Source organism: Anabrus simplex, chromosome 14 (assembly GCF_040414725.1).
Source record: "Anabrus simplex isolate iqAnaSimp1 chromosome 14, ASM4041472v1, whole genome shotgun sequence".
Classification (NCBI taxonomy): Eukaryota; Metazoa; Arthropoda; class Insecta; order Orthoptera; family Tettigoniidae; genus Anabrus; species Anabrus simplex.
This window is the reverse complement of record NC_090278.1, coordinates 24,198,663-24,711,318: the sequence shown is the minus strand read 5'-3', so window position 1 is coordinate 24,711,318 and position 512,656 is coordinate 24,198,663. Positions and strand designations below refer to the sequence as shown.

The 512,656-nt window shown below is 41.1% G+C and overlaps 1 protein-coding gene across 5 annotated transcripts; it reads right to left on the bottom strand.

Moving 5' to 3' along the window:
- Positions 1–62,272: 62,272 nt before the first annotated feature.
- On the bottom strand, positions 62,273–491,019 carry NaPi-III (Na[+]-dependent inorganic phosphate cotransporter type III). Of its 5 annotated transcripts, none has more exons than XM_067158237.2 (16): positions 490,917–491,019; positions 424,194–424,229; positions 200,838–201,145; positions 169,352–170,567; positions 166,678–166,776; positions 166,452–166,595; positions 131,361–131,543; positions 128,481–128,600; positions 107,472–107,603; positions 89,148–89,416; positions 80,028–80,157; positions 79,101–79,162; positions 73,199–73,335; positions 69,915–70,100; positions 67,038–67,190; positions 62,273–62,869 (listed from the first exon to the last, which is right to left on the bottom strand). In XM_067158237.2, the coding sequence occupies exons 4-16, from the start codon at positions 169,542–169,544 to the stop codon at positions 62,779–62,781; spliced, it is 1,899 nt and encodes a 632-aa protein (XP_067014338.2). In that variant the 5' UTR covers positions 169,545–170,567; positions 200,838–201,145; positions 424,194–424,229; positions 490,917–491,019; the 3' UTR covers positions 62,273–62,778. The 5 variants fall into 5 exon arrangements, with proteins under 5 accessions (XP_067014338.2, XP_067014341.2, XP_067014339.2 ...); XM_067158240.2 differs by having other exon boundaries at positions 107,472–107,528; XM_067158238.2 differs by lacking the exon at positions 490,917–491,019 and adding an exon at positions 446,062–446,143.
- Between the last annotated feature and the right edge of the window lie 21,637 nt (positions 491,020–512,656).

The window sequence follows — 512,656 nt, the reverse complement described above, 5'->3', positions numbered from 1 at the left end:
CGCTAATCCACATAAAACAATAAAACTGAAGTTGCCTCAGACTTAGGGATTGCTTATGCCATGCTATGTACAGTCATTAGTAAAAGAATATTTTGGACTGGGTTCAAAATCAACAAAGCACAGCCGTCAGCGAGAAGGAAGGTACGTAGATTTGGAGAAAGCACTTTTCACATGGTTCCGGCAAAAGCGGGCTGCAGCTCTACCAATTAGTGGTTAATAGAGCAAACGCCGGACAAGCCATCCATCTAATTTTTTATATGCTCTATTGGTGGAAAAGAATCTAATTCCCTCCATGGGAACTTGGAATTTCCATTTGGAATTGCTAGGCGGGCATTAATTCCATTGTGGAGTTTTATCTCCCGTATGCAGTTATCAGACTGTGCTTCATAAATAAGCTTCTGATAAGTTCACCTGCATACATATACGTCACTTCCACAGGGCTTCGGTGACAACTCTCCACGCCATTTTTTTCGGCTGGGTGGCGCTCGTCTCTGCTCAGTCGGCCCAAGAACAATCAAACGGGCAGACGCCTCGTTGGCTGTCGCCTCCCCACCATGTACTCTTGCCTCATCAAGGGCGTGGACTCGTCATTTTCTCCCACTTCCATCCGCGATGAAATTCGCCGCACTGGGAAGCATGTGGACGCCGTTCTTCGCCTCCAGGATGGCCTCTCCGGCCAACCTTCTCCGGATGTCGTCGCCTTCTTCCGCTTTCCAGGACCACCGCTCGGCATCATTGAACATGGCATACGACTCTATGATACCGACTACACTGCGGTCGCTACTCCGGAGCATCTTCTCCAGCAAATGCTCTCCATTCCTGATTTCCCCATCTCTCCTACCATACCTCCCATCGTTACACACTCCACCCCCACCTTCACTCCTACTACCACCACCACCACCACTACCGTCACCACTTCTGTCCATTCTGCTCCGCGTACTTCCACCTGCACAGTTTCGTCCTGTCACCCCTCTTCTATCATGTGTGCCCCCGTTCCCCCCCTCCCTGCCCATTCGCAGCCCCCTCCTGCTTCTTTCACTGATGCCACAATCGCAACTCCGCCTCTCTCCCCCCGCACTGTAGACTCCTCCGACCCCGCTCTAGACCGACCTTCGTCAGCGAGTTGTGTCATCCGTGGCTTGGACCCTGCACTCACCGAGCGTGACATCCTGGTTGATCTGACCTCCGCCGGCGTTCCAGCCCGTCGAGCGCTTCGCATCTACAACTCCAGCGGCCCGACCTTCATGGTTCGTCTCCAAGTCTCCTCACCAGCCGACGTCGACCGCCTCATCACCACCGGCGTCCGATTTCGCGGACGAACGTATCGAGTGGAGCCTTCTCGCTCCCCACCCCGCCCAGCTCGTTCCGCTCCCCTTCCCCCACCTCCTCGCCCACCGTCCGCCCCGCCACCCCAGCCGCCCCCACCAGAGATCCCCTTACCCGCTCCGCAACCTCCCTTCTTCCTCCCCCCCCTCCCGACCCTGGACCTCCTTCGCCTTCTTGCCACCTCCCTTACCAACATTACCAACTCCCTTTCCTACCTTCTCTCTCCATACTACACCCCCCCTTCCGCCCACTTTCTCCCCGCACAGTATCTGTAATTCTCTTATGTATATCTCTGTAATTCACTGTCATTCTCTGTAACGCGCGCCCGAGATACCTCCGTTTTCAATAAAGTCATTCGTCCCCATTTTCCCTGCTGTTCGTAGGGTTTGCCTTCGCGGGGTGCATTGCAGGTTTCGCCCTGGTTTCTCCGCCTTGCTGTGCCGGTGCCCTTGCACCAGTTTCTTTCATTTTTTTCCTCTTCCGGTGTGTACGACACACGCCCACTCGTACCTTGTTTCTCTCTCTTCCTTTTCTCTCTCTACGGCCTGAGAGCTCCTCAGTTGAGCTGATGGCCCGCCCCTCCTCTTTCAACGAGGGGAATGAAATAACTTGTTTAAGTAAGTAAGTTCACCTGCATACACCCCAGCGTCAGTGGGTAGGGTCTGACACGTCCCACTCTGAAGAGTCTAGTGTCAGACCTAAGACGAAACGCTGGTTAATAGAGCAAACGCCGGACAAGCCATCCATCTAATTTTTTATATGCTCTATTGGTGGAAAAGAATCTAATTCCCTCCATGGGAACTTGGAATTTCCATTCTGAAGGCAAAGGCAATAGATTTAGCTAAAATGATGAGTATCACTGCTGATTTCAAGGCTTCATCAGGATGGTTGCAAGGATTTAAAGATCATCATGGAATCACAGGGAGAACAATTTGTGGTGTCGCAAAAGCTGTGGATGACGTCACGGTGCAACACTGGAAAGAAGAGGTTCTGCCAGGTATCGTAAGCGATTATCAGCCACCAAAAATCTACAGTTGTGATGAGACCGGCCTATTCTACAATCTCCTTCCTAATGAAACATTAGCTGAAAAAGGTGACTCATGCCATGGATGGAAGAAAAGTAAAATTCGTGTAACAGTACTTCTCGCCACCAATGCAGATGGATCTGACAAACTTCCTCCACTTGTGAAAGGAAAATCGAATAATCCAAGGTGTTTTAAGGGTGCCAAAACAAAACCTACAAAAAATGAATCCAAGAGAAATTCCTGGATGACTGTGCTTCTAATGGAACAGTGGTTGAAAAAATTGGAAATTAAAATGAAAATGAAACAGAAGATCCTTCTGCTTATGGATGGATGTGCAGCACATCCACTTCAAATAGTTGTGGAGAATGTCTGAGTGGAAGTTTTCCCTCCTAACTGTACCAGTGTTATACAACCGCTTGATTTGGGCATCATTGCAAATTTCAAAGTGCATTATAGGAAAATGCTGGTTCAACATTTAATAACACTGAGTGATGCAAGAAATGAACCTCTCTCCATTATTTGCTACAGGCTATGGACTTTATTTCGGCTGCCTGGAAGCATGTGTCATACTCCACAATCAATAACTGTTTCCGCAAAGCTGGTGTCTTACTAGAAGAGGTTGGCTCTAATGATGATTATAGGGACGAAGTTTTGTCTGGCAATGAGCTAACGCTACTACCAGAGAACTACCAGATGAAGAGATTATTGCTGATGTATGCCAACAACGCGATCGTGATGTACCAGCTACAAGCGATAGTGACTGTGATGGAGATGGAGATAACGACTTGAATCTTGAAACACCTGAACTGAGTGAAGTGTTAAGTGCAATTGATGTGTGTAGGCATTACATCAGTGCAAAATATGTAGTGAAAATGCTTTGAATTCATTACTAAGTTTGCAAAAGGAGGTTTATACTCTTAATGCTAGAATAGTGAAACAAGCCAAACTATCTGATTTCTTTAAGACTGGACCAAGTTCAAAATAATATTTTCTGTCTTAATGTATTTATTATTTGCAACGATTTACACATGTAGGTCTATTCCATTGGTTTTTCAGTAAATATGTGATGTATTGTTTAAATATGATTTCTAAGTAATTCTGAGTTATAAGTAGTTTTTTCTCTTCCCCCTGATATACGTATAAGTCAGGTTCAACTGTATGTATTTTCATGTCCGGCCCCAAGGTGTAGGGGGCAACGCGTCCGCCTGTCACCTAGCAGCCTCGGGTTTGATTCCTGGCCGGGTCAGGGGTTTTTAATTGTAATGATTAATATCCCTGGCCTGGGGCTGCGTGTTTGTGACGTCCTTAATCTTCCTTTCCCCACACACAACATTCCACAATACTGCCATTCCAATTACACACAGGTTCATACAATATGTTGCCAGTAGGGGCAAAAGATGCACATGGATTGTCGCCCTGAACAAATAGCATTTTTTTTAAATGTATTTTCATTGTTCTGTTTATTTTACTATTTATTCACTAAAACTTCCCTCACTTGAAGGTTACCACAAAGGATAAAGCATAATGAGACAATGAAATGTGTAATTTTTGCTTGCAATGATAATTTTGTTGATTACATTATTCTTATGATGTTGTTAAATTACGAGAGTTATAGCATGTAGCAATGATTTTTAAGCAATAAAATTGAACCTCATAAAGCTTTCAAGAATAAGTTAAAATGCTTGCAAAAATTTACAATGAATCAAAGAATAGTCCCTTGAGCTCGAATAATTAATCCTGTCACTTTAATGTCTTTCAGTCCAAATTTACCTTTATAATAAGTTAGGGTTCGTTCATATATCAGCTCCTTCTGGCCGATCTGTGGAGGTTTCAAAATGAACTGTCGGGTCTGTTATATATCCCACCATTTTTGGCAAGTCCGGATACCTCTTTGGCCACACTATAATTCTTCTTTCTGAGGGAATTTGCTATTAACCCAATGAACTCTCATTTAAATACCCCTGCGTGTCACACTGACTCAGATTTAAATCCCAGTGGAGAAGCTACTTGTGCAGCATAATGGAAAATATATTGTTAAAAGATAACTATACAAGATATTAACGTGAAATTTTGTTATAAGGTGAACGAATACATGTATTCACCTAAAATGACATTCTTGTGAGACAGATTAGTTGTGGAGGCCTAGCATCATCACTCTCTGAGTCACTAGTGATATATACATTTCCTGACTCATTAACACTATTTGCACTCAACAGTTCCTCAGACAAATTATCATCTTCTAAAATCTGAAGATCTTCACTTAAACTATCATTGGAATCACTATCTAAAACACTGTTAATTAAATTCACTAATTTTTCGTGTTCAGAAAGCACGTGCTGCTAGTTGCCATATTGACTACTGGCTTGAAAGGAATTTGAAATATTTCCGAGTCACCCTATACTCGTGGTGTGAAGGTCAAACAAGGTGAAACTTCGACATACCCTCGCGTCAACCTTCTAGTATATGAAAATCTTAACGCAAGAGCCATCTGTTACAAACTGAGTGGACTATAGAAATATATCTGAGCATTGGCAATGCGCGGACCCAACTCCTCATCCGAGTTCATTGGGTTAAGGACCGAAACTTGTTATGCTTGGCATTCTGCAGTATCTCTTATGACGGCAACATCCCAAAACATGAGATAATAATAATGTTATTGGTTTGAGGTCCTACTAACTACTTTTTTGGTTTTCGGAGACACCAAGGTGGTGGAATTTAGTCCCACAGGAGTTCTTTTATGTGCCAGTAAATCTAATGATGTGAGGCTGACATATTTGAGCACCTTCAAATACCACCAGACTGAGCCAGGATGGAACTGCCAGGTGGGGATCAGAAGGCCAGCGCCTCAACCGTCTGAGCCACTCAGCCTGGTCCAAAATATGAAGAAGGGTTTCTGTCTCTCTTTGGCAGTGTCAACAGAGATTTCCATTCAGGGATCTGGCAGGAATAAATCGAACACTGCACACATTAGCAGTCAGTTTTATTCCCTTACGCCATTCACTGACTGACAATCCAGTATGATTTTGAACCCAGAACTTTATGTGTATTATTTTACTTATGTTCTCTTTGAATTTTGAGAAGAGTTAATTCTGTAATATTAAACACTAGGCCTCTGGGAAGGGCAGTTGGCAGTAAAACTGCACTTCATCCAAACAGGAAAGGACAGTCAACTGTGAAACTAGGTCTCTGGGAAGGTCAGCCGGCCATAAAACTGGATTTCATCCTCCTTAGAGCTGTAGCATGTTTACCAGGAGGAGAGGGTAGGGAGGGGCCCAGGTGGGACGGCGCTGTGCCACCATCTTGTGGCCTAGAATCCGCGCTGGCCTAGTCCCCAGATAGATTACCTACTACTTTTATATGCCACTGCCTACCCTCCCCCATCCCGAGGTGTGCTAGGGGTGGCTTACCTCCACACTGTTTGTCTCCAGGTAGAAAGTTAAAAGGGTACCAAGTTTGGTTAAATTTGCTCCAGTGGTTTAGGAGAAGAAGTTGAAAATATATGCATAGCATACATAATTATATTTTTAAATTATACTACTATATATAGACTCACCTTTGCTGGTTGGGAGCCTCCAGTTGCTCTTTGTTAGACCCTATGGGTGGGGGGCGCAGACGAACAATACACCCAAGGTATCCCCTGCCTGTCGAAAGAGGTGACTAAAAGGGACGACCAAGGATGAAACTATTTGTGATTAGTACCACCACTTGGGGATCACCATGGGTCGCTTTTACTTGCGCGTAGTACCTCTCTGTTACGTACAAAATAGGTTTGTGATTAGTAGCAACAGAGTGCATTGCCAGCTTCTACAGTACCTGTGATTAGTACCACTTTAGGAGCGACACCATGGTTCTTCTTGCCTATAATTAGTACCCACTATATGAGGAACACCATGGGATAGTGTGGGTCCCTGTGGTTAGTACACTATGTGATGAACACCATAGGTTTGCATTGCCTGTAAATGGCACCACAGTGTGTGAAACACCACAGATCTGTATTCCATGTGCGAATTTCATTACCTGTGAGTAGTACCATACTGTGTGGAATGCCACGAGTCTACGCTACTCTTGATTAGTACCACAACATGGCAAATACCATGGTTCTACTTTCCTAGCAATAAGTACCATTATGAGGGGCCGATGACTTGGATTTTGGACCCTTTTAGACTAAAAGCATTATCGATTCAGTATTATGCTATAGACGCAGTCCCTTGGTCAGTAATACTATTGTTTCATGTCAGTTTCTGTGAATGTGAGACGCTGCGGGTCGGATCCACTGATTGTTTTAAATTCATATCCATCCATTCATTCTTCATCCTCACGTTTTGAATTCTGGTCAATGGAGGATTTTCGACTTTTAATTTGTCATTCCATTTTGTCTCATTTCGTACCATTAGGGGCCGATGACCTAGATGTTAGGCTCCTTTAAACAACAAGCAATGGAATGGGTGATAACTTGTGTCATTTCACTGTTGATATTTTACATTTTTCACATCTAATACACAGATACATTCTTCAAACTTGGAAGACCTATCAAAGATGGTCCTATGACGACAGTACATCTCGATCACGGCATGTTGGATTGCTGTGTCCAAATAACAGACACAGTCATGAACCTCCTAGCAAGAAAAGTACTTTGTAAAACATGGCTAGTATTCCCATCCTTCTATATACAGCATTTCTTACCAGACTATCATGATACAGCGTAAGTTGCTGTCGCCTAGCGACAACCTGTCTGTCAAGTCGATCGAGTGTTGGGGCGGCTTTGCAACTAAATTCATTACATTAAATTACTCATCATTAAAAGAAACTACCCATCGGATTGTGTTCAAACCCCTTCCTAAACCGCGTCAGTGGTAATAAAACAAATTGTAAAATTTTCAGTGAAATTGGTCCATTAATTTTGCAGTCCATGCGAGACAAACACACACAGTTTCACTTTTATATATATATATATATATATATATATATATAGATTGTCCATGAAAAGTTGAAGGCATTTAAACAAAACCAGTTGATATTAACAACAGAATTTTCAAACTTGTACTTTTGTTTTCCTGAAAATCAGGGAAAAAGAGGTACAATGTTTACCTTAGGGAAGATATGAGCCCAAGATTCAGGGTGAACACACAACACATTACCAAGAGGTTATGAGTTCTGTTAAAACACTCTTACTGTTTCTTTTCAATTTGAGAAATAAATTTCCTTAAAGCTAAAAGGTTACACTCATTTTGAAAAGGGATATTTGTTGACAGCCTCAGAAAGTCTACAGACCAGTACAGAGGTGTATGTAACATTACAAAATCCATGTATCATCAAGTACTAATAATAAATTAAAACATTTTATTGTAATTAGTATAAGAATAATGGAACAATCAAATTATATATGAAGATGGAATGGCCTTTGTTACACTTGGTATTATACCAAGATGACCAGAATTTCAGACACAGGATTCATTCCTGAAAGTGGTCAAGTGAAATGCAGACTTAAGTTTTCCATTGTTTTTAACATTATGTATCATAATACCTAAACTTCATTCATAATATTAACACAAGGCATATTTACAAATACAGTACATAACAAAAGAAAGATGGAGTGTAAATTACCGTATTCATCTTCATAAGTTAGAAGTAACAGACATGAAATTGCTGGTACAAACAGGTAGGAACAATGGCAGTAGAGTACTTGGAATGAGAAGATAAAGGCTAAGTCAGGAGAGAACTCAACAGATGAAGCTGTATGCATAAACCAGCTTTAATCTACTGTCCACCGGTTCACGTCCTGTACTGAAACGGTATTTGTTTATTTGTTGTTTTTTTTCCTACTAGCTGGAAAGTGAAAATAAATCCATATCCAGGGAATTACAAACTCTAAGTCAAGAAAAGCCGGCCCTGTTGTGTAGGGGTAGCATGCCTGCCTCTTACCCAGAGGCCCTGAGTTTGATTCCTGGCCAGTTGAGGGATTTTTACCTGGATCTGACGGCTGGTTCGAGGTCCACTCAGAATTGAGGGGCTATCTGACGGTGAGATACATCCAGATTCATATTGAACCATATCACTTTCAGAGGCTGTGGAAATGTTTCCCCTAACAATGTACAGAGGGACAGGCAAGGTAAGACTTCTTCTTTCTGTGTGAGCAACTCTAACATCATGAGCTAACATTAAAAATACAACACATTAAAGTAATTATGTCAAAAGAATACATTTATCTCTGTTTCAAACAAATAAAAAATATGACTAGGTAAAATACAAACGTCCAGTAATTGAGTGCTAAAGACATTGTAAGTCTATTACTCTAACTGGGGAACCACATTATAAGTTCACCTGCAGATATGGATGCCACAAGGAATCTTACATCACTGCAGGATTCATGAACATTTAAAACCTTTCCTTCCTTTTTTTTTAAAAAGTTTATTATAACGATATATTTGATATAAACCAAAACTACCAAGGAAATGGACTAGCTTCTAATGACACAGAGTACAAGGAAATGGAATCAGATTAATGAGCACAATCAGGAAGAAACAAATCTCATTCTTTGGACATCTATTCAGGACACTAGAAAAGAGGATCATCAGGATAATTATGGAAAAAATTATAGAACTAAGAGCAACATTAAACGGATTTCAGAAATCAAGGAAGATATGAAGCAATTACAATAGGAGATTAAAAAACCTAACTGGCAAAACCAACAAACTCAGACAAATAAACCAAATGAACAGAGTAATAATAGGACAGGTGATTTCAGACAAAGAAAGAAAGAAATTCAAGATCCGAGGTAATGAAGAAGTATTGGGGTGATGGAAAACTGAAGAAGCCTTTCTATAAAATTGACTAAAGTGGTCCAATGAAGGCCATGAAATAATAATAATAATAATAATAATAATAATAATAATAAAAAGCACTTTCTATTAGGACTAAACTATGACACTATCAGACAGTAACCCAACCAGAATGCCTACGATTAACAACCAGAAAAGACACTGAAGAAATCAAAAAGAAGGAAAAAAAGATTCTCGGACCAAAATGATGTACCGACACATACCGATTAAACAGTAACAAAGAAGGATTGTAGATACAGTATGCAAAGGAAAAGTTAAATTCTTTGGACATATTTCAAGAATGACAGACTTGCTAAGAAATTTTTTAACCATTTCAACAAGCCCAATAGAAAAGGAAACTCTTATGATAAATGGTTTGTTAACACCTAGAAAGATCTGCGAGAAACGAACATCATGGATCAAGACATCCACAACGGAACGACTTTCGTGATCAAGATACCCACATGTGAGAGGTTTGTAGAACCAGAAACAGTGACTAAGAAGAAACAACATTGGACGACTGAAAAGAAATAAGCTGTAAGCGAGAGAACGAAGGAATACTGGCGCCAAAGAAAACTGAAATCATGAATAGTTATTTAAAGATAAAAATTTAATTGTTCTGTATTGAAAAGTATCACAGTTAAAATTGAAATAATAAATAAAGAGGTTCAACCTATTCAATACCAAAGAATAAGAAATGCAGTGATTACATTCTTATTTAATAATAAGTAGAAGTGGTACCGGTTTTGACCCTAGTCCAGGTCATCATCAACATGAAAAACAATGTTTTAATCGGCTGATGATGACCTGGACTAGGGTCGAAACCGGTACCACTTCTACTTATTATTAAATAAGAATGTAATCACTGCATTTCTTATTCTTTGGTATTGAATAGGTTGAACCTCTTTATTTATTATTTCAATTTTAACTATGAATAGTTATTTACATGGTCCATAGTTGGCCAAACTCAATAACGATGAATAATTATGAAGGTAATCCCAAAAATAAGGTCTCCTATTTTTTTTTATAAATACATAGACCAGGTATTTCTACAATGGTTTACATTATTTTACAGCTTGGACCTTTAACTATTTTTCTACACAATTACAATTTTGGTCGATGCATTTTTGTAGATGCTGTGACGGTTTTTGTATGCCCATGTCAAACCAGCTCGCTGCTATAAAGTCGCCGAACAATACCCAGTTTTGATCCCAAAACACAGACGGGAAACACCCTTCACAGTATTGTGACCAACAGCCACAGGAACAGAGTTCTGTATTTATAAAAAAATAGAAGACCTTATTTTTGGGATTACCCTCGTATATATTTAGCATTATGTTCAGACATTTGTAATGTAGTTTATCACACTTCTCTCCATACGGTATTTAGTGTGCTTCAACCATTTGGGCGTATCTGGATCTTAACGTTTTCAAATGATCTTGCCCAAGATAGTGCAACATACAATTGGCCATGACTGAATACTGGTTTGGGTAAGTAGACACCCATTCTGCCACCTGGTGAGTATATTTAGAAGCTGGGGAAGGTCAGAGAATCAAAAGTATCTAGCAAAGACCAATATTGTTCCATGACCAGAGGAAGTGTATACTCTCTGGCTTGACAGGTAGTAATCAAACATGGCTGCATGCAATGCCAAAGCTGTTTTTAAATATATAGATGTCTGACAGCTCAGGTCCAATTTTAATATTTTAATTTTACATGTACATAGGTTACTTATTAGGACCATTCATTTTATATTAATACCAATGACAATGGCACTCATGACAAAATTCGGCTAGAGGACTTTAGATTCACTGGGTAATTATAGTATTATAAACTGGGAGATTTTTGCCTCTTTTGTAAAATAATTTGTAATATGTGTATAATATTTTAAAAGTGTTAATTTTAATGTATTTGCACTATATATTGTCAATTTTAGTCCATAGCTGAAGATGACCCATAATGGTGTTGAAACCAGTCCCAGTGTATAACCTTTTTTGTCACTTAGTCCTCAATTTATTGAGGACATCATACTAAATGATATTAAATAGGTATTATTTTAATTTGTTATTAATGTAGACTTTTGCAGCCATAGCTGATGCTGTTTTCTATGGAGGTTCGGGCTGTTGTCCCGTGTCCTGGGTTGGTGAGTAGCCGATGTTCCACCATCCTTACAGTAGGCTTTGTCAATGTTATCAGGGATCAAAACAATTGAGCTGATTGTAGATCATATTAAAGAGTATGTAGTCTTTTGCCATAATTACTACTCTAACTACATTCCATTGAAACAAATTATTTACATTCATTGTGTGTGATTTAACAGCAAACCATCGATAACAAAGACAGTTCTCTATGGAAGTTGTCAGTTTATATTCAACAACTATTAACAAGTTCTTTTAAATGTCAACTTTACGTTACAATAAAATTTAAAATTTAAAAGACAAAAGTGTTATAACAGCTGTGTGAAGTTATAAAAATAATCTTAAGCTAAACAGAAGTCAACAGTGTTAAATTTAAGTCCATAGGTCATTCAAGTTTCATGGTTGTCATACTCGAGAACATCTGAGAAGTCGTATATAAACCAGAAAATTTCAACAATTTTCAAAACAATTTTTGGCTCATCCTAAATATTTCTGGAATTGCTGAAGGTATTCTGACTCATTGTCAGGAGTTTAAGGCCAGATGTCCTTTTTCTGAACCCATACAATTTTTTCAGGTGAAAATTCTAACTTGGGAGTCATTGCAAGGGGCCTGCCATCTCACCCATGTTGGATTGGCCTCACAATGGTATAAAATCATGGACAGTTCAGCTGTAACTGAGAACATCATACTAAATGGTATTAAAGAGGTATCATTTTGATTTGTTATTAATGTAAACTTTTGCAGTCGGAGCTGATGCTGTTGTCTATGGAGGTTCAGGCTGTTGTGCCGTGTCCTGTGCCAATTTTGCTGCCTATATTAATGAGTCTAGATGGACATTGGTATAATATGATAGAAAACTCTGATATAAATAATGATTATTCTAAGTGATTTTAGCTGTCCTTAAAAATGTTTGTGGGTTTTGATACAGAAAGCACAATCGATATGCATTGGTACAGTTGGGAATTGAGCAGATAACACTGTCAGGATCATCATACACATCACATTCAACTGGAAATATAGCTTTCTTCCAGATATGCTTAATCATGTTATTGAATATGGCGGCACTGAGCTGGTTATGAAAAAGGGCATGAAGGTTAATGATAGCGTTATGGCTCTGGAGGTCAGTATCAATGTTCCACTTCTTACATTGACAAAAAATGTGGACAGTGTTGGATTACGGACAGATGCTGTTGATGGAGTGAAAATGAATGGCTCAGTACGGGCAGCTAAAACTTGTGCTAATCCCATCTAGTGGACCATTTATGCCTATTTACAAAAGACAAGGCACTTTGCAAATGTTCCTTGTCGGAGAAGATCCAGACTAACAAAGTGTCTGTGCTCTTCTACGTTCTTTCTTCATTACTTTCCTATCTTAATTTTAATTCTCCTACTGTCTGCCCAACCTCTTTGCCTTGGTTAGTTCTCCATGTGGATGAGGACGGTACAGCATGTCCTCCGATTATTAGTAGGGAATGCATTTTCTCAATATTACGTTCAGGAAAATGGAGTACCTCAGGGATCGGTACTGAGTGTCGCTCTGTTCGCAATTGTTATCAACGGCATAGTTGCCGCTGCTGGGCCCGCAGTCGTTCCATCGCTGTATGTAGATGATTTAGCTCTACATTACAGCTCTGGAAGGGTGGCATTTGCTGAGAGACAGCTACAGCAAGTTATTAACCGAGTTGACAGATGGACCCTGCAACATGGTTTTAGATTTTCAGCGGCAAAAACCTTATTTGTACACTTCTGTCGACATCGGCTTGTGCATCATGAACCAGAGCTCCATCTGCGAAACAGTGCCTTACCAGTGGTAGACACCTGCAGGTTCCTGGGTCTCCATTTTGATAAGAGACTAACATGGCAGCCCCACATCCGTCAGTTGAAGGTTGCCTGTATGAAGAGACTTAACATGCTTAAGTTTCTCAGCGGCACTTCGTGGGGTGCTGCTAAATTTTTACACAGCAAAGGTTCTCTCCTGAATTGACTATGGAAGTGCGGCTTATGGCTCAGCATCAAAATCCATGCTGAGCCTTTTAGACAGTATTCACCATAGTGGAGTTAGGCTGGCAACGGGAGCTTCCCGTACTAGGCTCATTCCCAGCCTGCTCGCTGAAGCGGGAGTTTCATCTTTACGGATAAGGATGCAGCAGTTACTCCTCACGTTCACTGCCAAAATTCATGGAATGCCACTACATCCAAGCTATCAATGCATCTTTAGTACCCAATACCACCAGAGGTACCAGGACCGGCCGAATGCCACACGGCTGGTCGGGTTTCGAATTGATAGCTTGTGTCATGATTTAAATATAGATATCAGTGGTTGTCTTGAACAAACTCTTAGCAAAGTACCTCCGTGGTTAGTTCCGCAATCAGAAATATGTCTAGATGTACTCTGTGGACCCAAGGTGAACACGGATTCCTCCGTTTATCGGAGGTATTTCCAGGACTTTGTTCGCCAATATCCGACCACGGGACATATCTTCACGGATAGTTCTAAAATCAGAGAAAATGTTGGTTGCTCTTTCATCACCGATGAAATGAGCATGAAGATCTCGCTTCCTAGTGTTTGTAGCATGTATACTGCGGAGCTTTATGCCATCTTAGAAGCTCTGCAGCTTGTACTGGGTGATGAAAAAAGCCACTTCCTTATGTGTACCGACTCGTTAAGCTCTCTGCAGTCTATTTAAACCTGTTTCTCGCAACACCCACTGGTGCAGCAGATTCATGACCTTCTAGCCAGATTAAGTGTTGCTGGCACCGGAATCACTTTCGCATGGCTTTCAAGCCATGTTGGGATTGCGGGAAACGAACTTGCGGGTGTAACTGCAAAGGAAGCGGTAATTTTACCTGCAAGACCTGTAAATGTACCTGCTAAAGATACTTGTTCTCAGCTACGTCGAACCATGTTGGCGTCCTGGGAATTGGACTGGCTAGCCATCTGAACAATTCCCAACAAGCTGAGAGCAATTAAGAAGACAACTACCGTGTGGCGGTCCTCTTTCTGGCCTTCACGGAAAGAGGCCGTAGCATTGTGTAGGCTGAGGATAGGTCATGGAAGATCTACGCACTCTTGTCTCCTAAAGAGGAAAGGACCCCCCCCCCAGTGTTTTCTTGTGGTGCCGATTTCACCGTGGCCCACATCCTCACAGAGTGCGCCGATCTCTCTGGCCTAATGCGGAGCCTCGGCCTGCAGGAAACACTTGAATGCAACTAGCCGATGACGCGACTACTACTGATCTTGTCATCCGCTTTATGAGCAACAATGGATTAATCAAGGGTATGTAAATCACAAATGTACTGTTACTCAGGGAATGCAGTTCCCTTTTGATTCTTTAGGAATTTTTTGGCCTAATTCAATAATTTTTTTTGTTTTATTTTGTACTGCATTTCCAAATTCCTTGGTTAAATAAATTATTTTATTTTATTTTAAATGTTTTCACTAATTTATTCATAGAGGATGATAACCTAGTTGTACTTCCTCTTAAAACAAAAATCACCACCACCTCCTCTGACTATTGTACGAGATGACTAACGGGCAATACTCCTTCAAGGCTTTCACTTGGGAGCATGGGCCGGTGACCATAAAACCCGTAGCTGAGTCTGGCGTTGCTTCCACTTTTATGTGCGAGCATCTTGGCTTTCGTGTTTCCTATCCATCCTTCGCTGGTCAATTCTTGTTTTCTTTTGATCCAGATGATATTACGAGAGCCACCCAGAAAGTAGTACCCGTTAGCGCCGCATGAAGCGCTGACGACTCGGGTAGCTGCTTGGCAAGGTCAGACTGCGTCAGTGGCTTGTCTGCCTGCTCTGTACGAGGTTGCATGACGCTAGCGTTGCCTGTGTTGTGTCTGTGATCGTTTAAAATGTTTAAACAAATTGAGAACCCTGCCAGTTGTGAAGTGAGGGCCATGATTAAATTTCTTAATCCATGAAACGTTCGACCTTTGGGTATTCATCGCCAATTAATGGAGGTGTATGGAGACAATGTGATGGACGAGTCATCTGTTTGGCGCTGGTGTCGCAACTTCAACCTGGGGAGGGGGAATACACATGACGAGGAGCGTTCAGGGAGACCATCTGTCTTTACAGACCAACTGCTGAGCGCAGTAGACGAAAGCGTGAGGAATGATCGGCGCGTCACAATTGATAAACTCTGTGAACAATTTCCTAATGTGTCTCGAACAATTGTTCATGAAATTGTCAAAGACCATCTGCATTATTCAAAAATCTGTGCAAGGTGGGTCCCTCGCATGCTTACAGAGGAGCACAAAACCAAGCGTATGGCTGCAGCACGGACGTTTCTGGGACGTTATTCCGATGAAGGAGACTCTTTCCTGACTCGCATCATTACGGGGGACGAAACATGGGTTTGTTATGCATCACCTGAGAGTAAACGACAGTCAATGGAGTGGCATCATGCTCATTCACCAGCCAAACCAAAAAAATTCAAGACAGTTCTGTCCACCAGAAAACTCATGGCAACCGTTTTCTGGGATCGCCGAGGTGTACTGCTCATTGATTTTATGGCCCTTGGAGACAAAATTAATGCTAATGCGTAATGTGAAACATTAAAGAAATTACGGCGGGCAATACAAAATCTATGGCAATGTTTATTGTCTACAAGCGTCATTCTCCTTCATGACAATGCCAGGCCTCATGCAGCTGCGATAACACAACAACTTTTGCAGCAATTCAAGTGGGAAACCTTCGACCATCCCCCGTATAGCCCGGACTTGGCTCCTTCAGATTTTCATCTCTTTACGAAGCTTAAAGACTTTCTGGCGGGAAAAAGAGTTGACAGCGATAAAGAACTTAAACGAGCCGTGACTATGTATCTCAATATGCTGGCGGCGGAGGACTACGATAATGGAATACAAAAACTCGTCCCACGTTATGACAAATGCCTAAATTTGCTTGGAGATTATGTGGAGAAGTAGTATAAAGTATGCTCTTTCCAATAAAAATGTGTATATTTGTTAATATTTGCTCCTGTCTCTTTATTGCGCAAACGGGTACCACTTTCTGGATGGTTTTCGTATGTTTGCAAGACTTATGAAGGCTTTCAATATCATGCCCTTCATTTCTTTTGGAAATAGCCTCAAATCTCCGCTCTGATTGTTTCTCTTACAACAATCGCCACCATGACAGTCCAAGCCACTGTGCTCATCATACTCCGCAAGCTAGAAATTTCTGTATCTTACAGTATTACACAGAACACAGAAAACTGTATGAAACCCTCCAGATGTGACCCATCCATGTGTCTGATATTGCTTCCGCTTTCTTGTATCCTGCCTATCCAACCTCCTCGGGTATTGTCTGTTTCTGATAAGATAAGCATCGAGTCCATTGACCTTCTCTTTCTTCAACAGGCTGGAACTCAAGAGGATGCAATAATATCACAGTCCTCTCCTTTAACAGCCACCACTATCTCAGTACCCAGTAGAGGGGGAGGGGAACAAGATGGTAACCGTCATCAGCTTTTGACAATTCACTCGCCTCAAGTCTCCGTAATAGTGATAACAATTTTGTGTAGCTGAAAACAGCCGGGTGCAATCCTCGTGAATTACCATCCGATGTATTTTTGAGTGGAGAATGGTAGAGGCGAGTGTGAAGTGTGAGTTCCAGAAATGTTAGAGGCAGCACAAACCCCCAGTCCCTGAGCCAAGGGAATTAAAATCGTATATTACAATCCAGTACACACACATACAGACAAGGAGTTGGTGACACAGGAAGACAATGAAAATTGTTGTTAAAGAGTGAAATTTGTACACATTTACATGTCTATGTTGAGTCCTCAGCATCACAGATAAGCTAGGCATCGCTCAAGAGTAGTTGGAGGGAAATTAGGAGTGGGGTAGTGTCCCGTTCCTTTCCTCACTACCTGCTGTGAGTGGGGGCAGTAACATCCATGGTATCCATTCCCTATGATAAGAGGCAGCTAAAAGGGGAACCACATGCTCTCAACTTGAAAGCATGGGCTGGCGACAACAGTTCACCTAGCCAAGTGTGGCACCGCTTCCACTTACCGTACTAGTGTAAAGCTACTTGCTCCTATCTGTTCTCCTTTCATCAACTCTTGTTCTTTTCTGATGCCTATGGTATTAAATTTGTGAGGTCTAGAAGCCTTTCATTTCCCTCTTTCTTTTGCTGACAATTTCATTCTTCAAAGCGTTGGACCTCTTCCAGTTTCCTTCTAGTTAGTGTTAATAGAGGATGGTTGCTCAGCTGTACTTCTTCTTCAAACAATAATCAGTACTGCCACCTTTCTCATTGAAATGCATAACACAAGCAACTCTTTTGTACCGTTCGTAATAGGGAGTGGATCCATAATGAGTGGCGGTACAATGCTATACGATTTTTCAGGTGGAAATTCCATCCTGGGACATTGGGATTCAAACCTCAGCCACTGCTAAATCACTATGTTAATCATACCACTACCACCCACCTGAAATTTATACATACTGTATGTCTTCTTCTTCTTCATCGGTCATTTTTCCCACTCCCTACTGGGGTTGTGTGTACTGGCCCTGTTTTACGGCTCAATGTCCTTCCTGACAGATGCATTCACTACTAAATGTTTCTGTCATGGTAGGTAGTATGGTGTGAGGAATATGTATCGGGACGAACACAAATACTCAGTCCTAGGATGAGGGAATTAACCCAGCGAGAAATCGAACCCAGAACTGAACATTCAGTCAAGGAATTGGACTAAAATTTATAATATCTATGTAATGGCATTAAATAAATTTTTAACTTGTACATGAATACACAGAAAGAAGGAGAATAGATGCTTTTGAAATGTGGTGTTACAGAAGGATGCTGTAGGTTAGATGGATAGATCAAATCACGAATGAAGATATACTGAATCAAATTGGTGAGAGGAGATCGATTTGGTTAAATTTGATGAGAAGAAGAGATAGAATGATAGGACATATCTTAAGACACCCAGGACTTGTTCAGTTGGTTTTTGAAGGAAGTGTAGATGGTAAGAACGGTAGGGGTAGACCAAGGTATGAATATGACAAGCAGATTAGAGAAGATGTAGGATGCAATAATTATGTAGAAATGAAAAGGTTAGCACAGGATAGGGCGGCATGGAGGGCTGCATCAAACCAGTCTATGGACTGATGACTCAAACAATATGAATACACATCCCTTGCCATAAAAATTTCACCCGGCTGAGTGACTCAGACAATTGAAGTGCTGGCCTTCTGACCCCAACTTAGAAGGTTCGATCCTTGCTCAGTTCGGTGGTATTTGAAGGTGCTCAAATACGTCAGCATTGTGTCGGTAGATTTACTGGCACGTAAAAGAACTCCTGCGGGAAAAATTCGGGCAACTCCATGTCTCCGTAAACCATAAAAAGTAGTTAGTGGGATGTAAAAACAATAACATTATTATAAACGTTTCAGAAATGATCACATAAAAAATAAAATGTTCAATTCTCTTCAAAGCAAAACCTTCCATGATCAGTACACTGCTATTTATTTATTTATTTACGGTATTTTTATTTAGCATATGGCATTACACATGAAATAAAATTAAATAAAATGTTGAAAGTACATGGTAATTAAAACAAACTATTAGAATTTAAACATGGATTGCTCAATCCACTGAAGTGTGGATGGAGCAGCCAACAAAAAGTCATTTATATCTCCATGGTGCAAATGTTGAGGGCATACAGTCACTAGGAAAATTCACAGCCTGTTTCCAGTCATTCGACCGGGTCAGGAATGGAATGAATGAAGCCCCATCTAGCAGCAAGGATAGGAACTGTGCTGGCTGCTGAAGTCTGTCGCGCTTCTCTGGGGCAATGGTTAACGACTGGCAGGTGATTCGAGAGTGTTGCTGGAATTAAAAATGACAGGGAACTCCAGAGTACCTGGAGGAAAGCCTGTCCCGCCTCTGCTTTGTCCAGCACAAATCGGAGTGACCGGGATTTGAACAGCGGAACCCAGGGGTGAGAGACCGGCGTGCTGCCACCTGAGCCACGGAGGCTCTGTTCAGCCACTATGTGCTGGATAATCTGTCAAGGTACAACACAATCACATGCTGGTGATTGCACTCTGCCCCAATTGTGTGTAGGTAGCCACGTCCTCACTTTCTTTAGAGTTATCCAATTTTTTCGAGGAAGCTCAAGTCCAGGAAGTCATGAAGAGCAGGGGTTGTTTCCTCTTTCCATTTGGAAGCCACTTTGTTGTGATGTGAAAGTTCTCTTATTCCAGCTGTTGGGCTGTTGTTGTAGTACACAGCTAGAAATGTTTCAGAAGTTTCTGGAAGCAGACTGACTATTTCTGGTATGCTTTTCAACTCATCCATCACAGCCTCATCTTTCTTTCAATGTTCATTTTAGCCATGGAAACAGGAGGAAATGGCATAAGGTGGCTGCAACAGTTAAGCTGAAAGACATACCAGAGGCAGTAAAATTTTGGGAATAGAACCAGCTTTTGGGTGGTTAGGCCGTGTGTGTTTGCAGAGTTTCGCCCAGCCATTTTTGGAATTATATCTCCATGGGGATTTCATATTTTTGGAAATGGAGAATTCACTTCTCCTCTAGCAGGTTAGCAATGCCTATTTACTAACACGGCGGGACAATGCAACTGGTCTGCAACTGCTAAGAAGAGTCTTGGAGAGGCATGCCAAACCAACTGATAAGCCCAAATAGCACGTCTGGGTGAAACTCTGCAAACGCACTTGACCTAACCACCCAAAAGCTGGTTTCATTCCTGACATTTTAAGATCTGCGGTCGTGAAAGCCATTTTTGGAATACCAGAGGCAGCGTTCTTGAGATTATTCCAGAATTTCCTACATTGGATGTAGTGTATCCATTGTGGAAGGGAGTACCTTGAAGAAAGAGTTAGTGAACTCAAACACTATGTTACATCAAGTGAACAAGATGAATTAAATTGAGCTGAAGAAAATACCTATGTACATAAATTTAACACTGAACACACAAAACAGTGGCACTGAAATACCGTATTCAACCTCTTCAATACTTTGCATAACAGATGGACGAACATTCTTACAAACGTATTTCTGGTTCTTTGTTCCTCTTAACAACATATCCAAGGTTTCCCAAGCACATACTTTACCCAACAGTGCAATGGGACTAATAGCTGCACTGTTAGGCCCCGGGACCAACAACCTAGATCAGACGTGGTCAAGCTGAGCAATAATCTAGTGGAGGTGGGGGCAGGAAGCACGTTACTTACAGTCATACCTGTTGTCTCGCAGCAGCTAATCAACTGGTGGCCTTATCGTGGATATGGCGGAGAAGAGACAAGTACTGAGGAAAATAGACTAACTTAAGAATCACAATGGGAAGAGCAATGGCTTGTTGATCAAACTGGGAAGCACATTTTTGGATTAAGAATTTTCACATCAAAATACCCATCACAAATGACAGATATATATCATCATTGCTCCACATATTTCCTTTTTTACTGTAAACCATGGAAAATGACCATAAAAGGGTACTTAAAAGTAAAATTAAACTATGTATATATTTTTTTCCCTAGTGGCTTTACGTCGCACCGACACAGATAGGTCTTATGGCGACGATGGGATAGGAAAGGCCTAGGAGTTGGAAGGAAGCGACCATGGCCTTAATTAAGGTACAGTCCCAGCATTTGCCTGGTGTGAAAATGGGAAACCATGGAAAACCATCTTCAGGGCTGCTGACAGTGGGATTAGAACCCAAACTCTCCCGGGATTTGAACACGGCCAACTCGCCTGGTATGTATATTTTGGGTATATAACATGGATAGTAGAGATGAACAACGAATCAGCACTCAGACCGAATGTCTTGATCCAGCAGTGAAACCGCTAGCAAGTAGGCAGGCATGAATTACATTCTGACATCATGCACACTAGACCCATAGTTGCATAAACTCCAACTGCTACGTATATGAAGAAAACTCACTTCAATTTTGAAGTTCACACATTAGCCACCAGTGAAGAAAATACGGGAGTGCTGGATGATAAAAATGAGAAAAATCCAATAGGAAACTAGGCAAGAGATATGGTTTCTTTTTACAGTATCTACTTTATCTCAGAGCAATTATTGTCTTTGGTGAGAATGATGTAATTGCCTAAGAAATATTGACATATACCTTGCTTCCTATTAAATGCTGTTTTCTCTTTAGTGAAATAAGCATTTGACATTATTTGTTTTGAAACTTTAGGAACAATATCATTTATCTTAACATAAATTCTTCTTGAACTATTTTCTACCCTTCTACACAAAATCATACTGCACAGTAGTGGCAATTGGTGGTAGGGGCACAAAAGTTTATAGACAACAAGAAATCTCCAGGTCCATGGGATATCATGAAAGGGGGTGGAATAGACATCAAAACTGAAATAAATTGGAATAAAATGGTAAGTTTTTGGTGCTCTCTGAGCAAATTTCAATAGAGAATTGACAGTCTACCAACTTAAGTGTGGTAATAAAAGTTCTATAAAATAAAATTTTCACCAAAGGAACAATAATTACACTTTTTTTTTTTTTTTTGCTAGTGGCTTTACATCGCACCGACACAGATAGGTCTTATGGTGACGATGGGATAGGGAAAGGCCTAGGAGTTGGAAGGAAGCGGCCGTGGACTTAATTAAGGTACAGCCCCACAATTTGCCTGGTGTGAAAATGGAAAAACCACGGAAAACCATCTTCAGAGCTGCCGAACTCACTATCTCCCGGATGCAAGCTCTATTACAAATAAACAGAAGTACAGCATGAATATACAATTTAAAAGTCATTCAGTATTTGACTAGACAGTAACACACATTGACTGAGTGAGACTGTCAGACTGACAAACGCGTGCAACAAGTAGAGCATGCTCCACGGGTCTTCACTACTTGCTATGGCAATTAGCCACGACCAACGACATTTTGTGCTTAAAGAAATCAAAGGAAATAATTAGCTGAAAAGAGAACAGGGTTTGCTTTATTAAAAAAATTCCCAGTGTCAGGTGGCTAAAATAGAATAAAAATATAATTGTTTCTCCACAAAGTGCGGGAGCAACTGTCCCCCCCACACCACCGCTAATTCGCTGCTACTGCATTTACCCATTTAAATTCTGTATGTTAGTGGGACTTGCTTGTGCCATACAATACCCCCGGTACAAGGTCACTGTAATCACCGGCTAGGCAGGGTTTGCTCATCTCCTGTAAATGCATTGCAAATAATGAAAAGAAACTTGAAATATTATCTATTAAAATATTGCTGTCTGCTCTCAAACATTTGACTTCTCCACAATAATCCTTACACAATATGCATAACTCCAATGATATTACATGTTTTTACTTTGGATTGGGAGAGAAGAGGATGGAATTGGGAATCTGTCATGGACAACAAAAAATCTTTTTGAATAGGCAACTTTGAAAGATGCTCATTTTCAAATACCCTACCCGGCTCGCTGGAAGGGCAAACCGATGATGATGATGATGATGATGATGATGATGATTGGGATTCAAATTCTGCACAACCTCTCTGGTTGCACTATTCCCATTGCCTGCCCAGAAATGCCCATTTGACCCCCCTCCCAAACCTATGTCTTTATCACTGATCCAGTTTACTCCAGTTTACTTTAGACAAATGGAGGAGGACACTATCTCAACAGTGTTTCTTTCTTGACACAGTATTGATGCCTAATGCTAATGAATTAAACTTGATGGTTGTGGACGTGGTGATTGTGCTAGTTATAACTGGTTACAGAAATTTGTTTAGGTGCATGTGGTATAAATATCTTAACAAGTACACTAGTAAATTCTTCAAAAGAACCTTTAAATTTTCTCAGTACTTGGGAAACCTTGACTGTTTCAATCATATCCAAGACATTGTTACACCATTCATTTATTTTTTAAAAGATAAATCATTTCTCAACCATGTTAAAAAAAAAAAAAAGTACATATCCTTTTCAAGTTCTTGCAACAGGATAAATGTCTTTTGGTCCCACTAACAGTTCCTGTCTCAACAATCTCTGTGATCATAACAGTTGAAAGCTATTAATTTGTTCATATAAAATATCCTGTTGCAAAGTAACTAGAAGCTTCCATTCAAGAGTGAATGAGAGAGGAGAAATTAGGCAAGTACTTTCTTAGTTGTTTTCTTAGTAAAATGCAGAACTAGAATGGGATTGGCGTTTAAGAGAGCGAGATGCTCGGTGCTGCCACGTCGTATTACGCAACGAAGGCCTCTTCGCGGCAAAGTCAATAACCCACGTTAAAGATGTATCTGAAAGAATTCAAGTAGATATTCAAAGTAAAATATAAAAATAAACATATGTCATGGGTTATTAATATTAGTACATATTTGCAGCAAGAACAAATATTTATCAATGTTAATAAATATAATTCCCGTATAACAGTGGCTTGTTTACAATAATCATATTTGTCTTTTCCTATTTTAATTAAAGTGTTTTTGCTTATTCTAACCACAGCTGCAGTTCTATCTAACAGTTTATTTACAGAAATGAGAGCACTGTGATTATCTTTCTCCTGTTCAAAGTACTCTTATACATAACAAATAACGTCCGGAGTTTGTCCCTTTATAGGAATGCCTTTGCCAAAACATTTCCTCTCTTCATTTTCTGCCATTAGATTAAAATTAAAACATGCTATGCATATAATATACACAAACAATATTTATATTATTATATTTATTATAGCATTTGCTTTAAGTTGCACCAGCACAGATAGGTCTTATGGCGACGATGGAATAGGAAAGGGTGGGGAGTGGGAAGGAGGCAGCCGTGGCCTCAATTAAGGTACAGCCCCAGCAATTGCCTGGTGTAAAAATGGGAAACAACAGAAAAAAATCTTCAGGGCTGCAACAGTGGGGCGGGCTCAAACCCATTATCTCGCAGATGCAAGCTCACAGCTGTGTGCCACTAAACATACGGCCAACTTGCCTGGTCAAATTATATTTAAAAACTGAACTGTACAACTATGCTATTATTATACACGCGCACACGTTTTTAGAGAAATTGTTCCTGAATAACAGTACAAATGTACACGTGGACATACATACAAACACAAATACACCTTCACTGTTAAGGAACTGGTAGCATAGTGTACACTGTTGAGGAAAGCTCTCTCTCATCGCACGCGTTATGAAAATGGCAACATTGTCTTAACTTTTCCCTACCTTCAATTTGCTGGCCAGCACTCTTTTGTGGTTAGTCGCATGTGACTGGTCAAATTCCGGGTTGTCAAGACAACGTGCTAACACTTTTATCCCACTCCCTCCCCATCACAGGTGGAGAACACGTGTTGAAGCAGCTGTCAATCCCATTCTAGGTCCGTGCGGACACTATTTATCTTCATTCAAATTATACTCTAAAATGGGTGTTGCATCAACTGAAGGATTTGACGCAAGAGAGGAGTGCCTCTAAAATTCTCAAAAATGTATTTATTCTGTGCAGACAACAAGGAAAACTTTGTGCCATTTTTGGTGCAGGAAAGGATTACAGTAACAGATGGCAAAAAAATGACCGAGATGAAAAACTGGCTGTATGCTAGATCCAACTGTGAGGTTTGAACCGAGTTCAGACGAGCCACAGGAGGCTGACAAGGGGAAGAACCCACAGTGCCCTACAATAACTACAATATATTGGGTGCTCATGCAATAATACCAAGCCTTCTTGTAAAGACCTGCAAAATGCTATGCATTCTAAATAATACCATCAAAGTAGTGCAATCTCAGCAGTTAAGGCATTTGTTGCAATTTTACAAAATCACTTACATGCTATGTAACAAAATCTTATTGTTCTTAATTTCTTCCATTATTTTTCTACATGGAGTATAATTTAAGACTTCCCACTTCTGCTCACATGCTGCAGGAATCCCCAGGAGAGCAACATATGACTTGTGTCAAGTTTGGCATGATAAGAAGTCTTGATAGCTGATGCAGCAGTTTGCTACTAACTGTTAGAATTTTAAGGTGTGTTGTGAGGTAATTTTTGCAATAAATAAATACACTACAGCGCAGAGAATATTTTTGGTCGAGTGTTATTTGCAAAAGAAGAAGAAGCCAGTTAAAAGGTGCCTTCAAAAATTCTACAGACAGTTTCCCAGTTCTACAGTACCATCAAAACATTACATGTAACAACTCAATCAAAAGTGGCGTAGTACTGGTTCCATAACTAATTTTAAAAAACAGCGAAGGAGAACAGCTCTTACACAGGTGAGGTTAGAAGAGATACAGGCGAGAATGCAACAAGTCCACATAAGTTCCTAGCTTAGGAAACTGGTATTTCACATTCGTCAGCATGTAATGCAACTAAAATAAATTATATTTACGATCTTATCGAACTCACTCAGTGATGAGATCAATTCTACTTGTTTGCTTTATTTGTTAATTAATTCATGTATTTATTTGTTTGTTTATATGTCCTGAGCATCAATCAAGTCAGAGAGTGAGTTCAGTTTTGTTTAGCTTCTATAGGCGTAATGATGCCCCTTCTTTCATACGACTATATCCACTTGCCATTGCGGGCACTGCTATCAAAGCTTCTCTGCACTCCTATGCCTCGGTACTCCACTAGGAAGTCTTAGATTTTACAGATTTTACTCTCTGTATCTTTTATCTGCAAGTGTCATACCATTTTATTTGTCTTTGTTATGCTTTGTCCTTGTCGTAGCCTTGATATTTTCAGAAATATCTTTGTATCATGGTGGAGGCTTCACTAGTCTAGTCTCTCTCTCAACACGAATACTTCACCATTTGACACTCATGGTGTATGACACCTCCATAATCACGCGACCTGTTGTGCTTTCTCCACACCATTGACTGTCACAGTAAATGTTTTCCCCAGTTTGAAGCAGAAGTGAATCTCAACAATTGCGACACATCCTTCTTCTTCTTCTTCTTGTGTTACGGCCTCTGTAGGACCACGGACAGCTCCTTCATGGATTGCATTTTCTTCTTCTCCTCCCAGAACCTCCTCATCCTTTCTCTTCTTCTCTCCCGCTCTTTTTCCGAGATATTCAGTATCCTCTTCTCTTGTCTACTCCACTGGTGACTCTCAATCCTTTTCCTGTATCCATCCCTATCATTGATCTCTGGCATATTAGTCGGTATGTACTTGCTTCTCCAATTTTCCTTTTCTTCCACCTTGATCCCCAATTCCGACCAATCTTTCCGGAGTTCAACTACCCACTTGGTACCTGTCTTTCCTCGTGTCCTCGCTGTTGTTTCCCATACTCTTTTCATCATTCTATCCATATTCATCCTGATTACATGTCTCGCAAACCTTGCTCTTTTCAGTCTGATTTCTTCTGAGATTGTCCTCATGTTCCGGTATAGTTCTTCCCTAGGTCTCCTCATCCATATTGCGACACATCCTCTATACACTCACAAACTAACAGCTGTTGAATGACTGAACAATAAGTAATCGTTGCAGAAATATGCGGCAAATGTCTACTTATGAAGCATAAGCTGCTAAGACTTTCATTTGTACAGCAGTTTCACACTTGCTTATTTTTTGAACAGGTCTCGTACATCCAACTAGATCTTGCGTCTTGAGCAATACAGTCCCGGTGATGACGCAGGGAGTAAATCTTCGTAAAAATGTGTTCATCAATTTCTCGAAGTCGACAGAAGAGATTTCAAATTCCAATGTTGTGAAAAAGGACAACGAGGAAGATAATAATGGAGTATGGTCTTCGGAGAGGCCTGGTGTAGGTCTTTCGAATTGACGCCATATACAGTAGGTGACCTGCGCTTCTGTGAGGATGGGGCCCTACCTAGAATGATTTCTAATGATAAAGACGGCACAAACAGCCGGCCCCCGAGCTATGGGAATTAACCAATAAAAGTGAAAATCTCCGACCCTGCCGGGAATCGAACCCGGGACCCCTTGGACCAAAGACCAGCATGCTAACCATTAAGCCATTAAGCCAAGAAAGATGAAACCTGTGAATATTGAACAGTTAGTGGAAAAGTTGTAGTGAGCAGGAAACCTGCTAAATACTGCAATTATAAGCAAAAATCCTTGTCCATACTTACAGATTAGGAGAAATTCAATTTGATGCAATTTTGCGAAACATCACGTCAGGAAATAATTTGAAATCTTAAAATATCTTTTTTAATGATTTGGTGCAAGAAAAAGGTAACTCCATTTTATATTTGTTGTTAATATCAATAATGGTAATTAGGATAAAATTCTTAATTATACCACGAGAAGGCTGATTAAAAGTAACAAATTCCAAAATATACATTTAAAAACTTCAAGTCTTATAAAACAAAACAAAGCCAATCAGCTTTTTTTCCTCTCCTGAAAAGTATAGTAAGATTGAGTTACCCCTTGAGCTGTTCCAATGTTAGTTATTTTAGATCAGCAATTCACAAAGTTTATGAACTCATGAACCGCTTGCTTACCAATAACCATAACCATCTGAAAAAATTTAAGGTTAATTTTTAGTAAATGTATTTTGCTTGTTAATGTCATTGGAAAGATTGTAATATCTTTAAAATACAATACTTTAGAATACACTAAAAGAAATAATTCAAGAATATTTAAAACACTGACATTACATTTTCTAGTGATTACATTTTTATTAAGAAATACCACAAAAATGAAATCAACAGAATAATACATTACTAAGAGTACCGTAAAACGGGGTAACTTCGGACACTTTTTCGTATATTTTTAAAAATAAAATGTGAAATATTCCCTCTAATTTTCTGAAAAATATAATATAAATTCTGCCATGTTTGTTCTTCATTTTTATATATGAACATAATTCTCATCGTAATTCAGTAATGAATAATGATTATTAAAGAGTGGCCGGAGTTACCCCGTGTTTTGGGGTAACTTCGGCCGCCATAAAAATAGCTCAAGAAACAAAGTTTTCTTCGATGTAGTGTTACTTCGGCCACCGTGAATGTTTTTTTTAAAACCTGCAAAACGCCCCGTATCAACAATCACAAACAAATTAAAACGATTTATGCTGAAAAAGATGTCTAGTGATCAAATTCACTTTTTCCCAAAATAAGAAACTATTTTATTTAGCCTAAGCATACAAGCATTGTATGATATTACAAATTACATGTTGCATTGCGTAAATATTTGTAATGGCACAAAACATAATAAATAAAAGGTACAGAAATCATAAAGCCCAATTGTAGGGAGAGAAAGGGCGGTCGGAAAAGAAGCAATCTTGAAGACTGTTCTCATAATACACTGTCTTCTAAATTAGAAAATATCTGGGCCGTCATCAAGTTCTTAAATGTGTATCGTCCATGTCAACTGATATCCATCTATCATTGAAAATGGAAACTGTCTTTCCCCTCCTTGTCGGGATAAACTTCGCCGTTTATTGTTATTGTGCCTTTATTAATCTCTTCTAAAGTGTTCTCGAAGTAAACAGGATGGTAATTACAATATCCGCAGCCGCGTAATGTTTTCCTGTACATTCTTGGCATGGCCGAAGTTACCCCGGAAGAGGACAACTTTTATCACAAAACTATTCCCTGAAAAACCTATTTGATTAAAATGTATAAAATTGTGTTGATCAGTTACCAGACAAACTTACATTTTGACCCCATAAACCACTGAAATGGAGAATTGAACGGTGGGGCTAGAGAACAGTTTGTTTTCTGCTGTTACCAGACAAGACAATAGTCGGGGCTGAGAAAAAAATCGATTGACTCAACAATGAGCCCGCCAATGTTATTTCGACTACCGAGTGTCGATAGAGCATTCTATTGTGTGTGCATTTTAGTTGTTGCAATTGGTTCATCTTTTCCAGTATAGAAGGCAGGAGAAAATAAGTGTTGCTATTCGTCAGTGGCCGAAGTTTCCCTGTATGGCTGAAGTTACCCCACTTTACGGTATACTGTTTGATTTAATGTAATAACATAACTTGTTTCTTTTAACATAAACCTGTATTGAAAATTATTGCTTTGCACTCCGTTCTAGACAACCTCCAATGAGGACAGCTGTCACACACCGACTTCTGTATCAATCTGGTGTGGTAGCAGCTGCATAGTTTCCTCAGAGGCAATATTAAACCTGACTCGCAGAATGTCATCGACATTGAAATGGATCGGAACAAAATCATGTTAGATGTACAATCCTCTTCTACAAGTGGGGGGGAAAATCCTGCGTCTGGCATACAAATGTAAATTTACCAGACAAACCATCAAACATGTTGTGGAGGAATGTCCCTTGCGTTTCTACTCAAGACATTTTCTGGATTATTCCGGAGGCTCTCAAATTTATAAATAATTTGTAACTTTCTTCTTTTCATTTTCTTTTCTGTAAGTTGTATGTTAGTAATGTATGTAATGCTATACACTAGGGAAATAAAAACCAAGGCACTTTCTGTAATCGTGAAATCTGAAGCACGTTTATATTACTGTGTAGTTCCAAATTTTGAATGTCTATCTTGGATTTAACTATTTACAATTACTCACCTCATAACGTCATGAGCTGAAAAGATGGGAGATGGTAGGTTCAACACTCACCATCAGCAGGCCTGAAGATAGATTTCCATGGTTTCTTATACAAGCTGGCGTTGTACCTTAACTAAGGCCGTGGCCACTAGCTAGTTCAAGCCCTTTCTTATCCCATAGTCACTGAAAACCATAAAGTTAAACTACACAAGAGGTAGTCAGTCATCTATCCGAGGCTTCAAAAGGTGTTCAGGTTTACTACCATATCAGGAATCTTCTCTGAGACAACCAAATTCCTGTCAGAGCCAAGTCTGTTGCTCACCAATAAGACACACATATATCATTATTTATTCAGGAAACTCACCCTCAGCGGGTTTGCCATAAGTCACAGTATTGTACAATTTTGATGTTTTTGAATATAAATGGTTCCTTAAAAGAAGCATGGAGCCACGCACAGCCACCTCGGCAATCATGGCAAACGTCCTCCACAACACGACCATCATCCCCGGTATGGTACTTCTTGCACCCACCAACAACCCATAGGCGGTCACGGAGTTCACATGATATTTCTCCATGATTGGAAACTGGAACACGGATTGCCTACTTCTCAAAGTGTACATCGTGCAGCTGTCTTCCGCCTGATTCTAAACGTATTGTTGGGTCCAATATTATACAACGATCCCTCTATTTATCGATGGCTGGAATATCTATTCTCATGCTATCGTTTTTAGCTAAGCAGTTAACTTTCTCACATACTTCCCACCCATTATCGCGAAACGCTTTTGTAATAAGGTGAGTATTCCTAAGCAATGAACCGAATGGACATAAGCAGAGAACATGTCCCAAAGTTTCAGTCTCACCACAGGCACGCCTGCAGTGGTTGTTCTCCTGGCTTCTACCATACAAGCTTCTTACTGGAGGCACGTCTGCCATCATGTTGATGCTTTTAGTCCACCCTGATGTTGAAAGGCCTACATTTTCTGCAAACCACTTATTTCCTTGAGGGTGCTGTGTGAAGAGGGCAATTCCTTCACCTTTTGTTTTAGGAAGGAAGCACCATTTTTTGAACTCCTCACTTCTATAATAAGAATGTTGTTTGCTTTACATCCCCCTAACAACTTTATGGAGACTCCAAGATGCCAGATTTAGTCCCGCAGGAGTTCTTTGACGTGCCAATAAATCTACCAACACGAAGCTAACGTATTTGAGCACCTTCATGTATCACCGGCCTGAGCCAGGATCGAACCTGCCAAGCTGGGGTCAGGAGGCAGCACTTCAACTGTCTGAGCATCTCAGCCCAGCACTCCTCATTTCTTAGCTTTCCCCTGATAGCTTTGCTATTTGTTTTTGTTGTTGTTTTTTTCTGCAGCAACGTTCAAATTACGAAAGCAGTCAGCTTTTTCTTTCTCAGTATTTCTGTCATTGTGAGCATATACATTGTTAGATTTCTCCAGAATGTTTATCACGTATAGCCTTGAAACCTGCACCACTAACAGTAGAGAAGCTGCAGACCCTGATGTCAGGAAGGGCATCCGGTTATAAAATCCCTCCATGAGAGGTTCATCTCACCTCATACCCTCATGCTCCAAGAAAAGAGAAGATCCAAGATAAAAACATTGATAAGAAATACAAACGAAACAGCCTCTCTGTGAGACCATTACTTCATTAAGGTTTGTAAAACAATGGACCAAAACACAGTAGCAAGAGACTGGCTTGAGAAAGATTTGGGGGCAAGAGACTTAAGAGGCCAACCAACAAAAGATGGATCGCTCGAATAAAATAGGATCGATATAAATGGAGAGTGATCTTACACAACACCTGGTCAACTTGAGATGATTAAATGATAATGATGGATAACAATCTAGAAATCTGGCATTACAAAAACATTTTGATGAATTTCTTGGAAAATTTTGTGACCGTAGTTTGGGAAGCAGTGCTCAAGACTTTTAATTTGTGCTATTTTGTCTTGTTTTAATTTGCACAATGAATGTTTGAGTCTGCCTCTGTAATGCAGTGGTTAGTGTGATTAGCTGTCATTCCCAGAAGCCCAGGTTCAATTCCCAGCTCTGCCATGAAATTTGAAAAGTGGTATGAGGGAGGTGAACTGAGTAGAGGAGGGAGAGTGTTAGATTCCCTCCTTAGCCATCCTCGAAATGGTTTTCCATGGCTTCCCACTTCTTCACCAGGGAAATGCCCGTATGATACTTAACTTAAGACCACGACTGTTTTGTTCTCTCTTCCTTCCGATCTTCATCCCCCACAAGGGCTCTGTTCAGTATACTGGGTGAGGTAGTGGTCCTCCTATCCAATTGTATCCCCCTGACCTAAATTCTCACGCTCCAGAACACTGCCCTTGAGGTGCTAGAAATGGGATCCCTCACCGAGTCTGAGGGAAAAACCAACCCTGTATGGTATAAACGAATTAAGAAAGAAAAGAATACTTGTAAATATTAACATCTGGAAAAAGAAAAAAATTGATATCCAGGCTTAAAATGGAAATTGTGTTTTGCTTGGTCTACGTATGTGGCACTGCAGTTTGGTACTCTACATTTGAGTTCATAAACTTGCGATTTGGAGAAAAGGTCTTTCTTGTTTACGTTGCATTTGCTAATGTGTCTTTGTAGAATTTGTTTGTTTTGAAGGTTATTTCTAAACCACACTTTATGAAAATGTTGGCTGTCTTTTACATGTTCTTGTACACAGAATTGAGGACTATATATCTGTTGTTTCTGGGTGTAGTTTCTCCTTTGTTTTTTCATTGTTCCCTTAAAAAATCAGGTGAGTGGTTCTTTTCTTCCACAGTTTATTTTATTGGTCTGTATTCATTGTTGGTATCATTGTATTCAGTCCTGATAATTTGTGTGTTTGCATGGTTGGATTCGTTGTCTATATTGTGTGTAGTCAGAGTGGGTTTCCTATATATTTCATATGACAGGTTATTATTATAATTATTATATTATTATTATTATTATTCTTTCGAATGGGCCACCAGAGGACCACGTGCCAATTTCAATTCCTTCTTCTTTGTTCTTTCCTTTTCTTCCAGTACACTTTCATCTGTTCACTATGTTTCTTCTTTCTGTCTTCAGACCAATTTGAACCAGTCGTTTTTACTTTCCTACCTTGGAATCCTTCTATTTTCAATACTTTTTCCCAAAAGCCTTCTCTATTATTTATTTCTTCTGTTGTTATATTGTTTTTTTCTAAATCCTTTCTTACTTCATTGACCCAGCTTGTCGTTGATTTCTTACCCCACAAATATCTGAAAATCTTACTGGTTAATCTACTATCTTGCATTCGATATAAATGTCCAAAAAACATAAGTCTCATTTTCCTCATTACAACTGATATATTTTCTATTTTTTTATATATTTCAGCATTACTTCGTAATTTCCAACCTTCTGCTGTGTTTTGTGGGCCTAATATTTTCCTCATGATTCGCCTTTCTAGTATTTCTAGTTTATCTAAATTATAGTTTAATGCCAGACATTCGCTTGCATATAGGCATTCTGGCTTCACTACTGTGTTGTAATGCCTTATTTTTGCATTTTTGGATAGGCATCTTTTATTGTAGATATCTTTGGTGACACCATAAGCTCTCTCCATTTTATGTACCCTCTCCTCTACTGCAGATTTTTCTAAACCATTTTCTTGGATTATTTCCCCTAGATATTTGAAGTTTTTTACCCTCTCTATTTGGCCAATATCTGTTTTCAGAAATTTTGGTGCATCCCAAATATTTGTTAAAAATTTTGTTTTTTCTGCAGAAATTCTTAAGCCAGTTCTGCTGGCGATTCTTTCCAAGACATTTACTTGGGTTATAGCAGATGTCACATTTTCAGAAAGTATTGCAAAGTCATCTGCAAATGCAAGACAATTTATTTCGATCCTTTTGTTTCCTCTTCCTAACCTTATCAGTGAAATGTTGAGTTCAATAAGTTTTTCGTTCCAAATTCTCACTATTTTCTCTAGGACACAATTAAAAAGAATTGGGGATAGTCCGTCTTCTTGTCGTACACCAGTTTTTATTTTGAAAGGCTGTGATATCTCTCCCAGAAATTTCACTTTATTATTATTATTATTATTATTATTATTATTATTATACTCAAGTCGAAAACACACAAATTTACAGTTAATATACAAGTCAGGTTGAAGTAAAGAAAGAGATCATATGACACATGTCCAATGCACTCGGAGTGGCTTGTAGGAGATCATCCTCTGTTCAAGATGTTGGGCACTGAAGCATGTGCCTTGTGATTTGTTTTTGTCCACGTTCACATCTTGTATCACTAGTGCTGAACCCGTAGATCTTCCCACTCCTGATGGTAGCTTGTTCAGTGACTTCTACACCAGCCAGCTTTCACTGTGTCCAGCTGGTAATTGCTCAGCTGTTGGCATCCACCCAAGAAGGTGAAGAGTCCTCTTCTTCCACAGCTCCAGCCTTGCCTTCTCTGGTGAGACGGTAAGCTCCTCAGATGTCCTCAGGAAGACGCTGCTGTGGAAGACTATATTCATGCTGTTCTGTTCCGCTTTAAGCCTCGCCCTGTTGGCAACTACTTCTATACGTACACAGGGTGGCGCTATTCCAGCCAGGTAATAGACCTTACCTGTCGGAGTAGGCTTTAAGCAACCTGTTATCTATTGATTGTGATCTTGTTAATTTCTGGTTCCATTGTGAATTTTATTGACCTGTGCAATGAATTAATAACTGTTATGTTCTGCTGAATACCATAAACAAATTGATAAACTGTCTGAATATGGAAATAATATTATATATGAAAAAGGAACAACTTGTAGTTAAAAGAGAATGACATGTTTCGTTCTTGAAAGAACGTCATCAGATTCTCTCAAATCACACTCAAAGTATTTAGAAATATATAAACATTATGAACTTGAAATTTGGAAATCATCTTAAGGAGGTCCTCATTTCTCTCCACTCTAGCATAGAACGCAAGTTGTTGCAATACTAGTATTCTGTCGTTGGCTAGTCAGTTTGTTAACCTTCCGCCATGCTGCACCCCTGCACTGGCTAGGTCAATAACATGCTGTACTTTACTTTTACATGTTTTATTTTTAGTGCTCCCCTTATTATTGTTATTATTATCATTACCACAATTATCAACATCATTATTAAAATTGTATTAAAATTGTTTTGTAAACTGTGCAGGGGCTCTTAATGAGCATTTAATGGTCTGCCTATCATACCAACAATTTTGCAATTAAGTCATTTTCTGCTTATCTCAACTCTTTTGGAACTCTTGCAGTATTATTATTATGATAAATTTAGTTTTATTATTGATTTTTTAAATGTCTAAATGGTCTGACACCGTGGTAAGGTGGTTCAAGTCCCATTGGCCACCATCAGAATGTTGGCTGTCGGGGTAAGGGAGGTGGTGGTATACACTTTCTGATCATTAGATTGCTTGCCAAAAACCTGAATAAATTCCAAATCTCTCTGCAGTGTTTATATGGAGTGAGGGCATATGACCCTGTTGATGGTGACTCGTCCAGACCTCTTGGTGCTATTCGACAGGAGTAGGCTATGCGCTGGGGCTGGGTTTCACCCTCTCCCTCCCTACTATTTATTTATTTATTTATTTATCATGCCTTTATAGGTGGCGAAGTTAGGGCTCTTGGCCCTCTCTTACACTTAACCACTGTACACATCATTGAGAGCAGAGTTTGAGTACATATTATATAATAAATGATAACCTACACAAAAATACCTTACACTTTTCTAACTCACATTCATACGATCATTCATTCTTTCCAGTCATACAAGTTAGTCAGCTGCATTCAGCAGGTAGTCTCGGCAAGCAGTCTTAAATTTAAGTAATGAAGTGGAATTTCTGACACTGACAGGCAGGGAATTCCAAAGTCTAGAACCCGCCACAACAAAGGAGTTGTTGTACATGGAGGAGCGGTGAACAGGAATAGAAAGGGAGGAACCAGAGCGGGTATTACTGCAGTGAAAGGAGGACAAATCACATATCACGTCATTTATTTCTTCTCATTAACTCCTCTGATGAGGTTGATGTCAGGAAGGGCATCCGATTATAAAAGCTCTCCACGAGAGATTATTCATCTCACGTCATACCTGACCCCGTACAGAAACAGGACAAGGGTTGAACAAACATTGAGTTTTAAAAGAATCTAGTGTGGATATTTAATTTTTGCTTGGCTTATATATGTGGCATTGCAGTTTGTTACTTCAAGAATCAAGACATTTGACATTTGAGTTAATTTAAATTATGCTACCATTTTATTCTTATTTCAGTTTAAATTGTTCTTGAAAACTATTTATGGGTTGTCTAATTAGCTTTTAATGAGCTGGTTAGTTTTCCTTTAATTTTCCGTTATGTCATTTTTGTCTAAGCAAACACTTTTCGTGGAATTACATTCGTAGTTTCGGCAGACTTAATAACCTAACAGTAATAAATTGATGATGATGCTTGTTGTTTTAAGGGGCCTAGCATCGAAGGTCATCGGCCCCAGTAATAAATTAACTGAGTCAAAACTCTAATAACTGCTGCATGTTATTAATGTGTTCTTTTACAAGTATGTTATTGTGTTATAAGAGTTGTATTTCATACTTCAACAGATTGAAAAACTTAAAAGTTATACTAACTAAGTCAACACTAAGAAATGGTTTCCTTCTTATGGAATTGTGACTATGATTCAAAAAGCAGATATAAGTACTTGTATATCATCTGGTGTACATAAATTGCAAGAAAGAACTGACAAGAGCAGAACTAAGGTGCTTTGTACACCTGATGCAAACACAAAATGAGAGGATTCTGAAGAGAAAACGATCACTGGAAAGAGAGCTAGAGGTCAGCCCCAAACAAGGAGGGACTCTGCTGGTTTGATAGGCAGCCCACACAACACAGTAAATGGTGGAGGGACAAGGACATACGAGTATATTGCAACGGATGGCTGCCCTGTTTGGTACAATTCATCTCATGCCAGACAGGTAGACATAGCACTTAATGAGACCTGCAGACTTGTTGAGATCAGGAGTGGGAAGGTCCAAAGTTAATTTGGCAAGATGGGGCTTCATCAATGGCGACAACACCAAGTGTGACTGCGGAGAAGATCAAACCATCCAGCATATGCTTCAGTGTCCGCGGTGTCCATCTCTGTGCACGCAAGATGTCCTGCATCGAGCTACGAAGAGAGGACTCGAAGTAGCGTTGTATAGGTCCAAGATTATTTGAATGTTACTTGAAATGATTGTAACTGTTTTCTTTTTGATGTATCTGACACGAGAATAATAATAATAATTGCGATGGCTGGCTGTAAATCAGTATAAACCATTAATATTCAAAGAATTGGGGGGGTCACAGCAAAATAAAAGGAGTATACTGTCAATACATTCAACAGTTTCATGTTTGTTTTATTTCTTCATTCTTATTAAGTATGTTCATTACCATGTCCGCTAAGGAGGAACCAGATGCCTACCGTAGAATTTCCCTCGAATGTGCACCTTTTAAAATACTCACTAATATTATGCTCACCTGCATTATACCACAAGTCATGCTATCCATGCCCGCAGAACAGTATGGGTTCATAGCTGGAAGGTCCACAATTCAGGCAAACGAAAGGGTACTCACCGTTATATAGGACACAATAAACACAGCAGGAGGACATTTATATGTTGCCAAACCATTCGACTGAGCCAACAGAACCATATTGATGAGTAAACTCTCTGATGTCTTAGGACATGAAAATCCCCTTCTACAGCTAATAGGGAATATACTGAGCTTCAACATGTTAACTGTCAGCAACGGAGTGGAACAACATGAACTTATTACGCAAACTAATGGCGTTCTTCAGGGAGATTCCCCAAGAATAATGCTGTTTAACCTCCTCACTCATGACGTTATCCACAAGGTTGCCTCGGAAGAGATCACAATGTGGATATGATCCTATTGTCAAAAAGCAAACTGGATTTACAAGGAGTATTGGACAGTTTGTATACATGGTCACAAAAGAATAGATTAGAAATTAACACAAGCAAAACAAAGATTATGAAATTTTGGCGTGGAGGGAACATATAAAAAAACAGATATTCTCTACTGCAGCAATGATCGCCTGGAACGGGTAAACTCCTATAAGTACTTGGGACTTACCTTACAGTAACAGGGAAAGCATTCAGCAAGCATATAGAAGAAAGATGCACAGCTGCGGTTAAAGCAATCTTCGATACAAAGAAAACTGAGAAACTCTCACTAGGAACAGCTTTGCACCAATCGTCTGCTATGCAGTGAGTAAGATGTGGCCCTACCTTACACCAGCAAACTTGTAGAGAATGGAGGCAGTTAAAGCAACATACTTGAAATGGCCTCTTGATCTCTCGAGAACAACGTTGACTCCAGTAGTGTATCGAATGGCTGCCACCAACTTCTTTATCAGGGAGCTAGTACAGATCAACGGCCGCATCTCACATCAGAGACAGGGACAAGATCAGCACTTCTACTTAACACCTGCCCTTAAGTCGAGCAAATGGAAGAAGCCTAACTTTGCAATGCAGCACGTCATAACCAGGACTACGAATCACAACTTCCACTACAGGATCTGTGGCCAAAGAGGATTTCACAAGTTATCGTCTTGGTGCATCGGCACTTCCTGTGGACAGCAGTGTGAACAGTATCACATACTGTAGCAAGAACTAATTCACTAGCGTACTATGCAGATAACAGGAACTTCATGCAATTACATTATTTGCACACAGTGTGTTTTAAACCCATATATTACCATGTCCGCTGCTAACCATTGCAGCACCAAGGAGCTGACATTATTAATATGTAAAGATATCCATATTCAAGAACACTTGCAAGCATTAGTAGCAAGGGCTTACAGAATACACTGTCGCTTATAAGCATCACCAACAGTGCATGTGTTAATCTAGATGTACCTTCATTTCCCATTACCTAACTCTGAATAACAGTAAAATCTTGTTTATTTGTGATTAGTGAAGGCTGTTTGTATTAATTTCTTATAAAGAGTAACATTACAAAATGTTACATATTTTCTTGCAAATGCACATTCAATAAAATATTTATGTTACAGACATATGGTTAATATGATTTCATTGATTAATAGTGTTATTGGCTTAACGGCCCACTAACTACTTTCATGGTTTTCAGAGGTGCTGGAATTTAGTCCTGCAGGAGTTCCTTTATGTGCCAGTAAATCTATTGACATGAGACTGACGTACTTGAGCACCTTCAAATATCATCAGACTGAGCCACGATCAAACCTGCCAGGTTGGGGTCAAAGGCCAACACCTCAACCGTCTGATCCACGCCTTTGGTCACAGGGGTCCCGGGTTTGACTCCCAGCAGGGTCAGGAAATTTAACCATCATTGGTTAATTCTGCTGGCACAGGGACTGGGTGTATGCATCGTTTGCATCTTCACTTCATCCTCATCACGAGGTGCAGGTCACCTACAGGCGTCAAATCAAAAAACCTGCACCTGGCGAGCCAAACATGTCCTTGGACACCCCTGGCACTAAAAGCCACACGCCATTTCATTTCCCCTCTGCATCTCTCATTCCACAAGAATGTGAAAATAATTTATTATTTACACACATTAATAATTATCTTGAGGGGGAAATCATTCATGCTTATTATCACAGTTTCTTCATAATCTCATTATGTGAAATATTTTTAAATGTGAACAAACATGTTTCTAATGTTACATACAATAAGAATTGAATGTCAGAATGTTCGTTTCTTATCCCAAGAGTATAGCATACAGAACACTGATGTAGAAGCAGCCATACTTGCTGCGACTTTCTCATAGTGGCCAGCGTTCTTGACAGGGTTGTGGTACAGCCATATGATGAACGTGGAATATTCACCGATCAAGGTCCGAAGAATTGCAGGCTGTCAGTCAAATATCTTTGTAGGCAAAAAGAACAAATGGTGACATCAGGAAGACCAGTCTAAAATCAGAGAGATTCTGAGATAACACAGATTGGGATAGTATGGCCATATGATTTGATCATTTTTACAGGACTGATCAAAGAGGACACAGCTGAATGGAAAAGGCAATAACAATAAAATGATGATTCTAGTATACCCAGTTGCAGAAAATTACAGCCCTGTATGGATAAACAGCGCACACACAGGAAAAGTCGATGTCCAGATGAATGATACCATGAGGACAGTGTCTGGCAAACTCAAATCCACACCACTTAAATGGCTGCCAGTATTAACTAACATCCATCCTCCTCACCTTCGAAGGCTAACTGCTCTGAAGAAGGAATGGTTAAAGTGTACTGCAAATACCCTTTTGCCGATTCATCAGGACTGCAACCCTCAGAAGCATGGAAGATTAAAATCTCGACATCCATCATGGCAACTAGGAAAGAGGCTGGTTGAATCACAGTACAACATGAATAATGCCTGGAGGAAAGAGTGGGCTGCTTCAAATCCTGACCAGCTAGGAAACTTGCTGGGTGCAACTTCCAGTCTTGGAAGATGCACAGGTCCAGCAAGTGGAGAGGCAGTGAATTGGCTAAATTCTCTGGACATTAAATTACAAGTTAATTACCATCCATTGATGCTTTGTCCAATTGTTGTTTATATCTACTTTAAGTGTATATAGTTTTAAGTGTGTATATATATATCGTTTCTTTGTACCCTCTATACGCCATACAAAATAAATAAATAAATAAATAAATAAATGATTCTCTTCATAGTCAGTGGTCTCCATGGTTAAAATTCCTTGTAAATCCTTAGTTCCCATGGCTACAATCACAATATAAACAGTCAGAATGAACTACAACATTTTAAGCTAATTTTCACATTGTGTGCTGTACATTCTTAACATGAAATGAATTTCATTTTTGATCAGAATGACAATTATGTTATATAAATTCAAAAACTAGTATATTGGTTCCACCTAGTAATACCTATAAATTTACTTACAAATCAAAGTTGTAAAAACTTCATGTCAGAACAACAGGTCATGTTTTGGCTGCGTTAAGCCATCTTCAGCTGTCTAGAAATAACTTAAAATTGATATATTAACAGTTACAAAACATGTGTAAAATTCATATCATATACTTATAAATTAAAATAAGTACAGGCTGAAACATCATCAGATGAAAACGTCGCTTGATGTAGTATGATGAAGTCAGAATAAGTTTGACATTCAACGATTCTACGTAATGAATGACAATGATGTAATTAAAATTTTGTAATTTTAAGGAACAGAAGAAATTTTTACAAAGAACCCTGGATATGAAGAAATAAGAAAGGTTGCTGCAATGATGTGTGTGCAGATGTAGTGATTTGTGTTTTCTTTCTCTCCTCACATTGACCTCTTATTGTGTTGTCCATGTTCGTGTTCTTTTGTTGTTCTAAAACATGAATGTATTACAAAAGTTTCCTTGAAAAGCTGGGAAGTGAATCTTCTTTTACTGGCTTGTGTTCATCATCAGAACGTGTGAGAGAATGTTTCAGATTCACAATGTCTGCACACACACCATTGCAACAACCTTCTTAAGTCTTCATAACCAGGGTTATTTGTAAGTATGGTATCCACCTTCATTTTTACTACATCTACAACTTCACCTCCACTAGGACTCAGTTGTTCCATAGTACTATTCACAATTACAAAAAATTCACAAAGAGAAACAGGTCTATTTGTGTAATACAGTATACTCTCAATTATCTAGGCTAATGACCAGGGTGAATGGCACGGATAATCAGATAGCACAGATAATCCAAAAGCAGGTGTTTATTGCAAGAAAAATGCCTTCTATAATTTTTTTTTTTAGAATACAGTACCATATAAAGTAGACTATAATACATTTACAAAGATAACTCACCCACATTATTGTGATCTGAAGAAGTCTGTAATGATGCTCTGCTTTTGACCGTTCATCTGCTTACTTACCCCGAGACGTATTTTGTGTGCGGCAATAATGTCACCATATTAAACCCCCTTTGTCCCATATAATTCAACAGGGTATCCCTACACTGTAGAGCCACACAATGAGAAACACTTTCATCACCTCCTTCTTTTTCAGCCTCAATTAAACTGTCAGCATCACAACCATTTCTAGCACAGACATTAGCAATGTCTTTACCACTTAACTGTTGAAAGCAATAGAGTAAAATAATAATATATTATTTTACTCTATTGTAATCACAGTTCAATACGGATCTATCATTATGAAACTTATTTCTTTTAATAACTGTTGAAAGCCTTATTCACACAAGTCTCTCAAAAACGATTCAGCCTTCTTCGCGGATATCCTGTTCTATTTGTGGTAGAATTTACCTCCATTATCACAATAAGGTGCACGGTTTTACTTTTCCCCACACTGCTGTTGCAACTGCATGTAGCATCCAACAAAGAAAACAGTTTCCAGAAATTTGATAGGTTAACAACACTTTTTTTCCATAAAATTTTTCAGACTTTTAACCCTGTTTATCAACATACCATGGTCCGGCTCCATGGCTAAATGGTTAGCGTGCTGGCCTTTGGTCACAGGAGTCCCGGGTTCGATTCCCGGCAGGGTCGGGAATTTAACCTTAATTGGTTAATTTCGCTGGCACGGGGGCTGGGTGTATGTGTTGTCTGCATCATCCTTTCATCCTCATCACGACGCGCAGGTCACCTACGGGTGTCAACTCAAAAGACCTGCATCTGGCGAGCCGAACATGTCCTCGGACACTCCCGGCACTAAAAGCCATACGCCATTTCATTTAACATACCATGGCCTGCTCTCCATCTCACAACATTTTCGAGGTCACGTTGCAGTTGCTCACAATCTTGTAACTTATTTATCACTCTTAGTACTACTTGTTTCCATTATATTTTCTGGGGATAATAGATCTTCTGTTCTCTCTTGTATGTAAGAGGCCAATAGGAGTTTATTGGTTTACTTTTGAAAGAGTGCTTCAGTTATAATGTTGTACATATGTTGTTGTCAGTGAATAAAAGACAGATGGATTTACAGATGGAAAGCTCCCTCACCTTGGTCCACCTAGCTTCCTCTCTGGGCATGTTCCTATTTTCCTCGGCCCTAATGCTAGCACCTTCTCAAGACACAATGTAAAAGAATAAGTTCAGATACTGTTCACTTAAAAAACCAATGATTATGTTATCAACTAATCTTCCTTCTTTGTCTGTAGTCTCATAGAAACCAAAACAGGACTGTCTAATTTCTTCCCATACATTCCATACAGATTCATGGTATATGGCTACAGAATAGATTTTTCAGACACTTAACTCATTTGGGATGGTCTGTTGAGTATAGGGCACTTTATGGGGAATTTCCTGCAGCACTCAATTCTTCAGACTGTAGCCAGGAATGTCAGCAGAAACAAGAGCACGGCAGAGATCTGTGTTGAACTAGAGCTTCCACTTGAAGTTATTGGTTCTGTCAAAAACAATTGTCTCTTTCTGGAGTTTTGTTGTTTGTTTGTCTAATGTTTACTGGTTAAAATATGGTGTTGCAGCAGGAACCAATGAGCAGATGACAATGTACACTGCCAAAAATTCCAAAATAATATTTTATTATCAGTTCATGAATAATCATCTTCAAATTCTGATACACAGCCTTTTAATTTTTAACTGGCTGACTGTGCTACTTACAGCATAATGTAAGTTATCATCTTTGCCAAATGATTAACAAAATTCCAATTGAATATAAGTTTTTGCATGTAATTGTTAAAAAACCTGAACATTTAAATATGATTTGCTTCACTATTGAGAGGAAGTAATTTTAAAGGCATTACTGTAATTGTTTAAAACTCTTTAGTTGGGAAAAAAGTTTAATTTAATGGAATTTCTGGGACTGCCTGGCCAAGGCAGGGTCGGTTCATGCGGAAGGACGTGGGTTCGATTCCCCGTCAGAAAGTCCAAAAACTTAAGAAACAAGATTTCCACTTCCTGAGGTGCATATAGTCCTGAGGTTCACTCAGCCTACACCAAAAATGAGTACCAGGTTAATTCCTGGGAGCAAAGGCGGCCGGGCGTACAGCAAACCACTCTACCGCATGAAGTGCCGAAGTTACAGATTGTGGAAGCCTTTACCTTCCACCCCTCCAAGGGCCTTCATGGCCTGTACGGAGATGACTTTGCTTTTGATTGACTGATGGAATTTCATAATATTATGAATTATATTTAGTTTAATGCTTTAGATGGAAAATATATTGATAATATTTGCAGCATGTGCAAAACTCTAAAATATGGAAAATAAAAATAGCATTTTTCAACACTACTGTATATAGTGGTACAGAAAAAGAGTGCTAAATATGGTAGAGCTTCCGTACCCTTCCCGTTAAAGATAGGTTAAGAGATTTAACACTGTGTGGCTCGGATGAAGTCACAATACAGTACACAAGACTTTCCGTTGTTGATGATGAAGTGCATTCTTTGCTTGAAATTCGACAAAACTGGTAGGTCAGGTAAGTGAGAAGATTATTGCAAACGTGATAGTTTTCTATGTTTGCTTTTTTTTCTTTTTCTTTTTTTTCCACCGAATGTGGCATCCCTAGGGGCAGACATGATGTGAGTTCTATCAGAGACAATATAAACCTTCCTTCATCACAGCTGGTCAAAAAAGAAAAGTAACATTTTACAAATTTATAATTGTCTCACTTTTTATAAGTAAGAAAGCAGCCCCATGGTGTTGGGATAGAGAGCCTGCCTCTTACCCAGAGGTCCCAGGTTCAGTTCTCAGCCAGGTCAGTAATCTTCACCTGAATCTGACAGCGACTGTTGCATGGGGATTTTAAGCCTTGAGCTGGACCCCTTGGTGCTATGCAATAGGAGTAGCCTTTGTGCCAGCAATAGGTTTCACCCTCCCTCTTCTTACTTCCATATATTACCTCATTTGTTTCATGTCGAACTCCTCTGATGTGGATGATATCAGGAAGGGCATCCAGTCATAAAAACCTGCTATGAAGATTCATCTCACTTCATACCCGACCACGTGGAGGAAAGATAGTCATCATCGTATGGCCACAGCTACCATGTTGAGGTATTTTGATATATCACCAGTCAGGCTGCCTGCTTGCCAATTTTAACAGTCTGTTTTACTCTTCGAGACTCCAGAGAAACGTGAACTCTATTATTCAGCGATCAACTGCCGAGTTAATGCTTCACAACAGAGGAAAGCTCACTGCTGCTCTCTAAGCTTTGTCAACTAAGACCAAACCCTGTTAAGATGCAAGTGTATGGTCCGGTTTATTCAACCTCAGGTAACATTTAACGGCCTGTTAAAATTATTTAACAGTGAACTTAACCAAATTAGCATTTAATCCACATTGGTTAACACCAACAATCTGTTAAACTCTCAGTTATCTTTAACTGCCCAAGTTCAAGCAGTTAAATTCTCTGTTAGCTCAAAATATGGCAGGTGTATCAGATGCAGAAATTCTTGTATGTTGGTAAACGTCAGTATGCACATTGAATTCACTACAAATTTTCTGCCAAGCATCAATCTTAGCTTTGAGCATGGATCCATCTGTGCTTACTTTCTATAGTAGGTATACTTTGAAATAATTTCCAAAAGAAGAAAAATTTGAACCACGCATTCTCTTCGTGGCTTTTCTTTTGTATTGGTCTACAGAGCAACAGAAAATTCATGGCCAAGACAAAAAATTCTAATAAATGTTGACTTCACAAGCCTTGGTTAACAGCTGTATTCACACAAAAGCGTATCAAAGCGTGCTCATAAACTACATGGTTCTGCCACTGCCTTCTAGAATCCCAAAGATCGTGACTTTTGTGAGAGTTAATGCTGTGTTAGCTATCAGATCCCAGAAAATGTTTGGATAAATGCAAGAATATTAACATGCTGCTAAATTTTTAATGCTATGTTAAACAGTGTGTCAGTGTTCTTTAAACTGAGACTGAATAAACGGGGCCTATGTCTTTCATCCAAGGAACAAAGAAGCCTATAATGTGGTCCAAGCTGCCAAAGTGACACACTAGGTGTCACACTCGTCAAATCTCTCACACGGTGTGAACTGCAGGTTGAAAGTTCTCATCACAAATAATCTACTGAGAAAATTTGGTTGGATCACAGTGGGGTAGTCAACCACGAACTGTTCAAACTTCAGGACTGGCACTCTGTTACTTTGCCGCAGAGAATGCCTGTCAAAGAGTCTCTGCGGCTCAAGCAGCAGTGCATCGGGCCTCTTACTGCTGGATACCGTGGTCCGGTCACTCCATGTAAGATTTATACTGGACAAAGCAGAGGCAGGACAGATTTTTCTCCGGGTACTCCGGTTTTCCCTGTCATCTTTCATTCCAGCAACACTCTCCATTAGCATTTCATCTCATCTGTCAGTAATTTATCATTGCTCCAGAGGAGTGCGACAGGCTTCGGCAGCTGGCACATTTCCTATCCTTGCCGCTAGATGGGGACTTCATTAATTCTATTCCTACCGGGCGAGTTGGCCGTGCGCGTAGAGGCGCGCGGTTGTGAGCTTGCATCCGGGAGATAGTAGGTTCGAGTCCCACTATCGGCAGCCCTGAAGATGGTTTTCCGTGGTTTCCCATTTTCACACCAGGCAAATGCTGGGGCTGTACCTTAATTCAGGCCACGGCCGCATCCTTCCAACTCCTAGGCCTTTCATATCCCATCGTCGCCGTAAGACCTATCTGTGTCGGTGCGACGTAAAAAGCCCCTAGCAAAAAAAAAATTCTATTCCTGACCCAGTCGAATGACTGGAAACAGGCTGTGGATTTTCATTTCATTCATATCTCTGTCAAGTCTGGTACAATTCAACTCTTGCCAAATAGGTGGAAATAGCTCTCAATGACACCTAAACAGATTGCAGGAATAGTACCACCCTGTGTTCGAAGAGAAGTGTCTGTGAACCACAAGAAGTCCAAAATCAAGCATGAAAGTATTCATCTGCTTCATGTGCAGAGACTTAATTCTAGATGAACATTTAATGAACTTTAAGCAAGGGTTAGGCTATAGATGTGAAAGATGCCCCGCCAATTCTCAGAGTGGAAGATAGAAGGCGAAAAATTTACCACCTGCTGATGATTAAGAGTTAGATGGTTTGGAAATCTCTCAACAGGCCGATGGTAAGTTTAAGAGGTGGCCGACATAAGATCAAACCGTCATGCACATGTTTCCATGTTCACTGTAATCAATCAATCATTTAGCCAGCCCAGATACACTGGATTTGGCCAAGTTCTGGTCAAAATATCATTGTGACACAATAATAATTGATATTGAGTAAACAGCAAATGTGAAACGAAATATCCTCTACATGCAGACATCATAAAGCATGGAGTATCCAATATAGTTTCTTTCTGCCCTTCGAACATCTGACAACTTCTGCAATCTTGGTATCTGGGGGCTGTAATTTCGTGTGGCTATTTCTAGCCGAGTGCAGCCCTTGTAAGGCAGACCCTCCGATGAGGGTGGGCGGCATCTGCCATTTGTAGGTAACTGCGTGTTATTGTGGTGGAGGATAGTGTTATGTGTGGTGTGTGAGTTGCAGGGATGTTGGGGACAGCACAAACACCCAGCCTCCGGGCCATTGGAATTAACCAATTAAGGTTAAAATCCCCGACCCGGCCGGGAATCGAACCCGGGACCCTCTGAACCGAAGGCCAGTACGCTGACCATTCAGCCAATGAATCAGACATCTGGGGGCTGAACTCCACTATACAAGGAGCAAGTGACTAGTCTTTCTTCGAGCCTAAAGCTGCATTTACATTAAGCGCAATTTCCTCGCGAAATCATTTTGCGAGGGAATTGCACTTAATGTAGACGCTCCCTCACCCGTGAGTAATTGCGGAGTGAGGGCCCTCGCTGCGAGCCGGAGGTCAGCCAGTTTTTGTCCGCGCATCAAATTTCTCTCAGTGTAAACGTGGTCCCTGTAGTTGCGCGAGGGATGAATCAAGAACAGTGCTTGCAGCTCATCGAGCTCTACAAAGAGATTTTATGTGGAATCCGAAAAACAAAAACTATTTCAATCGCAATAAAAGAGAAGATGCGTGGAAGGAAATTAGTTCTCAACTAAACTTTCCTATCTCTACAGTGAAAGCAAAAATGAAAGCGCTACTAGGATCATATCGAAGTGAAAGATCGAAATAAGACCAGAGTCACGGGATCACGTTTATAATGCAAAATTGTCATTTCATTACTTTTTTGAACCTACCGGTACCTATTTTGAAGCATTCTTGGGTCATTGTGAAGAACTTCTACTAGTGGGCAGACAACACCACATTCAGAAGGCACAAGTCGTGAACATTTGGATTCGTCATATTTAGATGGGCTGTTGCGCTTGTGACTAATTTCACTTGGTTTGTGATTTATTTTTTCTCCCATTATTTTATCTTTATTTTAAATTTTCATCCATTTTTTTTGTATTGATCCACAACAATTAAATATATCAAACGCTATTTTATAAATGGGTGTGGTTTGGATACGAAATGTATTTTTAAATTGAATTAATATTGTGTGATTTTTAATTGTTAGCATTCCTTGTTCATTTGACTTTTTTTAAATACATATATAATAGCAAGTCGATTTACTGTTTTAAATGTGATTAATTATTAACCTTACCTTCACATAATCCTGAAGCGTTTCAATCAACGCATCACAAACTTCTGGGACGATTTTTGATATTGTGCATTTCAATATTTGAAATAAATACTGCAAACTTGTGTACGAATCACCAGTTACTAAGAAACGCAGTGTGACAGCCAACCTTTCTCTCACTGTTACTGCTTCTCTGAATGTTGTGTCTTGTTTTTTAACTTTTTGACTGATCAGTGAAACGAATTGTTCAAAATCTTGGGTATTCATGTGGACAAATTTCTTAATTGTATCATCAATGGGTTCCTGTACCATTTCTCTCATAAGGCTGTTTCCATATTGGCTTCTTCCAAGGAATAATTGTTTGCTCCACCATCGTCGAGGGCACCAATTTTTCTTCTTCCCTTTCTTGATCAAAAAATTACATTAATATGATGGAAAACGTGGCTGCAGCGGCTGGAGGGACAAAACAAGTTTCCATGTTGGCTGCAAAAACAAGAACAGAAGCGTTCAGGCTTGTCGAAGGCGGCTTGCCCCACTCGCGCTATTTTTCGCTCTAAATTGCGCTCCGTTTTGGGTAGTGCGAAATTTCACTCGAAGCGAGTAAGTTTCACCCGAGCGACTTTCGCGAGGGAGTTTCGCTAGTGTAAACGCAGCTTAAGAACCAAGAAGCCATTCCAGTCCCAGAGTGTTGTCGCTGGGCAGCCCTGGGTAAATTTAATTCTGAAGGTTCATTATGTTTCTGGATCAACACATTACTGTTTAGCCATAAACATAAGTAACAGATTAATCAATTCACTTGTCTTTCCTTCTGAGTCATTCTGTGTGGTGTGAAATGTGGACAGTGAAGGCTCAAGACAAAAACCGCACCACTGCCTTTCAGATTTGGCATTAACAGCAGATGTTGCAAATACTACAGACAGCCAGGACAACAAAACTTCCATTTTTTTTTGTATAATTTCCTGTCTCACTCCTGAGCACTTCAGTTCTAAGATTGTGAAGTTGCTGAACATACAAACTCGTCCAGGATGTGAAGGTGGAAAACAGTCTCTATAACCTTGTGGGAGAGAAAATACTATTCTTTGGTCACATTATGAGAAGGGAAGACAACATCCTGGAAAAATGGGAAAGTTAACGGTAAACAGTTACTTTTGGAAAACAGAAAATTGTCAGTAATGACACCAACTCATCGATGCTTCAAGAAAACCACAATACTCAGATGCAAATTAAAAGTCCAGAGTTTAAGATAAATTCTGTCCATCTGCATAGGCTACATCAACATATATTGTACCACGAGATTGTGAGCCTGGTCTGGCATTGACTTTACTCGCTTCTATTTTCTTGTACAATCCCGTGCAAAATTAATCTGAACTTGGCAATGAAGTACACATTTTTTAATTTTTTACACAATACGTTTATGGACAATTTGTTTATGGACGATCTGCCGTCTGAACTCGATGAAACAGCGAATACCCTACTCTTTGCTGACGACTGCAAGATATTTAGGGAGATCAGGAATCCAGCAGATGCAGCTCTGCTACAGTCCTCACTTAACGCCCTCTCGAACTGGTGCCGTACTTGGAAACTTATCCCCAATCCACAAAAATGCAGCCACATGACCATAACACTACGTAAATCTCCTCTACCGACATCATATTACCTACTCGACAAGCCCATCACCGTGGTTACGCAACAGCATGACCTAGGTGTAATATTTGATACAAAATTACAATTTAAGACCCATATAGAAACATATACAACCAAGGCTATGAAATTACTAGGCATTCTCTATCGCTTCACAGAAATTTCTGACCCCATTGCTCTTCGTCACTTCTTCCTCATGATCATTCAACCTCTCTTAAACTACTGCTCTCCGATTTGGACAACAGCCTCCCCCTCCAATACTAAGCAGTTAGACAGAGCAGTGTCCTTCTTTGCTGCAATTGTAAGGAACAGAAACCCCAAGCTCAGAAATCTGTCTACGCAGCAGGTATTAATGGCAATTAATATGTCACCGCTGCACATCAGGCGAAAGGGTAGCTGACCTGAGATTCCTTCACGGGATCTTAAATGGACATTACCGCTCGGAACATCTCGTCTCACTCTTCTCTCTCCGTGTTCCTTCCTGCTCCACCAGAACCAAAGACCTCCTCCACATTCCCCACACTCAGCACTCAATACTTCAACGATCTTTCCTAATCCGCCTCCCAACACTCTTTAACAATATTAATAAGAGACAAGAGCTTGATCTAGCATCAAATAAAAGTGTATTCGAGAGGTGTGTAAATAATATCTTAAAGATAAGTTGATGCGAAGGGATTATACCGCCATCTCGACCCACGACGACTCGGCTATGAACATGGACATTCTCACGGTTTTCGATTTGGACAGTTGTTATTAGTAGGCTGTGTACCTGATCTTGTTATATTTTGTTATGTTTCTTATGTTTTATTATGAAATTTTACGTTTGTTAAATAGTCTGTTGACAGTGCAAGTGAAATTTGCTCAGTGTAGCTGTATCTTGTGCTTCGTGAATAAATAAATAAATAAATAAATAAATAAATAAATAAATAAATAAATAAATAAATAAATAAATAAATAAATAAATAAATAAATACGTACCTTGAATACCTTCTAATAGCTATTATGTCCTCCTTTTATGTTTTTTAAGTTCTTTCACATGATTTGGCATTGATTCCACAAGCTTTGAGCACAATGTTTCAGTTCATCAACATGAAACCACAGTTTAATTAGCGACTATCATTTGTAGTTTTTGGAACAATCAAGTTTTGCCAGTCTCCTTTTGCAAATAGCCCATAAGTTTTCTATTATGTCAGGAGAATTCCCAGGCCAATCTAGAACACAAATATTGTTCTCACTGAAAAATGTTTTCCACTTTCTTTGAGGTATGTTACGGAGCCAGATCTTGTTGAAAAATTCCATTGTCTGGAAACCTCTTCTGCAGCCCAGAAACAACTCTTCTTTGCAGTGTTTGGATGTACTGGTCATCCCTTCAACTGGTAATAAGGGTCCCAATCCTTCAAGTATGAAGCACCCCCAAAACATCTTTGTGGAGTGTTTTACAGTCTGTTGTGTACCGGTTATGACCTGTACATAAGTATTTTTTGAGCATAAGTTACGTTTATTTACCATGCGTAATGTTCCGAGCGCGCCTGGTTTGTTTACCAGCAGCGAGGACCAGCTAGCGAGTGTATGACGACTGTGAGCTGTGACGTAGCCACAGGGGCTAACTAGACCGCCCGCTCGTCACAACACGTGTTACCAGCCTTGACTGGTATTTTCTGGATTCCACGTCACTTGTTCTAGAGAGTTCGATGGAGAAAATTTTGAAATTTCTATAATAATGATGCTAGCGAATCGAGCGATATGTCATCTTGTTTGGGATCACCTAAACGTCCCAATGTTCGAGTTTCAAGCAAATCCATCGAGGGATTCGGGAGATATTCAATCAAACCGTATTATGACGTAGACATCCCGGACTGAATAAAAGGACCTACTGTAGCCTATTCACACAGTCTCAGCTGAGTAGTCAGCGGGGACACTCTTGCTGCTACTATCATCGTGGAACTCTGTCATTATACAAGTGTGGGAAGACGATTCTTCCAAGTACTATAAGTGGACTCGTAAGACTTCGAGTGTTGTAGAAAATTTTCTAAGTCTTCATAAATGAACTTAGAATATTTACAAGTGTTAATTAAATGGACTTGTATTATTTACGTGCCTTCGAGACTGAAACTTTTCTAAGTGTTCACTAAATGGACTTGTGGGGCCGATGACCTTCGATGTTAGGCCCCTTAAAACAACAAGCATCATCATCATCTAAATGGACTTTTATTATTTACGCGTCTTCGAAGATGGAATTTTTCTAAGTGTTCACTGAATGGACTTGTATTATTTTCATGTGTTCGAGACCAGAACTTTTCTACGTGATCATTAAATGGACTTGTATTATTTACGAGTATTCGAGATTGGAATTTTTCTAAGTGTTCGTGAAATGGACTTTTATTATTTACGTGGAATATTTGCGACTGTTGAGGATCTCATCCTTCTAATAGACAGCGATTGATTAACATTGCTAGTGATGAACTATAACTTTCCAACGGCTCTAAACAAAATTAGGATTTCACTTGCATTTACTCAAAGACTTGTACATTTGCCAGTGTTGGTTTAAAAGACTTATAAATTTCGTCAGTGAATTTATTTATGTGGAAGGACTTGTGTTTCCGTCAGTGGTCACTCAAAGACTTTATGAATTTCACCAGTGATTAACTTTAGATATATTCAAACTTCCAAGTGAATGGACTTGTGTTTTCATTCGAGTTTAGGCAAAGACTTGCACCTTTGCCAGTAATGAACTTTGAGAAGGGACTTGTATTTTTCGTTGCCAAAAGTTATTCAGGGAAGGGGATTTTCCTAGTGATGAACTCTAAAATTATTAATATTACTCATATCGTTTTAGGAGTGTTGGAAGTCTTGATGTACAATTATCAAGAACTCTGCTTATAAGTTGATCATCCAAGGTTTTCATGGACTCAGTGCTACTAGTGACCTTGGGAACATCAATCCTCTCAGTTTCATTGCCTCATCGCCTGGATCACCGGGGTTCGACCTGGGCCTCAGAGTTCGAGACATCTCTACTTGCCGCCAATCCAGACAGTCCAGCTGCCTCTGTCTGGAGTATCTGGAGTCCCTGGAATCCCTGGAGTCTTCTGGAACGTGCTTCAACCAGCTTGGTTTGGTGAGCTGGAGAACCCGAGCCATACTATTGAAATACGAGGAAGACAATCCATTTCTACTTAGAGGTGATGTGCCAATTCGTGACTTATTTGAATAAACTCTTGTGCAATCAGAGTCAAAGTTTTTCTGTAGATAGGACCTACCTCCTGTACCGAGCCCTAGCTACAATTAATCCAGTTTTTTGCCCTGAGAACTATAGTCATGCTACTTTAACATTTAATCTGAGAGACGGGCTCTTTTACCGGTACAGTTGCAAATTATGTAAGTTGTTGCCTCATTATTTGCTCGGTTGCACATATTTACCTCTCTGCCCCTACACTTGAAAATAACTCCTCAGAGAAAAGAACTGTCCTCGAGTGTTCCATTGTACAGTCCCAATGACTAGGTGCCAACAACAACAACAACAACAACAAAAAATATATATCTTGCGCATTTCTTCTGTTAGAAGATGTTTCTTTACAGGTGTATAGGATTTCCTTCCAGCTAACAGAAATCTGTGGCAAACATTACAAATGAAATAAATGAAATGTCGTATGGCTTTTAGTGCCGGGATATCCCAGGACGGGTTCGGCTCGCCAGTCGCAGGTATTTCTAGTTGACGCCTGTAGGCGACCTGCACGTCGTGATGAGGATGAAATAATGATGAAGACAACACATACACCCAACCCCCAGGCCACTGGAATTAACCAATTAAGGTAAAAATCCCCAACCCAGCTGGGAATTGAACCCAGGACCCTCTGAACCGAAGGCCAGTACGCTGACCATTCAGCCAACGAGTCGGACATTACAAATGATTATTCTCATTTTGTTCCGTATTGAAGATGACATATCACAAATATTACAATATTTATTGAACCACCTATTCAATACATTCCACTATTTTGTGTAGTTATAATTTTACTTAATACTAAAAAGTCTTAAGGTACAGGTTTCACCCTTTTTAACCACATAAAATAGCGGAATGTATTGAATAGGTGGTTCAATAAATATTGTTGTAATATTTGTGATAAACATTAGAAATGTGCAGATTCACTCCCCTTTCCCCCAATTCATGTGCAAAGTCTACAGCAGTTAGCTTAGGGTTTAATTTACTTCTCCTGAGGAGAAAATGAGTCATCAGTTGGCATCATTCTTTTTCCTGCCACAGTTCCCCGTTTTCTTTGGTGAAACTGATCCAGTTTGTACCGCTGATTAATTCTATTTATAGTGCCTACACCGACACCAAATTTAGCAGCTAACTCTCTTTGTGTCACAGAAGTGTTTTGAGATAATGTTATAATCGCACTACACTTCTTGAAAGTCATATCCACTCAAGAAATAGGTATTATTACCACCTCAAAAATCCTATAAAATGTGACTCACTTTGAAATAAATGCAACTTTTATCCATAACAATCACCACACAAATTAAACAAAACTGAATAACAGTGCAAATATGTCGAGAGCACAGGAACTAAGAATAAGTCCTGTGTAACACACTGTCGCTAACCACTTGGAAAATGAAAAAAACTTCCATTGCTCCGATTAATTTGCATGAGACTATAACGTATGTATTTCCTGATCACTTCTAAGACTAGAATATCTTTTCTCTTGTTCAATTTGCCATGGAAAATTTCTCTTCCAGTCTTTTTATTAATGTTCACCACATCTGCTACAATCCTGATACTCGGTCACCGATCTTCATGCAAGAAACTTGCTGTAAAGAACATTGTAAGGGAAGAAAAAGAGAAGAAATGGAATGAGTTTGCAGACAAACTGGAAGAGGACAGTAGAGGAAATATGAAATTGCTATACAGAGTAGTGAAAAACAAGCGAAGGGATCAAGAGACCATAAAAGCAATAGAACGTGATGATGGAACTCTGGCACAAGAAGAGGGAGAAATTAAACAAGAACTCAAGATCTATTTCGAAAAGCTGCTGAATGGAGATACAGAAAACATAACAATGGATAGAGGAGAGCCAAGCCGAGGAACCACAACTGAACCACCAATTACATTGGCTTGAGGTTGAAAATGCGCTCAAGAGCATGAAGAAAGGAAAGGCAGTGGGCATAGACGAACTAAGTGCAGATATGCTCAAAGCAGCAGGAATTTCAGGAATCCAGTGGCTCTACAGACTGCTTAACAAGATATGGGAGGAAAATACTATTCCTGAGGACTGGAAGATGGGCATCATTGTACCTATGTTCAAGAAAGGAAGCCGACGAAAATGTACTAATTACCGTGGTATCACACTACTGTCTCATGTCCTGAAAATATTGGAAAAAATAAGAGAGACCAGAATCAGAGATATTGTTGAACCAATTTTGGAAGAAGAGCAGTATGGTTTCAGACCAGGAAGGTCAACTACAGACCTTATATTTGCAATTAGGATGCTAATGGAAAAATACTGGGAGAAGAACAAGCCTTTATTTTTAATATTTTTGGACATTGAGAAAGCATATGATAGTGTACCAAGGGAAAGAATTTGGCAATGCATGAAAGAACTTCAAGTGCGAGACAGCCTTATAGACAAAGTGAAAATGTTGTATAGTGGAAACAGAAGCTGTATTCAAGTAGGATGTGGTTTGTCGGACTGGTTTGAAACAAAGAGAGGAGTGCAGCAGGGCAGCTCATTGTCACCACTTCTATTTATTATTGTAATGGATGTAGTAATGAAATCTATTAAAAGGAAAGAACATGGAGATATCAAAGCCTTCACATTTGCAGATGATGTTGCGATCTGGAGTGACTCAGAAGAGGAATTAGGAGAGAGAATACAAAGCTGGAATGAGGAGTTTACGAAATATGGTTTAAACATCAGCAAGACCAAGACGGTGGTGATGAAAGTGTATGGGGAGGGAGCAGAACCAATAGTCATGTTAAATGAAGCTCAACTGGACAGCGTTCCAGTTTTCAAATACTTGGGTAGCGTTATATCAAATGACAACCTAGCAAAACATGAGGTGAACAATCGAATCAATAAGGCAACACAATTTTACCACCAGGTAAGACATCTGCTGTGGGATGAGCAAATACCCATGAAAACAAAAATGACATTGTACAAGTCCTATTATACACCAATTCTTACATACAGTCTCAAAACCACAACACTGACCAATAGAGATAATTCCAAACTTCAGGCAGCTGAAATGAAATTCCTACGTACTATGATCCAAAAAACCAGGAAAGACAAGATTAGGAATGAGAAAATTAGAGAAGTAGGAATAGATGATTCTCTCCTCAATAAGATTCAGATATCAAGACTGAAGTGGTTTGGTCACATGAAGAGGATGCCAGTAAACAGAACTGCAAGGAAGGAATTTGACAGAAAGGTAGAAGGAAGACGACCTGTGGGAAGGCCACGATGGAAATGGATAGATTTAGTTAAGAGCGATGTACTGCTGAGAGGTGATGATTGGGACAAGTTGGTGGAGGAAGAATGGTACAAGGACAGGATGAGATGGAGGAAGCTCATATACCACACCCGGGAAACTGGAGATGGTTTAGGATGATGATGATGATGACTCTTCCATAATTTTTCCTACTGATTTCATTTTCTGGTGACCGTATTAGATGCCCTAAGAATGATATTCATTTCTTTTTCATTCTTCTAGTCGCAGGTTCTATTTCTTTATAAACTGTTTCATTGGAAGCTAGTCTCCAGACTCAGTTTACTTGATAATTTTTATTTAAACAGGTTCTCATTATTCTCCTTTCTAACTTGCATACTCTATCTATTGCAAATGTGTTTGTTGTTTTGAGTAATGTTTCACAGAGACACTTATTATACGGAATCTTGGTAACATGTTGTGCTGTAACCAGTTTATCTATTCTATTTTGCCATGCTGGTTTCTTGTTCAGGTTATATGTGATTATTTCACCTAAATATTGAAATTTTTCTACAAGTTTTATTTCTTGGTCTCCCAGCTTAAATTTGTTTGCAAGTGGAAGTTGAGTTAGCATAATTTCTGTTTTTTTCAAAAGAAATTTTCAAACCAATTTTGAGCTATTTCCTGTTTCATTTCCTGATTATCACTGGACAAAAGAGCTAGATCATCAGCAAATCCTAGACAGTTCAAATATATGTTATCCTTCTGGGTTACAATTTTTATATTTTTCGAATTGTTCTTGTACCATTCCCTCAGAACGTACTCTAGTGCACAGTTAAAAAGAAGAGGTGACAATCCGTCCCCCTGTCTTAAACCTGTTGTTACCCAGAATGGTTCAGAAAATTCCTCTCTGAACTTAATTTTTAGAAATTGCACTAGAGCAAGTTCAATCAATTTCATTAGCTTTGGGTGAAGTCCGAAATGTCTTAAAATTTTTAATAATGATTGTCTGTGGATGGAGTCTTAAGCTTTCTTGAAATCTGTAAACGTTATTGAAAGGTGCTCGTTTCATTTTCTGTAATATGCCACAACTAGCTTCAAAGTTATTATTTGTTCAGAGCAGCTTCTCCAAGGTCTGAAGCCTCCCTGGTATTCACCTAACTCTTGATCAAGTTATTCTTTAATCAGATTATATAGCATTTTAGAGAAAATCTTATATGTGCCTGCAGTATCTGCTAGATGGATTGAGTAAGCTCAGTAGTTGCTGTTGCCGGTACCAAGGCCGGAAAAAAAAGAGAAGGGCTGGCTTAAAGCAGTAAAATTACAGCCAGAAAATAAACATCTTGAGGCAATAAAGGGCACGACGGTTCCACATGTTAGTGGCGGTACCCCAACAGAGTGTTTTGATGAACAGAGGCTTTGGACGTCAAAATATTGAAGTTACACAGCAAGTTTTACTATAATAATTTCTGCTGCATTTTATTTCAAATTTTAAATTTCTGGTATGCTTTATGCCATCTGTGTTTCATCGCACAAGTTAAACAGCTGATGTTAGTTATTGATTGATCAGACTCGTTGACATTGTTGATGTTCCTGGTTTGCTACACAGCTGTTCATGCTACGAATTACTTCACATCTATATATAATGATAAAAGTAAATGTGTGTGTGTGTGTGCGCGCGCGCGCGCGCGCGTGCACCCAATGCCCAGCCAAATCTATGGCTTGCAGAGATCTGAAATTTTTAACATACGTAGATGGAAAGGGGTCCGAATGCACCTCGAAGCCGGATTTTTAATTTTTGCTTTCGTTGGCGAGTTAAGAGCGAAAAAAACAGTGGAAAACGTGTGCTGCGATATGACTATCCTGCGTGTTGTCACCATGGTTAAATGCATAGATTCACTGTCGCTAGGCAACGTACATAAGATAGTAGATAATGCAAGTCAAGTTTATGGCATAGGAAGCCATTTTCGTTCAGTCTGTGAAATCTATGATATGCAAAAGTCTGAACGTTTTGTCGTAGATGGGCACAGCATTTCACCGAAACACATCGCTGTGTCAAAAAGGAGCTCCAAGAAATGAAGCTGTCAGCGTCGTCAACCAGCAACATTTACAAGAATTACCCAGTTTTCTTCAAATTCAACAGTATGTACACGACATGTCATACAGAGGCTGTCAACTACTACACGACAAACCTTTTGAGGAACTTTGAGTCACCTGGAGTACCCTAGAACATCTTGGAGCAGACCTTTGTGGCACCGATTATCCTTCTCAGGAATATAAATCCTTCCCTTTGCAATTAACATGACTCAAACTAATGCCGAATATTAATGAAGCCACCATCATGGCTGGGTACGCCACGGGCGAAGTAGTATTCCTCGTATTGTAAGTCCACGGAGTCTAGAGCCAGTTTTGGTCCCCGACACGAGAAGCCATCGGCCCGCAAGGTTCGGAAGTGTGTGTGTATGTGAGCGATGTCCAGTCAAACTCCCAGGAGATTTGAAATTCTTAACATAGGTATATTCTTAGATGAATATTTATGCAGGTATAGAACTGCTTTCATTAATCATTTATATTACTTTTAATCATTTAAATTATTTGGTTATTTCATTTTTACCGATATTCATCTCATTCACTTCAAATGTTCGGCTGTAGGAGGATTTCACTAGAACATCAATAAAACTTAAAATGTATTTTCTTTCAACTAACCCAATCTCATATTTTATTATTATATTTAGAGGAAACATATAGTAACACAAGATAGATAATAATAAACACTCACAGATCTGAAATTTGTAACATTCGTGGACACAGACATTTCACCATGGCTGTGTCAAAGAGCAGTTCTTGCTCCAAGAAGTGAAGCTGTCAACGTCGTCAACAAGCAACTTTTACAAGAATTACCCTGTGTTATACAAATTTACAAGCCTATCGACAGGATATGTAATACAGATGAGGCTGTCAACTACACGGCAGAGCTTTTTAACAACTTTGAGTCACTTCGAGCACAGATTATTCTCAGGAATATAAATTTTCCTTCCCTCTGCAACGGAACACGACTCTCAGTCAAGAAACCGATGCCAGATATTATTGAAGCCACTGCATGACTGAACATGCCGCGAACAAAGTTGTATTCATTCCTCTGATTCAAATCATTCCTTCGGATATACCGTTTCAGTTTAGATGTCTGCAGTTCCTCATTTGTTTGAGCTTTTTTATGCATCACAAGGCACAAGGACAATCGCTTAAAGTTGTAGGACACCATCTTCAGAAACTGTGCTTCTTCCGGGGTCACCTGTACGTGGGCTGTACAACAGGCGGAAAGGCAAACACAATACATCTTAGCTTCAAATGAAAGGACACTAGTACAGTTTATGCGTAAGATCTATAAGGAAAAATTTAGATTTTTTATTATATAACATGGTATTTTACATTGTTTTCATATTATTTGAAAGCAATATAATCAAAATAAGATGATGTATTTCATGCAATTTACATCAAAACTGCTTTGAAATAAATGGTTTAGAAACATCTAACTGTTGAATTAATAAACTCGGGCAAGGCCACACACACATGCTAGTCCTAAATATGATGGTGTGTGCTTTAATGTGTGTAATCTTTTCATTAATGATTATTCCTTGTGTAAAAGACGCTCCCTAGACTTTTGTTATAAAAATTGGAGAGAAAAAGTCTACTACGCAGATAATTGAGCATTCATACTGCTTACTTCAAACAAAGCATCACACACATCTCAACTTCTGATAAATTATAATTGATTCTGTGTGTATATAGATACAAAGAAAGGGACCCCACATAGATTGTTATGTACCCCGAGCAATGTTCGCACCCCCCGTCTTGCCTATTGCCACTCTCTTAACCAAATGGCAGCAGCATCTACTTGTTGACGATGAACACTGCCATTCTTATTATATCCTCCACTTCTGAAAGCTGCACACAGACCCTCTGGACCCAGATCTTTCTTTTCTGTGTATTCTATTCATGCCCATGACAAAGAAGCGAGAGTGCTTTCACCAACAGAAGCTCTGCTTCATTTTGAACATCAAGCGGAAGGACCGTATCACCAATCTCACAGTTTTAAATAAAGTAAGCATATACAGTAGACTCGATCTAGTTTGGCTTTGGTTAGTTCGGCCGGCACCTGTCCTCGAGTCACACTTCCCTCACGAAGAAATTGTGCAAGCTGTTATTCGGCAGGACAAAGAAGCAGAAGAAGTCAATGATGAAGAAGAAAATGAAGAGGGGAAAAATGAGTCGCGTATATCAAGCAGCAGACAGAAGCAACAGCATTTGATGTAAAGTTTATAAAGAGGCGTGATTTTGCTTCTAAAAAGCAACAGACACAAAAAATAGTAAAAGATGCATTTCTTTTAATTTTTTAATTCTGCAGAGTTTATGACAGTACTATCCTGTAATGAGGGTTCCTTTTGTTTACGACAATCTGAGATGTTTATACAAAGTGTTAGTGTATCTTTATAAATTAAATTCTGAGTTTTCATAATGTTTTTCAGCAATTAATTTTCCACCACGAGTGTTTACCTCTTATCGGCAGTGAAACTTCAGTAGTGTATGGAGACATCACAAAGACAACAACTCATTTCGGGTGAGTACACTTCGTAAGGACACACATTAATACTACTTGTCTTATAATTGATTCTTTATGTATGTACTAAATATTGGAATTTATAGCATATTTTTTGTTAGTCCAGCTCAGGGTCCGGTCCCAAGATGGTCGAACTAGAGGGAGTCTGCTGTTTTTTTTTTTTTTTTTTTTTTTTTACAATGTGCTTTTCGTTGCACTGACACAGATAGGTTTTATGGCAAAGATGGGATACGAAAGGGCTAGGAGTGGGAAGGAAGCGATCATGGCCTCAATTAAGGTACAGCCCCAGCATTTGCCTGGTGTGAAAATGGGAAAACACGGAAAATCAGGACTGCTTACAGTGGGGTTTGAATCCACTATCTCCTGAATGCAAGCAGATGGCTATGTGACCCAAAACCCGCTGCCACTAGCTCGATATTGTGGAAACTTCTATCATTGGTCTTCGACTCGCATGGATAGGTCATGTCTCATGTATGAGAGTAGGTTCCCCCACCAAACTTTGCTCTAGCACAATACCCCTAGGTGCCCCTTTGAGATACTAGACCAGCTCAAGCAATCATGAAGGAGATCAGAGCTAGGAAACACTTGCTGAGGATCGCTTACTTTGATGGTGATTCATCCCTGCTGCTGCTGAACTACTCTAACAAGAACATCGCGGAGACATGAAGAGTCCGAACGGCAAGCACGGCCAGCTATAACCTGTGATTTGTGTTGACCCATGTTCTATGCAAGAAATGGTTTGTTTACTAATAATTACAAGTTCACATACAAGGTGCACCAAGTATGAAATGAATTGTTGAGCAGGAAAATTGTGTACTCAAAAGACGAATAACAGCCAACAATAACAACTTTATCCACAGTAAGGAGGGACACAACGAGCCCAGATGCGAAGCCTTGGCCACAATATCTATAGGTAACCATTAATCCAGTAGGAACACTTGTTTGGCAAACCACATCTCCTTAAATCTTTAATTTCTCAGCTCAACTGTATGTTGAAAGAATAACAGTTGATTATAGTTTAATCCTCACTATTTCTACTTCAAACTCTTTGCCAGTTTCCTAAATGGCAGCTATTCTGTTTAATACACTGATTTTCTCTTGATCATATACAACAACTAACAATAACTCTGAAATATGCTAATTTGCTTGGAAAGAAATCCCTTGAACTGAAGAATGATTAGGGGATAAATTAAACTAAGTAACTGTGGGAAAAGAACATTTTAAAACAATAATTCACTAGTGAACTGCTTTTAGAACTGACCTGACATCATGCAGGAAAATGAGGAGAGGGTAAAGCTTGGAAACAAAAAATGGAATAAATAAAAAATAACTGTACGACAATTCTGAATTCTATTGTACTCTTTTACTAATTATTTCTTTCTCTCTCTCTCTCCAACACTCTTTCTTTCCACATCACTTTCACACACACATGAAATACCTCACTTCAGAACCAAACTTAACATCATCATCACAACTTGTAGCCAGGCTCTTTACACAATAATAAAAAAACACCATTCTTTCCTTCATATATAAAAAATACCATAGCACCACAAAGGAAACATTCTATTGCTTTTAACCAACTTTTCTTATTTTATGAAAAAAATTACGAGGAACTGCAAGTTAGAGAAACATAAAAAATGGTGGCAGCTTACTAGAAAAGGAAATACTGACACTTAGCATAAAACAAGTAACAATATCTATACAACAAGGTTTGATTCTTCTTCATTATTGTTGGAATTATTCATCTGTTTTCACATAAAACATCATCATGCAGTTCTTTTGTGTTAAAAGGAAGTCCTCTTCAATACGGAAGTGAAGATGAGTCACTAATACTTTCTGTTCACTGCCTACAAAACAGACTGCTGAAGAATGTACATGATGAGTGCACTGAGACCCGCAGCGACGGGCAGGGTGAACACCCACGCAAAGATGATGTTCCTGAAACCCAACAAATATCATAATAAAACTCTGAACAGAAGAGATAAGCAAGCAGAAAGGGTGTGGCATTGGATAACAAAAACTCCCATACTTTCTGTTTGTTAGTCATACATGTAGAATAGAACACACATGCTCAGGTAAGAAAGCTAAGGGCGATTCAAAACAACACAGACAATGCTTAGTTTGTTGTGCAGGATGACAAATTGACTGTCTTTCAAGTGAGAACAAAGTTTAATGTGAGGAAGAGTGTGCGTTCCAGGTTTTGTGAAGAAACCTCCACCAACCCCGCAAGAGCATTATATCGTACATTAAATTACAAAAAGAGGTTTGAATTTTTGAGCTATATATCTAACAATGAGCCACCATTGTAGGTTCTGTAATCAAGTAGGAGCTTAACAACTAAACCCCTTTTGTACTGTTGGGTTCGTGAAGGTTTTTTGACAAAATATGGAACCCATGTCCATCCTCATATCTGAGGCATTACCAAACTCCGATGCCCCACAGTGCCCAAACCATTCATTTCCGGACATAAAAATAATTGGTTTGTCGACCTGCACAACGTACTAAACATGGCTGTTTTCATTCACCCTGTATATGTGTTACAGGGAAAGTAGATTCTTAGTAAGAGTTGACTCTCCCTAGGCAGATTAATCTCTTACTGCTCTGAAAATGTAACCGCGCGCGCCAAACCTTTGTTATGATAATTAAAACATTCCTATTGTTTGGACTCTTACTTCTATTATTGGAACTTTTCTTTGATTTGATTACCCCAGCACGCAACAGGCAGTCGCCAGTCATTACTCGGCTCTTTATTGTTGTGCAATAGTGACAAAAGATTCATTTTCATTTAAATAATTAGTTTAAGTGTGTAATAATTACGTCAGACCGCACAGCAGAACTGTTTCGTGAAAAAGTGAAGCAAGAACGCTGGACTTCCACGGTAAATTTACTGACATTGATCAAATATGACAGCTACATTCAAAAGGGGGAAAAAAATCTAAAAACTGCAACTAAAAAGGAAGTAACGATATCAGATTTATATTAAGACGATGTCATTGTTGAAGTAAATGGTATTACAAAAAAATACACCCTGTCACAGACCAAGACAGCATAAGGTATTACGTTTTTGATGAGTTCGAGTTCTTAATGAAGCGCACATATCCACTGGACATGGAAGAGATCGTATGATTCAGCAATTGAAAGGAAAATTTCAAAATGTTACCGGTATTACAAAAAACATTTTACTATTTTTAAGCTTGTGCGAACGTTGTGTTAAAAAGTGAAACATGAAAAGACTGGTTGTAAAGCCTTTGTTATTCAAGGAAATGAATTTATGACGTCAAGTGGATTTCAATTACTTTCAGTCGCAATCTGATGACTTCAAATTTATAATGGTGTACCAGGTACGTTTGACAAAGTTTGTTGTGCTAAAACCACTGAAATTAAGACTGCAGACAAAGTGTGTAATAATATCATTGATATTTTTACTTTCTTTGGCACTCCTTGTATTTTACTGTCAGACAATGGCAGAGAATTTGTTAATAAAATTATTGACAGTCTGGTTAATACATGGCCTAACTTCAAAATGGTGCATGGCAAACCGCGACATAGTCAAAGTGAAGATAGCGTCGAAAGAGCCAACCAGGACAGAATATAATAACCACCTGGATGCAAGAACATAAAACATCAAAATGGAGTGAAGGCTTATATGAAAAACAGTGCATTGCATAGTGGGATAAAGGATCCCCATATGAGGCAATGTTTGGTTGCCCCCTGAGACACAGCTTATCTAGTTCAAAATTACCAACTGAGGTACAGGCAAATTTAGAAACAAGATTATCTTCAACGCGCAACTGATCAAATTCAGCAACAAGAAAACAAAATTGAAAGTAACGAGAAAGGAAATCCCGATGAAAATGAAACAAACCAAAATTTATCAAGTGGTGAAAAGCTCGTAGATAATAGTATTTAGGAGGTATTTCCTTTTCAACTATCCGAATGTTTTATGATATAATGCAATTGTAAATTACAAGGTATTTTAGAAGGTTTATGTTTGTACATATATTATAAATATTCTAATGTAACTAGCTGAATGTCCTTGTTACCACATCCTAGGCTGATGATGGCATATACAATGCTAAAACCGGTACCTAAAAATGACAAAATGTGACTTTTTAATTATTTCAAATTTTTTATAGTATTGAACAGGTGGAAAATCCTACCCTTATCTTTGACTGTAAATTCTGGTTTGTCATTGTCCAGCTATTCAACTCTTGACACTTCTTTCCCTCTGCTCCACGGACGTAAGTAGTAGTAATAATAATAATAATAATAATAATAATAATAATAATAATAATAATAGTAGACCTTGAGAAATTACACAATGAACAAATTACATCACTAAAGTGCTACTTCAAGCATAAATCAGAAACCTCAGCCCTACATAGTGCAATGGTTGTGGCAGATAACAGTTTTACACCCCTCAATATGAACACCCCGGCTTCACTTACAATGCCATTCTCCACAAATGAGGAAAAGATCGTTCTATGGAAAAAGAAACCTCTTCATGGGCGGTATCCAAATGAGTTAAATCAGCCATATATCGACAAACAAGCGTCGCATGAGTGGCTGACACATTCGGATATATACCCAGAAACAGAGGGCTTCATATTCGCCATACAAGATCAAGTCATTGCCACAAGGAACTACAGAAAGCATATACTGCATGATCCGTCTGTCAATTCAGATCTGTGCCGACGACGTAATACATCTCCAGAAACCATCCAGCACATAACCTCAGGTTGTCAATTAATGGCAAACACAGACTACAAGTACAGGCACGACCAAATTGCAAAAATCATTCACCAGAAATTAGCCCGACAAAGTAACCTAATCCATTGTACCACGGCATATTGGAAGTACAAACCCCAATCAGTCTTGGAAAGTGAACATTACAAAATTTACTGGAATAGAAGTATTATCACTGATAAAACTATTACCTGCAATAGACCAGACATAACTTTTATAGATAAAAACAAGAAAATCTGCTTCATAATTGACATAGCATGCCCTAATACTCACAACCTTCAATCAACACATACAGAGAAGATTTCCAAATACACCAATCTGGCCACAGAGATAAAAACCATGTGGAAACTCAACAATGCTATCATAATTCCAGTAGTGATTGGATGTAATGGTATTATACCAAAGACACTACACAGGAGCACTGAAGCCCTTAATCTCCACCCTCTCACTTACAGAGAATTACAAAAAGCAGCAATACTGGCCACTTGCCATATAGTAAGAAAGTTTATTGGCATGAACCATCCACCATACACAGAGGACTAATGAAAATCGTCCACTAATAATTATGGCCGTTTTTATATAGTAAATATCTCAAATATCTGTCAAGTCTATTTGTCAACAATGTTAAGTATATACCGATATGTATGAAGCATACGTGCGTATGTACCAAATAGTACTTCTTCCATGTACATTGTACTGAAGAAGCTCATAAACCCAATTGTAAAGTTGTGAATTATATATAATAATAATAATAATAATAATAATAATAATAATAATAACAACAATAACAACAACAACAACAATTTAATATATATATATATATATATATATATATATATATATATATATATATATATATAATGCACTCCACGTCTAGTCACCGAATTGGGCACCACTCTGACAACAGGTTTTTTTCTGTCCATTTCCATTTTCACACTTACAATGTGTACAGAAAAATATTAAAATACTGGTATACTTATTTAATGACTTTTGTATCTGCTGCAGAAGTACTAAATGCAGAAACTTACTGCTATCCACTGAAAGCGTGAAAAGAGGTGGACAGAATCACCCCACGAGATTATACTTTATTAAGAAGGCACATTTCTTCTATGCAGGGATTCCCACGCATTGTGCCTCTGCACTGAGAATATGTATATTTAATTTTCATGGATAACAAAACATTTTATAGCATTTCCTCTTTGCTTCAATCTCACCCTGCTGAAATATACATACAGATCTTTGAATAAACAATTGATAAATGTACAGTTTACATTACCAAGCAGTCATCTTTCCTGCAATCAGAAATTTCTACTTAAATCTCATACAACCTAAGAATACTAGTCTCTTAATGAAGGCATACCTGAACAACTTCCAGTCGACACCACCCTTGGAACTGCTCGTCATTCCAACAAACACAACGGACCCCACCTTACAATGTGTTGTGCTGATCGGAAGACCAATCTTCGAGGCCAGCAGTACCGTGAAAGCTGCTCCAATCTCAATTGTGAAGCCCCTACGTACAGAACATTCAGGTCACTTACAGCAGACATAGCAGGAATAAAGACTGAATCCTGCAAATAATTACACATATGCAACTTACATCATTACTTATCTGAGGTCGTTTAAGGATTAATGACTCACGAAGCACAATGAACAGGGTCAGAAGCAACCAGCTCAGGATATAAAGGGTAAGTTACATAATTAACTCGAACACTTTCTACACATTTCATACACCTTCTCTAACACTACGTATTTTCTTTTCCAGTCTAGATATCCCATATTACACAATCAAATATCAACAGCTGCAATTAGTTAATTGATACCAACTTATTTAAGGGAGGTTCTCTCCTACCACAAATGCAATATTCATAAGAAGACAACACATCGATAGACGGCAACAACTTCCATACCAGTGTACATCGGTTTTTAAGGTGGAACAATTTCTGCCCCGTTTTACTGAATGTGACAGCATCACTGATTTGAATCCATGTTTTATCACAGGCTCCGTTCAAACCTTTGACCATTTTGTGTACATCTGACTGACATAGCAGATCCTGTACAGTTTTCTCACCAAATTGTGACAAGTGCTATTGTGATTATTAACATTTAGACACAGACCTGTGCATGTGAATTTTGAATCAACAATGCTCTGTGTAAACCGATACAATTTGTATGTGGAGGTGTGGACGTGACGTTAACATGTGTTATTATCACCATAATTTAGAACTGTACATATCTTAAATAGTGTAATATTTTAAATTTAATGTATTCTTATCTTTATATACTTAGGTTCATGATACACTAGTGTCCAAAAGTTCAGCACAAGTTACGAGTAAGCAGAGAAATAGGAAATAGACCGCAAATCGCACGACACATCCACCTACCAACCTTGCGTGTTCGCTCTGTATAGGAAAAGACTGTACCCTGCTTTAACTAAGGTAAACACAGCCAGTGCCTGCGCCCCACATTTCCTCAGTCGTGTTTGCCCTGTTATAGTGTGCAGTGTAGCCTCGTGGTGAATGTGACAACATAATGGCACAACATCACCATTTGAACCCCGTTTTGCAGGGTAGAATACTCGGCCACCTGGAAGCAGGCCAGACACAGAACGAAGTCGCTGTATCCTTGAATGTGCCACAAAGTATTATTTCCAGGCTTTGGAGACAATTTCGAGACACAGGAGATGTAGATGTTAGTCGTAGGCCAGTACCAGGTCAACTAAGGGTAACCACCCCACAGCAGGACTGATATCTGGCCTTAACCGCACGACAAAATCGGAGTGCACCTGTAAGACAAATGTTGGCGGAGCTTGCAGCCGTCTCAGGGGTTTCCCGGCAAACTGTGTACCGGAGGCTCAGAACAGCAGGGCTGTTTGCCCGACGTCCAGCAGTGTGCGTCCCGCTCACTCCAGCACAAAGACGTGCCTGTTTACTGTAGAGCCGTCAACATCGAAACCAGACCACGAATTAATGGAAGCATGTGCTCTTCACAAATGAATCCCGCTTCAGTTTGCAGACCGATTCCTGTCGCACATTAATCTGGAGAGAACTGGGTAGCCAATACAACCACAGGAATATCGTAGAACGAGACCAGTATGGTGGTGGTGGCGGCGTCACTGTGTGGGGCAGCATCATGTTGACTGGCCGTACGGACCTGCACATCTTCATGGGTGGTCCGAGGAACACTTAACGCTCTGAGATACAGGGATGAGGTACTGAGACCGCATGCAAGACTCTTCAGAGGTGCGGTTGGTCCAGACCACCTCTTAATGGACGATAATGCCCGACTGCACCACGCTGCTCTGGTGGATGAATTTCTGGCTGGGGAAGACATTCATCGCACGGACTGGCCAGAGGGGTCTGCGGATCTGAATCCTATAGAACATGTCTGGGATGCATTGGGGAGGCGAAGTGCATCCCGTCAGCCTCCGCCAAGGATCCCCCAAGACCTTTGCATTGCCCTTTCGGAGGAATGGGATCGACTGCCACAAGAGCTCTTGGACCATCAGGTAGAGAGCATGCCACGTCGCTGCGAAGCATATGTGGCCGTTACAGGTAACCATACACCCTATTAACAGGGTATTTTGTTGTGGAAGACATTGCCAAGTGGTATGGCGTCCCTGGTCGAGCCAGGAATAATGGCCAAGAGGATTTGTCACACTGGCCATGCGTCACCTCGTAATCTTCGGACTGAGGACGGTCGCTTGATAGGCGGAAGGCCCGTTGGGGCTGTAGTCTGGTTTGATTTAGAGGCGTTTGTAAGATTATAAGTATACATATTTCATTTTTGTGATGTTTAGCCAAATTGTTGATGGTTCATTTGTTCCCGGATTCTCCGATTTCCTGCGTTGTATGTTTTTTTTTCTGTGGTCCCTCCAAAAACAGAGAATCAAGGTTCCACTGTATTAACAGTCAGGTAAAACTACAAGCTTGCTTGCTTGCTTAATAATATGTGTGCTCTTTCCTATCTCATGCCCAAAATCTACTACAGCACTGCAAGTGTCAACATACATCCGTAATCAACAAAATTTAGGCAAAATACAAATTGAATGACAAATGAATCCTTACCCCTTCCGAAAAAAGATTCTGAATACGTGCCCGATTGCAATGTATTAGTTTTTAAAAACAACAAGAAACAATACTGATTTAAACTACGTCCTTCTCAAATCCAACCAAAAATTATTCCACATCTTAGGGCAGAGTAATAAAAATAAAATTTAAAAAAAGGTGTAACTTACGTGGATGGTGTGATCTTGGTGAGATCTTCTCCAATAGTTTGGATGACACGCCGCCCCCAAATCCACAACCCAATGGAGATGCCAACACCACCGTAGAAGAGGATCAGCAACGGAGATTCAGATTTTTGAGCCACAGTTCCATCTTTGTAGATCAACCAGAGGGCTATCAGCGGTCCGATGGCATTACTGCATCATATACAAAACAGACTGCTCACTTCGTATAATAATGGAACTTTGGGTTACAGCTGTGTCTCCTATTGCTCACTGTAATCTCAGAATGGTTTGTTCATTAGCCAAACTGCACTTCATTCTTGATACTTAAAAAAAAAAAAAAATTAACATAAAACAAATCCTGTACAGCAATGAGGAAGGTTACAGAATTAGTCAATACATCAACACCACTACTTTTAAGTTTTTTCTCTCTCCTATTTGCTTTACATCGCACCGGCACAGATAGGTCTTATGGCAACGATGGGACAGGAAAGACCTAGGAATGGGAAGTGGCCATGGCCTTAAGGTACAGCCCCAGCATTTGCCTGGTGTGAAAATGGGAAACCATGGAATACCATCTTCAGGGCTGCCGATAGTGGGGTTCGAACCCACTATATCCCGGATGTGAACTCACAGCTGTGCGCCCCTAACCGCATAGCCAATTCGCCTGGTAATTGTAAAATTTATTCGGATAATCTTTTTAACACACCTGCCGGTTGGTCATAAAATTAATGAGCAAGTGAAATACCTATGATGTATCCACACTTCTTCAGCCTTTAAAACGTGCAATAATTAAGAACGAATTTACAGAAAAAGGAAGAAGACAGAGATAGTGCTGAGCCCCTGTATACTGAAATTTGTGTTGCTTTAAAAAGAAGCTGAAGCTTTCGACTGTTGTAGATATTCTCCAAGCATGCATTAATACTCTTTAATAAAAACCTGGATTACATTATGCCATAATGAACTTTTAGCCCATTTGAATATTTCATCACAAAAGGATTCAGCCATAATGAGCAAGTGCATGTAACAGTCATATGTACAGCATCCTACTCATAAACTAACTCTTGTAAAACCTTCAATTACCCTTTATTAAATGCTAAGTATGACTATACCGTGTAAATATGCATTTTACATTTGTATAACCTCAAATAAGTCTAACCTCAAAATCTGTGTAGTCAAAAACTGTAGAAAACCCTGTAATATTCATATATTGAGTATAATCCACTATCATTCTGATACATGTGGAGGTTTCTGGAAACTTACAGTAATGATTTATTTTCCAGATCCATGTAGAAACATTAGGAATGTTATAGACTTGTCCATGTGGTTTGTATGTATGTACGGTAATAGAATGTTCGAGTTTGATATAGGCTACTCCAATCGAGAGGCCGGTGGATTGTCACTTGTGTATTCGGATGTGTTCCATTTAGTGATGCAGGAACATTTCCAGAAGTCAATATTTCTAGACTGTTTGTCGAAAAGTTATACATATATATACACATATATATCGAGCTGACAGGACGAGACAGAGAGTCAGTGTTGGACTCCATTGTGGAGTCAGTAAGTCAGTCAAGTCAGTGAGACATTGACAGAGACAGAGACAGAGAATGTAGAATGCAGGTTAGAGCGAGCTGATATATGTACTTTTCATAATTCACTTGAGTGAGAGTGTAGTCAGTCTTGCCTTGTGATGGCGAAGTGAATAATCAATGTGTGGACTGTTGATATCTGTACTGACAGAATGGATAGTAAATTGCTCAGTGTGTTTCCTTTAACGGTGTAGTGTTGTGTACAACTGTGTGTTGTTAAGGAATAAACGTAGCGGTAATAAAGTACGTTTAAGCAAGGAAGTTACCGTATCTCTTGTGATATTTATTCACACCAAAATAAAATCGCATTGACAGCAATAACATCTTACTTAGTAAATTAATTATTCTTCACTGACTCCTCTAATATCTCCATATATATATATACGAGTTAGAAACAGGAAAATGAACAGTTATGAAATACACTTTTCTTCAAAAATAATTTTAAATTTCAATTCTGTTTTTCTATATATATTTTTTTTTTAAAACACCAGTGTGACGCTTAGTTCAATATCGCTTTACACCAACCAAGCATATGGCTTTTAGTGCCAGAAGTGTCCGAGGATATGTTCAACTTGTCTGGTGCAGACACCTGTGGGCGACATGCGTGTCTGGGTGTCAGATCACGATGATGATAAAGAGATAGGGACAGGGTGAAACCCGGTATCGGCACATAGCCACCTCCTGTTGAATAACACTAAGGGGTCTGATCAAGGTTTAACGTCTCCAACCGATGGATGAATTACCATCAACTGCGCCACATGCCCTCACTTCATGTGAATACTGCGGAGAGCTTTGTAAATGAATCAAGACTTTCGACAAGCAATCTAATATGGATAGAGAAGCTGAATTATTTGTCCCGAATAAGTAAATTTTTTCAATTTGCATTGCGTTGCATCGACACAGATAGGTCTTATGGCAACGATGGGACAGGAATGGGCTAGAAGTGGGAAGGAAGCGGCGGTGGCTTGATTAAGGTACAGCCCCAGCATCCGCCTGGTGTGAAAAATGGGAAACCACAGAAAACCATCTTCAGGGCTGCCGACAGTGGGGTTCGAACCCACTATCTCCCGGATGCAATCTCACAGCCCTAAACGCACGGCCAACTCGCCCGGTCCAAATGAGTAAATTTATAATACCAATATAATGGGTCCATTATTGGGCATTATAAATTTTCACGCTAACTCATTCCTGTTGCCAATGTTCAATAACGGACCCATTATATTGGTATTATAAATTTGCTCATTCGAGACAAATAATTCACGTTCCCTAATTGGCACTGCTGGTAGCTTCAAACAGCTTACACAGTGGCCTCCACGGTATGTACTAGCCATGCGTCTTGGTAGGTGTGCTACGTACCAAATGACAAGCCCAAATTAGCACAATGGAGTCAAACGCTGGCAAGAGGAATGAGCGTTAGCCTGAAAATTTACCATGTCCACTAATAGACCCATTAAATTGGTATGCAATTTGATAGTGATGCAATCTAATGATCAGAAATTGTATACCACCAACTCTCTACTCTACCAGGAGACATTCTGATGGTGAAATGGGACACAAACTGGCTAAGCATGGTGTCAGACCTTAAGATCATGGCCACCAGACAGGCTTACTGACCAACTGAGGAGGAGACTACTAATGCTTAGAACACAGCAGCTTTCTTTAATTGCCATTTCCTCAGTTGGGCTATGTCAACATGCAACATACCTGACATCATTCCCTCCATGAGCAAAGGAACCAAACGTGGCTGTGAGCACTTGCAGGAAAGAGAACAGTCGGCTCACTTCGGGAGGATCATCCTTTGAACCTTCTTCCAGCTCAAGAACTCCAACCTCAGGATCTTTCTGCAATAACAGCAATAGTAGACAACTTGATCAGTGTTCCAAGCAAAGTGTGTATAGATGGATATCTTAAGGAAGGAGTTTGGGTTGCTAAACCAACGTTTTTAAACACGTACCTTAGGGAAATAAGCTGGGCCAGACACAGAATGGTACAGAAAAATATGACCACAAATCAAATCCACAAACATTAGAGGAACTGCAGAACAACATAAGAGAAAAAAATACTTAACATACCAGAAGTAGAGTAATTCAAATTTGTTTGCAGATGGTGCAACACCTGCCTTAAAGCAAACGGTAGTGAACACTTTCAGGATCCTCTTTCAAAGGTAAACAATGTGTAGGCCTAATTTATTCTCAACAGTTGCAACAAGCTCAGTGTAAGCCTGGATTTATGACTATCTCACAACTTTGAGCTCCATTTCCAGAAACCAAAATATCAAAGCAAGCTCAATGATCTTAATAATGTCTCTAATGGCTAAACATCTGTACCTTTACAGGCTTTTCAGATATAATACAAATAAATATTAATATTAAATTAAGAGTTGAAGTATTTTATTACCATGTTTAATGTTCGGCTCCATGGCTAAATCGTTAGCATGCTGGCCTTTGGTCCAGGGGTTCGATTCTTGGCCAGGTTAATTCCGATAGCTCGAGGGGGCTGTGTGTGTGTGTGTGTGTGTGTGTGTGTGTGTGCGTGCGCGTGCGCACGCGCCGTCTTCATAATTATAAATCCTAATAGACGTGCAGGTCGCCTATACAGTGTAAACTGAAAAGATATGCACCAGGGGCCTGTTCCTCGAATGAACTTTGCAACTTTTCACTTTGCACTTTTCAGTTCAGACTTTGTTCCACCATCACGTTTCAGATTCAGCTTGCAAAGTGAAAAGTTAGGAATCTTTTCACTTTTCAAGCCTGTTATGTTTCTCCATTGGTACAGAAATGCAAAGTGCAAAGAAATGAAGTAAAATGTTTTCATAAATCTTGCAAAGAGATCCTCATCTGTTAATTAACAAGTATGTACTCTACTTTCTCTGCGTAGAATTTGGTTTAGAGATATAAATATGCTACGATGAGAACTTTTGTTATCATCACGAGGAATTCAACAAGAGAACGTACAAAGACAGGATTAATTTTCATAACCTCACTTCGACACAGAGTTTTTGTATTATTCCAACACAAGCCGACTATATTCTTGAAATGATCGATCATTTATTGTAGCATGCAACAAAAAGAACTCTATCCCTTTCCAAGAAAGAAAAAAAACAACCACTAATTCTTATGTTTACATTGGTTAGTAAATGGTGCCCAGCTGCATGGTGTAGCGCAATGCATGGGACATCAAAATCAATTATCTGCAGAACTGTTATCGAAGTCGTAGATGTTATAGTAAATGTAATATTTTCTAACATAGTACGTTGGCCTGATAATTCACATAATATAGCTATGCAATTTCTAATGAAGGGTGAATTTCCTTCTCTGTGTGGATGTTGATGGTTATGAATTTCATGTTTTTGGTCCGTATTGAACAATATATAAGTAATAATAATAATAACTTAAATGTTTCCACCTTTTCAATACAATATATTCACAAGATTACAAAATTATACGGTACTAGTTTCGACCCATCTAGGGGTCATCATCAGCCGTATTGGAGCAAAGATCATTTGTGGCGAAATCCTAAGACAATATTATTTTAAAGAATAACAAGTGAAATGAGATGTTATGGTAATAGTTAATAATACAAGGAATATACATAATAAGAGGTTTTTAACAAAGAATAAAGTATAAATGGGGTGTTGTAAAAATTATAATCATGGAAATCAGTAAGTTCTTGTATTGAAATGAAATATGGCTTAGGAAGAGGGCTTAAGGTGGGGCTGAAGGGTGCGGGAGAAAGTGTAATTGTCTTGGAAAAGTACCTTTGATTAAATTTAGGATTGAGTTTAGGTTGGCTGCATTATTGTTTCTGAGGAAAGTGATAAATAGATCGAAGAGTATGTTGGGTTTCTCTGAGATTTCATTGAGATTGTGACTGGCATTAAAGTATTGGTCTAGGTGCATGTAGTAATTTTCCATTATGTTCAGTAAAGGGCCCTTGTTTGCTAATACGAGGATGTCCATGTCTTGTTCAATATTGGTGAAATTATGGTTATAATCTTGCATGTGTTGGCCGATGGCTGAAAACTTGTTGTATTTTATTGCGTTAGTGTGCTCGTGGTATCTGATAATGAAGTTTCTCCCGGTTTGCCCGATGTAGGTTTTTTTTACAGGTGGTACATTTGATCCTATAAACTCCTGATTTTAAAAAACTGCTGGTCTTGTTGATGTGTGAAGTATTGTATAAAACATTCATGTTCTTATTGTTGGTTTTGAAGGCTATTTTAACGCCTTGTTTCTTAAAGATGTTGGTTAACTTGTAGATATCATTGTTGAACGTGAAGGTGGAAAATGTTAGAGGTTTGGTTATTTCTTTTTTGAGGGTAGTTTTTGGGCGATGTTTGTGTTTATTGATTATCCTTTCTATAAAATGATTGCTGAAGCCGTTGAATTTTGCGATTCCGCGGATTGTGTTGAGTTCGTTTTTTAGATCTTTATTGGACATAGGTATGCTGAAGGCTCGGTGAACTAGGCTGTTGTATGTGGCTCGTTTGTGGGACTGGGGGTGCACTGAATCTTGGCGAATGGTGGAGGCTGTTTGAGTGGGTTTTCTGAAAATTTTATAACTGAAAGAATCTGAGTTTCTAGTGATGGTTAAATCTAGAAAGTTGATTTTTTGATTTGATTCGGATTCTAGTGTGAATTTGATATGAGGATCAATATTGTTGAGTCTTAAGAGGGTGGTGGGTGCGTTAATTGATTTCTCATTCATGATTACAAAGACATCGTCGACATATCTGGCCCAAAAGAGAATGTTTTCGAATTCGTTGTCAATTTTGGTGTATTCGAGGAAGTCCAGGTATATTTCTGCTAAGATACCTGAGGCCGGTGAACCCATTGCCAAACCATTTTGTTGATATATGACATTGTCAAAAGTGAAGAAGTTATTGTCGATGATAAGTTTTAATATTGTGATAAAGTCTTGTATCTCTAGTTTGCTTAAGTGGCTGTTTTTGTTTAAATTGTTTATAATTATCGGAATTAATTTTGATACTTGTATGCTTGGGTACATGTTTACAATATCAAAAGAGTGGATGGAGTGATCCGGTTGCAAATTGAACTTGTTTAGTTTTTCTACTAGCTCAGATGTGTTTTTAATAGACTTTTTGGATAAGAATTGATAATTTTTTCTTAAGAAACATTGGATGAATTGTGATATTCTGTATAAGGGGCTCGGTCTATAGTTGATAATTGGCCGGATGGGAATTCCGGTTTTGTGAATTTTGGGAAGAGCTTTAGCAGTGGGGAGTCCTGGGTTCATATGTATGAGTTTGGATTTTTCCTGTTCGGTAAATAAAAATGAAGTGTTTTTAAGAGTTTGTTTAAGTAGTTTTTGAATTTTTTGGATGTGTCGACGGTACTCTCGTTAATATCGATGCTCGTCATCATTTGAGGATATTTTTAAAGTTGCCAAAACGGATGTCCCATTTCTCCTTGACATCATCTAGCACAGCTGGCTTCTAGTAATCATATTTCTTTCCCAAGATCAAAACTTTTAAAACGACCGGTACCACAATTATACCGTCAAGTTTGCCGCGAAAAATAAAGCATTAAAATCATGGAATACTATACAGTTTGCCCATGGAATAAAAATGATCAGATCACTCATTCGCAAAGACTTTTCACTCTGCGAAGAAATTGAAAAGTAAAACCTAGATCATGGTGGCACTTTGCAAGAACTGAAAAGTGAAAAGTTGCAAAGTTCATCCGTGGAACAGGCCCCAATCCTTTTCGGAGGCCACACGCCCTAATTATTATTATTATTATTATTATCATCATTATTAATATTTAATATGAACCTATACCTATTTCAGTGTTACCAATATTATAAGATAAAATCTGCAGTTTGTACTTTTTAGGGCCAGTTTCACCAACTTATGCTGTTTAACTCATTGGCTTAATAATCTTTTCACAAACCAACCCCCCCCCCTCACACACACACACACACACACACACACACAATCTCTGGTTTATCCGGATCAAAAATTAAAACATTTTCTTTTTACTTGTACAGTATTTCTTTTACGGGGTCGATTCTTCTTTAATATCTTTTCCGCCAAGGATAGTTAAGGACAGGAACTGGAAATAAGTCAGCCGCGGTCTATCAAAGGTACCGTCCCAGCATTCGCCTGAAATTGAGAACGGGAAACCGTGGACTCTTCTGAGTTCCTTAACACATTTGTATGCATTCCCGGATGCTCGGGCGTAGATGTGAACGACGTAAATGACTGGTTGGTAAATGACTGTAATTCAGGCTATGGCATAATGACAGATGAATACATCATTGCCTGTTGTTCCTCGGCAGGTAATGACGAGAGTGATGTTGAATTTGAAAATGAGACTGGTGCTTCATCAGAAGGAAACGATGACTCATGAAGATGCAACAATACAGCTGGACAAACTGATGGCCTATTTATAATACCAGACTGAAACCACACCGGCAGAACTGGTTAGTAAAACGTCTTTGTGATCGTGCTGTGCGCAAACGCTGTATAAATTTAAAAGTTAAAAGGCTCGCACATTATTTTAGTGCATAAAACACAGTCGTAAATGTAAGAAAAGTGCTCTTATATTTTTTTGTACAATTGAAAAAAGGTATTACTCTACAACTTATGTTAATATATTATATAACATATACTGTATTTGTTTTTGTTTTCCAGATTATTCGGATTTTCGATAATCCGGATCAGTTCCAGTCCCACTTAATCCGGATAAACGAGGTTCTTGTGTGTGTGTGTGTATATATATATATATATATATATATATATATATATATATATATATATATATATATATATATATATATATATATATATATTTTACTATTTCCATGAAAGGTCTGATTAATACCTATTTTACAAATGTAACATGCTTAACACTGTAAAAAATTTGCTGCAACAACCTTGAGTCAATAAGTAGAGAGACAAAATTGTCACTCAATATTTCACAAAATGCGGTCACTTCCTTCAGTTTTACATGCAGAATATTGAGCTACTTCACTCACACCACACTAACCAACAAATGAAATGTTCTAAACCGCATAGGTCGGACTCATTCAGTGCCATGCGTAGGCCTAATTTTATTCTCAATTGCTGCAGTAAGCTCAATGCAAGTCTGGATTTATGACTATTTTGCGACTTCAACTTCCAGGAACAAAGATATCAAAGAAAGCTCAATGATCTCATTACCAAAGTTTCTAATGGCTAGAAATCTGTGTAACATTACAAACTTTTCTAATAGCATAAATACATTGACAATAGGGCTACTTGCAACTTCTGTTCTACTTGTGGTGCAATCTTCACTATTACTACTCCTGCTTTCATGGATACCAACATATATTTTGATCATCGCCCAGTCTCAGTACAAATAACCAAGAGACAGTTTTCAATTTAGATTAGATCACTCAGGAAATTAGCACAAATACACAAAAGGCAATCTTTTGTTTGCTTTAGATCCCTCGGAAAATTGAAACTAATACCCACTGTGCTCACAAGAAGGCTCTGCTGCCTGTCATTCAATACAGGGTGCCAATAGGCAAGCAGCATGAAAGCAGTAAAATCACATCACCTGTTTATACATTATACGTACAACCTTTAAGATGAGATACTTACATTAATTGGTTCTGGGGTACGTTCCTTAATCAGCGGTACAGCACTGCTGTTTGGAGACAAACCTGCAGCAAGGAACAAGCGAGAATCAGGAAAACCTTGGGGAATATTTCCACTCAAGCTGCCTCTCAAACAACAACACTGTCAAAACTAAACAAATGGAGAGAGCCAACCAGACACTTTCAGTAACTTCAGTTCTTAGAAGTCCTGTAACACTTGCCATAAAAAGTCTAAATGATAAAGAAAAAATTAAAATCAAATAAAATTAACTGAAGCACTAGGAAGAAATCGTTCCAGCACTGATGTAGACACACAAATTGTTAAGCTTGCACACTGGAGGAAAAGCAGATTAAGAATTACTTACCTATCCTCTACGGACTTAAAAAACTGCTTTTCATACGACTTGCGAAGTCTGGATCCCCCATGGCACTTGTTGGCAGGCTAAATTCAGTGACTCCCTCTCAGCTCTGGTTGTGGTGCGACTTATTCGCAAACACCTCTGAGGATCTATCGCACATCCAGGGCTTCAGACAAACTTCAATATCACTAATGCTGGTGGAAGCACATGAAATACACTCGAAAAAGCAGTAAATCAGTCATAAAATAAACTAATCTATATTAAGTACTGCAACATGATATTACATGCCAAAACTGAATTCTGTACAGAAACTGTCAATATGTGCATTCCTTTTTCAGAAAGCAAACATGTCCACCAACCAGCACTGAGATTTCTTCCTATTTTATGAATAACTATTTAAAAACACTGCATGTTACTGGAAGTGTCTGGCAGTTAGGTAGCGGGAGAGGAAAAGCCAGAGGATATTAATAAAGAAATGAAATTCCAACACCAAACAACACTAGCATGTGTCGTGATGTGTCAGGAGAGGGAAGGGACGGATAAGTTGCTGTTGTTTAACTCCTGGTACATACCAAACGCTGGCGTGACCTGGCCACTAGCCGGCGGTATCACAGCCTCGGGTTGGAGGTGGCGTTGCTGTGCCGCCACGGCACTGCCATTGGCAGGGAGGGAGGCAACTACACATTGGGGCGATTTGCCGTCCTGCGGGCAAAACATAACAACCCGTGTTGCTTCCTCACGTTTCGAACCTAACCGCCCACCACTTCACTACAACAGTCCGTCAAGAAGCAACCCCCGCCAACGTTTCTTTGCCAGCGAAGATTTTCATTCTTGGAGACTTTCTTTTTTAACAACAATTCCATCATAATCTTTCTATGACTAACACCACAGCAAGCACACACATATACAATTAACTTATTAGCCAAATCAAATCACTGTTAATGACTTGTAAAGAACTGGACACACACTTGGTGAAAGAAAATAGAAACAAGAAGAGAGAATTACTATGAAAAGAATATGGCACAATGAAGAGCAGACATTACGACACTTAACAGTAGATCCTGTCTCCACCAGTGAGAAATCCAAGGTCCTGTCCAGCAGAAAGAACTCTTAAATTCCTTCACTTGTTCACCTCAAAATGTACACTGAAGAGCAACTGGGTTAGAGATACCTGCGGTGTGGACTTCACAAGACACTGGAATTGTTTGTTAACCGACTACTGCACACCTTACTATAATGAAGAGAGATTGGTTGGAGCAGGGTCCAGGGTGTGCACATATCTCTCGACAGTATCCTAGTTATGCTATATACGACCGAGCTCAGGTAACCTTGGGGGCCAGGCAAGCATCCTTCTGTCAGTGGAGTATTAATTGCAGACATGGGTCTCCTATAGGGAGCTGGAGGCGAACAAATGGGACACACACAAACACGATCTGGTATCATGTTCCTGTTTCGTTCACCTGTAAGGGATGTTGGCAGATAAGTGCCCACTGGCCTTAAGAAAGAGCCGCTGCTTCAAACACTGATGCCCTGCCATCAGCCTGTAACTCCACTCATCTGTCTAGGCAGAACTTTCCCATGCTTTGAGACTCCAATGGCGGTGTTCTTTTCTCCATACAGTCCTTTCATTCTACACAATTTCCTCAGCATTTTGTTTGTTAGTGTATATATATAATGTCAAGCTTTCTACTGAAGATGGCTATTAGATAAGCCTAAACATGTCTAAAAAATATATATATATATATAATTAAAAAAAATTGGATAAAGATTTTTCCTATTGCGAAGTGACTTTTGTATCCGACTGAGGAGACTGTACTGAATTATTCTGCTCATGCTTGTCCAGCATTAAATTCTGACTGATCTGCTGCACTTCACTTCGTCTATCAGCTGTTACCACTCCAGCAAGCCGATGGCAACCAGTCATCGACAGATTCTACACCATGGCAGTTGACCTTGGTGGTGGTAGTTTTGCCCAATTCCATGTACTCATGGTACACTAGACACAGCTGCTCGTGGATGACCACACGACTGTGAAGATAGAACGGCCCATATCATCTGGCCGCAATCAAATGTGCCGAGATCTAATATCTTACTCATCCTGTGCTCATCTGCTACCCATAAGGCCAGAACACAATTTTACGCCATGCTATGGTATTACATTCACCAGGTCAACCAGAGCACCCTTTCACTCCAATAACAACTATCTCTAAATCAACTGCCCATCAGTTTACATTCTTATATTTCACTACCCAGGCTAAGAGACACTTTATCTTCTGGTTTTTGTTGTGTGAAGGAGACAAATTGCAGGAAAACTTCATTTCGTAAAGACTTTTTGCCTTGTCTCAAAAGTTAACTCTGATCGTAACCGTCGTTCGTAACCAGGTGGCTCAGTACGTGCAACAATCATTTTCCGAGTAGTATTCGTGTTGCCATTATTGCTCCAATTCTGATGTTATCTAGGCTGTCAGTTAGGACAAAAACAATGCCGTCAAACCAATAAAAGAAGAAGTAACACTGATGTACATAAAAATCAAGATAGATTAAGAAGACAAAGCAATGTCACAAAAATTGAACTGAGTATAACATAGACACGAGAAAAAAACAAGTAAAATGATATAAGTATTTGAATTTCTAGCATATATCAATGCACACTGACAACCATCCGAGAACAAACGGGGATAAAATGGAGACCGAAGGACGGGAAAGAACTACCTACCAAATCTGACGAGGCAGAGCAAAGTCTTTACAAAACGGAAAGTGTTCCTGAAATGTATCTCTTTCATACGGCAAAAACCCAGGAGATATAGAGTCTACAAATGTTCTAAACTTATAATATGTAAAGTAAAAGGTAAAACCAATATGAACGTTCAACAAAGCATGAAGCTAGGTGTGGGCAACGAGAGCAACACAGAGAGACCAAAATATCGCCACATACATGGGCTGCTCCTCCCTAAATTAATTTTTTAATATTCATTTATAGGACGAGGAGTAAGGGATTGGAATAAATTTACAAGGGAAATGTTTGATAAATTTCCAAGTTCGTTGAAAATATTTAAGAAAAGGCTAGGTGAACAATTGTAAATAAATGTAAATATGAGGCAAACAATTGATCTGTCATATAGGTGACCGCCTTAAATGCAGATCATTAATGATTGATTGATTGACTGACAGTTTGTCCTTATCTCTCCGTTCTGCTGTTTCCAATGCCCACACTACCTTACACCGATATAAGTAATGGAAAGGAAGACATTCAGTAAAAGGATAAATACAACACTTCAGCAGGGGGTGAGGGAGCAGTAGAAAGAGGAGACAAGGACAAACATGGACAAGACAATCTACCGACGTCTTCATATGGATGGGCTCTCTCCTCGTCAATCCCAATGTAACGTGATCCCTGCTTCCCAGTTCATCAGGAGGGCAGCCATCAACACTCACCGTATTCATCTTTATCCGTTTGTCTCTTCCTTTCCCCTGCCTTTATCTGGCTTTCTTCTTTCCCTGCACTTCCCACATCAAATATGAAGATCAGGACATCAAGATGGCACTCCTCCCCTGATGAAGCAAGAAACAAGCTTAAGAAGAAATGAATGGAGGAGGAGGCAGCCAATCTATGTGAAGGCAGCAGTGTATGAACATTTGTCCTTTTGTATTTTCTTGTTCGCCTTAATCTCCTCTTTCTGTTTCCTATTCTCACACTGGGTTTATTCTGTTACAGCACCCAGGTCCCTTTGCCTCCCAGTACTCATCTAATCATGAGGAATGTTTCATACAGGGTTAGGAACTTGCAACGAAATTCTCATTAATTTACTTGTAGTATTCTTTTCCAAACTTCCCCATCTTTACCTGAAGCTGCTGTTCCTCGTCAAGGCTCTCCACGACATTAGTTCAGGTATTTGTTACCGGACATAACCCATTATATGAGGTCCTCCCTACCTCCAGCATTGTCTGACTACATTCCTATTCTATCTTCTATGATATTTCAATCTCTCATCTTCTCACAAGCTAGGTGGTAGTTTTACAGGATTATCAACATCATGTTCGTATGTCTTATCCTTCGCCTGTTGCATTTCTTGATGGATGCAGTACTCCTGCTTCCACTGAAGTCCCAGTCTCATGTATAGCTGTGACAGTGTGGATGGCGTTGAGTAACGACATCCAGAGCATGACTAGTGCATAAGGTGCTACTCATCGAGTCAGCTGAGTTAGGTTCAGAGAAGAAAGCAATGGCAAACTCCTCTAGCATCATTATGTCAGTTTTTGCAGTTTCCTTATAACAGCCTTTGGTGGTGCTATTTGAGTACCCAGTTTGATGAGTTCTGACTTGCCTTCTCATTCCACATCTAATCTCTTTTCATCTTCCCCATCATCTCTGCCATCCCCAATTTCTTCTTGTGAGCTATCTTCATAGGTTAGGTTTCAACACCATGTATCATACCTGTCACACCACTGATCTATAAGATTTTCATTTTGTTCTATCTATTCTTTTGAAGCCCTCCACCAATTTACCCAACCCATCTAAATTGTATGGTTCACCTCTCTTTCCAGCCTTAGTCTACTTAAACCATCAAACCCAATTTAAACAATTATATCTTATCAGTCTTCCCCTACAGATATGAGAAGTTTGAGGATCTACTACGATTAATTACAGCACTTAAAACTCACAACTTACTGAAGAAAGCACTGAGATGCATAACTAACCAATTTCTAATTTTGGTATAACATAGCACCATTCTGAAATTCAAGCTCATGAAGTCAGCTTGTTAACCAAAGAAATAAAATAATATGAAGACTTGTATTAACTGGTGTACATTCTTATTTCATAAATTATGTTCCAAAAAACTGGTTGGCTCTAAACTCCTGGCTGTTTCCCACCTCTCTTCCCAGGTTTCTTTGAATTCTTAATTGGAAGGCTATTTTAGGTGTAGGGAGCGGTAAATGTGACAGGGAATAGGACGCATGAAGTACAACCTGCATCATGTGACTTTAACCACACCGCAATGGGAGAAAAACAGGAAAAGGGCTGAAGTATGAGGCAATGCGCAGAAAATATTGAGCTGGGAGTACACCTCATTTCTTCGAGTGAGAGTTAACAATGGATGTTCATAATAAATTAACATCTACAAGCAGAATGTATAATCACGATTCACAGTGCGAATCAAAATTGATAATTTTCATGTTACGTATTGATGACAATATAATTATAGTAGATAAATGAGGTAATCCCACCTAATCAATACAATATAAAATTAGTACTTCAATTTATTTTAATTATGGTACTAGTTTCAGCTTATTGATATTAGGCCATCATCAGCCATAAGGTCTTAAAACACTTAAAAAACTAATTGGCCATACATATAACAAAAATAGATAGCATAATACTTGAAAATAGTTCTGATCTAATATTCAATATACAAGTCACTGTCTTGACTTCCTCAATGTTTTAAGATCTTATGGCTGATGATGGCCTAATATCAATAGGCCAAAACTAGTACCATGATTAAAATAAATTGAAGTAGTAATTTTATGTTGTATTGACTAGACGGATTATCTCATTTGTCTACAATAATCACAGTGTGAATGTTGTGAAGTGCTGTAGGAAGAAACAAGAAAATGTCTACTGAGATCTTTTAAAGAATCTTGTTTCATAGTTCAGCAAATTACACTGGCTGGATTCTGATTTCAATTTTGAAAATTCATTTTAACAATTGAATGTTTTTATTTGAGCCCATTCCTCACTTCTAGAGCAAAAAATATCATGATTTTTTTTTGTCGTATGACTAAAAGCTGCATTGTATCTGTGCAAAGCTCAGGGAGATCCGCATTTAAACGTGATTTATTTCAGTGTTCCAAGTTTCTGATCAGCAAACATCACATTTGTTTGCCATTATGAAGAAAATAAATGACTATCCAAAGCTTTTTACATAACTCTCTGAAGAGAATGTTTTCAGACAGGTGACAGCAAATAGGAACTGAACCAAATGTCAGCACTACGATGTGTATGCGGTTCAAGTTACATGACGCAGGCAGCAAAATGAAACATTCAAAGGTTGGTCTTGTAATGTCTAGCTCTTCAGTACAAATGTTTCTCATATCTTTACCTCAGCAACTAGCTCTTCTTTGATTCAATTTCTTTTTTCTTCACACCTGATCGAGTTCTTTATCCTTTGCTTCAACTAAATGACTATCAACGCAATTCCATAATCAAGCGTATTATAAAAAGAAAAAGTAAGATTTCAATTTCTTCCTAGTAACAACATTTCAATACCAAATTAAAAATGAGAAAAAATATCTAGTAATGCAATTTCCTGCTCCACATAAAGCATTCAGTAACAAGTGATTTAATCTGCAGACATAAGTTATCTGTAAACAGCTATTTGTTTATAAAGCCAATTAAAACAAAAATAAATTGTGAGCCACAATACAGACACTATGTGATGGTCATACATACCATACAGTATGGCGATTGTTTCTTTAAATGCCAATCGCAGGAGAAATGGGAAGAGTATCAGCCTTTCAAAGAATGAAGGCAGCGTTTCTCAACTGCTGGACCAGGCCCTGGCATCAATTATATTGGGCACAACAGTAAGTCATTCTACTTCAGTAGGCATTTTTCACAAATACTTTATAGTAGAAATAATAAGAGAATAATTTTTATACTTTCAACATTTGGAAAAGGGAACACTGCCGTTTATGACCGGCAATAAAAAAAATTGCCCACAAGCGGAGAACAACAATGGGCCATAAATTCTCTGTTCTGAATACTAACTAAATAACAACTGTTTTGCGGGTCTCAGCGACCAATTAGCTGGAAAGTATGAACATTTACATTTTTTTATTCACCTGCATTGAATATTAAGGCAATCCGTATCTGGTTCTTCATACCGAATAGCATAGTGAATGTTGTATCTTTTCAAGTGTTTGTTTCATAACACGAAGGTCACACAATTTTCATAGTGTACTAACACTCTTTAAAATTATGATATACTTGATTACACGTCATATATATAGAAGCAGAATTGATGCGACACTTATTAATACCTTACGCTAGGTTTGTCTTTCACAGACTCACCTGTAGCACTGAGATGCAGATATCATTGTGCTTAAGCAAGACTTAGTACCGTTACTGTATATTAAGCTTATTTAACGTCCCTACCATGAATGTAAATTATTCATATAGTTTTGAGTATAGTAGGTGTATTTATGTAACGAAGTATCACTTGCTTGCTAATGAACGCTATGCTTTTCTAATTACAGTAGAACCTCGATAATTCAAAATCGGTTAGTTCAAAATCTCGCCTAATTCGAAGCAGCTCTCGTTCCCAGAAATGAGAGGTACAGTTTTGCATGTTATTTAAATTGTTTAATTTGAAATACGGATAATTCATAATTCGAAGAACAATGTTGGTTCCATTACTGAAATTCAGTCTTAATTCAAAACAGCCTTGACATTTTGAAAAAAAAAAAAAACGTATATTACAGAGTAATTTAAATTCAAAATTTCTCTGCATCACGAAAGAACGCATCTTGCAGAACGTGCACGGGTAGCCTTCCGCACTTTCACTCACTTTGGTGTGTGTACAGTGTGCTTCATATTTGCTAAGTTCGAGTGAAATCATTATTTTGTATTCGGCGTTTTAAGGAACGCCACAATATCACGTAGCAGGCAGTGTGTGGAGAAGCAGATGCCGACAGATGGCGAAAAAGCATGGCTCGTATAATCTATCCATACGCAACGAACAATATTGTCAGTGCCGACAAAACCATTTTTTTAAGTGCCGAACCCAAAGGGACTTACGGTTTTAAAGGAGAGAAGTGCTAGCTGGGAAATCGTACAAGGGAGGGTTCGCTGTACTGTGTTACAATGCACCCGGAAGCAAGAGACTTCCTTCCCTCGTCTAGGAAAGTTCAACTAGTCACGATATTTTAAAGGCATCAAGCACTTTCCATGCAAGTACAGGACATCTAAAATGCATACAGTGCAGTAATCCAATGAATAAAGCACTTGCACAGGGGAGCCAGTATAGATTTCTCCTCATCCCTGAATCATGTTTTCTTGTTTTCTTTCATTGCGTGAGGTTATGTTTGCTGGTGAGTTATCCAAGTATATTATTTGAATACTGTAAATGCACCTGTTGGATACATTTTGGAAATACATTTTCCATGGCATTTGAAAGGTTTAAACTGTGAATCAAGGTTAACTGCATGCAGTAACAGGCCTTAGAATATTTTGCGACGTTTTTCTGAATTACGAGTTGTCAGTTAATTCAAAATCACGTAATTCAAAGACCAATTTTTGCGTCCCAAGGACTTTGAATTAACGAGGTTTTACTGTATTGGATTTGTATCCATCAGAAAGAAAAATAAATAAATAAATAAATAAATAAATAAATAAATAAATAAAGTTTACGAACTTAAAATTCAATTTAAATGGCATCATATTTACAAGTAAATCTGTTGGGACTGGGCCCTCAACTTACAGAATTTACCAAGCCATGGTCTTTCAAGGTTGAAAATTGCTGACCTAAGGAAAGGGATGAAATGAAAGGGAATGGAACCAAGACTCCCTGGCATCCAGAAACATTAATATAATTTGTTTGCGAGATCAAGGCGACCTATGGTTGAATTTTAATCAATTGTCAGATTAACACCAGAGACTTCGCATAACACTGACATTCTTCAGCTCTTCCAAAATCAGACTACCACAGTCGAATTTGAGCCTGTTATCTTGAGATCCAGCGGCTGACACATTCATAGAGGGTGAGGCTAACCTACTGCTTTAAGAAATGAAGACCACACAGAGAAGTCCAAGGTGTCATCTGGTGGCTGAATGTGAGCAATTTTAGGTGACGCTAACAGGTCACATGATACAGGAATGTGAAATATTACTGTACCAGGAATAACTTGATAGGTGAAAAAAGTTGATAGGTATCCAACAAGTTCATGGATTTACAGGACCTGAAAGAATTTCGTAGCCCAGAGATAAAAACCTATTTTGAGGAACTGCTACACGAAAGGACTAGAATTTTAACTGTCATCTAGTGTGAAATTTCTCTTGTTTAATTTACCCTATGATCTTCTGTGAAATTATTCTTGTTTCAAAAATTACATGATGCTTTACACAGTCCTTTATGCCACTTTGTTGTTTGAAGAGTATACCAACATCTTGTTGCACAAATTAAAAATAATGAATGATGAGGAGACTTGGCTAATACCCCACCGTACTGTACAAAAGTACTGAAGAACAGTAGTTCACAATGATTATGAGTGAAGAAAAAATGTGACACTACTGTTACTGTTCTCATAGCTGATGTCCCATTTCACCAAATTACAAAATTTTAATGATAAGAGTTTCTTTGAGAACGTTTCATCTTTAAAATTGCTCTCCTGTGGAAAAATTTATGTCTTTCCTCTGTGATCTTCAAATGAATAAATTATATCTTTGTGTTTATCACATAAAGCAGGAGGAAAATAAAACAAAATTGATTCATTAGTTACCACCGAAGACTAGATTTTTGTAATGTACGCAGTATGAAAGCCTCAACTGCATTCTAGAAGATGTTTAACCTACGATTTTCAGTAAGTAAAAACAAATAGCTGCTTTCAGTACACCACGCATTAACTCCACACACAAACAAAATCCTGTTCTGCTGAATGCAGATACAGACAATGGGAAACAGGCTTGTGGTACTTGCCTTCACTACGGAGTTTGTCAGAGCAGTCTCGGCTAGAAGAAATCCGTTGGACTTGGTATTCGTCGTGTTGGTCTGCGGTGCGACAGGGTTGGTCAGGCCGTTGGCAGCCGAACCATTGAGAGAAACGATGACCTCCGCGTCACCACCCGCTATCATTTGGTTAGACTTTTCCAGCTCGGATGATGCCTCGGTGATCATCGGGAGTACCTTCTTGAGGTCCTCGGTTGACATGGCCCGGGATGGTTTGGGAGTAGGATCACGGGAAGATTCTGTCGATATATCATGACAAACCATACCTTGTAGCTACTTGTACAATACAGAGATATTTCCCAAATCAGACACAAAATCAAGTGAAGAATAAAATTCAGTTACGATCCCAAATCCAGATCAGAGAGGCTACCGTTCCTTTGAGCCATAAGCTCATATCAACGACAACCCTTATTAACCAAAATAATTCCCTTTAATTAGTTACTGCCCAGCAAGTTGGCTGCTCATGGAGCAGTAAGCTTACCTTCTGGATAGGGATGGATTTCTATTATTTCTCATTGCCAGAGTGGCAAAAGTATGAATTAATAGTAATGGCAGAGAAGGGGGCAATACGAGGGGGTACCCAAAAATAACCGGAATAACACTGCCGTGGGCAAAGCTTGTGTAGTATGTATTGCTGCCGCTAGGCGTGTATTGCGCAACTCATTGCCAGTTCAGTGACGCCTGTGTTGTCGATCTGGCTTGTTCTGCTCATCTGCAGCGATTGCTTTTGCTAGCGCCGTTTTGTTCTTGTTTCGTTTTTTATGATGGCAAGTTTAAGTGAACAACGTGCAAACCTTTTATTGGGAGTTATTTTAATTTTGTCCCATGTTTGTCAAAAAAAAAAAAAAGAGAGACCAGATTTGTGGCTGAAAGGAAACTGGTTCGTCCACCACGACAACGCACCTGCACACACAGCCATCTGTGTTAGTTTTTGGCTAAAAATGGCATGGTTCCGCTGCTCCACGCCTGACCTGGTTGCATGCGACTGTATTTCCACCCATCAAAAGGGGCATGAAAGGACACCGATTTGACAACATTGAAGAGGTAAAAAAAAAAAGAAAAAAAAAGCGAGGGAGGAGCTGTCAGCCATTACTAAAGATGACTACAAAAAATGTTTTGAACAGTGGAAGCACCAGTGGGACAAATGTATGAGTTGTAATGGAGAGTATTTTGAAGAGGATAACGTTGTTTTGTAAAAAATTTGAAAATATATAACTTTTTAAAAATAATTCTGGCTTTTTTGTGTACCCCCTCATATAGAACAGAAACATTGATAATCAACAAGGCCCAGGAATGCAAAATGAAGTTCCTGGAAAGTATGTCTGTAAAAACAAGAAGGCATCACAAAGAATGCATATGTAAGAGGGAGGTTCAGAATAAACAGTCTCTGTGAAACAACAGAACAGACACATTTGAGAGGGTTTGGACACCTGCAGAGAATGCCCACGACAAGTATTGGTGACAAATGAAATGAAAGTAAGAGGTAAAATATCTAGGGAGAGACCCAGAAGCAGAGTTGGAGGAGGAGACTTCTCCAACTGGTAAAATTGTTTTCTAGATTCTATTACCAGGGTCAGCCGTGAGAAAGAGTGTTCAGTATAATGAACAATATACTGATCAAGTTAGGGAAGACAATACAATACATATGCTATCATTTCTGATGTTTATATCAATAAAAAGGACCAGCAAAACGGTTTGCAACTGACTGGATGATAAAGAAGGGCCATCACTCTGCTACAGACATACCTCTTATACGGGGAACTCTTGTGCAACCAATTTCTCTAGGGAAATGCACCTTCTTTGTTGTAACTTTCTGATTCATTTTTCAAAACTTCAGAAATGAGTATCTTAGCCTGATAAAGTCACTTAGTTTCGCAAGGTCTTTATGAAATCGAGAGAACATTTAGTTCTGAAATACCAGTTGATCAAGACTAGATATTGGCTAGATGTCCCCTGGTTACCTCACACTGTCATAGGGGCTGTATCTTCATTAAGGCCATGGCTACTTCCCAGTCCTAACCCTTTCTTAATCCAGCACCACTGGAAGGCTGTCTCATAGCAGCTACAGTGTTACACTAACAAAAACCGAGCAAGTTGGCTGTACAGTTGTGGTCGCGTAGCCATGAGCTTGCATTCAGAAGATGGTGGGTTCATATCGCACTGTCGGCAGCCCGGAAGATGGTTTTCCATGCTTTCCCATTTTCACATCAGGCAAATGTTGGGGCTGTAACTTAATTATGGCTACGGTTGCTAGTTCAATCTTATAACCTTTCCCTGTTCGCCTTCAAAGTGTTAGTGCAACATAAAACCACCAGCAAAAAAAAAAAAAAATACGTAAATTAGGTACCTGAAAAATATTCCCGCTAGATTCTTACTAACCAGATTATTTATTTCCGTAGACTGATAGTAAACAGCAGTCTGTATGAGTTATTTTAATTTTGTTTAATTTCTTTGCAAAGCATGTTTGAATATTTATACAGTCATTACAAAAATACGCCATGCAATGGGCAATTATTTTGTCGATAAATTTTAAAGACAATTTTGCAATTTATTGCCATTCAGTTTATTCAGATTCATCGTCCAACTCATTGGCTAAATGGTCAGCGTTGAGGCCTTTGGTTCAGAGGGTCCCGGGTTTGATTCCCGGCCGGGTCAGGGATTTTAATCATGTCTGATTAATTCTCCTGACCCTGGGACTGGGTGTTTGTGTTTGACCCAACACTTTCCTCTTCATATTCAGACAATATACCACACTCCCAACCACACCACAGAAACACGCAATAGTGATTACATCCCTCCATATGGGGCTGGCGTCAGGAAGGGCATCCGGCCGTGAAACAAGGCCAAATTCACTTGTGACACAGTTTGCACCCGTGACCCCACAGATGTGGGGAAAAGTGGTAGAAAAAGAAGAAGAGTTTCAATTTACACTCTCAGTAATTTATAGACCATACTTCATCACGATGCCCAATTACAATATAATTTCACTTTATTTCTCTGGCAGAAAGTTTACAATCTATCACCAAATTCCTCTGAGCTTTGGTGAGTTAAGTGAGCTGAACTACAAAAACAGCAAGACTAACTCTGGAAACATGAATTTCCACCATTTCTGATCCAATAACATTTGTTCTTCTCACCCTAATTCCCTTCCCTTCAGGAAGATACTGAAGTGAAACATACTTGAGCATTTTCAGGCAATTAACTTTTAACGACAGGTTACTTTCGGGAAGAAACAACATAAGACATAAGAAATTGTTGTCCTACAGCGTCTTCACTTAAAAGACTATGGTCATCTTGAAGTTTCGTGAAAGTATTTGTTCGAAGATTCTTCCTTACAAAAGGAAACTTCATACTTTAGAAGACTGTAAAATCTAATAAACTGCACAAAACATTAACAAGGTCATCCAAGTAAAAGGACATTTTAACCATTACTGTTAATGGTGCTATATTTGCAAGAATGATCAGGGTGGAGGAGACTACTACCTAATAACTACTGGATTTTAGTTGAAGATCAACTCCTAAAATTAACCCAAGAAAATGTCCAACAGAACTACCAGAAATGCAGTTGACAGAGCTGTATTTAATAATAATAATAATAATAATAATAATAATAATAATAATAATAATAATAATAATATTGCTTCTACGTCCTACCACCTACTTTTATGGTTTTCGGAGACACCGAGGTACCAAACTTTAAACGTGAGGAACTTCATCTTTTGTACCACAGGAGTTCTTTAACGTGCCAGTAAATCTACCGACACGAGGCCGATGTATTAATTGAGCACCTTCAAATACCATCGGACTGAGCCAGGATTGAACTTGCCAAGCTGGGGTCAGAAGGCCAGCACTACTCAGCCTGGCAGAGCAGTATTTAAATGATTGCACCACGCAACTACTTCTGAAGATTAGCGAGAGACTTGCTGTATAAGAGGTTGACCAGGGCTAAAAGAACTGATAAAGGATTCAAAGACCGATATTTGGGAGATATACTGCGTCAAGTAATGCAAAATAATGAAGTGTTGCTACCCATTCTGACCTAAGGAGTTGAAACTGTAGGGACAAGAGCAAGAGGGACAAATCAGTCCTCCTCCAACTAGGGCTGTGCTTCATATTCTAGAAATAGTTTCGCCACATTATGAGAATGGAATCAATAAGAATACCCAAGGCCTACTATCGAAAGAAAGATTACTGCTTAAAGACTGAGGCAGACCTAAACATGGCTGGGTGAAGACCTGGCCAGTGGAAACCCAAAATGGAAGACAATGCTGGAAGATACACTTGTTCATTCCTACACCTGTCCTGGTGGAGTGGAGAATTGATGATTATAATGATGACTAGTAATGGTGTTAAATATGACAAACTAGTAACAAAAACCTGGTTAGGCACTTAACAGAAAGAGGAAAGTCAGCTTTTAAGAAGGCTGGAAGTAATGAAACTTCAAATCTCAACAAAAGATGCAGTGCTGAGAACTAATACTTCCATAATATTTACAAATCAATTTTCAACAATCTCAAATTGAAAAGTACATATACTGAAAAGTGAAGAGGTTATGTCCAATTATTTTTCTTTCTGAACAGAAATATGTGAAAGATAGTTTGTAGTGGTAGTAGTAGTAGTAGTAGTAGTAGTAGTTTTTTGAGTCATCAGTCCTCAGACTGGTTTGATGCACCTCTCCATGCCACCCTATCCTGTGCTAACCTTTTCATTCCTATGCAACTGCTGCATCCTACATCTGCTCCAATCTGTTCATCGTATTCATACTGCCTACAGTTCCCTCACAAACCAAAGTTTAAAACCAAAGTTTGTAGTATGAGATCAATCTTCCATCAAAAACCACAATTACTGGCATAAGGAAGATGTAATTCAATGTGCTAGTACTGTACATGGGAAATCCCCAAGGAAGTAAATCGAAGGAATGAGATTTAATACGTGAAAGGAAGTGCCTAAACCAGTTTATTCCAACAAAGATACTGTAATACTACTAGTGCTTTCCTTCTCCAGCTGAAAATCCTTCCTACTTCTCTAACAACATTTCCTTACACCAAGACAAAGAGCATCTGCAGCCAGGCTGAGTGGTGAGCTACATTCTGGCACCTCGGTGCCTCCGAAAACCATAAAAAGTAGTTAATGGGATGTAAAGCAAATATTATTAAGAGCATTTACAGATCTTTTCCCTTAGAACATGCTTCTGGAATGATTGGAAAAATTCTTTACTAAGGGATCATTTCACTATTCTCAACAGAATCTTGCATTTTTATTTAGATACATTGATAACTGATATTGAAGGCAGCCAAATTGCACAGGATCAGTCATCATATACAGGCAGGTCTGTAGATCTATGACATGACAATAGTAGTAATCCACTGCTGAATATTAATATAATAAATAAAATTGAAGTAAAAAATTGCTTGCTGTCCATTGATTAACCCACCTTTAAAATGGTGTAACTTACATACAGTATTCAGGAGATTAAAACTGAAATTTTACAATCATTTTATAAGATGCCCAGTATTTATGACATTTGCAAAATTTCAAACCAGAAAAATATTAGCAAAGAAAATGTTGTAACATGCAAAACTTATCCCTTGCAGTTTACTTACATGACCATTGTTATGACAGACCAAAATGCAAGGGTGGAACATACTGTTTGAAAATGGACAGTTTTCTATAATATAGAAGTGTTTACATATTACCGCATCATACAGTTGCACACTCGTGAAGAAAGCACTGACACATGGCCAGGCTTGGAAACTATGCTTCCTTCAACCTCAAGCAAGCGAGGAAGAAAAAAAGCCCAGATTATGAGGGGATCCGCAGTCAAGCAACCAATTCTCTCTGTTGTTATTCTTGGCTTTCTAGACCAACGCCTCAAACCAGGCCTCCAATCCAGGTTTAAAAAAACCACCTGACCTGGCCACTACCAAGTGCAGGGCCTCCAGGTAAGAGGCAGCTCATTACTGAGCTCAAAGCAAGCGAGGGAGTGAAATTCCAGAATTTATTATTCATCATTTACAGTTCCAGTTTCCCGGTTATTGTTGGTGAGTCGCTTCCATTCTGTCTTATTGACATACGTTCTGTTGTTAATGACGTCCTCCAGTGTCCTTCCCTGATCTGCAATGTCCATCTTTACGATTTCCAGCCAGCGAGTTCTTGGTCTTCCCACAATCCGTTTCCCTGCCACATGTCGCTCCAAGTAAACATATGCTGTCCTTGTTGGCTCCATCCTCATTACATGCCCCAACTACCTCAGTCGGACATACTGATCCGATCTAACAATGATTTAAAAATTCCAGCTTCCTTCCCAACTACATCATTCCTCAACTTGTCTAGTTTGGTTTTTTGAATTGTGGATGCCTACAACCTTGACGAGTCTTTCTTAGTGAGGGTGCAGGTTTCAATACCATAGGATAAGATTGGTATGAAGTATTGATTGAACATCACCAGCTTTGATTTTGTTGGTACTTTGGGATCTCAGGAGTGTTCGTACTTGCTGGTAAAAGTGAGAACTCTTATGCACTATTTGCCACCTCCTTTGTGGCTAGTGTATCTCGAGATATTACGCTGCCGAGGTATGTAAAGCTTTCCACAATTTCTAGTGGATGGTTTCCTAGCATGATTTTCAATGGTCGTCCCTCTCTGTTTATTGCCATCACTACGGTTTTGAATTTGCTTATCTTGAGATTGAACTCCTGGTATTTAACCTTCCATTCATTGAGTCTCGACTGTACTTCCTCAGTTTCTCCCCAGATCATAACATCAGCAAAGGCCATTGCAGTTAGTTCACCAGAGGTTTTCTTGATGTTTTTCATTATGTCATTCGTGATGGTGATAAACAATAATGGGGGTAGTGCACTGCCTTGCTGGACTCCACTTCCAGTCTTGAACCAGGATGAATGTCCTCTCACCCAATCGCACACAGCTGGTACAGTTCTTGTACAGCATCTGAACTTTCCTCACCAGTCCCTCTGGCACATTCGTTTTTCTCAGGCATTCCCATATCGTCTTTCTTGCAATGCTGCTATATGCCTTCTCAATGTCAAGGAAAACCATAAACAGATCTTTGCCTTTGTTCCTCTTCAAACTGTGGCTCTAAGATGACTCGCAATCTGCTAAGATTTTCTCAAGAATCTTAAGGCTATGAGAAAGGAGTGTTATTCCCCCGTAGTTGTAGCATAATGAGCATAAAAATAAATAAATAAATAAATAAATAATAAAATATTACATGTTATAATTCTCATGTTAGGTCCGTATTGAAATGTACATAAATACGAAGTATGTTACAAGTGTTATTTTTAATATCCACCTATTCAATATGACTCTGCTAGACCAGAGTGCAAAGATGGTTCCCCTACAACTTTCATTAGTAGTCAAAGGAGGAAACTGACACTAGGAAAATAAAATATTTGTCCTTCCCCCTTTGCTAACATGAGCACACACCCTCACTTTGCCATGATCAGTTTTACCTCACTTTTGTTCACTGGCCATTTCGAAGTCAAAATAAATATATTAGACAGTACACAATGTTACTCTAAATATAATCTACAGTGACAGATTCCAACTATTTAACACAGTTTAGGGCAAAACAAAAGTAGCCACAGTACATTAAATGATTCCTCCTCGGGGACCAAAATTTGACTCAATTTGTTGATAGTATAATTTCACCCCACAATAGCAATCATATTAGGGTAAGGATAAAACACATGGAGACGTCCATTTTTGAGCACGGCTGTCCATTCGCCCACAAAAAGCTCCCATAAATTTTCGCCTGTTGTGCTTTGAGACATGAGGCTAATGGTGCAACCTGGCTGAATCTCTCTCTCTCTCCTTTCACAGTGAACATCAACATCCATAATTATCCTCCTCCTGCACCACACTGTCAAGCACAGAACCTATTACAGAAAACTTCAGGTACGACACCCGCCGAGGTCAAAATGTACAAAGAATATCTTGACCCATCTACCAGCGGTCATATTCAGTTGATTAAATACCGTAATGTTGATGCGAAGGGGGTTGAAACTTTGTTCACAACTGCCACGACACTTTCCCAAGGGGCTTCATGGTAGTTGCTGGGAAGATGCCATAATGTAAGGTGGAAAAAAATGTGAAGGTAAATGCTGCTTGCTTTCAAGCATTCATTACGGTCCCCATCTGCTTGACAGACATTGCTCATCTGTAGAGAACACCCAACAAGTGCAGAATCACATGGGTATCCCTTAATTATCAGGAGATGGAGCAGGAAACAGATCCATCTTATCCCATTTCACAGCATTCCAGTGAAACATCCTGATGCCAATCCAATGGATTTCTGTGCATATGATAACAGTGAATACATCCCCCTTCACACGCCCTCACTGGTCTTTGTAAAGCCTACAGGAGGAATGGACAGACAACACAACTGGTGTTGGGAGCACGAGATAAGAACAGTTTTAAAACTCGGCAAACTCCAGACAAACCAATACAAAAAGGTAAAACATTAACATTATGCTGAGATAGATCAATAAAACCTGAAAGAAAAACACACTGATTAAGAGAGTACAGAATGCTGTTTCAAGATGCACACTCATGCTCACCATGCTCGGCTCGTGCAAGCATGCACACAAACATTTACATGCACAGAGTTGCTGTATGTCTTCAGTTACCAAATAAATACGCAGTTATAAAGAAAGAAATCACTTAGTTCCAACAGGAAAAAAAAAAAAAAAAATTTCATTAACAAGTAAGAAATTTTCATCAGTAATGGCATAGAGAACTTGTGATAGATAATTTACCTCCTCTCAAGAGACTTTCCAAGGTAAAACTATGATAATATAGATGTTGATTCCCATAGGGAACTTTAAATATTTGTCCCGAATGAGTAAATACATAATACTAATACGGTTGGTCCATTATTGGACTTTATAAATTTTCCATTCCCGGTTACCAGCGTTTCACTCCAGTGTGCTAATTTGGGCTCACCAGTTGGCCAGGCAGGCATCAATTTTTTAAAATGAGAAAATCTCTCATAGTGCACTGACACTGCCGGTGGCTATAAACAGCCTATGCAGTGGCCTCCACGGTATGCACTAGCCATGCGTTTTGGTAGGTGTGCTATTTACCAACTGGCGAGCCCAAATTAGCACACTGCGGCAAAACGCTGGCAACCAGGAATGAGTTACCTGGAAAACTTATGTCCAATAACGGGCCAACTATAAAGGTAAAACTATAAGAGGATTTGATAATACCACCATTTGCATATTGCCCATGAATAGGACTGGGGTAGATCCCCAAATGACGTGTTTTGTAATTTCCTTAATGTAGAAATGAGACCCATATAGACGGAAGTAAAGATTAGCCCTATGAAAAGCAAGATTAGTTTGGACATCTTTGATGTTTCACTTTTAAGTTGTTTCTTTTAATACTCTATACCCTGAAGTTAAAAAAAATACTAGTTAAATATTAAGAAAACAGTATGTGGAGTGCAGACCACAGCCAAATGGAAGCATTCATATAGATGGGAGAGATGTCCACAAAGTAAACCAATTCAAGCATCTCGATTGTTTAGCAAGTGTTGATAGAGACACACTTCTAGATTACCACGCTCAACTTAATGCAGCCTGCATGAATTGCTGGACAGATTCCTGCTTTTCAAGAAAATCTTGCATTTTAGGTAATTCGATACCCGACTGTAGCAATGGTGATATTTTAAAAGCGCAGCATACAGTCCGGTGTCAAGAGCATTGTTGTCAGTATATTACTATCGATTCTCAATTGATAGTAAGCTACCGTAAGTACAATCCCAACTTCATTTACTCTGATAGATTCTTATACAGTCTAAAATTCATTACAAAAGCGTATTTATCTTACACCTCTCTATGCCATACTTTAAAGAAAAATCACTTTCAAAGTCAAAGGTCATACGAAGTTTCTAAAATACGAACTCTACTTCCCAGTACAATCTTCCAGCCTTCTTCACCTTAACATAGAATGCACGCCGAGATCAAGATACTAGTAGAAAAAATCAATACCGACTCTCAACATACTCCATGCCGAGAACAAAATCATACCAGAGATGTTACATGGTAAAACAAGTATGGAAAATATGACATGTATGTATGTATGTATGTATGTATGTATGTATGAACTCTTCCATACTAAGCTCAATGACCAACTTATCCCATGAACATCTCTCGTACATCTAAGAGAAGGAAGAATGCAAGAGATGAACCAGTCAGGGTATGACATACCCAAGTTATAGTCCCCCGACACGACGTATACACCTAGAAGGAGACACACACAATCAAGATAAGCTGCACACGATCTGAGCAGCAAATAAAGTAGTCAAACAATTTCGCTGTACATTACTGCTTTGATAAACAGGCTTACTGTGTGTACCATCAGAACACAACATGTGCACTAACCTGTACGTTTCACATCCATTTACACCAACTGTTATGGAAATCAAAATTCTGTCATTCATCCTCCAAAAATAATACGGGGACAGAGCATAAACCAAAAATATATATTCTTTTAGTAAGTGTAATCTGTATTTCTACTCAGGTGAAGCTATCTATACTTATCCAGGTATCAGACCATTTTATACACAACTCGCTCATAGCCAAATGTAATCCTGGATTTAGATTTCTTCGCCCCAGGAAGAAATAACCAAACCTCTGAAAACAAGACGGCCACCGTGGAGCACAGCAGAGTCATTTAGCATCAGCAAAGCATGGAAAGATTACTGGGAGCATTCTTCAGTATTCACTAGACACATAATAGAACACCCTTCCATGTGCGTATGTGATTTTGATCTCTTCAAATGCCAATGGAAGATCATGTATTGGATCCGAGTGGGAGAAAGTAGATGTAGATATCTAGTGCACAAATGGGGCGGAGCTGCTCGGCAGTATCAGTTCACCCTATTGCTGCCGACTGCTTAGCGTGAGCAACTGTTCAATAACTACTATCCACCACGCATTTCCTGAAACTGGCAAATGGATTTAAGGACTGGATATGGAGACCTAATCGTGCAAACTTGTGATCTCGATAATTCCTATATGTATACAGGTATATTTTGTAAATAATGTTTTCTTTTTGTTAATTTTAGCCAATCATATCCTCTATATTTTGTAATGAATTTGTGACATCATGAGGCTCATTTTCTCCAAAAATTATGGACCATATTTTCTTCCCATGAAAAAGAAGATTCCAGTGTCAATTTTCTGTCACAAATCATTCCACATCTTTTGCTGACAGAGCATCTTTGCCCCGACACATTTTTTGATTTTGGCTTCCTCATGATGTTCACCGTGCACGATCACTGCCGTTCATATATACACAGCTTCCAGATTGCTTTTCTACGTTCATACTTCATCCAAGAGAAAGAATACAAGATGAAAATAAATAAAATACAAAAAATAATGGAATGCAGCCGAACAAAGTAAAGTGGCACAGGAAATATTAGATCAAAAAATTAAGTTTTAAAGGAGGTAAATGAATACTGTCACTTGAGTAGCAGAACAACTACAGATGACAGAAGAATGGACATAAAATGGGTAGTGCAAGCAAGGAAATCTTTTCCTAACCCGCGAGTGGTAGCTAGCCAAAATGTAACATGATTGGTCGCACGCGAGACTTTCTCTCACATTAAAATAACTATGACATTTTTCACAGTTTTGTGGGGCGTAAGGCTGAAATTTACTACTGAAATGAAACTCAAGTTCTACCATATATATTTCAGATAAAAATGAAATGATTAGCTGTTTATTAGAGACACAAATTACTACTTAATGTAACATATGCAATGTACATACTCTCACACAGCGCGCACGGACACATAGGAACCTTTGTTCTGACTAGGGGAGGGGGTACTTACCCTTCAAATGTGAATCGCTCTACTCAAGACAGTTCTAAACTCAGCCTCCCTTTCATCACTGTGAAGTAATATCACAATAAAAAATCATGTGGGAGAATCTCATATAGCGACCACTCGCGGGTTAAGAAAATAACGTTGCTCACTTCAAATATAGATGTGCAAAATTTTAGAAAGATGTTTTTGGGGACTTCTGTGTGGAATGTGGCATTGCCAGCAGCAGTGGTAACAAGGAATGGATAAAATTAGAAAAGAATGAACTTAACGATACACACAGAGAAACGGGTTTGCAATAATGTTCATTTTTGTTTATCCTTCCCATGTCAGATCTAACTGAAAATGTCCCTTTCAGAAACATGGTACTTGGAAAATTTCTACTTTAGCAACAATAATACCCAATTCAATTTTTATTTCTGGACAAATGGTGTGTTAGTTACTGAAGACTTCAATGTATTTTCTACTTTTCCTTTTCTTCTCCTTTTTCTTTTTTCTTTCTCCCCATTACATTTAAATAGCTCTGTTGTAAAATTATTTTTCAATCACTGTGATATAATACTGAAAACTATCACAGAGTACAAGAAGAGAAATATGAGAATCAAACAGTGCACAAGCTACAGATTATATCACATATACGATATTACAGAAGCCATAATGCACAATCGTGCACATGCTGTGATAAAATTTACTCCATCATTAAACCAGTGGAAAATACAACTTTATATAACCCTAGTAGTTCCGTATCCCAACAATTTTTGCAATTAAAGTTCCTCATAGAAAATAAAAACCACTAATCGGGGAAAATCTTATTTAAATTTTAATTTTGCATTTGTTTGCTACACTATTTACAAACATGGGACATTCTTCATATGTCCTAATTATGTTTATTGTAAAGTAGTTTTTATGATAATATGTTGGGACTGAAAACTCACTTTCTTATTAAATGATCACTTCTTGATTGTGTGTGAAAAGCTGCATAGACAATGCAACAATTATGTACCATAATCACTTTTATGAATGAAAAAAAAACTTAATTTAACACCCAAATTAAATTCTATTGCATAAACAGTGACTGAATTCAAGGCCTATTAAGTAAAGCCTTTCTTACTTCTGAACAATTCAACCATCGTAAAATAATGGCTAAAGGGTTTGTACAATATTATTATTATTATTATTATTATTATTATTATTATTATTATTATTATTATTATTATTATTATTAAGGTCAAGTTAACCCTGTAGTCTTTGCAGATAATATTGTGGCTCTGTCAAGAGTCAATACAGGCAGCATGGAGCCAGACTGCCCAGCTCGAGAAACAAACGGTTAAGGCAGGCCTACAGATCTCCTTTGAGAAAAAGCACTACACGACCAATATCGAAAGAGCACCCAGAAGGATTCAAGTAAAGGGAGAAGGGATTCAGAGGGTGGAGAAATTCAAATATCTGGGAGAGTGGATGAACAACAACCTATCAGAAAAAAGAGGCACTGATATGGAGAATCAACAAGATGAACTTGGCATACAAACTAAGAACATCTACAATAGAATTGGTCAAGAAGTTGTAATTGGTAGAGAGAAACATTCTGAGGAAGATCAGAGGATGGAACATGAAAATCCACAGCCTGTTTCCAGTCATTCAACTGGGTCAGGAATGCAATGAATGAAGCCCCATCTAGTGGCAAAAATAGGAAATGTGCTGGCTGCTGAAGCCTGTTTCACCCCTCTAGTGCAATGATAAAGGACTGACAGATGAAATGTTAATGAAGAGTGTTGTTGGAATGAAAGATGACGAGGAAAACCGGAGTGCACGGAGAAAAATCTGCACCGCCTCCGCTTTGTCTAGCACAAATTCACAGTGAGTGACCGGGATATGAACCACGCTATCCAGCAGCGAGAGGCTAGCGTGCTGCCGCCTGAGCCACCGAGACTGTAGGATAGATTATACAGAAAGAAAATAAAGAATTATACCTCAGGATGGAAAAGAACTGACACTACCCGGTAGAGCCCTGTTTTTCAGACATCCACAGAACAGACGACGATGGTTCTTGTTTAAAGGGGCCTAACAGCTAGGTCATTGGCCCCTACCACAGAACAGACATGGAAAGACTGACCAACCATATAGCAAGATCTTTTGAGACCAAGAAAACAAAAATGCACTGATGGTGAAGAAGGATCTGAAAGAAATGGGAGTCCACAACAGCGAAGGTTAAGTCCAGAGTCAAGAACACTAAGAGTTCCCAAGAAGAAATCCTCTATTTTCCAAACATTCCCGGCACCAACAAATGAAATTAAACAGCAATCTTCTAATTTCCCTTTATTTATTTATTTCTTTCTTGGAAGATGATTGTCTTCAGTGCCTCTCAAATGTGTGGACTTGTTCTGTATTCTTTATCTTGAAATGTTTATCTTTAAATGAACCCCCGAGATATGGACGCCCAATGTCACTCAGAACAACTTCTGTAAGCACTCTGCAATGTCTCCTTTGCTTCTTATTTTGAACATTCTTCATTTCTCAAAATTGATGAATTGCAATACGGCTTGGAGCCTGATAAGGCAATTTCTCAAAAATGTCTCCAGACCATGAGCCGATTCTGTACACAAAAATGAATCGTAAATAAACACTACAATACATAGGTCTATTATTAGCCATAGCTTTGTTTAGCAACCACTGTACACATGCTGCTGCTCTCATGAAGCTTTGGATTTCCGGCTTGTAAGCCGTGGCTTTGGACATTGCACCTGGACAACTTTCATTCTCCTCAAGTGGTACATTAAACCGTGTACCAGAGTGAACTGGGACAGTTTGCAGCACAAAATATTTATGAAGCAATTGAACAAACAGATTGAGAAACAATCAACATAGTAGTATTTTAATACTGCTTGTTGTTAGGTTAGAGGAAACCTAATAAATAGTACAAGGATTTTTGGTGCCAGCACCTTTCCAAAAATATAGCTATTTTCGTACAGATAGGTACATGAAGACATGAAATGAAGCAAAATAAACACATTTTGTTGCACCTTTTTTGTGAAATTACTACATGTTGCCACCTTTTCCCTTCTATTTCATGCTTCAGCACTTTTACCCACCCACTTTTATCTGTGTCTAAAAGATTAGACAATCTTTTTTTCTCTGCTTCAACAGATTTTCTTGGGTGAAAATTGTGAAAAAATCAAATGCTTCACATGTGCCCTAGACTCAACTGATACAGAAGCCATCAAGCAGGCCACACAATTAATCAACAACAAAGACCTAGATTTGGAACTTGATGCAATGATCCCAGATGTGTTTCAGAGTTTGGAAAAAGTTTATGAATGTTACGAGAGCCTTGATGAATTTGCTAACGACACATTCAAATTAAATTTGAAGAACAATCCAGATGTGTAAACCTTTGCAACTTTGACTGAACTCCCTTTACAAGTGCTGGCAAGATATCCTTCATTGGTTTCTGTATATGGCGAGCAGAGTTTCTCTCTATATGTAAGAATCTACTGAGCTTGAAGCACCAGCAACTTACTGTCAAAAACACTGAAATGTTGTGTGCAATCCAACATAACAAGTTCATTCATTATTAGAACGCAGTAAAAGGGATAGGGGAAGTTCATGTAACTGGTTTAAACCTTAATAACGTGATTTCACCAACACCTTTTTTGCACCATTTTGTATGTATGTATTTCCAGAACCTTTTATTCCCCTTTCCTGATCATACTTTCCACCTTAAAATCCTTTCCCTATTAATAGGATACATTTTAGTATCATTAGTTGCAGGCTTGAAGAGTATAGAAAAGTAACTATATTTCAATACCACTAAATACAACAGATGTTTTTGTGATATATGGGTTGTGTTATTTGTTGCATACCATGTTATTCTTAACAACGACAATACTATGCAATTCATTCTATGTACAATAAAGAATCATTTATATATAAACAAAACACTTCTTAAATGCCCACAGTTTACTTCATGCTTTTACCACTGTTATTTCAACTCATATTAGAATAACCATTCATTCACTAATTATCAATTCTAAAGCTCTCCAATACAGTCACAATAGGATTACACAGGAAAGAGTTTATGAAGAGAAACTAGTCATTACAGAAACATCTAGGATTAGAAGTGCAAAATTATACTTATATTTTAAGAGAAATTAAAATTAGATATGCACTTTACAGTACACGCATTCTTGGTTAATATAATGATTTGTATGGACCAACAAAAACATTATGTTTTAAAAGTAGAGATTATCAAACCAAATTAATGTTAACATTTAGTACTTCAGAGTTATGCATTTAGATACATAAGGGTTTTGTCCAAGTAGGGATGATTTTAAAGAGAAAATATAATGAAAACTGAAACCAAATAACCTTCAAGTTCACCATAAATAAACCAAAACAATCTTAACTTAAAACTTCCAAATAATTTAATATGACAGTCATTTGGATAGCACCGTAATGACAGATTTTGTATCCCCAATTCTTTAACTTTAAACCACAAATTATGAAAATGAGATTAATTTTTTTATATATTCAAGTTTATTACATGATGGTTACTATTCCCCATTCTAAACCTAACAAGCTGATAACATGTTTACTTCAGATTGTGCTTCATATGAACTATCTTGCTCTACGATTCATTCTTTGGTCTTCACCACAATCTGATCATCCACTGCTACTTTCTGCGAAAGATTCTGATCAATATTTCTTATGATGGTAAGCTATTTACCTTCCCTTAGATGAAGACATTAATGCAAGGTTGCTATATGGTCCAGGACATGTAAATGTCCCAAATTTGAACAAAAAACAACTGCTTGTTAAAAAAATTACCATGTATTTAGGCACATGTCCAGTTTACTTCATTTCATCGGAACAACGAAGGATTCAGAAGCATTTCATAAAGGAGTTCATTCTTGAGCCATCATATTACAGGATTTAAAAACCGACTGGTTCACTGTTCAACTGTAATTCGATCAAACTCTATTGTGGTTAAGTGTTAACATGTTGTGGCAAGTGACTTTTGTAATGGCTCCCACTGACGTATGCGTGGTACTCCGTACTACTCCCAGGGTCAGTCGTGCTGAAATAGCACTTTCTAACCCAGTGGCAAAATACCTTGCTGCTCATCTTGCTCCCTATGCTTCATTTTGGTGTCACTATCATGTGATTTCCCTACAACCTTAAATGGCTCCTAAACAAAAGTACAAGTTTGATGATAAACTGAAATGCATTTCCGTACTTAAAAGAGAGAGAAGCACGTGATATAGATGATTCCCATGGGGAACTTGAAATACTTGTCCCGAGTGAGTAAATTTATAATACCAATACATTTGTCCGTTATTGGACATTATAAACATTCCAGCTAACTCATTCGTGGCTGCCAATATTTTGCCCCAGTGTGCCAATTTGGTCTCATTAAGTGGCAAATAGCACACCCAACAATGTCCAACAACGGACCAACTATATTGGTATTATAAATTTACTCATTCACGACAAATCTTTCAGGTTCCCTATGGAAATCATCATCTATATCATCTGATAGGCAGGCATCAATTTTTGAAAGTGAGTCAAGGTCTCTCATAGTGCACTGGCAATGCTGGTGGCTCCCAAGTGGCCTCCTTGGTGGGTGTGCTTATTTCCAACTGATGAGCCCAAACTGGCACATTGGAGCGAAACGCTGGCAACCACAAATGAGCTGGCTGGAAGGTTTATAATGTCCAATAATAGTCCAACTGTATAAGTATTATGTATAACCACAACGACAATAAAACCGTTATGATTTTAAAGTGTAATTCAATGCTTTGCATGGCTAATGATGAACAGTCCGCTACTGCAGATCATTTGAAATCTTGAACTTCTGAAAAAACGTACGACATTTTTCATACCCGTTAAATCTGGCAGAGAATTATAGGATTTAGCTACGGCTGAGATTACATTTTCTTTCCACATTGACAAGCACACTCAGTTTTAATTCAGTGACTAGGAAGATGGAAATACTTTGAAATTTTCACCAAAAAGAAATTCCAGAGATTGAAATTATCTGTAGAATACAGGATACTAATCAGTTTCATTTACACACATTTTTCATATTGTTTTGCTTTAAAATATTTTATTCCATGTCCTGGATTTTGACCACTTAAATGCAGCAACCCTGTATTAATGACAAAATGTACTTCTTACATTAGTGACAAACTTCTTGTATGGGATGGCTCTCACTCTTGAACCTATGAAAAAATATTTAACAAGACATTTCTTAACACTCTTCAAAGAACAATGCTATCTGTTACCTCAATGAAGTTGTTTCAGACGTTAGAATTAAGTACACAAATTAACATAAGGTTAGTTTAGCTGACATGTTAATACATCCCTTCTGGACAGTAATCCCCAAGGCAGAACATAAGCAGCATTCAGAGATTAAAATTAGAGAAAAAACAAACCCACAATCATTCATTTACCTGTCGAGTCACCAAATGAAAAACTGACTCCTGTTCCCTTGTTCCTACGTAACTGTTCTGTAACACACAAGCCATACACATCAGCCCCGGGCACGGCGAGGGCAGGCTGGAGAGCATCGTACCATCTGCCACCTGTTTAGGCAAGTTTGTGGTTAAGTCACTACGAGTGGAGAAGGAAATTAGCCTACCGTTAAGAGGGCAGCCTGCACGTACAGTCACAGCTACATCAGCTCCAAGGAATATGCAACACATACGTGGAACAGTAGATATAACTACCAGATCTTCTGTATTTGAATTCTTTTGAGAAATGAACAAACTTCCCATTGGCAACTTTTACATACTTCAGTGCACTTGAAATGGTGTTCTGCTATTAAAAAAAAAACAATTCTTTTTCAGGGCTTTACAACATTTGTCTCTTACAAAATTATTTCAATTCACTCTATCAAATCAGAAAGTGGATACAAGAAGAGTATCCTAGCCCTTGGTTTACATCGATGTCAACAAGCTTGCCTGTATTAATTTTCTGGCTCTTTCGGAGTTTCTCTGCTCCACTCTTTAGTCTTTCTTGCCCGACAATACTTCATCAGCTCTTTCAATTCTCATAACCAATGAAAGCTTTCATGGCTCTTCCCTATATTAAGCTGCTACATTCTTCAAGGGGTTGAGTTCTTTCCCTTTTGATCATGCAATATTGCCAACTATGTGATTAAAAATTTAAATCAGCTCTATTTTCTCACCAATAATCACCGATTTCAGACAAGCGGCTTCAAGAAAAACCTGAATATTTCTCTCTACTTCTCAGGAATCCCCTATGATGCTAAAGTAAATTTGCTTAACTGACAACAGCCCTCAGGGAGGGGCCACAATACATTCACAGTATTTTCTGCCGATCATAAGAGGCAACTACCAGGGGGTGACTCTTAGGCGTTCTCAATTTGTGAGCATGGAACCAAAGTGAGTCTGGCATCGTTTACACTTACACAACCTCCCTCCTGAATCCAAGAAGACTAGATTTGAGAGGTTCACATCTTTCTTTTGTCAAAACTTTCATTTTTACTGAATCTCCCTCTTCTGATTAAAGTCTATTATCTCGCAGTATTTCAGTACCGCCCCAAGTTGTGTTTGAACATGACAGAAGATGAATAAGTAAAATTACAGAGAAACAGAATCACAATATTAGCTGCTACACGGAAGTAGCAGGTCGTAGTGACTGAACGTGCTGCCTGCCCCCTTCCTCGAGATAAGCTGTTCACTTCGTACTCGTAATGAGGATTAGCACTTGTCCTGATCATGGCGATTGCCAGCGTCCTGTTCCAAGCTATGGTCTAACAACAGCAGGAGTGGAAGGGAAGTTCCCTGCAACAGCAGGATATTCAGAATAGGTCCTTAAATCACTCAGTGGTTCTTACAATGTACGTAAAATCAAAGTAGGTATCTTCTCCCTTTTTCTTTCAGTGAACCAAAGGGAAAGTAACAGACTCAAAAATAGCTAAAATACAATAAAAATCTTTTAGCTAGTGTTGGGGCTTATGAGACCTTTAATGCTACCTGTATTACCCCATTTTTATATCTCAATAACTACGTTTACAGTTTTCAGAGTCACCGATGTGCCAGAATGTTGTCCTGCAAGAGTTCTTTTACGTGCCGGTAAATTTACTAACACGAGGCTGGCGTATCCGAGTACCTTAGAACATCACTGAACTGAGCCGGGATCAAACCCGTAAACATGCTCAGAAAGCCAGCGTACTACTGTCTGAGCTTTTGCACCCAGCATTAATGTTAGAACAGGTGAGGTTCATCCAAGATAGATATGCTTTAAATGTCGCCATAATGCAAATTCAGAGGAATCTGCAATCCAAATTATGACGAAGTCATCAGTCTTTCAAAAAAATTCACAACAGTGGAACTGAAACACTAATTCATTAAGCTGAATTTTCAAAAAGATTTGTTTTGTATTTATGAAAAAACTATTATAGTTACACGAAAAGCTCAACAAAAAGTTACTTATCATTACTACCATCATCAACATTATTATTATTATTATTATTATTATTATTGTAAATAATAGTCCATCTGGTGGCCATGATTGTTAAGGTGTTTAAGTCTAAACGGTCTGTCTGACAATGTGGTTAGCCGGCCCGAGTCCCGTTGGTCAAAAAAATTTCACCATCAGAATGTTGGCCGGCAGGGTAGGAGAGGTGGTGGTATACATTTTCTAATCACTAGATTATGTGCCAAAACCCTGGATTAAATTCCAAACCTCTCTGCAGTGCTCACGTGGAGTGAGGGCATATGACGCTGGTGATGGTGATTTGTCCGTCGGATGGAGACGTTGAGCCTTGAGCAGACCCCTTGGTGCTATTCGACAGGAGTAGGCTATGTGCCGGCACCAGGTTTCACCCCTGTCTCTTACTATCATATATCATGTCATTCACTTAAACCCATTAACTCCTCAGGTGAGGTAGACACCACGAAGGACATCTGGTCATAAAAACCCGCCATGACAGATTCATGTCACCTCATACCCAACACCGTAGAGAAACGGGACAAGAGTTGAACAAATAATAATACGGCCCCGGCTAGCGCATGCAGGGATTTTGATTTCACAGCATGTTGCCTTGAACTATGCTGGGCAACCTATGGCTGATATTTTACTTGATACTGTCACAAGATATCGTTTACATGCCGACATCGTACAACGTGAAGTACTGTATGAACTTTTTCTGCCTTCAACAATCTGACTACCTCAGTCGAATTCAAGAGGCCAACACTCTTACCTAGATTCACTGGAATTTATAAGAAATGATGCTCCAACTTTGAACTATTTAGTCTAGTGCACGATTTGCAAGTTGAAACCGAGAACCACTTGGCTATATTTCAAGTGGTGAAGCAGTTCCTTAGCTGCTTCCTTACATGGTTTGTTGAATCAGCTCAAAGGTTTCTAGTGCTATATGACTGGACTGGTAATAATAATCATATGGCCTCAGCTACCGTGTGCAGACATTTCAATTTGACGCAATCTGGCTGTCTGCTCGTCAATTTCGACGTTCCGTTTTACTCTAGGCCCCCACTAGAAGGCAGACCGAGTAAACCGAAACTCTCTTGGGCGTCTATGGCTGAGATTTAATTAATTTTGTCGGGTAAACACCAAATGTGTCACCAGAGATCTTTTACATGCCGAGATCGTACGACATGGAGTGTCGAATGGACTTTTTTTCCGCCCTTCAAAAATCCGACTACCTCTGCCGGGTTTGAACCCGCTATCTTGGGATCCGGAGGCCGACACTCTACCGCTGATCCACAGAGGCAGCTCACTGGACTGGTAAACCTATAATGCTACTGGTTTTATAACCAACTAACTAAAGCGCTTCTATGGATCCTCGAGATGCCATGGTTCTGGAACTTTGCCCCTAAACGATTACCGTTTTAAATGCTGGCAAATCTACCGACACTAAGCTGGAGTATTTGAACACCCTTAAATAGAATCAAACTAGACCAACTGAACTTGCCAACTGAACAGAGAAATCCAGCAGTCTACCATCTGAGCCAATCAGCCTGACAAAACAGTTAATAAATGTTGGGTGGGGCCTGTAACTGGGGGTCTAGATTATAATAGAACACTGAGGTCTAATCCTACAATGACACCTTATACTGGCTGATGCAAATTTAAATGGCTAGTGTTCATAAGCCAAGTCAACTACTGTTCTATTCATTTATTTTTATTTAGCACATTGCTTTTAGTGCCAGGAGTGTCCGAGAACACTCGCCTGTTGCAGGTCGTCCTATTTGACACCCACGGGCAACCTACACGCCTCGGTGTGAGGAGATGATGTAGTGAGAGGCTAAAACCCAGTGTTGGCACAAAGCCTACTCCTCTCGAACAACACCAAGGCTGAATGTCCCCATCAGACAGACAAATCACCCTCTACAGTCATGTAACTGTGCTCCATATGAACACAGCAGAGAGATTCTGAACTGAATCCAGGCCTTTAGCATGCAATCTAGTGATTAGAAATTCTATACCATCTCCTGTCCTAGCCTGCCGGCCAAAGTCCTGATGGTGAATTTCTCCCCCCCACCACCAATACCACCACTAACAGTACTCGAACCAGCTAACTACTTGATGCTTTAATGAATATGACCATGAGGAGTGCTACTGTTCTATTACATTAATTCATTATTTTTATTTTATTTACTTAGGTTAGCTATCATGGATCCAAATCCAACCCCTTCAGTAACCTTGGGAGTTCATAAATAGCTGGAATGAATTCTTTCTACTCTGCATAAACAAGCTTGGCTGTTCCTGCGCTCTTCTCAGGACTATCGCACATCACCATGATCGGGACACATTCTCTTTCCTCTATTAGCTTCAAATGAGAAATGAAGAATCAACCATTCAGCGACAGAAGCTAAACTCTCGTAGTCTTCGGTAGATTACCTCACTTCACACTTGCACCAGGCAGAAAAGAGAACAACGACAAGATGCAAAAGGAGAACTTAAAAGATAAAAAATTACCTACCGTACTCATCAAAAAAGGCAGAAATTTTAATAAAGCACATACATTAAAATAATGACACACAAAAAAATCTGAAAACAAAGGCACATTTTTTTCTTAACATTTAATACAAGTATTTCACTAGTTCGTTCTGTACAAATACTTGGCCAGTGAATCTTGGGTGATTCATAAAACACCAAAGACATTGAGGAAAGACTATCAAATGGATGGACAATGCCTGTGCCCAATTCTTTCTAAATATTCTTGGTAAGTCCACGGTCCTATGTCGTTTCCCTTCTTCAGTCTCCTACAAATAAACAGAAGTCTGCCCTTCTGGTTCAGCTCAATACTACAACCCCTCTTGCTTGCCCCCATTCTTTGTACTGGCAAACACAATAAGCACTTGCATCTACGACATTCTCAGAATTCAACCCTGTGACACCGAGCAGAAGTATTTCAACAAGTACTCTTAATAAAGAAAGTATGAGACACGGCCTCCTATTAACAGAAAAATTCATATTAGTTCCAATGCAATTATCAATAAGAATTGTAACTGGTAGAGATTTAGAATTGTATTTTGATATTAACAACATATCTAACATCTAACTCCTTAGTGCTGTTTCCTGATACAGGGTTGCAAATGAGGCAAGATTAAATTGTATGGCATGATTTTACAGCCAATGCCAAACTCAACCGAGGAGCTAATTAACACTAAATGAAATTAAGGAAGGCTGTGGCCTATTAGTAGGAACTGTCCCGGATTTGCCTGAAAGTAAAAATGGGAAACTCACAGAAAATTGTTCTCAGAACAGCCAACAGTGCAATTTCAACCCATTCATCTTGTGAATGCAGAGATTAGCTCCACAGCTGTAGCACCTAACACACATCACCACTCTGCTCTGTATTTTTATAATAATATTTATAATAATGTACAATATGTATGATTGTTTACTGCTGTAATGTGGTTTGGCACAATAGCAGGCTTCATAGCCCGAGTTTTATCATGTAAGAAATTATAATTTTAAGAAATTTTAATTTTAATCACATGACCCCAGATACAATGTGCGGTATTTTGATTTGTCGTCGTCCAGGCTGTCTGCCTATAAAATTTGACAATTGCCTAGTATTAATTTTGTTGAATAAAGACAAAATGGGTCACGAGAAATCTTTTAAATGCCGACACTGTGGAGGATTTGGAGTACGGAATTGTTCCTGCCCAGCAAATATCCTGGTCACCTTAGCCAGGTACGGATCTTTTTGATCTTTGTGAGACTTGCACTCTCCCAGCGATATGAAGAAGAAGAAGAAGAAGCAGAAGAAGAAGAAGAAACAGAAGAAGAAGAAGAAGAAGAATCGCCAAAGCAGCAATCCACCTTCTGCTGGAGGCCAAATCAGGAACAACGCCCAAGCAAGTGGCTGTGCGATTTGGGTCACGTAGCTATCAGTTTGCACTCAGGAGATAGTGGGTTCAAACCCGACTGTCGGCTGCCCTCAAGATTGTTTCCTGTGGTTTCCCATTTTCACACCAAGCAAATACTGTGACCGTAGCTGACTTAAGGCCATGGCCGCTTCCTTCCTACTCCTATCCCATCGTTGCCGTACGACCTATCTGTGTTGGTACGCGGTAAAACAAATTGAGGAAGAAAAAAAAAAGCAACCACTTTACAAAACACTGTATTAAGATGAGATGTCGACCTTTTTGTGTATTTTGTGCTTGTCCTCATCTCCTTCATGTTCTGCTACCTTTTCTCACACTGACTTGCCTTGTGTTTACGACTTGATCAAACCTCACAAAGTCAACTTTTACAGTACTAGCTTATATGCTCAGGGTTATTGGTTTCGAGGTCCAAGGTGTCTTGGTTTTATCTTTGTCCTTACTTTTACTTGCCTCAGAATTTATTATTTAAGGCCTACTACTTCATAATTACCCATATACAATAATATACACGGATGGTTTTCTTGCAATCAAATTTTCCATGTGTGTCATAATGTAACCCTTAACAAAAATCAAAAAGAAGAATTGCTCCACATGCCATAATTGGCATTTATCACCAAAACAACATCTTAAATGCATTATAACATTTAAATTTAAAAATACACAAATATAAAGCAATAACCTTGTGAAGAAGGGAGAACTTAAGCTTTTCAGTTACATCTAACAAATTATTACAACTAGCACTGCTCCGAGAGCCTACAGGCGAGCTAAATCACTAAACAAGGCAGCACAGTGCTTGGCTACCTAAACCAGTTTTCTTTATTACAACTTACACTCCAGACTCAGTTGTACAACAGCTAACGTTTCCTTCACAGCAGTTCTTTAAATATATAAAACTCAACGTCCATCTGTCAGCATGCATCTGTGTTCAATTATAACTCAAGAACCACTGGACAGATTTTTATGTGGTTTCTGGTTTTATGGTTTTCTCCACACAACAACAAAAGAAAGTTCATGAATTAAATATTAAATTGTGATGAAAGGAAGCAGAGCAGCAACATGAGATTTGATTGCTAAACCATCTACTACAGTCCCGTGGATACAGGGTAAGCATGGCTGCCGCCATGTGCCTATTTGAAGACTCAAGACCTGACAATACACATCTGTTCTGTCCCTGATGACTCTTACAAATTCAGGTGGTGTCATGAAGTTCCAAACTGGCAGTGCAACCGTGTTTTTCTTACACATTTACTATACTTAATAAGTACTGTACGATGAATATTTTAACAAGACTACCAAAAATGGGTACTGAAACATCTTTTCAACTACTGCTGGAAAAGTAAAACTGAGAATAATTGGTTCAAAGATGTTCAAGATGATTTAGATGAGTTAGGCTTGACAATGCAGCAAACTGGAGACAGAAGAGATTCCTGAGAAACAGAGACTTGAGACAAACTAAAAACTTTCACATGCAAACAGTACACCATAACTGATGAAGAAAGGGCAGCCAGGCCAGAAAGAATGAAGTTCCAGAGCAGAAGAAACAAACCAAATTTGTAGCTAATACTCTTAAGACTTAAATGTACATGGAATTATTAAAGTGCTCGGGTGGTTTTTTTTTTTTTTTTTTTTAAGGAATATGGAGGAGCTCGCCTTGTCTGTCACAACTAATGTTTGTAACTAAGAGTATAGACTTCTCAACAGGCGCAGACAGTAGAGTCCTATTTCGATGAATTTTATTTTATTTACATATAGTCATTTCAGACTCTATAATAAAGTAAACGTTGCATTTTGAAGACAAATATCTTGCATACTGATGTAATTTTTTGTTTTTCCACAATAACTCACAGTTGTTCCTCAGTCAAATATGCTACAGCAGACAGCGATTCCTACTTAAGTTTTTTAAAATCATTTCCCTCACACTATCCCATTGGCTATCTGCCTTACAGTCCCTTACACGTAAAGGTTCCACTATTCATAACCCTACTAGTAAGTGGGATTATAGCTCCTATCTCACAAAGACCAAACGTCTACATGCTGCCAACTGGCTATGATCAACTAAGCTGCGATAATTTCAAATCCTGAAGGAGACTTAGATTAAAAACTAATTTGCTTTCCAGAATCCACTGTACACAAATGAGCAATGGTAAAATCCTGCTTAAATTAAAACTGCAAGGAGCCAAATACACTGAGAAGGACTTGTTAAGTAATTCAGCTCTAGGAGAATGAGGATATGCAATACCTGAAGCACATCTAATATTATTTCAGGACCAAAGCAGGAATACATATGGTAACAGTACATAAACCAACACGTCGATTATATGTTAAATTAGTTGGCTTTAATGAAGGCACTGGAGTCGTTAACAAGCTACACTTCAATGAACAGTTGTATGATGCAACTAGGGGGCGATCTGCTGACCAAGGAGAAGAACACGATTTATCCTCTCGGCTGACCACAACATACTCAAATCTAAGTTTGAGCTATATTTCAAGCTCTTTCAAATTATCTAGCTATCCTTTAAAATTTAGTCCTGTTTTGACAGACAGGGATAGAACAAAACAACAGTATTCAATTTGCCCAGAAGATCACTTCAAAGAAATCTATTCAGTATTAGCAGCTGGTTCTGTTACACTCACATGAACAGACCATCGTAAATAAAAAATTACATCGTTATTTACGAAAGAACTTTTGGGAGATGCTGAGGTTTGGTATTTTGTTTCAAAGGAGTTACTTACCTTGCAAGATGTCAACGGTACATAGGAACGTCATTTGTATAATTAATTTAGCAATGTGATTTATTATCCACAGTTATCACAAGGAACTGACAGGGAGTATAAAATCCTCCAAGATAAAACTGCAAACTTCGATGCTTGTGATAAAAATGTAACAATTAGTATGAAATAGGATGCGTTTCATTTAAATGTTACAGAAAATTTAAGAGATTAAATATTAACACTGTAAATGATACTAATACAAATAAGTGGGTTTGAATTTGGCAACCTTGGAATCAGGACACAGACACTACTACTGATAATAAAAATGATGAAAAATGGCCCTTCACAGAACAGATGCATGATGGTTACTGAAATATACCGGGATTAGTTTTTGTTAATTGACAATAGGAAACTGCATACTGCTGTAATTTTTTTGTTTTTCCACAATAACTCACAGTTGTTCCTCAGTCAAATATGCTACAGCAGACTGTGATCCCTACTTTAATTTTTTTATCACTTCCCTCACACTATCCCATTGGCTATCTGCCTTACAGTCCCTTACAGGATAAGGCCAATTCCAGTCAGGGCGCCACGTAAAGGTTCCACTATTCATAACGCTACTACTAAGTGGGATTATGCAAGCTCCTGTCTCACAAAGACCAAAAGCCTACATGCTGCCAACTGGCTATGGTCAACTAAGCTGCAATAATTTGAAGTCCTGGAGGAGACTTACGATTAAAAACTAATTTGCTTTCCAGAATCCACTGGGCGTGTAAATGAGTACTGTGAAGAGAAAAGTTCCAGGACACTTTCCTCTAAGGAGTGAAGAGGAATCTTCATATTTAGTTCAACAACTTAGCAAGGACAAGTAAACCAATCAAAGTTTAGTACCGTATCTCAAACTGATGGACAATTTTTAGAAATGGAATAAATGGACTCTTATAATAAGTACAAGATCGAGAAGAGAACAGCACACTTTTATATTCTGCTGATCCACTTCAACTAATCTTACTCCTTGTTTTGCAGTTAAGGATCAGTTTCTTCAACATGTTAGCTCTCCATAAATCACTCTTTAAAGCACTATCAAATTATACTGAAACATTCTCACACTTAGCCAGATCTTTTAGATGCAAAGTTGAGTTTAGCATAGCACAGGCAAATAAGGACGGCAGCTGCAGTCTTCACTTTGAGAAGAGCCAATAAATCTCAAATTCTTCCACTCTCAGCATGCTATCTTTGGAGGCATGTAGCAAGTACTGAACAAATGGTAATGGGTGGTGTTATACCAACTGTAATCACAGTGTCTAGTTCTCAGACCATTTGATGGAATACCACCTATAGATGTAGTTCAGAATACCATCGATAGATGTAGTTCAGATCCCATTAGCCTATCGCCCACAGCTCCTAAAGGGGAGGATGGCCCAGCTCTTCGCTTTCACCAGCCGATCGAAGCAATTAGTATCTGAGAGGAAAGTTATATCTAAAAGTTCCTCATCAAACCATCCTATATATGTGGATGCTACACTGGACAGATTGTTAACAAATTAAAATAGGAGTCTGAATCAACAGTCCGAGTAAGCTCGCTGCCACTACTTTGAGTGTGGAAGCAAGTATATGACCTAGCGTACCTACTCTATAGCTTAACACTGCGTAACAACTTTGCTTAACGCTCCCTGCTATTATTGTTCGCCACCTCTGTACTGCCGCTTAAGGGACAGATCACGCCACATGGTCCAGAAAGGCAACTCTAGACTGGCATCCTGCCAAGCAGCAACATACTACATCTCCAGTATTCCTCTCCAATAGAATGAGGCACACAACAGTAGGCCACGCACCACTTGCTGTAACAAAAGGTTAACATCGTGGACACCGTATAAATTGTGAGTATTATTTCTCTACCAGCTGTAACCTAAAAATGTGCCAGCTATTTAGACATTTTCGTGTGCCGTCCTTGACTCAACCATTTGACAACTTCCAATAGAGGAACCTTTTAGTGTTTTCAAGGCAATTACTCAAGAAAGTAATGGGATGCATTAATGAAACATTATTTTTTAACAAGATGCAATGCATCCAAAGATTTTAGTTCTCACTTAACAGCCCTATTTTAATTCCATATTTAAGTGTTCTGTACAATGTTCATTTCAGTATCTCTAGATGCCTTTAATACCTTTTAACGTCATTTGTATGTCTGTACACTTGTTTTAGTTATTAGATGTGTTTGTACAGATTTGTATTATGGCTGATGATGGCCAGCCAAGGCCAAAACTAGTTCCTTGACTAAACAAATAAGTAATATACAGTAGTATTAAAAAGGTGGACCATTTGACATCATTTTTGTTATTGTGATCACAATTCAATAGGATCAAAACATGAAGTTTATATCAGTATGGACCAGCCTACATACAGTACAAATGAACCGTGGGCGCTGTGCTGCCTCGGCAGTTACATGGGGCGTGAAGCAATCCAATGCCTGTGATGTGGATAAGCAGACTATCCACCACACCGTCTTTCAATGCCAAATCAGATCTTATCCAAAAAATAGACAAGACTTTATCCTCAAGTACAGTAAAAAACCTTGACTGTCAACTGTAAGGACAGCTGGGCCAGGTATCTAGTAATGCTTATTTCCAAAGTTTATGTTGCCTTGTATTGTCATTGCCGTACACTAAATCACAATAAGGCTCTAGGTAAAAAATAATGGTCCTCGTGTTTCAAAACAAACAAAAATATGATATGAAGCAGTGCCCCCAATGCCAACTAATTTCCCATATAATCACATTTAGTTACACCCCAATACATGCATACTATAAGATGTATCAGTCCTCAAGAACATGTGCTAGTGGTTGGGAGATGCCACTACTCCTAAGGCAGGAACACATTAAAGTTAAATGAAAATACACAGATTTAGGTAAAATTTTGGGTAAAATGGGACATTTCTTAACAGGAAATACAAATCATATGCAATACAGACCTGTGTTATACAAATGTAGAGCTAAAAAAAACTTAAGATGCAGTATGAGGGAGAGTCTCATAACTACCACATTCTAGTGAGCAATGAAATAATATAATTTAAGAATAGAATATTGTCAGGCTAAGAGAGGAAATTAAAATACCCAGGAGAAGTAAACAAGCTCCACATCACAACCAATATTACAGTACTAATCTAAAAAAGACTACAATCTATCTTCTTGCAACAAATTCACAGCCATATTGCAAGTCTCAAGAATAGCTACACAGCACAATTGGTCAGTTCACAAGTTTGTGGTAAAATACCGTACACACGCAAAGATTCCGCTCCTATTTCTTGCAAAAGTTGGCACCGAAAGAAGCAAGTGCACGCTTTATTTGGGATTATACCGGGATTACAAATACTCTCAACATGACAACAAGACAAGGAAGGAAACTTAAAGTGTGTTTACAGTTCATCTTTCTTCATCACCGAAATGGAGTTCTTAACCCTTAAATGCGCGATTTATTAGTTCTTTCAAATAATATGGTTTTTCATTCCGAAAGTAATACATTGTTATCAGAAAACTATTTTTAAAATATTTATGTCAAAGTAAATATTTTTAAATTTATTTGGATCAGTAAAATGTTGAGTTTTGAATGTTTTATGTACCGGTATATGCAAAACTGTACGATTACTGTAGCTATTGCCACACTTCAGAAGTAATTGCACACCTGTAAAATCGTAAAGAAGATATAAGAAGCAAGTAAAGTTTCCTTTACACATATGCAATACTGTGCATTTAAGGGTTAACCTCCTCAATCCCTCCAGCCCTACAGGGGACATAAAACATATGAGGTCTCAAAAATTCTAGCAGAATTATTTGGATTGGACACAATAACTAATGCTGACTGATAGTTTTAATGCCTGGCAGACATGTCTACAATTCCAAATACAGTAGTACTCTTTCCACTATTAGATAATATTTTTGTAACAAAAATAAAACGATAGTTCAAAATTTTAGAGTAAGAAATATTTTTAAGCAACGCTCATAACCTTCTTTAACTAAACACTTGATTGGATCACTTATAAAGAAATGTAAAACTATACTCTATAAAGCCCTCACTCCTTGCCAGAGAAAAACGTACACAAAGTTGCAGCTAATTCCACCAACGAATATAATTTATTACTAAATGCCGCTGTTCCATGCCGATTCATTCAAATAAGTTATGTGGCAGTAGAACTTAACGTAACGGGAAGGAAAAGCCTGACATCGACAAACATTTAAGTGTAGAATCGTTAAATCAACCCAAAGTAAAACCATTTAATGACGTGTTTCACAGCTAAATAAAAGCTTTTCATTGCTGAAGGTGCATATAACACTTAAAAATCTCACAGTGAAAAGAATGTACATCATACATTAACAAAAACTGTATTTGCAACAAAAAAACACTTGACTACAAAAAAAAAAGTGTGTGTGTGTGTGTTTTTTGTGAGCGAGTAATCGCCAGATGCTTAGTGGCCAAAAAGTGAAGCAACTGGACATCGAAAATACTGTACAAATGAAGAGGCAACATGGATATACAGTTACACATGAAATGCACCAGCTAAAAACTTTAGCCATAGTTGGGGAACGAAGCATCATGGGCTTCAAAGCTAGCCAGGGCTGAAGACTTCTTAGTCTCAATGGATTAGGCTTCCAGAGGGAAACTAGTATCCCTCAATGGTGAATAATTTTGTGTAGGGAGTATTCATACAAACTTTCACAAACTGACAATGCAGATCAATCTATGTTGAAATGCCTCTTGATGATACTGTAAAGAGGAAGGGAGAATCTGAAGGATATTATTAGAGCGAAAGTTATGGGGACTTGTTTAAAAACACATTGAATTAATCTCTCATAAATTAAGACATTTTGTTACGATTCTCCTAACATCAGGGTGCGCAGATTACTCGCATACATAGTCTTTTATCCAGTTACCTCATATTTTTACTAATTCACCTCGCTCTATGGCACTACAACCGTAATGGGCCTTGCCCTACCAAGGGACTGCTGTTCAGCTGGAAGGCCTGCAGATTACGAAGTAATGCGAGGTCAATGTTATGAATCCTTCGGCAGTTATTCTTGATTTTCTAAAATGGGGCCCGCTATCTCACCATCGGGTAGCTTCTCAAATTGTTTTCATGTAGGCTGCGTGGACCTTGATTCAGATAAAAGTCCCTGTCCTGGTCAAGAATCGAACCAATTCAACCAATTCAAAAAAAAATTCTAATGAATTAGAATGTTTGCCAACCTACAAGCAATTTGGACACATTTGCACACCTTCACTTTATCCCCTGCCTCAATATTCTGGTTAAGAACACTCCCTGACAAACGTACTGCTTTGAGATCTGTTATTCACTGAAGTTTCTTCCTATTCTACCTAGTCGGGACATAAATACTGTCACTATTTTAAATTGTCAAATTCTGCCGTTTTTCCCGAGACATCATCTGCTAGCATAAACGAGAATCTCTTCTGTCAACAGTCTACATTAACCTCCAAAAAGATTCCATTGCATCCAGTGTCTAGTAATTGTGGAATAGAGTAATTATGAAAACAGTGTTGTGGTAATAGTGCTGAAAAAGATAGAAAGACAGCCTTCAGACATCTTTGATATCCTTAAGAAGTCTAGTATCAAACAACTGTCCATCAAACAATCTAATGCTTCGATGAGACCAGAGTATGTCTGTATCTGTTAAATCCTCTTAGGTCTGACCACCCTTGTTCAGGCCGTCTGATACGTGCTAGGACACAACAGCTCATTGTAACTGAAGTAAAGAATTTGCCAAAAATCTCTGTGAAAACAAAAGGTAATGGCAAGAGAAATGTTTTGAAACCATTGAGGTTCATGTACATCATGCATGACACAATCTATGCGTAGCCAAGAAGATAAAATGCCTGTATTTGGGAACAAATAACTATATAGCTAAGGGAAGTTCAACAAGTTGTAACTAGAGCTGTGCACAGATGCGGATATCTGCTAAGTTAGTGTCTTGGCGGATACAAACTGTATGGCAGTGCAGATAATTTTCATAAATAATCACGTTTATTGATTTTCACTCAGGTATACTCTTATCTTTGCTTGTGGTTACGCGAACCTTGACAGTGGTATGTGAGAATGGATATTTAAGAGCCTTGAGAACATAAAGCCATAAATCTGACTTAAGCCTAACTGGCTTCTGCCCGCAATTAATGGAAGTAGGCAACAAAGGTCAATACATCGGTAGTTGTTGCAAGAGAAAGTCTCTCATGAACCTGTGACTGTAGGGGTTCTGGTGGCAGCTGTCAGGCCTATTGTATTATGTTAACAGATCTGTTTGAATACCTTGGGTGTAATATACTCTAGTTAAATATTTGCTTGCTTGCTTGTTTAGAGGGGCCTAATATCTAGGGCATCGGCCCGGGTTAAATATTAACTATATCTACGGATAACCATTTGGGGATGTGGGTGCAGAGAACATTTTGTATATCCGCGCAGGGCTCTAGTTGTAAGCACATTTAAATGATCTTACATCAAGTTAAATGATTTTACAAAACATAATTGCTAAGTCAATATTTGCATTCCAATGGCTATATGGCAACAACTGTCAAGAAATTTGAGATTGTTTTCTAGCAGAAGGAATAATAATGGGAACGTCACAGGATATCTAAAACCTTTGAGATGGTTTTATACTGCTAGGGGATATAAAAAGGCTAAGATTTATATCTAAGAGATACCTATAGGTCACAAGCTTACTGCACTTTCTTTTGACAAACAATTGATGTAATTTTCTATTGTATGAATAGGGGGAAGAAACAAAATATTTAAAAAAGCAATCCCAAGAGTTGAATCTTTCAAGATCAGCTAAACTAACTTGTGCCCTTTGTCCTTATTGAACCCTTTCATTCTTCTATGTATAGGTTGTGAACATTTCAAATACATTTCAGTATTTTTTACCGTGGTGATTGGATCGAGTAAGGTTATCATATTCTGAAATCTGAAAATGATGACAAGTTTCCCTCATCAATGAACTCCACACCTAATTTTCTTTAAACACATTTCTTGTTGCTATATAAACAATCTCTTACACAACCACACCCGGCTTGCTGGAGCGAAGAAATGACGACGATATAAACAGTCAAAACATGTTAGAATGTAAATTTTCCGAAATTGTATTTCGCTAAACCAAGTCCTTTCAAAGAATCACTGGCAAGTCTATTTCTTTTCTTTGGCCACTGCACTTGTATTTGAGAAAACAGGCCACTCAAGACCGGCACCGGGGCCTGGTATTCCAAAAAGGAACCGAGCTAACTTCACAATTTCTGCATACAGTTCTCCACTCTTTTAAAGATCAATATAGTCACAAAATTTATCTGGGTTTAACTCAGTGAAATTACCATATAATCTCGAATACCACCAGCACCGTTTTTTTTTCTTCTCGAAAATATCACTTCCAAAATTGGGAGCGGGTCTTATTTAAAATTTTCGGAAATTTTTATTTCCGAATGCGCGTAAATCGGGCATCACCGCCAGCTCAGCTTGGCAACAATGCTCTCGCCGCTCTCAGTATACGCTACTTCCGTGCTTGGCGCCAGTCTCGCACGTTCTCGGAGTATCAACATGAATTCCATAAAGCGTTTGTGATCTTTTACTGTGAGTGAGAAACTGAAAGTAGTTTGGGAAGCCAAAACTATTGAAAATCGTGCCGCCGGTAGGAAATACGATATTGACGAGTTGTGTATTTGTGATTGGAAAAAGAAGAAAAATGTGCTATTAACATGTTGTGGTGATCATAGAGCTTTCTGTGGACTGAGTGTACAGTTTCCAGAAATTGAATGGGTGGCAGCTGATAATCACACACCGACGTCAACTGGTCGCATTCAGCACCTGGAAGTTCAACTGCTGTGTTCGTGGATTTTGACGGCATGGAATCGTATCCCTAGAAACCTCATACGAAAGAGCTAATGCTATGGATGACAGCGATGACATTTTGTGGGAAGGTGATGGTGATGAAAGTTCCGAAGTTGGTACTGATGATGATGAATGAACTCTCATATCGTTCTGGAAATGTTTGTTTACTTTTATTTGTATTTTCTAATCATTTGATGTGTGTTAGTAAAGATTGTAAATCATTTTGACTACACATTTTTTTAAAATTTTGTTCTTTCAAAATAAGGGTGTGGGTCTTATTCGGTGGCGGATGGTATTCGAGATTATACGGTGTGTCACATCTCAAAACTAAGAACATCAAACTATTAAAATTAAAATTTGATGTCAACTCCAATGGCCTTCAGCCAATGCCCGATACAGGAAGAATGTTGAATGCCACCCGTCCTCTGTACAAAACAAAAATGAAGTCTAATACGAACATGAAAAATTTAGACAAATTAGAAGATATCCGAACATGTATGCAGATGGCTATTTTTGCGACCAAAAAGCGGACATGTTCACAAAGCTGATATGCGGTAACCCTAGATACATCAGTCGCCATAATAAAGAATACTAAAACATAATTGAAACACAACCTGTAAATAAGGTGCATAAAACAGGGACACTGCCCTTGTGTATTTACAACATTTTCTCTTACACATTTTATAAACCGTTACTAAAACAATTTGTTTGTAAATTATTAAATAATAATATTAATATGGCCTCAGCTACCATGTGTAATTACTTTAATTTGGTGCTATCTAAACTGCCAGCATGTCGGTTTTGATGTTCTCTTTTATTCAACCAGATCGCAGAGACGCAGATCACCATGGCTGAGTTTAAGATCTTTTACATGCGCCAGGTACTTGGGATCTGGAGACCGGCACTATCGCTGGTCCATGGAGGAAGCTTGTAAATGACTAATAACTATTAATGTATTTTAATTTGTCTTATCAAAAATGGAAAACACTGATTTTGGTGAGAAGCTGGAATTTCCACAACAGATATATTGCATAAAGCAGAAGAGCCAGAAAAGTTTAAAAGTTTGCAACTTGATCTACTATGCCATTATAGAATGTTATTCCTTGAATGATTGTAGTATTTTTTATTCCCTCAGGGGTATTTCTAAGTGTTGCTTTAGCCATGCAAAAAAAAAAAAAACAGTATATTTTATTTTTTACAGGAAAGTAGTTCTTGGTATTCAGATTATTTGCAGCATTATGTTCACTTTTAACATCCGTGAAATACCACAATACTCTCATTTTGTTGTCTTCTATCCCTACTTCTCTACTTAAATTTATACCATTCTTAATGCAAGCCCTAAGAGGATGTGATGTGTCACCTTGAATTAACAATAAAGAAGATTCTAACATTCAAGAAAACTATACAGGGTGTATCTGTGATGATGTTGCAAATTTTCAGCGATAATGGAGGACAGCAACTGGATCAGTTTGAGATAAGGAACCATAGTCCAAAAATGTACCGAGTCAAACGTTATTAATAATCCAAGTTGTTCAACGTCCGTTCTTAACAGTTTGAACAACACCGGGGATATTCAAACGGGTAACACAGAACTTTGCATTGACGCAGGGGGGGGCACCATTTGGAATATTTGTTGTAAAGGGAGCAGCTTGTGAAACTTGTGCAGGTAAACGGACATAAACGATCAGAATTTTGCTTAACTTTTGATTCAATAGTTTCCAGAATTTGATTCCTTATCCAAAATTGATCCATTTGCTGTCCTCCAACATCCGTGAAAGTTTGCAACATCACAGATACACCCTGTATGGCATCATATAAGGAAACCCACCACCTACTAGGAAAAACTATGGACTAGTCTAAACACAGAATGTTTCATTAGTTACATTTACATCTAGAACTAAAGAACTAATTTACTGTCCTAATAAAGTCAATATTTAATTGTTGACATATCTAAAAGAGATAATTACCTTATTTACAAACGTGAAAAATAAACGTAAGATAACAACAAGCAGGACTGTTTTAGTCTCTCCAGAAGAGTTACTAGTCTAAGGAACATGGCCAATCAACTTACCATCAATATTTATTTCAGACAACAAGAAATTCAATAAATATTCTCTATGAAGTCCAGGGTAGCTCAGCTGCTTTGTAAGAATCCTTCAATACAGTACTAAATTCCTATTTCTAAAAAGCTGTTATACAACCTAAATCAAAATCACCACAATAGCACTTCAAGTACAATAATTAAATCATGGATATATGATAACTGTAAATATCTCTAAGACAAGAGAGAATGTACAGTCTAGCTCAATTACAAGACAGAGTCATATACAAAACAACAAAGAAGAGATTATACATGACCACGAAGGAAAAAACAGGACATAACTGTATAAACACAATTATGAAGCACAAACATGGCTTGGGATCAAAAGTATACACCACAACCAAATATTAAAACACATTTGTGATTGGTACAGACTTATAAATGCTTGACTATCTATTATTTCCCATTCCACATAAAAACCTTTAATATACAACTCATTTCAGCACTTCAACAGCTTGGGAAAACCTGGAGAGCAGTGACAAACTTGGCAAGACTATCCTTATGAAATACCTACAAGAAAACATCCCAGAGATCCAGAATTTTTACTCAGTAGTCAAATAAATAATAATAATAATAATAATAATAATAATAATAATAATAATAATAATAATAATAATAATAATAATAATAATAATAATAATAGTATGGCCTCAGCTACCATGTGCAGACATTTCAATTTGACACCATCTGGCTGTCTGCTCGTCAATTGACGTTCTGTTTTACTCTAGGCCCACCAGATGGCAGACCAAGTAAACCGAAACTCTTTTGGGTGTCTATGGCTGAGATTTAATGAATTTTGTCGGTTAAACACTAAATGTGTCACCAGAGATCTTTTTCATAGCGACATCGTACGACAAGGAGTGTGGAATGGACTTTTTTTCCACCTTTCAAAAATCCGGCTACCTCTGCCGGGTTTGAATACGCTATCTTGGGATCCGGAGGCCGACACGACCAATGATCCACAGAGGCAGCTAGTAGACAGCTGAATATGTACAGGGTTATTCAAAAGTTTGGTACACAACTAATGTTGATTAATTCTTTATTGAACTGATTCACACTATCTGCAATCGTATGCAATGATAGCTTGGTGTTTGTATGTTCTGTGTAGTTTACGTACTTGCCGCCAGAGGTGCCTATGATGATGATGTTTAAGTTCAGTATAAAATGGCGACCTCGCAGCATTCTGTTATGACAGGATTTGCAAGAACAGGGGCTGTTGTAACAGTGCAGACACACTTTCGAAAACAATTTAACAAATGCCCACCACATAGGAACTGCCTATGATGTTTGGTGCAACAGTTCCAATCCACTGAATGCTTGTGCCTCGGAAACACTACCCTACCAGGACGCTGGATCATCTGAGCCAGAAATCACTTTTCGCCAATGCTATAGACACATCTGTGATCACCTGACTTTGGGGATATGTGAAGGTTGTTGTGTATGATCTGCCGTTACCACAACTGGATGATTTGAAGAACAGCATCTTTGGTGCACAGGAGAGGATAACTGAGGGGACACGTCTGGGAAGAAATCGACATCTAGACATCAGTCTTGTCCCACACGGTGCTCATATCCAACACTTGTAATGTCCATATGAAAAACAACAGCTATTCATTTGGCTACAGTGTTGTAATACAGTAAGCTGCAGAATCTTCCCCTGATGAATGTTTAAACAAAAAATTCTGGATTTGTGGAACATTTCCTATTTCATCAGTATCCCATATGGCAAGTCTCAGTTCCACATCTGTTAGCCCTAAACAGTTATAAGTTTTCTAATGTGAACATTTACAAGTCTGAAATACATTCCTAATTAAGCATCCACACACTACTGTGCACAAAAATTCTATTATAATAAATATGATTTTCTAAAGAGAGTTAGTTATCATTTTCCATTCGTGTACCCCTTCCTTGCAGGAGAGGATCATTTGCTCTGAAGGATCAAATTGCAAATAAACAAGCAGTTGGATACAGAAAGGTAGGAATTTGTACTGATTTGTGTCAATGCCAACTTGGAATGGAAACAAATGAAAATGAAATTAAATAAGTTTCTTATTCTTTAAACAATATTATGAAAATTAATGGCAATTATGTATATAATTCAATGAAACATTTAATGCAAAATGATAACATTCCATGGACAAGTATATCCATAACATTTGTCCATGGAATTCCAAAAATTTATGAAATTTAACTTTACAATCGTAAATTTCTAAATAAAATTACTATTCAGCCCTTTAAAGTAAGTAATAACTCAACCTTATCTAAATGCTAAACAGTTTACTACCACTATATCCATACTAATAGCACTATATTCACATATACAACTACTATATCATAATATCATGCACATTTCTCTCTAAGGTAATTTCTCTTGCAGACTTACCAACAATCTTCTTCCTCTGGTAAGGTACCAGGAAGAACTGAACCACTAGCATGACGATGACACCAATGCTCAAACTGATTATGATTGCTCCCCACCATGGAATGTAATGGAAGTACAACACTGAAACAAAAGGGAATACTCTAGAAGAGAACAAAGAAAAACCTTCTATTTTCTGCAGTCAGAGGTTGTCAAACAAAATACCGAGCGAGTTAGGGGCGCACAGCTGTAAGCACGCATTCGAGAGATAGTGGATTAGATCTCCATAGTAGGAAGCCCTGAAGATGGTTTTCCGTGGTTTCCCATTTTCACACCAGACAAATGCTGTGGCTGTACCTTCATTAAGACCACAGACGCTTCCTTTCCAATCTTAGTCCTGCCCTATATCATCATCGCCAGATCTGTGTTGGTGCGATGTAAAGCAACTTTTAAAATAAACTAAGTTTTCTTTATCTCAGATTTCTGTTCTTGTTCTATCTACACTGCCCTGTCATTGGGATCATTGCTTTGTATGGTCATATTCTCCTTTCTGCTTCTTATACCTGATTATTGTATTCCCAAACTTGTTTATACCCTTCCCGTTACATTAGCCTTTGAATTGCTGCGCTTGCAACACTGCGAATTTGGAGAAGAGAATGACTGCTATTCCACCGTGCCTGTATATTATAAGCTTGACATACATACTATTGAAACTATGCAATACTCATGATGCTGACATACAGCATTCAAGCTTCATGGCTGTGTACAACAGTCTTTCTCCAACAGATTGAAGGTTATGTTACAGTTCTCTTTGGATTCACTCAAGTTATGTGAAACATATGATACTGTGCTTTATTAGCTGTGGAGTCTATGGAGAAATAATTTTTTTTTTTGCTTTATGTAGCACCGACACAGGTAGGTCTTATGGCGACGATGGGACAGGAAAGGACTAGGAATGGGAAGGAAGCGGCCATGGCCTTAATTAAGGTACAGCCCCAGCATTTGCCTGGTGTGAAAATGGGAAACCACGGAAAACCATCTTCAGGGCTGCTGAAAGTGGGATTCGAACCCACTATCTCCCCCGGATGTAAGCTCACAGCTGCGCGCCCCTATCTGCACGGCCAATTTGCCCAGATAATAATAATAATAATAATAATAATAATAATAATAATAATAATAATAAGGAAGCTATGGTATATTTCTCTCTCTCTCTCTCTCTCCCCCCCTCAACCTGATGGTTGGTGGGTAGCATGACTGTCCTCGTCCAACAACCTATCTTGAGCCAGCTGCTTGATTAGTTGATATGGATGTCGCCCTTTGATGCCATCAAAGAACCCTGCTCTTAGTCGTCCTTTTCTACTCTTTCCTTCCAGTTTCCCTTCAAGCAGTGTGGTGCACCATGATTTATGATTAAATGATTATATACTTCAGACAAAATTTTACTGTTCTTTCTTGCAACTTATAAGATAATCTAGAGCCCACATTTTTAGGCATAATTGATCAATTTAATAAAGATATGTGCCAGAAGAAAATACCTGGACTGGGACAAAATTACAGAAGGAGAATGGTGGAAGGAGAGAGGAAGATGGAGAAATGCCATAAATATCTCAACCCAGTACGAGCTGGATAAGGAGAAAGGAGGAGTATGATAATGAATAGGTTAGAATGCAAGCTTACTAAAGTGATTAACAAGTATACTCTAGCCTGCACAATGGTTATGCTATGAGAGTTGCATAAACATTAGGTGTACCACTCATCAAAACCCCTAGAATTTATGTTAATCTCTCTCATTACGGAATAGCAGGCTTGATCACACTTCCTAATAACCAAATTAGTTTGTATTCTAGCCTATTACTGCCTAAAAGTCGGCCTCCATGGCTAAATGGTTAGCGTGCTGGCCTTTGATCACAGGGGTCCCGGGTTCGATTCCCGGCAGGGTCGGGAATTTTAACCTTAATTGGTTAATTTCGCTGGCACGGGGGCTGGGTGTATGTGTAGTCTTCATCATCATTTCATCCTCATCATGACACGCAGGTCACCTACGGGTGTCAAATCAAAAGACCTGCATCTGGCGAGCCGAACATGTCCTCGGACACTCCCGGCACTAAATGCCATACGCCATTACATTTCACTGCCTAAAAATCTTGGGCCTAGTGATAACCCATTGAAAATACAGTCCTAAGTTTATTTTTGATATAAGAAAGTTTACAAGGAATGCAACTTCAGATTGAGCTGCATTCGCTGTATTGTGAATATACTGGAGAATTAACTGATTAAGCTAGCTTTGACACCTCAACATTTTATCACTAGCAACGTCTCCTACAAAAAGTCCTATCTCCTTTCTGCGACTTTCTGATAAATCGACCGTATATATTTTAACACACTTGATACGTTCACACTTCTATTTTAAATATTTGACATTGATTTTACTATCTTGACCTCATGTTATGGGTGCTGAATAAATATTCCCCTTGGGTGATTGTGCTTTCACACTCAAGGCCGTCATAGTCCTAAATTGTGTATAAGAAGAGGATCCATTTTCGTTTTAAACACTCAAATATTCAAGATTAACCACGTTATCTTCAAAACTGTTAATTTACAGTATTTTTAACATACTTTCTGTGCATTGTCATCATTTTAGAAGTTACAGTATAACATTTTATGAGGTCATTGTTCAACATTTTATTCTATAGTTTATAAGATTAGAAAGATCCCACATCCAATAATTTTAAGATTGATATAAGCTGATGATGCCCATAAAAAGGGTGAAACATGTACCTATGACTTAAATATTATGTATAAATTTTAACCACATGAAATAGTGGATTGTATTGAACAGGTGGATCTATAAATATTATTATAATATTTATAATAAAGTTTAGTATCACAAATCTTTGAACTTACTGGAAGGTCCCTCGTGGACCACAGAGAAAACGTTGATAAGCACAGTGATGCCATAGAAGAAAGGCAGTGATCGTAGACCAGGTTTGAGTGGCTCCTCTGCACGCAGGATGAAGCGCCGGATCAGCATGTACAACACGACAGACATCACGCCAGACAACACAGGAGAGATGAACCAAGATGCCACTGTAAAAACAAACACCACACTTGTAACAACCACCAGTATATAAACTAGAAGAGAGAACTGAAGGTTCTCTACTGGCTCCATCACTAGGTAATTCACGTGACACTTTCTATAATTCTATTTCTACAACTTCAGATTGAACTGCATTCGCTGTATTGTGAATATACTGGAGAATTAACTGATTAATCCACTATTTATCAACAAAGTGCTTTTTACATAATTAAACCAAGTACTTTTAACACCTCTTAATTGATAAATAAATGCAGCAGACCCTGGTGTTGCCAGGTCTCCCAAAATTTCAGGAGATCTCCCGATTTTTTCAACACACCAGAAAACCTGAATAGACAAACATCTCCCAAAATTTCTTCTAATCCAAATTTAAGGAAAATGAATAATGATGATTAATAGAATATATTTGTGATGAAAAACTATCCTCATCTCACTGCATGACGTTTTAAGATAACACCACTCATTAGGAACTTCCCCTCATTCATTTTAGGATGAAATTACGAATCTCTCCCCTCTTATTGAACTCAAAACGCAGACTTGACTGCATCATTCGAAGGGGAATCCCCGACCCGCATATAGAATACAAAATCTGCATCCTGCTACAACTTCAAAATTGGTACACAATTTCTATATCTGATGAGTAACTAAATCTGCAGGAAAAGAGGGAGAAAGAAATGAAGAAAAATAGAGTGGCCAGACAGTACGGGTAACTGAATTTGTATATTTTTCTCATAATAACTTCACACGACTATTGCATTCTTTAATTTAGTTATATTATGACACTTCAGTGCTCGAGAAACTCCAAAAATTTTTACGTAAAATCTACAGATAATTTATTTGTATACCTGGCAACACTGGGTGCCAGTAATGAAAAGGAAAAAGATAAATACATGTTACAGAGTGTAGCCAATTTTGTTACTTTGTTTTGTTAAAAATACATCCAACTTAAAAGCTTTCCAGTGTGTGAAACACCCAAGTTCAAAATAGAATATGTAACACTATAAGATATCTGTAAAAAATACACACTGTTAAACAAAGATTGACATGTTTCATTCTACAAGAACCTCCTGAGATTCTATCAAATAACTTTATAGCTTGTGCATATATGTATAATACTGTTTACGTTGCATAAACTAGTCAATGATTATGAATTGGTGATGCTATCAACGAATGTATTAGTCCTTTAGTAAATTAAAGAAATGTTTCTGAACTTTTACAAGTTCTTTGTTTAACAGTGTGTACTTTTTATGGATATGTTATAGTGTTACATATTATATTCTGAACTTGAGTGTGTTCAACAGACTGAATACTTTAAGTTACGTTAACCAAGGCGACACTTGAAGGTATGGCTTCATTCTTAACAAAAATACCGCTGGGCTGTGACTCAAGCAGTTGAGGTGCTGGCTGTTGTAAACAAGGTTGGGTTTACAAAAACACAACTTCTTTATTTACTTCACATGTAAAATTACAATATTTATACTAACAAAACTGAAAGTTATCTCGAAGCAAATTGAACTATGAATTTGGAAAAAGAGTGTCTTTGTACACTATATACACGTTGGAGTATTCACGTTCACTACTATTTCGGAAAGATAGTCCTTGTGACATGAAAAGTTCTTGATAGTCGAAAACTATCAGAAGCACTGACGTAAATATCTCAGAGAGTCCTTCCTTGTTGAAGTGTCTTGAGTTCATTAACGTAAGTTCAATGACTGAAGAGTTCCTACTTAGCAAAACTAAGTTGATAATGGGAGCTTGCATTAGCTAGGGAATGATAGTGGCATATAATGGTAAGACTGGGCATGGACAGCGGAATAGGCAAGAGGAGCGGTGACCCGAGGTGAGACCTCTTACTGCCAGAAATTCAGTCCACCTGGCCGAAGCACATTTTCAAGAGGAGTAGCCTCCGTGCTCGACGTAGGGTGTATTCTGGAGCTGGACACCGGGGTCAATGGGTGTCTGGACAGACTAGGAGCTTCTTTTTATAGCACACACGACGTTCCAGGCACGCGCACTGAGAGCTGCGTGTCGAGGCTCGAAGAATAACACACTGGCACGCGTGTAGCTGGCTGGCGGATCGAGAAGGGAGCGACGGACATACAACACTGGCCTTCTCACCCCAACTTGGCTGGTTCCATCCTAACTCTGTTCGCTGGTATTTGAAGGTGGTCAAATATGTCAACTTCGTGCCTGTAGATTTACTGGCACATAAAAGAACTCCCCTTATCCCATTTACCTACGCGGTCAGGTATGAAGTGAGATTGATCTCCGAGAGTTTTTACGACTGGATGCCCTTCGTGACATGGACCTCAGAGGAGTTAATGAGCTTAAATGAGTGATTTGATACACTATAAATGGAAGGGAGAGGGTGAGAACATTAACAATGAACAATAAATAAATAAATAAATAAATAAATAAATAAATAAATAAATAATATGGCCTTAACTAACATCTGCAGACATTTTAATTTGACGCCATTTTTGCACCAGGATGCATCAGACAAACCCCAAATTATATTTGTTTACATTTTTAGTAGCAGCTGGAAGTTAAAGATTACATATTCTAAAACTTCTTGACATGAGTAAGAGCAGTTTAAATTAACTCTTAATGGTAAATGAGCTTTCATCAGATATACATTCCAATGGTTCCTATCATCAGTACTTTCCTCCATATTTAGGAGAACTTTAGTATCTATGCATTTTGTGTGACTTCAAGTCAAGAAATAACGTCAACAAAAGCTGCATGTAAGCAAAATCAACTTGCAAACAAAATCAATTCACAAACAAAGCAGGGAAACATAAGGATGCCAAGTGGCAAAGAGGATAAGCCAACTGGTGCATTAAGTAGAAGCGGTAGTGTCGCCGTAGCTCATATTGGTACATATCGAAGTCATGTTATCAATATTACATAGCAATATCAATGATACAATAATTTTAGTTGTTCCTTGTAAATCTACACAAGTTCACTCTAAATACATTTTAATATAGTAATAGGCTTGAACGAATTATGAAAGATACGAGAAACCAGAATTCAAGTGGACAAATTGGGACAAATATTAGTTGACATTAAGAGGAATTAGAGATTGGAATCATTTACCAACGGAGATATTCGATAAATTTCCCACTTCTTTGAAATCGCCTAAGAAAAGATTAAGGTACACAAATAGGGAATGTCACCTGGACGACAGACCTAAATGTAGACCAGTGGAGATTGATTATTTCTTCAAATATTTCTGAACCTCTAAGCCACACATTTTTTTAAACTGTTCTGAAGTGTCAAGTGTTCATTATGATCAAAGATGCATTCCTGTTGCATTAACTAAATAAATAAATAAATAAATAAATAAATAAATAAATAAATAAATAAATAAATAAAATGGCCTTAACTAACATCTGCAGACATTTTAATTTGACGCCATTTGGCTGTCTGCTCTCAATTTCGAGATTCCGTTTTACTCCAGGTGTACTATAGACGACAAGAGTAAACCGAATCTCTCTTGGGCGTCTATGACAGAGTTGTAACTAATTTTGTCGGGTAAACACCAAATGTGACTCCAGAAATCTTTTACATGCCAACATCTAACGACACGGAGTGTCGAATAGACTTTCTGCCGCCCTTCAAAAATCCTATTACCGATTACAACACACAAATACGATCTTGCCAATATAGTGAGGGGCGCAAAAAGTAGGCTTTACCGAGTAAATGCATTGGAACACGCGTCACCTCTTATTAAGAGCTCGTTGATAAGGCGATCACTATCGTTTATTTGGCATAAGACTTATTTTAGGCACGACAAACAGAAATGAATTACAACTCTCACTGAATCACACGTGAACAGGCAGGTCGTGTATGCTTTCCATCGCCTGCAACGCTGCTGTCGACACAAAAGGCAAGGAGAGCGTTCTGTCGTTTGTAGGGATGCTGGGGACAGTTCAACATCCGGTGTCCGAGCCAGTGGAATTAACCATTTAAGGCTAAAATCTCCGACCCGATCGGGAATCGAACTCTGCGACCTCGGAAGAGAAGACCACACGCTGACCATTCAGCCAAGGAACCGGACAGGCTGCACATGAACGTGTTATCTGGAGGTGTTCCCCATATGCTAGCTCTCATCAATGATAAGGTTTTTTATTATTATTACTATTATTATTGATGATGATGATGCTTGTAGTTTAAAGAGGCCAACATCTAGGCAATCGGCCCCGAATGGTACGAAATGAGAAGAAAGGTAACGACAAATTAAAAGTCGAAAACCCTCCACTGACCAGAATACAAAACGTGAGGGCGAAGAATGAATGGATGGATGGATATGAATTTAAAACAATCAGTGGATCCGACCCGCTGTGCATTACATTCACAGAAACTCACGTAAAACAATAGAATTACTGACCAAGGCACTGGTTCTAAAGCACAATACTGAATCGATGACGCTTGCAGTCTAAAGGGGTCCAAAATCCAAGTCGGCCCCTCATAACAGCACTTATCGCTAGGAAAGTAGAACCATGGTATTTGTCATGGTGCGGTACTAATCAAAAGTAGCATAGACTCGCGGTATTCCACACATTTTGGTACTACTCACAGGTAAGGAAATTCGCACATGTATTACAGACATATTTTAATATAGTAATATATTACAGGCAACGCAAACTTATGGTGTTCATCACATAAGTGGACTAACCACAGGGCCTTGTATTATCCCGTGGTATTCCTCATATAGTGGGTACTAATCATAGGCAAGCCAGAACCATGGTGTCACTCACCCACGGTATCCGCTCATATAGTGGTACTAATCCCAGGTACTAAAAGCCGACAGTGCACTCTTAAGTGAGGGGACTGGCCGCACGGTGTTCCTGCGTGCTACTAATCACAAACCTAGTTGGTACCTAACATAATGGTACTACGCGCAAGTAAAAGCGACCCATGGTGTTCCCCGCGTGGTGGTACTAATCACAAGTAGTTTCGTGGTTCTCATACAATCATCCCTTGGTCGCCCCTTTTAGTCGCCTCTTTACGGCAGGCAGGGGATACCGTGGGCGTATTCTTCGTCTGCGTCCCCCACTCACAGGGGGTGTTGTGTTTGGTCCGCGAGAGGTATTTTATTTCCCTCAAGTCCGCCGGTAAGTTGGTTAGTACCTCCCTATCCGCCACCTGGGTCGCGCCATGTAGGAGGTCACCTCTCCCCCTGCTCCGCCAGCGTAGTAGGTTCGTATTATTATTATTATTATTATTATTATTATTATTATTATACCGTACTTGAGCTAGTTACAAAAAAGGAAGGAAAATCTCATTTTGAACATCTCTCCAGAACTTTACAAGCTATCAGTGATAACGCTATCCATATTTCTTACACATTCTTTTCAATGGTAAAGGTCCAACGCGCAGTCAAGAAAAAACTGCTAAGGAAAACATTTCAAGCTCTCATGAAACGCGCTGCTAACAAATGGATGGATCTCCCGCTAAAGCACGAAGCGTTAAGTTTAAAATAGTGCTGGTTTACTTAGGCTTACACACACAGTTCGTGACGTAACCATAAACTAACTTGGAATCAACAGCTTATAAACAGCATCATTCAACAACTCGAAACAATATTTTATATTCATAACTAGCAGGCGGCAAGAGCGAAGGCCGTCAGATAAGTGATTTGCAACGCGTACGAAAGTTTGCGAACAGTGACATTTGGTAACATTTTTTTAGGAGTTACCAAAGGGCATATCGATCATCTAGTCGCAAAAAAGCTTCTTCTGAGTTATGAGATACAAAGTTTACGTGTGCCTATAAAGATAAGACATTCTTGGTAGCTTCTTACCCTTATCCTTCTCGGTCACGCGGGCGTTACAAAATAATTTCTATTAACCGTGTCAAGTTAAATTCCTAATTTTTATGGTTTTTCGTGACGTTTTATACTCATCACTGAATCTTTCGACTTATCGCAGTAAAGAATTGCACACATCTCTATTAGCTTTTATTTATCATTTCATCAGTTTTGCCTAATAGTTATCCCGCAAGAATCGACTCCAATGAAAATGGCATCCTCCTGAACAGTGACGGCGATTAAGGGGAGGGGGCGAGGGAGAGCAATCACTCCCCTCACTTTGTGGAGAGAAAATTACATTTTTATGCTATTTTAGCCACCTGAAACTAGGAATTATTAAAAACTCGAAGTGTTCAAACTCTTGTCTTATCAGCTAATCCCTTCCTTTAATGTCTTTAATATTATTGAAAATACTTCGTGGAAATGTGCACAAAATGTCATTCATTGCGGCTAACAGATTCGTACAGCGCCACAGCAAGTAGTGGAGACTTGCGCAGCAACGTGTAACTTGTGTTGTGGGGAAGGGTAGCAGGGGAATATTTTTGCCAGGGTCTAGGACACTAAGGTATGATTCTCCCTCTCGCCCGCGCATTCGTCAGTCTGACAGTGTCACTCACTCAATGTAACTGTGCAGTTCTATCTATAAGATCATTCCAACCGAGCTCGATAGCTGCAGTCGCTTAAGTGCGGCCAGTATCCAGTATTCGGGAGATAGTGGGTTCGAACCCCACTGTCGGCAGCCCTGAAGATGGTTTTCCGTAGTTTCCCCATTTTCACACCAGGCAAATACTGGGGCTGCCACGGCCGCTTCCTTCCCACTCCTAGCCCTTCCCTATCCCATCGTCGCCATAAGACATACCTGTGCCGATGCGACGTAAAGCAGCTAGCAAAACAAGATCATTCTATCTTAAACGAACAGCATTGCTTTTATGGACCTACAGGGAGTGAACACACCCCCTCTTAAACATCCATAATTCCTCGTAATTAAGGAATGTTATAATAAAAATTTACTGTATATACTGTATTATTAAAGAAAGAAAAAGAACGATGCTTTTTTTGGTCCATGAAAGATTAAAGTAACTACTTAATATTTTCTATTTTGTAAACACATTCACAGGGAGGAACCGCAATGGCGGGAACAGCCATCGCTTTGTTGTCTTCCTTCATCTACCTTTCGAGTAGCTCCGCTACGCGGTAAATCGCAGGCAGCTTAACACTGTTGAAGAGAAGTCATTTATGCGCGTGTATTCTAATGTTCTAATATTTCTTTCTCCTTTTTGTCTTGAAGTCAAATGTCGAGTTTCACAAATGTGTTTACCGCCATTTTCCCGTTATGCTGTGAAAACCATGAGCCCCCATTAAAACCCCAGTCCCCTTGAGTTCCTACAAATAACTGGCAGCTTATTTTATTCCTCCTTCTATTTTGAACTTAAGTACTGAGTTCCGTGAGAATCAAACTGAGCTCCGTCTAAAACCCCCGTCCCCTCGAGTTCCTAAAAAATAATGTTGAGCTTTGTCCCCACCGCCCATTTCAGTTTGAAATTAAATGCTTAGTATCGCCAATAAATGTGCCGCAGTTTTCCCATGATGCGTAGGACACAGCTGTTCGATATGACAAGCTTGTTGCCATAAGAGCAATACTCTTTCCTTAACATAGAATGACCTAGTATGCACAGTAGCAGCACTAACACCCCCCCCCCCCGCAATAATTAAAAAAGCCCCTCATTTCCTGATACGGAAAGTAACAAGTTTATTTCGTAGTAGAGCTACAAGGTTGTATCTTATTACAATGAACAACAACGACGATAATAAGAGAAAGAAGTTAATTTAATTTTCAAATCCGAAGGAATTAAACTTATATGGTGCACACACACACACACACACACACACACACACACACACACACACACAAGAAATGCATATTCCAATTATAGTAACCAAAAACACGCTGACCTTTACAATATTAAGAAATAATCTCGTTCCTAGGACCAAATAATTTACTATTTACAAATCAACCGTCAATCGTAGGCCTACTTATCTACACTGACTGCCGAGAGTTATAAACAGGAGTTAGTTAAGGAGGGCCCGGCTGAGTGGCTCAGACAGTTTAGGCGCTAGTCTTCTGACCCCAATTTGGCAGGTTCGATCCTGGCTCAGTCGTGGTATTTGAAGGTGCTCAAATACGTCAGCCTCGTGTCGGTAGATTTACTAACACGTAAAAGAACGCCTGCGGGACTAAATTCCGGCACCTCGGCGTCTCCGAAAACCGAAAAAGCCGTTAGTGGGACGTAAAGACATTATTATTATTATTATTATTATTATTATTATTATTATTATTATTATTATTATTATTATTAGGAGGAGGATATCTTTGTTATAGCATCTTCACTGTCTACTGTGTTCTCAGCACTGGCTAATTACTTCAAAAGTCTTGCTGATTGTTGTGAGCGGCAGCAAGGAATGGTTATTATTGGAACAGGTTTGGAAACCCACATTCTTTCAGAACCATTTTGTAATTTTTTTCAATTTTTATGTAAAAAAACCCTCCCCCACCGCTATACCCATCAAACCAGGGGACTTTTTGCTGTCTGTATATTTTTGTGCCCCTGCTCCTGACGAGAAGTACTGCATTCTGAGGAGAATGTACATTATATCCACATCTACAAGGATGTGTAGATTATGAATAATATTACTTATCTTTTTGTAGCTTAACACGCTTCATTTTTCAGATACCGATGAATATCCCCTGAGGGTGAGGACGGTTAACAACCACAGTATCACCAGCCTGTCGTAGGAGACGGCTAAAAGGAGCCCCAGGGGCTCTTAACTTAGGAGCATGTGTTTGCGACAAAGGGGCCCTTAGCTCAGTCTTGGCATTGCTTCCACTTGTGCCAAGGCTTCTCACTTTCATCCGTTCTATCCGACCTCCCTAGGTCAACTTGCTCTTTTCCGACCCCGACGGTCGGAAGTCTCATTTTAACGCCCTCCGTGGGCCTTATCTTTCTTTGGCCGATATCTTCATTTTTCGAAGTGTCAGACCCCTTCCATTTTTTCCTCTGATTAGTATTAATAGAGGATGGTTGTCGAGTTGTACTTAAAACAGTACTCATCACAATCACCCCTTACCGAAGCTGGTGACTTATTGTTTCACAGCCCTGGAATGCTACATGGCACCTTAATGCCAGGGGAAACAGATCCAACTCATCGAAGAACGAGGGTACCGTGAAAGGCCTTGCACATTTAACGCTACTGAGAAGAAGATAACAGTGCAATGCCTGCTTGGCGCCATATTTCACACCACTCCCAGCTAAAGTGATAAGAACTACTATATCACACAAAAGTACAGAGTACTTTCTGAACGCGAAACAAAGGCAAGTTTTCTTTGGCAGTGTTGCTACCCTTTGCCTTTGATGTAATACTACAGGATTTCCTGACAAGGCGTAATGGCTGGCGCAGATCCCAGACGCTTAAAAAAACTTGGCTTCCTTTAACTTCACACGTGATTCCTGCGTGGCAAAAAGTTCGCTTTAACAAATCCGCTCCACGATGACACGCGTCTCACGTGCGGTGAAACCAACATGCACTCGATTTTGTTTTTTGTACAAAACATGTTTGCGTTGCTTGATTGAATTTGAACTCTCAAATACTTTATTTTCTAACGAGCTGTAAAAATAAATTTAAAATGAAAGCAGTATCTTGAAAAAATAAATAAGAAGATTCGGACGATAATCTCACGCCTGATGTGAAGTCGTGCGGGCTCATCTCGGGAACCACTGCACGGCTTAGAGCAGAGGTGATCAAAGTGTGATACACGTACCACTAGCGGCACGCGCGGTCGTCTAAAGGTGTACGCAAATTTATCGTAGTTTGCTATTAGTGAGCAGTTCAGAAAAGAGTTCAGACTGCTCATTTTCAACGAAATATTGTTTGATTGTGTTTGTGTACCACACAGACTATTCATTCTAAAACACGTGTCAATATGGACCTCCCATTGGCTAGGTACCGGTATGTAAAAATACTTATGTTGCACTGCTAATTTTTAAATTTTTGTTTTGTTCCGAAATTCGCTCATTCACTTCATTTTTTCAGCAGAAGTGCATATACTGTAGTACAATTGTAATAGTTGCATTAATAATTATACTCCTATCTCAAAAATTAAATTCGCTGGAGAAATCTCTGATCCATTCCAAATACAGACAGGAGTCAGGCAAGGAGATGGATCATCACCCATTCTGTTTAACATTGTATTGAAGAAAGTCATAAGAACCTGGGAAATCTCTCTGAAAGTAGAAGGCATACAGGGAATTCATCTTGGGCGCAAGAGACAAAACTTGGAAATTAATGTCTGGCTTTTGCTGATGATCTTGCTCTCTAAGCTCAAAACAGACAGGATGCTCAAAGGATGCTGGAGCTTCTTCAAAACACTGCGAAGAAACAGGTCTCAAAGTCTCCTACGAAAAGACGAAGTACATGGAGTACCGACATCAGGGAGAGAAAAGCATGGAAGTGAGGTGCGGAAAGATTAGAAAAGTTTAAGTATTTGGGAGAACTGATCCAACCCTATGGACTAGACAAGGAGGCAAACAAGAAAAGAGCTAGAAAATTGGAACTGGCCTACTGACTGACACAGAACAGGTACAATAAACGGGCAATATCCTGCAAAGCCAAAATTAAACACTACAACGTTGTTGTAAAACCAGAGGGGCTGTACGGTTCAGAATGCCTTATCTTAAATTTAAAAAAGAGGAACTGAAAGAAATGAAGGAAAGGAAAATTGTGAGGAAAATTCTTGGACCTCAGAAAACGACGGATGGGGGACATGGAGGAAAAGGAGAAATGAGGATCTCTACAAGTATTCCGAAGATCATGGACACAATGCGAAAACGAAGACTGAAATTTTACGGATATCTCGTCAGAATGAATGGCAACCGCTTGACTAAAAGATCATTTAAATATATAATTGGATTGAGGAGGACAACGAAATGGGTGGAGGAGGTTAAGAAGGACGCAGAAGAAATTATCACCAGAATTGATCCTCAACAGAAAGAAGTTATGAACTCTAGTAGATGACCACAAATTCCATGAACAGCAGCGAAATAACAGGCCCAAATCTGTAATATCTGAGGAGCAGAGAAAAATAGGGAGTGAACGAATGAAGTTCTGGAAGGAGAAAAAAATGAAGACTGGTCAGAAAGCAATGAGTTTCATGCGGTCCACAGTTGGCCAAATTCAGAAGCAAAGAGAAGAATTATACTCCCGTATGTTGCTAGGCAATGAAAAACCTCGTAATTCCACTCAAGAGAAACCCATGTTTCTCCATTTGTCCTGATAAGGATTGCTGCGTTGCCTGAGAAGGGAACAGAAGACTGCAATAGTCGAATAATTGGGCTATCGTTAAGCAATGAAAAAGCCAGGAACAGTTCTCCGGCCATTGCCGAGTGCTCAGTTTTGGACTGCTTCTGTCAACTTTACTCCGAAGAAGTTAAGGCTTTTCTTTGTCCAGCGACGATATATGCGTAGAGTACATACACAATTGTTGTTATTGGGGTACAGGGTGGTGTAGCGGCTTAGCTGCTTGTCTGTCATCCTGGCGAACGTGGTTTGATTCCTGGTGTTGCTGGGGGTGGGATTTTCGGTTAAAACTCCCGTGGTGTCAGGAAGGGCATGCGACCTGAAATCCCCGACCACAACTGTCATTGCATGCAGGGACCATGAGAAAACGGAGTAAGCTGCGGAAGACTGTATTACAATCGAACCTCGATATCTCGAACCTCCATTACTCGATTTTTTAGTATATCTAACTTAATAACAGTTTAAAAAATCAACCATAAAATAATCTTATACCATTTAAAAATCACGTATTCATCCTCAAAATAAAGTTTAACAGTCTCAATCTTGTATACAATATAGGTGGTTCAGAGTCCGACTCGTTGGCTGAATGGTCAGCGTACTGTCCTTCGGTTCAGAGGGTCCCGGGTTCTATTCCAGGCAGGATCGGGGATTTTAACCTTAATTGGTTAATTCCATTGGCTCGGGGGCTGGGTGTGTGTGGCGTATTCATCATTAGAAATCATCCTAGGTAGGGTCCTCATCTTCAGACATACAGGTCGCCTAATAGGCCATATACTAGAAAAAGACCTGCACCAGGCCTCTTCGGAGGCCATACGCCATTATTATTTATTAGTGGTTCAGAAAGCCAAAGTACGGGAATGGTTTAATGTAGAAACTAGAGTTAACGAGGCCTTGGAAAAACGCCACACACGAGAAAAACGGTCGTCTTATAAGGACTATCACGATCGGGTCGGGTCGCTAGTTGTAGGTGTTCAGATTAAAAAACTAGGCTTGACCAACATAAAAGAGCAACAGTCACATCGAGATAACGTGACGTGCTGCCAAAAACTGCACCATGGTAGGTCAGACCACACCCAACATCCTGGACAGAGAAATGCGGGTCTCCAGGGGTGTGCACATGTGCTCACAGCATGCGGATACACACAGACACAGCCCTAGACGCAAGGGCCAAACGTTGCCTAGCTTCACGGCGGAGTCTGGTGCAGTTTACTATCCTCACTTGCATGAGTCCATAAACAGCATCGGATTTGTATGCCAATTCATATTTTGTTTGCTGGTATGTAGACCTCCAAAGCCGAAAAGGAAGTGCGTTTGAAGGGAAAATTGGATTAATTATTAAGTTTAGTAGATGCATATTTGAATATATTGAGAGTAGTACAAGCATTTGAAATGTCGAATTTATTGTGCATGTTTTCGACTTATTGTAAATATTTTAATGTGTTTTCCAATTAGTATTCAAGAAAATGTAAAGTAATTAATTCCGTGAACTCTTTCGGCACTGAAACGGTTCAAAGGGAACTGGCACTTATAAAGACACACGTTCCAAATCATATCAGAATCCATCAAAAAGTTAGCAACACGTAGATTAAGTCTTGGTGATCCACTGGACATTATGGACAAACTGGGGGAGTCCGATGCCTTAGTGTCTTTCCGAAAGCCTAGCTCGAAGTACCTCTCCGACACGCCACAGAGAGCATTATGGACAACCTGAAGTGTGAAATGGGAGGTATACCAAGAAACCTCGGACTCCGTCTGCAAACAAAACATCGTGATGTCCTTTCACGAAATCCGGGTTACGACATCTTGATAGCCATAAAAAAACATTTGGCTCATAATGTGGATCCAGCAGAATGTTTAACACCCGCACTCGCTCCCGAATTCAAGTAGTGCCCTGACACATCCGAAGATGTAGAGATCATTCTGCTCACTGAAGCTAGTTTTCACAAACCCCACATATTTAAACCAGAAAACTTGGAGAAGACTTATAGGGTATGCAATGTAAAATGAAACAAGAATGTGCATTTAAGCGTTTTCCTTCTCGTTTATGGGCGTTTTTTTACACGGTTTTCTTTGATTTATCATGTGTAGTAACAGACTGTACTGTGCCTTATCTATAGGAGAAGTGTGCATATTGCTTTAACAGGGAACACTGATAGACTGTAAGTAGAGTGCGATTTTTGTTTTTCATTCAGTTCATTCCCCGAAGGGGAGAGGCGGTCCACCTAGAAGGTAACGCCTTCTCTCTGGCCAGGTGTGGGTGAATCGCGAATGTCTAGGAAAGGTATGTTACGTGTTTTATAGCATAAAAATAAGTGCATACTTAAATGCATAATTCACCACGTTTTGCAGCATACTTCTTGCACGCTTATATTGGTAATTTATACAGCATATAAATCCGACGTCTAGTGATGACTCATGGCCAGTATGGGGTGTCTACTCGGGGAGGAAGGTGAAAGGGCTTTCGGTACGAATCTGTCGCTACGTCCAGGTTTCACGGCTTTTCACGGCTCGTACTTGTAGACTTGATATGGGCTTTTGGGATTATGCCGTGTCAAGAAAACAAGGTGAAACCCTTTACGATTCGCAGAGAACTGCAGGTCCAGGTAGCTCTTGTTACTTGTTGAAAGATCGCGCTGGAGGTCGCTGGTAGACATCACAGACGTGGAGATAGTTATAAATAAGCTCCACAGATAGCACGCACAAAATAAGATATTTATGTAATGAGGGACTGTTTGATAGTAGGTTATGAGTTTTCAAGTCGAGCCTCAATCTACGGGCCATTCTGATAATTAATTAGGCATATAACGTCCCGTTTTTATTGCAACCGACTTGGATAAATCCATGAAGTGCTGGGCTGACAGGAAACTGAAAAACTCTTGTTTATAAAATTGACTAAAGTGGTCCAATGACGACCATAAAATGTGAAGAAATATTTATTTATTTATTTATTTATTTATTTAGCCTATGACTTTCAGTGTCGCGAGTGTCCGAGGACATGCTTGGCTTGCCTGGTATAAGCGTAAGTTTTTCTATTAGAATCCCATGGGCGACTTGCGCGTGAGATGTTGGTAAAGCCCACTCACACCAATGGGTCTCCTCAGGGCTTAACGTCCTCATCCAACAGACGAATCTCCAACAGGTTCATATGCCCTCAGGTGGTGGTGATTATTGTCCTCGCTATAAATGGACACTATGGAGATGTTTGGAATTGAATCCAAACTTTTACCATGCAAACTACTGATTAGAAATTGTACTCCACCACCTCTAACCTGCCAGCCAATATTCTGACAGTGCCCTTGACGCCGAGCGATAATGACCACCAGACAGGCTATAACAGTGTCATCAAGTGTGTGTTCACCCAGAGCTTGTTAGCGGTACAGAAATGACATTTAAATGAGCGGCAATTTTATTAACTACGGAATGATTTATCAAAACGCTGAGCGAATTGAACACGTTTATCTTTGCAGAGGGAAACAAGCAGCAGCATGTAAGCACACGAGCACAACGAGGATGAACGAGTAACGTAAAGTGATTTGATGTTCTTGTCATTCCTTCTTTAATAGTGTGAATCTTTACAGGTACAGTATGTTAGCGTTTCAACGGACTGAAAAGTTTTAATGTAACTACTCCAGCTCTGAAATACTGCAATTTACTCCTATATCATTAGTCTATATTACAAAATAAGGTTGTAGGTGGGGGGGGGGGGGATTTAGTGCCCGCACCTAATTTCGTCCCCCTAGCGATTTCCGGTTTGCGCGGTTTGAACCTAATGTTCAGCCGCGCGCACACGCGCAGCCCCATCCCGTTGTCTTCTTGTGAGAGTTGTGTGCACCACGTTTAGTTTCTCTGTGCAAGAAGGATTCATTTTTCGTACCGAGCTGAGTTAGTGCAGCATTAAAACTAAAATTCTGCTACTCCTAGAGCGAGCACTGATATGTGTATGAAATACATGACTGCATTTCAGTCTTGTGGTGTAGTTCCTGGCGTGTAATCGCTAAAGTGCGTTACTGCAGCGGCCATTATAATAAATCGGGGATGTTCGTAATTTCGCCCCCCTTTATTTTTTGTTATATATGAAGTGTATTATTATTTTCAGATGGGAAAACGCAAGCAGTGCGATACGGAGACTATAAAGAAGGCTATTAAGGTAGTGAGGGACAAGATAATGGATTACAAACGTGCAAGTACAGAGTTTAACATCCCATGAGCAACGCTGAAAAACTATGTTAAAAGGAATACCAAGAAAACTTTTCATCAATGACCTTCAATTAATTCATTATAGAGTGGTTGGTAAGATGATTATGCTTGTTTAAAGGGGCCTAACATCTAAGTCATCGGCCCCTAATGGTATGAAATGAGACAAAATGGTATGACAATTTAAAAATCCATAATCCTCCACTGACCAGAATTCGAAAACGCGAGGACAAAGAATGAATGGATGAAGTTAAAACAATCAGTGGATCCGACCCGCAATGCCCCACATTCCCAGAAACTAGCGTTAAACTGTAGTATTACTGACCAAGAGACAGCTTCTAAAGCACAATACTGACTCGATGATGTTTGTAGTCAAAACTGGTCCAAAATCCAGGTCACCGGCCCCTCATAATGATACATCGCTAGGAAAATAGAACCATGCTATTTTTCATGTAGCGGTACTAATCAAAAGTACCGTAGACTAGTGGTATTCCACACAGTATGGTACTATGCACAGGTAATTAAATTCGTACATGTAACACAGGCCTGTGGCGCACTGCGGCGCTACTTACAGGCAACGCAAGCCTACGGCGTTCCTCAAATAAGTGGACTAGACACAGGGACCCGCACTATCCCGTGGTGTTCCTCACAGAGTGGGTACTAAGCATAGTACAAATCACAGGTACTGTAAAAGCCGCCAACGCACTCTATTGCTACTAATCACAAACCTATTGTGTACCTTAACATAGTGGTACTACGCGCAAGTATAACCGACCCATGGTGTCCCCCGCGAGGTGGTACTAATTACAAGTAGTATCATGGCTCTAATTTTATCATCCCTTGGTCGCCCCTTTTTTAGTCGCCTCTTACGATAGGTAGGGGATACCGTGGGTGTATTCTTCGTCTGCGTCCCCCACCCATAGGGGGTGGTGTGTTTAGTCCGCGAGAGGTATTTTATTTCCCTCAAGTCCGCCGGCAAGCCGGTTAGGACCCCGTTATCCGCCACGAGTGAGTACCATCTCTCCCCCTGCTACGCCAGCGTAGTAGGTTCGTGGTGTCGTTGGTGAAGATAGAAAGGAAAATATATATTAAAATTAACTCAAATTTGGTGGGGGACGAAATTACGAACAAGTGTTTGGAAGTTTATGTTTTTTGTACTGTTTATGTCAAATATTGACTGCCTCACGTTATAAGTTTGATTGTAACTTGCCCGTAAGTGGAGAATATATTCAACAACATACATACCAATTTCTAGCCTTGTCTATAATATTCCTGAATTTCTGCAAGTCCAAATCAGCTAAGGGGACGAAATATGGGCCCCCTACCTTACCTAATGATTGTTAGTTACTCTTGATCATCATCATCATCATCCTTTTACTCACACAAACGCGCGCGTACACGCGGTAGGGTAATGCACTAATCACTACCTCGATCACTGTGCTACTGTCTGCACCTGTTGCCCCGATGCTTTCCACTATGCAGTCCCTCCACCTCTCTTTCGAGTGTTCAAGTTTCTTCGAAGACTTCTTTCGGAATTATTTCGTTTTGTATTGGCATTCTGAGTCCAAACCGCCGTAGTTCTTTCTTCCAGTTAACGTACACCTACTCAATGTTCTTCCCAGAAATTTTCGTCAGCCGGGTGGCAGGAATGAGTAACCGGGCGGAGAACACTACGTAGAAAATGAATACGATAGCACTTCATTGTGTTAACTTAAAATTGATCTTTTCGTTATTATTTTCAGGAAGAAGACAAGTGTATTTTGAACTTTTAGCGTTCTACTGCTCCTTTATAATCACGTAACATCGGGACTTACTACTCGGTTGCTGTTGAGTGTCATACGGGTTTGTGACGTCATGCGGAATCGAGCCCGCATGCGATTCCACGCTATCCCGACATCGCTCCCGCACATTACGTGATAGTCAAGCTAAACATTTAAACTTCAATGTAATTGATGCAATTATGCCGACAATAATTAAGATTTATCATTTACATAATGTTACAGTATTTACGTTTTAATTTGGAGCACCCAATGACTCAATTATGTATTAATATTATGTAACTAGCACAAATCTAGGTTATGTTAGCCGAGAGGTCTGTAAAAACAGCAGGACGGAGCGCCATTAAAAAGGTCACATTTTTACAAGTTGCTTTACGTCGGACCGACATAGATCGGTCTTATGGCGACGATGGGACAGGAAAGGGCTAGGATTGGGAAGGAAGCACCCGTGGCCTTAAGGTACACCCCCAACATTCGCCTGGTGTGTGAAAATGGGAAACCACGGAAAACCATCGTCAGGGCTGCCAACAGTGGGGTTCGAACCCACTATATCCCGAATACTGGATACTGGTCGTACTTAAGCGATTGCAGCTATCGAGCTCAGTTCTTCTCGTCTCTGCTTGTGGCCTTGCTTCATGGATATGTTCTACTTTTCTCTTCCTATTCATTTAATTTTCAGGAGCTTCATTATATTTCTAGTATTTGATACCTACTCTTGTTTCTCTCAGTCAAGATCCAGGCTGTCATTATTTGCGTCAATGTAAATGACAATACGGAAGTTAAAAGTCAATATATTGCTATTGAAAGTAGAATATTATAATGTATCAACAGCCGGATAACAACGTATAAGCCTTCATTCCTCGCCTGAAGTGCCGTAGGTGGGATTTAGAGGTTTTTGACGTTGTTCCTGCCATGCTTCGATTCACTGCACATTAAACCATATGGTAGCCTACCGCGAAATACAGATGTTTTTCCAGTGAAATTGTAATTAAATAAAACAACGTTCGGGCTGATAAAGATATAAGGAAATGCATACATATCAAAATACCAATACATGAAAAACAATTGGACCAGAAATCCAACTCCCAGACAATCCACATTTCCAGAACAAACAGTGTAGCTTCGGCTAACAGCTCTGCATTCGGGAAGCGGGGGTTTTCCAAAGAATGGTTTATGAGGTTTTCCATTCTCCTCACTAAGGCGAATGCCGGGAGAGTTCCTTTCAAAAGGCCACGCTCGCTCCCCTCTCACCTTTTTCACACCGCAATCATCTCAACACATCTGGCCTGAGGGAGGCCCGCCCTACCCCATCAAGGTGCGGAATGAAGTAAGAGAACATTTCCAGAGATATTAAAGCAGCTAGCGTCTTCTGCTGCATGCTTTACGATGATTCTCACATGAGTCCTGTTACTTAAAATAACAAAATATTTCCATCCTGTGACCCATCTCATTAAGATCCAAAAAATGTGGCTGGATAGCATCTCACTTAACACGCGGTTAACAGACAGCTTTAAAGAAAATACAGCAAGTCCCAAAAATATTGCGTCTAGGACCCATGAAAGTGAATACGCTGCCTGAAGTATTGGAGCCCACCAGGTTTACTTAGGTTATTGCTTTTTACAATTTGCTTCACGTCGCACCGGCACAGATAAGTCAGGCGACGATGATGGGATAGGATAAAGAGCTAGAAGTTGGAAGGAAGTGGCCGTGGCCTGGTCTGAAAATAAAAATAGCATTTTCTACAAAATAATTCAGCAGTTTTCTAAGAATGATTTATTGGATAAATATTAAAATAACAGGTAAAGTGTTAGTCATATCAAAAAGGAGAGTGCATGGAGGACTTGAAATTAAATTTCCGATAAAAATGTCCATATGGGTCTTCTTCATAACAGTTTACCAGATAACGCGTACAAGGAGCATTTCGAACACGCGTAAGAATAGTTATGTCTCCATTAGAAGTAAAACTGGGCGCAAGATGGCAACTGTGTAGTTAGGACCCTCCAAAATGGCGTCTGTATGAAGCGAAGAGCATCTGTCCGTAAAACTGGGCCCAAGATGGCGACGGTGTAGTTAGGCCCCTCCAAAATGTCGTCTGTAAGGAGAGGGCATCTGATCGTAAAACAGCCCAAGATGGCTACTGTGTAGTTAGACCCCTCCAAAATGGCGACGGGAAGTGCATCTGTCCACAAAAAACTGGGCTCTGTGTAGTTAGGCCCCTCCAAAATGGCGACGAGAAGAGCACCTGACCGTAAAATTAGGCCAAGATGGCGTCGGTTTAGTTAGGCCCCTCTAAAATCGTGACGGGAAGGGCATCTGACCGAAAAACTGGGCCCTGTGTGCTTAGGCCCCTCCAAGATAACGTCGGGAAGGCCATATGGCCATAAAACTAGGTTAGGCCATTTGTGCACCTTCTGGTGGGAGAATCAAATGGCGACGGGAATGGCATCTGACCGTAAAAGTGAGGTTAGGCCCCTACAAGATGGCGACTGTGAGGTTAGGCTTGCTCACTTATGCAAAATCCGGCGGGGGCAGTATGTATGCTAGGGGTCAATGACCTCGTGGGAAAAATGCTGATTCAGCGCCCATTGTTTCTGAATCCCCTTGCTACACTACTCCGCTAACTGATGATGAGAATGAGGAGAGAGACGATCAGATCTGTTTGCTATTGTGCTCAACTCAGGCTAAGCAGGGGGTACTGCTAGTTAATTAATGAAAGAAAAATCAGGTCTAAAAATAACGCCGGATTAGATGAAATACTTTAATTCAACAACCTTGTCGGAATCAATGGGCATTGGCCTCCATTGTTATGACTGAGTTATGAATTAACTGCTTGTTTATGAAACAGTGATTCAATGGCTTAGCCATTAACACGAGTAGTTCTTATTACACCAGTTTTGTTCGAGATAGAGTACGTGGCCGAATTCAAGGATTTTGTGCGAGTGTTTGGCAGTCGCTCATTACGTCGCTCTTTCAATTTCGTTTCACTTAAGCGCACCCCCCCCCCTCCTCCCATTTAGTCCGATGTTTGAAATACTGTAGTCACCTATTCTCGATGTCGTGATGCTCCTGAAGTACAGTATATGCTATTGATACTGCTTGAAAAAAAATGTCCTTATGATTCTGTCCTCTCCTCCTTTCTACTTCCTGCTAGCAAACGCGCTGGAAAATGCAAACCCCTGTGGGCGGGGGCAGTAGAATACATTCTCGGGATCCCCTGCCTATAGTAAGATGCAATCGAATGTGGGAGCAGGGTCTCTCAAGAGCGTGGCTTTGCTTGCGCCAGGCTCATCTCTTTCATCTTTCATATCCGACCTCCATTGGTCAACTCTGTTTTCTTCGACCCTGACCCGTATTAGGTTTCCGAGGTCTAGGGAGTCTCATTTTCACGCAATTCGTAACGCTTGTCTTACTTTTGCTGATACTTTCATCTTTCGAAGTATTAGACATCTTTCCTTTTTCTCCCCCTCTGATTAGTGTTAATGGAGGATGGTTGTCCAGCTGTACTTGTTAAAATAATCACTACCACCACCACCACCTGAAAAATCCAATCTGAAAAATTATTTTCTTTGATGTTGGCCCTAATCAAGTTTTGCATATAAAATACCTGTTACTTTTCTTTTCAGTGATCCTTCCTTCCTCTCTCTCTCTCTCTCTCTCTCTCTCTCTCTCCACATTACGAAGGGGGAGCATTATTTTTATGGGAATGATGTGCTGCTCTATCGGCGTTTACACTGTTTTCCTTGTCAGGGTCTGTTTTTAAACCAGCACAGCAAACTCACACAATCGGTTCTTTTTTTGGTTGCCGCATTTTTCTATGTATTGTCATTGACCGCTACCATGTCTTCTGTTAGTCTTTATTATTTCGAAGTCCATGACTCATCAAAGTACACAAACGAACATACCAACACTTAATGTATTCGCTGCAGTACCTACAACACTAATTCGCAGGATGACCGCTTATCAATTAATCACCACTGGTCTGCATTTAGGGCAGTCGCCCAGGTGGCAGATTCCCTATCTGTCGTTTTCCTAACATTTTCTTAAATGACTGCAAAGAAATTGCAAATTTATTCAACATCTCCCTCGGTAAGTTATTCCAATCCCTAATTCCCCTTCGATAAACGAATATTTGCCCCACTTTGTCCTCTTGAATTCCAACTTTTATCTTCATATTGTGATCTTTCCTACTTTCGAAGACACCACTCGAACGTATTCTTACGTGCTGTAGCATAGTAGTAATTCTATCTTACAGAACAAAGCGTTATTCACTTCGTTGTATGCGCCAGTTTAACAGAGAAACTGCCGGAAGTCTCTGTGCCTTCATGTCAAAAGGAAGTACTGGTAGCTGCATTACCGCGTGCTGAAACCGAGCCACAGGTGTTCGTTCTGCTCTGAGGACGCTCCCGCAGCGCACACGACGCAGCGAGTCAAATCAATAGAAACACAAAGAGTAATATCACAATACATCCCAGAGAAGAATTATGCTTGCGTTTGTCGTATTTATTTTAACATGGATATGCTTTTGGGCTTGGGTCTATTTAGAATTAGCATGGGCAGTTTTACGTCGACACCTTTCGTTCACCACTGTAATCGTGGCAACTAGTGTACGTCATCTATGTATACTGTACTAGGTCACGAAAAAAATAAATTTCCATACTTCTATGCTTCCCCGTGTAGCGGAGTACTTGGTCAATTTCACTGTAGGGTCTTTTTCTTCTTCTTCTTTTCTAGCCTATTTCAATCCACTGCTGGATATAGGCCTCTTCCATGTGCTTCCATCGTCTTCGGTCTTGAGCCACTTGGAACCAGCGTGTTCCAGCCAACAGCTTTATGTCGTCGAGCCATCTCTTCAGGGGTCTTCCAATGCCTCTATCATCCGACTTCGAATAAGAGTATTGGCCTAGTTTATTTGTGATTGCTGGAAACAACGTATGTATTATTATTATTAATAATAATAATAATAATAATAATAATAATAATAATAATAATATAAATCTGTGCCCTATGCATTTGGTGCGAAAAGATGAACGGCGGCAGCCTTTTGTTTACTCTCGCCTCCGGCGAATGCTAAGAATTAGTTTATAATATACATAGCATTGTTTGCGTTTAAATGTCTAACATGCTTCCTTAGTAATATTGGAACAAAGCCTAGCAATGCAGCGGGTAGACTATCCAATTGGGCCAGGCGACTAAAGTACAGTAACTAAGAATATCGACGCACGACAAAGACCTTCCTATACGTATATAAATAAACATACGCGCAGTAACCCTGGCCTGCAAATGAACTAGAGCGTCAATTTTCTCCTCCACTTATACCGCTCACAATCGTATAGTATTATTTAGCGTACGGCGATTAAGTTGCATGTATCTAACATTGTACATATGTACATTAATCTTGAGTCATCGTATCAATGTTGAATGTCCAGATCCTTGATCCACTGTTGAACTTCAGATATTGGTCTGCCGTGGGGCGCCACAGTCACATTCTGGCGTTGAAGTATAATTCCACATGTAAAGGGAGTCTTTGCATCTTCCAGGTTTGGTCCTCAATCGATTCAGAGTGGTCCAGATCTTAGGCGTAGGTTTAACCTTAAAGTATCCTACACGCGACCCCCGGGTGGTGCTAATAAAGCAACAACTCTGGCTGCTCGACCTATCTTTTGAAAGATCTCTTTGCAATGGCATCTCTTCTCAGAGCTGTACTACAAGAAACAATGTACTTTCCATACGTATCTTCCAGCTTAACATAGGAAGCATCAGCAGAGCGACATCTAACAACACCAACCCGCACACGCACGAGCAATGAGCAATCCGCTATAAAGAATATCAGGAACTTCAACCTATCAACTGGAGATGGGGAGATTCTGAACGAGTGATTCAAAATGAACGAATCATTGCACTGAACGATTGAATCATGATTCAGTGAACGAAATGAATCGACTCGTTTGTGAATCTAAATCTGAATCGAGAGATGGCAGCCGAACGCGGCAACTCGTTCCTTGGTTCCTCGTTCGTTCTGATTCATATCGCCAAATCGGGTATTCACCATTTTTGAATCAATGACTACTTGTGCAGAACGACTTATTTTTTATTTAACCTGAACTAAGTCGGTCCACAAGTCAAATACTCCTAACCTAACCTTACAGGAAAAAATATTTTTTTAAATAAGAAAATATCACGTAGTTTCAAGTCACACACTGCTCGGAACTTTAATATACACTCCAACTTCCAGCTCGTTGCGAAATGTTAGGTTAAGTTTACTTCAAGGTTCCCGTTCACGTTCTTGTTCTCGTGAACTAACGCGTGAAACATGGCCACAAAAATGTTCATATCTACTATAAATTTAAAATTCGATTCTCGTATAGTTTCGAATGGTAGCTAGTTAAGTTTGAAAAGGATTAGTCAGACAGTTGTGTAGCATTTTTCAACTGTAACCTCTAAAAAGGATATTACTCTTGTTAAAATGCTTTCAGTTGTTATTATTATTATTACTATTATTATTATTATTATTATTATTATTATTATTATTATTATTATTATCATCATACCTTGAACATTTCACTTCTTGTAACCTGTAAACACGTAAAGCAGTAGCAGTTATAAAGAACATAACGGAATGGTTCATCTGAGTCCATGGTTTCGCTTTCGGCTCTCCATCACGTGGTATTGGAATGAACGAATTAAATGAACGAATCAAATGAACGAATCATTTTAGTGAATCGGTTCAAGTGAATCGGTTCTTCTAAAAGAATCAGAATCCCCATCTCTACTATCAACAGCTGTCTACCACCACTAGGTTATCGTTTTCCCGTTATCACTTCCATTTTATCGCACTTACGTGTACCTGCTTCATATACAGTGGAACTTCGACATCTCGAATCACCTCGGGAGTTACATTTTATTTCGAGTTATCGAAATTTCGAGATAGAGAATACGGTTTTTGAGCACGTATAGCAAAAAATTGAATCATTTATGTACAGTATCTACGGGCTGATGTACCCGTGCTTCGATACGGGATTCACAGAAAGACTGACTTGGTGGTTTTCGTAACTGAATTCAACATAGGTCAATACAAAAACGTCAGTAGGAAAGTAGCGATTAAAAGCAATGCTATCATATAAAATACTCGATCAAATTAAAAACCGCACACTTTCAACAGTCCAAAGTTCCAGAGCTGGAATAACCAGGTCGCAGACTGCCGTGAACACTCCTCTGTCATTATTCGGTTAAATATGCACACTACTCACTCCAATCAGTGCCTCAGAGTAGGGATTGAATAGCTCGAATGCTATGATGAACCAGTGTGTTACGTACCAGTAATATCAGAAAATGTATGAACCAGAGGAATGGCATGCTAAAGAAGAAAGTTATCTAACTCCCCAGCTACTTCCCGCAAATATACAGGCAGGCTGTTACACTAGGTACGACCAGGCGAGTTGGCCGTGTGGTTAGGGGCGCGCAGCTGTGAGCTTGCATCCGGGAGATAGTGGATTCGAACTCAACTGCCGGCATCCCTGAAGATGCTATTCCGTGGTTTCCCATTTTCACACAGTCACACCAGGCTGTACCTTAAAGCCAAGGCCGCTTCCTTCACACCCCTATTCCTTTCCTATCCCATCGTCGCCATAAGACCTACCTGTGTCGGTACGACGTAAAGCAAATTAAAAAACCTCGGTACGCTGCAGTAATCCTATCTATCGGGGATGAGTGGAAACAGAAGACAAAAAGCAAATCACAACAAACAATGGACAATGTAATGTTATTGTTGATAAAGTTTATGAGCTTTTAATATTGCAGGCCTTCACATTAGCTTTCTTTCGACTCTGTGATATTAGGGCGTCTTACAAAATTATTTATATCGTAGACTGTAGTTCCTTATTCTCACACTTTACATACCGATTTTCACTAAATTCTGTTCACCCATTTTCTCGTGACTCGGCGCTGATATGGACTTAGTAACAAAAATCCAAATTCATGAATATATCTGATTATATGCGGTACGGTAACAATGTATAAGACATAAGTGATCGGAAATGTAATAACTTCTTACGTAACTACTACTAACTTACGACATAACTAAAGTTATGTTAGTTATGTAGTATTTATCGATATGATCACTAATAACATAAATAACTTACTTGAGAATTCAATTTCAGGCCTTCCCCTAAACTATCGTTTCACTCAGCGTGAATAAAATAATTTATAGCCTAGATTGTAGTGGTTCACCACCCGACTTTACATACCGATTTCATTAAATTCTCTTCAGCCGTTTTCTCGTGATGTGTGTACAGACAGACAGACAGACAGACAGACAGACAGGACATTACGGTAAAGTAAAAATGTATTTCCTTGTTACTGTGGACATGACGGATACAGAAATACCATTCTTTTCAAATTCTGAGCAATGTACAGACAAAACTCTTATTTTATATAGATATATAAGGAGATATTATTTTTTAAAGTATTTTAAAATATAAAAAGTATATTTTACGGCATCACTTTAATTATAACCCTTATCATAATAACTTTTCAGAAGACAGGATACAGTACATACAGCTGTGAAACAAGAAACCTACCTCTGTTAACACCTTTGGAAAAAATCCGTTAGTCTCTTCCGTTTGTTACAGTTTACCTTCCCTCCCTTCACGCAATACCACGCAGCCGAGATTCGTAAATGTAGCTTGTCAACCGCGACTTCGGGGGGTTGCTTTCGTACAAGACCAGTAATACACACCCGAGAAACAGCGAGGTTTCGCCGATTTTCCGAGCACTAGAAGTTTTAATTTTCAGTTCCCAGCATCACTGTAACCCTTTCTTGTTAACTGTTCCTCACAAACCACACACGCCATATTGCACAGTTGATGTTGCACAAAATTCCAGTTTCGGAGTACTTTTTTGCTTCAAGGGAGGAAATGTTTGTTTCGAGAAATCAAGAAATTCGTGTAACCGAATTTCGAGTATAAATAGAGTAATAAATACACGTGAAGAAACGGACAAACGGCCGGGAAATTAAAGTTACTTGGAGATACTGGAAATTCGAGTATTGCAGGTTGGTGATATCGAGGTTCGACTGGAAGTTCATCACCACAGGCCGCACGAACAACCGATACATTGAGAGACTGTGGCCCAAGGAATACAAAAATAAAACACTATACTTCCGTGCTCAAAGTGTTGTTTTCTGCATAGGTTGTGCATTCCTATATATTTGATTGTTTCATTTTATACTTACGCACTTTGTTTACTAGAGCTCGGTAGTTGAGGAAAAGTCTTCTTTCTCGAGTGTCCCAAGACGAGGCCCAACATACAGTAATACAGTATACTGTATGTTCACTCTGGGTCATTGTGGAGTTTATTTTTGTGTGTGTGTGTGTGTGTGTGTGTTTTTTTTTTTACTGGCTTATAGGTCCTTTTACCCATTTTATAAGTCTTAACAGCTTTTTTTTTTTTTTTGGCAACTTCACATTCTTTTGATTACATTTGTGCAGCTCATTCTCAATTCAAATCATCATTAGTTAATTCATCACCCTGTTAAACATCTTTTCTGTAGTAAGAGTGAAAATGAAATGAAAAAATGGAACTACTACTTGAAAAAAAAAAACAGGTGTATCAAATTATGTGTAAGATAAGTGAAATATTGAAACGAGAATATTTTGTTGCGAGTGTTTTTTAAAGAGAGATCTCACTTGATTCAAGTATGAACCCTTAAAACATCTGTTGATGTTGAGAAGTTTGATGTTTCGCAACGTGCACTCGGAAAACAGACTAAGGTTTACACTTTGGAACCTGGAGATGACTACTGTGATATACTGTAAAGCCAACTGAGGTACAGTTTCTGAATTCCTATTTTTGTAACCCTCGTGTGGTTAAACCAAATGTTTTCAGTTACCTGTGTACTAATTTCAATTTCTTTCTCCACGATATCCATTGCGGATTAGCTGAATTCATTTTAGGTGGAAAAGGCATTTCATTCTAAATTCTCCAAGTACTTTTTTTTAACACTGAATCCCTTTTTTAAAATTATGTTAATCTAAAAATATGTGTTTGAAAGAACTATTTCGCTCATATTTTTGAAATGTATGTTGCATATCAGCAGAACATAGCATTTTAAAGCATTATATTCCTTCATTAAATATATAATTAAAACAAATAAAATAATAATTATTAAAACAAATTAATCAATTTGAATTGCATTTTTGCTTTCTTTTTGACATTTTAAGGTCCTTTTTGGATATTTTAGGTCTTTTTGCAGAGCTTCGTTAGGCAATTTATAGGTCTTGAACTTCTGATCCCAAAATTCATTACATTTAATTTTGTACTTATTTGCTAAATAAGCAAAATAAACTCAACTCGAGCTCCCGATTCTCTGTAGATAAATTCTGTACATTACACGAGGGTTGGAGCAAAACTCATAGCAACTATTTTGTTCTTCAGATTTGCTGGGTGCTACCATACAATAGCCACGTGTCCGGGAAGGCATGCCACTAGTAATACAAGGACAGAGCACGAGATGGTGGTGAATTGGACAGATACCACGCACAGGGTGATGGGACTGCATTAGACATTCTGATAAGGCAAGAACCAGCGTGCATACATCATACTGGCCATCTGCTGGGGTTGCAATGCCAAAACATGTCACAGATCTTGTTGAAGCTCATGTGTCAAGTGCAGTTAGTCACCCAGTGCATGGACACTACTTGAGTTACAAGAGGAAACAGGCATCCTTCTCCATGACACTGCCAGACCACAAGCAGCAGAGGCTGGAAAGTACTGGAACACCCGCCATGCTCACCGGACTTGTCTCCGTGCAATTTTGACTTTGTTCCCAAAGTGAAAGGACCATTGCATGGGAAAGAGTTTGGAACAAGACTTGAGAGTGCCAACACTTTGAAACATGAGATAGCAATAGTCACACGTGGTGAGGTGACTGGCATCCGACTACTCCTGCACCGTTGGCAATGTATTGTCGACAATCTAGGAGACTACATTTAGGATTTGCAGTAAATATTACTGTACTCTCTGATGAAGCACATGGATTTCCTGGCTGACAGTTCCTTCACTTTATACCCTACATCAGGTAAACCAACTCGGCATTATTCTTACATTTCATTGCACCTTACGCTCCCCACTCTCATCTGTATATTTCCATTTGTCTAGTAGATCCCGCACTGTGCAAAAAAAGAATACTTTCCATGACTTATGCCCTGTCGTAAATTGATGATAATTTCCTAGTATCCGCATACTAAGATATAGTTTATCATGTTCTATTGTACAGGGTCTTTCACTCAAATTGGGGCTGGCCGGCGCACCATAGCGGGTAGATGGGCAGTATGAATCCCATGTGAATACCAAGCACACATAACAACGCATAATCAAAGTAAAATCATTTCTCACCTTGTCATAGATGATGTTGAAAACGTCCACCTGCATCTACACATTTCTGGCTTCATCTAAGGAAAAATTTCCATTCATACGCATACGTTTATCTACCAAGATAGCCTCAATTTCTCTCATGATATTTTGTTTGATTTCATCTAGAATGTGAGGGTTTGTTGCATAAACCTTATTTTTCCATTTTCCCATAAATAAAAATCTGGGGATCTTGCAGGCCACAATGGTTTTTTTAATTAACCTGTTGTCAAAAATTTCCTACATAAAACTTAATTACACGTTAGCCGTATGCTCGGTTGCCGAGTCTTGCTGGAAATATACAGATTGGCATTCATTGTCCGTCAATTGTTTGAAAATGGTACGAGAATGTCATTCCTGTATCTCTGCCCAGTGATTGTGGTTTCAAAAGCTATAGGCCCTATTATCCTGTCTGCAATTATTGCCGCCAACATTCCCATTTTCACACCCTAGATGAACTCAAAATATCACGAGAGAAATAGAAGCTATCTCGGTAATGAATTAATGCATGTGAATGAAAATTTCATGGCCCGGACGATGTGAAGATACAATACACATTTCCACAAGCCTTTCCTATGCCAATGCATTTAATAATAATAATAATAATAATAATAATAATAATAATAATAATAATAATAATAATAATAATAATAAACAATTCAAGAAAATTGTTTGAAAAAATCCGATGTAGCAGAAAGGATACACAAGATGGAAAGAGCATACGGTGTAAATAGCAGTATCTACAACAAGAAGTGCTTATCTGAAAAACTCCAAATATAACACTACAACACAGTAGTCAAACCGGAATACCTGTACGCAGGTGAATGTCTAGTAATGAATCACAAGCCGAATAAATTAGAAGTACTGGAGAGAAAAATTATACGGGAAATACTCTGTCCACTAAGAACTACATAACTCAAGATATCAAGAAGTGATGATATACAGTATACCAGAACATAAAAAACATAACAGATACAATGTAGAAGAGGCGATTGATATTTTTGGACATTTATACAGATAGCCCCAGAAGAGTGCGACAGGCTTCAGCAGCCGGCACAATTCCTATCCTCGCCGCTAGATGGGGCTTCATTAATTCCATTGCTGACCCGGTCGAATGACTGGAAACAGGCTGTGGATTTTCATATACAGAATGCATGAAAAGTTAAACAAACAGCTTCAAATATCTCTGGAACAAAAAGTCAACAATAACCTGGATTCATGAAGTAAAAAGATTTGGAAAGAAACAACATAAGGGAAGAAGTAAGAGAGAAAGATTTCTAGAAAGAAAATGTTAAAAATGGAAGAATTCCAAGGTCGGAGGGAAAGAAAACAGGTTCAAAATGGTCCGAAGAGAGGAAAAGGAAGCATAGCGATCAGATGGAGTTTTGGAGGAAGAAGGAACAACAAAGGAGGAAGCATTGAAATTGTCACGTGATTCCTGGAAGATCCTGACGGAGAAATAATAATAATAATAATAATAATAATAATAATAATAATAATAATAGGTGTTGGTGATTATTGTTTTAACAGAAAGTACAACTAGGCAAAAATCCTCTATATAACACTAATCAGAGGGGGGAAATGGAAGGGATCTGACATTTCGAAAAATGAAGGTATCGGCCAAAGAAAGACATGGGCCACGAAGGGCATGAAACTGAAAGACTCCTTATGGGTCGCAACCTAATACCGTCAAGGTCGGAAAAGAAGAAAAGTTGACCAAGGGAGGTCTGATAGGATCGATGAAAGCTAGGAGCCTGGCACAAGTAGTAAGTGGAAGCAATACCGGGACTCGGCTAAGGGCCCCGCGGTCGCCTAACCACGCTCCCAAGTTCAGAGCCCCTGGGCCCCCGTTTAGGTCAGGCAGAGGATACTGTGGGTGTTATTCTACCACACCCAGCCACAGGGGATGATAATAATAATAATAATAATAATAATAATAATAATAATAATAATAATAATAATAATAATAATTGTGTGGGGCCGGGCTGAGTGGCTCAGACGGTTAAGGCGCTGGCCTTCTAACCGCAACTTGGCAGGTTCGATCCTGGCTCAGTCCGGTGGTATTTGAAGGTGCTCAAATACGACAGCCCCGTGTCGGTAGATTTACTGGCACGTTAAAGAACTCCTGCGGGACTAAATTCCGGCATAGTGGGACGTAAAACAAATAACATTATTATTATTAATAATAATTGTACCGGGCGGTACACCTCCACGCCGCTAATTCAAACTTTGCGCCAGTTGAAACTCCTCTGGTGGAGGAAGTCTGAACTTTATCTAATGTATTAATTTTCAAGTTTCTCAGAAGATGTCACTACTTGGAAATTTTGAAGTTTCTGAACTGGGTCGTTTTTGATGTATTTTTGTTTTACCTGTAGTAAGAAGTGTGAACTTTCTCTTCTAGAGGACACTACTGAAGAACTACAACAGTGCACCCTAGTGCGTAGTGAAAGAACTGTTTTTTGGAGAAATTTTTATTTCAAAAGTTTGTTTCTTGTTAAATTTCCTTCTGTTATTGTTTAAGTTGGCTGTATAACCCTTTCTTTCCCCTTGTTTTGAATTTAGCCAATCCCGAATTTCTTTAATTAATTTCTGACCAATCAGATGTATCTTCTCCAACTTGAATATCTTGCTTAACCCTAGCCAATGAAGTTTTTGTGGGCGGGTGTTCTCATTTCCGAAACGCCTCGAACTTTCCACGAGAGTATTTAAACTGCTGATTTTCGGGTCTCTGCGCCACTTCAATACCAACTTTCAAAGTGTAAAGTACGTAGCAGGGGGCGGGAAGCGCCTCTTTCTTCGGGCAGCAGTTCAACAACAAGGTAATGGCCGTTTAATAACTTCTTTTCTTGCTAGCTCGGCAGTTTAACTCTCGGGGCGGGTCCGAAGCGTTTCCACCATGTAACTTTCCCTAAAATGTAAAGACTCTTAGCATCTATTCTCTTTTAAAGCTACATATTGGGATAGAGAGTGCTTAACACTCTCGAGCTCCCACTCATATTGTTTTGAGGTGAACTTATTTTTCTCAACCGATTCTTCTTTAACGTAACGTAAATTGTTTCTTTCTAAAGTCACCTCTTTAGTATGGGATTAGCCCTTGCATTATCGGCCTAGAGCCAGATTAGGTTTTAAACAAATGTATTATGAGTGCAGATCGCCTCCTCTCAAATTGGTATTTTAGAGGCCATGTAATTACCCTTTTCTCTCTTAATAGGCCTCAGTAGGTTGGGTATTTTACCCCTTATTTCGTGTCCGTGGAGGACAACTTGAAAGTGAAGTTTGGTGTGGCCTTTGATAGGCTTAAGGTTTGAGAGCGAGTGGCTCTTTCTTGAAAATTGAGTGTTGTATGCCTCGAGGAGGCTTTACTGTGTAATTTTGGAGCAAGTGCTCCTGGGCATGAATGGGGTTTTCTGCCCCTCTGTTAAAACTTGTTTTGGGGTAAAGTTGGGCTAATTGCCCAAGAATTGTGAGTTCGGGGCTCGAAGCCCAAATCCTGTAAATACTGTAATTGTAATTTGTTACCTTGCTACTCTGTACCTGCCATTATTGTTATTTCTTGATTTTGCTAAGAAAATATAACCTTGTTAAATTTTATCTTAACTTTAATTTCGTATTTCGAGGCCCGTTCACCCCCGCACCTTCTTTCACCTCTGCTAATCCACCAAACCACGGTAACAACAATAATAATAATAATAATAATAATAATAATAATAATAATAATAATAATAATAATAATAATAATAATGAGCACTGAAATGAATATAAAGTTTTAGTTAATTTCATACTTAGCTGTATTCATCAGTCAGTGTTTTCTGTCTGTTTTTATTTTAGGAGGTGATAACACCACATCATTACACAGTGTACAAACACAGTCCTCTGTTGAGTTGTGAATTTATCTTTGCACATATTTCGCTGTGTACGACATGCATCACATTTAAGCGATTAGGAAAGCTGCAAACGCAATGTGACTGATCAAGCTCGCCATTCCCCAACAACGAAGTATATTAAATAGTAAACAGAAGATCAAAATACTGGAAATCCTATCGATCGATTGTAGTCGCTACTGCTTGCTATACGTTATCTATGTAGCTATTGATGCCATTGGTTACTTCAAATTCAAGATTGTGCTTCATTTCTTATGTTTATTAACTTTTCTATACACATTTTTCCTGGAATAAAAGACACCCTCGATTAATGTTATAAAAACTGAAAAAGAAAAAAAACTTCCATTACGCGGATATATACAGTATGTCCATTTTATCTGGCAGAAGAACAAATTTTCAGACTTTTCCTGAATTCCTTGACATTTCGTGGTTTTCCCGTGATTTACCAAATTCCCTGATATTTCCCAGTTTTCCATATGGGTGGACACCCTGTTAAACTTCTGAAGCCACTCCCCTAATTTTTTCATTATATTTGAGTAGGGAACTGTTGGTTAGGAAGAACAGCACACTTATAGCCCCGAAGAGTCTTCCTCCAGTCAGTACCTGTGAGCAAGCAACTTTTAGTTGTAGTATCAAATGGGTGTTGTCGGAAAGACATACAAAATAAATATCCTCTTGTCGGAATTTTTGAATGACCGAGACGTTTAGGTGTGTGGACAAGTTCTCAGCTCTAACAACTTTCTTCCCTTCTGGTTTTCTAAGTCAGAGTAACAATGTTTTCTTATGCCAATCATTGGAACAGAACGCATCAAAATCTCCCCGAAGTAGAGTGATATCTAAAATCTTTTAGGGCCTCACTCTGTCAACTTTCAGACTGGTACACAGTAGCCCTGCTTTATGGCCCTACTACTGTGATTAATGTGATCAGGTGGGTGATAAAACTAGTCTTCTGTCCGTTAAAACACAGCTATCAAATCGTAAGACTAAGAAGACAGCAGCTCTCCTTCAAGAAACCTCTCCTACAGAGTATAAAAATGGCAACAAGGAGTTCTAAGTCAGTTCTGACAGACTGATGCCCTATTCGACTTTCCTCAATAAACTTCTCTTTTCAAACTTAGGAACACCTACCAAGTAATTTTTATCCAAAAGCAGACCTATGTAACGACAACTCTGACAGAGCTGACTTAATTTTGTTGGGTAACACTGAATGCACCACCAGAGAGATCTTTAACGACGACACCAAGTAACAAGACTCAGCCAGATCAAGCTTGAGATTATGAGTCTGATAAAACTGTACTTTTTTAAGGTTACAAGTAATCATGCTCATGGTCCTTATTGACCAATAATTTGAGAATATATATAGTTAAACCACTTAAAAGTGCATTTAATTCGTGAGCTTAATCTTATTAATGTGTCTGCACTGGTGATGACTCCAAAAGTAGAAACATGTTTACATTTATTCCACTAATAATTTTTTTTAGATTGTAATGTGTATTAATTTGGTGTTTTAAGTGTATATATATATATATATATATATATATATTTCTTGGTGGGGGAGAGATTCATTTTGGCCTACTAGGGACAAAGGGGCTTATCTTTTCTCTCAGCTAAGGTCTTTGATTTTTCTTGGCCCAGTACACTTTCATTATCTGGCTGTGTGCCTGCTTCCTTCCATCCGTACACTTATGTCTGGTGGTCCCTGTACTCTTAGTGCTGTGAGACAGTGGGAAGACTCCCTGTAGGATGGCCTGTCGGTACTGAGATCGATTCTCTATGGTCTCTAATGGGATCTGTAGTTCCTCTAGGTCTGATTTTACCGAGGTGATCCACTTGGTCTTGTCACTGTGAGGATTCTGTTGTTGAGCTGGCAGGGTTCAGGCAGGGCACGTGCCCGTAGAAGGTCAGTCGCCTTTTCCTCATACAAGTGATTACGTCTTCCTGATGTTCGTGGAGCTAGTTTTGCCTGATTCTGTAGCTGCCATTCTCTCTTATGGGTCGTAGTATCCTCCTCAAGATCTTCCTTCTTTAAGTTCTAGTTTCCTGAGTGGGCTCCTTCGATTCATCAAGAGGCACTCAGAGGCTTAGAGTACAAAGGGTCTTACTATTGAGTTGTAGTGCTTCAGTTTTAGGTTCTTGGAGAGGTACTTGGAGGTGTAGATGCTTTTACACGAATGATAGGCCCTCTCTAACTCTGTGCACGTGGCGTCTATGGCTAAAGTTTCGCTATCGCTTACTGAGAACCATTCTGCTAAGTACCTGACAGCAGGAACTTTACTGATCCACCGAGGCAACTATTGAGAGACTGGGATGGATGTTAGCTGCAATAGTTATGCACGAATGAACTAGGATCATACTTTGAATTGATGGGCAAAAGAGGGAACTAATCCATTCCGTACTCTTTCAATTGGGCAAGTTAAAATAACTGCCTGAAATATCACTGCAGAAAACAAAAACAAAAAAAGAGAGAGAGGAACTCACCGATAGTTCCCAGGGTTGTCCAGTGAAGGCCTGCTGTGCCACGAGCCACCAGAGAAAAGCCGATGGTGGCTCCAACGATACTATGCGTGCCAGAGATGGGAAGCTTGAAGAAAGTGGCCACAATCAACCACACAGCACTACCAGCTGCAAAGAAATACAATAGCTTATCACATTGAACATAGGGGGGTACAGTGACGACACTGCTACTGAAGAGAGAGAGACTTACCCAGGGAGGAGAGGCAGCCCAGCATGAGTTCTTCCTCCCCACCAACGTACATCTCAACATCCAAAATGCCTTTCCTCATAGTATCAGACACTTTTGAGCCTGCAACAAAGAGACACACATATATAGCAGTATTGACGGGCCAAGACCAAGCCTGCGATTTTACCACTAATGCCATTTTTACACCAAATGTTACCAACAAATGTTTTTGTTATCAAGATGTCTTAGCAACAGATGTTTGACAGAACTCCAGTGTGACTTGTTTTTATGTCAGTCACTTCCTCCGCTTCCCTTCCTGTCCACCATCATCAGTCATGTGGTCGCTGCGAATGATAACTAGCCAACCAGTGTGCTGTGTGTTGTTAACATTGTGTAAAAGCAGCTTAACATGTACTGGTTACAAATGTTGCCAACATTCCTTGATCTGTACCCACTTCTTGTGAATAAGAAAATTCTTGATTCTCGAAACACCAGTGTTAATGTGGCTTAACACAAGCAAAATGACTGGCAAAGCAGCTGAAGTTTCCAGTGATACCAATGCTATGTATTAATGATGCAAAACTGCCACATAATCCCATACAACAGAGAGGTTCATGTACTTGAAGCGTGTTGTAAGTGACCATGAAGTATCGGAAACATGAACAGCAGAGAAATAAAGCAGTTCTGTGTTAGCAATTTTATTTATGAGTTTAAAATAATGTAGGTACTAAGAGTTTGGGAAGAGCTTCCAAAATATGGACTTCAGTTATGTATTTATTTATTTATTCCCTTCTCCAAATAATGAGACTTGTTAAATATCAAATTACTCATAAATTAACTGCAAACATTAAACCAAACTGTTAAATCTATGTAAATATCCCTAAGTTAGAAACAAAGCAAAATGTTTATCTTTTTCCAGATTATCAATATTGTAATGAGGCATTCCTTGTTCTTCTGTGAACATTAGTAATCTGTAAAACTGCAGAGTTGTTTCATATACGTCATCTGTTCCTACTTCGCTGCTTCTCTTTGAATACTATTCCATAAACTTTGAATCTGGCGCTTTACAAATTTGATAGCCTCTGCACAAGTGCTTTCGCAGAACTGTACAAACAATTCATAAGTAACACCATCTGCATTTCTATTCAGAAATTTCACCAACATGGAAATATTTCATGTAATTTTATAAATTAAATCCAAAAACTTGTTTGGCAAAATCAGAGTGTCCAGTTTGATAGCACATTATGACACCAGACACAAGATTCCTAACGTCTGAGAACATACAAGTCAAAGCCTCTTATAGGAGAGTATGCTTAGAGCGGGACATAGGCTGTCTACCAATCAACAGTATTACTGTGTCATCCTAAGCCTGCTGACAATACTGCTAGCGTATCATCAGCTAATTGGTATTATACATACAAACTTGATTGAGCACTAACTCCATATTATACGCCACTTAACTCTATTTTCTTCGAATATACTATGAAAGAATGGAGATTAAAAACAAAGGCATGAAGTGATATTCTAAGGACAATGTTCCAGAACCAAATGAAACATCAAAAATGACAGCTACTGAATGGATGGGGTGAGAAAACTACTAGAAAATGCAGGAATGGGGTGCTATTGGAAAGGAAATTCATCAAGGGATGACAAAAAGTTGCATACGAAGATGATCCACGAAGACAAACAATGAGCGCAGAAAGTAACAGCAAAAGACTTGATAGCAGAATTCTATACAGTAATTACAAATACAACAATACAAACAGAAATGTTAACTAAAAAGGGAAATGAGAGAGATATTCTTCTGGGTTTTGTTTGCACAGTCTACCTAGGAAGCCTTACTCGCTCACTGAGCTATGTTACAGCTGTAATGGCAGCGGCCAAGCACAAAGCTAGCCGATCAGTGTTAACGCTAAAAAACAGCCCTCAACATCATCCCGAGCCAAAACTGTTTCAATTTCTGAGAGGCACCCCACCACAGCCAGCTACCCCAGCAATTCAAATTAAATCCCAGTTTCAATGAGTTGAGAGTTCCTAGCAAGTTACTTCATATTCAAATGTCTAAAAACAAGAGAACATGTTCTGAGCCATTAGACAATAGCATTTGCCTGCAGCTCTGCACACACAGAAACTAATTTTGTGGCCATATGTTGAACTGATGAATACTGGAAGCTGTACCAAAATACATTCTTTATAGCTGTTTTTAGTCATGTTAAACATTTTGGCTTTGGTTGATTTGTTCATATGGTTGAAAAAAGACCCATAGAAAACTGCCTAGAGGGGGCATATAACACCACGATCAGCAAGAAACGCACACACTGGCGCTTCCAAGTGGTGCACCACTATAAAAGAGATGTGTGGTGCTTTGGATGGCTTTGAATTCCACACGACAAGCAGAAGGCAAGAAAACCAACCGTGAACCTGCTTGTATTGGTGACCAGCTTCTCTCTGCCCAAGAGGCCTCTCCTGAACAGTTTGTGATATAACCAAGTGCAGGGAAATTCTGGATGTCTCTACTTCAATATGGGCAAGTTTCAGGAAAAATGCCCACCTGTCTGTTTATCTAAACCAAATGACACAGGCAAAAGTAACAAAAGTGACTTGTCCTCTCAAAGTTAGGACAAAAAAGCAAAAAGCAAATAGATACTAAATTCTTATTTTATTAGTAAGATACAAAAACAAAAGAACATCAGCTTACCTATGAGGATTGCTCCAGCTATCTCAAAGATGGTGGCCAGCACACAAGCTTGTCGAACTGAGAGCACTTTGGAGCCGACAGAGGTGCCGAACGAATTGGCCACATCATTGGCACCAATACCAAATGCCAAGACGAAGGCCATAATAAAACCAACGATGATTATCCATAATACTTCTGCTGCATAGGGATCCATCTTCTAAAGAACTTTCCTCTTCCTTAATTGCAAAATTCTAATCCCGACTTTCTCAACGAATTAACCTGCTAATATACTGCTGCTTCGGTATTTCCTTTCCTTCCTTGAGATTCTTACTTGCTTTCCTTTCACACCAAATCCTTCTCTCATCCACTAACAGTCACACAAGTCTCCACAAATCCAAAACTACACACCATCATAAATCCCATACTTGCACTCCTTCAAAACACACCCACAAAATTTTCAATCTTTTCCTCTTAAATACTTCTTTATGTGTACTTCTTTTTTTCCTTTCTTAAATATTCTTTTGATTTCTAGTATTAAAAATAAAGAATAATATCACAGAAAAATGCTTTCTTCCTTTGTAGACTTCTGCGTACCTGAGCTTTTTATATTTAATTTTAAAAATCCAAATGCCTTTATTTCTTTTTATGAAGTAATAAATATATATGAACTCTCCTCTTTGTTCGGTATTAAACAGCACGTGATTTGTTAACAACAATACTATTATACATACTGCTTATGTCAAGAGATTTCTTTAAGTACTTCCTAGTAAAAATGAAGATCAATTTGCATTCCTTATTCCAACAAGCAATCTTTTTATTAACTGGGGCTTTGTTTCAAAAATGTTCCCCTTTGTAAAATACTTAGGCCTATTTAAGTATGTATTCCTTTAAGCTCTTTGTTCAAATTAAGTAACGATTCTTATTTGCCTTTCTTTCTGGAGACCTTCAAACTTCTTTGTACAAAAAAATTACAAAAAGAAATAAATAGGGTATGGTAATTTGCTCTCTTGTGTGTGAAACTGCACTAATTCTATCTCTTCCCTCTCTATCCCTTTTTTGTTCTAAAAAATAGAAAAAACAAAAAAGGGAATCGAGATTTTGGCTCTTGTGTCCAAGGTGTTCGGAAAATTGACACTGAATTTAAAAACACATCCTTGCGCTTCTTGAATCGTGAGATATGGGAAAGAGGTGACAACTTCTGATTATATGCACGTCTTGCTTAGAGAAAATAGGAGTTCTGAAAAGAGAAGAAAAATAGAGATGTAACACACATGCATGAAGAATTATACATCAAAACTTGACAAAAGCAAACAATTTTAGCAGGTCTGACAAAAATTATGTAAAAATGCATATACATAAAAAATTATATATAAAATCTTACATAACAAAATGAAACAATTTTAGCATGTCTGTCAAAAATTATGAATTAAAATGCTCTAAACAAAAAAAACAACTTTTAAATGATACTGCTGAGTATAGCAAAGCATACAGGATTATTCACGACTGCTGACTGCTTAAGACATTTTGAGCAAAATACATTATATAGACCTGTGCCCTATTCTCAGAATGTGGGTAGTTAAAAAGATGTGATTTAAGTTGTTTGTAAAACGTATTTATCTTTATTTCCTTTGCTTTCTTCCTTTGTAGACTTCTGTGTACCTGAGCTTTTTATATTTAATTTTAAAAATTCAAATGCCTTTATTTCTTTTTATGAAGGGTAAAATCAAATCAAATAACTTCACAGATAATCCTTTATTTACTTGTTCGTGTTCTGAAGCTCGACGTGTGCCCTGAATTCTGTAATTGCTTCATACGGAAATTTTCGAATTTTTCACCAACGGATGTACGGTACCGTATGTTTTTACGAAATAATAATTATTGCAAACAGTACAAATTCTAGCCACTCGATGCATCATTAATGCACAATAGTATTATACAGTTTAGTTAACATTCTCAAAAACTGCCAGCATCCACTCACGTGTAGCTCTATATAGCTACACACGGCTGTCTTAGATTTCCGTAACGGCGTGCATGAAGTGCTCAATTAGGCCGTCACGTATTTGTGCTTTCATTTTATTTCACTCTTCAAACAACAGGAACTTAAGACAAATAGATCTTCCAAATTATTGAAACTACTGTAAATTACACAGGGTTAAGTAAAGTAAACTCGTGTCGTCACCCCGAGGTGATGCAGCTATTTTCAGGCATATCGCCAGTGAAGCGAGCTGCATGTACCATTCCAACCACATTCCAGTCCTCCTGCCATTCTTAAATTTCTGGAAGTACCGAGAATCGAACTCGAACCCGCTAGGACGGTAGCTAAAACACTAACCGTTAAGTTACAGAGGCGGACAGTTACACAAGGTCAAACGACACTTTGCTCAAAATGTCTTCAAAAATAAGCTCCGTAAATGGCGATAACTCCTCGAGAATTATCCTGTATTATACTCATAATTCTGTAAATATGTTTCTACTACAAAATAATCTAAGTTTTTACGTGAGGTTTTTTGACAAACACAAAGGACCAGCATGGACAATGTCATATCTAATCAACGCACGTTAATAAGAACAAGGAAAATTACATCGACGAACAAAGCGATAAATCGCTGCTGTTCTATCTCAAAAACACCCATGGCGGGCAAAAAAGTGGTACACCCCTCGTTTTCAATATAGATTTAAAATAAATACTCCTGAATATGTGTTCTGTGGATATAAAAGTAGTTTCAAGAAACGGGACTACGGGGTACACAGACAAAAAAGTGTGGGTTCATGAACGACCGCATAGTGCACAAATGCACAAATTTTGACAAACTTTCAGTTGCGGAAAGCGCCACCATCCAAGAGAAAATTATTGGCCAAGGAACGGAAGACTTTTTACCGACGGGATCCGTAACGGATGTACCTTGGAGTGGGAGACCGTCGACGCGTTTGGAAACGGTGTCGTATGAGTTGCGCCGAGTATAACTTGCGCCGTGCTCAATCATTCTAGGAACTAGAGGTCTTGTTTGGGAATTCCACAGGGAAGTTAAAGATCTCATTTTGTGTCTCAAATCCGAAGCAGAAAGCTCGAATTTTAAGATTGCCAGGAATGAACTTCATCTTGAGGGCAAAAGAAAAAAAGTTACGTGCAATTAGACCAAAGGATCTTGAGAGCAACGGAGGTCTATTTGGAAAGCGGTAATGTAAAGAAATTCATCAGAAACATGTCATATCCTCCAACTGGATTAGACATTTAGTACTGAACCGTTCATTCAACGGTGCTTACTTTGCAAATATACAATGTAAATATTAGGTTTAAGACACTGACAAGGTTATAGGCCTACCGAAAATTTAAATCATGTATATAGGCATTAGTTTTCATAAGGATGACAAGGCCGAATGGCCGCTTTCTGTATTGGTAGACTTGGCTTGTTAAATAATGTCAAATCATTCAAGTAATACTTAAGCGGCTGTTTTAAGTTCAACGGAGATCGTCTCAATAAGACATAATGAAACAACCCTGATAGAATGAACATTTGCGACGGAAAACTGTAAATTTCAGTTATTGTTAAGATTAAAAAAGCTTCTTCATGACGCTGATGTAACGTAGGCTTCCAATCACTGCTCCGGGGGTTAAATCTACGATAACTTTAGATAGCGTTTATGCTGGACAAAGCTGGCGTTCAAAATATTATTTCTGATTTCTTCATATTTATATCAGCATCACTGTTTGAAACAATTTCATTTGTCATTTATTAATCTTTCATACCCAAGGGAATGCGATAGGCCTCGCCAGGGCACACAATTTCCTTTCTTTGTTAGTAGCTATGGTTCATTCTTGAGCCCTATCACTTCATAAGGGGTGCATGTCGGGGAAACGTAGGGTGAGACAGATTTTTCTGTTTTCACTGGTCATTCTTTATTCAACAAATTCGCTACATTCCATTTGCCATCCATTAATCTTTGTCCGCAAAAGCACGTCAGATCTCGCATTCGGCAGTATTTTCTTCCTTTAGCGGTATTTCATCCTTCATCCATTCTATTCCTGACCCTATCAGTTAGCTACAAACAGGCTGTGGATATTCTTCATAAGACTGAAAGACTTTTTTTTTTTTTTTTTTTTTTTGCTATTGGCTTTACGTCGCACCGACACAGATATGTCTTATGGCGACGATGGGACAGGAAAGGGCTAGGACTGGGAAGGAAGCGGCCGTGGCCTTAAGGTACAGCCCCAGCATTTGCCTGGTGTGAAAATGGGAAACCACGGAAAAGCATCTTCAGGGCTGCCGACAGTGGGGTTCGAACCTACTATCTCCCGAATACTGGATACTGGCCGCACTTAAGCGACTGCAACTTTCGAGCTCGGTGACTGAAAGACTGATTACAAACTACGTAGTTATACACATTTCACCCACTGATATAAATACGATGCAGGTTTTCTAAATATGCAAGAAACCAACATTGATAGAGTGATTACTGAGCTCGATAGCTGCAGTCGCTTAAGTGCGGCCAGTATCCAGTATACAGGAGATAGTAGGTTCGAACCCCACTGTCGGCAGCCCTGAAAATGGTTTTCCATGGTTTCCCATCTTCACACCAGGCAAATGCTGGGGCTGTACCTTAAGGCCACGGCCGCTTCCTTCCCACTCCTAGCCCTTTCCTGTCCCATCGTCACCGTAAGACCTATCTGTGTCGGTGCGACGTAAAACAACTAGCAACAGAAAAGATAGAGTTAATGATATTTTTTATATATTAATTTCAAAATCTCAGTACTACAGATATTCACAGACATTCCTTGAACTTGGAAATAACCCCCTGCGGTGCAGCGCAGGTAGCAGATGCTTAAGACAGCTGTCAAACCACTTCTACTCCCGGCGGGGAATCTCCACGGCGCAAATTATACTCGGCGCAACTCATACAGAACCTTGGAAACTTGTGCCGCTGTTGAAGAATCAATAAGGCGATCTCCATTTAAGTGAACCTGTAAGCGTTCATCTGAACTGAACATTCGGCCTTCGAACATGAGACCGCATGAGTAGTATAATTGGATGGTTCTGCGGCCTCCTCCTCCGCCCGCGGCGCGGGAAATTTGAATTTTGGCGGAAATTTGAATTTTGGCGGAAATTTGAATTTGTAAACAAAGCCACGTGCTTTTTGACAGCTGTCATCGACAACAACGCATCGCTAACCTCACTGCTGCCATCTTGACGGGCCTAAACCTCAGTGGTACCAACTTAACCTAACTAGCATGAGGTAAACAAAGCCACGTGTTTTTTGACAGCCACGTGCTTTTTGACAGACAACGCATCGCTAACCTCAGTACTGCCATCTTGACGGGCCTAAACCTCAGTAGTGCCAACTTAACCTAACTAGCGCGTGGTAAACAAAGCCACGTGCTTTTTGACAGCCACGTGCTTTTTTGACAGCTGTCATCCGCCATCTTTAATCCATAGAGCACGGTGCTGCCCTCTTTAGCTACTTACCTTTGAAATGTGGTGGCGGATAATTTGAAAAATGCTTTTTGACAGCAGCCATCTTGCATCGCAAACCTCAGTGCTGCCCTCTTTAGCTAGATACCTGTGGTGGCAGACAATTCCACGTGACAGCAGCCATCTTTAATCAAGAGAGCACCGTGCTGCCCTCTATGTGGTGGCGGCGAATTGAAAAATTCCACGTGCTCTTGTTTGGAAACAAACTCACGTGCTTTTTTGACAGCTGTCATCTGCCATCTTTAATCTATAGAGCACAGTGCTGCCCTCTTTAGTTTGAAATGTGGTGGCGGCAAATTCCACGTGCTCTTGTTTGGAAACAAAGCCATGTGCGGCTGTCATCCGCCATCTTTAATCAACAGAGCACCGTGCTGCTATCATGCGGGCAATTTCATCACCTGTCATCCGCCATCTTTAATCCACAGAACACCGTGCTGCCCTCTTTATGGCTACTACCTTAAGCACGTAGTAGCGGGCAATTTGAAAAGTTCTGCTAGCTATCATCCACCATCTTTAATCAAGAGAGCACCGTGCTGCCATCTTTAGCTAGATACCTTTGAAATGTGGTGGCGGCAAATTGAAAAATTCCACGTGCTCTTGTTTGGAAACAAACTCACGTGCTTTTTTGACAGCTACCATCCGCCATCTTTAATCAACAGAGCATAGTGCTGCCCTCTTTAGTTTGAAATGTGGTGGCGGCAAATTCTACGTGCTCTTGTTTGGTAAACATAGCCACGTGCTTTTTTGACAGCTGTCTTCTTGACGAACCCTAACCTCACTTTGAAGGACAATAGAGCGTCGCTAACCTCACTGCTGCCATCTTTACGGCAGTAAACCTCAAGGCTGCCACCTTATGCATGTTATAGCGCGGAATTTAAAATCCAACAGCAGAACGTCGCTAACCTCACTCTTGCCATCTTGATGGGCTTAAACCTTACTGTTGCTACCTTGGTTATACGCTTTTGTGTTAGTTTACTGTTAATCGCTAAGCTGTTCGCATCATCGAAGTTGAGAGTAACAAATGTCGAGTAGATTTAAAGAATAATCTGTTAGCAGAAGATAAAAGTCCGTCATGGAAAAACCTATTTCTAGGTATATTTGCGAAGAGTGTGGAAAAGCATTTTCCCGAAGCTATCACAGGAGACGTCATGAGATATCATGTAGGACGATTTTTCAATGCAAACATTGTAGAAGAGAGTTCAAGAACGCATACAACGCTCAACGTCATGAAGCCGCGTGTAATGTAGCTTCATCGGGAACAAAATACAAAGAGCTCGACCATATTCCAGCGAACACTGATTTATGTTTAAAAAGTACACCTCTGCGAGAGATTTTTAATTCTCCCTTGTTGTCTAGGCCTGCTGCAAGTTCTGTTACTGAGCACAAACTTCAAGATAAAGAGAGGCAAGATCATGATTATGATAATAAGGATAATGATGTTGATCAAAACAGTAGTAAAGGGAAAGTAGAAGAAGAAGAAAATTCATTGCCATTACAGCTTGATGATTTTACTTCATTTCCTAAGCCTACTACACGTTCTGTCGAAGTGCAAACATCTCAAGAAGAGATGCAAGGTAAAGAAGAAGGAAATTTCAACGCTTCATCGCTATCGAAACAAGTTATGTTTGTACCTAGAAACGCTACTGCTGAAGCACGTATTATATCAAAACAAGTCCCTGCACATCAACTGTCTGCATATAGACTCAAAGTTCACAACAAGCCTCTGTTACCCTATGTAGATATAAGCTACTGTAAAGACCCCAACGTACTGGTAAAACGTTTACAACTGCTAAGAGCCTATCATGATGCTGGTTACACACAGTACAAAGAAGATATTTTTGAAATAGAGCATGAATTACGTCGTGTTGGTATTATTAAGTAAGCGCTTACCCTCACCTAAGTCATCCATCTGTAGTATATAGTCGATCGAGTAGCTATATTCGTATAGATTATTTCCCAACATTCTTCCTTCCTTAGGGTGTTAACTCCGCCTCTAGTTGTAGAGCCGGTCTCAAGCCCGGATAAAGAGAGGAGAGGCACCCTAGCCCTTTAGCCCATTAGCCCTTTTGCCTATTAGCCCTACATGGAATGTGCGGTAATCTAATCTTCTTAGAACAAAGGTATCCCCTGACATGTTGTATCGAGTACAGTGTTCTGTTCTACTTATTTAGTGTTCTAAACACTTCAATCAATGTTCCGATCACATGATAAAGTTAACAGCATAGAGTGCAGTGTTCGATTCTAGTCTTGTTATGTTTCTTTAGTGATTTGTAAGTCTAAACATGCATAATGACGTCATCATTGCAGCACGTGCTTACTCTAGCTATCCCGATGCAGATTTATGCCTTGACATAAGAGGAGGCCTTAACAGCTTATGTATAGCCGCTATTGTTTAAAGATAGCTGCTGTTAAGAAAAAGCACGTAGAATTTTTCAAATTACATTTCAAAGGTATGAGGTTTAGTGCTGTAAAGATACCTGCACGATGCAAAGCTAGCTTTCTTCATCAGAGCAGCCACCATCTTGTGTGAGCACCTCTAGACCGTATCATAAGGAGCTGTGTATAGTCACCGTCTTGTCGCTGCTACCTTGCGCAAGCACCCCTAGGGCATCTCATAAGAGCAGCAGCCATCTTGTACAAGCGCTCTTAAGCTGCCTCATAAGAAGCTATGTATAGCCCCCATCTTGTAGAATTAGATAGCTGCCAATGACAAAGGGCCTAAGTAGGGATCGAACCGTCGATCTCATCATTAGACTATGTTTTTCTTGTTCCTCGTACTGCGAACCGAGGTACTGGGCAGAAAATTTTTTGTCCGTTTTGCTCTACGATGCATCGCTTTCGAGATATTTAACATTTTGCATTTAAGCCCCAAATTTAATGAATCGAACTAGCACGACGCGTTAGCCTCTAAGCTAAGAGCAGCAGCCATCTTGCGCAAGCACCCTTAAGGCGTCTCATAAGGAGACGTGTATAGCCGCCATCTTGTGTCCGCCATCTTGTGCAAGGACACTTAAGCCGTCCCATAAGAGCAGTCGCTATCTTGAGCAAGCATCCCTACGGCATCTCATAAGGAGCCATGTATAACTGCCATCTTGCGCAAGCATCCCAAGGGCATCTCATAAGAACCTGTGTATAGCAGCCATCTTGCGTAAGCACCCTTAAGGAGTCATGTATAGCCGCCATCTTATGTAATTAGCGTCGAGAGAGGGCTGCTGTAGAATTTCTCTTAAATTATCCACCACCACATTTCAAAGGTATCTAGCTAAAGATGGCAGCACTGCGGATGACAGGTGACGAATTTACATCTACTACGATAAAGATGGCAGCACGGTGCTCTCTTGATTAAAGATGGTGGATGATAGCTAGCAGAACTTTTCAAATTGCCCGCTACTACGTGCTTAAGGTAGTAGCCATAAAGAGGGCAGCACGGTGTTCTGTGAATTAAAGATGGCGGATGACAGGTGATGAAATTGCCCGCATGATAGCAGCACGGTGCTCTGTTGATTAAAGATGGCGGATGACAGCTGCACATGGCTTTGTTTCCAAACAAGAGCACGTGGAATTTGCCGCCACCACATTTCAAACTAAAGAGGGCAGCACTGTGCTCTATAGATTAAAGATGGCAGATGACAGCTGTCAAAAAAGCACGTGAGTTTGTTTCCAAACAAGAGCACGTGGAATTTTTCAATTTGCCGCCACCACATAGAGGGCAGCACGGTGCTCTCTTGATTAAAGATGGCTGCTGTCACGTGGAATTGTCTGCCACCACAGGTATCTAGCTAAAGAGGGCAGCACTGAGGTTTGCGATGCAAGATGGCTGCTGTCAAAAAGCATTTTTCAAATTATCCGCCACCACATTTCAAAGGTAAATAGCTAAAGAGGGCAGCACTGTGCTCTATGGATTAAAGATGGCGGATGACAGCTGTCAAAAAACACGTGGCTTTGTTTACCTCGCGCTAGTTAGGTTAAGTTGGCACTACTGAGGTTTAGGCCCGTCAAGATGGCAGTACTGAGGTTAGCGATGCGTTGTTGTCTGTCAAAAAGCACGTGGCTGTCAAAAAACACGTGGCTTTGTTTACCTCATGCTAGTTAGGTTAAGTTGGCACTAGTGAGGTTTAGGTCCGTCAAGATGGCAGCAGTGAGGTTAGCGATGCGTTGTTGTCGATGACAGCTGTCAAAAAGCACGTGGCTTTGTTTACAAATTCAAATCTCCCGCCAAAATTCAAATTTCCCGCCAAAATTCAATTTCTCGCGCCGCGGGCGGAGGAGGAGGCCGCAGAACCATCCAATTATACTACTCGTATGCGAAAGGATTTGAACTCAAACCAATGAATGAGCTATCAAATGTGGATTTAACACGGCATCAAGACGTATGTCAGATGCTCCTTCACCAGTTACAAACAAGAGAAGAGGAAAGGAAGGCCCTTTTTATGATGAATGTGCTTGTTATCGAAGTTCTAAAGATACGAACGCTTATTTTTGGACCAAGGAGAATCCACATTTATTTCCGGAAACTGAACATAATCCACTCACATTATGACTGGAGAGGAAGGTAACAGATCATCATCATCATCATGAAGATTATTCATCGATGGCCTGGCGAAAGAGATTAATCTGCATATGATTAATGAATGAATTCCAGAGAATAAACAAATCCGACACCGTGCGGCTTCAACAAGACCGCGCACTGCCTCAGTTTGCGACTGCGACTTAACGTGCTTTTGCTAACAGGTGAATTCGTCAGGGATCCGAGAACCTACCTTCATCTTCGTCATGGTCACCACGAAGCCCTGATCTCACCACGCCAGACTACGTTACAAAACATGAGGTGAGGCATGCTGTACGTAATGCCTTCACGACTGTGACGCTACAAATGCCGCAGAAAATGACCAAACGGACCTAGAGACGCATCCGTCCATGCAGAGATCATAAAAGAATGCATATGGATGTTTTGGATCCATCATAAAACAGGTGAATTTATTTTAAATCCATTAAATACAAGGGTACCTGGACTAATGCCTGCACGTTATTTCTTTTTATATCGAACCGACACACATGGGCCTTGTGAGGATGATGGGTTAGGAAAGGGCTAATAGAGGGGAGAAAGAGACCGCGACTTTAAGGTACAGCCTCTCACACAAATGCATTGCGCTACTCACAACTGCCCGTAAATCCTCCCTTACTCTCAAATTAAATACTTTCACCTTCTTCCACTGCCCCTGCCGATAGGGCACGACTAACATGGCTGCATGTCAGCCAGCAGCGAGACTACATAGGCTACCGGTAGTACAGTAGGAGGAATCAAATTGAAATATGAACCGAGTCTTAATTCCGGAGTAATGAAAGGCAGCCGACTCTCTGAAATGTACGAAGAGTGCTAGATAAATCTGTATCAATGTTACATGCTCGATACTTCCGATTTATAATGTTGAGAATATTTAAATTACGAACTAATACGGCCATTATTTCTCTGCACTATTCTCTCTCTCTCTCTCTCTCTCTCTCTCTCTCTCTCTGTATATATATGTGTGTGTGTGTGTGTGTGTCATCAGTCCTTGTAGCTAGCCATTACATCTAACCTTACCTTAGCCCACGCCACCGTTCCTATAATCTAGAACGTAACCTCTCCCGGTCCCCATGTGAGTGGGGGCAGTAGAATTCTCCCACGGTATCCTCTATCTGTTGTAAAAAGGCGACTAAAAGGGGGACTTACAGCAAACGTTGGTAACCACGTTTGGCATTTCTTCCACTTGTGTCAGGATCCTCTCTTTCATTTTTTCCTATCTGACCTTCCTTGTTTTCTTTAAGCACCGACGGTACCAGGTTTGCGATGCCTAGGGAGCCTTTCATTTTCGCGCCCTTAGAACCTTTCTTTCGCCGATACCTTCAAAGTGTCCGACATCTTACTTTTCCCCCCCGACTGATTAGTGTTAACCGAGTAGATGGTTGCTCAGTTCTACCTTCCATCAGAACAAACACCACCACCTAGTCACGGCGTGAACGAGGCCAGCTCTCCGTATTCATGTCACCTCGCTACGACGTAGGTAAACACCCTGGCCTTCTGAGGAGACTGGTTTGATGTAGGCAGACCACCATATCCTGGGCCATTTTCTCTACAACTGCATAACTATCACATCAGACATCTATCACAATCTATTTGTCGTACTGATTTCCTGGCCTCCCTCGGCTATTCTTATCTCATACGGCTCCCCCTAAAGCAAGATGAACAAGTCCGGTATGTCTCAGCCAAACCTGTCAAGCCAAATACCGCTAAATCGTTCTCTTCACTCCAACTCGCTTCAATATCCATATCCCCTTAACCATTCTTATATAACACCGTTATGCTCTTATCGACCATGTTTCACTCCCATATAAACAAATACTTTCAGAAATAACAGTATATGAATACTTATGTTCGTGGTCAGTATACTTTTACCTTTCATGAAGGCTTTCCTCGCCAATGCTAAACTACATTGATTTATTTTCCTCTACTTCCTCAATGATTTCATATCCTACTCTAATATTACGTGCTTCACCTGACCTTACTGTGCTACATTCCATCACTTTTTTTTTTTTTAATGTGCTATTATGTGTCAGATTCCTAACTGTTGGAGAAAGCAACCGGACATATAACATTCACTCCCGAAAACAGGTCGACCCTGTGTTAGCACGGATGTTCGCTATCAGCAGCAGACAACAAACGTAGCGTTTTCGAGGTTTAATTATCATAAGTAAATTTATACTGGCTTGGAAGTATGGCATTTGAGATAACATTCGAAAGCAGCTCACAAAAACCACAAAGCTGAAATTACGAGTATAATATGGCGAGTTAGTATTTCGAGAGAGATACGTAAAATAATGTTCGCTAACAAAGCCTTTCGCAATGGACAAGAGCAGCTTTTATTTATTTCAGAACATACTCAGCGATGCTAATGTAAGTCAGTGTTATTTGTAACGGCAGAAAGCTCGTTTGTGATAAGTATTCTAAATTCTACATATGATTCCTTTCCTTGACTAACTAGGAATATTTCTAATTTCAAAAAATAAAATGAGCCAACGGACCTATGCAGAGATGAAGGAATTCATGCGGATGTTCTGGATCCATCAAAACAGGTGAATTTACGTCAAATCTATACTAAGGACAAGGGTTTACGGACTTTTCGCCCATCCTGTACACCTCGAACAAAATTAAAGACATTAAATTATGTCTGCACGGAGTTTGATATCAATGGAGTATTACAAATGTACTGACAGTTGGAAAAGAGATTATGTAAACACTAATAGAAGACCGCCAATGTCAGGCTCAGCTAGAGACCCCGTCGTCGCCAACCCGCTCTCCTTCATTTGAAGACACGCGCGGAATATTGTGAATGTATCCAGCACCAGGGGGAAGAAACTGGGGCTTTGTCGGGGTCACGGCCGCATACGTACAGTGAGCGCGCACTTCCCGTTTCCCTGCGGGGTCGGGTATGAGGCGAGATGAATCTGTCGTGGCGGGTTATGACCGGATGCCCTTCCTGACGTCAACCTGATCAGATGAGTTAAACGACTTGAAATGAATGATATGACGATATATTATAGTATGAAGGGAAAGGCTGAAACACGGTGGCGGCACATAGCCTATTCCCGTCGAATAATACCAAGGGGTCTGTTCCAAGGCTTAAGGTCGCCTTCTATCGGACGAATCACCAATGCCTTCATTCTATATGAACATTGCAGAGAGGTTTGGAACTGGCACGCGATCTATCCTGCAGGCCAACACACTGATGATGAAAATATTTTCGAACGAACAGGACTCGAACCGGCTAACCACGGTGTCAGGCCATACAGCGGGCATGAGGTATCTAGTCTCTATGGCTGGTCCCTTCACGGCGCTGGGCCACCTCAATAAACCACTGTATCCTCTCAAAGGGGTTTTCCATCATTTTGAAGCCATTTATGTCACATTTTCCGCACTTTTTCGCTTCCCAGTCTTCTCCAATACGCAGTTTTCGCTATATACTTGAAGTCACGGAGACGAAGGAAGCAACACCTCACATGGCGTGCTAGCACGCCGCAGTCCAGAGCCGCGCGACACGGGAATTTTAGTACCCCAAGATGGCAACAACACTTCATCACCTGACGACGCCATAGTGCAATGATCCTTCCCCCTTAAGAACGAGATAGAGCATGTCACACGTGCTGTCTAGTATTATTTCCATTTTAAAGCTTTCACGTTTTTGTAACGGTCTCTGGCCCAGGTATTGTGTGGCTAACTCCCTTGTCAGACACAGGATGCCAGCAGGTAGTACGGCACCCTGTAACCCTGAACCAAATGACAAGACGGCGCTAAGCAACGCAGGTGTCTGACCCGCAGCAGTTTTGTCTGGGTGGTAAGAGAGCAGCGAGTGACCAACAGTCCTAGGACACTCCGGTACTAAAAGTCAATAAGTAAACCAGTGTGAAGTTAAGAATGAGCACAAGTTCAGTGAATGGCAGGACAATACTGGTCCCACACGACTGTCGAATTTGAGTCTGGAGACGTCCTGGCCAGCGCAGTGACCCACGCTTCACTGCAGAGCGACATACCTCACCAACGAGAGGTGTCGTCGTATGCTACAATATCTTGACGTTTTCCTTCATATTACCATATCCTGTAACCCTCCGATGGGTTCTTGAAAGTGCGCATATTTTTAAAGTGGATATATACTAAAAGGCATTACTGTACGTCCCACAAACTACCTGTTTAGGGTTTCCTGGAACACTTGTCCCGCACAAGTTCTTATGTGTCTACGTTAATCTACTGAAACGAGGTTGGAGCATTTGAGCACCTTCAAACAGCACCGGGCAGAACTCGCTTACTATCTAACCAACTCAACCCGGGACCTACACATGTCTCCCCAGTCAGTGAGTTCTCTGGCTTCCTAACCGATCCTTTTTGCTTGCATTTTCTCTTCGATGATAAAGTGTATTAGTTGATATCTTTCGACTCTCAATACGAGTCCCGAATAGTGTGTCTTCCTTTCGTCTATAATACGCAGTATCTTCCTCTTGCTTCTTCGTATGAATCAGGATCCCTTCGTATTCAAGGTAGAGGTAACGTTCGACAATATAAAGCACATCTCAGAAGTATCAAATCTTTTCTCAGTTTTCACATCTTAGGTACAATTCTCATACCCGTATAGAGCAACAGGATCCATTTATATCACCCAATTATGCTGTGTTTAAGACATAAGTTCAGACCATTCATTCCTAAAAACTATCTTCTAACTGTTCAAATACAAAGTCTCATCAGTCGCACAAGTGATCATACAAACTAGTATTCAGATATCTGGAAAGAGACGACCGGTTACTGACTCAGGGCTATCAAACTTCAACAGTGGTTCTTCGTAGTAACACCGTCTGCTGCTGATAAGGGAAGGATATGTTCAACCGAAAACATCTGTGAAGTGACATTCAGCCTGTATAACATTAGTGCCATTGCATTCTGTAGTAAAAAAAGAGCGTATCTTGCACAGTCCTTTCATGCATCCATATTCATGTTTGTATATGTCTTTGGCTGGAGTCACTTAAAAATCTGCGTAACGGAAGTGTAACACAAGCAACCGTGCAGGCTCTGATGTAGGGTATGGATGGATGGTCAGACAATGTTACCTATCAACCGTGCAGGCTGTGATGTAAAGTATGGATGGATGGTCAGACAATGTTACCTATCAATTGTGCAGGCTGTGATGTAAAGTATGTATGAATGGTCAGACAATGTTACCGAACAACCGTGCAGTACTGTATATGCCTTATGGCTGGTAGTTATCTGATTTTTTTTTTTTTTTTTGCTAAGGGCTTTACGTCGCACCGACACAGATAGGTCTTATGGCGACAATGGGATAGGAAGGGCCTAGGAGTTGGAAGGAAGCGGCCGTGGCCTTAATTAAGGTACAGCCCCAGCATTTGCCTGGTGTGCAAATGGGAAACCACGGAAAACCATTTTCAGGGCTGCCGATAGTGGGATTCGAACCTACTATCTCCCGGATGCAAGCTCACAGCCGCGCGCCTCTACACGCACGGCCAACTCGCCCGGTATCTGAAATTAGCAGCCGTTGATGGATGGCCATGACCGAGACACATATCTATATATTAAGAGTTTACTGCAACTAACACTTTCATTAATATTCTGATTATGTGATTTTCATCCTCAGTAATGTCACTGCATGCAGCCTTGTTTGATTACTTCCTGTCAAGCCAGAGATTATACACTTCTCCTGATCACGGAAGAATAATATTTCCTGCTAGATACTCTGATTGTCTAACCTTTCCCAGCTTCCAAGTATATTCAACAGATGGAAGAGCGTTCCTAATAGCTTACATGCTGCTAAGAGAAAAATGTCTACGTAGAAACAGACCCATCATGATATACGCCTTGGACATTACCTGGGAACGCTTACCGAAGGATAACTACACTAGAAAGAGTGAAAGCCATGTATCTTAAAAATGTTCTCTGCCTACCGAAAGAAGATGATGATGATGATGATGATGATGCTTGTTGTTTTAAGGGGCCTAACATCGAAGGTCATCGGCCCCTAATGGTACGAAATAAAAGAACAAAAATTGCAAAGGCATCCACTGACCAAAATAAAAATAAAATATGGCATGAAGAATGAATGGATGGACAGGAACTCAACAAAACACAAAACAAACAAAAACCAGTGGATCGGACTCAATACAGATCGAAAATAACATTATTACCGACCAAGGAACCACTTATAAAGCACAATGATGCTTGGTGTCTAAAGGGGTGCAAAATCCACGTCTAAGGCCCCACAGAATGGTACATGTCGCGAGGAAAATAGAACCATGGTATGTGTCATGTTGGGGTATTAATCAGAAGTAGCGAAGACTCACGGTGTTCCACAAAAGATGGTACTACTCACAAGTATTGCAATACGTACAAGTAACGCAGACCTATGGTGTGTCTCACACAATGGCCCAACTCAGAGTCAACGCAAACCGAGAAGGTTCCCCACCTAGGTGTACTAAACACGGGCGCCGGTATTCCCGTGGTGTTCCTCACATAGTGGGTACTAATCACAGGCAACGCAGACCCACGGTGCTGCTCATGTAGTGGTACAACTCACAGGCTACGCCCAGACCCGCGGTGTTGCACACATGGGTACGACGCACGGGTACTGGAATCCACCCGGCCAGGCTTTAACTGCTACTAATCACAAACCTATTTCGTACCGAATTTAGTGGTACTACTCGCAAGTACAGGCAACCTATGGTGTTCCCCGCGTGATGGTACGATTCAAAATTAGTTTCATGGTTCTAATTCAGTCAGCCCTTGGTCGCCCCTTTTAGTCACCTCCTACGACAGGCAGGGGACACCGCGGGTGCATTCTACATGTGCGTCCCCCACCCGCAGGGGGTGCCTACCGAAAGAACGCTCTTTCGAGACTAACGTATGAGCTCACACGACAAACGTTCTATATAGAAGAAGTGCGATTAAAAATACCATTGCTTTGCATCAAAAAAGAAGGGTAATACGTGGATAGATTTTCACCAAACAGACGGCAAGATGACGTCAGAATGGATGAATTCTGACTACGAGCTGCGGCAAACCATAAAGCCCTTATTTAAATGTTCATAAAACCATTGAAAAGGGCAGCCAAAGCAATATCAGTACGACAGGCATATCATGACGAGTTATCTGACCAATTTATAACTAATACTGCGGAGCAGCGCGGGTTCTCTAGTTTACGATTGATTTTTCGCGAAGGTAAAGTGGTGTGTTTAATTCATTAATTTTATTTTACGCCAGTCATCGTATCCTCCATAAACATCACTCTTGCATGTTTCACAAAACACGGGATTCGATTAAATGTTCGTTTGTTCTTGACATGAAAACGCTTCTGTACATTGCTTTCGGCAATGGTGGTTTGCTGCCGATTATTTTCGTCCACAGTCACACACCTCTCCATTGCTTTACGTTGACATCATCTTGTCATTCTATTTAATTTCGCTATTCATTTCTCCGAAACAGATGCTTACACTACACATCACTTCGCAACAACGCAGGCAACGGAAGTAAAAATCAGTGCAGACAATTCAAGTCAGAGGTAACAACAAAAATTGCTATGGACTTTACGTCGCACCGACATAGATAGGCCTTATGGCGACGATGGGATAGGAAAGGCCTAGGAGTTGGAAGGAAGCAGCCGTGGCCTTAAGGTACAGCCCCAGCATTTGCCTGGTGTGAAAATGGGAAACCACGGAAAACCATTTTCAGAACAAAAAAATGATCAGATACGCTAGGAATTTGGATTCAGCAAAGAATATTACGCTCACGGTCAAAGAATGCAGACAAAGGTCACTATTTTGTAATTTTTTCACGAAATATTTTCCAACAGCAAATTTCCAACGCATGAAACTAATTTTTTTTCATGTTCGGCGGAGAAATGGAGGATGTATTGAGTATTTCGAATTCGTAAAATCCATCAGTACCGCCATAGTATAAATTAATACGTGTATTTGTGTAAATCTAGCAAGTACAGAAAATCCGTACAATGCGCCATCTTCCAAAGTTGCACGTATAATGTGAATATTAATCACAGTGATGACTGTGTTATTGATTTTACGCCCTTTTCAGAGTCCCACACGAGTTATTTAAGCACCTTCAAATACCACCGGGCAGCACTCTACCGTCTGAGCCACTCAGCCTGGCAACATGATTTTCCTAAACACAATATGTCTCAGTCTATTCTCAGCGACAATTACTGGTTTCCTAAATATCGAGGCGTACGTAACCTTGGATCGCAATTTACCATTCAAGCAAACTCTATTGAACTTCTCTAAGAAACTGAAAACTCGAAACAATATTCTTCAGAAACCGTGCAGGGCAACTTTGGGATCTATTGCAAGCACTCTGCGACATTCTGCCCTTGGTCTGGTTTATTCCAGTGCAGAGCATTTTTCTCCCATATACCGATATGTTGATACACAGCTGAACACCACCAAGCGCCTCATTTCGGGCACGATCAGTTCCGCGCAATCCGCTCCTCACGGGAATAATGCCACCTGCCCGACTCGTTGGCTGCATGGTCATGGTCAGCGTACTGGCCGTCGATTACCGACCGGGTCGGGGATTTTAACCTTCATTGGTTAATTCCAATGGCTCGGGGGCTGGGTATTGGCAGATTGCTGCCCACCCTCATCGGAGGGTCTACCTTACAAGGGCTGCACTCTGCTAGAAATAGCCACGCGAAATTATATAATTATTTTATGCCATCTGATCTGCGCAGATCAAACGCCCTCCTAAGAGAGTTCCGTAAAATCTGCTAAAAACAACTACCGGTACAAGAAAACATCCCAGCGCTCAATCTTCAAACGTTGAAGTCATGCCATCCACCTCAGCGTGATGCTGCTGTCATGACCAGGCAACAACTTTAACGCTGTGAAAGTTTGGAAAGACCGCTGAAAATCAACAGAGTTGTCCCTTCACAACGTGTTTTCTGGTGCACAAATTATCTATATATTAAAAAAATTGATGAATAAGTCAGTCAGTGCGGTCATTCTATCCGTCCGATTTCCTTCATTCTTTTTTGAACTGAAAGGTATTCATGCACAGATTTGTCATCAGGTACTAAAAATCACTTAACTTCCGCCTTCCTCAAATTATTTGATTTTTTCAATTTGTTGTCTCTTTGAAGCAATCATATCTTTTGCTCTAATTGAGGTACGGAGTTCGTTGCGGCCTAAGAACACTCAGTGGATCAAGCGCTTTCATTTCAGCTCTTAACTATTCAAATCGGTTTATTCTGAGGAAACTTATGAGTGCACATTCAATTTGACGTCTCATTTCAACATTTTTTCTCATTGAAGCAATCATATCATTCGTTCTGAGATACGCTGTTCGTTTTGGTCTAAAACACTCAGTGGATCAAGCGCTTTCTTTTGAGGTAATAGTTACTTAAATTGGTAGATTCTGGGAAAAGTTATTAGTACATATGTCTCCTTGACGAAGATCTTTGAAGGACTTCTTAACAGTTCGGCGCGTAGTGTTGTTCCAAGGAACGTTTAATTCAATTTCTTTGTGTGATGTATTTTCAAGTGTTTTGTTGACATAATGTTACATTCTAATACCACAGCAGATCATGTGCTTTATTTCATTAACTCGAAACTTTGCAAATACGTCCGTGAGGATAGTTACGAACACCACCATACTTTGTACATTGCGAGCGGAGCCAGCGGGAAACTGCTAGTATTAGTGAATTCCATCTACCGGGCAGGCGTAGGTCACTCTTAACCGAGTTCGAACAGGCCATGGAAGATGCTGGGACTCACTCTACAAATGGAACTGCATAACTTAACCGGAATGCGACTGTGGTAACCCACGGTAAACCATCGCTCACATCGTTGGCAGCTGCAAGCTACGTGCTTACTCGACTGATTTCTTTATGCCATCAGAGGCTGTGCTTAACATCCTTATATGAAATATTGTTCTCTTGTTATTGTAAGTGGATATCATTCAATTGTATATATGCAGATTTTATGCCGTACAATAAATAATAACTGGAACAACCGTGCGCTCTCCCCACAACTCACGAAATACGTCCTAAAATGTGAATAAGTTGGTCTAATTCAAATGTAAGCGAGAACTACCGTGACCTGCTCAAGAAAGTGCACATATGAGGCACTCTTTCATGTGTAATTAAACCGATCGAGTTGGAGTTAGCGGTGTGGTTCATTGTGTATGTATGCCTGCACGGAGTTAGCAAACAACCACAAACATTTGCTATGCACTACGTCACGCACTCATTCGAGTACAGCAAACTTCAGCTACGTGTCATTTGTTCAAGCATTAGGCTGTCGTAAAAAATAACTGAATAACAAAGCTTTCAACTTCAATGACGTGTCGAGTACAAAAACGCCCACGTCTGAATCCGAGTTTGATTTAAAGATTAGCCATCTCAATACATATGTTTTTGATGAAAATTGGTAGGAGTAAAAATACTTCAGAACTTTGGAGAACGTATTGAAGACTCCATAGGATTAGGAGACAGCTGTATTATATATTGCTAATAAAGTCCCTAGTATATTATTTTATTCTTCTGCAATTTTCACCGCCATTTACCAAGGAAGGTCTAAGTGTTTGAAACTATATAAAGTTTTGTCTGTACATTGCTCAGAATTTGAAAAGAATAGCATTTCTGTATCGGTCATGTCCACAGTAACAAAGAAATGCACTTTTTTACTTTTCCGTAATGTCTGTGTCTGTCTGTCTGATTGCATGTACACGCATCACGAGAAAACGGCTATGGTATGTCAATTCGGGGAATGAGCCACTACAATCTAGGGTATAATCATTTCATTCACGCTGAGTGAAATGGTAGTGTAGGGGAAGGCCTAACATTTAATTCTCGAATATTTATATTATTAGTGGTCCTATCGATAAAGACTACATAACTAAAGTTATATAGAATTAAATTTCTGATCATTTATGTCATACACTTTTACCGTACAGGCTATGATGTATGTATGTATGTATGTATGTATGTATGTATGTATGTATGTATGTATGTATGTATGTATGTATGTATGTTGGGAAATCAGCCCAAAGACTGGTTTGATCCTCTCCAGCTCCGCCAACAGCTGTCATAAATAGCCTAGGCGTCACTGAAGAGGCGTACTAGGGAAATGAGAAGCGAGGTAGTTTCCCGTTGCTTTCCTCACCGAGCCAGCCGTTGCTATTACACATCAGTCCGCCAAGCCCACTGAAATGTATGCACCAACCGACCCTATGAGCGATATTTTCACACAATTCATAACAGGGACTGGCTGCATAAGCAATGGTATTATTAGCATCACTCATACCTCAGTCACTTTCATGTTGTCAAAGCCAAGGATGAGACAGACAAGTCAATGAAAGTAACAAATTTGATATAGCCCATAGCAGAAGACATAGTGCACTGTAAACACTACATCTCGCCAGCAAAGGCATCAGGCTATGACAACATATTTATGAATTTGTATTTTTGTTGCTAAGTCCATATCAACGCCGAGCTACGAGAAAATGGGTTAACAGAATTTAATTAAAATCGGTATATAGAGTCGGGGAATAAGAAACTACAGTCTAAGCTACAATTTTGTTCACCCTGGACGAAATAGTAGTTTAGGGGAAGGCACCTAAAATTTAATTTTTAAATACCTATGGTATTGGTGCTATCGAAAAGTACTATATAACAAAAGTTATAGAGAAGACCATTTCTGATCATTTCTGTTTTATTCAGTTACCGTACCGACTATGATAAGAGTGGTATTTCAGAGTCTGAAGAAAACTAAATGTGAAGGCCTACATATCGAAAGCGCATAACATTGATCAACAATAACATTACACTGACCATTGTTTGTTGTTCAAATGTTCTTTGCACCGCCGTCTCAAATTGTCTCTTATGCTGCCACTCAACTCCGATAGATTGGGTTACTGCTGCGTACCAAGTATAACAGCCTGACTGAATATTGGCGGGAAACAGCTGGGGAGTTCGAAAACTTACTTCTTTAGCATGTCATTCCTCTGGTTCATACATTTTCTGATACTGCTGGTAGGCTACGTAATAAACTGGTTCACCATAGTATTCCAGCTATTCGATCCCTACTCTGACGCGCTGTTTTGAATGAGCAGTGTGCACACTTAAGACAAAAGCTCACGTAGTAGTAGTAGTAGTAGTAGTAGTAGTAGTAGTAGTAGTAGTAGTAGTATGACCTGGTCTAGAATTACAATTTAGATATATTTCAAATTATAGCACCACAATTCACTAAATAACTCAAAATTCACCCCTGAAAAGAGCCGTTTCTTAAGAAAAGCTTCTTCCTCTTTACTTTTATTAAATTCTACATTCATGTAATTCCAAATCAGTGAAGAGGGGTTTCTCCTTTGGCCTGGAGGAAAAATTTGCTTCCAAATCACAGATTTTCCGCCGCCAGTGTAGTGAATTGAGATTTTCCGACTCATCGGTTACTCCCAGGAAACAGATTAGTAAAAGGTCCTAGTTTTTGTCCTGGGACTCTTGACTATTCGACCACCCCCCCCCCCCCCCCGCCCGACGAAAAAAGACAGAGTGTTCACGGATTGCGGCTGTCTGCGGCTTGGTCATTCCAGCTCTGGAACATTGGACGATTAGATCGGCAGCGTAGTACTGTTCATTAAAAGTGAGTATTTTATAATATGAAAGCATTGCTTTTAATTGCGCCATTCCTACTGACGTCACTGTAATGAGCTATGTTCATTTCAGTTGGGAAAACCGCCAAGATAGTCTTTCTGAGGATGTAAAAATGCAGGCGGAGAGTAAGTGCCTGCCATTATAATGAAAACTCCCCAACCTGATTGTAATGGCAGGCCCGCTTGCCTACCATTACAATGAAAATTCCCTAACCCAGTCTTCATATGAGAAAAGACGTTTGGTAACTTCCCTGTCGCGTTTCTGGTGTAACGTTAAGAGCTATGCAATTTAATACAATCTTGATGACGTGTACACTACCTAACCTAGAATTCTGTGTACAATGTAGAATTCCGTAGCGAAGCACGGATACATCAGCTAGTCTATGATAAAAGGGAGCCGACCCGTAGCGCCTGTAGCGAGATGAGGCTCTACTTAAGAATGCACGTCCGTATATATCTATCTGTAAAAACGTAGCTCTCAATAACGGTTTTCATGAAGTAAAATAATCGACCTTAAAATGAGAAACCAAATTCAGAGATCAATCACAATCATTTTCAGGTCGTTTATTCACCTCGATAATCTGAGAAATACCGTTGTAGAACAGGTATATAAATGTCATGATTTAAGATTTACCGTCGGATTATTATTATTATTATTATCATTATTATTATTATTTCGTGTGGCTATTTCTAGACCGGTGCAACCCTGGTAAGGCAGACCCTCCGACAGGGCTGGGCCGCATCTGCTGTGTACAGAAAACTGCGTGTTACTGTAGTAGAGGTCGTACATGTGTGGTGTGTGAGCTGCAGGGATGCTGGGCGCTATATACAAACACCCATTTCCCAGACCCAGTGGAATTAACCATTTAAGGTTAAAATCTCCAACTCGGCCGGGAATCGAACCCGGGGCCCTCTGAACCGAAGAGCACTATGCTGACAATTCAGCCAAGAAGCCGGGAATAATAATAATAATAATAATAATAATAATAATAAATCGTATGGCCTCAGCTGCTGTGGTGAAGTGGTGCCACCTGGTCGTCTTGTCCACCAATTTCGCCATTCCGATTGTGATGTCCTAGAATCGAAAGCAGAATTCTACTGGAACGGACAGTCCGGCTGAATTTAATTTCGTCGGGTGACACCAGAGATCCTACAGCAATACCGTCCTTCAAAAATCGACTGCCTCGGCCGAGATCGAACCCGCGAGTGGGACAGTGTACCACTAGGAGAGCGCAGGAATGGGGAGGAAGGAGCGAGCTGACGTGCGATGCCGCAGCGGACCGCTAGTTAAATAATAACATACCATTTTCGGTAGTCCCCTGATTAGCTTGTAGCTCCTTTGCATTAGTCATATCAGTAATAATAAAGCACTGATATAAATTAAATACAAGTTTCTGTAAGGAATACAGAAACTAAACGTCCATTCTTCTAATGAACACTGTCAATGAAAATATAATAATTAAAATACAAAATCAAAACCAAAACCAATATTGCACACAATTATTCGGACACTTTTGTTTTTATTTATGATCCTAATGATTCAGGGTCTGTGGGCTTTCCTTTCATTTTAATTACTTTCCTGAGTCGACTTGACATGGTCTCCACTAATTTCCGGGTGTAATCGGGAGATATCTTCTGCCACTCTTCTTGAAGTCTGTTCTTCAGCTGTTCTCTAGATGTGATTGTTGTTTTTCTTATTTCTTTATCAAGTTTGTCCCAAAGATTGTCAATCACATTCAAGTCTGGTGCTTAAGGGGGAGGATGAAGCACCCTTGGGCTATTAAACAATAACCACAACCTTACATTCCAGGCCACATGTTTTGGGTCATCTTGATAAAATTTAAAATGTTTACCAACCCCCATATTTTCGGCACCTTTTTCATGTTGTCCCTCAGTATTCTAAGGTATTGAAAGTAGTCCATTTTACCCTCAATGAAAACCAATTAACCCCTCCATTCGTCGACAAGCACCCCCACACTATCACATGTCCACCGCCATCCTTCACAGCTGCTTTCAGATTTTTATCTTGAAGCTCAGTATTATGACGCCGCCAAACTGTTATCCTCTCATCAGACTGAAATATGTTGAATTTACTCTCATCAGCAAATATAACGTCATTCCACCACTCATTATCTAACATGCTCTTTGGCAAAGAACATTCTCTTTCTTGGATTTATTTGATTTATGAAGGGCCGTGTTGAATCTGTCAAACTGGGTTCTGTCAGGAAATAGTTTGTGTGTACAATATTTTCTTTGAAACATAGGGCCAGTGTGTAGCAAAGGCTAAAATTAACGTGTCCGAATAATTATGTATGTCACTGTATATATGTAAATTTCTCCGCTACACGGAAAAGCACAGAATCATGGATATGTTTTTGGACTTACAAGACGCGAGAGCTAATGCAGATTCTTTCGTTGTTCAATGCTTACTAGCCACATACGACATGCACATTCACCCACAAGAGGAGTTCGGATGAATCGAAACAGCACAACATGGGTTTGATAAATATGTAATCGAGACACAGGGCAAGGTTAATGGTATCCAGACTAAAGTTCCGTTCGGGGTTGAATGTATCGAAGATGGAAATTTTACCGTATTTCACCGAGCAAAATGAAGTTATTAGTGATACTGTGGCTGGAATTATAAAATACAATTTGATCCATCTTTCTGAAATACTGACGACTGGGTAGCAAATCTGTTAAAGGCAGTTCAGATGATTGAACTTCCACTCAAACTAAAATAGGATTTTATTGCAATATCTGTTGAGAGTTCACTGAAATCATCCTTTTGGACTTCAGCTCGCAAATAATTCAAAGAACTGAGTGGCATTGCTTTTCCAAACTTCTTTCATTTTATCTGTGTGAACAAAGCTTCAGTGCTGTCAACTATAAAAAAACAAACGCAGGAATCGCTTCCTGAACTAGGCCTCATACTTACAGTCTCCAACATCAGTACACCCACACAGAACTTCTAGCTTTAAAAAAACAAGCCCATTCATGGCATTGATTAGGTAGGTATATAAAAATGCTCACTTTAGCTGCACTGCTCTTTTCAATCTTTTTTCGAAACCCACTCATTCATTTCAATTTTTTTCAGTAGTATTTTAGATACTGCAATAGCAATTGTTGAATTAATAATATATAACGTTGCTAGGCAATGAAAACCTCGTAATTCCACTCATGAGAAAACCACGTTTCTCCATCTACCTTCTGATGGCTTGCCTCGCTGCTCCAATCGTCGAATAATTGGGCTATTATTACGCACTAAAAATGGCAGGAACAATTCTTCGGCCACTGCTCATCTCTCAGTTTCGAGCTGCTTCTGTAAAATTTACTCCGAAGGAGTTACGAGGTTTCACTTGCCCACCGACGATATTTGCAATACACTGCTGTTATTATTGGGGACCAGGATGGTGAATCTGCTTAGCTGCTTGCCTGTCATCCCGGCTACCGAACTTTCATTCCCCGTGTTCAGTTCAAAAACCCGTGGTGTCAGGAAGGGCCACAATTCTTTCATGCCTCAGTGGGTGGGTGTGTGTGTGTGTGTGTGTGTGTGTGTGTGTGTGCGCGCGCGTGCAGGGACTCTGCGCAAGGTGTGGAAGAAGAAGATCGTTAATATTATTTGGCATCCAGCAACACTTATTTCTGGTATAATCGCAATATAGACCTACTTGCACTTTGGCGGGTATGAAGGTAAAATAGCTGGATTTTGGGGGTACGCCTAACAAAGAGTCAGACAGTGGAAACTAGTTTAAAACACGGCGCCATTTGTACGCATTGTATATATCGGGCAGAGTTCTGGCACGCGGTAATAATGCGAGGAAGATGACGAAGACTGGTTGCCTGGTTACCGCGGTGCTAGTTTTCTGTCCATGCAAAACTGATTATGCAAATTCCAGATAGACCTCCAAGCCCAAAAGCATATCCACGTCAAGATTAGCAAAATTCATTTTCAAAGTTCACTTACCGAACAAATCGACATATTTTCTTTTCTGTGTTGTGTGCAAGTTCTTCCACGTATGTGGTAAAAGAGATAATTTTTAATTAGAATATTTTTAGAAGATCATGGATTTTTTTGCGAATACAACCTCTGGTTGCCATAAAGTGGTGATAAGTCTTAACTAACATACTACCATAGAGATACAATGTGCCACAGTGAAGGCAGAAAAAAACTGGGATGCAGGGGAATGAACAGTACCTCTCTAAAGAAAGATCCCCTATAAAATTATATAGCATTTACTGGTAAGTACTACATTAAATTAGTAAAACAGTGATTTAATGTAAATTAATCACCAGGATTTTGTAGTTTATATTTCATCAGAACAGTGAAATTTGCCACTTTGTTCTAGGCCATACTATCGTAATTATGAAATGAGTGGATTAGTGCTACTTTACAATACACATGTGTGATTTAGTTACATAGTCAAGGAAGTAGGGAATTTTAACTATACCATGGAGTATTTCAATAACCTTTGTCTGCAAAACACAAACAGTGTGGTTGGGCTTGTAATCTTTTGGATGTGATTGGTAATGGACCTATAGCAGGACATGGGTATGCGAGAATGGGAAGAATAGATGAGGCATTTATGAGTTAATATTTTTTTCTGCGATGGGGGAAGTTTTAGATCTACTACTACTACTACTACTACTACTACTACTACTACTACTAATAATAATAATAATAATAATAATAATAATAATAATAATGGCTTTACGTCCCACTAACTACTTTTTGTTACGGTTTTCGGAGACGCCGAGGTGCCGGAATTTAGTCCCGCAGGAGTACGTTTACACGGCAGCAAATCCACCGACACAAGGCTGACTTATCTAAACACCTTCAAATACCACCAAAAAGAGTCAAGATCGAACCTGCCAAGTTAATGTCAGAAGGCCAACGCCTCAACCATATGAGCCACTCAGTCCGGCCGTTTCTTAGCTGTGTGAGGGGATATAACAATGGTTTCTGGCTTAACGCATTCTTTAAACTATTAGTAAAATGACGTTACTATCACGTGTGATACCACCGGGCTGAGAGACCGCGCGTGTTAACACGCTACGGCTAAGCAGCAAACTTCTGCATACCGGAAACGCGTGGGTTCGAACCCCACCGTCGGCTGTCCTGAGAATGATTTCTGTGGTTTGCCATTTTCATTTCCAAACAAATGCCGGGACAGTTCATATTTATTCATTTCATTTATCACCATTCATATCATCATTAGCTCCTCAACTGAGGTTGGAGACAGGAAGGGCATCCGGCCGTAAACACAAGCCATATAATCTCACCTCAACTCATCTCCCAACCTGCATTAGGAGACGGGACATACACCATCACGTGCGACAGTCAAATATTTGTGATGAGGGGTCCAATTTAAAATTTAATTATAGAGTTTAATATTTACATACATACATCATGATAGACCGTTATGCCTTTGAGTGTTCACTCTGCAAGCCTCTGTGAATTTACTAAATGTCGCCACAATCCTCTATTTGCAACTAGTGTTGTGGCCTCATTTAGTTCTATACCTCTTATCTTTAAAATCGTTAGAAACCGACTCTAACCATCGTCGTCTTGGTCTCCCTCTATTTCTCTTATCCTCCATAACATCTTATCCTCCATAAGAGTCCATTATTCTCCAAGGTAAGCTATCCTGCTCCATTCACCTCACATGACCCCACCACCGAAGCTGGTTTATGTATAGAGCTTCATCCATCGAGTTCATTCCTAACTTAGCCTTTATCTCCTCATTCCAACTACCCTCCTGCCATTGTTCTCACCGTTTGTACCATCGATCATTCAGACTTTCATGTGTGTTACTTCTAACATACGAGATATCCTGAGTCCATCCAGTTTTCGTTCCCGTAAAGCAAAGTTGGTCTTAAAACAGAGTGATGTAAAGATAGTTTCATCCGGGAGCTGACTTCCCTCATACAGAATACTGTTGATCGCAACTGCTAGCTCACTGCATTAGCCTCACTGCACCTTGATTCAATCTCACTATATTACCATCTTGGGAGAACACACAACCTAAATACTTTATATTATCTACCTGTTCCAGGTTCACCAATCTGACATTCAATTCTGTTGAATTTTCTTACCTACTGACATCTTCGAGAAGATAATTTTCATACCATACTCATTACACCTATGTTCAAGTTGCAAAATATTAGACTGCAGGCTTTTGGCACAATTTGCTATTAAGACCAAGTCGTCAGCATAGACCAGACTGCTTACTACATTTCCACATAACTGAATCCCTCCCTGCCACTTTATACCTTTCAGCAGATAATCCATGTAAACTACGAACAACAAAAGTGAAAAATTACAGCCTTGTCTAACCCCTGTAAGTACCCTGAACCAAGAAATCATTCTACCATCAATTCTCACTGCAGCCCAATTGTCAACATAAATGCCTTTGATTGATTTTAATAATCTATGATCCCACAGCCCCCCAGTACGGTAAACATCTTGTTCCTCGGTACCCTGTCATATGCTTTCCCTAAATCTACCAATCGCGCACAACTGCATATTCCTCTCGTAGCGTTTTTCACTCACCTGGTGCATACCGAAAATCTGATCCTGACAGCCCCTCTGTGGACTGAAAGCCCACTGACTTTCACCCAACTTTCTCTCAACCATTGATCGCACCCTCCCTTTTAAGATTCCAATGAATACTTTTCCTGGTATAATCAATGAAATACCTATATAGTTGTTGCAATCCTTCCTGTTCCCTTGCTTACAGACAGGTGTAATTGCAATTACAGCATTTGTCCAATCTGAAGGTACATTACCAACACTCCATGCTAATCTTACTACTCTATGAAGCCATTTCATCCCTGCCTTCCCACTATTTACCATCCTTTCCACTTCCTGAAGCGTAATTTCATCGTCATTTCCCTCCTTCCCATGAGCTCCGTTCACGACACCACCATGAAGATTTCCTTTAACGTTTAGAAGATGTTAAAAATATTCCCTCCACCCGTCCAGTGATTCCCTGGGATCTATATGAGTTCACCTAATTACAAAAAACGCTGTTAATTTCCTTTTTCCCTCCCTTCCTAAGATAATATATTACCGTCCAGAAAGGTTTCCCCTGCTGCTTGACCTAGCCTTTCCACGCTATTACAGAAATCTTCCCACAACTTCTTTTTGGATTCAACAACTATTTGTTTTGCTCTGTTCCTTTCATCTGCATCAGCCCTTGTTTGGAGCCATTACTGATAAGCCTTTTTACATTTACAGGCTGTTCTCACTTCATTCCACCAAGATGTTAGCTTTTTCCCATTTTTACACACATGCTGTTTCTACTACAGCATCCCTGTATGCCTCCCATTCTTTTTCTATATCCTGAACCTGCTTACTGTCTACTGTTCGGAACTTCTCACTAATCATATCCATGTACTTCTGTCTAATTTCCTCATCCTGGAGATTTTCTACCCTTATTCGTTGCAGACAAATTTCACTTTCTCTACCCTAGGCCTGGAGATACTTAGTTCACTACAGATCAGATAGGGGTCCGTTTCATCGAAAAAAATCCCCGAAAAACGCGTTCATTCCTAACAGATTTCCTGAATTCGAAGTCGGTTAAGATACTATAGTCTATTATGGATCTGGTACCCCTAGCCTCCCATGTGTAGCGGTGAATAGCCTTATGCTTGAAGAATGTATTCGTAACAGCTAAACCCATACCAGCACAGAAGTCCAGCAAACTCTTCCCATTTCTATCAGCTTCCATATCTTCTCCACATTTACCAATCACCTTGTTGTATCCTTCAGTTCTATTTCCAACTCTTGTATTGAAATCGCCCATTAGCACTATCCTATCCTTGCTGTTGACCCTGACTATGATGTCACTCAATGCTTGATAAAACTTGTCAACTTCATCCCCCATCTGCACCCTCACGTGGTGAATACACTGAGACAATTCTTGACATAATTCCTCCTACTGCCAAATCTACCCGTATCATTCGCTCATTTACGTGCCTAACAGAAACGTTGCATGCAATAGTATTTCTGATGAACAGCCCTACCCCAGACTCTGCCCTTCCCTATTTAACACCCGTCAAGTACACTTTATAATCTCCCTCTTCCTCGTTATCTACCCTTACCCGAATATCACTTACTCCTAGCACATCCAGATGCATCTTCTTTGCTGACTCAGCCAACTCTACTTTCTTCCATAAGCCCCATTAATATTGATAGTTCCCCATCGAATTCCATTTCATTCGCCAAGTTGTTTCCAAGGAGTCCCTCGCCTGTTAAATGGGAGTGGGATTCTGTTACTCCCATAGGTCCGAGGCTTCCTTAAGATGTTCTGAGCTCTGTAAATTCACGAAGCAGAATGCTGCTCTACTTGCACATAGTCCAAGTGAGGATCTCTCCTAACCGGTTAGGGATCACGGTGTATTGTATAGTCCTAGCTGCCTGAGCACAAAGAGGGTCATGACTCAGAATATGTTCGCGATGCCCACTCCCATTCCATAGCAACTGGTATCCCGACTTTCAGGACCACTTACTAGGCCACTCAGCCGTTGCACATGATTCACGAACTAATACGTGACTACAGTGACTCACACCATGAACCAGGAGTAGGAGTAATATTTACCTGTGGGATTTTCTCGATAATTTAGTGGGGGAAATATCGACCCTTAGCAGCCTTTTTAGGACAGGAACAGGGATCACTGCGACATACAGGCTCAAGTTTGCGTATGCAAGGAAGTGTTCGGATACTTTTGATCAAATAGCGACTGTTATCATGCAACGTTAGCATCATCCTGGTCAGGACACATTTCGACAAATGGTATACTAAGTAAAACAGCAGTATAAAAACCATTTTCAAATCTCACTTACCGAACAAATTCCACTTGATGGCTAGAGAGAGAGAGGGCAGGGTATTAGAGGCAGGACAGGGAAAAATGAACGAGAGAAAGAAATAATTTGTAAAACAAACTACTCCGCAGCCCAGGTGCCGTAATAAGGGATGTTGAGAAAGGAGAGAGGTTAAGTGTTGCTGCTGTTAGAAGAACGGCAGCTTACGATCCCTGGTGTTGAAGGAGGTGACTACTGGCAGGTCACACTAACGGGGGCCGTTGCTAAGAGATGGACCACACGGCCATGACTGCATAACACCTCAACAGATTGGCGAGCATAGAATTCATCTGGAACAGAAAAAAAAAAAACAATTATAGCGTACAAAGCTGAATTTGAAATTATTCTAGCACAAAAAAATGCTGAGGTTGGTATGATCCAGTTAATAATAATTCTGTCTGTTCACTTATGCCTGATTTTTTGTTTGTATTTCGAATTAGGTACACAGGTAGCACAGATCATAACAGAAAACCTTCAGTGTCACACTGAAATAAAAACACGAATAGAAATAGCAAAGCAAGCCTTTAGAGATAAAGAGTCCCCTCTGTGTCAGAAAACAATGTCCCTCATTTTACATAAATAGTAATGAAATCTTATGTTCGGTCTGTTGCTGAGACAAACTGATTAGGATGTTCAGAATCACTTTAGGAGAAGTAAGGGCAAAGGTGATGGTGGATGGAAGAAGTGGAAACGAGTTTGCTCTTAATACCGGAGTCGGACAAGGTGATGCACTCGCAGCTACTTTGTTTAATCGGGCAATTAACCAAGTCCTTGAAAAAATTATGAATACCAGAAATATTGTATATAAATCTAAACAAATTTGTGCGTATGCAGATGTAGTTTTAATGGCCAGGAATGGTAGATATTTGAAGGAAATGTTTCTCGAAATGGAGGAAGCAGGAAAACGGATGGAATTGGAGGTGAATGACAGTAAATCCAAGTATATGCATGTGACTTATAGAGGGCAGAAGAAGTCAAGATAATATGACAATAAATGGGCATAGTTTTGTGAATGTATGAAGTTTTGAGTATTTGGGAACCATGTTAACAAACAATGATAGAATAAGTGAGGAGATACATAATAGAAAGCTGGAAACAGGGCCTATTATGCAAATCTCACACTGTTTAAATCTAGTCTACTGTCTAAACCTACAAAATTCAAAATATATAAGACCCTTATTAGACCTGTAGTGACATATGGCTCAGAAGCCTGGAACCTTTTAGTTGATGACGCAAATAAATTAAGAATATTTGAAAGAAAGAACATTAGACGAACATACGGCGCAATTCAAGACCAGAATGGTTGTAGGACAAGGACAAATGCTGGAATACAGAACATATTAGACCAGGAGGATATAGTTAGATTTATTAAGGCACAGAGACTGTGATGGCTTGGCCATGTGGAAATAATGAAGACCGAATGCCAAGAAAAGTAGTTAAATCCCGAATAAATAAAAGACGGCGACAAGAAAGGGCCCGTAATAGATGGAGCGATGAAGGTGAAGCCGACCTGAGGGCAATGAACATCCGCCCATGGAGACCAGCCGCTCAGGATCGAAGTAGAAGAGGCCAAGGCTCACACAGGGCTGTAGCGCCGGATAAGTAAGTAAAAAGTAAAGTAAGTGGACGTTAACCAAGAGTGTTACGAGGCTAGAAGACAGATGTGGTGTTACTACCACGTACTCCCTAGTATCTCGAGCACCACGTTACGATGTCGCTACTCCCATGGCGTCAGCTGCAATGGATAAATTGGGTGGAGAAGATAAACACTGAAGTACTGAACAGTGTCCAAGAAAAGAGACAGCCGTTGAGTAAGATTATGAAGAGACTGGATGGGACATTGGCTTCGACACAAGAATGTGTTTGACATTTCGGAAGGTAAAATACGAGGGAAAACGCCCTCGTGGAGGACGAAGAACGATATTCATGATATGCACACAAGATCGACCCTGTTGGAGAAGACTAACGCAATCTAGTGATTAGAAATGGTAGACCACCACCTGAGTTCCCTGCCCGCCAACATTCTGACGGCGTCTTTTTCCACCAAGGGGACTCGAACCGGCTAATCACGGTGTCACACCTTAAATTCTTCAGGCCTTAACGATCATGCCCATCAAGCGAGCTAGTTGTATGGCCGATAGGCCAAAAGCTAATTCATAAAAATAAATAACAAACTAACATAGCATACGGCTGATGAGTTATATATCCTACCTCGAGCATCTGTTTCGATATATCTGGTAAATGGAGTACGTAATTATGATAAATCGTGGATAGGAATTTGCATTCAGAAGCAGATATGACGCAGATTAAGAATAGGGCATCCCCTGTGGTACAATCATCTAGAGCGGAACCGACAGTTACATCCTCATTTTTTAAATCTTTGCTTCAAATTTTCAATGTCCAAAGTCTATTATTCACAAGCTATGACGGGACGAGAATTGTTCGCCACGACCCCTAATACGAGAGTGGTGGTAGCGCTCCCCTGTCTGTCGTGCAAGGGGACTGATCAAGTTAACCCAGCGGGTTCCAAACTTGGAAGCACGAGGTCCCTCGCTGGGCCAGGCTCCTCCCCGACCCCGACGGAATAAGGTCTGGAAGGCCTAAGTGGTCTTGTTCTTTCCCTCCTTTCATTTCATTTCGAGTTTACGCCGTAAGGCGACCTGCGCGTCGTAAGGACGAGGCCCTACCTGAAATGAATTCTAATGCTGAAGATAACACAAACACCCAGTCCCTGAGCGAGAGGAATTAACTAATGAGAGTTCAGATGCCCGATCCAACCGGAAATCGAACCCGGGGCCCCTTCAACCAAAGGCCAGCATGCTAACCATTTATCCATGGAGTCGGACAATCCCGTGTCCTCATCATGAGGTGGTGCAGCTCTTTTCAGGCATGTACCATTTGGACCACACAGTCCTCCTGCCATTCCGACAATCGAACTGAGAGCCAAGGACCGTTACGTTACGAAGGCGGACAATAGCACCAATAAGATTTAGCCTCACTGGGCACTGGCTGCGTGGGCGGCCTAATGTCACAGGAGCTCCGGCAATTAGTAGCGGAATTTTAAAAAACAGCAGCAGTACGAATTATAATTATGATTACACATCGTTTAACTATTCTGTTATGCTATTTCGCTTACTGGACACGCAACAGTTTGCTGAAGTATCAGCTGATTGCAGCTCAGCTGTTTTAATGCCATCTTCCACCTCACGACCGGGCTAAGATTAGTTCCATCTCAAGAACACTGACCTTCAGCGACGGATACGATAGCTACTACAGAAAGACTGTTCACGCGCCAATAATTCGTAATATTGCCTTACGACATCAAGAACTGTATGAATGAACGTAGAAAAAGAAAGTAGATCAGGTTATGTAAATCTCTAAGCAGGACAACTCTGCAGCTTGCTCCTTAGAGAGATCTAAATCTTCGCAACGTGACAGTAATAAATGGTTTGAAAGAGCAGACTTCTAGTAAGGAAGAGATCTATGTCAAGGCCGAACTGGAACCAAGACTAGACGTTCAAAGGACAGCCGAACAATTACCAACCAACACTCGTCCTGCATCCATTAACGATCACCACGGTGGAAGTGCACGCCAAGAAAAATAAAATGAAATGTCTACAAGTGAATGAAAAACTTGAACTGCGAACTGTTAACACAACTCATTCTCGTTTCAGACTTCCGTAGTAGCACAACCGATTTTAACAATGGTCCTTGTTCTAATTCTTGCACTCTTAATTCTAAAGAAGAAAGTAAAAAATGAACCAAGAGGCCAACAGTCGGTTTAACCAAGGATCATATAAGGGGCGTGAAGCTTTCATGTGCGTGACTCCGACAGAGAGAGATTAGATTTAGTTTCGATGCCTAGAAAACAGATGGCAAATGAATTGAAGCGAATTAATACAAACATAAGGAATTAACTGGGGGCCAGAATCCATGTCAAACTGATGTGTGATGCCTCAATTTCCAGGACTAATCTTATAATAGTACAACCAACAAGTAATTTATAACTTCAGCCGTTCTGTAATATTCCTACGCCCGCCTCCTTCGCTGAATGGCCAGTGAGGAGGCAAAAGCCCCAGGTTCGATTCACGGCCAAGTCGGGCATTTCAATCCTAAATGGTTAATTCCTTCGGCTCGAAGACTGGTCGTTGTGCTGTCCTCAACACCAAACAACACCAAAATTATTTTATTAGCGATGTAACAGATTTTTTACAACGGTGATGTAAAACGTCCATCTTCCTAATGAATCTGGCTGTCTTCTTCCAAATTCCGCAGATGTTGGGTTTACAATCTCCGAGTAAAGGCGCAATTTCATGTTGAATGATATGGAAGATTCCATCCAGATTGGCTGCAGTCGATGGAACACAGCTGCAGCGTTTCCAATTCAAGCTCGGACATGTCGTCATGAGTGACTATTATGCGTAAGTAGGCGAATTTGTAGACTGTTTCTAGCCGAGTGATTCGGATGTTGACATTTGCTTGATGCCTCACATGCAGATCTTGGTGAGCTTCCACTGCTCTGTCACACTGCGTTCACGGTTTAGATATGTGGCAATTAATAATTTTACGTTACCTTTTTACCTTTCCGATTTTCCGAGACGCCGAGGTACTGGGAAGTTTCATCAGCCGAAGTCCATATAAGGCTGCCTTCACACGAACCACTTTGTAACTAAAAAACTGTGGTTCTTGAGTGGTTTAACTGTGGTTACAATCAACCACTCTTAACCACAATTACGTGGTCCTTTGTGGTTATTTGAAGTTTGTATCAACCACAAACTTTCCAACCACTTTACATCTGTAAGTATACGGTATTGAAATGGATTTCGAAGAGGAAGCATTGCTGTGGTTTTTGTTACGTCGACGAAGACTGCGTCATCGAAATACAGCTTACTGGATTCATTCTATTATAGAAAACAGGAGCTTTTGCCGGTCGTATTCGGTTGTTCTAAGGAGCAGTTTTATAACCCCACAGGTACCTTTCAGTAAACAATTCTGTACCGAAGGTATCACTGTCGTTCGCAATTTTGCAGCAGCACTAGAGCGGAAATACGTATCACCGGCTGGAAACGAAGGGAACGCCTGAAATGAGCAAGTGTGCGCGAGGTTCGCAGCACTATCACTGGCGTGTCGCCCGTGTGAATTGTTTTCGACCACCGCCAGTGAGCTTTTGTGAACGATATCGCCCACAGATTGCGACACTGGTTGAACCTGACTGCAGATGTGGCACGTGTGAATACAATACTGAATTTCCATGAGAGCTTGAGACCACTGTTGCGCTAAGTGCCAGCAGGTGTAAAGAACCGAAGCTGGTGTATTAGAGCTCCCTGAAATGCCATCACATTGAGTCACCAACTTGGGCTGAGAAGGTCAGCGCACTACCGTCTGAGCGCTACACAGCCCGTCGTGCAGATCCGTTCAAACTCACAAGAAATGCGTCTCGCTCATTACTTCGAAATCTTAAGTAAGACTCGTTCAAATCTTCCTGTTTGAGAATTCTCGCCAATGGCTGTTGGAAAAAAAATAAGTTCAACTTTAGCGAACAAGCGAGTGGTGCTGGTGATTGTTTTAAGAGGAAGTACAACTAGGCAACCATCCCGTCTATAACCCTAATCAGATAGGGATCCGACATTTCGAAAAATGAAGGTATCGGCCAAACAACGGCAAGGGCCACGAAGGACGTGAAGATGAAATACTCCTTAGGCTACGAGTGCTCTAATATCGTCGGGGTCGGAAAAGAACAAGAGTTGACCAATGCACGTCGGATAGGACAGATGAAAGTGAGGAGCCTAACACAAGTGGAAGCAATGCCAGGACTCAGCTGATGGCCTCGTGGTCATCAATCCACATTTCCAAAGCCCCTGGAGCTCCTTTTAGTCGCCTCTTACAACAGGCAGGGGATACCATGGGTGTTATTGTACCGCCCCGCACCCACAGGGAAATGTATGCCGTTCGATCTGAATGAACATCCGAATGAGTAATTGTAACGTCCGGCCGCACCGTGTAGGCGGCAAAGTGTCCGCCTGTCATCCGGCGGCCCCGGGCTCGATTCCCGGCCGGGTCAGGGGTTTTTAATTGTAAATAATTAATATCCCTGGCCGGTATATATGTAGTCCTTAACGTTCCTTTCCTCACATTCAACACTACACTTCCGCAATTCCACTCACACGCAGGTTCCTATCTATGGTGAAAGTAGTGGCAAAAGATCAACAGAGGTCGATGCCACGAACAAATATGATTTTAAAACATTTTAACAACTACATCTCAAATTAATAGTAGATTACAGACCGTGGAAGCTTTAACTCTACATACCATAAATTGTGTCAATAAGAAATACACAGAATTACAAACTATTTGCATTGTATCATTCCATCCTTCAGAAACCACGCAAAACAAAAAAAAAACAAAAAAAAACAAAAAAAAGAACCTCCCTTGGTATCCGAAACAAATAACTTAACACATTTCAAGTCCTGAACAGAAAAAAAAAAAAAAACCAGTCCAAAATCTGTATTTTTCGAGAGTTATACTGTATAAAGCTTCTGTGATCTAGAGCGCCGAATACTGCCATGCCTTCGTTGTAAAAATTAGACAAATTCTTCATGAAGGAAACGAACCACGATGAAAAGTCGCGAGTTCAAAACAGTCATTTTAATGTCGAGCAGAAAGGGTTAAAAACCGCCATCCTTAATTAAAAACGTAAGAGTATTACCTCAAGTGTTAATTCCACTCAAAGAAGCCCTGATAGCACAACGATGAATGGGAACAATTCTGAGGGGCTTTAGAAGTCAATGTCCTGGAAGACCCATCAATAGAAGGGTCAAGAAAGCAGACCACGAAACTCTCTATCGATCATTTTCCTGGACCGGCGGAGCAGCTCTTTACAATCTGAAACGCAATATGAACAAGAACAGCTGTTGTTGACATGGAACACAGTCCATGTAACATAAATAACAAAATTAATCCAGTTAGTCCGGGGATATTGATTACTGTACGAATTCAAAGGTGGAAAGTACACTTTGGCTAGTTGTAATTGAGTAAAATACACGTATCTATACCTCGCTAAAACACAAAAGCTAAAAAGAAAAGCAATCTCCATACAGACCATGAAGGGTCTTGGAGAAAGGCTTCTATCCGTAACCTCGGCGCTACATGGGACATTTCCTCCCAGAAAGACACTTCGTACTTATTTTTCGAGCAGGCTGAGAGAACCTCAGGACCATCTGCCGCTCCACAAGTGGAAATCTCGTTTCGTTAACTTTTAGACTTGGTGGCGGAGAATCTAACTCAAGTTCTTCCATCTGAACTAGGCAGCCCCTAAATTGTCCGGCTCCGTGACTAAATGGTTAGCATGCTGGCCTTTGGCCACAGGGACCCCGGGTTCGATTCCCGGCAGGGACGGGAATTTTAACCATAATTGGTTCCGCCGGCACGAGGGCTGGGTGTATGTGTCGTCCATCATTTCATCATCACCACCACCACCACCATCATGACGCGCAGGTCGCCTACGGGAGTCAATTCAAAAGACCACACCTGGCAAACCGAACTTGTCCTCGGACACTCCCGGTACTAAAAGCCGTACGCCATTTCATTTCAGCTCCTAAATTCAAACGCGACTTAAACGGAAATGTCAATGATTAACATACATTCTTTAAAATTCATAAATCACTTCATCCCTACGTGAGGGGTTCGCTGCTTTAAAAATCGTAAATAATATTCATAACCTTTTAAATTTTAAAAATTAAATTTTCTATAAAACCTGCATATTATTCTTTACCGCTAAATGGAATTTTAACTACAAATACTACAATTCATTCAATATCTACAGGATGTTTAAAATTAAACGATTCGAAGACATATCAACATACTCCCGAATCTCTTATGAAAATATCCTTTCGTATCAATTCTCATTTTTTCACTACAGTTTTTAAAAGTTTAATTACTTCCTCTATCGCAGAAAAGACTAATGGAATAATGGACTCTCACATAAGAGGGTAAGAAAAGCCGGGGGAGACCAAAGCGACGATGTTTTAAGACTCGGCGGAACGGAACAAGGACACAGAGCTACAGTAGATGTGGAAGTGGACAGTTAATTCACACAGGCTTGCAGACTGAACACTGAAAGGCACAACCTATAGTGAACATGTGCGTATGATAAAAATGCATAAACACAGAAGAGTAGCCTACGTTAAATACAAATCTGCTCCATAAAGGTGATGCATGGTACCAGCGTTACAATTCTCGATGAAGGAACGAGTTACGATTAATCTTATCACGGTTTTTATAACATCACTGTGCGGCAAATCTCAGAGGCCTAAGGACGTCACTACGTCGCATATCAACCGCACATACCAATAGCACGCTGGTTCCACAATTTACGACTCAACATCTATGGAATTCTATATACACGTCCGCTTCGATCACGTTTGCTCCCTACGTAACAGTTATCGGATAACCACGTGTGGTAATACTCAGCGAGATGTCTTCAGCATTTCTAATTCAAAGAGAACATATATACATGTACTTCACTTTCAGAATTGTCTTCTGCACTACTGGATGTCCGCGATTACATGTATGAATTTCATACGGCCAGAGGCTGCATGAAGTTCACCGGCTTTTCCCATTGATGCCTAATGCTTGCATGTTTCTGAGCCAAAATATATTTCTCTTCTTCCTGCAATTCTGCCAATTAACTTTCCTTGAAGAATTAGTTGGAAGCATTTCATATTTGGAATTACACATTATGTGTTCTAAACTACACGTCTTTCTGAAGTTAATTGTCTAGACGAATTCTCTCAGTTTCCTCATTCTATTAATAGGTGGCTGTATATCCGCACCTCGAAAGCTTTTTTTTTTTTTTTTTACTGAAGCTCTCAGCGTCCAGGTCTGCGTAGCATACAGTAACCTATGCCTGATACAGCATCGCATAAGGCACACTTCATTTTAAATTAATTTGACACTAATTTAAAATCAGTTTATATTTGCAGAAATAATTTTCAGCTATTTCAACTCTAATGATCTAATTTAAGCTCTCGATATTAGAATATATTAACACGAAACTAACGATTGAGTATATTTGACACTCCGTTTTCTTGGGGATATTACAAAACCCTAACTCGTTCCCGTAATAAACTCGGGGGGGGGGGGGGAGGGGGAAGCCGCACATATGATCAATGATGGAGCTGCCCACACGAAATTTTCCATTTAGAGTTCATGCCGGCCGGATCAATCTGGTCTCGTTTAATGAATCTCGGACGTCATGAGTGTATGATCACAACATCAGCAGGGATAATTGTCCTCCTTCATTGGGGTCAATGCATACCGTAACACTTCACAGCCTGCTCCAGACAACCGCCACCTTGGTCCTAGTATTCTTGTCCGGCCTACTTGGCACCACTTCCACCATTCCCGTCTCCACGCTGGGACACAGTTCCAGCATTATCAGTCCCTACAATAATTCGAACATCGAGAACAAACCCACACACACAAAATATTTCGAGTCTGCAGTGCTCTATTACAGACATCTCCACCAATGTCCAGCCGAGGCAATTAAGTCGCGCTCAGTTTAGCCGAAACGACATTTCTACTTGTGAAGAGGCGCATGACCCTGAGTTTTACTCAGCCTCCAACATATGTGGGTAAATGTGGTCGGGGCCCACTTTGTACCGACCTTACGGATAGTGGAATCCTGTAAGGTGTAGTCTTTACTTTTACCAAGAGTTCTTCAAGCAAGCTCTCCCTGTAGGTGGGGGCAGTAAACTAATGCCCACGACACACATCTGTCTGTCGTAAACGGCGACTAAAAAGGGTACCCAAGGGCTTAAGAGCGTGGGTTAGCGGCCACTTAGCTGAGCCTGGCATTGCTTCAACTTTTGTCAGGCTCCTCCCTTTCATCTATTCTATCAGACTCCCTTGTTCTTTTCCGGCGGACGGCATTAGTTTATTTTTTGTTTGTTTTTGTTTTTTACAAGTTGCTTTACGTCGCACCGACACAGATAGGTCTTATGGCGACGATGGGGCAGGAAGAGGCTAGGAGTGGGAAGGAAGCGGCCGTGACCTTGATTAAGGTACAGCCCCAGCAATTGCCTGGTGTGAAAATGGGAAACCACGGAAAACCATTTTCAGGGCTACCGACAGTGGGGTTCGAACCCACTATCTCCCGAATACTGGATACTGGCCGCACATAAGCGACTGCAGCTATCGAGCTCGGTGCAATAGATTTTCGCAGCCTAGGGAGTCTTCCCGTGACCTGTATTTCTTTGGCCGATACCTTCAATTTTCGAACTGTCGGATCCCTTCCATTTTCGCGGTCTGATTAGCGTTTCTTTTCATGCGGGTCCAAAATTAAACATTATAAAACAGTGATTAAATCAGAAGCACTATAACGCAGCAGAAACGCTAAACGTGAATTTCAAAGGCAAGATGGAGAAAGTCGAGCTAAAAGAAAGGAAAATTTTAAGAAAGATCATAGAACCAAAATTTCAGGACAATAACATACATCAAGAATGAAACATTCTACAAGAAAATTGAAAAACACTCAGATACTATGTGAGAAAGGATGTTTTACGGTCATCTCAGAATGAAGTCAACAGATTAACCGAACAAATCTGACTTCTTCCGTAACCGCAAAATAAAACCTAACTGGTTAAAAAACTGAAAAAGACCTAGTAGAATTGAAAATTACAGAAAATTCACAATTCGATGGAGCAGCTAAAGTAATAACCAAAGACGAAAATATAAGGTTCCAAGACAGATGTACTGTCCGCACACTTTATCTTGATGCATTTGCGTACGGGGTGAGGAGTAAGGAGGGAGCTGTCCCGGTATCGATAGTGCTGCCTGGTGCTGCCAACTGAATGAAAATGAAATCTGAATTGAATCGAGAAGACGATCGATCGATCGATATGAAATTTCTAAACCGTTATCATCTTAAGCCAACAACTATGTCACATACACATTATATAACATTATAAAACATATCTCTCGATGCGAATCTTGTTCCTAGCATGAATTCTATACTTTGACTTTGATGTGTAAACAACAACAGTACCAGTACGTGAAGTTTACGCCAGATGTCGCACAACGATGCTTAAGCGATTCATAGTATGTGTTTCAGAGGTTGCCAGTATGAATCTCGAAGATCGCCGAGGTCGACCGATTCAGCACTAGGATGTAAATGCACCAAGATAAAGTGTGCGGATAGTACATACCTATTATCTCGGAAGACAAGAGGAAACGAAGATCAGAATGAAGAAATACTGGGCACTAAAAAAAAAAAGATTGATCCAACGTACCCCAAAGAGGGTAAAACGAAAGAAGAGAGTTGCCCGGTTGTACTTCCTCTTAAAATCACCACCACAACCACCACAAGAAAATTATTTACAAAATCTATATGAAGTACTAAACTGAGAAAATATACAAATGAAAATAGACGTGAATTAATGATACACTTCTACGTACCAAGGAACTTTAAACTAGGTACCAGAGAGTGTGATACCTCCATATTTCTAACCAAGAATGCGACTGTTTCGTTCGAGCAGAAATTCGTCTTCCTTAAATAGGAAACTGGCTTGAAAAGAGGAAAGTTCAAAGCTTTCCAGGTCAGAGCAGCGTCAGGCCCACCATTTGGCGGTCAAAACAGAACTCTAAACGTGCGGTAAAATTAGTGTTAAGTCGGTACCGCGAGATGTCGTTCGTTTCGTCTACAATATTTGCGAGAAAACTTGTTTTACAGATTGATCTTAAGACGAATAAAGGAAATTTTACTATTATTTTATTTCCTGTGCCTTAAAATTGTTAATCTTGAACTTACCAAGGAATCTTTAGTGACAACAAAAGAAGGAACATTAGTACATTCTGGCTTCGTCTGTCCCAAAGCGTGGCGGGCGATTTGGCGGAGGTATTCTGATAACTTATGGTACTTGGACCCACTGGTCCAGAATGCAGCCAGGGATCATTGCTTTTCTCCATCACATGGACAGGTTAGTAACACCGAGCACAGAATAACAGAGTAGGCAATGTGCCGTCTGAGTTAAAGTCAGAGGACACAAGCGACCGCCATGTTGCTTGTACCATAACATTGGAGACAAGTTAGTGTAAGTGAGCAGTGCACCACGTGTGAAGTAAATAAAGGAAGTATGTGTTGTGATTTTAAAATGCCGACTTGTGTAGCGTATGGATGTGCAAACAGAGCTTCAAAGAAAATACCAGGAATAACATTTCACAGGTAAGCAATGTTTTTGCGAATATTCAGTGCCGAATTGTTTTCCCCTTGCACATGCAGTATACAGTAGGTTAAGAAGTCCCTTTATCATTTACAGTTTTCCTAAATATAATGAACGACGGAAGAAATGGATAGGAGCTATACGAAGGGAAAATTGGTCCCCCACACCTTTCAGCACCATATGTTCAGCTCACTTTACTGAACGTGATTTTGATCGCACTTCATTGTGTGGGCTTGTCTTCCACACCCTAGAACATTATCTCGATGGTATGAAAGTGTAGATGCTAATCCTGGGTTCTGTGCTGAAGCTTTCAGGTACTTCAATCATACACAGGCACTAAGATCATGCACTTTTATTTGATTCCATGGCTATAAGGAAACATCTGGAATGGGATGGCAAATGTCATGGGTTTGTAAATGTTGGGATTAATAATGCAGATGACTCACCACCATTAGTTTCAGAACCCTTCACTAGATGCGTTAACCAATGGAATATTGTTACAGAAATCTTTTAAAATTATAGATAGGAATTAACGTGACTCGGATAGGAATTAATTAGCACTGCTGGTAATGCCAACATGGCGATGCGCGCTAAACTCTGATTCAGCGAACCAATTCACTGCAGTAGGCATTGTTATCTCTATGTTATTCTGTGCACAATGGTTAGCAACAAGCTTAATGAAAGCCCGGATTTAACAGTAACACACGGCTTTTAACCTTGATTTCAATAAACTAAGTTCATCAAAGCATATTCAATGATCTCGTGACTAGTGACCTGTGTAACAATTATTTCGGACTTTCCAGGTAACACAAATACATATTACTATTAAACTATCTGATAAATCATCAACATTTATTATGAAGCTGAACTTATTTATGTATTATGAACATTGATCAATTAAATCTATGGTTTATAATGTTGGTGTTTTAATTTTCCTTTTCCAACTCAATGTCTCATTTCTGCTACTTTATATGAAGACAGACACTGAACCAACAAACTACAATAACAAAGAGGCGGAAGCGCTGCCTGGCTGAAGCTAATTGAACGAAAGTCCGCCATGCTTCCAGTGGCCACATAAGCAAGGGGGCGTGGCTGTCGAATGACGAAAAATGTTAAAAATACACATTATAGAATCACTGGTGCAAAATTAAAGATCGTTATCCGAAAGCATTACTAATCAGAGTGCGAATAGCCCGGCTTCATCCATGTTGCGGCGCGGGGCAAACCTCACTGTCAGTTGACTGTAGGATAGTTTTTCAAAGTATATAAGGACATACGAACATCGGAACAAGAGCGTTACCCTGCTTGGCTGTTGCGGTTAAGCGTAAATTACAATAAAAACCGTGGACATTAAGTATTTATGACGTGCTTAAATCAAATTTATAAACGTATTGCATATCCATTGCAAACTTTAATCGTTTAATATCTTTATGTATTTTTGCTAATTATCTAACGTCGTACTAACACATCGAAGCTTTTCGGCGACGGAAGGATGGGAACCGGCCGTGGCCTTAAGGTGCGAAAATGGGAAACCACGGAAAACCACCTTCAGGGCTGCCGAGGGTGGGATTCGAACCACTATTTCGTGAATGCAAGCTCACAAATACGCGACCCTAAACCGTACGGCCAACTCGATAAAAGTGTTTTTTTGTTTTTTTTTTGTTTTTTGCTAGTTGCTTTACGTCGCACCGACACAGATAGGTCTTATGGCGACGATGACGATGGGACAAGGAAGGGCTAGGAGTGGGAGGAAGCGGTCGTGGCCTTGATTAAGGTACAGCCCCAGCATTTGCCTGGTGTGAAAATGGGAAACCACGGAAAACCATTTTCAGAGCTGCCGACAGTGGGGTTCGAACCTACTATCTCCCGAATACTGGATACTGGCCGCACTTAAGCGACTGCAGCTATCGAGCTCGGTGTATATAAAAGTATTTATTATAATGAAAGGGTCATATATAAATTCCTTTTTACCGTATCATACTGGGATTGCCAGCTGAAAAGCAACGTTGAAAGTTCTCCATTATGAAGTGTAGCCTAATTTTAAATATTCATGCGACTGACTTCTGCAATAAATGCTTCATAAATTTCACAAACACTAGTATAATACTGTATTCACCATGCTTAGTGTGCGTTCGACTGAAATAGGCCTACATCAAACCACTGCCCAAACAAGACAGAGTGACATAGCATTCAGGGTCATTCTGGAGAGAGAGAGAAAAAAGGAACCTGAATATCAAACTTCAATGAATCATACACGACCAACACCCGATGGCAAAAAAAAAAAAAAAAAAGGGAAAAAAAAGAAAAAAAAAAGCGAACTCTCTTACGGGCAAAGATAAACAGGTTCCAAAAAATCATCACTTATAATAAGTCGAAAAAAGGAAACATTACCAACAAGCTTACTCCGACTACTGCAGCCGTACACTGAGCATACGGCTGGCATTCTTGAAGGCGAGAATATACTTTTTACTTCTTAAAACTAACGATGTTCAATCGCCACGCACGATCTTGTCACATCATATGTTTTCGCGCCAACAAACTGTTCTGACAACTCGAAACATGGCTGCCCTCTTTGAATTTCCCTCCGTAAGCAGCGCTGATGTCAGGCATACAGCACCTCCATGGTGTTCTAGCTCGTTGCAATGAACAAAATCATCATTTTAAAAAGCTGCTATTTAAAAAACAGGCGACATATTTTATAGAAAGCAGTTTGAAAGGGGTACTCGAGTGTGAACACATTGAGGAACAATGTACTAGACGCTATAAATTTTGTGTTTTAAACAAGAGAAACCAGAATTACACCGTAGCACTCCGTAATTTTACCAGACGAGACAGTTCCTCGTGTGATCAGTGATAAGAGTGTCTGCCTCCGAATCGCAAGGTAGCGACTTCAAACAAGGCGGAGGTAGTCGGATGTTTGAAGGGCGAGATAAAAGTCCATTCGACACTCCACGTCGTAAGATGTCGGCATGTAAAAGATCTCTGGTAACACACACTGTGTTTATTCGACAAAATTAATTAAAACTCAGCCATAGGCGCCCAAAAGAGAATCAGTTGACTTTGCAATCTAGTAGGCCTAGAGTGAAATGGAACGTCGAAATTATGAGCAAGCAGCCAGATAGCGTCAAAATGCTTGCACACGGCAAATGAGGCCATACGATATTACCACCACCACCACCACCACCACCACCACCACCACAAGAACTACTACCGTGTAGGCTGCAGTTACTCGCTTGCTTGGACCTGTCCTCGTGCAGCAGGGGAACGTGATGACAGGGGGTCGGAAGTTCAGGATTTTTCTTTTTCTTTCCTGGAGTGTCCGAAGACGAGGTCCAACATAACGCATGTTCATATTTGTCCTTTTTAGCCCGTTTTAGGTCTTAACGGATATGTTTTGCAACTTCATCTTTCGATTACATGTTGCTCATTCTCAATTCGAATCATCATTAGTTCATCCATCACGTCTTAAGCATGTTTTCTCTTGTAAACACATGCATTTGAACCTTATCTGAAACGGGAGAAAATGAAATGAAAAAATGAAACTAGAGCTTGAAGAAACAGAGTTATCAAATTATGTGCGAGATAAGTGAAATAATGAAAGGAGAAAATTTTGATGCGAGTGTGTTTGCTTCAAGTATGAACCCTTAACATCCGTTGATGTGGATATAAGCTTCTCGATGTTTCGCAACGTGCTGTCTGAAAACCGACGATCCTTTACACCCAAGAACCTGGAGACTACTGTTGTGATGTACTGCAAAGCCAACTCATATAAGGTTTTCGAATTCTAATTTCTGTAACCCAACTGTGGTTAAGCCATATATGATTCCAGTTACACTAATTTCAATTTCTCCAGGATGCCCACTGCGGATTCGCTGAATTAGTTTTCGCTGGAAAAAATATGTCATTCTAAATTTTGCAAGTATTTGTTTTAACAAACACTGAATTCCTTTTATAAATTATGTTAATTTAAAAATATATACTGCCTGAAAGAAGTATTTCACTCATATTTTTGCAGTGTATGTTGCATTCCACTAGAATTTTGCATTTTTAAAGATTATATTCCTTTGTTAAATATGTCCTACTTATTGGCTGAATGGTCAGCGTTGAAGCCTTCGGTGCAGAGGGTCCCGGGTCCTATTCCCGGCCGGGTCGGTGATTTTAATCGCGTCTGGTTAATTCTTCTGGCCCGGGGACTGGGTGTTTGTCCCAATACTTTCCTCTTTATACTCAGATAACACAGTACACTACCAAGCACCACAGAAACAAGCAATAGTGATTACATCCCTCCATATAAGTTTGGCGTCAGGAAGAGCATCCAGTTGTAAAACAGGGTCAAATTCACGTGTGCGACACAATTCGCACCCGCGACCCCACAGATGTGGGAAAAGCGGTGGAAGAAGAAAATTCCTTTGTTAAATATATAATTAAAACAAATTATGAATGAATTTGGATCGAATTTTTACGTCCTTTTCGTCAGTTTTAGGTTTTTAGGTCTTTTTTGGGCAATTTATAGGCTTTCAACTTCCGAGCCCTAGTGATGACTGTGGCAGCGACCACTGATTTGGTATTGGCATGGTAATAGATATAAAGCAAAAAGAAAAACAATTTTTTTTTCATGTTTGGACAAATCATATTTTTCTTATTAAAATGATTCAGAATGAAATATCAGCTCTTATTGTAAAGTAATGGTGAAAATGAAAACCCCGTCATTTTCTTTGGCATATTTTACACACTCTTCTCAAGTATGTTTGCGTCACACTGAATACATGTCTAATAATAAATTATCAATGACGTATTTTGCAACTGCAACTAGCACTACAAAGTAATACCCATTCTTCTTAGTAGGTCTATCTTTTACCAATAGCGAACTAAATTAGTGAATTAAAATCCAAATAAAATTTACAAAATAATGCGATGCAAATTAGTTATAATAACAAGTCAAGCTAATGCTTTGCTTTACTTACTGTACTGTGCACTACAGAGAATTACTTGTCTCCACTCGCCACTCACCTGTCGCGTGCTGTACAGAAAACTGCTGTGTTATTTCATGCTCGTTTTAACATCTTACCTCACAAATCCCATGGGACCACCGTACTATCACTAGCTTGCTGAACAGATGTGCGACTTCCTCCTTCCTTTCAAGTTCTACATAGGATATATGGCTAGGCATGCAAAGTCGAGCTATAAAGGTGGCCATTACCCATTAAGTATCACCTGCTATTTAATGAGAACGCAGATTGAACGCTTGTTCACAATTAAACAACCCACACACACACATCCGCTACTACAGTCATCACATCAAAAAACAATTCTCAAATTAACGTACTCAATGTGCCGATAATCGCCAATCTTGCTTTTTTATAAGTCATTACTTTATTTCCAGAGAGGCCTGGTGCTGGTCTTTCGAGTTATAAAATTTATTTATGACTTTCCGCCGGGGGATTGCCATACAACCAACTCAAATACATTTTCCAAACCACAATAAAATACACTGAAAATGAACATAAATGCATAAAATGTACACATTAAGTTCTTTTTGTAGACGAGGTAATGTGAGAAACGTTCATGGATTGTGTTATAAACAGAAGCCAGTATTCTTCAAAATGTTCTGTATAGCGGAGTAGACAGCGGCGCAATTTGTAGTGAACAAAATTGACATTCTGGTTGCTAGCGGTCGTGTAATTCTACTATTGTTTTAGAAATGTTTGTGGCTGGGAAATAAAACTGTTGCACTGAAAAAATATATGTTCTGGATTCTCCGAATGGCTTTCTGGCACATGTACAATATAGGGTGCCGACAACAGGACTGTGGAAGCTACCGTAATTGAATCTAATTCTGATTATGGTTGCGATGTATCGCCTGTTCGAATTCCATTTACAGAAGCATGGCTTCGACGATGGGATGAGGCCGCATCTGGGGATAATTGTTGTTTGGATATATTCCACATGTCATATGCTCGTCGTTTAGCCCTAGAAATGAGGTCTAGTGGATGTAAGGTACATCTCAAAAGGTTGGCCTGACTCTGCCGCTTGTTTAGAGAGGTTGTTCACACATTCGTTATGAGTGATTTTCTTTAGTATGTTGATATAAACACTGGGTTTTTGACACAAAATTGGAGTTGATAGAAGTTAATACACTAAGTAAATCACAGAAGATGATGAATTCTGATGGCGGGAAGATTTCAATATACGTAAGGGCTTCCAAGATAGCTATTGCCTCCGCGGAGAATATAGAAGTATCTTTTCTATTTTTACAACTTGGTTTACGTCGTACCGACACAGATACGTCTTATAGCGACGATGGGACAGGAAAGGGCTAGAAGTGGGAAGGAAGTGGCCGTGGCCTTAAGGTGGAGCCCCAGCATTTGCCTGGTGTGAAGATGGAAAACCACGCGAATCCCACTATCTCCCGAATACTGGATAATAGCCGCACTTAAGCGACTGCAGCTGTCGAGCTCGGTTATGGAAGTATCAAGCAGAAGTGGGGGTCTTTAGAGTTGAACCGTATAGGCGACCTGCACGTGTCAAGACTGGGCCTACTAACGTTTGAGATGGTACAAACATCCAGCCCTGAGCCACAGGAAATAACTAATAAGAGTTGTACCGGGCGGTACACCTCCACGTCGCTAATTTAAAATGTGCGCCAATTGAAACTCCTCTGCTGGAGGAAGTCTGAACTTTATTGACGGTATTAATTTTCAAGTTTCTCAGAAGATGTCACTACGTGGAAAATTTGGAGTTTCTGAACTGTGTCATTTTCGACGTATTTTTGTTTTGCTTGTAGTAAGAAGTGTGAACTTTCTCTTCTGAAGAACTGAAGATCAACAATAGTGTACCCTAGTGCGGAGTGAAAGAACTGTTTTTTTGGAGAAATTTTTATTTCAAAAGTTTGTTTCTTGTTAAATTTCTTTCTGTTATTGTTTAAGTTGGCTGTATACCCCTCTCTTTCCCCTTGTTTTGTATTTAGCCAATCCCGAATTTCTTTTATTAATTTCTGACCAATCCGATGTATCTTCCCCCAACTGGGATATGTTGCTGTACCCTACCCAATAAAGTGATTGTGGGCGGGTGTTTTCTTCCCCTAAACGCCTCGAACTTTCCGCGAGAGGATATAAACTGCTGATTTTTGGGTCTCTGTGCCACTTCTGTTCCATCTTTCAGTGTGTAAAGTACATAGCAGGGGGCGGGAAGCGCCTCTTTCTCCGGCAGCGGTCAACAACCAGGTAATGGCCGATTAATTACTTCTTTTCTTGCTTGCTCAGCAGTTTAACTCTCGGGGCGGGTCCGAAGTTTTTCCATTATGTAACCTTCCTTAAAATGTAAAGAAACTGGTATCTATTCTATCTTTTAAACTACATATTGGGATAGAGAGTGCTTAACCTTCTCGAGCTCCCACTCATATTGTTTTGAGGTGAACTTATTTTCTCAACCTATTCTTCCTTAACATTATGTAAATTTGTTTCTCTTCTAAAGTCACCTCCGTAGTATGGGATTAGCCCTTGCATCAGTGGCCTAGAGCCAAATTAGGTTTTGAAACAAATACATTAGGAGTGCAGATCGCCTCCTCTCAAATTGTTATTTTAGAGGTCATGTAATTGCCCTTTTTCATTTAATAGACCTCAGTAGGTTGGGTATGTTACCCCTGTGTCTATGTCCAGAGAGGACAACTTGAAGGTGGAGTTTGGTGTGGCCTTTGAGAGGCTTAAAGTTGAGAGCGAGTGGCTCTTTTTCGAAAATTGAGTGTTGTATGCCTCGAGGAGGCTTTTCGGTGTAAATTGGAGCAAGTGCTCCTGAGCATGAATGGGGTTTTCTGCCCCTCTGTTAATTCTTATTTTGAAGTAAGGTTGGGCTGATTGCCCAAGCATTGTGAAGTCGGGGCGCGAAGCCCAAATCCTGTAAATATTGTAACTACCTTTTGACTTGCTACTCTGTACCTGCCATGCTTGTTATTTCTTTTGAAAAGAAAATATAACCTTGTTAAATTTTAAATTAATTTTACTTTCGTAGCTTGAGACCTGTTCACCAACCCGCACCTTCTTTCACGCATAACTACCGCAAAAACACGGTAACAAGAGTTATAATCCCCGACCCGGCCAGGAATCGAACCCGGAATCTCTTGGACCAAAGATCAGCATGCAAACCATTTAGCCATGGAGCCGGACATTGCTTTATTCATAACTGGGGTTAGCAATTAATTCACAGGCGTGTTGTACAGGAAGAGGCAGCGAAAAGTTAGTGTCATGTTCTCGAGTAGCGGGGATAGTGCGTGCGGTTTGGCATGATTAGCGGTAAGCGTACGGAATTAGTTTATGAGTAGAGTTGGTCTTAATGTTACATTCTTACAGTTGTTGAATGTTATTTCGGTTAGCTATCACTATGGAAATGTGTGGTATTGGACAGGAAAGGGTTAGGAGTGGGAAGAAAGCGGCTGTGGCCTTAAGGTACAGCCGCAGCATTTGCATGGTGTGAAAATGGGAAACCACGGAAAACCATATTCAGGGCTGCCGACAGTGGGATTCGAATCCACTATCTCCCGAATGCAAGCTCACAGCTGGGCGCTCCTAACCGCACGGCTAACTCGCTCAGTCTAAGATTAGTGTCTTCGCTGAATATGTCATAACAGAGTCTCTAACACATACCAAGTGCAAAGAAGATATTCAGGCCAAGCTATAGCCGCACTGAGTCAAGAATGCTGCTACTTCTAAATGCAAATCAAAATCAGTAAAACGAAAGTAATGTGTTCAAGAACCCACGCCCATTGCGCATGCAAGTACATTGTGAGGCAGTATAGTAGGTAGCTCAATTAAAATACCTTGGCCAGATTATCACAGAAAATGTGGAATGCTAACTCGAACAGCTCTGGCTAAGCCAGCATTGTATGATGAACTGCAAAACCTCAAGCCTACGTAAGCGAATAACGAAGGCATATGCTTGGTCTGTTGAGTCGAGACCTGGGCGCTCAATTAGAGGATGGAAGCTTCCAATGTATGGTGTTTGTGTCGAATGCAGAAACAAGAAGAGGCAGCTGATGTGAACTGGCCATGGACTTCAGCACGACAGTAGAATGACAAATGGAACTAGCAGGCAAGCGTCCCCGGGGAAGACCTTTGTGAAGACAATCCCTGGTAATGCCGCACTGCGAAGCTTATGAAAAGACGAAACTTGTTGCTAAAGACAGAGCCAAATGCAGAAATCTTATCACAACGGCAAACCATTACCTAACGATGACGACGATCATCATCCTTAACAGCCGACGAAGAAATGACTGGCGACACCACCTTCCGAAAGTATGACTGTTTAACGACATCCTGTATAATTTAAACTGATTTAGTGCCTTGCTTCACGTTCACCAGTTTTCTTTTTAACATCTGCCTTATGTCAAGAATATCTTCAACACAGGACGAAATGTTCACATCGCCATAACCCACTCATCCAGACTTAAGCTCTCGGGACGCAAGGAGAAAAGCGGTAGACAGAAATGCTCTCTAAGACGCCACACTTATTGCATTTAGAGCGGAGACGGATGTAATTAGCACCGTAATTCAATTGTTTGCCAACAAATGGCTGAGCTTCCGAGAAACAAATCTGCCTTATCAGTCCCGTACAGATAATCCAGCGAGAGGAACGAGAAATTAATAAGGAAACAATAGCTGGAGAAAAGATACAAAACATTCACACCGCTAGTTGTGAATTTAATGTCATCTGAAATGGAGAAAGCATTACAAAGAAACTCCCATATCATTCCAACACTCAAATAGACGTTAAGTGCCTGGAGTGACTTCATGTAATATTCTTCGTCACCGGCGGGGTATGAAACATCCTTTGGATACCATAATTAATAAATAAAATCCATTATGAGGATGGGCATGTTGACAAGGAAGATATGGAATGCAACATACGTAAAGGGAAGCAACTATCCAGAATAGGAAGGATAGGAAGACAACTATCAGCCATATGGCTGGTTTGTCCCTCTGATGACAGTTCTCTTATATAATTCTCCAGATGTGCGAATTACAACCTTTCGCTTCAACTGGTCTATGAACAATGCCGGGGCCTTGTTTACTGTTTCTTGTCCCTCCAGTCTGCTTTCCATTATGACGCTTAGTAAGCCTCCGTGTCGCAACGTGTAATGTGCAGAACCCAGGCGAATCGTCTTCCGCAGAGGTGTCCTAGAAGTACTCTGTCTTCACCAGTTCGACTGAGTACTGTACATTCGCGTTTGTGACTATATGTCAAGGAAATCTCGAGAAGCTGCCTACAACACCAAATTTCAAACTCCTGAATACAGTAAGACTTGTTAGGTTTCAGTTTAGAGCCCAGGTTTCTTCACAGTATAACCCCAGCGACCAAATAGCTAGACAAATACATTCCTGAGCTCTAGGCTCAGGGTGCATAATGGAAAAAATTCCCTGGCGACCGAACGGGAGAAGTCCGGCTACAGACTCGTGGAAGCTCACAACTGGACCGCTACTAGGATCAAGATTCAGATCAGGAAGTAGAGGGAAACGGGTAAAGCGAAAGAATGAAGTATTGGGAAGAGCGAACGCACGCTTATCTTAAGGGTTAGGTAGGTCCTTGCTAGGGATCTGGCTGTGTGTGGGGGAGGGGCTAATTTCGAGAACCACAGAAGAAATTTCGATGTAATTTACACCACTGCGTACAGTACTTGTCGAGGAAGGTTTAGGAAAATTGAATCTAGAACATGTATTATGAAAGACTTGGTCATTCCGCCAGAAAGTCTGTCCGCACTAGCACCTCCCCTCTCAGCCACTAAACGCTAGCATTCGGCCTGCTTGAAGCAGCTACAAGTCTGGCTCACCAGGTTTGCTATTTGTTTTACGTCGCACCGACACAGATACGCATATGTCTTATGACGACGATGGGACAGGAAAGGCCTAGGAATGGGAAGGAAGCGGCCGTGGCCTTAATTAAGGCCCGGTGTGAAAATGGGAAACCACGGAAAACCATCTTCAGGGATGCCGACATTGGGGTTCGAACCCACTATCTCCCGGATGCGAACTCACAGCTGCGCGCTCCCAACCGCACGGTAAGCTAATGTTTAGCCATATATATACAAACTAGCTGATGTACCCGTGCTTCGCTATGGATTTTCAGAACGACTTGTCTTCATGGTTTTCCTAACTGAAGTCAACTTAGGCCATTACAAAAACTTCTGTAGGAATGTAGGGAATAAAAGCAATGTTATCATAAAATACTCGCTCAAATGAAAAACCGCACATTTTTTTAACGAACAGTACTACGATGCCGATCTAACAATCCAAAGTTCCAGTGCTGGAATGACCAGGCCGCAGACAGCCGTGAACATTCCTCTGCCATTGTTCCGTTAAATAAACACACTGCTCACTCCAATCAGTGCCTCAGGGTAGGGATTGAATAGCTCGAATGCTATGATGAACCGGTTTGTTACGTACCAGTAGTATCAGAAAATTGAACCAGAGGAATTGCATGCTTAAGAAGAAAGTTATCTAACTCCCCAGCTACTTCCCGCCAATATACAGGCAGGCTGTTACACTCGGTACGACCAGGCGAGTTGGCCGTGTGGTTAGAGGCGCGCAGCTGTGAGCTTGCATCCGGGAGATAGTGGATTCGAACCCCACTGCCGGCATCCCTGAAGATGGTATTCCGTGGTTTCCCATTTTCACACCAGGCTATACCTTAATTAAAGCCTAGGCCGCTTCCTTCACACCCCTGTTCGTTTCCTATCCCATCGTCGCCATAAGACCTACCTGTGTCGTTGCGACGTAAAGCAAATTTTAAAAAACCTCGGTATACAGCAGTAGTCCCATCTATCGGACATGACTGGCAACAGAAGACAAAGCACATCACAACAAACAATGGTCAACGTAATGTTATTGTTCAATGTTACGAGCTTTCCGTATTGTAGGCCTTCACATTTAATTTTCTTTAGACTGTGATATTAGGGCATCTTACGAAATTATTTATAGCGTAGACTGCAGTTTCTTATTCCCAACTTTACAACAATATTCATTAAATTCTGTTTACCCATTTCCTCGTGACTTGGCGCTGATATGGACTTAATCCAAATTCATGAATATCTCTTATCATAGCCGGTACGGTAAAAATGTATGATCGGAAATGTAATACTATATAAGTTTAGTGATGTATTTGTCGATAGGACCACTAATAACACAAATAATTGAGAATTAAATTTTAGGTCTTCCCCTAAACTACCGTTCCACTCAGCGTGAATAAAATTATAGCCTAGATTGTAGCGAATCATTTCCCGAATTTGCATACCGATTTTTATGAAGATAGGACCACTAAGTTTATAACAAATATTAGAGGATTACATTTTAGGCCTTCCCCTAAAATACTCAGCGTGAATAATTTTATTTATGGCCTAGATTGTAGAGACTTATTCCCGAACACTACATACCGATTTTAATTAAATTCTGTTCAGCCATTTTCTCGTGATGCGTGTGCATACATACCGTACAGACAGAAAAATTAAAAAGTGCATTTCCTTGCTACTATGGACACGTCCGACACAGAAATACCATCCTTTTTAAATTCTGAGCAATGTACAGACAAAACTCTTAAGTTTATATAGATATAACGCCAGTCACAATGCGCCTAATTAGATACAAAAACTCATTGAAATATTAGCTGCCTGTTTTGTACAGAAACACACTGCAACATCAAATCTAAAATTATTATATTGCTGAAAGAGAATCGTATGTTACGCTTGTTACATTTCATCCAAACTAGTAGTTTCCCGCTGGCTCCACCTGCAATGGACAAAGTACGGTGTTCGTTGCTATCCTCACGGATGTATTTGCAAAGTTTCGAGTTAATGAAATAAAGCACATGATCTGCTGTGGTAATATAATGTAATATTATGTCAACAAAACACTTGAAAATACATCACACAAAGAAATTGAATTAAATGTTCCTTGGAACAACACTATGCGCTGAACTATTAAAAAGTCCTTTAAAGATCTTCGTCACAGAGACAAATGCACTCTTAACTTTTCTCAGAATCTACCAATTTAAGTAGTTATTGCCTCAAAAGAAAGCGCTTGATCCACTGAGTGTTTTAGACAAAAAAGAACTGCGTACCTCAATTGGAAAGAAAGTTATGATTGCTTCAATGGGAAAAAATGTTGAAGAAATGAGGCGCCAAATTGAATGTGCACTCATAACTTTCCTCAGAATCAACCAATTTGAATACTTACGAGCTAAAACGAAAGCTTGATCCACTGAGTGTTCTTAGGTCAAAACGAACTCTACCTTAATTAGAACCAAAGATATGATGGCTTCAAAGAAACAAAAAATCGAAATAATTTGAGAAAGGCGGAAGTTAAGTGATTTATGGTACCTGATGACGAATCTGTGCATGAATACCTTTCAGTTAAAAAAGAAATGAAGGAAATCGACCGGATAGAATGGCCGGACTGACTGACTTTAGTTTTCATATTTTTTTTTAAATATATAGATTATGTAAGTCGAGCAATGTTAATTTTTGTGCAGATGTTCATATAGGGAATGCAAACGAAATCTCGCACACATTGCATAGTCCGGCTCTCGAAACATCGCGAAACATGCTGTACATCACGTGGTACGTGGCCGCGATACAGCTGCGCCACCACCACCAGTTATCCCGAACGGCGGTCTTTATTTCTACTTCATTGCAGATTACCTCTCGTTTTTGCTATTTAGGAGAAGCTTTTAAATTTCCGGCAGTGAAAAGGGTTTTTTATACCTCTTCCTGTGCCATTCCTTGGTTACTGGTCAAATATACAACAGTGCAATGTGAATATTGCGGGGAATTCCCTCCAGAAGACCAGAGCAGAATGCTAGTAGAGATGTGATGCTCGCCGTATCCGTTACTGTATTTCTCCTCCACCAGACGTGGGAGCTTTAATATATTGAAGCAACCCCTGGTCATTAGGTTTAACGTCCTGCTCCATGCCTGAATGGTAAGCGTGCTGGCCTTCGGTCCACTGGGTCCCGGGTTCCATTACCGGCCTGGTCGGGGATTTTAACCTTCATTGGTTAATTCCGATGGCTCGAGGACTGGGTGTGTGTGTGTCGTCCTCATAATTAGAAATAATGATGATGACACTTGTTTAAAGGGGTCTAACATCGAGGCCATCAGTCCCTAAGGGTACGAAATGAGACGAAATGGAATGACAAATTAAAACTCCAAAATTCTCCACTGACCAGAATACAAAACGTGAGGGCGAAGAATGAATGGATGGATGGATATGAATTTAAAACAATCAGTGGATCCGACCCGCAATGAATCACATTCGCAGAAACTGGCGTGAAACAATAGTATTACTGACCAAGGGACTGCTTCTAAAGCACAATACTGAGTCGATGATGCTTGTAGCCTAAAGCCATAATGGTACTGATCGCTAGGAAAGTAGAACCATGGTGGTTGTCCTGTTGCGGTACTAATCAAAAGTGCGACTCACGGTTATCCACACATTGTGGTAGCCTACTACACAAAGGTAACGAAATTTGCACGTGTAATACAGACCTATGGTGTTTCGCACATTGCGGCGCCATTTACAGACAACGCGAACCTATGGTGTTCATCACATACGTGCACTAACCACAGGGACTCACTATCCTGTGGTGTTCCTCATATAGTGGGCACTAATCATAAGCAAGCCAGAACCACGGTGTCGCTCCTAAAGTGGTACTAATCACAGGTACTGTAAAAGCCGGCAACGCACTCTGTTGCTACTAATCACAAACCTATTTGGTACCTAACACAGTGGTACTGCGCGCAAATAAAAGAGACCTACTGGGTTCCCCGCGTGGTGGTACTAATCACAAGCAGTTTCATGGTTCTAATATAATCATACCTTGGTCGTCCCTTTTAGACGCCTCTTACGACAGGCAGGGGATACCATGGGTATATTCTTCGTCTGCGTCCCCCACCCACAGGGGTTGTGTTTGGTCCACGAGAGGTATTTAATTTTTATTTCCCTCAAGAAGTCCGCCGACAAGCCGGTTAAGACCACCCCTATCCGCCACCTGGGATGCGCCACGTGGTAGTATCACCTCCCCGTGCTACGCAGCGAGTAGACACGCAGATCGCTTGCACCAGGCCTCCTCGGATGCCACACGCCATTAATTATTATTATTATTATTATTATTATTAGGTTTAATCCAGTTTAGCTCCATAAGAAGGTCCAAAGAGAATAATGACGAGCCGTACCCGTCTTGGGATATCCCGGCACTAAAAGCCATACGACCAAAGGAGTGCTGTTGCAGCAATGCAAGTCATTCATAAAATCCTTTCCACTATAATTAGTTTATGTCTGAATTAAATGTTCAAAGCGGTATGGGCATTAATGTGATAATGCCATTCATTCATCCTAAACGCAAGCTAGTGATAGAACCCTGGAGTGTGATTTTACAGTGAAAAATAAAATTAATCCCTGTGTTGAAGTACTCAAAAGTCACGGCTCAGATATAATTGTAACCTTGAAATCTGCCAATTTATCCGTCAGAGCTACAAATCTGATCAGAACGATTAAGGATTGACTGTGAGAGGCTGCCAGATCTTGTTCACGACCGAAAATACAGATATTCTCACTCTTGCTCTTCTGAAGAAGATAAACAGAGACGGTTATGTGTACTCTACCGAAATCAGTTGAATCGCGGCGATGAATTCTGCAACTTAGGTTCCAATTCTTTGCGTTCTTCATCGTTCCAAACCATTGTACAGTATATACTTAAAAATCTTTTCGAGGTCCATCTGAGCAGGAACCCTAAAATGTATTGTAGCCAAGCAAAGGAAACGGGGTAACGTGAAGAGCTTTTGTGTTCCTGTTCTAATCAAGTTTCTGAAACCATAACTTACGACTTATTTTCGAAAATACGGAAATTAGCCCTAAGGAATAAGCCGTTCTCACGGAAAGTTCACAAGCTCAGCCAGCTTCACAAATGAAAGGAACTGATCGGAATATAACCTGCTCTTTCTCATTAGTGGTGTGTGTGTTGAATGGCAATATTCATAAAGAAAGGAAAGTAACGAATTATTCAAAGTATATGAAGAGCCTCCGTGGCTCAGGCGGCAGCGCGCCGACCTCTCACCGCTGGATACCGTGGTTCATATCCCGGTCACTCCATGTGATATTTGTGCTGGACAAAGTGGAGGCAGGACATGTTTTTCTGCGGGTACTCCGCTTTTCCCCTGTCATCTTTCAAACACTGCCCATTAACATTTCATTTGTTAGTCATTTATCATTGCCCCAGAGGAGTGCGACAGGCTTCGGCAGCCGGCACATTTCCTATCCTCGCCGCTAGTTGGGGGTCTTCATTCCATTCCTGACCCGGTCAAATGACTGGAAACAGGCTGTGAATTTTCATTCAAAGTATATGTTAATGAAATATTAAGACAGGGAGTATATTTGTACAGGTAGTGACATTTTTCTGCACTCGTGCTGTTCATCTTGGCTTGCATTCATCGAGTTTTACCTTTAACAAAACACTGTTTATTTCGCACACGTTAATTTGGTTTCTTTATTTAATACATACTGCAGTATGAACGAAGGGGAAGATATGCGGCTTCTTCCTTCGCTTCAACAGTACATAACCGTGACATATGGCCGAACCACACAATATATCAATTTCATGTTTCCGTATTGACAGCTAAGCTAATATTCTTTAAATCACTGTGACAATATTTACTGTTGAAGAGTATCCTCCTTATTCAATACATTATGGTTAATGTGAATTTAAAAGACTTAAACTTCACCTTTGTCACATCTATGCTCAACAATAAATCATTATAATACAATTAAAAATCACGTTTTCAGATAAATCACGCAATCTTTAACAAAATGAACGATTTATTCACATCAACCTTATAGTGGTGGCCCCGCGGTCTATGGGTAGCGAATCCCGGGTTCGATTCCCGACGAGGTCTGAGATTTTTACCCGGATCTGAGAGCTGGTTCGAGATTTACTCAGCTAAGAAAACAATAATGAACTGATGGTGAGATATTGTTGGCTTTCCAAACCGGAGCCGCTAACGGCCGAGATAATTCGTCGCGCTGACCACGCGTCACCTCAATCTGCAGGCCTTCAGACTGAGCAGCGGTCGTTTGGCAGACCACGGCCCATCAAGGTTTGTAACGCCGTGGGGAGGGATTTAATAATCGTCTTAAGATAAAAATCTCCTTTCAATACATAATTGCGAGAGTAGTCCAGAAGTTATCGTAGATTTAGTGAAAGCGCAGGAATGCTTGAAATGTCGCGTGGGTTAACTGACCAGCGGCCGAGGGGGGCTTGGCGTACACAAAAGGGAGTAATGCCATCTACAAGGCCTGTCATAAATTCAAACCTGATTCCCTGCGATTTCGGGACAGGTCAATAATGCATAAATAAATAGATTACCTTGAGAATGATGAAGTGCTGAAAGGGGAACATACATGAACCAGGCCATCCAACTTGTGTTCTGGTAGGTAGCGTGTTTTTTTTTTTTTTTTTTCTCACCGACACCGATATCTCCTATGGCGGTCATAGGATTGGAAAGGCCTAGGAGTGGGAAGAAGGCTACCGGGATCTTAAGGTACAGCCGCAGCGTTTGCCTGCTGTGGAAACGGGGAAACCATGGAAAACCATCTTCAGGGCTGCCGACAGTGGGGTTCGAACTCCATCTACCGAAAGCATGTTGATAGCTACGTGAGCCAAACCGCGCTGCCAGTTGTTCGGTTGTAATTGTTTTAAGGGGAAGAACCATCAGGCAACCACCCCTATTTAACACTAATTAGGTAAGGGTTTATTTTGCCCGAAGGCAGGTCTGAACCACCGCAGAGGTGTGCCTGAGCCGGAGTTTACGTACGGTAGGGTGGCCAATTCCTTTCCGCTCCTCCGTTCCCTCACCCCCACCAACAGCGCGTGGCAACCCATCCACTTCTTGACCACGCCCAACGTTGCTTAACTTCGGAGATCTCACGGGATCCGGATAACACTAATTATAGGAAGGAAATTGAAAAGATCTGCCGCTTCGAAAAATGAAGATAATAAAATAAAGGAATAGTTCGGAAAGGGCGTGAAAATGAACGACTCCAAGGGCCTCGAAAAGCTTATATCGTCGGGGAGCCTGACAGACGTACGTGGAATAATGTCGTTCACAGTGAATACACAAGACCCACTGCATTACAACACAGTTCAATAAATTCAAGAGATTCTATTTATTTTGGCACTGTAGTCTAAATTTGAAGTTGTTTATTATTACTTGTCCGGCTCCATGGCAAAATGGTCAGCGTGCTGGCCTTTGGTCACAAGGATCCCGGGTTCGATTCCCGCCAGGGTCGGGAAATTTAACCATAATTGGTTAATTTCACTGGCACGGGGACTGGGTGTATGTGCCGTCTTCATCATCATTTCATCCTCGTCACGAGGCGCAGGTCACCTACGGAGTCAAATCAAAAGACCTGCACTAGGCCTCTAGGGAGGTCACACGGCATAAATAAAAACCTCAGATGGTTAATTTCACTCTGAACAAGAATGAGCTGAAACGCCGGGCGTTTTGGGTATTAAAATCCAAATCCTTTTGCAATTTTATCCAAACAAGAGTTGAGAAAGCAAGGCTCTTATGCAAAGGCTGGTCAGTGGCATTTAATGGAAGTCTAATTCTCATCCACCTTTCCATCACCTTCTTTCTCTTGTTTATTCCTTATTTACCTACATGTATCCGAAGTCTTCTATTTTCCCCCGATTATGTGGGTTAAGTCCCGCCCAACCTGGAGGGATGTATTCGCTATTACACGTTTCTGTAGTGTGACGTGCGTATTATTATTATTATTATTATTATTATTATTATTATTATTATTATTATTATAATACAATCTTCCTCTAACAGCTGCAGGTTGTCGAAGGACAAAGAGTACATGAACAATAATAATAGATACACGAGATAGTATGAAGAGTTTTTTTTTTTAATTTCGTGCGGCAATTCTTAGCCGGGTGCAACCCTTGTAAGGCAGACCCTTCGTTGAGGGTGGGCGGCATCTGCCGTTTGTAGGTAACTGCGTGTTATTGTGGTGGAGGATAGTGTTGTGTGAGTTGCAGGGATGTTGGGGACAGCACAAACACCCAGGCCCCGGGCCACTGGAATTAACCAATTAAGGTTAAAATCCGCGACCCGGCCGGGAATCGAACCCGGGACCCTCGGAACCGAAGGCCAGTAGGCTGACCATTCAGCCAACGAGTCGGACAGTATGAAGAGTGACGGACGTCAAACATTTATCTCAGGTCCATAAGCATGGTTTTTTAAGATCATGGACTTCTTGAGAGTAGTAACGGCGATGTTGTAGATGAAATCTCTATTCACCTCAAACTTATTACAAAAGTTTACTAAAAATGTAGGAATGATTCCTCAAGCACCTAACATCAAGCCGATTAAAGAGATGGATGAGAGCTCATGCTAATGGAAGTCCACCGTTTCTTCATACATTCCTTTTTTTTTCCCGCATCAACCTCTTCTGGGTAGTTTTCGTTGGTCTCAAGTCTAATTGTTGGATCAATGATGAAACCTACTAAAATAATGAGGGAAAATTGTCATATTAACTACACTGGGAAGCGAGTCCCAAATGTAAACTACACTAAGGATGTGTAAATGAAGATAAACACCAATCCTTGACCTGAAAGAGTTAACCAAACGCGGCTAAAATCCCCGGCCTGACCGGGAATCGAACTCAGGGCTCTCGGAACTGAAGGCCAAGGAGCCCGGCCATACGTAGTCTTCGATATTTTATATTTTTCATTTGTTAATTCACCCAACGCCGCGTAGTAGAGTCTGATTGTTGCGCAACACTTCATAACGTTACCTCACGTTCATCGTAGTGTGGAATACACTGGCGTCCAGACTGTGTGGAGAACTCGGCACTTAATACGCCGTTGACGTCATGGTTTTTGCAAACAGCAATTAAAAATACATTTGTAACAAGGTACACTTGTTTTTATTATCTTTTAATATCCCATCTAATTAAACGTACCGCTCTAGTTTGATTAATTTTATTAGGCATACATAAGCAATAATCTAGTATTACTCTATGAAACACACTGGCCAAAGGGTTGACGACCCGGTAGGAATTCAAATCCCTCGCTGCTTTGGGCAGTAGTAAAATGGGAAATTGAACAAAAAATAATTAGGGGAAATTACCATATTAACTACACTGGGAAGCGAAGAGCCCCAAATGTAAACTACATTAAGGAATGTTCTTTTATTTTTTCGACTGTACTTCCGCATTACACCATCAAAACAAAGAACGTTCATTTCAATTCAATCTTAAAAAATTTCACAATACGGTGCTATCGTAGATGATAAATGTGACGGAGAAATAAGACACTGACCGCCAGGGTTCTGGACGCTATGAAACGGACATCAATCCTTTGCACAATTCAGAACCGATATCCCGGATGGTGATGTCACACAAGGCGCCACTCTGTCGCTGTAAGACTTAATTGTAGAAAAACAACCACGGAGAAGACCTAGAAATACCTTCCTCTAAATGACATCCACGCATAGAATTATGTATCGATGAAGGAAGCCGCAAACAACACGATAATCCGGCTTAGGACACCAAACCAATAATTACCGAAATCGTAAATATTTAAAATCACCCATACTTAATAAGTACGTAGAACAGGTTGAAAAAAAATATCACGCTTGCCTTTGTCTTTACGTTCTTCCCTTTCCTTTATAAGAATAAGAACTGAAAGAAAAGGTAAGACCGTAGTGCTAAGAGAAGTCTCATCAGATAAATAGGAAAAAGGAGAGTGAAATTGCTTGGAAACGGTTTCATTTCCAACGCTGGAACGAGAGGAAGACTAAGACAAACCTGTGATGCTAAAGAAGTGCAGGTCCTGTAAGAAGATGAAGTTTGGTTGCAGCGCATCATGTGATGATTTGGTTCATAACCATGCTAAGGACGTCCATCAGGTGCAACGCACATTAATTAGTTTTACTACGAAACGGGCGATACTACATGCCCTAGCGAAGTGTTTCAATCCGTTGAGTAAGGATTGCTTCAGCACTGCACTTTCGGAACGTACACCACTACCATCATAAAATATAAAATGGTCTATAATAATCTGTGTCCGGGTCACGCACAGTGCTGTACCATGCTGGTATTTTAGATACTGTACTTACAAAATGAACACAGTCCTAGTGGAACGAAACCACTTATATAGCAGATTGTCAGATTTAGCATTCGCTATGTAGTATCCTGTGCCGTCCGCATGATGCAGGGGTAGCGTGCCTCCCTCTTATCCGGAGGCCCCGGCCCCGGTTTCGATTTCCGGCCAGATCAGGTATTTTTACCTGGATCTGAGGACTGGCTGTGCAAATGCATCCTGGGTTGTGGGATAACAGCGACTCCGAATACGCTGACAAATTAAAGAAGGAATGATGATTACAACGCCGTATGGAAACGAGATGGTAAGTACAACAAAAAATCAGATGAAATGATTTCTCGCATGTAAATATTTTTCTTTTGGAGGCGAACAGTATATCGACATCAGGAAATAATTGAAGAATTTCCTTGAATCATCGCAGAATTCTTTTTACCTTATCACGTCGATTACTAATACGATCTACCAACATTTCTGTTCTTCACTTTTCCTTTTCTTGCCAGGTACAACAAGGCTAATACTTTTAATTCATCCATTTTACGAAGAACACGTTTCAAAGAAGACAATGTGAGCTAGGAATCTCTGTCTGCAGGAAGACAAGGTGGGGAACATTGTGTACATCTCACACGCGGCGAATACGTGTATCTCATACCGATCTTCGATGTGTGAACACAGCATACCCGGCGGAGACATGTCAGATACACTCTGCCGTGCGTCACTGAAGGCTTTGACCCACCGTACCACGGTTCTGTACGGACACGCCTCACGAAGACCTTCACAAGAGACAGGCGTGCTGTAGGGCCGCGGGCATTCAATTTTAATCTAAGTGCGCTGTACCTGTTCCGAGAGCATCTTTGAGAGCTCGTCCGGGCTCACAGACAACAGTATTCTCTGCAGCACAGCGGAGCCATGCCCATGTACTGTGAGGTGGGTTGGGTTGGACAGTACCCTAACGTGTGAATATGCGAGAAACACTGGCTCCGTTTCCTGGCGTACATACAACAGTGTTGCCACTAATAAAACAGCCCTCGTATATTTATCCTGCATTCACAAGAAAATGTCTGACATTTCGTAATGCTTCACTTAATAATAAATGGCGTTCAACGATCACACAAGATTGTACCACCACTGAGTCAGATATATAACGTATGGCTTTTAGTGCCGGGAGTGTCCGAGGGCATGTTCAGCTCGCCTGGTACAGGTTATCCACTTGTCGTGATATCCTCTTGATGTTTCATTAGTTAAGCCTGCTAATTGAATCAGGCGGTATCTGATTAATAAGATATTGATTGATAACAGTGACGACCTTATAACAGCATGAACCTGCATCGCTGGCTGTGGGATGAGGTAGAGAGCGGGTGAAACCAGGTGTCGGTACATAGCTTGCGCTCAACACCAATGGTTCTGTTCAAGGCTTAACGTCTCCATCCGACGGACCGTCATATGCCCTCGCTCCATATGAACACTGCGGAGGGGTTTGGAACTGGACCCTGGCTTCTGGCACTAAATTTAAATAAACACACAGATACGGCTTAATTTAACTGGCAAAGTCTTACACTTAACCAGTTAATACACACATAACATAAAATTTAAAAAATTTAAAAATAGACCAAACAAATCACCATGCTTACTACACAATATAAAATAAATGAACATTTTGCTTCCTAAGTACAGAAGTATAATACCTACGAATAAATTAAAATACAATATATTACAACAACAACAACAACTACGCTATTACCTACAACTTAATGTTCAATACCATAAATTTCTCACACTCACTAACGTTTCAGTTCTCATGTTATGACTGTAGGCCAAAAGCATTACAAAAGCTAAACCCGTGGTGTTCCTCACATAGCGACACTAATCAGAGGCAACGTAGACCCGTGATGTTCATATAGTGGTACTACTCACAGGTAACGCAGGTCCATTCTGAACACAGGAAGACAGACACATTCCAGCGCACAGTACGGCACCTTTTCTCGCATGGGCATTAGTCCGCGCAGCCGAGTAACCCCACTCCCCCCGCCTTGGTGGGACACACACTATGGTACTAACCACAGGCAACGCCCAGACCCGTGGCGTTTCTCACGTAATAGTACTAATCACAAGTAGGCTCATGGTTCTAATTTCATCATCCCTTGGTCACCCCTTTAATCGCCTCTTACGACAGGCAAGTGATACCGTGGGTGCATTCTTCGTCTGCGTCCCCCCACTCACAGGGGGTGAGGATTATGCTTAGAAATAGCGAATTATGTGTTCAGCGTTCTGGTATTTTACTCATGGTGTTCAGAAAGGCTGTGCACTTATCCATATAGGTATGTTGGAGATTGTAAGTGAAGGATTCGGTGCGGTGAAGTCAATATATGCAGCACGCGTCTGTCCTCGAGGCTTTTTACGCTCTTGCAAATGGGCAAAACTTGGTTTTGAAATCGTACGTCAGGGATGGATATTCGGTGATTAAAAACTGTATACAACAACCACTTCCCCTATCCTGTCGACTAGCATTCTGATGGCGATTTTGTTTATCAACAACGGGCATACCTGCCAACTTTCAAGAAGAGAAATCCGGAAGATCCTAAAGCGGAAAACTTAACACGCGCATGCGTCGCAAAATCTTCAGATATAATGAAAAAGGACGTCAAGGGGGCAGATTATAAACAATACTAATACAAGTCAAATATATGTTATGATCACCCCTGAAATTAAATACTTACACAAAGTTACATCTCGATGCGTGCTCATCTGGGATCCACTCACAGGGAACACTTCCCGTGATCGTATAAAAAAAGGAAATTAAGTAGAAAATGCCTCCCTAATAATATCGTTTCTTAGTTGAAATCATTACGAACACCACTAAAATACTAAATCGCCAATAAATAAATTCGTTACACAATCCCGCGAGTTTCTTAGTTGAAATCATTACGAACACCTCTAAAAATACTAAATCGCCAATATATTCGTCACACAATCCCACGAGTTTCAGAACTACCGCCAATGTTACTCACACCCACACAAAAAGAAAGCCTTTCAGAGCTGTTAGGAAGTACGACGCAGTCACTAAAATTGTTATATATAAATTCACAGCCTGCTACTTTTCACGGATTTCTTTAATTCAAAATCAGAGCCTGCTATTTGTTTAGGAACATTTCAGTGAATGAAGTAGCAGTTGAGGTCGAACAGGTGACAAAAGCACGGTGATAATCGATAATGTGAGTATCGATACATTTACCGGTCGAATTTCAAACACTGCATCTCGTATTACCAGCTATTATCGAAAGTCAAACAAATCCGATTTGACCGCAGAAAGCGAAACCAAGCGCGGATATTCAAAATCCGTACAATAACGTTGTTAATCCGTAAAACACACTCAAAATCCGTACATTTTACGGAAGACTTGGCAAGTATGAAAAGGACTCGAACTTGCTAAACACGGTGTTAGACTTGACGCCTTTAACCATCACTGCCACCAAGCGAGTTAATCTATTAATAGATGGATACTAAAGATTAATGAATAAAACATGAAACTAACTTATTCTGTATTGTGATTTTACTTATTGTGTTTAGACTGTTTTGTCTCCATAATTATTTGAATATCTGGTTTTATATTGATTGAAACGCAACCATCACATATGCGACCTTGTCCCACCTTTCACTGCGTACTGCGAGCCGCCTGTGGCTAGTGCTACCTAGCTCCAGGTAACACTTCATCACACCAAATGCAGGTGGATTTTTGTATAAGGTAAAATCCATTCAGTCCACTTTGACATGTGCACCTGGTTCGCAATACCAACTTATATTCAGACTTAATAACAATAATAATAATAAGTGTCAAATTTACACTGATATGAAACAGCTTTCCGGAAGCTTTTCAAAAGAAAACAATGCTTATATAACATGAGAAACCACAAATAACTATGTAATGAACAAATAAACGGAAGTTCTGTAAAACAAAAACAAAAAACAGCAAAGAAAAAAATACAGAAGAGAAAGAGAATGTGTGCCAGACAAAAGAGACATTTCTACATCATCCTAATTTTCAATGGAACAGATTTTCTAGCTATTGAGAATTGTTTTTATTTTTTAAATTATATTGCTGAAGTTGGATGTACCCTCTTAAGTGATTAACGTTGAATGACATTGAAAATCTTACGAATACTATGACTGAAATGTTGACATATCTTGTAAGTCTTAACTAAATGTAAATTTTAGTTGTTCACAGTTGCAATTGCTATATTAAAAATTCAAAAAATAAATTACTGAAGTTGCCTTTCAGTACAATCTTAAAAAATGTTTTAAAAACAGAAGTTCTGTTTTGGACCTTCATAATTATGGTCATCGTGCATAAAGGGCATCCTTGACATAACTTTATAGAAATAAACCAGTTAACAACAATATCAATAACACAGTGCAAGCATGATAAAATCAATTAAGCTATGCAAAGAATCAAACAACATTAAAAAACAGAATACTTAGGCCTACACCATGAGAAATCACAAATAAGAATGTAATGAACAAATTCAAAACTGCAAAGAAAGAAAAAAGTACAGGAGAAAAAGACCGGGCGAGTTGGCCGTGCATTTAGGAGCGTACAGCTGTGCGCTTGCGTCCGGGAGACAGTGGGTTCGAATCCCACTGTCGGCAGCCCTGAAGATGGTTTTCCGTGGTATCCCATTTTCACACCACTTAAAGCCACTGCCGCTTCCTTGCAACTCCTAGTCTTTTCCTATCCCATAGTCGCCATAAGACCTATCTGTGTCAGTGCGACGTAAAAAAAAAAGTGTGCCACGCAAAATCCTTCAAGTAATAATATCTTAAAGGGCAAATTTGTACCAGAAAAGCAGATGTTTACGTATTTTAACAGGTGGAATATAAGCTCACCGGACAAAAAAATTATTCACCCTAGTGCGCACGCACAGATGGATGGATGGTTAATGACGCAGTGAACGAGTCCCGTGCTCAACCGCTCGCGCATGCCTCTACGTGAGCATAAGGCGGTAGCGATCAGTGAGACATTGATGTTTCATGCGGACAGTGTACATTAACATGGGTAGATTGTAAAGATGCGACAGAGTGCAAAAGGGGAGAATCGTGTTTGGTCATGCCCATACGAAGTTACTGGATTTGTTGGTGTTTCGCAGCGGACTGTTCAAAGTGTCTACAAGCAGCGGTGCACTACACGTGGCTACGAAACACGATGCCAAAATGGTGGTCGGAAGAAGATCCTGACTGAGAGGGACCGGAGAAGCGTTTCACGACTTGTGAATTAAAATCGCTTCCAAACTCAACAGGAATTGCTGCAGTCAGTGTATGAAGGTCCATCTCAACCTGTTACCGACGGGAACTGCATGCAATGAACGTTTGGAGTCGTCACCACGCAAGAGGCCATTGCTCACAAAGGCACATAAAGCTGCACGTCTTCAATGGGCTAGAAATCATCGATCGTGGACAGTAGCTGATTGGAGGAATGTAATTTGGTCTGGCGAATCACGTTTTTGCCTGTATGCCAATAACGCTCGTCCTCGAGTGCACCGAAAGCCAAATGAAGCATTTCATCCTGGATGTGTGCAAGGTCAGGTTCAAGCCGGAGGTGGGTCTGGGATGTTTTGGGGGTGCCTCTTGTATCATGGATTGGGCCCGATCACCGAGGTGACCACTAACATGAACCAGCATGTTTGTTTAAACATTCTGGATGATCAGTCAACATGTGCATGATTAAGTTACGCTATTGATACCCCGATTTTTCAAGATGACAACAGCAAAGTTCATCGGGCTGGACGCGTATGTCATTGGTTTTATGAACACTCCCCCAGCCTATTAAATCTCGATTGGCCTGCTAAATCACCTGACTTGAACCCCATTGAAAAATCTGTGGGCAAGTTGGAACAGCAGGTAAAACTCCATTAGCATTCCCGCAATATGATGGAATTGCGCGATCAAATCCTCAGCAAGTGGCTTAACCTGGATGCGACGTACCTGCATAACCTTAAGGAATCTCTTCCTAACCGAACTCATGCGGTTATCAAGTCCAGAGGCGGAGCTACACGGTATTAAGTGATGCTTGTAATGATTTCTCCAGGGGTGACTAATTTTTTGTCCGATGAGCTCAGAATGGTATCAATTCAAGCGCATGAGATGAATGAACCATATTATGAAAATTTTCCTCACAAATATTAAGGAATGAGTGCCTACTGCACTTTAAGTGATGGAATGTTCAGAATAGTTTTTCAGATTTGTGTTGGAAAAGTAAGAACAGGGAAGTTTGTGCGTTCCATACGATAATATATATTTGTTTTACGTCCCATAATCTGCTTTTACAGTTTCCTAAATTGTTTGTGCCAAATACCAGCGGACTGGGCTTGGGTCGCAGCCGCCAACTTGGGTAACTCAGCCCAGCCAGTATGATTCAGGGGTATCTGCTCTTTCTTATCTAGGACATTTACTGACGACATTTGCAGGAAGTGATGACCGGACTCCACACTATTCCCGATTACCTTTACACGCTGACTCACTTTTTTCTCTAAAGCAAGAAAGATAGGGGCTTCCAAGTAATAGACAACCATCAAAAACAGCTTTCTGGAAAGTAACAACCTTGTATTCGATGTTGAGTAAAATGCATTCGTCTTCAAACCCCAGTATCACTTGTATTCCTTACTACCTGTTGTGTATCCGTCGTTCACGTCTGTGCTTTTATAACTGCGGTAGTAATGAATGTCATGAGTGGGAGCAGGAGACACAACACACTCAGTGTTGCCAACTAACACGGGCAGAGTTGTTTGACGCATTGCGCTAGTAAGTAGGAAAGGATACCAGAGTCCAGTTCAAATTAGAGGGATATTTTGGTCAAATATAAAGACAAGAGAGCCTTTGTGGCTCAGGCGGCAGCAGGCCGGCCTCTCACCGCTGGGTTCCCTGGTTCAAATCCTGGTCACCATGCGAGATTTTTGGTGGATAAAGCGGAGGCGGGACAGGTTTTTCTCCCAGTAGTCCGATTTTCCCTGCCATCTTTCATCCCAGCAACACACGCCAATATAATTTTATTTGTCTGTCAGTAATCATTGCCCCAGAGGAGTGCGACAGGCTTCGGCAGCCGGCACAATTCCTATCCTCGCCGCTAGATGGGGACTTCATTCGTTCCATTCCATTCCTGACCCGGTCGAATGACTGGAAACAGGCTGTGGATTATCATTTTCATAACGGGGGGAAAACTCTTCTCACTGTAGAAGACAAACTATCTACTGTGTTGTTTATACTGTATTAGTAGACATGATGTGCAAGGTAAATCCCCTCATTTTTTCTTCACGCTTAGTACTTCACGTCACGTAATCAAGCTGTATTATTACGTGGTGAAATAATCTGTTCATAGTTTCCAGTCTGCTTTTTTTATAAATATTGGTACGGTAGCGGTTATTAGTTTCTTTTCGTGGTTTAAACGTCATAAAGAAAAAGGGAATTACGGCGGAAACTTTAAAAATCTCAGCCTAAAGTAAACTTTAGGAAAGCAAGGCAAGGAGAAGAAAAGAATTACTGGGTGATAAATCAAGTTTCTTTAATGCATAGCTTCCATAAAGGTAAAAAGAGCTTAGTCAAGTGTTTTATATCCATGTCTATCAGATGCTTTTCCAATAATATTCTTATTCAGCATTCTTATGTCTGATTATTTACGTACAATTTTCTCTGGTGTAGGGAACGCAAGGGCATTTTGAGTGGTCTGTAAGGAAGAGTTGGCAACACTGAACACAGCGGTCAGTAATGTTTCAGTTGATCAGTTTTATGGGCTCAGGACATTTTAGGCCATCACACGTTCGCGATTCCCTTCTCTCTGCGAGTGATCGGTCCTTCACATCTCGTTATCAATACCGCTGATGACAGAGTGGCTTAAAAACCATCGCCTTCTAACCCGTTAACGATTCAATAACATTCTCAACTCGGCGTTAAAAGTATTAATTCCAGCATATCTCTTATCTTAGCCTGTGTGTTCCTACAACATTTACAGCATACTTGGAAGTTCGTGAGACATGAAATAATCGCGAATATCTCCGTTATTCCTCGTACGTATGAAACATACGAGATCGCAAATTATTCTTTTGACTACGTTTATTATCAACAGTTTTTCGAAACCGCTAATATTAATGGGTAAATTTGGCATCTCCTGTTTTGATCCCGTTAATGTTGCTACGCCACTGTAGACTAACGCACAACCCGGCACTCGATAGAATTAGCATCAAGACAGACTTTTTTTTTTAGCAAGGTCAAAAGGTTCGGCAGTCCATATCAATATCTAGCACTGATGGCATTTCTTTCTATGAATATGCTGAGAAAATGGAAATAATTGATAATAAATCAGTTAAATAAGCAAATAGCACAGAAATATACTCAGAATACTGAGTGAGCCAAAAAAGTCATAAAAGGTAGGCAACCCGTTACTACAATTCCCTGTAAGGTGAATGGCCGCGCATTAACGATGGAGAGAATAGGAAGTGTGTTAAAAAAAAAAAATCGCCATCTAATCACATTTTCCCTAACGTTCACTCATAACTAAGAACACCCGACATTCGTGATGAAGTAATTGTCAAATCGATAGAATTTAAGAATTTAAGTTAACTTTGGTTACCAGTCCTGCCTTCTTCAATTTGTATACATTTCAGTGCAGTCTAACCGCATGTGCGAAACTCTTCCAGGTGTAAGAATCACTGGTCATTGCTCGAATTATGTGCATCATTACTCCCACATTAAATTAAATTCATAAGTTACGGCACATTTATAAGTTTACGAACAAACTTACTAGCCTAATTATTCTTCCACTGTGTTTTCCACACACTAGTGGGGGGGGGGGGGGTCAGCGGTGTGAACTGCGTCACACATGAGGACAGCCTCGTGTTACGGCCAGATGCCAACCCCAAGTGGACGGATGTATTTAAGTGGTTGGTAGTGTGCCGTGTGTATGAAGAGGAGAGTGTTCTCAACACAAACACCCAGTCCCGACGCTGACCATTCAGCCAACGAGCAGTTTAACAAACAAACCAAATTCCTGTATAACAGCGCTGAAGTTTATTATTTTTTAAATAAAAAATAATTTATTATTTTTTAAATAAAAAATAATTTATTATTTTTTAAATAAAAAATAATTTATTATTTTTAAAAAGGATACTTCCACAGTGTTCGCGAGTTTCCCCTATGCTGTCAAAACCACCATACAATTTTCCATAAACACGCCACCTACCGTTAGTCTTGTTCATAAATCCCGCCATGTCCTGCGCATTGGCGCGTACCCTTTCGTCCTGTTGCCTCAGCTAACTCTCTCCGAGTCCGATCCATCTCGCCTCTGTGAAATGGGGCTGTTTCAGGACGACCCCATCCCGCAGCGGGACCTGCCTTTCCAATCAGACCTCTACTATTACCTGCGCTGAGAACATTCAGACATTAAAAATCCTGTACCGAGCGAGGTGACCCTGCGGTTAAGGCCGCACACCTGTGCGCTTGCATTCAGGATAGTGGGTTCGAACCCCGCTGTCGGCACCCCTGAAGATGGTTTTCCGTGGTTTTCTATTTTCACATATTCCTAGGTCAGCAAGACAAAGCCCAAAAGCTATCTTAGGACGTACCGATATAAATATTCAAACATAGCGAGTACTTTTAACGTTATTTAATACATTTTGCAACTGGTCCAACTCAATTACAATGTGTAAAATTAACAGCGTCTTTGCAATGTCGATGGTACGTTATTCGCCGTCTAGAAATCGGATACAGTTTTGCAGTATTTAAGAATGCGTAGGTGAGAGACTTAGGTCAGAAATATTACTCATTTAAAAAATGCTGCACACAAGTAGGCCTATAGCTTAACCATTCAGCCACAAGTACAAACTAAAATTAGAATATTCTACCCACAAATAACCCATCTGAATGTGCAATATACGTATAGGGAAAAAAATGTAATCTATTATTATTGTATGCCATCACCTTTAAAATTCCAGATGGCATTATAATCCGAGGTGGTGGGTGAATCCTCTGTGCATCGGTGGTCAAGTGTCGATCTCCAGAGCCAAAGACCGCGTGTTCGAACAGAGGTAGTCAGTTTTGAAGGGCGGAAAATACGACATCCGCATGTAAAAGATCTCTAGCGGCGCATTTGGCGTTTCCCCGACATAATTGAACCCCAGCCGTAGATTGCCCATTTTTCCGCCATTTGGTACAGTAAAACGGAAATGTCTAAACTGATATGCAGGCAGCCTAAAGGAATTATCATCATCATCATCATCATCATCATCATCAATATACAGTATATAATAGTTTTGTCTGTACATTGCTCAGAATTTAAAAACAATATTTTTGTATCGGTCTTATCCACAGTAACAAGGAAATGCACTTTTTTAAATTTTCAGTCATCTCTCTGTCTGTATGTATGTACGTACGTACGCGAATCGCGAGAAAATGGATTTAGAGAATAATTTTAATCGGTATCTAAAGTCGAGGAACCAGGGACTACAATCTAGGCTAGAAATAATTGAATTCAAGCTGAGTGAAATGGAAGTTTAGGGGAAGGCCTAAAATTTAATTCTCGAATATTTATAAATTTCGATTTTTGTTGCTATGTCCATATCAGTGCCGAGCCACGAGAAAATGACAATTTAACGAAACTCGGTTATGTAAAGTCGGAGACTAAAGCAATACAGTCTAGGCCAGGGATGGCAAACCTTTGTCGACTAGCGTGTCAATTAAGGTCTTGGCTACTACTTTTTACTATCCAGTGTGCCACCAGTTATTTTCCTTTAAAATCATCATGAAACCCATCATCTGACTTGATTTGGGTATTATATTGCATTACGAACAAAATCCATTCGACAGAATGTTTCATGATTTTGTGCAAACATCACTTCTTTTGCTACCGCTTTTTCCCACACCTGTGGGGTCGCGGGTGCGAAAAGCATCGCACATGTGGATTTGGTCCTATTTTACGGCCGGATGCCATTCCTGGCCTCAACTATATATGGAGGGATGTAATCACCATTGCGTGTTTGGTTGGTAGTGTAGTGTGTTGTCTGAATATGATTAGAAGGGTGTTTGGACGGACACATACACCCAGTCCCCGAGTCAGAAGAATTAATCAGAAGCGATTAAACCCCCCAATCCGGCCGGGAATCGAACCCGGGACCTTCTGAACCGAAGGCCACTACGCTGGCCATTCAGCCAACGAGTCGGACTTGTGCAAACATCACTGAAAATTACATCTTTTAACCGATAAATTTTAAGAATAAGATATATTTTTATTGCTTTAACCTAATAAAATGTGTACAAAATATGGCCATAAAATTAATTGTGACATACTTCTTTATTAAAGCGTAATGCTATGTTGGTAGATTTTAGACCTATTTATTGCATGTTAAAAACATTAAAACATGTTAGTATGTTGTGTGACGTGCCACTGAAGTCGTGTTCGCGTGTCACCTAGTGGCACGCGTGTCATAGGTTCGCCATCCCTGGTCTAGGCTATACGCTGGATGAAATACAGAACATTTTCTGTATAGTATTCTCGGAAATGAAAATGTTATTTGCTTAACGCCGCTCCAATATTGCTGCAGGGGATGAATATGAAATGAAATGTCGTATGGCTTTTAGTGCCGGGATATCCCAGGACGGGTTCGGCTCGCCAGGTGCAGGTCTTTCTATTTGACTCCAGTAGGCGACCTGCGCGTCGTGATGAGGATGAAATGATAACACATACACCCAGCCCCCGTGCCATTGGAATTAACCAATTAAGGTTAAAATCCCCGACCCGGTCGGGAATCGAACCCGGGACCCTCTGAACCGAAGGCCAGTAAGCTGACCGTTCAGCCAACGAGTCGGGCGCTGCAGGGGATGTCGGGGTGTCAAATCATGTCCCGGATGAGTTCTGATGACAAACAACTGAACATCCTCAAATGCCACAACTTACCGGAACAGGACAACTGCACTACTACGCCACTGACAACATTAAAAAGTAGGAGTGGTAACTAACATTAGCGATTATATCTCTCTGCTTGCTCAGAATCCAGCACCCACCCTTTCAGGGAGGTGGCGAGGAAGGGGGGTGGAGGGTGAAGCGCCTGGCGAGACTCCCACATCGCCTATAGATTTTACATCTTGCGTCAGTGACTCGTACTGCCTTCCTGTCCGATCTCTTCAACTCTCATTCTCATCCCCACTCTGATTTTCAGCCATTGCTTTCGAAAACAGTAACTACATACTACCTCGTGTAGCGGTAATCCATTCGTCTGTATCTATTATTGTTGTTCGGGCACTCTGTCCTTGAGCAGCCTGCAGCTGTCGCGGGAAGATTGTATAATAGTAGTATTGCGATTTTCCCGGTAAAAACAACTTCCTACTCACGCCAGTCGGGATTGTCAAAAATATCGATTTCACAGAAATATTCAATTTGCCTAATAACCCAACTTCACTATTAATTTTTCAAATGTTCACTCAAAATCAAGTCAAAGTAACTGAGCTGATGGCGGCATCAAAACGCTGTTCGAATAGGATATTTCCCCAATCTCGTAGTAACTTCACCTGTCAAGAAGTACGCATTTACAATCGCTGAGAACGTTGAAATACCATACAGGTAGGATATTATTCTTGTCATTTTTTGCCTACTTCTTTTTAAAATGCAAAAGTGACGAATATAATTACTGTTATCTGAACAGGAAAACTGATACAAAACTCGCCTTGTTCTGTTTCTGCACGCGGCCAGTTGCAACAAGTATTTTCAATAGGCGATTGTTTGTCATAAAATCATAATCACAGGGAGTTAATGACATGAAACATTACAGGTAGGTGTTACTTCTTAAATACCAGCAAACGATTCCTACCCTGGGCTCATGACACTTGTTCAGCGAAGGGGGATTAATGACCTTTGAGTAAATGCCGCTAAAATTCAATAACGTCTCCAACAACACTCAAAAGCTATGAAAACTATCGACAACCACCTTGGATGTATTTTCAATAATATCGATATACCCCAGTACAAAAACCACAATAATGCATGATTCTCACTCTGACAACCATGCATTTAACATGCCTCCATCGGCAGGTAGATAACTCCAGAATGTTAATTTAAAAATTAACCATAATGAGTCTATCTCGCTGAAACCTTAATAGGCAGGGCCTATCCCTAAGATGTTTTAAGCGAGTGCCACGTGGAGTGAAATCAGATGTGAACTAAAGGCTGTTTTTTTAAGAAGGGAACCCTAAAAAATCAGAATATTCGCGAAAAATGTAAGTTTCACAGAATAAGAAATATGCATACTGCAGAAGCCTACTTACCTCTAAATTAAACATCGTGGAAGAAACAACGTGAAAACACTACAGATGCAAGAGTCCTGCTCGCAAAATATTTCACACAGAAATATTCACACCAAAGAAGCACAAGTACTACTAACAGCGTCTTCAAGAGTAACCAGAAAGTATCTAAGGCCAGAACACGTGTACCAGCTGGATACAACCAACCACACGCTTCAACTCGCCGACACTGAGCCTTGTTTCCCGCGCTAAAGAAAGAAGCTGCGTGCAGTAAGGACTTGTAGCCAGCGCTACCTACCGGCGAACTGGGATACTATAGTGTGACGTCACAGCAGCCCCATTCCGTTTCTTCTCTCCACCTATTAATAACGCTGACTGTAGACGAGGTGGAGAATAACATAGGGAGGGGGCAATTAAGAAAAAAGGAAATACGACACTACTAAAACGTTTGAGCAAACAGAATGTTATGCAAATGACAGAATACACGAGCAATGACACTTAAATGCGTTCGAAGATATTATTCGTTCACTGTCCGGCTCCATGGCTAAATGGTTAGCGTGCGGGCCACAGAGGGCCCCGGGTTCGACTCCCGGCAGGGTCGGGAATTTTAACCTTAATTGGTTAATTTCGCTGGTACGGGCCCCTACGGGCGTCAAATCAAAAGACCTGCACCTGGCGAGCCGAACTTGTCCTCGGACACTCCCGGCACTAAAAGCCATTCGCCATTTCATTTCATTCGTTCACTAGCAATTCTGAGACAGTCAGCCGTAGGACGTAATATGAACATTTCAAATGTTAACAATAGTAATTAGGTAATTACCATGTTGCAATATAGAATATAACTTTATTCTTAAGTGCAAGATAGTACCCAGTAGCAGCGATTGCAAATTAGAAGTAGGGAAGCAAAAAAAAGGTACAGAAAACAAAAAGTACCTGGGTTTGGGGGATAAAGCGGTTAAGGGGGGGGGGGGGGTAAATTTTTTATGCTCTCTTTTAGCGAGTTTCGACAGTTCACCAACTTAAGTTCAGTAACAATATATTTTTTGAGATTTTGATCCAATACTATACAATAAAACTTTCACCAAAGGTACAATATTACACATGCATTACAATTAAATATAAGTACGGCGTGATTATAAAATTAAAAATAATTTAGTATTTGACTGTATGTATGTATGTATGTTCAGTCTTCAGCCCTAAGGCTGGTTCGATCCTCAACAGCTCTGCCATCAGCTGTCATAGATGGCCTAGGCATCACTGAAGAGGCGTACTAGGGAAATGAGGACTGAGGTAGTTTCCCGTTGCTTTCTTCACCAGGCCAGAAGTTGCTATTACATATCAGTCTGCCAAGCGCACTGAAATGCATGCACCAACCGACCCTATGAGCAACGTTTTCACAGCATTCATAGCAGGGACTGGCTGCACAAGGAATGGCATTACTAGCATCGCTCATACCTCAGTCACTTTCATATTGTCAAAGCCAAGGATAAGATAGAGACACTATCGGCAGCCCTGAAAATGGTTTTCCGTGGTTTCCCATTTTCACACCAGGCAAATGCTGGGGCTGTACCTTAATTAAGGCCACGGCCGCTTCCTTCCAACTCCTAGGCCTTTCCTATCCCATCGTCGCCATAAGACCTATCTGTGTCGGTGCGACGTAAAGCCCCTAGAGAAAAAAAAAAACAGAGACAGATCAACGAAAGTAACAAAATTGCTCTAGCCCATACCAGAAGACATAGTGCACTGTAAACACTAGGTCCTGCCAGCAAAGGCATCCTACATACTAAGAAACTAACAGACACTAAAGAGACTGCCGGACTGACTAGTGTCCATGACCTTGGCAAGAAAAAATATTCCGCTGTTACCCTTCCTCACAGCACATGCAAAGTCTCCACTACTTGCTGTGGCGACCGGGCTGAGTGGCTCAGACGGTTGAGGCGCAGGCCTTCTGACCCCGCCTGGCTCAGTCAGGTGGTATTTGAAGATGCTCAAATATAGTACGTCAGCCTTGTGTCTGTAGATTTACTGGCACGTAAAAGAACTCCTACGGGACAAAATCCCGGCACCCTGCCGTCTCCGAAAATCGTAAAAATGTAGTTAGTGGGACGTAAAGCAAATAACGTTAATACTTGCTGTGGTGCTATACAAATTGATTAGCCGTATGAACGACATTTTGTGCGTATTATCAATAATAATGTTGTTAATAACCAATGAAAATAAAGGAAAGAATTAGCTGATAGACAACAGGGCTTATACAAATTGTTTTTTATAATTCCTATAATTCCTTGTTTCAGCCAGCTAAAATGAAATAAAAATGTTTTATGCCCCCTTCGACCTCCTCCTCCCCCCCCCCCCCCGCTCACCCGATCACCGCTGCTATTAGTACCGAATAAATTTCGGCTCGAATTTCCTAGACCCTAGAGTAACGAGAAGAAATATCCCCTGTGGTAAGTAAACTCGTATCTTGTCCGGCCCCGCGGTGTAGGGGGGAACGCGTCCACCTGTCACCCGGCGGCTCCGGGTTCGATTCCCAGCCGGATCAGGGTTTTTTAATTGTAATGATTAATCCCCCTGGCCTGGGGGCTGGGTGTTTGTGTCGTCTTTAACATTCCTTTCCTCACATTCAACACCTTACTTTTCCGCCATTATATAATACACGCAGTTTCCTCCCATATGGTGCCAGTAGGGGCAAAAGATCTACATAGGTCGACGCCCCGAACAAATAGCATTTCTTAAAATAAAAACTTTTATCTTGGAATATGAATGTATCAATTACTTTTCTGCAGCCTTCTTAGTCGACTTTGTCCGAGCAGTTAACCTTCGGTTCAACGACTTCCGGGTTCGATTACCGTTCGTGATTATCTTAACACACAGCTCTTCAGGTGCACACTACCGACCTCCACAGAAACTCGAAAGAGTGGAATACGCCCCTCCACGTACATCTTGCCTATCTAATCTCTATTGGACAACTCTTGTTCTGGTGCAACCCCTCCAGTATTACGTTTGCACCGAGCGAGTTGGCCGTGTGGTTAATGGCGCGCTCCTGTGACCTCGGATTCCGGAGATAGTGGGTTCGAACTTCAGTGTCGGCAACCTTAAAGATGGTTTTACCGTGGTTTCCACACTTTCACACCAGGCAAACGCCGGGACTGTACTTTAAGGCCACGGCCGCTTCCTTCCCACTCCTAGCTCTTTCCTAAACCATCTTCGCCGTAAGACCTATCTATATCGGTGCAACGTAAAGCAACTTGTAACATAGTATTATGTTCGTGAAACCTAAAGAGTCTCATTTTCATGGCCTTCGTAGCACTTTTCCTTTATTCTGCCGATATCTTCATTTTTCAAAAGATCAGACCTCTTCCCTTTTTCTTTTTGATTAGTTATGGTAGAGGATGGGATGGTTACAACAAGTACATCAGGCTCTCTGTAGATCGATGGCAGAAGTTGAACGTCGAAAACAATCAACCGATCCACGTCGCACCCTTTATGGACATCAAATGCAGCCCATTATATGCAGGTCAAGGAAGATTTTTTTAAGAACTATCATACTTGTTGATACGCCAGAAAAACGAAGGCAACAGCAAGTACGTAATCCATCCCTGACTTTAAAGGAAGAACCTTCTGCAGGTTTTCGTCTTCTGTATCCCGTCTGGAAGACCCTCAATCGACTGCGGACAGATGGTTCATAGTGCAAGTCTAACCTAGTTAATTGGGGCTATGTACAAGGACACATGACCTGTGATTGTCGACTACTATATGATCAAGAACACCCTCTGGTTTGTCAGCATTTACCATCAACGTGCACAAAGGAAGATGTTTTGCAGATCAATGATAAAGCTGTCCTTGTAGCCGAATATTGGAAAAACATTATTTAGCAGTGTATCTGGACACGGAAAATAAATAAATAAATAAATAAATAAATAAATAAATAAATAAATAAATAAATAAATAAATAAATAAATAAATAAATAAATAAATAAATAGGGGCAGCGGGTCGGGTTCCACAGATTGTAACCCGATAGAGGTAGCTGATTTTCTGAAGGACGGTAAAACAATCCATTGGATACTCCATCCAGTACACTGCTGTTATGTAAAAAGATCCTTTATGACTCATGTAATGTTTACCCGACAAGGAAAATCAGCCACAGGTCGCCAAAGAACCGGCTTCTCTGCCATCTTGTAAATAACATGCAGACAAACTAAATGACGTGAAATCCTGCACACGGTAACTGATAATATATATATATATATATTATTATTATTATTATTATTATTATTATTATTATTATTATTATTATTATTATTATTATTATTATTATTATTATTATATTCTATTTGCTTTACGCCGCACCGACACAGATACGTCTTATGGCGACGATGGGACAGGGAAGGGCTAGGAGTGGTAAGGAAGCGGCCGTGGCCTTAATTAAGGTACAGTCCCAGCATTTACCTGGTGTGAAAATGGGAAACCACGGAAAACCATCTTCAGGGCTGCCGACAGTGGGGTTCGAACCTATTATCTCCCGAATACTGGATACTGGCCGCACTTAAGTGACTGCAGCTATCGAGCTCGGTATTATTATTATTATTATTATTATTATTATTATTATTATTATTATTATTATTATTATTATTATTATTATTATTATTATTATTTATATTTACATGGGCCCAACAGCTACGTCATGGTCTCCTTACGGAAGTGTAACCCGAGCAACCGAACAGTGGTGGTGGTGTTGTTTTATTTAGCTACTAGTTTAACATCGCACCAACACATCGCAGGTTTTCGGCGACGGAAGGGGACGGGGAAAGCGCCAAGACTGGGAAGGTAGCGGCCGTGGCCTTATTTAAGGTACAACCCCAGCATTTGCCTGATGTAAAAATGGGAAAACACGGAAAACCATCTTCAGGGTGGAATTCGAACCCACTATCTCCCGAATGCGAGTTCACAACTGCGCGACCCATATCGCACGAGCAAATCGCTCGGTAATTATTGTTTTAAGAGGAAGCACAACTAGGCAATTATCCTCTATTAACACTAATCAGCGGGGGGGACGGAGTGGCAGGGGTCCGACACTTCAAAAAATGAAGATATCGACCAAAGAAAAACAAGGGCCACGAAGGGCGTGAAAATTAAAGACTCCCTAGGCCTCGAATGCTTAATACCGTCAGGGTCGGAAAAGAACAAGAGTGGGCCAAGGGAGGTCGGATAGGATAGATGAAAGTGAGGAGCCTAGCACAAGTGGAAACAATACCAAGATTCAGCTGAGGGTCCCGTGGTCGCCAACCCTGAGAATCTTTTCAGTCACCTCTTACGATAGGCGACATACAGTGGGTGTTAATTTACCGCCCCCACTAACAGGGGAGTAGCAACCGTGCAGGCTGTGATTTTTTTTAAATTTCGTGTGGCTATTTCTAGCCGAATGCAGCCCTTGTAAGGCAGACCCTCCGATAAGGGTGGGCGGCATCTGCCATGTGTAGGTAACTGCGTGTTATTGTGGTGGAGGATAGTGTTCTGTGTGGTGTGTGAGTTGCAGGGATGTTGGGGACAGCACAAACACCCAACCCCCGGGCCATAGGAATTAACCAATGAAGGTTAAAATCCCCGACCCGGCCGGGAATCGAACCCGGGACCCTCTGAACCGAAGGCCAGTACGCTGACCATTCAGCCAACGAGTCGGACGCAGGCTGTGATGTAAGGTATGGATGGATGGATGGATGGATGGATGGATGGATGGATGGATGGATGGATGGATGGATGGATGGATGGATGGACAGACAATGTTACCTAGCAACCGTGCAGGCTGTGATGTAAGGTATGGATGGATGGAAGGCCAGACAATATTACCTAGCAACCATGCAGACTGTGATGTAAGGTATGGATGGATGGAAGGCCAGACAATATTACCTAGCAACCATGCAGACTGTGATGTAAGGTATGGATGGCCATGGCCGAGAGACATATTTATGATCATTTGTTTTTCACAAAGGAGGAAGTGCGTTTTTTCTTTTAGGTTTTTCCACAAATTTATTTTTGTTTACTAAGCTTCTAAATTTTGATGTTAATTTCCTCGGTAATACCAATTTCGTCTACATTTTCGTTTAATTCCACTACTCAATTGCGGTTTCTCAGAGATAGAAGTTTGTCAGCCTGTTGTTATCGATTTTGTGTAGATGTCCGTATAATTTTAATCGCCGTTTTCTAATTGTATGTGTAATTTTTTCCTCTGAGTTGGTAAATTTCCTGTGGTTTATTTTTGCATCTAAATTCCATTTTCGTATTTTGGTTCTAGGAATTTCCTGAGAATTTTCCTCTCTTGTTTTTCGATGTTTTTCATTTGTGACCTGCCGCTAGTTACCAGGGTTTCGGATGCATAAAGTGCCGCTGGTTTGATGACCGTGGTGCAGTGTCGTAACTTTGCACATTTTATATAGATTTATTTTCCAATGTGATTTTGTAAGCTTTTTGAATTTTCAGCATGTCTTTCTTTATTTGCTTCCTGATTTATCCTACAAGCTTGTTGAATAATGTCGCCTAGATACTTGAATTTATTTCCTTGGAAGATGTTCTTCCCAATTTGGAGATTAATGGTTAATTGTTGAATCTTGATTTAGTCCCACATACTGTGTCTTTTCAAATTAAATTTGGAGTTCGGTTTTGGCCGCTATTTACAATATTAAAAAAACACCAGTGGCATTCTGATTTACTATAGTTTTATTCTGGTAGTATCTGTACCGGGCGGTACACCTCCACTCCGCTAATTTAAAATTTGCGCCAGTTGAAACTCCTCTGCTGGAGGAAGTCTGAACTTTATTGATGGTATTAATTTTCTACTTTCACAGAAGATGTCACTACCTGTAAATTTCGGAGTTTTAGAACTGTGTCATTTTTGATGTGGTTTTGTTTTGCTTGAAGTAAGAAGTGTGAACTTTCTCTTTTAGAGGACACCACTGAAAAACTACAATAGTACACCCTAGTGGGAAGAAAAATAACTGTTCTTTGGAGAAAATTTTATTTCAAAAGTTTGTTCTTTGTTAAATTTCTTTCTGTTATTGTTTAAGTTGGCTGTATACCCCTCTCTTTCCCCTTGTTTTGCATTTGACCAATCTCGAATTTCTGTTATTAATTTCTGACCAATCATAGGTATCTTTCCCCAACTTGGTTATGTTTCTGTACCCTAGCCAATAAAAAGTTTGTGGGAGGGTGTTTTCTTTCCCCTAACACCTAGAACCTTCCGCGAGAGGATATAAACTGCTGACTTTTGGGTCTCCGGGGCCACTTCTGTTCCATCTTTCAGTGTATAAAGTACATAGCAGGAGGCGGGAAGCGCCTCTTTCCTCGGCAGCGGTCAGCAATAAGGTAATGGCCGATTAATAAATTCTTTCTTTGCTAGCTCAGCAGTTTAACTCTCGGGGCGGGTGCGAAGCGTTCCACCATGTAACCTTTTCCTAAAATGTAACGATCTTTCTTCTATTCTCTTTTAAGCTACATACTGGGATAGAGAGTGCTAACCCTCTCGAGCTCCCACTCTTATTGTTTTGAGGTGAACTTATTTTTCTTAACCTATTCTTCGTTAATGTAAAACAAATCGTTCTCTTCTTAAGTCACCTCTTTAGTATGGGATCAGCCCTTATATTAACGGCCTAGCGCCAAGTAGGTCTTAATCAAAGTGTATTAGGAGTGCAAGTTCGCCTCCTCTCAAATTGTTATTTTAGAGGTCATTTAATTAACATTCTTTTCGTTTAATAGACCTCAGTAGATTGGGTATTTTACCCCTGTGTTTATGTCCGTTGAGGACAGCTTGAAGGTGGAGTTTGGTGTGGCCTGGGAGAGGCTTAAATTTGAGAGCGAGTGGCTCTTTTGAGTGTGGTATGCCTCAAGGAGGCTTTTCAGTGTAATTTGGAGCAAGGGCTCCTAGGTATGAATGGGGTTTTCTGCCCCTCTGTTAAAACTTGTGTTTGGGGTAAAACTGAGCTGATTGCCCAAACATTGTGAATTCGGGGCGCGAAGCCCAAATCCTGTAAATATTGTAACTACCTTATTTGACTTGCTACTCTGTACCTGCCATGCTTGTTACTTATTTATTTTGAAAGGAAAATATAACCTTATTAAATTTTAAATTTAGTTTACATGCACTATAATTTCGTAGCTTGAGATCCATTCACACCCGCACCTTCTTTCACCTCTACCTACCGCTAAAACACGGTAACAGTATCAATAGGCATTGTTCCGTTTGAAAAAAATGTAAAATCGCACACACATTCTAATCATTATTAAAATCTGTGTATGGGCTACAATTATGAGCCCTTGATTACACTTCAGACGACTCCCGCGGTGTACGGATAGCATGCCTGCCTCTTACACGGAGGCTCCGGGTTCCATTCCCGGACAGCTCAGGGATTTTTAGCTGGATCTGAGGGCTGGTTCGACGTCCACTCTGCCTACGTGATTACAATTGAGGAGCTATCTCACGGTGAGATGACAGCCCCGGTCTAGGAAACTAAGAATATCGGCCGAGAGGATGAGTCGAGCTGACCACATGACACCTCAATCTGCAGGTCTTCGGGCTGAACAGCGGTCGCTTGGTAAGTCATGAACCTTCGGGACTATTGAGCCATGGGATTTACATTGATTACACTTCATTTCTGCGAAAATAGCACATCAATAGCGTCTTCCATTTCAGAAATATTTTGGGTGCAATGTTTCAAGTTTTTTTTAATTTCGTGTGGCTATTTCTATCCGAGTGCAGCCCTTGTAAGGCAGACCCTCCGATGAGGGTGGGCGGCATCTGCCATATGGAGGTAACTGCGTGTTATTGTGGTGGAGGATAGTGTTATGTGTGGTGTGTGAGTTGCAGGGATGTTGGGGACAGCACAAACGCCCAGTCCCCGGGCCATTAGAATTAACCAATGAAGGTTAAAATCCCCGACCCGGCCGGGAATCGAACCCGGGACCCTCTGAACCATTCAGCCAACGAGTCGGACAATGTTTAAGTGATTCACCGTGTATACATTGTAACGGATATGTTAAAAACTTTCCAAGTCCACAAAGTTAACCTCAGTTAAAAGAGACAAACGAAATATTGTAAGAATAGAATCCAGAGAAGAACTTCTTCCGGTGCCATATCAGGTCCCCCTGACGTTCGTGAGGGCGACAGGGCGTTGCGATCTGCTGCCAGCTGGAAGAGCTTTTCAGTGTTAGAAATTCCGAGCTTATCTTTGATGTTTCTTACCCACGATGTTCTAGTTCTAGTTCTTCCAATACCCTTCGACCCTCAGTGTTGCCTTCTAATAGCCGCTATAAGATCCGGTCGCGGTTATTCCTCTGTACGTGGCCAAAGTAAGAGATCTTACTGCATTTGATTGTAGCAATAAGTTCTCCGTTCGCTATTGCCCCGCTCAGCGCCTTCCTCATTTGTTAAACGAGCAACCCACTGGTCCACATTTCGAAGGTTTCTAGACGTTTAACTGTGGTGTTCTTGAGGGCCCAAGTTTCTGCACCATATACTGTAACAGAACAGACCATCCTTTGTCTTAGTTTCAGATTTATGTTATTATTTAAAAAAAAAAAAAAAAAAACCTTTAGTTTTATGAAGGCATTCCTTGTCCACGTGAGGGGCGACTGAGCTCAGCCTGTGAAGACTAAGAGAAACCACAGTAAATCACTACGGCGAAGAGAAAACTAAACAAGTTAATTCTTATCGGCTACACTATATTAAATCCTTTGGCATGACAGAACTGTAATATTCAGATTTTACTTTATTTCTAATTAATTTTAAATGTTTTTGTGTACAATGGGAAGGGAAATATTGTCCTATTGGTCCAAACAGTCTGCTTTTACTAGCCCAAACCAGTTGACTCTTCCTGGTCTAAACGGGTGGTAATTAGCTGAAGTAAGACCCAATGGGATGCGTCCCCGGAAGTTCATACGGAGAGTGAAGCCAATCAGAACTTCCCCTATTTTCTAGGCAAGATAACCAAGTGAGACTAGACCAATGAGGCGAGGGTTGCCAGCAAGAGGTGGAAATCACATAGGAAAATATTCAGGTGCGGAGAAACTTTAATCACAGCAGGTTTTCCTAGAAACTAAACACCGGGAAGGCGTGGACTGGGGAGAGAACACGTATGTGGGAGTACTGGGCAAAAAGTTGAAATGATGGAGTCCTTAGTTTGGTGAAGCGAGAAGTTACTGAGTTGACGTCACGTGGGCGACTTGCATGGTAATTCCGACGTTCTCTTGCTGCCAAAAACGTCGTGCTTTACAAGTAAGCGAACTTCCTAGTAAAAAGCGAAATCACTATGTAGGTGGATTCAAATTCAAGGAGAATTCGTGCCGAATGAGAGTGTGCTCACCGGAGCTCATTTACATACCGACGTGAATGACTTTCCCGTCTTCAGAATGAAAGCTATCTCAGTCGGGACTGCGCCGCCAATTTCACGTGTAAGGAAGCATGCACTCGATATTTTATTACTAGGATTTGTACCCGTTCTTCGCACGGGAATTTGCAGCGGATTACATTTTTCCTTCAGGAATTTATGCGAAGTAACACGGCTCTATTCACACGCTTAATGCGACATTTTAAAATGATATGTTATTTCGAAAGCGCGAGGCAGTAACGTGAAATACGATTATAAACTGAACAAAGTCGGGGGAGAGAATGAGAACGATTTTCGAATTTATTGTACGATACAGTTCCTGGTCCGAAGTAGTGCGAAATTCTCCGTGGTTCTCAGGTGGCATATAGTAGCTCTGACCACTGGCGTAGTGCTCTGACATTGATGATACCTCCCTTAATATCTGCCCCATCGAAGTGACATACACGACATGTCCCACGGGCCTTGGACTAAAAATCCAATTTTTCTTTATCATCTGCGTCATTATTATCCGTCGTACGATAAATACGTACATGGCATAAAGGAACGAAAAACAACAACATATTCCTAAACGTTTGTTATATAGGTCTTTTGAATAACCTAATGTTAACGAAAATATTTTAGAATTATCTTCCTATAAATACCAACTCCATGTGATTACCATGACATCATATGCACCTGGTAACACAATTCTGAGTGAGTAGATTCCAAATACATAGTTTGGTTGAAATAAGTGCAGCAGTTTTCCACATGTAGGATTACTCCAGTAAGCAAACAGACAGACAAAGGAAAATGTCCTACCTCGTTTCCTCGATGTTTAGTTACAACAGGTGGGGCTAATTTTCAAGCGGATCATTCTCTGATTTTCTCCTGTTATGGATCCTTCACATAACTGTACGTCATTGGTTGCAGAGCATGAAGTAATTCTCTCCGTCATTTGAAGACTAAACGAAATTATGTACATAACAGAAGTTATTTAAAATGAAGGGGCGTTTCACATATAGTCCACAGATTTTACATATAGTCAACTGTGTAAGAGAAAATTGAAAAATAAACCTCTTCTGGTCTTCCTATAAACCACCACTCTGTTCAGTGATTTTTAAATGGAATGCGTATCGAAACCTGCTCCTGGATGAATAGACTCTAAGATATGTTTGGTCAAGATATAATCAATACTGTAAGAAAAAACCGAAGAAACTCTTCTGGTCTTCCTATAAACCCCTTGTCTGTTCAGTGATTTTTGAGTGAAATGCATATCAAAACCTTCTCCTGGATGAGCGGACTCTAAATATGAAGTTTAGTCGAGATATAGTCAACAGTGTGATCTTTTTTTTTTTTTTTTTTTTTTTTTTTTTGTAGTTGCTTTACGTCGCACCGACACAGATAGGTCTTATGGCGACGATGGGATAGGAAAGGCCTACGAGTTGGAAGGAAGCGCCCGTAGCCTTAATTAAGGTACAGTCCCAGCATTTGCCTGGTGTAAAATGGGAAACCACGGAAAACCATATTCAGGGCTGCCGACAGTGGGATTCGAACCCACTATCTCCCGGATGCAAGCTCACAGCCGCGTGCTCCTGACCGCACGGCCAACTCACCCGGTAGTGTGAAAGAAAATTGAAAAAAATAGACTATTCTAGTCTTCCTGTAAACCTCCAGTCTATTCAATGATTTTTAAATTATATGCATATCGAAACCTGGTCCTGGATAAGTAGACTCTAAATATAAAGTTTGGTCGAGAGAGTGTAAGAGAAAATTGAAATAAAAACTATTCTGGTCTTCCTATAAACTTCCAAGTCTATTCACTTAATTTTAAATGATACGCACATCGAAACCTGTTCCTTGAGGAGTAAACTCCAAATATGAAGTTTGGTCAAGATCTATTCAGCCGTTTACCCGTGATGGTGGATCAAACAAACAAACAAACAAACAAACAAACACGAGAGCTGAAAACTACTGATACGATCTTCAGTTGATAAAAACGGATAAATATATCAAAATATGGCAAAATAAATGACAATACAGACAGCGGACCCCCTAGAACTTTATTTATAAGATGCTTTGTTAGAAGAAAAGGAAAAACTTGAAGAACAAGGAAAAACATCACTACTAGCAGCCAAAGAAGGAAATAACAATCTAACAGAACTCCACATTCTCGTAACTTGGCTTTAGCTGAACCAGGCACAAAATCGCTTTTCCCAAGGCAATCTTATACCAATTAATGTTATTGGTCTTGCTTCCTGTGCGGTTTTCAGCGACTATGAGGTGTCGGAACTCGGCTAAGAGTTCTATGTGCCAGTAAATCTACCGACAGGACGCAGACAGACTGAGCCTGAATCAAGTCATCTGAATGACTCAGTCCGGCGGGAAAGACTTGCATGGAATCAAACTGATACTCTCGTATGTGGAAGAGTCCAAACTTTCCTCGCCAAGGATTGAATATCTGTCCTGCTCCATGACTAAATGGCTAGCTTGCTGGCCTTTAGTCACAGGGGTCCCGGGTTCGATTCCCGGAAGCGTCCGGAATTTTAACCATAATTGGTTAATTCCGCTGGCACGGGGGCTGGGTGTTCGTGTCGTCTTCATCATCATCATCATCATCATCATCACCACGATGCACAGGTCGTCGACGGGCGTCAAATCAAAAGGCCTGCATCTGGCGAACCGAAATTGTTGTCCTTGACACTCCCGGCACTAAAAGCCATACACCATTTCATTGAATAACTAAAGGGTAATACAAGCTCGCAGATGGGCGAGCCGAACCTGTCCAGGCACTAAAAGCCATAAGGTAACTGTTTTAGAGTAAAAAAGGCGGGCGGGAGAGAGACGGAACGGAAGCACGAGGCTCAACCCATTGTGTTGTAACTAATCGTAAGACTCACAAAGGCAGACATTACTCCACCAAACAACACACACTTCCACGACGCCCTTGGTATTCGGAATGAAATTCTCTAAGACGATTCATCGCATACGTAAAGCAAATGAGGTTCAACAATCAGAATCAACGATGTGATTACGCCGTAGTGAACATGCAATAGACTATGTATGCAAGACGTAAACCATCTCATCTTCAACTGTCCACAGCATTACGCACAGTAAAATAAAGTGATATCTTTTCTACGCGTCTGTCAACAACTAGCGAGCAGCAGCCAATAAAGTATCATCACCGGAGACCAAGGTCAATAATGTAAAAAAAAGTTCATTCTACAGCTAGTGAACAAAATAGAGCTAAACTAAATAAAAACATTTATCTCTTGCTCAACGAACATATATGTAGGAGAAAGTTTTTGAAAATGAAATCCCTAGAGCATAGAAACTAGGGAACGTAACAATAAATAGACGGTGGTGGTCGTGGTGGTCATCATTTTAGAAGTACAATTGGGCAAACATTCTTTCTTTTTTACAATTGGCTGTACGTCGCACCGACACAGATAGGCCTAAGTCTTTTGACAACGATGGGACAGGGAAGGGTTATGAGTGGGAAGGAAGCAGTCGTGGCCTTAAGGTACAGCCCCAGCATTTGTCTGGTGTGAAAATGGGAAACAACAGAAAACCATATTCGGGGCTACCGACAGTGGAGTTCGAACCACTATCTCCCGAATGCAAACTCACAGACCATCCCTTCTTAACGCTAATCTCACACACACACACACACACACACACACACACACACACACACACACACACACACACACACACACACACACACACACACACACACACACACACACACACACACACTTGTATCATCATCAAAGACCTGTAGTGAAGTACACAAATTACATACTGAATCCAGCTTAGCTACACTTTAATTTTGCACCACAATATAATCGTTATACACTAATATGCAAAAACAGCTGCGAGGAGTGTAGGGTGGCCCTGGTGAATTTTGACTGAACTAAAAGCCGAAGATAGCCGAGCCATGCCGAGGGAGAAAGGCGGTAGAAAAAGCAAGGATGTGGTGCAAAATTAAAGTGTAGCTAAGGTGGATTCATTGTGTTGTGTACTTCACTACAGACAGTTATGCCTTTCAACGTTCAGTCTGCAAGCCTCTGTGAATTTACTAAACGTCGCCACAATCCTCTATTTGCAACTAGTGCTGTGGCCTCATTTAGTTCTATACCTCTTTAAATCGTTAGAAACTGAGTCTAACCATCGTCCTCTGGGTCTCCCTCTACTTTTCTTACCCTCCACAACAGTCCATTATTCGCCTAGGTAACCTATCCTCCTCCATTCGCCTCACATGACCCCACCTCCGAAGCCGGTTTATGCGTACAGCGTCATCCAACGAGTTCATTTGTAACATAGCCTTCATCTCCTCAAACCGAGTACCCTCCTGCTATTGTTCCCACCTGGTTGTACCAGCAATCATTCTCGCTACTTTCATGTATGTTACTTCTAAATTATGAACAAGATGTCCTGAGACCACCCAGCTTTCGCTCCCATAAAGCAAAGTTGGTCTGAAAACAAAAATATGTAAAGTCCGGGTGCTGACTTCCTTCTTATAGAATACTGTTGATCGCAACTGCGAGCTCACTGCATTAGCTTTATTGCACCTTGTTTCAATCTCACTATATTGCCATCCTGGGAGAACACACATCCTAAATACTTGAAATTATCTACCTGTTCCAGCTTTGTATCACCAATCTGACATTCAGTTCTGTAGAATTTCTTACCTATTGACATCAATTTAGTCTTCGAAAGGGTAATTTTCATACCATGCTCAATGCACCTACGTGCCCAAAACAGGTTTCACCCTCTCCCTACCTCATTATCAACACCAACATCGCCACACACACACACACACACACACACACACACACACACACACACACACACACACACACACACACACACACACACACAAGACGCGCAAGTTGCTCATGGGAATCTACTTTAAAGATCTGCAGCAGGGTTCTTCGGAGGCCACAAGACAAAACTGCCTACATTATAGTCAAAGAGTTGCAGTGCTAATAATACACAGTTCAAAAAAATTAGGGGAACGTGTTTTTGAACGAACGCCATGCTCCACAAAACAATACCTCACTCCCAGCTATATTACCAACTAAACCGTTATTCTTTACCGTTGAAGTATACAAAAGAACATCGATGGATTCGCGTGCAATTTCAGAACACAAAAGGAAATGTCCAAATAGGGGCGAAAACAAAGCGATATCAGTCCTCCAGGGTGGATTTTTATCACAGTTGGAGAGCTTCAGTACGGTGTATGTCCTCCACGAGCATTTATCACAGCTTGGCACCTACTTGGCAGTCCGACTCGTTGGCTGAATGGTCAGCGTACTGGCCTTCGGTTCAGAGGGTCCCGGGTTCGATTCCCGGCCAGGTCGGGGATTTTCACCTTCATTGGTTGATTCCATTGGCCCGGGGACTGGGTATTTGTGCTGTCCCCAACATCCCTGCAACTCACACACCACACATAACACTATCCTCCACCACAATAACACGCAGTTACCTATACATGGCAGATGCCGCCCACCCTCATCGGAGGGTCTGCCTTACAAGGGCTGCACTCAGCTAGAAATAGCCACACGAAATTATACCTACTTGGCATGCTGCGTTATCAGGTCCCATTCTTCAATGAGAGCCTGTTCGAGGTCTTGGAGAGTCTGTGGTGGAACAGGACGCCGACGAACACTTCTGTCAAGCCTATCCCACACGTGCTCGATGGGAATAAGGTTGGGACTCGTGCTGGCCATTGCATCTCTTGAATGCCCAGTTCTCGCAAGACAGCTCTGGTGATGCGCGCTACATGAGCCCTGGCATTGTCGTGCATTAGTACGAATTCAGGGCGAACACCGTATGCAGCAACCAACACATGCTGTAGCAGTATCTGCTCGATGTACCCCGCAGCGGTAAGATTACCACGGACGACGACAAGATCCGTATGGCCATCAATACTGATGCCTAACCACATCATCACAGAACCTTGTCCGAATCGTTCGCCTTCCTGGACAACATTTAGCATGTACTGCTCACCACGGCGTTTCCATACACGTTGACGACCTTCACGCTGTGTCAGGGGAAATCTGGAGTCGTCTGTGAACAACACAGGTCTCCATTGGCGAACTTGCCAGTTGACGTGGGTACGGGCAAACAGAAGGCGAGCTGCGCGATGTTGCAGCGTTAAACGGGGCGCTCGGACAGGACGTCTGGGTCGTAAGGACACTTCTCTTAACCTGTTCCTTACTGTCTGGTCAGACACCGTGACTCCTGTGACCTTCCTGAGGTCTTGTTGCAGTTCCCTGGCAGTTGCTGAACGACGCCGCAACGCACAGGTGCTCAGATATCGGTCACCCTGTGGGGTGGTCATGCGTCCACGACCTTGTCCAACCCTCCTTGTGATCTGGCCTGTCTCACTATAGCGATTCCACAAGCGTTGAATAACTGACGGAGAGACATTGAGATCCACAGCACCGAGCTCGATAGCTGCAGTCGCTTAAGTGCGGACAGTATCCAGTATTCGGGAGATAGTAGGTTCGAACCCCACTGTCGGCAGCCCTGAAGATGGTTTTCCGTGGTTTCCCATTTTCACACCAGGCAAATGCTGGGGCCGCACCTTAATTAAGGCCACGGCCGCTTCCTTTCCACTCCTAGCCCTTCCCTGTCCCATTGTCGCCATAAGACCTATCTGTGTCGGTGCGACGTAAAGCATCTAGCAAACAAACAAACAAAAAAAAAAGAGATCCACAGCAACGCGATGAAAAGTCCATTCTTCCTGGATCAAAGCGACGGCCCTTGCAACTTGAACCTTGTTAAGATGTCTCATGGGATGTGCTGGTTTAGGCAAACGAAAAACGTGCTCAAATGACCGCAGTAGTCTGTGTACCTCACGACACACGGACGCTCCGCTTTTCACTTTGTTTTGATGGGTCACCTGAGAGTTTAATGCATGGCTACGCCCACAGATGGAGTATAATTTCGATTTATCGTGCCGTGGGTAGCTAAGATCTTAAGGTATGTTGTACGACCCTTGGAACCCCATATACCAAATTAACGTCGGCATAGCAGACGTTACAAAACATGTTCCCCTAATTTTTTTTGAACTGTGAATTTTACGGTTCCGTCCTCAGCTGCGAAGGATAATATTCAATTTCTTTTTGTTTATAAACTCAAATTTAATTTGAAGAAGAGAAATTAAGAATCAATATCTTTGTTTTGTTATTTCATTTCGTGTTTTTGTACGTCTGGATGTCATATTGTAACTTAGGAGAGTTGCAACACATAATTAATACGCCTCTATTTAGCAACAATTTATGATACTAAAATATGTTTGTTTCTTTCTTTTCCTTCGGTTTACATTTTCATACATTTATTTTATATGTTTGTGTACATAACTGGGAAGCATAAAACGCAATTCTGTTGTTTTTTTACATGTAACTTTCTTTTTAATGAAGTTACCATTTTACAGGTGACAGGAAATTATCAGCCGGGTCCACATATTGACAAGTTCCTATTTTATAAAAGGTTACAAGTTTAAAAAATTGTCATGACAATTTTACAAATGTCGGTTTCATAAAACTTTTCGACAGAAAATCTGAAACATGTCAAACCGTAGGTTAAATGTAGTCTTATGAAACATGTATGTCATTGCCTTCTGACATATTTACAGATTTGTAGAATTGTCGTTGCAGAAGTGACAGGTACTCCTTTATATGTAACCTGTGATGTGTATGTAGGCCTAACTTGGGAGTTTATTTTCGTGAATGTTTTGTGATTTAAATTCCCTTGTGAATAATGAACTCCAGTAACAGCAGTAGTGAGAGTAGTGAAGACATTTAAATGAGACCACGCCGGGTTTTTAGGCAAATGGTTAACGTAACGTTCAATTTCAGTGACTATTCATCACATCCAATGATCGATATAGCTTTTTTTTTTTTTTTTTTTTTGCTAGGGTCTTTACGTCGCACCGACACAGATAGGATTTATGGCGACGATGGGATGGGATAGGATAGGCCTAGGAGTTGGAAGGAAACGGCCGTGGCCTTAATTAAGGTACAGCCCCAGCATTTGTCTGGTGTGAAAATGGGAAACCACGGAAAACCATTTAAAGGGCTGCCGACAGTGGGATTCGAACTTACTATCTCCCGGATGCAAGCTCACAGCCGCGCGCCTCTACGAGCACGGCCAACTCGCCCGGTGATATAGCTTTTCAGAGCCATCTAGAGCGTATTACAGTAAACTTACTAGGTCTGACATAAAATTGTCGCGTTTATGAAACAAGTTCTTTAAGATTGACAAGTTACAATATTTTGCCTGTCACATAAAGGAAAGCCCGCCTGGTGGCCATGATCGTTAAGGCGTTGAAGTCTAAACGGCCTGACACCGTCTTAGCCGGTTCGAGTCCCGTTGACCGAAAAAAATTCACCATCATAATGTTGGCCGGCAGGGTAGAGGAGGTGGTGGTATACAATTTCTGATCACTAGATTGCGTGCCAAAAACCCTGGATTAAATCCCAAACCTTTCCGCATTGCTCATATGGAGTGATGGCATATGACGCTGTTGATGGTGATTGGTCCGTCGGATTGAGACGTTAAGCCTTGAGCAGACCCCTTGGTGCTATTCGATAGGAGTAGAATATGTGCTGGAACCGGGTTCACCCTCTCTCTCTCTCTCTCTTATCATATATCACGTCATTCATTTCATCTCATTAACTCCTCTGCTGAGGTTGAAGTCAGAAAGGGTATCCGGTCATAAAATCCCGCCATGACAGTTTCATCTCGCCTCATACCTGACCCTGTAGAGAAACGGGACAAGGGCTGGACAAACATAAGGGAAACTTGTAACATTTATGAAACAGAAAATTGTAATGAAATATTTACAAATTTGTCAGATCTGACAAAATTCTCGAAATTGTCGCACCTGTCGAGGTTTATGAAATAGGGCCCGCTCGTTGCTAGGTCTCCTCAGGTATTGGCAAAATAAAGGAAAGGGTCACGAAGAATATGGAAGTGAAAAATACCGTCCGGATCGAAGGAAAACAAGGGAGGCGATAATGAGGTGCAGCCAGCCTACGTTCCCTAGTTGAGAGTCCTTGGTCCCCCCTTTCAGTCGCCTCTTACCACAGGAAGGTGAAACCGCCCTCACGCACACAGGATTGGAGTTTCCTGCATTGCACTATTACCACTACCACAAAAGCCAACGTGTATAATCAACAAATCATCACATCAATTCGTTAAGACTCCACAAAGGAGTTCCCCAATGGAGTTACACGACAGAGGAACGTCGCTTCCTCTGAGCAGCCAGTGCTGTAACATCATTTCATACTTAAGTTTAAAAGCATGCTTGTCGTTCAACGTGTCTGTCGATATCGCGACGTCCTGTGTTACGTAGATGTGACATTCCACTTTAAAATCCCACAAGCATTGAACCAAGATTCCATGACCCATCGAACCAGCACCTTTCTTCCGCTTGTCTGCATTTCCTTGAAAAGTCTTCCTTCATAACTCACAACATTGTTAACACGCGTCATTTCTGACACCATGCTGAATTCAATGTAACTCTCGTATAATGATTCCATACATGTTGAAATCGTGAAAGTTCATTTTACTCAAAATGTACATAATGCCCTTTTTCCAAAGATATATACTGCTAAAAAAAAGAAATCTGATCACACGCCCCCATCCCTCCATGCAGCTACAGTCCTGATGGACCTTGGCGTACCAAGCGACCGCTGTTCCGCACAGGGGTGATCAGTGCGACGAATTCTCTGGGCCGTTATTCTTAGTTTTCTAGGCCGGTTTTATATGTTCATACCTCCATGTTATGCATACATCTTGAAGTAAAAACTGATACGCAATTAAAACAGAACTACTAATTTGCAACCATTAAGAAGTGAACTGTTAAGTCATACGGACACTCATTACAAGACCTCATTGATCAACGTGTCATAAACCAAGTGCTTCCTGCTCATCCACCAAAATAAGAATTAATAAGAATTACTGCCACCCCTCGCATAGAGAATAGCTTCTCGTGGTTTTCCATTTTCACACCAGGCAAATGCTGGGGCTGTACCATAATCAAGGCCACTGCCGCTTCCTTCCCATTCCTAGACCCTTCCTATCCCATCGTCGCCATAAGACCCATCTGTGTCGGTGCGACGTAAAACAAATAGCAAGAGAACAGCTTCACACGCCGCACGTTCACTTGAGCCACACGTCCCCACTCCTTCAAGGGCTTGCAGTATTTGGGGTGGTGGATTTTTCGCTCGCATACGTTGTTCCAGTTCGTTCCAGGCTTGTTCTATCGGATTCAAGTAGGAACTTCTAAATGGCCACTCTTGCAGGAGTCTCCGAACATGCGTTCTAGCATTTTCATGCATGAATACAGTGTTTTCTCCAAGTTGCCTCACGTACGGGATCACATGTGGAGCTAATATCTCGCCAATGTACCGTCGAGCAGTTATCGATCCATTGCGAATGAACAGTAAATCTTGTCAAGACTGAATGCCTCCACACACCACAACATTTCCACCTCTATAAGCAACGGTAGATTGTACAGCTGTTAGATGAAATTGGTCCCCATGCCTTCTACAGACTGGCATACGGCCATCTGAAAGATATATCGCGAAATATGATTCATTTGAGAACAACACAGGACACCAGTGTCTTAGGTGTCAGTGCAGATGATGTCTAGCAAACTGCATTCTCTTGGCACGATGTTTGTCCAGTGGAGGTACTTGAGTGGGTGGTCGGGATCCTAAACTGGCCTCTCGAAGCCTGTTTCTGACTGTCCCGGCACTAATTCTTACTGAATAAGCCTCCTGTAGAACTCTTGTAATTTGGCGGTTTTGGAGAGCTTGTAGACACACAAAACATCCTGTCCTGGTATTGCTTTCCTTTGGTGGGCCGTGCCAGGGGGTCTGGCAACACTTAAAGTCTCTGGAAACTTGTCTACATGTACCAAATTGTATTCTGAGCAATCTCTGGAAATGTAGCAACATACATCTCCCAGTTGCCTTCTTGAAGCAGTGTAAGTGCTCAGGTGCATTCATTAGACGACAGCTGCTTTCCCGGTTGGGCCGATGACCTAGATGTTAGGCCCCTTTAAAAAACAAGCATCATCAAGCTTTTCCAGTTACCAACCTCGGTCCGCATGATCAGCCATGACTTGTAAACACTACACCCCACACAGCCCAATGTTCGCACACACTTTGAATTGAGGCACTCGTACTTTTCAATTGACGCTGACACACCCAACATCCGGAGGCCTCCGTTATGTGAACAGGGGGTATTAATGTCGCATTAGTGCAATACGTATTCGTACAATGTATTTAGAAACACATAAAAACACATATTGACAATGTACAAAACGTCGACTGCATATTAAAATTAAATTAAATGAAACACCTCCCGTTACGGAGGCAGCGCCTTGGCCACTTCTCTGAAAGCTGCCTTATGACATTCACTTACAAGTCCCATATCTCTGTAGTAGATCTAAAGCTAAAATACAGCAGAAAACATTCAATACAATAGGGATGTACTGAAACACTACCGATAGATGTCTCACGTGTAGTACCCGGTATGCGCTTGTCGATCGTCATTTGTTTGTATGTGTTTTTAATGGAAGTTACCTCGTTAAATGCTGAAGTTAAAGATTAAATATATCGTTACGACAACAAAGACGACAAGAAAATTGTGATGCCTGACTATTGCTGTGTCCCAATACCCCAAAATCAAGGTCGACCGAATTCATACCATCAATTTCCTAAGCAAGATGCTTTCCGTAAAAAGTGGTTGCATGCGATTCGTAGGCAGGACCTACGTAATAAAAATATGACTCCTAATATCAAAGTCTGCTCGAAACATTTTACAGTTGAAGATTATGTCATTACTGAAACTGGTAAGTAAGCCAATTAGTACTAATTAAGAAATAATTTTATAATAAGGTAGTACATTCTGAAAAGTTAATATGACCTATTTCAATACTTTTAGGCGAAAGACGAAGACTTAAAGAGAACGCTGTACCTTCGATATTTGCATGGTGTGGCACAGGTACCTTGGAAATAACTCAGAGAGCAAGAAGATATAGAAGTGGGAAAACAGCCATAACGCCGTGTGCGGTACGGTACCATGAATCACACAGTGACCTATAATTTTACACTGGAGCACCATCAATTTCAGACTTCCTTAACAGGAAATAACTCATTACTTCCAAATTTGAAATTTTTATACCGGTATTTGTCTTATGGTCCGAAACAAGATCCTGAAACTCGTGCGCTACACGGAAATGAAGTTCAGTTGTACTGGATGTAGCCCCAGGCACTGCTGTTATACCAATGTCGTGCCTTATGTACGCCTATAACCGGCAAAGAAAAGAAAAAATACCGTATTAGGAATGTTTTCAAAATGACATTTGTACTTTAAGAATTCAATCTTAACAAAAACGCTAAAAGAAGGAGTTGCTGCATTTATTCCTTACTGGTACCTTTCAATCAACTCTTGCATTTTTCCGGATATTTTTCGCCCCTTTTCTTCAATTCTGCTTCCAAATCCGCAATCGTCATTGCTCCTATACCATTTCCCGTCTTGTTGAAAACATTAGCAGAATATGGTAACTCCATTTTAATGCATTTAAAGCAAAAGTTTCATTTCTATCATCGCACATGTAGGAATACTCCATATAAGTCTCATGTAAAACAATCGAGCAGCGGAAAGCGCACACCGGGAATTATCACTACGCTGCCTAGCGGACAAGTTTTGCGTAATACATCCCTATTGTTAAATTATTGAACAAAGAGCGGTTCGCATGGGGAGCAACGCAAAACGATTTTGTAAGATAAAAAACATGTGACATAGGGAAGACGAAATTTTCAGTCTGTCGAAACGTGAACACTACAACATACCTGCAAAAAATTGGACAAATATAACTTTTTACAGGTATGTTCAATGTTACGTTTCGTGTTTAACAGACAAACGCTTATAGGTTCTATTAACCGTGAAAAAATTGCCTTCCTTCAGAACAAACAGCAAATTAAGGAAGAACATGGAATAAGCACTAATGTAAACAATATAACACGGTTTAACATGTTTGATTGTTAATTAAAGGAACCTAATACACATTTTAACATCATGAACTTTAAAACAATTGATATAAAACATTTATATTGTTTAATGTAGTAATTGGCACAAATAACTGTAGTGAGAATTATTATTATAAAATGCGTGTATAAACGTTCCAACAAACGTAATTATCTGGTGATCCGGAATTAAAGGAAAGGGAGGGGGAGGGGTATTCTCCTCAATGACTGCTAACAACTGATGTTTGAAAACTGGAACTCTAAAGTCTCGATAAATAAAGCTCACTGGAGAGAATTTCGAAGTAGGTATTTAATTAGTACCCACGTACAGCTCGCCCTTGTCAGTGAAAGAGAGTGGTCAGCTGCATGCTCGGACACCCTTGTCCTGAGTTCTGGTACAGAGCTACGCACCTCCCCACAAGTGAAAACCTGCTTTCTAATTATTTTGTCTTCCTGGGAAGGAATCGCACCCAAATCGAACCCGCCTTGGCCAGGCAGCCCATTGCCTAACGCTACCGGAACAGGAAAAGAGTCTAGTACGAATAAGTAGAGTCAACTCTGGCACCGAGGTGATCGTCCACGCTTCACGAACGATGAGCCTCTGCAGTTTGGATTCGAGGGAAAATAAGATCTGCTATCTACAACGCCCCCTAAATATTATCGATTTTAATAATAACACAGTGCAGAAATTTAGGCTCATCAGCTCTTGTGACATCTCCTAATCCATACAGAATCACAGAGTATAAACCGTGATGATGATGATGATGATGATGATGATGATGATGATGACGATGATGTAGGGAGAGGGTGAAACCCGGTGTCGGCACATAAGAGTACTCCTGTCGAATTAACACCAATGGGATTGTTCATGGCTTAACGTCTCCAAACAACGTCATATGCCCTGACACCATATGACCAATGCGGAGAGGTTTGGAATCTAACCCAGGCTTTCGGCATGCGATCTAGTGATTAGAAATTGTATATTACGAAGTCTCCTACCCTGCCCGCCAACATTCTGAGACTCGAACAGGCTAACCACTGTGTCAGACTATAAAGACCTGACACCTTAAGATGATCTTCCGTGGTTTCCCATTTTCACACCAAGCAAATGCTCGGGCTGTACCTTAATTAAGGCCACGGCCGCTTCCTTCCCATCCCATCGTCACCATAAGACCTATCTGTGTCGGTGCGACGTAAAGCAAAAAAAAAAAGCTTATATGGTGTTCAAAAATTAGTAGGAAGGGGGCTTCAGAGGAATGGTAGAGATTTCTGCTTTTAAGAGGAAGTACAAACATCTCCTCTTATCATTCATCAGAGGGAAAATGGAGGTCCGACGCTTCGAAGAATGAAGATATCGGCAAAAGGGTGTGAAAATGAAAAATTTCCCTCGGCCTCACAATCGTAATAACCGTTGGGGTCAGAAAAGAACAAGAACTGATCAAAGTAGGTCGGATTGATTAAAGGAGGAGCCTGGCACGAGTAGGATGAACGAATTCCATGACTCAGGTAAGGGCTCCGTGGCCACCAACTCTTACGACAGGCAGGGGATATCGGTGATATATTCTACCACCCTCCCGTACACAGAGGGAGCTAAGACATAACATTCTACGTATTTTCCTAACAGTTGTTTTTACAGGAAATTACCTCATCACAAAATTTACTTAGAATATTATTTATAAAATTTCCTTGCTGTAAACCTTTTTGCGATGTAGTGAAAAATAAGGGAAATATCGGCGGCGGTCTTGTAAAAGGTCCAAGAGTCGATAAACTGTAAGGCAAAGTTTTAAAGGTTTTTTTTTTTTTTTTTGTTTATTTACAAGTTGATTTACGTCGCACTGATGAGCTGCCTGGCCGAGGCGGTAAAGGCGTGGTCGGTCCACCCCGAAGGACGTAGGTTCGATTCCCCGTCAGGAAGTCGAAAATTTAAGAAATAATATTTCCACTTTCGGAGGTGCACGTGGCCTTGAGGTTCACTCAGCCTATATCAAAAATGAGTACCAGGTTAATTCCTGGGGGCAAACGCGGCCGGGCGTAGAGCTAACCACTCTACCCCTCGAAGGGCCTTCATGGCCTGTACGGAGACAACTTCACTTCACTTCACTTCACTTCACTTCACTTCACTTCACTTCACGTCGCACTGACACAGAACGATCTTATGGCGACGATGGGACAGGAAAGGAAGGAAGCAGCCGTGGCCTTAATTAAGGTACAGACCCAGCATTTGCCTGGTGTGAAAATGGGAAACCACGGAAAATCTCTTCAGGGCTCCCGACAGTCCGGTTCGAACCCACTATCTCCCGAATACGTATACTGTTTAAAGGCTTTGTACAACTCCCTGAACTTATTGAATATTCACTTGGCATTTGGTTTTCATGCCGGAATTCTGTGAACCTTGTGAGGGCAGATATTAGGGCCTGAGTAAAAAGAGAACCAGACACCTACCACACAAAAATGGTTAATTTTCGTCATTACTGACTGGATTTACTCTCTTGACGTTCCAATTATCATAGCAATCACAATTGGAATAATAAAACAATAACTTCAGATTAGCAAGAGAGTTTTCGTACTGTCAAAATGCGTTATACAGCGACCATATTCATGCTGTATCCAACAAGCCTCCTAATAGAAACGAAACCTCGATGTATGAAGACATTAAACTAACGTGCAAATATTCAAATGTTCAATGGTCAACTGAAATGTAATTATAACGAAGACTTACAGAGAGCAGACTGCAATCTACTGGTCAGAATGTTGTAGTACTCACCTGGAAAAAGATAAAAACACAATATTAGTAATCTTAACACAAGTGCGACATTTGTCAAATGGTACATTCCAGTACATCTACAGACACAAGCATTCTCAAATGACAATCGATGTCACCAGGATTTGATCCTGTCACTTCCAGCATGGGAGTTGATCGTTTAAATTGACTACACTTAGCAGCTTGTGAAGAATGGAATCATCATACCTGTTGAACGACAGGACTAGGAAATAAGTGGCTTGCTTATGAAATAAAAAGACAACACATTAATAGCGCCTTGGCATGCATGAGAGCAACAGACTATGGATGATGACTAATGGATAAAGAAATACTTCTCACATTGAAGGGAAGCTAACTACAGTCGTCCCTTCAACATGATTTTAAATCAACTATGGAAACGGTAATCCTAAACCGTCTCCACAAGCATACATTATATTGCATAACATTAAATCATATTTTCAGAAAAGGCTTTTGCCTTTCAGCGTTCAGTTAGGAAGACTTGTGAATTAGCTAGTCATCTCTACAACTTCTGTTTGCAAAATAGTTTTGTTATTTTTAAATAATTAAAAACCGAGATTAACCATCATCGTCTTGGTTTCTCTCTACTTCCCTTACCCTCCATGGTCTGGCCTAGGCGACCTCACATGACCACACCACCGAAGCCTGTTGTAAGCAGAGGTTCATCCATCGAGTTCATTCCTAACTTAGCTTTTATCTCCTCATTCCCAGTATCCTCTTTTCATTGTTCCCACCTGTTTATACCAGTAATTATTCTCGTTACCTTCATATCTGTTACTTATAACTGATGAATAAGTTATCCTGAGTTAAGCCAGCTTTCACTCCCGTACAGCAAAGATGGTCTGAAAACAGACCAATGTGCAGACAGCAAGAAGTCAGCTCTTGGACGAAACTAACAGATTACCGTACATCGTAACTTTCTATTTCCCTTTCTATATTACCATCCTGGAAGAATACGCACCCTAAGTACTTAAAATCCGGTGGCCCCAGGTTCGATTCCGGCTGGGTCAGGGGTTTTTAATTGTAAATCATTAATATCCCTGGCGTGGGGACTGGGTGTTTGTGTCGTCCTTAACGTTCCTTTCCTCACATTCAACACTCTACACGTCCTCCATTCCAATTACACGCAGGTTCATATCACATGGTGCAAGTAGAGGCAAAAGATCTCTATAGGTCGACCCCCGAACCAACAGCATTTTTAAAAAAAGTACTTAAAATGATCCGCCTGCTTCAATCTTGTATTTCCTACCTGGCATTCAATGCTCTTAGGTTTCTTCTCAACTGACATCGCTTTAAGTTTTGGAAGTGCTAATTTTCATATCATACTCGGTGGACGTCTTTTGAAGCTCCAAGATGTCAATTAAGACCACACGTCCTAGGCATACGCCAAACTGCTTTCTTCATTTCCTCCCAGCTGGACCCCTCCCTGTCATTTTATACTTTTCAATAAACAACCCATATAAAGCGAAACATGAGTCAAAAAGATTACAGCGTTGTTTAAACCCTGAAACTACTTGGAGTTTCTCATTCAATGTACAACCCCTTCTGTTTCTACATTTTCCGTTAGCGAATAAAAAGCAGAACTTCTATGACATTCTCTACCGCACATTCGCACACAGTTACACACGCCCGTAACAAACAGGAAGGAAAAAAGAAAGGAACACAATACACCGGTGTGGCTTAACACCGACGCTGTTAAATACCTGCTAATATCAACCATAGAGGCGGAAGTTTAACAGGTGACAGCATAACTGTTCCTCCAGTATACTGAGCTAACGGAGAGAACAGCTGTTCTGACTGGGAGGTCGCACGTTCGTACCTTGCTCTCTCCAAACCCGTTCTGGCTGACATACATGTGGGATGGACTCCTACCTCCCTGTGTGGGTGGAGGCGGTAGAATGCTTTGAGCTTGGGAGCGTCGGTTGGCGACCACCGGTCTCCTAGCTGAGTTCACCACTGTGTCCGTTTAGTTTGTCACGCCTCTCAACTTTCCCATTAGACCACCTTTAGTCAACTCTAGTCAACTTCCGGTATTCGGTTTGCCAGGCGTTTCTCTTGAAATTACTTAAATTTGTCTTCCAGTTTTGTCGTGTACGTAGGAAACCCTGCCTGTCGTGCTGGCGGTTATTGTCTTAAGAGTAGCTACAAGAAGGCAACTACCTTCCTTTCATTAATCAGAGGTCCAATCCTTCGAAGAATGAAATTATCGGCAAGCGAAACGGAGGGTCCACGAACGGCGTAGACCTCGCAAAACTAATACTGTCAGGGATCGGAAGAGAACAAGGCTGGCGTTTCAGGAGAGAGAAAACGCATAGAAAAATGACATGAAACGATACGTAAAATCCTTCCATTATGCGCGGCACGGTCCCATCAACCCGCCCTAAGAAGTTCTCTTACTAATGTAGAAGAATTAAAAGGTAGACTGTGTAAAACAGCGAAATGCGACCATTTTCTGTGTTTCCATAGGCCGGCTGAGGTCAAGGCAAGTTTCTCTGGCCACAGGACTACCACATTCGGTGAAAATCAGAGTTTGAAGCCATGCCGTGCATCGGACGCGACACTTCGTATCCCTTTCTAGCTTTCAGTTACATTTTAGCAGGATTCCAGGGGATGGTGGAGGCCTGTAACCTTTGCTTGCCCTCAAGCCAATGCTCCTGTCACTGTCACTTTGTGTCAGTATGAATGTGCACGAAATTAATTCCATCCCCCCATCCACTGCTCTGCCGTCCCGCGTCTTAATTCCCCGACGTTGTCCGGCTCCATGGCTAAATGGTTAGCGTGCTGGCCTTTGGTCACAGGGGTCCCGGGTTCGATTCCCGGCTGGGTCGGGAATTTTAACCATAATTGGTTAATTTCGCTGGCACGGGGGTTGGGTGTATATATCGTCTTCATCATAATTTCATCCTCATCACGACGCGCAGGTCGCCTACGGGAGTCAAATCAAAAGACCTGCACCTGGCAAGCCGAACGTGTCCTCGGACACTCCCGGCACTAAAAGCCATACGCCACTTCATTTCATTTCCCCGACGTTGGCAAGCCTTGTCTTTTACTTGTGACGTCATACGAGCCACGCCATGTTGGATTTCTGACCTATTTTTTTGCGAATGGTCATTTTAAAGTTTTACCAAAGCAAGAACTGGCCAAGAATGATGAAAGTGAGGAGCCTGGCACAAGCAAGTGCAAGCAACACTGGACTCCGGTAGGGGTCCCATTGTCGTCAATCCACGCTTGCAAGTAGAGAGCCGCTGGGGATTTATCCGTTTCAGTCGCCTCTTACAATAGGCAAGGGATACCATTGACGTATTCTACCTCCCCCACCCAGACAGATTGAATAAAAGAGAGGTAGGAGTGTGAAGGTAACAATCGTGGCCTTAACTGAGGTTCAATCACTGCATTTGCCTTGTGAGGAACTGAAAAACACGGAAAACCACCTCTAAGTGCTGCCGCCGGTGGGGTTTCATCCTCTGTCTGTCAAATACAAGCTTACCTACATGAATATGTCCTTCAGTTCGTGTTTAAGAAAAAGAAGCGCTGATAATTACACTACTTTTTTCTGACAACGTTCAAACGTAGGACAAAGAAAAACCCTCCTCAGTTAACAAGACGTTCCAAAAGCCAGTACGTTCCCATCGCCGCTCTCTCTTGGCTGCTAATTTAATCACGAGCTGAGCTAAGACTGCATACCTCGACTAACGTTAGCACCACCGCTGATTAAATTACAACTCCAATCACGGTTAATAACGTGGATAGCAACCTCGTCTCGTCAAAGAGAGAGGGAGAGAGATCGGCACCTAAGTATATGGAGTTCGTTTCTCTATAAAAATGCACTGTATGTCAGCACAGACGTTAGAATCTATTACAGAAGGATGTTCATCTTAAATAACTCGTAAACCGTCCGAGATTTTTAAAAATTGATGTAAGACTCTATAATGTTACCGAGGGGCTCAAAGTCCGACTTATGGTAGTCATATTAGCTAACCTAGTCCTTTTTTCTAACAGAACTACGGTGATGTGTACACCCAAGCACTAGAGCTATGATCATTACAAGCTGCGATATATGATTATTTTCGAAGTCCAACAGGTACTTCTTGACAAAACGTAATGTCTTCAAACGTGTTTTGTTCGCCAGCGAGAAGTACTTGTCGGATTCTGAATTTGCATCCCCCTGTGGGTGGGGCCGGTAGAATAACAAGCCATGCCTGTCGTAAGAGGCGACTAAAGGGGGCCCAAGGGGCTCTTAATTTGGCAGCGTGGGTTGGCGACCATAGGGCCCTTAGGTGAGTCCTAGCATTCCTTCTACTTAGTTGTGCCAGGCTCCTTACTTTCATCTATCTTATACGACTTCTCTTGGTCAACTCTTGTTGTTCTCCGTCCCCGACGGTATTAGGGCATTCGAGGCCTAGGGAGTCTTTCATTTTCACGCCCCTGTCTCTCTTTGGTTGATACCTTCATTATTCGAAGTGTCCCGATCCCTTCCCTTTCTTCTATCTGATTAGAACTGTATGAAGGACGGTTGCCTAGTTGTACTTCATCTTAAAACAATAATCACCACCACCATCTGAATTTGCAATTCTCACATCCATTGGTAGATGTTGAAAACAGTGCAGTTCCATTTCAAAATACAAAGTTTGTACCGTTATCTGAGAGTACTGTGACTGAGAACATAGGGTTTACGTGTTGTTTGTGGTGACCCACCCTGCGCGCATTGCACTCGAGAGACCCCGCAAAGATAGTCTTCCGTGGTTTCCCATTAAAGCTACGGCCACGACCTTGCCAGTACTAGCCCATTCCTTTACTTTCCCGACGGCGAAAAACTTATTTGAGTTACTGCGACGTTACACCGCTAGCTAACATAAATGGTGTCAAATATTTCTTTCAATAAATGAAACTAAAATCGATATTTATTTTTACCTAACAAATCGTTGTTGAGAGACATCTGTATGGAATTTCCAGTCGACACGTGTAGGATTTAGTGCATCTGAAACTGAATCAAGGCCTATGAAACTACAACGAATGATGTGATGAGGCATCTTTGTATGTCTCAGCCATGGCCATCCATCAATACTTCACTTCACAGCCTGCACGGCTGCTAGGTAACACCGCGTCACACATTTTGTATCTCTAATTTTAGATGAACCCCGGCCATAACCTCATAGCTGCGCGCCCCTAACCGCACGGCCAACTCGCCCGGTGTGTCATCTTTTAATTGGTTCACAACAGACACTGCTAACTTGTACAGAAATCCTTATCATAGTCCCCGCATTATAGAAATGCTGATTTATTAGGCCAATTTTTGTCGTTTTGTATTTTAAGGTCTCTTCTAAAATTATACGTCATTATTTGATCATTTTATGGAATTCATTAGACTATTTTATACTTTGAGTCATTTTCTTACCTGTTTGAAGCAGTTACTCGTGTGGTGTTGGATATTATCGCAACTTTGAGGATGAATACAGGGACTTGAGAATCTTCACAACGCTTTGTCAATCTGGGGACTAAAGACACTTTGTTCACCACTTACTTCTTGGAAATGTCCACATTCTAGGAGAGACACCTCTAATTGGAGAAGTGAAAAGTCCTGATTTTCTTCTGAAGAAGGGGAGCAAAGTTCTCTGCGAACGTAAAGAATTTCACCGTGTTTTCTTGACACGGCAAAAGGCCACAGGGATATTGTTGTTGTTTGAGTCATCAGTCCATAGACTGGTTTGATGCAGCTCTCCATGCCACCCTATCCTGTGCTAACCTTTTCATTTCTACATAACTATTGCATCCTACATCTGCTCTAATCTGCTTGTCATATTCATACCTTGGTCTACCTCTACCGTTCTTACCACCTACACTTCCTTCAAAAACCAACTGAACAAGTCTTGGGTGTCTTAAGATGTGTCCTATCATTCTATCTCTTCTTCTCGTCAAATTTAGCCAAATCGATCTCCACTCGCCAATTCGATTCAGTATCTCTTCATTCGTGATTCGATCTATTCATCTCACCTTCAGCATTCTTCTGTAACACCACATTTCAAAAGCTTCTATTCTCTTTCTTTCTGAGCTAGTTACCGTCCATGTTTCACTTCCATACAATACCACGCTCCACACGAAAGTCTTCAAAAACATCTTTCTAATTCCGATATCAATATTTGAAGTGAGCAAATTTCTTTTCTTAAGAAAGCTCTTCCTTGCTTGTGCTAGTCTGCATTTTATGTCCTCCTTACTTCTGCCATCGTTAGTTATTTTACTACCCAAGTAACAATATTCATCTACTTCCGTTAAGACTTCATTTCCTAATCTAATATTTCCTGCATCACTTGCCTTCGCTCGACTGCAGTCCATTACTCTTGTTTTGGACTTATTTATTTTCATCTTGTACTCCTTACCCAAGACTTCATCCATACCATTCAGCAACTTCTCGAGATCTTCTGCAGTCTCAGATAAAATGACAATATCATCGGGATATTATAATGTCTATAACATAAATATAAGCTATACCAACTGGATTAGTAAATTGACTAATATTTCATTTAACATTTATGCCATTTTTTAAAGTTTACGGATCACTTTGCTGGATTTTTGCCGACAATTTATAGATCTTTTTCAAACATTTTTAGGTCATCAATATCATGGACTTGGTGATTATATTCCTCCATGCAGAGTTGGCGTCAGGAAGGGCATCCGGCCGTAAAACAGGGTTACGCCCGAAGCCGAGAAAGTGAAATGTCTTCGTTAATATTAGCTGCATCGATGAAGCAAAGCAAAGAAATCTCCATACAGGCCATTAAGGCCCTTGGGGCTTCCACTATCGTAACCTCGACACTGAGATGTTAGCTCTATACCCGGCCATCTTTGTCCCAAGGAAATAACCTGGTAATAATGTTCCGTGTAGGCTGAGCTAACCTCAGAGCCATGCGCACCTCCAGACGTGGAAATATCATTTCTTAATCTTTTCGACTTTCGGATGAACCGAGCACGCTTTTATCACTTCGGCTAGGCAGTCGCTGCTCTATCGATAAACTGCAGATAGTAAAAATTGTGTAAAATGTCATTTTCAATCTTTTATATTACATGGGTTTTTACTTCCCGATAAAAAGAATGGAGAGATTACAAGGCCGTATCTCTAAAAGTTGTACACAAAAATTATCCTATATCTAGCATTCTCGGCGTATTCAAAAAGCCGCACAGTACAGCTATATAAAACTAACCACGCTCGGCGGTGAAACTGAGCTTTAAAGAAACAACACTTCTGTTTTCCTTTCCGTGAGGAAAAAAATCCTTTCAGTTTCTTAGCAGCAAAGTGGGTTGTATCCTTAAGATATTTTACAGAAGCATGTTGGTTCAGCCTTATCGCAGACGCTGGTCCATCCTGCGATAGAACAAAGTGCAGGCGACACTTAGGTTCAACAGCAGAGAAATGGACGAGACCGGCAGCTAATGCTTTCCTGGCACGCGACGTTAGCTGACCTCAAACTGCATCTACAGGACACGATATGAGGGATAAAAAGCTTCGTATAAAACTGCTGACCGACGTGAACTGCAAAAACCTACCATTCAAATTAGAACCCGCATTATTCTGAGCTCAGAAAGTTGACAATCCAGATCACGGCGTGCCATTCTAGCTCAAAAAGAAGCAAACTGTTTAGCATGTTCACTACAAACATTACACCAATATTTAGTATTGTATTTATAGGGCTGTGAATAAATACTAATAAGAATACCACGCCTATAGAGAGTGGGAATGTACCTGACAGAATTACAATCCAACAGCACGTACTGCAAGTCGTTGAGCGATTTCCATACCTGATGAGTCTTATCTATGATAAGGGGGCGGTAGAACCGGGAAAGCTTGTGCAGTCTTTCAACAAAGCAACGCATATGGTTGCAATAGTCCGTAAAGCTCCGGTTTTACTCCTCTACCAAGATGGCTATGTGTATGTATGTGAGACTTGGAAAATGCCAGTAAAATCAGCACACTAGCATGAAGCAGCTTCAGTTTTAATATTTTAATTGTACATGTACAGGGTTTACTTATTAGGACTTTTCATCTATATATTAAAAAATTATGAAAACTAAAGTCAGTCAGTCCGGCCATTCTATCCGGTCGATTTCCTTCATTTTTGTTTTAACTTAAAGGTATTCATGCACAAATTTGTCATAAGGTACTATAAATCACTTAACTTCCACCTTCCTCAAATTATTTATTTTTTTAATTTTTTGTATCTCTGAAGCAATCATATCTTTGGTTCTAATTGAGCTACGAAGTTCGTTTTGGCCTAAGAACACTCAGTGGATCAGGTTCTTTCATTTCAGCTCTTAACTATTCAAATTGGTTCATTCTGAGCAAAGTTATGAGTGCACATTAAATTTGACGTCTCATTTCTTGAACATTTTTTCTCATTGAACCAATCATATCTTTCGTTCTAATTGGGGCACGCAGTTCGTTTTGGTCTAAAAACGCTCAGTGGATCATGCGCTTTCTTTTGAGGTAATAACTACTTACATTGGTAGATTATGAGAATAGTTATGAGTACATTTGTCTCCATGACGAAGATCTCTGAAGGCGCGCAGTGTTGTTCCAAGGAACGTTTAATTCAATTTATTTGTGTAATGTATTTTCAAGTGTTTTCTTGACACAATATTACATTCTATTACCGCAGCAGATCATGTGCTTTATTTCATTAAGTCGGAACTTTGCAAATACATCCGTGAGGATAGTAACGAACAACACCATACATTGTACATTGCGGGCGGAGCCAGCGGGAAACTGCTAGTATTAGATTAATACCAATGACAACGTCACATGACAAAGTACACTTTAAATTCCCTAATTATAGTATTATAGACAGACAATTTTTGCCTCTCTTGTAAAATAATTTGTAATATGTACAAACTATTTTTACAGTGTTAATATGATTGTATTTGCACTACATAATTGTCAATTTTAGCCCTTGGCTGAAGATGACCCAGAATCACTGTATTTGACATATTTAATGCGAATGTTTGTCAATACGGATCATGATGAAGTTTCTATCGTACGATCAGCACACTAGCTCACAAAGTTTTTCATCAACGCTGCCTTCGACGGATTCTAAACATAAATGATCGTGATCACATTACGACCGACGAAGTACTGCATACCCTACGTAAATCGTTGCGCAAAGAAGATCAAAACTTATTGGGCATGCTCTACGCATGGTCAAGAGAAAACTCCCCAAAACGGCACTGTTGTGGGTATCGCCGGTTGGACACAGGGGTAGAGGAAGACCACGTACATTTGGAAACGAAGGTTTGCAGAATATTTTCGTAAGTCTCAGTAAGTCCATAGTCGTGTTTATGTACTGTATTCAGATATACGGCCATACAATACGCGAACTCACCTTTTTCAGCAGGACAGTGGAATATGAATGAATAAATGAATAAATTAATGCTTTTTTCTCCCAATCATGGGTGACCAGCAATTGAAGAGAGAGACAGAGTATTAATTTAGTGTACTCATAACTAATAGCCTACAAGCAGTTGTTAATAGACTAATATGAAATACTAAGATATTCCAACCAACATAATTTTACAAAAAATAATTTAAGTACAAGGTAGGTTCAAAAAGTAAGGTAACAAGAGCTCGCAAGGAGAAACTTTATTTCACAGGCAAACACAGTAGTAGGGTATTCATATGCATTACTATTCAACACTGCCCAAGCACTTGTTCCGACCGTACACCAAGACATAGATGCCGAAATGGAAGAAATCTGCATCCAGTCGAGGCCACGACATGCTGAACGGCCTATCGTAGTTGAATCGCTTACCACCAAGAAGCTTCTTCAACGGTCCGAAGAGATAGAGATCACCAGGAGCCAAATAAGGGTTGTAGGGAGAATATTCCAGTACCTCCCACAGGAGGCGCCTTAACAATTCACGCGTGCTGTTGGCTGTACGTGGCCTAGCGTTGTCGTGCAGCTACACGATGCCTGATGAGAGAAGTCCATCTCGTTTTCTGATTACCGCTACCCACAAACGCTCCACTGTATCACAGCATTCACTGTCACTCCCCTGGTGAGGAAATAAACCATCTGGACCATCCTCCCTGCAGCTCAAAAACATTTTGTCTTCATCATTTGCGTCACTATTTCATTGTACCGTCCCCTAGCTGCGTAGAACATGTTCACAACTTTGATGGCTTCGAAAGCACCAGTCACTGTTGGGATAAACACTTCGGAATTTTCTTCTTCCTCTTCTCCATGGTCATAGTTAACCTTATTCTTCACTTCCCTTTACATTACCGCCGGAATATCAGTCTATTTTTCAAATTATCACCACTGCCATCGATGCCGTCTTCAGTTTCAAATGTTCAAGTGACGAATAGAGATCTTGGTTCTTAGAAAATCCTAATAAGGTTTAAAATGACGTAAGATACCAGGAAGAGACACATAAGACGGGCAAAACACACTTCCGTTATGAGAAATATGTTTCTCAAAATATGAGGTGTCGCTATAACAAAATGTTATTGTGTTTGAAACTGCTCCAATATGTCGGTACATTTAACGCTGCGTACAGAAAAGTCCCGTGGCACAAATGTCAAACTCCTCCGTGTCTCCGGGAAACATAAAAAGTAGTTAGTGAAACGTAAAAACAACGGACAGCCGGAGCGGTAACAGTGACAACAGTGAAGGTAGATTATTCAGAGGATTTCAAAGAACACAGTTAAACATGTCATAACATGTTAAACGTTAGTACATTATTTTTTTAAGTTGGCAGGTGAGCTGTCCGGGTTCAGCAGCTCGCTGGATTTCTGGGACCAAGTTAGCGGGTTCGATCACGGCGCAGTCCGGTGGCGTTTGAAGGCGCTCAAACATGTCATCCTCATGTCGGTAGATTCACTGGCACGTTAAAGATCTCTGGTGGGAAAATTTAAAGGCACCTTGACGTTAAGCTGATGGGCCTTTAAATTGCGTCATAATTAGAGACAGGATATTTATAAGATCAAAGGAACTGCAAATAGCATTTTACATACCCTAACGCAGATTCTATACTCCCTTCGAAATGTCAAGTGCATTTCATCTGATAGACTGCACCACTTCAGGTCTGTAACTCTGCAGAAGATATCTATATTATTCGTTGGGGCCATCTAGGACCACGTTAAGTCTTGTTACATTTGTCAGTTTGCTTTTGAGCTCAGAATTCCCTCATTCTCTGTGAGTGGGCCATCCTCTGTCCAGGTGGTACCTTATCTTCTTTTACGTTGCTTACCTCGGTTTAGCGCCTTCGTCAGTGTCTTTTTGCGGAAGAGATCTCTACTGAAGGCGTCTTCGGGTTTTATATGCAGCATTTGGGGGTCCTCTTTGATGTTCATAAACCAGGGCATTGTGGTTTTGGGTTTGGAGTTATAAAGTGAAAGATCTGTTTAGTCAGCCTGTTTCCGTCCATTCATTATGAGACGACCATAATATCGTGCCCGTCTCTTACGGATTGTTTCTGTAATTCATTCCATTAATTTATTTATTTATTCATTCATTCATTCATTCATTCATTCATTCATTCATTCACTCATGCACGAACACGATTCAATCATGAAATAATTTATGCACCAATCCATGCAGTCATTCAGCTCATTCAATTCATTCATGAAACTCATTTCCAAGTTGGTGGTCATCGGTGACTAGGAATGCGGATTTTTAAAAAGTTAAAACATTTCTTAGCAGAAAAAGTTGAATCCTCATTCTACGAAAAACGTAAAATTAAGCAATTCCCTCAATTGTGCCGAATGTTGAAGCGCTAAAGATCCCGGAAAGGTTTCAAATTGTGAGTCTTGGATAGCTCTATCAAACTAAAACACAAATTTAGAAAATCACTTCCGGCTTAAATGCAGTTCCAGAAAAGCAGCCTAAAATAGCTTGTTTATTTACTCTTTTTCTTTTTGAATCAAATCCTAGACAAATTAACTTATTTATATAATTCTTTCAGTAATATGTTCCTTGGTTCAATACCCTCAGGAGTTTTTTGACTTTTTGAAAAATGTCCACACTGAATGTAGTTATAAGGGCTTAAGAGAAACTCTCCATTAACTAACATCAGCGCTCCTGGTGGTAGAAAAGGTAAACTGTTAATCTAATGGACCGGATAACGATGATTAAGGAATGGATTGTAATTTTTAGGAATAAATATATAATATTCTCAAACTGTATTATATTTTATTTACCTACAAGTCGTAGCTGAAGGGCTAGAACTGTGGATTACTTTTTTTTACAAGAACTCAGTCCATTCATTCATCCATTTATTCACGAATACTCTCTTCCTAGTTGGTGGCTATGCGTGACTCGGTGAGAAGAGTTTATTCATGCACGAAGACAGTCATGAAATCATCCATCCACCAATTCATGTAGACATTCATTCAATTAATTTACATGTATGTTGTAATATTGTAGGATTCCGTTAGAGTATGTGTAAAAATACATGCAGGAAATTATATCCTATTGCCGGCCAAAGAACGGAAACGCTTGTAAGACATGCATGTTACCCACCAACCTTAAGATTGAGGAGAAGGAGGAGAAGAATAAGATTATTTAATTGCTGGGGCCATCGAGGACCACGTTAAGTCTTGTTATATTTGGCAGTGAACTTTCCTTCCTTTTGAGCCCAGAATTTCCTCATTCTTTCTCAGTGGGCTCGGTTTAGCCCGTTCGCAACTAACATTTTTCGTAAAAGACCTCTGTCAAAGACCAATTATTATAGAGCAGAAACGTTGAGGAGGATGGCTGACCCAGTCCTTGAAAAAAAGAGGAAGATTCTTTACGAAAAATCTTAGGCCGAAGAAAGTTGACGAGTGACCCAAACACATTCCGGAGCCCTACAAGACTGTAGAAAGAATCACGAGTGTGATGAGGAAAAGGAGACTGACGTTTTATGGACATGAACCCTGAAAGACTGGCAAACGGATACTACTTCTGCAGGAAAAAACTACCGGGATGGCTTATACAGGTGCACAATGACTTGGCAGAAATAGGTATCAAGGAGGAGGATATAAAAGAAAGGACATCATTTAGGAAGAAGGTTGCGGGAATGACATGCGTCTGAAGAGCAACATGCGAAGCCACGGAACATCTCTGTGGAAGAGCGAACAAGAAGTCAAAGACTCAAGAATCTTTGGCGAGAGTGTAAAGAGAAGGGTATCCATCTGCGTGACAGACGGAAGATTGTGTAAACGTGGCCACAGGTGTTCGTATCGATAAATAAATAAATAAATAAATAAATAAATAAATAAATAAATAAATAAATAAATAAATAAATAAATACATTATTATTATTATTATTATTATTATTATTATTATTATTATTATTTATTATCATTGTCTACCCCTTAGTCCCATTTCTCGATATGGAGTTGGGGATAAAGTGAGATGAAATTATATTGCATGTTTTACGGCTGGATGCCCTTCCTGACTTCAGTTGAGGAGCTAATCAAGATCACATGCATGATAATGAATGAAACTGGGTAAAGAGGTGGAAGGCATCGGCTGTGGCCTATGAAAACGAAATGTCCTGGCATTTACCTGGAAGCGAGTGAAAATGGAAAACTCAGAGTAAACCACTCTTAGGACAGCCGATGGCGGGGTTCGAACCCAGTCATGTCCCAAATGCAGAGCTTGGCTCCATAGCCGTAGCGCGGTAACAAGCATCGCCACTCCGCTCCACTATATTACTATTATCTTATTTGCAAATTGACCACATAGGATCGCGCTACAATTTCGCAATTTCTTTATCTGAAGTTCCCTCTTCCTCCATTACTCCCTCATATGGGCGTTCAGGCTCTTTCCGTCTTTGCAGTTCTTTCGACTTAAAACCCTTCCAAATTTTGAATCATGAGCCTCCGTGGCTCACGCGGCAGCGCGCCGGCCTCTCACCGCTGGGTTCCGTGATTCAAATCCCGGTCACTCCCTGTGAGATTTGTGCTGGACAAAGCGGAGGCGGGACAGGTTTTCCTCCGGGTACTCCGGTTCTCCCTGTCAGATTTCATTCCAGCAACACTCTCCAATATCATTTCATTCCATCTGTCAGTCATTAATCATTACCCCAGAGGAGTGCGACAGACTTCGGCAGCCAGCACAATTCCTATCCTCGCCGCTTGATCGGGCTTCACTCATTCCATTCCCGACCCGGTCGAATGACTGGAAAACAGGCTGTCGATTTTCATTCTCATTTCCGAAATGTTTTTATGTTTTACTACAGTGTTCTAATGCCTTATTTTGGCATTCCATGAGATGAATTTCTTGTTGTAGATGTAGTCTATCCATTTTTGAAATACGATAGTCTACAGCAGCTTTCTCTAGTCCGTTCTCTAGTATGATTTCACCGAGGTATTTGTCCGGCTCCATAGCTAAATGGTTAGCGTGCTGGCCTTTGGTCACAGGGGTCGCAGTCCCGGGAATTTTAAGCATCATTGGTTACTTTCGCTGGCACGGGGGATGGATGTATGTGTCGTCTTCATCATCATTTCATCCTCATCACGACGTCAGGTCACCTACGGGCGTCAAATCAAAAGACCTGCACCTGGCGAGCCGAACATGTTCTCGGACACTCCCGGCACTAAAAGCCACACGCCATTACATTTCATACCGAGGTATTTGAACTTTTTAACCCCCTGAATCCGTCCCTTCTCTATTTTAAGGAATTATGGTCAATGTTTGTCATTCATCATGAACTTGGTCTTCTCTTTCGAGATCCTAAGTCCCGTCTTGCTAGCGGTCTTTTCTAGAATGTTAATCTGTATGGCCATTTCCTCTAGATTTTCTGAAGTATCGCAAAATCATCAGCGAAAGCCAAGCAGTTGACTTTGATTCCTCCCGATTTTCTTCCTAAGCAGATCAGGGTTATCCCTTGATTTTCAAATTCGGGATTCCATATTCTCACAATTTTTTGCACGACAATTTAATAGCAATGGTGATAATCCATTATTATTACTATTATTATTATTAATAATAATTTCTATGTCTGTAAATCTATAAAAATTGAAGTATAATCTAGTATGTACATTACACCTTTTTAAAAATCTCATATTACCTATTCAAAAGTCTAAAATTGGTCCGCTTCTCTGACGCACATACCTCAGACTGAAGTCGTGTACCCCTCCACGCCGTGTTTCTGTTTAACTCACTTTGGCTAACTGCGTATTTCCTAGCTTTCATAGACAAAGAAACATGAGATAAAAGATAAAAACAGAGAAGGAAAGAAAAAGACAAAATGTATACTCGCGTCCAAATAATCAACATGTACGTAGGCTGAACCCTCGGAAAAGTATATGTTTATTGTTGTGATAGATCATCGTCCCAAAGTGTGAACAAAAATCGGTGATCCCACAGGTGTGGCTTTTCCTAATAATGTCAAACATATTTAAGGAACGCATCGGTCTCGTTTTGCAGACTACTAGCAAAGCGAGTTCAAATCCACTAATAAATAACCTGGTCGTATGCAGTATATTAATAGGCACAGAAGGGAAGGGAAATTTTGTAATAAATGCTATTTGCGGAATTTGGCAACACGCCGCCTTTTAAAATTACACATTTGACTAATGTCACTCTTATAAAAAGATACATGTTTTCTATCCATCCCTTTCCTTCCACACTATGAAAACATTAATTTACAACAGGAAACAGGCGCAATACATAAATGTTTGTGTTGGAGTTTGATTTGCTCGTCCTCCGTTTGTACAGGCACCACGTTACTTTGCGGCTTCTGGCTAAACTGAAGTTGACATCACTTCTATTGCGACTTGGGACTTGGGAGGAAAATCCGCACCCGAATGTCACCGCAGGAAACTCTGTTTATTGACTATCATCTGCATTATGAATCAACATCCGATCCGTCATACTGAACACTCAACCTGATCATTGCAAAATAAACTGGATTACAAAAGAAATGAGTCGTTCTATTGTCCACCTACGTACCGCAACTGTCGTCATTCGAGGCCTGGGTTCCATTCTCGGTACTGCCAGAGATTTAAGAATGCCAGGAGGTGTGTGCGCCTGAAAAGAGCCGAAGCACCTCGGGACGAGGGCACGAGTTTGTCCGGTTCCTTGGGTGAATGGTCAGCGCAGTGACTTTCGGTTTAGAGATTCCCGGGCTCGATTCCCGACCGGGTTGCGGATTGTAATTTTAAATGGTTAATTCCCCCGCAACTCACAACAATAAAAATAATACTCACTATTATAAAAATGCTCTATTCATTCTCATCCATAAGAATGATCAGCCGCCGTCGTCATGACTTACCAACTGGCTGACCGAGGTTCGAGTTTCGGTTCACTTCCACGTACTATACTAGCAACCAGGGAGATTACACTCAGTTTTGTATTCCCTACTTGACATGCAATCTTCTTAGGTTTTCTCCCCAACAGATATCACTTTAGTCTTGGAAATACTAATTTTTATATCAAACTGGCTGCACCACTTTTCAAGATCCAGTTTATTTGATTACGGGGTACGTGGTCGGTATGGGTCACATTGAGCCCCTCCTTTCAGTAAATCATCCAAGAATATTAAAAGGTGTAAGAATACAACCTCGTGTAACGCCTTATCGTAGGTATCGATCCACCACTCATGCGTAAGTTTCCTCGGTGGCATGTTAGTGTATTTAAGTGCTGACCAACCAGTAGCATTTTCCTCGGATATATGGGTCAAGAAAGTGCTTGCATTTTGCTTCAGAATCTCAGAGTCGATTCATGGGTTTCGTCCTGATCTACATTTGGGTTTGTTAGGTTGAAACCTCTTTTTATTAGTGACAGGTGGTGATCAGAGTCGATGATACCCTGCTTGACTTGCATTTACGATCTCCTTTTGGTTTCTCTTTTTAATAACCACATGATCTATCTGAAATTCTCCAAAATAGATGTTCGGGACCTCGAGGTTGTTTTCTTCTGCGGGTGTGCTAGAAAATGAGTTTACCGTTTCAGATGAAAGATTTCACACAAGGTGATTATTCTTTCTCCATTTTTACCGGTTCTTTTATGGGCACGGTAGAGTCCTACAGTGGCTTTGTACTTCTTTTCTTTGCTTATTTATGAAATATTCCATCAAAATGTTCACATGATGTTTGGGAATTTGGGCTGTTATTTCTTCTAGTAGGTCCCAGAATTGTTCCACATTTTCCTAAGTCGTCGTCTTCTTCTTCTTCTTCTTCTTCCTACACCTGTGAGGTCGCGGGTGCGAACTGCGTCGCACATGTGAATTTGGCCCTGTTTTACGACCGGATGCCCTTCCTGACGCCAACCCTATATGGAGGGATGTAATCACTATTGCGTGTTTCTGTGGGGGTTGGTAGTGTAGTGTGCTGTGTGAATATGAAGAGGAGAGTGTTGGGACGGACACAAACACCCAGTTCCCGAGCCAGAAGAATTAATCAGAAGCGATTAAAATCCCCGACCCGGCGGGGAATCGAACCCGGGACCCTCTGAACCGAAGGCCAGTACGCTGACCATTCAGCCAACGAGTCGCACTCCGCGTTTTTCTGAGTTATTTAGTTATTTAATTATATTTGTAGGTGCATGAGTACTGGTGAGTGAACAGGCTTCGGTCCCTGATTTGAATTCTACCACAGATTCTTTTCAGGAGTTTTAGAACTTGGAATTGAATTTTTTATACTATTCCTTACTGTACATTATTATTATTAATCTTGTTTCCGAATTTGGCCGGCTATGGACCGCACTGAACTTAAGGTTTTCTCTTCTTCTTGTTCTCCTCCCAAAACCTCTTCATCTTTTCACTTCTGATCTTCCTTTCTTTCTCAGATATGGCCAGTTTGGGTCTACATTTTGGTGGTTTCTCCTGGAATGTTTTGATGCTGTCCACTCGGCTTCTAAATTATTTTCTCTTGTCAATTATATCCATTGTAAGTCCACTATCTATTGCATCTTTTTTTTTTACCTCTTCTACCCACTTCGTCGAAGCTTTCAGTCCAGTGATGTACTTGAATATTTTCTTAGTTAGCCGTTTCTCATCCATTCTTTCTAGATGCCCATAGAATATTAGCCTTCGCTTTCGCATGGTGACAGTGATTTTTTTGGTGTATTTGTAAAGAACATCATTTTTTCCTATTCCTGCACTCCCCATCAACATTTTTCTGTGGTCCTAAATTTTTCCTTAAGATTCTCCTCTCCTTTTTTTCGAGATCCTGAAGCCCTTTTTATTCACTGTCAGGCTCTCTGAAGCGTAGAGACTCTCTGGCTTTACCACTGTGCTGTAGTGTCTAAGTTTCGCCTTGTAAGATATTGCTCTTTTGTTATATCTGTTCTGGGTTAACCTGTGAGCCAATTCTAGTTTTCTAATTTTTGCCCTATTCGCCTCTTTATCCAGTCCGTTAGGTTCTATCCATTTCCCTAGATATTTAAATTTCTCAGTTCTTTTTACAGTCCCATGCTTCACTTCTAAGTGTCTCTCCCCTTGATGTCCATATTCCATGTATTCCGTCTTCTCATATGATACTTTGAGACCCGGAGCGATCTCATGTAGAGTATTCAGCATAATTTGGGCATTTTCTCGGTTGTGAGTAAAGAGGGCAAGATCATCCGCGAAAGCCAAACACTTAATTTCTAAGTCCTGTCCTTTCCTCCCTAAATGTATTCCCTTTATTCCTTTCACTTCCAAGGCTTTTTTCCCAGGTTCTAATGACTTTTTCTAGAACAATGTTAAAGAGAACTGGTGGTAGGCAGTCCCCTTGTCTGACTCCCGTTTTTATTTCAAACGGTTTCAGAAATATCACCGATGAATTTGACTTTTGAGAGTGTTTCTGTCAGGGTCTGTTTTATTAACATTCTTGTTTTCCTGTCAACTCCGAATTCCTCTAGGACGTTAAATAGAGTCTGCATGTCAACTGAATCATACGCTTTCTTAAAACCAACAAATATCACCGCGGTGTTCTGGCTTCTCAAAGCTCGTATTCTGAGAATGCTCTTCAGGTTAAATATTTGTTCTGCGCATGATCTTCCTTTTCGAAAACCAGCTTGGTACTCACCAATGAGATGGTCAGCTTGTTCTTCAACTCTTCTCAATAGTACTTTAGAGAGTATCTTATACGTTACTGGGAGTAAAGAGATGCCTCTATAGTTATAGATGTTCGTCCGGAGACCTTTCTTGTGAAGTGCACTTCCAATCACTGGGGATCTTTTCATCTCTCCAGATTTCTCCTATGACGGCGTGGATTCCTTTTGCTGCAGTTTCTCCTCCGAACTTCCACATTTCTGCAATAATTCCATCTTCACCTAGTGCTTTGTTGTTTTTAAGCTCGTTTAGGCCTATTATTTCTTTGATCTCTTTTAGACTCTTGGTTATCCTGAGATAGATTTTTCGTATCCAAGCTTTCTACGAGTTCTGCACAATTCAGCAGCATTTTGAAGTAATCTGCGAGAAATTGACAATTGTCTTTGTTGTTCGTTACTACACTACCACACTCCCGCTTGAAACACAAACTTGATGGCTGTTATCCCTGTAGTTCCTCTCTGAAGGTTTTGTAAAATGCACGAGTGTTGTTCTTTCGAAAATCATCTTCTATCTTATCCATCCTACTTCTCTCATAATTTCTTTTCTCTGATCGTATGATCTTAGCTGTTTTCTTCCTCTCTTCCCTGAAAGTTTCCCATCTCACTTCGGTTTTGTTGGAATGCCACCTCTTCCATGCTTGTAGTCTTCTGTCCAAAGCTTCATCACACTTTTCATTCCGCCACCTGTGTTTTCGTTTCCTCACTGGATCCCCCAAACCTTCAGCTGCTTTAAACATTGACTTTTTGATCTCTTCCCAACTGTTCATATTCAGCTTCGACAATTTTTCACAATATGTCTCTTTGTTTTGTTTTAGAGTATCTGCATCAATTCTAAGCTTCCTCTTGATTCTTTGTTTGGGTTTGTTTGGTTGGAATCTTACTTTAATCTCCGAAAGGTAGTGATCCGAATCTATGTTTAAGCTTTTTCTTACCTTGACGTTCAAGATTCCCTTCGGTTTCTGGTCGTAAAAGCAACATGGTCGATCTGAAACTCCCCCAGAAACGTGTTAGGAGATGCCATTGTTTTTTTCTTGTTCGGGAGTGCCTTGAAGTGTGTAGACATGAGTTTCAAGTTAAAATGTCTGTAGAAACTGAGTAATCTTTCGCCATTTTTGTTCATTCTGTTATGTACTGGGTAGTCCCCCACAATTTTCCTGTACCTTCTTTCTTTACCTATCTGAGCATTGAAATCACCAACCAAAATTTTCACAATTTTGGACGTTGTGTCTTCAAGAATGTCTCAAAAGTCATCTACCTTCTCCGAGTTTTTCTTGTTATCGTCATTTATCGGCGAATGTGCATTTATGATCGTGTATGCTTTATTGCCAGATCTAAAGGACAGAAACGAGATCCTCTCTGTTGGTGAGGTGACATTGATGATGGACTCCAGAATGTTACTTTTAACCATAAAGGCCGTACCTAGGATCGTTACATTTGCGTTGTTTTTTGTTGCCGGTTTTCCTTTGTAAATTCTATAATCCATGTGATTTTCATCAAGGTATCTTGTCTCTTGTAGTGCAAGTATGTAAGTATCTCTTTCTCTCAAAACATCAGTAAGTTGTTTTAATTTTCCAACTTTTAGGAGCGTATTGAAATGGCGTATGGCTTTTAGTGCCGGGAGTGTCCGAAGACAAGTTCGGCTCGCCAGGTGCAGGTCTTTCTATTCGACACCCGTAGGTGACCTGCGCGTCGTGATGAGGATGAAATGATGATGAAGACAGCACATACACCCAGCCCCCGTGCCACTGGAATTAACCAATTAAGGTTAAAATCCCCGACCCGGCCGGGAATCGAACCCGGGACCCTCTGAACCGAAGGTCAGTAAGGAGCGTATTGATGTTCAGTGTTCCGAGCAGATGTTTTTGCTTGGTTCGTATCTTTCTTGAGGAGGTTCTGGGAAGCTCCGACTCTTCCCTGCATGACGTTCCAGGCTCTCCAGAATCCAAAGGCTTGGTTGCACCGCTCACGGCGGTGGGGGATTTCCGTTTCCGGCTGCCCCGTGGAGTAGTCTTTCCTGAAGGTGTTTCTATCATGCCTTACGTTGAAGTTAGTTGGGAGGGTAGGCATTGCCTGCTCCTCCGAATTAAAACTGTGGTTGTAAGCCCCAGAGTTTGGTTCTTCCACCCTCTAAACCATTGGAAATCAATCAATCAACACTGATCTGCATTTAGGGAAGTCGCCCAGGTGGCAGATTCCCTATCTGTCCTTTTCCTAGCCTTTTCTTAAATGACAGCAAAGAAATTGGAAATTTATTGAATATCTCCCTTGGTAAGTTATTCCAATCCCTACCTCCCCTTCCTGTTAATGAATATTTGCCCCAGTTTGTCCTCTTGAATCCCGACTTTATCTTCATATTGTGATCTTTCCTATTAAAGACACTACTCAAACTTATTTGCCTACTAATGTCATTCCACACCATCTGTCCACCAACAGCTTGGAACATACCACTTATAATACCTATATAGTCAGTCCGTTATTGGACATTAAAACTGGGGCGAAAATGGCAACCAGGAAGGAGATAGCTGGAATATTTATAATGTCCAGTAATGGACCAACTATATTGGTATTATAAATTTACTCATTTGCAACAAATATTTCAGGTTCCCCATGGGAATCAACATCTATGTTGACATACCACTTAGTCAAGTAGCTCGTCTCCTTTCTCCCAAGTCTTCCCAGCCCAAACTTTGCAACATTTTTGTAACAATATACTCTTTTGCTGGAAATCACCCAGTATAAGAACACAAGTTTATGACGTACGCCTCCTCCTCTCCACTGTCACACACATCTTGTAAAAAAGAATTAACTGAAAATCTTCATTACCACTGGAGGTGGTGGTGGAGGCGATTTTTGTTTTAAAGAGGAACTACAACTAGACAACCATGCTCTATTAACACTTATCAGAGATAAAAAATTAAGATCAAAATTAGAACTCTACAAGAGCTTTTTTGTACTAGTTACCACATACAGTCTAGAAACCTGCATCCAAACCAACAGAAATATCAGGGGAAGTACAAGCAGTGGAAATGAAGTTCTTAAGAAATATGAAACTGATTCAGAAAATGAGGAGGGAAAAAATAAGAAATGATGAAATATGCTGAAAAATCCCTTAGTAAGATCTGTGTTGAAGCCAGGCTGAAATGATTTGGTCATCTCAAAAGAATGGACCCACAAAGAACAGCTAGAGTGTGGTTTGAGAAGGAAATTGAAGGCAGAAGAGCAAGAGTTCGGCCAAGGAAGAGATTGATCAATCAAATTAGAAATGATCTAACTGAATGAGGTCTGGATTTGCACCAGGTTATGGAAGAAATCCTCTCATGGACGGAAGTAAATAGAGAGTGCTCATTCACCACACCCGGAAAACTGGAGCTGTTCAAGATCAAGATGCTGATGATGATGATGATGATGATGATGATAGAAGATTAATTTAGAAAAAGAAAAGGGAAGAAGAACAGCATGGTTTTAGGAAAGACAAATCAACATTTGACCTTATCTTCACAGTAAGGCATATGACAGGAGAAAAGATGGGAGTTTGGAAAAAATCTGTTGACGTTTATAGACATTGAGAATACCTACAACAGTCTATCAATGCAGCTGGTGTGGGATGCACCGAGTAAAAACCAGCTGAGAAAACAGAAGTGCGAATGATAAAAGTAATGTACAAGAAAATGTGTTATTAATATACCAAGGAACAAAATGGTTAGATGAGGAAACAGGAGAAACTAAATCTTCTGAATGGTAAGTTAAAAGAATATGGACTAAACATCAGTACAAAAAAAAAATAAAAAAAATAAGCTTTTAGGAAGACGAAGGCTACAATGATTTGGACATGTTATGAGGATGAGCAAAATAAGAACAGCAAGGAATTACTTTGACAGGGAAATGAAACGGAAGAGGCCAGTCGGGAGACCAAGGGATCTATGAATAGATACGGTGAAATCGGAGGTCAGCAAGAGGAATGTGAAGTGGGAGGACATAGAGGAACAGAAATTATACTTTGACAGGAAGAAGTGGCGAGTACTTGTACACCAAACCCAGGGAACTGTCTTCCTCTTCTGCTTTAGAGACCGTTAACCCTTTTCTTTTGCCTCAGTTGATCCGCGGGTGTTTATTTGGAGGAACCTTATTCACACCTGTCCTGCATATCTACAGTAACCTCCCCTATAAGCCATAGGGACGCGCCGTGTTGGGGTTGAGGCCCCCCATCCCAATATCTTATGTAAGATCATATCCAACCTCTGCTTAGTTCCTGGAGTACAGACATCTCACATTGCTTGTCTTAAAGATGGCTGACATTATGGGCCGGCTGTTTAGTCTAAACAACGCCAAGAATTGAAAGTAGAATGCACATCTTCTTGTGGTTTCTAAGGTAGCGATGGCAAAGAAACAAAATGGGTGCCAGTTACGACAGTAGTTTAGTCAATTATATCGAGCGACTCTCTACATTGTGTTATCTATGGAATTAATGAAGCAATGAATATTAATAATAAATATGAACCAAAAACACTATGAAACTAGAGTAAATTCACTAGATAACACTACTGTAAACTTGGCACTCAAAATGAAGTCACAAATACTCCTCGGAAACCACAAATGAAGCGTAGATCTTCTATATATGAGGATATTCGACGCAGCACCATAACACATGATCTCATCCGCTGGTCACGGAAATTATTATTATTATTATTATTATTATTATTATTATTATTATTATTATTATTTACCAAACAGACGTAAAACTAAGTTACATTATAAAAAGGGCCTTCGTTCCGGATCATTAATCATACATAAGAAAACTCAATGTTCTGTGACTGACTTTCCTTTTCAGTGAGAATTCATGCGAAGAATTCAAGGCGCAAAACATCAAGGGGACCTGGGACACGAGCAGGGCAAATAAACATGCAGATGCAGGCGCGCTGTAGATCGCACATACAGAATTCGCGGAATCGGAGTGCAAGAAAAAAAAAAGAGAGCACCGAAGAGCGAACTAGTTGGAACCGGCTGAGAACGGCGTCTTGCTGAAACACTTTCAAGCGACACACCTTACGGTTCCCTCGTCTTCTATGAAGAGGCCGGAAACGGGAGAAGTGCATTCACTCGGCAATCACATCATCATGGATGGTTACTTTACTGACATTCACTACATGACAGAGCAGAACACGGTGCGGTAGTTTCCACATGCCGCCCCGGTATGTTCTTGAGAGAGAGAAAGAAAAGAATACTTCCTCTACGCAAAAGAAAAATAATATACTATATTGACTAGCCACAATATGACAAAATCATGGTATACATCAACATAACATTTCTCTAAAAAGTAATTCGAAGAATTCTTCTTCGGGTGCCTGTCCATTTCGGGCGTGGCCGATCAACATAGTAACCCATCCTTTATCTTGTCAGTGATTTGAGCGCTGAACCTTCTGCCTTCTATATCTTGATGGACTTCTTTCAGTCATGAAACTTGTGTCCTGTTGCTTGCCCTTCTTTCTTATTGCATTGTTTTGATGTGCCCATAGAAAGTAATTCTCCGCTTCTTAACTGAGGTTGAGATCTTTTCAAGCAATTCATAGGCCCATAGCTCTCGGTTCGGTCTAATGACCCAGGAACTTCCTCCGAAACTTTCTTTCCGATAGAACATTTCTGACAACTGCCTATTATTATTATTATTATTATTATTATTATTATTATTATTATTATTATTATTATTATTGTTTGAAATGTTTGGCTCTTTGAATGATGAGCGTACTGGGGGCCTCTGGGAATGGTTAATCCTCTGGTTTGAGGACTGGAGGTTTGTTTTTGTCTTTAATGTACTTCTCTTCGTTTGCATATAACACGCCAATGAAACACGCAATAATAAATACATCTCTCCACAGAACTGGCGACAGAAAAGGCATCTGGTCGTAAAACTGGGCCAAATCCACACTAAATATTGACCCCAATAGATAGGGGAAATTTGGGAAGAATAATAAGATAACCTAAAATAATTAATAATGCATTCTTCTTCTACCGCTTCTTCCCACACCTGCGGGATCCCGGGTGCGAATTGTGTAGCACACGTGGATCTGGTGCTGTTTTACGGCCGGATGCCCTTCCTGACGCCAACCCTATGTGGAGGGATGTAATCCGTCGTGTGGTGTGTTGTCTGAATGTGAAGAGGATAAAGTATTGGAACAAACACAAATACCCAGTCCCCGAATTAATCAGACGCGATTAAAATCCCCCACTCGCTCGTGAATCGAACCCGAGACCCTTTGAACCGAAGGCCTCACTGCTGACCATTCAACCACGGAGTCGGACAATTAATAATAATCAATTATAGTATCTTAATTTAATGTTTATTCTTTTATAGCCCTGGACCTCAATGGGGACCTTTTTTGTAAGGCAGGCGCAGATTTCGGTTTAATTAAAAAAAAAAAAAAACTGTTCTCACAGTGTAGTTACCACGAGGCTCATAACCGAACTCGTAGGTCTGCTGAGATAGCGGAACCGCACCTAACATTACAGGGCGGTGATAACGAGTATTTCTCGACATAATAGAATGTCTTCAATAATATCCTTTGTTCGTCAGCCTTTGGTCATGTCTGTGTCTTGGCCCCCTGATTTCATGAGACGACATGTTAACAGTCTATGGCTGATGACACACGGAGCGGTTATTGCCGAGTCGGCGCATGTTTCTATTGTATCAGATGGGATGAAACACAGACACAGCGGTGCTCGCCGACAGGCGGCAGATTTGCCGACTCGGCCTGTCGTTTAGCGGGCGGTGCAGCGAGCGTTTTGAAGACTTTGTGCGCGCTCTAGCGCCATTGATTTAATACATTCCGCTGAATCAGGGCCGACTTGATGCGTCGCTCTAGCGATAGATCCAGTCGGCCGTGGCTGAATTTACGCGGCGATTGCATCATTGGTAGGTATTCCTGTATTAGGTATCATGAAGTATCTTTGAAATTCAATAATATACACGTAAAAGGACATATAGAGTAGGCTAAGTAGACTGTTGGAATAACAATAATTTATTTTTATATAATGTTAGCTAACTTCCTCACCTAACGTCGCGCTCGCTAATGTGTTTTGTCCACTGCCAGCTCGATACGCACCCGATGACTGCTTATAAACAGCCATTTTAGGTGCAGATCGAGCAGGCAGTGGTTTCGTCACAGTCGGCAAAAACCGCTCTGTGTATCAATCACAGGCGACGGCCGACGCGGCTGCCGACTCGGCAAAAACCGCTCCGTGTGTCATCAGCGTAAGTGTAGCTATCTACAATGGTGTTTGTACTCTATGCTACAGCAGCTGCCACATCTTACCTTATAACAGATGCTGGAAGTGTTATCCTTCATAATGAGGGACTTCATAAACACCATTAGGATTTAGCGAGAGTTATGATGACTGTTCACACGACCATTAAGATGAAACCAGGCCTCATCCGAAAAGAACACAAGCTGTAGGTCGAGTAAACGATCATTCAGTAGTGCAAGATACCACTCTTGTGGCTGGATCAGCAGGTTTTAAACAATGGGCCCGTGTAAACCTGTGCGGTTTGATGTGGAACAGCTTTGTAGTTCTGTGTGCAAAAGAAACCGAAACCCCTACTTGAGAGTGATTTATTCGGTGTACGTTCAATGGCATCGAGCTTTTCCTTTGTTAAAACTGTCCGTGTGCGCGCGTATATTTTTTATTGAGCACTAAGCCAGTAGTTTCAAATTTATTTTCAATTCGGACCTACGTGAATCTGTGCTCATGAAGGTGGCATTTCTCCAGGAAATTGCTGAACAAATGCATCGCGTGCCCGTCGAGCTGACTCGTATTCAAAATAACTTTTACATACGAAAATATTGTGTTGCATGATAACTGTCTCACCGTGTTAACAGCTGAGATACTCGTTGGCTGAATGGTCAGCGTACTGGCCTTCCGTTCAGAGAGTCCCGGGTTCGATTCCCGGCCGGGTCGGGGATTTTAACCTTAATTGGTTAATTCCAATGGCCCGGGGGCTGGGTGTTTGTGCTGTCCCCAACATCCCTGCAACTCACACACCACACATAACACTATCCTCCACCACAATAACACGCAGTTACCTACACATGGCAGATGCCGCCCACCCTCATCGGAGGATCTGCCTTACAAGGGCTGCACCTGGCTAGAAATAGCCACACGAAATTATATAACAGCTGAGATTGAGACTGGCTATTGATGCTAGGCCGAACACATGCACGCTCCTTGCTGGGCGGTCTGGGTTTATAGGAGAGGTCCTGTGGATGGGGGCGGTAGAGTAACATCCACGGTATCCCCTGCCAGTCGTAAGAGGCGACTAGAAGGGAGACTAGCGTTGATTGGCGACCGCGATTCCCCTATCTGATCCTCGCTTTCATCGTTCCTAGCCTCCGCTGGTTAACTCTTGTTCTTCTGACCACGAAGGTACCAGGTTTCCGAGGCCTAGGGTGTCTTTCATCCCTTCCCTTTCTTTTGCCCATTTTTCGAAGAAGTGGACTTCTTCACTTTTTTCCTCTCTGACTGGTGTTAACAGACGATGCTTACCCAGCGGTAGGCTACATCATCTTAAAACAGTAATCATCACCACCAAAACTGTAGACATTTAGGCATAGGAAGCTTAAACAGGCACTATCAGCACTGTTATAAACTTGTACTAACAACTTAACTTCCCGTGGCTAACTGGTCAGCATGGTCCACGTCATCCCGGGTTCGATTCTCGGCCGGGTCAAGGAGTTTAACCTTCAATCGGCAACTTCTTTGGCTCGAAGACTGGGTGTGATTTCATCCTAGGTAGAGCTTTATCCTGACAGCCGTCAAGTCGAAAGACCTCTCCGGAAGCCATGGAAAAAAGAAAGCCTACTCAACTATTTAAAACGTAAAATAATCTCCTGCATAAAGTTAAGCAAGGCTTTTGCTGTATTTCGAAGTGGCAGATTGTCATTGATTTCAAATCTGTGACGATAGAATGACACTGTAATGAAACTACTGCAAGTTGTGAAACTGCGATCACCACTGTTTATATAAAAATGCTTTCTTTGACTTCCGTTTGTGTATTCTACGCGAATTTCAGAGAATCGCAGTTATTTCAGATGGAAAATACACTACCAAAATCACACCGTTTTGTATAAAACTCAACCACCTGCCGATAACGCCAAAGAATGCACCGCCACTTCTCTATTCATCGCACGAAGCGTCGACGATCATAAGTGGCCTGTTACTCTGAGGTACACGGAAGCAGCTTATCCCACACTATGCAGAGTCATTGTTTCTGATGGATGAGCCTCCCCATCGCTCTCTGTCCTGGGATACTTCAATATTTAGCTTCTTTTTTCCATCAGGTCTTCTCGCACCAGATCCATCCACCTCTTTCTCTTGCGTCGCAATCTTTACCGTTGATCTTTCACGCTAGATTTTAATCTCACCTCTTGAACCGCCCCGATGTTGCTAGTTTTCAGAGTGCCGCATACTTGGTCATTTCAGTGACACCGCACATCCCTATCTGCTGATAGCATTCTTTCTTAGAGGCACCGGTTCAACGCTCACGGCTGAACTCTATTATTTTGTAAAGTAATACAAGCACCTTCTCATCTCATGACATCTGTCTCCAGTCTCTCCATCCGGTTCGATCCGAAGTAAAGAAACTCGGTAACCTACTTGATGGCATCACCCTGCAATTCCAAGGACTTGCACTTGTCCTTCGTACACCTTACAGCATACGTATTCCGTCTTACTTCGGCTCAATTCATGCCCCTTTCTTCCAGAACCATTCTGCACTGGTCCAGCGTGCCTGCTGCCTCTTTTCTTGATTTAGCGCACAGCATATAACATGGTCCAAGGTTCTCCCTCTCTAACTACTTCGGTCAACGCCGACATTACACAGGAAGGGACCTACAGCTGACTCATAATGCAATCCAACTTTTTACCTCGAGGCTGTGTGACTCCCAAACAGATTCTGGCTCCCTCCCCAATAATCTTAGGGGGCAGAGCGCCATTCCCCTCCCCTCCACCCCCCACCCAAAAAATTCTCCTCCTATATGTTAAGTCATCTTAAAACATGGCGTTTAGTAGTCTTCGGAGTCTACTAAGGCGTTAAATCTGGAGAAGGTGGGAGGTGGTTTTATATCAAGAAATTAGGTCAGAAAGCGGGCATTCCTTGAGAAAACTACATTTTCCAATAGAGACTGTTCAGGCGGTACAAATGATGGTAGAGATTTTCACATTTCATATCATGAAATGCAAAATATACAGTAATAGGGCATTTATTAAGAAGGCCAGCTCCATGGCTAAATGGTTAGCGTGCTGGCCTGTGGTCCAGAAGGTCCCGGGTTCGATTCCTGGCCGGGTTGGGAATTTCAACCTTCATTGGTTAATTCCATTGGCTCGGGGGCTGGGTATTTGTGATGTCCCCAACACCCCTGCTACTCACACGCAACACACAACACTATCCTCCAGCACAATAACACCGAGTTACCTACACATGGCAATCAAGAAGTTAGAAACACGTGGGTTGCGTCTTAGTGATCCGCTGGATATTATGGAGAACGTGAAGCGCGAATTGGACATGTCCTTAAAGGAAATCCGGGCTACGTCACCATGGTAGTTTTTTTTTTAAATTAATTTATTGGCTTTAGGTGCCAGACCAAACAGCCAGCTAGATATACATTAGATAACAAAGCATATACATTAAATATACACTTAGAATACATATACACCTATGAATCTTCCATAGTATTATAATGGTATTACGTTCCGAGCCCGTACAGAATGCGCGCACACACATACGAAGAGAAAAAAAATAGAACAAACTGGGACACTGCAACTGTATTATGTTTACGTAGTTTTTCTGAAGTAGTATCACATCAAACTTTATAATCTTAAATCGGTATCTTTTAAGAATATGGCGATTGCATTATACGCTTCTGGTTGTTGGGATGATAAAATGCACTGGATGTTGAGTGGTAGTTGGAAGTTCAATGAAAGTAAAGTTGTTATAAATTTTTCCTGCTGTACATTATAAAGATGGCACGAGAAGAAGATGTGGTTGAGGTCAGCGATTGCTTGGCGGTCACAGGAACAGTAGGGCGAGTTTAGGACTCCTATCCGATAGAGATGATTTGCAAAACTGCCGTGGTTGAACCTCATGCGAATAAGAGAAGTGATGTATCGGCGACAAGCATTCCATTTGGAGAACCAAGGTGAGTGAGGAGGGTATGGTTGGACTGCAGCGTATTGTTTTCCCCGTTGCCCTTTTGTAATATACCATTCTTCTTCAATTTGCGTCCGGGAACGCTGCTTGATACGTGGCACGTAGTCTCGAATAGACACTGGTGAATCTAGCCGTTCGCCCAAATGCGTTGCTGCTCTAGCGAGCCGGTCAACATACTCGTTGTGTTTGATACCTTTATGACTAGGTATCCAAAGAAAGTGTACAGCAATATTGAGACGAGTAAGTTGTCGAATTCTCTGAATGATCTGAATTTGATGAACCGTTAGTTTGTATGTGGCAGGTGACTGTAAAGTCTTCAAGACACTGAGAGAGTCAGTAATTATAAGAACTGCAGAAGGTTTAACTCTTAAACTGTATGCTAGAGCTTCGGAAATAGCGACAGCTTCTGCTGTAAAAATAGACCAGTCATTTGGTAAAGTGAATAAACGAGATTCTTCAGTTGCGGGACAGTAAAAAGCGCATCCCACTGCAGGTGGTGAGGGTATTTTTGAGCCATCAGTGAAGATTTGAAGAGCATTGGGCCACTGTCTTTGAGTATATTCCACAAAGTAAGACTGAACTGTGGTTAGAGGAAGTAAGTCTGTTGTAAAAAGATGTATTGGAACAGAAAACAATAAGTAGGAGTACGGAATCTCAAAAGCAAGGCAAGACTTGTGGGGTGTTGACGATGGAAGTATGGGGCGTAGAAACTGAAGACTGTTCAGAAGGCATATATTTTTCATCCATTTTCGGTGTCCGTGTTCTCTCATAACTGTTTCTAAATCATCCAGACTGCTGCAGATTGGTGGTTCATTGTTGTACATCCTGGATAATACAAATTTGTCTGCTAAATATTGTCGACGTACAGCAAGAGGAGGTTCGACGCACTCTAGTAACAACGCATTTGTTGGGGTCGAAGCCATTGCTCCAACGCAGGTTCTGACACAGCTATATTGTATTCTGTCCAGCTTGCGCAAAGCGATTTTGCTTCCGTTATGATAAAACATACTCCCATAATCCATTTTGGATCGGATCAAACTGCGATATAGGAGAAGGAGAACACAGGGATCAGCCCCCCACCATGTTCGGGTGAGAGCACGAAGAATATTCATAGATCTTTCCAGTTTTGGTGTAAGCTCAGATATATGTGGCGACCATGTCAGTCGAGTGTCATATGTGAGACCTAAAAACCTTGCCTGAGGTTTGACTCTGATGTTGTATGGACCCAAGTTCAAGGTTAAGGGTAGGACTCTCAGGTATTTTCGCGTAAATATCACTACTTGAGACTTGGAAGGCGATAGGGATAAATTATTTTCAAGAAGCCAATGGTCTAATTGATATACAGCTAAAGCCATGTGGGCTTCTACAGTCTGGAGAGAGCTTGCACTAGTATATACACACACATCGTCAGCATATTGTAATATTTTAATCCTGGGTGAAAATATGGCCTCTAGATCACTGGTGTAAATGGTGTAGAGCAGGGGACTAAGCACAGCACCTTGAGGCAGACCTTGTGAGACTTTCCGTGGGCCAAGTAGTTTGTCATGATAACGCACATATATCCATCTGGTGTGTAGAAGATTGTAAATGCCCTTGATGAGCGGATGAGGAAGGCCGAGGTCCATCAATTTAGATAATAATCTTGAGATATCAACATTGTCGTATGCAGCAGAAATATCCAGAAAAAGGGCAAGCATATAACTGTTCGAAGCAAATGTCTTATATATGTCCGTAGTGAGCAGTGCATGACTATCATAGGTACTTCTTCCTTTTCGAAAACCATTCTGAGTTCGTGGTAGAAGATTGTGAAATTCTAACCACCATTCGAGTCGAAGTTTAATCATACGCTCGAGGGTTTTCAGTATACATGAAGACAAGGCGATAGGACGGTAAGCGTTCGGATCCTCAGGTTCTTTTCCGAATTTGAAGATGGGTATCACAATCTGTGTTAGCCAGGATAATGGAAATTCTCCTTGAGACCATATTTCGTTTATGATCCGAAGCAGCCACTGTAGAGCATGGATTGATAAATGGGCCAGCATCGGGTAACAAATATTATCAAAACCTGGTGCAGTACTGGAGGACTGTTTTATTGCATTTTGCAGCTCAGCCAATGTGAAGGGAGAGCATAAAAAATGAGTACTCGGGTTCGTGTTGAACTGAAGGGGTTGAGAATCAACAAACGGTGGAGCTATTTTGTCAAAGAATCCCTCTATACAGGCTGGTGAGATCGTATGGGATCGTGGACTATGATCTTTGTGGCGGAAGGCTTTGATTTTGTTCCAGACGTCGGAGATGTTGGCATTCCTATCTAATGATGCACAGAATTCCTTCCAGCTGTGTCTTTTCCTTTCTTTCAAAAATCTCCTTACTTGAGCTGTAGTGTGCAGACATTGCTGGTACCTCTCAAAAGTGGGTTGTTCCCGGTATTGCCGAAGCGCTGTCCGTCGTCGTGCAACAGCTCGAGAGCAGTCTGGGGTCCACCAGACAGCTGGTTTTCCCTTGTGTATAGATCCAACTTTCTTCAGGGGAATCGACTCGGATGCAGCTTTCTCCATAGCGGAGATATAGAGGTTGTAGCTGACACCACTAGGATTTTGCAGTGGAAGGCGTAATATCTCTTCATCCATATTGGCTGTAAATACTGGCCAATTTGCTTTAGAGCAGTTCCATTTTCCTGTTGACACTTTCTGCTGATGGGGTGGAGGAGAAGTCTCTATTGTGATCAAAATGGGAAAGTGGTTGGAACCCCCAGAATCAGTAAGGACGGACCAGTTGGTGGACAAGGATAAAGAGGGGTTGGCAATCGTGAGGTCAACTGCCGATTTCTGCCGATTCGGTGAAGGAACCAATGTAGGGGAATGATCATTCAGGATGACTAAATTATAATGTTCGACCATATTGACTATATCATTGCCGTAGCGATCGGTGGTTGGACAACCCCATGCTGTGGAGTGAGCGTTGAAGTCTCCACAGATGATCTGTGGGGGAGGAAGTTGCGACATGATTTCTTGCCAAATATCCAAGGTGACTGCTGTTCTCGGTGGGCAATATCCAGATGCTATCGTAAGAGTTCTAGAAGGTAGTTGTATACTAACTGCAATCAGTTGAAATGGTGATGGTACACTACGTTGGATAGTTAGCTGTCTGTAAGATAATGTCGTGTGTACCAGAATAGCAACGCCACCATATCCATCATCACGGTCTTCCCTTAAAATGGTATAGTTGCGAAAATGTATATATCTTTGAGGTTTGAACCATGTTTCTGACAGGACAACAACGTGAGGGTTTATATTGTGAAGTGTATTATCTAGACTCTCTTTGTTTGAAATAGCCGATCGTGCATTCCATTGAAGAATTTTAAATGCCATTATGAGCTTGGAAAATCTGTCGCAGAATATACTTGATCGCCATGGGTTGTAGAGAGTCAGATGGTTGAGACGAAAATAGTTGGATCAGTAAAGTAAGTAGCCATGTCCCAGATAGTGCGATTATGGATGCATTTTGGCTTTGAATCTCACGCTGTAGAACACCTCTGTTCGAGATCACCGACCGGCCGTTCCACTGTAAGATTTTAAAGGCCATTTTCAGAGGCGAAAATATTGGTAATCATGTCGCGGATTGTTGTTGGATGAATGTTGCTAGATGCTGAAGATTGGAGCTGACCTACGATGAGCATAATAATATTGAATATATGCTCAATGAGTTGTTCGTTGTTTTGAGCAGGATTTGATGTTACGCGATGGGGTTGGGGAGGGTAGGGATTGTGAGTAATCGGAGTAACAGGTAAATGTGGAGGAATATAGGCCAGTTGAGAAATTGGTGGGAAATGGGGTTTGAAAGGTTGTACCGGACGTCTTAACGAGTTTACAGGAACTGAAATTTTACGCTGAGAGGCTAGTGGATGGTCGAGTTGTTGGTTAAATGTTGAATGGGGAGAGATCTGTTGTGTGATATTCCATGGGGTATCTTCCTTCATTGGTGGCTCTGCTGTAACACTTGGTGTCAGGGGCTCATGTTGTTTTGGAAAGTTTCTTGCTGTTGACATGTTAGAGGTTGCAAAAATATTAGGTAGCGGGGGAAATTCCACCTGATTTTGATAATTAACTGGTGGGCGTGCCGCTGAGTCCGCGTACGCTCTGTTGTTATAAATATCAAGCGCAGCCACTTGAGAGATATTGTTAAATGCCATAAGTTCCCGAACAGAAATCCACTTTTTATATTATATGCAGTTTTTATCAGTGGAGAGATGAGCTCCTTTGCAGTGAACACAACAGGGAGTAATTAAATCTGAACACTGACTAATATCGTGAGGCCCTGAGCAACGGCTACAGCGTTGAGCACTTCGGCATTGCAGGCTAGAGTGATTGAATCTGAGGCATCGTTCACATAATCGCACAGACATCACAAATGGTTGCACTGGGCACCTAGTTCCGAGTAAGTGGATATACGCTGGCAGTTGTTGTGCCCGAAAAGTTAACAGACAAACTGGGATAGGCCTTCTCTCCCCGCGAATAACCTTACTGAAGCGCTTTATACGAACAACTGGTAACGGGGTTTGTATCTCCCGTAATATTTCATCTTCACTAAGTGAGGAGTCGACATTTTTAATTAAACCTTGTCTTTGAATAACACTAGACGGAATGTAAGCTTCTAGTTTTTGTGTACGAAAAAATTCTGTTTCCACTAGTTGATTCGCCACTGCTCCTGAAGTGGTTTCAACTCGAAGTCTGTTTCGCCCTATGGGTTTTATGTCCAGGATGTTTTGACGGCTAACGACCTGCTCGTTAAATAAAAGCCTACCAAGCGCCATTGGATGGAGACTACCTACGTCTTTGTTTACACTTTCAACGATAACAACGAAAGGGCCATGATCATTGGGATTGTATCTATTTTCGCTACTATTGCGATATATAACACTTTGATTAGTGTTGGGCTGATTTACAGATGAGGATAAAGTATTTATTTCTCCCACATCTGCACCATTAGAACTATTCGTGGTATGAGTTGAACCGGAACTGTTTGTGACATCAAGGATCATGTCAGACTCCTCAGTAGGACGGGGTTCACTTCCACTAGGACGCATTTTTTTGCACTGGGGATTGAATTCACTTAAAAATTCAGAGTCAGAATTACCTGATTTGTTGGCTGATTGTGCTGATGCAATGGATACTGGTACCTGACCTCTTTGAAGTAATGCGGCAGATGCTCCTTGCATCTCTGTTGAGTAGGTGTTGACAGGTTGTTGAGTCGACAGAAGTTGATGTGGATTCGGAGGAATTTTAGCATTTAAAGTAAAGTCTGGAATCATCGATGGAGAGTTGCTGTAGCATGCTTGTAAGGCAGCGTTAATTACCTGACCCGTGTCAGGAGGATCGTTCATGATGCACTCACATAAACACACACAAAAGGAATTTTCAAGCTGCTGTTATTCTATTTACTGCAGTTGAGATGATAGTAATTCCTCAAATTCGCGTAACTTCTACTTTCCCGTGAAAATGGATTAATATTCTTCAAGCTTTCTATTATTTCGTTTGCAGAAAATGAAACTTCTCTCTTCTACAACTCCAAGGAGTAACATGATGACCATGGTAGTTATACACATATCTGTCTGATACTGATAATTTGGATCTACCAGAATGTTTAACATGTACATTCGCTCCCGAATTCAAGTACAGTACTATCCTGCGACATCCGTAGATGTAGAGAGATCATTCTTCGCATTGAAGCTAGTTTTAACTGATAAAAGCCATAGATTTATACCAGAAAACTTCGGGAGGACTGTTGCAGTGTACTGCAAAGCAAATTATGGACGGGAATCAATCAATCAATCAATCAATCAATCAATCAATCACTACTGATCTGCATTTAGGGCAGTCGCCGAGGTGGCAGATTCCCTATATGTTGTTTTCCTAGCTTTTTCTTAAATAATTGCAAAGAAATTGGAAATTTATTGAACATCTCCCTAGGTAAGTTATTCCAATCCCTAACTCCCCTTCCTACAAACGAATATTTTCCCCAATTTGTCCTCTTGAATTCCAACTTTATTTTCATATTGTGATCTTTTCTACTTTTAAAGACACCACTCAAACTCATTCGTCTCCTGATGTTACTCTACGCCATCTCTCCACTGCCAGCTCGAAACATAGCACTTAGTCGAGCAGCTCGTCTCCTTTCTCCCAAGTCTTCCCAGCCCAAACTTTGCAACATTTTTGTAACGCTACTCTTTCGTCGGAAATCACTCAGAACAAATCAAACTCCAGCGTGTGCCGTGTAAAATGAAACAAGAATGTGTATTAAAGTATTCTTCACGTTTGTGCTTTTTTCCACGGTTTTTTTCTTACAACCTTACTACTTATGATTTATCATGTGTATTAACACACTGTATCGTATCTAGGAGACGTGTGCATGCTATTTTAACAGTGAACACCGATAGATTGATACATCTCACAAACTATGGACGGATTGTTTATACTAGTGGAAGAGCCGCAGCTGTAAATAGTGTGACATTTTTTGTTTTTCTTTCAGTTGTTTATTCATGATCATGATTTTATGTATTGGTATGGGTGAATCGCGTGAGCCTAGCACAGGAATCTAACGTTTGCATTTCATACAAGAGTAAAAAAGCATGAAAATAAGTGCATACTTAAATGCACATTTCAACACTTTTTGCAGCATAGTTGCATGCTTACATTGGTAATTTATACAGCATATATACCTGATGTCTCGTCATCACACAATAACTTCTTCAGTCCGTTAAATGCCGATCTTGCTCATTTTATTCGGCTTCTAATTTCTAGGCCTGTATGTAAATCATCTACATTTATTTTACGTGCCGGTGAAAGGTGCATTTGTTGAGGTTCAACCCACCAGCCCATACTAATAACGCTGTTAACCAGTTCCTGACAGAAAATACTTCATCATCTTAGCGTTTGTCCCACAATGGAGCAGGGTTCGCTATTTTGTAAGCCAATCTCCAAGGGCATCATTTGAAACAAGATGAACATAGCGCATGTCTTCTTGAAGGTGATCAAGTCAGCATTTCTTGGGCCGACCAGGTGGCCTGTACAAGAGATGAACCTTCTCCACGCATTACGTGCCCATACCACCGCAGTCGGGTCTCACGCATCTCGTCTACGATCAGGGCAACTCGCATGATTTTCCGGATTTCTGAATTGGTGACATGATCTAGCCGGGTCAGTCTAAGTGACCAGCGAAGCATGCGCATATCCATGACATGAAGTGCTTGCTCGTGCTTGACTGCTGTTGCCCAGCATTCAGAGCCGTACAGAGCGACTGGCCGAACAACAGTCTTGTAAACCTTGGACTTGAGATGGATTGGTATCCGACGATCGCAGAGAACACCAGTAGTTTGCCACCACTTCTTACTTCTTATGAACCAAAAGAAGCACATCCGACGGACATAACTCGACAGCTAAGAGACTACTACGCAGAAAGCACGTTTAACAGTCGTCGCTTCATTTTGGCGCAGATCGCTTAAAGGCTCTCAATGTCCTTCACAGTAATACAGATCATTAACGCCAGTATTGCAAAACTCAGTGTATAATTACCATAACGAAAAAGCCCTCGTCTTGTCGAATGGAATGTAAGCACGCAAGCGGAATTAAGCCAATGACTTGCATTTTATACTGTGTTTGTCGTGATGACATCAGCACAAATAAATTGTTATCACATTCCTGGCGCAACCGGAACATTTCTATTACCAAACTCATGCTATATGAGGGCAGCTTAGATGCAGAAGTTCAATTCGCAAGCCGGAAATGCGTCTATTACCTTGACACAAGGATTTAAGTTCGATAATAACTAATAACGAAATCAATAGCTATCGTCTGGGAACGGGAAAAATTAGGATTTGTTCTCCTCATCCAAATGAGGACGAAGAGTCTCCTTACTGTAGAGCCAACAAGAAAATTTCAGTAAATAACTTCAAATTAAGCTTAGTAAATAGTAGCATAATATAAAGAAGAGAAACAGACAATACTTACAAGAACAAAATTCCATAATTTGCTTTACGTTGCACCGACACAGATAGGTCTTATGGCAACGATGGGAGAGGAAAGGGCTAGGAGTGGAAAGGAAGCGACCGTGGCCTTAAGTTACAGCCCCGGCATTTGCATGGTATGAAATTGGGAAACTACGGAAAGCCATCTTCAGGGCTGCCGACAGTGGGGTTCGAACCCATTATCTCATGGATGCAAGCTTACAGCTGCGCGCCCCAAACAGCACGGCCAACTCGCTCGGTGAACAAATTCCATACTGCTTCTTGTATCCAAACTTTATTTGCAATGTCTGTATTTCATAGTACTTAAAACTGACATTGGAGTAGACACTGCCAATAAAAGCGTAAATAATCCGTGATTTCCACTGTAAAATAGGTAAAAGAAGCAACATCATTACATTATTTCCTGAACTGGCATTAAGATAACTAACGAAGAACTTAACAGGGGTTCTTCTTTTTCTTCTACTCGAATCGAATGAACACTTGAGGTGTCGTGTGGTGAGCACGACGAATCCTCTCGGCCGTTATTCTTGGCTTTCTAGACCGGGGCCGACATCTCACCGTCAGATAGCTCCTCAATTGTAATCAAGTAGGCTGAGTAGACCTCGAACCAGCCCTCAGATGCAGATAAAAATCCCTGACCAGGCCGGGAATCGAAGCCGGGGCCTCCGGTTAAGAGGCAGGCACGCTACCCTACACCGCGGGGCCGGCTACCAATACAATACAAGAAGAAATAATATACACACTCATGTTAGATTAAAGAAAACGCAAAAATATCATAACTACATAGGAATGATACTCTTTAACAAGTTTTCATTGGAATTAAGGGATATGTCTGTGAAATCCTTTCAAAAGACTAAAAAGCTGGTTGAGGGGAAACAGCATTATTACAGTCGGCCTTTAGGAATTTGAAGAAAAATTGGCCCACCTCAATTTAAATTAGTAAAGATGTGTAAATATATAAATATGTAGATATATTACTTGTTGATAGTTACGATGTTTAATAGTACAGCAGGTTATAGTATATGTATACATACGAGTTTTAAGAGAATATTTTTATGGACTGTTGGAATTTTGTCTATTGACAATATATTCTATAATGGTCACAGTGGAGGATGTTGAGCGAATCTCTGATTATGCCTATTATAATTTTTTGCAACATATTTATGCCTGATCTTAAATTTTTGTAAGAAGAGACTCTCTTTCTCTCTCATCCAACTAAAATGTAATTTCACCTACTAGGTATGTATGGCTAGACCGACCAAAGTTGACCATCTCCTGTAATTTATTTAGAGCAACCTGTTACGGGCAGCCAGCGGGCTACGAGAGAATTCAGGCATATGTTATGTCATCATACCGTGTGGGCTCTGCCTCGTTAAATCAATGGGCTAGAAGTAAAGGTCACTGCATCATCACAACAACATGCTTGCTCGTGAAACATGAGAGGGGAAACTGAATCAATAGTGATGTGATGGTATTGAAAAGAGAGAAATAAGTAAGTAATACTGTAAATAAAGTATATGAGCCTATTTTTAATGAGATAATTATTGAGTGTCTTGCTGGGAGGAGAAATTAGGAGGTTCTGCATCCAGGACTATCTTCTCACGTCCCCCTTCTACGGTCAGTTTTATCCGTCGTAAGATGTGACCGAAATAGGCTGTTATCCTGTGTTTTGCGAGGGCTAAGACCCGGTCGACGGAACACCACCTCGTTGGTGAAGACGTCGTCGACCCATGGATCTTCAACTTTCTGGGATACATCCACATTTTGATAGGTCTCTTCAAGTCGGCTCACTGACGGAACTTGTAGTAGTATTCATCACTCAACACCGTACAATAGCACCGATAACTTCCCAAAATTAACACCAAGGCCAAGGTGATGGCCATTTCCAGAACAGGTAACACGCACATTCTTATGAGGAATAAGTTGAACAAGTACGGAAGTGTAAGTACTATGGCAGCTGGATTACTGAGGACTTAGAGCCGGATTTAGAGATCCGTGTACGAATATGAATGGCTTGTACTAGCTTCCTGAAAATAAGGATTCTACTGTGTGACAGAAGCATCAGCTTGAAGACACGTCACAACTTCGTCAGATGCTATGTATACTCAAGTGCTTCTGTGCGCTGAAACGCGGACTCTGAAATGTAATATCATTAAGATAATAAATGTTTTCGAGATGTGGATGTTCCGAAGGATGTTACGGATCTCGTGGCCTGACCACGTCTCCAATGCTGTTGTACTCGGACGCATGAGGAGGGAAGGAATATTGATGTGTACAATCAAGAAAAGAAAGTCAGCCTACCTTGAGGAATGAAGAGCACAACGTACTTAAATTGATCATGCAGGGTAAAGCTGATGGACGTAGCGGTCGAGGTCGAAGGAAACACTCTTGGCTGAGGAAATTACGAGAAGATTGATGAGGACAGCCCAACATCGTACATACTTCGCTGTGATTGTGGCCAACCTTCAGTAATGAAGAAGAAGAAGAAGATGAAATACGGTAACCGAAAACCCATACTCATCGCGTTCTTACGTTCTACTCGAATTGAAATGGGGCGTGGGCTGGCTGACTTTTCATCCATTTCTATCCCCTTAATTACGTAACCTGAGGTTCAGTTCCTCAGATCGGCCTTAATTTCTTGGCAGAATCAAGAATCAAAGCCGGTACATTCACACAGAACGCTGGACGACTAGTTGAAACGGAGAAGGTGTTGGTGATAGGGAGTGTACAAATACAAATGGGACTGGTACGTGTTAGCACAACTTTCATTATTCGTGCAAACACTTCAACAAAAGATGTGACTCATTCGTTTTCAGAGAAGTACGCCTTCTGTTCAAGGGTACATTTCAGAGAATCAGAACTAGACGGCTCTCACTTTTTAAGGGAAAGTATGACCGAATTAGGCAGTTTTTACAGTTTAAATCGCCGGGTTGAGTGGGTTTCTTAGACCTCACTGATGGGTTCGATCCCAGCTCAGTTTGGCTGTACAAACCTCAGCGGCACGCAAAATTCTTGCACCTCGTCGCCTCCGGAAACTAGAGGGGCGTAAATCCAAAATATTATTGTTTCAATACTACGTTCAAAAATGTTTACTTGACATTCTGGACACTCGCCGCCAAGTGCAATCATGTAAAGCTCTGTCTACAGTAGTTTCGAAGATACTGAAAAAGTTTGTGCTTAACCTAAGCAGATGTACTTCTTTAGCGTTTGGCAGTACATATCGCAAATATTTATAAAACTAGCTTAACCCCGTCAAATCATGGCGGTCAATGGGGTAAATATTTAGTGAAAGATTTCCATATATAATGCATAATATTATTTTGGCAGTGTTGCAACTGTAAGGACATCAAATTTTTGCACTCTTGACATTGCAACATGCGTTATGGCTGAAAATTGGGTCAGGTAAATTGAAACCAGCATTTCCCCTTGATCTTTTATTGATCGTGATACAAAATGCCAAGCGATTTGGAAACTGGTGCCACTAAATGAAAATGAAAATGTTTTATATGAAAGAGTTAAATCATCTTGAGGGATTTGGGTTTATAGTTCTCTGGCTATTGTGAATGTACAGTGCATTGATCGACCGCTGAGAAGCAATATTGTGGCTATTCCTCTCCACGCTACTAATATAACACGAAGCCCTAAACTAAAGCACTTTTGTATTAAACACCAAAACGTGTATCACTGTAATTTAAGAACAAAAACAGTATTTATCTTAACCCTTGCTTTTTCTTCATTACTACAGCATCTTATTATACAATGAAGGTAACGACTTCATACTGATTATCGAAGTTTTATTAAAAGTTTATGCAAAAGTTCTTCAATACTGTCATTTATGAAAGTGTCATTATCTTAAATTAAGATGGCATTACACTGAGTATCGTAAAACTTAAGGTTTTATTGCTAGACGATGCAATAACTTTGAGTGGTAAGCGGGTACGTAAGTTTATTGATGATCTCTGAACACCATATTCATCTCCAAAACTGCAGAACACACATTAGAAACCGCCTTAATATAACGATTAATGTAACTAATGGAACAATTCCCTCTAATAATCGGTATTTAACAAGTACGATTTCGTTTCTACCAAGTGATCCACTTTTAATTTTTTTGTCCGCCAGTGTATGTTTTTCCAGAGAGCACGGGACCATCCATGAAAGATGCATTCCCGACATTTGTGTTGTTTTACTGGGCACGTCAAGAATTTCAGTAATATAATTGAAAGTTGCTCCAGCTTTTCATTTATACGAATGTGATGGGCACTCAATGCACAATATGCCGGATAGTCTGCCTGGAAGCACCGCAACTGCACTCTGGTGAGGGAACTTGTCTCCACGTGTGCAGATCAGTACATCTACCACGGTTTGTACTAATCCTGTTTAGAGTTGACCAAGTTTTCCGGGGCAGATGGAAACCACTTGATACGTAAAAACAGAACGTGCTTGAAGAAAATTCACGATAGAGTAATTTTACACATATGAACTCGAGCTAAAGCAAAATGCAGTTAAAAAAAAAGTGCAATTTGAAATCTTTCTATCTAGAACATTCTCAAGTTCCAAAAACTGCTACCGGGCTGAGTGGCTCAGACGGTTGACGCTCTGGCCTTCTGACCCCAACCTGGCAAGTTCCATCCTGGCTCAGTCTGGTGATATTTGAAAGAGCTCAAATATGTCAGCCTCGTGTCGGTAGATTTACTGTCATGTAAAAGAACTCATGAGGAACAAAATTCCGGCACCTCTGCGTCTCTGAAAACCGTAGAAGTAGTTAGTGGGGACGTAAAGCAATTATTATTATTATTATTATTATTATTATTAACATAAAAAACTACTCACACTAATTTAATCACAAGGAGCATTTTGCATCCAGGAAAATATTTAAAACCTATAATGTGGCATAAACCGTATACTGAACATGTAAATGCCATAGACTTCCATTTTAAAAGGAAACTTAGGGCTTAGAAAACGGAGGATCAGCTAAGGCAGTAGTATTTAGGATTGCTAAAATCAAAGATAAGGATCGGACACTTATTTATTAAATAATAATAATGATAATAACGTTGTTGAAATAAACTTTGAATGTATTAGGTCGTGTTCAGTACTGAAGAGTTGTTAAGTACAGAACATAAATAGCCAACCGGACTCCAGTGGAATCCGAACCCACAACTTTCCGATTTCGGGTCGGATGCTCTTACCAGTTGAGTTGAGTGGCCTAGGTCATATTTGATCTGCTAGAAAGGATCTAAGCTAAAGGTCCGGCACTACCGCACGTTGTGGGCTGATCCCACAGGTGTCTTTGTTCTGTACAACACCTCTTCGGTAATGAACACGACCTAATACACTAAAATGTATATTTCAACTACAATGCGGTCTTGAAAATATAATAATGTTGTTGGTTTTACGCCCCACCAACTAGTTGAATGCTTTTCAGAGACGCGAAGGTGCCGATATTTTGCCCTGCAGGAGTTTTTTACGTGCCTGAACACCTACCGACACGAGACTGACTAATCTGAACACCTTCAGTACCACCGTATAGTCCGGTTCCATGGCTAAATGGTTAGCGTGCTGGCCTTTGGTCACAGGGGTGCCGGGTTAGATTCCCAACAGGGTCGGAAATTTTAACTATCATTGGTTAAATCCACTGGCACGGAGGCTGGGTGTATGTATCGTCTCCATCATCATTTCATCATCACGATGCGCGGGTCGCCTAACGCCGTTAACTCAAAAGACCGAAGCCGAACATGTCCTGGGACACTCCCGGCACTAAAAGCCATACGCCATTTCATTTTCATTACCACCGCACAGCATCCACTCGAAGCTCAGAAAGCCAGCATTCAATCGTATGAGCCATCCATGGCTTGACCTTCACACGTCGCGGCCCCATAATTCGATTCCCAGCTGAGTCGTAAGCTGATGGTTAATTCCTTTTACTCAGGGACCGGGTATTTGTACTGTCTCCAACATCCCGACCCACCACAACTACACGCAATTGCCCATCCACAGCACATGTCAACTACCTACATCGGAGGGTCTGCCTAACAAAGGCTGCGTCCGGCTGTAACAGCCGTAACTGGGCTTTTCAGTCAGAACGAGTTTCGATAAACTTTTACAACTTTAAAAGTCCTTAAACAATTATTGTACAATTATTTCAAAACTAGGTCTGCTTTCGTTTTTAATATTCAGTTACGATCGTTGGCAATGTCAATCAAGGGTCATCTCTGATTTATCCAATCTAGTGATGCCATCTTGTGTTGTTCGAAGTATTCGATTAGAATCGATAGTTGATCTGACTTTACAGTAGTTCATCAAGCGCGCTGGTCCTAACCCTTAACGTACATTTTTTATTCCTGAAAAGCAGTCATCTACTGTCGGCGCAGAAAGTCTGTGCGGTCGAGTTTAAACGCTAATAAAATTTTAACCAGTCTACCAATCTAAAATATAACCACACCATCGTAAGTCTTGTTTATTCTGCGTTCTTTGGTGGTATTGCATATTTTTATTATGTTTCCTGTGAAAGTTATATTAGGCGCAAGTCAAAATATACCTATTTTCTTGCCCTTTTTTGTAAACAACTTTGTAGTACCATTGCATGAAAACGCATTGTCCGATTTTCATGAAATTTAGGTGGATTATGGAATGCTCTATTTCTGAAGTTTAATTACTTTGTACACCTTGGAAAACACGTGACTGTTTTTGTTAAAGGCTGTCCGTTTGATACTGGGTGGTCTTCCGAAATCGAGGTGAGTTCATCAGAAAAGTCTGAAGTTTTTTGTTTCAAATCGTTCTATACCGAAAACGCACAATGCTTTCTGTATTTTATACTGATTTTTATTTGAAATCGAGCGATAGGCACTCCGGTGTGAAATCAGATTGCTTTCGCCAGGGGTAGTACAAGTAAGGCCAGTTAGCGCAAGCCTGAACGGGTGTTACAGACAGTAGTCACAGATGCGGAGAGTATAAATGACACCACCAGTGAGCTGAGCCCAATTTAGAAGCTACTGTGAAAATTAAGGCATGTTTAATGTTAAAAGTGCTTTTTTTTTTTTAAGCACACAGGAGGATCAAAGGTCAGGAATATTTCGATTTTCTGGTGTTATGACACTATGTGATAAGAGTTCCGGTACAAGCCTGCCTAAAGCGGCCACCACTCGTTCTTCCGAAAAAGTGGCCGCTGAATCAAGGTTATGAAATTTTGGAATCGGGGAAGCTGTCTATTTCATCACATGATTAGCTCCAGTAGGCTGTTTAAATGTACTGTAGAATGACCATTTGTTCATTCACTTGATTTACAATAAAAAATTTCAGTGTAGTTCGTTTCGTAGTATTTCGATATCTCTCGGTAGCAGCACTTTTTTTTCTTTTGCTAGTTTTTTTACGTCGCACCGATACAGACAGGTCTTATGGCGACGATGGGACAGGAAAGGGCTAGGAGTGGGAAGGAAGCGGCCGTGGCCTTAATTGAGGTACAGCCCCAGCATTTTCCTGGTGTGAAAATGGGGAAACCACGGAAAACCATTTTCACGGCTGCCGACAGTGGGGCTCGAACCTACTATCTCCCGAATACTGAATACTGGCCGCACTTAAGCGACTGCAGCTATCGAGATCGACACGCTTATTCAAATGCAAGACTGAATTATCACTGTACTGGTTATCTAAATTGTAAGTTGTGCCCTGACACATTTGGAAATCTGAGCAAAACTCCTCGCAGAAATACCTTTCTCACTTTCGAGAATCAATCAATCAATACTGATCTGCATTTAGGGCAGTCGCCCAGGTGGCAGATTCCCTATTTGTTGTTTTCCTAGCCTTTTCCTAAATGATTTCAAAGAAATTGGAAATTTATTCATCTCCCTTGGTAAGTTATTCCAATCCCTAACTCCCCTTCCTATAAAGGAATATTTGCCCCAGTTTGTCCTCTTGAATTCCAACTTTATCATCATATTGTGATCTTTCCTACTTTTATAAACGCCATTCAAACTTATTCGTCTACTAATGTCATTCCACGCCATCTCTCCGCTGACAGCTCCGAACATACCACTTAGTCGAGCAGCTCTTCTCCTTTCTCTCGATTTTTCCCAACCCAAACATTGCAACATTTTTGTAACGCTACTCTTTTGTCGGAAATCACCCAGAACAAATCGAGCTGCTTTTCTTTGGATTTTTTCCAGTTCTTGAATCAGGTAATCCTGGTGAGGGTCCCATACACTGGAACCATACTCTAGTTGGGGTCTTACCAGAGACTTATATGCCCTCTCCTTTACATCCTTACTACAACCCCTAAACACCCCCATAACCATGTGCAGAGATCTGTACCCTTTATTTACAATCCCATTTATGTGATTACCCCAATGAAGATCTTTCCTTATAGTAACACCTAGATACTTACAATGATCCCCAAAAGAAACTTTCACCCCATCACTTTTCGCATACTCCTTTTTAATGTTAAAACAACCCTTGACTTATCTGATACATTCACTGACTGAATACAGTACTAGAGCTGAATTCATGATGTAACTGCCTATAAATGCAAGACTAGCAAACATTATTCCAACGATAAAACGTTTTTAAATCAGTTGGCATATTGTCTACTTGTTCAAACAAGCCGCCCATTCCAGTGTCGCGGGTACATTTCCAACTTCCTTTCTTTGTTAAGCTGGAAGATACACATGGAAGGTCCAATGTTTCTTGTAGGATATCTTTGATGTTCAACAGTGGATCCAGGAACTGGACGATGCTCTAAGATTCATGTTTCTGTACATATGTGTATAATTTTAGATGAATGTGTAACTTATCGCCATACGCTAAGTAATAATACAACTTATTTTAGAACCCTACGGGTGAGATACGGAGAAGATAATAATAATGTTATTTGCTTTACGTCCCACTAACTACTTTTTAAGGGCTTCGGAGACGCCGAGGTGCCGGAATTTAGTCCCGCAGGAGTTCTTTTGCGTGCCAGTAAATCTACCGACACGGGGCTGTCGTATTTGAGCACCTTCAAATATCACCGGACTGAGCCAGGATCGAACCTGCCAGGTTGGGGTTAGAAGGCCAGCGCCTTAACAGTCTGAGCCACTCAGCCCGGCGTATACGGAGAAGAGAGAACGAAATAGGACGGTATTTATTGCACTCCAAAAAAGATACACTAAAGTCCACTTTATTACCGTATCTGTCTTAGGAATTTGGGAACGGTTATGACCCTCTATTACATTCAGATCAGTTTGTGAAATAACCGAGCTCGATAGCTGCAGTCGCTTAAGTGAGGCCAGTATCCAGTATTCGGGAGATAGTAGGTTCGAACCCCACTGTCGGCAGCCCTGATTCCCTCTCCCATCGTCGCCATAAGACCTATCTGTGTCGGTGCGACTTAAAGCAACTAGCAAAAAAAAAAAAAAAAAGTTTGTGAAATGTGTTTGACTGCTTAAAGAGGGAATATTAACACAAGCTTTATGCGAAAATTAATTGGTCCCAGAGAGAAATGGCCGTTTATTGAGGTGGCCGATCTGAAATTTCGCGATCCAGAGAAAATGGGCCAAGAGTTGGTGAAAAACTAGAGGAAACTACTGTTAGGATGTCCGAGAGGGAGCATGAACGAAAATTAAGTTTCTAGGGCAGGTGAGGGAATCGATCCCGAGCTAGAAATGCGAGGTGCTACATCAGGTTGAAGTAACTTGGCGAGGTACGACACTGAGTCACAGACCTGTGAGTTTAAACAAGAGCCGCACAAGCTGATTAACGCTGTGTATTTTTACATTACGTCAAGGCTGTAACGACGGCAACTATGTAACGAGAACTGTGCTGTACAGCCGGTCATAACGCGAGCTGTGAGGGAACTCCTCGAGGAACTACAAACAAGTATCAAAATTCATGAAAAAAATAGCAAAATCAAGCGATTCCCACATTTAAATACGTCGACTAGGAAAACACAGGCCAAGTTTCAAGCACTCCAAAGACTTCAGCCGTATCATTAAGATGGTGGTGGTTATTGTTTTAAGAGGAAGTACACCTAGGCAACCATCATCTATATAACACTAATCAGAGAGGAAGGGACCCGACACTTCGAAAAATGAAGGTATCGGCCAAATAAAGACAATGGCCACGAAGGGCTTGAAAATTAAAGACTTTTTTTTTTGTTGCCTATTGCTTTACGTCGCACCAACACAGATAGGTCTTATGGCGACGATGGGACAGGGAAGGGCTAGGAGTGGGAAGGAAGCGACCGTGGCCTTAATTAAGGTACAGCCCCAGCATTTGCCTGGTGTGAAATGGGAAACTACGGAAAACCATAATGAAAGACTCCGTAAGCCTCGATACCTAATACCGTCGGGGTCGAAAAAGAACAAGAGTTGACCAAGGGAGGTCGGATATAATAGATGAAAGTGAGGAGCCTGACACAAGTGGAAGCTAAGGGCCCCGTGGTTGCCAACCACGCTCCCAAGTTGGGAGCCCTGGGGCCCCTTTTAGTCGCCTCTTACGACAAGCAGGAAATACCATGGGTGTTATTCTACGACCGTCACCCACAGAGGGATATCATTAAGGAACACCCCACTTCCTTATTTCTTTCTTAATCTGTTTATCGTCCAGGGTTGGTTTTTCCCTTGGACTCAGCGAGGGATGTATCCTGGAGTGTACGACTTTAGGTCGGGTACAAAACCGGGAAGGAGGACCAGTACCTCACCCAGGCAGCCTCACCTGTTATGCTGAACAGGGGCCTTGTTGGGGGGGATGGGAAGAATGGAAGGGATAGACAAGGAAGAAGGGAAGGAAGCGGTCGTGGCATTTGACAGGAGGTGAAGTAGAAAACCACAGAAAACCACTTCGAGGATGACTGAGGTGGGAATCGAACCCCTCTCTAGTCAGTTGACCTTACGAGGCTGAGTGGACGCCGTTCCAGTCCTCATGTGGTAGAGCTAGGAATCGAACCCTGGCCTACGGGAGTGGCAGCTAATCACACTAAACCAATACACCACACAAGCGGACACCACCCCCACTTACAATGGTAAAATGAAAGGCAGACACTACACCACCAATCAGCCTATCATCCCCCGGCCAGGCACCGTGTTACAGCAACATGTCTGTCATCGGACGCCATGTAATATCTACAATGAGATCTGGGCAAGGTTGTTACCCAAGTCATTTGCACAGGATTGGAGTTCTTGAATCACCGAACAGTACGGTTGATCAGTGAAGTAGCACATTCAAACCACCTACTACTTATCTGGAGAAAGTATACTCTGCATGAGAAGTTAAACATCTCTCTAACCAGTACAACTTTATTAGCGTACCATGAGAACCACAATCCATTTTCTATCCCTAACCAATGAACATACCCGCTCTGCTCGTCAATTTGAAGATCCCTCACACCGTCCCGACCAATCAGAAGACAGGCACCGTGACGAGAAAACATATATGGTGCTCCACACATGCCACAACATAGGCAAACCAAACCAAAAACCAAACCCCATGGCACTACAGCCCTTGAAGAGCCTTGGCCTACCAAGCGACCGCTGCTCAGCCCGAAGGCCTGCAGATTACGAGGTGTCGTGTGAGGTGTCGAATCCTCTCGGCCGTTATTCTTGGCTTTCTAGACCGGGGCCGCTATCTCACCGTCAGATAGCTCCTCAATTCTAATCACGTAGGCTGAGTGGACCTCGAACCAGCCCACAGGTCCTGGCCGGGAATCGAACCCGGGGCCTCCGGGTAAGAGGCAGGTACGCTACCCCTACACCACGGGGCTGGCTACACCATAGGCAAAGCTGGACCGAAAGACACATTTACGAGGCGTGAACCACGTCTGCCCGCGACAAAAGAAATGAAACTCGATTCACAATGCAACTGGAAAGATAGCAACACAAACTATTTGTATCTTTCACAGTTCCTAGGTTAGGAAAATGACTGACATATAAACAAGGCAAATATTGGAACATAAAATAAACATTTATCAATCTTCTACATCCTCCTTCAGCGTTAGCGTTGTGCCTCAGTATTCATTTATTTATTTATTTAATTTCTTTATCAAATAGCTTTTAGTGCCGAGAGTATCCGAGGATATGTTCGGCTCGCTTCGTGCAGGTCTTTCTATTAGACGTCCATGGACGACCTGCTCGTCTCGATGTGGGAATTGTGATTGCAATGAGGTAGGAGAAGTGAAACCCGGCCGGCACAAAGCCTAGTCCTGTCGAATAATACCGAAGAGTCTGCCCAAACCGTAACGTCTCCATCCGACCGACGAATCTCCATGAACTGCGCCCTCACTCCATTTGAACACTGCGGAGAGGTTTGGAATGAAATCAAAGCTTTTGACAAGCAGTCTAGTGATTGGAAATTGTATGGAGATATCTTCGATGTGTTCGTCTCGCCGAACATATAATTTTATTTCCAAGTGTTGAATTGTCACAGATTCTGTAACCGCGAAAGAAAATGAAGTTCAAAACTGTACTTGTATTCACGTTAATGTTGCTTATATACACTGAGTGGCCAAAAGTTACGGGAAAGGGTGTCCCATTAGAAAATGGCCCATGTATGATCCCTGAGCGTTGCGGCTAGCTGCGGCGTAGCTGAGCAGTCTGTCACAGACACTAGTGTCGTGAAGACGGCAACACGTCGCGAGTTAACCGACTTGAAACGTGGAATGATTTTCGACGCACGGCGGAGATTACACGCGAATTCGGGTTTCCGAGGTCAACATTGTTGGGGGAAGATATTCAATATCGCAGAGAGAATGTTACCGCCCGCATTAACCGCCACACGGGAAGACCAAAGTTGTTTAACGAACGGACATTACGTCGCCTCCGCAGAACCATACTGGGCGCTCGGCGGGCTGCTGTGAGTCAGATCACCGCCCAGTTGAATGTTGGGAGTAAGGAACCCATTTCTACCAGGACTGTAAGGAGGCAAAAGGAGGCAACTGCGCCGCGTAGGCTTCACCAGCCGACGACCAACCTGTGCCCCTCTGCTGACACCTCGATACAGAGCTCAACGACGTGCATGAGCCCGCGAACATCGGCAGTGGACCATGGAACAGTGGCGGCATGTGGTATGGTCCGATGAATGTCGGTTCCGCTTATACCGAGCTGATGGGCGCCTGAGAGTGTGGCGTATGCCCCATGAAGCTATGGATCCTGCGTGGCAACAAGATTGTGTCCAGGCGGGAGGTGGCTCACTTCTGGTCTGGGCGACGTTCTCGTGGTCACAATTAGGCCCATTGTCCGGCTGCAGCGAGCGCTGACAAGTGCACGTTTTGTGGCTATATCCACTCATACATAAAAACAGTTCATTGTCACAAAAAAACGTCAAGCTCATCTACACTACATTTATACGACCAGTCCTCACATATGCATACCCAGCCATAGGCTTCATCTCTATCACAAACATACGGCGACTACAAAGTATACAGAATTGGTTACTACACCTGGTAGTCAAAGATTACTCAGTCCCTGTTACACAACTACACAACATTACTAAAGTACCTTACCTACTAGACTATGTCCATTCCCTAACTACCAAATTCTACTGCACTGCACACCAACACGAGAACCCACTCATTAATACACTAGGCCAATACGACCCCGACAGAACTGAAAAACATTACAGACGGCCTAAATACATACTCGCAGTAAAAGACATTCTCACCAACCCCGACATATAAACTTAACTGAATAACACATAACTGAATTACATACACCAATAACAGTTAACTAACACAAAAATAAGGACCGTTTTTCCTCTATTCCTCTGCTACCTGCGCACTCCCCTACCGTGCTGAAAATACATCCAGAGATCGGAACTTAGGGCGGTGTGCCCACCATAAAGATGCTACTTATACTACCACCGCACACTTACACCAACAATTGAATATTTACGCACTGTGTAAGTCACTGCATTAAGAAGTCGGCTAAATCTCCCAGCAAACTTCTGAACGCAGGGAGGGTGGCTGTTGCAGCTGGATACCCACTGTAGCAGCCACGGCCGTAACAAACCTAAAATCCTGCTGTGCCAGCCAAGAGAATACTACGTGACCCTCTGCTCGCACACTCATATTAAACAGCAAAAAACACTCATACACATGCTACACATACCACACAATGAAATAACATAGCGCAACAGTAAGCTCCACACTGCATAATTACCCACAAACGATTACGCCACTAACACACATACTGTATTACTATTAATATTAAAGATATTAAAACAAACAGCTCATACAAAACCAAAAATACTACTAAACAGCACAACACTCAACAAACATAACAACAATACAGTCCGACAGAGGAGCGCAGAATAGCGCACCGGCATCGGTACCCCACATACCACCTATCTCCTCCGAGATAGGTGCACATACAGATGATCAGGACATTCTTTCAGACCATCTGCATCCCTTTCTGGCGCTAGAGTACCCTGATGGAGATGCCATGTTTAAATAGGACATTGTGCCATGTCACCGCTCTATGGTGGCACGCAGGTGGTTGGAGGAGCACTCCAGTGAAGTCACGACCATGGATGTCCGACTCGTTGGCTGAATGGTCAGCGTACTGGCCTTCGGTTCCGAGGGTCCCGGGTTCGATTCCCGGCCGGATCGGGGATTTTAACCTTAACTGGTTAATTCCAGTGGCCCGGGGGCTGGGTATTTGTGCTGTCCCCAACATTCCTGCAACTCACACACCACACATAACACTATCCTCCACCACAATAAGACGCAGTTACCTACAGATGGGAGATGCCGCCCACCCTCATCGGAGGGTCTCCCTTACAAGGGCTGCACTCGGCTAGAAATAGCCACACGAAATTATTACGACCATGGATTGGCCCTCCAGATCCCACGATCTGTAATCCAATCGAGCATTTATGGCATACTGTCAATGCTAGTGTACGCTCCAACTACATAAGACCAATTGTGGGTAGCAGTCCAAGATGCGTGGGTCCAGATCACTCCAGAACGATTCCAACACCTTGTAGACTCGATCCTCACCGTACTGCTGCCGTTTCGAAGACTCGCGGAGGGGCAACACGTTATTAACATCACATTCAGTGTCTTCCCATGAATTTTGGCCACTCAATGTACGTATGTCTGTCTGTGAAACAAACGAGAATACAATATTTGAAATCGGTCACCGCGTTCACTCACAACGGCGCTCCGAAGTGCGCGTAATGGAGCGCCCAAAGCACGAGCTTGTATCATCGCACTAAATTTATTGTTGAGACATTTAGCTGAGGCACTGAGTTACCTATTGATATATAGAGATACCGGGATATCAAATCTATCACGCACCGTCTGAGAAAAACAGGCTGACTTTTGTGACGGCCTCATTCCATGCATGCAAGCCTGCGGACTGAGACACAGCCACGTCAAAATCTCAATTTCACTTCCTTTCTCAAACGCAAATTTGGGGACTGAACATTCTCGGAGTTGATGTTCTGTAGTCGGTACAAGCTGCGAGATGTGTGCAGCGGCAGAGGGCGAGCACCTCTCCTGGAGCTGATCGATATGACGGGGTTAGTTATGGACACAATTGCTGTCCTCCCATATCGAACGGACAAACACGTTAACAATGTTGTCCATCTTAATAATTGGAACACCACGTCCTATATTATAATTGCAGTAATTAAAAAGGCAACACATCATTCACGTCCTCGTTTCAAATCTATTTAAACGCCCGTGTCATTATCTTCACCGCTTTGCTCCCACTGTCTCGTTTAGAGCAGCCGTTTTCAAAGGTTCCGGAATGACATTAGTAGACGGATAAGTTTGAGTGGAGTCTTTAAAAGTAGGAAAAATCACAATATGTAGATAAAGTTGGAATTCGAGAGGACAAATTGGAGCAAATATTCGTTTATAGGAAGGGAAGTTAGGGATTGGAATAACTTACCAAGGGAGATGTTCAATAAATTTCTAATTTCTTTGAAATCATTTAAGAAAAGGCTAGGAAACAACAGATAGGGAATCTGCCACCTGGGCGACTGCCCTAAATGCAGCACAGTATTGACTGATAGATAGATAGATAGATAGATATATAGATAGATAGATAGATAGATAGATTGATTGATTGATTGATTGATTGATTGATTGATTGATTGATTGATTGATTGATTGATTGATTGATTGATGCATATGAATACATCATATCAGACATTTAGTAATGCCATCTATTGACCTTAGAGAACAACTGAAAAATGGAAAACGTTCTATAAGTTACTGCATTATTGTTGCAACCCAGTGAAAAACGTGGAGTTTAATTTTGCGCAATTGTTCCATACAGGGAAGAATCGCAAACAAACCCGGTATTCGTAATCTAAAGAAATCTCTCTCTGTCTCTCAATGTCGAAAATCCCTCTTAACACAGGTAGAGTACGTTGTTGGAAATTAAAGTAAGCGTTCCAGTGGTTTATAAACTTTTCGCTAGGGTTTGTGATTTATCGGGACAGCTTCCTAGCGTTTGAAATCCTTCTAAAGCAGGCTGGATGTACAGCAATATTCCACAGGGCGAAACAGTGTGGCTCCATCGACAAAGTTTGATAATCCTTGGCTTAAATGTTGAGAAACTGTCACTGCACGGTGCAATGTTCTCCCTAGGACCTTTTAAATGAGCGCACCACCCTGCCCTTTTTACACACCGGCCGGCTAACATAACCTAGATATGGACTAGTTACATAATATTAACACATATTTACGTCACTGGGTGCTCCAAATTGAAGTGTAAATACTGGAAAACTGTTTATTTATATGATAAATCTTCATTATTGTCAGCATAATTGAATCAATTACATCGGAGTTTAAATGTTTAGCTTGACTATCGCATAGTGTCGCGCGCGAGCAGTGTATGGATTAGCGTGGAATCGCATGCGAGTACGCGATTCCGCATGTCGTCACAAACCCAAATAGCACCCACAGCACCCGAGTGGTAAGTGGTAAGCTCCGATGTCACATGATTATGAACGAGCAGTATAACACTAGAAGTTAAAAAATACTCCTATGTCTTGTTCGTAATAACAGCACTAAAATAGTTCAATTTTGCAGTGAATATTTACCTGCCTGATATTACTGTTAACGACCTGAGGGGAATGAATTGAAATTTTATCGAATTTATTTTTTAAGTAGTATTGTCTACCCGGCTAATCATCCTGCCACCCGGCTGAAGAAAATTTCTGGGGGGAGGGGGACACTGAGTGTGTCCAAAGAACTGTAAAACTCGAATTATGAAGTTGAGCTGGCCAACAATGGAAACATCGATGCGAAAATAATGCTGTCCAAGGTATGCGTAACATGCTTCGCCAGCACTACATTTCAATAAATCGATTTTCTTCAGGTCTTTAGCACGAAGAATCAACTTCCCGGCTCCATAGAGGACAAATGAAAATAATATTCTGGATACCACTCATAGATCGATCCTTCCACCAATGAGATAAATTCGTCATTGAATGTTTGACTATAGCTGTTGTCCTCTTAATCTCAAAAGCACAGCTACCTGTGATGAGAGTGATTGAACCAAGGAATAGCATTTCTTTAACATTTCTACGGAGCCTAATTTCTTGGCTCTGTCAACAATCATTATTTTCGTCTTGTTTGTGTTAATTTGCAGCCCCATTAAAGCACTGAGGTTTTTGACAAGAAAAGTGAGCTTAGCCATTTCCATCTCTTCAGTAGTGATGAGTGCAGAATCGTCTGCTGCATAACATAGGTTGAATGTCACCACCACGAGGGAATCTGCCATCCCATTCCTCAAGTGCAACTCTCATGACGCAGTGGCCATAGATACTGAAGAGCACGGGCGACAGTACAAAATTTTGACCGACACCTTTCTGAAACTTGAAATCCCCAAACAGCTGCCCATTTTTTTATCATAGCTGAGTTCACCCAAGTCAGATGTGTAGGAACACTCAATTCAAACAAAGCACATTTTCTTCTACTCACCATACTAACTAAAAAGCAGATGATGAGAGTACACACAACAGGATATGAAGATCCGGCACAAGGGTGGCGAACAGTGGGCGCAAGAGCACGAGAATAGCGCGTAAGTTTACTGTCAGCGTTGCCTAATGTTTGCGCATAAGGGCATTTCTTCTTTGTTACAACTTCTCCCAATTCATTAAGGGCCGGGTTTCCTCGTACTGCGGTGCCACGTTGTTTGTTCTTGTGTTGGGCGATCCTGATTTCCTTTTCTGTGTTTGTCCACCACTTCAAAGTCTACCCATGGGCAGATTTGGTATGCTAAGCACTTCTCTGACGACGTAGGAATCGTCCTTCCTCACCACGGGCGGCACGACTCGGGTTTCTCTGTGATCAGTGTTACTATCTTGTCGAATCGGCTGACTGGTGGTGGTAATTTTTGTTTTAACAGGAAGTACAACTAGGTAATCATCCTTTCTGAACAAATTAAGTGGAAAAGAAATGTAAAATAATACAAAATTATTTAATCAACGAAGGAATTTCGAAACGAAGTACAAAATAAAACAGAAAGGTATTAAATTAAGCCGAAAAATCACTAACGAATCAAAAGGGAACGTGAGTTCCCTGAGTAACAGAACATTTGCAATTTACATACCCTTGATTAATCCGATGTCGCATCGCACATAAAGCGGATGACGAGATCAGCAGTAGTTGTGTCATGGGCTAATATGCGTTCGAGTGTTTCCTCCAGGCCGAGGCTCCGTCTTAGGCCAGAGAGATCGGCGCACTCTGTGAGGATGTGGGCCACGGTGAAGTCGGCACCACAAAAACACACTTGGGGGTCTTCCCTCTTTAGGAGATGAGAGTGCGTAGATCGTCGATGACCTAACTTCAGCCTACACAACACTATGGCCTCTCCGTGCAGGCCGGAAAGAGGATCGCCACACGGTATTTTGTCTTCGTGATTGCTCTCAGCTTGTTGGGAGTTCGGATAGCTAGCCACTCCGATTCCCATGACGCCAAGATGGTTCGACGTAGCTGAGAACAAATAATATCTTTAGCAGGTACATTCATAGGCCCTGGAGATAAAAGTACCGCTTCCTTTGCAGCTTCATCAGCAACTTCATTTCCCCAAATCCCTACGTGGCTTGGAAGCCACGCGAAAGTGATTCTGGTGCCAGCATCACTTAACCTAGCTAGAAGGTCATGAATCTGCTGCACCAGTGACTGTTGAGAGAAACAGGCTTCAATAGACTGCAGAGAACTTAACGAGTCGGCACACATGATAAAATGGTTTCTTTCTTCACCCAGTGCAAATTGTAGAGCTTCTAAGATGGTGTAAAGCTCCGTAGTATACACGCTACATACACTAGGAAGTGAGATCTTCATGCTTATATAATAGGTGACGAAAGAGTAACCAACATTTTCTTCCATCTTAGAACCATCCGCGAAGATACTTCCTGTCTATCTAAGCATTTTCGTTTATATAATTTATAATCATTCTGCGTTGCCCCCCCATACCCTGCTAGCCGATTAGAGTTCTCGAAATCCATCCCATCCTGTCCGACCGCCAGTCCGTGCTCAACGTGTTCACGGTTACCCTCCGAGTGCTGCTCCGAGGACTGCAAAAGGGAAAGGGAATGTCCTTTTAAAAACCATAGTTTGAGGTGTTTCAAATCAAGCTTGGCCTTTACGCCTCCCTGTCTGTAATGTAACAGAAATGTAGGAGAAAACTATAGCAACAGTATACAGTTCTTAGCATTGTCCTCCAAAGAAGAGAATAAAAATAACAGACATGATTTATCTATGCCACGAATGATAGCTGTCTGTCTGTTTGGAACACTGTTACCAACTCCGTTCCCCGCCTTTTAATTTTCACATCCCAAACGGCTCCGGTGTAGTCAACGTCAAGGCGACTGATGCACCGATTCTAAGATATCCAACTGGTGTCAGGAAACAAAGAAAGATGGACGTGTAAGAAGAATAGGGACACTTGGATCGAAAACATAAGAATACCAATATAACACAACCACGCTGTCCTATAGAGTTTAGGTGTAGATACGTCGTATTGTAATTCTATATCGTTTCGCTTCCAGAAATGGTGACTTCCTTAGGTATAATCAGCTAGGAACAGGAGATATGGTTATCTAAGTTGTGCGAATGATAACTTGTTCAGCGTTCCTTAAACTGCAACACTGCTGAGTATTGAAAGGTTCGGCTTCACTGCTCGTGCAGACACACGGGAACTACACCTAGTGCTGCCAACTGTAGCTCCTGTCTTTACTGGAACAATGTGCAGTAGTTCTTTGCCGATTTGCATCGTAATACCTCTGCGCGATTTCTTTACGGTGCAGGAAGTGGCTGTTAATTAGCTGTGACGTAATATCCGGGTCTGTGTTCAGTTACCATCGAGTAGAAATACCGGAAGGTGGCAATAGATGAAGGCCAGTAAATTACTGTTGTTACTGCTGAAACACACCCGCTATTGAGATTGGAATAACAATGCACTTGATTCCACAAACTAGTTTGAAGTCGTTTCAAAGTCAACAGGCATGTACTCATCTCCATATTTTATCCTGACGATAGGTTGCGGACAAGAAATAGAACACAGAGTCCAGCGTTGTCTGTTTATGAGTAGATCAGTGCCGTTGGTAACGTTTTCCTTTCGAAAATTAAGTTCCCAGAAGGGATTTTATTTAGCGTATGGCTTATACAGACATAATCAGTAACATACATATATACATATTTACAGCTGAGAAACAAAGCAACTTGTGCTTCACAATTGAATGTCTAATTCTTCGATCCAGCGTGTAGCATCCGGAGTTAGCAGCAGGAAGTCATCCTCATCACCGTGATAGGCTCAAATCCTACATTCCCTGACGATATGACGAACAGTCTGGTGAGGAGCTCCGCAGTCATAGTCTGGATTAGGTAGCTTTTCCCACTTATGGAGAGCAGCTCTGCACCGACCATGTCCTGTTCTGATTCTATTCAGGGCAGTCCAGGTCTTGCGTGGTAGGTGGGATCCACTTGGAAGTCTGGGACCTGAGAAGAAGGTATGAAGGCGCACATCCGTTGCTGCTTCCCATCTACTTTTCCACTCATCAAGAGATTTACAATCCTTAGCATCCATGTTAGAGGCATCACGCAAGAGTTGGATGGCGTGATTTTAGTCTGTTAAGATTCAGAAGTGGCAGGTCACTATTCACGGGTAGACTAGGATTTCTTGAGATCTTGTGAAATTCCTTCATAAGGGCATTAGATCGGCGTAGATCAGGTGGCATTATACCAGTTAACAGTGGAAGCCAATGAACTGGAGTAGATGTGATTGCGCCAGATATGATGCGCATTGTGGTATTAAGCTGGGCGTCAACAAGCCTTGTATGATGACTGTTCATCCAAACAGGTGTACAATACTCGGCACTTGAATACACCAAACCTAGGGCTGAAGATCGCAAAGTGGTTGCTGAAGATCCCCAGGTAGTTCCACACAGTTTATTGAAGGATGTTATTTCGAGACTTCAACTTTTGTGCTAAGTTCAGGAGGTGTTGTTTGAAGGATAGTGTGCGGTCCAAGATGACACCAAGGTATTTTGGGTTCCAGTTATGGCGAAGAATTCTCCCTCTGAAACTAACATTCAGTTTCACGTTCGCCAAACGATTATTTAAATGAAAGCAAGACACTTCTGTTTTGCTCGCACTGGGTTGGAGTCTCCAGATTTTGAAGTAGTCTTCCAGTAAAGACAGGTCTTTAGTCAGAATCTCTTCAGTCGTCTTCATTACCTGAACTTGTACAGCTAGAGCCAAGTCGTCGGCATAGCAGAATTTTCTGGATGAAGTGTCAGGAAGGTCAGAGAGATATAAGTTGAAAAATAGTGGGAACTATGATTTCACTGATTGTGAAAATTATTGAAGTATTCAAAGCCGCTTTATCAATCGTGAAATTGCGAACGTTTCGATGTAGTTGAGCTTCCAAAAATGGTGACTTCCTTAGGTATAATTAGCTAGGAACAGTCGAGCAGTGGGCTCATATCAGATGGAGTGCCAGACCTCACCAAGACGCTTCCGGCTAGTGCGTCGTCGAGACACCACCGCAAGCAAGCACTAGCAAAGATACATACCTTACGAAAACATATGCTGGTTAAAAGCAGCATGACCTTCAGACGCATTAAGAAACTTATACTAACTTTTGCACGAATATGCTTTTTATTTCATTTTTTACTTACAATTTCCTTCACGTCACACCCACACAGACAGGTCTTATGGCGACGATGGGATAGGAGAGGGCTAGGAGTGGGAAGGAACTCGCCGTGGTCTTCATTAAAGGTACAGCCCCAGCATTTGCCTGGTGTGAAAATTCAACCACAGAAAACCATCTTCAGGATTGCCGAGAGTAGGGTTCGAACCCACTATCTCCCGAATGCAAGCTGATAGCTACGTGACCCAAACCGCGCAGCCACTACCTCGGTGAATAAAATGTAACTTGGATAAAACTTAAGTACTATAGTTGCCGGTTACAGGAATGTTGTGCTTATTTGCTTTACTTCTGCGTCGCCAACCGAAAAGCACACATTTCTTCATCATAATTCAGTAAAAAGGGAAACCTTGTCATTGAAGGTAATAATAATAATTTTATCTCAGTGCCTTCTCGATAGAGCCCAACAGCAACTAGAACCAAAAATTGGAGAATATCAAGCAGGTTTCAGACCAGGCCGTTCATGTCCAGAGCAAATTTTGAACCTAAAGTTAATCCTAAGGCATCAGAGAATTTGTAGCAAAAATGTAGTTTGTACTTTTGTTGATTTCAAAAAGGCCTATGATTCAGTTGATCGTCAATCACTGTTTCAGATATTAAAAGAACAGGGTCTAGACCGGAAAACACTCGCAATTGTAAAAGAGACATTGACAGACACAAAATCTAAGGTTAAATTCATGGGGGAAATCTCAGACCCTTTTCCGATCAAAACAGGAGTAAGACAGGGAGATGGGCTCTCTCCACTACTCTTCAACTGCGTCCTTGAAAAGGTAATACAGGAATGGCGCAAACAGAAGTCTGCCCTCAAGATTGACCAACCAATCACTCTTGGTAGGGGCAAATTAGCAGTAGACTGCCTGGCATTTGCGGACGATCTGGCAATCTTAACTCGTGACGTTTCAACAGCCATAAACCAGATCGAACTCCTGAAAGAAACAGCGGAAAAAGTCGGCCTCCAAATATCGTTTGAAAAAACTGAATACATGACCTGCAGCAAAGAAGCCCCTAAATTCATGGAGACAAAATATGGCAAAATAAAACGGGTCCAGCAATTCAAATATCTCGGTGAAATAATTCAGGAGAATGGAATGGAAACAAAAGCCAATGAAGTTAGATGCCAAAAAATGGAAACTGCGTATAGACTCACCCAAAATATCTATAACAAAAAGTGTCTCTCCAAACATGCAAAACTAAGACACTATAATACAGTAATAAAACCAGAATGCCTCTATGGATCAGAGACACTAATTTTGAACAGGAAAACTGATCTAGAAAATATTCAGAAAAAGGAACGCAAGATCATTAGAAAAATGTTAGGCCCAAAACTTGTAGATGAACAGTGCCGCCTTAGAGGGAAAAAAAAAAATCAAACAATTTTCTAACATTCACAGCGACATCAGAAAACGCAGATTAAGATTCTTTGGACATATAAAAAGGATGAACCCAGATAGACTTACCAAGCAAATAGTTGAATTTTATGAAAACCGATGTAAAGCTAAAACGGACACAATAAAATGGATTGGCGAAATTAAAACAGATCTCAAACTGGCAGGAATTACACCTGAAGACATCCAAAGCCGGGTTATCTTCAGAACCAAAGTTCATAAGTGGCAAGTTGACCAAGAGGAAAAACCAAAGAAGAAGACCGGAACAACATGGTCTCAAGAGAGAAAAGAAGCACACAGCAAACGAATGAAGGAAGTGTGGGCACAAAGAAAGGCAAATGCCTGTCTCTAAGTACTTTGCGTAGTCCTAATGGGCTCATTCGCAATATATATATAATATATAATAATAATAATAATAATAATAATAATAATAATAATAATAATAATAATAATAATAATAATAATAAAAACACAGGGGCCGATGACTTACGTGTTAGGCCCCTTGAAGCAATCACCATCATCATCGTTAATAATAAACAAGAAACCAGATAGTGAAAACACTGATTAATAATAATAATAATAATAATAATAATAATAATAATAATAATAATAATAATAATAATAATTGAATGGAGAGAGTAAAGACGGCCACAGCAAATAGGCCCACAGGAAGGTAAACAAACGTCTCTAAGAATTTAGTGTAGTCCTAAATGGCCTCATTCACATCTGTTAATATACGACTGTAATAAAAACAGAGACTGTGCGGCTCGGAATGTCTTATACCGAATAAGGAAAAGGAAAATCATGAGGAACATTCTACGGACAGAGAAAACTACAGACAGAGCATGGAAGAAAAGAACAAAACGAATACCTCTAATAAATCGAAAAGATTACGGACACACGTGAAAATTAATGTTGAAATTCTACGGCCATTTAATGAGAATGGACAAAACTGATTGACTGGAAAGATCTTCGAATACATCACAGAATTAATGGTAACTTCGACATGGTTGAAGAAGATCAAGAAGGACACAGACGAGAATGCAATGGAGTTAATCCACAACGGTCAGGAATGAAATCGATAGCCCTAAAATATACTGTAAGAATCGCTCAAGAGTAAGCCCAAACTTTTTTTTTTTTTTTTTACAAGTTGCTTTACGTCGCACCGACAAAGATAGGTCTTATGGCGACGATGGGACAGGAAAGGGCTAGGAGTGGTAAGGAACCGGCCGTGGCCTTAAGGTACTGCCCCAGCATTTGCCCGGTGTAAAAATTGGAAACCAGGGAAAACCATCATCAAGGCTGCCGACAGTGGGGTTCGAACCCACTATCTCCCGAATACTGAATAATGACGAAACTAATAACATCCGAGGAGCAGTGAAAGATAAGCGAAAGACTGAGAAGTCCTGCAAAGATACGAAAATACTGACGATGATTGTTGTTTAAAGCGGCCTAACAGCTAGGTCATCAGCCCCTATTTGTATGGGGTGCAACGACATGAAACGATAACTGAAACTTCAAAAATGTATCCACTGACTAAAATCTAAAACGAATTATGATGAACAAATGACCATGAATCCAAAACAATCAGTGGATCCACTTAACAAAGCCTCATGCTTGTTGTCCAAATGGGTCCAAAAGCCAGGTCACCGACCCTCGTAATTATACTAATCACTGGTAAAGCAGGACCATGACTTATTTTAATTTCGTGTAACTGTTTCTAGCCGAGTGCAGCCCTTCTAAGGCAGACCCCCCGATGAGGGTGGGTGGCATCTGCCATGTGTAGGTAACTGCGTGTTATTGTGGTGGAGGATAGTGTTGTGTGTGAGTTACAGGGATGTTGGGGACAGCACAAACACCCAGCCCCCAATGGAATTTACCAATTAAGGTTAAAATCCCCGACCCGGCCGTGAATCGAACCCGGGACCCTCTGAACCGAAGGCCAGTACGCTGACCATTCAGCCAACGAGTCGGAGGACCATGATGTTCCTCCTATAGTGGAACTCATCCCATGTAACATAGACTCATGGTGGTACTAATCACAGGTAATATAGACCCATGGCATGTCACAAATAATGGCACCACTCGCAGGTAACAGAGACCCATGGTGTTCCTCACTAATCACAGGTAATGTACACTCATGGCATGTCACACATACTAGCACTAATCGCAAGTAACAGACCAAGGTGTTCCTCACTAATCACAGGTAATATAAACCCATGGTGTTCCTCACTAATCAAAGGTAATGTAGACCAATGGTGATCCTCACTAAATACAGGTAATGTAGAACAATGGTGTTGCTCACTAATTACAGGTAATGTAGACCCATGGTGTTCCTCACTAATCACAAGTAATGTAGACCCATGGTGTTCCTCACTAATCACAAGTAATGTAGACCCATGGTGTTCCTCACTAATCACAGGTAATGTAGACCCATGGTGTTCCTCACTAATCACAGGTAATATAGACCCATGGTGTTCCTCACTAATCACAGGTAATATAGACCCATGGCATGTAACACATACTGGCACCAATCGCAGGTAAGAGACCAAGGTGTTCCTCACTAATCACAGGTAATATAGAACCATGGTGTTCCTCACTAATCAAAGGTAATGTAGACCAATGGTGTTCCTCACTAAATACAGGTAATATATACCCATGGTGTTCCTCACTAATCACAGGTAATGTAGACCCATGGCATGTCACACATACTGGCACCAATAGCAGGTAACAGAGACCCATGGTGTTCCTCACTAATCACAGGTAATGTAGACCCATGGCATGTCACACATACTGGCACCAATCGCAGGTAACAGACCAAGGTGTTCCTCACTAATCACAGGTAATGTAGACCCAAGGCATGTCACACATACTGCCACCAATAGCAGGTAACAGAGACCCATGGTGTTCCTCACTAATCACAGGTAATGTAGACCCAAGGCATGTCACATATACTGGCACCAATCGCAGGTAACAGACCAAGGTGTTCCTCACTAATCACAGGTAATATAGACCCATGGTGTTCCTCACTAATCACAGGTAATGTAGACCCATGGCATGTCACACATACTGGCACCAATCGCAGGTAACAGACCAAGGTGTTCCTCACTAATCACAGGTAATATATACCCATGGTGTTCCTCACTAATCACAGGTAATGTAGACCCATGGCATGTCACACATACTGGCACCAATCGCAGGTAACAGACCAAGGTGTTCCTCACTAATCACAGGTAATATATACCCATGGTGTTCCTCACTAATCACAGGTAATGTAGACCCATGGCATGTCACACATACTGGCACCAATCGCAGGTAACAGACCAAGGTGTTCCTCACTAATCACAGGTAATATAGACCCATGGTGTTCCTCACTAATCACAAGTAATGTAGACCCAAGGCATGTCACACATACTGGCACCAATCGCAGGTAACAGACCAAGGTGTTCCTTACTAATCACAGGTAATGTAGACCAATGGTGTTCCTCACTAATCACAGGTAATATAGACCCACGGTGTTCCTCACTAATCACAGGTAATGTAGACCCATGGCATGTCACATATAGGCTACTGGCACCAATCGCACGTAACAGACCAAGGTGTTTCTCACTAATCACAGGTAATATAGACCCATGGTGTTCCTCACTAATCAAAGGTAATGTAGACCAATGGTGTTCCTCACTAAATACAGGTAATATAGACCCATGGTGTTCCTCACTAATTACAGGCAATGTGGACCCATGGTGTTCCTTACTAAATACAGGTAATTTAGACGCATGGTGTTCCTCACTAATCACAGGTAATGGAGACCAATGGTGTTCCTCACTAAATACAGGTAATATAGACCCGTGGTGTTCCTCACTAATTACAGGTAATGTAGACCCATTGTGTTCCTTACTAATCACAGGTAATGTAGACTCATGGTGTTCCTTACTAATCACAGGTAATGTAGACCCGTGGTGTTTCTTACTAATCACAGGTAATGTTGACCTATGGTGTTCCTCACTAAATACAGGTAATATAGACCCATGGTGTTCCTCACTCATTACAGGTAATGTAGACCCATGGTGTTCCTCACTGATCACAGATAATGTAGACCCATGGTGTTCCTCACTAAATACAGGTAATATAGACCCATGGTGTTCCTCACTCATTACAGGTAATGTAGACCCATGGTGTTCCTCACTGATCACAGATAATGTAGACTCATGGTGTTACTCACTAATCACAGGTAATGTAGACCCATGGTGTTCCTCACTGATCACAGGTAATATAGACTCATGGTGTTACTCACTAATCACAGGTAATGTAGACCCATGGTTTTCTTTACTAATTACAGGTAATGTAGACCCATGGTGTTCCTCACTAAATACAGGTAATATAGACCCACGGTGTTCCTCACTAATTACAGTTAATGTAGACTCATGGTGTTACTCACTAATCACAGGTAATGTAGACCCATGGTATGTCATATATAATGGCACCAATCGCAGGTAACAGATCCATGGTGCTCCTCATAAGTAATGCAGACCCGTTCTGAATACAGGAGAATCAACGCAATTCAATGCGGTGCACGACAGCTCCTCCCGCACGGACGACAATCCGTGATGCTGCGCCCCCCCCCCCCCCCCGCCTCGCTAGTATGCACACGATGGTACTAATCACAGGCAACGCCCAGATCCATAGTGTTCTTCACATAATGGTACTAATCACAAGAAATCTCATGGTTCCAATTCCATCATCACTTGGTCGTCCCTTTTAGTCGCCTCTTACGACAGGCAGGAGATACCGTGAGTGTATTGTTCCGTCTGCGTCCCCCCCACAGGGGGTACGAAAATACTAGCCAGAAAGCCGTAAGTTTTACGCGTTCCTCAGTTGACCAGAATCAGAAGGAAATAACACGATAACTTACTGTAGTCTTGCTCCTGGGACAGGCCTTTGTCCTTTTCAGGATAACGACTAACCTTCCGGGTTCTACGGGTTAATATTCCAACACACTAACGTCTGTTAAGACCGTGTTATTATAATGGGCATTTAAAATAATAATAATAATAATAATAATAATAATAATAATAATAATAATAATAATAATCATAATCATAATAATCATAATCATAATAATTTCGTGTGGCTATTTTTAGTCGAGTGCAGCCCTTGTAAGCAGACCCTCCGATGAGGGTGGGCGGCATCTGCCAAGTGTAGGTAACTGCGTATTATTGTGGTGGAGGATAGTGTTATGCGTGGTGCGTGAGTTGCACGGATGTTGGGGACAGCACCAACACCCAGTCCCCGAGCCAAGGAAATTAACCATGTAAGGTTAAAATCTCCGACTCGGCCGGGAATCGAACCCGGGACCCCTGTGGTCAAATGCCAGCACGCTAACCATTTGGCCATGGAGCCGGACAATAATAATAATAATTCTATGAATTTTGATACAGACTTTATTCTCTTCCTTTTGCTATATCCACTAAGGTTACAGGACAGCAGCCTGCCCTAGTGAACGCGTATTTCATTGGCAGAAACTCTGCAGATCTTTTGCATCAATGCTGTCTGCCAGTTTGCTTCAAAGATTTTATTTATACGATTGATGTAAACGTACTTTCGTACTTTTTACTTCGCCTGGAGGGCAAGATTGATTAGGAATTCGTTTGGAATTGTGCTTGACAAGGCTGAGTCAGCGCTTGAGTGAAGTCTTTTAGCAAGGTCATCTAAGAGAAACAGACTTTACCAATTTAGACAGTTCAGCAATAAATCTGAATTACGCACACACACCAGTTCCTAACCACAATCTATCTTTCTGTTGAAGCTCGGAGTTTTTTTTTTTTTTTTTTTTTTTTTTTTAAGTGATTGGCGACCATGAGCATCAATGTAAAGATGACTTGTCAGGTCATGGTCAACGGACTGGTGAGGTACCATCAGAGGTTCTTTGACTGGGCCCCGGGCTGGTAATTCCTATAGCTCGGGGGCTGGGCATTTGTGTTCGCTTCATGCAGACAACACAGCACACCACAGAAACACGCAATAGTGAACACGTCCCTCCACACATGTTTGGCGTCAAGATGAGCATCCGGCCGTGAAACTGAGCTAATTTCATATAACGTGCTAACCTCAGGTAACTGGAAAAAGGCTGGGAAGAAGAAGAACTCTATTAGGTTTAACAATCGTATTGCATATTGTCAAGGTTCGGTGACGCATGTGACACATCGTGATATTGCGATGTAATGTCCCTATTATCCACCTTATGCATTACGTGGATGATAGAACCCTGCACGGAAGTTAGTGTTTTGGCAGATGCAAACTCTATGGCAGTACGGATAATTGTGCTGATAATTTCTAAATGTCTTGGCAGATGCAAACTCTATGGCAGTACGGATAATTGTGCTGATAATTTCTAAATGTCTTGGCAGATGCAAACTCCATGGCAGTACGGATAATTGTGCTGATAATTTCTAAATGTCTTGGCAGGTGCAAACTCTATTGCAGTACGGATAATTGTGCTGATAATTTCTAAATGTCTTGGCAGATGCAAACTCTATGGCAGTACGGATAATTGTGCTGATAATTTCTAAATGTCTTGGCAGATGCAAACTCTATGGCAGTACGGATAATTGTGCTGATAATTTCTAAATGTCTTGGCAGATACAAACTCTATGGCAGTACGGATAATTGTGCTGATAATTTCTAAATGTCTTGGCAGGTGCAAACTCTATGGCAGTACGGATAATTGTGCTGATAATTCCTAAATGTCTTGGCAGGTGCAAACTCTATTGCAGTACGGATAATTGTGCTGATAATTCCTAAATGTCTTGGCAGATGCAAACTCTATGGCAGTACGGATAATTGTGCTGATAATTTCTAAATGTCTTGGCAGATGCAAACTCTATGGCAGTACGGATAATTGTGCTGATAATTTCTAAATGTCTTGGCAGGTGCAAACTCTATGGCAGTACGGATAATTGTGCTGATAATTTCTAAATGTCTTGGCAGGTGCAAACTTTATGGTAGTACGGATAATTGTGCTGATAATTTCTAAATGTCTTGGCAGGTGCAAACTCTATGGTAGTACGGATAATTGTGCTGATAATTTCTAAATGTCTTGGCAGGTGCAAACTCTATTGCAGTACGGATAATTGTGCTGATAATTTCTAAATGTCTTGGCAGATGCAAACTCTATGGCAGTACGGATAATTGTGCTGATAATTTCTAAATGTCTTGGCAGGTGCAAACTCTATTGCAGTACGGATAATTTTGCTGATTAATTTCTAAATAATGAAGTTAACTGATTTTCACTCAGGTATACTCTTGTTTTTGCTTGTGGTTAGGCAATTCTTGACGTTGGTAGAATGGTGATATATAAAGAGTACTGACACCATAAACCTAACTGGCTCCCGCCCGCAATTAATGGAAGGAACAAAGGTTCCAAAAGGGAACCACTCAATATGTCGATAGCTGTCACAAGAGGAAATCCCTCGTAAACCTGTGACTGTAGGGGGTTTGGCCTGTTGTATTACGGTATGTTAACAGATCTATCCGTTTCAATACCTTGGGTGCAATATACGTCAATATCCGCGGATAACCATTCGCAGATGCCGATGCCGGTGCGGATGAAGAAGTGAGAATGCGGATAATATTTTGTATATCCGCACAGGGCTCTAATGACAGCATCCAACGTGCACGATGTTTACTTTGTTAGAATATTCTGCGAGTTACTTTCATAAAAAAATATTCACGGGTGTTGAAGCCGATTGTTACAAGAGTCTCGTTTTATGGCGCTGGTGAGATCGCTGGATCGTGGAATTATACATTAAGGTTCAAACAAACCTTTTCTACAATACCTCACAAAACGCAGTTTTCCTCTCTGCTCATCAACGAATTGAAATAGTTCATCCACGTTCGTAAGTGCTGCCTGTGGTATTTGGGACGGCGTTAGCAGATCCCTCCTCCTGTAAGTTGAGAGATGAAATTTCTACAGATCAGACATGCTATTCCCGCAATGATGCTTGATTTGGTATTTTCCTTTTACAGAAGCTCACAAATTACAGGATGAGTGTACTGTTCTAGTGGCCCCAAGAGAGACTGGCATGGCTTCCCTTCTTCACTGCCAGACTTCTTCATTTATCTTCCCTGTATGACTACAATGGGCCATACATTGTTCTATTTCTACAGTCACACTTAGCTGCCTCTGTGGATCAGCGGTAGAGTGTCGGCCTCCCGATCCCAAGATAACGGGTTCAAACCCGGCAGAGGTAGTCGGATTTTTGAAGGGCGGAAAAAAGTCCATTCGACACTCCATGTCGTACGATGTCGGCATGTAAAAGATCTCTGGTGACACATTTGGTGTTTACCCGACAAAATTCATTAAATCTCAGCCATAGACGCCCAAGAGAGTTTCGGTTTACTCTGCCTGCCATCTAGTGGGAGCCTAGAGTAAAACGGAACGTCGAAATTGACGAGCAGACAGCCAGATGGCGTCAAATTGAAATGTCTGCACACGGTAGCTGAGGCCATACGATTATTATTATTATTATTATTATTATTATTATTATTATTATTATTATTATTATTATTATTATTATTATTATTAGTCACACTTACATGTGGGTGTGTCTCATTTTTGGCTTGTGCTTTTCTTGGCCTTTCGTCTTGTGTCCCGTAACAAGCTCTTACTGTCGACCATTCCTTTCAATTTATTGAGACTGGCGTCTGTTATTCATGCGTCAGAGACGGTATTGGTAGTTCAGAACTGGGTGCTTTGGTCTGAAACTTTCTTGTTCCTCCAGCTATCGCTGAACAACCTCTGCAGGGAGGCAGAGCTTTGTTACTTGTTGGACGGATCCCTTTCTCCGCAAAGCACTGCTTCCTTGAAAGCAATCTACCTGGCATAGGAGAACGTTTAGTTAAGTAGTTTACGTCAAATTCTCATCTGCATTAACTGACCGAGATCCACTGTTTTCCAGAACATCAACAAAATTACCGTACTTCCTCCCGTATGTCCCTCGGGAAAAGCTAAACTAATACATGGTGCAGAAGTAAACATAAATCTGCTCTCTAATCCATCTATTAGTGGAATGATGGAGAGATTCACGTCAGTCTAAATCATTTTTCAATTGTAATGTGTGTGTCTGTGTGGTGTCCACTGAGACTAGCTTGCTGATGTGAGGTAGGTTTTCTACGGATTGTTCAAATGAAACACCGTTATGTGTTTAGAAACGAACGCTTAAACTACTCAGGAACCCCTCGAGGATGGTGAAACGCTTACTCTTCAGGGCTTTCTTCAGCAGATCGAAGGGTACGAAGATAAAGAAAGCAGGTTGCCTCCTTCCAGGCAGCCGGCGCTGATCGGCCAATGTTGCCTTAACTTTTTCCTCTACTTTTCAGACAATAAGGATGTAAAGGAGAGGACATATGTCACTGGTAAGACCGCAATTGGGGTATGGATTACTTAGCTCCAGAACTGGAAAAGATCCAAAGGAGAGTAGCACGATTTATTCTGGGTTATTTCCGACAAGGGTAGTGTTTGGAAAATGTTGCAAACTTTGGACTGGGAAAGCTTGGGAATAAGGAGACGAGCTGCTCGACTAAGCGGTATGTTCCGAGCTGTCAATGAAGAAAAGGTGTGGAATAACATCAGTAGCCAAATAAACTCGAGCGTAGGTTTTAAACGCAGGAAATTTAATCTCCGCTAATATCACTAAGATGGGACAAACTGATGACATGGAGTTGATTGGAATGATAGAAGGCTAATAAAGAATTTGTATTTAAACCAGAGAGCAAGAGTGAGAATAGATGAAGAATTGAGTGAAGAAATTGAATTAGGAAGAGGTGTAAGACAGGGCTGCTCTTTATCACCGACACTGTTCAACATCTATCTCGAAGAAATAATCAATGAAAGTTTTAATAGAAAAATGGAGAATTAATAATTGGAGGAGGAAAAGGTAGACGTTGTAGTATTAGTATAGACGGAGAAAAAATAGATAAAATCAGTAATTTTAAGTATTTGGGAAGTATGATCAGATATGATATGTATTGCACGACATAAATTAAGAAAAGAATTGCCATAGCAACAGAAGGCTTTAAGAAAAAATCAAAATTACTTTGTGGACCACTAAACAAAGATTTGAGGAAAAGACTTGCTAAGTGTTACATTTGGAGCATAGCGCTATATGGCGCAGAGACTTGGAGATTGAGAAAGAAAGATGAGAGAAGATTGGAGGCACTAGAGATGTGGGTATGGAAGAGAATAGAACAAGTGAAATGGGAAGACCGGGGTAAGGAATGGGGAGGTATTACGAAGAGTTGGAGAAGAACGAAGTATGTTGCAAATCATTAGAAGGAGAAAAATGAACTGGATCGGACATTGTTTGAGGAGGGACTGTTTACTGAAAGAAGGAATAGAAGGAATGGTGAAAGGCAAACGAGGAAAAGGAAGGAAAAAAATATCAAATGTTGGATAATATCAAAGGAAATAAATATTCGGACATGAAAAACTTGGCGCAGGACACGCAACAGTGGAAGAGGTTTATCTCACGACAAGACCTGCTATAAGGCAGACTACCTAGATGCTGATGATGAATATCACTAATATATAAAGAAAAGACTTTGAGTTAGTATGTGAGGCGCAATCTGAAAAAACTACTGGACCGATTTTGAAATTTCTTTCACCATCTCAAAGATATCACTCCGTATCGTACCGGAATTAGAAAGGGCTCCTACAAGAACCGTAATTGAAGAAAAAATGCCAGCAATAATAAATCGGCATGTTTGCCTGTCTGTCCTTTTTCACATAAAAACGACTTGGCTGATGGAGTTGAAATTCGATAAGCTTAGGCTATACCTTGTTCCTTCGGTTAATATTCAAGCTAAAGCCTCCGTGGCTCAGGCGGCCTCTCACCGCTGGGTTCCGTGGTTCAAATCCCAGTAACTCAATGTGAGATTTGTGCTGGACAAAGCGGAGGCGGGACAAGTTTTTCTCCGGGTATTCCGGTTTTCCCTGTCATCTTTCATTCCAGCAACACTCTTCAATATCATTTCATTTCATCTGCCAGTCATTAATTGGCCCAGAGGAGTGCTACAGGCTCAACTCATATCTCGGCACAAGATGGGGTTTCATTCATTCCATACCTGAACCGGTCATTGACTGGAAAACAGGTTGTACGTTTTCATTCGCTATCAAGCTATCTTTAACCTAAACGGTTAGCGCCATTAAACATTGGAGCGCAGCAAGTGTACTACTTAATGTTAGACTTGCCAGAAAAAAGTCAGTTACGAAGAAAATTCATATAAACAGTTTTCGAGAAAAGAAACATTATCTGTGTTTCAGCTTTTGAGGGTTGGAGTGTGATGTCCTAACTTTCAACCAATAAAAAGAAAAAACACAAAATGGCGGAAGCTGCACCATTTACCTCGAGAACAGCTCAATGTGCAACATACATTCATGTATAATCACAGCGCCCACTCACAGTCTCCTTTTCTTTATTTTTTCCAGTAACAAAGTACAAACCATACACAACTGATTCCGCTTCAATTTGAGGACGCCGCGTATGAGCCTATCTTATTTTATATACGTTTGATTGGCAAAGAACATGAATAGGCTACACAAAGGCAATACACACTCGGTCAGCTATCACGGCATGGAGGTTATATTATCTTTTACTTCTCGCTCAGTCATAACCTAGTTACGTGTTTAAAAATACTGTTTTCTTGCGTTAATCCTGGTGCCATGTTGGTAGATCCTTTAAGACTTTGGAGAAACTACAGATACAGTGGTCTGAGGATATAAAATGGCGGGTAGAGAATGAGTGCCGTCATAAAGATGACTTCCCAACTCAACTGTGACCGGCAGTAGGCAAGGAGACGTCCTGTCATTACAATGAAAACTCCCTAATCCAGACTTCACTTAAAAATTGACGTATGGCGACCTCCCAATTGGGGTCTCGGATAACGCTAAGAGCTAAGCAATTTAATAACATCCTACTCAGAACGTGTAGACTACTTCACTACTTCTGTATAAAATTTAGAATTCACCGGGCGAGTTGGCCGTGCGCGTAGAGGCGTGCGGCTGTGAGCTTGCATCCGGGAGATAGTAGGTTCGAATCCCACTATCGGCAGCCCTGAAAATGGTTTCCCGTGGTTTCCCATTTTCACACCAGGCAAATGCTAGGGCTGTACCTTAATTAAGGCCACGGCCGCTTCCTTCCAACTCCTAAGCCTTTCCTATCCCATCGTCGCCATAAGACCTATCTGTGTCGGTGCGACGTAAAGCCCCTAGCAAAAAATATATATTTAGAATTCCGTAGCGAAGCATGGGTACACCCGCTAGTATGAAGATAAAGTGGAAATTGAACAGGATAAATCGGGGCGAATAGTCGTTTATAGGAAGACGAATTAGGGAATGCAATAATTTACCAAGTACTGTTCGATACATTTCGGAATTGTATAAATGTAATTTAATGAATAATTTAATAACTGTGTTTTTAGTTATTATGTTCTAAGACTTGTGTCAATGTAATTTAATAAGTACTTTAAATATTTTTAGGTTTACTGTAATTGGGGTTTACTGCCCTGCTGTAAACTACCAAATAAATAAATAAATAAATAAATAAATAAATAAATAAATAAATAAATAAATAAATAAATAAATAAATAAATAAATAAATAAATAAATAAATAAATAAATAAATAAATAAATAAATAAATAAATGAATAAATAAATAAATAAATAAATAAATAAATAAATTTCTCTGAAATCATTTACGAAAAGACTAAGTAAACAACTCACAGAGAATCTGCACCCTGAGCGACAGCCCTAAATGGAGATCATTGATGATGTACTGACCACGTTTTGAGCTGTTACTGCAAACACCTCTTGGCTGTCCCTTCAGTTGCTGATATGAGCATTTTCAGTTTCATTTGAACAGCCTGTATAATAATGTGTGAGATTCACATGGCTACTGAAATGGTTGGGCCAGAGTAGCTAGGGGTAGTGACCATCGTCGTTCTCTTACTAAATATATTCGGCCGATTGCAGAATCGATAACTAGTTTTAAGTCTTAAACAACGTCTACCTAAAACATCTAAATCGAGCACGATCTTCCATTGCATTAACAATGTTCAGTCGATGTTTAACTAGACATCGTTTAAAGGTTCAATATTGGTTTGAAAACGGAGATAGAAGTCTCTTTCATGCAACTCTTTGCTTGTCGCAACCAATGAAATTCGTTGGTGCGCGCGCCGAACGCCAGTCAGCTGTTTGTCTTGCTACACATCACTCAAATATGGCTAAGCATGAGCATGACTTGCCCACAGGTAAGAGTATCGCTTTCGGTGGAAACTAAATCTCATAATATTATCGACACTAAAGCGACACGCCACCGTACGGGGAAGCGTAGCATTCTTCGTGTAATCTACTCGTAAATACGGTAGCTTCGACGAAGGGAAGACGAAACAATAGTAATGTGTAACCGAATGTGTTGTACGGGCCATACAGATGTAGCTTGCATTCTGGAGATCATAGGTTCGAAACGCATCATCGGCAGCCTTGAAGATCGTTTTCCGTAGTTTCCCTATTTTTACACCAGGCAAATACTAGGGCTGTTATCATGGCCACGACTCTTCTTCCCCAGTCCTCCTCTTTAAACAATAATCACCACCATCACCACCACTTGCCCTTTCCTATCTCATAGTTGCCGAAAACCTATACGATTATATATATATCACATACAACCTACTTTTTAGTTTTCACTATTATGTGTGTTCACTTGGCAGTAAATACTGTATAAGTGAATCCTCCCGGTTGATGTATGTGACAGCTCTCTGACGATTGGGACAAGTAATTCTGACATGTATGTAGTCGAAGTGACCTATAATTCCATGGAGATTACCCCATGTATAATAGAATATATCGGCTACCAAGAATTGTATTCAAGTTAACAGTTACCGGACTGTCCCTTTGTCAGTCTCAAGAAACAAGTCTCTTGAAAAGCGAAATCTTATTTTAAGCTCTATCTCCCCGTACACCTCAAATGAATTGCTGCGATTTAGTAGCGGACGACCAACAGAGAGCCCGTCGGACTAAGCTTGCTTCCCGAAATCGTCTCAACATGATAACACAATATAGACATGATGCTGTACAGACTTTTGGGCTTACGCCGCGTCAAGAAAGTAAGGTGAAATTCTTAACTTTTCGCAGAAAACTGTGCTCTGCGTTCTCAGAAGAAATCTCGACTGACCACGAGAAAGGATTCTTAAACAATGATCCTTTGAAATTTTGAACGTTATACTAGAAGTGGAAATGGTACGTTCTTTCACCACCAGATGCCCCCCCACCAGGACGTGGCACAACGCTAGCGTTCGAAGCGGAAGCTGACCGAATGGCAATGATACCACAAATTACATGTTTCATGCTACACAACCTCTGATTGTGATTCACTCCTCTCATTTGAGGTTAAACAGTGTTCTCGGCAGTGTTTAAACATGACCGGCTGAACATCGATTTTAGACAGTGTCTAAGTGATAAATAACGTCTCTGCAATGCGGCAGCCATACTTAGGCATTGTTTAACCGTAGACAGCGTCTAAACACCGTTTCTGCAATCGGCCCATTGTTGACGTACTGGTTCGGGGATTTCCCTTAATTTATTTTATATCGTCGACCTCAATATGGCGCAGTCGATTATTCGTTGATATTCTTTTCCCAAGATAGCTGGATCGATCTGTAATGAAGTTGGTGGGCGGCATATGGATGTGTTAAAATGGAACACACGGTGCCATTGGCTGAAGTTAAAGAAGTCCAGCAGGACAATATTTCTACCCCTTCAGTCTATTTAAATTCTTTATCGCGTGAAAAGAAGAGAGCTACAGTGAAGGGCAAGAAACCTTTGAGGACTGAATGTCAGGCAGGATATACACAACTGGAACGGGTAGGTCATTTCAAGTAATAATAATAATAATAATAATAATAATAATAATAATAATAATCGTATGGCCTCAGCTACCGTGTACAGACATTTCAATATGACGCCATCTGGCTGTCTGCTCGTCAATTTTGACGTTCCGTTTTACTCTAGGCCTACTAGATGGCAGACCGAGTAAACAGAAACTCTCTTGGGCGTCTATGGCTGAGATTTAATGAATTTTGTGTGGTAAACACCAAGAGTGTCACCAGAGATCTTTTTCATGTCGACATCGTACGACATGGAGTGTCGAATGGACTTTTTTTCCGTCCTTCAAATATCCGACTACCTCTGCCGGGTTTGAACCCGCTATCTTGGGATCCGGAGGCCGACACTGTACCACTGATCCACAGAGGCATGTAGGTATTTAAGATAATTATGTGTTTTTCCAGGACGGTAGTAAACTAAGTGAAATAGAATGAAGGCGCAGCCAAGTTAATGCAGTATTTTATAAGAAAAAGTGAGTTCTCGGACGGAACTCTTTCTACAACCCAGATCAACTTTGCTCTACAGGAGTGAAATCAAAATACATTACTGTATTCACAAGTTAGAAGTAACAGACATGAAAGCTGCGAGAATGATTGTTCGCACAAACAGGTGGGAACAATGGCAGGAGGGTACTCCGAATGAAGAGATAAAGGCTAAGTTAGAAATAAATTCAATGGATGAAACTGTTCTCGTAAAGAGGTCGGGTCATGTGAAGCGAACGGAGAAGAATGGACTCGGGTATGGAGGATAACAGTAGAGAGAGACCGAGGCGACAATGCTTAGACTCAATTTGAATAATTTAATAATAAGAGACCTGGAACTAAATGAAGCTACAGAACTAGTTGGAATGAAGTATTGTGAAGGCGTTTATTCAATTCACAGAGGCTTGCAGACTGAACACTGAAAGACATAACAGTGTATAATGAAGATAAACTACTACTTTCTGAACTTTTCCCAAAGATTAACGCCAATGTTATGGCCAGATGTCTAAATAATGTGTAATAAGATGAACCACACTTTCCGAGTTGGACGCGGCTAAGTCCTCAGGATCGAACCTAGGATCTTGTGTACCGAAGGTCCCTACTCTGACTACTCATTGTTCGAAGATCCTCGTCAGAAGTCGTGGAAGATAAGGACGAGACAGTATATGCGCGTCACTGTCCATACAACGTAAATCGCCTGCCTGCCTGCTATTGAGACCTTGTGAGTCGGGCGTTATAAAGGCGTGATTAAAATTCCAGACATACAGTACACGTTGTGAGCTGTGATGTATGAGCCGAGTGCGCTGTTGTGCTCCTGCCAAGGGAGGTAATCGTCGTTCATCCCCCCTTCAGAATAGATCTCTCCTAGCCTTCAGCTTCCTTCAAGATTGGACCGACTTGAGTTCCTTCCATTTGCTTAAACACGATGCTATATTTCAGATTTGATTAAATTCGTCTAATTTTTCTTTGGCCTTGTTGAGAAAAGAAAATTCATGGTAATCAGCCAACATAAATCACCAACATACAGAAACTAAGATTGAAAGAGTATTTAAAGTACAGAACAATGGGATTCGGATGTTGAAATCGGAACTAGAACCGGCACTGCAAGAACAACTGTGGGCTACGTGTTTCCGGTGCCCCATTAATGTTCCGTCAGTGACCGGACTATAGGCCTGTGAAATGTGGATGCATGTTGAAGATCCCAGCCTATTATTTTTATTAATACAACTTCCCCATAAGGAGGCTGCCACAAGGACACACTACTGTACGCGCACTTTTTAGTGATAGATTTTTGTACTCGGTGAGGAGTAAGAAGGAAGCACTGCCGGTTCCGGTAAATACTGCCAACTGAATGGAAATGAAATCTGAATTGAATCGATAATATGATCGATCGATATGAATTTTCTAAACCTTGATTATCTTAACGCCAACAACTGTGTCACACACACAACATATAATACTACGGTATATAATATTTCCCGATGCGAATCTTGTCCCTAGCATGAATTCTATAGTTTGGCTTTGCTGTGTAAACAACAACAGTACGAGTACTTAAAGTGTACGCCAGATGTCGCACAGCGATGATAAGCGATTCTTAGTTTGTGTTTCAAAAGTTGCCAATACGAATCTCAAAGATAACCGAAGTCGATCGATTCAGCACTAGGGTGTAAATCTATCGCTAAAAAGTGCGCAGATAGTACACAATGTTATGTTTTCCAAGTCATTGGTGAGTTTGCTAGTGTGCCAATCACAAGGCTCAGGAATAAATTTGGCATGATGTACAGCTCGTCAAATGATTGAATAGAATAGAATAGAATAGAATAGAATAGAATACAATAGAATACTCCCATCCCCTTTGGACTAATAAGAGACAACATATGTAGGAAATGCAATGAAGCAGAGGAATCAGCTGAACACATACTTTTCGAATGTGAGGCGGTGGGTAGAATCAGACTCTCCACTCTAGGACTATGTGAAGAGAGAGAAAAAATCCAAGAAAACCCAATAAGAACAACCTACAGCTTTGTGAAGGGTGCAGGTAGCAAAAGATCTTAGAGGTCGACGCTAATTACGAACTAATATTTAGAGGCCCCAAGAAGAAGAAGAGGAAGAAGAAGAAGACTTCCATCCCCTCGTTCCGGTTCGCCTGAAACTAGGAATAGAGCCCTCTTTTACTGCAGTTCATTAAAGTTTGATACATGCATTACATTTTCCTCTTATAATTATTTGACTATTACTACACTAAGTATAATTTATTTTGTCCTAGACGTTAACAAAGCTATATAGTCTGTATCTTCCCCTTCCTTAGCTTATGTAATTCTTACTTTTGTGTCACAAGTCTTTTGGAGTATTCTACCATTAACAACATCCCTTACTTAACGGCTGAATTATGAATATAAAGACACGCACGACAATACAGCCATTTATATATTACTACATTTGACATTAATGTTTAACCTACTAGTAATTATATTCATTATACTCTGATACGCAGGCCTCTTATCCAGCTTATGCTTCATTCCTTTCGTTTGTATTTGTTTTGGCGTTTTTAATTTCCTTTTTCCACATACTTCTTAAAATACAAAAAAAAAAAATCTATTCTTCCCGGTGTGATCTAATCCTTATTTAATATTTTAGCAACTGTATAAAATTTTCTCTCTCTTTCTATTTTTGTTTTATATCCACTTCCCAGATATTTTACTTCCAGTCCTTGGGTTGCCCTACAAACTCTTAATATATGCGCTTCTTCCATTTCTTCTCCACAGAGTATACATTGATTTTCGTTATTTCTCTCTCTGACCCTTATTTTTATAAATTCCCGTAAGCCACCACACGATTCTTCTCACTTCTGTGTTAGGAAGCCTTTCTCTCCTTATTGCCATATTGCGAATGATTTTACATAATTGCAGCAATGATATAAATGATTGTCGAGTATGGTTACTGAACCTCGTATTGCGGCGATAGCGATGACGTGAAGTCGTGTCCGGTTGAGACCGAGAGAGTCCCATAGCTGTACGAGAAATGTAGGCATTGTGCCTCGAGCTCCGATCATGAGTCCATGGACGGAGATGTTGTCTAGGTGGTATTTGCCTACGGTTGGCTGGTAAATAGATTTCTTCTCTCCGTACACTTCTTCGGTCTGGCCAATGGGCGACTCGAAGCCTATTGTGCGGTCTACGATCAGTCCTTGCTTGCTAGCTGGTTGAAAGACTATCATGTCAATATACACCTGATCATATACTGTAAGACAGACAGAAAACGTGAAGGTGGGTGGAGAAGATTATTCTGGGTATAGAACCTCCGACAGTGGTTCATCCGCGATACATGGCATGGGAAACACAAAATAAGAAAGAAAAAACTCCATGAATCTCTTCTTTGTTTCGTAGCTAGTGACACAACTTCTTTGTCCCCTAGCTTAAAAAAAGGTAATAATGTCTTATCGATAATACTCGTCCGCAGACTCTACAACCTGATTTAGAGACTATAAGAATAGTGTTCCTGGAAAGCGGGCACATTCAATCACGTGTCTCCTCGCCAACGTGTACGGAGACTGACGAGCTGACCTTGTCCGGGATGTTTCGAGAAAAGATGGACCAGAGCGAATTGTTCCCCCGAGCTGTGATGTAAAGTGGCTCCGCTCCGTTCACGTGAACGGCTGGCTGTTAAAACCAGTAACCAGGTCATGAAACCATTAGCCCTGCACCTGGCAGGCTCGTGAACAGTCCTGACGTGTTGAGACGCTGCCAGCATTTCGGCAACCCGGCGCTAGAGGTGGCCGATATATCTCAATGAGCAGTATTGTTGCGCGGAACGAGATTTTACAAAAGAAAAATAACTGATTATAGCCAAACCGGGCACGTAATCACAACCAGTAAGCATGCAGTTGTTATATAAGCATCCTGGAGCCACGGAAAATGAAATCATTTGAAAACTAGATTTTACTAAATTCGGAAAAACACTTCGGTCATAATAACAATTGGTCCGCACAGTATAAATACAATGCATTACAGTAATATTAAATTACTTCAATTATTACGGAACTTTATGGATTAAAACTGTGTAAAATGACAGTTTTTCATACTTAATGCGGAGATCTTGCTCAACTGTGCTCAATCTGTCCAGTCTTGTAAGCTTAATTTATAGAATAACCAACATAAGAATGCAACGAATTTCCATTGTATCCAACGTAAGAAAATATGTCGGTGCACATAACACGGTTTGCTCCGGTCATATCAGTGCACAAAATTCGATTTGAAACGACAGGCACTTTTCAAGACTTATTAACACCAAGAATTTTCGGTTTGACCCAGCGTAACACAGCACACGTAAAAACTACAAGAAACAGCATCCAACTGAGTTCTGTTCATGGGTGGATATAATGCGGTTTGCAACCATATTTCTCATATGTTCTCGCAGATACACCGCTGTCGTTTTATGATCAGTGACTCTGTCCCTTCTAAGGTTTATTTCATCGCTCAGCAAAATATCAGATTACTGATCACAGAATGACTACTACTGAAGAGGGAGGCGGGCCTCTTAGATGGTAACGGCGTCTCTCAGGCCTGGAGATGTGCTGCGGTGAAGGAGATGCTCTGAGAAGGTGAGAGGGTTGGCGGCCGTGGCCTATACTAGGAACTGTCCCGACATTCGCTTTAGTGCAGGAGAATGGACAACCACGGAAAACCATTCTCAGGACAGCCGACGGTTGGGGCCAGTCATGAGGTCCAGACCTTTCCCGTCTCCCGAATACAGGGGCGTACAGCCACGGTAGAGTCGTGGCCACCCCTCCTCTGCTTCGTTGGCCGGACAGAGTGCAGAGCTGTTGGACCACGGGCCACTTGTGGGTCGAGACCCACTCTGCATCCACCGACCTCACAGAATGAACACACCGGGCGAGTTGGCCGTGCGCGTAGAGGCGTGCGGCTGTGAGCTTGCATCCGGGAGATAGTAGGTTCGAATCCCACTATCGGCAGCCCTGAAGATGGTTTTCCGTGGTTTCCCATTTTCACACCATGCAAATGCTGGGGCTGTACCTTAATTAAGGCCACGGCCTCTTCCTTCCAACTCCTAGGCCTTTCCTATCCCATCGTCCCCATAAGACCTATCTGTGTCGGTACGACGTAAAGCCCCTAGCAAAAAAAAACCAGAATGAACAGAAACAGAATACACAGAAGAATGTTGTTAGGAGGTCAGGACCCTAGTGGTGCCGTTCCAGTTCGAGTGCGATTCATATAATATTATTGGACTCGTTGGCTGAACGGTCAGCGTACTGGCCTTCGGTTCAGAGGGTCCCGGGTTCGATTCTCGGCCGGGTCGGGGATTTTAACCTAAATTCATTAATTCCTACGGCACGAGGCTGGGTGTATGTGTTGTCTTCATCATCATTTCATCCTCATCACGACGCGCAGGTCGCCTACGGGAGTCAAATAGAAAGATCTGCACCTGGCGAGCCGAACCCGTCCTGGGATATCCCGGCACTAAAAGCCATACGACATTTCATTTCATTGGTTAAAATAAATAGAATTGTTCTTAATTTTCTTTCTCCATCGATAAGAGGACATTAATGACGAGTTTCTAAAGATTATTTAAATTTACCGTATGTTTACGTATATATGTTGGGTTTTCAGCCCGAAGGCTGGTTTGATACCCCACAGCTTCGCCAACAGCTGTCATAAATAGCCTAGGAGTCACTGAAGAGGCGTACTAGGGAAATGAGGAGTGAGGTAGTTTCCCGTTGCTTTCCTCACCGAGCCAGAAGTTGCCATTACATATCAGTCTGCCAAGCCCACTGAAATGCATGCACCAACCGACCCTATGAGCGATATTTTCACATCATTCATAACAGGGACTGGCTGCACAACCAATGGTATTATTAGCATCGCTCATACCTCAGTCACTTTCATATTGTCAAAGACAAGCATGAGACTGACACAGGTCAATGAAAGCAACAAATTTCTTCTACGCCATACCAGAAGACATAGTGCACTGTAAAGGAAAATCCTCAGCCTGCTTCCAGTTTCAAGAGGTTCTGGAATGAAATGAATGAAGCCTCCACCTAGCGGCGAGGGTGGGAACTGTGCCGGCTGCCGAGGCCTGTCACACTCCTCTGGGGTAATGAATGATTAATTGATGAATTGAAACGATATTAGAGAATGTTGATAGAATGAAAGATGATAGGGAAAACCGCAGCACGCGGAGAAAAATCTGTCCCGCGTCTGCTTTTCCCTGGATTGATCGGCAGTCGGATTCGGGACTTCTTCACCACAGGGCTGGCCAGACTTCTTGTACAATTAAGAGACAGATGATATTGATGATTATTGTTGTTTCATGAACCAAGCGGTCATCTCCGGAGAGAGACAGACAGTGTTCTCGGGCATTGCCTCCAGTGTTACATTGACAGCTTTAGTGCACGTAACTCTCTTCTCGGAACACGACCGTGTCTATTAGCAACATGGTTATCAGTTGGCGGAAGTGTCGTAGCCCACCTACTGATAGCAGACCACTTAGGAACAACAGGGCTACCGCGGATCGTTCCGGCGCGACGCCGTATTTCTTGCACAAGCCCAGTGTAAGATACAGAGCGATTCTCTCAATACTCTGGCAAGTGTATTGGATATTTTTTTTTTTTTTTTTTTTTTTTTGCTAGTTGCTTTACGTCGCACCGACACAGATAGGTCTTATGGCGACAATGGGACAGGGAAGGGCTAGGAGTGGGAAGGAAGCGGCCGTGGCCTTAATTAAGGCCTACAGCCCCAGCATTTGCCTGGTGTGAAAATGGGAAACCACGGAAAACCATTTTAGGGCTGCCGACAGTGGGGTTCGAACCTACTATCTCCCGAATACTGGATACTGGCCGCACTTAAGCGACTGCAGCTATCGAGCTCGGTTGTATTGGATTTAGTATAATACTCTTGCCATATTGTCTGCTTTGTTGGTGATAGCCTGCCACCGAATGCCATCTGACATTGCTTAACTCTTAACTACTGACGTGACCATGCCCAAGTGTCGGATTATAAAACAGGGATATTTCAAAATTTAGAATAAAATGGGTTATATTTCGTTTTCCACAGTAGTTCTTCTTATTCTTTATGTGCCGTGTCTAGTGCTCCAGACGTTGCCGGTCTTGTGTCAGGTGGAAAAGCTGCTGGGCATTGTGGATGTTAGTCCATTCCATTCCTCGGTGTCATTTAGCCATTATTTCCTTCTGCGTCCAACTCCACGACGACCCTCTATTTTCCCTTGTGATGTAACTTGTAAAAGATGGTATTTGTTTCTCCGCATGATCAAAATATCATCATCTGTTTACCCTCCAGGGTCGGCTTTTCCCTCGGACACAGTGAGGGATCCCACCTCTACCGCCTCAAGGGCAGTGTCCTGGAGCTTCAGACTCTTGGTCGGGGATACAACTGGGGAGAATGACCAGTACCTCGCCCAGGCGGCCTCACCTGCTATGCTTAACAGGGGCCTTGTGGGGGGATGGGAAGATTGGAAGGGATAGGCAAGGAAGAGGGAAGGAAGCGGCCGTGGCCTTATGTTAGGTACCATCCCGGCATTCGCCTGGAGAAGTGGGAAACCACGGAAAACCACTTTCAGGATGGCTGAGGTGGGAATCGAACCCACCTCTACTCAGTTGACCTCCCGAGGCTGAGTGGACCCCGTTCCAGCCCTCATACCACTTTTCAAATTTCGTGGCAGAGCCGGGAATCGAACCCGGGCCTCCGGGGGTGGCAGCTAATCACGCTAACCACTACACCACAGAGGGGGACATGATCAAAATATACTATTTTAAAATGATGAAACAAACATCTCATGGATACGGATTGTACTACATACAAACCTTATTTCACAGAAGTAATTACATTAAAAATGAACTGCTAGTTCATGTACTGCACTAACTAAATAATACAAGCAGAGCATCACAAAGAAATCTCAAAACACCTACTGTGGATCTTGTCTCTCCCGAAGTCAATTACAGTGGAACCTCCATATGTCGAATCACCTCGGGAGCTAAATTTTATTTCGAGCTATCGAAATTTCGAGATATCGAGAATACAATTGATTGAGCATGTGTAGCACATAATTGAATCATATGCATCTACGGGCTTATACTGAATACATTATTTTTAATAGTATTTAAAAATATACAAACGAACTCTATTATACGGCATCACTTTAATTATGTCCCACTCGTTGGCTGAACGGTCAGCGTACTAGCCTTCGGTTCAGAGGGTCCCGGGTTCGATTCCCGGCCGGGTCGGGGATTTTAACCTTAATTGGTTAATTCCAATGGCACGGGGGCTGGGTGTATGTGTTGTCTTCATCATCATTTCATCCCCATCATGACGCGCAGGTCGCCTACGGGTGTCAGACAGAAAGACCTGCACCTGGCGAGCCGAACCCGTCCTGGGATATCCCGGCAGTAAAAGCCATGCGACATTTCATTTCACTTTAATTATAACCCTCATTATAGTAACTTTTTAGAGGACAGGATACGGTACAAACAAGAAACCTACCTCGGTTAACACCTTTGGAAAAATTCCGTTAGTCTCTTCTGTTTGTTACTGTTAACTTTTCCTCCCTTCACGTGGAAACTTCTCGTCAATACCACGCAGCCGAGATTTGTAAATGGAGCTTGTCATCCGTGACCTCGCTGGTACGTGACTGATACTTAGTTCACACCCGCCGATCATTAGAGGTTTTTGTTCTTCGGTTCCCGTCATATTATCTCCCAGCATCACTGTAAACATTTCTTTAGTTATTCCTCACAAAGCACAAATGCCGTATTGCACCAAATTCGAGTTACAGAGTATTTTTTGCTTCAAGGGAGGAAATGTTTGCTTCGAGAAATTCGGTTAAGTTGCCGTGTGTGGCTTTTTATTTTCAATTTGCATTACGTCCACAGACACGAAGATGGGATTGCCTGGAGTGAAAATGGGAAACCACGGAAAAGCTCGGTGGTTAAGATCTCCCAACTGTCATCAGTACATTCTTAACTAACAAAAGATCGTTAAGATGCATTTTAAATAATTTTAAAACACGACACGTCATTGCTCTATTTCATCTGGCTAACTGTTGATCAGTTTATAGAACACATCAATTTGAGTCTGTTATTATGACCTATATTTCGACGCCTGAAATGAAAACCTCGTGTCGCATTTTTCTGAAAATGAGATATTTAGGCCAATGTTGAAAATATCATTTGACGAAAATCAGAATCATTCCGCCCTCATCATCATCATCGGTGTTCTGCCATACGGCAGGTCTTCATATGGCAGCTCTCCACGCAATCCTGTCTCTTGCCACCCTCTTTGTTTCCTCATACTTGTATTCTATCCTGATACTGTCCAGCATCTGATATCTTCTCCATCCTCTTTGTCTTTTTCCATTTACCGTTCCTTCTATAGCATCTATAAGCAAGCAATCTCTCCTCATCCAATGACCAATCCAATTGTGCTTTCTCTTCTTGATTACTTTTAATATATTTCTCTCTTCCCCAACTCTTCTCAAGACTTCTTCATTCTTTACCTTTTCTGTCCATTGTATACTTTCCATTTTCCTCCAAATCCACATCTCAAATGCTTCCACTCTTCTTTCGTCTTCTTTTCTCAATGTCCAAGTCTCAGCTCCATACAGTGCCACGCTCCATACAAAGCACTTCACGAATCGCTTCCACAAGTCTCTATCCATGCCTCCACAAAAAAGTCTGCTCTTCTTAGTAAATGCTTCCTTTGCAATCGCAATACGTGTTTTCACCTCTCGACTGCACATCATGTGGTCTGTTATTACACTTCCCAAGTATTTGAAAGCATCCACCTGTTCTATTATTTCCTGCCCTAACTTTATAGTTATCACCATACATTTTGTCTTTTTCTTATTAATTCTCATTCCAAATTCTTCACAGACAGCATTTAGATCTGTTAGCATCGATATCATAGTTCGTTCACTTTCTGCCATTATGACCATGTCATCAGCAAATCTAATACATTCTATTCCCCTACCACCAACTTTCACTCCTCTTTTTCCATTCATGCATTTCTGGATAATCTCTTCCAAATAGATGTTAAAAAGTATGGGCGAGAGACAGCAGCCTTGTCTTACTCCCCTTCTAATTGTAGTTTCCAATTAGTAAACCACGTATATCCAAGTAGACAGAATTCAGTGTGAAATACTCGCTGATAATGAAAAAATATTTTAGATTTAGTTGTCTATAATAATGCTTATTTGATAAAATAACTAATGAAGGATCAAGCTGTCAAATTAGCCGTTGCAGACACCTAAATTAACTAATATTTTCAACAGGCGCATAGTGTCTATCCATGGATATGTTGGAAATTTTAAATACTTCATGAATTTATTGATTTAGAATTTGTGTGCGATATTATAATTTCGTTTAACTTTCCTTAGTAAATCCGCATGCTGGCTGGCGCACACACTCTCAACCCCCATTGCAAGGTCGGCCGTCGGAACTTCCGAGCCCCATGGATGCGCAAGATGACGAAGTCGTACGAACGCATAGTTATCTTCCGTATTGCTCTTTAGTTTTCCATTAGGTGCATTCTCAAAGTCGTATATTTAATTAACGTATGGTGTTATGTATATAGGTGAAGTGAATTTTACTTGAGCTAGAGATGAATTAAGTTTTATGTTTGAGTCTTTCAGTACGCTGCGAACTAGCGTAGATTATTTTTCTTCTTCCTGATCGTTACTGGACTCCGCCTAGACAGCCTCCATCCAGCCAATAACTAGTGTTTGTGACGTCCTTAATCTTCATTTCCTCACACACAACATTCCACACTACCGCCATTCCAATTACACGCAGGTTCATACAATATGGTGCCAGTAGGGGCAAAAGATCCACAGGATCGACGCCCCGAACAAATAGCATTTTTAACACACACCAAAAAAAAAAAAAAAAAAAAACCGCACTGCGGTACACGGATTACAGAAATTAGTTGGAAGTGTTCAATTGCAAAATACTTAAGGCTCCTTCCTTTCTTTCTTTTTGTTACATTTGATGAGAAATTAGATATTGTTGAAAATGATTCGCCGAAGCTAACTCTTTGTTTGAAAACAAAGACATTTACTCAGCATTTCAACGGATTTATGACTCTATACTGTGGCTATGTGACTAAACGATTAAATGTAGAATGTATTGTCGGCCCTGCCTTTTATTTTCCGAAAGAAAGGAACATACGGAACACAAATCGGTACGACGATTTGAATAACATTTATACAGCAGATAAAAGGCATACTTCTGAAAATAAAATTTAAAAAAGCGCGAATTAGGTTTTGTTTAAGAGAGCAGCATATAAGAGCAATGGAAAAGCGCAAAGAAACTATTAAACAGAACAGAAAAATTATATGTATTTTAACAACTACTACCGAGCTCGATAGCTGCAGTCGCTTAAGTGCGGCCAGTATCCAGTATTCGGGAGATAGTAGGTTCGAACCCCAATGTCGGCAGCCCTGAAAATGGTTTTCCGTGGTTTCCTACTTTCACACCAGGCAAATGCTGGGGCTGTACCTTAATTAAGGCCACGGCCACTTCCTTCCCATTCCTAGCCCTTTCTTGTCCCATCATCGCCGTAAGACCTATCTGTGTCGGTGCGACGTAAAACAACTAGCAAAAAAAAAAACAAAAAAAAACCTACTGTTTACTTTTTGGCTCTCAGGGACTTAATTTTAGGGGGTCAAAAATAAAGTAGTGTATCTTTGAACCTAGACATCTATGGTGCAGATTTTGAACATCCTGGCACGTTACGACAATCAACTTTGAACCTACTTGGACACTTCAGTAGTTTTTCGTGGTACTTCGACATTCAGAATTATTTAATTCTTTCTCTCTCTTTCTCTCTCTCTCTCTCTCTCTGAGGGGTTGACTATAACAAGCGCGTATTGTTTCCTTAATTCTTACCTTGAAGATGGTTCGAGTCCCACTGTCCGCAGCCTTGAAGATGGTTTTCCGTGATTTCCCATTTTCACACCAGGCAAATGCCGGGGCTGTACCATAATTAAGGCCACGGCCGCTTGCTTCCAACTCCTAGGCCTTTCCTATCCCCTCGTCGCCATAAGACCTAGCTGTGTCAGTGCGACGTAAAGCAAATAGCAAAAAAATTCTTACCTTACTTATCCACGAAAAACCGCAGAGTTGATCTAGTTTACAAGAAGTAAGATAAGCAATATTTTACTTAAATGCTTTCAAAACCATTCAGTAACTGTTAAAAAGCTAAACAACTACTGTGTTAGTTTTAACGATAATCGCAAATGAATTCAATAACATGTTTTAGTTGACAGCTTCCTCGAAGTAGAAAACCACGCTAGTCCCTGAAAATGTCTCTACTTATAATGAAAACCTCTTAACCGTGCAAGTTTGAAAAACTCTTGTTTTTAAGTTTCTAAGGCGTTATGGAATATCATTATCAATAAAGCACTTATCAAGGTGTACAATAATATGTACAACAATTCTTCTCTTCCTGAACATCTTGATCTCCCTGTTATTAACAGGAAGATACTTCGCTCTCGTCACCCTCCATTGAATACTCCAAGGAAGCTTGCTGAAAGTAATTTCAACATGACTGACAGCTGGAAGCAATTATGGAAGACCTCTGCAACACCAGGACAGCAAGCTATGCCATGCATCACATCTAAGCCACCAGGTTTTGAGCTCGCCAGAAAAATTTGGTGTACTCTAAACCTAATCAGAACTAATTGTGGTAGATGTGCAGACTCCCTTTATAAATGGAAGAAAATTCCATCTCCCGAGTGTAGTTGTGGTGCTGAAAGACAAACTGTTCAGCATATTATCCAAGAATGCCCTCTATCAGCCTTCTCAGGAGATTCAGCCGAGTTCCTGATGGCTACTCAAAACGGTGTTTATTATATTAGAGATACCAATCTGACATTTTGACTTAATGTGTTCAGATGTGAAAACAATTTTAAAATACTTTTATTGAGATGTGATTGTAAACCATACCATAAATAAATAAATTATCAATAAACCTATTGAGAGAGACTTCGAAATCTAAAGGCAAATTATTTTTCGCTTCTCCTGAAGTATCAAAATTGGACAAACGAGGCTTTCATTCTTAGGCCTCGATTTACTTATACGCACGAAAGAAAAAATGATGTTAATTTAGAAGAACAGTTTAAAAAATGTCGGCATGATAATAAACATCAGAAGTAGCTTCGACTTGATTTAGCTTGCATTGGTTTAGTCACGAAATGAGACAACCTAAACGGCACATAACGCCGCTAGTCCTGACTACATCCACAAAAATTGGGAAATGTGGAAGACATATTTTTCTTTTTACACTTTGTTTTATGGCGACGATGGGATGGGAAAGGCCTAGGAGTGGGAAGAAAGGGGCCCCGCAATTTGCCAGGTGTGAAAATGTAAAACCACGTAAAACCATCTTCAGCGTTGCCGACAGTGGGGCGCGAACCCACTATCTCACGGATGCAAGCTCACAGCTGCGCGCCCTTAACCGCACAGCCAACTCGCCCGGTACCTCTAAATTCACAGAAGACTAGCCAATAAGGACTTAGTCAGGACTGTAAAATACGGAGAGAGCCGACAGCCAAATGAAATAGGGGAAAGCTGGACACAGAGACTATAGAAAAGCAGGTACTTGCTCGAGGGAGCGTGCCTATAGTGTCCATGTTCTAGATTGATCGGTTCATAGGTCGCATTTCACACGCGATGGCCGTTCCTTTGTCTTGAACATATTAAAAATACACACGTAGGCGTCAACACGATATGACTGTCTCAGAATAGCGTCTGTGACTGGCCAAAGGGCACGCGTCAACCCAGTCTTGACGAACTGCACTAGTACCGGTACTCTGGCGTTTTGATTCCAACGAGGAAGGCAAGGATGTGCGCGCAGAGGCGCGCGGCTGTGAGCTTGCATCCGGGAGATAGTAGGTTCGAATCCCACTATCGGCAGCCCTGAAGATGGTTTTCTGTGGTTTCCCATTTTCACACCAGGCAAAAAAATGCTGGGGCTGTACCTTAATGAAGGCCACGGCCGCTTCCTTCCAACTCCTAGGCCTTTCCTATCCCATCGTCGCCATAAGACCTATCTGTGTCCGTGCGACGTAAAGCCCCTAGCAACAACATCGGCTTCTGAACCTCATGTATGCTAAGTTCGTACTGGATAAGTAGTAACAAGACTGGTTATCGATAAACCGTCACACTGCACACTCAATTTAAAGGGGCCCATAGACGTGCAATATTATTGTGCAATATAATTGATAGTTTGTACTTCGTATTGAAGGGTTGTGCAATATATTGTACGAAATCAAAGAAGTTTGAAATATATTGCACAAACCACAAAATACTGTGCCGTGTGTGGGCAATATTGTGCAATATCCCGTCCTCCCGCCAGTTGTTATCAACAGGTGGGGGAGAACGTATCGCGATGGCAGACAAACAGGAGGAGAAAAAGTTTCTTTTGGAATTTGTCGAAGTGTACCATGACCTTCCGGCTCTATGGGGCGTTAAGAGCAAAGATTACAGTAATCGCGTTAAAAAAAAAAAAGTGAACAGTACGAGGTGCTTATTGATAAATATCGCGAAAAATACCCGAACGCCGATAAACAAGAAGTTATTAAAAAAATCAATTCTCTGTGTAATAGTATTCTTTTTCTCAATTTGAGGCGTAACCAAAGCGGGAAGTTCATCAATCAATTCACCATTCATGCGCAGAAAGTTTCGAAAATCATTTGGCTCGCAGTTTTTCAGTTCAGTGAGTAAATTGTCATGAGTGTACCTTTGTCTGTCCAGAAACCACTGTTTGGCCCATGTCCTCCTTTTCTGCTTCTTTTTGGCACTTACGCCCACGGCGAGCAAAACGCAGCAAAGATCAGTGTCACTCAACATGTTCACCAAACAAAATAACGGCATGGATGACTATATATTGCAACGCATATTGTACGTCTGTGACCGCTTTGCACAATATATTGTACAACCCTTCAATATTAAGTACACACTATCAGTTATATTGCACAAACCCCGATATTGTGCAATAATATTGCACGTCTATGGGCCCCTTAAACTTCATCCAAGTAAGACAAAACAGATAAGTGACGTAAGAAATGAACGACTTTCATTAAAGACGGGAAATAAATTATGGTAGAGATCCCAAATGACATTGCGGCGGGGTTAGTGGAATGTCGACAGAGGCGCCGAGTTAAAAATACCGTCCTTCGGCCATGTGCTCACGTCGAGTCTAGTCTCTTTGACACACAGGCATGCTTACATTACCAACCCTCAAAGTAACATTACCAATAATAACAGTCATATCTAGACTAGGACTAGAACACTGTAACATCACCATCCTGTACATGTAAACACAGTCATGTCTAAATCAGCACTATGGAACTGAAAAATTATCCTCAACAATATTAAGCGGATCTTTCTTGCACTAGAGAACCCTTGTGCTAATAATAACAACAACAATAGGCCAAAGGCAGACATTTACACAAGTGGGGGCACATGCTTCCCCTAGTGCACCGTCACTTCATTGTCCTTGCAGTGGTGTCTCAACGGCGCACTAGCTGAGCCTACTGCTACACTGGAGCGAAACGCTGGTAATTTCCCGATCGAAAAACCATAATGAGCTTAAATGTTTTTAACAACAACAATGTTACGAATAAAACACTGTCTGTTTTTTTCGCTCTAATTTATTTCAGGATGACCCAATAAATGCACGGTGACTGAATGGGTTGCTATATTTCTAGAAAACAGATCTCAGAGAATGAGAGTAGGCGAAGCTTTATCTGATCCTGTAATAATTAAGAGGGGAATTCCTCAAGGCAGTATTATTGGACCTTTGTTTTCTTTATATAAATGATATGAGTAAAGGAGTGGAATCAGAGATAAGGCTTTTTGTAGATGATGTTATTCTGTATAGACTAATAAATAAGATGCAAGATTGTGAGCAACTGCAACGTGACCTCGATAATGTTGTGAGATGAACAGCAAGCTATGGTATGTATAAACGGGGTTAAAAGTCAGGTTGTGCAGTTTCACAAATAGGAAAAATCCCCTGTGTTTTAATTACTGTGTTGATGGGGTGAAAGTTCCTTTTGGGGATCATTGTAAGCACCTAGGCGTAAATATAAGGAAAAAACTTCACAATCACACAAATATGATTGTAAATAAAGGGGACAGATCTCTGCGCATGGTTATGAGGGTGTTTAGGGGTTGTAGTAAGGATGTAAAGGAGAGGGCATATAAGTCTTTGCTCGACTAAGTGGCATGTTCCGAGCTGTCAGCGGAGAGATGGCGTGGAATGACATTAGTAGACGAATAAGTTTGAGTGGTGTCTTTAAAAGTAGAAAAGATCACAATATGAAAATAAAGTTGGAATTCAAGAGGACAGATTGGAGCAAATATTCGTTTATAGGAAAGGGAGTTAGGGATTGGAATAACTCACCAAAGGAGATTCAGTAAATTTCCAATTTCTTTGATATCATTTACGAAAAGGCTAGGAAAACAACAGATAGAGAATCTGCCACCTGGGCGACTGCCCTAAATGCAGATCAGTATTGACTGATTGACTGCACACACTCACACACACATTTATATTATATCCAACCACGAATGGCCACTCTTACTAATTGCTGGTTATTTACTAGTCTCCGTTCTTCACACACAGCAGGCGGTCCGCCTCGTTTAAATTATCTTAGAGGGCTATACCTATTCACAGGCCCGCCTTACTTTCATACATCCAAGTCCAATCACTCCACACAACAACTGCGTGCAGACAGCTAGGTTACTGGCCACACAACACACGATGGCTGTTCCTTGGTTTCAGAGGCGGATCCAGGATTCCCTAAAGGGAGGGGCTAACTTAAAGAAAATACCATACCGCAAAGCAAAAAAAAAGTAGTTAAGAAATTTTACTTTCGTAGTGGTTAAATTTCCCAAGTTTATTTGAAGGAAATTGTCACAGTATAGTAAACGCTAGTTAAGGTAATTTATTAACATTTATTTCGCTACAAAATTCCATTAAATAATGTTTAACGTATGTCAACTTTACTATGTATTAGAAGTTCACATCAACCAACATTTGACCAGTTAGAAATATCCAGCCTTCATGGTTTTGAATTATTTATTTATTTATTTATTTATTTATTTATTTATTTATTTATTTATTTCCTCTTAATTCAGCACTTGTCGCTGTGCAATCTGCTTCATAGATCTCTGCTGCTTGAATAATTTCGTCTACTGAAAACTTAGAAACACTACTGGGAATAACCCCTTCTAAAGGCGTCACTTTGTTAACATTATCATAAAGGCTTATTAAGGGGTTGGAAAAAAAAGACAAGAATAGCCATCTACCTGCATGAAGTATTCCTCACGATCCTTACATGACACATTCATTCTTTGAGTTTGCCTGGTTTTACATTTTTCATCGATAATTTTTCTCCATCTATTCATCTCACTTCACACCCGACCCCGTAGAGAAACGGGACAAGGGCTGGACATACACATTCAGACTTCGTATTACGGTGCCAATGTAAGACAATGCAGATGATAAATAGTGTTTATGATCTTGCAAGAACTTGCTTAATTTCACAGTGTGGGCCAAAGAGTGAACAGCTGTTTCCAAACCAATTACAAACTCACTTCTTCTCAGAGACACGCCTAAGGCAACAGCTTTAGTTGAAGTCTCACAATATGGATTTTCTTTTTTTTTCAAGAAGCCTTACAACATGTAGGCCTAACATTAGTTCCTGAAATACAATGAAGCTATCATATCTCTCTACCCAATGAGTAAGATAAAATGTTTTTAACTTGTTTTTTTAAACTCACTGATATCAGGTTCATTAATAACACTCTTTGACGAGTAGATATTCTTTTCGCAGAAGCAGAGACAGATGCCGTCACTGATGAGATAATCCCTAACATATTCTTAATTCGTCTGATTTCACAGCATTTTGTAATGCAAGAGATCAGTTGATAGCTGAAGCAGTGTACGTAAAATGCCAGAAGTTGCGTGGGTTCCAACATATTCGATCCGACATAAAACCTCCTAGCCAGAAAATCTCGAAAGTTTAATAAGACTTAAATGTATAGGCAGGGGGTGGGGCTCTATAGCCCTCCTAAGTCCCTCCCTGGATCCGCCTCTGCTTGGTTCGACTCCAGAGACAGTCCAGTAATTCATACAGTCAAACACAGAGAACAACTAAACAGTAACAGTTCAACAAAGTTAAGCAGCAGAGTAATACTCCTCACAACAACGACCACCGCTGTTCCAGTTACACTCACGATAGCTGCTCCAATCGTTGAGTCTACGACGGTCTTCATTCCACGGAGGCACACAAAGAGTACACAGTCTTCCGTTCCGTACATTACAATACTCAGACTCTGATGGGACAATGGCCTTCAGTCCAGCTACTCACTCGACACTCCGAAGCAACAACTCCTCGTTCAGGCTCCGGTGAGACACTCGCGACAGCCCACACCACTGTCGACCTCTGCCCGGTCCCAAAAACACTGAGTCCACCACTGACTCACTGTTCGCGGCTAGTCTCCTTTTTTATAGCTCGGGTGATGTGTACCGGAATATTCGCGATGTGGCTAGAGACAGAACATTCTTACTGCACCTCGCAGTCTCACGGGGAAATCAGACGAAGAGAACAATACACGGCAAGGCCAGTCATGCCCTCCCGGCCGGCTGGGAGTTCCCCGGTCGTCTGACTCACTAGCGGCTACCAGATCGTGCAGGCATTTCGATTTGACGCTATTTGGGCTGTCAACTTCAGGCTTACTCGACCGGAAGGCAAAGAAATGGATCTCTTTTGGGCGATCTATGGTGATTGTCGGGTAAAGCAGAAATCTGTTTTTGTACAGACATCGCAGTATATGGACTTCTTTCTGCCCTTCGGACATCCGCCGATTACGTGTGCTCAGTAGACCGACACTGTACCAAGAGATCCAAAGACGGTGCCATAACCTTTGAGCGGGAAGTTTGCCTCACCCCTGACCTATGCGGCCTATCCGCTCGACTGAAGACCTTCCATACACCAGACTACTGCTTTTTTGAATAATGCACAGCGGGAAAGAGAAGAGAAAATGTGTATTTACCATTCCACAAACACTGCATCGGTCTGTATGTGTGTTGTAAACCGATGTCATCATTGGCTGGAATAATCGATCACTATGGGCCAGCGACAGTGGTGGCAGGACGAGCACATAAATGAACAGGAAAATAACCATGGACTCTATTTTTGAGAAAATGGAAACAGAAGAGATTATGACAAAAAACAGAAATCAAACCATGTCTCCTCGTCGAATTCAGCGGTTTGGAAAACAACATTATTAATGTTAAAAAGGTGTACATGAGGAATTCGAGTGCAAACCTCTCACTTTATTATTATTATTATTATTATTATTATTATTATTATTATTATTATTATCATCATCAATAACAATAAAATTTTTATATTTACTCGCTCCCAAGATCGCGGGATGAAATCAAGCAGAGGTATTCAGATTTAAGATAAGTCCAGTCCATGACTTACAACCTCGTCTCTCTGGAGACTGGAGCCATTGATGGCGCAACAGAGATCTAATTCTCTGCCATCTAGTACAGTAGAGTAGTACTAGTTTTAGTATTTATTCACTCACAGCATTGTTTACATATTTATTGCATAGCTCTTTTAATACTAACAATTAATACATTAAAAATGTCCGACTCGTTGGCCGAACGGTCAGCGTACTGGCCTTCGGTTCAGAGGGTCCCGGGTTCGATTCCCGGCCGGGTCGGGGATTTTAACCTTAATTGGTTAATTCCAATGGCACGGGGGCTGGGTGTATGTGTTGTCTTCATCACCATTTCATCCTCATCACGACGCGCAGGTCGCCTACGGAGTCAAATCAAAAGACCTGCACCTGGCGAGCCGAACCCGTCTTGGGATATCCCGGCACTAAAAGCCATACGACATTTCATTTTCAATACTTAAAAATGACTTCTACCTCTTACATAATAGATTACATGTTACCAAAACCAAACCCCATGGCGCAACAGCCCCGAGTGGCAGTGGTAGTGATTATTGTTTTAATAGGAGTACAGCTAGGCAACCACGAAGACCGGCAGGTTATGAGATGTCATGTGGTCAGCACGGCAAATCCTCTCGGTCGTTATTCTTCGCTTTCTAGACCGGGAGTGCCATCTCACCGTCAGACAGCTCTTCAAATCACGCAGGCTGAGTGGACGTCGAACCAGCCCTCAGATCCAGGTAAAAATCCCTGATCTGGCTGGGAATCGAACCCGGGGCCTCCAAGTAAGAGGCAGTCACGCTACCCCTAAACCACGGGACCGGCACATGTTACCTAGCATTATTACTATATTAATACTTAAAACTCGTAAATATCTCTTACGCCCATTATTATTATTATTATTATTATTATTATTATTATTATTATTATTATTATTATTATACCTAACAAAATCATACCAACCTCAACAGTCGAGTCAGGATATCAGTAATACTATGTGAGGTAAAACCTTGTATATGGTAAAACCAAACGTCTAAATTGACACGCAGGCTAAAAGACTTCAAAATACCAGAACACGGTAGCTGAGGTCACACAATTATTATACAGGGTGTATGGGAGATAAGTACAAATGTTATTTTTGCTGGTTATACACATGACGTCCAAATAATGTTCTATCTCAAAACTAACAAAATAAAGATGGAAATTGGATCTTTGTAGCTCAGGTAATAATTAATAATGAACCACTCAGGGCTTTGCTGACACATGACAACATTTTCTAGTCTGAAAATGTTCGCTTCTTATGCGTGCATACTATCTGCAACTGTAATGCAGTGATGAACTTAGAACTGCTTCTTACACATGATGCACATGCGCTGTCTGAAGCATGGTACGGCGGGTGGTGTAAGCCGAGGGGCAAACGAAGTTACTACCTATCACACAAACATCACATTCTACTTCAAGCACCATAAACCATTCGCTAAGTTAAAATAAAAACATACTTCCCTAACTGCGGACATCCATCCCTACCTTCCGTAAGGTTATTTATACGTATACTGTATATACATAGCGGAAGCACGGTTAATTCCATAGTAACTGAAATACGACTTTACTGCAGCTTTACCCCAGGGTGAAGAAAAGGTCTGAATGGCTTAGTGAAAATGAAAATCCACAGCCTGTTTCCAGTCATTTGACCGGGTCAGGAATGGAATGAAGCCCCCATCCAGCAGCGAGAATAGGAATGTGCCGGCTGCCGAAGCCTGTCAAACTCCCCTGGGGCAATGATTAATGACGGGCAGATGAAATGATGTTGGAGAGTGTTGCTGGAATGAAATATGACAGGGAAAACAGAGAAAAACCTGACCTACCTCCGCTTTGTCCAGCACAAATCTCACACCGAGTGACCGGGATTTGAACCACGGAACCCAACGGAGAGAGGCCGGCGTGCTGCTGCCTCAGCCAAGGAGGCATAGTAAGTTCTCTCAACATCTTATTAAAGTCAGGACCGTATTAACACATGGGCCATGCCACAGGCCGGCAACTTTCGAGAAGGACGGGGGAATTTTTGTTTCAAATCAGGATTTTTTTATTACATCATAAGCGAGACATCTACACGTTTAGCATTTGCGCTCATTGTTCAGTTAATTGCAAGTATTGATGTTTGATATCACTTCCTTCAGGCTAGCAACCCGTCGGAAAGACATTTGATTGCTTTCAAGTCTTGCAAAAAGTAAAATGCAAGACCGTAACGGGTCACATGGCCCAATACGTGGAAGGAAGATGATGATGATGATGTTTGATATCAGACTAGCTGTACTGTCGCATCACGCTTGAACTTCATTATTTTTACGGCACAGGGATGTGTTGTGTGTATACGAAGAGATATGTATTAATACGAACACAAGCACCCAGTCCCCGAACCATACGCAATTCAAATCTCTGACCCGAACGGGAATCGAACCCGTATACCTAGAGAACCGAAAGCCACTACGCTGACCATTCAGCGAAGAAATAGGACTCACGACGCCCGTTAACCGAAATACTGGAGGGGGGGGGGAGGGAGTTACACGGTTTTGGACAAAAAAAAATGATTTTTTGTATCGAACGGTAGAAAATTACTCGTACAGCATTTTACCTTGAAATAATTGATTTTTAATTTATGTTTTTGCAACTGGCTTTACGTCAACAACACCGACACAGACAGGTCTTAGAGCGACAATGGGCTAGGAGTGGGAAGGAAGCAGCTGTGGACTTAATTAAGGTACAGCCCCAGCATTTGCCTGGCGTGGAAATGGCAAACCACGGAAATCCATCTTTAGGGCTGCCAACAGTGGGGTTCGAACCCACTATCTCCCGGATACTGGATACTGGCCGCACTTAAGCGACTACAGCTATCAAGCTCGGTAGTATGCCTTTAATAGTAGTAACAATGTTGGGGAACTTAATGCAGAATATCAAATATACTGCCCATCTGTGGCAAACCTACTCTTAGCGAGGTAAGTGTAAATGACAACGAATAAGGACATCCAGAAGGTTCTTAAATATATATATATTAAAGTACCGGTACATGCTTTGTCAGCCTGCGTGGCTCAGACGGCAGCGCGTCGGCCTCTCACCGCTGGGTTCCGTGGTTCAAATCCCCGTCACTATCTGAGATTTGTGGTGGACAAAGCGGAAGCAGGACAGGTTTTTCTCCGGGTACTCCGGTTTTTCCTGTCATCTTTAATTCCAGCAACACTCTCCACTATCATTTCATTTCATCTGTCAGTCATTAATCATTGCCCCAGAGTAGTGCGACAGGCTTCGGCAGCCGGCAAAATTCCTATCCTTGCCGCAAGATGAGGGCTTCATTCATTCCATCCCTGACCCGGTCATTGACGGAAAAACAGGTTGCAGGTTTTCATTCATTTTCTTACTTTGTCGATATTGTGTTACATTCTTTAAGCAACATTATGTTACATATTGAAAGCAAGCTTTGTCAATATTCCGGGCAAAGTACGTAATGCCCCCCAAGTACTAAAAATGTCGATAACGTACAGGATACCTCGTGGGTATATCGTGTGTCTGACGTGACGCCGTCATGAATCAGCAAGAGCGCGATAAAGGACAGTGTTTACTGCTGTCGAGTGGAGCATTTTTATCAACTCTGTGGTGAAATGAAATGTCGTATGGCTTTTAGTGCCGGGATATCCCAGGACGGGTTCGGCTCGCCAGGTGCAGGTCTTTCTATTTGACTCCCGTAGGCAACCTGCGCGTCATGATGGGGATGAAATGATGATGAAGACAACACAGACAGCCCCCGTGCCATTGGAATTAACCAGTTAAGGTTAAAATCCCCGACCCGGCCGGGAATCGAACCCGGGACCCTCTGAACCGAAGGCCAGTACGCTGACCGTTCAGGCAACGAGTCGGACCGAGTAAACTCATAGAACAGCGTTGTTCTTGACAGTGAACAACGCTCCTAACCGCCGTCCATCAGGAGGGGGATAGATAGATAGACTGCAGTCCATACAGGTTGTGTGAGGATGGTTGTCCATTTCTTCTGCTATCATAACAAGCTGTGAAAGCTCGCAAGATGACGCACAACACTATCAGGCAAAACATGTCACTACTGAATTCCTTGCACAGGTTGGTGAACGTGTGCGATCAGCCACGGGATGCTAGGATACACCAAAGTGCGCTGACAATGGGTATAGAACGGATGCACAAAGATCTGCGAATGGACACTACACTGCAGTAATTAGTGTGATATCGAATTGTCCTGTGTTTTCTCTCAACGATAGTAACAACTGAAGAATGTATCATCACTTCGAACACAAACTGATACAGCAAGCAATGTAAGACGCTGTACCAAAGGTAGAGGATATGTTCTTCAGTGAACAAGGTTTCGTCATATTGGATAAGAGTTTCTTGAGCTCATAGTAATGTGCGTGCTGCGATCAAACGCAGGTCAGGGATGCGCAGCTGTGGCGTAGCGGTGTCGCTCGATAATGCACGGCCGGTCTGCTGCGCCAGTTTCGTTGGGAAGTGTTGAAACATTAATTTCAAGACACACACATACATTTCGGATCGGATTTGCCAGCATGTCATACACCAGCAGGTATTTCAAACTAGTACGACTAAATGGCCATCGTTACACTTCCCAATCGTAGTACACAAAGTTTCAACCTTTCTGCTCATCTAGAAGTCGGAGAAAATCTTCAAGTCCAATTTTGTAAGAATATTTCATTTCATTTTTCATTCAATATTGTCAGAACGTTGCAAGGCGCATTTTTGACGGAAGACTTCAATTTGATCAGTGGTTCTCAAGTTCTTTTCCTTTTGTGTGCATTTCAGTGTTTTTCAATCTTGTTATTTCTGTTATTATGTCATTGTATATGACTGTGGATTGCTGGCTGCATGGTTCCTTGGAGCTCAAAGCCAAAAATAAAAAAATAAAAATTCTGGTCGGACACACAAACCGACGAAACGATACGATGTATACAGTACATGATAGGTGAATCTCACAATACATTTGCAAAAGCTTAACAGGAATAGCTACCGAAGGAAAGAAAATCAGCCCCAACAATAGCAGAAGTACATTATACTTTTTTTAAAAAAGCAACAACCACCTATACTCTATAACTAGCAGGCTTACATCGGGCCTACATGTTGCTGTATAAGGTAATATGCATAATTAAGAGCAGTAATGGAACTCATTACACACTTGACAGGGTATTATTTTACTGGCAGAGTATGACCAGAAATAGAACCAGGGTCCTCTTCCTTGCCAGGGAATTGGTTCCATTCCAGGTCGTGCCGCACCATTTTAGCTCTATACTAAATATATCTATGATTTATGCAATGTACGCCACACGTTCTAAGAATAGAATACATCCATATGAAGTTAATGAGATCATTTTTTTATAATCTGCTTTACGTCGCACCAACACAGATAGGTCTTATGGCGATGATGGGATAGGAAGCGGCTAGGAGTGGGAAGGAAGCGGCCGTGGCCTTAATTAACGTACAGCTCCACATTTTCCTGGTGTGAAAATGGGAAACCACGGGAAACCATCTTCAGAGCTGCCGACAGAAGGGTTCGACGCTAACCACACGGCCAACACGCTTGGTAATGAGGCCATGAAAACAGCCTTCAAAGGGTGTAACGATATCTACGACTGTTAGCAGGAGAGCCGACTCTATGGAAAGACAACGTGTCAAGCAGATCAAACAATAACTACTTTTACGGTTTTGGGAAATGCCGTGGTGCCAGAATTTCATCCCGCAGGAGATCATTTAGGTGGCAGTAAAACTTTCGACAAGAAGAGGCAGGCGTATTGCAGCACCTTCAAATTCCACCGGATTGAGTCGGAATCGAACCCGCTTACTTCGGCTCAGAAGGCCAGTGCTCTACCGTCTGAGTCATTCAGCCGGGAAATGGAATCACGCGGAATGCTTAGTTGACAGAGGAGCAGTGTTTGGTTCCCTCTGTGGATCAGTGGTAGAGTGTCGACCTTCAGACGCCAACACTGTGGGTTCAAACCTGGCAGAGCTAGGCAGATTTCTGGAGGGCGGAAGGCAGTACCTTCGACACTTCATGTTGTCAAGATATCGGAATGTAAAAGATCTCTGCTGACACATTCAGTGTTTACCCAACATACACCGTCCAACAGATTCGTTCTTCTCCCACCTGGTAGGCGGCACGTTGAAACTGACACGCAGATATCCTAAACAGCGTCAAACAGAAATGCCTTCATACAGAAGCAGAGGCCATATTATTATTATTATTATTATTATTATTATTATTATTATTATTATTATTATTATTATTATTATTCGAAATGAACCTCTATGGACTTGGGGTTAACAACCACTCTCATTTTCAGTGTCAGTGTCTTGTTCGTCTGCCGACTTTGACATCCTGTCAGTATCTCTTGAGCCCGTCGATCAGCGCTTTCTTCCATTCTTCTAGTAAAGGGTCTTCTTCTTCTGCAAAGAGACCGGTGAAACAAGTTAGTTAGCTTTATGACTTTCGCCTTGTAATCCTTCCAAAATCTATTCATGAATTCTCTGTGTTTCGACAACCCTCACTGCTCAGAAGAGCCTGGAGAAATGGCCGACGTGAACCACATCATACTGTCATGTAAGAAGTACTCCCAACAGAAGAACCATCTGCACTCTTCTTTGGTGAAGTTACAGTACATACCCCACTGCCCACTTCAGTTGCCATCATGTTATCAAACCTAACTCCAGAATTATGCACTGTAATTTGCCAATATTTATCAGACTATAATATTAATGTATAAGATCTGACTTTTTCTCTTCAACCACGAAATGTATGTACCATAAATGTTTCCTCACGCTGTAAATGCTGGCCGCATGGTCTTCCGAGGCCTAACGCCATTAGTTAAAAAAAAAAATAAAAAAAAAGTTCTTCGTGTTGTTTCTTGCGTTCTTCTGACCAATTCTTGCCAGTTTTCTTTGTTATTAATTTTTCTAAAACTCCCCAATTTCTTACGTCCCGCCGACCTGAATCAGCATAACGGCGACTCATAGTTGGATGTCAGCCTCCCTATTACGCTCAACAATGACGACCACCACAACGACTTCCGTCCTCGCCTTTTCCTCCCACCCTATGATGACTATTACGTCATCCCATCCTACACCACTTATGTCCTCATCTTTCTCCGTGCCACAAACTTTTCCTCAGATCAATGTACCACCTGCTCGCTTTCTGCGCCGCAGTTCACCACCTGTCTCTTTGTCTGCACAGCCACCATCTACGACACCGTCAACTCCAGCCGCATCACCGCCATCAACATCAGATACCAACACAGTCTTCAGTTGCATCGTTCCCGGCGTCGACCCACTCATCTCCGTAACATAAGTCCAACGCCAGCTACGCCTTCACGCCATACCAGTCCGGAGGGCGTTTCGGATCTTCAACTCCACCGTCCCAACATACTTAGTGCGCATACAGCTACAAACTGCAACAGCCGTCGACCATCTCATCGCCACCGGTGCCCCCATCTACGGTCGTCTCCATAACGTCGAACCCTCTCCTTCCCCTCCACAATCAAGACATCCCCTCACCACACCACATCGCCGCACCCGGCCTGATCATCCTCCTTTTCAATCACCCCACAACGTCCGTCCACCATCTCCCCCATTTAATATTTCCTTCCCACCGCCGCCAACCCTCGAACATCTCCGACAACTCACAACTATACTGTATCATATCGCCTCCACACTTTACCACCTCACCCTTCCCCGCAACTTCCCTTTAAGCACTGCCGTATAAACGTCCATTTCTTCCCATCTCCATAATCAAGATAACCCATCTTCTCTTCCCATTAAATATTCACATCGCTTTACCCATCCTCTTCATTCAGCCACACCGCACTGCTCTCTTCGCATCTCCCGGCCCGAGCGACAGCGTCACTCTCTAAGGGGCCCGCCCCACTCCTTCAGGGCAGGGAATGAAAACGTGCAAACGTAACGTACTGCACGTCCTTGCTGTGTCCTGTGTGAAGCGATTTGAAGAAACTGCGTAAGGTTTTTGTCAAGGGCATAATTAGAACCTCGCGCGGATATACAAAATATTTTCCGCATCCACAAATGGTTATCCGCATCCGCGAATATTTATCAGCGTATATTGTAAATAGTTAACTGCAGTATATTACACCCAAGGTCTTGAAACGCATAGATCTGTTAACATAATACAAGAGGTCTGATACCTGGCACCAGACACCCACAGAGAGGGGTTTTCTCTTGCGAAAACTACCGACATATTGACGTTTGTTTCTTCCTTCCATTAATTGTGGGCACAGCCAGTTAGGCTTAAGTCGGCTTTATGGTCTAAATGCTCTTTATATATCACCATTCTCCCATACCAATGTCAAGGGTCACTTAACCACAAGCAAAAATAAGAATATACCTGAGTGAAAAGTAATACATTTAATTATTTAGGAATTATCCGCACTGCCACACAGTTCGCATCCACCAAGACACTAACTTCGCGGATATCCGCATCCGTGCAGGGCTCATAATCGGCAAAAGAGATAACATTTCTCTCCGGAACACGTATTGAAAACTATTTGTTGTCATGTAAAACAAAAAGTGCAATAAATTAGTATCGCTTTCATCGCTTGCGTGAAAATCAATTGAGTGTGTGCGTCTATAGTGTGATAGCTGCTGAGAGTCATAAATATGCAAATGATTTTCAATCTAAATTAACTGCCTATATAAACGTACACGTAAACAAGAGCGTTAATTGAAAAACTTGAAACTGGCCAATTTGAGAGAGGAGCGCATGGCTGGCCTTCTTCCGCACATTCACGTCGCTGAATCTTCAGTCAACTGGACACGGGCTGTCTTCATTGGCGTTACTGTTGTTACCATAGCATTAACACATCAGTTTAATTTGGGGGTGACGCTTGCTTCTCTTCTCCACTACCTTTCTCTCGCTAAAAGTCTATCTGTGTCCAGAGAACGTTAATTTACTTGTTTCCTTCATTCTTTTTTGTTACGTAGAAACCAATATTTTTCTAAAAACCTAAATTGAGAGTCGCATTTACTTATTGATTTGTTATATAAAAATGCATGTATATTTTAGGTAAAGAAGCATATTACGAAATATGTGACATGTTAGGGAGTAGTAAGTCGCGGGCTGCTATAGTAGTAATTTTTTATACCGATTGGTAGCATGCGACGTAAAAGAAACCCCAAAGGAGAAGTAAATCAGTCACCTTCTTGACGTGAACGAAATCCCAAAAGAAAAGTAGCCTATATCATGGGCATCCTCTTGTGGCGTTTTTCTGGGCATGCTAAGAACCAAGGAAGACTTTCCACTGTTTTTACAGGGTTGGCCAAGACTTAAACAAATGTTTGTTTATTAAATCAAAGTGTTATTTTCTAATCATGCAAACTCGTAATGAAATGCAAATTATGTAATTTCTTAATTGATGGCCGCCGTTGCATTAGCAGCAGATGTGGAAAGAGATTTTTCCTCGTTGTGGTGGAGTGCATTCACATCTCAAAAATAAATTAGGGACGGAGGAAGCTTTCAGACAGGCAGTCTGATGGGGTTTGAACGACTATAATATATATTTCTTTTAATAATTGTTTAAAAATGGTGTAAGAATCTAATTCTGAATTCATATTCTGTGTTATAACCAAAATACACCCTACTACTTCTGATAATACCATCGACTGATACAAATAAAATCATTGGACTGTCGTGCACTTTCAATTTTCAAATACAAATATACTAAAGAAGCATATTAAGCAAAATTATCCGTTTATTCAAGTCACGTTTAAAAAATACAAGCCCGACCCAACGCACAGGTTGAATTGAAATTGATGATCGAATTATCAGTAAATACTTTAAGTTAAAACATATTTGACATTTTCAAAAAATCATTAGATTTGCTCATCCCTCCATTTTTCTTTTTTGCAAAAGAAAACCAAAGTCAACACAAAAAAGAAAACGCTCGCCAATAAAATAATACAGACAAATTTTACACATCCTCATGAATCATTTCAAATATGTTAAAATGGAATTCCAACTAGTAGATGTACACAATGGAGCAGTCTGCTTGATGAAGACTTGAAATACGCATACCTGGCGCTGTTGTCATGGCGACAGGACCCTCCTCAACAGCGCGCCCCTCTAACCCAGTCTCGCCATGACCTCGCCAGCCAGCTCTCCCGGAAATCCAGCCCCCGGCCTGCCAAAACATTTGCTCAATGAACCCGCTTACCAGCTTCTCACATCCAGACGATATATCGAGGGCGAATGCACAATCGATTAAATACTTCACTCAGATCGATCAATATGGGGCTCGTGGCTCATACCGCTGTCTGTGGACTGGGAATATATTTGAGTCTCTCATACCTCTACAGCAGTGGTTTTCAAAGTGTGGTGCGCGTACCACTAGGGGTCGTCTCGAGCGGTACGCAAGTCTATAGTGGCTTCTTACTGTTTTCAGTGAACAGTTCAAAAAAGAGTTCAGCCTGCTCATTTTCAATAAAATCTTGTTTTGATTTAGTGTTTTTGTCTACCACTTCACAGAGTCCTCTTTCTGAACTATTCATTCTGAAATATACAACCTGTGACATGATCAATGTACATTTTTGTTTTAAGCTTGGCAAGACACTGAAAGAAACGCATGCGATGCTGGTACGTGTTTACGAAAAAATTTCAGAGCCCAAAAGTCACGCATCAAAACGATGCTCATCACCTTTTTCGATAGTCAAGGCATTATCCACAAGGAATTTCTACCTGAGAGAACGACGTTGAATGCTGCACGGCACATTGAAATTTTGACCCGTTTCAATGAACGTCTACGCAGGGTACGACCCCAGTACGCACAACAAGGTTCATGGTTTTTGTCCATGACAACGCTCGCTCACACACAGCCAATATCATCAAACAGTTCATGGCAAAAAACGGGGTGGTGCAACTTGAACATCCCCCATACTCGCCAGATCTCAATCCTCCTGGCTTCTTCCTATTCCCACGACTCAAACTCGCTCTAAAAGAAAAGAGATTTGACGATATTCCTGACATCCAATGAAACGTGACGAGGCTTTTGAACACCACCCCAAAGGAAGCCTTCTTGCAAAGTTTTCAGGAGATATATCGCCGATCTAAGCAGTGCATAGTTATGCGAGAGGACTTACTTATGCTGCATTGTACTTTTGTTAATGTCATCTTTCGAAATTCACTCATTCACTTCAGGATTTTTTCTAGTAGCAGTGTAGGCCTATATACCGGTAGTACAATAGTAATTGTTGCATTATTAAATATACTCGTGTGTGTGTGTGTGCGTGTGCGTGTGTGTGCGTATGTGTATAATTGTATCGTTCCTAGACAATGAAAACCTCGTAATTCCACTCACGAGAAAACCACGTTTCTCCATCTGTCTTTTGAAGGCTTGCTGCGTTGCCTGAGAAGGGAACACCAGACTCCAATGGTCGAATATTTTGGCCTATCGTTTGGCAATGAAAATGCCAGGAACAGTTTTACGTCCATTGTTGACCGCTCAGTTTTGGGGTGTAGGAAAGTACGCGCCATCATTGCTGTCGACTTCACATTTTGGCCGCTGGGACGCCTGTGGACATAATTAAGGTAGAGTCTGATGTGAAAATGGGAATCCACGTGGGAAAAAAACATCTTCCGGGCTGCCGACAGTGGGGTTCGAACCGACTATCTTCCGCTAACAGCTACACGCCACGAATCCCGTAGCGAACTCGCTCAGATTACGATTAAAGCCTTTCCGACCGATAAATGTTGATTTCTGAAAGTGAAAATGGTTACAGGTTAAAGGGAGCACTCAGCTGCACCGTGTTATTATTATTATTATTATTATTATTATTATTATTATTATTATTATTATTATTATTATTCCTCCCGACAGAAGGTTGCCAACTACCACGCAGTAGTAATTTCTGAATTACGATAGTTGCCGCATCATAAAGTCGAACCGCTGTCGCGAGCTTCCACACTCACATCAGCATTTCCCTTCTCTCTTGCCTCCTACGATCAGTTGCATCGGAATGTACTGCATGTGTAATTTTGGAAGAAAGGATTTCCTGCGTTTTGTTCAGTTTAAGACTTTGCATGATTTGTCAACACGACAGGTAGAGCCGTGCAAAGCGACATGTAGACTCGTTCAAACTCATTTATAAGACATGAGTATCGCTCAGTATCTCCAAGTCTAGTTCCCTGCTGAGCACTCTGGTCTATGAGTGAGAACGCCCAAATTTACTGAACAAGTGAGTCTACTGAACAGTCCATGCTGTATAAACACAATGAGCAGTTCGGAAACTGGGAAGTTCAAGTCCGCACTCGTCGGTACACCGTTACTACATGCACTGGTCCTCAGCATATAATTTTTGTACAGCTATCATGTTTATGGTGTCACTACATATAACGTCCGGCTCCATGGCTAAATGGTTAGCGTGCTGGCCTTTGATCACAGGATCCCGGGTTCGATTCCCGGCAGGGTCGGGAATTTTAACTATAATTGGTTAATTCTCCTGGCACGGGGACTGGATGTATGTGTCGTCTTCATCGTAATTTCATCCTCATCACGACGCGCAGGTCACCTACGGGTGTCAAATCAAAAGACCTGCACCTGGCGAGCCGAAGTCCTCGGACACATTCCGGCACTAAAAAGCCATACGCCATTTCATTTTTTTAACTGCATATAACACACGTGAATCAGGAGCAAGGCAATAACTCACAGGCTGATCCCTACTGAGTGACCGAACAACTGAGAAGACTGGGTCGAGTTTCGAAACTACGTCGACATAACACACAACTCGCTGGTTGAATGTCACCCACTTAACTGAGCAGACTCGTACTTTATGTCTTCCAGGCTCGCTCTCTGATCGAAGCGGAGAGGGATCTTCAACATTCTGAGACAGATCTATATTGCAAAAGCCTGTAGTCGGCTCCTTGACGAAGCCGTCGACACTGTAAAGCAGCAACAATAACACGAGACCTGTCAACAAGTTTCGAATGGGAAGTCAAGATTGGACACAAAAGTGTATTAAACTCTTGTAATGCCAATTCTAGTGTTTAGGCGACAGCACCAGGTTGCCCAATCGTGATGCGGTTTCTGTGCTAATTTTCAGATAAAGTGGACCGACATACATGCTGCCTAAATGGTATCAAATCAAAATACTAGCACCCTACCGCTCAGGCCATATGGTTATTATATTCACTCTAACAGGTACGCGGGTGCAGAGTGATTTAACAGTTTGCAGCCAATCTAAATTGTTGATATCCCGGTACTTTTTGCTCCTCTTTCTCGCGTCACGGTCAGGGTAAATCGCTTCTTAAGTTCCTTGGAAGGAACGTGTATGATATTCCCTTGAAGGCGTAGCCATGTTGTTAATGTAGCGACACGTGATACTATTTACGCCAGAACACACTTTTTTCTTGTTAATTCTTCGTAAAGTGTCCAAAGATTATTCCTTCTGTACTTGTATGATTCTAAAAGCTAGCATCGGCAAGAAAATAGAACTAAAGCTGTCTATAAGAGTTACGGAATGAAAGTGACGGTTTTACTGTAGGGAGAAAGAGGATTTACCATTCCTTTAACCCTGACTTTTTGACCTTCACTGACCACAGCCGTGACAACTATCGCACCCTTCACTCAACCTGAATTCCGCTTTCCTATTTATTTTTAGCCCATTATGCTACGCTCATCAAGGCAGAAGAGGAAGAACTACCTGTTATGCTAGAAAAAGATGAGGATGAAAGTTTTTTTTTAAAAAAAAAGACAGAAATTATTACTTTCTGGAAGATGTATTCCAAGGAGTCTTGAAACTGTGCCCGAATTCATATACCTCGCCTCAAGTATCATCAACAATGGAGACTGCAGCAAGAAAATCAAGTGCAGAATCACAAAGGCCAAGAGGACAATGTCACAACTTAATCCCATTGACTTTTGAAGTCAGTGGAAGGTGCGACTAGTTCAGAGACTCATCTTCTCTACCTCCACGGTGCGCAGACATGACCTGTTAGCGTATGAGACAGGGAAAAAAAAAAGATGCTTTTGAGATGTGGTGTTGGAGAAGAATGCTCCATATTTCTTGGACAGAACATTAAAGCAGAAGTTGTCCACTCTCTGTCTCCAACAGTTCTTTGGCTAAACTTACACTGCACGGAGAAGCAGCTAGTCGTGATAGGGTGGTCCCCATGCCTGGTGCCAACTAACGCGTATAACAGTGATGGAGGATGTAAAATTGAGGTATTTCAGACCCTCTGGAGTGCAAGTGTGGAACTGCTAAACAAACTGTGAACCACATCACTAGTGTCTTCTTACGAGTTCCACCGGAGACTGGGAAGAAATACCGTAGGTCACCTCTACGGCAGTTAAGTAGTTATACCATTTCACTGTAAATCTCTAATCTTCTTGAGTATGTACTTGTAAAAAATACGTTGTATATCGATACTTTTAATCACCTTCCCCGTAAACATGTAGTCTTCATCGGGTTGTCTTTTTAATGTATTATTTTGTACTGTAATTCTTTGAATTATCTTTTAGTGCTTCGTAATGGGTATTTCTAATTCTTTTTCTACTTCACTGTTAGTTACTTCACAATCACTTGTAAGAATACACGTATTAAGACTAATGAGGCAATGCGGAAGAACAATTTCCGACACAGTATATAAGACGCCCAAGAGGAAATACAAAAACTCGAAGTCCAGCATTGATGTTCCAGTCACTGAGAAAGGGGAGCCGGATGATGACAGCCAGTACGAGGAATGTCAAAACGACTTTTGTTGCATTTAAATGAAGAAACCTACAACCTATTTTCCAGTCAGAGACCGGGTCAGGGATGTAATGAATGAAGCCCCCATCTTGCGACGAGGATAGAAATTGTGCCGGCTGCCGAAGCCTGTCGCACTCCTCTGGGGCAATGATCAATGCCTGACAGATGGAATGAAATGGTAGTGGAGAGTGTTACTGGAATGAAAGATGACAGGGAAAACCGGAGTACCCGGAGAAAATACCTGTCCCGCCTCCGCTTTTGTCCAGCACAAAACTCACATGGAGTGACCGGCATTTGAACCACGGAACCCAGCTGTGAGAGGCCGACGCGCTGCCACCTGAGCCACGGAGGCTCTACTGTAGCATTTAAATATTAATATTTATTAAACTGATTCTAACAAAGATTTAAAAATGCAATACATTGTGTTTCATATGGTTCATTTTACATGGAGGATAATACCATTCGGTCCTGCCAGGCAACTTTTCCGTGGGCACTAAAATAACTCACATAATTCAATCTGCTCTGCTTTTTAACTAATGTCTATATTTCACATCGGGCATTCGTAGACTATTTTTCAAGTATTTTTCACTTGTGTCTTTGAGCATGTTTAAAAGATGAACATGTGAGCACTCCTCTCTTTCTCGTAATCAGTCGTTACACCACGAGCTCTGAAACAACCCAACTCGTCAAGCACAATAACAACAGCCGCAACGCTCATTTCCACGACAAGTGTGAGACGAAGTTCTTCGTGCTGGGTGAAGGTGTGTGTAGAGAAACAGAAGCGAACTTGGTTCGCGAACCAACTTCAAAACCAAGTTCACCGAGCCATGTTCCTATGTGTATAGGGCGCTTTAGGGCCGGTATTATAATAGAGGTTTAAACTGTTTGTTCAGTTTAAACTTCGGTTTATCTGTTAGTCGCGTATTATAAAACTTAATCTTAAGTTTAACTACAGATTAATTTTACTGCCACTCATCTACCGTTTAAACTGAAGTTTAAGAATACATAACCTTACAACATGGCAGAACGAATGGATCTCGAAGATATTTTTGAGGTGTTTGAAGAAATACTAAGCGATGATGAAGAAGTGATTCAAATTATTGAACGACCACGGGCACCACAAGTTTTTCGAGCAAGGGCACGTCACTTTCTTATATAGAATGAAACAGAGTTTTTAAACAGATTTAGGCTTACAAAATAGTTTGCCATAACCCTATTTCAGCAAACTGGTGCTAGAATAAAACATGCAACGAAAAGGCAAGAATGTAAAAATGACTTTTTGAACTGTTTGAATGTCAAAAGAGTAAATTTTAGAAAATAAAGTAACTTCCTTCTATTTCAGAAATCATGGTGTAGAACCCCTCAGTCAGCTACTAAATAGCATTGCGGTTTTATGCCTCCGGTAGTATGTTTATTACAAGGGGAGATTTCGGAGGAATTCTTAAGGCCATTGTTTCACGGACTATATAAATATTTCTGTACAAGCAATTCTATTTTCTTACAAGTAAAATGAGGAAAACGTTTATTGTTTTTATCCGCCATTTTACCTACAAGAAGTAAACAAAACATTATCGATAGTCATCTTTTCTTGCAAGTCACTGCAAAACATAATCGACAGTGAATATTGAATTTTCACGACCGCATTGTAATCGAAACAGACTTTCAACGTATTAGGTCGTGTTACGTACATGTAGTACGTGTTGAAGAGATGTTAAGTACAGAACAAAAATGGCCAACCAGACACCAGTGGGATCCGAACCCATAACCTCCCGATTTCGCGTCGGTTGCTCTACCAATTGAGCTATGGTAGCCTAGGCCATCTTTCTTCTGTTTGAAAGGATCTGAGCTACAGGTCTGGCACTGCTGCTAGCACACTGTAGAGTGCGTTTAAGTTGTTCAAACAGAACAAAGATTGCCTAGGCCACCATAGCTCAATTGGTAGAGCAACCGACGCGAAATCGGGAGGTTGTGGGTTCGGATCCCACTGGTGTCCGGCTGGCCATTTTTTTTTCTGTACTTAACATCTCTTCAACACGTACTACATTAACACGACCTAATACGTTGAAAGTCTGTTTCGATTATCGACAGTCATATTTTCTCGCAAGTCACTGCTTCGAAGATCGTTTATTTCCTTCTTTACCTCGGTTTGACTTAGGCCGGCCATTATAAGACTCAACATCGGTTTAAACTCAAGTTACACTTTAAGTCAATCTTCAGTTTAAATCTTCATTATAATACGGCCCTTAGCTGGAGAACCTAAGATGGTGGTTCGGTATTCCTCGTAGCTACCAGCAGAACTAAGATGGCCAAAATGATCACGAACGTCTGATGACGGTTATGGCACTTGAAGAAGAAGAAGGAGAAGAAGTAGTAGTAGTAGTAGTAGAAGAAGAAGAAGAAGAAGAAGAAGAAGAAGAAGAAAATGGCAATGAAACGACAATAGCGAAGTCTTGGATGAACAAAGTTTCCATATAAGATCTTGAGAGACAACTAAGCCGAACCAAAATTTATCAGGAAGTTCAGAAAATGAGGAACTATTTCCAGAGACAATTTTAGATAAATTCTCCAACAAACATTCTGGGAACTGCGAAGACATTTAAATTAAAAAGCAGTATTTCTTTTTTTTTTCAGGTTGCTTTACGTTGCACCGATACAGATAGGTCTTATGGCGACGATGGGACATGAAAGGGATAGGAGTGGAAAGGAAGCGGCCCTGGCCTAAATTAAGGTACAGCTCCAGCATTGGCCTGGTGTGAAAACGGTAAATCAGGGGAAAATATCTTCAGGGCTGCCGACAGTGGGGTTCGAACCCGCTATCTCTCGAATACAAGCTCACAGCTGCGCGAGAGCTCGGTAGCAGTATTTCTAAACATTACATTGAATTCTTCGAAAAATACATGCGAGTGATATGAGTTTATTGGACACCGGTCTGACGATTTCATTCCGCGAATGGGATGTACTGACCCTTCGACACGAGACGAGCAACAGGAGTAGGATATAGGTCAGGTTACCACATGACACAACAGCCCGCAATGTGAACATTCCAATACCCTCACCACATCATCTTCAGAACGTAATGTGTCTTTCTAATTAGGAAATTCAATCGAGTGGCGAGCAATCGATAAGTCACCGAGTGTTGTGATTTCCCTCTCGTGTTCCTATCAAGGTGGGCTACCCCGCACTACTATTGATCGCTCGTGGCACACATGCGCGCTCTGAAAGCCTGTCCTAGCAGCAGCAGGAACGTAACAGCCGGGCCGTAGAATGAATCATACGCACACTCCGCAGGTTTATCAACATGTTACTACAACATTTCAAATAATTGGGGCATTATTAATTGTCCTTAAAGAGTAAAATAGAACTAGATTTTTTTTTAAATCCCATATCATCATCGTCATCATCAACTAAAAGGCAATGCCTTGTCGCTGTAGCCACATCTGACGATCTTCTGCTGGCCTCTTCATGTTGCTATATGAACCACGTGCCAGTTCACCGACGGAGTTCCTGATGTTTGATATTCTTGGTCGTCCTCTGGGTCTCTTTCCCAGTACTTTACCTTAATGATGGTTTGGAGAAGAGGGTCATGTGTTAGTACGTGTCTAAGGAACTTTGTTTTCCTCTTCTTTGTCGTATTTAATAAACATAGGTCCTCCTTTACGTTCTTTAAAACAAAGTCATTTGTTTTTAATCCATCCAACAAGTTTCTGTAGTTCTTCTCCAAAACCACATTTCTTCAGCCTCAAGTTTTGTTTCTTCCCGTTTCCCTAATGTCCACGTTTCACATCCATACAGTAGCACACTCCAAACAAAGGCCTTGAGATATTATTTTCCAGTCTCCAAACTGAGATAGTTGTTTAGCAATAAGTTTTTCTTATTTCGGAAGGCTTGTTCTGATACCACTATTATTTTCTTGATTTCCGAAAGGGACCTGTTACCAGAGGTAATTAATTACACTACCCAAATAGGAGAATTCTGTGACTTGTTCTATGGGTGTATTATTTAATTTTAAGTTTTTTTTTCTACCTGTAGGCTTCTTTTTGTCTACTATCATGAATTTTGTTTTCTTTATATTTAGTTTACATTATTCTAAGGATTTGTTGAATGTTATTAGCATCAGAATGAGCTAAGATAGCAATATCATCGGAAATAAATTCCGATCAGGCAAATTTACGTAGCCTCGTCTCAAATGAGGGGTCCAGTGAGAAAGATGCCACAAGAGGAATTTGAGTAAGTTTCAGTCGTGTAAAAAGAAGACATGGAATAAAAAGGGAAACTGCACACAATCTATTAAACATTGGCTCAAATATAATCACATACTACGTATTTATTTTCCATCTTAGTGAACAGCGCAATTACTATGTGGTATATGTCCGTTACGTATACAATGCTTCGTTTGGGAATGGATTCGCGACAGCATAATCATTCTAAACGAGATAAAAGGTAATGAAGTAGTTCAACTTTCATCGACAAATTTGATAAGAACCACTGTTTGGCTCCTTGGCTGAATGGTCAGCGTTCTGGCCGTCGGTTCACAATGCCCCCAGATTCGATTCCCGGTCGGGTCAATAATTTTAACTGCGTACGGTTAATTCCTCTGGTTCGGAAACAAGGTTCTTGTGGTCGTATTAATACACACAACACAGTGACCCATTCCTCCACAAAGAACTGACGTAGGAGGGGGTCCGGCGTAAAACTGTGCCAAATTCACAAGTGCCAACCCCAATTAATTGGGAAGTAGGCCAGAAATAAGAAGAGAATTACAAGAACCAGTGATCAATGACAGACCACTACAATGTATCCAGATCCTCATGAATTGTTTTCTTTTTTTTCTTCTTCTTCAAGTGCCAAAACTGTCATTGGACGTTGGTGATTATTTTGACCATCTTAGTTCTGTTGGTAGCAGCGCGGAATACCGATCCTGCGTCTCAGATTCTCCAGCCACGACATGCAAGGTCTCCCAGACCCCTCTTTCCCTCTATCTCCCCCTGTATTATTATTTGCAGGAGGGTGTAAGTTTGCGGGTGCCTCATGAAACGGCCAAAGTAGGCGAGCTTCTTGATCTTAAGAGCCCTGCACCGTTCTTTCTGTTAACACGTCCTGATCAATACCTTGTCATTGCATATTCTGTCTACCCAGCCGATACGAAGCATGCGACGGTAAACCCACATTCCAAATGCCTCTAATCTTCTCATGGTGCTTTTGTCACAGTCCGGGACTCTACTCCGTACACCACGATGGAGAACAACATAGCTCTGTGCTATCCTAACCCGAAGCTGTAATGGTAGTTCTCCACTCGACGGAGGCTTGCAAATGCTGCCCTGGCCTTCACAAGTGCGGTGCCGTATTTCTTGGGAATGGTCCAAAGACAGATCTACGAAAGTGCCCTTGCTCACAATCATGTATTTAGTATTCTTTAAGATCAAGTTTAGACCAAGGTTTTCGCAGGTCTCTAACACCTTCGACAAAATCTGCTGCAGGTTCTCAGTGAACATTACAAGGCATCTTACCAAGTTTATTCATAGGGACTGGGTGTGGGGGGTCTCAAACCTCGACAAAGGTTCGGGTTTAATGCTGGGCGTGTGTTCCTCCACTAAGCCAACTGTTTGCATTCAATTACAAAAGGAGTTGGAATTGTCCGGAACCTACATTGGCAGTGCAGAGATTGGCGCTCATAGTCAAAGACATCTTTGTTTGGAGAGATACTCCTGCGTCATCAGAGGAGGAGCTTGTCGCACGAATTCGCGCAGGAACTGAAATATCCAACACACAGTCATACGTCTGATACTTGGTTCGATCACTGTAATCTGCATATCAAGACAAACTTATTTTGGATAGGAATGTATGTCTACTGAAGTAACCTGTTGACGCTAGGGGAAGTTTACAGAGTTTTTGAAGGGAGAGGTGTAGAAAACTAGGAACAGGTGCTCGAAGGTGCTACCACCAGCATATATGCATGCATAACAACGTCTGGGCAATGCCTGTTATACACTTTCGATAACTCGCAGCATGACTTGAGCCGTTCCAGTGACGACAGAAGTTCGTAGATGGAACCTTGTCCACATTCAATGAGCTGCTTGACATGTCCTCAGACGAAGACATGAGATCATCCTATCTTGATAGCCTATCTATCGCTTCACCCTTCACAGCATTGATGTTCACTGTAAAGTGGTTTCTGTATGAATGCAGACGAGGAGAGGAACCTATCGATACCAGTCATTCACTTCACCACTCAAGTTAATAGTAACCAACTCAAACAGGTCTCCATGGCTAAATGGTTAGCGTGCTGGCATTTGTCACAGGGGTCCCGGGTTCGATTCCCGGCAGGGTCGAAAATTTTAACCTTAATTGGTTAATTTCGCTGGCACGGGGGCTGGGTGTACAGTATGTGTCGTCTTGATCATCATTTCATCCTCATCACGACGCGCAGGTTGCTTACGGCCGTCAAATCAAAAAAGACGAGCATTTGGAGAGCCTAACCTGTCCTCGGACACTCCCGGCACTAAATGCCATACGCCATTTCATTTCAACTCAAACAGGCCCAAAAGAACGACTTTGTATACATATACGCATGCTAACTGCCGACATTGGCGGACATACATTCATACATAAAATACGGTCTTTGTGTTCTCTGTCTTTGTATTAACTGTAGAGAGCTTTACAACGCCCTCTATTTTTAGATACAAAAAGATGTATGTTTCCCTTCCTGCAAATATTCATATAACTCTTCACCTTATTCAAATACACTATATTTGAGTATGACTACTCTGAGATCTCGTCTTTGTGAGAATCCCACGAGGATTGCAGATCGCTTCTCTACCTGCCATAGCAGTCCCCGAGGGAAGGAATGAGATGGCGAGTTTTACGATCGTCTGGCCAGGACCGCCTTTCTTTATAACATACACGTTCTTTAATTTAAGATCACGGAACGTGACACATTCTCCCAGAGCTAACTGGGTACTTACACATCTCCGGCTTAGTTTTATTAACCAGCCATACGGTAGGAGAGAGCTCACTACAGCCAGCAGAACGGATAGGAGGAGAATTAGCAGCAGTCAATAAAATAGACTATCAAGGAATTGTATTAACATCTAACGGCAAGGAGCCGCTCTATCAGATGAAACGACTACAGCAGGGTTTGCTAAACTTTTTGTCCCTGAGGACCCCCTGAGCATATGGCGTGCATGTCCAAGGACCCGTTAGCCACAGAACAAACAAAACAGAATTTTGTAATGATTCCATGCTTGCTTTTATTCGTATAATTTAGGAATTTGAAAGTTTCATTTGAATTCACTTATATAAAGATACTTTATACAAGCGCAGAAATTACAAAACAGTATGGCACTTGGCTAATAATTACAACAGTCTGCATCTGGAAACCTACTTGAAAAAATTCACCTTTTGCGGTTGCTGGATCAATGGGACAGATAGTGTTGTCTTCCAAAGACCAAGCGTTTTAAAAGCGCAATCACTCTGACCGAAGATCAGCCTCTACATTAGCTCTGTTTCTGTACTTCGTTTTAATTTGTGGGAAAGCAGAAAAGGTACACACACACACACAGGTATGTTGTAGGCAGTCTTTTCTTCCTGGAAACTGTAGGGTATAGGGGATGTCGTGGTTACAAAAGTCAATCAGAGACGTGGAGTTTTGATACACATTCATGCAACTTCCTGGAGCTAAACATACCGCTCCATATCATATTTCAATTTATTTTCTACTTTCTCTCTACCAAGACACTTCGGCTAGTTGATCTTCCTCAAGGGAGGTCATTTTATGTTCAGTTTCCAAGAAGGGATTCCTAATCCACGAGATTTTCCTAACCAAAGGCGGAAAATATGGTTTGAGTGTGGATACTAGCAATTCCAAGTGTCTCACAATTACATCACACTGCCTTGCAGTATTTCTTCCTTTTCCGTTGCTAACTTGTACTATCTATAGGCCAAGTTATGAGTTACATATACTCTATGTATGTTATACAACAGTGAAAACATAGTTACTAAATTTTATATAATTGTATATATGAACTGTGTGTGTACAATAACACTCCGTTATTTTAAGTATTTACAACTTATATTACTGCGGAACCCTTGGATTATTGCCTTTGCTGGCAGGACCTAGTATTTACAGTGCTCTATGTCTTCTGGTAGAGGCTATAGCAATTTTGTTACTTTCATAGATCTGTCTCTGTCTTATCCTTGGCTTTGACAATATGAAAGTGACTGAGGTATGAGCGATGCTAGTAATGCCAATCCTTATGGAGACAGTCCCTGCTATGAATGGTGTGAAAATGTTGCTCATAGGGTCGGTTGATGCATTTCAGTGGGCTTGGCAGACTGATATGTAATAGCAACTTTGGCTCGGTGAGGAAAGCAACGGGAAACTACCTCATTCCTCATTTCCCTAGTACGCCTCTTCAGTGATGCCTAGGCCATCTATGACAGCTGATGGCAGAGCTGTTGAGGATCCCACCAGCGGCATCGCTGACGGACTGAACATACATACATACATACCAGTTTGAGAATGGCTGATCTACAGGATTATGGCTGGGTAAATAAGGTGAAAAGGATGCTAGACAACGGGAGACTGCTGGGATAAGAAGATTCAGAATGAAGAGAAGATGCTGAGTAAGATGATAAGAGTACGAGCAAGGTATACTGGGAAACAGATTACCTCGTCAGAATGTAAGAGAGAGAGAGAGAGAGACCGAGCGGCTTTCATTGCGAAGGTAGTGGGTTCAAACCCCTCAATGTCGACAGCCCTGAAGATGGTTATCTGTGGTTTATCGTTTTCACACCAGGCTGTACGATGGGACATGAAAGGGATAGGAGTGGAAAGGAAGCGGCCGTGGCCTAAATTAAGGTACAGCTCCAGCATTGGCCTGGTGTGAAAATGGGAAACCACGGAAAACCATCTTCAGGGCAGCCGGCAGTGGGGTTCGAACCCACTATCTCCCGGATACTGGACATTGGCCGCACTTAAGCGGCTGCAGCTATCGAGCTCGGTGGGAAGATTTCGATAATAACTGGGAAAGGCTTCATCAAGTGGCAGGGAAATCTTTCTGAACTGATAGGGAAGTGGAGGGGAAAGGAGACGAATAGTGCTTTGGGTAAATCAGGCGAACTCACTGTAGATCCCAAAGAAGCACTAGACAAATGGATTAGTTATCAAAATATTTTCAACTTTAACGGAAATATTTCTGTTGTATGCCAGACTGAGTGGCTCAGGCGGTTAAGGCGCTGGCTTTCTGAGCCCAATTTGGCAGGTTCGATCCTGGCTTAGTCCGGTTGGTATTTGAAGGTGGTCGAACACATCAGCCCCGTGTCGGTAGATTTAGTAGCACGCAAAAGAACTCCTGCGGGACAAAATTCCGGCACCTCTGTGTCTCCAAAAACCGTAAAAGTAATAAATTAGTGGGACGTTAAAACAGTAACATTATTTTCTGTTTTAGTACAAAACAACCGAGTTCATGGGGAAGAGAATGATGGAAGAGAGATATGCGATACAGTGGAAAGGATGGTGTAATATAATGGGAAGGCAGGAATGAAGAGCTTCAGAGAGTAACAGGATTAAAATGGAATGTGATTAAGGTACCTCCTGATTGGACGAAAGCAGCAATTGCACCTATGTAATAGGCCTTAGCAAGGGAACAGGAAGAATTGCAACAACTATCGAGGTATTTCATTGATCGGCGTAGCAGGCAATGTAATCATAGACAGTTTCGAAAGCATGGTACGATCAAGGATTGGGAGTGAGTTGGATAAAAATCAGTGCAGTTTCAAACCACACAGCAGCTGTCAGGATCACATTTTCAGCATGCGTCAAGTAAAAGTGCTATGAGAGAATTAAACAGTTGTGTTTATGTTTTGCAGATCTTGAAAAGACATACGAGTTCGTATAAACCGGCTTTGACAGTGGGGTCATGTGAGGCGAATGGAGGAGAATAAGGGACGCGATTATGGAGGGTAAGATGACGACTGTTAGACTCAGTTTCTAACTATTTAGTATGGAACTGAACAGAGTCCGCCTGGTGGCCGTGATCGTTAAGGTCTGACACCGTGGTTAGCCAGTTCGAGTCCCGTTGGTCGAAAACATTTTCGCCGTCAGATTGTTGCCCGGCAGGGTACGAGAGATTGCGTGCTTGGATGAAATTCCAAAGCTCTTTGCAGCGTTCATATAGAGTGACGCTGTTGATGGCGATTCGTCCGTCGGAGGGCGACGTTAAGCCTTGATTAGACCCCTTGGTGCTATTCCACAAGAGTAGGCTATGTGCCGTACCGGGTTTCACCATCTCCTTTCCTACCATCATATCTCACGTCATTCATTTCATATCATTAATGCCTCTGGTGATGATGATAATTCTTGTTGATTCAAGGGGCCTAACATCTAGGAGTGGGAAGAAAGAGGCCGTGGCCTTAATTAAGGTACAGCACCAGCATTTGCCTGGTGTGTAAATGGGAAACCACGGGAAACCATCTTCAGGGCTGCCGACAGTGGGATTCGAACCCACTATCCCCCGGATGCAAGGTCACAGCCGCGTGCCCCTGACCGCACGGACAACCCGCCCAGTAATAATGAATTTAAAGTAATCAGTGGATCGAATTCGCAATGCCTCATTTTCTGATAAAATGAGAGAAAATATGGATTAAGGAAGAATAAGACACTGCAATGAAGTGCAGTCATATAAATTATTCAAATTAATATTTTTTAAAACACAGTCAAATATACAAAGAAAAACTGAAACAGTCAACACAATAAAACGTAGTAAACAACAAAATAAAAACTAACAGAAAATACTACGTTTAAACACAATAAAACAGGCCAGTATCCCTCATAAAATCGATGCCGAGGTGTGCTGATGAGGATGAGGGAGGTGGTTTTAGACTACGGCGCAGATCAGCCAGGTCCACGCACTCGGCAAGGATGTGTACCACGGTAAGATTACCGCTGCAGGTACATGCGGAAGGGGGGGGGGGGGCAGGGAAGTTTCACCCTTCAGTAAGTAGGAGTCCGTTACATTCATCTGATGAGGTTGACGTCAGGAAGGGTATCCGGTCGTAACACCTCGCTAACAATGATTCATATCGCTTCATAGCTGTAGGGAAACGGGATAAGGGTTGAACTAAACAAGACCACAGACTTAGCTGCTGTTGAGGCGCTGAGGCTCGCAGAAAGGTATAACAGTCTATAATGAAGAAAGATGTATGCTGTCTAACCTATTCTCTCTCCAGGTTTGTTAACGACGCCACTTTATAGCCATCTTTCCTGCGGCTTTATTAATCACCAGGCAAAACTAAACTAGCAAAAGTTTGTATTCATTCCTCACAATCCGTGGCGTATAGCATGTCCCTACCCGCTGACGCTTTATTTCGCTTTACCTTTCTCCCTTTTTTCATTTTTTTCCTATTCTCTCTCCCTCTGAGCCCGCTACTCTAGTTTCGGACAAGAATTAATTACTCTCCCGAAGTTGAGGCAGTTTCAAAGTCGCTAGCTGGACGACCTGCCATTTCCATAGCCTTTCTTTCTAAAGAAACAAATGAGTCTGCATTTAAGAACAAATTACTGTTGCTATTGCTAAACTTTTACTCAAACTTACAATATCGTACAGTAGATTACCAGATTTTTTAAAAAGTTTCATATTCATTCTACACATTATTGGATTGTTTTAAAGCCCTACATTTTTAAAACTCATATATTATAGTATCCTCCCTTTCATTATTTGCAATAGTGCTCACTTTATGTTCTGGTATTTTTCTTTGTCGGCCCGAGTGGCTCAGACGGTTGAGGCGTGGCCTTCTGACCCCAACTTGGCAGGTTCGGTCCTGGCTCAGTCTCATGCTCAGATACGTCAGCCTTGTGTCAATAGATTTACTGGCACCTAAAATAACTCCTGCAGGACAAAATTCCGGCACCTCGGCGTCTCCGGAAACCGTAAAAAGTAGTTAGTGGGACGTAAAGCAAATAACATTATTATTATTATTATTATTATTATTATTATTATTATTATTATTATTATTATTATTATTATTATCTTCGTTTGCTGTCGCAACAGAACTACTCAGAGCCGTACGAACACCAGAGGAGTCAAACAAAATGTTTCGCCAGGGCAAGGACTTCAGCGCCGCCATGAATATCAACGATGAACCACCAAGTCCTCCGAGATTCGGCTGAAAGCTCGAGCAGATGGAGTAGCTACTTCTCCAAGATCAGCAACGAGGAGTTCCCCCATCTACCAATTCAGAGAGCTAGCAGCGTCTATCGACCAGTTCCGCCAAGCTCAAACGCAAGATGGAGAATGGGAAGGCAACCGGCCCCGACGACTTCACCGCTGAGACTTGGCCACCCCTGTTCAACAAGAATTTGGAGAAAGACACTGTGCCACAAGCCTGAACCACCAGACATTACGGTGCCCATTTGGAAGAGCAAAGAGTGCGCCAACTATCGACCCATTCGACTGCTCTGTCTTGCAATGAAGATCTTCGAGGGCATCCTCGACAGCCGCCTCCGCAGCTTCATCAAATCACGCCTAAACACTGTGGCTCCGTGAAGGACAGTGGAAAGACAGATGTCATCGACCGAATGCCTCATGATCTGATCTAGCAGGCACTTTGGTCTCATGGTGTTCCCGAAGAGCATTTCCGTTGGACGCAGCTCTTGTACTGTAACACCAGTAGTATTGTCCGATGTCCTGCTGGATTTCATAGTATTTCCCGATCCGAGTTGACGTCCATCAGGGACCGACTCCCCTGCTATTCGTCCTTTGCATGGGCATAATGACGGCGGATATCCAAGCAGCGCACCCTAGAACACTCCTATATGCTGACGAAGTTCTTGGCTCCCGAGGAGCGCCGGGATCTTCAGGAACAAACGCAAGCGTGAGAAGCCAGACTTCCAAAACACGGACTGCAATTAATCATCAAGAAAACAGAGAGATGGAACTATCTAAATTGGTGGACAGGGTCTAAACAAAGCAGACCAGTTTAAATACCTCAGCCTCCTCGCCTGTGCAGAAGGCGGCACCCTTCCCAATGCTCGTGCTCGTGTCAATGCGGCCTGGAAAAGTGGGGGCAGGTAACTGGAATAATCACCAATCTGAAGACCAAGTTTTACAACAGCATCGTGCGCCCAGCAGTCGCCTTTTATGGATCTGAATGCTGGCCGGTCGCTCTGCAATGTCATGGAAATGCGCATCCTCCGATGGATGCTGGCCTCACGAAACTATTAGACCATATCACGAACGAAGATGTCCGGGCTGTTGGCTATGTTATACGTAGTAACGAATAGTCTGTGGCCACAAGGGCTTTCAGAAGGACGCCGACCCCTTGGTCGACCCAAGAAACGCTGACTTGATCGGCTGACGACATGAAACTCCTCAGTGCCACGTCCTCGACCGGCAGAAGTGGTGGTTGGCTCTTAAAAAACCGCCTCCTGCATTCAGGCGGGACAAACAAAAGGAAGGCGATTTTCCTTTGCTCTAATTTTTAATACAAAGTAATTTTGTTATCTTTCCCGATGAGCTCCACTCTTTGTTTAATACTTCGACGATTGTCAGCGATTCTTTCTTTATCTTTTAACCGTAGATTCACTATCAATATATCAGTTAATGGTCTATTTAGGTCTCCAGATTTAGCTTCCTTATTCCCCCTCCATGTCCCATCCCGTAGTACCAGAATGAAGACCCTATTCCATATTCCTTACTCCCGGCTTTCTCTCACTCAAAGGTCCCTTTCTATACGTATTCCAGCAATGTTTAATACATTATCTATCAACATGAACCTAGACATCTTCGTAACGTTTCCTTCCTTCTGTCATGATATTTCTAATATAACTTAATTTTCCTTCTTGTTCTTTCCCGTTCTGCTCCTGTATTTACTGTAAATGTATTTTTCTTTGTTAATATCGTTGTTTATGTAAATATGTATTATATATGATTGTACAGTTTTTATTGTGTATATTTGTGTAAATATTTATATATCTTTCATTTCAGATTCATATCTGTTGTACATAGCTCGGATCTTTGTAATTCGGCATTATGCTGTTGCTGATCCTGAATAAATAAATAAATAAAAATAAATATTGTACGTAATTCTGTCGCCCTTCAGACTTACAGATGTTCCTCTTCCATTGTTTCACCACACATCAAATAGTGATTCTCTTCGTCTATCTCTTTTTGACCTTTATTCTGCTACATGCCCATTAACCATCAGCCCATACCTATTTACTTCTCTATTCGCAAGTCTTTCTTTCTTTAGTTATTTTTCCTTTTGCTAACCTGCTCTGAGGTGTCGAAGAACCAACTGAAGGGCTTTGAAATGTGGATGTATCGTAGAATGTTCAAGATCTAACGCGTTCCCCAATATGTCGCAAAACACAGGACAGCAGCCCACTTGAATGCAGCCAGACATAACTGATCGTAGACAGTAAGGAGACGACGGCAAGGATGGAGCGGATTATACCGAGATCCACGATACAACTCCATGATGTTCTTCAACGTTCTTTCAGGGCATATCAGAAGACGAAGAAACATAACATTTATCTAACCCCGAAAACGAACGTAGCAAACTAGATGAATGATTAGTGCCGTGGCCCACGCTCCTCTTTCCGCTATACCTTCTACACTCAAACATCCCTCAGCGAATCAGTGGTTGAATGTCGCCCTGCGGATCCCACTCCCAGCAAAGGTAGTCAGATCTCTGGACACTCCATGTCGTACGATGTTGGCCCGTCAGGGATCGGTGGCAACACATTTGGTGTTTAACGGACACAACTAATTAAAACTCAGCAGCAGATTGTCCAACAAGAGTAACTGACGCGCAGGTAGCCCTAAAGGCACCACGATATTCGAGGCCAAACTACTACTACTACTTGGAAGAATATTTACCACATTTCACGACTCAATTATGTAATTTCTCTTATTAATTTATAGATACTGAAATACTGCATGTATATGAGCTTTAGAACACATGACTTCATTGTAACTGCCTTAGCCCTCTTCATAAATTTCTGAACGAGATTTATGGCCAAAGCACTGGCCTTACTGAACAGGTTTTAAGGTTTTGTTTTCTTCAGAATTTTTTTCGGAAAGCTTTGATCTGAACTGGGTTTTTGTCCTTGAAAATATGCTAAAAAGTCTCACAGTTGGCATTGCTATGTAAGTTAAGTACGCTAAGTAAATAATTTAACAGAAATGTAATTTTAAAAATACAACAGATAATTTTTAACTTATATAGTAGTACTAATAACAAATATGGAGACAGTAATAATAGACGTAAATTATAGAATGTACATGACAATATAAACAAAGATGATAACTATAAAACTAACAATAGTAACAATAAAAGACCAAAGACGTTTGCAACAAAAAGTCCATATCCTTGAACGCAAAACTCAGACATTACTGTACTGTCATAAGACCACAGGCTTTGTATGCAGCGGAATCCCTTGCTATGAACAAGAAAGGCCTGATAGAAAAATTGGAAATTAAAGAAAGAAAGAAAGAAAGAAAGAAAGAAAGAAAGAAAGAAAGAAAGATCTTAAGGAAAATTCTTGGCCCAATTAGAGAAGAAGATGAATCTAGACGTCAGCATAACTAAGGGCTGTATACTCACGTCCAGAAGATCCCTGTTGTCATGCGGAGAAGGATTGCTAAGACTGAAACCCACACAATTATCGAACCAGATCTTTGCCAATTTTAAATATAAGAAGACCCAGCCAACTTGGTTCAAGGAGGCGGAAAGAGACCTAGAGGAGATGGGGATCACTTGTGAAGAAATACAAGAACGCAACCCACTCAGGAGGAAACTAAAAGGCCACTAGGGTTTTCAAGAAAGGCCAAAGTTGAAGACGGGAAAGACGTGGAGGGAGGAACACTGGCAACGAATGAAGGAACACTGGACAGAGATCAAAGCCCAGAGAAGATGTCCTTAGTAGGCCGATACGAAAAAAGAAAGAAGGAAATACAATAAAAACATACAACTAGCACATTTCTAATTTTTATGAAAATATGCTCATTCACACTTCACTCATCTTACAAGTCAGAAGTATTCAGAGTTTTCGTGTGGCTATTTCTAGCAGCCCTTGTAAGGCAGACCCTCCGACGAGGGTGGTAGGCATCTGCCATGTGCAGGTAACTGCGTGTTATTGTGGTGGAGGCTAGTGTTATGTGTGGTGTGTGAGTTGCAGGGATGTTGGGGACAACACAAACACCCAGCCCCCGGGCCAATGAAATTAACCAATGAAGGTTAAAAGCCCCGACCCGGCCGGGAATCGAACCCGGGACCCTCTTAACCGAAGGTCAGTACGCTGACCATTCAGCCAACGAGTCGGACATTCAGTAAGTGATTTAGGCCCATCTTAAATCTCCTACGAGAACGCAAATCTCTAATGTTAGCAGGGAGGGCATTCCAGTGACTACAAAGGAGCAGTTGTAAGCCCTGGACTGACTGGCAGATACAGTTAAAGAGGAGCCAGATCGTGTAACGTGGTCATGATAGGAGAGGTAATTAAAGTTTGATAAAAGATAATTTGGCACAACTGAATTGAGAACTCATGCAGAAGGGGTAATATGACGTTCGTGCACACGAAGCCATGACAACTCCGTATAATAGGGTGAAATGAGAGAATGTAAATCTGATACGTACAAGTGTTTTAACTCCGTTCGAGCATCTTATTACCGTCTTGAGATATGTCCGTAAGTACAGTGTCAAAGTAGTCCAGAACAGGTAAGATTAAGGACTGTACCAGTTGTATTTTAAAATGTTTTGGAAATATAATAGAGAAGCGTTTGAGAGGAAAAAGGGTTTTCTGAACTTTACGGCATGTATTTCTCACTTGTTCGTCCAATTTAGCGTCTAACTCATTATAACACCTACGTTTCTTACTGGCGTACAATAGGGCACGACAGTATTATTTAATATAATTGGGGTACATGTCTACTTTTTAACAAGTTAACGTTTCTTTGGGTACCAAATATTATAGTTTTGAGTTATGTTAGGATTTATTAACAAGCTGTTACGTTTGGCATAGTCATTAAGTCGTCGTAAGTCAAACTTTACTCTGTCCATGGCTACATATATGTCTTGTGGATATGAATGATAATACATCGGAAGATCATCTGCATAGATAGGGGACGCATTGAGATATAGCAAATACCACATGTCGTTCACACTAACAGTAAATAAAAGTGGGGCCAAAACCGACCCCTGCGGGACACTTATGATTTATTATGCCATCCTGAGTACATTGTTACACTGATACTCGTTGCCGGCGGTCAGTGAGGTAGGAGTTAAAAAAGTTAAGATGTCCCATTAAAGTTGAGACTACGGAATTTGAGCAGTAGTAACCTAGGGCTGTGTCAAAAGCATTACGTTAGAGATTCTGTCATATTTCAGTGGCTTGGTTCTAAAATGGCCAACGTCAAAAAACCTATTTTTGAGCTATGAGGACTTGAAGTTTTGCTTATAGTTTTCCAATTATTTTTTTCAACAACTAACTTTAAACAACTTTATACTTTCTTTGTGGAAATCACCTCATTAAACGCTAATTTTTTCTATCGTATTCTTTAAAAATTGCCAGGTCTCTAGTCTTTATTGGTAATCTAACATTATCGCGGCAAGGGCTTATTTAATTAAACGTTAACTGTTCGTTTAGTACTTAACAGAGACATTGGCCCTTTTAACATGTTGCAAGCCAAGATAAAACGCGTTTGTATCATTTAATATCTCAATTTCGATTTTAAAAAATGACATTGGCCCTTTTAGAACCAAGCCACAGATTTAAGAACACCACTGTGTTGCCACTGTCCAATCAACATCAATTCTCTCCAGCTAATTAAAGAACGAGGATAAACCTGGGATTTTCAAAAAATACAGAAATACTACTGTAAATCTGTTCTCAAAATCAGGAGATAAGTGTCTGCGAACAGGAGAGGGTAGAAGGACCAAAAATAGGGAGTCTCCCGCTTAAATAGGGGAAGTTAACACGTCTGTACATTATTATTATTATTATTATTATTATTATTATTATTATTATTATTATTATTATTATTACAAACTGAAAATATCCTCAGCCATGTTCGTCACAACAATTTTTGACATCTCTTTCTTAAGATAAAAAAAAAAAACACAGCCCTGACCGGCCTTGGTCTACCCAGTGACCGATATTCAGCCCGTAAGCAGAAGATTGCGTGGTCAGCACGACGATTCTTTCCGACCGTTACTGTTGACTTTCTAGACCGAGACCACTATCTCACCGTCAGGTAGCTCCTCCGTTGTTCTCAAGCAGGCTGAGTGGACCTCACACCAGTCTTCAGGTCCAGGCCGGGAAGGAGGCAGGCACGCAACCCTTAGCTACGAAGCCGGCTACCAAAAGGCAAGCATCACACAAATCGAGGTTTTCGAAATCGTACTGCGGCGTCAACTGGCGACTATCTCAATCTTCGGCAGCCCCAGCACCAAAAGGACTCTGCTGTTGGGTGCCTTGTCTAGTACTTAATCTGTGATCGGTGCCCCGCAGAGCCGGTTCAAAGTATCGATTCCTCGCAGATGCGAGCAGGAACGAGGGTAACCTTGATCATCTTGGGCGCGAGCAAGGTCACTAGGTCAGAATTTAACTCGGCGACGGTCTAGCCAATCGAACGACTCTGGCTAATATTTAAAAACATTACTAGAGAAGCCATATCAAAAAGAAAAACTCTCGGCTCAGAAAGTATAACCAAACGCAGGCATGATGTACTCAGGGATTAGTCTCGGTTCGTATTGCGGTATGGTACATGGTGCGCGGAGCGTCCGGAACACAAATGCGAAGATCAACGGACTAAAAGGTTATTCTCGGCCATACTGAAGAGGATTTTCCCTTGTTTTATTGACGTCACCGCTAATGTACGCGTAGCTGTAGCCAGCTATAGTGTAGTTCTGCCCAGGAAGAGCCAAGCATTATGATGTTAAAAATAAAATATTTCTTATGACCTATAACCAAGTTTTCTTTACCTTCGCCTCTTCCAATAAAGGTGGATGACGACGCCTTATAATCCCTGCCCTGTGAACCTTAGTCACGTTTGTAATCTACCGGTGAGCCGTGTTCCAATTATCTGAGGCGAGACGAAACGTGACGTTCACTAAATAGTGACACGTACTTCAATGAAACAATTCGTCACGTTATTGAATTCTTGGCGATACATCACTTACGTCCGTGCTGATCTGCAACATACCAAGATCCGGAAAATGAGATCACGTCACGCTAATACTCACATCAAATGTGTATCACCAAGAAGGATAATGATGATCTGGGCTTTCAATGCCAGCAGCCATAATCTGAATATAACAGACGCGGGAAACAACTGAGCTGTACTTGGAAATCCAACTGGCTGATTTAAGAAGAGCATCAGTGGTGGTTGTGGTGGTTATTGTTTTACGAGGAAGTACAACTAGACAACCATCCTCTATATGACACTAACCAGAGAGAAAAATAGAAGGGATCCACAGTTTGAAAAATAAAGGTATCGGACAAAGAAAGACAAGGGCCACGAAGGGCTAGAAAATGAAAGACTCCCTAGCCCTCGAGTGTTCTAATACCGCTGGAGTCGGAAAAGAACAAGAGCTGACCAAGGGGGGTCAGATAGGATAGATGAAATAAGGTGCCTGATAAAAGTGGAAGCAATGCTAGGACTCAGCTAATGGCCCCATGGTCGCCAACCCCCGCTCCAAAGTTCAGAGCCCCTGGAGCCCCTTTTAGTCGCCTCTTACGTCAGGCCGGGGATACCACCCCCACCCACAGGAGGATAAGGCTAATGTTAAATTTGACAGATTTACATTCCGGTTTCTCTTGAACGGCCCAAGGTAAAACGAAATGTTGACAGAATGTAGAATCATGTCTAATACATTTACTGATCTACTTTCTTGCTTATAACTTTATTAGAAATGAAGATAAGGATTTTAATTTTTTTTTTGCTAGGGGCTTTACGTCGCACCGACACAGATAGGTCTTATGGCGACGATGGGATAGGAAAGGCCTAGGAGTTGGAAGGAAGCGGCCGTGGCCTTAATTAAGGTACAGCCCCAGCATTTGTCTGGTGTGAAAATGGGAAACCACGGAAAACCATCTTCAGGGCTGCCGATAGTGGGATTCGAACCTACTATCTCCCGGATGCAAGCTTTTTAATTCTTACATTTAAATGTATTTACTTTAAAAAATACGTATGATGTGTGGTACTTCTACCATTGTAGATCCATATACAAAAAATAATGCTGTTAATGAGAGGTAAAAATTCCAGAGCTCTATCTTAAGTAGTTTCTGAGAAAATGGGAAACATTCGCGAAAGAAACAGGTAGTTTCTCAGATATCACATTAATGTCACTTACAAGGCGTGGATGCTAACATGCTTCTTACAAATAAACACCGAGCTCGATAGCTGCAGTGTCGCTTAAGTGCGGCCAGTATCCAGTACTCGGGAGATAGTGGGTTCGAACCCCACTGTCGGCAGCCCTGAAGATGGTTTTCCGTGGTTTCCCATTTCACACCAGGCAAATGTTAGGGCTGTACCTTAATTAAGGCCACGGCCGCTTCCTTTCCACTCCTATCCCTTTCATGTCCCATCGTCGCCATAAGACATATCTGTGTCGGTGCAATGTAAAACAAAGAGCAAAAAACAAAAAAACAAATAAACATCAGATATGAAGTAATACCAATGTAGCCAACTTATGAAGCAGGATGTTTATAATAAATCAATATAAATTACCGCCTTCTTGTCCGGCTCCATGGCTAAATGGTTAGCGTGCTGGCCTTTGGCCACAGGGGTCCCGGGTTCGATTCCCGGCAGGGTCGGGAATTTTAACCTTAATTGGTTAATTTCCCTGGCACGGGGATTGGGTGTATGTGTCGTCTTCTTCATCATTTCATCCTCATCACGACGCGCAGGTCACATCAAAAGACCTGCATCTGGCGAGCCGAACTTGTCCTCGGACACTCCCGGCACTAAAAGCCATACGCCATTTCATTTTTACCGCCTTCTAGAGCAAATAGTTCCCGAGATATTGTCTTAGCTGAACAAGTGCTCACGAAGTCTGGAGAGATGGGTTGCGCAGTACCACACTGTTTTTTAAATTTATAAATACTTGCAGTCATCCCAAATCAATGAAACATAGATCAAACTGAAGAAGAAACCCAAAATAATAACTTCCTATAAAAACTAACTACTACTACTACTACAATAACTAAAACGTTTAAATTCCTCCCCTGAAGGGGGAGGCGGGCCTCTAAGACGGTAACGCCGCCTCTCAGGCCGGGACATTTGTTACGGTGAAGGAGATGTGCGGAGAAGGTGAGGGGGTTGGCGGCCCTGGCCTATACTAGGTACTGTCCCGGCATTCGCCTTAGTGCAGGAGAATGGAAAACCACGGAAAACCATTCTCAAGACCAGCCGTGAGGTCCAGCCGTTTCCCGTCTTCCGAATACAGACGCGTGGAACCACGGCCACCCCTCCTCTGCTCGGTTGGTCAGTCGGAATGCAGAGCTGTTGGACCACGGACCAACAGTGGCCACTCTGAGCTGAGACCCACTCTGCATCCACCGGTCAAAGAAAAAATTAAAAATCGACATTTCTTACTAATGCCACCTTTTGTACTCCCCTTAAGGGTTTTTAGTTTAATTCACTAGTCAAGAAATCTACCTATACATATTACTGTATAAAATATAAAAGTATTGCACCATACGAATATAGAGCCAGAAATTCTTACTACCATTAAGAGAAGGAAGCCAGAATACTTTGGTGATATGGTGTGGAACAGTAAATACCACCTTCTACAAGTAATGAACACTCTAAGGGAAAATTCATGGAAAACGTGGTCCGGGACGAAGTAGAACATCGTCGTTTGAGGTCATATAGCTTCCTCTATTCAGAACAGCTATGAACAAAGAGGAGATCATGCTACTCTACCAATCGCCAACGTTCTGCGAGGACATGGTACATGAAGAAGCAGTATAAAATGAAGTCAGTGTTAACGCCGTCTAATTTCCAGAACCACCTTTCAGACTTTTATGCGTCTTTCACCACTGTATAGAGCAAAGGTTTAGGTGTATGAAACATTCAACACATCTAGGATAAAGCGAAGCTGATTTCAATGAAGAAAGTCGAAGGAAAAACGGTCATCCGAGCGCTTTCGTCGCCTTACGCTGCCTTAACCGTCAGCGACAGACTCCAAAGTACATGTAGAAGAATAAATTTAAGAGCATAAAAGGCTCTACAAAAGAGTCCGCGGAAGTATACACCCACCTGTAAAAGGTCATCCTCAGTTTTTATGTTATAGTTCTGCAGTAAAAAAAAAAAACATATTTTGAGATTAATCACGTAATCCTTTTCACAACAAACTGCTTACTCACCTCATTAAACATATTAAGATAAACACGTTTTGTCGATATAATTTTCAAGAACGGTTTAAATACCGTTTGGGAGAAAGGGGCGAGTTAGCAGACAGGTGGAACTGAGCTACGTACAACTCACGTCATTTACAAGGAAATCTTATAAAGCCTCCTTACCTGGAGCTGGCAATCATATAAATTAATCTCTGTTTTATGGCACCGACCCTGCGTGAAAGGATTATTTACGCCTGTGTGTTTCAGTAGGGGTTTGAAATGAAGATAGCCAATCCTCACATGGCCGGGTACCCAGGTACCTCTGAACCGAAGAACTGGAAAAAAATACTCCAGGATGCAGGCTTGCAAAGGAACTGATAAAAGGACCAAACAAGAAGCATACTAAAGAACTGTTGAAACTCAGCAGAGAAAATATAAGATGGATAGTAGGACTGTTGACAGGACAATGCCTACATAGAATTGGAGTAATAAGAGACAATACATGTAGGAAATGCAATGAAGCAGAGGAATCAGTTGAACACATACTTTTCGAATGTGAGGCGCTGGGTAGAATCAAGACTCTCCACTCTAGGACTATGTGAAGAGAGAGAAAAACTCCAAGAAGACCCAATAAGAACAACCTGCAGCTTTGTGAAGGGAGCAGGTAGCCAAAGATCTTAGAGGTCGACGCTAATTAGGAACTAATATTTAGAGGCTCCATGAGGGAAAGAATAAGAAGACCTCTGTACCGAAGGCCACCTCGCGATGCCAGGGCTGGCCGCTAGAGATAGGATATATAAAACAAGTTTCATCAGTAAGTGGCCTCAATCCTCCATAGCGTGACCAACATCCACCGCTCGTCTCTTATCTACGCCCAGTTGCTGCTAAATTTACTGCACCCTCACACCAACAGGTAATCAAAATAACTGAGGGTCAAGGCAATTACCATTCTAACAAGTTTTCCCAGGCAATGCACCGTCTCCTCGCATAAGGTAGCGAACATCCCGTGTATCAGAGTATCCACTGTCGGAGGTACTTCTACGTCCAGAAGTACAACGCAGCTTCAAAAAAATAAAGTAACAAGAGCTTGCACGCACAAACTTTATTTTATGGGCAGATACAAGTATACATAATAGCAGGGCGCTGATACGCATTACTATTCAACACTGCCCAAGCACTTGTTCCAATGGTACACCAAGACATCGATGCCGAAATGGAATTCCAGTCCAGGCCAAGACAAGTTGAACGGCCGTATCAACGTTGAATCAGGTGCTTCTTCAACGGTCCGAAGAGATGGAAATCCTGAGTGTCAGATCAGAGTTGTAGGAAGAATGGTCTAGTACCTCCCAAAGGAGGCACCTTAACAATTCACGCGTGCTCTTGACTGTGTGTGGCCTGGCGTTGTCGTGCAGTAACACAACACCTGTTGAGAAAAATCCTTGTCGTTTTCTATGAAATGCTACCCGCAACGCTCCAGTGTGTCATAGTATTTGCTGCCGCTCCCCTGGTGAGGAAATAAACCATCTGGATCTTCAATGAATATTGAATTTTCACGACCGCATTGTAATCGAAACAGACTTTCAACGTATTAGGTCGTGTTACGTACATGTAGTACGTGTTGAAGAGATGTTAAGTACAGAACAAAAATGGCCAGCAGAGCAACCGACGCGAAATCGGGAGGTTGTGGGTTCGGATCCCACTGGTGTCCGGTTGGCCATTTTTGTTCTGTACTTAACATCTCTTCAACACGTACTACATGTACGTAACACGACCTAATATGTTGAAAGTCTGTTTCCATCTGGATCTTCCTCCATACAGGAACCGGTGTTCTTTTTTTTTTCAATTTTGCAGTGACCTTTGCAATTAATTCAGCCAAAGCTTCTATACGACATAAAAAATGTTAAAACTGGCCCGGTAGAACTCTAAAAATAAGCGTCGAGGTACGAAGCCTTAACCAGGTGAATCCCCGCGAAGACATGCGTGAATTAGGGCCTGCCTAGCCGAGACGGTAAAGGCGTGGTTAGCCGGAGGGACGTGCGCTCGATTTCCCGTCAGGAAGTTGAAACATTTAAACAACGAGTTGTTCCACTTCTGAAGCGGCACATACCCCTGATGTTTACACAGCGAGTACCAGGTTAATTACTGGGAGCACAGAGCTAACCACTTCATCCCACTCAGTGCCGAAAAGGACCTTCATTGCCTGTACACAGATGACTTTGACACCAGGATGTAACTTCCTCCGCATTGCTTGTGTTGTTGTAATGTTATATCTCATAAGCAGCAAGGTAGATGGTGAATGCAGTCTTGTTAACATAATTAAAACTTCTTTTCAATATCGTGTTTCTGTAAAAAAAAAAAAAAAAGGAAAAGTAATTAGTAGGACGCAAAACCAATAACACCCAGTCCCCGACCCAGAAGAATTAATCAAGCACGATTAAAATCACCGACCCAGCCGGGAATCGAACCGGGGACCCTCTGAACCGAAGGCCTCAACGCTGACCATTCAGCCAATGAGTCGGACAAAACCAATTATTGTGTGAAACTTTCTTAATAAATTCAAAACACGATTTATGCATTGTAAATCTCGTGCATGGCTTTATCTAAAAATTCGTGTTTTTTCACTAAAAATTCGTTCTTCCTTGATGTAATTCGTTGCGTACCACTGAAAGTATTGGTCTGATTCTTTTTTGGCACTTCTAGAAAGTTGAATTTATGTAGATGATGACTGAATAAGTTCGCATTCAAATCTGAATGGAATGACTCGCTCGCAGCGAGGGTAATAAAACATGTTCACATGACAACGAGGCGCTGAGAAAAGAGGGGTACAATGCCACAGGGAGGGTAGTTTTGTGGCAGTTTATCTTACGGCTATCTCTGCTAGTTGCTTTACGTCGCACCTACACAGATAGGTCTTATGGCGACGATGGGACAGGGAAGGGCTAGAAGCGCGAGGGAAGCGGCCGTGGCCTTAATTAAGGTACAGCCCCAGCATTTGCCTGGTGTGAAAATGGGAAACCACGGAAAACCATTTTCAGGGCTGCCGACAGTGGGATTCGAACCTACTATCTCCCGAATACTGGATACCGGCCGCACTTAAGCGACTGCAGCTATCGAGCTCGGTACGGCTGCCTCTGCTGAGAGGCAGTAGAGTAATATATCAAATCGAACATTCTATTCATACGCCATGCACATTTAGCACCTTTCACTGATGTTTGCTTTGCGTCCCACGAACTACTTTTACGGTTTTTTCGGAGACTCCGAGGTGTGGTAGATCTACCGACACGAGGCTGACGTATCTGAGCACCTTCAACGAGCCAGGATCGAACCTGCCAAGTTGGGGTCAGAAGGCCAGCGCCTCAACCGTTTGAGGATGTCTCTCTGGCGTACTGAACTCCACTGTAGGTCGTGAAGTCACGGCCGTTCCTGCCTCGTCCAGTGCAACCCTGTAGAGCGTACCAGGCCTCAGTCGTATGTCAGACATGCTGTAAATGCCGACAGTTCCAGTAATTTCCACTCTGAACAGCTTCCAAGAGCACACGCCCCCGGAACATCGTTCACCGTTATAAATATCCGTCTCAAACTTACAGTTCGCGACCCGGTTATAAACCTAGGAGTAAGAGGAAGAGCAGGATTTAGACTAAGAAATCTACGCGAGTAACGTTTGGATTGATAGATGGTACTAGGCTCAGGGTTGGCCAACCTGATACCTATCAAGAGCCAAATTTAATTTAAGAAATCCATCAGCGACCTGAGAATGCAGTACTTCCTCTTAAAACAATAATGACCACAAACAAAATTAGAATAAAACTAGGCGACCCGTGGGAGAAAGCTCGCATGTTCATAAACTATGTGGTGGAGTAGCCTCCTGGTGAACAAAGGAATACACAAATCAGTACAATATTAGACAGTCTTACTTACCACTTAATATAATCCTTGATTTTTTAACATTTATGGAAGCAAATGCAAGTGCATTATTATAACGACGAATGCATTATTATAATGACGAAAGTTCCGGAAGTATTTTTTTTTTTGTTTTACTATCATTCTTTTCTTAACTGATAATTACAGCATATTATAATGACATAAGGGAGCCTCCTCCATGGCTCAGACGGCAGCGCGTCGGCCTCTCACCGCTGGATACCGTGGTTCAAATCCCAGTCACTCCATGTGAGATTTGTGCTGGACAAAGCGGAGGCAGGACAGGGTTTTCTCCTGGTGCTCCAGTTTTCCCTGTCATCTTTCATTCCAGCAACACTCTCCATTATCATTTCATAGCACCTATCAGTCATTAATAAATCACTTTGGGAGTGGCGTCCCCATCGTACTAATAGCCTATATATATATGATCCATTCATTTCATCCCTGACCCGGTCATAGACTGGAAAACAGGTTGTAGGTTTTCATTCTTAATGACATAAAACAAGCGTCTCAGGGGTCAAAACGTGAAGTGGAGAGCAATGATGGCGCGTATTTTCCTACAGCAACAGTATTTGCAAACCGCACACTTCGTACTGTTTTAAAACTCATTTTTTGAAAGAAATTATCGATATTTATGACATGAAAGTGCAATTCGTCATTGCTAATGTCTATTCTATTTCTTTTGAATGCTCATTTGTCACGACCGGTTACTTGTGAGCGCCGCAAAAGGGATCTATGCTACTGAAATATGTGTGATGATCTTTCTGCAGAATGAGCATAAAAATCTTGTTAACATAGTTTTATAGTCGTTAAATAATTGCTTGACATCCTTCTGCACATGCTGTTTAATGAGAATACTGAATATAGAAAAAGACATGTTTTAAAACCCACGTCTAATTGTGAGGTTGCTGATGACACGGAGTCTGAAAGCCTGTTTCTGCTGGTGAAGAAAAATGGGTAGATGCTTGCAAAGTGATCATGTATACAGCGCAGTATACACTGTGAAGCGTTCCAATAAAAGCTACATACTATGTGGATTGTGTTGAAAAGTGAACGTCAGGCTTCTCCGGGGGCCGTAATTTGGCACCTCGCAGGCCGCCACTGTTGTAGCTGCTGTATCATTCAGGCTTGGATGGCCTCAAACCACAGGCGTTCTTTAACCTGATGCTCGTGAGCACGAACACACCTGACGTATTTTCTTCAATTCAAACTTCATTATAACAGTGTTATCCAGCCATTATGATATTGGGGGAATGTAAACTCACCGCTCCAAATCCTGTACTATAGTTAATTCTTAGACCCCGCCACCCAGAATGACTAAGTTCCGAAAACCACTCTCACACGGGAGAAAGGAAAATTGATTAGCTGGTGTCAAAAGACATTGGAAACGAAAGAGAACATCCAAAAAGAACTAGTCATTAGCGCTCCATAGTGCACTTAAATAATAATAATAATAATAATAATAATAATAATAATAATAATAATAATAATAATAATAATAATAATAATAATAATAATAATAATAATGTACGTTACTAGGAAGTCCAACTCGCTGGCTGAATGGTCAGCATTCAGGCCCTAGGTTCAGAGGGTCTCGGGTTCGATTCCCGGCAAGGTCGGGGATTTTAATCGCCTCCGATTAATTCTTCTGGCTCGGGGACTGGGTGTTTGTGTCTGTCCCAACACTTTCATCTTCATATTCAGACAACGCATTACACTACCAACCACCACAGAAACACGCAATGGTGATTACATCCCTCCATATAGGGTTGGCGTCAGGAAGGGCATCCGAATGTAAAACAAGGCCAAATCCACATGTGCGACACACTTCGCACCCGCGACGCCACAGATGTGGGGAAAAGCGGTAGAAGAAGAAGAATACGTTACTAGGAAGGGGATAATTATTCCACGAAAGCGAAAGACCGATTGAGCGAATGAAGAAAAGTAAACTCAAATTTTATATTTTTCGATAAATAGTTCAGGGAGATAAGAAAAATCTTGAGCAGTCTGGATTAAACCGGGAAGACATCGTAAACCGAACAAAGTATAGATCAGTGATCGACAGCTTCAGAGGCTTCCATGACGAACAGAAACTAAATAGGCGATGGACAGAGGATACAAGTCCGGCTCCATGGCTAAATGGTTAGCCTGCTGGCCTTTCGTCACAGGGGTCCCGGGTTCGATTCCCAACAGAGTCGCGAATTTTAACCATCACTGGTTAATTCCGCCGTCACGGGGGCTAGGTGTATGTGTCACCATCATCATTCCATCCTCATCACGACGCGCAGGTCGCCTACGGGAGTCAAATCAAAAGACCTGCACCTGGCGAGCCGAACATGTCCTCGGACACTCCCGGCACTAAAATCCACAAGCCACATCATTTCAGAGGAGAGAAGACAGGCTGCGAGAAAAAGAAGGCAAAGATTTTGGGCTGCAAAGAAGGCTTCCAGTTGTTCGGCCCCGCGGTGTAGGGGGTAACGCGTCCGCCTGTCACCCGACGGCCCCGGATTCGATTCCAGGTTGGGACAGGGGTTTTTAATTGTAAATGATTAATATCCCTGGCCTTGGGACTGGGTGCTTGTGTCGTCCTTAACGTTCCTTTCCTCACATTCAACACGTTACACTTCCGCTATTTACAAAATACACGCAGGTTCCTCACATATGGTGCAAGTAGGGGCAAAAGATCTTTCTAGGTCGAAGCCCCGAACAAATAGCATTTTTTTTAAAAAGGCTTCCAGTTATGTGTGATAGTTGCTTAACGTGGTCTCAAATGGCCGTAAACCAATAATTATTATCCCAGGAAATATCAATTTTATTTAAAAGTATAAGTAACAAAATACAACTTCCAATTTTATACATGCTATATATCAACGGCTGACGTGGAAATACTGTTCAGTCGTCATGGTAACGATGGTGATGGTGATTGCTGTCATAAGGTACAAAAGCACTAAACATTGGCCCCAAACGATAATGAACTATCTTTTTTATTTGATTTACGTCACACTGACAGGAGTCTTATGGCAACGATAAAATAAGAAAGAAGCGGCCATGACCTCAAGTGTAAATATGGAAAACCACGAAAAATCATCTTCAGGTCTGCCAATAGTGGAGTTCAAACCCACTATAACCCGAACGCAAGCTAAGTGGCTCGACCCACCTAGCCAACTCGCTCGGTATGATAATGAACATCGAAATGAGGAGAAAAAAGATGACTGGAACAATGAAGTAAAAACAAAGGAATTATAGAACGGGGTCATAAGAGTTCAAAGCCGAGGTCTTGAATGCCTTAATATCACCCAAGTAGGGAGAAAGAATGTACTGACTGACGGCTGCCATTACTGTGGTACGCGAACTATCAGCGTGGTAATGAGCAACCTTCGAGGGAAATGTTGAAGAAATACGAAGGAAGTTCAACATCCTCATATCGCTGACACTGTCATCAAGTTCACGATCCGCTTCACCATAACTGGTCGATGCAAGAGCGCGTTTTCATCCATGGTATACCTAAACTTTAGTACGGTACCCGCAGTAAAGGAAATGTCGAGCCAGACCTCGCTTGACAATTTTACCTGGACTGCCAGACATCAGACAACTGTGTCGCATCATGCAAGCACACCCATCCCATTGAAAATTGGATGATTTAAAATTTCTGACTAACAGAATTAACAGTAAACACTATTTATTCATAGTCATATTGCTATTGAGCCTAACGTCCAGCGCGTCGTTAAAAGTGCTGTGTTTTTTTATTATTAGAGATAAATATTGCAGGCACTAACAGGTTAGAATGCAAACGAATATGAACAAGGCGCAAGTTACATCTAGCCGTTCTACACTCCTGTTGGTGAGCTGCATACATTTTAGGGGTTCTGATAGTTCACATCGCTAATAGTTATACAAATCTCACAGCAGAACTGTTGAACGGGTAGAAAACATTTGCGTCTTGTTCAATACGTTTGTATTCTAACTTGGTTGTGTCCCATTTGCGATCACAGCAAAAGTTGTCCCATTTGCGATCACTCCCATTACTGTGGAAAGCAAGAATGTGAAGAAAGATCTGTTCGTTGCCCATTTGCGACCACTGCAAAATTATCAGCAGCCTATCGGGGTTTTCCAACGTCCATGCAGCAGGGGGACTGCTAATTAGGGCGTACTCCACACAACCTCTCTCTTGAAGGTTTTTGGAGATAATATTACTCTATAGTTTTTAACATACTGTAATTATTCCATCGCTGATGTAGCTTTTGTTGTTATGTTGTTATCTGCGTACTTACTTACGACATGCAGGTCAATGAGACGAATAAAGGCAAGCCTTGTGCTTTATATAATGGATACTCTTACAGAAATTTACGGAAAAGTCAGGGATGTTTGGTGACATTGGTTTTTCATCGCCGGCTTTACATCGCACGTACAAAGGTCTTATGGCGACAATGGGATAGGAAAGGGCTAGGAGTGGAAACATAGCGGCCGTGGCCTTAAAGTACAGCCCCACATTTTTTTTGCTTGTTGTGAAAATAGGAAACCACGGAAAACCATCTTCAGGGCTACCGACAATGGGATTCGAACCCACTATTTCCCGAATGCAATCCCACCTTTTCGCGCTAACTTATCATTATAGAATTATCATTTCTTCAAATCAATGTAATCTAAGTATTTTCTTGACATTAAGTTCTAGAATCTTGTACATTTAATCCCAGCAGACAGACAAAAATTATCATTTTATTTATACAGGTGAAAGTAGGCTGAGTTGCCGCGCTTTTTAACGTGCTACGGCTATGGAGCCAAGGTCTGCTTTCGGGAAATATGTGGGTTCGAACCCCACCGTCGGCTGTTCTCAGAGTGGTTTAATATTTTCACTTCCAGGCAAATGCCGGTACAGTTCCTATTCATAGGCCAGAGCTGAGTCCTCCCACCCTTACCCAATTTCACTCACCATAACACATTTCATCTTCATTAGCTCCTCAACAGAGGTTGGTGCCAGGAAGGGCATCCGGCCGTAGAAACATTCCATATAGCAAAATCTCATATCATCCCGACCCGGTATCAAGAAACGAGAGTAAGGGGTAGACATACATACAGATAGATGAAAGTAGGCTAATTATATTTTGAGCAGCTGCTTACTTAACGTGTCAATATGAATGTTTGAACAGTTTGAGCATTATTTAAGCAGTAATTTAATTGTGTCCCCTATTGTATAAGAAAGTGTAGGTTAACTGTTACAACTGCTTCAGAAAAGGTAGCACTATCGAAGAAGCAAAGAGTTACAGCAAAATCCTTTGTTTTGAAATCGGTTTTAATACGCCCATCTTTTGTCCTACTTCTTAAAGCTCATTTAACCGCCTTTACACCCATAACCATCTTGTAACTCTAAATAAAAGGTTCGTTTGAGTCCTGTTTATTCTGTCAGTCCCAATATTAACTCATCAGTCTCAAACGGTAAATATAAGTAATTTAACGAGTTTCAACATACGATTCGTTTTTTTTAATTTTTTTGTTTTATTTTTGCTATTTGGTTTACGTCGCACCGACACAGATATGTCTTATGGCGACGATGGGAGAAGAAAGGCCTAGGAATTGGAAGGAAGCGGCCGTGGCCTTAATTAAGGTACAGCCCCGGCATTTGCCTGGTGTGATAATAGGAAACCACGGAAAACCATCTTCAGGGCTACCGACAGTGGGGCTCGAACCCACTATCTCCCGATTACTGGATACTGGCCGCACTTAAGCGACTGCAGCTATCGATCTCGGTCATACGATTCGTAAGAATCCTAGTATGTACTGTAGTTTCGCCAGTTGCTTGAGAGATGTCTTCCTGTACCAGTCCTTCAGTAGGGAATTCCCTCACAGCAACCTGACTGTCACAGATAAGAGTGATCGCAAATGGGACAGTGCTTAACCCGTCAAAAATAATTAAGTCTTGTATTCTATCTTATCGCAAATTGGACGACACCTCTAACTTATGCATGCCTTAAATTCTCACCTCTATTTATTATCATTGCATAATTCTTTATACAAGCCCCCTGGTGGCCATGATCGTTAAGGCGTGAAGTATATGTGTTCTGACACCGTGGTTAGCTGGTTTGAGTCCCGTCACCATCAGAATGTTGGAGCCAGGGTAGTGGAGGTGGTGGTACACAATTTATAATCACTTGATAGCGAGACAAAAACTGCATTAAATTCCAAACCTGTCCATAGTGTTCATTATGGAATAAGGACATATGACGCTGTTGATGGTGATTCGACCGTCGGATAGATAGGTAAAGCCTTGAGCAGACCCCTTGATGCTTTTCGACAGGAGTAGGTTATGTGCCAGCACTGGGATTCACCCTCTTCTCTATTACTATCATATATCACGTCATTCATTCATCTCATGAACGAAGTTGACGTCAGGAAGGGCATCCGGTCGTAAAAGGTCGCTACGATGATCCATCTCACTTCATACTCAACATTGTATGTAAATTTTATTTCATTTGTCGATCTTGTCCTATTTACAGCACGTATTTTAAGTACTGCACATCATTTATGGAGGTTTGTATTATAGAGGGTACATTGAACGTTTAGTGACGAGGTTTGAGAACCTCTGAACAGCTGCCGCCCTCTCTCCCGATTTCGCTCCCTAATTCGGCTATTATTTCGGGTCACGTGACTACTGTGGGGTACACGAAGACGAGAAGGTCGCGCACAGGCAGCTAATAACCAATACTCATAATATCAGCAATAAGAGAGGCCAAACAGATAAACAAGAACAGATTGGAAGTTATTGATTGCGCGAGACTTCGTGACACATCGAAACTATTCGGCTCTTTCCGGCCCGAGTACGTCATAAATAAAAAAGAACAATTGAATCACTTGTGGAAAGGACAAGCGCTCATACTTGATGTATAACCGCTTTGTAGTATGTACAGTACATTCGCTCAGAGGAAAAAAAGTATGAGCATGCGAGATGACCGTGCGGTTAGGGTCACGCAGCTGTGAATTTCCATTCAGGAGATAAGTGGTTCGAACCCCGCCGTCAGCATCCCTGAAGATGTTTTTCTGTGATTTCCCATTTTCACACCAGGTAAATGCTGGGACTGTACCTTAATTAAAGCTACGTCCGCTTCCTTCCCACTCCTAACTCTTTCCTATCCCATCGTCGACGTAGGACCTATCTGCGTATAGGAACACGTACTTCGCAGGTACACTTTTCTCAGAAACAACTGAACCTATAATTATGTGTAATGTTTGCTGCGGGTGTCTAAATGGGAGATGAGTTATATTTTTATAATAATTAAAATTAAGTGGAAATAAACTGTCGGCGTATTATGGCATGTTCAGTAGGGTACAAGATGGCCAACCGGATACCAGTGTGATCCGAGCTTGACAGCTTTACGATTCCTACTGTACTGTATGTAACCGAACACGGCCTATTTCGAGTAAAATGCTCTGGTGAAAGGTATATATCATCCCATTCAAATTAAGGCTGATAAAATACCCGTTGTGTTTTACTCTAAGGTGTCAATTCCTTCTATCTAGTTCTGTATTTGGCTTGCGCACACACGAACACTGCCTTCTGTATCGTACACAAGAAACGGGCTTTCAACAACAAAAATAACATCATATCACCATTCTTTATCTTTTTCGCAGTAATCTTTCCTCGGTTAGTTTTATTTACGTAAGGTTTTTTTTTCTTTCTGACTGTCCTTCCATTGTAACAACATCAACACTCCTGACTGTTTTTGGGGTGCTCATCTTCACTTGTTGACGGACGCAGTTCGGTCGCCAATTTTCGAGGACTAATTACCTTCCTCATAAGCATTTTCTTCTCTCGCTCACTCAGTTTCTGTGGACGTACTGTTTGTGGCAAAGATTCAATTCTGTCCTCCACTATGTATCTTCGGATTATGTCTCCAACCGTGCTCCGTGGTATATTCATCCTAAGCAATATTTATATGTGTATGTTGTATGTCCGGCGCTCCCTTCTCGCTCCGCCAGCCAGCTACACGCGCGCCAAGTGTCATTCTTCTAGCCTCGACGCGCAGCCCTCAGTGCGCGTGCCTGAACAGTCGTGTGTGTACTATAAAGAGGAACTCCCAGCCTGTCCAGATGCCCACTTGCCCCGGTGTCCAGCTCCAGAATACACCCTACGTCGAGCACGGAGGCTACTCCTCTTGAAAATGTGCTTCGACCAGGTGGACTGAATTTCTGGCAGTACGAGGTCTTACCTCTGGTCACCGCTCCTCTTCCGCTGCCCATATCCAGTCATACTATTACATACCGTCATATTTCCTTAATTGATGCAAGCTCCCTTGGTTTCGCCAAGTAAGAATTCTTCCAACATTGAACTTGCTTTTATGAACTCAGCAAGGAAGGACTTTCCAAAACATTTATGTCAGTACTTCGGATAGTTTTCGACTATCGACTTTTCTTATCACAAGGACTATCTTTTCTAGATAGAAGTGGATGTAAATACTGTAAACTTGTATATAGTGTACAAAAGATAGACTCTTTCTCAAGATTCCTAATTCATTTGCTTCAAGTTAAATTTCATTTTTATTTGTGTAAATAGTGTATTTTGCATTTGAAGCGAATAATAAAGTTGTGTTTTGTAAATCTCAACCTTGGTTACAACAGTGTAAGATATTTAGCATGACGAAATATCACAAGTTGTCGCTTTTCAAATGTGCTCGTTCCTCTGCGTCCCATCTGACTTTTCCGTACACCACGACAGCATAGCAGCACAGGTTTGTCACTGATAGTAATAGGATGCGATCTTCTCTCTTTTTAATACTCATTTCAGCGGATGAATACTAGCATACCTACGACTGACGGAATATTTAAGTGGCGCAAGAATATTATGCTTTGAAATCAAACGGTACGTACGATCTATATACATTTCTTTTATATATGTATTATCTGTAGATTAATTATGTCAAGTGTAAGAGAGGGTCACGGGCCTAACTTCGCCACTGCTAAAGTCAATAAATAAATAAATAAATAAATAAATAAATAAATAAATGATTGCTGCAAAAATCTAAAATTACGGGATTTATTTAATATTCTACTTACGCTTTACAATGAAGATAAAAATTGTTTAAAATCAATTTGTAATTTTAAATATCTCAGCATCATGACGTAAAGTCTTCTGTGACCGAATATTTATGTGAGTACCTGTACTGTACCTGGCATCAAAGCTAGCGGAATGGTACCGAAGCGCGGTCTTACACACCGTCTAAGCGGGTTTCCCAGAAACATCGACTCCAATGTATCCTAGTATTGAAAGCAATGTATTAGTTCTCTTTTACGTCCGCCTCCGTAGCGTAACGGTTAGTGTTATTAGCTGCCACCCTCACGGGCCCGGGTTCGATTCCAGAGCTAGAAATTTAAGAATGGCAGGAGGGCTGCTATGTGGTTGCAATGGTACATGCAGCTCATCTCCATTGGGGGTGTGCCTAAAAAGAGCTTCACCACCTCGGGATGAGGACACAAGTTTACTTACTTAGCTCTTCTACATAGTATGCTGTTGACTGCTCAGGAAATGCAATGATGCACAGCTTATTGATTTGTTAAAAATGTAACCATAAAGCAAAAACTAAAATTAAGTTTAAATTTGTTACAGTTTTTAACTGCAAATCTATTCATATTTGGTCTCACGTTTCCTGTACATGATGACTTACGATTTTGATAGAATCTATACATTTCAACATTTTATCACGTCATTCAATTTAGCTTTTTATTGTCTTTTTATTATCAACAACATGCTGCTAGAAGCCTACTGTAAACACACGCCTTTAATTGCTTTTAAGGGTCTTTTACAGGACAGAAACACGAGTTCCGCTGCAAATCAAAGACTGCCGATTATAGGAGCGTGTCGTTATCACACCAGTAATAATAATAATTAAAGCCCGGATTATCATGCGGTAATAGGTTAGACTGCAAACTAATTTGGTTAGTATGAAATGTTGGCCACCCGCTCTTCCATAATGTAGGAAGAGTAACATAATTTATAGGGGTTGTGATGGGCCGTACCCCTAATGTTTATGGAATCCTCATAGCATAGTAGTTGTGAAGGTAGACTATACTTGCTTCTCGCTTCAGTAAGTTTGCATTCTAACCTATTAACGCATAAAATTCCGGGCTCTAATAATAATGGTGTATGGCCTCCGGAGAGGCCTGGTGCGGGTCTTTTTCTCTTACATAGGATGATTTCTAATGGTGAATACGCCGCACATACCCAGCCCCCGAGCTATTGGAATGAACCAATTAACGTTAAAATCCCCGACCCAGCCGGGAATCGATCCGGGAGCCTGTGGACCAAAGGCCAGCACGCTAACCATATAGCCATGGAACCGGACATCACACCAATGACACTGCGTCGGGGGGAAAATTAATATGAGACCCTAAGGATCCTCTTGAGTACTCTATTAAGGTTATAGCAAACAACACTCGACTGATAATCACCTGTCACCGCGTCAGATCGCATCCAGGACGTTGGAGAGCTCTACGGTTACACTCAATTGTGTTTTTAATTCCTCGAACATTTTATGAGCGGTAAATGTAGGTTCATGTCGACTTTTTGAAAAACAATTTACTTTCCGTCGCACCGACAAAATAGGTCTTATGGCGACTAGAGGACAGGAAAGGGCTAGGAGTGAGAAGAGTGCGGCCGTGGCTTCAATTAAGGTACAACTCCAGCATTTGCCTGGTGTGAAAATGGCGAACTACGGAAAACCATCTTCAGCAGAGCTGCCGACAGTGGGGTTTGAACCCAATATCTCCCGAATACACATACTTAAAATACCTGATGAACAAAGAACCAAAATCCACTAACATTCTGAAGGACATCAAAGTGTATACTTCCTATGAATTAATCTTCAAATAATACACAATTATTACTAAAAGAGCAAGAATGTCGTTCTATCGCACTTTGGATCAGTGTCGGCCTCCGGGTCAAACCTGGCAGAGGCAGAAAGAAGTCCGTTCGACACTCCCATGTCGTACGACGTCGGCGCTGGCAACACCCGACAAAATCTATTAAAACTCAGGCCCAACTCTACCATTCAGTAGAGTAAAAAGCGTCGAAATTGACGCACAAGAAAGCTAGATGGCGTCATATTAAGACTGAGGCCAAAGGATTATTATAATTACTGTGTATCTGCAAACAGACTGCCTCTGTGGTGTAATAGTTACTGTACTATGATTAGCTGCCACCCCCGAAGGCCCGGGTTCGATTCCCGGCTTTGCCACGAAATTTGAAAAGTGGTACGAGGACTGGAACGGGATCCACTCACCCTCGGGAGGTCAACTGAGTAGAGGGGGGTTCGATTCCCATCTCAGCCATCCTCGAAATGGTTTTCCGTGGTTTCCCACTTCTCCTCCAGGCAAATACCGCGATGGTACCTAACTTAAGGCCCGGTCGCTTCCTTTCCTCTTCGTTGTCTATCCCTTCCCCTTCCAATATTTCCATCCCCCCCAACGAGGCCCCTGTTCAGCATAGCAGGCGAGGCTGCCTGGACGAGGTGCTGGTCCTCCTTCGCAGTTGTATTCCCAACTCACTCTCCAGGACACCGCCCTTGAGGCGGTAGAGGTGGGATCCCTCGCTGAATCCGAGGGAAAAACCAACCCAGGAGGGTAAATAGATTAAGAAAGGAAGAAAAATCTGCAAACAACTGGGAGGAAAGCTAAGTTTATAACGCAGGTTTCTGTATTGCTATTGAACCCTCAGACATACAAACTATCACTGAAAGTACCGAGAGAATAAAAACGATCTAATGAACCATACTGTAATGTCACGAATTGAGAAAAGAAACTGTGTTTGTAAATAAAAGAGAACTTGAATTAAGCACATTTTAATTTGCTCGATGTTTTGCGATCGACAAATATAGGTGATATAAAAGAACCAAAGCCATCAATATTCCGAAGGACATCTAACACTGTAGTGACTTTTGAAGTTTTGAAATCAGATCTTCAGCAACCACGGCGTTTATACATGTGTAATTTAGGATTTTGAAGAAAAACAGAATTTGAGTTAATTCTGATTAGTAGGTAATGGCTTTTCATAACATTAACGTGAAATTAAAATCTCACTGCATATAGCTAATAGTAAAATAGAATGCAACAAGTTCAATAAAACTACATAGTAAATTTATAAAGGCTAAAGAAATACGTACAAATTTACATTTGCAAAATCAGAATAATGAAAAGAAAATATACAAAATGAATTTATGTTCATGAATCTGTGAGTCTGATGAAGAACATACTTGAACATTTTGTTCCATCATCCGTGTTCTTCTATCACTTACGGATATATCTCACATCTTGCTAGATTCCAAATACACTGCAGAGCTGCTTGGATACACTCTTAACGACCAACAGCAGTTGTAGGCAGTCCAAGAGGGCATAAAGTCCTTGGTTAAGGTTTCCAGAAGAAAAATAGAAAACATAAATAAAGTTTTATTTGAAAAGATGGAATGTTTGGTAAACATTTCGCATTTTTAATGGTTTTTAAACTAGATAAAAGTAGTTTAGAGGCAATGAAAAATGAAAATACAAAAGTAGCCTACAGTCCTTTATAAACATGTCACGCAATAGGTCCTATCGTCACGAAAAGTCAACCTCCCCTAACAATATCTTATCGGCTCATTTTGAAAGTATTCAATCGTGAAATAACAAGTGTTTCGTCTCATCAGGTGGACTGCCACACTTAAAACTTTTTCTCACAGAGTGAAAACGTAGAGCGATGGTTCGAGTTGCGCCACTAAGGGAGTCAGACTTAATTTGAATACTTAAAAATCTAGTAATAAATAAATAAAACCACGTAAGTTCTGTACTCACATTGAAATGATGAAGTGGTACCAAAAACGATGGAACCTGCAACAAAGATAAAGTAACTTTTAATATTATGATAAGAACCAGAAAAAATATCCTCCATAAGTTATGTGGCACTACATGGGGTTTCTGCGCATCACTGCACCTGGATTGATCTATTCAGTGGCAGAATATTGTTCTCCAGCGCTCTCACAAGAAAAGGTGACACTCAGCTAGACAGAACAATGCGAACTATCAGTGCAACTGTAAGAACAACGCTCACCTTCTGGTTACCAATCTTGAGTCATACAGGCCTACCTCCTGCAGACCTTCGGCGGAACAACGCTCTTCTTCGGGAGTACAAGAACATTTTAGACAACCCTCAGCTTCTGATACATAATGATATAGAAAGTTACAAAGACTCAGGCTAGTATCTTTTTTCTTTAAATTGGCTTTACGTCGTACCGACATAGATAGGTCTTATGGCGACGATGGGATAAGAAAAGAGTGGGAAGGAAGTGGCCGTGGGCTTATTAAGGTGCAGCCCCAGCATTTGTCATCCATTTTGTATTTAAAAAAAAACCACTCGGCTCTTCCGCATTGTTTCTGTTTTCTATGTTCCGCTATATTTCATCATTACTTCTTGATTTCCAGAGTTCTTAGCGGACCGAGTATTTTCCGTATATTTTTTCTTTCCAGTACTTCTGATTTATTCAGCTTGTACTAGACATTTATTATTATTATTATTATTATTATTATTATTATTATTATTATTATTATTATTATTATTATTATTATTATTATTATTATCTTAACGAGACCTGCAGACTTGTTACAGGTTGTCTAAAGTCTACTCCAACTGAAAAGCTCTATCGTCTTGCAGGGATAGCACCACCCGGTGTGCGAAGAGAAGTAGCTGCAAATAAGGAAAGGACAAAGGTTAAGCACGAAAGTACTCATCTACTGCATGGACATGAGCTTCCAGTAGAGAGACTGAAATCTAGGAAGAGCTTCCTACGAACATCTCAGGGAACTTATAGTACCAGCTGAGAAGGCAAGGATACAGCTATGGAAGACGAAGATCCCCCAAGGCTCTGAGCAGATGGCGGTTGAGGAACGTTTGCCACCCGGTTGCAATGAGAGCTGGACAATCTGGAAATCTCTCAATAGGTTGAGATCAGGAGTGGAAAGGTCCAAAGTTAACTTGGCAAGATGGGGCTTCATCAATGGCGACAACACTAAGTGTGAGTGCGGAGAAGATCAAACCATCCAGCATATGCTTCAGTGTCCGCTGTGTCCATCCTTGTGCACGCAAGATGACCTGCATCGAGCTACGAAGAGAGGACTCGAAGTAGCGTTGTATTGGTCCAAGATTATTTAAATGTTACTTGAAATTATTGTAACTGTTTTCTTTTTGATGTATCTGACACGAGAATAATAATAATAATAATAATAATAATAATAATAATAATAATAATAATCTGGGCAATCATGAAGGCACTTCAAAATGCCATGATAAACTCAAGGTATATAAAGCTTCTGGAAAACATTTATGATCAAGCAACAATGGTAGTCAGAGTGGACGAAGACCTCATCACCAATAAAATCCCAGTTGGCAAAGGAGTTCGACAAGGTGACACAATCTCTCCAAAGCTGTTTACCCTTGCCTTGGAAGATGTATTCAAAACCCTTCATTGGGATAATACAGGAATAAAAATCAACGGGTTATATTTGAACCACCTGCGTTTTGCCGATGACATTGTGCTCATAAGTGAAAATCTAGATGAGCTAGAAAGCATGATCCAAGAATTAAAAACTGCTTCTGCTAAGATTGGTTTGGAAATGGACATTGATAAAACGAAAATTCTAAGCCCAGAGAGTCGACCACTTAAAATGGGAAACCAATATATAGAAGCTGTCGATGAGTACATCTATCTTGGACACAAGATAAAACTTGGAAAAGACAACCAACGTGCAGAAATTCCTCGCAGAATAGGTATGAGTTGGACTGCATTCCGAAAACTAAGATTCATCCTCACCAACAAGGATGTTCCAATTAACCTGAAGACCAAGGTTTATAATACGTGCGTGCTGCCAGTTACAACTTACGGTCTGAAAACGATGACTCTGAAGGAAGGAAAGTGCTCGTAAGCTTCAGCGAACACAACGAGCCATGGAGCGACAGATGCTAGGCATCAGCCTTAGGGATAAGATCCGTTCAGAGGACATCAGGAGAAGAACTAATGTAACAGACATCCTAGAGATAGTAGCAAGACTAAAATGGCAATGGGTAGGACACGTAGCTCGACAAGACTACAACAGGTGGGCCTCTAGTATTGTTCACTGGAGACCATGAGGACATAAGAGAGGCATTGGAAGACCCCTGAAGAGATGGCTCGACGACATAAAGCTGTTGGCTGGAACACGCTGGTTCCAAGTGGCTCAAGACCGAAGACGATGGAAGCACATGGAAGAGGCCTATATCCAGCAGTGGATTGAAATAGGCTAGAAAAGAAGAAGAAGAAGACGATTATTATTATTATTATTATTATTATTATTATTATTATCATCATCATCATTCATAATCTACTAGACCTAGAAGCAATCTTCTAGGACATCAAGACAGACTTGCTTGCTCCAGAAATTGCAGAGAATAACCGTCATTAATGGAAAAATATCAACTTAATTTGTTTTCCTTAGCAAACATTCATATTATGTAGAATAGCACGTGGACTAGAAAATCGTCAGGTCAGTGAAAAAAAAAATCACGATCTTGTTTAAGCACAATACGAGCCATTACCTCCCCACAGCTTTCCGCTGAACAATATGTACTTGATTGAACACGTGCACGCCAACATCACAATTGAATCTCTCACTGTCTGGAGCAACTCAATTTATTTAAATAACTCGGCGACTTGATCTGTCGCATCATGTACAGTTGATTGAATGAGTGTGAGCAGTGCAGTTTTAACTCGCAGCGGCGATAAAATGGGTACCCAGTCGATCTATTAAACTGTACTGCAGATAGCTCTGTGCAGGTCTCCTTTTCTTTTACTGTACATGAAACAGGACACCTCTAAAAATCCCTAAAAGTAAAAAATAACACCCAAGGCGAATCTCACCCATCTTCGCAATCTCCTGAACGTTTTACGATCTTACTGAATTTTTGCCATCATCTATGGAACCAACTCGTCCGACTTTTTAGCTGAATGGTCAGCGTAACGGCCCGGTTCAGAGGGTCCTGAGTTTGATTCCCAATCGGGTAGGGAAATTTAGCCGCGTCTTACTGATTATCTGGCTCGGGGACAGGATCTTTGTGTTCGTCTTCATGTTCACACTATCAACCACCAGAGAGACAGGCAATAGTGGATACCTTTCACATGGGGAAGGGCATCCGGCCATAAAAATGTACCGGCCCCAAATACCTGAGAAAAGGCCAGGAAGAAGTAACTCCTACTGTCAGCCGATTTCCAGAAGCTCAATCTATGTCTCTCCAACGTTTTATCTCATAGAACCTGAGAAACACTGTATGGTGCTACCGAATCTCGACTAAAGTCCTGCTTCTCGGCGTCGAGGTCTTCGGATCGATTCCCCGCCGGGTCGGGGATTTTAACAGTATCCGGTTAATTCCCCTGACTTGGAGACTGGATGTTTGTGTTCCTCCCAATGAGTTAAATGATTCACATAATCCCTGACTGTGACCTATTTCTAGGGATGTACAATTATCACTTTTTGTTGTTTTCTATTATGTATGATTTCTTTCATTATGTTACATCTTTCTTTTGGGTTCTTGTTACGAATTCTAATTGTTCAAGTAATATTTATTCTTTAAGTACATTTTTTTTGCTAGTTGCTTTACGTCGCACCGACACAGATAGGTCTTATGGCGACGATGGGATAGGGAAGAGCTAGGAGTGGGAAGGAAGCGGCCGTGGCCTTAATTAAGGTGTGAAAATGGGAAACAACGGAAAACCATTTTCAGGGCTGCCGACAGTGGGGTTCGAACCTACTATCTCCCGAATACTGGATACTGGCCGCAATTAAGCGACTGCAGCTATCGAGCTCGGTCAGTTCATTTTTAAACTTGTTACATTGTGTCTACACTTGCGTTATTCCTCACTGACACAGATGTTATTCTTTTGGGTAGGATTTTTAAGTTTTGAATGTAAAACGTCACGTCGCTTAATAAGGGTGAGAAGTTCCAAAGCTTAAAACACACACACAAAATTGTGAATAGGGCTGGTGTCAGGTAGGGTGTTCCGCCATAAAACAGGACCAATTCTACAGAGTTGGCACCAGCGAACAACCAGAGTGCTTATCTCGTACCAAACTCGTGACCTCGCCTAATCTCCTACGTGACCTCATCTAATTCGTACGAAAGTCGTGACCTCACCTAATCTCGTACGTGACCTCACCTAATCTCGTACCAAACTCGTGACCTCACCTAATCTCGTAAGAAATTCGTGATCTCACCTAATCTCGTAAGAAATTCGTGACCTCACCTAATCTCGTAAGAAATTCGTGACCTCACCTAATCTCGTACGTGACCTCACCTAATCTCGTGACCTCACCTAATCTCGTACCAAACTCGTGACCTCACCTAATCTCGTAAGAAATTCGTGATCTCACCTAATCTCGTAAGAAATTCGTGATCTCACCTAATCTCGTACGTGACCTCACCTAATCTCGTGATCTCACCTAATCTCGTAAGAAATTCGTGATCTCACCTAATCTCGTACCAAACTCGTGATCTCACCTAATCTCAACGGACCTGACCGGCTTCTCACCATGGCGTCGTGTTCAAATTCCAGTCAACATAAAGTAAAATAATAATGTTACGTTCCAGTAACTACCATTTACGTTTTTAAGAGACGCCGAGTTGGCGCGATTTTGACCCAGAGGAGTTATTTTATATGCCAGTTCATTTAGCGACACGAGACTGGGGTATATACAACCGGAATCGAACCTGCCATTGATCTACCGGCTGACCTACTCAGTCCGACATGTCCCCATGGTTCGGATACCGCAACTACAACGCCGTAGACAGTGGAGCTGACAACATGACCTCATCACTTACAGAATTCCTAGTAACCTTACGAATCTCAAGACATTGTCTAGAAAACCCCTTTTGACTATTTAAAACCCAGTATAAATCACACTAAACATCAGCGAATCGGGAGATAGTGGGTTCGAACCCACTGTCGGCAGCCCTGAAGATGGTTTTCCGTGGTTTCCCATTTTCACACCAGGCAAATGCCGGGGCTGTACCTTAATTAAGGCCACGGCCGCTTCCTTCCACTTCCTAGGCCTTTCCTATCCCATCGTCGCCAAAGACCTATCTGTGTCGGTGCGACGTAAAACAAATAGCAAAAAACAAAAAAAAAAAACAAAAAAAAAACCATCAGCGACCTTACGAATCGCCAACACACACTCCGGAACAGACTTCTTCCAACAGACGTAAACACACTCCGACGAATTCAAACGGGCATCCAATCTGTCTGATTCCTACAAGAATTAGTAACTCCTACCTACTTTGGCGAATACCCAATAACTTTTCAACATGCTATGACAACCGAATTACATCAAGACCTGCCATAAAACACATAGGGACTCTACCTGAAATCTAAACGAGTAATAATAATAATTGTTACCGTGTTTTAGCGGTAGGTAGAGGTGAAAGAAGGTGCGGGCTTGAACGGGTCTCAAACTACGGAATCAAAGTTAATGTAAAATTTAACAAGGTTATATTTTCTTTTCAAAATTAAAAAAATAAAACAAGTACGGCAGGTACAGAGTAGCAAGGCAACAAAAGGAGCAATTACAGTATTTACAGTATTTGGGCTTCGAGCCCTGAATTCACACTTCTAGGGCAATTAGCCCAATTTTACTCCAAAAATAAGTTTTACCAGAGGGGCAGAAAACCCCATTCATGTCCAGGAGCACTTGCTCCAAATTACACAGAAAAGCCTCCTCGAGGCATACAACACTCAATTTTCAAGAAAGAGCCACACGCTCTCAACCTTTAGGCCTCTCAAAGGCCACACCAAACTCCAGCTTCAAGTTGTCCTCTCAGGACATAGACACAGGGGTAACATACCCAACCTACTGAGGTCTATTAAATGAAAAAGGTTAATTACATGACCTCTAAAATAACAATTTGAGAGGAGGCGATCTGCACTCCTAATGTATTTGTTTCAAAACCTAATTTGGCTCTAGGCCACTAATGCAAGGGCTAATCCCATACTACTGAGGTGACTTTAGAAAAGGACAATTTACTTTACAATTAAGGAAGAATCGGTTGTGAGAAATAAGTTCACCTCAAAACAAAATGAGTGGGAGCTCGAGAGGGTTAAGCACTCTCTATCCCAATATGTAGCTTTAAAAGATAACAGTTGCTAAGAGTAGTTACATTTTAGGAAAAGGTTACATGATAGAAACGCTTCGGACCCGCCCCGAGAGTTAAACTGCTGAGCTAGCAAGAAAAGAAGTTATTAAAAGGCCATTACCTTGGTGTAGAACTGCTCCCCGAAGAAAGAGGCGCTTCCCGCCCCCCGCTATGTACTTTACACACTAAAAGATGGAACAGAAGTGGCACCGAGACCCTAAAATCAGCAGTTTATATACTCTCGCGGAAAGTTCGAGGCGTTTCAGGGAAGAAAACGCCCGCCCACAATCACTTTATTGGTTAGGGATAAGCAGCATATTCAAGTTGGGGGAAGATACATCAGATTGGTCAGAAATTAATTAAAGAAATTCGGGATTGGCTAAATACAAAACAAGGGGAAAGAGAGGGGTATACAGCCAACTTAAACAATAACAGAAAGAAATTTAACAAGAAACAAACTTTTGAAATACAAATTTCTCCAAAAAGCAGTTCTTTCACATCGCACTAGGGTGCACCATAGTAATTTTTCAGTAGTGTCCTCTAGAAGAGAAAGTTCACACTTCTTACTACCGGTAAAACAAAAATACATCAAAAGTGGCACAGTTCAAAAACTCCAAACTTTCCAAGTAGTGACATCTTCTGAGAAACTTGAAAATTAATACCGTCAATAAAGTCCAGACTTCCTCCAGCAGAGGAGTTTCAACTGGCGCAAATTTTAAATTAGCGGCGTGGAGGTGTACCGCCCGGTACAATAATAATAATAATAATAATAATAATAATAATAATAATAATAATAACCGTGTCCAAAAACTCAGAAGAGCTTATGGGAGAACAAGAGAAATCTACAACAGAAATGTATGTCTCTCCACGTTAAGATTAAACATTACAATACAGTAATCAAACCTGAGGCTTTATATGCAGAGGAAACTCTAACGCTTCATAGAAAGGGAGAGCTGGAAAATATCCTAAAAGAAGAGCGAAAAATCATGAGGAAAATTTTAGGAGCAAGACACACGGGAGAAGGGTACCGCCTCCAAACCCGGAAACCCACAGAAAAATTATCTAATATTGCGGCAGACCTCAGGAAAAGAAGGCTGAAATTTGATGGACATGTTAAGAGGCTTCCAGAAAATAGATTAACCCACCAAGTTCTTGAAAGAGTTGATAAACTGAAGAATTTCCCTTGGATACAACAAACAAAAGTGGACATGAAGAACGCACAAATTCAACCTTAAGACATTTTGAATCGAAATATATATAGAAAGAAAATTGACAAGTGGGAAGTTACTCCAGAGAATGAAGTACCACAAAGAGCAGGTACCAAGTGGACGGAAGAACGGAAAAGGATCTTTAGTCAACAGATGAAAGCATCCTGGATCCTCCGCAAACGAAATCATAAATAAAGCTTCATGTGTTCCAAAAGGGACCATTCACGTATAATAATAATAATAATAATAATAATAATAATAATAATAATAATAATAATAATAATAATACGTTCCCTAGCTGGTGACTTCGTGCTTCTCGAGGGGGTTTTCTTTCGTTCTGTAGCAGTGGCTCGGGCTTGTGGTATCTTGAGCCTTAGGTTTTTGAGGCAGTGATCAATCTGTTTAGCTCGGGTCTTCTTGAATGTTGTCTTTTGGATCCTGCACTGTGCTGGTTGCAGCTGACGCCAAAGAAGTATGGATGGTAGGTATCCTGTTCTCGTCTGGATCGCTTCTTAGTTGCTGGCTGTCACCACACTAGTTAAAGACGGTTTCACTGCCTGTGTGGATCAGTGCTCGAGTGTCGGCCTCCGGACACCAACATCACGCATTCAAACCTGACAGAAATAGTCTGATTTTTGGCGGGGGGAGAGGGGTTTGAGGAGAAAAGTCTATTTTACACCCCATGTCGTACGATGTCGGCATGTAAAAGAACTCTGGTGGTAAATCTGATGTTCACCCCAGAAAATCAATTTAAAATCTCAGCCATAGATTGTCCGGCAGAGACTGAAGCGGAGGCAGCCTAAGTGGCGTCCACTTAACAGCTGAGACCATATTATTATTATTATTATTATTATTATTATTATTATTAAATCGTTATGTCCATCTGTGGAGCGCGATAGATTTAGGTGATGATTTTTTCACTCCAAAAATCTCTTCCTGCGTTCTTCGATCCATGATTTATTGGTCTTGGTATTCATTTTCTCGTCTGCCTCTGTGGTGTAGTGGTTAGTATGACTAGCTGCCTACCCCCGGAGGCCCTGGTTCGATTCCCGGCTCTGCCACGAAATTTGAAAAGTGGTACCAGGGTGGAACAGGGTCCACATAGCCTCGGGAGGTCAACTGAGTAGAGGGGGGTTCGATTCTCATTTCAGCCATCCTCGAAGTGGTTTTCCGTGCTTTCCCACTTCTCCTCCAGGCAAATGCCGGGATGGTACCTTACTTAAGGCCGCGGCCGCTTGCTTCCCTCTTCCTCGTCTATCCCTTCCGATCTTCCCATCCCCTCCGCAAGGTCCCTGTTCAGAATAGCAGGTGAGGCCGCCTGGGCGAAGTACTGGTCATCCTCCCCAACCCAGAGTCTGAAGCTCCAGGACACTGCCCTTGAGGCGGTAGAGGTGGGATCCCTCGCTGAGTCCGAGGGGAAAACCTACCCTGGATGGTAAACAGATAAAGAAGAATAAGAAGTATTCATTTTCTCAACAAAATGATAGTTGTTGATTGCCTTTTTTCAATTGGAGTCGATCTTTAATAATTTCCTGTGGGACGCCAATTTCCTGATGGTCTTTTTTCTATTTCACTAAGCCAGTTGTTCTTTACTTTCATTGAGAGAGCAAGGTTGAGATCCTTTTGGTCAGTCTGTCATTGTTCATTCTGACAACGTGGCCATAGAACTTTAATTGTCTTTTCCTGATGGAGTCGGTGATCTTTTCAGAATGCTGATTAAGTTCCCGAGACTTCCGTTTCATCCAGATTCTCTGTGAGTTGGCTGGACCAAAGATTTTCCTCAATATTTCCCTCTATATTTTTAATAAGTGATCTGCCTCTAGTGATCAAGGTTTCCGAGGCGTACAGTGCTTCAGATTTGACAACGGAGTTGTTATGTCTTAATTTTGCGCTCCTGGATATTGATTTTTTTTTGTTATATCTGTTCCGGTTGAGTCTATAGGCCTTCTGTAATTTTGAAATCCTCCCCCTATTTGCTTCACGATTCAAGCCTGATGGCTGAATTACTTCTCCTAAGTACCTGAACTTATAATTATTGCGTGCGTGGTCATGGAGAGCAGCACCGGCAACTGAAGAAGGCGTCTCATACACTTTTCGTTTCAGAACGATCCCCGTCCCGGAACTTTACAACAGACGCGCACGAAAGAGGCAGATCTTGGAATATATCCTCGAATACAGGACACCGCAAGGACCGGCCGTCAGTTCGTTCAGACTTCAACGTAGCTGACAGAGAATCAATATGGCTGATGCATAACGAACTTTGAAATAATGAACTCTTTACTGTTGCCGTCTGCAAGTTTTTAATCGATTCCTCAGAAGAGAGGTAGAGAGAGACACAGATGCAGCTAAGCTTTCACAAAGTTGCCCAAAACGTCTCATGACACTTGTTAACATGTCGCACTCGGCAAGTTCTGACTAGTATTTTGTCAATACCGCAGTCAGAAGTTTTGCAAAGTCTCACTGCTGCACTCAGCAGATAAGGCAGTAGAAGCAAAGCTTGAGAGGTGGTGCATTCAAACATCACCTCCAGACAACGTAGAAAAGTATTTCGATATCCATTATGACGCACTCCAGTCACCTACAGAATAATTTCTTCAAGATATTGAATGCCCGAATACATCAGTGAGCAGCCCCCTGGATTCCATCTAACCAGGCACCACTGGAGCACAACCGGCCAAGGAAGACGTGGAGCAACACAGCACAAACCGGGATGGAAGATCTCTTCTTGCTATGACGAAGAGCAGCTTCAGAGAGCCCCATAGCCTTTAAAAAACCCATCGGAGCTTAGTAGTCGCCCCCCCCCCCTCCCCATAGCTAGAGCCCTGGGCGGATATAGACCTATCAAATATTATCCGCATCCGCGAATGGTTATCCGCGAATATTGTAAATATTTAACAATTGTTTATTACTCTAAGCCGGCCCCGTGGTGGAGGGGTAGCGTGCCTGCCTCTTACCCGGAGGCCCCGGGTTCGATTCCCGGCCAGGTCAGGAATGTTTACCTGGATCTGAGGGTTGGTTCGAGGTCCACTCAGCCTCCGTGATTAGAATTGAGGAGCTATCTGACGGTGACATAGCGGTTCCGGCCTAGAAAGCCAAGAATAATGGCCGAGAGGATTAGTCGTGCTGACCACATGACACCTCGTAATTTGCAAGCCTTGGGGATGAGCAGCGGTCGCTTGGTAGGCCAAGGCGCTTCAGGGCTGTAGTGCTATGGGGTTAGGTTTTTATATTACACTAAGGTATTGAAAATTATAGATCTGTTAAGACAGCAAAATGAGCCTGAAACCTGGCACCAGAACCCCTACAGTCAGAGGTTTACGAGGGATGTGCTCTTGCGACAACTAGCGACGTACTGACCTCTGTTCCTTCCTTCCATTAATTGCGGGCAGGAACCAGTTTGGCTTACAGTAGAACAGATTTACGGCTTTAAGGTCTCAAGGCTCTTTATGAGTATCACCATTCTTCTATACCACTGTCAAGGGTCACCTAGCCACAAGCAAAAATAAGAGTATACCTGAGTGAATATCAGTACATTTCATTATCTAGAAATTATCAGCAAAATTATCCGCACAGTTTGCATCTGCCAAGACACTAACTTCGCGGATATCCGCATCCGTGCTGGCGGCTCCAAAGAGAGGTCCAGTAAAGGACCAGCTTCAAAACACACGAGCCGGCCAGCACTCTTCTGAATGAATAAAACTTCGCCCTATAACGGGGATATGTCGAAGCTCCCGCATACAGCACTGAAAATGTGTCCGTAGCGGGAAATAAAACCTCGGTGACTAAATAGCATATCCCAACTGCGTGAATTGCATTTTAGGAAGAGAGGTTTTATAGTTTCAGCGAACGTGCAGTGGGAAAACAAAGACAATAAAAAGCTAAATTGAGCGATGTGATAAAAATGATCAAAATCGTAAGTCATCATGTACAGGAAACGTGAGACCAAATATGAATAGATTTGCAGTTAAAAACTGTAACAAACGTAGACTTTAGTTTTTGCTTTGTGGTTACATTTTTAACAAATCAATAAGCTGTGCATCATTGCATTTCCTGAATGGAACATCATTATCATCTGAAGCAACCACAGGCTGGGTCTCCTCTGAACATAAGCCTCTCCATCATTTTCTGTCCACCCACCACTTTTCTTCTGTCACTCTTGTCCAGTTCACTCCCTTTGACTCGATGCTCTTCTTGACACCATTCAGACATCTGTGCCTCTGTCTTCCTCTAGATCTCCTTCCCTTCAACTTCATTTCTAACGTCTTTCTTGGCATCCTCTCTTCTCCCATTCTCGTAACATGTCCATACCACTGCAGCCTTCTTTTCCTGTAGGAGAACCTCATTTACAACTTACCGAGCTCGATAGCTGCAGCCAGTATCCAGTATTCGGGAGATAGTAGGTTCGAACCCCACTGTCGGCAGCCCTGAAAATGGTTTTCCGTGGTTTCCCATTTTCACACCAGGCAAATGCTGGGGCTGTACCTTAATTAAGGCCACGGCCGCTTCCTTCCCACACCTAGCCCTTCCCTGTTCCATCGTCGCCATAAGACCTGTCTGTGTCCGTGCGACGTAAAGCAACTAGCATTTACAATTTCCCGAACTCGCTCATTTCTTACTCTGTCCATTCTTGTTAATCCTACTCGACACCTTTGAAACTTCATTTCCACTGCTTGTATTCTACTTTTATCCCCCTCCTTCATCGCCCACGTTTCTGACCCATATGTCAAAACTGGCACAAAATAAGTCTTGTAGATAATTCCTTTACATCTCTGTGGCACATCCCTGTTCCATATCAAATCTCCCACACTCTTAAAAAATCCATTTGCATGCCTTATTTTATTTTACTTTCTTCTTAATGAAGTTTTTTTTCGACCTGTCTGTGATAATGTTTATAAAAATATTGTTCATGATGGTACTGATGTTGCCAAAGTGTGAAAATATGGAAATGAACTAGTAAACTTGGTATGCTATCCCATTCTGTTCACTTCCATGTATTCTTTCTAACTAAACAGCACAAAAACAGGCAAGGGAGCAAGAATTTACAAGTAAACTTTTAAATAACATATTTTACAAACTGAACAAAATATGAAGTCTAAAAATTAAAAGTTATTTGGGCTAAGAAAAGAAACATAAGCTGTCATTTTACTGAAAATTAACGTTGATTGTGTTCTGCCCTTATTATTCTGAGCGCCTCGATTGTGTTCAGAGCAGTGAAGCTTGTCTGTGATTGTGAAAAGCAAAGCGCTTTCCTAGTCGGATAAATGAGAAATTTTGCGAAAACAGTTATCTTAACTAGAAACATTTGTCTTATGTGAAAATGGGAAACCATGGAAAACCGTCTTCAGTCTTGCCCACAGCGGGGTTCGAACCCAGTCGCTAACAGCTACGTGATCCGAACAACGCAGACAGTCGCTCGGTAAGAAATACATTATAGAGTCCAAACTAACGGATGCGATGACGTCCGCGCAAAAGCGGAATACGTGGAAAAATGTTTCCTCAGATTTCAATTCTAGTAATATACAGTAAATCGGCCTAATCGGTCTTGGCAAACATAAAATTTGTGCTTTCCAGAATTTATTTTATTTAGCTTATGGTAAAAGTTAGCCGCGCACAAACAGAGTAACATTGTAAAAATATATATAAAAAGCGAAGATAAAACAAAGTAGAAATCGAGAGAAATATTACAACACAGAAAAAATAGAAAGAAAAAACAAAACACAGAAATGATGTAAAATATATGCAAATACATAAATGTCCGGCCCTGAGGTGTAGGGAGCAACGCGTTCGCCTGTCACCTGGTAGCCCCGGGTTCGATTCCCGGCCGGGTCAGGGGGTTTTTAATTGTAAATGATGGCCTGGGTACTGGGTGTTTATGTCGCCCTTAACGTTCCTTTCCTCACATTAAACACTTTACACTTCCGTAATTTCCAAATACACGCAGGTTCCTAACATATGGTGCAAAAGATCTTTCTAGGTCGACGCCCCAAACAAATAGCTTTTAAATTTTAAAAAATACAAAATTAACAAATGAAAAATGAAAACTAAACTAGGATGTCCAGTTGTTGCAGCCATTGAATAGCCGTTGTTGAAGCTGTCAGGAGGTCGTCGATAGTTCCGCGGAAGGCTCTATGTGGGCGTCTGAAGGTGATGTGTCGCATTGTCTGGAATTCTTCATCACAGTCGTAGCTTGGAGAAGGTCCCAGGCCCCAAGAATGCATCGCAGCGGCGCTTCTTCCATGCCCAGTGCACACTCTGTTTAGTGGGACCCTTACACTCCGCGGGAGGTGAAATTCGTCGGGGCCTTAGCAGTCCATTCTTCATTCCAAGTTCGCATTAGTCCACAGTAGTTTTCTTTGATCAGTTTTTGAACCAGCAACAGGGAAGGGTGTCTGGATTTCAGTCGGGTTGAAGCGATTCTTTGGATGCCTTGGTGAACTGGAAGTGATTTGTTGGCCAGTATTTTTCTTGCTTCTCGGACGAGATTGTTCATGCGGCGTAAAATTTGTAAAGAACGAAGAAAATATTTGCCCATGAAAAGGTAAGTTATAAAACATACGGAAATGTTACATTGTTGTTAAAAACAACGCAAACATTCACATAATGCTATTTTTAACATTCAACTGAAGAAGACTGGAGATACCTCGAAGAAATCACACATGATTTTTCTCACGTCAATTTGTTCGGAAGATATTTTGATGAACTCGTGTTTCAGTGCACTGAATGTCGTACAGTACATGCAACAAATCACCAACTAACTGAAAAATTCCCGTGACAAAGAATCTCTAAGTTAGTAGCAGCATGTGCACTGGTTGGTGACCTTAGTTCTAGCTGTTCCACGGTCTCTTTTCCCAAGCGATACTTCAGTTTAAACTTCTTATTATTGCTAGTTTCTCTCACTGGATGTCATCGTTCATAAAACACACGGGGAGCCAAACGAAATTAATAATTTTTATCAGAAGATATAGTGGTGGTGATTATTGTTTTAAGAGGAAGTACAACTAGGCAACCATCCTCTGTTAATACTAATCAGAGGGAAAAAATGGAGGATCCTGTCACAAGTAAGTGGAAACAATGCCAGGATTTAGGTACGGGCCCCGTGGTCGCCAGCCTACGTTCCCAAGTTAAGAGCCCCTGGGGACCCTTTTAGACCCTTCTTACGACAGGCAAGGGATACCGTGGGTATTGTTCTACCACCCCACCCACAGGGAGATTAAAATATATATCCGAGTAATAAGACATCTGTAAACTACGAACGAAATAATATAATGACTTAAGCAATAGATAGAGGTTATGTTGTAGAATTATGTTACACTGCTTTATAAGAAGCGTGATGTTGCCTACCAGCTGGTGTACCGTGCTTTGCTTCGGAATTCTGCATTGTATACAGAATTCTAGATGAAGTCATATACACGTTGTGAATACTATTTTATTTAACCGCATAATGACATAGGTATATACACTGACTGAGCAAATGTCATGGGATAGCGGAGCACTGATGCGCAGGTGTGTTGTATGCGCACCACACGCCCCCTGTGCCAGAGGCAGTTGTATAGGAGACCTTGTAAGCAGTGGCTGTGCATGTGACAGGTGTAACATGGAACGTCGTCGTGAGCTGACACCGTTCAAACGGGGTATGGTGGTCGGTGCCCGACGGATGGGAAGTGCGATTTCGGAAGTGGTGAGGGAATTCGGCCTCACACGATCAACCGTGTCCAGGGTGTATCGTGAATGGTTGAATGCGGGTGTCACCGTCCACAACAGACGAACGACCGGCCGTCCAGCCACCCTCGATTACCGTGACCGGCGACATCTGAGACGGATTGTCAATAGTGACAGACGGGCAACCGTGCAACAAACCACGGCTCAATTTAACACAGGCCGTGCTAGACACGTCTCCCAGTGGATAATCCGTAGGAACATAGGTTCTATGGTGTATGGGAGCCGGCGCCGCACACGGGTGCCACTGTTAACCCAACGTCATCGGGCACAACGACGCGCATTTGTCGCCAGTCACCAGGATGGACACTGGAATAATGGCGTAAAGTGATATGGTCAGACGAATCACGATTTCGATGGTCGGACGAATCACGATTTCAACTGCACCATGCCGATGGGAGGCACTGTGTATGGCGCAGACCACATGAAGCGATGGATCCCGCCTGCCTCGAAGGTGTGGTCCAGGGCGCTGATGTCTCTGTAATAGTCTGGGGCGCATTTTCCTGGTATGGGATGGGCCTCCTAGTTGTTCTGGAAGACTTTGAATGGTACGCGGTATGTTGAGCTGCTCGGAGACCATCTCCACCCATTTTTGGCCTTCCAGTGCCCAGACGGTTCTGAGGTATTTCAAGATGATAACGCGCCGCCACATCGCTCCCACGTCGCCCCGGGAATGGTTCCAGGAACATGCAGCGGAGGTCCAACGACTGCCATGGCCACCCAGGAGCCTTGATATGAACCCTATCGAGCATATTTGGGATGTCCTGGAACGCAGACTCCGTGCCATGGATCCTGCACCCACGAACAGACCAGCATTGGCGGCCGCTCTGCAAACGATTTGGTGTCAGCTGCATCCAGAGGACTACCAGGGACTTGTCGACTCACTTCCACGGCGTCTCACTGCAGTTCGCAGGGCCAGAGGAGGCCTCCCACTCTATTAGGTGACTATCCCATGACATTTGCTAAGTCAGGGTAAAAATTAAATTACAGGGACCTTCCCCTAAACTACCATTTCACTCAGCATGAATGAAGTTAATTATTGCCTATACTGTAGCGCTTTATTCCCCAACTTTACATATCGATTTTAATTGAAGTCTGTCCCACCAATTTCCCATGGCTCGGCACTGATATGGACTTAGCAACGAAAATCGAAATTCATGAATATCTCAGCCAGTACGACCGAGCGAGTTGGCCGTGCGGTTAGGGGCGCGGAGCTGTAAGCTTTCATTCGGGAGATTGTGAGTTCGAATCCCACTGTCGGCAGCACTGAAAATGGTTTTCCGTGATTTCCCATTTTAACACCAGGCTGTACCTTAATTAAGGCCATGGCCGCTTTCTTCGCAATCCTAGCCCTTTCCTACCCCATCATGGCCATAAGACTTATCCGTGTCGGTGCGACGTAAAGCAGATTATAAATAAATAATAGCCAGTGCGGTAAAAACGTATAAGATATACATGATCGGAAATTTAATTCTACAAAACTTTAGTTATGCAGTATTTCTCGATAGGACCACGAATAACATAGATTTTTGTGAATTGAATTTTAGGCTTTCCGCTAAACTACCATTTCAATGAGCGTGAATAAAATTATTTATAGCCTAGATTGTAGTGCCTCATTCCCCGCCTTTACATACCGATTTTTATTAAATTGTCTTCAGCCATTTTCTCGTGATGCACATACATACATACATACATACATACATACATACAGGCAGACAGACGTAATATTAATAAGTGCATTTCCTTGTTACTGAGGACATGACCGATGCATGAATACCGTTCTTTTTAAATTCTGAGCAATGTACAGACAAAACTCGTATTATATATATATATATATACGGACAATAATTATGGCTAGCAATGTATGAGGTTAGTCTACTGTGTATTTTCTTATCGTAATATTATATTCACAGTCGACTGTTATTGTGACTCGAAAAGAAAACAACCTCTTGTGTTAAGATCACAGAGTTTGATCGGAGAAATTTCTCCAGTCAAATATAATCCTAGTTCAGTGCAAATTTATCTCAGATTAGCGTTTATATAACAACAAAAATTCGAATTTAGCGTGAATGAAATCCATTTCGTCTCTGTTCTAAGATGGAACTGTTTATACAATCGGCCCTTAGTGTGTGGTGAAGTGCCATCCGATTGTACACAGTATGTTGTTATACTATTCCCAAGAAATCAAGTGCTGACAAGTATGAAAACTACCGCACCATTAGTTTAGTATCCACTGAGCGAGTTGGCCGTGTGGTTAGGCTCCCGCAGCTGCGACCTTGCATTCGGAAGATAGTGGGTTCGAATCCCGCTGTCGGCAGCACTGAAGATGGTTTTCCGTGATTACCCATTTTCACAGCAGGTAGATACTGGGGCTGTACCTTCCTTCGTACTCCTAGCCGTTTGCTATCCCATCGTCACCATTAACACCTATCTGTGTAGGTGCGAAGTAAATTTATTTAAAAAAAATTAAAAATGGTAACGCACACTTGCAAAATGTGAACATGGATTATTTGCAGAAGAATGGAAAGGCAGGTTGGAGCTGAATTAGATCAGTTTGGCTTCAGAAAAAATGAAATGAAATGGCGTATGGCTTTTAGTGTCCGGGAGTGCAGGTCTTTCTATTTGACGCCCGTAGGTGACCTCCGCGTCATGAGGATAAAATGATGATTAATACGAATGTATACCCCGTCCCCGTGCCAGAGAAATTAACCAATGATGGTTATTTTTATTTCTAGTTGCTTTACGTCACACCGACACAGATAGGTCTTATGGCGACGATGGGACAAGGAAGGGCTAGGAGTGGGAAGGAAGCGGCCGTGGCCTTAATTAAGGTACATTTGCCTGGTGTGAAAATGGAAAACCACGGAAACCATTTTCAGGACTGCCGACAGTGGGGTTCGAACCTACTACCTCCCGAATACTGGATACTGGCAGCACTTAAACGACTGCAGCTATCGAGCTCGGTCCAATGATGGTTAAAATTCTCGACCCTGCCGGGATTCGAACCCGGGACCCCTGTGACCAAAGGCCAGCACGCTAACCATTTAGCCATGGAGCCGGACTTGGCTTCAGAAAAAATGTAGGAACACGCGAAGCAATCCTGATTATACGTCTGATCCTAAGAGGACCGAATTAAGGACAAGCCCACGTACATAGCATTCGTAGACTTAGGGAAGGCATTCGATAATGCTGAGATTCTGAAAGTGATCGGGATGAGATGCCGAGAAACAAAGATTATCCGCAATCTATAAAAAAAACAGTCTGCAGTGATAAAAATCGAGGGCTATGAAAATAAACAATCCAGAAAGAAAGTGAGGTAAGGCCGCAGTTTGTCCCCTCTCCTTTTCAATGATTTTACAGAAAAGACGCTAAAAGAAATCAAAAAGTCATTTGGAAATCGGTCACAATCCAACGAGAGGAACACCCACGCTATCCTCTGCCTGTCGTAAGAGGCGAGTAAAAGGGGCTCCAGGGACTCAACTTGGGAGCGTGGATTGGCGAACACGGGACCCTTAACTCAGTCCTGGCACTGCTTCCAGTTACCTGTGCCAGGCTCCTCACTTTCATACATCCTATCCGACCTCCCTCGGTGAACTCTTGTTCAACAGTTTTAGAGCATTCGAGGCCCAAGGAGTCTCATTTTCACGTTCTTCCTAGGCCTTCGTTGTCTTTCCTTGGCCGATACCTTCATTTTTCGAAGTGTCGGAACCTTCAACTTATTCCCTCGGATTAATGTTAATAGAGGGTGGTTTCCCAGTTGTACTGTACTTCCCAGTACCCAGCATTCGGGAGATAGTGGGTTCGAACCCCAGTATCGGCAGCCCTGAACATGGTTTTCCGTGGTTTCCCACTTTTCACACTAGGCAAATGCTGGGACTGTACCTTAATTAAGGCCACGGGTCCTTCCGACTCGTAGTCCTTTTCTGTCTCACCGTCGCCGTAACACCTACATGCGTCGGTGCGACATAAAGCAAACTAGCAGCAAGGAGAGGAAATAAGAACTCAAGAATTGTCTGCAGAAGATCTGGTGAAATTGCTGAATGGAACAGACAGTCTTGGAGAAGGAATACAAGATTAAAATACATCTAGCACAAAAAATAGAGTGCAGTCGACCGAGATCAAGTGATGCAGGAGATATTAGACTAGAAAATTAAGTCTTAAAAGAAAATAACTTTCTTCGCCTTTTCCTACTTATTTCTGGGGTCTCTGCAGCTATCCCGGCTCAATTTGGCCAGGGATTTAAAACCGGATGCCCTTCCTGACACCACGTGATTCTCGAGACGAAAATCTCATCCCAGAATCGGCCACTAAACTAATCAAGACCCCCAAGGTCGTAAAGGCAAAAGCAAAGTCATCTCCATACAGGCCATGAAGGCCCTTGGAGGGGTGGAAGGTAAAGGCTTCCACTAACCGTAACCTCGGCACTTGATGGGGTAGAGTGGTTAGCTTACGCTCAGCCGCATTTGGCCCCAGGAATTAACTTGGTACACATTTTTTGGTGTAGGCTGAGTGAACCTCAGGGCCATATGCACCTCCGGAAGTGGAAATCTCGTTTCTTAAATTTTTCGACTTCCTGGCGGGGAATCGAACCCACGCCCTTCCGGGTGAACAGAGCACGCCTTTACCACCTCCGCCAGGCAGCCCCTGAAGTCGTAAAGGAAGTGGCTGAATAACGTAGCAAAACAACTCACGATGACAGAAGTAAGGTCATAAAATGCAAACTAGCGCAAGCAAGGAAGGACTTTTTTACGAAAAGAAATTTGCTCAACTGCAACACTGATATAGAAATTAGATGCTTTTGAAGATTTCCGTATGAAGCGTAGCAATATATGGGCAATAAATAGCTCAGAAAGAGAACAAAAGCTTTTGAAATATGGTGTTACAGTAGAATGCTGAAGGTGAGATAGGTAGATCGTATCACGAATGATGGGATGCCGAATCGAGTTCGTGAGAAGCGAACAATCTGGCGAAATTTGACCAGAGGACGAGATAGAATGACAGGACACATCTTTGACACCCAGGACTTGTTCAGTTGGTTTTTGAGGGAAGTGTAGGTGGTAAGAACAGTAGCGGTAGACCAAGGTATGAATATGACAAACAGATTAGAGTAGATGAAGTAGTAATGTAGAAATGAAAAGGTTAGCACACAATAGGGTGGCATGGAAAGCTGCATCAAACCAATCCACGGACCGATGAACCAACAAAAACAACATGCACCATTAAAAAGATGGTGATGATTGTTGCTTAAGCTAGCTCATCGGCCCCTAATGAAACAAGGTGCAACGAAATTAAACTATAATATTAAAGCTCAAAATGTATCCACTGACTAACATATAAAACGAATGATGAAAAATTGACCATGAATCGAAAACAATCAGTAGATCCAATTACAATACCTTTTTTTCTGAGATGCTGCTTGTTAAAAAAGGGGTCCAAAATCCAGGTCACCAGCCCCTCATCATTTCACTAACCACTGGTAAAGCAGAACTATGGTGTTCCTCCTATAGTGGTACTCATCACATGTAACGTACACTCATGGTGTTCCTCGCATGGTGGTACTAATCACAGGCCACGTATTCTATTGGTGCCGCTCACCTGGTGATACTAATCATAGGCAATGCATACTCACGATGTATCACACATTATGGAAACCACCAACAGGCAACAAAGACCCATGGTGTTCGTCCCATAGTGGACCGGGGGTCTTCCTCACATAGTGGTACTAATCACAGGCAACGTAGACCCGTGGTGTTCATATGGTGGTACTACTCACAGGCAACGTAAACCCGTGGTGTTCATATGGTGGTACTACTCACAGGCAAAGTAGACCCGTGGTGGTGTTCATATAGTGGTACTACTCACAGGCAACGTAGACCCGTGGTGGTGTCCATATAGTGGTACTACTCATAGGTAGTTCTGAATACAGGAGAACCGACACATCCCACCACAGCGTACGGGACCTTTTCTCGCATGGACATTAGTCCACGCAGCCGAGTGCCCCCCCCCCCCCCCCGCTTCTCGGTGGGATACACACGATGGTACAGGCAACGCCCAGATCCGTGGTGTTCCTCACATAAGGGTACTACTTCTAGATAACACAGATCAATGGTGTTCCACGCAAGGTGGTACTAATCGCAAGCAAATTCGACGCATGGTGTTCCTCACAACTAGTCTCATGGTTCTAATTACATCATCCCTTGATCGCCCCTTTTGGTCGTTTCTTACGACAGACAAGGGATACCGTGGGTGTGCTCTTCGTCCGCGTCTCCCACCCACAGGAGGTCACCACCAAAAGGCCATACATATTTGTTTACCTTGAATTAAGAATGATTTTATTCTGTACAAATTCGGATAAGATAGTTTAGACTATAGAACAAATTCGTAAACTGGTTTGTAGTACAGATTCGATGATTGTTAACAGTTGGTCTGACTGTGCTTTCAGAGATTATAATAATAATAATAATAATAATAATAATAATAATAATAATAATAATAATAATAATAATAATAATAATAATAATAATAATAATAATAAACACGGACGATACAGATCATTTGAGCAGAAGATTGATTTGGAGCCACTTACCTGATGTCTTATGCCTGATGCAAACGACTTGCAAAGTGACGCGTGTTCACCATGGTAACCGCTTTAATACCTCGGAGCCACGCCTCCAAAATGTGCTAACGTCACCGTGACTTGCTCCCACTACTCCTCTCCCAGTTCATCTTGCAGATAAAACACAGAACCAAGTGTCCATCATCCAGCTAGACTCAACAACATAATCTTGGGTTTAACCTGCTCTAATACTACTTCACTTCTTAATAAAGCTCATTTAAGTGTTTTATTCAGGCGTACGGAAATGTCACTGCCTAAGAGACCTGCTACTAGTTTAAAACTTCGACAAAATCGAGAGCTCCGAACGCCTATCCTGACAATATTGATTTATGATTTTGAGGTACTTTGCTCATATTTAAAGTGCTTAAAACCTACAGACTGCATTTGATTTTGAGTTTCTGCCACGGGCGGTGTGCGGTATTGTTACAATGTTGCGCAACTCCCAATAATTTTACACTTAATATGTCGTTTTACTTCTTTTTTTTTTTTTTTACTTTAATAAACCTAACATATATTCTCAATATGTTAAAATCAACAATCTTTGGTCGCTCGATGTATTAATGCTTCGTAATGCACCAACAAACACTGCCGGCTTCGAATCAGACTCAGGGGGTTTGCTATCCTACGGTACCCCCAAGCTGTAAGCTTAAGCCTGTACGCTGCATGAGGTAGCCCGTTCACCAGTATCGGTCCTTGGGTGTTGCACAGGACCAGCAAACCCCCTATCCAGTAACAACTCTGAATGTCCCCGTTAGATTGCACCACTCTGCAGAGATGAATAAATGTAATTATACCAGGACGAATAGAAATGCATAGTGTGACGACTTCTGCTGGTTGATGAATCTCAAACGTGTATGTGTCTATAAAGCTAAGTGATATTTCATTAATTCACCACGAAATCAAACTTCTTCTTCTTCTTTTCCTGCCGCTTTTTCCCACACCTGTGGGGTCGCGGGTGCGAACTGCGTCGCACATGTGGATTTGGCCCTGTTTTACGGCCGGATGCCCTTCCTGACGCCAACCCTCTATGGAGGGATGTAAGCACTATTGCGTGTTTCTGTGGTGGTTGGTAGTGTAGTGTGTTGTCTGAATATGATGAGGAGAGTGTTGGGACGGACATATACACCCAGTCCCCGAGCCAGAAGAATTAATCATAAGCGATTAAAATCCCCGACCCGGCCGGGAATCGAACCCGGGACCCTCTGAACCGAAGGCCAGTACGCTGACCATTCAGCCAACGAGTCGGACTCACCACGAAATCAAACTAAGTTGCAATTATCAATTATAACCTTAAAAACACATGTTCAACTGTTAGTGTACATGCTACGTAATATAAAGATATTAAAACTCTGCAGGCACCCACATGATTGTTATGTATCGGTATGTCATACACATTTAATTCCTACATAACTAATTATATTTATATCTTAACATGCTCAGCTTGAATCTTACCAGCACTTCGCCCCATCAGTCAGTTAACTGGGCACCTTGGACATTTTCCGGGTATGTTTTGCGGTCATATGAGCTTGCATTTGTTTGCTTATTTCTTTTATTCGGAAAAAGTCGGCATCGTATGTACTGGAAAATTATTTTTCTTACCAAGTCCTGAGCATGTTCAGCACAGTACAGTACAGCACCCAAGTCGATGAGAAACAGTAATTGGAGGTAAATTATCCAGGCATTCTTGAAATATTTCTCGCCATAATGCTTCTTGTACACTAAGATTTCTCACAACTTCCTCTACAGGCGAGAACATAAATAATATTCATTCGATTGAGCTAGTTGGATGCGTTGCAATATTAACGTTCATTAATTAGCGTTACAATATTCTTCTAGACTTGTTACGGCAGAAAACCAACTGCCTTTTGCTTCCTCTGTATTGATTTGCAGAGCACATGCTGCAACAGCCTGTCACTTTGCTTGCATGTTTAACAATATCCCCACAGAAGTAATGAATAACACTGATTTTTGAACTGGTGAAAGCAGCTATTTGTTCATCTTCCCAAATTGATAATGGTGGCTGATCAAAGGTAAGCTTGCTGTACTTTTGTTTCCTGAGCTGTACTTATGATTTTGGCATTTTCTTTGACAACTTTTGCCATGGCTCTAATGTGACTGAAAAATGATGTTAAGGGTACTATCAATCAAAGGCAAATCTTGACGTGGGATAGCCTTCGACCACTTTGAGAACAGAGTGGGATCTTTTGGGGGTGAAACAAAAATGCCGTTTTTCTTTCGAATGTTTATCGTAACCTAACTTGCAACCCGAGACATAGGAAGTTATAGGCATATTCACATGCGGTAGTAAATTGAAGCATATGCCAAAGTATAAGTCCTACTTCTCAAATGCTTAACCTTTTTTTTCACTTTTTAGTTCACGGATAGTTAACATCAGATATTTTGCACGTATAAAACTGGAGAATGTAAAAAACTACCGAATAAGACCACAAACTATTCACACACTTCCACATTAAGCCGACAAAAAGCGCGAGAACTTGAACTTTTTTATCGACAGCAGCGCTGCGGGTGGCGGAGAACATGTACACCGTGTCTGTTAACATGTGATTCAGAGGGAGTCGTCACACTATTCATTTCTATTCGTCCTGGTTATACTATAAAATTAGCCTCTTATCTCCTGCGTTTTAATTGCCGCATATATTTCACTTTTAATAGAAATGTAGTTCATTGCTTAACGATAGTAGAGTTTCTTCTTATTTCTGTAAGCTTCTCATATAAAAATGTGACAATGAAAAATTTGGTGCAACACCCAGCTTCAGGTACCAGCAGCCGTCACTGGTTTTCATGAGTGGTTAGTTTTAAGAATGTTTCTCCAGTCTTCATAATTCAATCAGAAGTTTTAAGATTTTTTTAATATCATGTTAATGATTGAACATACACAGCAACTTCTCCAACATGCACATAAGGTACTGTCAGTAATTACTGTATTTCAACTTCCTAATAGAATGCATCACAATGCTCTACAACCAGCTGCGGGATTATCGGGTGATTTTCCTGTTTCCGTGCGGGTTCATCACAAATCAGCCCTCTCGCCAGAGAGGCCGGATTTTGAAAATTAGTGGGGAGGGGGGGTCTCTAACTTACAGTCCAACCGAGTAAGTGGCTGAGCGGTATGGGTCACGTAGCTATCATCTTGCATTCGGGAGATAGTGAGTTCGAACCCCACTGTCGGCAGCCCTGAAGATGGTTTTCCGCCGTTTCCTATTTTCACAACAGGCAAATGGTGGGGTTGTACCTCAAGTAAGGCCACGGTCGCTTCCTTCCCACTCCTAGCCCTTGGTGAGTCTGTCGCTGTCCATTCTATAGACATGGCCATACAATTTCAGGCTCCTCTTACGTACGGCCTCTGAAGATAAAACTAAACTTTAACATCAAGTCGAAGCATGACACAACCACTTTGCAGAAGCCTCGTTGTAAATAAAACAGAATATCTGACTACAGATCCAAGTGATTTGGATACCATCAACATCAATGGCACTGGCCTGCCAATGACAAGGATATTTACGTACCTTGGCTCCCCATTTACTGCTGAAATCCCTAAGTGCTTGAGCAGTGAATGGCTCAAATGGCTGGTGTACTCTGTAAGTCGAAAGTATACCGTATTGTACTGAGTAGTCCACCCATTTACCCTGAATACTAGCCCTCATCTTAAGAAGACATCTGGCCTGACACTTCATGCATCACGCCACCAATGATTTTAAGTTCGTAGGCGATATGGAGCGACACCAATCACTGAAATCGCTGAAAAGATTAGAGAAAGCCGTCTATGTTCGTTCGACATGTACATCGAGCAGAAGCAGCAACAACGGCAGGTTTTACTTTACAAGTAGATGGGAAATGGCCGGTAGGCGTTGGCTTGGCGCCCTATAGTACTCTTCACGTAAGACTATACACTAAAAGGCAATTATCGCCGCCCTATTCTCTTTCTTCAACGGCTCATCACCACTGCCAACATGACTAGTTATATTGAAATCACGGGACACAACCATCAACAAACTAAACTCAATGTAAGTATCAATAATGGAGGTTCCCTTGACCAAGTAAATGATAATAAATGATCAATCAAGATATTCATAATTAAGTCGGTTTTCAAGCTTAACGAGGATACACACTCTCTCTCACCCTCACTCAATTTAATGTTATATATCTCTGCATTTATTTGATATACGCATTACTGTAATCGTATTCTTCGGTGTTTGCCTTTTTGAACTTTGCTATTGTTTCTCAGACTGAAGAGCAACCACGCTGATAATACACACAAGAAAATATAGGCCTATTACATGTGCATTTACCGTCAAAAGGAATACACAAAGGCTAATTCTGCAAACCGTAGCCTACCAAAGTCGTGACAAGGTTAGGTTAGGTTGATAACGGAATTTCCTTCCATTTGAACAGAGAGGAGATAATGTTGCTTTCCTTTTCGGAGTAGTTCTTGCAGATTCTACTTGCTTCTTAAACATCCTAATCGAATTCTACTGGACAAAATAAAACCGTAATTTATAAAATGCTGCGATCGTCATTTCACACCAACTACGTTAGTAAATGCATTATTCGAACACGTCACAATTCTACTTACCCGGTATTACTCAAACAGATTTACAATCCCAAAGAAAAAGAAAATATGGTTTAATTATACCCACAAGTGTAACACTAGTGATTTTAACAATACGGCAGGGGCAATACGCAATTGTCGTAAATCACGAAATAAACCATGACTGTATACATGGGCGCCCGCAAGGGAATTCTAAAAATGTTGATGATCAATTGTTTAATATCATACCAGATTATTTCATAAACTGAACTTACTGACAGTCATCTAGCATCTGTTATAACTGGAAATTTTTGTAAACAATTTAATGTTGCTGACGTTATATTGGTTTTATATTCAAGAAAATTGTTAATGTGCCCCCCCCCCCCTGGAAAAGATCCTGCGGGCGACCATGACTGTATAGTGCCAACGTGCCACATTAACAGTAAGACGTCGTATCGGCAAGTAGGGTTCCTAAACGGTATGGTTAACGACACTGCATCGAACCCAACAGTTAGAAAATAAGTAAAAATCACTACATTCAGTACTAAGGCGAGAAAGAGTAACGTTGTACCCTTCGTGTAGGGAGTATACACGAGGATCTCGAACGCGGGTACATGCTAATATACAAGATTCACTATCACGATACTTGTCCAGCTCCTTGGCTGATTGGTCAGCGTACTGGCCTTCGGTTCGATTCCAGGCCGGGTGGTCTGCGTAATTCCTATGATTCGGGAACTGGATGTTCTTGTATGTCTCAACAAACTCCTCTTCATCTACACACAATACATCACACCACAAAACTGCACAGAAACACGCAATAGTTTAGACTTCCCTCCACACTGTCGTAAAAATGTGCTAATCCCAGGAAGAAGATGGAGAATCATTTCAATGGATGAGCGACAGGATATTGAAATTCTTCCTTATAGATGAAGCAACATCATAAAAGAGGCGTGCTAAAAGCGTGACCAAATGCAAACAAGGTTAGGTGTCATAGGATGCTGTTTGAACAAGGATGACTGTGAGATAACCTCACGGTTGTAAATTAATTAAAACTACTCATACATTCTTATCTCTACCCGCTCTGTCAATAGCACGTACCTGTACAGTGGTACACTATCGAACGCGTTATGCAATATTTACGTTAATTGTCAGTATAACTTACCTCAGCCCAAGCCAGTTATCAAAATGATAGTGATTAAAGTCTTAAAGGGATGTACAACCAGATAATGATCAATTCTAAGAGAAAGGCTTTTTTTAAAACTTGCTTTACGTCGCACCGACACAGATAGATCATATGGCGACGATGGGACAGGAAAGGGCTGGGAGTGGGAAGGAAGCGGCCATGGCCTTAATTAAGGCACAGCCCAAATATTTGCTTGGTGTAAAATGGGAAACCACGGAAGACCATCTTCAGGGCTGCCGACAGTGGGGTTCGAACCCACTATCTCCCGAATACTGGACACTAGCCGCACTTAAGCCACTGCAGCTATTGAGCTCGGTCTAAGAGAAAGAACGAAAGAATCGATTTTTAAAAAAACGAAAGTTTGTTTAGGGCTATGAAACTTTAAAATTCCCTTGTCTTGCGAGAAGGCCAAACGAGCTCCGTGGCGGATTAATGAAAACCGCTGTAAAAAGAAAAAAAACAAGAGTTCGGCTGACCCATTCCAATGCGTGAATAGCGGACAAGTTATTTACAGGTTTAGATTTTGAAAGGAGCCGAATATCTGATAATTTTGTACAATTATAGGCTAGACCTATAAACCAATAAAGTTTAATTTTATTTATAATATTCTTCACAAAACTTAAACCACAATATTAGCACCACAAATATACTTCGACAAATACAAATTACATTAACTTAAACATTAGCGCTACCATTAACATGAAACTTAGTTTTCTAATATAGGTCATACATTTTGTACACAGATGCCACATTTACCTCCACTTCTTCATGTCCTGCAGAAGCAGCGTCCACTTGATGGATCCTTGAACGCCATTTGGCTCTGTTGCATCTAAGAGACGCAGTTGTGTTTCTCTCTTATTTCTGGGGCATACATGGTATCCCCTGCTTGTCGTAAAAAGTGAAAATGAAGACTATCGAACGGAGTTACCATACGTCCGCATTTTTTATTTTTGGGAAGTAAAATCTTTTGATTTGATTTTCATCTCGTACCGTCAACAAGTTATTTTTTTAAAAATATAGATGATTGAATTACACTGTTTGTTATTCGTTTACAATCGATGTGTTATGTTAGTAAAATCGAAAATAGATTTACATTGCTTAAATCGATGTATCGATCTTTCTGTGATAGCTGTATAGTCGTGTACTAGTGAAGAACAATTTAGTGAATTACTTAAAATTCCACAGTTCTTCTTTCCACTGCCAGGCCCTAACGCTTGTGTTGAGAGGTTGTTCTTAACAGAGGCACAGTGGACAAAGGAGAGAAATAGACTAATAGTTGATCCTATAAAATGGTGACATTTAATTTTACACATCTGAATTGCAAAAAACGATTTCAAATAGCCTATTTGTGTCAACAAAAGAAACTGTTTAAAATGTTTCAGTCCAGTGAGAAAAATCCAAGGGACACGGGCTCTAAAGTGTAGGGACAGTATGTGCGATGTATTTTTTTTATAAATTTTGTTTGTTATGTAAATATAGCTATTTGACAACATAACATTGAACTAATGACGTTCCATGCGGGATTCGACAGTCCTAAGAGCGTGTTGATCAATCCCATTGAGGGTATCCTCATTTTGGGTTTTCACAATATGGTAACCCTACTATCGAAGGAATGATTACTCGAAGAATTAGGGAAAAAGGAATAGTGAAATTGTGCGCAGGCACGGTTTGAAGAAAACAAAATGTGATGGCCTGCAATGCCCTAAGCTTCAAAATTAGCATTACACTGTTAGTTGACTGCACTACCGCCGCAAACACGCTCAGTGCGGTTAGAGTCTCATAGCCGTGAGCTTCATTCGGGGCATCCCATCGTCGGAAGCCCTGAAGATAGTTTTCCGTGGTTTCCCATCTTTACACCAGTCAAATGTTGGAGCTGTACCTCAATTAACGCCATGGCCGCTTCCTTTCCAGTGCTAAGCCTTTCCCAACCTTGCGTCGCCGAAAACCTTCGATGTTCATTGGGTTAACGTCCCACTAACTACTACGGTTTTTTGGAGACACCGAGGTGCCGGAATTTAGTCCCACAGAAATTATTTTATGTGCCAGTAAATATACCGACACGAGGCTGACGTATTTGAGCACCTTCAAATACCACCGGACTGAGCCAGGATCGAACCTGCTAAGTTAAGGACGGAATGCCAGCGTCTCAACCGTCCGAGCCACTCTACCCGGCCAAAGTCATCTCCGTAAAGGCCATGGCAGCCCTTAGAAGGGTGGAAGCCAAAGGCATCCATTATCCGTTACCTCGGCACTTGATGTAATGGTGTGGTTAGCTCTTTACCTCCAGGAATTAACCTCGTACTCATTTTTGGTGTAGGCTGAGTGAAGGCAGTGCAACGTTAAACCACTACCAAAACAGCTAGATCTCAGGATATTTTCTTAATTCTAGTTGAACTTTCGTTGAGGAACTTGCAGGTGCTATAGGTGGGCCGGCAAAAGGTTGCACTTGACAGCTGTAATTCATGTTGGCACCACTACAAAAATGAAATGAAGAACGTTACCCGTCAATCAGAATCACCAATCAACTACCGTACTTTTTATGTCGGATACAGTTACGCATTTTATTCATGTTAATTCGTACTTCATTCTGTATAGTGCTTATATTTTATTTGCTTAGACAAATATGAGCATTAAAAAAATATGTGGTTTAAGCGAGCCACAAAATACATACGAACTATTTTCAGTTGATTGTTGGCAATATGGGTGGTATAGTGCTGCCATCTATATCTAGCTTGACTACTGTATCAATGCCTTCGTGGCCGTACTGCAGAAAGCGCGCCAAGCCCATCAGCTGATCAACTGAGGCGAGCTAAGCGAATGTTACAAATTGTACTTGTGAATGAAAATTATAAGGATTGGGGGCATTTTTTGGATAATTGCGATTCTTGAAAGACAGAACTTTATATTTAAGTATATTGCATGTTTGTTCTTTAAATTTATCACATCAATACCTTAACAGCTGTTATTAAGATAATGAGACCTCACAGTTTATGTTAGGTATGGTATCTTCTCGTGGGAGTAATATAAATTCAAGAGGCGTAATACTTCTCGTGGAATTTGTGCGTACCACGGCGAAAATACAACTATAGCCTACTAGTAAATATACATTAATATTTTCATTTTATACGTATGAGGGCAGGTTGCCTTTATGGAAAACGAAAATCCCACGCGCAAAATTACCTCTTACGAAGAATAAAGGAGTATGTTTCACTCATTTTCCCGAGCTGATGACGAGTTCTGCTTATGACTTTCTTGTTACACATCTTTACAGCAGGGCGTTTTATTGCTGATACAGAACAAGCATAAAAGTGGACAGTAACCAATCGAACCTACGTATGATTAATTCTCGGGTTAGTAATGTTGAGTATGCTCTGCATTTTCTCCCCAAAATTAATACGGGTAAAAACAATTCCTCGACAATTTCCGTGAATGTGGGAAGTAACTAACAGACCTTGCTGGTCAGTGCATTCATATTTTGTAAAACATGGGTTATTCCTAAACAAAAGGGATACAAATGCTTGTGTAGAAGAAGGGTGTCAAAGAAATTCTTCGAAGGATAGTACCAGAAGTGTCAAGAAAAACAAACAAGAAAGCTACTGTATTTATGGCCATCTAGATGTATGGAGAAAGTCGATTATTATTATTATTATTATTATTATTATTATTATTATTATTATTATTATTATTTTGCTATTTGCTTTACGTCGCACTGACACAGATAGGTCTTACGGCGATGATGGGATAGGAAAGGCCTAGGAGTTGGAAGGAAGCGGCCGTGGCTTTAATTATGGTACAGCCCCGGCATTTGCCTGGTGTGAAAATGGGAAACCACGGAAAACCATCTTCAAGGCTGCCGACAGTGGGACTCGAACCCACTATCTCCCGATTACTGGATACTGGCCGCACTTAAGCGACTGCAGCTATCGAGCTCGGTATTATTATTATTATTATTATTATTATTATTATTATTATTATTATTATTATTATACGTTTTTGTTAATATTTGTATTAAGGTGTATTTGTTGGGTACATTGACGAGTAAAACACTCAAGCTTTGACCGCGTAGATCGTACTTCAAACCTACTTCTCCTAAAACTGCAAAGACCTGACTTACGAATTATGCTGCGATTGCAGGTGTTCGTGATCTCACCTGTTATATTAATACAACATTTGTGAATATTTCATAATTACAAGGCACAGACCTATCATGTCCTTGCATTGCACGAGTCGGACGGAGGAAACAGTTCGCCTCTTTGCGTGACGTCATCGGAGCTACAGAACGGCCTGTACCTCACGAATGCAGTGACCGTATTGAAGTGTTGCCGTTTCGTCTGTCGTCGCTAGCACGTGGTGAGGTGTGATTTGCGCGTTTGTGAAAGTTTTGTTTTCTTTGTAAGATAATTGTGAAATTTTATTTTGACGAATGCAGTACGATGTCACGGAAACGACAACATAGTTATGAGAACCACGAAGTGATAAATCTTTGCGCGGTGGAGTGGCCCTTAACAGTCAGGCATTAGAATTAGTGTGGAGAACTCGTGAGTTTTACGAGAGGGAGAGGAAATTCGTACGCTTGTATACCGTCTATCTGTTCTTGCAGATCATGGTGTGGAACGCATATGTCAAACATTAGGGCTTGCAAAGCGTACTGCTATTCAGACAGGTGTCCGGCTCCATGGCTAAATGGTTAGCGTGCTGGCCTTTGGTCACAGAGGTCCCGGGTTCGATTCCCGGCAGGATCGGGAATTTTAACCATCATTGGTTAATTTCACTGGCACAGGGGCTGGGTGTATGTGTCGTCTTCATCATTTCATTCTCATCACGACGCGCAGGTCACCTACGAGTGTCAAATCGAAAGACCTGCATCTGGCGAGCCGAACATGTCCTTGGACACTCCCGGCACTAAAAGCCATACGCCATTTCATTTCATTCAGACATGTGTTCGCCTCCAAGAACAGAAGGAAAAAGGGACTGGGGAAACGGGGCTGATAGCGACTTGTTTCACAGCACTCCAGGAAACAAACGAATCTTTCTTCTTCTTGTTCTTCATCCAGCGCAATCGCAATAACTGCCAACTCTCTTGTAGAGAACTCGCCTGACATTGTACTGCAACAACGGCCTGGTCTCAACTGAGTGGTCAAGACCGGAGCTTGCCCTTAGGCCGGCCATACACGTTGCGGCGTACCGGAGAGGTTTACCTGTACAGGCGACGACCTCATACACGGTACGGTTTGCCCATCAGTTGACCTCTCGGATTCCTTCAACTTTGTCAATAATTTTGTATAAGCGGCATCTCTCAGTGCACGATTGTGATACTCCTTGCTCTTCACACGTCACAGACAAGGTTCAGATTTGTACAACTCGATAAACTCCTCTAAAACTTGAGTTCGCTTACGGTTTGACATGTTTCGTATAGTATTCTATCAAAACAAAACAAAAAAATCACCGGTAACCAAAAAGAAATTACAGAACAAAACAAACCGAGTGGTTTTGTAAGAACAAATAAACAGAACTCAAGACCCTCTTCCTGCGCTTGTCCTGCTTTAACTGAGCTGAAACCTGTGCAGGTCTTGGGTGAATCACACAGACGTGCAGTTATGTTCAACTGCGCAGGTAACGGAATTGTTTTTCGATTCTTCCTGGCTCGCCTGTACAGGTCTGGCCACCTGTGCAGGTTCATCGAACGTAGGTGCCACCCACGCTCCGGTTTACCTGCGCAGGTCAACTGTACAGGTACACCACAACGTGTATGGCCGGCCTACGCTGCTCGTCTAATGTGAATACCTACTGTTTGTGATCAGACTGTGATCGTACCCATAGTGTGAATCAACCCTTAGTGGAATGGCGGTAGGAAAGAAATATCCCAGCGCATGTGTGTATGACTAAATTAGTCGACGAGGTAGCGAAGGAACAAGGGCACGAGGTTATTAGGTTGCCGCCGTACCACTGTCACTCCAACCTCATTGAGTTGGTACGGTATGGGGTGAAGTAAAACATTACGCACGCACTAATAACAAGTCCTTCACAATTACTGAAGTGGAAGGACTGTTCCGGGAGAGTACTGCTCGAATGGATGCGGCTTTGTGGATGAAGAAAGTTAGCCATGTCGCAACATTCATTAACTCGGCAATGGCAATACATGGCATCATCAGTGACTGTCAGGAGTTGATGATCTGCCCAGGCGATGATGACAATAACAACGAAGGCGACGGTAGTGATAGCAGTGATCTGGAGGTTATCGAGCCTCTACCTGTATGAATCTTTTTTTTTTTTTTTTGCTAGGGGCTTTACGTCGCACCGACACAGATAGGTCTTATGGCGACGATGGGATAGGAAAGGCCTAGGAGTTGGAAGGAAGCGGCCGTGGCCTTAATTAAGGTACAGCCCCAGCATTTGCCTGGTGTGAAAATGGGAAACCACGGAAAACCATCTTCAGGGCTGCCGATAGTGGGATTCGAACCTACTATCTCCCGCCGCGCGCCTCTACGCCCTGTATGAATCAGGTATGAAAATAAGGTTTCTGAATTTTCGTAAATTTTATAGATTTTACTTGAAACCCTTTGTGTTGGCACCGGTGTATATTATTCTAACAGTTATTGGTGTATTTAAAGTGAGAATCTTGTCGTCCGTTTTCTTCCGTATTTTCTAACATCGCGATGATAACAACTTCGTAGTATATGTATCTCGTATCATTTTGTGTGATGAAGTATTTTATTGTAAACTTAATCGGTGTGTTGAAAGTTCGATTTCTGTCGGCCGATTTCATTTGTATTGTGTATCATCGCGATGACATTAAAATAATTTCTCCCACGTTTTTAAAAACTCACGTGTCGTGCAATCAGCTGTTGTTGTGGCGGCAACATCGCTTCGTGCGCCATTGCAGTGTGACCAACATTGTGCGCAGCTGTCATGTGCAACATTACGCCGGCCCACCTATAGACGTCCACAAGAAGAGAGCTGGGCAGCTGAAACTTCTGCAGGTTGTTATGTACCAATTCAGTTATTCCATCTGTACTTTTGTTTCATAAGTTGACTGAATATTTGAACTAAATGTGGTCCCATAGAGTGATATTTGGTCAGTTATGCACCACATTTATTCGCAGTTTATTATTATTATTATTATTATTATTATTATTATTATTATTATTATTATTATTATTATTATTATCATCATCATCGTCTTCCTCTGTTCTCAGGATGATGTGAACGGAGCGGATGTGAACCTGCAGAACTTCGGTAAACAGCGGTCCCTTCATCTTCGGTATCAAGTCAAAATCACAGGGGCTTAAGTCGGGAGAGTATGGGGGATGATAAGTGCACTTCCCAGCCCCAATCAAAATGATGTGAGGCGTCTGGAAAAGTGTCATCGCTTCTTGCGCAACGCTGGTCGCAGGGATGTTCCAAAATAAACAGGTCGATTCACACATCTTCAGGACATGACGGCGCCATCCGTAACGTGACGGCGCCTTCCGATAAAATGAAATATCATCGCCTTGTAAACGAAGTTCCAACACATCCGATGACGGCATTCGCCGTGACGTTCTGTGCTACTCTGTGATCTATGCCAGCAAAACGTATTCGCTCGCCAACGGTATTTTCTTGCGGACGTGATTTCTCTCTTTCCTTCCCGTGCTGCGGTTATCTGTGTGCGTTTACCAGAATTTGGGTAGAATTCAGCTCAGTAACATGAAAGGTACCTAATATCCAAGAACATTCATAATTTCATTTTTTTCTGTTGTTTCAAATACATTTTTTCCTTCAATTTTCTCTAAATTTTACATTTGCACATTTTACAAAATATTTGACTTGTGTATATTTCTGTTAATAAAACATCATGAACATGAACGTTATTCACTTCAGCGAGGTACCTATTTTATTTTAACATAATTTAAACAGACCTAACATAGACATACTGCCGGTACAATTGCAGGCCTCCAGAAAGTGTCCTCCTTTGTTCCATTGTCTTCAACAGAACACTGAAGGTATTTCAGTTCGTTTCATTTCGTCATCCATCAAGAACTTCAAAATCTTCTTTTAAGCTTGTGTGTTTTAATATGGGTTTAACCCACTGCTGCTTCGTTTATTCCTCCTCTTCATCCAAGATTATAGTTATCCTTGGCAGTTTGTCATGGAACACTTAACTACCAAGTTTTCTGCACGGAAATGAAGTGTGAGAACAGTCGTGAAAACTTCATATCGGAAAGGAGGGACACGGAAATGTCCCGGAGATGTGCGCATTCACGGTCTGTCCTTGGGATACGTTATGCATGAAGATAACGCTAATACAGTCGTACACGAGAATCGTCACCTTCACAATGATGGGGTTCTGACGCTCTTTTGACTTTAATATACTGTGAGATAGTTTGGGTTGGATAGCACCCTAACGTATGTATACGGAAGAAACACTAGTTCAGTCTTCCACCATCTACCAACAAGTCAACTCATAATGGTTGCTAATTAAGTACATATGTTGACTGGTGTGGCCCATATATGCTTGTGGACGTACGAGAACCAGCTGACAAGGAGATGGATCTGGTAGAGTGCTTGCAGTGAAGTTAAACAGGCCCAAATCAACAGTAGCACTCGTCCTGCGTGAATGGAAGGGGAATGGGCATTGTGCCAACGGCGAACGTTCTGGGCGACCTAAAATTTTGACAGACAAATCGCAGAACTTTGAAACTTGATATTGTCAAAAAATGGGGCACAGTCGATGGATACTATCCACCAGGCGTTTCATGCAGCAACGGGAATATATGTTTCCATTTGAAGATTACGTACAGAAGCCCAACAACTGGGATATTCCAGAAGAGCAGTGGCACACTAAGCCCCATAACACGAACGACAATAGCTCAGCGAATCAGGTTGGACCGTCGCAACAGGACAATGGAGCAGTGGAAATCGGTTCTATGGAGATATGAATCTAGATTCTCATTATTTCGGTCTGATTGAGATGTACTGGTGTGACGTCTACCCCTGGAGCGGCTTCTGCCGGAGTGTACAGTACCAACCAATCGGAAGTGGTAGAGTGATGATGTTGGACTGTTTCACGTACTTCGGCGTGGGATTGCTCGTGCTTATCCAGGGCAGTACGAACACACAGACATAATGTAACATCCTGGATAATGAAATACCCCCAACATCGTGAATCTTTTACAGAACCGACTGTTATTACTTCCAGGATGACAATGCTAGATGCCATGTTTCGGGGGCTACTACTGCACCAGTATTACGCCTCAACATGCTCGCCGATTGCACTAGTTCACTCAGAATCCCGACCTCAATCCAATAGAACATCATTGGGACGAATCGGACCGCAGGGTGAGCGGCCAAAATCCACAGTCCAACTCTCGGAATGTTGCAAGAGGAATGTCAAGACCATGCCGGACAGGGCGGCTGCTGTTCTAGCAGGTTCTAACTATTGAACAAACACTGTGGACAGGTACCCAATTAGTTTTTGGTAGATAGTGTACATATAACGGTGTTACCACTAATACAGAAACAGTCCTCGTAATACCAACAACATAACAACCGTAAATATATATTCAGTGAATCACTTTTTATTTATTTGCATGATAATTGCCGTCTCTCTCATCGGCCACCTGCAAATACGACTGTCTAATGGTGATTGTTGTTTAAGAGGAAGTACAATTAGGTAACCATCTTCTATGAACAATGTAAGTGGAAACAGAAATTGACATAAATGTAGAGCTATTTATCAAACGGAGGAATTTGAAAATATTTTTTTAAATAAAAAGAATTAAAAATAAATTTATCAAGCCGAAAAGGACACTGAAAACCCCTCGATTAATCTACTCTCGCACATAAAGCGAATGGCGATAACAGCCAGCAGTATTCTCGTCATCCGCTAGTAAGAGTTCGAGTGTTTGTCTTCCATCTCATCTGAAGTCAGAATTGTGCACTAAAACCCAGCGGGAGAGTCCCTCTCCTGTCACCCGTTCAGCGCCCTAACGAATCCTTGAGTTCAAAGTATTTTCACAGAAATTAAAAACTTGTTTTTATATATTTAGCAGAAAACATTTCTAGGCACTTCGATTGTAATGTACATATTTTAATTTACTCCACTTCCGCTATTACAGGAATTAATCCCAATATCCTGCAGCTAAACTCTGAGTAGATAAAAAACAAATGACCTTGTTTTAAAGAACGTAAAAAAAGGATCGATGTTTATTAAATACGATAAAAAAAGAGGAAAACAAAGTTCCTTGGACGCGTTCTGGGACATGACTCTTCTCCAAACCATCACTGAAGGTAAAGTACTGAGAAAGTGACCCAGGGGACGACCAAGGATGTCATACATCAGGAACTCCATCGGTGAACTGGCGTGTGATTCATACAACATGAAGAAGCTAGCAGAGGATCGTCAGATGTGGGTACAGCGACAACGCATTGCCTTTAGTAGATGATGATGAAACGTAGCCTCTTTTCGATCGGTCATTTGCCTCAATCACTGCAATTTGCTTATTTTGAAAAACTAAGAGGAAGTTTTTATTTATGGCCAGAGCATCTGACATGCTTGTACGCTGCTCACTAGCATCATAAATACTTCACAAAACTTGAACAGACACACTCAGTGATGCAATGTTGACAAGCGGATCTTCCAGAGAAGTGGTATTAAATCCCTTTGAAGATCCAACTGCCCCCTTCTTATTTGCTGTCGCACGACAAGCTTTCACTGTTCTACACAATTTTAGTGGAGGCAAATACAGTATACAATTTGAAATCCCTTTACATAACGTGCTCGTGCTTGGCCCAGTTACCAATTTGATGGTCTGGGATCGAGGGCACCGAACCTCGGGAATGGTTCAGTCTCATGTGTATTAATTTGAAAGAAAAACAGGATCTGTATTAAAATGTAACATTTCTACTTCACTAATATCACTCAGTATTTACAGTAGCGGCCAACAAGTCATTACCACGAACTCTCACACAGAACATAACGCCTCCCCTAGAACCTCTGGAGCTAGCATCAAATTGCATACATTTTGCCGGGTTTGCAAGTTTGGCCCGGCATTATAGGAATTGTTCATTTCTAAATGGTACAAAACCACTCCAAAAGATAGCCACTTTTTTCTGTAAGACGTTGCAATTATTACCACCGAGACATTTGTCGGATATGGAATTAGACGAGTGTCTCTAGAAATGCTATTGTTACGTGCCAGTCCCGTGGTAGCCCCCTTTCGGCTCTTCCAGGAAGGGACTAGTGACTCAGTCGACCGAGGATTTCCCAGCCGGCTTGTGGGGTTGGGCCGGCCTTTCCGTGTGTTGTTCTCGTCGGCCGGCTTAGTGACTTTCTTGAAGATTCAAGAGGAATGTTCGGCCTCTAGTCACCTCGCGAAAATTCTGACTCAAATCACCCGAGCTATAAAAAGGGAGGCTAGTCGCGGACTAGTCCGTGTTGGGCTCCGTTGTGGAGTAGTCAGAGTTGGTGCTGGACTCGGGGTCAGTGATGGACTCCGTGGTGAAGTCAAAGCGAGACTCAGTGTGTTGGGGTTCAATGACTGGGCTGAGGGCGACAGAGGTGTTGGCTGCTGCTAGTGTCCCACCGAAGTCTGAACGAGGAGCTGTTGTTGTGGTGTCGGAGAATCCAGCGAGTAGGTGGGCCAGAGACGACGGGACGGAAGACATGCACTACCTGAGAGTACTGTGCGCTTGTGTATTTTGAGTCAGCGAGAGGAGCCGCTATCGTGAATGTGAGGGTAAATGGAAATGTGTTAATATTCGCTGTTGTAAGTATCGTCCTGCTGTCGAATATTGTTGAGCTGTTGCTGTTTGGTTGTTCAGTGCATGTGAATATGTGACCATCTCTGGAGTGGAACCAACGAACAGTTGAATGGCCTGCAGTCCTGTGTTCAGACCCAGAAGTCCACACACAGCTGCTCTATGAGGTGACTGGACTTCGGGTAATGAAAGTAAGAATTAACCGTCCACGAGTATAGCAACGGGCTGGACCACCTGCTGTGCCGTAAGAAAGAGGGACTTGAAAATACACAGTAATTAGTAAGTGTGGCGATTCATAGCTGAATAGACTTGTGTATGTGTGCATGTATGGGCCATCCTGAAATAAATAAGAGTAATATTTGTAACACTATGCAAGTTTTCTTCGTGCTTTTACAGGAAGAAATAACTGGTAGATGGAGACACAGTATAATTGTTCCTATATACAACGGCAAAGTGGATGGGGAAGATTACCACAACTACAGGGAAGCAAAGCTTATTTCCTCACCATTAAGGGTTATCGATACGCGAATATGAGGGTAGGTCTGTATGGCAAAGGAGCAGTTCGGTTTTATGCCTGGACGGTCGACAACGGATGCTGTGTTTCTATACACCTGACATTTAAAGAAAGCCGGCTCAGTGACCATCTCGTTTGGTCCAAAGATCCTGGGTTCGATTTTCGACCGTGTCGGGGATTTGAACCTTCATTAGTTATTTCCTCTGCTTTGGGGACAAGGTATCTGTGCAGTTCCCAACATTAGATTTCATCTTGAATTCGGAAAACAGTGGATTTCAACCACACTGTCGCCAGTCCTGTGGTTTCCCATTTCCATACATAGCTGTACCTTAATTAAGGCCATGGCCCCTTCCTTCCCACTCCTAGTCCTTTTCTGTCTCATCATCGCCATAAGATGTATCTGTGTCGGTGCGACGTAAAGCAGATTGTAAATAATAATAATAATAATAATAATAATAATAATAATAATAATAATAATAATAATAATAATAATCTTAGGTTAAGCCTCATCCTCTCGACTGTAAGTTGTCACCAGCACCAGGCCACAGGTGGTGGTTATTGTTTTAAGTTAGGCCATTCTTACTGCAATATAGCAAGAGCATGTTAATTATGTATTACATAATTATTTCATATGTTTATAACATCTGTATATTACTAAAAGCAGTTTTGGCAAATCCGTCCGTCCGTTCTACTCGACCGATATGCTTCATTTTTGTTTTATTCGCCCCGGAATTACCTGCCGATGAATCATGAGACACTGATAGGTCTCTAAGTTCAGCCAGCTTTGAGTAATCGTAAAATGAAGTCATTAAATGATCGCTCCAATAATTGCAGGCGAAGGGTTACCCTCACCCGCAACACATTCTGTACTTAGCAGGTTGATAAGCGACCAACACTTCCATTAATATTCTGATGTATTGATTTCCAACGACATTAAAGATATATAGACTGCTGAACATACTCGTTACAGTTGCCCTCTGGGGCCTATTCCACAAAAGTATGGTCTTGTACATTACAAGTTACTAGTGTGGGTTCTTGTAATGTATGGAGTTGTACATTTCTGTTCCACAAAAGATTGATAGTATCTTGTATATTACCAGTGAATTGTTACAAGTTTTACAAGTGACGACATATCAATAAACATACTACGTCATAGCATGAATCAGCTGTTTATCTTCGTATTCCATTCGTTGAATTAGGTTATGCTTGCCTCATTTGTCGTAATATCGTATTTTACTGTAAGTTATGCAGCAAAGATTGAAAGAACTAATATTCCTGTGAATTTTTTAATCCTACGATGTTATTTTTCAGTTTATTTCTTTGATGATAGGAAATTACTCCGTTATTATCACCCATTCTGTTCTTCCGCGATCCTCGCGTATGTTCTACGAGAGTCTAACATACCTACCTTGGTCTGTCATTAGGAATCAGATGCCGCTAATAACGATATTCGGCCGCCAAACTTAATTGTTACGAAATTGCAAACTCTGCATGAATTGTTAAAATGATATCAAGAGAAACAAAATTATTCATTTTGAAGGAAGTAGAAGGTAGGAAAGATATTTGTTTCGGTGGATTCAGCGAGAGTCTGAAAAAAACAAGACAAAATAAATGGTTGGATGGAAATATTTGACTTGGGAAAAGCTCATGGAGCTTTTGAGGGGAAAAGTTGGACGTATGTAAGAGATATTCTGCTCATTAATGATTCCAGGAATGTCCTTCTTGGAATATGTTTTTTTTTCCTCAGTATTTTCAGGCCAACAAACAATTTGAGGAAATTTTATATCATTTATTGCAGCTACCACAGACCGAAAATTTTGCCATCCCAAGTATATCTGCAGTACCATGGTACTGACCACCATTTCCTAGCCAATGTAATGTTGTTAGTAAATGTTGTTTAGCAGAGAGAGATTTATTTCTGTTCGTAGGATATTTTAAGCTATGGCCAATATCTATCAAAAGTTCTTCCACTTGTATTGTGCTTAACCTAAAACGTTCATTGTATTCAAATACAGTGTTAAACTGGAAGTTTATTCTTTCCCTGTACAGACGATAGTTTTCATTTTCATCACCATCACTATCACTACTGCTAGACCACATATTTATCAAAATGTATCCAAAATAAGCGTATTTAAATAGGACTAGTACATTTATATATTATTGTCCTTTCACTGGTAGAGAATTCTTCTCAATTCGCTAGTAAGTTACAAGTACTAGTACTTTTGTGGAACACGCCTATAAAAATTCACTAGTAATTTGTAAGTATGGAGTAGTAAAGTACAACTGTAGAAAATTCTTTTGTGGAACAGAAACTCTGGTATTTGTACAAGTTACTAGAGAATTTACTTGTAATGTACAAGACCATACTTTTGTGGAACAGGCCCCTGGTTGAAGCACAGCGAACTAACTTTTGCCTGCAACTGTCATGGCGGCTGCCACTTCTTGGTCTTGACAGTTAGCCGTTATCAGTTCAATGAATTGATGAGATTATACGTTATTGCAAATTAAAGATATATTTAAGAATAAACACGACATTTTCAAACATGCTTAATGTTGCATTGATGTTATAATGAAATAAGCGCAGTGAATATGGTGAGCATTTGCTTGGTTAAAACGGGAATTACGTATGTAGAAGAATGGATAATTCGGCGTCATGCACTAACGATAAAGTCATTCACTACAGAAAGACATGTTATACTTACAGCAGTTCATTGCGGAATTCACACGCGTAGAGAAAGATACCACTGCCTTTTCATGGCATACCTTCAGTGTCATTCTGGTATAATTTTTGAATTTTGCTCCTTTGTCTGGTTTGTTACGTTTTATGCTTTTTGCTACTTATGGCTACTTTCTAAGAACTGCTGTGCAACATGCAGCACATACGTCCGTTGGTTGCGGTGTACAATATCTCTACGGCATCCTCTGCCCGTAATAAGGGGCCACTAAATGGGGTAACCCCAGATTCTAAAGTTGAGAACACCTGACCCTTGGTTGAGTGTAGCATTCCTTCCACATACGGTATCGTACCAGCTTTACCACTTTAATATTTCTACCGCACCTCTCTTGGTCAAACCTCGCCTGACTTCATTCGACTGAATTCATAGCCTACATTTATTTATTTATTTATTTATTTTAACGTTGCACACCTTCTCAAAGACCGTACTCCATCACACAACAACTTCTGCAGAGCCTTTCTATGCCAGATTCAGAGGAAATAAGCATATGTTTTGCCTACAAGTGTCATGGCTGCCAGTGGTTGGAGTAGATTCAAAGATGGCCATTAGATTAGCAGTCTATATTTTTAATGTCGTTGGTGATTTCCATACTTAGTAATGTGATTGCATGCAGCCATGTCTGATTACTACCTGTCAAGCCAGAGAGAATACACTTCCTCTGATGATAGAAGAATGCTATTCTGTGCTATACACTCTTTGATTCTCTGGCCCTCCCCAGCTTCTAAATAGTCTCAACAGATGGCAGAAATTTCCTAATAACTTACATGCTGCTAGAAGAAATCCTCGACGTACGAACAGACGGGAAGGTGTAAGTCGACTAGCCTTCTGTATGACCAGTAATAAAGCGCAGAGACAATCTCTTAAAATGTGCGTGTCTGCTTACCCGAACCCGTATTCGCCACGGCCAATTGTGTGTTACACTATCTCGGGCAAGATCATTAGAAAATATTAAGATCCAGATACACCTGAATGGTGGAAGAAGTGTTATAAACTACATAACGAATGAATCGAGTATTATGCACCGGTGTTAAATGTTCATAAACTATTGAAAAATGCAGGCAAAATAATATGATAGTGGATTAAAAAGGCAGAGAAGTTCAGATACCTGGGAGAATGGATCCAACCCAATGGGCTAGACAAAGAGGCTATCAAAGGAAGAATCAGAAAATTAGAATTGGCCTACAAACTAATCCAGAGTATGTACAACAAACGGGCAATAGCCAAAATCCGACACTATCATTCAGTAATCAAACCAGAAGGATTGTATGCCTCAGAGTGTCTTATTTTGAATAAAAAAGGGGAGGTACAAGAACTGGAAAAGAAAGAAAGGAAGATCCTAAGGAAGATTCTGGGACCCCAGAAAACTACTGATGGAACCTAGAAAAAAAGGAAAAACAAGGATCTTTATAAACATACGGAAAAGATCTCAGACACAATGAGGAAGCGAAGGTTGAACTTCTACGGACATCTAGTAAGAATGGATGAAAGCAGACTGACCAAAAAGATCTTTAAGTACATTTGAGGATTGAAGGCCACCACTAAGTGGGTAGAAGAGGTCAAAAGAAATGCAGAAGAAGTTGGAATTACACTAGAGGTGATCAATAAAAGGAAAATCAAAATTTTTGAGGACAAACCACCTAAAAAGAAGCCCAACCGCATAATCTCTGAGGAGGAGAGAAAAATACGAAGCGAGAGAATGAAAAGGTTCTGGGAAGAGAAGAGAAGAAAGGCCAACAAGCCTTAAGTTCTATGCGGTCCACAGTTGGCCAAATTCGGAAGAAAAAGAAGAAGAAGAATATGATAGTGGGTTCGAGCTCCAGTGTCGGTAGCCCTAAAAATGATTTTCCGTGATTTCCCATTTTTACACCAGGCAAATGCTGGGGCTGTACCTTAATTAAGGTCACGCCCGCTTCCTTCCTACTCCTAGGCCTTTCCTATCCCATCGTCGCCACAAGACCTATAGGCAATGTAGTATTAGAAATGATTTTAATATTCTGAAAACGCTTTGATGACATTTGCATTTGAAGTAAATGAGCACGCAAGTAACCAAGTTAGTCCTAGAACCGCTAATGGTCAATACAAACACTTGATAATCCTAGCTGAATTACATTAGTACTGCCTTGGAGCGCCACAACAGTGATAATGTCCGACAACGTAGCTAACACTTGTTGGAGTATGATGTAACACGGCACTCAATCGCCGTCTCCTACTATTACGCAACAGTGGTGTAATATTACTCCACTTCGTTCAAGTTAGTACCACAGGCTATTAGTACTGTAATGCTAAGCTAAGACTGGTTGCGTAGTTGCTGATGCCTGATATGTATCAATGAATGATGACACGGCGAAAACTGAACGCAACATCACCATTGGACTGCCACCACTTGCACGTAGGGTTGCCGTCCACTGCCTCTGTAACAGCTACTTTTCATTCCTCCGACGTCCGGTTCCATGGCTACATGGTTAGCGTGCTCGCCTTTGGTCACAGGGTCGGGAATTTTAACCTTAATTGGTTAATTTCGTTGGCAAGGGGGCTGGGTGTATGTGTCGTCTTCATCATCCTTTCATCCTGATCACGACGCGCAGGTCGCTTACAGGTGTCAAATCAAAAGACCTGCATCTGGCGAGCCGAACTTGTCCTCGGACACTCCCGGCACTAAAAGCCATACGCAATTTCATTTCATTCCTCCTACTTGTCAGCGTAACAATTACCAGCAATGCCAAGATTCAGCTGCGGGCCCCGCGGTCACCAACCCACGCTCTGAAGATGAAAGCCATTGGGCGAGTTGGCCGTGCGGAGAGGAGCGCGCAGCTGTGAGCTCGCATCCGGGAGATAGTAGGTTCGAACCCCACTGTCGGCAGCCCTGAAGATGGTTTTCCGTGGTTTCCCATTTTCACACCAGGCAAATGCTGGGGCTGTACCTTAATTAAGGCCACGGCCGCTTCCTTCCCATTCCTAGGCCTTTCCTGTCCCATCATCGCCATAAGACCTATCTGTGTCGGTGCGACGTAAAACAAATACCTTAGAAAAAAAAAAAGAAAAAAAAAAGGAGATTCAGCCCCCTATAAGGTCTGCACACGCCAAAGTGGGACGCAGGAGCGGGAGGGATCCCGTCGCGAACTATTATGAGTACAGCAGGATATGAACCGGAGCGCCACTCTCCCGCCTACGTGGCGGGATTGCTGCGACCCATTTTCAGTTCGCTGCATGCAGCGTTTTCCCGTGTCTCGGGTTCATTGTGAACAATGACAATGGCGACTCAACTGTTGCTAGAATTCATTACGAAACGTCCGGCTCCATGGCTGAATGGTTAGCGTGCCGGCCTTTGGTCACAGGGGTCCCGGGTTCGATTCCAGGCAGGGTTAATTTCGCCGGCGTGAGTGCTGGGTGCATGTGTCGTCTTCATCATCATCATTTCATCATGACGCGCAGGTCTCCTATGGGTGTCAGATCCAAAGACCTGCACCTGGCAAGCCGAACATGTCCTCGGACACTCCCGGCACTAAAAGCCATACGCCACGCCGTGCGGAGAGGAGCGCGCAGCTGTGAGCTCGCATCCGGGAGATAGTAGGTTCGAACCCCACTGTCGGCAGCCCTGAAGATGGTTTTCCGTGGTTTCCCATTTTCACACCAGGCAAATGCTGGGGCTGTACCTTAATTAAGGCCACGGCCGCTTCCTTCCCATTCCTAGGCCTTTCCTGTCCCATCATCGCCATAAGACCTATCTGTGTCGGTGCGACGTAAAACAAATACCTTAGAAAAAAAAAAGGAAAAAAAAAGGAGATTCAGCCCCCTATAAGGTCTGCACACGCCAAAGTGGGACGCAGGAGCGGGAGGGATCCCGTCGCGAACTATTATGAGTACAGCAGGATATGAACCGGAGCGCCACTCTCCCGCCTACGTGGCGGGATTGCTGCGACCCATTTTCAGTTCGCTGCATGCAGCGTTTTCCCGTGTCTCGGGTTCATTGTGAACAATGACAATGGCGACTCAACTGTTGCTAGAATTCATTACGAAACGTCCGGCTCCATGGCTGAATGGTTAGCGTGCCGGCCTTTGGTCACAGGGGTCCCGGGTTCGATTCCAGGCAGGGTTAATTTCGCCGGCGTGAGTGCTGGGTGCATGTGTCGTCTTCATCATCATCATTTCATCATGACGCGCAGGTCTCCTATGGGTGTCAGATCCAAAGACTTGCACCTGGCAAGCCGAACATGTCCTCGGACACTCCCGACACTAAAAGCCATACGCCATTTCCATTTCATTACGAAACATCCAATGCTTTACGACATGAGTAATGAAGATTATAAGAATGTAAAGAAGAAAGATATGTTGTGGGAAGAAATAGGAAAAGAACTGTGTATACCTGGTAAGTATTAATTCTTTAGTTATCACTGTCTGTCTGCGACTTTTTTCACACAATTCTCCGTTTATAAACTTCCAGATATATGTAAGATGTATGCTAAAAGTATCTACCGTGGTTTCCCATTTTCACACCAGGCAAATGCCGGGGCTGTACCTTAATTAAGGCCACGGCCGCTTCCTTCCAATTCCTAGGCCTTCCCTACCCCATCGTCGCCATAAGACATATCTGTCTCGGTGCGTCGTAAAGCAAAAAAAGTATCTACACACTGTTGTTTGCATGCCAACTTCACAAATTTCTCCCGATCAGCGAAGCTAGAGAGGGTGCACCATCTTCAGCAACTGCTAGAAGCAGAAGCACTTCCTCATCTGACGCTACTGTTTCCCGCTCCCGCTCTCGCTTCCCGCGTTCCGTGTTGGTGTGCGTGCACACCTTATTACAGTCCGGGGATACCGTGATGCATTCTACCGCCCCCACCAACAGGGGTATGCCAACGGTGGAGTTCGAAAGCATCACCCCTCGAGGCTTACAGCTATCGTGAAATCAATTCACCCGGGAAATGTACTGTATGTACAACCCTCGTCCCGTTTCTGTACACGATCGAGTATGAAGCGAGATGAATCTTCGTAGCGAGCTTTTATGACCGGATGCCCTTGCTGACGTCATCACAGAGTCAATGAGATGAGATGAATGACATATGACACTAGGAAGGGAGAAGGTGAAAGCCGGTGCCGGCACATAACCTACTCCTGTCGAATAGCGCCAAGAAGTCTGCTCGAAGGCTTTACGTCTCCATCCGACGGACAGATCAGAAATTGTTTAACACCGGGATGGGTTTTTCCAATGTTTAAGGAAAAGAATGAAATGGATATGGTGCCATTACTGCAGCTGCTAAGTTTTGCAATCTCTTTGAAAAAAAGTCCAAAATATTGGAATACGGCCCTTTTCTTGAAGTAATTCATACGCATGGTCAAGTTATGTTTTTATTAGTGTTTTAAGTCGATTCGTTTGTTATCTCATTTTCACAGTATTGTAACTCTTAAAGTAGGCTACTGTTTCATTGATCATCATCATCATCATCAACAGCAGCAGCAGTGTTAGGTACAGGCCATTGTATCAAATCACCATATAAATACCTGTATTAATGTGGAATATAATCTAAACGTTGAATGTCTTGTATTTTATTCTTGTTAATAACCATTGGTCCAGTGTAAGCCTTTTCAAAATTAAAAACAACAGACACTTCCGGAAATAAAAGATCGAATATATGCTTCTGTAATCCTCTTATGTATTCAGAAGCCACAACACCTGATTATAAGTTACTAGGTTCAAAATGCATAAGGAACATGATTCAAACCTGACTTTCCGGCTTGTTTGGAACATGCCTACCTTATGATTCGTTCGATAACTCCCCTTTCCTGTAGTATGCTAGCCATCACTTAGAGAAATTGTAAATATCTTGAGTTTCTATTAACTTTATGGTGAACGTACGAGTTTGGAAGCCTTGGCGATCATTTCACATTATTCTTTCACCGTATACACTAAATCAGCTCCTCCTGAGGGTGGAAGTGGTAGAATAACACCCACGGTATACCCTGCTTCTCGTAAGATGCGACTGATGATGATGTTTGTTGTTTTAAGGGGTCTAACATCGAAGGTCATCGGCCCCTAATGGAACGAGATGGACGACATGATATATGGCAGTTAAAATTTTAAAACGTATCCACTGGCTAGAGTTAAAAAAGGGTAATGGAAAATGAGTATGAGATTAAAACAATCAGTGGATCTAATTCGCAATGCCTTATTTTGTAATAAAATAATAGAAAATACAGGAGACAAAGGAATAAGGCATTGCCTGCTACTACAGATATATGTACATAATTTACATTAGACGTTAAAATAACACATTAAAATACGCAACACAAACTAAAATGAAGTCAATGGGATCAAAGCGCAATTGACATAAACACACTAGGACAAAGGACATCATTAAACACGATAAAACAGACCACTATCCCTCATAAAGCGGATGACGAGGTCTGCTGACTGCTCGTCATCTCGCAAGATAAGGGAGATTGTACCCGGGAGGTTAAGACTACGGCGAAGATCGACCACGTCCATACACTCCGTAAGGATGTGTACCACGGTAAGATGGTCGCCGCAAGTACATACCGGAGGGGGTTCTCCTCTCAAAAGATGCGAGTGAGTCAGGATACCATGGCCGATCCGAAGACGACATAATACCACGGCCTCCCTCTGGGAAGCCCGAAGAGAAGTCCTCCATACCTTCGTTGTTCCTTTTATCGCTCTCAGCTTATTGGGAAGTGGAATGGTCTGCCACTCCATCTCCCAATGAGACATAACCAGATGTCTCAGCTCAGTGCGAATATCACTTGCTGGAACCTTGGAAGGCACCAGGGGCAGTGTAACTGCCTCCTTGGCAGCCTGATTTGCTAATTCATTTTCCTCTATACCCATGTGGCTCGGGAGCCATATAAACGTAATTCTGGTGCCGGCATCCGAACACCTGGCCAGCAGGTCCTGGGCCCGCTGCACCAGAGGGTGTCGGGGGAAACAAGTATCAATAGACTGGAACGAACTCAAGGAGTCAGTACATAGTAGAAAGTGTCGGCGCTCATTGAACAGTGCGTACCGCAGAGCTTTACAGGTAGCATAGAGCTCTGCCGTGTACACACTACAGGTTTCCGCAAAAGCAAAAAGAAACCTATCATTGTCAACAACGAACGCACAGCCCGCCTTCGAGATTGTTCTCTTTGCGGCGTTGCTCGCAGGAGCAACCGCCACCTTGGGCGCAACGATCTTCTGGAAAGGTGTTCCAGTTGAAAATGAGGAGCCTGGCAGGGACTGTGCTATCAAGCTGAAGTCTAGTGTCTTGGCCGGTGCATTCAGAGAATTAAACTTACGGCGCGCTTCCTGGTAGGAAAGACCATCCATGGTCTTGATCTCCTGGATCTTCTTCTCACTCAGATAGGTCGGACAGTTCCGATCCCGAGGAGAATGAAGACCAGAGCAGTTAGTGCACTTGTACGGAGGAGTGCACTCCTCCGCGCCGTGAGCAATTTTCCCACATGTACCAACACTAACTGATTCGAACAACGAGATACCATGTGTCCGAATCTCTGGCATTGATAGTAGGCGGGATGTACGGCCTCACATCGCAACGATAGGTTGTTACCTTGACTTTCTCTGGCAACACTGACAATTTGAAGGAGACTATGAACGCACCCGTGGCAACGTCTTCACCGTTGACTTTGCGCGTAATGCGCCGGACGAGTGTCACGCCACGGTGCTTCATGTCTTCCGTCAATTCATCGTCAGTGTTTAGAATAAGATCGCGGTAGAAAATAACTCCGCAGACCAGATTCAAGGTTTTGCGCTCTTCCACTTTGACGGGGATATCGCCAAAGTGGTCGCACTTAAGCAACCGATCTGCTTGGAGCCCAGTGCTCGTCTTTAGAAGCAAACCACCATTGGGCATTTTCTTAAGATCAAGTTCGCCGTATACACCTTCAATGTGTCGACTGAAGAGAATCGATTTCACCAGCTTGAAATCGTGCCCATCGGTTCTGGTAGCAACCAGGAACCGAGGGAAGCTGGAACCCAGACTAATTCGCCGCGCTTGTTCCCAAGGGGTTGCCCCTCTTAGGGAATCAAAAGTTAAAGATTCGGGTAGCGAACTACCCGAGTAAGAGGCGACTAAAAGGACCCCAGGGGCTCTTAGCTTGGGAGCGTGCACTGGTAACCACGGGGCCCTTAGCTGAGTCTTGGCATTGCTTTCACTTGTTCCAGGCTCCTCACTTGCATCTATCCTATCCAACCTCCCTTGGTCAACTCTCGTTATTTCCAACCCCGACGGTATTAGAGCATTCGAGACCTATGGTGTCGAATTTTCACGCCCTTCGTGGCCCTTTGGCCGATACCATCATTTCTCTCCTCTGATAAAGGATGTGCGCAAACCATTTTTTATGCAGAAAGATGTATCTATGTGCACAGAATCTGGTACCGTTCTTAACCCATTTTGTCAACATTTGGAGTAAGGTTCTTTCAAAAATGACCGTATCATATACATTTTACGCCTGAACGATCATGGCCACGAGGCGGGCACAATTGACTCTATAAATATATTTTAGTTAGTACTCGTCTATTTCAGCTTTTAAATTAATGCGGTATTCTATTTATTACTACATCTTGTTATTAATGGTTTGATGGTTAGGCATCGCTCTTGAGAAGTGTTGCAATCTGCAGGGGAGTTTCTGTAGGACTGGTCTGCTTTCCAAACGCTGTTCAGACGCAAGCAAAGGCCGTTTTCCTCCACTCAAGACGACTTTTAAACGCAGCATTTAACTCCTCTAACATCTTGTGGCCGGCGGCGGTGCTTCTAATTTATACAAGCTTCACAGGACACGGAGAAGGAGCAGAAGAAAAGGAAGCAAACCGACATTTATACATAGTATAAAGTCCCCGATAGGGACTGATCTCTATAACCACGTAACAGGTTTTGATACAGTTTTTACCGGTGTACACCGGGCGAGCTGGCCGTGCGGTTAGGGGCGCGCAGCTGTGAGCTTGCATCCGAGAGATAGTGCGTTCGAACCCCACTGTCGGCAGCCCTGAAGATGGTGTTCCGTGGTTTCCCATTTTCACACCAGGCAAATGGTGGGGCTGTACCTTAATTAAAGGTACGGAGGCTTCCTTCCCACTCCTAGCCTTTTCCTGTCCCATCGTCACAGGGCTGTAACGAATGTGATACGGCCCCGCCTGCTTCGGGACCCCTCAAATAAAATATAAATGTCATTACTGCTTGTAGTCTATGAATAATGTAATATATCGTCAAGTTGTATACACAAGGGCATTATTCATTATTGTAAGATTATTAAAAATAATGTTTAATACGTGTTATTTGACTGCCTCCGTGCTGAACTGTCAACTTCACACCGCCTAGTTGTTCGTACATAACTGGTTTCTTTATTTAGTAACTACAGAACTGTACTCTTAAAGCCGATACCGAAGTCTCAGTTATGATTTCTTCTTCATCTGCTTATTATTATTATTCTTGTTTTATGACCGCATAGGATCACTTTAGTCAGTCCATCGTTCAGGTCTCTTTGAAGGGATTGTTCGGGCTTTGCGGTCCTCCCAGTACTTCTTCAGACGCTCCTATGTTCGTACCCTTTTCTGGGTTGAAAATGTGCGTATTGTGGGTTTGTTTCGCGTAAGGGTAAAGCGAAAGTTTGTATTCTTGAGTTTTATATTCAATTTTATCTTATTTATGGTGTCTTCTGTTATAAGGCCTATTTCCTTCACATCCTCTCTTACTTCTCTGGTCCATTTACATCCTGTTGTGGTATTTTTTGAGATGAGATTGTGTTGTGCTAGGTGTTTTCGGAAGTCTGAAATCTTGCATCCTCATGATACGTCCAAAGAGTCTCAGTCTTCTCTTACGCAAAGTAGGCTATCTGTAATGGGTTCTAGCTCTTTGTACACGACTTTGTTAGGCATTAACCGCCAATGTCCATTTTTCTGGTGTTTTTTGTTGATGCAGGTTCTTCTAATCCTCCTTTCAATTTTCTGAAGCCTGTCAGTCTTTGACTGTTTATTCAGGTGAAAATTTATTCGATTACAACACAGAAAAGTATACGAACAAAATTAAATGAAAAACTGTTCAAATAAAGTGTGAAATATATTAAACCGCACAACAAAAGCCTGTTATTATCTTCGCACAAAGAACTGTTTAATTTATTGTTGTCATTACATAAACGTTGATGTCGAATAATGTGTGATAAAAATTAAATGTTCAGCAAAATTTGTGCCTAACAGGCTCCGGATGCTCTTCACATCAAATAAGTATCATTTTCTAACTATATATCATATTCTGGTATCCATTTTCATTGCTGTGATTATTTTTAAATAATTTGGCGCAGGTGAGGAAATTGTTACGGTGTTGCGAGGAACAGCTGTACACAATTATAATAACTGCTGCAGCCGAATGGCAATTATTCCTCTACGTACGAATTGTAAAATAAACCATTTCGACCGATTGTACAAACCCGTCTTGACCAGTTCCAAGCACAGTGATATTAGGCTAGATGTACTATACAGGCCTATTTTTGTATTCCTTGCAAGGAGTCTTGGGCTCCAGTAAAGGCGCGGGCCCGCCTGCAATACTGCAGGAACCAACGTTACGTCCCTGCATCGTCCCCATAAGACCCATGCCATCTGTGACGGTGCGACGTAAAGCCAATTGAATCAACAACATTCGCCAACGACAAAAGGGAGCCGAACGGCGGCGATCTAACTGAAGGAAGTTGAAGAAAAACTGGTCTCTTGGCTTACGGTGCCTACACCGTCAATGATAAATCACAAGTACAACATACATACATAATCATTATAGACTGTTATGCCTTTCAGCGTTCAGTCTGCAGGCCTCTGTGAATTTATTAAACGTCGCCACAATCCTCTATTCGCAACTAGTGCTGTGGCCTCATTTACTTCAGTACCTTTTATCTTTAAATCGTTAGAAACTGAGTGTAACCATCGTCGTCTTGGTCTCCCTCGACTTCTCTTACCCTCCACGACAGAGTCCATTATGTTCCTAGGTAACCTATCCTCCTCCTCCATTCGCCTCACAGGACTACACCACCAAAGCCGGTTTATGCGTACAGCTTCGTCCATCGAGTTCATTCTTAAATTAGCCCTTATCTCCTCATTCCGAGTGCCCTCCTGCCATTGTTCCCACCGGTTTGTACCAGCAATCATTCTCGCTACTTTCATGTCTGTTACTTCTAATTTATGAATAAGATACCCTGAGTCCACCCAGCTTTCGCTCCCGTAAAGCAAAGTTGGTCTGAAAACAGACCGATGTCAAGATAGTTTCGTCTGGGAGCTGACTTCCTTCTTACAGAATGCTGTTGATCGCAACTACGAGCTCACTGCATTAGCTTTCCTACACCTTAATAATTTAATTTCATGTGGCTATTTCTAGCCGGGTGCAGCCCTTGTAAAGCAGACCCTCCAATGAGGGTGGGCGGCATCTGCCATGTATAGGTAACTGCAAGTTATTGTGGTGGAGGATAATGTTATGTGTGGTGTGTGAGTTGCAGGGATGTTGGGGGCAGCACTATCACCCAGCCCCAGAGCCATTGGAATTAACCAATGAAGGTTATAATCCCCGACCCGGCCGGGAATCGAACCCGGGACCCTCGGAACCGAAGGCCAGTACGCTGACCGTTGAGCCATTTGCATTGGCTGTTATCATGTCGACATGTTAATTCAATTTAATCAAAACAAAGTAATAATCTTGTTGTACTACTGTAATGGCGTCTTGCCACTTCACTTCGTAAGAGTTAAAATAATACCATGTGTGTACGGGAGATGGCGGACATCTCGGTGTTGGTCACCGAACGTCAAACTTTCTGCCACCTGGGAATCTTTTATCTCCTTGCCTGTGTTGGTTCTGTTATTTTTGGGAAGAGTAAGAAAAATGGCTTCCCTGCACATTGGAGCAGCGTTTCTGATTTATGAGGATGTTTTTAAAAGCTTTAAGTGTATCTGCTACAACCTTACGTTTTTCTGTTTGAGTCCTTGATAACTGAGGAACAGTTCGGCTTCCGGCGAGGCCATTCCACTGTCCACCAACTAACCCGCCTAACGGAGGAAATTACCACAAACTTCAACAACCGTCGACACACTGGAGTCTGTTTTCTAGACATTTCCCGTGCGTTCGATAAAGTTTGGCACGACGGACTCATTTACAAATTAAGGACACTAGGTCCCCCCCTACGTCCTACGTTTACTGACGAGCTACCTAGCTGACCGAAAATTTCAGGTTCAGGTCGGCGCTGCACTGTCGGACCCTCGCCCTATAGAGGCGGGAGTTCCTCAGGGCAGCGTGATCTCACCAGTGATTTTCAATCTATTTATGACTGATATGCCCAAACCAACGCACGGGAAATTGTATTTGTATGCTGACGACACAGCAATCTCCTCTGTCTCGTGGCAGACATCTAAAGTTAAAGATTACCTTCAAGACGCGCTCTCCACTCTAGAGCCCTGGCTCGAAAAGTGGAGAATCAAAATTAATGTAGACAAAAGCAGTGCTACACTATTTACCAAACGCCGTCCAGACCCTCCACAGCCCCTGATATTTTTTGGCGAAGTCATCAGGTGGACTAACCACCAGGCAGCCACTAAGTTCTATAGCAAGCTCCAAATGAGCACCAACCCCCTCATTTCCAGCCTGGGGAATTACGATACCGAAGGACTGCGCTATCGTAGACCCAAGGATATTCTAAGCAAACCAAACTAAGGTCTTCGCTATCGCAGTCCTAGGGACACTCCAAATAAAGTAATCTAACACCACTCCACCCCTTCTTGGGGTGCAGGCCATATCCTGGCCAATCAGATCCCCTAACAACAGTCCACACACTACCACAACAATGCAGTCTTAGTTAAAACTAATTATGAAATAGCACTCAAGGTCTTAATAGGTCGATGGGCTAGAATCCCTCATCGGTCCCCCGGGACTAATGAGAATTGTGGTCTCTCACTCACTGAATGCTCCTGTATTAGTAAGTTATCTTATATTTAAATTTGGCTTGTTCCTATTTTCGATATGCAATGTTTACCCCGTTGTATGAACGGACGGCGTGCATGTGATCTTGGCACTTGAATGATATTCCTTTTGATTATGATGATCCAGCATACTCAGTATAATTGTGTCAGTTTTGTTCCTTCCCATAAACCATCAGATTGTGATTGGCTTTCGTGTCATCGCTAGAACACTTTTGCCTTGTACGAATCGCAGTCGTGATGGGAATGCTTTGGTAGTTTTGGGTTACACGGTCTTGCTGCCGTATTACCCGTGCACGTTTCTGTGCTCATCTGAGTGACCCTTGGGCGTCCTTGGGGTCGCGATATTTGTGATGTAATATTACTGTTGGATCTGTGTGCCCTGTCTTATGTTTGCATATCAGTGCCGGAATGTATGGCGGTGTGGGTGTGTTGGAGTACATGTCTCATATCGATAATCCGTTTTAATTATTCATTTCCATTTTATCTTTTATGCCGATTCTAGGCTTGTTGTTTTGTGCCCGTGTTGGCTTCTCAGTGTATTATTTTCTTTTATTACCTACACGTTCAATTTATTTGGTCCCATCGTTTTTCGCACTGTTTTGATCTCAGTCATTTGTTTTGTTTTGTCATCGGTGAGCGAGCTCATTTGCCTTTCTTTTAACTTCCTGGAGCTCTCGGAACATGTATTACCTTTAGTAGCGTATACGAGTCCAACACTCGGCCACATGGATTTTAGTACTTCATTCTCAGGAGTAAATTTCCACTTGTCAATTTTCTTTCTATATATATTTCGATTCAAAATTTCTTCAGGTTGAATTTGTGCGTTCTTCATGTCCGCTTTTGTTTGTTGTATCCAAGGGAAATTCTTCTGTTTATCAACTCTTTCAAGAACTTGGTGGGTTAGTCTGGTTTCTGGAAGCCTCTTTAGCCTTCTTTTCTCGAAGTCTGCCGCAATATTAGATAAGTTTTCTGTGGGTTTCCGGGTTTGGAGGCGGTACCCTTCTTCCGTGTGTCTTGTTCCTAAAATTTTTCTCATGATTTTTCACTCTTCTTTTAGGATATTTTCCAGCTCGCCCCTTTTATGAAGCGTTAGAGTTTCCCCTGCATATAAAGCCTCCGGTTTGATTACAGTATTGCAATGTTTAATCTTAACGTGGAGAGACATAATTTGTTTGTTGTAGATTTCTCTTGTTCTCCCATATGCTCTTCTGAGTTTTTGGACACGGTTGTTTTGGGATATTTTTTCTTGTCCGGTAGGTTCGAGTATTTCGCCCAAATATTTGAAGTGAGGGACTCTGTTGATTTGTCCGTATTTTGTATTGAGACTATGGATGTCTAGTTTTGAACATTAAAATTCAGTTTTCTGGAAGGAGATATGCAGTCCGACCTTTCTGGCACATTCTTGGAGAATTTCAACTTGCTGTATCGCTGTGACTCCATCGCTGGACGAAGTTCCAGGTCATCCGCTAAGGCTAAGCATGGAATTTCAAGCTTTTTTTTTTTGTGTCCCAATGTTTACTGGGTTCCAGCTATTTTGCTCTTTCAGTTCTTTTTCCCATTCCCTCATCACCTTATCTAGGACGAGGTTGAAGAGGAGGGGTGACAATCCATCTCCGTGCCGGACACCAGTTTTTATCAGGAATTCGTCTGAGATTTCTCCCATGAATTTCACTTTTGACTTCGTGTCAGTGAGGGTCTGTTTGGTCAACTTTAGCGTTTTGGAGTCTAGTCCCTGTTCTTTCAGGATGCTGAACAGAGATTGAGGATCAACTGAATCATAGGCCTTCTTGAAATCTACGAAGGTACAGATGACTGGAAGATTTCTGAGGGCCCTGAATTTTAGAGCGGTTTTGAGGTTGAAGATCTGTTCAGTGCGCGATCTGTGAGGACGGAACCCAGTTTGATATTCACCAATCTTATGCTCGAGTTGTTCTTGTATTCTTCTTTTCAATGTTATTTTCTTTTTCAATTTTTGTTTTTATTATTACATTGTCAATTACATTTAACGTCCGCCTCTGCGGTATAGTGGTTATTGTGATTAGCTGCCACCCGCGGAGGCCCGGGTTCGATTCCGAGCTCTGCCACGACATTTCAAAAGTGGCATGAGGACTGGAACGGGGTCCACTCAGCTTTGGGAGGCCAAGTGAGTAGAGGTGGGTTCGATTCCCACTTCAACCATCCTGGAAGTGGTTTTCCGTGGTTTTCCACTCCTCCTCCAGGCAAATGCCGGGATGGTACCTAACTTAAGGCCACGGTCGCTTCCTTCCCTCTTCCTGTCTATCCCTTCCAATCTCCCCCCCCCCCTCCCATAAGGTCCCTGTTCAGCATAGCAGGTGAGGCCGCCTGGGCGAGGTACTGGTCATTCTCCCCAGTTGAAATGAAATGAAATGTCGTATGGCGTTGAGTGCTGGGATATCCCAGGACGGGTTCGGCTCGCCAGGTGCAAGTCTTTCTATTTGACTCCCGTAGGCGACCTGCGCGTCGTGATGAGGATGAAATGATGATGAAGACAACACATACACCCAGCCCCCGTGTCATTAGAATTAACCAATTAAGGTTAACATCCCTGACCCGGCCGGGAATCGAACGCGGGTCCCTCTGAGCCGAAGGTCAGTACGCTGACCGTTCAGCCAACGAGTCGGACTTCTCCCCAGTTGTATCCCCCGACCCAAAGTCTCACACTCCAGGACACCGTCCTTGAGGCGGTAGAGGTGGGATCCTCGCTGAGTTCGAGGGAAAAAACAGATTAAGAAAGAAAGAAAGAAAGAAAGAAAGAAAGAAAAAAAAATACATTTAATTGATTGAGTGCATGTCTAAACTTTCTCGTATCATACCTAAATAACTGTACCGTCGTTCGATGAGGTGCAATTATATGCAACAAGGAAATACTGTATATCGGCCGGGCTGAGTGGCTCAGACGGTTGAGACGCTGGCCATCTGATCACAACTTAGCAGGCTCGATTCTGGCTCAGTCCGGTGGTATTTGAAGGTGGTCAACTACATCAGCCACGTGTCGGTAATTTACTGGCACGTAAAAGTACACCCAGCCCCCGTGTCATTAGAATTAACCAATTAAGGTTAACATCCCTGACCGGCCGGGAATCGAACACGGGACCCTCTGAACCGAAGGTCAGTACGCTGACCGTTCAGCCAACGAGTCGGACTTCTCCCCAGTTGTATCCCCCGACCCAAAGTCTCACACTCCAGGACACCGTCCTGCAGTACTAAGTACTGCAGTACTGCATGAAATGAAATGTCGTATGGCTTTTAGTGCCGGGATATCCCAGGACGGGTTCGGCTCGCCAGGTGCAAGTCTTTCTATTTGACTCCCGTAGGCGACCTGCGCGTCGTGCAGTACTTAATTTTGGCACCTCGGCGTCTCAAAAAACCGTACAAGTAGTTAGTGGGACGTAAAGCCAATAACATTATCATTAGAAATATATCGGAAATTTCGAGGTTTTTCACAAAAAGCACGCTTGTGTAAGAGTTTTATCACATCATGTGCCTGGTCTTGCACAGCTTCGTACGTGCAGTAAATCTGGCATCGTGCGTCCCATTTAACGCTATGCACCAGGAACGAATAAGCGGTTGAAGAGAATTCACCCGATCAGCAGAGTCCATTTTGAAGTGACCAGCTCAATATCAGCGTTTTAACTGTTCGTGTAGAACAGCCGAGCGCTCTGATCGCTGTTCAACAATAGCATTTTGAAGGTAACGTGCAGTCAGCAAATTTTACAGGCGACGTTTGAACAGCTCGTGTAGCATGGGCCAAATGACTGAGTAAATCAGATCTCTGTGGGCAATCTATGGTCGAGGAAAACACCAAATACGACACAAAGACATTTTACACGCTGACATGCTACGACATGGAACCCTTCAAATGCTCGACTACCTCGGCTGGGATTGAACCCGCGATCTCGCGATCCGGACGCCAACAATTTACCACTGACCCAGAAGACAGAATTAGGTGTTTAATCGACAGAATTAATTAAAACTCGCCCCAACAGAGTAAAATGACTTTAAAAAATGAAACTCAAATTAATAATTTACATCTAACACATACGAAACCCTCTCGGCTGTTATTCTTGGCTTTCTAGACCGGCATTGCCATCTCACCATCAGATAGCTCCTCAATTGTTATTACGTAGGCTGAGTGGACCTCGAACGAACCCTCCAGTCCAGGCAAAAATCCCTGCTCTTACCGGTAATCAAACACGAATAGGCATGCACGCCACCCGTATATTTGTAATACCACGAATTCCCCTTCTGCTATTGGTCACAGGGTCTTTGAAGGTTTTGTGAATTTAGTCTTCACTCGTGATTCATTAAAGTTTCTGAGTACGGTATTACAATTTACGCGGGCTGGTAAGTTATTCCAATCCCTGACTCCCCTTCCTATAACGAAAATTGGGGCAAATATTCGTTTATAGGAGGGGGAGGGGGGTAGGAGTTGGGGATTGGAATAACTTACCTAAGGAGATGTTCAATAAACTTCTAATTTCTTTGAAATCATTTAAGAAAAGCCTAGGAAAACAACAAATAGGGAATCTGCCAATGGGCGACTGTCCTAAATGCAGATCAGTAGTTTTTTTTGCTATACGTCGCACCGACACAGATACAGTAGGTCTTACGGCGACGATGGGACAGGAAAGGCCTAGGAATGGGAAGGAAGTGGACGTGGCCGTAATTAACGTACAGCCCCAGCATTTGACTGGTGTAAAAATGGGAAACCAGGAAAACCACGTTCAGGGCTGCCGACAGTGGGCTGTATTCTTTCCCCCCATGCTTTTCAACATCTATTCAGAAAAGATTTTTCGAGATGCTCTTTACGGAAAGACTCAAGGAACTGTGGTTAATGGTTTCATCATAAATAACATCAGGTACGCCGATGACACTGTGCTACTTGCAACCAATCTCCAGGATCTACAGGAACTACTTAATGCTGTCACTGAAGCCAGCAGCGCAATGGGCTTGAAGCTTAATGTAAAGAAGACCAAGTGGATGGTTATAAGCAGGAAAGAAGATGGCATTCGAGGTAATCTCACAACAACGAAGGAACAGATCGCGAGAGTAACAACATTTAAATACCTGGGATGTCACATCAATGATGACTGGGACCTTACTCACGAGATCCGATGCAGAATTGAGGAGGCCAGAACTTCTTGTCGGAGACTTAGGAAACTTTTGACAAGCCGTGACCTTTCCATTTCACTACGGACACGACTACTCCGGTGCTACGTTTTCAGCATTCTGTTATACGGCGTTGAGGCATGGACACTAACTGAGACCATGTGCAAGAGATTGCAAGCATTTGAAATGTGGACGTACCGAAGGATGCTGAAGATACCTTGGACAGCTAAAATGACCAATATAGACGTTTTGCACCGTATGAACAAAGAACCAGAAATTCTCACTACCATCAAGAGAAGGAAACTAGAATACTTTGGTCATATGATGCGGAACTCTAAATACCACCTTCTGCAAGTAATACTCCAAGGGAAAATTAATGGAAAACGTGGTCCGGGAGAAGTAGGACATCATGGCTCGGCAACTTGAGCCAGTGGTTTGGGGTGACAAAGCTTACTCTGTTCAGAACAGCTATGAACAAACAACAGATCATGCTACTGATCGCCAACGTTCTGCGAGGACATGGCACATGAAGAAGAAGACAGTGGGATTCGAACCCACTATCTCCCGGATGCGAGCTCGCAGCTGCGCGCCCCTAACCGCACGGCCAGATCAGTAGTGAATGATATCTGCAACCAGTGGTTAATTTCGGCCGAAACGTCCCGGCACCTCCCAAGGATTTTTTTTCGCAGTGTTTTTAAAGGCATCATCATAATCATCTAGCCACATCTGACGACCTACTGCTAGCCCCAGTGGCGGCCGGTCAGTACGTGCTACCGGGCTCCAGCACGTAGCTTGGAACTGTAAGGAATATTATTTATGTAAAGTACAATTATCCTGGTGCCTTTTCGTTGTTTTTAGTACGATATGAATTTGTGTTTTGTGAAAATCAGGACGAGATCTGTCGAACACCTAGCGCCGTTCTCCCGGGGAACAAGGCTCGTGCTCATGTGAAGTGAGCCCTTGCCTGTAGTCTGAAGGAAGCAATACGCAGGCGCAGCCAAGCTTGCAACACTCCCTCTAGCCGGCGGAGTATACCGTAAACCGGGATCAACTTTCACTGATCCCGTTTATAGTTACTTCCTCTCCCGCAAGGGGATAGAATTACTCGATGTCTCCTGCTACCCGGAGCGCAGCGAGGGATCCAGTCGGCCGTGCTTATGTTGAACATGGTAAGCGAATCTGCCACTAGATAGTAGCATCGTCTGGGTTCGAAAGTAAAGCGTAAGTGAAGGCAATCTATCTCACACATGCTTATTAAAATATCCATCTTCCTTTTGTGTCAAAAATAAGAAATTCGTAGGTGTGTCAAAGAATCTTTGACTGACCCTAAATGTTATCCCGCGTTACAATGTAATTTACTCTGGTGAAATGAAATAGCGTATGGCTTTTAGTGCCGGAAGTATCCGAGGACATGTTCGACTCGCCAGATGCAGATATTTTGATTTGACACCCGTAGGCGACCTGCGAGTCGTGATGAGGATGAAATGATGATGACGACAACACGTACACCCAATGATGGTTAAAATTCCAGACCCTGCCGGGAATCGAACCCGGGATCCCTGTGACCAAACAGGCCAGCGCGCTAACCATTTAGCCATGGAGCCGGACATTTACTCTGGTAACCTAATAGGGGAGGTCTCAATGAATCAGTTGGCAGCTCTTTCAGTTGCTTTGTGCAGTTTTTAATCCCGCGGTTACATTACTGATGCGTGTTTTTCCTGTCATTGTGTTAGTGCTAAAGTTTATACGAAGATTTATCAAATTATTTATCCACTGCAGTGAATATAAAGTGAAATTAAATTAGTGTTCTTAGTGGGGATCTATATTCCCACGATTCTATTTGCACTGACGTAAGTTGCGCCATTAGGTTAGTAAAAACAATATTTCTTCAATGAATTATTTATCTCGTAGACAGTTGTCGAAGAATTCATCTGCTTCCAAATTAATGTTGTTTTTGTTTGTTCTGAGTAATAAATTGCGAGAAAAGTTGTATTATTATTATTATTATTATTATTATTATTATTATTATTATTACTATTTCTATTATGATTATTAGTAGTAGTAGTATTATTACCAAGTTTGAAGTATGCGTTTTTCATCATGGCAATATGCAGATTTAAAACAGCGTATTTAGCTTGTTTTTTGTAGCACGTAGGATGATTTTTTTCACGAGCCGCCACTGGCTAGCCCCTTCATGTTGCTATATGAACCACACGCCAGTTCACCGACGGAGCTCCTGATGTATGATATTCTTGGTCGTCCTCTGGGTCTCTTTCCCAGTACGTGTCCAAGGAACTTTGTTTTCCTCTTCTTTATCGTATTTAATAAACATCGACCCTCCTTTACGTTCTTTAAAACAAGGTAATTTGTTTTTTATCCATCCAACTTGTTTTTGCAATTCTTCATCTGCAGCCTCAAGTTTTGTTTCTTCCTGTTTCACTAATGTCCAGGTTTCACATCCATACAGTAGCACACTCCAAACAAAGGTCTTGAGAAATGATTTTGTGGTCTCCAAACTGAGATGCTTGTTTAGCAATAAGTTTTTTCTTATTTCTGAAGGCTTGTTTTGCTACTACTATTATTTTCTTGATTTCCGAAAGGGACCTGTTATCACAGTAATTGCGCTACCCAAGTAGGAGAATTTTGTGACTTTTCCTATCTACCTGTAGGCTTCTTTTTTGTCTACTATCACGAATGTTGTTTTCTTCATATTTATTTTTAGTTTACATTTTTCTAGGGATTTGTTGAATGTTCTTAACATCTTACTCATATCTTGTTCAGAATTAGCTAAGATAGTATCTGTAATAGGTAGCAATAGAACTTAGCGGTCGACGCTAATTAGGAACTAATATTTACAGGCCCCATGAAGAAAAAAATCTGTAATATCATCTGCAAAGCGAATACTGTGCACCTGAATACCATTAGAAGTTACTGGAATAATTATGTTCGCACATGGTTCATACAATTTTGTTACAAGTTTTCAAATACCGGTATCGAAACTTGTAACGTTTATGGTGGAAAAGGGGGCAAAATGAGTGGGCATGTGATCCGACATCTAAAATTTTAGAAATTAACCATTGTCTGCAACACGGTAGCTGAGGTCATATGCTTATTATTATTATTATTGTTAGTTCGAGAAAAAGTGACGCAATCAATCAATAAAATGTGAAAAATGTGTAAGCCTACGCATGTTCCTAATTAGAAGTAACCGAAACCCATTCAATGAAGCAACTCTGACAATGACTTACTAGAAAAAAGGGGGACCAGACTCTTCCATTCATCCATCTGTATTAGTTGCGCAGACAGGTACAGCAGTGGTGGTGATTACTGTTTCCTTTTACAAGTTGATTTACGTCACACCGACACAGATAGGTTTTATGCCGACGACAGGACAGGAAAGGGCTAGGAGTGAGAAGGAAGCGGCCATGTACGTAATAAAATGGGAAACCACGGAAATCCCATCTTCAGGGCTGCCGACAGTGCGGTTCGAACCCACTATCTCTCGAATACTAGTCGCACTCAAGCAACTGCAGCTTTTGAGCTCGGTGATTACTGTTTTAAGAGGAAGTACACTTGGGCAACCATCCTCTTAGCACCAATCAGAGGGTAAAGATGGAAGGGGACCGACAATTCGAAAAATGAAGGTATTGGTCAAAGACAATGGCCACGAAGGGCGTGAAAATTATACCACTCCCCAGGACTCATAAACTTTTTTTTTTTTTGCTTTACGTCGCACCGACACAGATAGGTCTTTGGGTGACGATGGTACAGGGAAGGGCTAGGAGTGGGAAGGAAGCGGCCGTGGCCTTAATTAAGGTGTGAAAATGATGGGAAACCACGGAAAACCATTTTCAGGGCTGCCGACAGTGGGGTTCGAACCTACTATCTCCCGAATACTGGACACCGGCCGCACTTAAGCGACTGCAGCTATCGAGCTCGGTACAAAACAAAATCCCATCAGGGTCGGAAAAGAGCAAGAGTTGACTAAAGGAGGCCAGATAGAAAAGATGAAAGTGAGGAGCCTAACATAAGTGGAACCAATGCCAGACTCGGCTAGGGGAACACCGGTTGCCAACCCAGGCTCCCAAGTTGAGAAAACCTGGTCCCGCAGACAGGTAGAGTCCAACAATAACGAGTTAGATTAAAACTGTGATCGATGGCTACAGCAACCACAGATGTAGACATGCAAAATAAATCCTACGGATCAAAACTCAACTCCAACATTAATTAAGGGCGATAATTAGATTTTAGAGCCTCCGTGGCTCAGACGGCAGCGCGTCGGCCTCTCACCGCTGGATACCGTGGTTCAAATCCCGGTCACTCCATGTGAGATTTGTGCTGGACAAAGCGGAGGCGGGACAGGTTTTTCTCCGGGTACTCCGGTTTTCCCCTGTCATCTTTCATTCCAGCAACACTCTCCATTATCATTTCATAGCATTTATCACTCATTAATAAAATCACCTTGGGAGTGGCGACCCCATTGTAATAACAGCCTATATATGTTTCATTCATTACATCCCTCACCCGGTCAATGACTGGAAAACAGGTTGTAGGTTTTCATTTTCAATTACATTTGAATGCGTTCAGGTGTCCACTAGAATGACACGGAAGCTTTTGCCAATGATGCCCTTGTGTACTGTTGAGGTAGTTCTTATTGTGCATGGAATTTCACAAAACCACGGTTATTTTTTTTAGTCATGAAACCCTTCCACTGCCATAATAAGTTCCATAGAACTTCCTCCTTCACAATGTTTATGTTAATGTTACCACAAGACAGTTTCGTTATGCCACTTTACAGACACAGAATTTACTGCACAATCGGAGTAATTTAAGAACACAACGAATGAAACAATTTTTACGTAGATATAGAGGCATTGTAATTTAAAAAAAAAAAACAATATTTTCTGGTAATACAGTACCGTATCTAATAATAGTAACTACGCTGAAAAACGGAAGATACCGTTTGGAATAAAAGTTTTTCTATCAACTCACTTCAGCTGTACAAATGTGAACTGTGCGATGGTTGAACAGTTACAAATATCGAAGGTTCGGTTCCATAAAGACTGTACAATGTGTAACCAAAAACAAAGAATAACTTGTGGCCGAAATAACGATTACAAGATCAATGCCATTAAACCGTAGACAGCGGTAGAGCATATGCATACAAGTATACTTATGACTATAAATAAAGTTTCGCTAGTCATGACATAACATTTAGAAATACGGCCTATATTTTTTTAAATCAAGAAAATACTGACGACTGGGTAAAATATCTTCCACACAAACGTACTGAAACATGAATATAAATGTTGTCGGATTTATTCCTTCATGATAGACTATACGAACATTAATGACAACGCGATCGTACGGACTGTTGTTTTCTTGATATCATTAATTCGACCCCAGATGAAGTCAATAATCTACATTTTGCACGACTGCTTATCTCTGCTGTTCATACCGTATATATACAATATATAAATATATATAAACCAACAAATCATTATGTATAACAAGAACATGGCAAGAACAATCTGATTACCGGGTGACCTCAATTCGCAAATTTTCGCTTTGAAGAAAATATATTGGCATAATTAAATATACCATAATGTAAAAAAAAACACTCTATTTCAATAAAAATGATCAATATCTCACTGCAGTTGAAGAATAAATTATTCCCCCAAAATAAATGTATATACCTTCGCTATTGATTTCACGCGGTGAAATACTTCAGCTGACAAAATACTAAATAAACTTTCGTCCCTACACTCAAATATACTGGACTACATCGGTGACTACTTTACGGACGCGGTGACGCAGGGCAAAATCACTCATCTATGCATATCAATGAATAAAGAATTCCAAGCCTCGTACAACACGTGGTTTGATAGCAACATATCCAGAAGATACATGAATGACAGTATAAACAGAGATCATTAAACTACAACATATCACACATATGTGAGTTAGTAATTCGAGGTAAAGGGATTTTACAGAATTTGTAAATGCCTTTATCTCACGCCTACCTTGATATTTCAAGGCAGAAATATCAGCAACAGCCGGAGCGGTCAGTTTATGCACCCAACACAAGCCTAGACGGCGAAACGAAGGATGCAAAGAAAATTTGATCGATCGGTCTTGCAACGATTATCGAGAGAACCTCAGCGCGCTAAGCGACGCCGCTCCTGACATCTACTAATGGTGTTTGGTACTGATGAACTGCAGTGAGAAGTACGTGTTTTAAGATGTCGCTTGTCTTCACAGAGAATAACACCAAAAACCTTGTTGTAATATAACATCCTTGATAACACATCCCGTCGTGATCCTTGTGGTAAATAAAACAATTATCGGGTTATACTGAGGACATGAACTGTCAGTCTCAAAAAATGCAGTTTGGTTCGCATCACGCGATATAAACACACATCTATAACTTCTTCATTTTCTTCTCGTCTGTAACTAGAAATAGCATACATACAGCAGATACCTTATTTTTTAATTGTAGTTACGATACGTAAACTTTCGGAGAAAAATAAAACCATGTAACCCCAAGAGTTCTATTACGGTTTCCCTCGCATCTGACAGCCAACCAGAATTGACCAATGACGTACCGGTAACATAGGGCCTGCAATGCAGGAGAAAAAAAAAAAAAAAATGAATACATAATTTTACTTGAATGCCACTCTGCACGGAAAACGTGCCTGGCTTCTTCTTCTTTAGACACTGTCATCTTTCTTCTCCTCTCCTTCTTCCCATAGCAACATCTATGGTGCCTAACCACAGGGAGTCAATTTCAGATTTCTGAGCAGGCGGTTCAAGGAAATACCCACATTGACTATCAAACATCACTGATCTGTCCAGCTCCACGGCGTGCTGGCCTTTGGCCCAAGGGGTCAGGAGTTCGATTCCCGACCGGGTCGGGGATTTTAACCTTCATTGGTAAATTCAAGCGGCTCGGGGGCTCGGTGTATGTGTGTGTGCCGTCTTCAGCATTAGAATTCATCGGTAGTAGGCGCCCTGTACGGCGTCAACTCGAAAGACCTGCGACAGGCCTCTCCAGAGGTCTCCGCCCTGTGGGTGGGGGTGGTAGAATAACATGCACGGTATGCCCTGCCAGTCATAAGAGGCGACTAAAAGGGGCCCCAGAGGTTCCCAACTTAGGAATGTGGGTTGATGACTGTGGGCCCCGAGCTGAGTCCTGCCTTTGCTTACACTTACTTGTGCCAGGCTCCTCACTTTCATCCATCTTATCCGACCTCCCTTGGTCAACTCTTGTTCTTTTTTTACCCTGACGGTATTAGGTATCGAGACCTGGGGAGTCGTTCATTTTCACACCTTTCTTGGCCCTTGTCTTCCTTTGGCCAATACTCTCATTTTTTGAAGTGTTGGATCCCTTACATTATTTCCCTCTGATTAGTCTTAGTAAAGGATGGATGCCTAGTTGTACTTCCTCTTAAAACAATAATCACCACCAGAGGTCACACACCATTATTATTATTATTATTATTATTATTATTATTATTATTATTATTATTATTATTATTATTATTATTATTATTATTCATCCTAAACCATCTCCAGTTTCCCGGGTGTGGTATATGAGCCTCCTCCATCTCATCCTGTCCTTGTACCATTCTTCCTCCACCAACTTGTCCCAATCATCACCTCTCAGCAGTACATCGCTCTTAACTAAATCTATCCATTTCCTTCGTGGCCTTCCCACGGGTTGTCTTCCTTCTACCTTTCTGTCAAATTCCTTCCTTGCAGTTCTGTTTACTGGCATCCTCTTCATGTGACCAAACCACTTCAGTCTTGATATCTGAATCTTATTGAGGAGAGAATCATCTATTCCTACTTCTTCTCTAATTTTCTCATTCCTAATCTTGTCTTTCCTGGTTTTCTGGATCATAGTGCGTAGGAATTTCATTTCAGCTGCCTGAAGTTTGGAATTATCTCTATTGGTCAGTGTTGTGGTTTCGAGACTGTATGTAAGAATTGGTGTATAATAGGACTTGTACAATGTCATTTTTGTTTTCATGGGTATTTGCTCATCCCACAGCAGGTGTCTTACCTGGTGGTAGAATTGTGTTGCCTTATTGATTCGATTGTTCACCTCATGTTTTGCTAGGTTTTCATTTGATATAACGCTACCCAAGTATTTGAAAACTGGAATGCTGTTCAGTTGAGCTTCATTTAACATGACTATTGGTTCTGCTCCTTCCCCATACACTTTCATCACCACCGTCTTGGTCTTGCTGATGTTTAAACCATATTTCTTAAACTCCTCATTCCAGCTTTGTGTTCTCTCTCCCAATTCCTCTTCTGAGTCTCTCCAGATCGCAACATCATCTGAAAATGTGAAGGCTTTGATATCTCCATGTTCTTTCCTTTTAATAGATTTCATTACTACATCCATTACAATAATAAATAGAAGTGGTGACAATGAGCTGCTCTGCTGCACTCCTCTCTTTGTTTCAAACTAGTCCGACAAACCACATCCTACTTGAATACAGCTTCTGTTTCCACTATACAACATTTTCATTTTGTCTATAAGGCTGTCTCGCACTTGAAGTTCTTTCATGCATTGCCAAATTCTTTCCCTTGGTACACTATCGTATGCTTTCTCAATGTCCAAAAATATTAAAAATAAAGGCTTGTTCTTCTCCCAGTATTTTTCCATTAGCATCCTATTTGCAAATATAAGGTCTGTAGTTTACCTACCTGGTCTGAAACCATACTGCTCTTCTTCCAAAATTGGTTCAACAATATCTCTGATTCTGGTCTCTATTATTTTTTCCAATATTTTCAGGACATGAGACAGTAGTGTGATACCATGGTAATTAGTACATTTTCATCGGCTTCCTTTCTTGAACAGAGGTACAATGATGCCCATCTTCCAGTCCTCAGGAATAGTATTTTCCTCCCATATCTTGTTAAGCAGTCTGTAGAGCCACTGGATTCCTGGAATTCCTGCTGCTTTCAGCATATCTGCACTTAGTTCGTCTATGCCCACTGCCTTTCCTTTCTTCATCTCTTGAGCGCATTTTCAACCTCAAGCCATGTAATTAGTGGTTCAGTTGTGGTTCCTCGGCTTGGCTCTCCTCTATCCGTTGTTACGTTTTCTGTATCTCCATTCATCAGCTGTTCAAAATAGATCTTGAGTTCTTGTTTAATTTCTCCCTCTTCTTGTGCCAGAGTTCCATCATCACGTTCTATTGCTTTTATGGTCTCTTGATCCCTTCGCTTGTTTTTCACTACTCTGTATAGCAATTTCATATTTCCTCTACTGTCCTCTTCCAGTTTGTCTGCAAACTCATTCCATTTCTTCTCTTTTTCTTCCCTTACAATGTTCTTTACAGCAAGTTTCTTGTTCCTGTATACTCCTTGAAGTCTTTGTATTTCTTGTTCATTTCGTTCTTGTCCCTGTTTTTTGTTTTTCCTTGTCCAGTGCCTTCTTTATTTGGTTTCTTTCTTTCACCGCTGTTTTCACTCTATCATTCCACCATGGTGTCTCCTTTTTTCTTTTGATAGAACTTGTAACTCCACATAGATTTTTGGCTTCTCCCACAAAGGTGTCTTTGAAGGCCTTCCATTCTTCATTAACGCTGGTTACTTCACACTTCGGCAAACTCTGTTGAATCCTTAGTTTGTATTCTTCCTTTATTTGGACTTCTTGCAACTTCCAAGTTTTAACCCTTGGTTTTTTCGTAATAAGTTTCTGCGTTTCTTTTGCCTTATGTTTGAAGTCTACTACCAACAATCTGTGGTCACTGTCCATGCTTTCACTAGGGATGACCTTTACATCTGTGATGTACCTGCCACCATCTTTATTTGTGATTACGTAGTCAATCAATGTTCTATACTGGCCATCCCAACTGTACCTTGTTATTCTGTGACTGTCTCTTTTTTTGAAGAATGTATTATAAGATCATTTCTTCTGCACAGATCTAATAGTTGTTCTCCTTCTGGGTTCCTTTGTCCAAATCCATGTAAACCAATGATGTTCTCGTACCCAAGTCTGTCTACCCCAACTTGCGCATTTAGATCTCCAATAATAATAATAACATTTTCCTCATTAACTGTATCTACCAGGTCTTGCCAAAATTTCTCTTTGTCTTCCTCACTGCAGCCTGTCTGTGGGGCATACACTTGTATGATGGTGTACTTAGTGTTCTCCAGTTTCATGAACATTTTAATGATTCTATCACTTTTGCAGATAACTTCAGCTGTAGCATCAGTCCTTTTGTTAATTAAGAATCCAACACCATTTTTCACTACCTTCTCTTGTCCACTCCAGTATAATTTATAACCTCCACGAAGTGTCTTACTTCCAATCCCTTTCCATTTGGTCTCACTTAATCCCAATATTGATATTTTTCTTCTATCCATCATGTCTAGGAGTTCTTCTAACTTTCCAGTTAATGATAGAATGTTCATAGTTCCAATTCGGTATTTGGGTCTCTTTTTTATTTGGGGTTTCCTTTCAGAACATTGTATATCATCAGCCTTACGGTCATCATACTTTACAATTGTCTGAGAGGACGTGTCAGTCCGGTCTATAATATTCTTTCCGAGGCTCTTTTTCTTATTGAAAACAACTGCACTCAATACTCTCCTGCTGACTTGCTAGGCCTAACGCATAAGAGGATTTTCTTTCAGGGTTTACTCCCTTAGCCTTTGAGGATGCCTTCCTTGTCCTACAAGGCAGTAGGTTTCATCCATTCATTCATTCATTTATTTAGCTTCCATAGACTGTACAATTACATATTTTGAAATATGCCAACAGTATAGGAGTTGTCAAGTGATTTCCTAATACTAACAATAATATATGCACAACAATGAACATTTTGAAAAAGAAGAAGAACAGAAACACCACATACCTCAATGTTAGGACAGCACATCTTAATTTTTAAAATAATATTAATAACCAATATTTATAAGACAAATAAAAATATATTGGTGTGGTGTTAATAATGTGAACATAGTCAATGTGACATTAACATATTTTTAAGGCTATATACTAGATTACAAGTTAATAAGTAGTAGCATCATTACCAGCACTTCATCATGTATTCTTCTGTACTGTAGAAGCAGCTACTCAGCAGGAGATTTTTTAAAGCTGTGGTAAATGAACTGACGGGACTAATATCTTTAATCGTATTTGGAAGCTTATTATACAATCTGATTCCAACAGAGTCTACATGTCTCAAGGCAATGGTTTTACTCTTGTGTTCGATAAAAATATTATTTCTTGTTCGCGTCTGGTAATTGTGATTGTCAAAATTCTTTCTGAAGTGATCAATATTTTTTTTCACGTGTAGAATGCATTGCATGATGTATATACTTGGTACTGGGAGTATCCTTAGTCTCTTAAATAATGGTTTGCAATGATCTAACCTGTTACGTCTCAATATAATTCTGATAGCTCATTTCTGTATTCGAAAAATAACATCAAGATTTGATTTGTAACAGCCCCAGAGACCAATAGCATAAGTGATGACAGAATGGAAATATCCAAAATATGCCATTCTAACATATTCTTCACTACAACTATTAGACAAAATCCTTAAGGCAAAACAAACAGAACTCAGAGACTTCCCTATTTTTTTAATATGACAATCCCATCTTAATTTTTCATCTATATGGACACCTAAAAATTTTGTGGTCAACGTATTTTCAATTGCATTTGCATTTAATATAAGGTTGTGTTTTTTTGCAGTTTTGTCATGGTAGTTAGATGCCTTGAATTCCATGTATTGGGTCTTTTTAAAGTTCAATGTTAATTTGTTTTTCCTGAACCATGATTCTAACCTAGACAGGACTGTATTTGCTGTAGTTTCTATAGACGTAGGGTCAGGATTATTAATAATTATGTTTGTATCATCAGCATACAGAACTGCTGTTTCTACTTGATTATTGTGAGGAAGATCATTCACATAGATCAAGAAAAGAACAGGCCCCAAAATACTACCCTGCGGCATACCTAAGTCTATGCTTTTTACCTGAGAGTGATATGTCTCATTATGCCCTTTACTGTTACAATGTGTAATTTCAACAAACTGGGATCATTTATTCAGGTATGATCTAAACCAGTCATTAACAATTCCTCTAACTCCAATCTGATATAATTTGTGCAACAATATTTCATGATCAACAGTATCAAATGCCTTTAAAAGTTCAAGAAATAGTCCTATCACAGTTTCATCATTGTCAAGAGCATTTACGACCAACTGTGTAAAATGTGATAAAGCAGACAAAGTACTTCTGCCAGCTCTGAACCCATGTTGTGCATTATTTAACAAGTTATATTTGACTAAAAATTTAGTAAGCTGATCTTTCATAGCACATTCAAATATTTTTGAAATAACAGTAAGTATTGATATTGGTCTGTAGTTATGTAAATCGTGTAAGTTTCCACTTTTAAAGACTGGGATAACTTTAGCTATTTTTAGGAGATTAGGGAACTGACCACTAGAAAATGATTCATTGATGAGATAAGTTAAAGGCTGTACCAGATAGGGAGTACATTTTTTAATGAGTTTTGTGGGAACTTCATCTACACCTGTGGAAGTTTTGTTCTTCAAAGATTGTATGATTTTAAAAACTTCCAGTTCTGTTACTGGAGTTAACTGCATAGAGTTTTGCACAAAGGTTGGGAGTTCTGGTAATACATCTGATTTATTTGCATTTTCAAGTTTGTATGGTAGGGATAGAAAGAAATCATTTATATAATTAGCCAAATGATGAGGGTCATTCATTTGTATTCCCTTATCATTTTTTATGGCAGCAACTTTATTTCCAACTGCATGTCTGTTGGTTTCTCCCTTGATTACCTTCCATATGGATCGTGATTTATTGCACGACTCTTTAACTTTCTTGTTATTGTGCATTATCTTAGCCATCCTAAGAACTCTTCGATAGACTGATTTGTAGTTTTTAACATACTTACAAAAAACCTGGTCACAACTCTGCTGTGCTAATCTACTTAGTAATTTACATTTTTTACTTGAGATCTGTATACCCTTCGTGATCCATGGCTTTTTTGAAGATTCATTAATTACTGCAAGTTTTTTTGGAAAGTGTAATTCAAATTCCGTTAAAAAAATGCTTAAAAAGGTTCTATACTTTTGGTCAATGCTATGACCGAATGTAATTGGAGTCCAGGTCTGTACACCCCAGAAGGATGGGTTGCCTCTTCTGCCATCTCCGCCATACCGAAGTCCATCTTCTCCGCCGTAGATGCCGTTGAGGACTTCACCCTTAACCCAGGGCAAGGGCCCTCCATATTTATGACCCCTGGAGAGAGGGTGTCCCAGTATTTTAAAATCCCCAGGAATTGGGCTACCTGTTGGTCCGCGGGTTGTATTGGTTATTTCAACCAGCCCTACATACTGTAGGGGCCCCCTATCCGCCACCTGGGGACGCACTCTGTACGGCTCAGGTTCCCCTGGTTACTTATTGGAAGTTAACCCCACCCACAAGGAGTAAGGTTATTTGCAGAGATAATAATAATAATAATAATAATAATAATAATAATAATAATAATAATAATAATAATAATAATAATAATACTAATAATAATAATAATAATAATAATAATAATAATAATAATAATAATAATAATAATAATAATAATATGAAATGGATTATATGAAATTATATGAAATTATTATTATTATTATTATTATTATTATTATTATTATTATTATTATTATTATGCAGAAAAGGAGGCATGCTGATATTGTTGTAGAATGTGCAGGAAACGATTGTTTTTACTATTTGTAAGTAGAGTTATCCTCAGACAGGCCTGCGCCAAAATTATTAGGGCCTATAAGAAAAACCAATGAAAATTTGTACCAAAATAAATTTTAGATCTAATTATTCCTGTAACTGTTTATTCCACAAAACAATCATTTTTGAAACTGAGATGTATAAATGGTATGACCCTAGATAGACAACAAACTCAGCCTCCTCAGCATCGAATGACATCCACTGATGTCATTGAAATCATCAATGCCTCTGCATTCTGCAAAAGTACAGTGAAAATGAAAATCCACGGCATGTTTCCAGTCAATGGACCGGGTCAGGAATGGGGATGAATGAAGCCCCCATTAAGAGGCGAGGATAGGGATTGTGCCAGCTGCCAAAGCCTGTCGCACTTCTCGGGGCCAATGATTAGAGACTGGCAGATTAAATGAAACGATATTGGAGACTGTGGCTGGAGTAAACTGAAGTACCCAGAGAAAAACTTGTCCCGCCTCCCCTTTGTCCAGCACAAATCTCACATGGCGTGACCAGGATTTGAACCAGGAACCAACCGGTAAGAGGCTGGCACACTGCCGCCTGAGCCATGGAGGCTTCTGTTAGTACAGTAAAGTTTAAAAAATGAAACAAAACACAGAAACATATATTTATTTATGTTTTACAGGAGTTCAATCCTTAAAAAATATATAATTTTCAAAAAAATATTAGTATTTTAACAGCCAATGATGCAACAGTGCAGAATGGCCTTGGCCTACCTAGCGACCACAGCCTCAAGGCCCGCAGATTACGAGGTATCGTGTGGTCGGCACGACGAATCCTCTCGGCCATTATTTTTGGCTTTTTATACCAGGTTTTTAACAGTAATACATTGTAGATATTAAATGGACATAAGGGGGTAAGGGTGTGTTCTGCCGGAAGGCAGGTCCGAACCTCCGCAGAGGTGTTCCTGAGCCGGAGTTTACGTGCGGTAGGGTGGCCAGTTCCTTTCTGCTCCTCCATTCCCTTACCCCCCCACCAACAGCGCGTGGCAACCCATCCAAATCTTGACCACGCCCAATGTTGCTTAACTTCGGAGATCTCACGGGATCCGGTGTTTCAACATGGCTACGGCCGTTGGCATAAAGTAAGGGTTATTCTTCCCGAAGGCAGGTCCGAACCTCCGCAGAGGTGTTCCTGAACCGGAGTTTACGTGCGGTAGGGTGGCCAGTTCCTTTCCGCTCCTCCATTCCCTTACCCCCCTACCAACAGCGCGTGGCAACCCATCCAACTCCTGACCACGCCCACTGTTGCTTAACTTCGGAGATCTCACGGGATCCGGTGTGTCAACACGGCTACGGCCGTTGGCAAATGGACATAGATTGTATTAAAGTAATATTTGTATCACTGCTGGAGATAAGTTTATATGTGTTATTGATAGATTTTCTACAGTTTCTTTGAAGGGGCGCAATTTTGTTTCCTGTAGGCGGGCCCATAACATATTCGTTATACCTCTGGCATTGACAAAATGTGACATCACTGGGAAGACTTGGTACTCACTACCCACTTTGAAATCTGCGTTATATTAATTTGTTTTACAATATGCTTTACGTCGCACTGACACATATGGATCTTATAGCTGCCTCTGTGGATCAGCGGTAGAGTGTCGGCCTCCGGATCCCAAGATAGCGGGTTCAAACCCGGCAGAGGTAGTCGGATTTTTGAAGGGCGGAAAAAAGTCCTTTCGACACTCTATGTTGTACAATGTCGGCATGTAAAAGATCTCTGGTGACACATTTGGTGTTTACCCAACAAAATTCATTAAATCTCAGCCATAGACGCCCAAGAGAGTTTCGGTTTACTTGGTCTGCCATCTAGTGGGGGCCTACAGTAAAACGGAACGTCGAAATTGACGAGCAGACAGCCAGATGGCGTCAAATTGAAATGTCTGCAGGTGGTAGCTGAGGCTATACGATTATTATTATTATTATTATTATTATTATTATTATTATTATTATTATTATTATTATTATTATTATTATTATTATTATTTATATGGATCTTATGGCAATGATGGGATAGGAAAGGCCTAGGAGTGGGAAGGACAAAGCCGTGGCCTTAATTAATGTACAGCTCCAGCATTTGCCTGGTGTGAAAATGGGAAACCAAGAAAACTATCTTCAGGGCTGCCGACAGTGGGTTTCGAACCCACTGTCTCCCAGATGCAAGCTCACAGCTGCACGGCCAACTCGCCCAGTCGTTATATTCAATTCTTCAGGCCATTTTCTGTCTCCTGAATTGCTGAAATTTGTTTTTACTTTCTTCCATGGATAGTGTATTTTGAAAGGCAGTAGGGTGATTGAAACATTAACATCTACCGTACACTGAAGATTTCTGAAACGGAAGGGAAAATTGTTGCCTTATAAATGTGAGGAAACAAATATTCATCCACATGATTATTTATTGGTGACAAAAGGTCCCATAATAATAATAATAATAATAATCGTATGGCCTCAGCTACCGTGTGCAGACATTTCGATTTGATGCCATCTGGCTGTCTGCTCGTCAATTTTGACGTTCCGTTTTACTCTATGCCCACTAGATGGCAGACAGAGTAAACCGGATCTCTCTTGGGTGTCTATGGCTGAGATTTAATTAATTTTGTCGGGTAAATACCAAATGTATCACCAGAGATCTTTTAAATGCCGATATCGTACGACATGGTGTGTCAAGTGGACTTTTTTCCGCCCTTCAAAAATCCGACTACCCCTGCCGGGTTTGAACCCGCTATCTTGGGATCCGGAGGCCGACACTCTACCACGGATCCACAGAGGCAGCTAAAAGGTCCCATGAACCTCTGGCTCATGATAGGGACAGTACAGTACATATTTTTCTTAAGGCAACACAATAATTACATTTCATATACAATAGCTTTTTCGGTAAAGTGACAAGTACATTTTTGGATAACTAAGACACGTTTTTTTTTTTTTTTTTTTACATGTTAGCATCATCGTTTCTCAGAAGTATATTCAGATATTGCATGGCTGTAAGGTGTTAAATATGGACAAGATATTATTGTATTAATTAAAGTAACTTATATAGAGATTATATTATATTTCTTCAGTTTTTTCTTAAAACTTATAACCGATTTTGAGTTCTTTATAACAGGAAGCAACACATTACATTCCCTAAACATTGATGATTCTATGCCTTTCACTCCATACTTTACTGAATTAGAGTGAGAGGGATTTATTCTTAATGATCCTTTGGTTTCATATCTATGAATTTCACTAAAATGGGAGAAGTTAACAGTAGAGTGGGTTAATTTCCTGTCTAGCTTATACATAAAGACTGATGATGAAAATGCAATTTGTTTATGGAATGGCAGAGTATTTTACTCTGAACAAACTTCATGTGATGGTTTGAGGAAGGGGAGATCATCATCAGTTTCATTTCCCTTTGTCCAGCTCCTGCCAGATCGGGGTGTTGATGGTACTTCTCCACCATTGCCTCTCCTTTCACCACTCCTCTTTGGTAATTGAATTCCATTCCAGTCTTTTCTTATACTGTTTTTGACAGAGTCTACCCATCTTGCTCTGGGCCCTTCCTGATGCCCTTCTGACACCATGTGATTTTTGAGGTGTTAATTGCAATCCCGAATCAACTGGAAGCCAATCCTCAGCCTTCTGAATGGGAAGCCAACAGCTAAGTTCCCTTGTTACTGATTTTTGTCCACCCATTAGTGCTGTTTCCTGATATAGGGTCGTAAATTAGGCGAGATGTATATGTTGCCCTTCATGTCGTCAACTTCAGTTGAGTAGCTAATGAAAATGAAATTAATGATGGTGAATGAAATTGTGTAAGGACGTGGAAGGGATTGATTGTGGACCTATGAAAAGGAACTGTTCTAACATTTGCCTGGAAGTGAAAATGGGGAAACCATGGAAAACCATTCTCAGGGCAGACGACATTGGGGTTCAAACGCATGTGATATGAGTAAAGATCTGGAATCAGAAGTAAGGCTTTTTTTGGATGATGTTCTACTGTATAGAATAATAAATAAGTTACAAGATTGTGAGCAACTGCAAAAAGACCTCGACCAGCAGACAATGGCATGATAATAAACGGGGTTAAAAGTCAGGTTGTGAGTTTCACTAGTAGGAAAAGGCCCCTCAGTTTTAATTACTGCATTGAGGCGTGAAAGTTCCTAATGGGGATCACTGTAAATACCCAGGTGTTAATATAAGGAAATATGTTCATTGGGGTAAACACATAATCGGTACTGTAAATATCTCTGCACATAGTTGTGAGGGTATTTAGCGGTTGTAGTAAGAATGTAAATGAGAGGGCATATAAGTCTCTGGTAAGACCATAACTAGAGTGTATGGGATACTCATCAGGATTACTTGATTCAAGAATTGGAAAAAATCCAAAGAAAAGCAGCTTTATTTGTTCTGTGTGATATCCGACAAAAGAGTAGCGTTATAAAAATGTTGCAGACTTAGGGCTGAGAAGACTTGGGAGAAAGGAGACGAGCTGCTAAACTAAGTGGTATGTACCAAACTATCAGTGAAATTGCGTATGGCTTTTAGTGCCGGAGTGTCCGAGGACAAGTTTGGCTCGCCAGATGCAGGTCTTTTGATTTGACTCCCGTAGGTGACCTGCGCATCATGATGAGGATGAAATGATGTTGAAGACGACACATACACCCAGCCCCCATGCCGGTGAAATTAACCAATTAAGGTTAAAATTCCCTACCCTGCCGGGAATCGAACCCGGGACCCCTGTGGTCAAAGGCCAGCACGCTAACCATTTAGCAATGGAGCCGGACACCAAACTATCAGTGGAGAGATGGCATGGAATGACATTAGTAGACGAATCAATCAATCAATCAATCAATCAATCAATCAATCAATCAATCAATCAATCAATCAATCAATCAATCAATCAATCAATCAATACTGATCTTCATTTAGGGCAGTTGCCCAAGTGGCAGATTCCGTATCTGTTGTTTTCCTAGCCTTTTCTTAAATGATTGCAAAGAAATTGGAAATTTATTGAACATCTCCCTCATGAATGGTAGTTGGACTGTTGACAGGCCACAATACCTTACAGAGACACCTACACATCATGAAAATCAGTCAGGATCCGATGTGTAGAAGATGTGGTAGGGAGGAAGAGACCTCTGCGCATGTGTTGTGTCAGTGCGAGGCTCTTGCAAGCACTAGACATTGATATCTTGGCTCACATTTCAAGAGGCCTGGAAGACATCAGGAATGCCAACATCTGGACACTGGTATCCTTTATAGGAGCACTAGGGCTGGACTAGGCAAACTTGTTTAAGGGACACAAAGGATCTTCATAGACCTATGTGTGGAGCCCTGCGAAAGCAGGGCTCACCCATTCTTTATCTACCTATCTATCTATCTATCCCTTGGTAAGTTATTCCAATCGCTAACTCCCCTTCCTATAAACAAATATTTACCCCAATTTGTCCTCTTGAATTCCAAATTTATCTTCATATTGTGATCCTTCCTACTTTTAAAGACACCACTCAAACTTATTCGTCTACTGATGTCCTCCCACACCATCTCTCCACTGACAGCTCAGTACATGCCACTTAAGAAACAATGTTAGGTTTTGGTCCACCCAATCAATACACACCACTTTACAAGTGAACTATTTAATTAAAAACATATTAAAATATTTAGGGACATGTTTCGTCGTCTCTATTTGAGACTTCATCAGCCGTAAAATCACGCGATAGATTACAAACTCAAATCAGAAACTGAACAAAATGTAAACGTGGAAGAACTCAATATCTTTTAAAGACTATTTGGGAAATGCAAAAATATAAATATATATTACTTACACAAATTGACCTCACTTCTTGAAAAAAACTTTTGTTTTCAATGTTAGAAATGAAATTAATTTGAAATTGACAAGCCTGCCATAACGGCTATCAAAGAGACGTACTGCTAAACATCCTTGAATGACTCATATACATGTAACTGTAGCTCCTTTGCCATTATCATTTTGTTCCAGTCCAGGTTTCTTCTCCTTGAACTCCTCTTTATCGAATCGATCCACCTTGTTCTAGATCTCCCTCTCACTTTCTTTCCCTTGAACTACAACTCCATCATCTGTTCTGGTATTCTTTCCTCCTCCATCCTCTTTACACATCCAAACCATCCTAGATTAGTCCTGCCAATTTTCTCATTTACATTGTACTCATATTGTGAAGGTGTGACACTTAACTCAAGGCCTGAAATGAACCATCTGTTGAAGAGGAGAGGTCAAATTTGGAAAACACCAAAATGAAATAACATTAGTGAAAGGACAGAGAAGAGAACTACCGAAGTAAATCCTTAATGGCTGGCAACCACGAATTACTTAATTGATAGCCGGCGTCCCTGTTGAAACTATTAATATTTTTACATATTTCCACAGCTTCCCCTATAATCCTAGACCTGTAGAGGTTAATGTGGGTAAGAGCCAGGTGTGGCTTCATAATACGATCTGCAGAGCTGTAGAATCACCAGAATGAAATAATATACAGCGATGAGTGACCCTGTCCTTCTTATTGTGTGTCGTTACTGAGCCGAAGATTGATGCCCATTCAGATACTGGTCATCCGGCAACCTTGCTTGGATCTGTGAAGGACAGAACATTAGGTTGAAATCATGAGAGCACACTTAACTTCTCTGATAGGTAGCTAAGCACCCATAAGGTTCTGTATGTCCTGCACGCCTTCCAGTACGGCTGGCCTACTTGCGTTTATTGGAGAAGCTTGAGTCACTGAGACGCTCTGATTCTTGGAATTATTGACACTTCCTCCCCAAACATCGCTCTTTGGGATGACCTTGTCTTGCTGGATGTGTATTGAAATATCACTGCTCCAGGTTAACACTGTGGTCAAGAATTATTTCAAGTGTTTAAATTGACCTCCTTTCGACAAAGGTTTTTTTTTCCTTCCTATTTTGCTTTACATCGCACCGACACAGATAGGTCTTATGGCGACAATGGGATAGGAAAGGCCTAGGAGTGGGAAGGAAGGGGCCGTAGCCTTAATTAAGCATTTGCCTGGTGTGAAAATGGGAAATCACGGAAAACCATCTTCAGGGCTGCCGGCAGTGGGGTTCGAACTCACTATCTCTCGGATGCTAGCTCACAGCTGCGTAACCCTTAACCGCATGGCCAACTCACCCGGTGACAAAGGTTTTAAAGGTAATGTTTCACTCATTGTAATATAGCTGGCAAGATGAGACAAGCCGTAAAGTTAATTACACCAATATTGAGTGAACGTTCTGCAAGTAATCATGAAGAAGTTTCTCATTAACGGTAGTGAATACTTCTAAGTTAGGTAGTCATGAAAATGAAAACAGGAACATTCGTATTATCAGTTGATGATACATCTCCATTAAGAAAGCCAGCTCCCAAATATGCATGCTGGTCTCGGAACCTCTGTACATATGAGTGTGTTGATACTAAAGCAACATTTTTTTCAATAAGTGGAAGAAGGGCTCTATTTTTGGAACTTTTAAACTGTTTTTTTGTATAACTTAGTTAATTATATTGTCAACGTCTCTTGAAATGGGGGTCTTACAAATTATGATTATGTTTACCTGAATTTTTTTGTAAATTTTTGGGAACTTCAAAGCTGATAGGGCATGCAGGGTTGGAGGATGGGTGCACACGAGCTCTGTTGGCGCCTCCCGTATGCAACATGAATTTAGATTTGTCTATTAACTTACTGCAATAGACTGGGTGTCACAATGCAGAACCACCAACATAATTCAGCATGAGCCGCCACTGGTAAGAGCTTGAACATCTTGGAACACAACATCATGACCTGATGATAGGCCGTGCTCAGCTATTGCTGACTTGTCTGGCTGGTTGAGACAAATATTTTGTTCATGTTCCTTGATATGAATACCAATGGACCGGCATGAGTAGCCAATGTATACCTTGCTGCAAGTACAAGGAATTTTGCATACCCCAGGGGGTAATATGGGGACAATTTGTCCTTGCTTTTACCTAAACTGTGAGCAATTTTAGTGACGTTGCCAAACACGGTTTCGATATTGTGCTTGTAATTTGATTTGTGGTATTGTGAATTTTTTCTGAGGGCTTTGCCTAGTTGTCCCTCCAGGATGCAGGTCCTTATGAATCTATACATCATTGTAACCATTACCATTGAATGTTACTTTGAGTGTGTCCATCTACTCCTGGATATTTCATGGCTCACAAATTCTGGTTGCCCTCATGGTGAGTATCGTGAGAATGACATATTTTTGTGCATTTTTCTTTAAATTGCCAACGGCCATAGCTGTGTTGAAACACCGGATCCCGTGAGATCTCCGAAGTTAAACAACATTGGGCGTGGTCGGGAGTTGGATGGGTTGCCACGCGCTGTTAGTGGGGGTAAGGGAATGGAGGAGCGGAAAGGAACTGGCCACCCTACCGCACGTAAACTCCGGCCCAGGAACACCTCTGCGGAGGTTCAGACCTGCCTTCGGGCAGAATAACCCTTACCTTCTTTAAATTTGTCAATCCAAAGATTTAATTTCTCCTCTACTTCTGCTTCAGTTTCTCACCAAATGAGAATATCATCTGCAAATTACAGAGCGTTAGGCTCTTTGTAATGTACAAATTATGCACAGGAGAGTTTTCCACCTATTTAATACTAAGTTGTATTTACATGTTTTAGGATTTTGCCAGATATCGTGTATGTTTAATATGGCTGATGATGACCCCAAGTAGGCTTGAAACTAGTCCCATGTAATGTAAATAACATTGTTAATATAACTTTGTATTGAATAGGTGGAAAACTCTCCTGTGCATAATTTATATGTTATCTCAGTTCAATATGGACCAACAACATGAAGTTCATAACCCTTGATTCTTTGTAATGTTCTTTGATGGATTTTCTGATCCGATCCATGAAGATGATCTTGTAATTAACGTCTGTATAATACCATTATAGAAAATTACGTGCTGGGGCTGTACCTTAATTAAGGCCAAGGCCACTTCCTTTCCATTTCTAGGTCTTTCCTATACCATCATTGCCATAAGACCTATCTGTATCAGTGTGACGAAAAAGCAAATTAAAAAAGAAAAAGAAACTTACATCACTCCACATCCGCTAGATGGCAGCACCATGAGTCTTCCATTTTTCTTACTGTGCCTTAAGATAGCACTGCTCCGTCTTATTCTAACACAGTGGTACAAGTAGCTTGCCACTGTGGGGTATACTAAGGAAAACAGCTACAGAACTGGCAAGTCAAACATGTTCTTAGACACTCCCTGCACTAAAAGCCATATAGTAAATATAATAAATAATCATGTGCTGACACCTGTTGCTAGGCGTATGTACTACCACTCAGCAACAGCTATACGAAGCCTCGGATAGTTCAGAATGGAAGACCCCTTGTATCTTTAAATTTGAGTATGGTATCACCAAATGGATTAACCCGTGAGTGGTCGCTATATGAGATTTTCTCTCACATTATTTTTTATTGTGATATTACTTCACAGTGATGTAAGGGAGGTGACTGTTCCCTCTTCTAGCTGAGTTTATAACTGTCGTGAGTAGTCAGAACAAAGGTTCCTATGTGTCAGTGCACGCTTCTCTCATCGCGCGAATAATGGCGTTGGTGTTATGTTCAAGTGGAGCTGGAAACTTACGCCTGTTGTACGTGTTAGTATTTGTATTATGAGCACTTCTTGTTTTTGAAAACGTTATTATGTTCAGAAACCTTGCTTTTTACGTAAATATTACTAGATATAATGCATGTGTGAAATTTTATTTTTTACAACTTCAGGACGGAAGTTATTTTTATGTACATTGCATGTGTTCTTAAGTAGTAATTTGTGTCTTTAATAATCAGCTAATCATTTCATTTTTATGCCTGGCTCCATGGCTAAATGGTTAGCGTGCTGGCCTTTGGTCACAGGGGTCCCGGGTTCGATTCCCGGCAGAGTCGGGAATTTTAACCTTAAGTGGTTAATTTCGCTGGCGCGGGGGCTGGGTGTATGTGTCGTCTTCATCGTCATTTTATCCTCATCACGATGCGCAGGTCGCCTACGGAAGTCAAATCAAAATACCCGCACCTGGCGAGCCGAACTTGTCCTCGGACACTCCCGGCACTAAAAGCCATACGCCATTCCAATTTTTCTCATTTCATTTTTATAGAAAATATAGAAGTTGCATTTCATTTCAGCAGTAAATTTCAGCCTTTCGCCCCACAAAACTGTCAAAAATGTCATACAACTTAAATGTGAGAGAAAGTCTCACGCGCGACCACTCACGTTACATTTCGGCTAGCGACCACTCGCGGGTTAAAAACACGAACTTGTGTTGATGCAGACTGTATTAGAAGCTATGAACTTGTTTCATTCTATTTTTAGAACGTCATCAGTTTGAACTCAATCATTGATAATATTAAAAACAAGGTACCATTGTAGGCGAAAATGTACGAAGTTTAAATATTATAAAATTATACTTACAGTGATAAATTGAATAATTTAAAATGCATTTGCATTGTGTTAAAACAGCATCTTAAAAATGATGTAAGGTGTGGTGTGATGAAAGTTCTCCTTTTCAGAAGTGCAGACTTTGTTTAAAATCTTGTACATGCATTTGGTGAAATAGAGTTCATATTACATTGTATGTAATGTTATGCAATAATACTGAATTAAATTTGACAGGTTTGAGTGGGGTTTCATATTTCAGACCATCTGCTGCAAGAAGAGATAACATTTGTGCATTGTTTCATGAAATGTTCTTTGTGGTCAGTGAAACAGTGCAGTGTTTGTGTGTGGGTGTGTTGTTTTTTCCTTGTTCTGTTCCCATCACTGCCTGTCATTAGGTGTTTCTATTCAAATTCCCACCTGAAAAGTTTTTTCTGAAAAAACATTATTGGAATGTTTACAAGGTTTGAAAAAGAAACATATACAAACAAAATATTTCAACCATACATGTTCTGAAAAGTACCAGAACAACCATTTATTGACCAATATTACTCATAGTCTGACACAAATGTTTCATAACTAATTCTTTGAAGAGGAAATGCCGAACAATGATAACAAATACAGTAACGTGTAAATTATTCTGAGCACAGTCATTTTTAGGACTATTTATAACTAATGTTGGCAGAATTATGTGTTCCTGTTAAATACTCTTCCTGCTTTCAAGCTAATTACGAAGGTAATCCCAAAACTAAGGTCTCCTATTTTTTTTAATAAATACATAGACCTGTTTATTTCTACAGTGGTTTACATCATTTTACAGCTTGAATATTTAACTATTTTTCTACATAATCACCATTTTGGTCGATGCATTTTTGTAGACGCTGTGACAGTTTTAGTATGCCCATGTCATACCAGCTCGCTGCCATGCTGTTCAGGAAGTTGTGAACCTCACCTTTTACCTGGCACCCATGTTGCGCACACCTTCCGGTATTTCAACTTTTCCATTAAAATTCTGTGAGCGGCGCTTCGGGATCCAGGGTGATCCGCCGATCTTCACACGTGATTTGCTCTACCTTCATGACTGTCTCGACGGAAATTGACGGTCTCCCGCTCCTTTGTTCGTCGTGAATTTCAGTCCGACCGGCTACAAACTCTCTACACCACTTACGAACATTTTTGATGTCCATGCACGACTCACCATACACTTCTGTCAATTGGCGATGGATTTAAATCGGTTCAGTACCTTTTGCGTTCAAAAACCGAATAACGGCGCGCACGTCGCACTTGACAATAACATTCAAGGGGAACTCCATTCTCAACGGCTGCCAACTCAAGACTGAGTGCCTCTGAGAGCCTTGGCGCGGCATGCGCTTATTTATATGCGAGCGCGGGAAACACTCTTCACAATATTGTGACCAACAGCCACACGAATAGAGTTCTGTATTTATAAAAATATAGGAGACCTTATTTTTGGGATTACCCTCGTAATTGCATTGTAGGTGTATTATTGTTAACATTATTGGGAATCATTGGATTTTCTTCAAAACATGGCAATTAGTTTAATGTCTCTGGGTATGTATCATGTTGCTGAACTGCAAATTTATAATAGATACCACCCCACAGAAGCTTTCAAAAATTGACATTAGCAGAGCATACCTCTATGATACAACAAAAAAATAGCTTCACAATGTAGTGTTATGGTAAATTCAATTTTGAAGCAAAACTGAGAAATTGAGTCCTTTTTATCGATGATGGAAGGAAACTGTGGTTGGTGATGCAAGAATACACCAAAATAAGACTGTTTACTCATAGGAGTAAATTAAAATAATCCCCAGGCTTTCAGATGTTGTCACCCTGTGGGTGGGGGCAGTAGAATAACATCCACAGTATCCCTGCCTGTCATAAGAGGTGACTAAAAGATTCCACCGGGGCTCATACCATAGGAGCGTCAGTTGGCGACCCCGGGACCCTTACGTGAGTCCTGGCATTGCTTCCACTTACTGTGCCTGGCTCCTCACTTTCATCTATCTCATCCGATCTCCAGTGGTCAACTCTTGTTCTTTTCCGACTCCAACGGTATTAGGTTTGCGAATCCTAGGGAGTCTTTCATTTTCATGCCCTTCATGACCTTTGTCTCTCTTAGGTTGATATCTTGATTTTTCAAAGTGTTGGACCACTTTCAATTTTTTCCCTCTGATGATTAGTGTTATATAAAGGAGGGTTGCCTAGTTGTACTTCCTGTCAAAACAGTAATCACCACCATTTTCAGCAGATGACCTAAACAGGGGATTATGTCAGATTAGTTGAAATGTTCACGTTACAAAAGTTTGCCGCAGACTGTAGGAGGCAGGAAGAAGAGTGGGCAGACCAGCAAAGAAGCAGCTTCTAATGGACACTTTGCACAAAAAGCAGTTGAAATCAACTAAACTAGATGAAGACTAAACTGCAGAAGATTGGAAGAGTCGTATTTTCAGGTGAAAGCCATTTCAAATGTTGTGGTCAGCGTGTTCCTTCTGTACATAAAGAAGCACTGAAACATTCTCCTAAGGTGATGGATGTTCTGGGGATGTTTAACTTACTGGGGGCCAGGACCTTCAGTCCCCATTAAGGGTACGGTGAACGGTGACCAAAGAGGTTAGTGTCTGAGTAACAGAAACTCTCTCTAGATTGTGAAAGTACTATACGCGCACTTTTTATTGAGCCCCGAGCTCCCTAGTGCTGAATCGGTAGACCTCGGTTATCTTCGACATCCATATCGGCAACCTTTGAAACACAAACTATGAATCGCTTATTCATCGCTGTGCGACATCCAGCGTACACTTTGCAAACTAGTACTGTTGTTGTTTACACAGCAAAGCCAAACTATATAATTCATGCTAGTAACAAGATTCGCATTGAGAAATGTTATATAATGTTAAATAATGTATGTGTGACACAATTGTTGACGTAAGATAATAAATGTTTAGAAAATTCATATCGATCGATCATATTATCGATTCAATTCAGATTTCATTTCCATCCAGTTGGCAGTATAACCCGAACTGGCAGCACTCCCTCCTTGCTCCTTACCCCATAAAAATCGGGCTCAAGAAAAAGTGCGCGTATAGTATTTCTCAACAAGATCTTGCCCCATGCCACACTGAGAAAGGTCAACAAATTATTTGGAGACAATACACCAGCTTGTGGAGAGTTGAACAGTCGACTGGAAAAGCTCTGTTACATAAGCAGGACAGATCATTCGCATAAAGTAAAAGGTAGATTGCAGGAAACTAACTATGGTAAATATTCATTTGGGGAATTGATTATTGGGATGAATTACCTGCAGCTGTCTTAGAGCCTTTTTCCAAAAAATGTAAGATTTTTCAACAATAAACTCCAGCATTCTGTAAATGTGTGTAAATTTCTATGTGATGGTGTCATATTTGCTCAATCCACTGTAAATTGTAGTATTAAGGCATCTGATCCCCCTGTGGGTGGGGGCAGTAGAATAACACCTATGGTATCCCCTGCCTGTCGTAAGAGGTGACTAAAAGGGGCCCACAGGCTCTGAACTTTG

Coding starts and splice junctions, on each gene's coding strand:
- NaPi-III (XM_067158237.2), bottom strand. CDS start 169,544: ATGGATCCCTATGCAGCAGAAGTATTATGGATAATCATCGTTGGTTTT. Junction 128,601..131,360: donor GGTCCACGAGGGACCTTCCA/GTAAGTTCAAAG, acceptor CTTTTGTTTCAG/TGTTGTACTTCCATTACATT. Junction 62,870..67,037: donor GTCGACTGGAAGTTGTTCAG/GTATGCCTTCAT, acceptor GTTGGGTTTCAG/GAACATCATCTTTGCGTGGG.